A 428,320-nucleotide genomic window follows, 5' to 3' on the forward strand; every position below is an offset into this window, starting at 1 on the left:
CTTACGCATCAACAAACCACCACCATCGGTCAGGCGATTCCAGAAACACTATAAAAGGAGGTACAACCCAAACAACCCCAGTCGACCCACAGCAGCAAGCGTCGACACACAGCAGCAGACCAGTCGACATCCAGCTCCTGACCAGCCACCACTTCACTACACGGACTTGGAAGATCAACCAGCCGACCGAGCCAGCAACACACTGCCGTATCCAGAGACTTGCTGAACATAGCCGAATGCCGAGCCAGCGACACTCTACCGTATCCAGAGACTAGCCGAACATAGCCGAACAACGAGCCAGCAACACACTGCCGTATTCAGAGACTTGCTGAACATAGCCGAATGCCGAGCCAGCGACACTCTACCGTATCCAGAGACTAGCCGGACATAGCCGAATGCCGAGCCAGCGACACTCTACCACATCCAGAGACCTCTGAACGACATACTTTTACCAACAATTAACCATACTTGTGTATACGTGTTACTACCAAATAAATACCACATTCAACATATAGTTGTATTAATACCGAACACAGACGAATCTGTCTACAATACATGGCGGACTGGTGGTGAAGAAGACCTTCACAATAAGACTAGTTCCCATAAAGTGTTACGTACAATATAAGGTAAAAGTAATACAATTTTTAATACAAGGGATAAAATTCAATTTTGGATTTAACCATACATACTAACACACTTGTGAAGAGTCTCGGTGATTACAACAAAATGTCTATACCCTTCAGGTATAAACACAGATTACCTAAACACAATCTGCTTTAGGTCATCGACTTTAGAGAGTCTTTAATTAATATTATGTATTAGATGTATTATGAACATTTATAAGGATTGTAAATAGGTTTTTGAGCTCTTTTTCCTATTATGCTTTAGATTAACATTAGAATAATATAATACTGTGATTAATAACCAAATTAAATTAAATTGTAAAATAGAAAATGATCAGTAGATCAGTAGCTATTAAAATAGATATAAGATGTATTGTGAACATAATTTCGTAATAATAAAAAGCATTTAAAAATCAAAATCAATTTTGGATTTCATCAGTTGAATCTTAGATGAATGGCTTAAATTTAAAAGTAGATGAAAAGCCAGTAGTTTTAAAATAGATGAATTTTAAAGGCATTAAATGATTTCTGAGCGAGTTTGTCAGAAAAATACCCCAATATGGTAAAACAAACTATTTTTGTCTTACTTCCGTTTTCAATATCGTATTTATGCGAAGCAGAAATTTCTTATTATGTTGCAACCAGAGAAATGTTATATTAATTACATTTCTATGGTTGTAACGCTTAAAGTGCAGGAACAGAATCAATGCAACCCCACATATAAGAATTGAACTCGCCTTTATTGTGTCTGATGCCTTGATATCAAGAAGATTTGCGATTCAAGGACTCAAAATCATCAAAGTCGTTAAGAGGGCTGGACACCAGCGCCTTGTCCATACAAACGTATTACTCTTCTATCTTCCTCAATTATTGCACTAGAGAAATAATTTTTTAATATGCTATGGATATCCACCATTGGCATGCATCTGTGCTTTTATTTTCTTGATTAGTTATTTTTTATAGGAACTAGGAGCCGCTAAACATCTATAAAATCGCCTCTTTTTTTCACCCACGAAAAGAGTCCAACGTGCTTATTTAACGGTCTATTTAAAAAAAAAATTCGCGCACAGGTGCATAAAAAATATCTTTCTCATACCGATGATGAAATTTTTTTTAAAATTGGTCCGGTTTCAGAGGAGAAAATTGGAGAATACGAAACCTCGATTTTGTCCATTTAAAATACGTATCATCTGGTCGAAGCGCAACTGTCGCATTCACTCAATATATATATTGATATATATTGTCGCATTCACTCAATATAAACATTCACTCAATATAAACATTCACTCAATATAAACATTCACTCAATATAAACATTCACTCAATATAAACATTCACTCAATATAAACATTCACTCAATATATATATCGCAGAAAGAAAAGGCAACAAAATTAAGGTTTCGGGTGTACAGCCCACTTAAGAGCTTTGTTTATTATATTTAAAAATATATAATAAATATTTTCAATAATATATTTTATTTTATATTTACCCAACTTTGAAAATAAGCTAAGGTTCCGTTAAGATGTCCGGGTTTTAAAGTGTTCCATGGCAGAAAAGTTTGAGAAATACTGAATCAGAATGTAAATGGTTTCTATAAGTGATCAACTGACAATCTTATATATTTTTACTTTTTTCTAATCTATTGGAGGAATGATAGGTCATTTTTTATTTTATTTGAATTATAAACATTATTTTGCTTTTGTTGAATTTTTGGATGTCTGATATATTTATCAATGAATCGTAATTTATATCAAAGTGTGTCAGTAAAAATATTGTTTATTATTACAAGGCTTTTTGATTACATTGATTTATATTTAAATTGTAATAATTGTACAAATTATAGAGATAATATCATCTATGTAAAAAAATCACAATAAAAAGCTTGCATAAATATAAATAATCAGAAGAAGTTTTTAATTTTATCAAAAGATGTCACTTATTATAGTAATATGTATTTGAAAAGCTTTTTTTCTGTCATCGGATTCGTAAATTGTTTTATAACATAAGTTAAATACGTGTAAACAATCTGAATTTGTATATGCGAGTTCAATTGAATCTCGATAAACTTTTGATCTGTAACTGTTTGTGGGGGGTACGTGGTTTTAATTACATATTGAAATAAGCAGCCGTTTCATAAACAAACGCATGTTATTATTTCAATATTGCAATTCATAACAAACAGTGTTTATATATGTATATTCGATCATAAAAATTGCCAGCAATGTTAAAAAATCACTGCTAACCAAATCATTTAAAAATAGTCCCTCATTTCGCTCCAGCGGCTGTAATATTTTTAGGGGTAGTTCCTAATCTATAATGGCATTTGCGCACCGGATATTCTCACCCTCTCTCAACATTACGTCAGATATTCGTAACCTTCAACATTTTGCGTTTGGAGCCAACATTTCAAATATATTAATAGCTACATGTCATTTTTAGAGAATAATCAGATCAGACTATAATATGTATATTCATTTTACTGCCAATTATATGAACGCAGATGTTAGTTTTTTTCTATTTTTTTGTTCATATATTGATGTGGTTAAATTGTACCGTTTTTATTTTTTAGTATTATAACAAGTAAAAGCGTCATAATAAAAGTTGCAGCCTTTTGTATCATATACCTATAATAGCGCTATTCTGTGTGTCTCCGTGTCTGTGTAAGATAACGCTCACCGTATTATAATAGTCGTTTCGATTCGACATATGTACGCAACAGTTAAAACACTGCCAATAAAGGTCTGTTCATACCTATCCAGCACGACCCAAATCCTGCAAGTATCCTGTAAGTACGGACAGTATTCTTTAGTACATTCTATATGGACGCGCATGAATGCGTAAGTGCGCATGCGCGAATGGAGTATGAATACGTCCATATAATGTACCAAAGAATACTATCCGCACTTGCAGGACACCTGCAGGATACGGGTCGTGCTGGATAGGTATGAACAGACCTTAAAACGTACGAATATAATACGAACATAACACATCAACAAAAAACTACTATACATACTGTTTGCTACCAATGTTTTCTCTAGGGAAATAAGTCTATGAGCATTTAGCGCCGTTTATTGAAAATTTAATTGATTAATTAATTTTTCTGTTGGTTTTTTATATTGTTTATATGTAGATAGGTAGGTATTTTTACCATTTTTTTATATTAAACAATTAAATATAAATCAAAATCACAATGAACACAGGACACATTTCTTTTAATTTTTTTAAAATTAATATCTTAATATGCCATAACCCATGCGATGATATTTCATCGGGCACAACACTAGTATAAGTATAAAATTTTCATATCAACCAAAAGTGTAAGCAAATAAATGAAAACTTTAATAAGAAAATGCATCCATTTTGAGTTGAGATCATAGATTATACATCTATGGTTGAGATAAAATTTTGAAATTCTAAATCCTGAAAAGAAATCACAGTCTATATATTATACTTTAACCACAAAACTCATACGAAATGGAATGTCGAAAAATCAAATATTTTCGGCAAAATGAACCCAACTCTAACATAGACGTGCCAAATCATATCTGACATCCTTCAGGGGGTGGATACATTACTCGGAGATGGATAAGGAGGGAGGTTCTAAAAATAAGACCGCGACCTGGTGAAGGTTTTTCGATTTGACCGTGAAAAGTGGAGAATTCTCGACTCAGCGTTGTGCGCAAGTCAAATTATTGACTTTGAACGCGCTTCATTGGTATAGTCTTTTTCAAATTTTTTTCCTTTCATTACGGTCTATTTATATTCCGTAAAAATCACCTTTATTCCAATACTAATGATTTCGTTCAATGAAAAGGCAATATGTAAACATAATAGCAATTAAATTGTCCGTTAAGTTTGAAATTTTGAATAATGGAACACCTGTCAAATTTCACGGCTGTCGAGTGAAAGCGTTTTCGCCAGTCTCTAATAATACGTATGTTATATCGAAACGTGTCAACGGTAAACTATTGAATGGTCTATAAATAAAATATATTACCCGAATGAATATGTCAGGGAGTATATCTAATAATAGAAAAGTTTTATTTTTGAACACCGTTTTATTTTTGAACAACAACTAAAAACGTGCGCTAAATATTTTTGAACTTATGTAATTGCTTGAAAGTTTGAAGTGTTGAATTTATTGATTGTATTTAAACTTTCACTGAAAGGATTAGTGGAATATCGAGAACAGTTTTATAGCTGCTTCAAGGACATTGTAATTGCGATATCATAATGTTTCGGAGTCCTTCAAATATTTCCATCGCCTCACACTTCGTTGTATAATTAATCATAACGATTTATCGCTTGCCGCGATGTATTGATTATTACTTTGATGGTAGCAGGATTTTCAAGGGACTTCAGGTAAATTTTTAGAAATCAATTGGTTGAAGCAAATAATTTAAATAGCAATTCACCAAAACGCCAGTCGTTCAAACAACAAATTTTTCGATCGACAAAATCCTCGAATGTAAATTATTACATTAATGGATAGATGCACCTTTTAATTGATAATTTCAAATTTATTTAAAATATGTCCGTGTTGTTACAACATAAAAATACTAACGTTTTTGATGGTGTTGCGTTTTTCCATGTATACTTTGTCTTTATATTAGTACCAGTAGTTGAAGTTTGTAAAAATACGGACTGATTTGGAACTAGAATTGAGCTGAAACTTTTGTATAAAAAATTGTTAGTATATATACATTTTAGAAAAATTGTTAATATCGCGTATAAAAATAGCGTTACAGAGAGTGCATGTTATTAAATATACTACCACCGGTTTGAAACTTGGCTAACAATAGGCATTCTAACAATGTTTCATTCAAAAAATTGCGATTCTGAAAATATGTCTCTTGAACAACTGCGTTTCGAAGAAAGCGTCACTTGTAGAATTGCGTACGGTGTATGCTTTCGAAAATTTTACCGGATATCCTTTCAAGGACCTCTATCTTCCACCTACTATTTTGTTGCCCGATTAAGAGACAATGTAATTTAACTTTTAATACCCCTTATGATTTTTCCATATATTTCATTCTTTTCATCTTTAATATATAATTTCGGAAGAGACTTTGTATGTATGTATGTAAGTTTTGGTTCGTAGAATCCGTGAGGTTATAGAAAAATTCTAATTTTTAATGACAACGATATCGATATCGATTTCGATTTAGATTTATTTTTCAGTTCTGGATTTGGATTCCTGTGTCAGTTCCGGATCTGGATTCCATTTTCAGTTTCGGTTCCGGATTCTTTTTTCAGTTCCGGCTCCCGATTGCTGTTTCAGTTTCGGCACCCGATTTCTGTTTCAGTTCCAATTCCGATTCCTGTTTCAGTTCCGGATCCAGTTTCCTGTTTCAGTTCCAATTCCGATTTCAGTTCCGATTCCCGGTTCCAATTTCAGTTCCGATTCCCTTATATATATATATAAAAAAAACCATTCGTTTCTGATTGGCTGTCGTTAAATATTATTTTTTTCGATTCAAATAAATTTAATAAAAAAAAATGAATATTTATTATTAGATTGCCCATGTTTAAGCGGTTTATATTACAAATACCGAGCGAAGCCGGGTAAAATCAATAGTATTGTATAAAATCATTTGAACAAAAGCAATCGGCTTATGCTGCGTACGGACCAAACCAACGACGATTTTGGTCCAACGATTTAACCATCAGGATAAAACCAGTAGCGTACAAAATATCGAAATAAAAATTAAATTTAAAAATTGAAATTAAATATTTTAAAATTAAAAATATTATTATTATATTAAAATTAAATTCAAATATCAAAATAAAATTATAATCAATATATTAAAATTAAAATAAAATATTGAAATTTAAAACAGAACATGCCCAATTTAAATAAATTTTCGAGATTGACCTAAAATTAGATCATCAACAATCACATACAGATAATCCTCGACTTTTGTTTGTCGAAGATGTTTTGACTTACGTAGATACGCACTAAGATCGAAAAAAAATCAAAGAATTATTATTTTTACTTCCCCGTAATGCGCAGTTACTGAGCATATATCATGTGTAAGTATGGGTGACCGAGTGATGGCTTCAACCCGAGACGTTGTCGGTTTTATCAAAGGAAATTTTTTTGTCTACAATTGTTTCTCTCGTCGAAATAAATCAATTAATTAAATCATTTCAGAGGTAAATTTTATCGGATAATGTCTTCAATTGTTTCTCTCGTCGAAATAAATCAAATAATTAAATCCATCTCAGAGGTAAAATTTATCGGATAATGTGTGATTATTAATTTTATTTCGACGAAAGAAAAAAAAACCTCTTTTTCAAATCACCGACATTTTTTTTGTTAAATATTTCATCGACGGCGAAACACATTGGTGTATCGTGACGACTTATAAGAAACAATAACAAGGTTTTTTTCGCTCGTAATTATAATATTTCTCTGGTTGTAATGCATAATATAAGCATTTTCTATCAAAATGTACGAGGCCTTAAATCTAAACTGGATGAATTAGGTTCTAACTCGGCTATTCAATGTGCTGACATCCTGGTACTAACGGAAACCTGGCTTGACGACTCTGTGCATGATTCTTTTTAATTTACATTAATGACATCTCAAAAATAATTAAGTATTCAGACTATCTTTTATTCGCCGATGACCTTAAGCTTTTTAAGACAGTTAAGTCTCATAGTGACGCAGCCCTTCTCCAATTGGACTTAGATGCGCTGTCAAGTTGGTCTGTCGATAATAAATTATTTTTTAGCTTTCAAAAATGCTGTGTTCTCAATGTGACAAGATCTTCAAATCGCTTGATTTATCCATATCGCCTAAGTGGTGTTGGGTGTCTTGTTAAATATTGTGATTTGGGGGTCTTGTTCTCGAATAATTTTCAATTTAAACGACACATAGACAATATTTGTTTGTGTGCAACAAAAATGCTGGGATTCTTACTAAGAGTTAGCAAACCTTTCCAGAGTACGTTGGTGCTTAAAATTCTTTATGAATCTTTAGTACGTAGTATTCTAGAATTTTCTTCTATTATATGGAATCCTACCCATATAACTCATTCATTGAAGATTGAGAGAATCCAAAAACGGTTTCTCAGATATCTTTATTTGAAACAGTGTGGTTATTATCCTTGGCTATATCCTAGTGCATTCCTATTAGGGGCGTTAGGTTTCAACTCATTGGAGTCTCGTCGGAATATGTTACTGGGAAGACACTTTTTTTAAGCTGTTGAATGGGATAATACACAATCGTCAGGTTCTAAAGGAATTTAGGTTTAATGCACCTTGTAAATTCAGGGACTTGAGAAATCGTGATTTGTTTGTTCCTCCTGTGGCTCGCACAAATATGTTGTCAACGGCTCCTATATCTAGAGCGATATATCTGCTTAACAGGATTTCTGGTGAAATTGACCTCTTCAATATAAAATATACTAATCTGGTTGAGTGGTTGTTGAGGAATGCCAGTGGTTGATTTTGCCTATTATAAATATTAATGATTGTTATTACTTTATCTATGTTTTTTCTTTTTTTTATGATTTTATGATTTTAATGATGTTGTGTTAATTATTATTATAAGTTATTATTACTGTTATCATGTTATTATTACTGAATGACCGGCCACAGCGACGCGTTGGAGATCTCTGTAATGTCACTGTGGCTAATATTTTAAATAAATAAATAAAAAATAAAAAAAATATCGTCGTAATTCAAAACATTGTTGTAATTCAAAACATCAACGATGATCTAATTTTAGCTCAATCTCGCTCGTTAGCTTAATTTTGATATTTAATTTCAATTTTTTTATTTCGATATTTTGTACGCTACTGGTTTTAAAAGTTGGCCCAAAATCTTCGTTGGTTAAATATTTCCGAAGGGGGAAACACAGTAGTGTATCGTGACGACTTATAAGAAACAATAACAAGGTTTTTTTCGCTAGTAATTATAATATTTCTCTGGTTGTAATGCGTTTTGTCGTAATTCAAAACATTGTTGTAATTCAAAACATCAACGATGATCTAATTTTAGCTCAATCTCGCTCGTTAGCTTAATTTTGATATTTAATTTCAATTTTTTTATTTAATTTTTATTTCGATATTTTGTACGCTACTGGTTTTAAAAGTTGGCCCAAAATCGTCGTTGGTTTGGTGCGTACGGACCATTACAGGAAGAATTTTCAAATAAGATACCATTGATGGGAAAAGGTACTCAAATTTCGAGTGTTTTTCATTTGCAGATACGTTTTTTTTTACTTTGGCACGTGCACCACGCTTTCGTTATCTCTGCGCTGATTTATGTTGTATTTTCATAAAACATCGGCGTTTTGTTGTTTTCCTCGAAACGAACGGAATTTTTGGTGTGAAAATAAAACCGAGGAATTTTCCGCACAAAATCGTCACACGGTTTGATCAATCAATTACGAATACAATTTTGCACATATTTATGTAATGATTGAATTTTGCATCGTATGTTGTGCATCGCGAAGAAACGAGGCCGTCACGATAACAAGTGGACAGGCCTGATAGCAGATTTATCAGACTGGCAATTACAATCTGCCGCTTTGACAGCTTCGTATGATAAATTTTATCTGATTTATATGATATATGATTGTCATCTAAGAAGAATCCTCGTATAATAATTAGTTATCGTGACGACCCCGAGTGGAGAAAAGTCACAAAAATATTTGTTTGAATTGACATAAGTAAATTATCATTAATCAGCTGGTCGAATGAGTCTGATTTATCATGACGTTTCTACAAGAAGGTTTATTTCAACTTTACGTGAAATCACAATACTCAATAGCTTATGCATCAAAATAAACAAACTCATTAAAAACAATAAATCCCACAAGCCATTGTATTAATGACTAACACGTGGACATATTTTTGCAAGCATTGTTTGGCAAATTGGCAAGAGATTCCATCATCGTCGACGGTACTTTAAAAAACACACAAATTGAATGATAGTAACGCACTAATGACTGAAATTTACGTTTTGAAATAAACTCATGTATACTTTTCACAGTATCATCAACAAAATATGCACCTTTTTATATGAAATATCGTACATTTTTGGACCTACATATACATATGTACATGTATGTACATATATCTGGTAGGTAAAATCCTTTTTGCAAAACTATGTCTATTTTTATTGCATGGATGGAAGGTATGCTATTTTCGAACTGAAATTTAATATTCATTCTTGACTAATTCAAATTCTACGATGAATTTCAGACTTGTCGATTCTTATGAATTATGTATTGAGTCAAATTATTCAGGCGTGAACTTTATATCACACACAGTTGAGTTTGATATTTTTAGCTTTAATATGAACTTAAAATAACTAAATATTTAAACAAGGCTTGCTAAAATATTTAGTGACTTATATTTAGGCTTGATGTGCGTATTTTAAGACCAAGTAAGGTATAATTGAGGCCTAAAAATAGGCCTATATGTCTTCTTAACAGTTGAATAATTTATCGCTAGTAGAAACGTACATAGAATCAGGTCGTAGGCAGCATAGGTCTATATATCTAGGACTCAAAATATTATTAAAAAATACATGAGACGTATTAAATCTGGGCCACACCGTGCAAATTTGTTGGCCGGCAAATTGAGCGAACAGAAAAAAATGTGTGGAAATGTGAGCGACAAAGAAGTTGACGGGTGTGGCATGCCCCATCTAACTGAATACACTGGTCTGGTCGCCCTCAACCAAGTCGCTCACGAATTGCGCGATGTGGCTCGGCTCTTAGCCTTATAATGGTTAAGACCATTTTACGCAGAGTCAAGTTTTTGTGAATAGTTGCATTTATTTAAATGAAGTTTGCTTTATAATTGGTGAAGTGAAAATATATATGAGTGATAATGAGAGCCCATAATGCAAATTTTATAAGATATAGTGTGAAAACGATGAAGTTACATTCGTTTAAACAATTAAAATCTGACAAGACGAGTGGGTGGCGGAAAGTCAAACATATGTATAAGCCCACTAACTATTGTTGCGTAGGGGTGGGTGGAGGATCCAAGAAAAAGCCAACCGTCGTTTCACAGCATTTATTGATGATTATGGAGATACACGTATTGCCACTGTTCAATCCAGAATGAATTATATCGCCTACGTACCGCCTTATAAAGGGTAGATCTCTCAGGACGCCTAATCTGTTTACCTGTTATATAGTCACGTATTCGGATATGTATTTCCAAGACATTGGGACTTCCCGTACCGATTCTGAGAAATAACTAATAACGGTCATTGTTTAGCCTAAATGCACTTAGAGTCCAGATATAATCTTTGTAAGTAAGTGCATGCATTTAATTAACCGATAACAGATATCCGTTGGTCTAAGTACAATTCGCTCAATCCACGGCGTACGTAACATTGCCTCCCTCTTAGGTCAAATCGTCCCGATTGACCAACCAATCATAACTGATAAATCTACAGTAGTTACATTTATCTCCGATATCAGTCACAGTTACATTTACCATTACAGTCGTTATCTTTACAGTTACAATGGAAACAATGACATTTAAAATCTATTACCGTTACATTAACGTTACCTTTACAATTTAAATTCTGTTACAGTTAGATTAACGTCACCTTTACAATTTAAACAATTACATTAAACCTTCGTTAAACTTCAATTTACGACACCTTTACAATGTAAACAAAAACATTTAAAATTTCGTTACACTACGATTTACGTCACCTTTACAATTGAAACAATTACATGAAAACTTTCGTTAAACTTCAATTTACGACACCTTTACAATGTAAACAATTACATTAAACTTTCGTTACACTTCAATTTACGTCACCTTGACATTGGAAACAATTACATTAAACTTTCGTTACACTTCAATTTATGTCACCTTGACATTGGAAACAATTACATTAAACTTTCGTTACACTTCAATTTACGTCAACTTTACAATGGAAACAATTACATTACACTTCATTTTACGTCACCTTTACAATGGAAACAATTACAGTTATATTTCTAATCCCCTAAAATTAGTCATCCGATGTTCTACATTTGGAAATCAATATTTGTTAGCCCTTCGGTCCAAAATTTTCTCACGTGTTTGGTCCATGTTGCTCGTATCACCAAAGTCCAAATTTGCTATGGCAGCCCCGTATTCCTGTCATGTGGTCCAGCATCCTGCTGCAGACCAACGTTCAACCCAGAACGTGCTCCAAAGCCATGTCCCACAAGAATGGCTCCCATCCTCACAAAAGTGACTTGGTCCATGTCTCTCGTGTCACCATCGTCCAAATTTGCTACGGTGGCCCAGTGTTCCTCTGTCATGTGGCCCAGCATCTTGCTGCAGACCAACGTTCAACCCAGAACGTGCTCCAAAGCCATGTCCCACAAGAATCGCCACCATCCTCACAAAAGTGACGGTTGACCCTGGAAAATGTGCACCCCTCAGTCTGCCACTCTGTTGGTGGTGCTTCTTTTCCGTTCCCTTGACCCTGGAAAATGTGCACACCTCAGTCTGCCACTCTGCTGGTTGTGTTTCTTTTCCGTTCCATTGACCTTGGTAAATGTGCACCCAACAGTCTGCCACTCTGTTGAATGTGCTTCTTTTCCGTTCCATTGACCCAACTGAAATCCATTTCTTTCTGATGTATTTTCCCGTTACATCTGCGAGATGATCTAAACACTGCTGCAACTGTCCATGTATTTTTTTCAGGTACTCGTGTTTCCATTAGTTTCCAACTAGATTTTTTTCGATGTTGACGTATATCACTTGTTCCACTATCTCTCGTTGAAGTCGCGATCTGGCGTTTCTTCGGTTTCAAATGCCCTCACGTGGTTGATCCAAGTCGCTCGTTTCCCCAACGTCCAAATTTATTGCGGTGGCCCCGTCTTCCTGTCATGTTGCCCAGCGTCCTGCTGCAGACCAACGTTCCACCCAGAACGTGCTTCCGTTGCCATTCCCTCTGAAGCGGTGCCTCTATCCTCCCAAAAGTGACTTGATTGACTCCGCTGACTGACCAACCAACATTTATCCTATCTGATAAATGTGCCTCTCTGCCGTTGCATGGTTTCGATTGAATTCCATTTCAATCCGTTTACTTTCCGACTCTTTGCGAGACGACACCTGTGACGTAACAGGTGGTTAACTAGTTTCCAATTAGACTCGACTAGTTTCCAATTAGATTTTTTTCCAGTTTGTTGACATCTGCCGTCAACAAACAGTTGAAGGGAATAGTGGCTTGTAATCGACATCTCTCAGTTGTAGTCGATCTCCGCTCCTCTTCTGACGACGATGCTTTCCCGTGGATCGTCGTCACCTACAGCCGCTAATTCTTGCTACTTGCGGCGAATTGACGAACTGCCCTCGTCCCGGTCGCCCTTTGGATGACTCTGCAATTGCCGGATGCTGCTCCTCGATGTTGCCCTTGACAGCGCCCCAAGTTGTCCTCTCCCGGCAGCACTTGTACGAAACCTCCCGTTTCGTAACCTCCTTCCGTCATCCCGATGAATTCTCGGCGGCCACCGCCGATAATGTCAAAGTCGAGTTGCAGTGATAACTGCAATTCGACAACCGAATATGTGATGACCGATTCTGTGTGTTGCAGTAAAAACTGCATTTTTTTATTTCGTGTCTCCATGGCTCGAACTCTCTCCTACAGCTTCCGAGGATGGCTTCGCTGTAGCTTCTCTTCCTTCGCTGGTGACTTTGTTCCACGGCCCATCTTGGATCCCACTTCTGACGACCAGTGTTGCGTAGGGGTGGGTGGAGGATCCAAGAAAAAGCCAACCGTCGTTTCACAGCATTTATTGATGATTATGGAGGTACACGTATTGCCACTGTTCAATCCAGAATGAATTATATCGCCTACGTACCGCCTTATAAAGGGTAGATCTCTCAGGACGCCTAATCTGTTTACCTGTTATATAGTCACGTATTCGGATATGTATTTCCAAGACATTGGGACTTCCCGTACCGATTCTGAGAAATAACTAATAACGGTCATTGTTTAGCCTAAATGCACTTAGAGTCCAGATATAATCTTTGGAAGTAAGTGCATGCATTTAATTAACCGATAACAGATATCCGTTGGTCTAAGTACAATTCGCTCAATCCACGGCGTACGTAACACTATCAAACGTCATTGTCTCCAAAAATTACTTAGAAGTGTTAATTACGATTATATTAATTTCGAACTATCAGAATCGATTGAAATTTCAATCGTTGACCAAACCGCGCAAAATGGCAAAGTTTCAAAACGATCGGAAGACTGTAGGAATCGTTTGCGAAGTAAAACATAAAAGAGCCTTGTAAAAAAACAAGTTGCCCAACTAAATCTTTTTTGGGTATGCTTTTTTAAAAAATCCTTGCAAAAATGTAATAAAGCTGCTTATCCACTATGACATTTTGGATTATTAAAAGCTCTACCACCTACTTACTACCTATTAATTTGTTGCTACGAGTTGATCTAATTTCCAAATCGCTCCTTCTTAGTTGCTGTATTTAAAACAAATCTTTTTCCTGGTTTCTTATTTTTATCCGTACTTTCGAATGGTCTTTGTATATTCTAGTCTCCATTATTTTCCACGCTTGCTTGTAGCTATCATTTCTCATTCATGCAATCCTCATTTCAGGTATCACCTACCCGAGAGATTCTTGGAATTCTTCTGTAAAACTCGAATGATTCTGTTATTTGATATTATTTATGCTGAAGTTCACGACTTTACGTGTGAAGAAGCACTGAAATTGATCATGGCAACTTTCGCTCTCGAAGCAGAGGTGGACGGCCAGCATCATCGAGTCATCAGAATGCACACAGCTCGTGAGCGATTTATAAATGTGCGCATCCAAGACCAGAATAGAAGCCCACCGTGTGACAAACCAGCGAGGATTGTCACCCGATTGGTAGGCGAGAACGCAAATAGCGCAGGGAAAGTCTCGTGATTAGCTGTTAAGATACGTAGCTGGCGACCAGCTCGGACAAAGGCGACAGAAAGCAACCATTAGACTTTGCTGACCGACGAGATACGTCATCCAGGGCTTACGCGTCCCGACGTCTTGTCGAAATCTTCATTTATTTATAACGACTTATGCAACTCGCCTAGATTGCACGGCAGGTGGATGTCCTCTAGCTACATAGCTTGCTATTGTGCTCCACAACTTTCATAACAAGCACGCATTTGTTTGTTTTCTTTTTTACCGGTGTCATATACGGTCACGTAGTACATTTTTATGCTACGCCTCTACTTGCGGCGAACTGCACGAACACTGCCGAGCATTCCCGAACAGTTCGCCGAACGAATCAGTAGTACTGGTTTGTAAAGCTCGCCGCAAGTGAGGACGTAGCATTACAAGCCAAATGTCACAAAAACATACATCAAGACGAAATCCGTGTGGTTCAATAGTTTTGAATGATAAATCAGTGCTTAGAAACATTGTTACCAGCAGCGTGGTCTAGTGGTGAGTGTTGTATTCTCTCGTGCTAGGTGTCATGGGTTTGATTCCCACTGGAGTCTCGTTGCTGGCCAGACCTCGGTTTGTCGAAATCGGTCGTTTCTTATCAGAATTTGTCAATTTTTATGATTTGAAACGATTTCCTGTAAAATTGGCTTTTCCTATCCAATTTTCTATTGCGACACCCTTGAGTTATTCCTGTTTCTCAGGTTTCGCCAAATTTTCTCTACATAGATGTATCTATAGATGATTATTGAATGTAAAAATTTCGTATTGTTACGTAATAAATGTTATTATTAGTATTGTTTACGATGCTTTTAATGTCTGACCATAGATGTCAGATGTTGTTTCGATATGTTTGTATGTTATAATTATGTATTTAATAATTTATGTAATACATAATGTCTCGAGTCTTAATCTGTTTAGCACACTCGCCGCTTTGGAGTAATCTGTTAGGCGAGTGTGCATGATTAATTGAAAATAAAAATAATCGATGAGTAGCTGGAGAGAGAGGCCATTTCATTTGCTACGACTCACCCCCACTCTTTCGGAAAAATGAGCAAAAGCAATATTTTATTTTAATTTTAAATATATATATATATACATATATACCAGGAAGGCCTAACAGGTAGTCCCCAATGCGCCTTCCTAGACTAATAAATTACAAACATTGCGGCATTTTTATTACATAAATCCCTGTATTTCGAGAGGCTGAAGAACACGAAATAAACAATTAACCACTGAATCGCCATGCGTTTAAAGAAACCGATTATATTATTTTATTATATGTGTTTAGCGCTAACCCTTGACAATACTTCTTGAATATATCACAAACTTATAATAAATGTTGACACTTTTCAAGTTTGGATGTCAGTGTGAAGAAACCAAAATTAATTTCGAGCCATAGCCTAAAATATGAAGAAGCGCGCACTGGTGCGCTTATGGCGATGAAGTGGTTAGTTAATTAATTAATTAATCCATAGAGACATCTATGGATTTATATTTGTACATAATTTTTTACATATTGTACATATTAATCAAATTCAGATATTTGTGACATAGCGGGTAGGATGGTTTTTGCCAACTTGTTGGAACTGTTTTAACAATGAAATTAGATAAATTGGCAAACTCTGATAAGAAACGATCGACTTGGAGTCGATCGTTTCTCATCAGAGTTTCTTATCCAAGTCTGACCAGCAGTTTTAAAGATTAGCATGGGATCGAACTCGGTAACCTCTCGGTGCTAATCATAAACCCAACCACCGAGCCATACTGCTGGCTATGCTGCTGCTGGCTATGTGTCTTGGTGTCTGTATTTGTTTTGTGGATTGACGGACTATTGGCCGAATGGACACTTAGCCAAAGGACACTAGGCCGACGGACGCTTGGATGACGGACATTTGACCGAACGGACACTTAAGTTTTCAGTGAGTTTTGAGTAATTTCGATACACAATTGGCCAAATGTCAGTTCGGCCAAAAGCCCGTCAGCCTAAAATCTGTTCGGCCAAGTTTCCGTCGGCCAAACGTCTGTCGGACAAGTGTCCATTCGGCCAAAAGTCCGCATACGGTCTTGTGCGCGTTTTCTCTTAATTTGGATGACTCATAGTCATAACTTTTGCAAACTCAAAACAATAGCGTTTCCAATGCTACCTGCCTACTATTACCAAATTTTGATTTAATATGTAAGTTGATTCCACTGTGCGAAATTATTCAGTTTTTCAAAAAGCCAATATTTGTATAAAATTACGAGAATTGTAAGACAGGCGGTAAAACTTTATACGACTGATATATATATTTTTTTTTGATAAAACGATGCAATTTCTATGACCGTCATTAAGACTCATACCATTAATATGGCATTTATGACAAGCACGCCGTTTTCACATGGGTGATGCATTCCATGCAAAAATACGTAAGTAGCATATTTACATACATTGTGAAACTTAATATGTACATAAAGAGAGACGCGATTCATCATCACGGTCATCGATATTTTTAGTCAAATAATTTACACACGAATCGAAATGCAAAATATCGATAAGTTTGATTGATAGACATGGTTGATTTGTGTGGTGCGTGGACGTGAATCTACTCCCCTTTTACAATCGTCTGATGAATGATTTTCGATAAAAATGACACATAGCGTGACTTTTTATCACACCACGTGTTTAATTCAGTGATACCCAAACTAAAGGTGCGTTTTTACGTTGTCCAGAACAGGTTCGCGTTGTGTTTAAGTGTCAGCGTTGGTTGTTATCCCGATTCTGATACCAAAATTCATCATCATTCAAAACGATGCTGGTTTTAAAAACAAGCCTTCGATGAGTTCAATGATTCTTTTGCGATTATGAATGTATAAGTAGGTCGATTTGATTAGTGCATGTCTGAAAACGTTCCCAAGGTCGTACATATTGTATTGTTAGACATGTCTACACGTGTTTCTTCAGTTCCTGCATTCGATTTTATGTTTACAATCGATATAAAATAGTTTCTGCGTCGCATTTGATTCAATCAAAGTTTTATGAGGACATGAAATTCGCGTGTACCTATTCTCTGAATATGGAGAAAAGTTAAATAGTGAGATTGTTGAAGGTACGACTTGGACGGTTGCGACCGTACGACCACTTACTACATTAAGCGTGGTAATGAATAGAGGTAGGACCGGAAGCGTGTCATTTATTGTTCAATTGTTGTAAATGCTTTGTAAAAAAGGTTCGGAAAACCTTTAACAATGCATTTACAACACTTGAACAATACACGGCCCCCTCAGGGTCCGGTGACTAGTAATGACATTGATGAAAATAATGTCTACAGAAAAAAAAACAAAAGTTGACCTAAAGTTGTGGAGGCCAAAGAGGTGTACAATCGAAAATTTTTAAACAATTGATATAAGAAACGTTTGAATAGATAATATGTCACAGTAAAGGTAAACAATATTTTTTTTTATTATTTGAGTTTAAAATTAAAAAAAAATCATTTGTCAGCATTTTAGTGTTGTGATTGAAATAGTTTTGTATTTTTAAATGAAAATAGCGTAAATCGTATTTAAGGTTAACCGAAATGTATTGAAAATAGCATCTATGTATGTATGTATGTAGATTTTCGAAGACCCACCCCCACTCCAAGAAGAAGATGCGCATGCCAGGATCATGTACTGGCCTCACGATTACAATTCAGGAAAAAGTTTGCCTCTTATCCGATCATTTCATACTTTGCCATATTGCTCATTTTGGTCATCAATATAAGTAAATCCTCCGCCATTACGATGGTGCAAAAATATCGTGTAAGACGCGTTTTAAATCTGCCCGGCGAGATAGTCGTTGACGTTTATCCACCGTTTGTTTATTAGTTTTAAACATAGATGGCGGTAGTAAAATAAAATTATTGATATTTTTATTCAAAATAATAATTTTTGTTGCATCTATATATTTTATGTACTTATTTTATGTGCTTTTAATTACCTATATTTTTTAACCTTGTTTTATTTTTATAAGGCTTTCATTAGTTTTACTTCGCCTTTTGGTCTGACACTATTTCCTACATTCTTCCGATTGGTTTAAAACTTTGCCATTTTGGGTGGTCTGGTCACCGATAGAAATTTAAATTGCTTCTGCTGGTTTTTTTTTTTGAGACGATGTTTGCTAATTCTCCAACAGTGGCCTTGTTTGTTTGACTCTCCGCCCCCCACTCGTTTTATTAGATTTCAATTATATAAACTCCTATAACTTTTTTCTTTTTCACAATATCTAATATATAATTTAGAAAGATACTTTGCATATATGTAGCCTTGGTTGGTTGGTTCGTTAACAACACATTCGATTTATTATTTTTTTGATTCATAAACGCCGATTCGATTTTTTTCTATTCAAAGGATTCGAAGTCCCCGGGGCGAAGGCGCCGGGGGTGCAGGCGCCGGATTCTGGTATACATAATATTTTGAAAGAGACTTAGTATATGTGTTTGTTTGTTCGTGATAGTCAATTTAATAAAAAAAAAAACAAATGAGTATTCAAATAAATTTATATAAAATTAAACTATTCAAATATATTTAATAACATGTTTATTATTAGATTAGTCACGTTTAAGCGGTATATATTACAAATACCGAGCAAAGCCGGGTAAAACCACTAGTATCAAATAAAATTTGCATTATAGGCTCTCATTATCTCTCATATATATATTTATACTTTACTAATAGGTTATATAATTAATTTTTAAATGTTTATATTATAATGCTGATATATGTACGTGTGACGGCCAAAATTTTTCTGGTAATATTAGTTTTTGTAAGTTAAGGTGTATCAAGTGAATAGAGATTATTTTTAAATTAAAAGCATTCGAAAATATAAAATTAAGGTGTACTATGTGAATAGTATTCAATTTTAAGTTTACATAGAGCAGCCGAATTTCCAGTTCAATATACTTAGTGAATACTATCAAAAATAAAGTACATTCCCCATACGTAATTATACTGTGGAGAATAATAGCACGGACGCGGACTCGCTATTTCTATAAACAGACCTTTATATGTTGATTGATCCGAATCGGACATTGCTATAGAACATTTTGCGGATTTTTTTCCCTGATAACATTTTTTGCAATGGTCAAAGTTTGACCCTCGGGAGTGTTTTGCCCTTGTAATTATGTCTCGGCCTTGTCATTGGTGCGTGCGTCGACAAGAAAATTGCCATTCGGTCTCAATGAGAAAATTTACGAACCATTCAGGCGACGTAGCATATTTCCAATATATACGTAGGGATAGTCCTGATATAGGAATATTGGAAAATTCGCAATATATTGCGATTTCCCGCGTGGGATTATGTATGACAGGTAGGGACGCCCACGTACAATGTACCTTTGAGGCATGTGTCGTAGTCGTTAATTATATTATTATATCAATTTTATCAATGATGATATACATATGTACGTATCTACTTAAATATATATGAACATACGTACACGTATGTGTGTGCAATGCATATCTCAGTAATTAATAAACGAGTGTAGATTGTTGTACTATAGCGAATATATTACATCATATAATACCAATAAACGAATTATGTAGTCTTATTTGCAAATTCTATCTCGAAATTTGTTCTGATGAATAAATTATAATGAAATTTCTCATCCCTCCAATGTATAAATGGCCCAAAAAATCAATTGAAATAGGTTTTTATTTGGGAAAACTCCTTTAAAGACTCAAATTAAGAATTATGCCATTAATAAACTCACACAATGAAAAAAATATATAAATAAATTTAGTATCATAGCTTGGTGGTTGCGTTATCAGTTTATCACCAAGAGGTTGCCAGGTTCAATCCCGTGGATTGACTTCAATTGAAACAAATTTATACCGAGTATTGGTGTAGTGCTGATGATCAGAATCGGATATTTGTAACTCCAAGTCAATTGTTTCCTATGAGAGTTTGCCAATTTATCTGATTTCATTGTTGAAACTGTTCCTTGACAAATTGGTAAAAACCATCCTACCCACGATGTCACCACTTTTCAAATATTATTTCATTGATAAATATATAGAATCAAGTTTAATACCATCCATCCATCCAATGCCACCTTTTCCAAGTATTGATTTTTTTTTAATCTATAAAAAAATACGTGTATACCTACATGATTTATGAAAAGAAGCAGAAAGTTTAGATTGAAAATATATGAATTAGCATAAAATTTGAAAATAAATGAATTCATAAAAAAAATGAAAATAAATTAATTGAAGTAAAATTGGAAAACTAATGAAGTAAAATGAAATCTGAAAATAAATAAATGAAAATATATGAATAGAAAATAAATAAATAATATATTTAATATATATGAAGTATGACAAAAGATAAATAGAGTGTGACAGGAACATAAAAATTTCTACATAATGGGGTAGTGACAACACGACTATGTCGAAATTAAATTAAATTATAAAATTTTCATGATTTTATTAAAAAGGAAATTATGTAATTGCTTATGTAGGTTTGTTAATAAGTTTATTATGTAATTTTTTTCATACATGCCATGGTGGCACGACAGGTCGCCTTTAATCGACACTAACTGGGTACATATGTACATAAATACATACATATTCAAACACATCATAGGTATATAAATAATAACTAATTACAAACCGCAAGCAAATGTATTGCTTGCAGCAATCAAAAAATTCGAACTAGCTGAATTTACCAGCGAGAGGGGATGCTGGTTTTTAGTGTAACCGGTATAGCATTTAACGTATGTGAAGTTTTTTCGTTTGTTGTGCATTTAGAGTTTATTACCATTTAGAGTTTTGGATTAGATATGACACAATGTAGGTGTATATAATATATAATGGTGAATTTCTCGTCATTAGTACGATTGTACGAATGTTAACTGCGATGATTGGTCCAGATTCAACTGGTTCAATCGTGATGTTCAATAAATATCTCTGGAATACGTGTGTAAGTGTTATGGTATCGGATATGTATTTATTTAGTGTAATTATATTTAAATGAATAATAACAAACATATTTTACTGGCAAATGTCGCAGTTTACTATTCCTGCATTTGCGCTGTTGATTATCCTTGATTGTGTTAGTTATACTGTTATACATGCATATTTATTTATTTTATTTAGTGCTAAGAGATGGTTGAAAAATAATGGGTTTACAGCAATGATTTTTTTCTTATTTTATATAGTTATGTGAGAAAAATTCTGTTTATTTGACATAAACTGTTGAGGTGTGAAAAAAAACACATTCAACTTTGAATCGAAGTTTTTCAATTTATTTCGGTGGATTTTCTCATACTAGTTTGCAGAATATTAAATTGGAATTTGGAATGGAATTACATAGCTTCTCGTTAAATTTATGCAAATACGAAAAACCTGCATCATTTGTGGATTAATCTAAATAACAATATTGAGTCTTTTATAGGTACACGAGGGGTTGGAAACATATTTTTAAATTTAATATATATATATATATATATATATATATATATATATATATATATATATATATATATATATATGTATATATATATATATATACATATATATATATATATATATATATATATATATATATATATATATATATATATATATATATATATATGTATACATACATATGTATACCAACAGTTAAACGAATGGTGGGACAATCTGAATCACTTGTATGCCAAATCGGTGCAGAAATCAATTATAGAAAAATTAAGGTAGAGGGATTGCATTATCGGTTCACTGATTTACCGGTAAATTGCCAAAAATCTGTATTGCAATGTCGCTTGATATTTTATCTCTTTATATTGACTGCTGACTTGATCTATCCTATGGCGATGCCGACCACAAATCACCCTCCAAAGTGTTTTCGGTGATATTTTATCCTTGTATTGACATAAATAGGTTTGACACAGATCGATAACTTTAATATAAGGTCGTACACATTGCAATTCTCGGCACGGGCAACCACTGCAGTGTATATCACAGCTAGATTCCACGTACGCGTCCCGTGCCGCACTTTTGAGTGTGTTCTTACAATTAGACACGTTGCTTACAATTTGTATCGTAATCTGTAAATTTTATTAGATAAATTCGAGATCTTAGATGTATGGGGAACTGTTCCATGTCTCTTGAGAGTCTTGTAATAACCGAGTTTGACCGAAACATAACAAATTTGAGTAGCAATACAATACTTCATCAAATAAAAGATGACACTTTCAGTTTGCTTTGGAGAATTGAACAGTCAGGGAATTACCCTAAGTCATATATCACACTGAATTACCTTCGCAACTGTCTTATCTGTCAATTACTCATGTGTACACATGTACGATGTCAAAAGGTATTATATTGACTGCTGACTTGATCTATGCTATGGCGATGCCGACCACAAATCACCCTCCAAAGTGTTTTCGGTGATATTTTATCCTTGTATTGACATAAATAGGTTTGACACAGATCGATAACTTTAATATAAGGTCGTACACATTGCAATTCTCGGTACGGGCAACCACTGCAGTGTATATCACAGCTAGATTCCACGTACGCGTCCCGTGCCGCACTTTTGAGTGTGTTCTTACAATTAGACACGTTGCTTACAATTTTTATCGTAATCTGTAAATTTTCTAAGATAAATTCGAGATCTTAGATGTATGGGGAACTGTTCCATGTCTCTTGAGAGTCTTGTAATAACCGAGTTTGACCGAAACATAACAAATTTGAGTAGCATTACAATACTTCATCAAATAAAAGATGACACTTTCAGTTTGCTTTGGAGAATTGAACAGTCAGGGAATTACCCCAAGTCATATATCACACTGAATTACCTTCGCAACTGTCTTATCTGTCAATTACTCATGTGTACACATGTACGATGTCAAAAGGTATTATATTGACTGCTGACTTGATCTATGCTATGGCGATGCCGACCACAAATCACCCTCCAAAGTGTTTTCGGTGATATTTTATCCTTGTATTGACATAAATAGGTTTGACACAGATCGATAACTTTAATATAAGGTCGTACACATTGCAATTCTCGGTACGGGCAACCACTGCAGTGTATATCACAGCTAGATTTCACGTACGCGTCCCGTGCCGCACTTTTGAGTGTGTTCTTACAATTAGACACGTTGCTTACAATTTTTATCGTAATCTGTAAATTTTCGAAGATAAATTCGAGATCTTAGATGTATGGGGAACTGTTCCATGTCTCTTGAGAGTCTTGTAATAACCGAGTTTGACCGAAACATAACAAATTTGAGTAGCATTACAATACTTCATCAAATAAAAGATGACACTTTCAGTTTGCTTTGGAGAATTTAACAGTCAGGGAATTACCCCAAGTCATATATCACACTGAATTACCTTCGCAACTGTCTTATCTGTCAATTACTCATGTGTACACATGTACGATGTCAAAAAGTGTACACAACGCTGTCATTGCATTGAAGGCTTTCGTCGATAGTGATTATCTGAAATGGTTCTCTTCCTCTTGTCAATGTTAACAATTGAAGTATCGGAATTGGAGCAATGCGATCTATCACAATTCACATCGACAACATTTCACTTATCTACAAGCATATTTTCCGCTATTTATTACGCAATAATTTTTTTACAGATGACACTTGGCGATATTGCGCAACGAGCATCTTGGTAATTAGATAATGACTCGCTTGTATAAAAAATTTGACATCACACAGTATACATATATGTATGTATGTAGGTACATACATACATACATAGATTTAACAACATATCTGATGATTTGGAAGTTCTTTAAAAATCACTCGTAAAATTGAAGTGGAAATGGTAACAAAAAGTGTATCTTTGGATCAAGTATACTCTCTCCACTCGCCTCGCATTGCTACTTTTTGTACGCCCCGTACTTCAACCCTGGCATAAGAAAATATTCAATTTTAATATACATAAGTCCACCGAGCGTCTAATGATTACAATAAAATTTAGTTTTTGCGAGAAAGTTTGATAATCTTTTTTGTTTTAGTTCTCATTCTTGTTTTGAGTGGAATCAGTCTTGGCATCATTTCAGTGCATGCATTCGTCGATTTTTATTGCTCATAATGGTTTGCAAGAGTCTACTTTGGAACGCGCATTGACCCATGGGGACATTGACCCAATAAGCATTGTTTGTGACCCTTAAATTAGAATGCATATCGTAATAACGTGTGTGGTCAAATTTACTATAATTATATTGAGTAACGCTAGTGCTAATTTATCTACTATACGTACATACATATGTAATTTGTGCAGTGGTGAAGTAAAGGTTAACGCGGCGATTACATATTATTACATTTCATGACAGTGACACTAATAAATATAGTAGCCAAAAAATCATACAAACTTTGCACAATGCCCGTCTGCTTATGATAAGAATTATTTCACTTTTTTATTATTTATGTATGCACTTTGATCGTCTAATGGTGCGTACGCACCAAGCCAACGAACGGCCCACAGGCCAATTTCTAAAACCAGTAGCGTACAAAATATCGAAATAAAAATTAAATTTAAAAATTGAAATTAAATATCAAAATTAAAACTATTATTATTATATTCAAATTAAATTCAAGTATCAAAATAAAATTATAATCATTATATTAAAATTAAAATTAAATATTGAAAGTTAAAACAGAACATGTACAATTTAAATAAATTTTCGAGATTGACCTAAAATTAGATCATCAACAATCACATACAGGTAATCCTCGACTTTTGTTTGTCGAAGATGTTTTGATTTACGAAGATACGCACTAAGATCGAAAAAAAATCAAAGAATTATTATTTTTACTTCCCCGTAATGCGCAGTTACTGAGAATATATCATGTATTAGTATGGGTGATCCAACGATTTTTGCTAACCCGGGGTGTTGTCGGTCACAACAAACGGATTTTTTTATTCTTTAATTGTTTCTCTCGTCGAAATAAATCAAGTAATTAAATCATTTCAGAGGTAAAATTTATCGGATAATGTGTGATTATTTATTTTATTTCGACGAAAGAAAAAAAACCCTTTGACAAATCACCGACATCTGACAACACGTTTTTTTATGAATTGTTTTTTTTTATCGATCATCCACGTGGAAATACAGTAACATCTCGTGACGACTTTAACAATATTTTTTTTCGCTCGTACGCAGAGAAATTATAATATTTCTCTGGTTTTAAATGCGGTATCGTCGTAATTCAAAACATTGTTGTAATTCAAAACATCAACGATGATCTAATTTTAGCTCAATCTCGCTCTTTAGCTTGATTTTGATATTTAATTTTTATTTCGATATTTTGTACGCTACTGCTGGTTAAAAAGTTGGCCCAAAATCGTCGTTGGTTTAGTCCGTAAGCACCATAAGGCGGTGGTTTATAAGAATTTGATTTAATTTCAAATAAAATAATTGTCAATTTGTTCTCTTATGTTTTCATTTTTTTCCTATTCTATATAATAGTTACTGATCCAGTGATCATTATCTATTTACACATTATTTTTCTAGGTATATATTTATTTTTCTAGGTATTATTATTCATAGTATTATCGTATTTTAATGCTATTGTATACAGATAATTGTGATCTAAAGCAAATCGTGTTTAGGTAATATGTATATGTTTATACCTGAAAGATATAGACATCTTGTTATATCTCCGAGACTCTTCACAAGTGTATGGTTTTAAGTAGAGATAGGACCGGAAGCGTGCTTTTTCATGGCAACATGGCAAACTACAAAGCTAGAGTGCAAAAAAAAAGGTTCATCATAAAAATGAACAATGGACGGCAAACAATGAACAATGAACGGTGCAAACTTGGTCCGTTCCGTTCGTTAGTTATATGTAGAGATGGGTTTCTCATCAGGACAATTTAAAATAAAAATAACAATAGTTCCATCAGTGTTCAAAGTAAAAGATCAAAAAGGCTTGTAAAGACATATTTTTTCTGAAAAAATGAACAAAAGTGCTTCGAGCCTAGCTTAAGCCTAGTTATTAGCAGACCGCTCTATTATTGTTCAAAGCAAGAAAGCGAAACGTGGTAAAGTACTTGGTGGGGAAAAAGCTTATTTTTGACATGTTTCTGTACAAATTGGGCTTACCCTATCCAGTATCGTTGCAATGAAGGTTTTAGATTAATATGAACTATAAATATTAAATTTTTAATTTTTAATATTAAAATTAAAAATAAACATTTCAGTTTTTTTAAAGTTTTTTACATACGAGAATTTGAATGTTGTATGTAATGTGTAAATTGTAATTAGCTACGATTGATTTGAAGTCAGATTTTGCACGACCCCCATTTTGACTTCATAAAAAACCAATCAATCAATGTATGAATTATGTATGTATGTTGATTTGGTTTTTTCATACAAAAAATAAGTATGTAATCGTATGTACATATAATATAAAATTGATTTTATGAAAAAAATAGTCAAAGATCAATCATAATATATATGTAGGTACATACATATGTATTACAGTTGAAGTCTAACTTCCATTTGTAATATATTTTGACTAGTTGGAATATACATATTCCGTCTAACCCACTTTAGTTGATTCATATGGCGGATTAAATTTAGAATAGTCAAAATATACTACAACTGAAAATACAGTTCAACCATAAGTTGGTACCAGGTAGGATGGAGAGGTTAGGTTTTCGTGAAAACGTCACTCGACTAGAAAACTGAGTTAGAAAGTCACATTTTTGTTTAGAACACATGCTTAGAGTTATCGTAATACAGTACTCATTACCTTTATTCGTAATATCTAGCAAATATTATCGCATTATTGAATTCTAAAGCATTCGTAATAACATCAAAGCTGTCGAAACTCAAATGTTATATTACAACTGGCGCACATTGTTGAAAGTGTATTTGCGCTTGTAGAGATATAATTTACTAGTTGAATTTTATTAGAATATGAATGACCTAAAACGCCAGTTAGAATATATTACAACTGAAAATGCACTTTGACTGTAACTAATGCACTTTCAACGTTTTAGTTGATTATACATACATACATACGTATGTAGGTTGTGAATCACTGGTCTGTGGCCGACCATGTTTCAAAGTTTCCCAACCGTCTTCAGCCCGGTTCACCTTCCTGTCACATCCGACATTTTGACACCGGACACGATTTGGGTTAGGGCTCACGTGAGCTTGTCCACGTACTCAATGTTTACAAAACAAGTTTGAATCGACTAGTTATTAACTGAGTTTGAACGTTTCTTCAGAATTAACGTCAAATACGACATAAAACACTTGATATATGCATATGGACATCATTATTGAAGCTGTGCACCAATCTACTACTGCTGTGAGGTAACGAGATAAATCATACAACTTTTATTGGCCAACTTGTTTCAGAAAATCTTTTATATGATAAAAAATCAACTTTCAGAAAAGTTGTACAATTGATCAAATAAGTGTTGTTAAAAGTTTGAGCTCAATAGATTTGAGAAGTTTGCTTCATATTTAATAATAATGTTTGAACATGTTGCTTGAACGATTATTTGGTTGGAGTTGTGTGGACAAACGAGCGGTAAATCATTTGTATAAGTTGTACAGCAGTTTGAAAGAAAAATCGTATTTACTTCATTACTTAATCTGGGCTACAATCATAAACGTTTTCCTAATGCTATCATGTCTTACCTGACATATACACCTATCTAGATAATCTAGGGTATCATTAAGTATCTTCTTGATCTACTTTTTGGCATACCTATGTATGTACATTTCCCATTCTCAATATCATTCCATTATCTTAAAGTATTTATCTTCTATTTACAATCTAACTATATGTAGGTATATAGCATCCGCCTTTAAATAACCGACATATGTAGTACTTAACATAATACATCATTAGTTCAATCGGAGCATTCTAAACTGAACCAATTTCATTCTTCTGATTTCCTCTTCCTTATTGCTGGTCACGGTGATGATTTGCCCTAGGTAACTATTAACCACTACTGTGATGTTAGGGCTTCCAAACCGGCTTAAACCGAAACCGAAAAGCCGGCTTTTTCACCATTTTTCAAAAAACCGAAAACCGGCTTTTTTGCTCGATCAACCGGCTTTTTAAGGTTTTCTTTAATTCATGTTTTTTCCTCAAAACTAACAATTATGGATTTCAAATTTCTATGACATAAAAATAAATGTGTACATATATCCAAAATCTCTTATAGGCGTATATTTCTTTGAACAAAAAAAAAAGGTAAAAAGCACTTAGCGCTAGCTTTGAGATATTCACTATTGAAGGACATATTTATAACCAGAAAAGCCGACGACGAGGGCAATTATCCCTGTACTTGAAAAAAAATAGTCACAAAACTCGAATTCTTTTTCGCAAAATGCGTGAGAGTTTCCGGAATATAATTGATTTTTGTTCTAAGGAATTGGAAGCCCTTTCAATTTTGAGGCCCATACAATTTGAATTTCCTTGTTTTTGTATTATAATAATTTGAATTTATTTCCTCCAAATTTTTGTTATGTACCCATTTGTATTTTTTAAATCAATAAATTTGTTTTTGTCTATTATATTGTATTTTATTTCAAAATTTTCCATATTTACTATAGGAATATTAACAAAAAAAAAAACAAATGTTTGTGTATTCTCAAATACAATACATATTTTTTTCATGAATATTTAAAGCAATTTCTGGTTATTTTATAAAAAATGTCAGTGAAAACTAACTCAATTTAATTTATAAGCAATTATTTTTTGCATAATATAATATATTTACAACTTTTTTTTTCTATGTCAAAATTTAAAACATAAAAAAAAAATATTTTCTGAAACCGGTGAAAGCCGGTTGGCCGGTTTTTTTTGTGTAAAAAAACCGAAAACCGGCTTTTTTTTTCGGGCGGTTTTTTGGAACCCCTAGTGCGGTTGTTCTTGTGCGATATTCATGAACAACCGTCTCGTTGTCCGACGAAAGGGTCTCTTATGTAGAGTGTATTCGTTGGGGGGTGGTGGCCTCATGTTGAGGGCTTTAAGGGTCAAATTCCCTGACCTTTTAAGCGGGCTTAGAAATTAACCACTACTACCGGCTTATTTCCTAAAGTAAAACCGTCAATAATGCGCTGAAGTTGAAATGTTTGCATTATAATCATCCGAATGTACATATGTATTCAGCAATCGAAACACCCAAAACATGTCTGTAACATAAATTGCGTTTATTTAGTTAATTTTTGGACACAATCACTGCTAATACACATACATATGTAGTTATAATTATCATTGGCCAAAGTCCGAAAAAGGCACACGCGTACGTCGTTATCGCACGGCTTAGTTTATCTGGAGCTATGCATTTCGGATGCAATATCAACATCAGAGCAGTTTCCTGTTGACCCATAGACAAATGTTCATTGTCTAGTTATATTTTAGGCGCCTGCAGTGGCGTATTCTCTTTGGTGCTTGGTAGTGCGAACGTACTAGGACCCAAACCCCTTAAGGCACAAGCGCCTAATCGTACGGAACGGGCACGATCTTGGCCCTATGTGGTGAAAAAGGATATTTCACACCGAAGAAGTTAATCCTACATTTCACAATTATCGATTACTGTCAAACCTATGTCAATACAAAGATTTTTGGCCTAGGCACCTAGTGCTTTTTTTTTTACATAAGTAACACTATCTAAAATAAAGCACGTGTCTGCACCTTTTGGCTCTTTTGGAAAGGAAATCTTTTTCTTGTGCAGAAATGAAATTGAGAAAAAATATTTTTATCGATTACTCTGAATTTATGAGTGTTGACTAAATTTAATCAGTGACGTCCCTAGACTATTTATGTGTGGCCCATATATAAAAATATTATACAAAAAAAAAAAATCATAACTTAAGTAATTAGAATGCACCCACTTACATACATATGTACATATAGAAGTTGAGGATCAGACTATTCTTGAATGATAAACAAATTTATAATTAAATATTAATGGAATATAATAATTTCAATTTACAATTACAATTATACTTCGGTTTGCCGCCCTTCAAAATATGTCACCCTAAAACATATCATACGTTAGGGCGAAAACACACAGAGATGAACGGAACGGCACGCGGTCTTAGACGCGGTCAAGAAAGGACGTTCCCATTTCATTGTTAATTCGTACGATATTATTATTTCAACAAGTTTCTCCTCCATTTCTTCACATATGGGATGCACCATTATCGATCACTGTCAAACAAGGATAAAGTTGTACCGAAAACTGCAATATAAAATTGAAATATAACACATGTATATGCCATATGTGCAAGGCACGCCACATTTTTTCGCACGTTCAAAGGTATCTAAAAAAAACCATGTGGCACGTTCATCGCTGTGTGATTTCACTCTTACACTATTTCGTTAAACAAAAAGATTTTCTATGCATAATATTTTTCTAACGGGGAAATGATAGTAAATGTACAGCAAAAAAGCAATGAGATTTCAAGAAAAAAAATCTTCCGTGGCGCTAAATATAATTTTTGTAAAATACAGTTTTTATTAAATTCAACTGGTACTTCTTTTCAACAAAATTTTCTTGTTTTTGAATCGTTTTAAGTTTTTTGTGTATATCAAAAGTAGCAGTGTATTCAGCCCCCCCCCCCGTGATTTCAAGTCAGGAGCCGCTAATGATAATTAAACATATTTTGAAAAAATAATATTATGTGAATGGGTCTACCTCACGGGCCCGAAAGTGAAACGCCCGAAAACGCAAATATCGGAAGGCAAAGATGGAAAATCGAAAGATCAAAAAAAAAGGGTGCATGGTAAACGGTACTATGTACATACATATATATAATATATATGAGTGGCATGCGGTGAAATTATCTCTCTTTTTGTCATACAGCCTTGTTTAATGTGCGCGCGCAGAATACGGGAGGAAAAGCCTGTTCCTCTTTTACCTGTTGTATCCTGCTCGCGAAAATTAAGTGAGTATGTACTGTTTACCACGTATGTGAATATATCATTAATAAAATAAATAATTATAAGAAAAATAATAATTTAAGGGTGGCCCAATATTCAACATTTGCACTAGGGATCACACTTGATGATACACCACTGGGCGCCTGTCTGGCCCCAAAGTGCACATTACGCTCAATGCACGCTCCAAATGGGACACGTGGCGTGCCAAACCGTTACGACATTCAGACAGACAAGCCGATGAACGCTCAAAAAGTTCGAATTATGAAATGCTGCCGTTCCAACTGAAAATAGTTTTCAGCTATCCAGTGCTCTTCTCTTTCCTTTGAGGTTCTGAATCGTTGTCCATTTACATATGCACCTACATATATGTACATAGTAGCACTGGGTTCGAGCTTTTTCTTGGTGAAGAGCGACTTATGCAGGGACTTATTTGGAGGGGGGAGGGGCAGGAGGTGCATTTACCTCCCTTAGATTTGGCCAGATCAGGATTATGCATGTCATTTGATGAAACACTACGAATCTTCATAAAATAAATCAATTATTCGTTACTATAATAAAAGTAAAGACCGTTGAATCAAGTTCAGACCGTTGAAATCAGTCAATAAAATTGCAACAAGTTCAGAAAGTCGATCAGAAGCTTCTTTTAAAAAAAGTTTCTATAAAATACAACCGCAAGTTGGCAAACTTATGCCTCCCCACCTGGAAAAAGCTGAAATGACGTCTCTGGACTTATGTATGTGGAGTTATACTGGTTAAGGGCCGACACCAATTGATTAATATACATACATCGGATGGTCATTAAGGTAATTTTCGGCTACACTGTTGTTATTGTTATTTGACATAGCCCTAATGAACATCCACCTTATAGTGATGAATATTCACCGGACCCAGAAGGTGCCGCGTATTGTTCAAAGGCTGTAAATGCATTGTTAAAGGTTTGCCAAACCTTTTATACAAAGGATTTACAACCATGGAACAATGGATAGCACTGTGACTATCCTACCTCTAGTGATGAATGAAGATCGGCGTTTGATGGATGCTTTTCGCATAAAAAATTGTTCACTATTGTCAATTTCTTAGAAAAATCATGTTTTTTTGCTCTCTTGCTTTGAAAACTAATGGAACGGTATATTGTTATTTTAAAAGCATTCTTACAATGTCAGTCTCTGATGATGAACATATTATGTATATATGAACTCACAAATGCGTTAGCGACCCTCTGTTGGGCCCATAGTGTTACAGTGAGTATGGAGCGAAAAATGATAATTTTGGATTTTCCACTATATACCGGAAAAAGTGGAAAACTTGCCTCGTTCAATAAAAAGTTTTATCTATTTTATATAAAACTACTATTTTATATAATACGGCGCCAGGGGCGCAGGCGCCGGGGGGTGCAGGCGCCGGATTCTGGTATACATATACTTTCGAAAGAAACTGAGTATATATGTTTGTTTTTTCGTGACAGTCAATTTAATAAAAAAAACAAATGAGTATTGAAATAAATTTATATAAAATAAAACTATTCAAATAAATTTAATAAAATGTTTACTATTAGATTAGTCATGTTTAAGCGGTTTATATTACAAATGCCGAGCGAAGTCGGGTAAAAACATTAGTAATATAATAAATATAATAACGTAGGTACCACGAACCGTAAATCACTGTAAGCTAAAATTACATACGATATTAAATTGAAAAAAAAAATGGTACCAAGCACGTTTCCACTATCTATCTACCCGGCCGATAAATTTTCCAATTCCACGTGTCCATTGCGACTTGGTACAGTGCGGCCCAATAAAACCGAAACGTCTCCGTCGTCACCGAACCAGTTATATCTCGATCGGCACGGTATTCTCTGGAACGACGCTCCTCAAATGTTTGCTTACGTAGTATGCAATGATTCGTACTACGAGCTCGTTATAATTGGAACGTCAAAAGTGTCAACCTCGATTGCGCAACACGCATGACAATGCAAATAGATAAGATCTATATAAATATATACATATGTATACAGTGGCGGACTGGCCATACAAGCTAACATGCCCGATGGCACGTGGGCCCCACGATCTGTTAGAAAATAGGGGCCCTCAGTAAAGTTAAATAGCTTTTTCACTATTTCATTTTACGTGTGTAAAAATGTACAGGATATTGCACTTCGGGACCTAAAGTTTGGGTATTTCAACAAAAGAAACTTCTTACGATATACAAAAGCAACTAATACCTGCTTTAATAGCCCAAGGATCGGTTAACTTTTTTTATTAGGCTCGAAATGTAAGTTTCAACATTTGTGTGGGCCCTTTTGTCAAGCCCATTTCCAACCTCAAGATTATGTATATACCTATTAACCTACATATGTAACAAATACCTACTGAAATAAAAATGGGAATATACAAATTTCCGTGAATAAAATAAAGTAAATTTCATAAAACAATTTTGATACTCATCATCAACCAGCGATTTAAATTTACTTCATACTTTAAAAATAACATTTGATTATACTTCGACAATATAGTAAGATTTAAATACACAATTTTAAATAGTTTCCGAATATAAAATTTATTCCTAATCTTGCCCCCTCCTCAAAAGCCCGAGTTTTGATTAATATTAATCGAAAATATTATGCATTGTTTTCTACCGAAAGTAAAAGCCGCTTTTGTGCCACATTATTTTATGATGCATTCTATTTACCTAGGACAAGGGTTAAAACGAAATATACAATGTAATTTATAGATCTATTTTGCTTTTGCCATTTTTATTGCACCTAAATTGAAAACGAAACTCTTTAAAGCGACTTTTACCCACGATCTTTCGAAAGAAACCAGTTAAAACCGTTGAAAATCTATTCCAAAGATCTGTCGGTAACTTTGTACGATTCTCCGGCAAACCTTTTTATTTTATTGGCTAAATACGACTTCGAAAATTTCAATATTATCCTTTTATTTTCTTCGAAGTGGCATAATCCAAAACATATGTTTTCTTTTTTACACATTTAAAGCAACTTAATATCGTACAATTTACTTTAGTTGTGTTTCGAACTAGTACTATTCAACATCTAGTACAGCAGACAAGGCATAATTACAAAGTGTTTGTGAGAGCGGAAACATTCAGAATTTTATATTATTTTATAAAATTCACATTGATTTAAGGTAAGTGATTTTTTTAATTTTTTCATTGTTTAATTTTGTTTGTTTTGCATAGAAAACCAAATTACGGAATACAATAAAATCTCTCAAGGGTAAAAAAAACTATCGATAACAATAAAAAAAGGAGTTTGATGTTGGAAATTTAGACAGCTTTAAAAAAAGTACTAAAACTTTAGATATACCTATATTATATAACACATTAACTTGCTGTGTCGTCGACAGCCACTGAAAAAGTGTTCTTAAATTCGCTCAAGTATGAGTTTTGATCTATTTAATGCGTTGATATTATATTAGCCAGCAGCGTGGCTCGGTCGTTAAGCTTCTGCTTAACACTGAGAGGCGCCGAGTTCGATCCCTTGAGCTGACCTCGATTGAAAAGATTTTTTCTGAGTATATCTGTAATGCTGCTGGTCAGACCAGGATTTGTGACTCCTGGTTGATCGTTTCCTATCAGAGTTTGCCAATTTTCTCTGATATCATTGTTGAAACGATTCCCGATTAAAAATTGGCTAAAAATCCTTCCTACCCACTATGTCACCACTATTTGAATATGATTAATGTAAATATTACAATAAAAATGTATGTACAATTCTCGTTAATTGTCGAGTTTAAGTCAGTGTCTCGTAATTTAGCGGCTTATGTATATAATAAAAAAATGCTGTATTGTTTGTAATTTGGCCAGGAAGGCGCATTGGGGTTTACCTGTAATGCCTTCCTGGTATGAAATAAAATAAAAAAAAAAAAAAAAAAAAAAAAAAAAAAAAAAATTTAAACAACATTTTTCGTGTTAATGAATTTCAATTTCTCCCTCGCACTCATACGCGACAACGTTTTAGCGGATGTTTGTTTTAATTCGATTGAAATTCACGTACCGCTCGAATTATTACGTTTAGATAAAAAAAATATATTGAGAAAAAAAAACCAATCCCTATAAACGTGTTGAAATAAAAAAAACTGTCCAAATGAACCCATAACAGCACGGGGAAAAGTTGTGTAAAAATATGTATTTTTGACTTTAGAAATTCGCTAGAAAATTAAGTATTTTAAAGCATAAAAATATTACAATCAATAGAAAAAATATCTAGTACAGGGTTTATTATAAGAACTTTTTAATTCTTCGTATTGATAAGGATTTTCGTTCAGTTACAATTATTTTTTTAATTGATGTTAATTATAAATGCTTTTATATGTAAAATAATCAATGGTACTATACAATATTATGTTTTTGTAGTTAATATATGTATGTTCAATTCATCATCCAAGACGGTTTTATTTTGAATTATTGTATCTAGATGTAAATAGAATACAATAAAATCTATGTTCGCAAAGTTTTTCCAATATATATACATATGTAGGTTCAGGATGTGAATGATTCCAAATGATAAGCGTGGATGCGGTTAAATACGCTTTATTTTTACATACCTCCTTTACGTTTTTACGTGTATCGTCGAGCGACCCCAAAGGGGAAGTGTTGCACAACCCACGCTATGCCTCAAATTTTTTTGTGAATATGAAAAATTGTAATGCTTGAATAAATTCTCCGCAGTGGAATCGAATATCGTGGCAAGTGTTGTTAACTGACATTTATTTGGTCAACTTACTAGAGAAAAGCAAATTTAATAAAAAAAAACATTGCCTTCACGATAGTAATTTTTAGTAATATTTTATCGATCAATACTTTAACTTAATTTGAAAAAAATTTAACTGTTATGTTTTCTCTACGATATGCTATTTCAACTGCAAAGTTTAATTATTTATCGATTTTTGGACATAATCTCAATTCGATTTCAAAGGCAAATCGTATCCGGTGAAATTGAGCCGGAGATCGAATTTTAATTTTAGTTTTTTTGATAATTCTTTATATTGAAAATTTATTTGCCGCATTTTTTCGATTTAAGTTTCTATTTAGTTAATGAACTATTTCCTCACGTCACATTTGTAATACATTTTTGCAATATTTTTAGGGAAAAGAAAGGAAATATTTATTGTAATATTTATAAACTCAATAAACTGAAAATAGAAAGCGATTAAGTAAGTCTGCTTCTCTTAATATTGGGTATCCTACCCAATACGATTTAATTTTAAGATTTCACCAAAGCACTATAAAAAATCTCAAAATAATAAAATGAGAAGAAAAATTATATACATACATACATATATACATTTATTTAAAAACTGCACTCTCTAAGAATGAATCCAAGGGCGGTCCAGGCTTTAGATGTGTAGTGGGAAGTCCAGTATGTATGTAGATAAGTCGTGAAGTGATAAATCCAAGGACGGCCAGGTCGTAGTTATTATGTATACGTAGCAGTTGGTTCAATAGTTAGGAGTCGCGAATTAATAAATAAAAAAACAGATCGGATGAAATTTGATCAGATAATGGATGAATGTCTCCAACGAAAGTTGAAGTAAGACTAAATGTACTTTACCTATCATATCTCGTAAAAAACGAAATTGTGGTTTTTCCTTTATTTCGAAAAGGTAGCGAAAAGTCCACTTTTGCTAAAACGTATTTTTACTAATCATTTTTGTCTTCCGGTGCATAAATATGAAACTTGCTAAAATTGTTATTTTGACATGGGTATTATTGTCAATTGCAAGATCATCTATTCATAACATAAATTTTTCTATAGACATGACAATTAAATAATAATTATAGTTAATTGTTGATTGTTCGCTGCGTAAAAAAATGTATTACATGATGTTTTCCAGGTATCGAGACACCCTTATTGTGTAAGCAGGTAAATCGATGCAAATGTTGGCCATTTAAAAATAAACTGATAGCATCATAGTAGGATCATCCATAATACATTTTGGTATATTCCCTTTTTTTTAAAAGTTTGGTAAAACCCATGGGGAATATAAAATTACATTTAGAGGCATTTACAATTAGCATCAGTTAAAAAAATAATTGTAACCATACGAAATCCTTAATCCCGAAAACCAAACAATTAAAGGGATAGGCTCGTTATATTCATTGAATTCGTTTCAAATATTGGTAACTTTTGCATATAAAATTATGTAGTTCTTTGATTCAGATACGAGGTGTTCGATTGAACATCATTTATAATCTTCTTACTATACCATAATAATTTAAATATTTAAAAGTCAATTGACAACACCTGCCATGGTAGTCGATTTAATTGTGGATTCAATCGTTTTATAATAGTCTTGGATGATGAATTGAACATATATTAACTACAAAAACATAATATTATATAGTCCCGTTGATTACAATGTTCGACAAATGACGACTTTTTTTTGGTTCAGAGACGAGATATGAGTTTTCTTATAGATCTATGCCCAATGAACACGAATCTGGTAATAAAAAATGTTGATTGGCTAGAGATTCGGAGATATATGTGTTTTTTAAATCACGCGATTTTTCTATATCTTGGTGTTGTTCGGTCGATGTCTCAAAATCTGTCAATTTCCTGTTCAAAATGATTTAAAATTCAGCACACTTCCGATTAACCCTTTTAAACGAAAAAAAAAATAGTGTGGCCAGAACACTATCTCAATAAACATGTTTCAATAGAAAATACTCAATATAAAATAGTATTAACAATGGGAAAAAATCCCAAATGAAAATACGTACTTTTGACTTTTGATTTGAACTGGACGACTATTTAGAGAGATTTGAAAGCTGAAAAGTACTACAAATGAAAGATAAAATACCCGACTATAGATTCCAATATTCATTTTGAACAGTAAATTGACAGATTTTGAGACATCGACCGAACAACACCAAGATATAGAAAAATCGCGCGATTTAAAAAACACATATACATATGTATGTATCTCCGAATCTCGGGCCAACCAACATTTTTTATTACCAGATTCGGGTTCACTGTAAATATATCTATAAGAAAATTCATATCTGGTCTCTGAACCATTTTTCGTGTAGAGCAGTGTTATTTTACATATAAAGAATTTGTAATTAGCATCGATTAAAAATATAATTATAATTGAATGAAAATCCTTATTAATACGAAGAATTAAAAAAATCGTATAATAAACCCTGTAAAAACAAAAAGAGAAGAAACTGCTTTGCAAAAATATAAATCGGTTTTGATTTTCAGATATATTACCCCTATTAACATGGAAAAGAGAAGGTATAAATCTGGATCACTAAAACGCAAAGAACGCCAAGAAACAAAAAAACAGAAGTCAGCCAAGTATTGCAGATCTATTACAGATTTTATAGTACCACAACCACTTCCCGCATCAATGTCCAGTTGCGCAACAAATAATCAAGAAACAAGAAACAATACTCATGGCGATGATGTATTGACAAGTGAGTTGCAAGAACAAGAAAGAAATTCTTTGGATATAGAGACAAGAATAAGTGCATCCTATATTAATCAACCCAGGCCCAGTACTTCAGGCTTCATTATTCCGGTATCTGTACAGACTATATTTCCTATAGTTGCAACATCCGCGCATATACCTATAGTTTCAACTAGTGACAAGGAATTAGATATTACTTCAGACATAAATTCTGAGGCACATGATGTTATTGAACCTACACAAGAAAAAAAATGTACTACTGGAATATTTCAATATCCATCGCGAGACAATCTGAAACAATTTTTTGCTGAACATCCATTTCAGCCTGTAAGTGATCTACCATTTGATGCTCGATTATATGAGAGAAACACTATGAATGATTCAGTCCCAAGAAATTGGCTAACATATAACATAGAAAATAAGTGCTTATATTGTTCATATTGCTTAGCGTTTGAGTGTCCCAAATCGGATTCATCATCATTTGTACATGGCTTTAGTGACTACAGACGTATTAGCCAGAACTTGGCTGTGCACGAATCGACAACAACCCATGTGCGAAATGTTCATCAATATATCAGTGTGGTTAATAATGGAACATTAGATAATTTTTTTGCGTCATCATTAATTCAAAAGAAAGAAAAGGTACTAAAGCAAAGAAGTATTGTCATGAGGATTATAGACATCATAAAGATGTTAGGCAAGCAAGCAGTTTCTTTTCGAAGTCACAGAAATGAATCGGCCTATACTCTGGATGATGAAGCTTCGAATCATGGTAATTTTTTGGCTTCAGTGCAGTTGATGGCAAAATATGACACCATTATAGCAGCTCACGTTTCTGCAGTGCAAAAAAAGTCATATCAAAGAATGAAACGACTTAAGCACCAAGGAAAGGCGGGAAATAAAGGCCGTGGTGGACTAATTACCTACTTGAGCAAAACAACTGTTAATAGGTTAATCCATATTATGAAAACTATGATTCAAGAAAGAATTAGTCATGAAGTTTTTGAAGCAAAATATTATTCTATCCAGGTTGATTCAACACAGGATAATACAATCATCGATCAATTTAGCATCATTATTCGGTATGTGCATAAAAGCATTGTCTATGAGCGCCTACTTTCAATTGTGCCGTGTAATGATGGTACAGGACAGGGACTTTTTAATTTATTGACTGAAAAGTTGCAACATCTTAATATTGACCCTAAAAATTGTATATCTGATAGCACCGATGGTGCTGCAAGCTACCATGGAGAGTATAATGGTTTGCAGAGTAAACTTGCTAACATGGCAGATCAACATGTTCATATATGGTGTTATGCCCATGTCTTAAATTTGGTAGTAACTGAAACCACAAAATGTTGTGTGTCTGCAGTTTCTTTTTTTAATTTGCTTCAAAATTTAGCAACTTTTATAAATGGATCATATAAGAGAATGTCTGTGTGGATAGGAGTTGTTGAAAAACAACTGGGGCAAGAAAAGATGAAAAGATTAAAACTAATTGGTGAAACCAGGTGGTCGGGAAAATCTAATGCAGCAACAACAATATTTGGACATTTTAATGATCCCACTGCTAGTACTTTCGTAAATCTACTTACATGCTTATCAATGATACAGGATTCAGACAAGTTTGATGCAAAAACGAAGCACGAAGCCACTTATTTACTCCAGAGTCTTCAAAAGTTTGAAACCATATTGACAGCATTTACTTACTTGTACATATTTGAAACCACAGCCCCCTTGTCTAGTTATTTACAAACAAATTGTTTAGATATGTTTACTGCATGGAGTTTGGTAGATACAGCAACAACAAAGTTGATGGAACAGAAAAGAACATTCCATAATGTTCACAGTAAGGCTTTCGAATTCGTAACAATATGTAATGATATGATTTCAATGATTAATATGGATGAAAATCAAACATTGGAAATTGATTCTATAGAAACAGCGTTGCCTGTTAAAAGACAAAGGAAGAAGAAAAGAATGGCAGATGAAGTAACTAATGATGAAGGAAATTCTTCGGATCCTCTGGCTGATTTTCGAATAACTGTATTTAACCTTATAATGGATCGCATTGTCCAATCGCTACAATCACGATTTATACATCACAAGCAGTTGTATAAAGATTTATCTTGGTTGGACCCAGCTAATTTTAAAATTATTGCAGAAAAAGGCCTTGATGATATTGCATTGGATGGTGTTGTGAAGTTCTTTCCACTAATCAAAAGAGGCAATGTAAAATTAGAATTGGTTTCATTTGCCTCAAATTTTGATATATTGAAGCTATTACTTCAAATTAGTGAGAGTGAGGATGACAGCAGCAGCTGTAAAACTTGCAGAACATGTCCATCGTGCGTTTTAAAAATTTTATCGTCGAACAGACTACACGACAAAGCGTATGATAACCTATATGAATTATACAAAATCGTCTCCACACTCTCAGTTACACAAGTGCAATGTGAGAGGACGTTTTCAAAATTAAAAATAATTAAGAACAGACTGAGAAATACGTTGTCTGAAGAAAATTTAGAAAATTTTATGTTCCTTTCTATTGAGAAGCAAATGTTAGATGATTTGGATGCAGAAGAAATTATTAACAGATATGCACAAGCGTCGAAAGGACTCAAACGTTTGCTAATATACTCTTAATTTTCCAATTTTTCTTTTAGATTTTTTATTATTCTTTTATAATTATGTATTTTATGTGTATGTCCTTGTTGAATCTCGGTTCAGTCCTATCTTGTAAATAAAGTTTCCTATATACATTTTGTATTTCTGTTAATTGCCAGTAAGACGTGTAGTATGTGTATATTCTAATTAATAAAAATAAAAATAAAAATTGCAAAATATAATTGCAATTTTTATTTTTGATTCGTGCATTTTTGAAAATTTGATTTATTTTTTACCCTAGATTTTTAGCGTGATAAAAAAAAAAGATTTTTTTTTTATATATGGGGGGGGGGAGGAAAAATTTTTTTTAACCCTGGGGGCCCCCTTTGACTCCTGGCATGTACTAATTTCAGTCCCAGTCCGCCACTGTATGTATATGCTTCTTTCAATAAGCATCATCATCATTTGCTACCTATGCGCTATCCCTTATTTCTACACATTTGTAGCCACCCAATTCGTAACACTGATTTCATATACGATGCAAGCCGGTTGATTTTTTCACGGATTCCAATTGATTGAAGTGAATTTTATCATATGCAAACTTAACCCAGACAGAGCTGAGTAATTACAATAGAGTGTTTTAACAATGGCGTCACCTCTACAGGTGGAAAATACTATACGGTGGACACTTGTCACGTTGAATCTTTTTGATTGTTCGATTGTCAAAGTTTTTTGATCGATCGACTCGTCTCGACGATCTTCGTGCTATCTTTGAGACGATCTTGTTTTGAAACGGTTTATCCCCTAATATGTCTAAATTATAGTGATTATGTTCGACTACTTTATGTGCCTATGTCTGTCTCGCGAGCGGAAAATGTCATCAAAATGTCGGCGAATTTTTATGACAGTCGCCGTACCATTCAACCGAATGGAACCGATAAGAAAGTTTTTTTTTGTATTTGTATTCGAATTGTCATTTCAGAATCAACGAATCGACGAATTTGAAGATTTTAATGCTGAAAAATAAAAATATCATTATTTGACTTTCAAATGGTCATAGACTCATAACTCATACGCTTTCAATCCACGTTCGTATATATTGTACTTTGCGAATTACAATTTTGAATTCGCTATGCTTTGAAGTTGTTAAACAATGAGATAATCTGAAGTTTAGGCGTTAAATGTATGCTCATTGAAATGATAGCCCTTTGAGTGCTCAGCTAACTGAAAATATCATTGTAAATTTATATAATTATAGATATAGAGATGTTTGCAAAATGTGTACATATCATATATCTCTCATCTCTAATCTGATTTCAAACGTTCGTTTGTATACTATGGGGATTTCATTGCAATTATGTATAGGTATAATATATGTATCAGTGGCGTAAATTGTGGCTTAAATTTACGCTTAAGCTTTTTTTTTTAATAAATACGTTTTACTATTAATACTGGCACAACACAGACCGGCAACTGCACGTTAACAGCAGTACGAAAAGTATTCTTTGGTACATTCTACATATATGGCAACAAATTAAATGGCTAGCACTTTAATCAATTTCGGTAAGTATATAAATCAGTTTTCGGCCAGTATTTTACTAACAAAATGATCAGTATAAATAAAAAATGGACAGTTTAAAAATCTGACGTACATTCGCCAGAACAAATAGCAATGCTTGTCGGATGGAATTGTCTATTAAGATCGTATCAATCTTGTGATGATACCGACCAAAAGGTTATATTGGCCATTCATAAGAATAAACCTTACTTTAATTAATTCTGACCGTTTATGTTTAATACTGACTATTTCATCTAAAAATTGACCTTTCACAATTAAATACTGACAAAAATAGACTGAAATACTTACCAGTAGAATACAAGCCATCCCATATGGACACATTTATATGTTCTGTAATGTGTACGCGTTGTAGATGTAATAGCAATAGCCGACAAAATCTATTCATATTATACAGCAGTACATGTCACCGTAACATATAAAGCAAAACCGGTTTTTTGGCCACTGTGGAAATTATGACTGACGTGATGTCATAATAGCGAGTGTACGAGTACTAACGAAAGTGCGCATGCGTATATGAATATTTTCAAAAACGTCATATTGTCAATATTGACTCGACTATATGTACAATGCAAGTAATATTGTGCCGTATCACATAGCAATATTGTGATGTATATGTGAGCCGATTTTGTTTTGCACTCGGCCAAAACTTGTTTGAACGTGCGCTGCTGTATAGTATGTATAGAAGCAGTCTTTTCCGTGCACTCATATACCAGGCTGTTGTCTTGTAGAACTGGATAGCATGAATAGACCTTGATATATATATATATATATATATATATATATATATATATATATATATATATATATATATATATATATATATATATATATATATATATATATATATATATTAAGTGATTTTTCTTTTGCGTATGCGCTTTACTGATTTTATCAGCATTCAACTGACATTGACAAGCGCAAGTGTATGCGGTTGCAATATTAAATATCTAAGAGGTATTCGTATGACACTGTTGATTATTTTTTTAAAGCCCATATGCGCGCATGTACGTTTATTTTAAAGATTATAAAAAATGAATTAAAGAAAACCGTCCAAATATTGTAGCTATCGATGAATTTTATAATAAAATTATACTTCAAATAAGTTTATATGATATGAGAGTGAAAAAATAAGCTTTTACCACTGTTTAATTGAGTTGTGAAGGGGCGGTAGAAAGCCGCGTTTGATAGGTAGCTGTCATCGCTTCGACCTGACACAAAATTCCAATGTAAATTTGAATGAGTTCGTTAATCTACCTCTAGCTTCATGTCAGAGACATTAGCTTTCTTTTATAACCACTTGCACTATTTGGATCTCTTTGATATTTTACATATGTTAGTAAAATATCAAAGCGATCTAAATAGTGCAAGTGTTTCAAAATCCGATCACACATTTTTGACGGGCAGGAATGTCACTGAACTAACAGAGTGAAGCGAATAAATATATTGCATGCCCCATTTAATAATTCACTGCACACCACTGGTGTATAGCTATTATATTATAAAATTATTTATTACTAGCTATATTACCCGGCTTTGCTTGGTATTTGTAATATAAACCGCTTAAACATGACTAATCTAATGGTAAACATTTTATTAAATTTATTTGAATAGTTTTATTTTATATAAATTTATTTCAATACTCATTTGTTTTTTTATTAAATTGACTGTCACGAACAAATAAATATATATAGTAAGTCTCTTATAAAAAAATATATGAACACCCCCGGCGTCTGCGCCCCCTAGGGGGTGGAGTCGCAGGGCTCCGCCCTCGACGTCTGCGCCCCCTAAGGCTCCGCCCTCGACGTCTGGAGCCCCCTAGGGCTTCGCCCTCGGTGCCTACGCCCCCGGGAACTTCGAATCCTTTGAATCGGAAAAAAGTGAATTATTTGTTCGGTGATGTCATGGATTTCTACAAACGAAGGATACGTACATACATATACATATATATACAAAGTCTCTTAGATTATATATTAGATTGTAATTATTACTGCCATTCATTAAAAAAAAATTTCAAAATAACTTTTGTTAGTGTTTGTATAGAAGAAAATGGGTATAAATCATGAAATATTATAATACGATAAGTGGTTTTATGTACATACATAGAAAGCTGTAGATTTACACAGCGGACAAGAAAAAAGTAGATCAATATCAAATTTCGACATCAAAAGTTTATCCATCTCCAAATGCTTCAGTAAAAGAAAAGCAGTAAAAAAAATTAAACCATCTTAAACTTGCATCAACATATTAAACATTCCACATCGGATTTAGCTCGCTTTGTTGCATACCGAGTGCACCGTGACACACATTTTCCGCACTGGTCGGGATTCGACTTTTCTACGGCATTTGTTGTGTCGAGTGTCCTAGCACGTGTCTCGGTGCACGTTTATTGATCGGCCTTACCCTCACCGTATCTCCATCCCTCCACCCGTAACCTCACCACCCTTCACCCACCATGGTAAACCATCCGTTGCCCCCTCGACAAGGCCGGCCTTGCACACAGCCTCCGGAAAAGCCATCCCTCTCCATTTTCCACCCCCCCCCACAACCTACCCTTTCGTACGTCAGAGAATGGCAACCTTTCGGATGTCGAGGTGAGTGCGACCTTTGACCCTTAACTTGAACTTATAATTATGACGTATACATTTCGCTCTTGAAATGCTCGAATCCTTGATAATAAGGACTCTCGTTTTTAGAAAATACATTTTCTTCAAAATTAACACGGCCTAAAAGTAACACGGATAGTGGTATTGCTAGTTAGAGTGAGCACTATTTGAACAAGTGTCAACGTGGTGGAATTACTATCTTAGTTGGAACTCTTTCAGTGAGTTTACGATTGTACATATGTACATACATATATGATGTGTGGTATGAGTATATTGTTACTGACAAGTACTGCTCTTTGAAATGCCAGTGGAGTTTACTGCTTGGAAAACATGACAGGGTTCATAGTTTAAGGTAGACCGATTAGTCAAAGCATTAATAATGACATTATTATGATCTAGAAAATTACCATATATCCATATATTTATTCAGTAGGTTGGACTAGTGGTTAGCATATAATACTTTAAAACAAAGTAGTCGCGGGTTCAAATCCCACCGGTTTGCTGCTGGTCAGGTCTTTGATATGTGACTCCAGGTCGATCGTTTCCTATCAGAGTTTGCCAATTTATCTGCTTTTCATTGAAACGGTTCCAACAAAATTGGCCACCTTTACCAATTTCAGCATCTCGAATTTTGCTGATTTGTATAAAATGCTGCAAATTTGACCATAGATGTCTCTGTGTATGTTGATTGATATTTGAATTATGATATTTGCCTTGTATAATACTCACAATACTTCTGTACAATGTTTGACGATAGTTGCCGTTTTTAATGTAAAAATATATGAGTGCATACTTGTAAAATCAATAAATAAATGTCACTTATATGTTTGGCCACAATAGTGCATTGGATCACTCTGTAATGCTACTGCGTTATCATAAATAATAATAATAAAAATTGTATGTATGTATCAGTGGCGTGCCGTAAGTGGACTAGAAGAACTATGCTAGTCCCCTAAAATCTTTCACTTAAAATTTAAAAATATCAATTATTCAATTACAATAAATCCAAATCGTTTTACATATTGATATTGTTTACTGGGATTAGCGGAATTTGAAAGCCGGAATCCGCCCTGATTGAGCTGGCTGAGGTAGTGGTAGTGGATTGTTATGGTATGGTCCGCCGTGTCATTCGCTTGCACGGACTCGCCACATTAATTCCATTCCCTTTACGGTACTGGTGAATTGTTATGTATAAGAGTTCCATCGAAGACAAAATATTTTTTAATTAACTCGTCTCTTCAAGCATTTATGGAGTTTTCACTAAGAATATTCTGATTTGTGTCTACAAAATATCATTATTTATTAACTCTTTTTTTTATAATAGCACCTTATTATACAGAATTTATTGCGTGCAAACGGCTTACGAAACGATTCCCTCGAATCAAATCAGTGGGAAGCGTGCAAATAACGAATAATAATAAATAACGAGTAATAATAAAAACGAATAATAATAAATAAACAAATAACGAGACCTTGGAATGTTGCACTCTCGATCGATTTTTCGACAAATCATTCAGAAGATTATGTTTTGAAGACAAACAGGTTGTTATTTAGAAAGGTAGGCTACTTAGGATGTTTCTGTTCTGCACAAAATTAAACTTTATACTCATCACTTCAAGACAAATTATTATAATATAAAAATTTATTAAATATTTTTGTCCTTAGCTCGTCCTCTATTTTAAAAGTCACTTCATGCCACTAGTATGTGTGTATATACAATGTGCTAAAATTATAATAAAATATCAATAAAAACAAATAAAGGCAATCTTCAAAGTAATTTTCGGAAGCGTCATTGTCTAGATTGGTCCGTGAAATTATCCGTGCATGAATAAGGAGTCTCTTTGTGGAAATGGTATGTCATCTCTTGACCAACTCGAGCGATGAATCATCGGTAAAATTTTCAGCTCCTCCGTGTTTTCCAGCGTGAAAAATTGGACTCTTCGGGCAGTGAATAATATCGTCTCATCGTTCACGAGATACGTGAACCAAATTTGCGAGAAGTGTCACGGCTCAAGACCTCGAAATTACTTATGCACGAATTAATACTATTCCGTGAAAATTTCATCAGACCCTCTCAAACAATTATTCTGAATTGATGTTGCATTGATTTTATTATTTTTTTCCAGATAGAATATGCAATTTCAGGCCAAACACACCGATGATGCTTTATTGTGACTGAAATTGCGCAAGTATTATACATAGATAACTACATGTATGTATGTATGTATATTGATCCTACATATGAAAATGAAAGTGACATTGAACTTATCCATGATGCAATTTAACGTTCCGCTTTCATTTTCAACTTGACACCTTTAAAATAATATCCAATTTAGGTTAAATTAAATTATATTTTTATTATGTATTATACATATATATGGGCCGGATATTTTTATAGACCAATAAATAGTATCAATCCGAAATCAACGCGACCTTTATATGGAGACATGTTCTTAATTTTTTTTATTTATTTATTGAGGTTAATACCCAAAATTTGTGTCGGCCTAATGGTTTTTTTCATTAGGCCGGATTTTCGCAAGTTTCCTCCGAAAGTGTTACAGTTCAAGGACGTGATAAATGGCAGCTAATCCGCAAAAATACGACAAATCTCGTGGAAATTTTTGTATAAACATCGGAGGGTTTGGCGATCGTTTGAAAACTATAAAGGTGAAAGCACACTGAAAGGGACGGTACGGCACGACTTCGTGACTTCCAGTCAAGGAAGGACGTTTCCAGTTCATTGTTAATTCGTACGATCTTATTATGTATACAAGTTTCTCCTACATTTCTTCAAATATGGGATTCACCGTTATCGATCATTGTCAAGTCTATGATATGGATAAAATATCACCGAAAACACTTCAGGGGGTGATTTTTGGGACTGCGTGCCTCGGGTATGGCAAGACATGTTTGCGTTTTTTTTGCATGTTCAAAAGTATCTAAAAAAAAAAAACACATGCCGCGTGTCTCTCAGTGTGTTCGCCTTAAAAAGCATGGTAATATAATAGTAAAAGGCTAATTTGAATAATTTGTCATTTTAAGTAAGAAAAAACTGAAAGGTCCGCCACATTAAGGGTGCAGACACACAGTGGTACGCGGCACATGCTTTTTTAGATAGTTTTGTACATGTAAAAAAACATTTGCACGCCTGATCTATATATAATATGACGATCCAGGCCAAAAATTACCCCCTAGAGTGTTTTTAGTGATATTTTATCCTTGTATTGACATAAGTTCGATAGTGATCGATAACGGTGATTCCTATATTTGAAGAAATTAAGGAGAAAATTGTCTAAATAATAAGATTGTACGAATTAATAACGGTATTAGGATATGCCCATTACAGCTGGACCAGCCGTGCCGTACGGTTCAGTGTGTCTGAGCCCTTAGTCATTGCCTTATATAAATGTAAACTGATTTTTGACATGCCTCATAGGATAAATACTTGAGAAATAAACTTTTATATACATAAATATGTGTATGCATGTGTATTGCAAATGATATCATTATCATACTTACTTATTACATATTATCAGAAGACGTGTATCAAATTGATCAAAGATATAATTGGGCACCAATCGGAATTTCAACGCAGAGGCGTTGCGTGATTTTGATAATATCTATTAAATTCGATCAGATACAAAGCACAATCGGTACACGTTCTGAATATTGCTAAAAAAAATTAATCAATCAATTTACATAAACGCAGGTGTGTGAAAACATCCAGCGGAAGTGGCTCATTCAAAATAAGGTGAAAATATCAAGGTCGCGCTGAGGGGTGTGGTTTCACACAATCTCGGCTCCAATTGCATGAGGAGATTAACCGACCAATCAGAAATGTGTATGCATTGACTGTTTACGAATTTCGATTGTTTGTAAACATTTTCATTTTTAACACTTTCGCGGCGGTGACCTTACCGTTTTCTCTTTTCGGCGATAACCGTTGACATAACCGGAATTCAGAAGATTTGGCGTGACGTCAATAATGACGAGAAATATCAGGGTCTGCGTTATATTATTAATGCGCATTGTATTTTTTTTAAATTATGCCGTAGTGCCTTGACAGGTCACTCTAAATCAACACTATAGCTAACTGTGTACATAATCAAACACATTATACAAAGTACATAGGTATTGTGCATATATTAAATACAAACCGCAATCAAATGTATTTCTTGTGACAATCAACAAATTCCGACTATGGATGTCAATTTTACTGGAACCATTACAAATATTAAATTAGATAAATTTCCAAACTCTAACAGAAGGCAGTCAATTTAGGTCCAATAACCCAACAGATCTTACCAGCAGCTATAATTAAATCATTTTAAAATTAAATCAATCGGTCTGGATTTGACCCAGAACCTCTCTACTGATATACAATCGTCTAAACAATGAGGTAGGTTGTGATATACTTACATATAAGTAGACGGCAAAGGTATATTGTATTAATGTACTTCAGTGGCGGCTCTATATGGGCTGCGGGGCTACAGCCTCCCAGTATAGTACAAATGCATGCTGTTTTTGCCGTCCGTATGGGCTGCAGGGCTGCAGACCTCCCAGTATATACATATACATACATGCTATTTTTGTCTGCATTTGATCGTCGGTATGGTCAAAGAGCTACTACAGCCCGATTAATCTCTGCAGCCCCCCCCCCCCCTCTATGAATTCTCACGAGCTGCCACTGATGTACCTACATACATATATTTATACATACATACATATATACAAATATACCAGGAAGGCTAAACCCCAAATGCGCCTTCCTGGTCCACATAATTATTACATAGATACATGTAAATCTAAGCAATATCTGACATCTATGGTCAGATATTACAAACATCGTATTAATACGATAAATAACGATGAATAACTTTCATGTAACAATATGAATTTTTATATTCGATAAACAACCACAGAGACATCTATGGTGAGCAATATGGCGAAACCTAAGATATAACAATAACTAAAGGTTCGCAACAGAAAATTGGAAAGGAAACGCCAATTTTACAGGAATCGTTTCAATGAAAATCAGAAAAATTGGCAAATTCTGATAAGAAACGATCGACCTCGACAAACCAAGGTCTGGCCAACAGCCAGAGACTTGCCAGAATCGAACTCGTAACATTAAGTACGAAATAATTCAACATTCACCACTAGACCACGCTGCTGGTTATGTACATACATATATATTACACTGAGTAATAAAAAATCACGCTTTTCACTTACTGGAGCGGAGTTTTATCAAAATTTACTAAGTTAGACCCACTAAATTCGAATATGACAATGGTTTTTGTTGGTTTGCTCTCGTTTTGGATTGTTTTTGTTGCTCAATATAATTATTGTTTAGTCAATTTTTTTTACATCCATACTTGAATTAAGGTGGACATAGATGGAGAGATTTGTAGGCAGATAAGTAAGTCTTGAAACGTCTTTGTTTAGTTAGAGACGCTACGATAGACAACACGAGAGATGAGTCTTCTGATTTCGTTTATGAGAACCTTTCTCTGACATTTTTAAAATTTGTTTGGCGATTTGTCTGGGGACAAATTTCTACGTGTTTAGTAAATATGTATATGTATATTTCACATCTGAGATGCTTCCAAACGAAAATGGATTTACCTCCCCATTATTGTAATAATGCAGAATCCATTGATCGTTGACACTTATACACAATATGTATGTATGCAATAAGATCTAATATGAATTTTAATGCGTAATTTACATATATATGTATGTATGTATGTACTGAGATGACTTTCGAAGCGCATTGGGTAAACGTGTCAAGTTAGTATATCAGTTATTATTATAATAAAATAGATAAATAAAAAGCGAATAGTCACTTTTGAGGCCATTCGAATAAATAATTTCACTAATTCATTAGCGATGTATGTCATCGTTTTATTTCAAATGATAAATAAAGTTCATTTCAATGTAATTTTCCTCGTTTTCAAAATGTCCCAGAGCGTAGTTAACTCATCTGGACAAAAGACAAAGTGCAAAATATAATTTTTTAATAATTTAAGACTGCGAAGTTATAAAAAAAAACATTTGTTTAATATTGTATTTGTTGGTAAATGTTGTGACACAATTTTTTTCGACACCACGTTTGTTTGCTCCAAGGTGTGTTTTGAAAATGATAACAATTGCACAGTTTATCGCTTGCGCAAGTCTTTTCATAGCATTTTGCAAGTGTCCGGGGTTCTATTATGTATCTAAAACGGTTATCGTTTCAGAATTGTGTCGTTATGTTTCATTTTTGGGCAATTTCTTATATAAGTAAGCGCCATTAGAAACCATCGAATTCAACGCATACCAAACTAGGAGAAAGTAGGACAGAGACGTCGGCTTCTGTAATTTTTTTTGTTATTTTTTTATTTACATTTCTGTGAGTCAATCATTACCTTGTGCTCACCTCACTTATAATATAGCAATTATAATATAATGAGAGAATTTCTGAAAAAAAAATGTAATTACAAAGGTCATAGAAGAAATGAAAGGTGATTGCATTTGTATAACATTTTCATATAAATTATCATTTAACGTGCATATTGGAAAAATATGACGCGAAACGACTAATGTTAATAAAATAACGCTAACGCAAGTTCCTCTTTTTTCACTTTAGATATTCTGGGAGTTTGAAGTTTAGTTTAATATGCCATAAATTTACACTCTCTCAATGCTAATGAAGGAAAACATGCATTCGGTTGCAATTGTGTTCGCTGTCTAAATGTGGAACTGATCATTTACGTCAACAGAGACGCTGCAGGTGTGACGCAATAAGTGATGACTCTTACCATCGTTTAGGATTGTTTTATAACTCACATTTCAGAAAATATTGTCTGAAAACTCCATTCGAAATGATGGAATGATAATTTCAATTGAAAAGGCACGATACAATGATCAAGATCAGATACATAACGTATCGATTCGCGTGCTTAGTTATCATGTGTGGACATGTCATGTGTGCACGTGTTATGTGTGCACTTGTCACGTGTGCATTTTTCTTGTGGTCAGCTGTCTTATTATAATGTTTGCGGATTCGTGTTGTATGGGATTACCGGTAAATGTGTATATTCCCGAGTAAATGTATTATGTATGTATGTAATGACGTATTGACATCATTAAAATACGCACTTTTCATTAGAGGACGTTTGTATTACAAGTCCTACATATGTAAATATGTAAATACATATTGAAGCGCGATTATGACGCAAAACTTCGATTTGCGCACGCATGTAATAAATATATATTGTTATTATTATTATGTTGTTGTCGACAATTTGGAGATACATTAATTTGATTTTGGTATCTGTTCGCTGGTACATATTGGAACGAACCGGTACCGGAACATTTAATTTGATGATACAGTTCTTGTATCGATCGAAAAATTTTGAAGGGTCTTTCTTTGCCATTCGAAAGGTCACCGTTTCTATTCAAAGTCATGTAGTGACGTCACGGTTCTACAGAGTAATTATTGGGTTTATGTAAGTATAGCTATGGCAGTCGGTTAGGTTACTGTAATTGAACAAATTATTTGCTAATGACTGTTATTTTGCAGTTTCCTCGGATTTCATTGTTGAGAGCTGGACAATTATAAAAATTGCATCGTAATTGATAATTGGGAACGTCTTCGGTGCCGTGTGTATAATTGAGGGCAGTTCGATTGTTGGATGTTGTAAATGCGTGGAAACTGTTGAAATTGATGTGGGAGATTATCTAGTGTTCGATTACATACCATTTTGGAAAATGGTTTGATGCGCAGTACTTTTATTCTAGAAAATCAAAATACCGATTCTCAATTACCGAAATACCGACGATGCTTTTCGCCCAAAAATCGTTCACTATTGTCAACCATGCATTTATGCTCTTTGATTCTAATAAATTAACCACCTTCCAAAGTCAAAACGTCTATTTCAATCGCTTTTTTGGGTTCGAAAGGGTAGTAAGGGCAAATCATTAGCTCTTTGAGTGCTGACGTCTTTTCTGTTGAAAGTCCGCTACACTGAAATTTTTGCCAATTTTGCCACTAGAATTATTTAGAAATCCAATAGAATGCAGGTATAAAAATTGTAGCTAATCCAAAAAAACCCTAGATAACTACCGTTGAGGATTTCGAGTTTTGTAAAGGTGTGTTTAGACTCTCTAATATATCTTGCAACAGTATAAAATAAGTCTATTAATAAATGTATTTTTCCAAAACTAGTTCCATCTTCTTCATTGTTGTTAAAATTTAATGCTCACAATATAATTCCAAGTCACAATCTAAAATTCTCAGCAGTTAGGGATTTCCATTGGGTAATTCTGCTATGGTTATTAATTTGGAAATTCCGGTGTAGACCAGTCTTTATAAACGTTAACACGGATTACACAACCCATTATCAATGCATTTTTTCAATGCTACCTTTAAAGGTAATATTCTTATTTACTTTCTACATGCAAAATTTACAAAGCCTACGCGCGTTTTGTAGGCCTATGGACTTGTCAGCGATACGCCGATCGGCGTTGTTCTGCATTCAAAGGGTTAACATTCAAGGGGTCTATTGTTATTTAAAGAGCATCAAGTCAACGCTTAGGTCTAGCTATGACTACTATTAGGGTAACATGTTCGGAATAGAAAATATATTTGTATTCCAGGAATATTCTGATGAAGATATTCAGCCATCGCATAGAAAAAGTAGCATACATTAAGTATTATTTATATTTAGTAACGTGTGTAGTTAAAATCAGTGCAGGCTATTTACACTATTAAAACAAAATTTCTTAGAAACGGTTTGATCACATAAATCAACTACGTTAATAGGTTATAAATACACTTTTATTCACTTATTTTCCCAACCATCGAACATTCTCCAACTGACACCTTGCCAAATGAATGCTCACAAACTCCACGTGACTTATTGTACTGGTGTGCTAAAAATCATACAAAACAATGACCTCCGTGAATATTCGTGATATGCGATTTTGAGCGCATTAGCATTGGAAATTTTACACTGATTGGAAAAATATATATATGTATATTTAACGTATGACTGTGTGGCAAGCTTGGGATTCTAATCTCCATTGACCACGAAGCAATTAGTGATTCATGGCGATCGATTCCCATTCTCCGTGGCGCACCCGTTGTATATATGTATGTATTGTACACGTCAGTTGACATGGCCATGGTCAATGATGATGTTTGCGAACGTATGTATGTATGTAGAAGACGAGCCCCCTTTGCACGCTTGATCGCACGTTGAATGGTGATTCATTGAAGCAGGGGAGTTCAACTGTTGTTCAAAGTTGCTAATGTGGTTAAAGTTTTGCATCGAACTCCCCCCCCCCCAAGTAGAGAATTATAAATACTTTTGCGCATGTGCTATATACATAGATTTGTTAATATTTGATTTTGTTTGTAAAATTATGAAATTCACTTATTTAATTTTTTTACCCAAACAGTGTTGCATACGTTTACTAGTACTAATAATAGTGATAGGCCCAAATGAATTTCAATGGGTGCGTTTTTGGAATAAAATTTTATATGTTAATAGTATACATACGTACCTTATATATGAAAATATCATATGTTAATTAATTTAAAGTCAAATTTCTAAACTGCAATAACTTCAAAATTAGCGTTCGAGTTATCAGTAGGAGGATCATGGGTTCGAAACCCATCCATAGTGAATTTGTTTTCTCTGGTTTTTATATTGTATGTCGTTTTATGTATTTAATAGCGTTACTACAAACAAACAAACAAATAAACAGGCGGAATTGGATTATTATTTATATATTTTATATAAATGGTAGGGAATTCGGAATATGTGTAATCATTTTCGTGCTCCACATTTATTATATAAAGATCACCGTTTGTCTGTCTTCTTTGAAAACCTATGGTTTTCAACTTAGAACCATAAAGTATGGTGCTCTTATAATAGCCTAATTTAGACAATAGACTAGAAAATTTTACGAAAAAGTTATTATTAAATTGAATTTTCTCCCCCCCCAAAAATTGCCGGGACATTCGGCTGTTATTTCAATGTTTATTTTTCAATTATGCAAATCAACGATTTTAAATTTAGACCCTCACTTAAACGGTAGTCTGAATTAAGCTGTAGACGGTTTGTATAAGGGTTTCGAACCATTTTTCGTCCATCTAAGAAACCCCAGATGATTCACACATTAAAAATAATTTATAATACACCCATATATATGTACTAACTTGAAAAAACTGCATGCCATATATAATATTCCGTTTGTTACAGACATTACTAACAAACTAACCAGTAGATTCTATGATAGAATCACTATTAACCATAGTAACACACTTGTGAAGTCTCGGTGATCACAACAAAATGTCTATACTCTTCAGGTATAAACACAGATTACCTAAACACAATCTGCTTTAGGTCATCGAGTCTTTAATTAATATTATGTATTAGATGTACATATTATGAGCATTTATAAGAATTGTAAATAGGTTTTTGAGCTCTTTTTCCTATTATGCTGTACATTAACATTAGAATAATATAATACTGTCTCAATGACGACAATTCAATTGGTTGAATATTATATTTTTTTCGATTCAAATAAATTTAATAAAAAAACAAATGAATGTTTACTATTACATAGATTCGCCATGTTTACGCTGTTTATATTACAAATACTGAGCGAAGCCGGGCAAAACAACTAGTATTATATATAAAAAAATTATGTTGATTTCTTTGTGTATTGTATGTATGCCTGAAAACGCCGGCTATAATATATAAAAAAAAAACAATATTTAGTAGCTTTGGAATTACTAAAAACTTTGCATGCTACTGACCTAAAAACTAGATAAGTTTTGATTTTTGCGACGACTTTCGCTACTGCGTATGCAACATATAATAAAAGGAAGCGTTTAAAAAATTTAACAATGATTTCAATGCAGACGGAAATGTGCGATTTGTGCTAAATATGATCAATTTCAACATATCGTATGTGCGTGCTCATGCAAGTATCCGGAATAATCGCGACAACGATTGTTGAAATTGGTAAATTTGCACCGTCAACGATAACTGTGACTAAGCCAACAACATACATAGCTTTGAGGTTGCGTTAATGCTAACCACCGAGAGGTTGCCCGTTCGATTCCGTAGGTTAACCTCGATTGAAAATAATTAATTCTGAGTATAATCTGTAGTGCTACTGGTCAGACTTGGATATTTGTAACTCCAAGTCGATCGTTTCATATCAAAGTTTTCCAATTTATCTGATTTCAGTGTTGAAACGGTTCCTCTATGAATTTATAGATTATTTCAAAATAATCTATAAATTCATATATGAATGTAAAAATTTAATACCATAGAAGCATTTCAGATCCCAAAAAAAAAACCTAAATATTCATAAAACAATTACCAAATATTTACAAAATCTGAGCCGAATGTTGTTTACAAATTACACCAATGCGGAATATTTATACCTATGTATACGGAAATATTGTACCAATCTGTATATAAATGAATAAAGAGACATAAACCCTATGATTGAAATAGGTATTATAAAATAAAGTCACATAAAATCAAAAAAAATATGACAGGATTCATTTGGATATTATAATTAACCAAATCTATTAAGCTACATATATTACAGTTGTGAATTGACACAAGTGAATTGTGCGTGGACCCATCGACTTGACTTGTTATGATATTGTATAAGAATTGATGATTTGGAATGAAATCATATTATAATATAATACAGTATTCAATTTAGGAATAATAAATTTGGTATATGTATGTACATATTAACTACACATGGTACTGTTGCGTAGGGGTGGGTGGAGGATCCAAGTAAAAGACCAACAGTCGTTTCACAGCAATTATTGATGATTAAGGAGATACCCGCACTGGCAGTGCTCAGTCCAGAATGACATGATATCGACTACGTACATATACCAGGAAGGCCTAACAGGTAAACCCCAATGCACCTTTCTAGCTAATCACAAATATCAATATACAATTTTTAGAATAATTTTAACAAAGCATCATAGAGACTATCTATGGATAAATTTATGATAAAATTACAATTACGGAGCATTTATATATGTATATGTACATATGTAAATCACCAAATTTCGAGATGCTGAAAAACTCGTTATTTGCGAGACATTTTTGGACACAATTTGCAGCATTTTATACGAATCAGTGAAATTCGAGATTTTGTAAACACGAAAATTGCGAGAAATGATTAAGGTTGCCAATTTTTTGGAACCGGTTCAACGAAAATCAGATAAATTGGCAAACTCTGATAGGAAACGACCGACCTAGAGTCACAAACCAAGGTCTGGCCAGCAGCAACCAGTGGGACTCGAACCCATGACCAATCACGGGTTCGAGTGACTAACCACTAGTCCACGCTGCTGGTTGCATATGTAAATTCATTAATAAAAATGTTTGTACACAAATAAAATGCGATAAATTCCATACGAATTCGGAATTCGAAAACGGAAAATTCGCCAAGAATATTTAAATAGCGCACTATTGACATTCTCAGTCACGAATTTTACTACGCAATTCACCTTGCCTCCATTCAATTATATATAACCTATATACACGTCTGATATCGTGATGACAATGTACCTATGTATTATGTATATTATAATATAAAAATAGAATTGTCGTACTTTATGTATCAACGATTTACTTTGTGCGTTTGCAAATAGATTGATGTCAATCTGTAAATCACTACGATGCAATGTATTGTTATATATGTATGTGCATAGAAATGTGTCTATAAATGGATAAATATAAATATAACATCTAATGCAAAAATGATGCAACCCTAACGGTATACATATTTATTTTGGTTGTGTCGAGCAACGTCACCGTTTGACGTAACTGTTTTCACGTTTCGAAGTTTTTTCAGCCGTTTTTGACTGATGACAGTAAGACGAACGACTGTCAACTGTCTTGACAAGAGAACATATCGTCCTTCAAACTAATCCGAGAAAAACCTTTGAAAAAAAAGACAGAAAATAATATATTTTCAGCGGTTCAAACAAAACGGAACAGTAGAACAGATTTTTATATATGCGAAGTCTCCTTAGATAAGATCTTCTTAAAAATAGCTTTCGGATTTAATTTGTTTATGTGTGCAAATTTAATGTCGTTGACAACAGCTTCGCTGTGCAAACTTCTGCTTTATCTTTATAAAAATAGAAAGAATATTTTTATAATGATAAATAAATAAAAAGGCGATAAACTTGAACCATTGTTCGTATTGTATGTTTAAGCATACAACGTTTAAATAATGAGATACGATGTCTTATAACCGTCATGTGTATTTATTGTGTCTTAATTTCAATATAATAAACAAAGTTCAATGTCAAAGGTGAAGGGTATTAATGTTTTTCATTTTTAATTTTCTTAAAAAATGAGGTCAAACACAGATAATTATATAAATATGTAATGTATATTGAATTCAAATATTAAGCATACAATATATGTATGTACATATGTTGAGAATTTTATTTAAATATGTAAATAAATACAATATTTTAAATGATATAAAAAGATTTTATTGAAAAGAGCATTTAACTATAATATCGATTACACTGAGCAACAAAAACTGCGCAATTTTTTTTACAGATTTTTGACTTTTGGATACAGTCCTTAACTCACAATTTAGTATTGCCATGCCAAAATTGAGTATTGGAATCAATAGTCAGTTGTTTTATCTATTGATTTTGATTTTTTATTGCTTTTACATACTTATAATAAAATATCTGGAAAATTTTTGAAGTCAAAAATATACTTTTACATAAAAATAATATCTTACATATTTTTTCCATAATATAATGAGCTTATTTCGCTAATTTATCACTTAACGATTGGTTTTTTATCTAAATATTTTCATTATTATCTAGACGCACTAATTCGAGTCGTAAATGATTTTAAATTGAGTTAAAGAATGCGGTTGCAAGAGTGAGATAAAGAATGAAGAGCGCATCACTCCATCTCACTCACTCACATTTGCACACCATCACTTACGACATTTAATGTTGTAATTTTGAATCATTTACCGCTTAAATTAGTACGTTCAGATCAAATAAAAAAATAGTGAGATTCAAAACCAACCTTTGCAAGCGTAGTAAAATATAGAACAGGTCCAATAAATGCATGATAGATCGAAAATAAATAAGTAAAAATATACTTTTGACTTTTAAAATTCGCTAGATAATTAGTCATATGTATTTAAAAGGAAAAAAAATTGTAATCAATATATAAATCATCTTACTGTTGATTCCACTACCCACTTTTGGCACAGCAATACTTGATTTTAAATTTAATTTAATACTTGATTTGTTAAAGAATGCAAAAGCTGTAAAAATTGCGTTTTGTTTATATCTCAAAAATCATTGTCATATTCAAATTTAGTGGGACAAACTAAGTAAATATTAATTAGCCTCCACTCCGGCAAGAAAAAAACGCGATATTTTTGTTGATCAGTGTTATTTATAAGAGAAATATAAAAAAAATGAATGATTTTAAAATAATTAAATGTTAAAATGTATAATATTTTTCATCATTTTTTTTTTAAAACAAACAATACCCCAAGAAACTCTTGATTCTACCAGTTAATTGTTATTAGTGGTATGTCGATTATATATATATGTGTGTGTATGTAAAGTTTTAAATTTTGTATCGTGTGATGACAAGACTACGGATACAGACCGTGCTTTCTCCAGGAGTCGGGGTGGTTTGGCTCTATTGAAAAAACTAGAGTACAAAAAAAAAAGGTTCGGCGAACGTTTAACAAACATTTACAACAATTGAACAATAAACGGCGCGCAGTGGGTCTGGCCACTAGTGATGACTATGAATAAATAAAACAAACTCGATTTGGGGGCCTGGTGCAATTTGATTTTACCCCCCCCCCCCTCCAATAAACAATGCCATTTTTTCAGGCATTCAAAGATATTTACTTGATTTTAAAGAAATCGTTAAAATTTCAACATGTGAGATGATCCACCGCTGTGCACACCTACATACATAGTAGGAAGTCAATATTAACAATAGTAAAATTTTGCATAGAAAAATTGATTGGACAATTTAAATGACCTCTAAACATACATGTGTATATTGGACTTTTTTTTTTATCAATACCATAAATCCGTCAAATATTTAAACGGCTGTCAAATGTAGCAGCGGCCACTGATCAGCGCCACTTCTAAGCCACAAAAACACTTGAAAATAAATTAATTCAAAAATCCCCGACACGAGTTTGACTTTGCTCAGTTTATTTAAAAACGAGTCGCGCGCGAAAATAATAATAAATGACCGAATTCGCGAGCGCTCCGAAAAAATGCAAATAATTCGACCCGTTAGCCAAATTGCGCACAAATCACAGTTTTCACGAATCGAATTCGCACGATGTATGTATGTACATTTGTACATATATACATATGTTTATGTATTAACATACATATGAATATGCACAAGTGTTGTTTTTCTTTCCAACGCACGGCTGTCATTTTATCTTTTTAAGATTGTTGGCCTTCCGCAAACTGACAACAAAAGCAGCCTAGTAACAGAAACTTATATTATTTCAGGTGTTAGTATTATTTTAGTATTAATTTTTTCGTTTTTATTTTATTGCAGTATTCAAGTTCAATAATGTTAATATAAACATAGAAATTCGCCTACAGATATACTATTTATTTTTCGTAGTTGATTCTCAACTAGATACGATCGGTCGGGTGATCCTAGTTGTGTTCGTTGCTGTATTTCAAGTACTCAACCTATGATTAAATAATATTGTGCTTGTTGATATTTCAGCGGGTAGTTTTAGAAAGGAATTGATACATGAACCACACATAAGGCTATTGTCGCTACGGTTTCAGCGTGCCCCTCGCCCCACCCTTCACGTTTCCCTCTTATTCTATCCCCACACACTCACCCAGCCATCCGCGTACATACACGCTACCATTAGCCAGCAGTATGGCTTAAGAGGGCTGTACACCCGAAACCTTAATTTTGTTACCGTTCCTTTCTTCGATATATATATTGAGTGTATGTATATATTGAGTGAATGCGACAATATATATCAATATATATATTGAGTGAATGCGACAGTTGCGCTTCGACCAAATAAAACGGATTTTAAATTGACAAAATCGAGGTTTCGTATCCTACTATTTTCACCTCCAAAACTGGACCAATTTAAAAAAAAAAATCATCATCGGTATGAGAAAGATACTTTCTGTACATCTATCGGCGTATTTTTTTAAAATCGACCGTTAAATAAGCACGCTGGAGCCGTTTCGTGGGTGTAAAAAAGAGGCGATTTTATAGATGTTTGGCGGCTCCTATGTCCTATAAAAAATAATTAATCAAAAAAATAAAACGATAGATGCACCCCAATGGTGGATATCTATAGCATATTAAAAAAATAATTTCTCTAGTGCCATAATTGAGGAAGGGAGAAGTATAGTACGTTTGTATGGACAAGGTGCTGCTGTCCAGCCCTCTTAATGGTAGCGTGTATGTTTAGCACCAAGTGATCAGTGGGTTCGATCCGACATACTGCTGGTTAGATTTGGGGGTATTTGTGACTCCAAATCAATTGTTTCTTATCAGAGTTTACCAATTTTATCATTGTTGAAACGGTTCCTCATTATTAGTATGAATAGACCTTAATGCGTGTTGCTGTCCAATATATCTCTTTATCACTCGGTGTAAAAGGTCTAATGATCTCTCGTCTTTCGATTTATCTCTCGTATGTAAGGACACCGACTGCGACAAATGTCGAATTCAGAAACAAATCCCTAGGTCATTGGCCACCTGATGATTCGACAACGAACAAATGGACGTTGTCCTCTTAGAGGTCAGCAGTTCGGTTTAATGAGATCGTGTCTCTCTTGACGTTGACAGTTCGTCTAGTCTTTCACAGTATGGTGGCAATTGTCGGGTACGAATTCGAAAATTATAATCAATTCACATAGAATTATTATAAATATATTATAAATATAAAACGTGAAAAAAATGTTTAAGATATGAATTATCGTTGTATCATTTGCATGCTGTGACATTTTTGTACTTTTTATTGACCAAAAAAAATGTAAAATTGTGACTTGGTAACAAAAAGCGTCCGTATCACGCGATTGAATGCTTATAGAGTTTATTTTTCCCCGAACAAATGTCACGGTGACAATGTTACAGAATTAACTCGTTGCCGTACCATCTGTGAGGTGACACGGTAATTGTGAATAATGTGAATAACGTAAAATGGTCACAAAATGTGGAATTTACTGCAGTTTAATCGATTTAAAGTTTTAATATGTATCGCTTACTTTTTTTTATTGCCAATTGTCATTTTACAAAAGGTCAAAGTTTAGTATTTATCAATGGAAAACTCAATGGGTTAAATTTTATGTGATTATTTTCAAAAACAGAGAAATTTTCCTCTATATTTATAGTTTTAATATATTTCTAGCAATTTAAATAGCATCATTAAAACTGTCAACACCTTTTGTAACAATTCCAATGCAATTATTTTTTTAAAATATATGTTATATGAAGACTTTCATACATTTAAAAACCCCCATTATGTTTCTAAAAATAGATTTCATTTCAATTCTATTCTATAGTGAAATTTATATACCATCACATTGCTTCATCCAAAACTTTTATTTACTTTAGAAATTTTAGATACTAATTACATATGATAATATGATATATTTAAGTAAACATATGTTACATTTAAGTAATCCCTGTTTTAAATACATCTACAGAACATCACCAATTAATACTGAAATAAGCCTTTAGCGTATAATTACGGTGACCATATAGCGAATCGTTTTTTAATTTAAGAAAATACTTTATAAGTTAATAACATTTATTATAAAATATTAGCATACAAAATTTAAAATTTTAAGCAATCATATTCATTACAAATTATTGAAATTTAAAAAATATTTACCGCTCGAATTAGTATATTTAGATAAAAAAATATTGATATAGATAACCAATCAACCGACATGTACATATGTATACGAAGTTAAGTGAAAAATTTGCGAAATAAGCTCATTACATTACCGCAAAAAATGTATATTTTTGACTTTTAAAATTCGCTAGATAATCAATTGTATGTATTTTAAAGCATTGAAATTACAACCAAAAGGAAATACACCTGACTATTGATTCCAATATGCACTTTTGGCATAACAATACAAGATTTTGAGTTAAAGACTGTAAAAGAGAAGAAACTGTTATTGCTCATTTTTTTAAACGCTCATATCTCAAAAAAAAAAAAAAAATTGTCATATTCGAATTAAGTGGTTCAAATTTAGTATAGATTGATAAGTTTCCGCTCATTTTTTTTTGTTGATTGGTGAAATCAATACAGGTTTGATAAAATTTACGAATTGCATCTTTAAATATTTCAACGTTAATATTTTGGTAAACACGGGTCGAAAGGGCAATTTTGGAATACAAATAAGTCAATAGGACAGAGCAGTGAAATAAGGGACTGTCCTCTTAAGTAAAGGACGTATGGTCAGCGTTTCGTATAATTCAAGTTCTGTTCATACAGCTTGTGCAATGTAAATGCAAATTATTATTTGACGTTATGCAAATGTGTTCAATGGTGAAGAAAACCGTACACTTGCGTATTTCGTATGTATGAATATCGGAAAATACATTATTTAAAGTAGTATTTGTGAAACGTACATGGCGAATACGCAAATCGACCGGTTTTTCATCTCTACATGTGACCGGGTCGTTAAGGCACAATAAAGCCAACCATAATATCTGGTCTCGGGTGGATTTTACTATTTTCCATCTGAAAATTTTCTATTTATATTGATTTTCCATTTAAATATATATTTTTACTTTATCTATGTACGTAGTAACAATAGATGAAGTTTTTTTGCAATGTAGACATATTTTTTGATATTCAGATCATCTGGAAGGTTTAGCATGAATGCAAAGTCGAAGAGAGAGAAGGGGAGGCCCTAAAAAAACGAATTTAATTTTAAGGGCCTGGTCCGAAATGATAAGCGATGTAAAGGAATACTGCAAATAAATGTCTGCTCAGCGGTGACGAATTCGTCGACAAAATTCGCCATAAGCAGCCAAGTAGTTATTTGTACTTATTTAATTTATTTTAATTAATTTATTTTTATTTTTAATTTATTTTAATTTTAATTGTCATTAAATTGAATTTCCCCCCCGAGACCAAATTTTCTCTCCGCTTCTATTCAAATAATAATTTTGTTACGTACGCCGCGGATTGAGCGAATTGCACTTAGACCAACGGATATCTGTTATCGGGTTAACTAAGTGCTCGCACTTACTTCCAAAGATTATATCTGGACTCTAAGTGCATTTAGGCTAAACAATGACCGTTATTAGTTATTTCTCAGAATCGGTACGGGGAGACCCAATGTCGTGGAAATACATATCCGAATACGTGACTATACAACAGGTAAACAGATTAGGCGTCCTGAGAGATCTACCCTTTATAAGGCGGTACGTAGGCGATATCATGTCATTCTGGACGGAGCACTGGCAGTACGTATATCTCCTGAATCATCAATAAATGCTGTGAAACGACTGTTGGCCTTTTACTTGGATCCTCCACCCACCCCTACGCAACAATATATATAAAAACGGACGCGATGTATGCATGTTTGTGCCGGACGCATGGAGACACAGTCAATCAGAGTCACAGAGGCAGCTAATCAGAGTCAAGTCAAGATTCGGGGAATTGGGGTAGTGAGGAAGGGTGGGGGGGGGGGTTTGTGGAGCGTCTAACATGTGCAACGTCAGACCGAGCGACGGAAGCGTACACACATACACACATCCACGAAGACACACATATACACATACATTCATAATTTCGAAAAGGTGAACTTGGTTGGATCAGTGTGCGTGTAATGCGCGCACTCAACTTTTTACGATTAATATACATTTATTTTTAATTTTTTTTATTTAATAACTTAATATGCAAACACCCATGCGATGATATTTCAATAGTAAATGATACAACACTAGTAAATAATAATATTCAACCTTTTACAACGAATGCAAGGGACAAAGCTGGCGAACACGATAAAAGGAAGCAGCACGCACTTTTCGTTATCATTTATGAAACGATCTTTCAATGAATCGCACTCAATAATTACTATTACCTCAAATAATTTTGATAATCATAGAAAAATAGTTCAATATTAAATTACTGATCGATGAGTTTGAGTTAGTATATGTATATGTACCTATATATATATTTTTTTTCATTCGGGACTAATGTATAAAACAGTTAAAAAATGATGTCCAATGTAACTACATATAAAGTAAATATTTACTACTCATACTATGATATAAGAATTGTAACATACCCAGCTATTGTAGAATTACATATGTGTATTTATAATGAAGGGTCAAAGTGCATTTCCGTCCGTACATTGCTCTTCATAGTATACTTTTTTTTTTGATACATTTTTTCGAGATAAGGCTATCGCGTCACTTACTATATAAACAATGGACATGTATATTATATAAAATCTCTACTTGGATTAAAACAATTCTTATATTATATTATAAATCTTATCAATATTAGGCATGCATGTATGCTTGAAGGTTTATCTGGGTTTTCCATAAATAGTAAAATGACGTTAGATAACATAAAAATGCAAAATTATGCAACGCATGTCAAATAAAATATATAACGATGTCAAGTAGATGTAACTTTCTATTCAAACGCTTCACTTAAGTACACAATGATTCTTTTAAATTGACTTAATCTTGGGTTAAGTGTCCTCTTTTTGAGGCTTTAAATTACGATTTATACGATTTAGTGCCTAGTCGCGCCTTTTTAGAAGTATAGATCTTGAAAATGATATAAAACATAAAAATCGTGGTAATGGCTATGGCTTTATTGGAATAAAATGTTATGTCATTAGTGTTTAAATATGATATCGGGCGTATATAATGTTCTACATATTTTGTCATGCCTTAATTCTTTACTTTTTAATTTTCCTTATATTTATCTTTTTCATTTTTGTAAAAATCTATTATTGGACTCGGATGTTACATATATTATTTATTTACTATTTGTTTTTTTATACATATGTACATCCTGTTTGTTGATTTTTCAATTAATAAAAAAAAAATAATAAAATAAAATAAAAATAAAAATATATGTATGTATGTACATAGGTACTACTGGTTCGAATAAAGCGCAATCTGAAAGTCCAACTATCAACCATTTTTAGCTGGGGCCGTATATCGGCAATATCGCGGCAAAGGCTTCCAAGTCGTCTATCGTCTCTGGTTTATCGGCGTAGACTAGCGACTTCACATATCCCCATTGAAAATAATTCAAAGGTGTTAAATCATACAATCTTCTAGGGCCTAGATCGTGTGATCTTCTAGGCCTGAATTGGCCTAAAATCTAGGCTAATTCACAGGAGGCCAATTTACGACCGTAAAATGGACGTAAAAAGCGCACGATAAGTTTCACGAACTGAATTGAAATGAATGTGCACACTTTGAAAGCGTTGTACTAGGGTAAGTCTATTTATGGTAAAATGGAAGTCCGAACTGAGCACAAATCAGTTGTTAACTATCAAATTGAATGTCGCTGGAAAAAGTGTTGCCAATTTATTCGAAAAACAAACCTCTAAATAAACATCAATTTTATACATATAAATACATAATATATTCAAAATTTAAATAAACTTAAAATATGAAGTCCAGCCACTGCTAGGTGTCCTCTTTTCTAATGACCAGAATATACTTTACTAAAATGGCATTCTCGATGTACATATGTATAATCAGTATTATATCAAAATATACGACACGGCTGGTTTGATCTAATTTAATATGAAAGATTCTTGGCAGTGCATTTGCATTCCTAAGTGTTAATGAACCATTAAGTGAGCTTATCGTTTATGATAATTTATGTATTACGTACTTTTAATTAATTAAAAAATTTCAGTCCAACGGATGAATAATTGATAAGGTAATAAAATTTGAAATTATTTAAATTCGTGCTATTAGTATGCTCAAGTGTGTCTTGCTGGATTTAAAGTTGAATTCTTAGAAAATTTATTTAAATATAGTTCAAAAGAAATTTTGGAATATTATAGTACAAAATATTTTAATTTGTGGCACCCCGACAAAACCGTGCGCGACAATGCCGCGAATCCACAACGTCGCGCTGACATAGCCGCGCAGGACAAAAGTTAATTCATATATATATTATATTTTATATCCAATAAAAATTAAAAACCTATAATTAGACATCACAGAGTTGCAAGAGCCTAATTGTAATAATATTTGTTGTATAGATGTTTCCGATTGCAATGAAAATAATTTTTTTTCCAATGGATCTATCAAAATCGCCGAACTATTACGAAATATAAAGTAAATACCGACAAAAGGCAAAAATTAAACTTTCACGAGAATCATCATACATAATGGTTTATGACGGTTGTAGTTTTAGCCTAGTACGTCTAATGCTTCGTTCAATATTTTGAGTCCTTAAAATAGTAGTATTTTTGCATAAAGTTAAAGTTGATGAATCTTTCGTACCGGTGCTTCTCATTGTTTTTCGAATTGACCTTTTTTACATACCTCTTTTATACTTCACTTACGATTATGTACAATTCAGGAAAAAATTTGCTTCTTATCCGATCGTTTTCATACTTTGCCATATTGCTTATTTTGGTCATCAATATAAGTAAATGTATCCTCCGCCATTACGATGGAAAAAAATATCGTTTTAGATGCGTTTGAAATTTGAATTTCTGAAAAGTGCCTGACGTTTATCCAGTTTTTAGTTTAAACATAGTAGATGGCGGTTGTAAAATAAAATTATTGGTATTTTTATTCAAAATAATAATGTTATATACGAATTATAGATGAGTTATGTTTTCTAAAAAACTTTTTTTTCTATTAGTTATTCTCCTATCCTAATATCTCTCAAAAAGTGCGGTATTGACGGGGTTGTTCTGCGTCTTATGTCTTGCGCGGCTTTGTCGGGTTACCGTGTGCTATGCACATAATAAGTGGATGGATGTAATACTGGTCAAAAATACTAAAAAGTCATTTTTATTCATTTAGATATATATTTACATGTTGTCATGTTCCAAAACGCAGTTTATATATATTTTTAAATTACTTGGTTACTAAACCAAGATTTATTTATTATCATAAAACGTCACATTTATAGATATATTCGAAAAGTGCAGATTTAATTATGGAACGATGATGAATTTAAAATTAGATACGTAAAACTTTGTTTCACTAATTAACTTTTTAACTTTGTTCTGCTGCTGATGTGTTGAACGTCACTTGCGGGGTCGATATTAATGACTGACTAATGTGATCGAATCGTGATCTATATAAGTGATTTCTTATCTTTTGGGTTGGGCAAATTCCGGCATTCCTGGGTTGGGCGAAGTCCGGCACTCCTGTCTTATCTGAATATCCTATTACAGGAATTTTAATGGACTTGTTACTCACGTATATAAATGTGAGAAAATGAATTCGATTATTATGGGAACTACATTGATGAGCGAGGTACATATATATATATATATATATATATATATATATATATATATATATATATATATATATATATATATATATATATATATATATATATATATATATATGTATAATTATCGAGATTCATTTAGACCACTTGGATCTGAAAGATATTTAAATTTAAATATTTGAAAGTAACATTCAAATAGACATATCTTTAAAGCTTCTATTTGTAACGCACTACAAAATTTATATATCAAGAGAATTTTAATTGAATGTTTTTGGTTGTTTATAACTTCTAAATATTGGACAGAGTCTATTCTAAAATAATCTGTTTTTGGACTATTTTTTATTTTCATTTATTTAATAAGAGAGAATAAAACAGGTGCAATTTGGCTGTCAACAAGACGAAACTACGCTTCATAAATACATACTTTATATAAGTAGTAATGTGCGTGTGAAGTGTACGAGGTAGAGAGTAGTTACGTTTCTCCATCTTTTCACTCTCGTCTTTTTACTTGGGGAAGTGTTTCACTGTTTGTCGAATACGATAAAACGTACACTATCGTAAGATGTGTCATTTCAAAAAGTTTGAGATAGATCGAATATTTTTTACACAGATATGTTTATTAAATTATTTATTTGATTTAAGCTATTTTAGAACTAAGTCTAACGTTGGTTGAATAGCCATGTACATAATATATTACAACAAAACTAGAACAATACTACTACGAACTTGGAAACGTATTGAATACGCAGTGATATTGAAACGCGTGCGGGGAAAATTTGACGTCACGCGACTCACGTGAGTTTTCCGGATACTGCGTGACGTTTCCCACGACTTTTCTTCTGCGGATGTGTTTATTTTGGCTCGAATCCCGGTTTTTATTGTTTATCATCGTCAACTTCCTACACGCAGTTACACGAAAATAACGCAAAAGTGTCCAAATTTGAGAGCCATTGTTGTCGTCTGTTTTATTTCGAGAGCTCGACATTTTCCAAGGACGTGTATCGAATTTTCTATTTTTTTTTATGATAAAAAGTTTTCTTTTACAAATATTTCACGGCAACAGAAGAGACTTTGGCGTTTGTTTTGTTTTCGAAATAAATGATTTGTTTTGAAAAGTGAGACAATGAAATTTTTGAATAATTGTCTTCTTATCGATGATAAATTTTCAAAACGATAGAATGTTTTCAAAATAATTTAAGATTCGCTGAATATAAAGTAATTCAGATATCTGGATCAGATAAAAATGATTGCGTTGTTGATAATTAACGACTTCCTGTACTCCTTTTTTCATATGCACATATCTCATTCTTCGAAAAATGGTTTATAATTCTAGATTATTATCTATTATTAATATTAAAAAAAGTGATTGAGAAACAAAATTTGGCCGATAAAATACATACTGGTGGAAGCGCAGAGAGGATTTATTATAGAATATGGTTTAAAATGGATTTATCTCGTAATTCAAGGTGAGTGGAGAGATTTGGGTTGACGTAACCATATATCTTCACTATAGAAGTTTAAAAATACTTAAAAAATCGGACAAACGTGAAGTTTTCTAGTTGTTATTTGGCAGGGGGTTAGTGCGGGCAACGGGTAGCGGTGCGGGTCGAAATAAGAGAGGTGTAACCTAAACGGAGACCAATTCCGAATCGTATTCGTAGAAGTTTACACCTTAAGGTCCGTTTATATTATCTAGCATTGCATGCCAACAGCTCGGCACAACGCAGCACAACACTGCACGGAAAATACTAATTCTGTTCATACTACTGTGGGATTTAGTTATATAGCGCAGAAGAATGCATGTACGAATTATAAAGTTGGCATGCATGAGTTGAAGAATGGTTGACCTGTCATCTTGTCATGTGACGCTTAACGAACGCTTAGTTCGCTGTGGCTACAGCGTTATAAAAGGTAAACGGACTATTTTGCACATTGCGATTAGGCACACGACAATTTTTGCCGCAAACATCGCGAATACAGAATATCTGGTTCTCGAGTTATCGTTACTATGATTGTTTGCGTGGGTAACTCTCGGTGGAATGAATTTTCGAGTGCCAGATGTTCCACGATCGAGATTTTAGTGACGTGTGTGAGATGGCTTTGTGTAGAATAATCACCGAACTGTTATAAATAGAGGTAGGATAGTCACAGTGCTATCCATTGTTCCATTGTTGTAAATCCTTTGTAAAAAAAGGTTCGGCAAACCTTTAACAATGCATTCACAACCTTTGAACAATACGCGGCACCTTCTGGGTCCGGTGACTAGTTATAAACAGCCCAGCGAGTCTCATTTCACACCACCGTCCATGTATTTTAACAACCTATACATACTATAAAGCACCGCTCATTTTTGGCACGCTCGTACTAACGTTATATTATGACAATATTGGCTTGGCGATTTGACGCAAGCAATATTGCGCCGTATCGTCGCACTCTGTAGTGTATATGTAAGCTGATTTTGCCTTGCACTCTTACAAAACAAGCATGAACGCGGTGAAAGCGAACGGTTCTGTATAGTATGAAAAGAACTAGTCTTTTCCATGCAGTGCTGTGCTGTTCTGTGACGAGCTGTTGTCTTGCAGTGCTGGATAATATAAACGGACTTTTAAAAATATGAAGCGGCGACTCAAATAAAAAATTCAAAATATAAAATTTGCAAAGACCTAATTACGAAGGTATTGTGTTCCTGACAATACATGCTTAATTGACACAGTTAGATTTCTGTCGACCTGTCAATACTGACGCGTGGGACGCACATATGTATGTATCTTGTAACATAATGTGTGTTGTAAGTGTAGCATTTCCAAGACATTGCGGGAATATAAGTAAAAAAATGACTACATGTGTAACTAAACTAAAGTTTTCAGGGTGACCATACGTCCTGGTTTGGCCGGGATAGTCTACTTTGCGTGCATCCCGTATATTATCACATTATAAATAATATTCAAATATTTTGTTACATGTTTCTGGAAAAAAAAATGCTTTATGCTATTATTTTTAAATAACTGTAAAATAAAATATTAAATTATGTATTGTTGCGTAGGGGTGGGTGGAGGATCCAAGTAAAAGACCAAAGTCGTTTCACAGCATTTATTGGTGATTAAGGAGATCCACGCACTTCCCGTGCTCCGTCCAGAATGTCTTGATATGGTCTAAGTACCTCCTTATAAAGGAAAAGTCGCTCAGGGAATCTTCGACGTCCGGTTACTTCCCTATTGTACTTATTTTATTTGATAATTTTACGTTTCAGAAAAAAAATCAGATTTTACATTATTTTTTTTAATCTTACTTATATTTTCCTTGTTAGCAAGAATTATACATTCTGAAAAAAATATATAATTTATTTGAAGGAAAATTTATAAAATATTTGGACGCGCAACAGATTTTTTATATAGGGGACATTTTGTTACGGAATGTCCCGTTTTGAATCTTGGGAAACATGGTTACCCCATATAAAAGAAACATGATACATTATAAGTGCATAAATCTGCGACATTGCAAAATGAATCCGATATCTCGATACGACACAAAACCTTTGCACCTACATATATAAAATTACAAATTATATTGTAACTATGGCAATAACGCCAATTTGTAGAAATTATTCATAGTGGTTTTCTAATTAATAAACTCCAAAAATGTTGAAGCTTTCAACAAGTTGAGCATCTCTGGAAACATTATCGAATTGAATATCCGCACACTTAAAATGGTAACTGAAGGAATTCAGTATCTTAACATACGGCTGATGAAATACGTCTACTTCGGAGAAACATGTCCGATATAGCACAATAAAATATAAACAAATCATCGCGAAATTATTCGTCTTGCATAAATATTACCACACATTGCAATGCCGGAGAGTTTCATCCGCGTGTATTAATGATTAAATATATCAGTTTAGACCGTAGTTTTATGATTTTTGATATATAATGACGCATCCAATCTGTGCGAACATCTAATTCACGGATATCATAGCATTGTCATATGAATTGTATTTGTTTATGTAAATGCGATTGTTTCTATGAAATATATATAGTGCAATTATGCAGCCGGAAAATCAATTAACATACTGATGTCGTTTTAAACAATTGTTATTGACAATGCAGTGCCATAATCGAGGCATTTTTTCGCATTTTTGAATATTTGAAAATGTTCCACAATGTCATATTATAACATTCAATTCAAATTTAGCGCTAGATTTTTGGGCCGCACTGTTATTTTATCGCATTGAGTGTTGATTGGAATTTATAGAATATTTTTGTATGTTTTATTAATGCAGTTAAACACAAGTCACCATATGTAGGTTTGACCATCATAACAGATTTGTCCAAAAGGCAATGTCCGAGTGACCAAATTAGCGAATTCGCTCTGAGTGCAATCGTATTGTGTCAACCCGGTAAAAGTAAGAACATCCAAATTACTCGGATTAAAAAATGTTATTTGAAATATCTATTTATAGTATTATAATTATGAAATGTATATTTTTATATCATATTTTTAGGAGGGGCGACATTTTTGACTAAGGGCGGCATATACATATGTACATATTTAGTCTAGAACATGCATATTTGTCTAGCTGGGATTATACTTATTTGATTTTGAATATAACAACATGAAAAATAATCCCGAAATTACATTTACGGTAATTTCGGTACGGTATTTTGGGGAGGGAATATTTCCAGTAGCTTTTTGTAATCTGGAAAGGACAGGAAAGAATGAAAAGTTTGAGCAATGATTTAATGATGCCAAATTTGTACAGAACCATCTCGGCCAGTTTTATCGAAGTTAGTCAACTCAAACTGATTAAATACTTCAAACAAAGAACAGAACAATGACAACAGTAGCGGGACTGTTTACATTTTTGACAACTTTTTCCTAACGAAGGAACTAAATCACATAACAAAAATAATTATTTTGAATCTTGAATATAAAATGTTCGAAGATAGTAGAAGTTAGTAGTAGATAGTATTATGTATTACAGATAGGAATTCTTTAGATTTTTGTTAATCCAATAACCATTTATACGGACAGATCTTGACTAAACTTTCTGGGGCAGAGATCGGTAAAGCAGGTGAAAAAGTAAGTTCCAGAAATACATACATAATAGAAGATAAATTTTCGTTTAGACACTACATTTCGAATGCATCTAGCATGTCCCTTTCTCTGACCCTGAAAAAGAGAGAAAGGGCATTGTAGATTCTTTCGAAATGAGGTGCTGCAGATGGATGCTGAGCATCCCATAAACCGTAAGATGCACGAACATCTCCATTCTCAGAGAGCTGGCAGTTTCAGAGAGACTCTTTACAACATATAGTAAAAGGGTTCTTTCCTAATTTTACCATATTCCCAGTAAGAATGTGGAAAGTCTGGATAGTCTGGTAGATGGTCTCCCAAGAGATGGTCAGATCAGATCAAATAACTGACGGGAATATCAAATACATAGCTCTCGTCTACTGGAACTGAGAGGAGTGGAGGTGGATCGTTTATTAAATTCCGGACGACATCAATGACCACGACGCTCAGTATTGAGCAAATGAGGAAGAAGTATTTTCTTTATTAAGATTCAATGTTTGATAAGGGATAGAGAATAAGATTCAGATAAAATATTTTCTAATTAGAATTGGAGCACTGACTTGGGATATAATTTATTGGCTATACTGTTTAATAGTCAGTGGGACGTTTTCAGTTGTGTTCTGTTATTTACATAAGCTATATTCAGTGTGCAAGAGCATGTTTAATAAGCTGCAAGAATCCCCTCAAGCATGAAGAACAAATACAGAATACATTTAGCTGATAGGAAACTAGTGTTTATCTACATCCCGAATTATGTACATATGTTTAAGCTGTCAGTAAGCAAGGTACAGCTCACGAGAGGATGTTTTCGTTCAGACCGACTTGTTTTTCTCGTGCAATTTTTATTATTTTACAATGTCAAATAATAGAGTCGGCCGTTAATCTGTCCCAATATTGATAAGATTAAATCGTTTCGGGATGACGTGCCCCGTGCGTGCGCTTTCGCAAAAAATAGACGACCTCAAAGACAAACATTGGTGACGGGCAGATCATATAATTTAAATATGCGAGCAAATAAATACAATTTAGTTAGATAAGTACATACATATATGCTCGTTTCAAAGGAAAACGAAAGAAAAAAACATTAAAATATTACTATTTGAAGGGGGATTTTCGGTGGAAAAACAGTGCCAGCGTCACGTTTACGTCGTGCAAATAATCATACCTTGATTGCGTTAACGTTTTGTTAAACAAACGTTCATTAAGAGCTGATTATGATTAACAACTCGTGGAACTATCGAGATTGGTGTTCTAATAATAGACGAAACAATGGGATATTGACTAACAATGAAATTTCCTCGATTATTTCTGGGTTAGGTAAATATTGTGCGAGACATTTTAATTCAGTATTCAGCTAACAAACTGTTGCGTACTTGGTATGGGGAATTCACTATAAAAATATTGCAAATTAAACTGGATGGGGCAGAAAAATATGAGGGTAATATGAGGTGATGAAGCCATCAAATTGATACGTGCTACAGGAGAATAGAACACACTGCGGCGTCTAATGTAACCGGCTGTTGTATAATATTTTTTCCTCCACACCGTAACTATGTAGGAAAAACTTTTCGAATTAATAACATCGTAAAAATGACATAGCCATTCACAGCTAGAGTTTACCTAAGTATGCCGTGCCGTACAATTCGGTGTGTACTCCTCGTCGTCACATACATATGTATTTACAGTCGCTATCCTTGGCTCTCCCTGGGAGCACTAGTTTATAATTCACGTCACGACCTATAATATATTTGGGGAAACGTTTTTATATGTTACTGGTTGGTTCGGTGAGCAATCCTCAAATTCTTGCAGAATTGAGCTTCAATGTTCCCAGTCAACTCAGGTACATTAGATGCCGCAATTTGTTCTCTACTCTTGGGGCACGTATCAATTTGATGGTTTCGTCGCCTGTTACCAGGGGCATCAAGCTCATCAACCAGATTTCTGTCAACTTGGATTTATTCAATCTAAAATATGCTGATCAGGTTGAGGGATTGTTCAGTTTGAGATCGTAACGTGTTCTATTATATTATAGTATTTGTTTTTGATTATTTGTTTGATATTTATGCTAGTATTGTTTTCAATAGCTTTTGTATACTTTTTTATTTAATCATAGTGACGACTTGGATTGTGGTAATGTCATTGTCCCGGACATGCATACAACAAATTCTGAAAGTTTCATCGTAATCGATTGAGTGGTTTAGGACCCTATACTAGACAGACAGACAAACAGACATTCATTTGTATATGTATACTCGTAGATATATCTTTATTTTAATTCGTGTATCAATACCTTTCCGAAACCACCCGTTGAAATCAACGGACACAACACAAGTACGTTATATAATTTGAACTTTTCGTTTAACATTGTATGTACGTAGCACCATTTGTACGAAAGCCTCTCTAAATACGAAATAATCCATTTAACCCGGCGAAAACACGTTTCGGAAACGAAACACGTGTACACAATCGGATTTAAAGGTAAAATTGTGAGTTGAATGAATTTTCCATGAATATTACACACAAATAATCGGCAATTATCTTATTGTAAGTAGACGTTATCGCGGCGACACACCTCCGACTTTAACGAGAACAAACAAGTGTAACGTTTATTGATCGCATACCTGCAATTTCATTACACTCGTATCGGTTTATTGTAAACATAAACAACGATAATGGCGGATGTGTGGAGAATGTGACCGGGTTTTACCGAATTAATTTTTTACGACGATAAGACGTATCTCCTGCGTGCTCGATCAACTTCCTAATTCCGTATAAGTATTCCAGTCAATGGGGGATAAGTGCGCTAAATTTGAGACTTGGTTCTAAAAGGTAATATGTCGAATTCGGTCGAATACGATTTATGATGCGTGGGCTGAAAAGACTGACGAATTTTAAATTGAAATAAAATGACTTAAATTAAGTTATTTTATTAAATGACTTATATCACTAGTTAGCCAATAGTATGCAGTTTTATTATATGTACAATTTTGGATTGTGAAGCCATGCTTTTTTAGACTTTTTGAGTTGCTATTGCTTGCTTAGTGGCTGAAGATTTTCCTTTGATATTAATCGGTATGTTCAATATTTTGACATACGATCTTTTATTGACAAACAAGCATTGATGCTTGTTTTAATTTGGAAATCAATATTAATTAAAAATTAATTTCATCGTTATTTTTGTTAGTACAACGTTCGCTTATCGCACAAATTTAATCCTTGGTGAAATAATGTCGTTTCAAAACACAAAAGACATCAAATCCATAAGATAAGCTGAAAAATTGTTTCAAATGCAATTGAAATTTATTTTTATACAAATAGCGAGTAATGTCAAAATATATTTTGAATCGTTTGAAAAAAAATAAAATGTTTCCTCGATGCAATTTTGTACCGATAAAGAATTGAATCAGATAAAATCGTCAGATTCTGATAGTTGATTTGGATTTTCTGAACATTCATATCTCACCAGAAGATGTAGAAACAATCAAAATCATTGATAAAATCGAATGTATGTATTATTCCAATTGGGGCCAGGGTTTGAACCCAAGACCCCTCGGTTGGTAGCACCACGGATCACGGAAAATGCAAGGAACTGTCAGTTTTAAAAAATGATGCCGATGAATTATTCATGACGAATCATGTGACGTTTATATAATTACACATATACATATATGTATATGTATGATCCACTGGGATTGGACACGTGGTAGAGGTGGTGAAAGGACTCTTTTAAGTGTAGTTTTTTGTCTACGTTGTTATCTGTTTAGTTCATAGTTTATTAGAGATGCACTTTTCAGTGGAAATCAGTGAAAGGTTGGGTCGATTTACTAGCAAACTTTCAATTAGATTCAAAATATGCATTTGTTGCTATAAGTTGCATAGATTCAGCAAATTTAAATATTTACTAATTTTATTGAATGATATCAACCAATGAAATAAAATTTCAAAGTCCATTCAACACAAACGAATCTAGACTGTCAGCAAAAATGACATTATGTCGATGGAAAATCCCCAAGACATTTCAGTTGAACGCGAAACGCGATTCCGTTCATTCGTTACTCGAAATGTTAACAAAACGACCTTTTGTTTAACAACTTATTCTTTTTGTTCAAACAATTTTCAATTTTCTGCTTTAAATATAAATATTTATGAAATATTATTAGTTGAATATTTGCATGTAAATACATAAATAATCAAGATTTTCCGTCAACTCACAGTCTGAGAAGCGATCTAGTTTCGTAAATGTTTTGAATATAATAAATATATAATATATACAGTGAGCGTCTTCTACTTGCCAATCAAATTGAATTACTTCATTGTGTGCATGCTTGAAGCAATTTTCCATTCAGTCAAAGGACGCTGATTTGAATGATTGCTCAATAACTTATGATTCTATTCTCATATTGCTGCGAATGCTGTATCGCAATTATTATGCACATTCACCAAATACAAGCATATGTACATATGTATGTGTTACAGTTGAAGTGTATCTTCCAGGTGTAATATATTTTGACTAGTTGGAATACCTATATGTATATTCCATCTAACCTGGTACCAACTACTGTTATAGTTGAAGTGTATTTTCAGTTGTAATATATTTTGACTAGTTGGAATATATTATATCTAACCTGGTACCAACTACTGTTATAGTTGAAGTGTATTTTCAGTTGTAATATATTTTGACTAGTTGGAATATATTCCATCTAACCTGGTACCAACTACTGTTATAGTTGAATTGTATTTTGAGTTGTAATATATTTTGACTAGTTGGAATATATTCCATCTAACCTGGTACCAACTACTGTTATAGTTGAAGTGTATTTTGAGTTGTAATATACATATTTTGACTAGATGGAATATCTTCCGTCTAACCCACCTAAGTTAATTCATATGGCGAATTACATTCCAACTGGTCAAAATATATTTCTGAAAATACACTTCAACTATAACAGTAGTTGGTACCAGGTTAGATATAATATATTCCAACTAGTCAAAATATATTACAACTGAAAATATACCTCAACTATAAGTTAGTACCAAGTTAAATGGAGAGATTAGGTTTTTGTGAAAACGTCATTCGATTAGTAAATTGAATTGGGAAGTCACATTTTTTGTTTTGAACACATTCTTAGAGTTATCCTAATACGGTACTCATTACCTTTATTCGTAATACCCAGCAAATATTAATGCATTATTGAATTCTAAAGCATTCGTAAAAACATCAGAGCTGTCAAAACTTAACTGTTATATTACAACCGGTGTACATTATTGAAAGTGTATTTGCGCTTGTAGAGATATACATACTTTACTAGTTGAATTGTATTCGAATATGGATGACCTAAAACGCCAGTTGGAATATATTACAACTGAAAATGCACTTCGACTGTAACATATGCACTATTGCTAATAACATTATACTTTGTAGAATCTGTGGCAATAAATTTTGGTCTCATTAGCTCTGTTTGTAGTCAGAGATCCTAAGAGAGACTAATTTCTAAAATCCTTGTGAATACCCACCGTATTAAGTGTATACATTATCCTGAAAGGAAGGTAAATATGAACATGCACGTGATTTAATCTCCATTTACTTAACGATATGCCCGCATTATTAATATGAGTGATAATTAGTTCGTGATAAAATTATCGCTTTTTTAATATTATTTTATCATCACAACATGCAGTAGTTGATGCAATCAATGTTGCAATAAACTGCACGTCGTCAGTAATGATTTCTAAATACATAGCTATTTTTGTATTACTTAGCGATTTTTTTGTTCGTAATTATTTTCGCGTACGTTTTTAATAACGCAAGTGTAATTGAATGTCGAAATTAAAGGTCAACGTTTCATTCTAACGGGCGATTAAAAAGCAGGGACGGTGCGCTACTTACGGCCAAGTACGGGTAATATAATATACATATATACATATACATATGTAATAAGTCGACGAGGCGCCAAATTTGGCACCTCTTCCACATAAAATTTTTGACTTTACAGTCATAGTATACATTCTATGTAAGTACTTCGTTCATACTAGGGATTCCAACACCGGTACTACCGAAAACGTTTCTACCAGGTTTTTTGGACAAAATTCAACATTCGGTACCTATCGAAATATAATAATTTCAATTTTAAGTTAGTTGAATTGTTTTGAATTCTGAAGAAAACGTTGTTTCGGCTAATTTCGGATAAGTCGAAGAAGAAGTCCAACACTCCAACATCCTTTTTGGCCTGATATTCAAAGGAGCGGCTACACCGGAGCCATACTATTAATTAATTTATATTTTATTACACGAATTGCTTAAATAAATTAATTCTGGTAGATACTGGTACTCCCGATAGTTGAAATTGTTTTATCGGTAGTACCGGTAGTGTTGGTATTTTTGAAATCTCTAGTTCATACATACATATATATACAGATTTATATTGAAGTCTGAAAATTAATTAATAAAAAAATACCTCCAATGCGTAGTCTACTCGTTCAAGTCGCGCCCCCCACCATTGATGGCATGCTGGTTCATTTACATATATGTCTGTCATGGTGGTTTTTTTTTGCACTAGTAGATAGTTTTCTCTGAAAAACTTACTTTTCGTTTTCAGAAATGAATCTGATCGGTTTGTCTTTCGACTAAGTTGGCTAGTAACCTTGGTTTGTCTCTTGACTAAGTTGGCTAGTTATAAGGGCAGGGTGAATTAATAAGGTTTTTTTTTATTTATTTATTTTATTTTACAAGCTTTTTACTAGTTTCACTAGCTGTGTGTTCGCGAGCTGATTTTGTAGTTCGCGAGGTTAGCTGTCATTTAAGTGAACAAATGTCTCCGACATAACTGTAGTCTGTAGATGAATTTAATCATTAACATTTTAGCAAAATCGTCTGTTACATCGACGTGATGACAGCTAGCCAAACTCACAAGACTGCACACCACCCATTCGCAATTTCAAACGCTAAATACTTGAAAAGTTGTAACAATTAATTTAAATAGCATTTTTTTCATAGTATTTCAAATATATGTATTTTTTTCATATATGCCTTAGTGCCATTTCAAGGTCACCCTTAATCGACACTATAGCTAACAGTGTAAATATCCAAATATTATTAGAAACAGATATTAATTAACAAGAAACTGCAAGCAAGTGCATGCTTGAAACAAATTCGAAATAGCCGAATTTGCGAGAGAATGGCTATTGAATCCGTCACAACAAATATGTATGTAAATCGGCAAATTCTAGCAGGAGGCGGTTGATTTGGATTTAATAACATCCAGATTTATCGAGAAAATCAAATAAATCTTTCGAATCCGACTGGGATTTAAGCCATGACCTCTTTATTAGTAAACAATGGCTTAATCAGTGAGCTATGCTGTTTTGAATTGAAATGGTAATATTTCCATATCTATCTAATAATAGTGAAACTTTATGACCTAGAAATACAAAATTATAAACACTCTAAAGACTTGGTCTATATTTAATGTAGTTTTGTAATACGACGTTCTTATCTCGTTCTAAAATTGTGTATTCAAAATTTTAAAAATGCAATACTCCGTCCTGCTCTCACGATTTATGTATCGCATATCAGTTTATGACTCCATTGTGAAACCGACTGAAATGAACTAATGTTAAATCATTAACAAAAATAACATTATTGATATAAATGATTTTTAATCTTTTTGATGTTTTTTTTCATTTTGATTTCCAATGTTTGATTATTTTTGATAGAAATAAAACAAGAAAGCAATTGAAGATAAGCGCAAGTTAAAAAGTAACAGTGATAAAGTGTGTTTTGGTTGAATCATGAATAAATCTAAGTATTCGTATCTGAAAAGATTAGTTAAGGGAATTAGTGGCTCTTGGAAAGTGACAATGGAAGGGGGGAGCAGATTTACGTCACACGAAGCAGTGAATGTGAGAAAATGGTGTGCGAAACGTATCGGTAAGTCAATAAATAAATGTATATTAATTTATTTTGTGTGTGACGTAGCTGTGACGTCATCTGAAATATTTAATTATCGGTGACGTCATCTGCGATTTCATTTTAAAAGCGAAAGCATTTAAAAATTCGTCGCTACGACTACTTGCTCGTAGATTCGTAGAAGTGTAGCGGCAAACTGGTTGGTTCAAGGATGCAAAATATGATATCATTGAAAATTATTACGAGTGACTCATTTTTTTCTTTAGAATTTATGAAATAATATATAAAAATATATAATATATTGATGGGGATAGTCTTTTAGGGGATTATATAAAAATTAGAGATAAGGGGGTTATTTAATAAAAGGTTGATTTTCAAGCCTTCTGTATAAATGGTTGACAGACATATGTATGTATGTTGGTCTCAAGCGTATACTGCCGAGTGCAATGGATAAATGGTAAATATAATATGCAAACTAAAATGACCTAATCATCCTAAGTGGTAGAAACCGTGTACCTGACAAGTTGTTGGTAACTACAATATGAATGTGAGGTCTTAATTCGTAATTCGAAAAATTTAATAAAAAAACAAATTAATATTTACTATTAGATTCGCCACGTTTAAGCTGTTTATATTACAAATCCTGAGCGAAGACGGGTAAAACAAATAGTAGCCTATAAATATGTAAAATGGTCACCTTAATCTACATATATATAATATTGAAATCTTATTTAGCTACACACGATGTCACGTAAACTGACATTGTCAGCAGAGGCGTCATTTCCCCCTAGATTGGAACGGGACTATTCACGTTGTCAAATGTATTATTATGAATTTGAATTAAAATACTATGTCAACAAAATTAGAATATATAAATTCTTTAGAAGACTGTCAAGTATAAACACGCGATTTCTCCCAGAAAAAAAAGGTCAATTCCTAAATATATTTTGTTTTGTTGTTTGGCTTGCTTTGAAAGATATTTGTAAAACTCGTTTATCCTACGAAATCAATTATTGAATAGGATTGTTTTTCTATTACTGGAAAAAAAGTTAAAATTCATACACTATTTTTTTTAATATAATACGGGGTGTATTATATTAAAAAAAATAGTCATTCCTTACTGGTCAAAAATTTGGCCCCCCTTCTGGGAAAAGCTGAAATGACACCCCTGATCGCCAGCAGTGCCGGTTTTAGGGGGGGGGGGGGCTAGGTCGGGCGGCGCCCGAAGGTGCCGAGTATGTTGGGGCCCCCCTCCATGCACCGAAGGCGCTTTAAAATTTAAAATTAGGGCGCCAAAGACCCTAAAAAAATTTAGATTAGTGCATTGATGTATAATACACTAGATGGGCCCAGACGTGTTATTTTGGTCGGAGATCTTGTCTTCACTAACTGAGGGGTGCGGGGGGTTTAACTACCGGGGAAGTTGGGTTTTTTTCCCTACGACGCAGTGGTACCTACCTACCTACCTACTAAGAGAAACTGTGCATGCGCCAAAAGGGAGACAAGTATAACACGTGAGGGTGGATCTAGTATATTCTAGATCTATGTTAGAGTGCCAAAGGCGAAACTTAAATTGAAACTTATCTCCGGTCTACAATGTCACAAAATACTGTCACAATTTTCGAGCGGCGCTTAGAAAAAATTGCTCGAGGGCGCCATAGGGTGTAAGGCCGGCTGACTGCCAGTCTGACAAGCTAATGTGCATGCACTGACATACAATTATCAGTGGCGGCTCGTGCATTCTGCTGCAGGGCTGCAGTACTCCCAGTACAGTAAAAATGCATGCTAGTTTTGTCGTCCAAATGGGCTGCGGGGCTGCGAAACCTCCCAGTATAGTACATATTCAAGTTATTTTTCTTTTCATTCGATCACAACGAGCTACTACAGCCTGAATAATCTCTGCAGCCCATCTCACGAGCCACTACTGACAATTATATTATACTTTATTATCTTCGACGCCACCAACAGGGTAGTTCACGTTCGCGTTTATATCTCTTCAGAGATGAATTGAGAAGAAACATTAGCTAGCTATGGGTGATTTTATCACTTCGTGAATTTGAAAAATTCTCTTTTTGTCAACCGTGTTCACCAGGCCATTCGTGACTTGATAAATGAAATGAAATTTATGCGCGATATCTAAGAAATTTTGGCAACGGTGCTATAGTTGGTAATTTGATAGTTATGACATAACCGTCGATTCGCCATTTGAAATGACAACGACCAAAATGTCGGAATGCTTGAAACGGGCGTAGCGATACATTCGAATGATCGCAGGGCACTCACGGTTTGCGGTTTGCGATCGCTGCTCGAGCCGTGTTTGGGTTTGAGTGGAATCGGTTGGAGCGGCCTGCGTCATTCTAGCAGCGTCTGCGGCTCGTCCCGGTCGTCGCTCAGTTCGCGCTCTGCTTTACCGACTCTTTCTCGCTCCACGCTCCTCGCTCACTTCCGCTTCCTTCCACCTGAAAACAAACCCCGCACTCCGCTCTCGAAGTGAACCGCTCGCTTTCCGCGGACCCAACTCTACCGACACAACAAACCCAGGGAATCGCAAGGTATCGATCCGGTGCATCTCATCCCGCCGATCGTGAAACGTGGAACGTGGAACGTAGAACGTGGAATGCACCGCGACCAATAAAAGCCCCGACGGTTCAACGAGCTTCCCCATTTGCACGCATACATACACACGAGTATTTACAACGGTGAGTGGTGTCAGTGCTTCGGTCGTTTTTACCGTTAAGTCGTTTTCTCGACGGCTACTTTCTATTTCGTCTTGGAAAAAAATTACAGGTGGAATTGCGCGCGAGTGTTTTGAAGATTCGAAATTGCGCGAAACGCGACGAGTGCCGCTTTTGAAATTGGCGTTGGGCCGTTTGTTTGGCCATAGTCCTGTCGCGGGACGACCGTGCCCGCTTTGTTATCAAATTTGCGTTTGAAATGCTCAAATTGATTGACAACGTTTGTAAAAATTGATTATGCTCGAATCGTTCTTAGGTTAAATCAAAACAATATAAAATTCCAGTTATTGACCGTTTGGATTAAAACAATACCCTAATATTTATAAATGAGGATAAAAGTTATCAATTTTTACAAAATTAAGTGGGTAACAGGATTGGTTTTTTTTTGTCGTAGTTAGGGTAGGTAAATAAAATACATATATCGTCGATATACTGGCAGAAAATGTCAAAAAAAGACGTTTTGAATTTGAATTTTTTATGTCAAAAAATGAATAATGATTTAGGTCACAAAATAGAGAGCTTCAAACTAATTGATTTTTGAAAAAATCGATTCTCTCAAAACAAACAAACTTTTCATAAGTATGTATACTGACGATATAATGTTTGAACATACATAGTAGATTTAATTTAGTCTTTTTTCTTTAATATGTTATCAACAAAGATGGACGTTAGAAGGATGCTTTTCGCACAAAAAATTATTCACTATTGTCAATTTCTTAGAAAAACCATGTTCTTTTGCTGTCTTACTTTGAATACCAATGGAGCGGTCTATTGTTAATTGAAAAGCATTCATCGACCGCCTAAGATTAGTTATCAAAATTGATGCTGTTTTTTTAACTGATATTTCCAGATGCAAACAAATTTACATTCTCTTTTTGTGTTTACTAAATGTTAAATCACGCGACTTGTCAAAGAATGTGCGGTAAATCCCCGATGGAATCAAATCGACGAAAACAAGTTTTATACTGTGTTTTTTTGTTTGTCCGAAACTACATTTCATTTATATGCGCATTTTGTTATTGGTGACTAGTACGAATTTATTACTTGCAATAGAATGGTTTCCATATGAATATGTTCTATCGGGTCTGTATGATAACATTGACAATGATAATGATAATATTGACAACAACGATGAGTAATTGAATTACAAATTATTAAAGTTTTCTTATGTCGTTTGTTGGATTTAACTTTAGTTAAAAAGAAAACATTGACAACTTCGAGTGTATGCAAAAAATCTATAATTAGAAAAATACCTGTATGTTAAATGTTATTTTTTGAAATAATCGAATAAGAAAGTATGGTATAACAAGTACGATTTCACATCACAAAGAATGTGCGGATCAAAAATAATAAACATTTAGTATTAAAGAAATATATGTATTTTATGTAGAATAATATAAAATATCAATATCGATCAGTGGAACATCCCAACACGTGGCCCCTCAAGTAGTCCGGGCCCGGGAACTTTAAACCCAGCTTCTCCCCCCCCTCTCAGCGGCCCTGTCCATAGGAGTATTGTTTTAACTGCATTTTAATTTAATGTATATGACTAGTAATAACATAATAATATGTTATAATGAAATAATATTTCTTTATTGAAAAAAAATTGAAAGCTTTATTTAAAAAAAATTTTAACCTTCAATGTCAAAATCATTACAATAGTAAAAAATAACAGTAACAAAACATTCAACATCCCAAGTTCATGGCTTTTTTGTTCTTTTTATTACAATTTTATAAATTAAAATGTACAATCTACATATGTATGTATCCTGGTAATATGTATGCAAATATTTGATGCTCAATTTACAAATTTATTTTTTACATTCAATACAACATTACAGGTAACATGCCATTTGTATAAGCATTTTTATATTTCAATACTCTTCGGTTAAGTTTTGTAACTCGATGCATGTCATTCTTTCTGTATGCGGTGTAACATCACCACAGTTATTATTTATTTTTTTTGAATTTCATTTAGCAATCGTTTGTAGAGTCGGCCTGATTTTCAAACTGCTAATGGCATCTTAACCCAGTTTCTTCTTTTTTCCACATCCATTGTGCTAAGTTTTCGCAGACAACTCTGCCAATTACGACCAATTATTACATTTTATTACAAAAAAATGCACTGCTCGCCCGTAATGTAACAAGTGCACACTGTAAAAGTGAAATCAACACTCGCATTGTACTTCTAAGAGAAATTGTGGTAATCGAATATGCAGTGATTTGATTATTAATCATCATTTTTATATTCGTTTCAGGTTTTCACAACACCACCATGTCGATAGCGAGCGCTCGTCCTGCTGAAATCAACTCATCGTTGGACCAGTGAGTATTTTTTGATTGATGACTGATCAGTGAGGTGTTTCAATCACCTTGCTAATATTTGTAGACGAACATTTCAATTGAATGTGTGTGCCATTTGTCGTCTCATTAGAATTTCAATTACATTGAGATTGTAATTGGGTACGATCATCGACGATTCCATTGCTACCATCTTGTAGTCTTGTTTGGAAAATGATTATGGTGTGTTGCATATTGATAGGTGTCTTTTGTTCGATACTTAAATCTTCCTTGCCGATTTTGCTGACTGCTTATACGCACTTCTATTTTGTTTATATGAAAATTATTATCAATGCAAGTATATTTATATAGAAATAATCTTCCATGAAGGTGTCTTCCGAAAGGTATTGAAATTTTTTTTCTATTCATTTCTCCAATTTAGTTATTGAAATATGCCAGCCCTGTTATAAGTGTGCATATATATTTTTATATTATATATACATATGTATATATTTGCAATGGTTTGTTTACATAATACTACTTGAATCAATCAACATATACAATAATATGTTGATAAGTAGAAAATTGAAGTGAAAATGAGAGCAATGCAATCAAAATACTACTGAATAATAAAAGTTGTACTTTTATCTATTTACTAAAATTATACCATTGGTCTGTGAAATTTAAACTTTTTTTGTACCGGCCAACTAATACAGTAAAATCTGTACTCTTTCGAACCCACTGTTTTCGAATATAGTGTTGAAATTTGTGCCCAAAACACTAAAAATAGTAGTCGGCGGTTTTTATACCAAATTGCCATATTTTATTATATAAAATAATGTACAACTAAAAATAATTAGATTTTTTTGCATCGTTCTTACGAATTTGTAAATATTTTGTGGCTTACATAGGTTCGGAAATAAATTACAAATATTACATGTTCTCTCTTTTTTGTTTTTCATATTATTTGTAACTAAATAATTGATTTAATTTTTTTATACAATGGGCTCATTACTACCGTGGAATAATTTTAATCATGATAATTGATTAAACAAAATGTTATTTCCCCAAACGAATCTTGTATGTTGTAGTTGAGGCAAAAAACTGAATATATTATTAATTTTTTGTCTGTACAATTTCATATTTAACGTCTATAATTTAAAACACATACGAAATATTTTCAATGCTCAAACTTTTTTTTGTTGTTGATATTTCTGTTCGTGAGAAAATGTATTCATATGTAATTGCTATCAATTTCGCACAGCATCCGCTTTTTTGTGTGATCATTATCGTACCTCTTCCTTCTCCTCAACTGTTCGATCAAAGTCTGTTTATTATTTATTATTATATTTTTTTATTATGTCTGCATATCTTTGTCAAATTCCGTCACAGTGTTTTATCACAAGACTGTTGCGTGTTTGATAAGAAGTTTTCGCTTGTATCAAGGTTTTTCTCAGCGTTATCGTCTGGAAATTGCAAAGTTTTGCACATTTCGGGTTGCGCACTGTCACATTAGTTGCATCATTTGTTGATGTTTCTAATTTGAATCGAATCGCTGCCATTTTGTACCGTTTTGTTGAGGCTCTAATTGCGCTACTGCACTTAGGAGTGTTTAGGAATGCAATTATGCATCGTGAAACAGGAGCGTTTAGTTGAGCATATGTATGTTTAAAAAAAATTATATAATAAATACTCCGAGACTTAGCGCCGTATATTAGCTTAGAAGAAACATTGGTAGCAAACAGTATATATAGAAGTTTTTTTCTTTAGTTATTACATTCGTACAATTTGTTGGCAGTGTTTTGGCTGTGACGTACATATGTATGTCTAATCGAAACGACTATTATAGTTAGAGTACGGACCCAAAGCGCGCCGCTCATTGTTCAATTGTTGTAAATGCTTTGTGAAAAAGGTTCGGCAAACCTTTAACAATGCATTTACAATGAATGGCGCGCTCTGGGTCCAGGCTTTAATTATAGTACGCTGAGCGTTATCGCAGATACACAGACACACAGAATAGCGATATTATATATATATGTATGATACAATTATTATTTCTCTGTAGCCGTTTAAGAAATTTGTTACACCCAATTGCTAAGTGTTTTGTCATAACAATATAGCTTAGAAAAGAAAAGGTCAGCACTTGTACACTAAATACACACAAATATAATATGTACATAGGGTCACGCCTTCAATGAGACGTTCACTTTTCGATTTTATAGTAAAGGAAACGTGCAAAATCAATACTTCGTATGCAAATACCATTGAGCATATTTGAAACTAGCCATCAATCAGTCTTTGGAAGACTGGTCCGAACGGTGTCAGTGTTGTAGAAACGCACGGACAAAGGCCACGAATCTCGTGGGTTTTGCGCAACGAGCTCTCTTCACAACAAAAACCCATTTTTGATAGACCTTCCGATGCATAATGGTCATGTAAATTTTTCACAACATCACGTGGCGAAATCTACACGTGATGACGGCATGACTAGACGCGTCGTGGAAACGAGTTATGACTAAAAAACGAGTACTCACCACGATCTTCGTATCGAATGAGTCCATACGAGTATCAATTCCCGGAATTCGAAGTCACAACAGGTGTATTTGTGGCCGCGATTAGGATTGGTTCGGGCAGCGCCTTGTACTCCTTTGACGGTCGCTATTATATGTAAATATGTGTATAAAGGTCTGACCGCACTATGCGTCTGCGACACGAACGGCAGCGTGCGGCCAAATATTGTTTGTATGAAATTGTATGAGATATAACGCACTACGCGTCACGCGACAGAGTTGCCTTTTGTATCAACTTTGCCGTGTTGTGTCGTGCTGCAACAGTCGACGGCCGTATAGTGCGGTCAGACCTTAAGGTATTGTTTTATTTCAATCGAACATATGTATACACTCGCCTTTACAGATGGCTCCAAAGCGACAAGTGTACTAATGCAGATACAATACAATTAATACAAGCGTTTTTATACAATGCGAATTCATACAAATATGATCCACAGTGACATCTATGGATACATTTTTGCAGCATTTTATTATAGAAATTGGCGAGCCTCAATATGCTGAATAACTTGAGATTTGCAAGAGAGATTAGAAAGGAAATGCCATTTACAGTGACCCTTTCAATGAAAATCAGAAAAATTGGCAAACTCTGAATGGAAATGATCGAACTGGAATCATAAACTAAGTTCAGGCGAACAGCTACTAGTTAGAATCGAACCGTGACCACTGTTCGAAAGCATAATGTGCTTACCATTAGTCCAGGCTGCTGGTTATATCTAGGAACGCGTGACTATGAACGTATAAGGGCGAAAACACACAAAAACAAACAGGGAAGAACGGCACGTTGTGTACTTGGCTCCCCGGTGTGGGTGAGTGTCTCCTACTATGGGATATATCGTTGTCAATCACTTTCAAGCAAGGATAAATACAAGGATACAATTTTACCGAAAACAATTGAGGGGGTGATTTTGGGACGGTGCGTACTGAATCTGTGCAAGACACGCCACATTTTTTCGCACGTCTAAAACTATCTAAAAGTAACCATATGCCACGTTCATCGCTGTGTGCTTTCGCTCAAAGATGTTCGTGAACGTGAATATATGCTTAGGTTGTCTGTAACGTTAACTGTTACTTGTTTGGTGGCTGTAATAAAGCTGTATCCATAAATATCCACCGTCATATACTCTACAAGTTACATATACTCTCATTTCACCATCACGTGTTAACTAGCAGTGCCCAGAGAAATGTAATAATAATATAAGTGGATTTAGGCGTCAAAGTGTTGTAAGATTGCGGTATGGCTATCGCCATACTAATTAGTTTCCGCCACAGTCGTGTTTGGTGTTTGATGTATGTCTGATTGACATGCACAATGCACACCAAAGACGACTGTAGCGGAAATTAATTTAGTATGGCGATAGCCATACCGAAATCTTTCAACACTATGGCGCCCAAAGTCATTTATATTATTATTAGATTTATCTGTCAACGTCAGTGTCAGTTGAGTCAAGTCAGTGAATTCACGCGCGGTCTACTCGCCCCCCCCCCACTACTGGTGAAATGTGCTTAGCAACTTTCAACTTTATCGTAACTTATGTGTACTTGTCTATTTACCCAGATTACTTCTTGCATCGTGTATAAGCTTAAAATTTGTACTTAAGTATATGAGAATATAGCCCTGGGTCAAAGTACTCAATATGGTAGCTAACTTCTATTATGTAATTTACACGTGTAGTTACGTAAGTATAGCCGATGGCAAGGTTAAATGGATAAGGAAAAGAATGCTACTACATATGTACATACATACCAGTTTTATATTCATTATTTTTGTTTTTTGTTTATGATAAACTACTCTCACCATATTATTTATCAATCAGGAAATGAACCAAAAATTCAACAAGCCAACCTTGAAAATCAAAACTAGTGATAGCAAGCGGGCGTATAATATAGTAATAAGTATACATAATTTAAAGCTTTGTACCTCGATTGCACAATGTGCATATTGATCAGTGGTGTGACATAACATCGCTCAAGGATATGAACGGTTCACTGGATCTCTGATTTTATTATGGTCTCGCCTATTTGCATCTGGTAATATTGATTAGCCATTTGCATCTTGAAGGTTCCTTGCTGTTCGCCATTTCGTTTGACAACGATTTCTTATGAAAATTGCTTATATGGGAGAGGAATTGGAATGTATTTTGATCCAAAAAAGTGGTTCAGTCAGAATACAAGAATGAGCAAGTACAAAGTTTGCTCATTGTACTAAGACATGGACTTCAGTTCTGGAATATCATATCTACTGGCGGTGGAAATGGGATTTCTCAAGGCGCTTGTGTACTATGTGGGATTAAATACAAAGCAATGGTATCCGGATATTGATCCACTAATCTTGAGCTGTTGACTGGCTCACGTTATTGAAAGGTTGTTGAATAGGATACAGATGAAGGTTTTTTGTAGCAACCCAATAGGGGTCTGAAGAATAAGGCTTGTTCACCTGGAAATACCTGAGTAAGGCGTTGAGACTTCAACCAAATCTTAAAGACAGTTAGGATGATTCGAAAGGGGTTGGAAGAAACAAACGAGCTTGATTTGTGAAAAGTTGGGATTCCGGTAGGAGCAGGTTCCAGTAGTAAAGTAAACGACACAAGACAGGTTTATCTGGAAAGACCTGATAAGACGTTGGGACAATCTTGGAAAAGATTCGGGTGGGGCGTTCTGTTTATAATTCTGTTTTTTTTTTTTGGTTTAAGCCTTTGCCTTATTTGAAGTAGAAAATTTAGTCTATAAAATAGACAGATTCTTTTAATAGTTTGAAAGTCTCTATCATCTGCTATCATTTCATTCCTCCAATCTCTGGGCTAATCCACGTCGAAAAGCCTAACCACCAACTGATTTTGATGCACTGCTCATGTAGCGTTTTGTATGTCGCTGTACGTATTTTGTTTGGTATCAATATGCTGTCATCATTTAGAAGCATCTCTTAGATTATAATGCATTTTGGAAAGGGTTGACGTGTTGGAAGGGATCATTAGAAGCAGCCACTAATCTTTGTTACGTCGTAGCTCTTCGTTTTTGGGGTCTAGGTCTTTGTCTTGTGGTATCGTGTTGGGTCGCTGTGAAGTCAGGTATGTGGGTCGTTCGTTTGCTTTTGGTTCCTTTGTGATTGCACTGGCGGTGCAATTCGATACCAGACACGACAATCTACGCATACTTTGGTTTTTGACCTAATTTGAACCTTATACACTATATAATGGTTCTCGAATCTGTCAATATGCCCAAAACCACGCGTAATATGACACAAAAAGTGCTGCAGTAGGTCACCTGACTAACACGCGTGATTACGATAGCAAAGGTCATTTTATTGATCCCTTGGTGCCTAATCTTATTAAGTATAAATTAGATAACAGCTATCGGCAATCTGAAACTAATTTTAAAAAAGTAGTCGCCTATTGCTTTATTCGATGAGTAATTTTTTTTTAGTATTTTATTTTATTTTTTTGTACTTTTGATTCTTTCTAAATATACATATTGAGTAGTATATTTCCTGTTTGGTGTCTATTTTTGTGTTAAAATGTCAATGCTTAAACGAGTATTGGTTTTATATTTAGATGCTACCTATTCAAATGGTAAAGATTTATTATATACATAACTACTAGTGTTGTGCCCGTTGATGTTTCAACGCGTGGTTTCGGAAAAGGAATTGATACATTAATTAAAATAAAGTTATTTGTATGTATTATATATAATAGTAATAACAAACAACAACAATTCTCGCATTCGGAACCAAAGTCGCAACCGATGTTGTACACCTATAATAACTCAAGATAATTCTAAAATTTTGTTTTTTGAAATCTCCTACTTGTTGATGCACTCACTGCACACCCACACACCCCCACCCACATACACCCCTTCCGTTTTTTGTAATATATAACTGGCGTTGTGCCCGTTGATTTCAATTGGTGGTTTTGGAAAGGAATTGAATTAAAATAAAGTTATATGTTATATATAAATATAATGTAAGGTAAGTTATATTAATCGTAAAAAGTGCGCGCATTACACGCTCACCAATCCAACCCGTTCGAAATAATTAATGAATGTGTGTGTCTTCGTGTATGTGTGTGTCACCCGTCGCTCGGCCTGACGTCGCACATGCCTGTCTTTGCTCGGCCTGACGTCACATGACGCTCTACCCCCACCCCCCCACCCCCCACTTCCCCGCGTCTCCTCGACCACTGATTGGCTGTGTCTCCACGGTTCGGCACATACCCACATACATCGAGTCCGTTTTTATATATATTATTACTATATGAGCTTAAAATCTGCTTACCTCTGTACATATTCTAAATTTATTTAAATATACTCGAAGCACGGGTATATTTAAATCTATACAGTTATAGCATAAATATTGGAGATGATATACACTGTATAATGGTTAATGTACAAAAAATGCGATTAAAAAAATATATTCTTGGCCCAAAAAAAAAAAATCAATCAAATCTAGAAATCTTATTTTTTTAAAATAAAGTTTTTGTATTGAAAAAATATATTTATTATATCAATCATGACATTTCGAAAAATAACCACGGAAATGGTTGCAACCAGAACCGATCGACCGTAAAACTAGATCTCTTATGATGCTAATATGCTTCGGCATATATTTGATGCATCACACATTTATCTCCGGTAACTACATAATACTCGTACGACATTCAGGAGTGTCTGGCACATCCAATTGGTTCAGCTTATCGTTCAGGAGTGTCTTAAGTGACAATTTGAATAGACCATTGTGTAAAACGATTCTGCATATGCATGTGAATTAATCACGACTTAATTTTGTTTCAGTATCAGTCCTCGGAGTATGAGCAACGCGTCTCTGGAGTCCCAAGGCGGCTTCCAACCGCCGATGGAAGAACCCCGTTCGCAAGGATGCTCGTACGAAGCCGTTCTGACTATTGAAGACCTACACACCCAGATCAACTCTTGCTTCACCTGCGGAGTTAACTGGTCTCAGCAGCATGTGTCTTTGGATTGCGACGAGTGCGGAGGATATGCCTTGATGCGTCCATGCCCACTTTGCGAGGCCTCTGCCTGCGGGGAAATGTGGAAGAGAGACTTCACCGTGGTATGTTTATAGCTCACAGTATCTAAACATTCTCATTAGAAATTATAAGACTTTAATTAAGAGACTACAGACTGGGTGATAAATGCTAGTAGATATCGCTACCTATCTACCTACCTGTATTGTAGCTAGCGATTTGACACAAATAATTGTGTTTGTAGAAAGGCATTAAAAGGTTCATTTAATATAAACATTTTGAGTCCTTGAAAGACCTGCCACCTACTTACTATCTACTAGTTTTGTTGCCCAGACAACTATATCAGTTAGTTGAAAGACGAATCTTGCAATTTGTGATCAGAATTCAAAATATGTACATATATGTAGTATGGAAAGATTTGTTTTATTAGTAGAATTAGGATATGTCAACTAGCTTAAGACTATACAATATGAGCCGGTGCGCTCCGTTGAACCATCTTGTAATATCTCAAGACTAGTTTTCTCAACTTTTCGTTTGCTTAGTTAATGTTTATCTCGTCAAAGAAGTATTTCACTATGTAAAACATTTTCGTATATGCCTTTTTGTATATATCCAAACTCGACGACGAAATACACTGAAAGAGTTGGGAAAACGAGTCTTGAGATATTGCAAGTTGGTGGAACGAGATGGACTCAATATGAGCAGGGAGTTTTTCCATAGCCAGCCTTATAATAAATTTACATATTCAAATAAATTCTCGGCTCATCCTTCTACTTCCGTTCCGTGCTTAAAATTTACTACGATTTAAAAGTAAAATTTTACCCGTTGCTTTTTCATAAATAAGTAGCATCATATTCAGCTCCTTCTTTATTCGGCTTTCTTTGATTTGCATTCTCTTGGACACTATCTATGTAGTATGCAGATATTTAGATTTACTTCACAAGAATATATGGAAGAAAAGATTTAATTTCTCAATAACTTATTTTGAAAAGAAGTCTACGATCAAACTTAGATGACTCTTCGATCTACTCATTATGTGTTGAAATCTTTAGAATTTACCTAGACTTGAATGAATCATATCGATTATTTCCAACTAGTATTGTAGGCTGTTATGTACAGATAGTTCTAACAACTTCATATATACATATAAATTAAGGTGACCATTAGTACTGGTTTTTTGGGTATCTGTCCTGGCAGAATCCTTGGGATAGGCTTGTTTATAAATATTGAAATCGATGTTTTTGTTTTCATAACGTTCATTAACGTTTTTAATAACTCAAGTATTAACCCTTCGCCCGCGGCTATAAATATAGCGAACAAGCCCTGTACGCAGCACCTTTTTCGCGAATTTGGCAATCGAGTTTTCGACCTTAAATACAGATTTTAATATTTACTCAAGTAACCAGATATTTTAATTAACACATAAAGTATTATTTTAAACAATAAAATACATAATATATCTCGTAGTTTTGGATTAATTGTCAAATAATCATTCTTCATAATTGTATGAAGACGTGACGTCACATAAACGAGGTTTTAGTATGGTTCCACAAAAAACTAATCTTAACTGGTATATATTCATTTTAAGCAAATTGAATGGATGGCATTCAACTCTCAGTAATATATTCAACCAATTTTGAACCTTAAAACAGTTGAAATAGGCGCGTATAAGGCTCAAAATCCCGTGCAAAGTTCAGAAATTCTATGGAAGACAGCCGCGCTACAGACTTGTCGCGCAAAGCTTCCATAGAAGACGGCCGCGGGCAAACGGTTAATGCAAATAGACGTGTAAATAATCTCTGTGCGTTTTCTTTTCAGTCTCACGCCAGCTCTAAAGCTCGCTGGCAAGGAGTTTGCAAGTTGTCTGATCGTCCGACGGCCTACCAGACTTTCCCCGCGGCCATCTCCGGCTGTCAAGCGTTACCCCCTGGATGCAGTGCTGCAGCACGGCTCGCCCGAGACCTTTGTCAGCGTCTTGAAAAGCTCTCCACTCAACAGCGACCGTCGTGACGCCATTTCAGCTTTTAAAGAATTATATTTAGCTAAACTTTAAGTTTTTAAATTTGCATTTTAGACGTGTGCATGAATTGTTCTAATAGTCGTCCTATGGAATGATGAAAATTTGTAATATTTCGTATCGGCCTTTTTTGTAACAGTTTTGTTTCGTAACGAGTGATATTTGCTTTAAGTTGAACGTTCAAAACCACAGTAGTCCGGTTTACATACATACATAATATATATTATGATTGATGAAGTATTACTCGTTATCCGGTATTGGAAAATATCGATGATTTCATAAATTTTGATGTACTAAATCAACGAAAATTCATTGGAATGTAATAGATCTGATATTATTATATGGCTAATGTCAATGGTATGGTACTTTTTATTTTGTAATGATTGAAAAGTTAACTATTATAAATCGACACTTGCCTGAGACTTATATTTTAGTTGTAAATTATGTTAGACTTAGGTTATGTGTATTCGGTTATTTGTACTTAAACATATTTTATAAAATTATTGCAGTATTTCAATGTGGAATCAGAACAAAATCAATTTTGAATATATGTATGTATATTGAAGTATATGTAGTTCTTTTGAAGCATTTAAAATACATACATAGATAGATTTTATTTAAAAGTGGTTTTAACTTATTTTAAGCATTCTTTTTTATGTTACATGACAGATTTCCTTTTTGAATTGAGTGTTATTTTTTTACTGTAAGTTATTGCTGGCAAAGGGAGCAAATTTTGTCTGTACTGTCTATGATAGTTTTTTAATTGAAATTTTGATATTCTCCAAACTGGGCAAAGCTCGGTGGTGATGGAAGCATTGATATATTTCGTTAAAAAATCTTGGCATGTACGATATAAGCCTAATTCTGATATATAAATAATGGATTTTTATATATGTACATACAGAGAAATGTTATTATAACATTTCTCTGTGTACATATATGGAATTCTTAAAAAAAAAAACATTTTTTTGATGCTGTTAGATGTTTAATGATTTTAATTGTATTATTCAAATTCCAATTATGCAAATACTTAAAGTACATATTCCCGATGTTTCCCTTTTCGATTTCGTTAAGTATTTAATATCATTTTATAGCTTATTGAATAAATAAATTTATTTTAAAAAACAATTTCACGTGTTTCATTTCGGGCGAATGGTTTGTGTAGAATAAAAGATGCTGTAAAAAATATTATTGCTTTATTTTTTTTTAAATTTTCCTAAAATAATCAACAAATAAAGTCAACAATCAAAACAGTAAAGCAAATTTAAAATTTGCTCTGCACACCAAACAAATTAAAACGTTATATTTATCTTTTTATAATAATAATACTACATATTTGATGAAAGGTAACATTTACATACTTAAAGATATATTTTTTTAATGTATCAACAAACATTTTCATATATAGATATAAGTAAATAAACATCAACGCAAATAAAATATCGAAAGATTCAAAACGGTTTCTTTGGATTTTTTTTAATTATATATGAAGAATGGAAAGATTAAAAAAATAGTGGTCAAAGTCGTCACCTAAATTTATTACACAAATGAAAAGGGCACCAATGCATGATATGGGGAGTATTGATTGATACGTGTTTCCAATAAAATCGTAAATACATAGTTAAAAATATCTGAATTAATCTGCATATTAGAAGAAGAGTCTGCATATTGTATGCACATACATATTTTGTAGTACATATTTATTTAATTATTATTGTAGAATTCGATTATACCATTTATTTATAATATTCAGCGTCAGAAGACATGATGCAATATGTAATTGAAAATAAATAAGATTAATTTTTATTTAATATAATATGATGTACATATACAACCAGTCATACATGAATGTAGCGCGGATTTGTTCACAATTTTAATTGTTTTTTATTTTATTAATTTAATTATTTATTAATTTATTTTATAATTTTTTATATAGTCTTTTATTAATTTTTAATTAATTTTATTAACAATTTTTATTATTACAATTAAATTCTTCTTTTACAATTGAAGTACGTCATCAGATATACATAACAAAAATCTAAACACTTGATTTAAAAGTACATATTTTAGAAAATTCACAATGATTGCTATAACGTAGTAGATTGGAAATTAAATTTGATAGTTTTAGAAAGTAAATTGTAAAAAAAAGTGAGATCAACAAAAGAGGTTTAGATTTAAGAAATCTGATTCCTTACCATATTTGGCACAACCATGTAATAGTTTAATGAATTTTTTTTCTATCGTTTTAATTTAATCACTCATTTTATTAATATTATTTTATATAATATTATACAATAAATAATTACAAATACAATTTATACAATTAAATATTTCAGAATTGCACGCTTTCTCAGTTTCAATGATTACAGTTTTTTTTTAATATAATATAATAAATAATTAATATTATATGTATAATGGAATGACCCTTACTTTGATGAAAATAAATGATATTTTTGATATTCCTATAAGTACATACATTTCTCATGATAAAAATCGCATTGTCTAATTTTTCTAAAATTGAGGAAAAGAAAAGAATTACATTTTATAGTTTTTCTACATGCCTCAAATAATAAATTGGACTATGTGACTGTTATTTATACTTCTTGAAATATTTAAAAATCTCTTTTTTTCTGCAAAATGAGGGCCACTCTAAAAGTGGACATTGATGGAGAGATTTGCCAGCAGATATGTATATATATAAGTCTGTAGTAAGGTCTCCCAGCTACGAAATTTGATGTACCCAAAGTTTTTGTAATATTTTAAATACTCAAAAGACAGCGATGGATTCAAATAGGATCATTCGATCTATTGTGTTGTGTTGCAAAGGCTTATTTGTTGACCAACAAGTTGCCAGTCGCCATGAAATAACAACGACAGACAAATTACTGCAGATTTGCCTGCAGGCAAATCTCGTCATCAGTATCCACTTAAATGTATATGTTTAATATACCTAACTAACTACTGAACACGATCGATGCTAAAATAACATTGATTCCAATAATAATATAATAATAATAAAATTTATCAGACCGAAGTGGTGATCTGTTCAATAACTTGAACATTTCTTATGATTGGTCTCCGACACGAGCTTCTGCAAGATCCACCGCGGGCCCAGTTGGCATCGCACCGGGCTAAGCCCTCTGGAACACTCTTCGACGGACGAAGACCTCTGTTGTAAGCGTGTCGGCAGTGGTACGGGGACCTCATGCAATTATATATGCAGTTTGGTTCATCAGACATGCAACTTACATAGTTGCCTTCGTGCTGATAATCTAGAGGTGCTGCGAACGACAAAGACTTTGGCAGTCCATTCTGCAGGTGGCCGTATCCGTGCGGATGATGCAGATGGGGGTGACTGTAAAAGGGATGAGAGTAGATTGGAACCGGGTGCGAGTAGTGTCCATAGTTGACGGGGGGGCCGCAGTGGTTGTAATTGTTGTTGAACCGTTGCATCTGCGGTGACATACCCGGACATATGCAGTCTCCGTTGGTTAGAGTCGCGGCGGTCATGTTCGAGTTGATTGAGTTTCCCGTCTCAGGGCGTTTCGAAAACCCGACAAAGAATAACAGAATTGCACCGATTATAGTCGTGGCGAAGGAGAAGTAGTAGCCTGCCCGTGGACTCTGCTGATTGATATAGCCTGTCATCGGCACGCCTAATATCACCGGTATTGCTTTAGCACCTTGAACGAAACCTGAAATTGAAACAATCTTTTGTAACCAGCTATGTATGTATATGTATGTGAATAGGTGAATACAATTGTCCCAAATTGCATAATTATAATAAAAATTCTACAGGAAAATTTTCTGTGTTTTTTAATGTAAATGAAAAAGTAATTACCCCAAGCTCTAGTGAAGTGTCTAGCTCGTACTCGCTCCATAGTGAGCATCTTCACCGAGTATAAGAATCCACCGAGACACAATCCATACAGCCATACGAATAAAACGTAGCCGTGGTATCCTTGAACACTGCTTAACGCTAAAAGTGAAAGTCCTGAAAAAATATAACAATAAAATAATCATTAATTGTATATCCCATTTGAAATTAGCAACTGATTTGTTGGTTTCTCACCGATTCCAAGCATGGCGGCCTGTGCGAGATACTGTCGAGATATGAGACATTGGCTGCTTGGTCTGACGATGACCAACCCGAAGCCGACACAGCCCAATGCCGTAGCAAAGCCGAGGAACGTTTGCAACAGTACTAGGGCACTGTCTTCCAACCCTTCTTTGTATCCTTGTAGTGCCTGTAATTAATAATATTGATCATATTAGCAATTTGAAAGCAAATCTTAATAAACATTATTTCTAATGTTTTTTAAATATTAGAATTGTGTAGACGAAAAATTCATTGAGTAATATTAACATTTTAAAATGTAATTTTTAAATTTCGATTTGAATCAATCTAAGAATTATTGAAATTAAATAATTTTTTCAGGAATACACTAACCCAAAAATTAAATTCATAAATTTTTAATTTAATAATTTTATAGTATTATTATAATAAACTTTAAAAATGTGTATTACTTTATTGATTATTATAAATATAATAAAGATTATTAATTTTATTATATTTAATATATAAATACTATAGACATCTATGTGTTATTATAAAAAGCTTTAAAATACAAAAAGCTTGTACGTAATTAAGTCAATATAAAAACCATTGCTAAAATAGTTTTCTACAAATAAATAGATGTCTCTGTATTTTGCGGTAAATTCAAATTAAACGAAATAAATTAATTAGCCCAAAACTTCAAATATAACCCATTTATTTATTTCATACGAATGGGAATTGATAAAAACAGCACTTTCACTAATTTCAAACATCCGATAAATCACCCAGTTCACGTTCACGATTTATAAAGACGCCGAGTGATTTATTCCTCCAGCCAGAAATTCTATTGAATCATACCGACGATTAATATAATAGAAAGGCTGGATCGGAAAGAAGAGAAGATTTATTCTGGATTCTACGGCAGCTTCCTTCTACCCACTGTGCTCGTAATTCTACCAGAGTGGCCTATCTCGACTTTAGAATTGGAGAACCTCTTGAACGTCGTTGGTCACAGATAGAGAACCACATACCAATGTATGTACGTATATGTAGATATAGTGATATATTTTCTATTCACTGGTGAAATGCACGCGAAGAATAGATCTAAGCGGATGCTGGGCTTCCTTTGTGGCGACACACGCTAATTGGAACACGGCAACACCTCAACTAGGGCATATTATACCGTGCGTATTATACGTATGTATGTATAGGTACATACATACACATTTCGATTGAATTACCCCCCGAAAACATGGAATGTCGTCAGAGTGCGATAAATTCGCTGTCAATCTGCCAGACGACGACACGACGACGAGTCCCAGGCTTAAAACAGGACACCCTCTCGAACTGGGGACTAGGGTTCTCGCACTAATGCAGATCCTTTGTTCCTACGTGTCGTTTTGCTGTCCCTCGTCAACGCAGAACACAATCCGAACGTGTAGGATTATAATAATTTCAAAATCGACCCCACATAAATTCCGAATTTCCATTGGATACAAAAATTTCAGACGACCTTTCCAGTATTGCCTATTGATTCAACAATCTACATATAATTCATGTAGATGATGCGTTAGCTATCTTTTGCTGGATCAGGATTAAACTCTGCAGATATAATAAGGCTTGCTCGTAAGCAAGCTTTATTATATCTCAATAACATACGTCTATGTAAAGTTGAAGGTGAAAGTAGGTATTTACTGTCAATAATGAAGGTCATTATGTCAAGTTGAAAGTTGGGCTTAAAGTTTGAGCTCTAATACGAACAAAATTTTCCAAGAACCAGTTCATGACCTGTCAAAATTTGAACAGGAGGTTTGAACGCGGTCTCCGTGACGGGCCGGAATGTGAAATGCCGGAAAACGCAAATATCGGAAGGCAAAGATCGAAAATCGAAAGATCTTATGCTTAATTAATGTGCGGGCGCAGAATACGGGAGGAAAAGTCTGTTCCTCTTGTTCCTGTTGTATCCTGCTCGCGCAAATTAAGTGAGTATATACGTGAGTATGTACCGTTTACCATGCACCCTTTTTTTTTTGATCTTTCGGCTTAAGATCTTTCGATTTTCGATCTTTGCCTTCCGATATTTGCGTTTTCCGGCATTTCACATTCCGGCCCGTGAGGTAGACCCGTTTGAACGTACCTACTAAAGAATTTTAAATGAATTGATGGCGAGTTTCATATCATTTTTAATCCTTGTTGGATTGTATATAACTTTTCGGGTCCGAGTCCCATCCATGACCTGACGTTCCGGAGCCAAGAGAACTTCTTTCTTCCAAGCCACCGTTTGCCTTCTATTTTCCCCTCTACGATTGTTTGTAGAAGGCGATATTTGGGGTCGCGAAGTTTATTTACGTATGACCATTGATTTTGTCTTTTTGATATTAATAGACAGACCCCATTTTTGACATGCTTGATTGCAGGCACTCTCAGTCAATATTGCCGTGTCATCAGCGAAACGGATATTATTTATAATTTCGCCGCATATTCTAACTCCTATTCGACTATCGATTGCCTGGTTGAACACCATTTTCAAATGCAGATTGAAGAGCATGGGTGACAGTACACATCTCTGCCGTATCCCTCGAAGAATGTCTACCTTTTCGAAGTGTTCGACCTTCACGACAGCAGATTGATTCCAGTATAGGTTCTTCAAAAGGGCGATATCCTTTGCATCTATCCCAGTGTGGTTTAGTGCATGGATTAATCTGTCACGTTCCACTCTATCGAATGCCTTTTCGAAGTCGACGAAACAGACGTATGTACATATATCCTCTTTTTGAATTCCCTCCACTTTTGTAGTAGTACGTTCATGCAGAACAACGCTTCTCTTGTTCCCAATCCTCCTCTGAATACAAACTGTGAATTGCTCATCATGCTTTCGCACTTACACCTTATTCTTTCTTGGATGCTTTTGAGAAGTATTTTAAGGGTATGGCTCATTAAACTTCATTAATTTATAGTCATTGTAGCCGATTGGCTTATTTTTTTTGGCACGGGAATAAATGTCGACTGCAACCATTCTTGAGAGATTTTACCAGCTTCATATATGTATTTGATTGAGAAGTTTCGTCAGTATTCGAATGCCTTCTTCATCCAATAATTTTAATAATTCTACAGGAATAAAATCCTTTCCTGGAGCTTTTTTATATTTGGCCTTTTTGATTGAATTTTCAACCTAATATTGTAATATACTCAGACTTGATATTTGAATTCCTTCCCTTATTTCTGGTTCAGTACGTTGTGTTTGAAAATTTTTGAGCGGTTCTACATATACATATGTATATAATACTAGTGGTTTTACTCGGCTTCGCTCGGTATTTGTAATATAAACCGTTTAAATATGAGTAATCTAATAGTTAACATTTTATTAAATTTATTTGAATAGTTTTATTTTATTTAAATTTATTTGAATATTAATTTGTTTTTTTTTTTTTAAATTAAATTTAACGTCAGATTCAACACCCAAACCTTACATGGTTACATACATAGATACAAATTCTCTTTCGAAATTATATATTAGATGATACACATGTTTTAAGTTAATATTTTGAGATTCTTTGTAAAGTTGGGAACAAGAAAATGAGGCGACTTCATGTCATATTCGTTTTGCAACATTCTCTACCACTAAAGGTTCGTGCATACCAGTTCAGCTCAAAACTTCTATATAGAAAAACTTCTATATGGGCACATTTATATGTTCCGTCATGTGTACGTGGCGTATCTTCAACAGCAGTAACCGAAAAGATCTATTCATATATAGCCAGCAGTTTGGCTTAGTGGTAGCGTATATATTTAGCATCACTGAGATCAAAGGTTCGAGTCCTCGCCACTGCTGGTTAGATTTGGGGGTTTTGTGACTCCAAATCGATCGTTTCTCTATCAGAGTTTGCCAATTTTATCTGATCATTGCTGAAACGGTTCCTGAAAATTAGTATTAGATCTAATCCTGTTGTCACAAAATCTGCCTGTGTATAATTTGTAATAATTATACACAGTAATCTGAAATCTATAGATATCTCTATAGACATCTCTATAGACATCTCTATAATTTCGTATTTATTATATGTATAAAAATTGTATACAAAAAAAATCTAAAAATAATCCATAGATGTCTCTATGATTATTATTTCTGATTAATTGTTATATGCTATATATTCTGATTGTATATGTATGTATTGCTGTATTTCTGATTTTTGATTGTTTATGTATTCTGTATTTCGTTAACGTACACCCGGCGCATTGGAGCAAATCTGTAATGGCGAGTGTATATTGATTTGTAAAAATAAAAAATAAAAATAAAATATTATACAGCAGTACATGTCACCGAAACGTATCAAGCAGAACCCTGCGCTGCAAACGATTGCAAACCAAGCGCCCGCATGCTCATTTCGCTGCATGCCAGAAAGATCTAACTCAATTTTAAGAACTGCCAATCATCAATGTACATCGAAATGTCATCTGCGCAACCCCATAAATATCTCGTCTTTCGTACATGCTGAAATTCAAACAGTTAAAATGCAATCGAAAGAGCATGCAGGCTGGTGGTTTGAAATCATTTGCAGCAAACCCCAAGCAGAACCGCTGTGGAAATATTCATACATGACGTCATAGTGATGAATGCACCCGTACTAATGAAAGTATTACCAAGAGCATCTGAATATTTTTGGAATCGTCATATTGTGACAATATTGACTCGACGATACGACGCAAGCAATATTTCACTGTATTGTCGCGCTTTGCAATGTATATGCAATGTATTTTTGCATATGCAATGTATATTTGCAATGTATTTGCAATGTAAGCCGATATTGCCTAGCACTTGTCCGAAACAATAAATTAGTATGAACGTGCTGAAAATGGGCGGTGCTGTTTAGTATGAATAGAAATAGTATTTTCTGTACAGTACTCTTGACGTGCAGTGTTGGATTATATAAACGGACCTTTAGTGGTTGAAAGAGGACAAAAATGAGGGTATCTATATGATTTGTTCTCACAGTCTACTATATACGATTCCTTCGTTTCGAATGGGACTAAGTTGGACCCGGAGACTGCAAACTTTACTCGAATGATGTTAAAGTTTTAACACAATCACCCGCTTGGTCTACTTTCAACGAATGCACTTCGACAATTCCGAGAAGATGGGAATGTAAGACCATTTGAAATGTTCATACAAATGTGAGGATGGCGCAAAGACGACCAATATCACAAATAATATTATGACGTTCAATAATTTACTTATATTATATTTCAAAGTTTGTAATGAAGGACAGCGTCTTGAAGAATGTCAGCTGTTTTACTTGATCCTGTATATTATAATATATAAAATACTCTCATATGAAAACTTTCATATTCTTTTGAAGACACACACTTTCAAACTGACGTTCATTATTATATTATATTTAAGGCGAAACTTTCGAACGAAACTTTGCAGACAAGCTTTCGAGAGATAAGAGTATGATTTTTTTTACATTTTTAAGTTGAGTGAAAAGAAAATAACAACACTTACTAGATAAAAGACTGGAGTGTACAATCCGAAGGCAGCCGTCCCAGAAGCCAGCAGCAGCATCTGCACAGATCTACTCTTCAACGGGGAAAAGTCGAAGAACGGCGGTTTTGGTACTCTAATATGAGTCTTTTTCTCTTTAACCTAAAATTTCAAAGTCAAAAGTAGTTTCTACTTCAAATCAAATTCAAATTTAACAAGCTTCGTACCTTTTTCCTTTGATTTTTCAAATGCAGAATCGCTCTCCTCTGCGGATGATATAACGAAGCACTTCTGTAGACCATGCCCAGGAAGAAACCCAGCACTAGAAGCCCCGTGACAGCTTGTAAACCCAATCTCCATCCCAGTTTTCTGGAAACGAATTAATAATTCAACGAACGTATCGATAGAGGTACTATGAGATATACGCATACTATAATTATAGCAGCTAAGAGGGTTAGAATATGAAATGCTATCAATTGGAATAATATTTGTTTAATTGAGAAGATTATCGAGGATGCTTCCTAAAGTTTTCCAATCGATACTCTACGACAACATTCAAGCAATTCTACGTACTCTGAAAGCGTTTCTGATTCTTATAATCTGTTATATAATTAGTATATACAATCTTACATTTCACATTTTAATTTTAATATAATACGATTTTTGACATGATATGACATATTATGGCCATAGTGTTGTATTGGGGGTAACCTGTGAAGACACTTTGGTATGTTTTAAAACAAATTATTGAACATGAATTTGATCATCGTTCAATAAAAACAGATCAATTAGAAACTAAATTTTAAGGATGCATGAAGAAAGTCCCAAGTTTCTAATCACATATGTACATACTCAGTAGGTGGTGTACTAAAAGTTATATTATTTTGAGCACAAATACGATTAAAAATAACGCATTTCATATTTGAAAATGCTTCCACGTGGGTTGCGTTACTTTACAAACACCATGTATGTAAAAAGTAGCTCAAGCTTAAGCGAATCATCTCTTTGAGATATTTACCCGACTGCTTCCTTGTAGAACACGCTGAAGAGGGCGATTCCGACTCCAGCACCTGCTTGAGCCACCATCTCCACGAACTCCCTCCTCTTGCGAAAGTAGTGACCCAGCATTAATGAAGAAGTCTCCCTCACCATTCCGCAGCCGATGCCCAGCACGACCCCTTTAATATACGAAATTGGAAGGTATGCACACAACGTATTATAAACCCAATGGTGAGAGGGAATTTGAATGGCAAAGAGATTCGATTATACCATAGCTGAGCATGGCCTGATGGAGCTGCACGGCGAATGAGGTGAATAGGCAAGCCAGGGCTAAAAGTAGACCGCCTATGACAGCTGTGAGTCGTGTCGACTTGCGTCTGCAAACCGCAACCACTAGGGGTGCTGTGGCGAGAGACACACCCACGCTTAATCCTCCCATGCTGGCTGTAACAAGTAAAAGCATGTGCTGAAAATGTCTTCAAGGATTATTTAGATAAAATTAAATATAAGATACAGTGTAATTGACTGTATGACAGTAAGCCAGACGAAGTCTAAAAAAAATCAAATGTACGATGGAATGTGTCAGAAAGACGCCGAGTAAAGATTTGTTCAAATTTTTTTTATCAGATATGTAAATTGGTCAACTGTATTCTGACAGTGTCTGAAGATAATTAAAATGTACAATATATCACAATAAATAAAGCGTTATTCGGCCGGGTGCGTCATCGATGTACGTTCAATGTATGTAAAGAATGGTCCTAGATTTGATCCCCAAGGAACACCACACTCTACGGCTAAATTGAATGTTTAACTAATTTCAGATAAATTAAAACGGATATTGAATTTAAGTTTTTCGTAATGTATACGGTCGTTAAAAATAGCGTGAAGCTTCATATTACATTAGTAATTGAAACAGAATATGTTGTTTTTAAAATTTAGCACATCATTGTATGTATGTACATATATGTAGGTATGTTTTTATGTATATGAAGTTATTTGTGTGAATCATCATCTGTAATTAATAAAAACCTATATATTACACATTTATATTTAATATTGCTTATATTATTAAGCTTTTGGCTAAGGTAAGCTAAGCATTGAGAAAAATTTATAAAATGTATATTGAAATTTGTATTTGCATTTGTAAAATATTTGGTTGTTTTACCCGGATTCGCTCGGTATTTGTAATATTAATAAACAACTTAAAAGCATTGGCGAATCTAATAGTAAATATTCATTTGTTTTTTTAATAAATTTATTTGAATCGAAAAAAATATAATATTCAACCAATTGAATTGTCGTGATAGAAACTTTGTTTTGCTTACGAAGTTTCCAACCAAAGATACTTACATATATACATACTTACATACAAAGTCTCTTTCGAAATTATATATTAGATATTAAATTTATTGAAAGGGTTGAAAGAAGAATTTCAAAAATGCTTTTCGAACTGAAGTCAATATTATACAAATGAGAATGAATCTCTCCATATTGGAGACGTAACGAATAGAGGCGATCTAATCGAAGTTTTCAGAACTTCATATTTATAACTACTACAATTGTCCTATGATTAATATGAGCTGAGATGTCATATTCCTAGACTTCAAAAATAATATATTGTCCAAAAATATGAAAGATTCCTTCAAATAGAGTGATAAAAATTTGGAATAGTCTACCAAATGAATTAGTATCTTCTAGTAACCAAAACCTGTTTAAAAATATGATGATGAATTCCTAAAAGTTAATAGGTTTTTTTAGTATTTCTTTTCGGCTACTGGTATTTTTTTTCTCTTTACTTATTAATTGTTTCTTAAAAGCTACACGATTTAATAAAATGTTCTTACTGTTTTTCTCGAAAACGATCAAATATACCAGTATAAGCAATTTACAGAAAACAAGAACAAAAGTACTTACAAAGTCAAAACATACCTCAAAGTCGATAAAAACCTTTGAACTCGTTGATAATGACAGATGACAGTCGTGTCGGCGCGTAATGGACCCACCAAAGCAGATCTCTGATTGCGAATATCGCAACTTGATAGGTAATTTAACAAGTTCGACCGAAAAACTTAATCTCAAAGACCTCCGAGACCTCCGAAGACCTCAAACGGCACTCATTAATAATGTCCGGGTATTTCATAAACCGACTTTGTATTTGTTGTACCGACAGACTTTGTAATGCTTGCATCACGACGTCTTTCAAATTCGACGAGAGATCTCATCCCTCCGCAATATCTACGCCATTTTTTCATATTTTCAACGTCTACATACATATGTATGTATGTATATATAATATAAATTGACAAACTCTTTTCAAATCGAGAAAAAAATAATATCAATTGCTTTACAATGATCCCGAAGATTTTTTTTTATATAATGTATCATGATTGTAGTTTCAATATTAGATAAAGAACTGTATATTTTTGCAGGTACACCTGGCGTCACACGAGTCACCGAGTTTTTACCATTTATTATTTATCACATATTATGTAAATTATGTACACAAAGTCAAATGCACTCAAATAAGCATCGAACGCTGTATGCTCGGCATGACGAGGACATAAAGGAAACGGAATACGTGGGTGAGAAGTATGACAAAGGTAGTTGATAAAGTGAAGAGAGTGATGAAATTGAAATTGAAATCAGCAAGAGAAATTGAAACCAGTAGCATAGCTCAGTGGTTGGGGTGTAATGCTTTCAACTGAAGGGTTATAGGTTCAATTTCTGGCCCATTATTGCTGTCCAGACCTTAGATATACATATGTACGTAACTCCAGGTCGAATTTATTTGATTTCATTGTTGAAACAGTTCCACCAAAATTAACAACTAATCCCCGTTTCTCGCAAATTTGAGTTTCTAGCATCTCAGACTTATTGATTATTATTTTATTTTATTTTTTATTTATCCAATCAATCATGCACACTCGTCTAACAGATTGCTCCGACGCGACGAGTGTGCTATATGTACAGATTCATTATTTAAACAAGTATAAACTCATTTATTAAACACGATATCTATGGAAATTTTTTTGCAGCATGGAAAATCAGCGAAAATCGAGAATTTTCACGAAAGGGATGGGACGGGGTTGCCGATTTGTTGGAACCGTTTCAACGAAATCAGATAAATTGGCAAACTTTGATTGGAAACGATCAGCCATTGAGTCACATATGCAAGGTCTGGCCAGCAGCATGCGGGATAGAACCCGTGACCACACAATTGAAAGCATTACATGCTAATCATTGATCTACATATGCTGCTGCTCCATTATAAATATGCTACTCACTTATGTACATATATGTATAGTCTGTAAAAAAGTGAATGCATTTCTCGTAAAATTTTGTTGTATATTGAATTTGTCTATACATGTCACTGTGATATTATGTATATCAAAATATAATTATATTTGTAAAATGTTTGGAATTGCTGGTATACTTATTAATGTATAAAAAATGGGTTTACCTGTAATAAAATAAAATTATTAAGAAATAAAATAAAATTATAAATGGCAATGGATAAAAGAAAGGCTGCAAGGAAGATAGGTGGATGAAATTAGAAACATGTGTGGGGCGAGATGGATAGTCGAATAAAAAGAGGAGTGGCCTTCATCTAGTAGTGGATGGTGAATGGATGTAAACGATGATGTTACTTAATAATAGTTTAACATAATAATAAAAATCTCTCATATGCAGTTTATTATGAATGAACTAATGTTCAATATGTTATTGAACCGAACATCTAAACTTAGTTGACAATTTCAAATAGAATTAACCATTTAACAACGTATTTATGTATATAATTTACAATTTTAAAATCCGACACGTCAACGACGAGTTAAAATAACATCTGCGGGACTAACGACCCGATCCTGAAAGATTTATACGTGAAAATTTTTCATTATTTCGTACGAAAAGAAAAGCGACGAAAGAACCAGAACGCACATTCATCTCTTTGGTACAAGCTCCAAACCGCCGTGGCTGTAATATATTCATACGACAATTTTCGTTGAAATTTATAATGCAAATAAATTACTATTTCATTTGTATGCACTTATTTAAACGGCTCGTAAAATTTTTCGCACGATTGTATTCTATATAAAAGCTAAAATATGTAGTATGGTGTACGTGTGAACTGGGTTCAAATTTACGACGTTGCTCAAACGGTCGGTGTGTATTCGATTTTAAATATCGTATTAAATTTATGTACAGTTGCGTATTGTGTATTTACGATTTTGGCAAAGATGTTGTTGTGATTTATATTAAGTTATTTAATTCCACAGAAACGTGTTCAAATTATTACATAAATTGTTATATGTATGTATTATGTCGTATATCCGTACGAGAGCTCAAGCTATTTTGATAGCTGAGAAAATTATCGTTAAAATTATTAAAAATAAAATATATAATATATTGTGGTGATCATTGAATTTGTGTGGGTAGCTTTAAAATAAAATAAAATTATGTTATTTGAAATTACGAAGTTATTGGTTATTTGAACTCTAGGATATTTTTAAGCGAGTTTTGTTTTTTATTGATATTAAGAAACAGACATGTATATGTAGAGACGCTGACTTGAGATATATAGATGAATGAAAACATTGGGTGAAAGAAGTAGGGAGCTTTTTCCCCCACTCAATGATGATGGTTCAACTGGAGTGCTTCCAGCTTCAGGAAGACGATTCAATCGACCATAAGTTGGAATCCCCCAGTCACGAAGGTGATTTTGTTAGTGCCTGACAGAGTAATACGTTGGTCGAGAAGGAGTCATACATGTTTTGATTACACTTTCATTACTAATTCATATATTAATCATGTGAAAAGGAAAATTCACACATATTATATATGTAGAAGCAGATATATATGTACATACATACATATGTAGAATCTGGCATATTTGGGAGTATCGAAAAGAAGTCCTATATCTCTTATAAATGGCTAATTATAGTAGAAAAGGACACTCGAATATAGAAAGTATTAAACATAAACGAACACTATCATATACTTATTGGTAATTTTCATCTATAAATTTTAAAACACTAATGATTCATAACTACATATGTATGTAAGCAGCATTAGTTATTTTAGAAAATGTCACAATTCTGAACAAAGTAATAGAATTTTTCATATAACCAGCATTATAGATTAGAGGTTAGCATGTAGTGCTTTAAAACCAAGTGGTCACGGGTTCAATCCCTGCCCGGTACTACTGGCCAGGCCTTGGATATGTGACTCCAGGTGGATCGTTTCCTATCAGATTTTGCCAATTTTTCTGATTTTCATTGAAACGGTTCAAGAAAATTGGCATCCTTGACCTATTTTTAGCAAATTTCGAATTTTTTAACATCTCAAATTTGCTGATTTGTAAAATGCAAAATGTTTGTCAGATTTATCTATAGATGTCTCAATGATGCTCTGTAAAAATAACTCTATGAATTGTTTATAGATGTTTGTAATTGGCCAGATAGGCGCATTGGAGTTTACCTGTTAGGCCTTTCCGGTATAAATGTACGTAAAATAAAATATAAAAAGAATATTAATTTTGTTACTTCGTCTGACAATTGAGATAGGATAGTTTGATAAAGACGCTGGTTTCAATATCGCTTTTCATTCATAGTTTAATTCAGGCTATGCATTTAATTCATTTATAAACGAATTTATCGTATATGACAATTATTTTCAATGAAAATAACTGTCATATACGATTAAATATAATTTTTTTCCCAACCCTTTCGGCAATCTTTGCTTTTAAAAGACAGATCGACATACAAACTGTTCGGAATGTGGCTGTCGTCGCTTTTAATGCTTATATAATTAAACCGCACACGTCTTCGTGAATTTATCGGCGAGCTGAAAATATCTGAAAAAATGTGATAATATATATGTATATTCAACTCGAGTCGGGGCAAATTTTGTCCATAAATTTGTCACCGAACTTAAGAAACACGACGATACCTATTTAAAGTCTATCTATTTTGAATCTAAATGTAAACGAAATAACGCGTTGTCCCACTTAAGTTTATTTATTTATTTATTTGTCTCGAATCCGATCGGGAATTCAGCTCTGAAAATTTCTTCTGTCGGAATTTTGGGTACGCATTTAAAATTGTCTAATCGATTACGTTTAAAAATAAACTACGCAGAAGCTTTTTAGCTAAAGCTGTGCAAAGTTCAATTGTAACTAATAGTTCACATCGATATGTTTTATCTGATATTATTTACTGAGTAATTAATATGCGTTTAACGTCGGGGAGTAATTAATATTGCTATCAATATGACATTTCCATTTGAAATGAATTATTTACCACGGTATAATTTCGCAATATATGTACACACAACAATACATATAATATTTAACCCTGTGGAGCGTTCATAAAATTTTCAGTCTAATAATGGTCCATTGAATTATGAAATTTAATCTAAAATTTTAATTCTGAGCCTCAAAATGATCCTTCTTAGTAAAAAAAAATACACATTAATGTACATAATCTTATTGAAGATTATATTGTCTAAATAAATTTGGGTTAAATCATTTTTTTTATGAATAAATATTATATGTAAAATGTTAGTATAATATTTGATCGTTAAAAAATTAACAATGATTTATAAGTAGTATTTATAATTATTTTTTGAATTATAGACCCTTATTTATGAAAATGAATAATATAACATGTTATAGTAGAAGCCTTCTATACTCTTTTAGGAAGTTAATGAGAATAAAAAGGCAACACAAATATGATTATGATTCAATTATCTGAGAAGCTGATAGGGAAAATATATGTACATATGTATGTATGTACATATACATATATCAAATATTAAAATTATCAGTACTTTTTCAATAAATGGTCAGTAAATTTTTTCATACAATAAATGTATGTTGATGAAAATTAACGGTCAGTTAGTATCACTTATTGAAGTAATTTTGAAAGAAAATAGTCAAGCAGAGAGTGATCGATAATATGACGTACAGATCATCTATTTACTGATCAAATTGAACAAAGTTACTGTCCGAATATAAACAAGCTTATATCTGATAGATGACTTGATATGTAAATACAAATAAATGTACCATCATTTGATTAAAAAAACGCTCTTTAGATTAAATGAATATGAGGAACTTTATCCATATAATCGAATTTAATTAATCACAATTATATATAAAAAACTTAATGTTTATCGCAATTTCATTACAAAGAAATCTGAATGGTTTGATTTATTTATAAAAAAAATAGTCGCAATGTATTATTTTTGGCATGCGAACTAGACCTGTGTAATTTGGCGTGAATTCGGCCAACTAATAGGAAAAACTTTTTCCGAATCGTGAAATCCTGTTTTCCCGTCGTTTGACTCGACTTTCGTCTGATTGTTAATGTATCTTTCCAAAAACAAAAAAAAGCCGGTAAAAACTTGCTTCAAACTTTTGCAACATGATTTGTAACTATGCTAATAATACTAATAACAAAAACTCATATTAGTCAATGTTTAGAAGAAGTGTTTTCCAAACTACATATTACATATATAATGCAATCGATTGTTTCAATGACTTCTACCAAATTTTATCATTTCATTTTATATAAATAAAATTTACTTATAATAAAAATTTTAAAAACAAAAAAAAAATGGGTCTTCGTTCCTGAAACTTTGAAAATCGCTGACTCACACTATGAAAGTGTTATAAAAGTATATTCAATATTCCACCAACAAAACAAAAACAAAATCGTAACTAATTGAAAAAACGACTTTCAAAGTCTAGAAGAACCGTTCGGTTCGTTCGTATGTTAATTTTAAATGGGCTAAGTCTTCTCTAGTTAAGCCGCTGGGCTTTTTTGTTTCACTTTGGAAAAAAATCAAACATTGGCTCTAGGCCAATCGTTATGGTGTTTAACCATTAAGAACAGTTCACATGGGACAACCGTTATATATTATATTGCCCCGCAGAAACTCCTCAAAACCCATAACACTTAATACACTCAAGTTTCCCTATAATGTTATATGTATTAAATAATATATGTACATAATAAGACATTCGCTACGAATTCAACCGACCCTTCTAAAGCCTTCGAACCGATATCGAAATATTACATATACATATGTAGTAGTGGTTCTCAACACACGTCATGATTCGATCATTAGAAAATCATTTAGTCCTCATAATGTTATTTTTTACAGTTTTTGAATCCTTACATATGTATATTGAAAGATGCTATTTTATCGACGACTTCCGAGCATGAGTACGTTTTGATATAATTACTGTATCATCATCATAATCATTACTTACCATCTACTGCTGGATTAAACCTTCTAAAACACGCTTCCAGTCATGTTTGTTTTGCTCAACTATTATTCATCTTATCCCTCACATTTTCCTAATTTCCGCTAACTATCTTCCTTGCGTCCTTTCTTTTACCCTTTCTCATTCTCTCGGGTACCATTCTTGCGCTTATTTTGTCCACATTTCATTCATTCTTCTAGCTACGTAGAAGAGCCGCCCATTGTCATTTAAATCTCTTCACTTTCTCCACTATATTCACTACCTTTGTCATAATTCTCATTCAAATATTCAGTTTCATATCACATTAAAATACCACATGGTTAAGTTATTTAAAATAGAAACATTGTATTAGAATTATATATTACAGATATGATCTACAGCGGGTTTCACAAGTATGTAGATATTTACAAGATTGCATAGGTTCGTGCCCGATTTTCAATAATGGTAGTGAACATAAACGGGCACGAAATTATGCAACATAAAATGTTGATTCGATTTTAAAATAATTTTTATGCGGTAGCTAGGTAGGTAGGTGGTTTTTACCTTTTTTATTCGTATTAAGCAATTAAATATAAATTAAATATATTTAAAAGGTATTTGAAAAAAAATCGACCGCGTGGGGATCGAACTCATGACCGACGACACTTTCTTTTAATTTTTTTTTGTTTAATAACTTAATATGCCAACAGCCATGCGATAATATGTCATCGGGTACAACACTAGTTGTATTATAAAATTCAAACATATTCTCAAAGAGGGAGAGGGGCAGGCGTGGTTGCCTTCTCAGCATCACATTTTAGTTTAGAAATATTTTAATATTGATGCGTAGGGGTGGGTGGAGGATCCAAATAAAAGGCCAAAGTCGCTTCACAGCATTTATTGGGTGATTAAGGAGATCCACGCACTGCCAGTGTTCCGTCCAGAATGCGTTGGTATGGCCTAAGTACATACCTGCTTATAAAGGGAAGGTCGCCCAGTGCATCTTCCTCGACACGTTTGTTTACCTATTGTTATAGTCACGTACCAGATATGCAGTCCCACGGTCTCGCGCTGTCAGTTTTGAGAACTTTAGCGGGAGTGCCGTTACCGACCACTATGTCAATTCGGGAGTCTTCATTATTAGCCGACTGCACTTCAGCCTGGAGATAATCCTCGAAAAAACATTATAACGGCGGCTCCTTGTAGCAAATGCTACAATATTGTACGAAATATTGCAACATTGCAAAAATTCCAACATTGGCTGTATGAAACCAAGTCACTCAACTGTGCGTAAAGAAGTCTTACTTAAGTTCACGCAAACATACATACGTACAGAATCCTTACCTAATATTACGTCACATTATTGAAAACTAGTAATAGATATTAATTTAACTGTAGATACCACTGTATTGTGTATGGGGGGGGGGGGGGGGTGTTAGGGGAGAGTGGGGTGGACATTTGAGAGATTGACAAAGGTACACCTAAGGGTAAATTGATCCGATTAATAATCGTGAATGGAGAAGCACTCGAATGTCGAGCGTTGTGATTAATGCGTGCGCGGCAGCCCTTATCATAACCTTGGGTCGAACAAAAACAACAAAGACATTGATAGTTTGGTAATTACCAAGTTAACGAACTTCGCGAGCGAGATTCACGAGACCTAATTAAGATGATGACGCTTCGGCGGGATGCTGAAGCGACGTGAAAATTAAAAATGATAATAATCATTATTATAAATAAGGGTAGACGAGATTTTGTATTATTCTCACAGTAAATTTTAATTACCTTGTTTGAAGAGAAATGTCTGCATATTATATGTAGTAAATGTACAGTAGAACTTGCTCTATACGAACACAATCAATTTTGAATCAAGTTCAGATATATACTACATATTTTTATTTTATTTTATTTTACTGTTACAAATCAATATACACTCGCCATTACAGATAAGCTCCAATGCGACGGTGTACGTTAACGAAATACAGAATACATAAACAATCAGAAATCAGAAATACAGTAATACATACATATACAATCAGAATATATAGCATATAACAATTAATCAGAAATAATAATCATAGAGACATCTGTGGATTATTTTTAGATTTTTTTTTGTATAAAATTTTTTATAATAAATATGAAATTATAGAGATGTCTATAGAGATATATATAGATTTCAGATTACTGTGTATAATTATTACAAATTATACACAGCCAGATTTTTGTGACAACAGGATTAGATCTAATACCAATTTTCAGGAACCGTTTCAGCAATGATCAGATAAAATTGGCAAACTCTGATAGAGAAACGATCGATTTGGAGTCACAAAACCCCCAAATCTAACCAGCAGTGGCGAGGACTCGAACCTTTGACCTCAGTGGTGCTAAATATATACGCTACCACTAAGCCAAACTGCTGGCTATTATATGTATTTATTTATTTTTTTTGCACATTTTTGCCACAGTGACATTATAAAATGGTCTGACGCGTCACTGTGACCAGAAATATAAGCATAATACAAATCTAATATATGATTTCGAAAGAGACTTTGTAAGTATTGTTGGTTGGGAACTTTGAAAACAAGTCAAAATTTCCATGACGATATGGGGACGGAGGACGAATGGCGGCGGGGGTGACGGGGGGGGGGGAATTTCGTAAACAAAACAGTTTCTATGATGATTCGATATATTTTTTTTTCAATTCAAATAAATTTAATAAAAAAACAAATGAATATTTACTATTAGATTCTCCATGTTTAAGCTGTTTATATTACAAATACTGAGCGAAGCCGGGTAAAACAACTAGTAGCCTATAAATATGTAAAATGGTCATCTTAATCTATATATAGCCAGCAGCATAGCTCGGACGTTAAGCTTCTGCTTACCGTCAAGAAGGTGCCGGGTTCTATCCCTGAATGAAAATGAATTTTTCAGAGTATGCTGTTGGTCAGACCTGGATTTGTGACTCCAGGTTGATCGTTTCCTATCAGAGTTTGCCAATTTTCTCTGATTTCATTGTTGAAACGGTTCCCGAAAAAAAAATTGGCTAAAAATCCTTCCTACCTACTATGTCACCACTATTTGAAAAATTTGATTGATGTACAATAAAAATTTATGTACAATTCATAGATGTCTCGTTAATTTGCGAGTTTTTTCAGTGTCTCGCAATTCAACGACTTATAATAAAAATGCTGTATTTGTATTTGTAATTGGCCAGGAAGGCGCATTGGGATTTACCTGTAAGGCCTTCCTGGTATATATGTAAAAATAAAATAAAATAAAATAAAATAAAATAAAATATGTATATAATATAGAAATCTTATTTAGTCATACACGATGTCACGTAAACTGACATTGTCAGCAGGGGCGTCATTTAGGGGGGGGGGGGGGTCAGCCACCTCCCCCTAGATTGGAACGGGACTTCGCAATGTTTAAGCTGTTTACTTAATTCACATAATTAATTCACAAATTGTTATCACTTATTTTAATTCACCAGTATATTTTAATGTTGTTAAGCGCAATTATATTCAATGTTTTACGAGATATATGTACATATGTATGTACATATCTCGAAATTAAGAAAAGTGGCCTTATGCCACTTTCAATTATAACCGCTCATATGTACGTATGTACGTACAAACATACATACATTAGCCAGCAGCGTGGCTCGGTAGTTGCGTTGACATTAAGCACCGAGAGATCGAGAGCCGACCTCGATTGAAAATAATTTATTTCGAGTATAATCTTATTTAAATGTTGCTGGACTTGGACTTGGATATCTGTGATCTATTCCAATCAGAGTTTGCCATTTTTTCTGATTTCATTGTTGAAACGGTTCCTCCATTAAATTGCTAAGAAACCAATCCTAGCCACTATGCCACCACTATTTGAGTATGATTTACGTACAATTTTAAAACTCATAGATGTCTCGTTAATTTCAAGCTTTTCAGTGTCTTGTAATTCAGCGACGTACATATGTAATAAAAAATGCTGAATTTTTTGCAATTACCCAGGAAGGTGGATTGGGGTTACCTGTTAGGTCTTCCTAGTATATACATATGTATATAAAAATAAATATGTAAATATATCATAGCCCATGTGATGATATTTCATCGGGCACAACACTAGTAAAATAATAGAAATAAAAACACTATCCAAAAATGTTTAAAAGAATAGTCAAACTAGGACATGTACTATATTTTTTATATACAAAAAATAAACTGGATAAATTCATGCCAGATTTTTACGGTTAACGTCTTGTCTAAGTTTATTAATTATAATTTATTTCATATTACTATTGTTGAAAAATAAATAATTTACTTGGTGTTACTGTAGATGAACATCCTTTTACTGGTTTTCTCTTTCGTGCGTGTGATTAATACTAGTCGTTTAAAAAAATCACAAACAATTTATTCATCCGGCGAATTGTTTTCCTGTGAACTAAAACGGCCGAAGAACAACTCGTTGATTTTTATTAATGAGTTTCCATCTCACTTGTACTAATCATCGTTGAAATTAAGGTTTGATTATAATTGTTCCTAGACACGTCATGCTATCATCACTCATCTTTTCATTGAGACCGAACCGGCCGACCAGAAATTGAGCTTAAATAATAATATAAAAATAAAATAAAACACACGCAAACGTAGCGGCAACAAAAATTAACGATGATTTACGCGAAAAAATACAACACAAGCAACGCGATTAAAATGAATTATTTTTATTGGACGGCACCTATAAATTCATTTCGCACACAATAATAATTACCACGACTGTCCAGATTAAATTTCGATCTTGGCCAAATCAAAATATTACATAATGGAACGCGTTTCGATGTTTCGCAGATATACCAAGATAGATAATTGTTTTAGTCGTCGTGATAAATGCGACGATAAATCTCAAAACTAATTGCTTGAATCGTATGTAATTAAAATTAGAGTTTTTTTAGGATTGTGCACACACACACATACATATATGGCGATTTAATATTCGAATATTCCCCGAGGCTTATTTATTGCTGAAGACCGGCTTTGGACAAACAATTCATAATGATAATAATAAATATAAATATACAATTTGAGAGTGTGTCTTTATCGAAAATAAAATAAAAATATCCGGTTTTTTATTAAAGAAAATATGTCTGTTTTTGGAACTAGTGCGGTTTATGTATATATAATATAAATACATTTATGATTAAGTATAATAATTATAATTGCATACCGAAAAAATGAATTATATTTGTTTAATTGGGACGATTTGATGTGAATTTAAAAAAAAAAATGTTGTTTAAGTGTAAACTTCTATAGGCACGGATGCGTTACGGAGGTGGTCTCTGATTGGCGAATGCTCTCGCTCGCCCCGCACCGCTACCTCACACGTTCCCACTCCTGCCCAAACTCGTTTTGTAGAAATAGCTTGGATTCACTTCTACCGTGCATGACTTTACACACATCCGTTACACATACACTTTAATATTTGAATTATTATATATTAAGTCAACTTCAAAATTTAAAAAAATTAAACGAGTAAAAAAATATTTTTTGTTAAGCGTCTATTCTTACCCTATATTTTGAATCAAACTAGAAAAACTGTCAGGCGTCGCTTGAGTGAGAGAAAGTTGAATAAAAAAAATTAAACAGTATAAACAGAAAATTTTGAATAGAATAGCACCATAAAATATTAAAACAAATTGAGTGTTTCTAAATTAAAAACTGTAGATTTTTACAGTGTTATAACAAACAAACATTCATATTAATATACTAGGAATCTTTCATATTGATCAATTTCATAATAAGTTGATACTTTTACCAAACGTCAATTTACTGAAACCACCAGTTAATCATATTAAATTTACTTGTATCATATATACTACTGTAACGTGGAAACATGAGAGAGAGTATCCACTGTCTAAGTGCATTCGTGGGTGAACAATAAAAACCCCGGATTAGGCTAACGGGACTCAGTAAGTGCCCGAACAAAGGATATGCTGGAGTTCTCATAGACCCGGGCGAGTGCGTGTGACTCGCCAGGGTAGACACATGCCAAGACAATAGACACATTAGTGGATCGGGGAAGCTAAGCTATGCAACTTGTCCTTTATAAAGAGGTACACACGGCAGATCAGATTATTCTCTCGTTGAATAAATGCTGTGAAGCAACTTTGGCCTTCACTTGGGTCCTGAAAGATGAGAGTATTTTTGATTTGTAGATTTGGCCAAATTTGTATAAAATTTATTTTTATTTGCTTGGGTAACAAATACGAATAAGGCTTTCATCAAAGTTCAAAGGCTTTCCGAGTAAAATTCGGAAACCGGAAATAGGCTCGTTCGACAATTCAAATCAGAGCGACGAAGCTAAAAATGACAACTCGTCTCGCCTTCACGTAACGATCATCGCTCAATTTGATTGATGACTGAAGGCGAATATCCCAGGTATAGCACAGATCAATCGTCTTTTTTTGCAATTCGACGATTGTTCGGCGGGCAATTTCGACTCGAATTACGGTCATTCTAATGTTCTCTAACCGAAATCTTCGCAGTGGTAATATAATGTTTCGAAATAACGAGCGCGCTGTAATGTCAATGTAATTGCAGGAATGTAGGCGAGTTTGCAAACAAACAAAAAAAAAGTAAATGCAACAATGCCGAGACGAGATGTACATACATATAATTCTATTCTAGCGTGGTCGTTAGCTTTGAAAATTCGCCATGCGTGATTTGGCACTTGCAAAATGATGCGGTGAATATTGAATAGGTCTGACGTTGTACTGTGAATATATGTACGTAATCTAGGTTTACTTTCATATGTTAAAATGCCAACGATGGAAAAAATTTAATGTATATATGTGTGTTCTTTTTGATTTGAGAAATTTAATTTCTACTTATTTATTTATTATATGTATATTTCTAAATTCAACATTCTGTCTGATAGAAACAAGCTTTCAGCCAACATGTTATACATATGTACATATATGAAATATTTAGATTTACGCCTGTAATGCTTCTTCGAAAATCATTTTTTATCAATTTCTAGGTACCAATTCATAGGTATCAACTTCTAATTATTAATTCCTAGGTATCATCTCATAGTTATCAACTCCTAGGTATCAATTCCTAGCTATAAACACTCGGGTATTAACACTCAGGTATCAACTCCTAGGTATGAGCTCCTAGGTACAAATTTCTAGGTATCAACGCTTTTAATTATCAATTCCTGGCAACGACACGGCCAATCTAGTAATTTAATCCTTAAAATGAGTTAATAAACTCTCAATCAAATATTCGAATTATTCATCCGAATTTTAACTATTCATTCGAATAATTAATCAATTATTCGTGCATTTGTTTCGCAAGTCAAACAAATATTTTAAAATAAATTTCAAATTGATAAATGATCAATGAATTTCAATGCAAGTAGTAACATAAATTATGATATATTCGAATATTTATTTGTATCCGATGAAAATTAGGTGGTCCTTATCGAGATCTATGTATTAAAATCTTTAATTAAATAATGTATGTATGTACATATGTATAATTTCATCAAAAACATCAGTCTCTCAGTAAATTATAATTGTATAAGAAATGTTCATATTAAATGCTACGTAATAAGCTTATCTTTCAACCCTTTACAGTGCAAAGAAAAACCAAAAAAATCCACAGAAGAAAGAAAAGGTATAACTCACTTTGTGTTTAATAATTACGGCATAAAAGTGTGCATTTTCTTCTTTCTTTAAAAAAATAAAACGACAGAGAGAAAAAGAACGTAAATTTTAATTAGTGGTGCTCCTTGAGATAATTAAATCTGAGTGTGCGCCATTTTGTTTTTTATTATGTTTTGACCTCTTGAATGCAATGCCGTTTGTGGTTTGTTAGTGACGCACGAATGCTTGTTGAATTGTCATTAAAAACAAAAAAAGACAAATATCGTCGACTTTGGACCTTTGAGAATTGAGACGCCCGGTAAAAATATCCGTCTATCAATAACGGCAATAAACCCGATCTTTTCACACCCGTTCCGCAATTTAATATTCGAATGCTAATGCAGAACGGAACTGTAGCATCGTAAATAATAACACGAATGTACAGGGTGGCTCGGATTTTCAGAACTAAACTTCAGAACAGTATTTTAATTGTATTGAAGTGAAACTTCTATGGATGCAAAATCCATAGAAGCCTTGATTTCTGACGGTCTTCACTTCTGATGTAGTATTTTAGATTTTTTGTTACTTAAACCACTAAATGAATTAAGTTGAAAGTTTGTACGTATAAAAAGTATAGCATGTTGTATAATATGTAATTTTTTTTAACCTGAAGAGTACTTTATTCTTGATATATTGAGGTTTTTCTCCGAAATCGTATCGTATATGTATCAAGTTTGTTTTTTTTTGTATTGAAAGCGAAACTATTCATATATAATATTTGTGGTGAAACTTTTTTTAGCTATACTGTATCGTATGAAGAAGGCCGGCACGTCAAAGATGGTGCCCAGAAGATTTGATATAATTTATAAAGCAATAAAAATATCTGAATGGGAAAGGTTAAGCGTTATTATGGGCAGTTCGTGTTTGATTTTGAAAAAGGTGCGGCTGCTTTTTTTATTTCGGCTATTGTTTTCATCATTTTTTATAATAGTTATAGCTCGTCGAAATGTAAAATAAAAAAAAAACTACTTTCTTCTGAAAATATTATAGTCTACGATTCAAGTACAATGAAATTGTGTACTATATTTGGCATTTTTGATAGGAAATTCTGGATTTGCATCAAGGAAAATAAAACATTCGTTTTTGTATACTAAGTGTACAGGTTTTGTTATAATGGTATATAAAACACGTACTTACAAATATTTAAATTATCTCCATCAAATAACATCGAATAAAACACAATGCACACCCCGTTCCGTATCAGATGAATAAATTCATTACGTACATCCACATTCAGGGATAAAAGGGATGTGAAAAAGAAAAAAGGAAAGTTTCAGCTGAATAATGCGGCGTCGATTCAAAGAAAGGAGCGAATGATATACAAAAAAAAAAGTAAAAAGCATTTGCATCGTATAATGGAAAAAGAGTTCTTTTAAAACGGAATACCTATATGTATGTATGTCGAAAATAAAAAAAATAAATAAATTGCGCGACACATCGTTTGAGGGTTTTTAATTGTGAAATTCATCTACATAGATTTTATATATTTTTACAATTTTCATATTCTTTAAGAATTTCGAATACATATTTGTCACCATTTACGTTTATATTGCGAAACTAAAAAAAAAACGTAGATATAAATGTGATCTTTGTTTCTGCGATGTTGTTTTAAAATAGGAAAAGTTGTAAACAATAATATAAAAAAAAATTGAGACAAAATTCTATGTCCGACTTTGCGGTGGTGGAAAGTTTTTTAATTTCGAACGGTAAAACCGACATGTGAACGTTTGCGTAAAAGTGAACGAAGTGTTATTTCATTCAATTTTTAATAACTTTTTCGAGTTTTATTTAGTAAAATTTTTGAAACTACTAAAATATCGTTTTGGTGAAAATTACTGTAACGATATTGAATACCGGAAATAAAAAAGTGCCAAAAAATCCAATATCGGTTTTATGTCATAAATACATTCTACATACACACATAAAATATATATGATCAAAGTCCCCAAAATCGGTTTTTAAAAGTATATGTTAAAAGGAAGTTTGACTAGCAGGGTAGACTAGTGGTTAACATATGTATAATGCTTTAAACACAGGGGTTCAAATTCCTCTGGTTTCTGCCGGTCAGACCTTGAATTTGTGACTCCAGGTCGATCGTTTCCTATCAGAGTTTGCCAATTTATCTGATTTTCAATGAAACGGTTCCAAAAAATTGGCAACCTTATCCATTTTGTCGCAAATCTCGAGTTTTCAGCAATTCCGAATTTCGCCGAATTGTATAAAATGCTGCAAACTTACAAATCTGACCATTAACGTATCTGTGAATGTCTATTGATGAATGTATTTACTGAATTGCTTAAAAATGCTGCAAATTTACAAATTTGACCTTAGATGTCTCTGTGGGTGTTAATTGATATTTATTTACTTTGTATAATACTTTTATTAAAATGTACAATGTTTCTGGCCAGGAAGGCGCATTGGGGTTACGTGTTAGGCCTTCCTAGTATAGATTAAAAATAAATAAAATGTATTGCTTGTACAATAGTAGTACAATGTATTGACAACATCTGAGGTAGGTATCTCAAAATCTCTTTGAATCTTTGAATATGTCTATGACGATTAAATACCTCTAACGACGTAGCAAAAACAATTGAAATATCTATCGGGGGCCAAACCTTGCAAGTTGGCATAGTTTCAAAACAATCTGAAGAGCTTAGGAAGGGACCCCTTATTTACGAACGAAGTGAAACTAATAAAAAACCTTCAAAAATTACCACTTACACGAAAACCATGTGAAATGTAAAGGAGGTATGTAAAAATGGCACTTTCTATTTCCGGTATTCATATCACAAAATATTAATAATTTATGGGATAATATTTTTGGCATAGCTGTAAAATAAATTACACGACAAATGTCAAAACGACATTTAATGTCAAATTAACATCTTTAAAATAGCTCGCTCGACAGAATCAGCATTCGCCCGGCAAATCAAACGTCAATATCCATCCAAACACATCGTAATATCTTAGCAGCCAACACTTATTTATTTAAGGGTTAGGTTAGGTTAGGTTAAGTTAGGGTTGGCCCTATTCATTTAAGATTAGGTTGTTAGGGTCGGTATTTATTTTTGTTACTGGAAACCCATTTGACGTTTGATTTGACGGGCGAACACCGAATCTGTTGTGCGAGCTATTTTAGAGAGGGGCACTCATTTTATTTGTTGGGCGAAATATTTTAGAGATGTGCATTCGTATATAATTTATTAATTTTTATTACATTTTATACCCGGAAGGCATTACAGGTAAACCCCAATGCGTCTTCATGACCAATTACAAATAATGCATAATTTTTATTATACAAGTCGCTGAATTAAGAGACACTGAAAACTCGCAAATTAACAAGACATCTATGAATTTTACATAAATTTTATTGTACATGAATCATACTCAAATAGTAGTGACATAGTAGGTAGGAAGGATTTTTAGCCAATTTTTAATCGGGAACCGTTTCAAGAATGAAATCAGAGAAAATTGGCAAACTCTGATAGGAAACGATCGACCTGGAGTCACAAATATCCAGGTCTGACCAGCAGCACTACAGATATACGAGGTCAGCTTATATATCGAGGTCAGCTCATGGGATCGAACCCGGCGCCTCTCGGTGTTAGGCAGAAGCTTAACGACTGAGCTATGCTGCTGGCAATACTATAATTATAATTATAATGTCTGGCAACATTATAATTTCGTGATAAATATCTGATTTGCCTGGAAATAGGGCTATTTTGCCCGGTCGATAAATGGTACCCATAATTTATACGTGCAATCTTCTAGGTTTGAAAGTTAGATCTCATTTATATGTACCTTCTTCTTCTTCTTTTTTATTCCTCTCCTCGTAGGAGGTTGGATATCATGACATATATCTTCTCTCTATCCATGGTTGCCCTGAAAAGTGTTGTGGAGCATCCATGAGATGCGTCTTCTACCAACGCTTCTTTTCCCTGCAATATGAGCTGTATGATTTCATATTTCGGATTTCTCATCACATGACCCAAGTATTCGAGTTTTCTGCGCTTCACGACGCTTAATAACTCTCGTTTTCTTTTCATTCGTTTCAATACTTCTTCATTTCGGACTCGGACTTTCGGGATCATCAACATTCACCTGAAACACCACATTTCAAATGCTGCCAGCTTTTTCTCTGTAGCTTGAGTCATGGTCCAGGATTCGACCCCATAAAGAAGTACTGATAGAACGTAGCAGTGTAGAATTCTCATCCTTAGGTCAAGATTGAAATCTCTATTGCAGAGGAGATCACGCATCTTGAAGAAAGCGTTTCGCGCCATCTCTATTCTGATTTTAATCTCTTGTGATTGGTCCCATTGGTCGTTCAACCAGCATCCTAAATATTTATATTGATGCACTAGTTCAATGTTTTTGTCATTTATTTTTAGTGGCGTGGGAGGCATTTCCAGTTTTTTATATACCTTTTATTATATACCTACATATGTATATACATATGTATGGACTATAAATTATTATTATATTGATTAAGACAACATTCCACACGATAAAGTCGACACCTAACAATCAAAAACCAATAAACACAAGACAACAAATAAATAAACAGCTGAAGCGTGTAAGCGAAACACCACATTCACCAAATTTCATCGATCGTGATGCACGCGTTCAAGCAATAATAAACATTGCGCAATATACTCACGCACATGTATGTACGAATATATGTACGAGCCTGGCACAATATTTTCACGTGTATGTTGATGATTTTTGTGCGGCACGCTTTCGTCATTAGACGCCTGGGGATGTGCAATTTATGCGGCGAAATCTTACGCATTATTGTATCAAAATTGTGTACAAACGCGTCACGATACGCACGCAATTAAGACGCGTAAGTGCGTAATTTGTCCGCTTGACGAGCTCGAAATACCTTATACAAATTACGCATGACTTGATTTATTAAATTAATAAATTCGTCGGAGTCGGCGTCACCGTGTTAGCCATGCAAATAATAATTTTCCCGGTATAATTGTCGGTCTGCAGTGACTCTGAAAGCGTAAGAAGGTCCTGTATCGTGAAAATGTAACAATTACAGGCTAAATTCATATACATAGTAGTCGGAACTTATGAAAATATGTTTACTTTTTGATGATGATTTCAAAAATATAAACATTACAACTGTCATTATACAGTGAAGATATAGTGAGCGCAAGAACTGTGCTATTATTATTATATTAATTAAAGACTCTCTAAAGTCGATGACCTAAAGCAGATTGTGTTTAGGTAATCTGTGTTTATACCTGAAGGGTAAAGACATTTTGTTGTAATCACTGAGACTCTTCACAAGTGTGTTAGTATGGTTATTAGTGATTCTGTCATAGAATCTACTGGTTAGTTTGTTAGTAATGTCTGTAACAAACGGAATATTATATATGGCATGCAGTTTTTTCAAGTTAGTATATATGGGTGTATTATAAATTATTCTCAATTTTTTTCAAATATACCGTTTTTCACTTATCCTCCCATCTCCTAAAAATAACTTCCGTTTTATTGAATTAAATTAAATTTGGCAGTTTTGTTTTGCGTGGGTTTGTTGGCGCGGCATTGACGGGATTGTTCTGCGCGGCATTGCTATGTGCAGGTTTGTCGGCGCGGTTTTGTCGGCAACCAACATATTTGCAAAGCATCAATATTCTGCTTGAGGTGAACCTTAATCTCATAATTAAGCCATCGAAATAAAGATTACGAATGAATTTGTCCTTGATGATTGTTTGCATTTTCCAGTTTCCGGTTTTTGCGATGCGATAAAGGATTACACATCTTGGAGGACATCGATCGCTGAAGGATTTCGATTGTCCCCTCGACAATTTGTCCTCGGGACCGACTAATTGTGCCGTGATTAACGAGACGGGTGAGATGGTGGGATGGGGCGGTTTAAGAGGACATCAACGTGAATGATTGTATTGCGTATTAACGAGGTTACACACTTACTTGCCCACTACCGTAAACAAATTAATGATAAATCGCTGGCTGGAGACCGCCAACTCCCTTAGAACGATGGCGCAATTTAAACTGTCAGATTTACTCTATAATTAATTCCACAAGTATATGTAGTTACGTCGTTAACTACATACGGGTCGTAGTACGGACTTCTGGCATATTTGAAGAATTATACTCATACATGTACATATATCAAAATCTGATTAATTATAGTTATATCTAATAATTTCTTTTAATCACAGTGAAGAAGTAATACTCTGAATTGAGTATGTTATATGAATAGAGGTAATTTCAATTTTTTGATTAATATTTATTATTAACCATCCGATATTCCGCAGCTTATTATTCCGAGCACAAAGTCGACGACCTCAAAGTGCTATACCCTTTTACCCGCAACGTGGGCTGTTGAATTAAATTGAAAATTTTATTCAGCCCACATCGACCGATATAAAATTCAGTAATGTAATAATGTACAGGCCGGTTCAGAGAAATTTCGACAAATTTAATATAACATATGTATGTATGTATGTGTGTGTGTATGTGAAAGGGAAGAACTTTCCAGTAACTCGTCATACCCGAACTTGGGTTTCGGAAGTTTAACGTTTTAGTTTTATTGATGGTTTCAATTAAACTTCGCTTGAAACCTGTCTATCCTTCGATGAGTTTGAAATTGTCTCGGGTTTATTTAGCCGTCATCTGCTTTAAGAAAATATATACAAAAAAATTTGAACGGGAAAGACAAAAAATAAATTAATCTGTGTTGACGGAAAAATTGTGTCGCATTTTTGAGGGCGCTTCTATGGATAAAAATAACAAAACTTTTTCAGGCTATATTATACCAGTAGAAGATCACGTTTTACAAATTAAATTACATATTTTATATTTTATGTATACATGGTATATAATATTGTAATCATTTTTATTCGCATATAAAAAAAATCCAATTCAATAGAGCCTTAGTTAGAGGAAACCAAATAATATAGTACTTTATTCAATTCATACTTGTAAGTATATAATGATTTATGAAAATATAATAAAATTCATAGAAATCGGATATTGGATTGGATCGGATATTATTTAAAACTATTTTGTAATAATTTTAAACTACAAAATTGACAAACGCAAGCCGATGCCCGAGGTATGTACGTTCAATAGACAGCATTATTGTGTACGTTATTTCCGTCTTAGTTTTAATCTATTAATAATAAAAAAAGATTTTTTAAATTATGAATAAAATAAAATGTGATAGTTAAAAGTATTAAACCTATTTAAAATATATTAAATTTTCAAGCAAATTTTGAAGTTGTGGTAGATAAAAATCAGATGATTAATTTTAGCCAACCTTGGTTGCATCAGTATACACAAATACCGTTGTTTTTAAATTAAAAAGAATATCTCTCAAAATTTATTTACGGCGTTTTTAATGAATACCAGACGAGAAAGGGGTGTCATTGAAAGGGCGGAAAAATGGATGGGGGGTGGGTCAACATTGTTCGGGCTAAATTTAACCTGTTATTTGCGGCTTAGGTAACTCGGATTGTCGCCAAACAAAGAGGGTGTTCTTTCTAGGTGTATAAAACTTGAGGGGGTTCTTTCTCAGTATGTATGGGGTGGGTGTATTCGGGGGTTGGTTCTTCGGCAAGATTAAACGCGATTCATAACCTAGGGGCGTCGGGAATAACTTGTCACAGCGTCAACCCAACACGCTGAATTAAATTAGAATCGTTTATTCGAGGCCTCCGGTGACGCCTTATTATTTTTACGTAGGCAGGTTGTTGTTGTTGTTGTTGTTGACGTCGTAATGACGTAACATACGACGCAGAGATATGCACATGATGAGGCTGGAGGCTCGTCTCATCATCATTGCCTTGATGAAATTTGGAAAATTCGTCACACTTGCAAAGACGCTCATGAATAACGTAGACTGGGAAGAATGGTTACTCTTTACATGTATTATATATGTATGTTTAAAGATTAATCTATTATAAATAAAATTTTTATTTATCCGATATGTAAATCTATAGTTTGTTTTTTATTTTTGATCACCATATTTGGAAGAGGACGGAGGTATAAAAATTTCCGAGAAAAGCCTGGAAAATTTGCATGATCACTGTGGGGATCTAGTTTTCAATTTAAAAACACAACATTTGGTACATATATTATTTCATTATTTTTTAATTTAGACCGTAGATCATTTTTGCGAGGGGTCGGCGTTCAGAACTCATACATATGTATATAAATATGTATGTATGTACATATGTCTATACAAAATTTCCTGAAAAAAGTTTCATTTTTTTCTTACTTCATTATTTCGGATACAATTTTTAATTAAAAGTAATACAAAATATATAACTTATTTCATGCCAAATACATTGTACATATACCTATACATATGTATATATGTACATATTTTAAATCAAAAGATTCGTCATAATCTCGGAAAAATATTAAATATTATTACGAATATGCAAGAAATTTTGTTCTTTGGGTATAAATTATTCCCAACTGAATGATAATGGTGAAAAAAGGCACACATTGTGAATAGAATTTGATTTTAGCATGAGTATTACTTTAGTATGTTTGATAGTGTAAATATATATATTTTATTATCTTCAATAAATTTATATTAATGAAATATAAAAAAGGTCTTTAAAATATGTAAAGGTCGTCTAATTTATGCACCTTATCTACTCTCCTCGATTCAACATGCTATCAAATTGAAAGTTTCGGTCAATTTACATTCCCCAATAAATATAATCAGTTAATTTGATCTTTTCGCAAATATTTTAGCATATATCCTATAGCTTTCTGTATAAAATTAAAGAAAAGATACATTAAAAGTTGGCACAGCCTATGTCGCTAAAATGCGATTAGCGCAAATGAAAACCGTAATCGTAAATTATTCCAGAGAATTTTAATTAAAAAACACCACTATACATAGTGCAATATGAATGCTCGAAAGCCTCTTTATATTATAATTGAAAACAAAAGTAAACAGTTTGTTTAATCGTTTAATTTGGCGACGATAGAGTTATTCTAAATCGCGACTATGTAATTGGCGACACGGCTTCTGAAACGACGCGAAACTATTTACGGCATTGTTTCGACAAATTTCGTTGGAATCGTAGATAGTATGTATGTACATATTTATGTACACAGTACAGTATAAAGTAGAAGCAAAACAAACGATACAAGCAAGGAACCAACGTGGAGGAAGCTAGTCGTCGTTTGTTACACAGCTCGTTGCGAGCTTTCGTAACTAACGAGCCGATCGGGCTAACATTGTTCTACCTACATATGTACATACATATATGCAAATACAATGTTTGTACGTATTCAAGTTTGTATGCTAAAAATTTACTGTAGCTAACATTTGCTTTGAAGATTTTTCAAAATCTGGTCCTTCCCTGTTTTATTTTATTTTTTTACATTTCATACACCCAGTGCAATTCCTATGTGAAAGTTCAATATCATGATATATTGGTTTGATTGTATAAAATACTTAAGTAATTTCAGGCAATATAAACGGGTCTTGAGGTGTAGATGGAATAAAAATGTCTTAACTAAGGATGGATATTCACTCATAGATTGTTTTGTGTTGTAAACTTATCTTTTGTGAGAAAAGTTACTGCTCATTGAGAAACCGGTACGATAGACACATGTCAAATAAATATCCATGTAAATGAGAATATTGGGATTTTGAAATCATGCGGTGCAGATTATTGGCTGTAGTAATATTTATTTAGAAATTACGATTAAGTTTTAAGTACAGGTAGTGACGAATTATGAAATTTCGATGAATTAGTTTTGAAATTAATAAATTTGAAAGATGGGGAAAGGGTCAAAGGTGAAAAAAATGCAAAACAGAAATATCACATTGAAAGAAAATGAATTAAAAAGAAAATTGGGCTCTATTACATTCGTATTTAATCGACAGGAGACAATTCTAATGGGAAGTTTTCTGAGATAGTCAGAAGTAAAAATTAAGTGATTGGCGCTCGTTGACCACTGGCTTACTAGCACTGATCACCTGATTTATCGTTTGTGTCAAAAAGGCTTATATGAATAAGCTTTATACAACAACCAATAAGATCTCGAGACCCATTGACCAATGATATATGTGTGCTGAGAGCACACGCTGTGTAGATATATATGTATATATTCAGCTGATTTGTCTCGTGGTTCATTCGGAGCTGGCTCATCGACGGAACAGCAATAAACTAACTCTAGCACCACTCACTGCATCTTTCACTCTGATCTTGGAAATCTCTACACGTTCAAGCTACAATATGTACATGTGAATGTTCTATAAAGAAACTATCTGGAAGAAATTTCTCCCTCAGTCATGGATGTTAGTAGGGACAAACTGGGAAGTATATAAAGAATTAAAAAAAAATGGCAAAAGGATTGGTAAATATTAAGCGACTTTAATAAATAAAAGGATGTTGTTGAATGGTTTCCAATAGGTTTTTTCAGGTGGATGTTAAGCAGAACTAAAAATAATACATATAATGAAAGTCGAAATACAAATGGATGAAAAATTGCGACGCTCTATAGCAGAAGTAAAGCAGTGAAAGCTCAAAAATGAAATTTCGAGATTAAGAAACTTCTCAAGGAAGAAATTGTAAGGAGATGGTTCAAAATCGGCTACTACATAATAAGCTCCGAAGAACGCAATGGAGATCTTTCAAAGCCACTCATAAAGCCACGTTTTATTCACTCAGGTGTACAATATGACTGGGAAATTGTCAAGTGGGATAGCGGGTGGGATCTTTGCGATTTCCGTTGAAAATTTGCACAATCTGGCTAGAGGAGACTCGACTGGGCTCTGTATTAATTAAAGCTCGGGTATAAATTGTGGAAACCTTTAGACGTCAGATTATTATCTAGCTGTGGGTCCTCTCTCTCTCTCTCTCTCTTGCTCTGCTAGAGTGCTGCCACAAATTACGCCAGTCCTAATCTATTCAAACATTACGCTGGAAATCTATTAGCATTATCTTGGGAGCGTTTATAGTCGACGACTTTGCAATTGTCGAATTCGTCCCTGGACTCCTCTACTGGTGGTTCGGGATAAGTACCTGCATTAATTGGGTAAAACCGTTTCGAGCAACATAGCTCCTGTGAAGATATGTACCTACAAATTGAGCTGTGAGCAGGTTGTGATAAAAAAGTACGCCAAAGGAAACAATCGATTGTTGGATTTTATATTTGAAATCCTCGTTTATCAGCTTGACAAACTTCAATGTGATTGGTTTATTGGATTGGTCGTGGTTAAAGGCGGCATTGACCTAGAGATTTGTCTGCAGACAAGTTTCTCGTTGTATTTGGCTATGACCCTAATATATAAAGAGACAAATCATTGCTTCGTTTTTGAGAATTTTCAGTCTGACAAAAAGCTGTTTTGCCAAATGCAATTTTGAAATCATTAAAAAACCCAAATCTTGCCATTAAAAATTACATATATCGGTAAAAATAATTTGTCAAGTAAGTTTCAAGTTTATCTAGTACGTAAAAAGTTTGTGAAAATTTGTACGCCAGCGACTCACGGGCGAGTCGCTTCGAATTTCCATTCCGAAATGTACAATATTTCACGTTTAAAATTGGTTTTAAAAGCATCATCTACTATGAACGAACTCGATAATTTGAGTTGTTTTTTGAAAATGCAACTATGTCATTAGGGCTGCCATTTAATCCATTATATCGAGAAATCTGAAACACCCTTAATCTCTCGTGTATAGATTTTATTTACTTTTTATAACATACAAACATACATCAATATGTACCATGACAGTAATTACCCTAAGGCGACACGTATGGTTAGATTTTATTTTACACATAAGTACTAACAATTTTAAACATAATAGTACATAGAATACAATAGAGACATCTATAAATAACCAAAACATTTTTTGATACACAGCAAATTTGCGTGAAACACATTATTTTGGTAGCATAATCTTATAAGTAGAGGTAGAATAGTCACAGTGCTATCCATTGTTCGGCAAACCTTTAACAATGCATTTACAACCTTTGAACAATACACGGCCCCCTCAGAATCCGGTGACTACTTATAAGCTTCAAAAAATTCGGGATTCCGTTAACTCGAATAAGTGAGACACTGAGGGGGAGGAGACAGATTTTTTGGATCTGTCACAACAATTTAGCTGGAAAAAATGGGAAAATTCTAACAAGAGAAGGTCGATCTGTGTTTTTAATAACCCACGACCTATCTTCTGGTATGCAATAGCTCCATTAGTGCGATACCTGGTTTTTTACATGCTCTGAAAGCCTCGAATTATGCGAGTCAAATATTTATTTTGCATCTTTAACTTATTAAAAAAATGCCGGTGTAAGATCGAAAATTCCACGAGTGGTAGCGGTTAAAAAAGACTTTGCAACGAACACAAGTTGTATCACCCGACTATTGTATTACATTTTGAACAAAAGCCTGATCTGTTGGCAGACAGGTTTTTGATATTTGGGTAACCACTATGAAAATAGTTTCGTTTACCGATATGTTTGTATGGAAATCTCTATATGATTGTTCACTTTATGATTTTTTTCTCTACTATTTGAGAGTAGTTGACGAAATAGTGCTATAAAGTCTCTATAAAATGACTGAAATTAAGAAGAAATTCCAAAACGATCAAACGTTACAGTATTCTGTATATATTTATGTATGTATAAAATATTTTGCTATAGCTGAGACTGTCATTTTAAATGACAGGAAAAATACTCAATTACTTCATCGAATGTTGAAGAGATTCAAACCAACAATTCTACATTCTTTTCTAACGTTCATCGATTAATATTTCTATGAAAAGCCTTAATTATAAATATGTATATATTTTTTGTTAGTGAAAATCTCAAAATTTAAAATTACATATGAATTCTAGCCTATTATATTATACCTATATATTATACATACCTACATGTATTATATTTATAATAGATTAACATCATTAATTATAAACTTTATAAAAAAATAGCATACGACAAGCAATTATAATTCAAATATATCATATATGTATTATATATACGATATTTTTGGTGATGGTTACCTCGGCCAATATTTTAATATTATATGTATATAAAAATATATTCGGAATAGGATTGCGGTGAGAAAAGGTCATAAATCAGTCGGCCAACACCGAAAAGACATTCTTTAATAAAAACCCATTTCAGCACACGCATATATGTATGTATGTACGTGTATAATGTATCATGTTTATGAAATATATTATATTTAAAACGTATACTACATATAAAGTATTATTTCTCTAGTTAAAAAAGGTAGATCTACGCATAGAGCATAATATAAACATATGTACATAAAACATTTCTATTATACTTAGTTGTTTTTTGACGGGTTTTTCGTGGCGAAATGACCCAAGGAAGGGAAACCTCTCATTTAGAGCAAAATAGGAAACAATCCATCGAGAGGGCGAAGCCTAAGTCTCTGACTTTGAAGACTTTGATTAATTTAGCCTTTATGAATATGTGATGAGGCTCTCGACAGAAGCGACCTTTTGAATACAACGCGCCAAGGGAGCATAGTCGTTCCATTAACGCAAGGACGAGGGTCTTCCATGGTATATTTCATCCCGATTTTTCCTCTGAGCACTTCGTTTAATCATTCGCAAAAGTGTTATTTCGAAATTTGCGTCAATTATAATATTTTAATCGGGTAAAAAAGTAGAAAGAAAACGGCGGGCTTTAGCGGCGCGGCGAAGGAACGGGCTGTTTCTTAATTATTACTTATTTTCAATACGACGTATACATTTTTGAAGCAATCATTCGAAATAAAATCAAAATTTAAATCGTGAAACATTAATTAAACGGATTTTTTTAATCATTTTTACGATTTAAACGGTGGCCGAATTGCGTGAAATTTGTTTGTAAATTGCGCTACATTAAAAAAATATAATTATTTTATGCTTTATTTTTAATTTGAATATAAAAAAATTGTAGAAATTGTTTAAAAATATAGATTATAATTTGTATAAAACCAATTTTAAATTGAATTGACGAAAATTATATGCATAAAATGTGAAATTTTGAATTACCCGTTATTCTGCCGCACTTTTAATGTTACGGCAAAAAATAGGCGATTTATTGATAGTAACATTTCCTACTGTGATATAATTAAATTTTGTTCAATAATTGAGAATTTTAATAATAATAAAGTAAATTAAAATTAAACAACATTAGAAAATATTAAGAACAATCTGTACAAAGTTTACTAGAAAAAATGTAATATCAAGAACAAAGTTTAATAACGCATTTATCAATATTAAAATAACTTTTATTTTATAATAATAATTAAATGCATTTATTAAACTTTTCAATGCATATAATTTCCAATTTAAAGCAATCCATTAATTAGCTGGATCCATTATACGATTCATTCAGATTGCTTGGAATTATTGCTGAACGTTTGTCAGCATTGAATGGAACTATTGCAGGTGCATAAAAGGAATGCATTCGGGTGCAGCAAGTTGATGCAATTTGTGATGAGTTCCATTAAAGCACGTTGTAACAATCTGTAGAATGTAGATTATGCACCTGCAACAATTTGGCCATAGAGTGCAAATTTAACACGAACACTTCATCGAACATGCAACGTATAAATAAACAGTATTATGGACATATGTATTTTATTCTGTATACTATTTATATAAATAAATTTATGTGTATTAAAAATGCAATGGAATAATTGATGAAGGGTTGGTCGGTTAATGACGCGACGATAATTCATTACTTCCGGTGCGAAAAACCACCCTTTTTAAGTACCGGGCCAAATTGGAAAAGTCGCGCTCGATATGCAAATCGAGTTTGTTCAGTATTTTTTTTTTTTTTGGAAAATTCGCAGATAGATTAAAATCTGGAAGACCGAAAGTTTCCGCGAAAATTTGCATAAACCTCGAAGACGAGCCGTTTATCTACAAAACAGCTGGGAAATAAGGATTAAAATTAATCGACTTTCGAATTTTAACCCTTCGATCGAGTGAGTTTATCTCGGAAAAATGTTTATTCAAAAAGAGATGGAACAATCTTCGTCTGAATTGGGCCAATTATGTGATATGCTTGGTATTCACGGCTCTTATCAGACCGAGTTCATTTCAGTAATGATTATTGATGAATTATGCTATGAAATTAAGAGAACATTTAAAAATAAATTTAGATGCTATATATATATAAATATCACCATCTATTCGTAGATGAAGATGTTTCTATCGTCTCTGTTTTGCGTAACTCTCATCTATCTTACCCCAAATATTCATGTATTTATTTTTCTAATGTCATTCACCCATCTTCTTTGTGGCCTTATTTTCACTCTTTTACATTATCTTGGGTACCATTCCAGCACTTCTTTTGTCCATTTTTCGTTCATTCTTCTAGCTAAGTGACTCACCCATTGTAATTTCTGTCTTCAACTATGTATCTCTGTCATACTTCTCATCCGCGTATTTATTTCCTTTCCTCTTCTGGTTATGCCTAGCACACAGCGTTCCATATTTATTTGAGTGAATTAGATTTAGTAAAAACATATATGAGTGAAATGCCCGTTGATAATCAGTTAAATATTATAAAGTATGTATGTATGTATGTATTTTGGCATCCTGACAAAGCTGTCCACGACAATGCCGCGCCGCGCAAGACAATTAAAAAAAACATGTGTTTTGGTTTTTGGGCTGAAATTGGGGACTTTTTAGTTTTTTTCAAAATTATAAAATAAAATTTCGATTGCAATTGAAAAATATATTTTTTTCAAACGTTGTATTATAATATAAAATAATCCTCCGTACGTATTTCTCATTTTTTTTTCAAATACATATGTTTCTATTTCTATCTTGTAAAAAGAACTTTTGCTTTATTAAATTAGATTAAATCTTGTAGTTTTGTTTTGCGCGGCATTGTCGGTGCGGGTTTTTCGGTGCGGCATAGCTTTGCGGGGCATTGTTATTTAATTTATATATTTTTTAATTTCAATCAAAAATGTACACTCGCCTTTACAGATCCAAAGCGACGAGTGTACTAATATAAATACAATAAAATTAATAAAAGCATTTTTATACAATGTGAATTCATACAAACATTATTCATAGTGACATCTATGGAGAAATTTTTGCAATATTTTATTATAGTTATTGGCAAACCTCAAGACGTTGAATAAATTGAGATTTTCAAGAGAGACTGGAAAGGAAATGCCAATTTACAGGAACCGTTTCAATGAAAATCAGAAAAATTGGCAAACTCTGAAAGGAAACGATCGACCTGCAGTCACAAACTAAGGTCTGGCTAACAGCTACTAGTGGGAATTGAACCGTAACCACTCCACTCGAAAGCATAATGTACGCATAGTAAATGTGTTATGTGCGCGTTTTTCGTTTAACCATATATTGTTTATTAAGTCAAATACAAGTTACTAATATATAATAGTTTTGTCTAAATTATATGACATCGAATAGGTTGTCAAATCAGCCAAAGACTAAATTCACTGAAGGCTCTACTGAATGGGCAAACACTGTGTGTATAATAATAATCTATAATAATTGACCATTGAAAATATTTTGAATCAATTTTCAGGCATTGAACTCTCATGGGAGTTTCAACTGGTTTGCAGCACAAAAGGTGAAATAAAACGAACTGAAATCGATAGGACACTTATGGGGAATTGAGAGTGCACACAGAACAATATATCAAACGCGAGCGCTTTCAGGAGAGCTTTCAGCTAAAACTTTCTCCAATGGCGGCGTTAGTTTCGCCGCTTTTATTGGCCGAGTTCAACTTTTAAGCCTTTTATATGTCGCATCGTATGATTTGTGGGCGAAAACTGGACTTTTGGCTATTTATTTTGCGATAAAACTTCATGCATCGGTATCAGTTCACATCAATTATGTACATATACATTATGCGATATGAGCGAATGTTTATACCGAATTATTACGATAAAAAAACTTAAATGTGTGCGATTATAGTATATAAAATTTTCTTATCTTATCACACATTGAATGTTTTCAATACTTTGTACAGTCACATTTAACTGTTCGGTTTGGATGCTGGTTGAGGTAATTGATATTATACGTGTACATATATTTTGTATTATATTGCTTAAATTTCTCAGGCATTCTTTCTTAATAAATTTAACTGAGAAACGTTCTGTTTGAGTTATCAATTTTGAGTCTTGTAAAGTTCATTGTAAGTACATTATAAAAATAAACAAAGAGACGTATGAAATTAGGATGGAATGCATTTGGCCGAATGAATGAATCAAAAATGCCAGTATGTCTGAAGAAAAACATCTTCGATCAATGTTTTTTGCCGGTGATGACGTATGGATGTGAAACTTGGACATTGAACGCCAAGTTGTAACACAAAGTCTTATGCACTCAAAGAAGTATAGAACGTTGGGTTTGGTGCTAGCGCTCGACAATCATCAGACAGTATATATAGACAGATAAACTGGATGGCAGCTTTAAACGCAATTCTCGTCTTCTCGAATGATATATTGCACATCAGATGACGAGTAACCTTTAGATGCAATTATTAAAATTGAGTTGGATCTTTCTGGCGAGTTTAATAAGGCAAGATTCGGAACTTATCGAGAATTGCGTTTCAAGCTGCCATCCAGTTAATCTGTCGTTCAGTCTGTCTGGTGATTGTCGAGCGCTTGCACCGCACCGTAGAACGTTGTATGCTTGGCATAACGAGGATAAACAGAAAAGGGAATACGTGGGTGAGAAGTATGACAAGTGTTGTGGACATAGTGAAAATATTGAAATGACAATGGGTGGGCCACGTGGGTAGAAAAATGGACGAAATGTGGATAAAAGTAGTGCTAGAATGGTACCCGAGAGAATGCAAAGAGGTAACACGAGGATCGCAGGGAGGATGGGTTGATGAAATTAGGAAAATGTGTGGGAGATGGTAGTAAAATTATAAATGGTTTTTCTATTAATGCAAATCACATAAAAATGTCACTAATAAAGCTAATTAATTAATTCGAGCTGAAAATTGGCCTGAATTTTTTAATAACTTACTCAAATTAGTCAGAATTGATTATGAGAGGATTTTATTTAATGTGTTAAATATTATATGGATTTTTTTTAGGAATATTTAATAAAATGGCTTCCGGCGATACTGAAGAATGTGTTTTAATTGTAGGAGGAATTGATGATGTGAGTATATTATTAAACCAATATTATGGTCGATTTGTCGATTGAAATTTTTTTTTATCTTTACCAATCTTTCAGCAAGCCGGTTTGATTGAAATATACAATTTAAAAACAAAAAGATGGTCTATATTTTACAATTTAGGCAAAAAAATGAAATCTTTTACTTCTGTTGTGTTGGATCACAACTTGTTCTTGTTGGGTGGATATTATGATAACGAAGTCACAAATAAGGTTATTTTCTTACATATATTTATGTAAATGTTGATGTAGAAATTTAGTAAAGTTATCTTAATCATATTTGTAATTTGTGATGTTAATCAAACAGGTATGGTGTTTGGATCTAAACACGAAATTCCTGATTGAAAAAAATCCACCAATGAATCAAAAAAGGCAATTTGCAACAGCTTCAGTTGTTGACAATGTAATTTATGTAATTGGAGGAGTCGATTCAGATCAAAAGGCACTTGATACAGTAGAGAAGTAATGGAGAAATTGAACAACTTACATACATATATGTATGCATAATATTTGCTAAATTATTCATTGATTCGTTTGGTTTTAGATGGAATTCAGCAACCAAGACTTGGGATGTCGTTAAATCTATGCGTAATAAAAGATTCAATCACGCTGCAGTTTCTAATAATAGTGAGATTATAGTCATCGGAGGGGAAAATGATTATATGGAATTAAATCAAGTTGAAATTTATTGTACTGAGACGAATGATTGGAGGGAAGCTAATCCAATAGATCCATATCGATCTAATTTAGCTGTACGTTTGTTAGTGTTTAAGTCCCAAAAACTAATTATAATATAATACATATATCTTACGATTAATTCGAGAAACTGGTTTCTTTATTCATGAAACAATCATTGCTTTATTTATGAAATCAACAAAATAATTTCCAATCACATGAATTGGTAATTGTATGATAATCTTAAAAGAAGCTTATATTTTGTTTTGAATTTCAGGCAGTTTCTCTAACAAATAAAATTTATGCAATAGGAGGTTCATCAGATGTTTCAACTACGGATTTGCTGCAACAATTCGATATAGGGAAAAATTATTGGGATAATGGGTTGAAAAAATTACCCAAAACGCTTGCTGCCCATAGTGCGGTAGTTTATCAAAATAATATTATATGTTTCGGTAAAAATTTTTTATCACATTGAATTTATTTTATTTTGAAGTACTATTTATTCTTCATTAAATTGCGGTGTTTTAGGGGATGAAAATTCAAAATCTATTTTACAATACAATCCTATTACACCAAGAGAATGGATTAATATTGGAGATATGCCTAGCAATAGACGCTACTACAATGCATTAGTTGCAAATATTAAATGCAATGAAGAAAATTCGGTAAACATTAAATAATTAAATTTATAAATTTAACCAATCTTTATAAAAACTTATCTAATTATAATACTTTTTTTCAGTAGAAAGTAAATGATGTCAATGAACGTGATGAGAGCATGCCATGTAACATAAATCGATCGGAATCTTTGGATGTCACTTCTACCGAATATACAGAAATACACTTTCAATTAGATTCTGAAAAGGCAAGCACGTCAAAAGAACAATCTGAGAATACTTTAGAATCAAATAATGAACAGCAAAAATCAAATGAAGTCAATGATAATGTTTCAACAAACACTGGTAAGAGAAACGAGTACTTTGACGTACATATATACATATATGTACATATGTACGTAATGGCCACACTTTGATTTCTTTTGATTTCATTACTTAATTCTATTCTCAGTCCAATTTTATGATTTGAGGGATGAAAATTGGGCATATAGAAATTAAAATAATATCTCAATTTCAAACGACTAAAATGCACATCTCAAATAAACAAAATTGGACTGTTAATTTTTATTTAAATAAATTAAAATTGAATGGCCATTATATAACCACACATAACATAATCTGTTCTTATATACATACATACATAAATTACAATATAATAAATTTTAGATACACGTAGACATACTCCGGGATTCGTCCGAGATATCGAAAAAGGCAGTAAACAAATTTCATCAGTATTTAACGATGGAGTATCTAATATCAAAAGAGTATATAAAAAGGTTTGTATATTGAAATCCTATAAGTTTTAGATAAAAAATAATTAATAATATTTTTTTTATATTCATATACATATGTACATATGTATGTATTTGAAGAAAATTAAATGTGATATTTTCATTTGCTTATTTTTCAGTTTTGACATTGAAGAATTGAATCAATTGGTGAAATTTTCAAATATTCCTCACAACTTATAATCTATAAAGCTTTCGACAATTAATGTTCCGATATAAATCCTTTCAAAAGATCGCTAAATATTTGTTTTCATTATTATTACTTTTTATGTATGTATATTACACGACTTTTATGAAAAAGACATAATTCAAAATTGACAGTATGTATATATATTTACGTCACAGCTAAACCACTGCCAAAACGTATATACAATATAATACGAATACAATAACAAAAGAAAAATCTTCTATATACATATACTGATCACTAGAGGTAGGATAGTCACAGTGCTATCCAATGTTCGGCAAACCTTTAACAATGCATTTACAACCTTTGAACAATACACGGCCCCCTCAGGCTCCGGTGACTACTGATCGCTACTAATGTTTCCTTTAGGCTAGCGGTTCCAAACCTGTGGTACGCGTACCACTGGTTGGTATGTGGTTGATGGTTGGTGGTACGCGAAAAAAAAACAATAATGGCGGACATTCAGGAACGAATGATTTACAATCATAATTACATAATTTATTGAAAAAGTTTAAATTGAAATTTGAGTTAATGAGTTGCTGCCGGAAATATGTATACTCATTTATGCCGGGAACCTTACAGTTAAGATTAGTTTATTAATACTAAGATTGCTTTAATGATAAAATTGAAGTTGTAATAATATTAACAATGAAATTGTAATGTAATCCATACAGTTAAGAATAGTTTATCAATGTATGATTGAATGATTGAATGATCAATGATTAAATGAGTTTATGTATTTACAGAAATGAACTTTTCAATCATCAGATAAATTAAATCAGCTGATAACTAAAAATAATTGTATGTGATGTATGTATGTAAGCTTATTGTAAAAAACTAAATGTATGTAAGCTTATTGTAAATCATATTAACAATTAGATACAACATAACTTCTTATTGAATACTTATCTCGCAGTTAAACCTCGCGAAGACATTTTAGCCGTGAAATGTCAGATCTGACATATTTGGCCATAAATCAATATATATCGTGTATTACATTACATTAAGCTAGACGCCAAATTTGAAATTTATATATACATATGAGAGTTAAAACTATAAATATTTAAATATTAGAGATAACGATAACCTATAGAGCAAATTTTATAAAATATAGAGTGAATTATAGGCGTTTAAACAATTAAAATCTGAAATGGCCATATCAAGGCGAAAAGGTTGAAGATAGATTATGGTAGCTTGCCGTACCGTCATAGATGTCACTGTACCCGAAATTCTGGATATTTGATACGCATTGTATACGATATTTTATCTCCAACGTAATGGCAGACGATACATTAACGTATATTGATGACCAAAATGAGCAATATGGCAATGTATGAAACGATCGGATAAGAGATAAGAGATATAAAAAATGACCACTAACACGAAAACCATGTGAACTTAATAAGAGGTAAGTAATAAAAATAGAAATATTTTTTATATAATTAATAAACATTATCTGAATGTAACGATGATCGAAAATCCGGCATATAGTATTTGCATGGTAAGTAATTTGAAGACAGGGTAGACGCAATGGATTTGTTTTGGTAAGAAGTTTTGTGGAAAAAAAGTCATTTGCATAGTCACAATTATAAAATGCACAAAGTTTAATATATTTATCTACTATTTCATCATAATTCTATTACTGATAAATGGTTTTTATAAAAACACAAAATTACAAAGTAGATATAATATATAATATTTTCTTTTCTTAATTAAATCTTCTTACAAAATACATATAATGGGATCCATGTGCTTGCTTGGAGGAACATAGTTTTTTTAAATGCGATTCAAATGATGCGAGATATATACCCTTAAGTCCGTAATTAATAATTGTGACTCCGAAAATAACTATTTTTCACAAAATTTCTTAACAAAACAGATCCATTGCGTTTTTAAAACCGTATCTTCAAATACCTTACATATCAAATACTATATATGTAATTAAACTTGCAATCGCAAATTTCATGAAGTACAATCATTTTTATATGGTGGTACAATTGAAATTTGAAGTAACACTACGTATAAAGTGAATTTTGAATCCATGCATCCTGTATTTCGATTTGAATTATGCTTGGGATCAAATTAAAAACCCATGTGGATTTTTGAAGATTTAAATATTTTTTATATAAATCTACATATAGATAATTTAATATCTAACGTATTTAAGTTTATATATGTATGTCACATATGTACATGCACACATATGTATGTATTGCTTTCGAACTTACCTGCCATCAATCCGGCTGCATCTCCCAGGTGTTTCAATGCATAAATGTACAGTAGACCGAATGCAAGCTGCAGTCCGCTACTCAGCAAGTTCACCAAGAATGCTGCACCACATATTATCCACCTGAAAACAAATGGCACATTATTGTGATTGAATTTTTGATACGGTATTGTATTCTTGAGGAATTTCAACTCAAGTTGAACACACTCAACCTTTCATATGATATTAAAAATAAAATCGTCCGACACAAGTGTCTCGCGATGCTGGAGACCACTCCGTATATACATTTTGAACTTTATGGTTGAAATTTAACAGCTCGCCACTGATTATGTACATGTTTATACTTGAGCTCAAAGGTGTCGTGGCGTGAAATTAAGCCAGGCGTAATATAAAAATCACAATGGACGAGAGAGAGAGGAGCTTTTGCTATTGTGGCGGGTGACAGCATCACACTATGTAGATTCAGACTCGACTGGGATGAGGAGAAGGGATTTGGAATATGAAGGGAATATAGGGAGTGTGGGCGAACAAATTAACTCACACTCAGATGAAATTAATAAAAATTGCTAATGGAACTAGACACTGAACTTGATCTTCTTATATCTTCAAATATGTGCATGTTTTGAATTAAACGTATATTTTTCTTAAGATTGGTGTTATACCACTTTTTAATTTTATACATATATGGAGAAGTTAACCAGCAGTATAGAGCAATGGCTCGCGTGTAATACTTTCAATTGTGTGGTCACGGGTTCAATCCCTGGCTGTGCTGTTGGCCAGATCTGGGATATATGACTTCAAGGTCGATCGTTCCCTATCAGAGTTTGCCAATTTATACGATTTCATTGAAATGGTTCCACAAAATTGCCAACTGTCATATTTATCGCAAAATTCGAGTATATTATAATTTTAAATTAAATAAGTTTCCTATTACAATTTGCCAATTTTTCTGATTTTTATTGAAACGGTTCCTGTAAATCTCCTTTCTAATCTCTCTTGCAAATCTTAAGCAATTTAGCGTCTTGAGGTTCGCCAATTTCTAAAATAAAATGCTGCAAAAAATTCTACTATTGTGGATGATGTTTGTATGAATTCGCATCGTATAAAATGCTTGTATTAATTGTATTATTGTATTGTATCTGTATCAGTACACTCGTCGCTTTGGAGTGATCGGTAAAGGCTAGTGTAAGATGTTAGTTAAAATGTTCGATTGAAAAAAAATGTACATACATACATATCATCATCATTTACGTCATTCAACATTCATTATTCGCCATTCACCGCTGGAAGAAGGCCTATTCAACATGCTTCTATTCGTCTCTGTTTCGGACTACATTGTCTGTTTCATCCCTTATATTTTTCTTATTTCATAATTTTATCTCTACGGTAGCTTTCCTTACATCCTTTTACATTTTTTCGGGTACCATTCGAGCACTTCTTTAATCCACCTATCGTAAGATCTTCTAGCTACGTGACCAGCTCATTCAATTTCAATATCTTAACTCTCTCCATTACATCAATCCCCCCTTGTCATATTTCTTGCCCACGTTTTGCGTTTTCTATTTCTCCTTGTTATGCCAAACAAATAGCTTTTCTCACTTCTTTGAGTAATACATACATATACTATAGATGGGTCTACCTCACACGCCCGAATGTGAAACACCCGAAAACGCAAATATCGGAAGACAAAGATCGAAAATCGAAAGATCTTAAGTCGAAAGATAAAAAAAGGGTGCATGGTAAACGGTACATACTTAATTTGCGCGAGCAGGATACAACAGGAACAAGAGGAACAGGCTTTTCCTACCGTATTCTGCGCGCGCACATTAATACGGGAGGAAAAGCCTGTTCCTCTTGTTCCTGTTGTATCCTGCTCGCGCAAATTAAGTGAGTATGTACCGTTTACCATGCACCCTTTTTTTTGATCTTTCGACTTAAGATCTTTCGATTTTCGATCTTTGCCTTCCGATATTTGCGTTTTCGGGCGTTTCACATTCGGGCCCGTCACGAAGACCGACTATACATACATATAGTTAAATTAGTTGTGGCCCGCTTTTCAATTTATTTAATTGCTCTCTGTATTTGACCTCTTCCATCACCCTTTACAGTTAGCCTCGGTCTTTACGGATCACCCTGTGCACATTTCGCGGTTTGTTCGCATTCGTTCGGGTCTATTGAATGTGGTCGGTTATAAATCACGTGGGCCATCCCTGATTATTTTACATGGGTATTTCGACCAGCAATTCGCCATTTTATCCCCAAAAGAGATAAAATTGCCGATGGTTCGGCGATAATAAACAGTTTTATGGCGGTACATAGTATATACTTATATGTATAATGTTCGTAAATGTATTTTTTCCCCACTGAAATCAGTGCCGAGTGAAAGAAAGTCGTAATGATTACATACAAATATAAAATTGGTTGTGCAAAAAAATTGTGTAATTTTTAAATAATGGTAATTATTTCGTTTCTATTTATATAATATACTAATTACATTCGTTTATATTATTATAATATACCAAGTACATAATAATACCGATAATAAGACCGATTTTTTTATTGAAGTATTTTACAATACATATATCAGATTTACATAGCGGACAAATAAGCATGAAATACGTAAAATCTTCTTGCATATTTTACAATTTCATTAGAAAAGCAATAAAATTGCCAACCAAGCATTATTTTTGACATGAAATGAGCAATTTCATGAATTGAGTGTAGCATATATGTACATAGTCATTAAAATATCATAATTTAAAAAAATAAATATCAAAACATTAACCTATCTATGTATGCAATGTTATATAACAAATATGCGATTTACTTTCTATACTAAAAATAGTATAAAAATCATTGAAATCAAATAAAAGTTTTATATGAAAAGAAATTTATTAAAGATGTTTTTATTATAATATTCTAATTTATATCAAAAATGAAGAATGGGGTGAAAAGAAGTCATACGAAAATCAGGTGATTAATTTTGGCCCACATCGGTAAGGGCGTACGAAGGGTATTCAGACGGATCGATGCTATGTTTATTGTCAATGCTGAAATACATAATTGCTGGTCATCGAGAGTCGAGTGGAAAAGGGAACGACGAGAGTCCAATTGAGCGAGCGTGCTGTCCTGATGATGCTCCATTGGAGATCATCTCGAATATTTATAGTCATCTGTGCAGAGTGCCTTTCGATAAATCACTACAGCCGAGCACGCTTGAAATATTCCCGACCGAATAACCTCTGGCTTCGGCCGATATCTTGCGATGAAATGAAATGGACTATGCTTTTATCCACCTTTTTTCCCGCAGATAGTTAATTTATTATAATGAAACCGACCGGCAACACCGACAAACGACGGCTGATGCTCGAGCATATTTATTTATTATAAAAAATGTACATACATATGCTACTTATGTACAGTTGAATCAACGGATGGAAAGAACATTTAAAAATATTATACATATGTATGAAAAATATCTGAATTCGATCTGTATTTCAATATGACGATGAAAAATATACAAGTATTATTTTTATTTATATTCATAGATGATTTTAATCTAATAACTTTTCAGTTTGTGTTCATAATTATTTTTGGAAGTTTTTATGTAACTAATAAGGTAACTAATTCCTTATGTGTGTCCATTTTTGGATTTTAATCTACAATGTTTAAAAGCAGACCAACGCAATATATAAAGTCGATTTTTACACAAATGAAGGTGTACATATTTATATTATGATCCAATTGACCATTAAGAAATTAATTCATATTTTATTCAATTTCTTTAAGAAAAAGTTTGCCATATTTTAATACCTTACAAAGAAGAGTTTCAAATAAAAATTTAACTATATATATATATATATATATATATATATATATATATATATATATATATATATATATATATATATATATATAATAAGATGAAGGCATAACTTTTAACTTAAATATTCACAAATTTTGAGACTTGCAAAACTTTTCAATTAAAGCTCGCCTTGAAAAAAAAATTGGACGTCAAAGCGGCAGCTTATTACGCTGATTTAACCTTAAATTGAATTTAAATCGAATGATATTTTAAGTAAAAATTGGGACGAAGTACGCTAGCGGAGTGCGAGTCTAATGTCGGAAAATTTCAGGCGGACATTTCCCGCGAGAAAAGCGCAACGAAGCGTCTCGCGGAAAAACAAGACAATTTTTCCCCCGAACAAGCCGCTTTAATACTGGACGAAAAAATTCGCTGAAACTGAAAAAGGTTCCTCTTTATTGTGCATAAAAAATTCTCTTTTCCATTTCGTACAAGTACAAAGGTATGGGTTATTCAGAAGGGCACAAATTCAACGCTTTTAAGAAATCGTTATTGGCAATCAAAAATCGTAAAATCAAGAATAGGAAATATTTCAAGATGAAATTTCGATTTTATTCTTCATTGTTTTACTAGTCCGTTTGTTAGCTTATCTTCTTGGAAAAAAATAAAATTTATTATACACACATGTGTTTGTCAAAAAATTTCAACTTATGAATATAAATTACGTAAAATATATTTTGTATAAATTAAAAAAAAATATATTATTAGATCGCCTGTATAAGGTATAGGTACATAAGTATGATACATATAGAAATATTTTGTAGAGGTAAATTTTCAGAAACATTTTGTGCATACTGAAAGTGCACCGGAAGTACGTGACCTAGAGTACTTGACCGTTTCCGCACGTGCGTCACATAAGTTGCATTGAATTTTCCCACATTTTCGCGGAAAAGTGGCAGTAAAATTTCCAATCACGATTTTTAGAAGACAACTTCGACTAGCAGTCGGAAACAATTTGATTTCAAATATAGCGCGTCTAGACACTTTTATTAAAATTGCGGTAAGGGTATTGTATGTACATATTTTATTTAATTTGGAAGAATGACAAATAAATTAAATTAACGTTTATATGTGATTTAAATGTGAATTTTTTTAATACGATTTATCTATACATGTTAAGAAAGATAAGAAAGTATAATCTAAAATGTCCAATCACGATGTTTAAAATCAACATGAAAACAATTCATGAAGACGTAATTTATCATGTTTTACTAATGATACAATATCTGACAATCTATGTACATATGTATCGATCATTTTTATAACGAGAGGGTCAATGTTTAATCTGAAATGTCCAATCATGATGTTTGAATTTAGTCACCATGACTCATATTGATAAAAATTTAGTCGTATTATCATCTTTCAGTTTCATTATCAGAGTGCCAAATTTTGTGATTGCAGAACGGAAATCTTAAACTTATTTTTATGTTATAATAACGAAGTCAAAAATAGATTTAATTTAGAAACAACTTCAATGTAATACGTCAGTTAGATTTTAGCATGATATTTCTATTTGTACGTTTCAATCTTCGTAATCAATTTTTAAATCACTTTGTTTGGAAATTCGCACACTTTCAAATTTCCGATGAAAGTTCAATATCTTATAATATTTAATTTGTAAATACGTTTAATAAATAAATAAATAAGAAGAAAAATGAATCAAATAAAACCAAATAACTATTAAAATATTTTGGAAGAGTGTTTACTAACATTTTTCAATGAGTCTATAGCTACTTGTACAATCAGCTTCAACCGACTTATACTTGTAACAATCAAACACAACTGAAACTGGTATTGTGTATATATTTGTAGAATATTCTACAAATGTACATGATATATGTACATATATTCACACAAATATATACATCTTAGCATGTAAGCATACTTACATATATATATATATATTTTATATTTTCACCGTAGTTTACTAACAATATTTAAGAACTAGAATGTCTATCTCAATTCCTTTCTATTCTCAATACATGAATTTATGGATATGAATTTGCACTTTTAAACTGGTTGAAAATTTCGAGTGTGTATTTATTCAAACGTGTTCGAAGTGGATATGTCAAGTGCAGTTCAAATACGACGAGAGAATGTTTGATTTTAAAATAGCAGTTTTCATTTTTATTCAATCGCAATCAAAAGAAGAATACTTGGCACAAATAAAATCGTATTTGAATTTTTAAAATGTTAAATCAAATTCAATGGTATGTCATTTGTGACCTAAAAACTTATATATGTACATATGTATGCAGGTCTAAGCGTATTTTTTCAAGCACTCTCTTGAATATAATCCCGTTTATATTTATTTGAACAACGAAATAATGGAGGACGAGTGCTTGACCGTGTTAGTATAATATATTTATTGAAGTCTCAAGTTACGTATGTATTACGAGTACATAAATTTCACGGTGGAGCTTGTTAGCGACCATAAAATATTCTTTTATTCCGTATTCATATGATTTATGGTCCAACAATTGACTACTTCCTGCCAATAAAAACATCTAAACCGTCTATTCATTTATTTCCTCGAATGATCCTGCGACTGACGCACGCCGATTTTCACACATTTTCCGGTTCGGATTTTGAAACGGGGTTAAATGAACCGGCGATCGGATCAAAGGACGATGTTAATTCGTAGTCCAATTTTCTGTTTGGCGCAATTAAAACGGGGAAAATTCCCGTCCGGCGATGCGGGAAAGCCGCATCGAATTTTCCGATTTTCTGGGATGAAAACTTTAACGCGATATACTTAATTCATATATTTTTGAACCGATCAAACTAGAAGCGTGTAAAATGATTTCAAAAATTCATTTGGAGTTCATATTCATCTTATACTTTTAGAAATGTATATATATTTATTTATACATCATGTACTATTAAACGAGCTAATCGTGTTTACATAAATATGTATATGTCACAGTGAAATTATATTTTCACTAACGTTTCAGTGAAATAATAACCAGTTACATTTTCAGGGTTGGTTTTATTAATTTAATATTAGATTGTTAGGGTTGGTATTATCTAGGGTTAGGATAGTTTAGGTTAAGTATGAGTTGGACCTATTCATTTAAGATTGGGTTGTTATGGTTAAATTTATAGAATTAAACGTTGTAAATTCATATTTGATACATTTTCACTGCATTGGTGAAAATATATTTTCACTTGAAATATGCTTTCACTGTAATATACAATATACATATTTGTCAATTTATACAATTTTGCCGAAACTTTTCATTTCCACTATTTATCGATGTACATTTGTATATGTATATATTTATTTTAAAATATTATACATAAATCATCTCCTCTCTAAGCATCTTATCAACGAGTAAAGCTTTTTCTTGAGAATAAATTAAAAATATAATATTTTAAAATATTATAAATCATCTCCTTCCAAATCATCTTATCAATGAGTAAACCTTTGATATTCTTGATATCAAATAAAAATTTAACTAAAAAAAAATATTGATATATTATATGTATTAGAAGTGTAAAATTTTATTCATCTAATAAAGACAATTAATCATCATTAATTAATAATTTCATATACATATGTATGTATATAGTAAATGAAAATCAAAACAGACACATTTTTCTTGATTGAAAGTTTTAAATTAGTGACCGATTAACATTAATAATTGAAAAAATTTCAATATATTATAGTTATATCATTTATCTTTTTGTCATATCATATGTATATAGTAAGGGTTTGAAGCCTTTAATCGAGAAGTGTTGATTTTGCCAATTTTGCTAATGATTTTTTTTTCAATTTTAAGGAACCGTTTCAAAAAAGATCAGATAAAATTGGCAAACTCTGGTAAAAAACGATCGACTCGGACTCACAAACATTAAAGTCTAACCAGCAGTATATTAAAGATAAGCCCGGGATCGAACCCAATAATTTCTCGGTGCTAAACATAAATACAACCACTGAGATATACTGCTGGCTATATATTCACGCATGACGTGACGTCAAAGTGGCGAGTGCACGCGTACTAATGAAAGTGCGCACATTTATATGAATATTTTCGGATCCTTCATACTGTGACAACATTGTCTCGAAAATAGGACGCAAGCATTATTGCGCCATATCGTCGAACTCTGTAATGTATATGTGAGCCGATTTTGCCTTTCCCCCGTCTAAAACATGTCTGAACGTGCCAAAACGTACACTGCTGTATAATATGAATAGAAATAGTTTTTTTCCGTGCACTGCTGAGCTGGGCTGTTGTCGTGCAGTGTTTTATAATGTAAATAGACCTTTAGGAGTAAAAGAGATGTAAAATACCAACGAGTATCAAGTAATTATTTATCTTGGATAAAATATATATCATACTATTACTTGAAAGGTTTCAAAAACTGGTAATACTCTTTCATGTGCGCATAACGACGAATCAGTGCTAGCGAAAACGTTGTAAATTCGTGTGGTGAAACGCGAAAAGTTCGCCAGAGACGTTTCTGCTATATGGCAACACCTGCTCTTTATCGTGAAGATGAACGTAAATCGCTTCCGGAAAAAAGTTTTCCTTGTTTTCTTTACGACAAGCGGAAAATGTGCCGAACCCAGGTAGCTATCGTGTATTTGCGCTCTGCTTTATTAGAGAGAGCCGCACTGTGATAAATTGTGGCAAAGTGAGACCGGAAGTGAAATATACGATCCAGCATAGTATGTAAGCAAAGTCCTACCAAAGCAATATGGTGAAGTCGCTTAAGTTAGATTGAAAAAGGCAAAGAAAAACTGAATTATATGCTGGTTCTGCAGACTCAAAGGACTACGTCAAATCAGATAAGGTTTGATCAGATGAAAACTTTTATAGGCAAAAAGTAACTGGAGTCATTAAGTAGAGAATGTCTACTATTTAAGTAGTGAATGTATTACAGCTGCGTAATTCACGTTTTTTTTAATTACACATTTATTAGCAACACATATCAGTAGTTAGGATGTAATGCTTTCGATTGTGCGGATACGGGTTCTATCCCTGGCTTTGATCCTGGCCAGATCTTGGATATGTCATTTCAAGGTCAATTTTTCCCTTTCAGAGACTGACAATTTATCTAATTTTTTTGGTAAGGGTTCCAAAAAATTCACAATCCTGTGCTATTTCTCGCAAAATTTTAGTTTACAGGATCTCATAATTTATTAATATTTTAAATGCTGCTGAAAATGTGTCTATAGATGTCTCTTTGATCTATTCACGGACTACTTTCATAACGTTTCCGTATCGAATCACGAACATAAAAGTGTAACGTGGGAACATGAGAGAGATGAGTATCCACTGTCTAAGTGTATTCGTGGGTGAACAATAGAGACCCTGGATTAAGCTAACGGGACTCAGTAGGTGCCCGAACAAAGGATACGCTGGAGTTTTCACAGACCTGGACGAGTGCGTGCGTAAATAATAGACTCGACAGGGTAGACCTTTACGTGCCTAAACAATATATACATTAATGGATCTGGGAAGCTGTGGTGTGCAATTTGTCCGTTATAAGGAGGTACACACGGTAGATAAGATTATTCTGAGTGAGTGAGCGGTGGTTTGGTATAGACCTCCCAATTCATTGAATTAATGCTGTGAAGTGACTTTGGCTTTTAATTTGGATCCTGAACCCACCCCTACGCAACAAGCGTATATTCATATGTGCATACTTTAATAGGCAAAAAGTTGAGTAGAAGATATGAAATATTTTTAGAGAAATGTATTCATTTGTAGTTCATATAACAAAATGAAGCTAATACAACGCGTTCGCTTTGCAAATATTAATTTAGAATGCGGAAATTTCGCACAGAGGTCGTCAATCTTTGCACACCGCAGACTCATACTCTCGCAGGCATCCAGACACACATACACACGCGTAAATAATTAAATAATTTATTGCAGACAATGGACGAGGCGCGTGTTGCTGACAACGTGAACACGTTTCCCCCGCTAACTTAATAATATTTCTAGGCCAGTGGCGCACACCTTGCCAAAATGAGAATTTAATAAATTAATCCAACCGGGCAGATTGTCTCCAGGCATCGCAGACAATGTTTTATAGGCGAAATTCGTCGTCTGCGAAACGTTATTTATCGCCACTGTACGCATATTGCGACCCCCTCTCACTCTAATACATTACAATATGTACAAGTGTCAGCCATAAAGTGCCCAGACACTTGGGTTTTAATTTCAATTATGATTAAATTATAATTCCATCGTGCGCCACATCAAAAAATTGAAATTATCTGTTCGAATATAAAAATAAAAAATGAAAATTGTGTATTTTTTTCATTTAAGTTAATTTTCATACAGTGAAATGTTTCGGAGATTGGAAAATTTCATAATATACATATATCAAAACATGAAATAGATAGTGGAAAAAGTTGACTGTTATAAATATTTAACTACTAAACATTTGAAGTTGTTTGGGGGTGACAATAATGGCGTTGGAAGGCGCCAGCTGTCATCATGTCGATGTGACAGATGATAATTTTAAATTAAATCGTTAATGATTAAATTCCTCTAGCGTTATGTCGAAGACCTTTGCCTATTAAATATATTGTCATCAAACACACGTATGTCAGTTAAGTATCAAGGCGATCGGAAGAGTGGAAGTGGTTCAAAATTAACTCACAAATTTCGACCGGTTCAGACTTTCATCTAACTAAACAAATGAAACTAATAAATATGTAGTTTGCGAAAATTTTGATTTTCATCACATTTTTCTATTAGATTTGGGAAACTCTGTAGATAAAATGTTTGAAAATGCACTTATTATAATTAATAAAATCTATTTATTATACAAACATATATATGTATGTACATATGTATGTATGTATGTAGATCAAGCTTAAATTTTTTTGATGCATTTAAACTTAATTTTCGATGTATCCATAATTGAAAATATAACATTTTATTATTATTGATGTTATTATTACACTGTTCGACAAATGACAACTTTTTTTTGGTTCAGAGACGAGATATGACTTTTTTTATAGATCTATGCCCAGTGAACACGAATCTGGTAATAAAAAATGTTGATTGGCTTGGGATTCGGAGATATGTGTTTTTTCAGACGAATAGTCGAAAATCATATTTCGACTATTCTTGTGGATAAATAACAAAAATTCGTTTATTTTATCGAGGTAAGCCAGTTATCAATATAATTTTTTGTTATTAATCCACAACAGTCAAAGCAACAGTCGACAGATTTAATTATAACTGATATATACATATGTTTGTATGTTCATATATGAATGAGTACGTTTCATTAAATTTTACGATAAATAAATAAAATAGCCCCTAAACTTTTCGACTCAACCTGCCAATGTACTCGTACGTACATACATATGTAGGTACATGGTTAATACTCTCCCGGCGGGTTCAACTTGTTTACATACGTACTCGTACGTCGTGGTCGTCGGTCTGATCCCGGAGTCCGTTTCAGTCCATTTCAGTCCATTTCAGTCCGTCGGTAAACAGCCGGACTGTGACCCCATTGTGTCCGTTTCGTAACTGCACGTCATTAAGTCACACACGACTTTTTTCCACCCGTCTGTCGTTTGCCTTTATACGTTCATCTCTCTGCTTCAGGGATGTGGAAAGGGTGAAGAAAAGTGAAGGAAAAGCGCCTCGGTTTTCCCTCATTGTTATTCCGCGGCATATAGATTTTTATTGTCTCGTAAACAATGAGCGCATACAATAATAAAGGAAAAATGAAGAGATATATATGTATGTGTATGCACATATGTATTCTTATGAAACTCGCTATAGAAAGATATGAAAAATCTGAATTTTGTGTATTGTTTTATTTTCATACTGAAGCTACTATTTATTTTAGAGCTTATGTTGATTAAAATCGGTCTTACTTTAAATCATTTAAATATTACGTTAAGTCGTCGCCACGTACATATATTGGGATGAAAAGTTTCTTCTAATTCTTTTACAACATTCTTAAAGTAAATTCAGCTAGAAAAGGATATTTTCTTTGAAAACGTGTCCTATTATTAAAAGTCTGTTGGAAAAGTTGAAATTTGCTAGAAAATTGACAAAGTATTCGGTGCGAAAGTTATCAAACTTTCTTGATTGTTTTTATTAAAAAAAAAACTATCCGAATTGCCCAGCGTTGCTTGGTAAGTGAAAGTTGAAAACCATTAAGACAAACAGAAGGTCAGTTAGATATATTATATTATCTGTAATAAATTGCTCGTCTATTGCCTATTTGTCAAAAAATATTAAAAAGCAATTCACACTTTACCGACTGTTTTTACACACTTTACCGAAAAAACTCTTCGTGTCTTATATTTAACTGGTCAGTAACTTTGAAATCTTTTGGACAGTTACTATAATAGAATCTTTGGGACAGTTAATATAATAGAATATAATCAGTAGAAAAACAAAGTTCTCCCGGATTAGTAGAATGAAATTTGTAGTTTTATATTTCGATCGGTCAGTATTTTGATTTAATGAACCGCTGTATTTGAAAGTGGTGGAAATCCAATTTCAGTTCCAAAAACACTATTTCCGTTTGACTAAATTCACAAATTGTTATCACTTATTTTAATTCGATATGTCCAGAATCTTGAAAAAGCAGAATAAACATATTACAGTCCACCAGTATTTTTAAATATTGTTAAACGAAAAGCATTTTATTTAATGTTTTGCGAAATATTTCTCGAAATGAAGAAAAGTGGACTTATGCCACTTTCAAATATAACGGCTTAAATGGTCAGTTTATTTTGACAGTCAGTCAGTTCGCAATTGAATATACGAAGTTCTATTGGGCATATGAAATGATTTTTTGATGTTGGAACCTTTAATTTATTTTCTAATTTTAAAGAATGTACATTTCGATGAATCAGATGAAAGTATTTAACTCGAAACTTTACTTTACTGACCAAACTTAAATATTATCTGACCGCATTCTTATGTTAAAATTTTTCTTACTGTTCAGTTGTAATTAATAACTCTAATAAAAATTAGCTGTCCATTATCATCACCAAGTTTCTGGAATAATTACCGACCAATAATTTTTTCAATACAAAATTCGTGATCTGTGAACTATCAAAGAAAATTATAAATTAAATTAATTGTAAAAAATCAATCTAGCAATGACCGGGGCAACTTCTTATAGTCATAATAACACCAATACGAAAAACAAACAGACCCATTAAATATAATTACAGACCGAATCGAATCATATTCAATACCCGCACTTACGCTCTTATAATAATAAAGTACAATTTTAAACGTTATCTAAAATTATATTGGCGTTGCCGAATCGGTAGATCAGGTTATTCGAGTTCTTCGACGATTAATTACGATCGATTTTTATCTCAACTACTTCTACTACCTATTAATTATATTTTCGAAAGATAATCTCGGGCCCGTATATTACGGCATGAACGCGTGCAATATTTTATTTTAACGCGCAAAGTATCCTCTTTACCGACTTTTATTATACTTTTTTTTTCTTTTTAGGTTAGATTATCTATGTTAACGCGTGAGCGAGTTTTTTTCCCGATCCAAAAATATACGAGAGTCCTTATCATCACTCCCCGTTTGCCTGAAGGCGTTTTAGACCGTGCTCTTCGAATATTCGTTTTAACGCGCAAACACACCGATAAAAATAAAATAAAATAAAGACTAAAAAATAGTCTTTTTTACGATTAAATTCGGAGAAACACTCCTTTTGTGCGATAATTTCCCGAAGCGACGGCGGAAAATCTTCGATTATCGACGCTTTCAGGTAATTTAAGGGTGACCAGACGTCGAGAGTCTCTGAAAAGGAACAGATCCGTCATATTCTTTCTTTTTTTTCTATGTATTTAAACAGCTTCATCGTCGCCTTTTAGATTATTTGTCTTTCAGCTTCCGTTTTTTGCGTTTCTCGTACTTTTCTTTTAAAATTTGCCAATGGAAAGTTTTTCGAGTTCCTTTGTCTACCTTTTTTTCGCCAGTACTATAGAACATTTTGTTCTTTGACACATAAAACATCACCTTAAATTGCTATACATAATAATATTTTATTTTTATTAATTTAAAGACATATATGTACATACAAGCAGTCTAGCTTGATTATTTCTAAACTTAACGACAGAATACGTTGCAGCCATTATTCATAATATAAAAAAATAATTTTAATTGACCTACGATTTGAAAATGTAAACTTCTTTTACAATTAGTTGGTTGAAAATGGTTACGGAAATGCTATAACGAAAGCAAAAGAGCAAATGGGGGTGCACTCTCTTCAGTACACGACCCCTACTCTCGCCCCGTATCACAACCCTCCTACATATTACACCTTGCCCCCCCCCCTCCGTATGGTTTCTTTAAAATCGTGGTGATTTTCACAGATTTTCTCGTTTCTTTTTATCACAAAATATTTAGTTAAATGTTTATATGCGTCTATAATCAGCAACTTGTTCCACATGATGCATAACTACAAATTTTAAATGTCTAAAGACTTGGGTAGTCATATCTGTAACGAGACATTTAGTATACAACAATTTTTATTAAAAAAAATCATTCAAAATCAATCAAAACTAGCGTGTGTAATTTTTTGGACTCGTCTACAATAATGTCTTCTAAGAAGGAGCGCTTTATTTTTATGAGCACATTACGAGTAATGGTTACTACGAGGAAGTGCCGTCGGTCCTTTGAGTCTCGCAATACCCGAGTTAGGCTACATAATACATTGTAGAAATTCAATTGAATGCGATACAATCGAAACATTGTACACGATCGTATATCAAAGTTTGACTATGTGTACTAAAATTGACTTAGTTCAAATCAGATAACATTTAACTGAATGCGAGTGTGCGGAAGTTTCCTATTTGCCGAACGATTCGGTGCACGCAAATTATCATCAGTGGTTCAGAACATTTTATATAGTTCGGTTATATATGTATGTTACAGTCGAAGTGTATTTTCAGTTGTATTACAATCCTACTGGTGCTTGAGGTCATTTATATTCGAGTACAATTCAACTAGTAAATAATATCTCTACAAGCGCAAATACACTTTCAACAATTTGTGCCGGTTGCAATATAACAATTTAGTTTTTACAGCTTTGATGTTTTATGAATGCTTTAGAATTCAATAATGCGTTAATATTTGCTGGGTATTACGAATAAAGGTAATGAGTACCGTATTACGATAACTCGAAGAATGTGTTCATAACAAAAGCGTGACTTTCCAGCTCAATTTACTAGTCGAATGGCGTTTTTACGTACACCTAATCTCTCCATCTAACCTGGTACCAACTTATAGTTGAGGTATATTTTCAGTTGTTACATATTTTGACCAGTTGGAGTGAAATTCGCCATATGAATTAACTTCAAGTATGAAGTACGTATGTACATATTTTATTATTTTTACATACATATATACAAATATACCAGGAAGGCTTAACAGGTAAACCCCAAATGCGCCTTCCTGGTCCACATAATTATTACATAGATACATGTAAATCTAAACAATATCTGACATCTATGGTCAGATATTACAAACATCGTATTAATACGATAAATAACGATGAATAATTTTCATGTAACAATACGAATTTTTTATATTCGATAAACAACCACAGAGACATCTATGGTGAGCAATATGGCGAAACCTAAGATATAACAATAACTAAAGGTTCGCAACAGAAAATTGGGAAGGAAACGCCAATTTTACAGGAATCGTTTCAATGAAAATCAGAAAAATTGGCAAATTCTGATAAGAAACGATCGACCTTGACAAACCAAGGTCTGGCCTATAATAGCGAGACTTGGCGGGAATCGAACTCGTAACATCAAGTACGAGATAATTCAACATTCACCACTAGACCACGCTACTGGTTGTAGCAACATTCACCATTAGACTACGCTAACTTACGTGAGTTAGACGAAATATATGTATACAAACTAGTCAAAATATATTACAACTGAAAATACACTTTAACTATAATGGCAGTTGGTACCAGGTAAGATGGAATATATTTCAACTAGTTAAAATATATAACAACTGGAAGATACACGACAACTGTAACATGTACATAGCTAGTTGTGTTGCCCGGCTTCGCTCAGTATTTGCAATATAAACAGCTTAAACATGGCGAATCTAATAGTAAATATTCATTTGTTTTTTTATTCAATTTATTTGAATTGAAAAAAAATTCAACCATATCGAATCGTCATCATAGAGACTTTGATATGTTTTTCGATTACCAATAAATCTTACATATGTCTCTTTCGAAATTATGATTCTGAACAAAGAAAAATTCTGACCAAAGTCTCTTTCGAAATTATATATTAGATTTGCATGTATTATATACCGAATTATATATGTAAGTAATGTTGTGCCCGTTGATATTTCAACGGGTGATCTGTTTAGGAAACACATTTCAATATAAACAAAATATGCAAATCCATTGTATACATACATAAGTAAGTGTAAGTATTGAAAGTGTATTTTTGGTATTAAAAACCGTCACCAACTGTGAAGTTTAATACTCCCGTTAAATAAATTAGCCATTTAATTGCAAAATTTTATATGGAAGCGTATGCATATACATACATAGGTCGTAAGAGATGAGACTCTGTAATTATAAATTTGTATGATGTTTGAACATTGGCTATATTGAGGACATGCCATGTATTGACATGTATTTTTAATTTGTTTTAGGGTAGTAAATAAAAGTTTAAATGTTACTCACCCCCATCCGCCTTCTGGATAAAAATGTTGCCTTATTGCCAATGTGTCGAGGTCCCTTCTTCTGAGGGCTGGAACACTGCGATGTAGGGCTCGTAGCTCCCTCTCGCATATTCCGGCTCCGGCCCATCCGGACTCTTCCTCGATGTCCGGTCCGGAGGGCCCCAACCCCGGCAAACTGCCGCGACCGCCACATCCGACGTCTGAAACAACGCCAAGAAACGCCGAAATTTAATTTCAATATCGCAAAACGTGTCTAATATAGTTGGACGCGCGCCAACCATTGAGAGACGCTGTTATCGCCTGCCTGCGACCGAATTTGCGATATCGCACAGGTAAAAATGTATGCGATGTCTGTTTTCGACGGTGGATACGCGAGTGCAATTTCAATAGAGTACAACCGGAACTGGAGAGAAAGATAAATATACATTTGGAGCACGTTTCTGAAAGAACCCATGTTAAAATATCATATTTATGTACTTAGTAGTTGCCGAAAACATGGATTAAATTATAGCAATAGCATTTGTTTGTGGACATTATTTGAATTCATGAATTCAGACCACCTACCATCTATTTCACTATCATCTCTACCTGGAAGGACAGGTCTATCAACAAATTGACGAAAGTTCATCTGGCCCAAACATTATTTTTTTCAATACTTCTTTATGTTGTCGATCTTGGACTATTAAGGCCAAAGAATGAAAAAATACAGGCACAATTGATATATTTTATTTTATTTATATATATTTTAGCTATCAAGCTAATTTAAAAAAAAATACATCTTAATTATTATACTTAACTCTAAAATTTATAATTAACTTATATGTACTGTCCCTCACAGAGGTGTCTCTTCGCACCTCGCAGGAATGCATCCATGTTTTTAGCAGACCTGACGCACTCAGGGAGGGCATTATACATGAGCACACCCCTGTGAAAAACACCCCCAGCCGTCTTATTCTTTCTTACTCTACTTACAACTAGTTTGTCCTTATTTCTAGTATAAAAACTATGTTTATCTCTATTCCTTATTATATAATCATCAAAATACTTAGGTAATAACTTATGATCTAACTTATAAACAAAAGACAATGTACTAATATTTAGACTAATTCTAATACTCATCCATCCTAATTCATCTAACATACTTCCAATACTCTTAAATCTACTCACATTCAAAATAGCTCTCATAGCTTTATTCTGTATTTTTTGCATTTTTTCTAAATCTTGGCCACTAAACAAATTAAGCACAGTGGCACAATAAACCACATGTGGCAAGACAATTGAATTAAACACTAAAATTTTACTTTTTTTACTTAAAATATTTCTTAATCTACATAATACACCAACTTTTCTAGCCATTTTTTTTATTATATAGTCAGCGTGCATTTTAAAATTTAGTCCTGAATCTATGTATACACCTAAGTATTTTATATTTTCAACTTTTTCAATTAACTTATCATTAATTCTAATTTCATTCAATATATTTTTATTTTTACCATTCAACCACATCATTTTTGTTTTATTCACATTCAACTTTAATTTATTTTCACACAACCAGTCATTCACATAATTTAATTCTATATTTAAAATCTCAGACATTACATCAACATTCTTTCCAATTATATATATCAATGTATCATCTGCAAACAAATGTATTTTACACATCTTAATTACCTTAACAATATCGTTTATATATAATATAAATAATAAGGGTCCCAATTTGGACCCTTGCGGCACTCCATGAGGTGTTACATATTCAGAGGATAACACCTTATCAATTTTTACTCTTTGCCTTCTATTATTTAAGTATGATTGAAGCCACTTTAATACTATACCATTTATTCCTAACTTATATAATTTTTGTAATAAAATATTCCTATCTACTGTCTCGAACGCTCGCTTAAAATCTAGAAAAACTGCTCCAACAACCATGCTAGATTCATCCATCGTCTCCATCCAATCAGAAACCACCAATTGGATAGCGGTTTCTGTTGAATGTTTCACTCTAAATCCAGACTGTTCCACAACCAAACAATCATTTATACTAATGAACTCTTTCAATTGAATCATAACGATTTCCTCCAGCATCTTCTCAACAATCGGTAACATATTGATGGGCCTCATTTCACTGGCTTTATGTGTGCCCGTAACCTTTGGTACCGGTACAATAGTAGACACCTTCCATGCATCCGGGACGGATCCCACTTCTAACGATTCATTTATTAATTTCAGTAACTGAGGTCCAACCATATCCCAAGTGTTGATTAAAATATCTAGAGTCAATCCATCCATACTAGAAACTGATTTCATGCCCTTCAATACACCATTTAATCCCTCCATTTCCACTAATTTAAACCTTTCAAACTTATTTAAACCCAAGTTAATATCATCATTCACACTATTATGCCTTGTTTGTATTGAATTAACTATATCATTCACACTATTGATGTAAAACTCATTCAATCTTTCAACCATATCCTCTTTATCATTATATACTACTCCCTCGACTTCTAATTCATTCAAAGAAACATTTTTTCCCCCGGAAATCAAAGTTTTAATTATTCGCCACATTTTTGTGGGATCTTTTTTTGCACCATCAATATTTCTTTCATGCCAATCCCTCTTCGCATTACGTAAAACATTCACACATTTATTCCTCTTTCTTTTATACTCTAACCAAGCCTTTTCTAATTGGATTCCATCCATAGCCTTAATAATTTTATATCTTTTATAACTAACATTCTTATCAACTAAGCTTTCCTTTACTTCCTTGGTAAACCAAGGTTTCAGCTTATGCTTATGCATGATTCTTGTGGTTTTTACGCATTTACTTTTAGAATATGTTATATTACGATACATTATCTCCCACATTTCATTCACACTATCACCATCCTTTCCCCATACACACTCCTTTAACAATTCATTCATCAATTGATAATCAATGTTTTCTCTTTCAGTCACCTGCATATTTTTAAGTCCTCCGTTACTAAACCGCTGTCCCAAAAACATGTTGACAATAGAATGGTCTCCTATTTTCGGTACATCTTTCACCTCACACCGCAGATCCATTATATTCGTCATAACCAAATCAATGAGAGAGCTTGATAAATTATTCACTCTCGTTGCTTCCGTCACTTTTTGTTTAAAACCCAATTCATTTACCCAATTTCTCAACTTTTTTACATAAAATTCTTCTGTCTGTAACCAATTAAAATTCCAGTCCCCAAACATAATTATATTTTTACTCACATCTATACTTCTTTCACTCAATTCTTCTAAAAATTTAAGAAATCTTCCATTTCTACCATTCGGAGAGCGGTAAATTACTAGCAAAAACACAGTAACTCCATTCACAAGCAGATCCACACCAATTGTCCAAAACTCACCATCAACCTTATTAACTATTACATTACCGTAACTTAAATCATCCCTTAAATACAATAGTACCCCACCCGTATGTCTAGAATTAGAGTCACATCTCAAAACACAATATCCATCTATATTCAGCTCAAAATCTTCAAAATCACTAGTTACATGCGTTTCACTTAAACCTATAAATAATGGTTTTTGACTTACAGTTAAACTCCAAACCTCATCCTTGTGAGCAAAAAAACTTTGTACATTTATACCGATACCTTTTGGTGGTTGCTATATATTATTATACTTAATTCTATTTCTCATTAATTCTATATTTCTTTTATATACACTGCACTTAGTGTCCAACGGTCCGTGATTTGTGTTCAAATTTAATTTTAATTTATTATTACTTTTAAAGCAATTATTACATTTTATTATTTTATTGTTACATCCCTCGCTTTTGTGCCCTTCTTCTCCACATTTCGCACATGTCACCTTGTTTCTACAATCCACCGCTTTGTGATTAAATCCGTAACAATTTAGACATCTTAGAATATTAATTTCTTCAAAAACCCTACATCTATCCCAATTTATATTTACTTTTCCATCTTCAATAAATCTTTTAAATGTATTGCAATCTACTTCCACTATCGCATTATATTTATTATTTTTTCTACTTTTCCATATTTTTAACACCTTCAGTTCACCATCATTTATAACTTCTTGATTTTGATTCATCAAACACTCAGCCAACTGTTCACTTGTAAGTTCCTCCGACATATCTACAATTTTAATTTTGGGATTTTTTAATTCCCCTCTTTTAACATTATAATTCTCCCCTAATTTATTTTCTACTTCTTTTATTAATTTAATACTATCCTGTGCACTGTTACACGTTACAGCAATGCCCCCTTTACCGATTTTTTTAACCCCTTGTATTCCTATTTTTAGTTCCTTAGGGTTTATTAAACTTTTACATTCTTCCTTTGTCTTGTCCGTTTCTTGGATTTTTTTCGGAACAATTATTGTTATGTCTTTATTATTCTTCTTAAGTGCATTTGCATAACTAAAACTATTTTCACTCTTATTTACACTTTTTAAAATGTTTAATTCACTGTTGGTTTTTATTATATTTATGTCTTTTTGTATATTGTTTTTCAAATTTTTAAATTCACTTCTTAATTCACATATTACATCCAAAAATTGTTCCTTATCATTATTTTCATTTTTACAAATATATTCAACTAATTTTTTTACTGATGTAATTAAAAATGTCTTATTGTCATTTGATATACTGTTAGTTTTTGTGGTCAAAATGTCCATAATTTTTTTTTCAATTGTTATTACTTCACTTATGCGTTCTGATGCCATTATTATACACTTAGGACGTACACATAATTATATATTACAAATTTATTTTTAATTTTTTAATTGTTACAATTTCGTTGTCCAAATCGCCACACACGTAATCAACGTCTGTACACGATCACGACACGAACAATACTTAATAATATGGTGCTATGGGCGTATGTTGAACTATCGAGTATCGAGTATATTGAGAATACGACAGGAAAATTATCGAGTCTGTAGTCCAGGAAGTTTAGATCGCTAATGGACTTTCATCAGTCTGTCTTCGAAGAGTCTTCTTCAGACATACAATAGTTGGAAGAAAGTCGGAAAGCTTTCGGAGACTACTTGTGACTAGACATGTGCAGGGTCCACGGAGAAGGCGAAGTTTCCTAATTTGATGATTCAGACACATCCAAGTACTTATGTACTTCTTCAACTATTGCTGAAGCCATTAATTAGGCTTGCGGAATGACGAGAAAGATGGAGATGAGCAACGAGGTGGCTGAGGGACTTGGGAGATCAGGTATCTTTTAAATTTTTCGAAAGAAATTCACTGAAATCAATTAACCAATGCTACTCTTTTTCGACGTTTTCTTTGAAATGCAGTCGATTGAAATACGTATTTTCCGAATGACACATTCTTTGAAAGCGTATTGTTAGCCAAGCTTCAAACCGATGGTAATATTTTTAATAATTCGCACTAACTGTTACTTTATTTTTCGACGGGATATCAATCCAATATGTTGGAAAATTCCAACTGAAAATATCTAGCGGCAAACGAAAATTATGGTGAAAACAAAGATATGTTTAAAATAATTTAGCTTACACACAGCTTAAATCTCACACACACATTTTTTAATAACCATAAAAATGTGATGAGTAATCGACTCTGGTTGCATAACAGTCAAACTTTGGAACTATTACTTAACTCTATTGATACTGTAGCATATGCTAAAAGAAGTCGTCGTTATAATTGGTTTTCAAGGATTATATCCAGGTTTTAGTGCTGTCGTCTAACAATGGAGACCCCCGAATGGACTTAGTGGTCGATAACGGCACCCAGCCACTTTCCGATAGAGTTCTCAGAACTTACAGCGCGAGACCGTGGGACTCCATATCTGGTACGTGACTAACAATAGGTAAACAAACGTATCGAGGAAGATGCACTGAGCGACTGCCCTTTATAAGCAGGTAATAGGCCATATGAAGACATTCTGTACGGAGCACTGGCAGTGCGTGGATCTCCTTAATCACCCAATAAATGCTGTGAAGCGACTTTGGCCTTTTATTTGGATCCTCCACCCACCCATATGCAACAATACTTACATATACATACATATGTACAGAGATAAATTATACATGAAAACACGCAATCTAATCAAAAACGAAAATATGTTTATGTTTTAAATAAACGTGAAATTATTAATACAAAAGTGCCATCTATCCGTCAATGAAATAATGTATCAATTTGTCATTCGATAATTTTTTAGATAGAAAAATGTCTCATTTGAATGACACGCGCTTCGATTAATCGCCATTCGAGTAACTCGCTTTAGACTAATTGCATTTACTTAGAATCAGAATCATAGAGAATAATCGGTCCATTTTAGGTAATTAACCGGTTATATGTATGTGCATATGTATTGTAAGAAACTAAAACCGTTCAAAATTTAACATTTGTCCTTTCACAATACAACCACAGACATTATACACGTTCGAGCGAGTAAAGAAGAGAGAGGGATGAAGGTGGGGGTATGAAGGGGGGGGGGGGGGGCAATTTAGTCACCTGTCAAAATGTGTATAACTTATTGGAGTGTTGTCGAGCACTGCCTTACCGGAAGTAAACAATAGCGGTAGGAAAATACGAGAAAAAAAATCCAGCTCCGCCAAAAGCTCTGAAATAGTGTTTGCGTGTAGGTAAATAATATTATATGAAATGTAAATAAGTGAAATGATATCAAATATTTGGGGGGTGTGCGAGATTCAACTGTCACTTCCGGTTGATCGATTGCAGGGGTTTGTTTATTCGCACGCTCTGTATTATGCTCGGGTAGCGATGTATTTGCGGAGCGAAATATGCGGACAAATTTTGATACACTTGTGAGACTTCCGGTTTGTTGATTTTTTCGAGCGAAATTCAAATTAAATTAATTCGAATTCGTAGCTAGAATTACAGCTGTTTTGTATCGTCACTGAAATGCACCATTTAATAATATTCACATACATATTTCTATGTATTTGTAAAGAGTTTCGTGTACAGCTTTGACATTTTCCTTGACAGATTCATTTTTTTTTAAATTTAATTTATTACTTCACACAAGTGTAACGCAGACTTTAAGCAAACATAGTACGCAATCATATAATTACAATAAATTATAAATCTGGCCACAAAATTTAATGTTCGTTCGAAACGTTGCAGTACATACATCAGTATACAGGCTAAGGCTATTATATACGTCGTTCAAATCATAGTAAATTACACTAATTTCATCCTAGACATGTTTACGGGCCGACATTACATCGTAATCGATCTATTGAGACGTTTATATAGATAAAAAAACAGCAATAACGAAATAACATCGTGTTTAATAACTCAGATGCAAAATTGGGCATCGTTCAATAAAATGGCTGAAAAATATGTATTTACAATGTCTGAACTGCTAAATATCTCGATGTTGCGTTCCGTGAATTATACTAGCTTCCAATTAACGTGTCCTCGTTCGACCGGAAGATGTAATAAATGTTTATTTCTACCGATCGTATGAATTGGGCGTGAATAGTGCTTTGTCATTATCGTGATGTTGACTTTGATTTATCGCTCCGGTTCGTTTGTTATATTATATTATTATACATACATATGTATAAAATGTGCATGTTTTTATTTTTATTTTAAAAGAGTTTAATATACGCCTCTTTGTATTCGATGCCAAAATATTTAATGCTTGATCATTCATGTTAGATTTTCATCTGATCAAATACTCATATGCTAGTGTAGATATAATTAATTCTTACATACAATAATATGGGAATTGGGTGAAATAACATACGAAAAAATTGCACACGACAAACTCTCAAATATAAAATCATAATGTTTCAAATGAGATTTTAAAAAATCAATTGCGCACGGTAGAGTGAATTGGCTTTATGCGAGTGTTTAAGACGCTGGAAGTGCATCTGTGACTCCCCCTCCCCTCTCCCCCATATTAAAAGTGATGAACTTAGCTTTTTATAAACTTCACTCTGTTAGTTCAGTGACATTCCTGCCTGTCAAAAAATTGTGAACTGATTTTAAACCACTTCCACTCTTCAGGTCGCTTTGATATCTTGCGACATACGGGAGTTATTAACATTGAAGTGAGTTGTTATCTGCAACATGATACTGGAGGAGTTTAATCATTAACGAATTAATTAAAAACTACATCGGAATCGTGTGTCGAATTGAAGCGATGACAGCTAGCTATCCAAACACGTCTTTCTACCGCCCCTTCATAACTCGCACGCTAAGCAGTTAAGCAGCTATAAGAGTTACTTTTTTCTCTGTCATTTATTTTATTACTTGATGTTCTAAACATGTAAATAAAATAAGCATCACTCAGTTTCAGTGTAGTGAAAAAAAATAAAAAGTAGCGTTTTTTATATTTTAATCATATATCTTTTTATTTTCAATAAAATACTACAAAAACTTCACATTGGAAACTGAAGAACATTTAAAGAAATAACAGTATTTTACATGTATCGTTTTATCATACATAGACATAAATAATATAGTCCTTATTGAAATTGATGGATAATTTGTGTTTGCTTAACACATTATATGCATGCGGGAAACGGAGATTACTGCATTTAGCGTCTTGTTGCTTGACAGCGGGAGACTGTAATCTCTGTTTTTTTAATCCATGCTCTCCGACTGTGAATTACGTGGACAACGGTAGGTAACTAACCCTTTATTTATATAAAAAAAAATTTAGTGTTCATTTTATTATCCATTTACATTGGTCTTAAATTATCTTATTTATAAAATTATATTGTTTTTCACTTAAAAATTGTTGTTAAAAAGGTTCGTAAGCCCTGTCTAAATAATAATATTTTAAAATTTCAATATTTATAGCATAAAGATGATGGAAATATTTTTAGATTTTTTCTCACTTCAAAAGTGGTTGGTAACCCCTTTTTAAAATACTAATCAATTAATTAGAAGGCGTTAAACAATTATTAGAACTTCCATTTTAATTTTATTTGAGTCAGTCGACAGGATTAAAACAGTCTTTTTGAAAATGTCTCAAATTTGTGCCCACTACATGGCAAGGGGCGATTTCGATTGTCGATTAATTTTATATTTAATTTATGAAATATACAGAATAGAATTTCGAATTATCAAATGCTTATATTAAAATTTCATATATGTGAGGAATTTGAATCGCAATATTCTGGAATGAAAGGAAATGAAAAAGTCATCGGTTTTTAGCGTAATTTACGACAAGACATAAATTATATAAGTCGCCGGCAATTGGTAATGGTCTTCGACAGACGATTGGGAACCACTGCCGGTGATATATTAATCTTTTAACCCCTCAACGATCGTATGTATGTATTATATTATAAATAATTTAAAACAATTCAAAATTATATATGCTAATTTAGTCTAATATTATTTCAAAATATTGAAGTTATTCACAATATCATATGTGTATGTATGTTCAACAAGAGTATTATTATTCAACAATGCTTTTAGAACTGTTCAAGCTTTTTCCGGTTGTAAACAATACCCGAGAGATGAATATAATAGCACACGTTTTAAATGGCGAGATAAAACTGAAACCCATACCGTAAGGTGAATTATACATTTTTATTAGGCCATTTGAAGGTTAGAGTCTATAAAAATAAGCATTAGATATTTATCGAGTAATAAAATAGTACGTAAAACGAAATTCAAAATTAAAACAACTCAAATTCACGCCTATTTTATTATGGATCGTTGATATAACTTTCACTGCTGATTAGATAAGGACATTCTTAGATAGTAAATATAAGTTTTGCTTTATTTTTTGAATAATTTTCTCATCGTTTATTGATAAATTCTTCTATTATTTCATCACATACATTTTATACAGATTAAACCCTAAGATGCTCATTGTGATAATTATTGGGCATATTACATATTTTATTTTTTCATAGATATATACTAGGAATGCCTAACAGGCAAACCCCAATGCACCTTTCTAGACAATTAGACTTGTACATATTTTTTTTACATATTGTACATAAATCAAATTCAGATATTTGTGACACAGCGGGTAGGATGGTTTTTGCCAATTTGATAGAGGAACCGTTTCAACAATAAAATCAGATAAATTGGCAAAATCTGATAGGAAACGATCGACTTGAAGTCACTAATATCCAAGTCTGACCAGCAGCATTAAATATTAGCACGGAATCGAACCCGGTAACCTCTCGGTGCTAAACATAAATTAAACCACAGAGCCATACTGATGGCTATGTAAATATATAGATATAATTGAATACATTAAGTATTTAAAATTTTCGTATTTTAAATACATTAAGTATTTGAAATTCTGACTGGTAAGTAAAATGTTTATTACGTTACGTACAATTAGCAGAAATACTACATTTAATTTAAGTTAGTTAGATAAACTATGCTGAAGCTCAACCTGAAGTGAACTAATTTACAAAAAGTAAAACAAATCTCTTGTTTGGTACGAGCGTGGAATGCTATCTCTCTTTCTGGCCTTACATTAGTTGATTTTTCCAGCTGGAAAATGGAAAATGCCATTCGTACAAAACACAAACAAACTACATACATACGCGAATATGTTTTCATACGTTCTCAAAAAGCTTTTCACTGGCACAAAGGCCACTATTTCAAAGCTTTTATTTGAAAACTTTTTAATGTGATAAATCAAACGTGCAAGTCTCCCCCATCGCTTTTCCCGGATGAATTTCCGGTGCAAACGAGACACCTAAAATTAAAACGTATGAACCTGGAGCCTGAGCATGCACATACAATACATATCTGTGCTATCGTTGTGTCTGGACGTGTTAAATCGTTCGCATTCTACCATGGAGGATATTGTTACTATAAGCCAGAGAATACTCGCGGACCTTTCAAAAAAAGGATCTGGTGCCAATGTCCTTACCAAGGACAGGGTGCGATACATCAGCGACGAAATTAAAAATATAGTATCCATCGCACGCGTCGCTTTTAATAACCTGGCCTCGCTAAAAATCGCTGTGGAGTCCCTCCAGACTATCCACACTGATGTCGGTGAAATAAAGAGGATGATGTGTCGTCCCTTTCCAGCAGCTCTGGCTCCAGCTGTTTTTGTTGAACCTACAACTCTGCAATCGGGCGAGGTAACATTACGAGAACTCTCCACACTGTCAACTGAATGTAACAATACTACAGTACATAAACAAACACCTGTCAGATGCCCGTATGACGTTATAGCGGCATCCTCTACCGTTTCACCTCAGCCTTATTCAGCTTCAACTTCACTCGCGTCTGCTTTAGCTTCAGCATCTACTCCTGGGTGTGCTACTGTTTCTGCTTCTACTGTTTCTGTTTCTGCTTCTCCTCCTTCTCCTATAAAACCTGCGAAATCTTACAGTCAGGTCGCAGCGCTATCTTCTACTGCTTCACCTCTGCCATCTTCATCTTCAGCTACACTTACATCAGCTTCTGCTTCAACATCTGATTATGTTCCTGTCTCTTGTGCTCCTGCTTCTGCTTCTACTGTAGATCCTTCAAATTCGTTCAGTCAGGTCGCTGGGACTTCTTCCGGGAGACTGCCATACACTCGTGGATCTGGAGCACCTGATAAAACTTTACAGGTGGCCACTATTCCGAAATTGAAGAATGTACACGTTTTTAATTTGGCAAATAACTGCACTTGTGATACTGTGAAACAGTTCATATTAAATAAAATTAAAAATAAAAGAATCAACGTTTCTCAGGTTGCTAAAACTGACATGTGCTCGTCATTTAAAATTAGTGTAGATACTGAAACTTTTAATATAATTATCAATCCTGAATTTTGGCCTATGGGTACTGGCATAAGAGAATGGTTATTTCTCAAAAAAATCTCTTCGAAACCGATTGCCCAAACCCGTGACCCGTAACATTAAACTTTATTATCAAAATGTGCGGGGTTTAAATACAAAACTCAAGGAATTCTACAACAACGCCGCTTCTAGATCTATTGACGTCCTTGCTATTACTGAAACATGGCTAAACTCATCTGTACATGATGCCGAAGTACTTGACAGCAGTTTCAATATATATCGCCATGATAGATCTGCCAGAGGTGGTGGTGTTCTTCTAGCAGTTAAAAATACAAATATTATTTCGGTTGAAAGACTTAGTCATCTTGAGGACATTCATGAATGTGTATGGCTAAAACTAAGATTTGTTAACATTCCTTTTTTTATATACATATGTACTATTTATTTTCCACCAAGATCTCCACCAAATATTTATAAGCGATTTTTCGATTTAATTATATCTAATTATTCACATTTAAGTAATGGTCGCATTTTTATATCTGGAGATTTTAATCTGAATTCTTCTAACTGTTTTCCTGATGACCTTAATTTTTTTATATCTTTATTCAACTTAAAACAAATTAATACTATTCGAAACTATTTTAATAATTTCATGTTGGATTTTCTATTAACAAATTTAGATTGTCAGAATATTATTATTTCAAATTCAGTTGATTCCTTGGTTCCTGAAGACAGCTATCATCCTGCTCTTGATATTCATTTAAAATTAACTATAACTTATTCCTCACTTCGTTTAATAAATAACTGTCTTAATACCTCTGTCCTAAATGGATGGTTATTTACAAATGTTGATTTCAAATATTTAAATGATATTCTTTGTAATTGTCAATGGGAGCGAGTTTATGAGTGCAAAGATGTTAATTTGGCCCTCTCTAATTTCTATGACATTATATATTCTATTTTTAATGATTGTTTTCGGTTGAAAGGATTAGTGACGAGTAAAAGGATTTATCCGCCTTGGTTTACTAAAGAAATTATTAATCTCTTAAAAAGTAAATATCAAACACATAAACTCTGGAAGAAATCGAGCAATCCTCTTATCTTAAATAATTTCCGTATTTTACGTACGGAAATTAAGAAATTAATTAATAATGCATATAATGTTTATGTAGCTGATTGTGAAAGTTCCATAGTTAAAAACCCTAAGAAATTCTGGAACTTCATCAATTCTAAACGTGTAAATCGTGTAAAGTCGACCATTATGTACAATGATTCTGGATTGTTAGAGGGTGATCAAAACATTGCTAATGGATTTGCCGACTTTTTTAAATCAGTTTTCAATAATCCTACTGATTCCATGGAACCTACCAATGACTCGGAATTTACTTTCCCCACTTTAGCGATTAATCATCTTGACTCTTCCGATCTGAAATATGGCTTTCTAAAGTTAAAAAATATTTATTCTTCCGGTCCTGACTCCATCCCTAATTACATCCTAAAAGGATGTGAGGTTAGTCTCTTAGAACCTTTAAAATTCATTTTTAATTTAATTCTAAGGAACTCTTCATTCCCCAATTTATGGAAATGCTCTAAAGTAACTCCTATTCATAAGAAGGAAGATAAATCTTGTGTAAGGAACTACAGACCAATAACTATCTTGTCAGCGCCAGCCAAAATGTTTGAGGTAATATTACACAGATACATTTTTAATCACTTTCAAAGTATGCTCATTGATCAGCAGCATGGCTTTCGACCGGCCAGATCAGCTATTACAAACTTGTTATGTTTCTCTAATGACATAACCAGCACTTTGGATTGTAATAATCAAATGGATGTAATATATACTGATTTTGAGAAGGCGTTTGATAAAGTTGATCATAAAATTTTGGTTAGTAAATTAAGTTTTATTGGATTTACTTATAATCTTGTTGGTCTTTTTATTTCTTATTTACAGGATCGACGTCAATTCGTTAAGTTTGGGAGTTGCTTTTCTTATGAGTATGTTGCCACTTCTGGGATTCCCCAAGGATCAAATCTTGGCCCTTTATTATTCCTAATATTTATTAACGATATTCAATCTTCTATTCACCATTCTAAATTTTTATTATATGCGGATGACTTAAAAATCTATAAGAGAATAATTGATTTACCTGACGCTCTTTATTTGCAAGAGGATTTGAATTCTATTTATGAATGGGCTAATGTTAATAAACTTCCCTTCAATATCTTAAAGTGTCGGGTCATTTCTTACTCTCGTTCTCGTTCTCCTATTAAATATCCGTATAAATTTCATGATTCTCTTCTTCAGAGAGAATTATTTATATCTGATCTGGGAATAGTCTTCGAAAATAGTTGGAGTTTCAACATTCACATTGAGAATATCTGTGATAGGGCAACAAAAATCCTTGGATTCGTAATCCGTAATTCGTCCGAACTAGGGCTCACTGCCATTCGTCTCTTATATTGTACATTAGTTCGCAGTGTGCTCGAGTTTGGCTCCATTATATGGTCTCCCTATCAACTTCGTTACTCTCTAATGTTGGAACGAGTCCAAAGGAAATTCCTTAGATTTTTATATCTGAAGACATTTGGATTTTATCCATATCTGTTCCCTAGTGCCTTTGTCTTGGGATCTTTGGGTTTCAACTCCCTGGCAAAGAGAAGAGATTTATTTCTTGGGAAACATTTCGTAAAATTACTTAGAGGAGAGATTCACAATCCCAATATCCTGGAGAAACTAAAATTCTGGGCCCCGGAAAATCGTAGAGTTTTAAGAAAACATGATATATTTTTACCAATTAGGGCTAAATCAAACGTGCTCATGAACTCCCCCCTCTCGAGAGCTGTTCGACTCCTTAACTTACTGGCACATTACTTGGACCTATTCGATGCCAGTTATGTTGAGTTGGTGGAACACATCCTAAATAGCACGATATAAATTTTTCAATCTTATTTCTTTGTTTTTATTTTGTGTACATATTTTTTACTTGATTTTTATTATTTTTTTATGATGTTTTTTTTTTATTTATGATTTTTATTATTTTCTTATGTTTTTTTTTATTTATGATTTTTATTATTTTTTTTATGATGTTTTTTTTGTAATTTTTATGATTTTTATTATTTGTATTAAAATCACATTGACGCTTTGGGGCAACCTGTCAAGTCTCTGTGGTATTGATTTTTTAAAATAAAATAAAATAAAATAAAATTTCTGCATTAAATTTTCATTTTATTTAGTTTTTGCACACGCCCAATTCGCATAAATTTCAATTGGGGCAATGTAAGAGCAGTATGATTAGTGATTTATTTTGAATTAGTAAATTTGTAGTGCATTATCAAATTTTTGGATCGTTATTTGGAAAAGCGCTTTTATTTGATGCAATATAAATATGCTTCAAAACTGTTTTAAATAAAAATCGAATTTATCATATTATTTTGATTTGAATTCGTTCGCAAAATGAACAGTTTACAAACTGAAAAAAGTTTTGCACTTTATGAAATTTAATATGCGAAAGATGCGTTAGAATTTTTCTCCGTAAATTATTCGAAGACGTGATGAAAAAAAATGTATTTATAATTCCTATTTCTTTGAGATTTATGAAATCGTTGCAGGGAAATTCATTATAGGTTTAGTTTTTGAAAGAAAAACACAAAGCGAGACATAATTTTTGTATTGATTTGTACTTAATGAAGTTCTTCCAGTATATAGCAGCCAGCAGCATAGCTCGGACGTTAAGCTTCTGCTTACCGTCAAGAAGGTGCCGGGTTCTATCCCTGAATGAAAATGAATTTTTCAGAGTATGCTGTTGGTCAGACCTGGATTTGTGACTCCAGGTTGATCGTTTCCTATCAGAGTTTGCCAATTTTCTCTGATTTCATTGTTAAAACGGTTCCCGGAAAAAAAAATGGCTAAAAACCCTTCCTACCTACTATGTCACCACTATATGAAATTTGATGGATGTACAATAAAAATTTATGTACAATTCATAGATGTCTCGTTAATTTGCGAGTTTTTTCAGTGTCTCGCAATTCAACGACTTATAATAAAAAAAATGCTGCATTTGTATTTGTAATTGGCCAGGAAGGCGCATTGGGATTTACCTGTAAGGCCTTCCTCGTATATATGTAAAAAAAAAAAAAATATATATTTCCCATAAAGTTAAGTAAAAGTTCTTCAAATGATACAAATAAAATATTTGGGATCCAGTTTATGGTACAGAATAAAAAATTCAAAATTTTTATTTCACTTCATGATACATTTGAAGCGATTCACATTTCTGTATAGATATATGGGATAAATTGAAATGAAATAAAATTTCCATATTTCAATGGTGAGCTTTATATGTGTGCTGAAAAAATAATTTTAATACGTGTCTGAATAAACATACGGCATTCGTTTTCAGTGAGCTTAGCAATGGAAAACCTTTAATGTATATAGCTTCAGGCCGGAAATAAAAGTTTTCCCCGTCGTGAGAAGAAAATCCCCACCCGCTTAAATTTTCGCGATATTTTTGTATCATTTTTTTTCGCTTTTTTTATTAGGAGTCGGATATCACAAACTTTTGTTTACGACGGTTTCTTTACAAACTTTGTTTTGAAAAATGTCATTATTTAACAAATAATCAAGTTTATATATCCGAGAATTTTTCGCATTGATGAAAAAAATATTAAACGTAAAAATAATTTCCATTAAACGTAAAAATTATTTAAAACAACTCGAAGCGTTCGAATCAGACAAATCAAAACAATTTAACGTTAAATGTAAAAAGTGAAGCTGAAGATGAAGCCGTAAAACTTTTTTCATCATTTCAAGACATCCCTAAATTGATATTTGATAAAGCGTTTGTATTTATAATAACTTCAGAATGAAGAATTTATAATAACTTTCAGGTGAAGATGAAGACTTTTGCAATTTTGATTAAAAAACGGGCAAATATTTTTAACAGCTATTAATATCGAAAAAAATTTGATATCTACATATATATGTAGGAGTACAAATATAACCCAAGGCAAATTTATATGGAATTGAATACATTATATATTAATGCATCATATCTCGATAAATAGTTATTACCACTGTATACATATGTTCATATAAGTGTGGTCAGTATTTTGCCAAAACATTTAAAGGAAACGAAACTTCTTTTGTGATTTTTCAGCTATCCTATCCACACAAGTTGGTTAAAATTTTACTGAAAAAGTTAAAGATGACTTTCCAAAAAAAATCTTCTACATTTTTTAACGATCTTAGTGAAGATTTGGGGGTATTTGTTTCGAGGTTTTAGCGTTCGTTGAAAAGATAATGCGGTCGATTCGAATCTATTATACACGAGGAAAAGTGAAAAGTTTGCGGGGTCAAAAAGACGCTCATGATTTATTCCCGGGAAAATCCGACCGGATGGGAGAGGCCTTCGGAAACTTTCTCACCTGAGGACATTCCCCCGATTATTATTTCGCACTCATCCTTCCTCACCTGCTCTGCGGAATGTAATTAATGTGATCTGTGAAAAAGTTTCCGTAAAAGCAATCGACCTTGTGTTTATCGCCTTGGGACAATTTTGGTCGGCAAGTTCTAGATCAGTTTATTCCAATTTTGTTAAATATTGCTATGATCATTTTTAATGCAAAATTTAAACAAAAATGTGGATGATAGTTGTAGAAAATACCTTCTACATATGTACATAATATACTAAATTATGCGGTCCCAAGTTGAAAACTTAATTTCCTCAACAAACATTCGAAAATTCATTTTTATTGATAATGTATGTACATATATAATAAATATATACGTCTGCTATTTGATGTTCCCGGCTTCTCTTGGATAAAATCCAGGGATACCGATTAGATGTCTATGTATATTTTATATGTAGCTAGTATATTTCTAAAGGTGTTGAAAGATAACTTTGCGAACTTCCGTTCAGTTTGGAATGGTTTTGATTTTTGTGAGGAACAAACATAAACTCATCTTAAAACTAAGATAAACCTTGCAAAAACCGATTACGGTTTATGTTAGTATAGTATGAAATGGTATACCAAATCTGGCAATTTTTAATTAAAAACTGTGAATTTGAATAGCGGACAAATGAAAATACAAATTTACATAAACCTAGTAGATTAGCTGAATTAACCAGCGTTGCTTAGGCAGGGAAAATTTGGAAAAAGTGTAAAAGGTTAAACTTTTCTAGATTTTTAGTAGTATAGTCAAATAAAAAATACTGTGAATTAATATTCGTGCCAAATTTGGTGGTTCTATATATTAAAAAAAATTGGATCGACATAGCTTAAAAACAAACATCCATCTTTATATAGCAGAAGGCTAGCCACATTACCCGGCGTTGCTCAGAAGAAAGTTAGAATGCTGGGAGTAATATGCCAAATTTGTTGGATCTAAATTGAAAATCTTAGATTTTCATAACAAACAAACGAGCCATCCTCTTTACAAGAAGTCTCGGTGATTATAACAAGATTTGTGATTATTAATTAGATACTCTGTATCAGATTACCTACGCACTATTTGATTCTTAAGTTAAAATAATATATGTATGATATTTTAGGTTTTTGAACATTTTCTCCTGATATTTTATATACTCTAATATTGAAATTATATAATTCTATGTATAAAAACTAATAAGAAAAATAATACGTACTTATAAACAGTTAAAACCGTTTAAAAAAACATGAAAATCAAAATAAAATCCCATTTACTGTATACATATGTATGTACTTTATATGATAGGAAAATTTTAATACAAATTCTATAAGTGTACATATATTATATGACGTCATGAAAATTTCAACGTAAATTTCCCCGTCGGAAGTGACATTTTTTCCAAGCGAAGTTTTGGCACTTGAACGGTTACCCAAACTGTAAGAAAGTCGCGTGTTGGTCACACCCATATGTATATTTTTATTTAGTTTAATCCCAAACGTGAATTTTTGCATGCGATATTTATTCTTGAATTTATTACAACGGCTTCCTGCGGGGCTAACCGCTCATTATGATTTCACAATGGGTAATAATGCTCCTTATGTTTTTCTTTCTCGGCCCGCACTGCCAGCATATAAAAATATAAAAAATACTCATGTATTACATACATACATACACATATAAAAAATATGCGTATTCGGGCACAAGCTGTGTATGCCCTGTGTTACATAATTTTTTACAATTTTTAAACTGGCGATTATATGCGCGGAGAAAAATATCCTAGGTCGACCCAAAAGTCTTGTTGATTTGATTTTGATTTTTAAGGCTTTTTATTGATCATATATTGTGTTCACAATATAAATATATTTTAATCTAATAGGTACTGATCCAGTGATCATTATCTATTTTACACATTTTTTTACAGTATTATATTTACAGTATTATCTTATTTTAATGCTACTGAATGTATGTATATGTTATGTATAGCATAGTAGGAAAAATGCTTAAAATCATATTTAAAATTCTTATAAAACTGTTTATGATACATTTTATACATATGTATGTATATGAATATTAGCTAGCAGCATGGCTCGGTGGTTGCGTTGATACTAAGCACCGAGAGGTCGTCGGGTTCGATCCCGTGAGCTGACCTTGATTGAGAAAAAAATATTCTGAGTAATATCTTTAATAAGTCAGACTTGGATATTTGTTGATCCAAGTTGATTGTTTCCTATCTGAGTTTGCCAATTTATTTGATTTCATTGTTGAAGCGGTTCTGATACCAAATTGGCAAAAACCATTCTACCAACTATGTCACCACTATTTGAACATGATTTGATGTAATTCGTTAATTTTCTTATATATATGTAGTATTTGTATTATGCTCATATGTCTGATCACAGTGACGCGTTAGAGTATTATGTAATGTCACTGTCAATATGTAAAAAAAAAATATTTTTAAATAAGGACTATTTAAATAAACTATATAAAGCAAATTTATTTTAAAGTGTTTGTTCCTAAATGGTGTAGACATCTTTTTTGTATTCACAAAGACTCTTCATAAGTTTATTAATGTACATATGTAGATGTAATGGATCTTTCATAAAATTTTGTGGTTTGTTTGTAAAATAAATATACATATATACGACTAATGGAATGCTATTTTTGGACTGTAGTTTTTCACGTCAACGATTTGGTTCATTTATTCTGAATTACTTGAAGCTTTGAGTGGTAAGGATGGTAGGCAATTATACTATACAAATGTAGCATAAGATAATATATGTAAGTGAACGATATATTTTTATGCTATTTCGTAATGATTTGAATGTATGATGATTAAATATTGCATATATTGAATACATAAACGTATTGCTTTACATTTCGCGGCCCCTGATTTTTAGACGCGTATTTATATATGTAGATGTAGAAAAGTGAAGAGGAGGGAGAATTTCTTGAGATGTTGCTATTGTACATACATATGTATATAATACATAGAAAAATAATGGAGTCAAAAACGAATTCGTTTTTAGTAATATATCAATATATATATATATATATATATATATATATATATATATATATATATATATATATATATATATATATATATATGTATGTATGTAAGTATAGCAGTATCAGCTTCTCGATTCGAATCCCTTCTGGCATTCCTCTGCCGTTCTTCGACAGTTGTAGCTAATTAAAGTTAATGATCTACCCCTATTGAGACGGAACAATTTAACTTTGCGCAAGACGAATTCGAGACGCGCAATTAGAGACCGAGTCCCGGGAATCCCGGGATCCCCGAATAAATAATGTCAAATTTAAGCGATTCGCTTTGACTGCAAACGAAACGATTCGCATTACGAAACGGAACGTTAACGATTACATATTTCGACTTTGATTCATTTCATCGACTATTTACAATTTATTCTTTCTTCAACAATTAGATTTAAAAAAAATTTAAATCAAAATTAATTTTTCTACTCCGGTTATATAACTAGTAAACTAAAAATTTTAAAATAAAAACATAACTAACCTTTTTTAAAAAAAATACTTACCTTTTTTAAATTACTTGGTTAACAAACTAAGATTTATTTTATATACATATTATCATAAAAACGTTACATTTGTGTTATTGGAAGATATGTTCGAAAACTGCAGATTTAATTATGGAACGACGATGAATTTAAAATGAGACACGTAGAACTTTGTTTCACTAATTAACTTTGGTTCACTTTGTTCTGCTGCTGTGCTGACCGTCACTTGCGGGGTCGATATTAATGACTACCACTCTCGGATTCTTGATGGTGATAACTAACTTATGTGATCGAATCGTGATCTATATAAATGATTTTTATCTTTTGGGTTGGGCAAAGTCCAGCGCTCCTGTCTTATCTGACTATCCCTTTACAGGAATTTTAATGTACTTGTTACTCACGTATATGAATGTGAGAAAGTGAGTTTGAGTATAATGGGAACTATATTGATAAGCGAGGCACATAACAATATGTATGTACATCTACAAAATTTTCTGAAGAAATTTTATTTAAACTCTTTTTAACTTTTACCCTTTCAAACAACTCACATATACCTACATATACTTTTTTTCTCTTCTCCTGAGGCACGTGCCAATTTGATGGCTTCGTCACCTGTTGCAAGGGGTGACAAGCTCCTCAAAAAGATTTCTGTTAACTTGGATTTGTTTAAAATAAAATTAACTGGTCTTATTGAGCGATTGTTTATATGATATCATAAGAGTGTTCTACTATTGTATTTGTTTTATAATTATATTTATTTTGTTTTTTGTTGTTTTATTTTTTCTAATTATTTTATCCAGTCAGCAGTATATGATAGCCACTAAGATATGTTGGTGGCCTTTTTTTTAATTAAAAAAACTTATTTGGGCATAGTAAAATGCCGTAATCAATTGTATTGGGATTGCGTTCAATGAAAAATGCTAATTTTTCGGCAGAAAAAATCAACAGTTCTTAATTTTGAACAGCCAAATTCACGGCTTAACTTAACTTAACGGCAAAACTTATGCAATTGATTATAAAGTTTTCTGAAAAAATTGAATGTTTTAATTCTTTTTCCAACTTTAACCTCACCCCAACGACACCGGGAAATTCAACTATGCTTTCTTAATTTTTTTATGAAATTTGTGTTGTCATAATCTGTAAAATCCCAGAAGGGGCAAATAGAAATAACAAGCGAAGTAAATAGTGTATTACCAACCAAAATCTCATCTACTTTTATTTTATTTCAATTTGACAATAGCGATCGAATTTTCCATATCGCGATAAATTCATCACACGCCACAATGCATGACACGCCTACATATATACTTATGTATACGACGATAAAAATAATGATAAAAAATACCGATCTGGTGGAGATAAATCTCTCGTGGCTATACCGCAGCCAGAGTGGACTATCGTAAAGCTTCAGGCAACGCGATGCAGCTGCAGTCGACTGCACATTGCATGCAATTATAGTGCATTCGCCGCACACAGACAGTGACTATGTGCGCCCGGAAAAATATTGCAAATTCGTATGATTTAGTGCGCTCTAGCTCTAGACTCGTGTTTAACATGTAAACGAACGCTATAATGTGGATGAAATAAAACGTTGGCAAAATTCCACTCGCATCTGCATAACTGTCTGCTTTTACGTGTTAAAATGCCGATGTTTTAAAACAAACATTGACTGAATTATTGTTGTTGTTTGAGGGTTTTTTGCGAAAACTGGGAGTTTCGTTTTGAATTTGGAATAAGTGTATTTTTTTATTGAGTTGGAATGGGGCAAGTTAAGCCTATATAATTTCATTGTTATTTGGAATCATAAAATGTACAGCAACATACATAAATAAATGGAATAGAAATATAAAAAAAAATAATGTTTGTATTTTTGTTTGTGTGGTTGATAACATGCATGTTATTAAATTACATTAAGAATCACCAAATTTGTTATATCATTTCACAGTACACTGGCGTAGGCGGATTTTAGAAGGGTTTAGAGTATTTTGAAGGCTTTTTTTCTACTCTCGTCCGCCCGAGAAATGCTGGGCAATGTCTGCTAGTATGCAATAACATTTATTTAAATTTTGAATGAACTATACGTGAACTATCTTGATTTAATGAAAAATTTGTTATTAATGCAAATTTTTTTAGTTGATTTTGAACCACTTAAAGTTTTCCGGCATTTTAGCGACATACGAGTGTTGGCTGTCATTTAAGTTAGTGAATGTCTCTACCATTAATTAAAATTTCATCGGTATCATCTGTCAGATCAACTTGGTTAACCACCTGATGACAGCTGGTTAATTGTGAAGATATTCACACAATCCAATTTGTTAAATTTTACATTTTTAAGTTTTAAATTACATTTTCTCAAACTATCTCGTAAAATTTATTTTCAACTTTTTTATAATTGAATCGTTGTATTTTAATATTATACATAAATTCATTACAAATATATGTATAAATATATACATATGTATTTCAAGTAGGACTTTTTGTTTGATCAAAAGTCACAAATATGCAATAGTTTCATTTAGAATTTTACACGCATTTTATATTACAAATATTTTTACATGTATTAACAATGCCATTCCAAGCCATTTTTCATTTTTAGCATGATTATTTTTAATTTAAGAACTGTCCCCCTAAGTTTCATACAATAATTCATATATAGAATGTAAATATTTAGTTATCTCCGAGCAATCATTTATTATACCTACATACGTATGTACATTTATTTTGATCTGTCTTTTTTTTTTTTTTTTTTTTTTTTTTTTTTTTTTTTTTTTTTTTTTTATTTCATACCAGGAAGGCATTACAGGTAAACCCCAATGCGCCTTCCTGGCCAAATTACAAACAATACAGCATTTTTTATTATATAAGTCGCTAAATTACGAGACACTGACTTAAACTCGACAATTAACGAGACATCTATGAATTGTACATACATTTTTATTGTAATATTTACATTAATCATACTCAAATAGTGGTGACATAGTGGGTAGGAAGGATTTTTAGCCAATTTTTAATCGGGAATCGTTTCAACAATGAAATCAGAGAAAATTGGCAAACTCTGATAGGAAACGATCAACCAGGAGTCACAAATCCTGGTCTGACCAGCAGCATTACAGATATACTCAGAAAAATTCTTTTCAATCGAGGTCAGCTCAAGGGATCGAACTCGGCGCCTCTCAGTGTTAAGCAGAAGCTTAACGACCGAGCCACGCTGCTGTCTTAGATATGTATAAGATAATAGTCATAATACCAGATGGTAATTCGTCATGGTAAATTATATGTTTTTTTTTGTTAGATTTTTGTGCCGATTGAGCAATATTTTATATACGCTCATAATTCGTAATGGAATTTCAAAAGTGTATGATTATGGCAGTAATTCAAACTAACTGCTGCGCTATAGACATTGTATGTATATGTTCATATATGTATAATGTATGTAGGTATATATTATATTACAATTATTTTTTTAAATTCACTTATTTGAAAAGATCTGGTCTATTTAGATAAACAAGAAAAAAAATCGATATAGTGATAATCAAAAATAAATTTTTAGGTTTTTAAATATAAGGTTCATAACGTTTGATAATTTTCCGATGAATAAGGAAATTCCATATGGTTCAAATTTGCTAACGATTTTTTTTTGTATAGCAAAACCGATCACAAAAGGTATCAGTACTCGACGAATTCGCCGATAAAGGCGTAAGTAATGCGTTTGTTTTTGCTCCTGGCCGCCTCCTTCATCCTTCCTTTGCCTCTTTAGTCCACGGTGTCTCGGAAAACTTCCTTATTTACCCTGGGACGACATCTGCTCCACTAAGCATGATGGATGATAGCCGAAACACCACACTGGTTTTCATCTTTATCGAGCGCCTCAATAATCGTCACGGTTTCGGAAAATACACCCATTTGTCCCCAGCCCAACTCCCCTTCGATTAATTCCCGAAATTTATCAAACTCAAAGACGGGAATTCGTGTAATTCCATTCATTTATTTGTAGGTGTAATACTATTGAGCAACTGAGCAAAGGTGTTCCTTAATAACAATGATATTTATAATTGATGATACACGTTCAGTGTAGTTCAATAAAAAAATCAAAAACATTACTAAAATTAAATGCATACCGAATTTTTTTTTACCAGGTTTTTTATTAGCTTCACTTCGCCAACCTGTCTGATGAACTTCCTAAATTCTTCCAATCGATTTGAAACTTTGCCATTTTGAGAGACTTGGCCGCTGTTCGATGGTGTAAAATAATCGTCACAAACTCGTTGAAGAATCCAAAAATTTTAGAGACGATGACAGCTCATTCACCCCCAATGGCTAGTAGCTTTGTTTGTTTGACTTTCCACCCCCCACTCGTTTTGTCAGATTTTAATTGTTAAAACGTCAATAAATTCATCATTCACTCACTATATCTTATAAAATTTGCATTATAGGCTCTTATTATCTCTCATATATATTTTTACTTCACTTTCATTATATATAATGAAAGTTAAAATGTTTATATTATAATGTTGTTTTGTTTTCAACTTTCTAAGTTTGGCTTTTTGGCTTGATTTTGGACTGAGAGCGTCTATTCGGAACTGCGATATTTTACGAACTTTATATTATCCTTTTTTATAAAAGCAGATTATTTTATCTACCAACTTTTACTTCTTCAGAGTAATTCCAGGCGATTCGGCTATTATTATTTGTATTTGTTACAGTACAAGTGTAAATTTCTATACTAGCTTGTTCATACACGAACTGATCTGGCCTGTTATATATAGTGTATACATAAAAACAAACGAACTGCATAGTTGGTTCATGCAAAAAGTATTTTCAATCGTTTCTTCTATCCTCTATATATGTACATATGAATGCCTACCCTGGGTAGCAACGTTGTAATGTGTTTTCCACGGGATTTCACTTTTAAATACTTGGCGTTTTAACATTTCAAAGGTTTCGAAAACAAAAAGTTACATACGACACCTAGTGAGTCTATTTGAAGATAGCTTTTGACTGCTAGCATTTAAACTAAAACCAAAAGTTTGTGTATGAACAAACTAGTATGTTCATAAACATACCGGACTATAACATGTAGCATACAGGTAGATAGACAAGCATACATATGTTTTTTATATATCATTTTACTTTTGGACTCGCCCTATTATCTGTCCGCTTCCAATTACAAACACCTTTAACCATGCAATCAATCATAGAACATATTAACCGTCGGCGGATGTTGTACGCGCTAGGATCCGCGATTTTGCAAACACGTGTCATAAAATCGGAAGTGAGCCAACAAACTTCGAGCGGAAGCATCGATCACTTCACCAGGTGTTTTCAAATGCATAAAATAAAAATTTAATATCATATAGTAATGGGAATTTGAGGGCTTCGTCGACGTCTCGCATGGCACGTTCTACCCATTCTCGAGATGTGCAAACGATAATCCCAGTCTCTCGGATTCGGCACGTGTGTGTCGAACGTGTGCGTCTCTCCACTAAATATTACCCCGATGGTTGTATGTAGGGATTGCGTAACTTACGACCGAATCGAAGAAAACCCGGTTTTGAAACGCACTTATCGGAGCAAGATTGCGCGAGTAATGGATAGGTCGCGCATCGAAAGTGGATGTATTACAGTTTGCTGCAATGAATTCTAAACGTAAAAACCCGATTCCAAATATCAACGTATTTATTGAACTCCAAGAGGTCAAAATATCATTTCAATAGAGTTTCTCAAACTTTATGACGGTTAGAAATTTCAAATATATCAAAAATCTAGACACTAGACAAATCAAAAAGGTGGAAATTCCATTTTCATAGTATATTAAAAGGTGCAAATTACGTTTTAATAGTGTCTTCAATGATGGAAATTCTACAACGATACAAATAAGGTTAGAATTTCAGTTAATAACTATCTACATATTATAAAAGCCAAAATAATTTAGTTAGAATAATATTTTGATATTGTTGTCAGATCCAAGTGAATGGCCAAAATCGGTTCACAGAATATATTCTACGACTCAAGATGTCCACACGGTACCGCCACTCGCTAGAGAGTATTTATGCACCTCTTTTTAAAGGCAGGTAGCCAAGTACTCCAAGTAGCCAAGTGTGGTCCGAACAGCCCCAGCACTTCTCATAAACGTTATTTCTCACAAACTAGGAACTCCACAAATTCTGCACAAATTGTAGAATTCAAAACTTGGAATTATCCGCTTTACAATGATCTGGAATACTTATGTTTCAATATAAATTACAATACTCAATATGTATGTACATATGTAATATACATAGTTGAGTGTTTTGAAAATTTCAATTAGATGCCAAAATCTATACAATTGATATCTTTATATATTAAAATATTCTATCTAAAAGTTGCAAGTGAAAATAACAACTTGTCAAACACGTTTAGATTTATACTTACATAACTGAATACAATCCAATATCTGTACTATAATTCAAAATTTCAGATATTACGAATAATACTTTTTTGTCAGGTGGAAATTCAACATAATCTTGAATGGAGGAAGTAAATAATAGCATTAAAAAATAATTAATTCCAAACACAATAAAATCATTTCTTTTAAAATTCCTAATAAAACGAATGGATTTCAATTCAGGATTCATAATTTCAGATCGTTGAAAATTAAATTTCCCAGAGAAGTTGTGGAAATATGAAATTGCAAGGTATTAGGAACTGTGTATAGTTATTATTTAAAAAAATACTGAATGAAATATTTAATATATTGAGAGATTTAGATAAGCTGGCAGGGCCACATTAAAATGATGTCCAAGGGAGGTAAAATACCTATAGGGGCAGTGAAAAGGAAATGAGTAGGTTCTAATACATAGGTCTTTCTTTTTAAGACGTTTTTAAACAATATTCAACGTTGAAAAAGGTAATTGGAGAAAAAATAGTGTCTGGATTTATGTATTGATTTTCAGATGAAAATCTTTAAAAATAAAAATAATTTTGATAAATTTCGTAAAGCAAACGCTACGATACGATTTTGAAATATGAGTATAATAATATTCATGTACAATGATTATACGAATATCTTACTGACAGGATAATACTCATGAATATCTTTCAAAGACATTGTTATTCGCACTAAAAAGGATACACTGTAATGTATCAAATATAAGCACACAAACACACACATATACAAAGCGAATAGGATAATTTGAATAATTATCTTGTTTGTTAGACATGCGTGACATCCTAGAACTAAGATTCGATCCCACACATAATGTAGTTTACAGCGTGAATAATTAATTTCAATTATACGTGTGCTGTCTATTTTCGAGATAATGCTATATACAAATTGAATGCAAATTTACCTACAATATATTTATAATGAAGATTATTTAGAAAGTATTGCAGCCATTCATACAATTCATTTCTGCAGATTTTCGATCAGCAGTTTTGGTGGGAGCAAAAGTTCGATTCATCGTTAGACCACAAAAAAGGACCAAACCAACCGAAACAGTTTCCTGTTGCGGCTTAAAGAATGCAATTTAAAAACAATGGTTTCGAGTAAGCTCTTTTTACCTGCAGCTCTCAAACTCATTCGATTCTAGATTCAATGCTTTCTTTTTTAGCTTACATAGCATTTTTTTTTGTATTGGAGCGATATTTGAAGTGCTATATAGCGATAAGAACACATTCAAAAGTGCACAGCTCGCCTAAGTAGACTCCAGCATGATGGGTGTGTCTTCATGTCCTGTTAATTCATACGATCTTATTATTTCGACAAGTTTCTTCTACATATCTCAAATGTGGGAATCACCGTTATTGATTAACGTCAAGCCAATGTCAATACAAGGATAAGATATCACAAAAAACATTCCAGGGGATCAGTTTTGGGAAGAATCGTGACGGTATAGACTACACATGCCAGCATTTTTATTGCATGTGCAAAACTATATTAAAAACACATGTGCTGCGTTCCACTATGTGTGTGTGTGCACCTTAATACTTGATTACAGTTGATTTTAGTCATTTTATTCGATGCTATTCGGGCTGATGAAAGTTGGAAAAAAAAATCAAAGGGCTCAAACTTTTTCTAATTTGATTATATGCTTAATATTGTTATTATTTATGATTAAATGTAAAACCTTCAGATTTTACAGAGGGCAGACACAATTGCCCGGCATCGCCCGGGTATTTTTCTTACAGCAGTTTTTCAATTCCAGACTTTGAACCATTTCAAAACAAAGTTTGGCTCTAAGTTATGAGATAGGATGACAAACTTGATGCCAGGACTAGGAAGAAGTTTAAAACTGTGGATTTGTACATACATATGTACATATGTATAGTGGAAAAGCATTCAAACTTATGAATTAGTAGTGTTTTTACCCGGCTTCGCTCGGTATTAGTAATATAAACCGCTTAAACATGACTAATCTAATAGTAAACATTTAATTAAATTTATATAAATAGATTTATTTTATATAAATTTATTTGAATACTTATTTGTTTTTGTTTTTATTTAATTGACTCTAACGAACAAACAAACATATATACTCTTTCGAAATTATATGTATACCAGAATCCGAAGAGAAATTGGGTAGGGCTTCGCCCCCTAGGAGGCTTCGTCCCCTAGGACTTCGCCCTCTGCGGCTGTGCCCCTGGGGACTTCAAAATCCTTTGAATCGAAAAATAAATAAATCGAATGTGCTGTTCCCCACCAACCAACAACCAACCAACCAACCAATGTTACATACATACATATGTACATATATGCAAATTCTCTTTCCAAATTATATATTAGATATAAATTCAATTAGTTTAACATTTGAAATACAACGCTAAAAATAAATCTCATTTTTTCCTCTCCTCCAGTCTCATTGAAGTGCTCTCGAGCAAAGTGAGCAAGTAATGGCTCAGTTATTAAATACACATAAGAGACGTGGGGAGACTGTGTGTGGATGGGTTAAGGGAATCTCTTTTGCCATTGTTTCACCGCAAAATACAATTTGGCCGAGGATAAATCCTCATTTCAGTCTCGTTTCGAATTAAACCGAATCCGAAGCGAAAATCTCTCGCGACGAACCGGTTGAAGAAGCTTTGGGGGGGGGGAGGGGTGATTTGAGGTGGTTGAGCTTTTCGAATTGTGCTTGTGTGTGCGAGAGGATCGGATGGCTCACTCCCTAATGCAAAATAAATTATATGTAATAATATGGCAGGCTAGAGTGAGAGAGATTTGAGAATCGCCGGAAAGTGGCGTAATACGATAATGCCCGCCATTTTGCGAAGACAATTTGGAGTTTTTGAAGATATGAGGGATTTCGTTGGAATCGCTTAATTGTGCGCAACTTTCCCCCGTCCCATATCAAATTTGAATATTCGAAAGCTCTATTTGTTACTGTGTAATGTGTATATAATAATATCCGGTTATGTTTGGGTAATTAGTGTTGTAATGTTCTCAAAAACATTCTTAAGGAGAATGCTCGATACCTATGTACATACATATGTACTATAATTAGAATTATAGGGTTTGATTCAAAAATTGAGAAATTTGGAAGTGAATCATAAGATATACGATGAAATATATGAAAAGCTTATAATGTAAAGCGTTGAATAAAAGAAATGGAAAAAAAGATGTATTGAGAAAACTCCCTTCAAGCTATTTTAGCTTTCTTGAATTTTCACGAAAGCCAATTACATATTATAATATAATATTAAAATTTGAACACATTTGTGTTCAAATATTATATTGTTGAATTTTTATAATTATTCTTCTCAAAAATATTGTAATTAAAATTCAAATACATATGTACATACATACGATTCGGAAAATAAATGATCATATTATAAATATTTAAGAGAGAACTTAAGATAAAACCTTGTGATATTATAATAATATTATTTTTTGATACAAACACATATAAATAAAATGTTAAATTAACTTTTGGCTCGTAATAAAAAATACGAGATAAATTTCAAAATTATTTTTATTAAATTTTTTTCTTGTTATGAGAAATATTATTTATTGTAATAAGTTTCATTATATATCTTAGAATTCTTAAGCGTGAGTTTATTTGAGTATGATTTTCAAAATAAATATTTGATTAAGGAAGTTTGTAATTGAGACTATATGTGGGTATGTTTATGTATAAATGCTTAAGCACGTTTTGAAAATGGTATAATAAATATTCAGAAATATCCTCTACGATTAATAAAAATAAAATTGGAAGAAAAATGCGCCGTATTTCATTCGCCCCCACAAAGTTATTATTATTATTTTTAATATTAAAGCAATTAAATTACAAAATGTCGCTTTCCGTCGAGCGCTTGTAGTTATTGTATAATCTATTGAGAACACTTTTTTTGCGTTGAAATTAAATTGCAAATGTATGTACATATTTATGTATGTCACTAGGGATTTTATTATACATACATACATAAAACATAAAACCTTCATATTTTTGACTTCATATTAAAATCACAATTGGAAAGTTGCTGTGTGTGTACAGTAAGGAAGTTCTGAAGTTTCGGTCTTTATTTAAAAGTATGGAAAGTTTCACAAAGTGAAGAATTCCAAAATTTTTCCAATTAAAAGGAATGGAAAATATAGCCAGACTGACCGACTTTGCGTTTGAATTAAAAATATGTGTGTACATACATATACTCGGAACGAATCGAGCGGTTTGCTAATCCAATCGCCAAAAGTAGACGTCCGTTCCTCCTCTTTGTTATTTACGAAAATATTTTCCTCAGATATCGAACATTTCCGACGAAAAAAGGAAAAAATACAAAAAAAAATCACCCGGAAGAAATGTTTTCCATCTAAAAGAAAATTTAGTGCGCCAAATTACTTTGTGTAACCTTTGAAACAATCGTGATACGATTCAAAGATAGATTTTAATCAAGTACAATATAAAAGTAAATTCATAGGAAAACAAGAAAAATGTATCTACATATATATTATTATAGCTGAATTGTATGGAGAATAAAATTTGTGAATAGATGTAACTTTTGTAGTTCAAAGTTAAAGTTACAGTACCTTATTTTAAAACAGTACATATATTTAAATAGCAAGGCTCGATGGTTGCGTTATTTTATTTTATTTTTATTTATATTATACCAGGAAGGCCTGACGGTTAAACCGCAAAGCGCCTTCCTGGTCAATTACATGCACATGTAAATCGAAACAATACCAGACATCTATGGTCAGATATTACAAACATCGTATAAATACGTTCAATAACATTTTTCATGTAACAATACGAATTTTTACATTCAATAAACAACCACAGATACATCTATGGTGAGAAATCAGGCGAAACCTGATATATAACAATAACTCAAGGTTTGCAACGCAAAATTGGGAAGGAAAAGCCTATTTGACAAGAACCGTTACAATGAAAATTAGAAAAATTGGCAAATTCTGATAAGAAACGATCGTCCTCAACAAACCGAGGTCTGGCCAACAACGACTCTAGTGGGAATCGAACCCGTGACATAATGCACGAAATAATTCAACCTCACCACTAGACCACGTTGCTGGTTAATTATTGCTAAGCACTGAGAGATTGCCGGGTTCGATCCCGTGAGATAATGAACCTTTTATCATACTAGATTTTATAAGCCATTTTCATCCCATAGTCAAAGGTTACAGCTGTCAAAACTTCGTTGTTGAAATAGTGAAATAGAAAAAATAGAAAGTTCATCCACACATTTTGTAAGAAAACTTGCAAGGTATGTACAAAAAAATAATATACAAACCAGGCCCAGATATTAGTTTTAGTATTGTGGTATCGATTTCGTTTGATAGTTATCGGCGAATACATACTACATACATAACCTCAAATCTGTTTATAGTTTATGATTTTTTTGAATAGTTTCAATTATCATATTTAAATTAGCATATTTAAATGCTGTGTTGACCTAGAAATTAGTTTTACCTCTATGACACCCGCTGACTCATATTTGTATCATGTTGGGTGCACAACGCTTTCTGGCTGCTGACACATACATATATGATTCATGACTGCGCGAACTGTTTCAGTTCGGTGATATATTTTTGTATCACGTTTTTGTCAATCGTTTGTGGACGATGATACAATTTTGTATCACGTTTCGTTTATGACAAACATATATCAGCGGACTGAAACAGTTCGCGCAGTCGTAAATTATGTATGTATTAGCGGTCAGTAAGCGTTGTGCACCCAACATGATACAAATATGAGTCAGCGGCCGCATAGTGTTAATATTAAATTATTTTTAGAATTTAGTTAAAAAACTGTAGTAAAAAAAAGAGTTTTTTAAAAACAAGGTTGATAGCAGCATAGTTCGGTCGTTAAGCTTCTGCCTAACACCAAGAGGCGCCGGGTTCGATTCCATGAACTGACCTCGATTGAAAATAATTTTTCTGAGTATATCTGTAGTGCTGCTGGTCAGACCTGGATATTTGTGACTCCAGGTTGATCGTTTCCTATCAGAGTTTGCCAATTTTCTCTGATTTCATTGTTGAAACGGTTCCCGGTAAAATTGGCCAAATATCCTTTCTACTTACAATGTCACCATTATTTGAGATTGATTAATGCACAATAAAATTTATGTACAATTCACAGACCTCTTGGTAATTTGCGAGTTTTCAGTGTCTCGTAATTCAGCGACTTGTATAACAAAAATGCTGTATTGTTTGTAATTGGCCAGGAAGGTGCATTGGGGTTTACCTGTAAGACCTTCCTGGTAAAAAAATATTATTTTTTGAATATACGAATAAGAGCGTCTCCCGAATCACTTCAAAATTAAATTGTAGAAATTTTTCTTTATATTTCACAGTCAGAACTTGTATAAAACGATGAACACAACCAGCATTTGTAAGAAACTGAAGGATAGGGATAGTGGGTTGTGGATTGGGGGGAGGGGGGGGAGCTGGTGTGTAATTCAGTTAATTAAACCTTCAGGTTGTCATGTTGATGTGTTAACTGGGACACAAGACGTTTAGATTTGACAGTTACCTATCTACCTATTTACTGTACATGTTTGCTGTGACGTTTCAAGCGTTCAAACACTTTATATCGTCGACGAGAGGCTTCGATATACACGCCCCATTAAATACACATTTGCCGCCATGAGCATCGCTTTGTCCCCATCTACTATACAGGTTGTTTATACACAGTTATTGATGTATTGATGTCTGATTTAGAAGATCGATGGTGTGATACCAATTATGAAAATGATTTATGTTTATAATTTGGAAACCGAGCATCACTCGGTAGAGTGTGAACTTTGAATGAACCAAAAAATGGTTACAGAATGGGTCAGTACACCCCCCAATCTCTTCTCGTATTGTCTCTACCCGCACCGCTACTCGCATGTAATAGTATCGGATTTTCGTATTTCTTGCGAAGAATTATTTTTGTTCATCAAAGAACGATTCATACATGGACTGTTCATCAAAGACCATTCATCGAAGGATTATTCATTAAAGAAAAATTCATCCCATACAATATTTGCAATATATGTATTTTACTAATTCTACTCGGCATTTTTTTAATTCATATTTTTCCATGATGCCACTACCGGTTGCCCCTGAGCCACACATATGGTATTAAACTTGTTCATATATACATTTATAGATTATAAATTTGAAATCATATTCAAATAGTGGTGACATAGAGGGTGACACTACAACTCGTTCACAGATTATCCGTAAACCGAGGATGCGCTCCAGGCATTACGTATACGGCCATCTCTTTCTCACCCCGTCTGTTCACCAAGATCTCGTTTACTATGCCATTACGTATGCTGCCATCTCTTTCACAGACCATCTGTTCACCGATAACAGACATAGAGGGTAGGAATGATTTTGGAAATTTGATGAGGAACCATTTCAATAATGAAATCAGATAAATTGAAAATTCTGATAGGAAATGATCAACTTGAAGTCACAAATATCAAAGTCTGACCAGCAGTACTACAGAAATACTTCCAAATGAATTATTTTTAATTGAAGTCATCCCAGGGCTTGAACCCGGGAACATCTCGGTGGTTATAATTAAAACAACCAGCTATACTGCTGGATAATTTGTGCAAAGTTTCATTTCTTAATTAGTAAGTCGTCTAAAATATTTCTATTCTTTTGAATTTTATCTGAAATAATTTAAGTACTAACCATTTGTTTGTTTAGTACTTAAATTATTAAGTACTGACCATTAGTAAGTACTAACCATTTGGTTTGCAAAGAGCAAAAGCATTTATTATAAAAATAATTAAGCAGAATACTGTTGTGTAGGGGTGGGTTCAGGATCCAAATAAAAGGCCAAAGTCGCTTCACAGCATTTATTCAACAATCCCAGAGGTCTACACGTAACCACCGTTCACTCCAGAATAACCTGGTCTACCGTGTATACCTCCTTATAAAGGACAAGTTTCCCATTACAGCTTCCCCGATTCATTAATGTGTCTATTGTCTAGGCACTTAAAGGTCTACCATGGCGAGTCTTTTGTTTAAGCATGCCCAGGTCAGTGAGAACTCCAGCGTATCCTTTACCCGGGCACTTATGGACGGAGTCCCTTTAGCTTAATCCGAGGTTTATTGTTCACTAATCTATATTGTTCACCCACGAATGCACTTACATAGTGGACACTCTCTCTCTCATGTTCCCACGTTATAATAATTTTACACATTAAAGTGCAAAAACTGCTGAAGACAGTGCTTTATGTAGATTTTAAGGAAAATTTGAGGAGATCGACTGATTAGGTATCAACGTAATTTTAGCCCCGTTTTGTGTACGTAATATGTATCCCAGATCAATTATCTATTATTATAAATTGGCCTACCGTAGCTTTGTTGGATAAAAACGATGTAGCTCGTTAGAAAGCGTGCTCTATCTGTTCCCGGGACACTTAATCGTACAGAAAATAATGGAACCCGTGTCTACAAAGGCGTATAGTTTAACAAGAACTACTTTTGCTAACCCCTCTCGAATCGAATGAGAATTTACCGAGAGCAAATTGAGAAAATTGGAGTTTGTTTGTTTCGAAAACGTATTGTTTTCAGTTTCATAGAACTGACGAAGAACAAACAGCGTGACTTGAATGTTGTACTTGATACACGTTTCGAATGAAATTTATAATACAATATCTAGTGTCTTTTCGTTGCGGATATTTGGAGTTAATGGCGTTTGTGTCCTTTCGTAAGTAGAGCGCACTCTTGAATGTATACAAATACGTATGGGCGAATAATAAACGCGTACGCGCGTATAATCTGGTAATTTTCCAGCTTTCTCAACTGTGAGAAAACGTATCTGCGAAAAGAGTGTTCGTGGCAGAGGCGTTTTATAATATTCACATTTATATGCAAATTTTGTTGCCTCATAGAAGAGCGTCTCGAAATTACAATGCACAGCTCTATTTTACGCCATTAATCCTGTTGAAAAAAAAGGTAATAATATCCGTTTAACTATGATATGGAAAAATGCTAAAAACGTGGACATTCCGATACACATTTCACTAAAACAGTGGAAATAGCTCATTATATATGTATATCAAACGAGCTCATCTCACAAAGACTTAAAATTTTAGCGTGAGAGCAAGATGCATTATGTGGCCTTCAGTCATAGAATTTTAGCCCAAAGATTGCAATGTACACGTAATTATTTTTGTGTTTGCATTATTATAACCACCGAAAGGTTCCCAAGTTCATTCCCTGGGTCGGCTTCCATTAAAAAGTATTTATTCCGAGTATTTTTGTAGTACTAATGGTCAGACTTGGATATTTGTTATTTCGAGTCAATCGTTTCCTGTTGTTGAAGATGTTCCTCATTAAATGTTGGCAAAAAACCATCCTTCCTATTATTTTTCACCACCATTTGAATATGATTTCAAAATTTATAATCTATAAATTTTTATATATACAAGTTTTATACCATAGGTATCACTCAGAGACAACCAGTAATGACATCATGGAAAAATATAAATTAAGTAAAAAAAAAACTAGAATTAGTAAAATATTATACATACATACATATTGTAAATATAAAGGTATGAGATGAATTGTCCTTTGATGAATAATCCTTCGATGAATGGTCTTTGATGAACAGTCCATGTATGAATCGATCTTTGATGAACAGTTCGCATATCCAATTGGATGGTTAAATAGGCTATAATTTAGTAAATAATATTTAATCCCTTAAATTAAACTGATGAATCGATCAAGTGATTGGAATTGAGTTTGTTTTTCTATTTCAAATGTTCCGATTTTTATTAAACTTTTTACTCGCATTCATAAAATATTACGCCAAACGTCTTACGAACAAACGAACACTGTCATAATGTACAAGTTGCGTCATAAGTCATAAAGCATCGAAATGTGTAAAATTTCGGAGATTTTCCAGGTGGGTGTGTCGGTAGCTGGAGAAGCGTCTGAAACGTCTCTGGGTAAAGTTTTCCGTGAAATATTGTCGCAAAGTAATAAGAATTTGTCACCGAATGATAGATGAGAAAACGGCGGTCGTAATAAGCGAAAAACTTGGGGGGGAGGGGGTGAATGGAAAATTTCGAAACAAAATAGACCGAACCGGAACAGTGAGTGGAGAAAATCTCATGCGAAAGCTCGTTGAAATCCGAAATGCAAAGTTGCGAATAACCATCTGCCTAATTTACGATCAGAAATTGTCACTATGTTAGTACACAGATAAAGTAAGAATCACAAGATTGATGGTGTATTATATTATAAATAGTCAATAATCAATAAGCCTACCCGTACATTTCACATTCGGTGAGACAATATATAGATAGTATTAACGAATATATCCGCTGTAAAATAAGTTTATGAAGTGTGTCGATTTGACGATCCGAACTTATTCCACCTCCATTGATCTCTTCTAAATACATACATTGGGACTATGTAGTACACATCTGAAGGTTTTAGTGTCGGGAAGACGTAAACCGAAGATACGATCTCACATAAAATCATTGAACGTTACCTATACGATTGGCCCATGTCAATTTTCGTGCTTAGACTTTTTATTGCGTTTTTTTCCTTCAATATGATACTGTGTAATTTATGTATTATGTAAAACCATTTGGGCGAATGAATGCCGGTTTCAAATCTAAAATGCCACTGTGCTTGAAGAAAAAGATTTTTGATCAGGGATGATGTATGGGTGCGAAACTTGGGTTTTGAACGCCATAATTCTGCATAAGATCCAGTGCAATCAAATAAATATGAAATACTGTATGCTTGACATGATGAGGAAAGATAGAAAATGGAATTCGTTGATGTAAAGGTTAGGGTAAGAGATTGAAATGGCAATGGGTGGGTCGCGTATTTAGAAGAACGGTCGATAAATGGACGAAAAAAGTGCTCGAATGATACCCGAGAGAATGCGAAAAGGTGTGAGGAAGGCTGCAGGGGAAGTGGGTGGATGAAATCAGAAAAATTTGTGGGATGAGATGGATTTGAGTTGTACAAAACAGAGACGAATGGAAGCATGTTGGAGAGGCCCTGATTCAGAAGTGGATGGCGAATGGTTGGTGAATGATGAAAATATCTCGCGAAATATACATATAATGTTTTTTTTAAATGCTGGTGGCTTGTAATACGTTTATTCTGCTTTTCCAAGATTCTGGACTTATGGAATCAAAAGAAGTGATAACAATTTGTGAATTAAGTCAAACACAAATAGTATTTTTGGAACTGAAAATTGGACTTTTGTCACATTCAAATATAACGGTTCATATGTTGAATTTGAAACGTAATATTAAATATGTTGATACATACAAAATTTGGTTTCAAAAATTGAAAGAAAATTGACTTTTTCAGAATAAAAAATTATAGCCCCCTTTTGATGACATGTTCTCAATTTGTCATCAATTTATGTACATTCGTAATACCCATAAAAAAGAAATTGCTCCATTGAACTCTCCTTAGAAAACCATCTTTACATTCCAAGAGCTTTGAAAAATAAATTTTTGCACGTCACACAAATGCGTATGTATCGATACAGAATAAACATAAAGGACATCAAAAGCGTATAACGAGAAAGAAATCCACTCCTTAGAATACGAGAGAAAAAAAGGATTACCCGAATCAAATGAGGTAGGGCAATACGTAAAAATGTCAAAGAAGTAAATTACCTTAAGCTTATTTATCTATAATACTTACAGTCTTGTGAATGAGAATGTTGACGTCCAATCATAAAACGTATCATATTTGCATGGGAAAAATACATATGTATGTATATATGTATATATATAAAATATATATATTGAATGCGGAAAATAAAAGTGATTTTGTTCAGCAAACATCATACGTGAGGGTTGTATAAATGTAACAGTAATAATCTCAGTAAATATTTACATACATATGTATGTTTGATTTTGAACGAGAAATACGGAGCGTTGAATGTACATATGTATGTATGTAAATACCAAAGCTGTGGAGTCGTTAAAAACGCGACACCGATTCCGACCCTGACTCACATTAAAAAAATCGGATATGACTTACCCACGACTTTATCTATGTATTTGAAAAAAATGAAGAAGTATAGAAAAAAAAATTGATAATAAAACATACATACACGTTCACACATACCGGCTGTGAGAGCGTTTTCTATACAAATTGAGCGCAAATGTAGAGAAACTTACACAAGATAAAAGTTCAACTTCTGAATGTCGGATTTTGTTCAAAAATTTTTTCATTAACTGAATTCACTATAAATTGTATATACATAAAATATCAAGAAGATAGAAAAATTTGAAAGCTCAAAATAAAATAATGAAATATTGCTTAAAAAAAAATATTAATTCCGGTTTACGAATTCTAACCAAATCCTTATCAAAGTTTGTACATGAAGAATACAAATATAAATTTTCAGCTTGATATGTTCAATGGTGTGGAAAAAATCGCGTGACCAAAACATTTTTGTCTTTTCTAAGAGGGAAAAATCTCACTTTCGGTTTATTAAATTTGATGGTTTTTTTTTATTTTCATCACATTGATACAAAGATTATACTAAATATATTTTTTTCTCTATAAATTTCATTATTATTTTAATTTTGATGCATTTTATTGTATTTAAGTGGTATTTTTTTATTATTGTTTGTCCAAAAAAGGTTACTCGTTGACAATAAATAAATAAATAGTACAAACATCATACCTCAACCAAATGAATAAATAAACTACTTGAAAATACTATGAAGGATTGAATTGAAACCTGGTAAGGTTTCAATTCAATCCTTTATAGTATTCAATCCTTTTGAAAACTGTTCCTAAGTATTTCTTTAACGATAAATATTATACTGTATAATGAATTTATCTTCATTTTGTTTAAAGATTTATTATATGAAAATAAAAATTTAGCATAAAGTAAAATGTCATTAAAAACAAACTGTGGTAACCAGTTAACATAGTAGGTACATTTATAAGTTTAAAAATACTATTGCAAAATATTTCTTATACCATTGGGTTAACAGTAATCTCCAAATGATGAAAAACAACATTAGAACTACCGCATTTGACATTGATTTATTTTTACTGAGAAAAATTTGGTCTTTCATGTAAATTTAGCCCTCATAAGAACTCAATAGATTGTGTTTCGTATAAAGTTTTGATTAATCTTACTATTACACACAAAAAAAGATTTTCGATGTTTACTCGTAAAATATATATGTAATTGTATCCAAGAAAAACTAACAGCATATCTGTTGGATTGGATTTTCATAACATTCTTTTAAAATTAACATTAATGAAACAATTTTGGAAATGTCGTGGGATTTCCACGACAGAAGGCGTTTCGAGGAATATTCGTTATGGATGGAAAATGGAGTCGTCAAATGTGAAATTCGGAAGAAAAATAGTGACTTTTCGACAATTTAGAAATAAATAGGATGTTCTCCTCAAACAATATGTATGAACGTGCGTGAATAGAATGCGGTGGAAACGATGAAATACAAAAACAAGAAAAAAAGCCCGAAATGCGAGCATAATGAAGAGCGATACGATTGTGTGGCGAAATTCAATTGAAAATTTAGCAAAACTTGATTTACATCTTTATTGCATACGCAGGCTTTGAGCGAGAGTGAGTTTTCCGGTTTTAAACTTTTTGTGGAATTGTTCAAAAGTGTATTTGTATTATAATTTATAACAGGTAGAAATAAACAGTGATAAAAAATGTAACCAACTGTTTATTTCTCAATAAATTAATTTATTTATTGCCTATTTCCCATGATAATGCTCGCAATCGTGTATATCTCCCGTATAATTGCCGCGCTGCATACGGCACAGTACTGAATGCGGCAGAAATACGAGCGATTTTAAATTCACCATATTTCAAACACGCGTTCAACCATTTCAATTATTTTATTGAAAAACTTTCGAAAAATGGTTGATTGAAAAATTCGAAGTGCTTTCGCACCACAAACTTGTCTCGTCACGGTGTCAAGTGGACGAAGACCCAATTTCGCAAATGGCGTGTGCCAAACCTTTCCGTGTGGACCGAAGGCTAATTTCAAATGCGTCTATCGATCCACTTCACTTTTAAATATGGTTTTTATTATACTCGTATACACCGGTATATGTACACCAAAGCCATTTTTATATTTCCCAGATTCCTCGTATATGCGGTTTACATGTTCGATGCTATTGTGCGCTGGACTAGTGGCACTCTACCGTTTCAATGTTCCGTGTAATAAATTCGGAGAGTAGTTGGTGTAAACAGACCAAGAAAACTACGAGTCTTACCCTGCTAGAATTTATGTGTTTCGTTCGTGGTACACTCTGGCAATAAATAAATATATAAAAAGCAAGACTGAGCTCGTTATAAAACTAGATTTCATACCTATAAGTTTCATTCACTAGGAACTGTACATATACCACTTTAACAATTATACGTAATATAAAAAAAATACTAAAGATTTATCAATTTCATATGTATAATCATTGCTTGTATATTTTCTTTGGAATTACTTTGGAATATTCACTTTGGAATGTTTAATATCAACTGATATACTCGCCATGTTTATGATCTTCTATAAAATTTCATACGATTTTTGTATAATTGTGACGCAATTCTGCGGACTTTCTGTAAGTTTAAGAATCAACTTATTATTAATATAATAAAACGACATTCTTATTTTATTTAAAGATATAAAATTGTTTTTATGCCTGAGATAATTTTGGATTCATAGCCATTATAAATAAGAGTGCTACGACTACCGTTAATATACCTATACAATACAAATGTACATAATGTGAATATATGTACTTAACTCAACGTCATAATATAATATTGGAGATTCTATATATATATATATATATATATATATATATATATATATATATATATATATATATATATATATATATATATATATATATAAAAACTAACATGAAATAGATACGTAATTTATTATTTTTTCCATATTAAAAAAATAAAAAAAAAAATTTGGATGTGTACGAGTTTTCCGACATTTAAATTAACCCTACTATTTATGGATGCCAATGTTTTTACATACTGCAAAATAGGGATAGTGTTTGCGTCTTTTACGTACAGAATGTGTGTTTTTTTTGTGTGAGTATGCGCATTATGGTGGGCTTTTGAAAGTCAGAATCAATTTGGAAGTTGGGTTTTTTCACGGGGAAAAAATCAGTTCGCGATTTTATCGCGTACTTTCCCCTCATTTTTTTCATCGTGGAGGAAAAATCGTTTCAAAATAAATAGGAAATAGGATGGTCTTTTCTTTTGGTATTATGCTGCTCAAATCGATATTTTATTTTAATAATACATATGTACATATAGCAAAAATGCGTTTTTTAAAAAGCTGATTGTATTCGGAATAATACTTTGTTTAATGGTGAACAACTTTAAAAGAAATGAATATTTTTTCGTCAATTTTACTTCATCACAATTTTTTACTTTATCTATGTGTGTAGTAACAATAGATGAAGTTTTGTGATCATGCGAAAATTCGAACTCGAGATTTTGACTGATTCGAACTCAGAATCGATCACTGATCACGTTTTCATGATCTAGAAAAAATGTGTGTGTGTGTGTCTGTGTGTGTGTCTGTGTGGGTGTGTATTTTGGGGATATTTTTAACACCGTTAGTCCTATCGAACTAAAACTTAGTATCGGTTACTGAAATTCTTATCGACACGACGTAAATTTTTTTCAAATTTTTAAGTTGACCGGAAATGGTACCTCGCCTTATAGGTGTCCTCTTTTTTTAAGTTTTTGAATTCAATTATCTCCCAAACCACTAATTGAATCGGACTGAATTTTTTTTAAATATAATACAAATAATAATTTTTATAACCTCATATTTTTTAAATATTTCTATCTGAACCGGAAGCAGTACTTTTACTCTAGAGAATCGAAGTTTTTTATGTTTTTTTCAGAAACCTTTTGGTTTATTGAACTGAAATTTTATATCTAGAAGTTTAAGTTTAATACCAAGTTAATTATAAAATTTAGTTAGCATCCGTCAACCGGAAGTAGCAGTTTACTCTTGTTCGATTTTTCTTCCACTATTTTTTTCGACCCCTTAAACATGTGTGTTCGTCACAAAAAAATTCAAGTATAATTCTTGTTGCAATTTGATGATACTGAAAAAAAATTATTAAATTTTATAAACCGGAAGTGGAATTTTTTTCACTTAGAAATGTTGAAAATGTTGTGCCCACTACTCTGTCCACACCCCTGAACGTATTAAGCTGAAAATTTATATTTCTATCCTTTATGTACTAACTTAGATCTGGTAGGGTTTTGGTCAGAATTCGTAAACCGGAAGTAGTATTTTTTTTAAAAACAATATTTCATTATTTTATTTTGACCTTTAAAATTGTTTTAAGGTTCTTGATATTTAATGTGTATAATAAAAATAGTCATTTTAAGTAAAAATAAAAAAAAATTACTTAATTTAATGAACCGGAAGTGGGATTTTTTTCCTCGTAGAAAGGTCAAAAATGTTGTGCCCACTACTCTGTCCGCACCCCTGATCGTATTAATCTGAAAATTTATATTTCTATCCTTTATGTACTAACTTAGAGCTGGTAGGGTTTTGGTCAGAATTTGTAAACCGGAAGTAGATTTTTTTTTTAAAACAATATTTCATTATTTTATTTTGACGTTTAAAATTATTTTTATTTTCTTGATATTTAATGAGTATAATACTGATAGTGATTTTTAGTAATAAAAAAAATTTGAACAAAATCTAATAACCGGAAGTAGATCTTTTGTTTTGTGCAAGTTTCCATACATTTGCGCTCAATTTGTATCGCTATCATAGTCATCAGTTCAATATCGAATTTTGTTTTGTAACCTTCTTATATTCATCAAATACATAGATAAAGTCATGGGTTGGTCACACCCGAATTTTTTTTTTTTTGGAGGAAGGCCTATAAACAAAGACGCTAAAAAAACAAATTCAATAAAAAATAATTTCAATATGGGGAAAAATTTAACACGCTGGTCATTAAGAAAATAAAATATTTTTCAATGAGTATGGTAGTTAAATTTGACCATCAAGAAACTTATTGATTTTCCTCCAACGCAATGCATGCATCATCTGCAGTAGTTAATGAAACTATTTATAATAACATGGTAGAATATAACATATAATTTAACTTGTGAAGTATTGAATACTGTATTCAATAATATTATTAATCTTTTATTATATATACGATCTCAACGACATATTCGTCATATAATAAATTATAAATTCATAAAAAATTATATACATATTTTTTTATTTAAGTTTAAGTTTGGATCATGGTGGTATTACAGGAGTCCCTAATATAAGAAATCCCTGATATAATACGAGATACAAGAAAAATTAAAATATATACATACGTATATACGCAAACAAAATATTCATTTATACATAATCATAAAAAAACAATAGCATTATAATAATTGCAGATAAAGTAAAAATATAAAATAATAAAATAAAAAGTAGGGAATGTCTTGTATCTATAGCCAGCACCAATATTTAAGAAACAGCCACAAATACGAAACATACCTGCGAGGCCCAAATGGAAGAGAGACGATCAAAATTCCACTCATACATCACAATCAATTATGAAAATAATGATGAGCGCAGGCTACCAGACAAATAAGTTAAAATAATCTCCGATAAACTACGCTAACCGAGGTGGAGAATATCACATTCAGGCTCAGTAGCAACGATTTCATTGAGAAGTTGGATAGTTCTTGGAATAGGAACCATTTGATAAAGAACTGTACGAGCAGGAGGTACAACCATCAAATGATGATATCTTCCACAACACGCACATATTTATTATTAAAAAAATATTTCCAATAAGTCACAGTTATTTTTTTAAAATTCTGCTACAGTATATTTACTTTTCCAACCTATTCCTGCGAAAACCTCTGCTTTCAATAACTCGTCTCTTGTAAAGGCTATTCGGTTCCTTAATGTGATTGATGAGCATTTTGACCTGTTCAATTGTCATGTTGATGAGCTGGTTAGTTTCTTGAGATTCAATACGAGACTATTTGAATGAGATGAATGATTGGAATTTTTATTGCTTTTACTTTGTTATTTTCTTTCTATTTTTTTTTATAAAACTGGTGTGACGCTTTGGTGCAACCTGTCAGGTCACACTGGTCTTTTTATTGTTGTTATTATTATTTTAAAATAATAAATTAAATTAAATATTTTTAATTTTTTAATAACGCGCACTTGTATAACATTCGACATGGGTTTTGAAAATTCATATCAATTTATTATTTACGAATACTGGCCGTATATGTTATAAAGGGACAAAATGTAAATTTTAGTGCTAATTCGAGTAGAAATCGTCGTATAAAACAACCGGTCAAGCGCTCGTAAAGTTCAAGCGAACCTACGTATATAATACATACGTACATTTGTATACTCGGCGTTCGACTTTAATATGCAAAAATTTAATTTCATATTCATTTGAAAGCGAAAGGTGGAAATGGAATTAAATATATAGGGTTTTTAACGAATTTATATTGCCTATAGCTGAAATAACTTAAGTTGGATTGAATTACAGGGAATAAATTCTCCGTCAAAGTGAATTGGAAATTGAATGCCATATAAAGGAATAATTAAATATGATTTTTTATTAAATATGATTTTGTATTAAATATCATGGGAAGGAAGCATTTTCATATAAAGTAAAGCGCATGTCAAATGTCATGGGACTGTAGGGCGGTTGCGTCCTAGAATTTTACTAAGTTGGGAAAATTCCTCTCCCGTAGCGAGCAATTACCGACCGACAGACATCCACTTGACGAAGGATCTCGCCCAAGTGATTAATTTAACATTAGTGAACTTTTTGACAGTTATACGATGACGGCCTCCAAAAGGCACAATATTTTCCGTGTCAGATCGCGATTTTTTTATAACGTCTTTCCACAAACTTCTCCGACGTAATTTTCACGGAAACGGTATCGTCCGTGAGATTGATAAGGTCATTAAAAAAATATAAAGTTTCACGTCGAATTGTCATCGTTGCTCATTAAGATAAAGTCGGGACAAATTGGTTCGATTCAAACTTTTATATCAATCAGGATATACACGTCTATAAAATAGACAACAATGGACAACAACTAATCAAGTTTTTAAAAATACAAAAGACCTTTAGAACGTGACAGTACATATGTACATCTTTGATTTTAAGAACCATTTCACATATAATCCTGTATGCTCTTCAATATGAGCCTTCGAGTTTTTCCAAAATCACCTTAGGTTTTCAATTGGGTATTTCAAGATAGTATAACGTATGCGAAAAAAGAGCCGGGCGTTCTTAATTGGGCGTTTTGAGGATTATCTCCAGGCTTAAGTGCAAGTCGGCTAACAATGGAGACCCCCGAATGCACTTAGCGGCGATAACGGCACTTAGCCACTTCCCGCTAGAATTATCAGAACTGACAGCGCAGCGCGAGACTGTGGGACTGCATATCTGGTACGTGACTATAACAATAGGTAAACAAACGTGTCGAGGAAGATGCACTGAGCGACATGCATTTATAAGCAAGTACTCAAGGCATTCTGGACGGTGCACGGGCAGTGCGTGTATTTCCTTATCACCAAATAAATGCTGCGAAGCGACTTTGGCCTTTTAATTGGATCCTCCACCCACCCCTACGCAACAATAGTATACCAAATTTGGCAGTCCTAAGTCAAAAATTGTGCCCTTGAGTTTCGGATATACATATATTTTTTATCATGTAAATGATTGATGAATATTAGAACGTGAAATTATAACATTTTTGTGTTGTATTCATATAAGAACAAGGTAATATAATACTTAAATCAAGGTACATCCTTTATTTTAATATCCATTTCACATAGAATTATGTATGCTCTTCAATATGAGCTTTCGAGCTTTTCCGAAATCACCTTAGGTTTTCATTTGGATGTTTCAAGATAGTGTACCAAATTTGGCAGTCAAAAATTGTCAAAAATTGTGCCATTGAGTTTCGGATATACATATATGTATACATATTTTATCATGTAAATGATTGATGAATATTAGAACGTGGAATTATAATATTTTCGTGTTGTATTCATAGAAGAACAAGGTAACATAATACTTAAATAGAATCTTTCAAGAAATTTGCCTAACTAATGAACGCTTTGTTCGGAAAAACGTCAAGTCCGACAACTTTCAAGTGAAATCGTCGGAAATTCGATACCGATCGAAATATTCAAACAACAAACAATAAGTTAAAGCGAACCGTGAACCAGATTAGAGTACACATTGTTAACGGACCTGGTGGAAATCGGCGGAAAGTTTTTCCGAATAACGACGTGACAGCAAAACCGAAAAAGTTAATCTCGGAAAGAAACGGTTAAGTTCATATTGGCGAAAGTTTTTGATTAAGCCCGTTCCGCGTACGGGCAGGATGACTCCAACAGGATTAATTAACCTTTACGAGCACGTACATATGTACATATGAATAAATAAATAAAAAATACAAATGTATACAATATGTACATATGAATGTATATATGTGTGTGTGTGTGTAATATATTTTAGGTGTGATAAAAAAGGTGACTGTGCACGCGCGATTTATGGTCTCGGGATATTCCTTTATTTTTGTAAAGGTTTAGGGAAATTTATTATTCGCTGCAGGAAGGGCGAAAATGGATGGTTTAGTAGGGGTAAGAAAGTGGCGTTGCTTTCGTTGAAAAATCTCATATTTTATGCGCGATACACTAAGAGCAAATAGAGTGATAAAACACCCTGTATTTTCCCATCATCCTTCGGAAACATCACGTGTCATTGAGGATACGAATGTATGTATGTCGCAACAAAACGAGGTCAAGTAAACAATTTCCCACGCTTAAAACAACAATAATGAAAAAATAACGAACGTATGATCGAAAAGCACTATGCACTAAAGAAGTCAAACTTTAGTATGTAAATACACATTAGACATGGAAAAGGTAAGGGTTTGTGAGGTAATTCTCAAAAACTATCTATTGAATGTTTTTTTTTGTTACTATAAAGTTTGCATACATTCATAGATTATTCCATAAAAAGAAGATGAATTGATTTATGATAGTTTCTTCATTTGGTTTTAATTCCTTGGGATTTGTCCCAAATAGCCGGTTGACCCAAATTAACGTTTGTATTCATATACAGATACAGCTCAAGCCGACAACTGCATGTAAACAGCACTACGAAAAATACTCTTTAATACATTCTCTATGGACACATTCATATACATATTCTGTAATATGTAAGTGGCGTGTCGAAACAGCAGTAACTGATACGGTTCATATTGTAGCATATGCTAAAAGGAGCCGCCGTTATAATTGGTTTTCGAGGATTATCTCCAGGCTTAAGTGCTGTCGGATAACAATTTAGACCCCCGAATGAACTTAGTGGTCGGTAACGGCACCCAGCCACTTCCCGCTAAAGTTCTCAGAATTGACAGTGCGAAAGCGTGGGACTGCGTGCCGAGACTGTGGGACTACATATCTAGTACGTGACTATAACAATAGGTAAACAAACGCGTCGAGGATGATGCCGTGAGCGCCCTGCCTTTTATAAGAAGGTACTTAGGCCATTTTTTTTTTGTTTTTTAAATCAATATACACTCGCCATTACAGATTTGCTCCAATGCGAAGAATACATAAACAATCAGAAATACAGTAATACATACATATACAATCAGAATAAATAGCATATAACAATTAATCAGAAATAATAATCATAGAGACATCTATGGATTATTTTTAGATTTTTTTTTTCGTATACAATTTTTATACATATAATAAATACGAAATTATAGAGATGTCTATAGAGATATCTATAGATTTCAGATTACTGTGTATAATTATTACAAATTATACACAGGCAGATTTTGTGACAACAGGATTAGATCTAATACCAATTTTCAGGAACCGTTTCAGCAATGATCAGATAAAATTGGCAAACTCTGATAGAGAAACGATCGATTTGGAGTCACAAAACCCCCAAATCTAACCAGCAGTGGCGAGAACTCGAACCTTTGACCTCAGTGGTGCTAAATATATACGCTACCACTAAACCAAACTGCTGGCTATGGTACTTATGGGCTATGGTATATGGTACTTAGTCCAGAATAGGAAATCTGGATGGATCACTGGCAGTGCGTAGATCTCTTTAATCACCCAATAAATGCTGTAAAGCGACTTTGGCCTTTTATTTGGATCCTCCACCCAACCCTACGCAACAATATTATACACACATAATCTATCTAATAATGTAGTTCATAATCTATTCTAATAATACACTAGTACATGTGACCGAAACGTATCAAGCAGGACCGGTTTTCTCTGGCCACTGTGGACATGTTCAAACATGACGTAACGTTATAGGGGCGAGTGTACCCGTACTAACGAAAGTGCATATGCAAATATGAATATTTTCTGAAACGTCGATTTTGCCTTACAATCATCAAATACAAGCATACGGTGCCGAAAACGGGCGGTGCTGTATAACATGAATAGAAGTAGTCTTTTCGGTGCAATATTGTGTCGAGCTGTTGACGTACATTGCTGGATAATATAAACGTACCTTTAATCGGCATCAAAACTGAACTTAATCCACTTTACATATATATATTTATAATATAAATTACGCCCAATTTTTATATCAAGATAAAATTTTATATCAATTTTCTTTTACATTTTTCTATTTAAATGAATTCAAATTACACACAGACACGTACAATTTGACGCATCGCTAAGAATCTGCATTTAAATGAAAAATACGATAGCATTAGAGAAGGAGAGATAGCCGTGAAATATTTTCATATAAAACGTCGTCTGGGAAATGTTTGATTTTCACTTCGTATGAAGCGCTGAAGAGGAAAAGCGAGTCGGGACGACACGCGATATTTTCAATTTTATCGGAATTATATGTTTTCAATAGGTACGAGGAATTTTCCCCTTTTTTTCGTTATTATTTTTTATTGCCTCACATCAACGCCTCACCGAGTAAGAAAATACTCACTTCTCTTCACGGGATATTACGCTTACATATGTACATATATATGTACATATATTATCAAGTATATATCTAGAGGTGAACATTCACGTATGTGGATATTTATCTGCAATCGAGCCCAAAAATTAATTTTTCATAGCTGTTCCTTAATGACTTGTTATTGCTGTTGTCTTTTGAGGTCTCGAATTTTTCGCAAACTGAACCGAATATTATAATTACATTACATTAGCTCATTTTCAGTGGTATAAAATCATGTCCTTATAGCGTAAAGGTTATACTTAAAGAACCCAAATTTAAATCACATATCAACTAATTTGCCAAACCACTCATTGAAATGTCAACGGGAAAAATACTTGTAGAAAATAAAAGCAAAAGAAACTTACAATTGAGACAGAACATTGATTATACATTCATACATACATACATATATACAAACGTATGTATTATCATTTTTATAAGGCTATTCTTAGTTTCACTTGGCCTATTGGTCTGATTCGTATATTCTTTATTATTATTATTCGTATATTCTTCCAATATACGAATAATAATAAAATAGGTTTGAAACTTCGCCATTTTGCACGGTTTGGTCACGGCTAGAAATTTAAATCGCTGATTAGCAAACACGTATATATTTATTTTAATCAGCAGCATAGCTCAGTGGTTAGCGTGCAATACTTTCAACTTAGTGGTCACGGGTTAATTCCCGGGTCCAGTGCTGCTGGTCAGACCTTGGATATGTGACTCCAAGGTCGATCGCTTCCTATCAGAGTTTGCCAATTTATCCGATTTCATTGAAACGGTTCCATCAAATTGGCAACATTTTCCTATTCCTCGCAAAATTCAAGTTTATAGCATCTCGGATTCGCTGATTTATGCCAAATTTGTCCATAGTTGTCTCCACGACTATAAATCGATGTTTGTAATTGCCTTGAATAATACTTAAAATACTTAATACTTAAAATGTATGTTGAAAAATCTTCCCATGAACCTTAATGTAAAGCTTCTCGTTTGTTACGAATCGAAGAGGCAAATCTATTTTGTGTTCACGTTAAAAAACACACTCATATTTGATTGATCGCCGCATAGAATAGTGTCGAATGCGGGATCATTCATATTTTGCAATGGACATTGTGTGCAAGTTTTTTCGTGAATGGCAAAAAAGGGGGTATCATGTAAACAAGATGACCTATCACTTTCTACTATACTGTGCAAAATATAATGTAGGATTTTTCTAAATACATATGAATATTATTTGTACGTATACATGTGTGATGAAAGGTTGACTATGATCGATGTTAACATGTTTATCAATAGGCAGAGTTGTCTAAATTATATTATAATACATATGTATATTAACTCGCAAAAATCCAAACTCTTATTTTAAATATTAATTTTAATATACATATAAATCAAAATAACATGGTATTTATATTATAAAGTCTGTTGCTATTGAATTTAATTAGATTGATTATTGGTAAATATGAATAGAAAAATGTATCAATGAATTATATCAGTATTTTGTTCAATCATTTCAGTGTTTGAGGTTTAAAAATTAGTTTCAAATATAAAACTTGTGATGTTATCAAAATTGTATGTATTATAATAATATTTGCATTGAAAAGTTACTTGCGTATTGAATAGATGTTGATCAAATAATGAATATAAATATTATATGAGCAATAAATAGATTAAAGCCGACTGAAAGATTCCCTTTCGGACAAAACCGTTCAAACAAACAAACAAGATAAAACCTTTACCTTTCAAATAACCAAACCAGACGAAACCTTTATATTTCAAAATAACAAAATGGTTTTTAAAAATTTACACCAAATAGAACTTATCAAACTTAATCAATTTCATAATACAAAGAAACGCCGTAAGAGCCAATGATTCAACTTGTTTCTGTTTGATATTATGTAATTGTATATTTTATGCTTATAATGGAGTATTTAAAACAGCAGCGTGGACTAGTTTTTAATATATTATGCTTTCGAATGGCGTTGTCATGGTTCAATTTCTTTTGCCAGACCTTGATTTGTGCTCCAGGTCGAACATTTTTCTGATTTTTAGTGAAACGGTTCCCGTAAATAAGCATTTCCTTTCCAATTTCTCTTGCATATCTCAAGTTATTCAGCGTCTTGAGGTTTGCCAATTGGTCTATAATAAAATGCTGCAAAAATTTCTCCATAGATGTTACTGTGGATGATGTTTGTATAATTCGCATTGTATAAAAATGCTTTTGATTTTGACAATCGTTAGAGATCATCCATTGGTACATATAAATTGTACATTAAATGTTGTATTAATAATCTCGCTTGGCCGATTTTACTTAAAAAAATAAATTTAAATCAATTCATATTATGCTTCCGATAAAAAAATATTTTAATATCTACATACATATATTATATTTTGCTTTGCGTTTCATTATACAAGGTTTCAGAAACGAGATATTGTATTTTTGCCAATGGCGTATTCAAAGCCAAATATCAAATATACATATCTATATTATAATAACATAATATAATAATTGAAATCGTAAATCATCGTTTAATTATTTAATATGAAGATTAACCCTTGATTATACGGACGTCAAAATTCGTTGAATAATCTCGTTACTTGCGTAACTTTATTACGCGCGTTTGGTCGACGTTTGTGTACCGTTCGAATTTATTTATTTTAAACATTACATAAAATAAATTCATCTCAATTTCAGAAATTTACTCGTAATTAGATTGCTTCGGATTCGACAAATATTTATCGTGAGATTACTGTGTTAAAGATTAATCAAAACGAAAATTAGACTAATTGACTTTTTTGAAACAATACAATAATATTATACAAATTTTGACATAATTTATATTTATTGTATGTATGCATATTACGAGAGGTAAACAAGTACCTTCATCTATATACATATATATATATAAAATGAATGTCTGTCTGTGTGTCTCGTATAGGCTCCTAAACCACTGATCCGATTACGATAGAACTTTCAAGATTTGTTGTATGCATATCCGGGAAGATTACTTTGAAATAAAATACGGGAAAAAACCTCGTATTAACAATATTCGTAATAACGATTTTACTGATGCGAAAGTAAAGCTATCCTCCCGCCTTCAACGCATCACGCCGCGAGTGTAACAATAATCGCGCCGCGCCTACCTCGCACTCGAATGTGCTGACCATTCAGGGCTGAACCACAAACACACAGCGGATGGCCCACGTCAACAACTTCGGAACTTATCGAATCTTGCCTTATTAAACTCGCCTGAAAGATCCAACTCAATTTTAATAATTGCATCTGTGCACATCGAAAGGTTACCCGTCATCTGATGTGCAATCTATCATTCGAGAAGATGAGAAATGCATTTAAAGCAGCCGTCCGTTAGAATTGCATTTAAAGCAGCCGTCCGTTAATCTGTCGTTCAATTTGTCTGGCGATTTTAGAGCGGATGCACCGCATCCGTTACATCTATATGTACATATTTCAATTATTGATTTTGACGAAGCTTCCAGAGGGTAAATTCCCGGTACTTGTACCGTGGATGAACTTACAACATCTCAATCTACTGAGGCTAAATATTAATGAGTATAAGTTTGAGGCTTGGATTTAATATGCACAGTTCGGAATGTTTTTCGAAAGGAAGTGGGTATTTGCGAGTATCAATCCATGAGAAAGTCGTGAACAAAAAGCGAATGGAGGGATTTCAGTTTGTCCCGTAACTGCGTGGGTGGATATCATAAAATCGGCTCGCGTACGGTTCGGGAAAGGATGGAGATGGGGGAGGCTGAGTGGGTGGGGTGGGGGGTTGGAAGGTGGAATGTGGGTGGGAAAGGACGCCTCCTTTATGTCAATTTAGCATCGGTGCAAACGAAACCGACGCCCGGTAATACCCAAGGATCAAGCTTTCTTATGAAAGCTCTATTTCCAATACGAGCCAAGGCAAGCTTACGACGAGACAGTGTCAGGTCGCGAAGCTTTGCGAAGATCTCTCGATATTTTATTTTTAATTTCGAACGAGTCTACATATATGTGCGAGAAATGAAAAATATGTTTCAATATACTATCAGAATGATGTTGAAATAAAAAGGGGGGGGGGGTTGGATTATAAATTCAGGATTATATTCTCGCTTTGCAATTTTACTTGTTAAATAGAGCATGATGTTTTGAAACAATTTTCAGTCAAATCGTAGTGTTGGGTCGAAGTTATGCGATAAATGTGTGAAGTCTCGTAAATGGCCGTAATTAAGCCAAGCCGTTGTTAATTGCAATTCCATGTGTACTTATAGAAAAAGTACAAGAAAATTGTGCAATGATAAAACATATTTCATCAAATTTTAAATGCAATACACATTGAAAGAGTTTTCAAATGATAATATTTGTCTGATAGCCTGCGCCTATCATTATTTTCATAATTAAATGTGATGTATGAGTGGAATTTTGATCTTATCACTTTAATTTGGGACTCTCAGGGATGCTTTGTATTTGCGTCTGGTTCTTATACATATGTATATTAGTGCTGGCTATAATTTTTGTAATTAATTGTCCAGGAAAGCGCATTGGGGTCTTTCTGTCAAGCCTTCCTGGTATGTACATATCTATGTAAAAATAAAATAAATAAAAATAAGTGCAAGACATTCCTTACTTTGTATTTTATTATTTTATATATTTTTTACTTTATCTGCTATTATTCTAATGCAATTGTTTCTTATGATTATGTATAAATGTATTTCTTGTTTGTGTATATATTTTTATTTTTCTCACTCTCTCTATTTTTTCAACCATTGTGGCGCATTAGCGACTCTTTTAATGCCACAATGGTTTAAACTTAAACTTAAATAAATAATACGTTTATAATTTAGTATGAATTTATAATTTATTATATGACGAATATGTCTTTGAGATCGTCTATACATATAATAAAAGAATAATAATATTACTGAATACACTATTCAATATTTCACAAGTTAAATTATGTTATATTCTTCCATCATATTACATATATATAAATAGACTGCAGATGATGTATGCAATATTTTGGTGAAAAATCAACAATTTTCTTGATAATAAAATTTAAATACCATAATCATTGAAAAATATTTAATTTTCTTAATAATAAATAAATGTATTATATAAACATATTTAAATTTTTATTGTTTTTTTATTTTCTTCTTAATTTTTTTTCTTAAAATATTTTGGGTAGCATGTGAATGTTTGTTTAAAAAAATGAAATGCGTTTTTATATATTTTTTATGTAGGATTGTATGTTTATATAAAATGTATATTATTTATGTGTTATCTGGGCACAGTATCATATTGGGGTCATCTGTGAAGACACTGGTATATGTTTATTAAAATAATAAAATAAAAAATATGAAAAGCTTTAAATGTTTTTAATATGTATTTCATATATATGTATTTATTCATTATTTTGCATTAACATAAGCCCGGACGAATCTCCCAGTTACAATGCACAAAGCAATATGAATAAAAAATTTATAATAATATTTTAAGAGAGTTTTCAAATGATATATAGTATTCTTTTATTATTTCTGATTTATTCCATACATAATTTGAAGCAGAATTTGAATTTGTAAATGGCGTTTAAAAGAAGTGAGATTTATTGAGTATAACTTTATAAAGAATAAATACTTTTTAGACAACAAAAAAAATACTATTCGAAACAGAATCCATTATCCATAATAGCCAACAATCGAACGGACCAAGTTCGGAAAGCTTTGTTTTAGAACGTATCACGTGACTTGAATAAATTCAATACACATCGCCATTTAAGAAGAGTCCTTTTCCCTTCACATATAATAAATACGTACACGTACATAATATTTTATTTCGCTCGAGAAACGCCCTCGAAACATTCGCAATGACGTTTTTATTCAGACGCGTCGTTGAAAATTTCAGAAACAATGTCTATTCCAATTTACCTCCGGAACTAATATAAAAAAACAGTGACGTGTTAACTGAGCGAATTTGACGATTGAAAATGAGGTAGATGTGTTCTGAATATTGAATGCGAAATGGGAAAATGCTCGATGGTAAAAGTACACGTAAAAATGTCAACGTAGCTTAGAAACCATTTTGATGTATACATATTTTTATAATATGAATGAGTTTTGATTTTCAGTGTTTTATGTTCTGAATGCAAATCATTTATTCATTAGGAAATAAAAACAACACGCCGTTTAATTTGAAATTATATACAAAGGAAATTTTGATATTACATATATGAATGAAATTCTAAGCTGATTGGAGTTTGATCAGAATGGGTGATATCAAACTCTGATTATAAAACTAGCTTTTGAGCTTTCGAGCTTTCAGTACGGTGTTAGACGAAAGCTGGTCGCTTTCTAGTAATCCAGTTCAATTAAACTCAAATTTTAGTTGAAATATAATATATATGTATATGTATATCATATTTCAATCGTTGTATTAGTTGGTATCCTATTTAACGTAATGGATATGTTTGTATTGTATAATTATATTACTTTCATTAGTCTCAAGTGGTATTTTAATTTCTGATTTATTTCTCATCCTTTGATTATATAATATATTACATACATATATTATAACGATGTTCACCATATCCGACAGGGAGTGCTAAAATTTTGTACATTCAATGAATAATTGAATACATTAAAATAATATTTCAGTTGAAACTTTCACAAAGTTTTTGAATAAAGGCTATATAAGGTATATTAGTCAGGCTGAGGTTATTACTGTTGAAAAATCAATATATTATGTATATTATACGCGCATGTTATAATAGTCACAGGTATTTCATATGTGTGCATATGTACATACAAATATTTATATATTTTTATAGTATTTTGCTCACGTACTAGTTTTCACAAATAGGTTTTTTATATTAAAATTAATTTGATTACAAAAAAAATATAGTATAAATACGTCCAATTGATTACAGTCATCTTATTAGTAAGTAAACTTTAAATTTCGATTCTTATTGGTCGAAATGATTTATTACGAACTTTATTTAAACACTTCAAAGCTGACCAATAGGTATCGCATATTTTTCTCTCCACTGTCAAAAATCGTGAAATAAACGCATTTACCTTAAATTTACGCATTATATTAAATGCATTTACTTATTTTATTAATATTACAAATCCATTGCATTTTTACGATATCGTCAAAAATATCTGCCAATTTTGTGAAATATACAAAAACTGTTTAGCTAATATGTATGTATATTTAACTCTTTATATAATTTTTTAATGAATTAAACATGCATGTGGGGTACTGTGAAAAAGTTACTTTTATAACTTGCTAGCTATGTAACCTGTGAACTTAAGTAGAGACGGCGAGAAAACGCATCTGTTAGCTAGCTGTCATCACGTCGATCTGACAGCTGATTTTGTAAATTATTAAATATTTATAGCTTTATATGAGATGAGAGTAAATGAAAGTAATAAAAGTAACTTTTACCACTGTTTAAGTAGGTTGTGAAGGGGCGGTAGAAAGCCGCGTTTGGATAAATAGCTGTCATCGATCTGACACAAGATTCCAATGTAATTTTTAACGAGTTCGTTAATGATTAAACTCCTCTAACTTCATGTAGGAGAAATTAGTTCACTTCAATGTTAGCTAACCCCCATAAGTAGTTCAAAATCAAATCAAAAATTTTTGACCGGCAGGAATGTCATAGAACTAACAGAATGAAGATAGTAAAAAGCTTTAAGTAACTCGAAAATTTAATTCACCTTCTGAATTCTAATTAAACTCGTCAACACGCCTCGTCTATTCCGAAAAAAATTACTAGATTAATTCGCACGGTACGTGATTCGTTAAATATTTCCATTCGAATACAAGAAGTATACGAATCTGTAAGTCAAATCCCGTGGGATCTCTTCACGAGTGCCGAAATACGAAAAGTTTTTGCGAGCTTTTGACGCGAGGTCTAATTAGTCCAACTTGGCCACAGAGATGTCCTTAAGGCCGAACTTTTATTACGTAAAATTAAGTTAAATATTAACACCCGTGGGGAGGTGAAACCAATTTCGAGACATTTTTCGTTAATAAATAGCGTGTCCGGGAATGCGTTCGTAATGTGGAGAAATGCCCGGGGATAAATAAAGGGATCATGGAATGAAAGCTCGACCGTATATCATTAATGAAGCGTTCGGAAATATTGACGACCTTATATATGTATGATATATATAGGGGTCAATATGTAATAAAGGGGAATGAAAGAAAAGGAAAAGCCAATACCAACAATGGGATCCGATTATATTGTGTTTGAGAAGTCGATTTATTTATTCAAATCAAATAGGACTTTGTTTTCGACGTTGGAAAAATACGCGAAGTCGGTTTATTAAAGCAATAGCGGTCCATTTAATACAATTCAGTGTTTTTTAAAGTGAAGTAAAACTTCTTTATAAAGTTGAATTATTCGTTGCAATACCAAAAATATGGAATACATCTCCACAGCATACATACATATATGTAGATCACTGGTTAAGCAATTGTTTAGGAGTACAAAGATTTCTGGGTTGGAATCCCGGCATTTATTAGCTTTTCTTGGTGATACGTCTATTACTGTTGGTAATATCTGAATGGTTATTAAAATCAGATCGACCAAATCCCGTTAAACTTTTCCAAATTATCTTACTGTGAAAAATGCCATCCCCTTTCTTTCTCGGACATTCGACTAATTCGAATTTGTTGATAATTTGCAAGCATAATTTTTTTAATTTTCCCGTAATTATTTTGAAAAAAAAGTCATTGAGAGCTACTGTGTGTATAAAGCTTTAATTTGAACGAAAAAAAATACCCAAATATTGACAAACTTCATGAAATATAAAGAATCCAAAATGACCTATTTTAACGCAAAATGTCATGTCTTACGTCAAAACAGTTCATTTTGGCCTCCTTATATATCTTTAAATTCAGATTTTTTTGTGTTAAGATTAAAGGTAATATACTCAAGGAAGCTTTAAATGACTTTTATTTTCGAAATAATCCCAGAAACATTAAAAAAATTACGATTTTCTGAAAATAACGCTTCATCCATTCAAACACCCTTTGCAAGCGCGGCACGCTTTGTATTTATTACTTTGCCATTGTGACATTACAGAGTAGTTCACAGTCTTCACTATGACTAAACAAAAAAAGAAGTATACAATAAGATGAAAATAAAATAAAACATAATTAAAAACAAAATACGTATAAATATTAAAAAAATTTAACAATAGAACATGTTACGATCCCAAATTAAACTATCCCTCAACCACATCAGTATATTTTAAATTTAACAGATCCAAATTTACAGAAATTCGGTTGAGGAGCTTGTGTGGGGACTTGAGAGCAAAACGACGACTTATCATATCATAATCGACCCAAATAGATTAAAGTACGTGGACTAAGTGTACCTTTTTTTAAAGACACTAAAAAAATCAAATATATGAAAAAAAATCAACATTTTTGATGAGATAAATCGATTGGTTGGACATCAAATAATAAACACCTCAAATAAAGGTACAGGACATTGTTTAGAATTAATATTTTTTTTATTTAACGTTCCTTTGATACGGCACTTTTTTTCACTTGGTCCATCGATGAAAATCCAAAATTCTAATTTTAGTAATTTTATTATATTACTATATTTTGTGACTATATTTGTGAATATATTTGTGACTATATTATATGACTATATTTTGTAGGAACACAAAAACCCTTCGCCCCACAGATTGGAAACTGCTGATGGATCGAAACACTACACATCTAACGAGGAATAAGTAGCGTTGCAACTTGCATCCGAGAACTCTTCGAAGTATAATATGCTCGTATATAGTATGTATGTAAGTGACATGTGCAAGCTGTCATCGGCGAGCAAACGGAGCAGACTTGCTCGGCTCTTATCGCCAGCATAAAGGAGGGTTTTTACGAGTCGACGGGAGGATTTAATTAAAATCTTCGTGTGGCGCAATTTCCTCGAAAGCCTCGTCGTCGTAAACGGAAAATGAAAAATTGTACGCCACCTATTATATTATGGATAGGTTGCACTTTGGGGTATGCATAATGAGTCGCTGCTTGGTTTTCGTGTTTTGTTTATGTATGTACAATATATTATATCGTTTGCAAAAAATGAAAATTCAGATGTAGATTTTTTTTGAAATATGTCTTCGTGAGCACACATATTAGCCGGTATATGAAAAAGAGTAGCCTGAGATTTTCTCTCGCATGGAAACCGTATAAAACTGAACAGCTATAGTAAATAAGATTGAATATGATATTTTACAGCTCAGTGAGCGTAGGTTATCGGATATTATTTTAACCTATTTGTCTGGTAGCCTTCGCTCATCATTATTTGAATGTGATGTATGAGTAGAATTTTGATTTTCTCTCTTCCATTTGGGCCTCGCAGGGATGTTTTGTAGTTGCGGCTGGTTTTTATATATTTGTGCTGGCTATATGTAGGTGGGAGACATTCCCTACTTTGTATTTAATCATTCGATAGTTTTACTATATCTGCTATTATTATAATACTATTGTTTTTTTATGTTTATGTATAAATTAATTTTTGTTTGTTTATACATGTACATATATCTTTTTATTTTTCTCATCTCTCTGTATTTTTTCGACCATTGTGGCGCATTAGGGACTCCTGCAATGCCACAATGGTCCAAACTTAAACTTAAAATAATAATTTATAATATATTAAATAAATAAATTGATTTATTTTAAATATACATATAAAAAAAATATCGAATAGAAATTCGATTTACAGCTCGTTGTTTCTCATTGAATAAAAAAACGATGACTTTTGAAATTTTTTGAAGTAATTGTTTAATAAAATACGCCAGTTTAATTTATTATATTATATTATTACGAGTAGAGTTATCTCGAAACTCGTAATGCTAAGAGGGTCAATGGGGTAAAGCAGAGCAGCTTCCCATTCCTTTAACCCCCCCCCCCTCTCCCTTCTTATTATCATATTTTACGGATCAAACGAGACTTTCGAGAAGTCGGTTAAGGTCGTTCTGTACTCGCAATTTGATTTTAACAATCCGTTTTGAGAAATAATGTGGGTCGAGTGAGAGATATACCTAATACAATACGCACACATACCGTTTCATTCAACTTTTTCATATTAAATAGGTAGTACATTTTATTCATATTCAAATAATAAGATATGGGAAGTAAAAGATCTTCATTGACTTAATTAATAATTACTTTTTTAATATATAAAATCGAAATACCGCGTTAAGCAGCTTAACACTTTATGAGCCAGAGAGATAGAGTCATACTATGCTGTATTATATTTCTATTAATTTTATACTGCAAATTATGATCAATGAACAAATTATGATCAATGAACAAATTATGATCAATTGCAATGATTCATTTAAAACCGCGTTCATTTAGTGCGGATAAATATTTACCATAAATTCAATTGGATATATGTATGTGTGTATTTGCATAATATTTGTACTGATTCTAAACAAACGTATGCAGCCTCGGCTGAATTCAAATATTGGTCGTAAACATTTATATTGGATGCGATCGATCGTTTCAGTCAAATGAAATATTGATATATAAGAATGGAAAAGCAAATTCAATACACACATAAGATATAGGGTGAAAAATATAAAGTTATAGGCGTTTAAGTAATTAAAATCTGACAAAACGCGTAGGGGTGGAAATTTAAACAAACAAGCTCTTGGCAAAGAATTGTAAAGAGCTTGTCACCCTCTCCAAAATTTTCGAATTTTTAAACATGTCTATGAATACTATATTTCACTATCGACCAAGGGGAAACAATTGAAATCTCTATTGGGGGCCAACCTCGCAAAATGGCAAAGTTTCAAAGCGATCGGAAGAGTTTTAGGAGGTTTGTCTAAAACAATCGAAAAGTGAAACTAAGATAAACCTTGTAATTATGTATATTGATGACCAAACTGAGCAAAATGGCAAAGTATGAAAACGATTGGATAAGAGCCCAATTTTTTTTTTGACTAGTGATCGTAAGTGAAAGTAAGAAGAGGTTTTTTAAAATACAAAAGTTTCAATTTACAAATCAATGATTCGAGAGAGATGGTTTCGTCGATAATTAAAGTTGTTGAAAGTTTTATCTACCCAAACCATTGAAAATGAAGATAAACTAGAAGTTAATCAGTAGTTAGTGTGTAATGTTTCATTGGTGGTCATGAGATCAATCCCTGGCCCGTTGTTGCTGGCCAGACCTTAGATATGTGACTCCAGGTCACGATATGTGATGGTTTCCTACCAGAGTTTGCTAATTTATCTGATTTTAATTCACCCATTATTTCTCCTAATTTTCGAGTTTTTAGCATCTCGAATTTCACTAATTCGTATAAAAATGTATCAAATTTGTATATAAAAAAATGCATATAAAAAAAAGCTCCTAAAATGGAAGTTTATCAAAAATTTATCCATAGATGTTTCTGTGATGCTTTGTTAAAATTATTCTAAAAAATTGTACATCGATGTTTGTATTTGGCGCATTGGGGCTTACTCGTTAGGCCTTCCTGGTATATACATACATCACATATGTAAAAGTAATAAAACTGCTACCGAACTCTCTTCCGACTACCAAAGAGTTGCAGATGCTTGTAGAAGGGCACGTGCCTCACTTTGAGGCCATTCTCAGGATGAGAGTGGCCTCCCTACGTCGTCCTGTATTTATATAAGCACTTATATAAGAAAGCTGGGGGTGCTCATGTATAATGCCCTACCTGAGTGCTTCAGGTCTGCTAAGACCATGGATGCATTCTTGCGAGGTGCGAAGAGACACCTTTGTGAGGGACAGTACATATAATTTAATTATAAATTTTAGAGTTAAGTAATTAATATGTATTTTTATATAAGTTTGATAGCTAAGATAATATATAAATAAATAAATAAATATCGTCAATGTTTGCTTGCCGCTGCGTCTTCTCATTTCCGCTCATCTATGTATGTTCGATGGGTTCTTCATCGACCTCTTTAATAATAATCGGAAAGTAATTTAAAAAATTAGAATCTGATTGACGACACCTGATTCGATATCCGATATAATCACGAAGCATTTAATCTAACATTATTATTATATTCGGAAAATAATTAAAACAATTTAAAACCTGTTTCCAAATTCGATTCACTCACCGAATATTCAATCGAGTATCGAGTATTCACCAAGTATTCAATCGAATATCGAGTCAAATTGACTCGATATTCGATTTAAATGTGGAGTGTTTTATCAACCATTATTGCTTTTTACTTACCTCTTATTAAGTTCACATGGTTTTCGTGTTAGTGGTCATTTTTTATATCTCTTATCCGATCGTTTTCATACTTTGCCATATTGCTCATTTTGGACATCAATATACGTTAATGTATCGTCTGCCATTACGTTGGAGATAAAATATCGTATACAATGCGTATCAAATATTCAGAATCTCGGGTACGGTGACGTCTATGACGGTACGGCAAGCTACCATAATCTATCTTCAACCTTTTCGCCTTGATATGGCGATATCAGATTTTAATTGTTTAAACGCCTATAATTCACTCTATATTTTATAAAATTTGCTCTATAGGTTCTGGCTATCTCTAATATTTATAGTTTTAACTCTCATATGTATATATAAATTTCAAATTTGGCGTCTAGCTTCATGTAATGTAATACACGATATATATTGATTTATGGCCAAATATGTCAGATCTGACATTTTACGGCTAAAAGTATATCTCTTCGCGGAGTTTTTTTCTGCGAGATAAGTATTCAATAAGAAGTTATGTTGTATATAATTGTTAATATGATTTACAATAAGCTTACATACATTTAGTTTTTTACAATAAGCTTATTTTATTTTTTTTCGGACTTTTTGTGGCTGGACCTTTAACCGGTTGGACGATTTTCGGTCGGACTTTTTATCATCTGGGTTTTTTATCGTCTGGATCACTTATCAGGTGGACATTATATCGGGTGGATCTTCTTTCGTGGTAACTTTGTCGTTGGATCTTATAATCATTGGACCTTATGTCGTGATACGGTTATCTATATATTATTTTTATGGACGGTGGGGATTGCACTGTTCTCCCTATCGTCTGGAATAAAAAAGTAATTATTGTTATTTTAATATTATTATAGAAGGTTTATACATCTAGTATGTATTTATTCAATCTAGTTTTGAATTGCAAATCTTTGAAAGACATGATGATTTTTTTACATAAAAATAATTCATAGCAAAGAACAACACAGCAGCGGCCATTTTAACGTATCTATTTAATACAATACAATACATTCTAGTAAACATTACTATTGTCTTTTCATTTGCACGAGGCGAGCTTTTATGCTTATTGAACAAGCTATGTATATATAGCTTTTGTCGAAATGCAACGATACGAATTACGTTCTGTGCGATACGTCAAGATTTAATCGCGCCGTATGTCGACGAGCTCGTTATATCCGATGTACGTCAAAGCGTAACATCGCGTTTATATTACTTATGTATGTATGTGTGTGTCTATGTGGATGTACATACGTACATACGTAATATTATATTCGCAAAATGACGCAATTCATCTGAAAAATCTCATTTTTACGAGAAACGGATCCGGCGAATCGTAAAATGCGACAGAATAAAAGAAACGGAAGAAAATGTGCTACTACTACCCGAAAAAAAAACACGCTCCGCACACCACCCGTACGAAGAGGAAGATATTTATTTTATTTTTACGATGGTACGTGTTAAAAATACGCGAAACACATTTTGAGAATGTCGTTACGGTGGAAATTTAGAACGGTGCGTGATGACTGCGAGCTCGGAAGCTGGGGGTCAAGATTAAATTTACGCGCGAATTTTTTTGCATTTTGAATTTTTGCGGTCGTTGAAAAATCGGAATGAAACATGAATCCCCTTAAATCAAATTTATTTCATTTTACTTTTACAAAATTCACGCCGTAGTGAATGTATGTATGACGTAGTGCAAAGTCAGTCACACTTGTAACCAAGTGTACGCATTCGTGCACTCGATATACCTATGTATATATCTCAGGAAGGCCTAACAAGTAAACTTCAATGCGCTTTCCTCGTCAATTATAAAAAAATCATGGAGCAATTTTACAGAGCATCATAGAGACATATATGGATAAATTTGCCAAATTTTATAATGATCAGCAAATTCAAGTTGCTGAAAACTCGAATTTCGCGAGAAATAGGACAAGGTTGCAACTTGTCGGAACCGTTTCTATGAAATCAGATAAATTGGCAAGCTGTGATAGGAAACGAACGACCTGGAGTCACATATCCAAGGTCTGGCCAGCAACAACAGACCAGGAATTAAACCCATGATCACTCTATTGAAAGCATTACACGCTGACCACTGATCTATGCTGCTGGTTATGATATTTTATTTTTTACATAGATATATACCAGGAAGGCTTGACAAGAAGAAACCAAAATACCTTCCTGGACAATTAATGACAAACAATGCCCTATTTTATAACTACATAAATCACTGTATTTCCAGAAGCTGAAGAACACGAAATAACAATTAATTAATTAATTAATTACAGAATAAATCCATTGAGACATCTATGGATTTAGATTTTGTACATAATTTTTACAAATTATACACACAATAAATACAGAAGATTTGTGATAACAGGAAAGATGATTTTTTGCCAAATTTAAGGAACCGTTTCAACAATGATCAGATAAAATTGGCAGACTCTGATAAGAAACGATCGATTTGGAGTCACAAATACCCCCAAATCTAACAATCAGTATGGCGGATCGAACCCACTGATCACTTGGTGATAAAGATACACGCTACCATTAAGCCATACTGCTGGCTAGATATGATATGAGCACCGCTTAAATAATATCGAATAATCAGTGTCATGTTAGTTGACAGCCTGTGCATGCGCATTTACGGTGTAGCGTCTGTATGAACAATCAGATGTGTGACGAAACAAATGTTTTATTTAAAAGATTATTTCATAGCGATAGTTATTCAATAAAAAACTTGGCGTACTGTCTAATGGCATTACTATTGAGCTTTTTTACTGCATTTTTTATTTACAATTTTTGATTTTTTCTCAGCCAACAGCTTAGCTCGGTCGTTAAGCTTCTGCCTAGCACCGAGAAGCGCCGGGTTCGACCCCATAACCTGACCTCATTTTCAATGACTCCCAATATATATATATACATATATGTACATATGTAAATATATGAAATATAATATTTTTGGTATAAAATATGTCAAGTATGATATAACCTCGGTTTTGTGTACAAATACACTTCCTGTTTTATATATGTATGTATTTATTTAAGCAGACTAAAAAACACCACATTATCTTACGTATTAGGCCTATACAAACAGAAATATATAAACACACATGAAAAAGCATATATAATAAATACAAAAATATATATACTCGATAAAAAATATGAAGGGGGTATATAGTGATTCAATGTGAGAGCGGGGGGAGGGGTGCGCTCTATTCAGATGCTTTTTTATTTCCGTTACCATTTTTAATTTCAATCATTACTTATTGTGATGCATCCACTTGCACGATGCAAGTGGAGAGGTACGTTAGTATGTTTATACGATGCAAGTAGAGTACAAATATAAATCGTATTTTCAAACTGTGGGGGAGTTCTTAGTATTTTTCTATAAAACGCGTCATATATCATACGAAAAGCGATTCCATTTAAATTTCAAGAAATATCCTCGTACTCTATATATATAAGTTTTCCTGCCTTGTTGAATTGCGTGCGAAAAAGTTTCCTTGAAAGTTTTCCGAACGTTCACTCAAACTCACGAGCCGATTCGACGGGTACGCCGTTTTATTTCCCATATCGACAATTGCAGAACGCCAGCTTTAGAGATCGCTTTCGATAGAAAGCTATTACAAAAAAATAAAATGAAAATAAAGTGGCGCGAAATTTAAATTTTTCAGTCGGGTTGTGTGAAGTTTGCAATCGGCACGAAAGTTCGGCCCGATTGAAAAGCTGAGCCAAGTTATTAAAACTTCCAGTCATAAATAAGCCTGTGAAAGTGTTAGTCGAGAATGTGATAAGTTTTTCAGCCGTCTTTGTATGTATGTACGTATGTAGGTGTCTATTATACGCCCTTGCGAATTTTCCTTTTGGCTGAAAGCGAGCTTTTCCAAGTCGAAGTGCAAGTTAACGAGTTAGTTAACTTACGACCAAATAAGTGAACGGGCTTCCAGTTCTGTTATTTGTCTGGATGGTAGAATTACCCCTTCGTATTTTCAGCTTTGTTCTTTTTATATATTTTTTACTTTAAAGTCGCTTTAAAATTGGAGTGGTTCAAAGAACTGAGTTTTAAACTATATTATGATGAAATCGAATTGAGTTGACTTTTTAAACTATGTTATTTCTTTCGTCAATTACTTCTATGCATATAATCGTGTAAAATTTTCCAATAAATTTCCATAACTACAGCTTAATTAAAAGGTATATTTTTGATGTCTTTACCCTTCAGGTATAAATACAGATTATCTATGTAGTTAAAATAATATTTACATATAAAATGTATACCGGATGTTATAATAATTTAACCATTTATATAATATATTTTGACCAATTGGAACTTACGTGGCTTAGACTTAATATATTCCAACTTGTCGAAATGTATTTCAACTGAAAATACACTTCAACTATAATGGTAGTTGGTACCAAAATATGTTACAACTGAAAGATATACTTCAATTTATATATAGCACTAACGTTGAAATAAGATAAGTATATACATATATATTATACTTACGAGTAAAATAACGTGTAAAACATGTAGATAATGATCACAGGATCAGTAACAATAAGAATAGACGTAAGATGTATTTTAATCATAATTAATGAACGATAAAAAGCATTTTATAATCAAAGAGTAAATTTTTCATTTTCTAAAAAGGTTTTTAAGCTTTTTTCTCAATATGCCTGATTAACTAAACATAAATACATTATTATTAGAAAATATTATAAAAACAAACAAGAAGAGTATTGCGTTAAATGGTATTAATATAAACTCAAGATAAAAGCTTTTAAAAACCAAATTTGTATTTTAATTTAAAAAGCAGATTATAAATTGTGTGTAAGTATAATATGTTTCACTGAATAGTGTCTTGAATTTATTGACTATACTAATTTGATTCTTAACGATTTGGATTTAATAATATATGTACGTATGTATGTATATAAATAAGTGGGTATGTATGTAATAATAAATGTATATATACATAAGTGGGACCACTTCAATACTGCATTTTTCCATATATTGCAAAACTTTGTTTTTGTATGGAAAAAAAATCAATTGTGTGTGATTTAATGAACTGTAGAAAAGAATATTTTCTCTTTTGATAAGCATTTTAAACATGAGATGAACCGTTATATTTAAAAGTGGTGAAAATCCAATTTTCATTTCCAAAAACATTATTTCTCTTTGACTTAATTGATAAATTATTATCACTTATTTTAATTCGATATGTTCAGAATCTCGGAAAAGCAGAATAAACGTATTACAGACGACAAGTATTTTTAAATATTGTTAAACGCAACATATTATATTTAATGTTTTTCGTAATATTTCTCGAAATGAAGAAAAGTGGACTTATGCCACTTTCGAATATAAAGGCTCAGATTATTATGTTTGAACTGTAGACATTTCATTCAGTGAAAAGTTCAAGTATATAAGCATATCTCATATAGTAAGTTTTACATACATATATACGTACATATGTATATACTTGTTATTTGTAAAATAAAAATAATTTTAAATATACTTATACATATGTATATATTGAAGTTGGTGGAAAGCTAAATTTTCCCATTTAAGTAATGGGAAACTTCTAAAGACTTCCTCACGCTAATATTTGAACCGTCCTATTATGTGACTGAAATTTCGTATGCATCTTGAAATTTTCCGTGGAAACTTTTTTCCCCATTCTATTTAATAGTGTGTGGAAAAATATTTTAAAATTATTCAGAAGAATTGAATGAACATGTTTTACAAGTAGGAAAGCTTTTCATCCAAACCCCAAAAAACGTACATACATATGTGCAGCAGAATAGATTAGTGGTTGGCATATAATGCTTCGAAAATGTGGTGACGGGTTCAAATGCACTGGTTTCTGCTGGCCAGACCTTGGATTTGTGACTCCAGGTCAAACGTTTCCTAACAGTGTTTACCAATTTATCTAATTTTCATTGAAACGGTTCCAACAAATTGGCAACCCATTTTCTCGCAAATCTCCAGTTTTCAGCAATCTCAGATTTCACTGAATTGTATAAAATGCTGCAAATTTACAAATTAACCCATAAATGTCTCTGTGGCTGTATTTTGATATGCATTTACTGAATTTCGCTGAATTGTAGAAAAATGGTGCAAATTTGACCATAAATGTCTCTATGGATGTTAATTGATATGTTTTTACTTTATAATACTCGTATAAAATGTACAATGTTTCTGGCCAGGGAGGTGCATTGGGGTTACCTGTAAAGCTTCCTGGTATAAATAAAAAATAAAATATACATACATACATGAAAATTTTTAAAGTTAAATAAAAAACATTAAATTGCTAACATGGCTATAAATGCAAACGTCTATAACTTTGTTATTTATTTATTGAATTCGACCTTTCTTTTTACGAGTGCCATTAGTTTAATACTAGTAACAGTAGTATAACATGATTCTAGCATAATGCGTGGTATGTCATAGAATTTTTAAAGCAAAACGTGAACGTAAATCGTAAAAGTACATCGCGTAACGAAATTAACACGACACGGTTAATTATGATAAGCCCAGCTAATGAATACGCGGTGCATTAAACCGCGCAACAACGAAATCCACTTATTCGCTAATGTGCACATTTACCTATGGAGCTCGAAATATACCTATACATATCGCGACCTCAGTGCCCAAACATGATAACTTCACACTTTGACTAAATTGAGTTATTAGTGCAATTTTGTTCCGTTTTCAAAATAACGTCCCATTTTTTGGACATAAAATGTATAGAAGCTTTAACATTAAAATGTCAATACTAGTATTCATTCATGAAACCAACACATACATACATTTATTTATTTTATCGAACATGTACACTCGCCTTTACAGATCGCTCCAAAGCGACGAGTGTGCGTATACAGATACAATACAATCGTTAAGCTTAACGCCGAGAGGCGCTGGGTTCGATCCCATGAGCTGACCTCAATTGAAAATAATTTTTCTGAGTACATCTGTAGTGCTGCTTGTCAGATTTGGATATTTGTGACTCCAGGTCAATAGTTTCCTAACAGAGTTTGCCAATTTTCTCTGATTTCACTGTCGAAACGGTTCCCGTTTAACCCTTTGGCTGCTACGAGGTTTTTCAATGTCCAAGCGAAAAATGCTAACATTTGTAATTATTTTGAAAAAAAAAAAATATAATATTTTTTTTTACATACTTACTTCGCCGAACAGTCGTAATTTTTATAATACTTTATATACATTTTAAAGAAGCAGTCGTGGACTCGTGCTCTCTCTTTCTGTCTTGCTTTTACATGCGTGCGTGCGAAAGAGATACCTACATATATACACTAAATAAGTTTTGACGATTGTTTTCCGACGCTTTATTCTTTTCAATAATCTATTTTTAGATATCGATGTATCCTTACAACATGCGATATATTCGAAACAGGTAGCGGTCTTTCTCTCTTTCTTTCTTGGTTTTAATTGTGTACGTGTGAGCGAGACACACAAGGATGCGAAGTTTCTAATAATCAAATAATTTTTCAACATGTATCATAAACATTTTGTATGCATTTCAGTTGCATTTGATTGATTGCATGAATTCGTGACGTCTCGTGACCTATATAATTGAAAGCGGATTTCTATTGTTTTTTGCCATTTATTTTAACTCTGCAAAATGATATCGGACAGTGAAAGTGATGAAAGCGAAATAATAGCTCCTCGCCGAAGAACTCGACAAATCAGCAGCTCTACTGATTCTGAAAATGAATTTATCGACAATAATCAATTCCCAAGTAATAACTCCTTATATGACATTGACAACGAACCCGAAATTCAATGACTTGTAATAAAAATGCTGCATTGGCTAGGAAGGCGCATTGGGGTTTACCTGTAAGGCCTTCCTGGTATATGTATATGTAAAAAAAATATATATGTATATGTATATATATATATATATATATATATATATATATATATATATATATATATATATATATATATATATATATATATATATATATATATATATTTATACAAATGTGAATACAAACATCCACAGCGACATACATACATATATGGAGAAATTTTTGCAGCATTTTTATAATCAAATTGGAGTCTTAAGACGCTGAATGACTTAAGATTAGCAAGAGATATAGGAAAGGGGTGGCCAATTTTACTGTTTCAATGAAAATCTGACAAATCGGCAAACTCTGATGAGAAACGATCGACCTAGAGTCACAAACCAAAATCTGGCCAGCAGCGGGACTCTAGTGGGGCTCGATCCCGTGACCACTCTGCTCGAAAGCATAATATGCTTACCACTAATCCATGCCGATGGTTACATATACGAGTTCATAAAGTACTCTTACTGCAAGTAGACGTTTTTCAAAAAATATAAAGTGAATATGATCGGTATATAGATGTATATATGTATGTTTGAGAAATTAAAAGCTGATAAGGCAGACAAAATACGTAATGATCGAATTAATTTGTTGTACTATAAATTACTTTTCTTTCACTCGGCTTTCAATATGTTCGAGAAATCCAATTAAAAATAAATAAACAATTTGAAAGACTTTTTATGTTCAGTATAATGTTTCGTTGCGGATGGGGAAATTTCGCTATTTTATTAATTTTGCGACATATTTTATGACATGCGAATTTGTATTTACGGTGAAAATAAAAAGTTGAGTCGGTTCGTTTGCGACTTTTTAATATTGCGGATTCAAATTAATTTGACGTATTTCTCTCGTTATTATTCACTTGATGGAGTACAATTTGGAGAATAATGTTTCATCGTCTGAAGAATCAAGAATGTTTCCGTCGTGTAATTTATTAAATTTGGAAATATACATACAAATATGTATATGCACGATATAGGATATACAATTTACTTCTATTTCGACGGTTTGTTTTAATTTGTTGCACGAATGAGAGTAAATTATACGTAAATTGTTTGCTGGTGGAAAAGCTTTTCTCTGTCGTAAAAAAAATAAATAAATATCTGTAAGTGCAATATGATACAGTCGTAAATAAAATTGAAGTCGAGAGGCGTTTTCCCAAATGTGATGAAAGCACTATTGTATAATAAAGAAAATATTCATGGAGAGCTGTATAAAATTGGAAATTTATTACATAAGCTGAAGAAAAATCGTTTGCAAGCTAAGAAGAGGTATGTTAAAAAATGGAAAAATTAATAAATATACAAAAGCATATATAATATTTTCATTGTTTCATCTATGGATTAAACAAAATAACAAATTATATATCAACATAGGCGACGTGTTATTTGTTTATTTTTTTTAGGCGGATTTCATTTTCATTGAAATAGAACCAAAATTACTCGGCTTTATTCGGCAAGTTTAAGTATGAAAGAAATTTTAAAAATAAATAATTATCTTATACGGAAGTCTAAGTTTGAGTACCTTTAGATAGTGTGCCAAATTTTGTAGTTCTAAATAAAAATACTGCAGATTTGTAAATTTGTAAATGTACTGAAAAAACAAACCAACAAACAGTCATATTTATATCTTCAACCAACGGCAAAGATAAGTGGTTTGCGTATAATGCTTTCAACTGATTGATCACGGGTTCAATCCCTGGCCCAGTGCTGCTGGCCAAACCTGGGATATATGACTGTAGTTCGATCGATTCCTATCAGAAATTACCAATTTGTCTGAAACGGTTCCTACCGAATTGGCCACCTACCCTCATTTGTCGCAAAATTCGAGTTTTAAGCATCTAAAATTTGCTGATTTATAAAGCGCTGCAAAAAATTCAATAAATATAAAATATATACTTAAAAAAGTTTTTTTAAAACATACCTCTTTAATAATTTGTATATAAAATTATTATTTTGAATAAAAATACCAATAATTTTATTTTACTACCGCCATTTATATGTAAAACTAAAAACTGGATAAACGTCAGGCACTTTTCAGAAATTCAAATTTCAAACGCGTCTAAAACGATTTTTTTTCTCCATCGTAATGGTGGAGGATACATTTACTTATATTGATGACCAAAGTGAGCAATATGGCAAAATGTGAAAACGGTCGGATAAGAGGCAAACTTTTTTCTGAATTGTAATCGTAAGTGAAGCTAAAAGGAGGTATGTAAAAATGTCTGACAAATTTATCCATACATGACTCTATGATGCTCTGAAGAATTTCTTTATAAATTGTTTATCGATGATTATAATTGGTCAGGAAGGCGCATTAGGGTTCATTTTTTGGTTTAAATAAATAAATATGTTCATTTAATATGTTTTTTTTTATGATAAAGAAATTTATCAGTAGCTTATTTCTGTCAGCGTTATTCAAAGGTTTTGCTATTCGAATACCAAAAACACAAAAAAATATTCAAAATAAACTTTAAATAGTAATTCATTCAAGTAATGATAATATCTATATATTTACCTATGTACATTCATAAATGTGTATAATATGCATGAATGTAATTTTTGTATTACATACATATATATGTATAAAGCAAATTTCCCATTTTTTTTGTTTAAATTAGACCTCTACCAAAAAAATACATTTAAATTGGAAATAAACGGACAATGATCCAAATAAAAAACAACAGTTTGAGAATTGCAAATTGAACAAAAGGGCAATTGTACGGGTAATGCAGCGTAAAGTCTATTCCAGCTACGATTCAATTTCGCATTCGCATGAATTCACACGCGTACTGTTCGATCACGCAAAACTGACCCGTCGCAAACAAACACATTTTCTCAATCCACCTACATATTTTCAACGCAGACACGTCTCGTGATTTGAAATGGAAGATCGCGGTACCTACGTAAATAATACGTATTTCAATTATGCAAATGTGGATTTTTTTTATTTAATCAAATCAGGTAGCGATCCTAAGCAGACATCCACCTTATTCTGGATCGGATCTTCGAATAAAATCTTATTGCATATCGAAATGTTTACGAGGACCCGTTCCGGAACCGCGCTTCGTATTAGCTTTTTGGAGAAATTTGGATATTGAACGAATTTTCTTAATATAATTTATGCAAATGATCAACAATTTCATCGGGAAACCTTCTATGAATATTCACATACAGTTGAAATATAGAAAATTAAATATGCAGTAAAAATATCAAACATTGAATTGACAAAGACAATAGGTGGGTTACGCAGATAGAAGAGCGGACATTAAAAAACTGTCATGTTGTACATACGTATGTATGTACAACATGACAGTTTACGTCAAAATATGTCATTTTAGCCTTTTTATATTTCATAACATTCATAAATATTTTAAGCTCTCAACGAATTTTATTTTTAAAATAATCTCACGCAAAATGTCATGTTTTAAGTCAAAACAGTTTAGCCTCCTTATATTTCTCAATTAAAAATAATTTATAATACACCCATATATGTTTATTAACTTGAAAAAACTTGATGCCATAAATAATATTCTGTTTGTTACAGACATTACTAACAAATTAACCAGTAGATTCTATGACACAATCACTAGTAACCATACTAACACACTTGTGAAGAGTCTCGGTGATTACAACAAAATGACTATATCCTTCAGGTATAAACACAGATTACCTAAACACGATCTGCTTTAGGTCATTGACTTTAGAGAGTCTTTAATTAATATTTTGTATTAAATGTATTATGAGCATTTATAAGAATTTTAAATATGTTTTTGAGCTATTTTTCCTATTATGCTGTACATCAATATTGGAATAATATAATAATATTATTGCTAACAAAATTAAATTAAAATTGTAAAATAGAAAATGATCAGTAGATCAGTAGCTATTAAAATAGATATAAGATTTATTGTGAACATAATTTAGTACCCATTGCGTCGCGCTTTGTATGGGGACTTTCGAACAAAACGACCACTTTGAATTCTCGTTAATCGATAAAAAAATTTCATAATCAACCCAAATAAACTTGAATAGGTGAATAATGAGTGTTTACTTTTCTCAAGAATAATAAAATAATCGAAACTATTCTCGGAATGGAGAGATATTTAAAGACCCTTCCTTTTCAAAAATGTTGTCAAGATAAATCCATTGGTTAGAGGCAAAGGATATTGTTTAAAATCAATGATTTTTTTTTATTTAACGATCCCTTGATACGATGAAAGTTTTCCATTAGGTCCATTGAGGAAAATCCAAAATTCGCGTTTTCTGCTCCGGTCTAATGTACAATGAGATTTATTACAAGACATACTAAATTTGGGGATCCAAATCAAAGGTCTAACACAATTAGAATCTAAAAGCTATCATATTAGAGAATATGTAAGATGTTAACTGTAGATTTAAATTGCGGAGAAGCAAACAAAACGAAACGCCACAATCTGCTTTGAATAAACAAAATAAACCTTGCATATTTTTGACTTATATACGGGCACAAAATCATAAATTTTGTCAAAGAATAAACTTATTAGAACAACTTTTGAATATAAGAAAATGCATAAAATTCATGGATATGTTCGCTTTGAAAATTGCACTCTATTTGCATTCATAACTCAAATTCACAAAATACATGTATCGGGTAATTTATTTTCGCTGAAAGACTACTTCAATATATGTATGTATATGTGAGCACAAACTTTAATACATAAATCCAACGTACATACAATTCACAGAGTCAAATATTTGCACACAGCATTCCTCAAAGTTCACAAATCAAGACGGCAAATTTCACCCGGAGTATTTAGGTTTATATTGATATACATATATATATATATATATATATATATATATATATATATATATATATATATATATATATATATATATATATATAAATATATATATATATATATATATATATATATATATATATATATATATATATATATATATATATATATATATATATTTATATATATATATATATATATATATATATATATATATATATATATATTTATATATATATATATATATATATATATATATATATATATATATATATATATATATATATATATATATATATATATATATATATATAATATATATATATATATATATATATATATATATATATATATATATATATATATATATATATATATATATATATACATATATATATATATATGTATATATATATATATATATATATATATATATATATATATATATATATATATATATATATATATATATATATATATATATATATATATATATATATATATATATATATATATATATATATATATATATGTATGTATGTATGTATATGAATAAGAATACATACATACATGTGTATATAATATGAATTTAATATCGTCGTCCTTTCGGCAAACACCGGTCGTATTACTTAATTTGACGATAATGAAGCTTTCCATAATTACGGTCGCGGTCTCATTTTCTCGTTATACACTACCCCTTTCCATAGGGGTGGATATATTGGTGTGTGCGTGTATGTACTTGCCATGAAATTAATCGGACCGGAACTAAAAAGAACGGCGAAAAACTCGTTGGGAAATGTGTGTAATATTGTCCGGAAAACTTCGGAATGCTCGAGCTTTCGATGAGTTAACACAACGAAAATCGTATTTGTAATAAATTTTGTGTAATTTTGGACATTTATAATCATTCCTTTATGCTTTCGTGCACACTTACGACCGACAGACATATAACTTTCCGTTTTTGTATATCGTACTAGTGTTGGACCACAATACGTCTCGGGAGACCGGGACATATGTATACCGGGACCAGTTTATAAATTTGTCAGTTGTCGCAATATTATATGCATGTCTAGCTAGTAAGTCAGATAAAAACAAGTAAATGTAAAAATTAAAGGTGACAGGGTCGCAAGGGTTCAAGGGCATGTGCGAATTTCGAGTCATTTGAAAGTGTGATCTTTTCACCGTGCGACCTGAAATTACTTAATAGTATAAACAAAGCCGTGCGTAGAGAGCATCAGTCCCAGGCTTAAAAATCTAGGGGCGCCAAAATCATCATCACAAATTTTATTTTTTAAATAAAAATTATAAACGAATGCGAAAAATTCCCAAATTTTAAGTAAAATATTAAATGCAAAGATATTTTTCCCACTTTTGAATGAAAACTTAAAAAAAATAACGGTTTTGAAGTTCTTTTATTAATGATAGATTTAATTTGACAGAAAATTATAAATAAAAAGAAGATATTATTTAGAACTACTGTTGTGCCCGTTGATTTCAACGGGTGGCTTCGAAAACGAATTAATACACGAATTAAAATAAAGTTATATGTTATTCAAAAATATATAGGCGCGTGCGCGTATCAATAGTAAAAAAAGCCGTTCACCCACGTCGAAATGATTGAATATGTGTATGTGTGTACGCACCCGCGCAGCGCATCTGACGCTGACGTCAAATGCGCTGGCGTGTCGAGTGCCAACTCAGGCACTCAATATTAGGAACACACGTCAGGCGCTCAGGTCCCCACTTCCCCTTTACCCCACTACCCTGCTTCCCCACGTCTCCTCGACACGATGGTCGTCACGCCACATCCCTTTGCATAACGTATATTCCTGGTATTCTAAACTTTGATTTTTGAAATTTCCATACATGTCCACGCACTCGCACATACAAACATACGTACATCCATTAAGAATTTTTCAATAGCCAATTTTTCAGTTGAAATATCTTTCAGTGAACTTCAAATAATAAAAAGTTTTTTATGATCTTCAATGGCTCAGGATTTCAATTTTACCATTATCATTCAATTCCAAAATGTCCTCGTCAGCATCTTGACAATTATGGCAGCCCTATTCTAATGTCGTGTTCGTTGATATGTCAACGGGTGGCTTTACAAAGAAATTGATACTTTGATACTGAATTACATCAACTTTCAAAGTTTTATTCTAGAATATACATCCATATAAATATACATATGTATATGGATGTAGACCGTAAGTAGAAGATATCAAATTTTGGTCATTGTTTTAAATATTATAAATTAAATACATTTAAATGTCTGTACATCACTTCAACAAAATTAAATAATTAGTCATTCAAAAACATGTTAAAATATAGTCTGACATACCTATTATTGAATACGAAAATTCAGGCAATCTATAACCGAATCATATAAAAGTACGAAATGGTATATTATCATTGTATGTATATAATTATGCATAAATATAATAATTGAAAACAAGCGGGGGAAATGTACGAGCGAATTACAAAATTTTCAGAACGTTGCGATTGTGTCGAAAACAATGAACCATCGGGTGCTAATTTTGCACAAAAGGGGGATTTAATAATAAATACCCCGGCGATAATATGATTATTCTGGAATGGTTCTCTGCGACGGATTCGCGAATTATCGTTACTTTTAAGGGGCTGTTTAATAACCCTCGAACATCAACGGCTCGCGGTTATTTGAAAAACGATGATTAAAACTACATATAGAGTGGCCTCAAGTCACGTATATAAGTAACTTTTTTTTTAAAACTTTATGTAAAATGGTATGGTATAACTTTTGATAAAGGAGACAGAATTCTTAGTATATAAGAAAAATATCTTCAAAAGCAAACAATATGTAAATAATATATGTACATACATATGTACCAGTGGCGGGCGGTGACTTTTCAAACAAGGGATGCTGTCCCTTGTTTGAAAAAAAAAACCGACCAATTTATTTTTATTCTTCGTTCCTTTTTACAAAATTCATCGATAACCGCATCATAGAATTTTTTATTGTTTTTTAAATTTGACATTATTTTCTTTTCGATTGCAATTAAAGCAAGACCAGAGAGTCTTTCTTCACTTTGACTACTTCTGGTGAACGTTTTAATTCTTTTCATAGTCGAAAATGATCGTTCAGCCGATGCGCTCGTGGAAGGTATCGTACAAATTAATTGTATTAAACTAAATACTTGTTCCAAAACGTCTATTAGATCATCTTTCACAATTAATTCCTTTACGTCATTTATAGATTTCAAATGAAAATCTTGCGTTGAGTACATGTAAATTAATTCGCTTTTTAATTTCATAAAATCAAAGTATTTTCCATAAGTTAGGTGGAGTGATTTAAATAGGATATCTGGAAAATTATTTTCATATTCTTTAAATTTTTTGACGTTAAAAAAAATTAAAAGAAATTTTAAATTTTCGATATCTCGAAATCGATTGGTTGTATTTACTGAAAGAGTTTCTAAAATTTCAGAATAGTGAAGTTTATACGTTGTTTTCACATCTTCTTCACATTCAGCATATTTTCTTTTTCTATTAAAATTTTTAGTTATTACTTTGTTCCACAATGAATCAAAATCGTCTTTTTTGTTACCTAAATATTTTACAATTTTTTTAATTTCACTTACGCAATACGATATGTCAAAGGTTTTTTTTTGTAAAATTTCAAATAAAAAATCTGCCGAATTAAATATTGCAGAAAATAAATGCAAATTGAAATTGAATTCAAACTCTTTTAACGATGAAGGACTTCAGCATTTATGACAGCATCAGTATCCCATTCGTCTTCGTCATTAATTATTTGATTAAATATTTCCATTAATTCTGTTTGATATTCTAATATCATATTTAAAATTTTGCTATTGTAGTTCCATCGTGTAGGGGCAGCAGTGGGAAATCGTTTTTTTATTTGACAATCGAGAAGGGAAATTCTTCTTGAAGACTTACAAAAAAAAGTTGAAAATGACAACATACGGCTGAAAAAACGTTTGCATCCGGATATATGTTTAACAGATTGCGACAAAACTAAATTCAATCTGTGAGCGTAACAATGGACAAATAAAGAATTAGGACAAATATCTCGAATTTTTCGTTGCACTCCATTATGCTCCCCGGACATTACAGCCGCTCCATCGTACGTTTGTGCAATTAATTTGTCCAAACAACCAAATTCTTCCAAGGTCTCACGTATGTGCTGAAAAAGAGCATTAGCTGTTCTATTGGGACTAACATCGACAAATCCAACAAATCTCTCCTGAATTTCATTATTTTCATCTACATATCTAAAAATAGTAGATAGCTGAGCTTTGCGACTGATATCTGTAGATTCGTCCACAATTATGGAAACAAATTTTGATGCACGTATTTCAGTTTTAATCTCATCTAGCAAGACTTTTGATATTGCGGATACCAAGTCATTTTGTATATGGTTCGATAGTCCAGTAAACACCGTAGAGTTATCTAAATGAGTTTTCAATTTTATGTCTGATTCACTCAACAGATACAGCAATTCAATATAATTCCCTCTATTTTCCGATTCCTGGTGCTCAAAATGTCCTCGTAAAGGTTGTTCTTGTTTTGCTAAAAAATAGATCGCGCTTATTAATTTCGACAAAATGTATCTATTTGCAGTAACTTCTTTGTTGTGCATTTCAATATTTGCTTTAAATTGAGCACTTAAAAAATTTTCTATACGAGGTCCCTTTCCAAATTTTTTAAATTGAGCAGCAGAACATATGTGAGCTTGAGAACATTCATGTCTCTTGCGCGATTTACTTAAATTGTTTAGGTCAGAAAATCCAAATTTACTCCAGACATTCACTTCTTGAGAAAATAAAATACATGGCCAACAGAATAATTTCGTTAAGTGAGCACATCCACAAATCCATGAAATTTTTTCGTATGTTTCTGTGTTAAAATACCTTTTAAATGTTTTTGTTTTAGACTGAATATTTAATATTGGTGTGGGTTTGGGGCTCTTAACAATAATCTCCTTTTCATTAAATGGGAGAGAAGCAAATCTTCTTTTCAGCACATTTTCAATTAAACAATTGCAATTATTATTGATCTCGACGACAAGTCCACTCTCATTGTTATTTTCGATATCCATATTAAAGGCAATAATGAAAACTCGTAAGTAGTGGAACGTAAACTAAAAATAAAGTTAGACGAAACTAATTTAAATGAAAACTTAATTCAAAAGTAAAAAATAACCAACTTACAGTATAAATGATTAACTTCGTCTAAAGAAATGAATCGGCTAGCTTTTTGATAAATAACTTGGGGCGTAGCGTGCGGAAATATCGATCAACAGCGGCTTCCAAGTGAAACTCAATAGATAAGCAAACAGAGAAACCGAATCCACCGTAGAGGTTAAACAAGTGTCAACGCGTCCGCGCGAATAAGACAGCCTCATAGTGCGCATGCGCAAATGGGATCGGTCGCGACTCCGAATCCATGACGCGCGCGCACTTCACTCAGCGTCTACTCGCCAGCGTCACTCGCCTGTGGCCGGCCTATGCGAATGCGGCCTATGCGAATCCTTAATAAAAATTATCAAAAGATCCTATATAATGCATCATGTAACAAAAAACACGTGATATGTGAAATATATATCATATACTACATCATAATCACGTACATCACTAAGAATACATCGAAGCGAAATTCAAATATTTATTAAAAATACTCTTGGCTTTTTAAAGTTATAGGGGATGCGCCGCATCCACCGCATCCATGGACCGCACGCCACTGATATGTACATACATATATGGAGTTGCAAGCATAATGTATCAATTTTAAGTTGAGTAGCGCTGAATTAAGAATTCCAATATTTATTATCAATTTCGAAATGAAATTCCTTTGGTCATGGAAGATTTATTTGAAAATTTAAACAATCTTTTCACCAGAGTGAGAAAGAATTATTTTGCCTATTCGCTTGTAAGGCAAATTAGGCTTTTTTAAAATATGTCATAAATTATATTCACAAAAATTATATGCTAACCAGCATAGCATGGACTAGTGGTTAGCATATAATGCTTTCGAGCAGAGTGGTCACGGGCTTAAGTCCCACTGGTTGCTGCTGGCCAGACCTTAGTTTGTAACTCCAAGATCAATTCGTTCCTATCAGAGTTTTCCTCTTTATCTGATTTCATTAAAACGGTTGCAACAAATTTAGAACCTGCCCTGTCTCTCGCAAAAATCGAGTATATAGCATCCCGAATTCGTTGGTATATAAAATGCTGTAAAAATATTTGTAAAATTTGTCCATAGAAGTATCTATCATGCACTGTAAATTGTCTATTGATGTTTATAATTGGCCAGGAAGGCGCATTGGGGTTTACCTGTTTTCTAGACTTTCCTGGTATATATGTATGTACATATGTATGTATAAAAATTAAAATAAATAGGATATATCATGTAAAACAGGTCATTAAAACTATCTGCTATAATTTTTGATGTATGTAACGAGTGGGTGTCGTGAATGCCGAACAAATAGCCACCTGTCATCACGCCGATCTGACAGACGATTTTGACGAGATTTTGATGTATTTTTAAATGATTATATTCCTCTAGAATTATGCCAGAGCCTGATTACTTTAATGACAGCTAATTTCCGTATATCGGTAAAACATCAAAACGATCTAAAGAGTGGAAGTGGTTAAAAATCGGCTCACAAATTTCACGGTACCAGCCATGCGAACAGCATCTAGCTAAAATCCTACGAAAAAACCAACAATGTATTATATTCATCAATTCTGTGTATATTGTTTTTCTGAAATAGTTAATAAGGATCACGACTTTACTGGATACAATATAAGCATTTAATTCACTTATTTTTTGGAAGTATTTGTTTTAATAGAACATATTGTATTATACAATGATATACATATGTACTTTAGACATTTTGCAAAAAAATATATAAAAAATCGATGTTTATATTCCCGATTAAGGCCTAACTTTCCTCCCAACTAGTATTAAAGTCAATAATTAAATACTCACATCATTTACAGTCAGCCCTGTATATTGGAAACGTTTCTGCAGCGCATTTTTTAATACTTTAGAACCGCCAGAATCTCGGCATAAAATCGAAATACGGTTGACTCGGTAAGAAAGGTTCTATGAAGTGGATCATGATAATGCGATAGAATTGCTATTAGTTCGAGCAGACGAGACATCGAGAAGAAGAACACTTGATGGAATTCGATCAGGAAGCTGTGTGCCGTGGAAAAGGATTTCATTATCGATATTAAAAAGCTTGGAAAGCTCTCGAGCTCAACGAAACTTAATTTTTAACTACGCGCATATATAATGTATCGATTTACTGTCGATCAATTTGAACTATGGTTATTATACCTATAAATCTATGATCGGATTTGACTAATTGGATTATAAATGCCCACTGGAGAATGCATTTGTTACATGCATTGATTGCCGACAGCCAAATGTAATGATGTTTTAAAACGTTCACCAAAATATATTAGGTGGGCTGAAAAGTTCATAGGCTGACACATAGATGGCGCTACTAGTATTAAATCCGTATGATTTTTACTTAGCCCTAACCTTCAAAAGACACGTGTATAAATTTGACAGCTGTCGTACGATTAGTTTGTGAGTTATAGCATTTTGAGTGAAGCAACTTTTATTAGTTTGAAAAAATGAATAAAAAGGAATTTCGTGTGTTAATAAAGCATTGCTTTTTGGCGAAAAAAAATACTATTGAAGCCAAGGCTTGGCTTGATAAACATTATTCGGACCTTGCACCAGGAAAATCAACCGTTGATAAGTGGTTTGCTAAGTTTAAACGAGGCGAAATGAGAACCGAGGACGATGCACGTAGTGGACGCCCCAAAGTGGCTGTTACCGACGAAAACATCAAAAAAGTCCACAAAATAATTTTGGAAAACCGTAAAGTGAAATTGATTGAGATAGCTGAGACCCTAAAGATATCAAAGGAACGTGTTGGACATATCGTGAATGAATATTTGGGTATGCGAAAGCTCTGTTCAAAGTGGGTGCCGCGCGAGCTCACAATCGACCAAAAACAACAACGAATTGATGATTCTGAGCAGTGTTTGGAGCTGTTCAATTGTAATAAACCCGAATTTTTCCGTCGATATGTGACAATGGATGAAACATGTCTTCATAATTTCACACAGGAGTCCAATCGACAGTCAGCCGAGTGGACTGCACGTGATGAAGTGACTCCAAAGCGTGGAAAGACGCAAAAGTCGGCTGGCAAGGTTATGGCATCAGTATTTTGAGATGCGCATGGTATAATATTCATCGACTATCTTAAAAGGGGAAAAATCATAAACAGCGACTATTACGTAGCGTTATTGGAGCGTTTGAAGGACGAAATTGCCGAAAAACGGCCCCATTTGAAGAAGAAGAAGAAAGTTCTGTTTCATCAAGACAATGCACCGTGTCACAAATCAATGAAAACGATGGCAAAATTGCATGAATTGGGCTTCGAATTGCTTCTGCATCCACAGTATTCTCCAGATCTGGTCCCCAGAAACTTTTTCCTGTTCTCAGACCTCAAGAGGATGCTCGCTGGACAGAAATTTTGCACCGATGAAGAGGTAATCACCGAAACTGAAGCCTATTTTGAGGCTAAAGACAAATCGTACTATAAAAATGGTATCGAAAAATTGTATGACCGCTATAATCGTGGTATCTTCCTCGAAGGCAACTATATTGAATAATAAAATCAAATTCTAACAAAAAAAAGATTTTTTCTATGCTAGCCTACGAACCTTTCAGCCCAACTGTTACATACATAAGATATTCTGATATCTCATTTTGGAAATACTTCATATTTCAACATTATTATATGATTTTTTTTATGAATTTAATGATGTGATCTTTTTGAAGTATTTTTGCGAAGAAACATCTTGTCTATGTATTATACTGTAATTTCATCCCCATAAGTACATACATATATTCACGAAAGACACGAAGTAATAGATATGCAGTTCGTTTCTCAGATACGACGATAATTTGATTTTTCAGTCAAAAGGAACGAAAAAAAAATGTCACAAGAGTTAACCGAAAGAGAACCGATCCACTTTCAATATGAAAGATGGAATACAGCAAAGGGATAACGAAGTTTCGTCGTCAGGTATACTTACGGGAAAGGGCTGTGGGGGAGGGTGAAGGAGGCGAACGATCCGGCAATCTTTCGTTTCGAAGGAAATCGATTCACAAGTCAATTTCCGGTCGGTTCGACCGATAATAAAGATCTTCTGCCATCGAATTACCATAGGTCTACACACCAGAACTCGGAACTTTATATTGATAATTACGAATTCGATTCGTGTAGCCGGATTTCGAAGTGGCTCTACGCGGCCCGAATCGATTCTGCAATAATCTCTGATTAAACGGCCTTATACTTACATACATGTATATCTTATACGAATCATTAGTGCAGGGGTAGCCAACGTTTCGGGACACTTTTGTCGTACAAAATCTACCCCTTCTGTAACCGTTTTAATGGCCGGCCTCCATCTTGGGTAATTCACTCGCTCGAACATCCGGCCGGATTAAACTAAAGGTAGTCTAGTTAGGCCTTTTAACTTTTTACTTAGTTATAAATAGCACATTTCTGACACTATCGGGATCCAGATTATAATATGTATTGTTAAAATTTATGATGATTACCTACAATTCCATGAAGCAACAAGTATCAATATAATATGAAAAGTACATATAATATAAGTAGTTAATACTTATCATCATGTTTAAAAATATCTGAGGTAGAAGAAATAAAATGACCGATTTTATATTAGTTATTAATTTAAACCAGCAACATACATAGCTCAGTGCTTAGCGTATAATGCTAAGAACTGGAGGGTCCCGGGCTCGATGCCTGATCCGGTGTAGTTGGAAAGACCTTGGATATTTTTGACTATAGGTCGATCGTTTCCTATCAGAGCTTGCCAATTTACCTGATTTCATTGCTGAAACGATTCCTACAAATTTGACATTTATCCTAATTTGTCGCCTTTATTGGAATTTAATTTCAAATTTATAATAATATTATGAGTTTATAAGTACATTACATACATATGGATATACAAAGTTGGCCATACTTGTCACTTTGAGGGCAATTCCATAATGACACCATGGTAAAAATAAATTTTTAAAATAAAATAAAGAAAAAATAAAAATAAATAAATAACTTAGGGAAATCAGTTAATATGTACATATATAGTCATATATCTTTCAAATCTGTTTACATAACCCTTGAGGGTATGTTAAACTTGAAATGGGATAATTTTAGGATAAAATAGAAAGATTGGAAGACAATATATATACATACATACATATATAAATATGTCTTATTTAATATTTTTATTTGTATATTACTTACTACATATTATCAAACCCCTTGGGTCAATCGGTTTTGCCGCCTTTCTCAAGTATTCTTAAATAAAATAAGTAAATAAATATGCAGTTTTTATAGCTCATAATAGTCATAAAACAACTGATCTGCTTAATAGATAACGCATTGAAAAAAAAAAAAAGAAAATTATGATTTAATATTAGAATAGATATAACTGAAACTTTGCCAGTGAAATTAAAAGTATTTAAGTGTTAATATATTTAAGGCAAGTTGTTAACGTAGCAGGAAAGAGACAAGAAGAGTTAAAAAATATTGGAATAAATTCCAGGGCAATAGGTTAATCTGAACGTCGCTTTGCCTGAAGAAAAAGAAAGCTTTTGAAGTGTGGAAATTTACTTGCTATCTAAAATCAGAAGAGACAGATAGATAATAGGTATAAATAAAGTAGTTCATAAAATATAGTAAGTGGAGAGATCAAAAAGGCAATGAGTTAGAAGACGAGACGAAATTTGCAAAAAATAAGCGCTAAAATGGTACCCAAGAGAATGCAAAAAGAACATAAGCTCACACAGTCACTCAACCACCAAGTGACTTAAGCTCACATGAACAAAGTTGACCAAAGAATTGGTAGAATGGTACTCGAGGGAATATAAAAGGGTGAAAAGAAAGCACACAAAATCATGCAGCACGGCATGTCCAGATAGACTCCAGCTGTGAATGGGCGGGTCTGATGCCATTGTTGATTCGTACGATCTTATTATTTCAACATTTTTTCAATAAAAATAGGAATTACCACTATCGATCACTCTCAAATCTATGTCATAACAAGGAAAATATATCACCAAAAACACTCTAGTAGTGAGTTATGGCCTGGCTTAGATCAGGCGTGCTAGCGTTTTATGTGCAAAAGTATCCAAAAAAAAAGAAGATTTTTTTTAAATTGAGTATGAATATGACTGCTAGTTTATTGATTGATATATTTATGTATCATTATTGCGTTGAAGTAGGCACTACTTAGTATTACAGTTGAAAATATCAATTGAAGTCATGGAAAATGTCTAAAATTTAATTTGAATGGCGTGTCAACTGAATTTCCCAGAAACTGACGGAAATTTTGACATTCGCACTCCTTTGTCCCGCAATATCACAAAACAATAGCCGAGACGAACAAAAGTTTCGATACAAAACGACTCTTGAAAATTCGTTTCTCGTCTTGTCGCCGGACGAAAACGTGACATCATTTTAAACAAGTACACCTGACGTTTTCCGGTCTGAAATTTCATGAAATAAAACATCTACTCATCGTATAGTTATATAGCAAGCAGTATGGCTCGGTGGTTGCGTTTATGTTTAGCACCGAGAGGGTACCGGGTTCAATCCCGTGCTAATCTTTAATACCGCTGGTCAGACTTGGATATTTGTGACTTCAAATGGATCGTTTCTTATCAGAGCTTGCCAATTTATCTGATTTAATTGTTGAAAAGGTTCCTCCATCAAATTGGCAAAAATCGTCCCACCCGCTATATCCAAATATCTGAATTTGATTTATATACAATATGTAATAATTTATGTACAAGTCTAAATCCATAGATGTCTCTATGGATTAATTAATTGTTTATTTCTTGTTCTTCAGCCTCTTGAAATACAGTGATTTGTGTAGTAAAAATGCTGCAATGTTTGCAATTACATAATTTTCAAGGAATTGGCGCATTGGGGTCTATCTGTTAGGCTTTCCTGTTATATATCTATGTAAAATAAAATAAAATAAAACAAAACACAAAGTTAATCTAAAATAACAATACTGTAGCATATGCTTAAAGGAGCCGTCTTTCTAATTGGTTTTCAATTATCCAGTTTTAAGTGCTGTCGGCTAACAATGGAGACTCCCGAATGGACTTAGTGCTCGGTAACGGCACCCAGCCACTTACCGCTAGAGTTCTCAGAACTGACAGCGCGAAAGCTATAACAATAGGTAAACAAATGCGTCGAGGAAGATACAGTGAGCGCCCTGCCCTTTATAAGCAGGTACTTGGGCCATATCAAGGAATTCTGGACGGAGCACTAGCAGTGCGAGGATCTCCTCAATCACCCAATAATTGCTGTGAAGCGACTTTGGCCTTTTATTTGGATCCTCCACCTACCCCTACGCAACAATACAATGTGACTTTATATTGAGTATACTTGTCGCGTCGCGTCGCATCCTGTCGCGCCAATGAGCAGACATCCGCGCGTTAAATGTAATAGTCGAGTTATTAAATAAAATTTACCCTTTGTATATAATATCATACAAATTCCAGTTGCATTATCCCAACAGGGCAATAATATAATGTGTGCCGGGAGTTTTTCCTCCAGATTTTCTTTTTATTTTTACAAATGGTTCGCACAAATTACATCTAACCGCTTTGTGTTTCTCTTTTTTCTTCTTTGCCTTCCTTCAGACCACCTTTTTTCATCTCTAATAAACGTTACGTTCGCTTATTTCTCGCATTACGAGGACGAAATTTCTATACCCGACACAAGTATGAATATATTTACTCAATAAATAAAAACGAGCTCAAAAGTCGACGTCGAGCGAATATGAATTAATTGATTGAATCAATCATGACAATTTGAAATATCGCCCGTTCGCTTTAGAAGAGTATAATTTAACGCCTTGGGCTGTTATCGATGAAGGGTTGAACTGAAGTTCAACTCGACAGTGAAATTAACGTTCTAGCAAATCGTAAAATGGATCGTCAAACAATTGCTTGAATATATAAAGCGGAATAAAAAACGACACCTGATTTTTCAAACGCAAATCCATCAAAACGAGAATATTGAAATTAGAGCCGAAGTGAAATACATTTTATTTTATTTTCAATTATTTATTATTTATAATCTTACATTATTTAAACTTGTATTAATATATAAATATTGATGACCTACATAGTTCACAGATATTGTATGTCCATTTTTGAATTTGTATCGAAATTTAAATTTTAAGTTTGTAGATGCTGGAATAATTCAGGTTTTTTCTTTCAAGATAATTTATGTGGTATACATGAATGACATTGAAAGGAAAAACCTGATTTATTCCAGCATCTACAAACTTAAAATTTGATACAAATTTAAAAATGGACGTACAATATCTGGGCACTAAGCCATAGATATATAAAGTTGTAAATGTTTGTATTACATCTTTCGAATAGACTAAAATTGACGTTGAATCAACATCTATCATCCATAAATAGACATTAAATTTATTATTTTTTATTAGTATCGTTATTATTATTATTATTATTGTTACATTCTTATTATATTTGTATTATTTATATGGACGATGAGGTTTGCACTATTCTCCCTATCGTCTGGAATAAAAAGTTATTATTATTTACTCCAGCTTGTAAGTAAACTTTTGGTCAAAATCTTTATTTTCGTTTTCTTTTAGAACTATTTCAAATTTATCGCTGAATAAAACGTCAAAAACTAGAACTGTGAAAAAAGGGTGGATAAGTGCTAATAAGTGATAAAAGTGGTACAAAGTAAAGGTCGATAGAACAGTTTTCATTATTATCTTAATAAGTGTACTTTTGAATATACATATGTATGTTTATTTTCACACACACACACATGCATATATTATACATGCAATATAACTCAGTAAAAAGGAACGTTTTCATCATTTCGAACGATGAAATTGAATAAAGTACCTATGAACAATAACATCCTGAATTCACCTTTCGTGCCCACAAATCATCTCCTGTATTGTAAACGTAAATGCGCGGCTCAACGTCTCTGACCCATTGAGTTATCCCATTTGAATAAAATATTTACGCACCCCGACTTCGAAGAAAATCAATGGTGTAAGGAGGGTGATGGTAAGCGAGTCGATTGAAGATTCGAAATTCCAGAAAAAGGATTTTTTTTACATTTTTAATAAGGGCGAGCTTCAACGCGTTGCAAATTGACCGAGCCGAAAAAATCTTGTTGCTTGATTGGACGCAGTTCTGGAACGGCAGACGGCGTGGAAAATCGAAAAAGGGATGAAAATTCCACCAGTTTACCCCTTCCATAAGTCGAATAATATATGCGTCAATTGACCAAAATAAAGGAAAGAAGAAAAAATCGAAGGACGCCCGAGCTAATCGAACGTGAATTTTCCATGTTCGAACCCAATTTCCTCCATTTAGATGGCTTATTTCGTTACGAGATCTTCAAAAAATTGATACGGCACATTCTGCAGTTTATCTCGTGTGTGGAAAGTGTTTGAAAATTAATGTAATTTTCCGTTCAATTTGACGATTTTTCAATTGAGTGATCTCGCAACAGCGCCATACACCGTATATCTAATTTTTATATTTGAACGATCTCAATTAATTCAACGAGTATCGGAAAAATCATTATATAAAAAAGCCTGATATAAAAAGACAGATATAAAAAAGACACTCGATCCTATAATGACTATATGTATTAAAAAAATTTAAACCATTACAAATAAATGCATGATTTCATTTTTAATAAATATATAGAGTTTCATTATAGAGATCAAGTTTTATACACACATACATAGAACTCATTTTATATTTAATTTTTATTCATGAAAATGACAAGATTAACGAAGTGTTTCCCCGTTGCGGAAACTCGTTATCGTTCACTTCAACTAAACCTACATAATTATTTTCATACAAACATATATAATAGAATAGTAACGAACATACACTATTATATAATACAATAATTGTATAGAAATATGTATAATACAATAATTAATGATCATAATCGGAATTGTTCTAGTTCATTTTAGAATGGATACGATCAAAGGTTTCGTACACATTGTTTTTGTACATGAACGTAGGCATATAAAGATTATGCATAGTGTAATTAATATTATCATAAACTTTAGAATTAATATGTATTAAATAATAGCATGTAAATATATGTAATTACCTAAGCCAATTAAAACGATTTTCAATTCATAAAAAACTTTCAATTACTAACTTGAAAATATCGATCGTAATGTAAGCATACATCGTACATACATATGTATGTATATATAAAAATATTATTAATAATTTTCAGTATTGAAAATATAAACCACAATTTCTCGGAATAGTATAATGATTAATACGCAAAATATTATCTCAATTATGAAATCTTAATTTTGTCCGTGCGAAGCGGAAAATCGTTTTGTATTTTTTCAAGCACTAATTAAATTCAATTTCAGAAGAAAATTGCTGACGCTTGAAAGCAGTTTAATTAAATGTTGAAAACATTAGAATTTAGGTTATCTTTAGGCAAACGTACATATGCATAGACGTACGCATGTACATATTCATTTATGGCGATTTTTCTCAAAAAGGCTTAAACTCACGGAGCGGGCATATATTTAATCTGGGTTTTTCCTTTTTGATCCTTTTGACGGGCCTATTATATAATTTTCAAACTCTACAAAGATCTAAAAATAAGATAACGCACGACTTAAGCCTACATTGAACTCGATATATTTGTATTAAATTATATTTGAGCCATTATATTTGTTATTTTTGAGAGTGGTGGAAGTCCAATTTTCAGCTCCAAAAACACTATTTCAGTTTGACTTAATTCACAAATTGTTATCAATACATTTAATTCGATGTGTTCAGAATTTCGGAAAAGCAGAAAAACGTATTTTTAAATAAGAAATTTATCGAAATGAATTCACTTACATCAATATATGTATGTATGCATATTACCTGAAAAAAGCACAAGTAATTTTAACGGAGTCTATATCATACCTTATATAATATTTTTATATAAATATTAAAAACTTAGTGATAAAATATGTGAAATTGAAAAAAAACTTTATCGGAAATAATTTGGACCTCAAAGCATACATGTGGTACTCCATGCTAATTTTTCTATCGCAATATGAGTGATTCTGTTGAATATATATATATATATATATATATATATATATATATATATATTTTTTTTTATTATATATTATTTTTATTTTTTTTTATTACATTTTATACCAGGAAGGCCTTACAGATGAATCCCAATGCGCCTTCCTGGCCAATTACAAAACAATTACACAACACTGAAAACTCGCAAATTAACGAGACATCTATGAATTTTACATAAACTTTATTGTACATTTATCATACTTAAATAGTGGTGACATAGTAGGTAGGAAGGATTTTAGCCAATTTTTAATCGGGAACCGTTTCAACAATGAAATCAGAGAAAATTGGAAAACTCTGATCGGAAACGATTGACCAGGAGTCACAAATATCGAGGTCTGACCAGCAGTACTACAGATATACTCAGAAAAATTATTTTCAATTGAGGTCAACTCATGGGATCGAACCCAGTGCCTCTCAGTGTTAAGCAGAAGCTTTACGATCGAGCTATGCTGCTGGCGTAACGATCGAGCTATGCTGAGGTCAGCGTATGGGATCGAGCCCGGCGCCTCTCGACGCTAAGCAGAAGCTTAAAGACTGAGCTATGCCGCTGGCTAATAATATATGTAGGTATGTACATATATTGGGAGTCATTGAAAATGGTAATTCTTGATTATTCGAATATAGCCCTAATAAGAAAATATATAAAATTTGTAAAAATAATATGAAAAAAAACTATTCATCAGAAATAAAATGGACCTCAAAGCTTACATGTGGTACTCCATGCTAGTTTGTTATCGCAATAAGATAGATATTTCGAAATTCAAATAATGTTTAAAGGCATATACGTAGTTGGTTAAAATATGTTTTTACGGAGTAATGTAATGTGGCTTCTTACCTTTGTATGGATGAGAGTAGCTGTTGCTAAGGTTGGTCGTCTGGCTGTTGACCGATGCGAACCGGTTACTACAACGAGGGCAAGCCCCCGTCCCTGGGGGCCACCGGCGGGGTGCGGGGGGCGCAGGGGGCGCCGGGGGCGGAGACGGTGACACCGAAGGGGGTGACCACCCTCCCGCCATCACACACACAGACGCACACACTCATCCACTACACACACACACACACGAGCACTGCACTCACTGCACTAGTGGCTGCACATCTCACCGGTGTCGCTTTTGCACCACTCTCTGCTACTGTTGTGCATGTCGGACACAATCTATTGACCTTCTTCCGTGTACTTCACTTGATGTTATATGTCTATTTGCACGCCTTCCAAGTCGTCTTCGATCATGTTGAAATTCTGCTAAAAATAAAAAGAAAGAATTTGAGTACAAAGGGTTGGATAACTAAACAATGGTTCGGGTTCCTTTTTATAAGAATGCCCTCCCTGAATGCGTCGGGTCTTCTAAGACCGCGGATGCATTCTTGCAAGGTGCTAAGAGACACCTCTGTGAGGGACAGTACATATGAAAAGTACTTGAGAAACTGAGAGAATCTCGCTCCAGAACTCTATTCCTGCCTATTCGGGCCAGAACTAATGTGCTTGATGACTCACCCCTTTCAAGAGCCATTCGATTGTTTAGCCTGCTTTCTGGGAGCCTTGATGTTTTTACTGCATCATACAGTTCTGTCAGGCAGCATATTTTAAATGACTTCTAGCTACATACATATTTACACATGTTGTTTTAATTTTGTAATTTTATTATTTAGCATAATGTGTATGTATGTTGGTTTTATCTTTTATATATTTATGCTATATTTTTTATTTTTATATATATGAGTAATTTATCTTTATTTATGTGTGTATGTGTATATGCATGTATAATGTTTGTATGTATATGGATGTATGTATTGTATGTGTATGTGTATATGTATATGTGAATATATATATATATATATATATATATATATATATATATATATATATATATATATATATATATATATATGTGTTGGTGTGTATGTATGTATATGTATATATGTGTATTTTTATATTTATGTATGTATGTATATATTTGTATTTGTGTATACGTGTAAGTATTTGTGTATATATGGATGGTGTTCATATATGTTTAAATAATTGTCTTTGGCCAGGAAGGCGCATTGGGTTTACCTGCTAGGCCTTATTGGTGTAAATTAAATAAAAAATAAAAATAAAAATAAAATATAAGTTAAACATAAAATTTTAGAGTTAAGTAATTAAGAATGTATTTTTAAATTAGCTAAATAGCTAAAATTATATAAATAAATAAATAAATAAGCATGAACAATATCTTTATAATAATTTGAAATCAATACCAAGTGAAGTACGATATTAGGAATATTTGGACGTAGTGTAATTAAGACACATAATACATATTATATAATAATGTTTATTATTTAACCTTGATACTGATCATGTAGAAGTAAACACGTGGAACTATCGTGCTGTTACTTTTCGATAAACGTACATATGTACATGTAATTTAATAGCCGTAGGTGGTCTCATTACGTATAATAAAATAATATGAGAAGGATATCTGAACAAATATGTAGATGTGTACATAAAGAGTATAAGAATTATTTTGCGACACAAATACACGTGTATGACATTTTCACAAACAGTATAATACGGTTCAATCAAAATAATCTGGCATGAAAAGGAATCGGAGGATGATAAACATTCTTAATATATATTCAGACCGAAATGTAATATGATAAAAATACGAGAACGATATTGAATTCTTCAACATCATTTTACTTGGAACGATGCAAAAGCTCTCAAATATATAAATTCAATATCAAACGTAGTATGTATGTAAATAAAATAAAAATTTGAATTTTCAACCGTTCGTTTCCTACATTCTCTACGTTCGATTCCAAATAAAACATAATATACAGGTACAAGAAAAGCACTGAAATTTTAACGCAATTTTAGAGAAAAAGTTGTCTTATACAAAACCAAAGATTTGTTTAAGTAAAAATCGAAAATTAAAATATTATTTTATCATATGTAGATAAAACAGTTCCATACGAAATAAACACCAAACTATCAAATGATTATCCTTTCACTATAATATCTAATTTATTGAATACCTCTTCACTTGCTTCCAAATAATGTCTTTCATTCTTTCTAATGTACTATGTTTCATTTTAATTGGTAAACTAAAAGCTTGCACAGAGACACAAGACGTACACAGGCAACCTTGCTTTCATTTAAGGGTTTCTCACCCGGGTCGTCTCGGGACAGAGATTCCCGAGAATTCACTGAAATTTTGATGTCCCGTGTCTCGGAAATTCTTACTTCGGATCTCAAGAAAAGTATTTCAATCAAAACATTCTCTAAATTTATAGTAAGGACGAATATGCATAAATGTATATCTTAAGATGAACTATCCTTTTAACTATAAAGCCAAAACTGAAAAAGTTTTCACCATTGCTGGAAATATTTGCATCAAGTCTATAAATAGGCTATTTCAACGAATTTCAAACAAATTTATTTTATAATTGTATTTTTTCAGTTAATAGATACATACATACGTACATTTGTAGGTATATTGTTTACTGTTTTTTGAATATTTTTTAAATAAATAATTATTTAAATTTAAAAACAAATTACATCATATATCCCGGGATCCTAGTAATTCTGGGAACGATCTCGAGCTCTGTCCCGTGTCCCGGGAAATGAAAAAGTCCGAGAAATCATAAGCCCCAGTTTCTTTACTTGAGAAAAAAGATGTGCACGGAGACACATGGAGCACAAGGAGATACAATATGCGCACAAAGACATATGCGCAAGGAGTACCTTGTTTATAAATGTCAGTAATAGTTTTGGGTCTCTATCCATGTATGTATGTAAGGATGAGAGTAGTAATTCATTAGTATTTCGATGATTTCTAAGTAAATTTATGTAAGGTATAAAAAAATATTTTAAAAAATCGTACACGATATGAATCATATTAAAATTTAAAATTACTCAGTTTTAAAATAAAATATCAACTAAGGATTATTTCTATAAAATTTTCAGGAATCCAATTACGGTGGCAGTTTTGCAGCAGCTACGTAGATGTAAGATAAAATGTTATTACTTTAAAAAATCTGCACAGTTGAGGCTTTACAAAAAATAATAATTTCAGTAGTATTATCAAATGTATGGATATTACATACATATATACAATTCTAAAATTGCTTTCGTGCGCCCGGTATTTCAATTTAAAACAAACACATGTGAAAGTTCACATGCAGACTTTCTAACACTCAATTACGGAAAAGCGTTGCGTTGATCCGCTTTAGAGATTTTTTTTCGCAAGCAGTATGTTAATTCAGATTGAATTAAATTAATTTTAAGCACGGGGCGATTCTCGGTGTGTATAAATAAAAATATTATCTTATCGCGCGAAAATCCCATTGTTATTCAGGGGGAATGCGTACGAATGTGTCGCAGGCAACCTTTTTACGAACCAGGAAAAATACAAAAAAAAAGTAATTCATTCATTACCTCTTTTTCTTCTGCGTTATCATTTAATTAAACGGTTTTATTTTTTTTATTATCTCCATTCGTTGCAAGACCTAGTTTCCGGTCGGTGTTTCTTCCTCCCTGAAACAATAATGAGTTTTGTTTTAATGAAAAACTTAAAAATAAATAAAGATAGATAGGTGCATGTTAAAGTTAATCCAACGGTCTGAATGGAAGTTTTCTTAAAGAAGACACACATTTCAAAGATGGACATCAGAAATACTTATTTACTATACATACATACACATATGTATATTGCAGTCGAAGTGTATTTTCAGTTGTAATAAATAATATTTCAACTAGCATTTTGGGTTATTCATATTTGAATACAAACCAAGTGTAAATTTTAACTCTACAAGCGCAAATATACTAAGAACAATGTGCGCCAGTTGTTATTTGACTTTTGACATCTTTGATGTTTTTACGAATGCTTTAAAATTCAATAATTCGTTAATACAGGTATTACAAATAAAGCTTATGAGTACCGTATAAAAATAACTTTAAGAATGCAATCAAAACAAAAATATGATTTTCCAACCCAATTTACTAGTAAAGTTTTAACGAAAACCTAACCTTTCCATCTAACCTGGTACCAATCATTAAGTGCATTTTCAGTTGTAATATATTTTGACCAATTGGAATGTATTTCGACATATGAATCAACTTATGTGGGTTAGAAGGAATATACTCTAAGTAGTCAAAATATATTAAAACTGAAAATGCACTTCAACTATAAGATATACGTATTTTCAGATTGATTTATGATAACTACACGCTTACTACAATATCATCCATATAACAAAAGTAATCGTGATCCAAAAGTAAAAAAAATAATGTTATTTTTAGTATACATTTGTTGATTATTGGCTTGCAAAAACGCAACGAAGTGATTGTTTGTATGGAAGTGGCGACGTCTTGTTAAAACCAAAGCTGATTTACATAAATTTAATTCAATTCGGATCTTTATTATTATCAAAAAAAATCCGCAGTGAAATCTGGTCAAATTATTACCTATAAAGTTATTATTCCTTATACACGATATCTAAAAACCAATATAAAAAGTTTTATTTAAGAACAATTTTCAACACAATCACTCGTTGATTGAATTATTAAAGGACACTATTGAAGGTCATCTCATCAATCTCAGCAAAATTTAGCATTGTGAAAATTTTAACGTACAATTCAGTTATTCAATTCGAAACGAATTTTGATATTTTCATAAATATGTAAATGTATTTTATTTAGATTTAGATGCTTTTATATCTATTTTAATAGCTACTGATTTACTGATTATTTTATATTTTAAATTTTTTTAAACTTCTTAAACACGCGTGCTCTTCACGAAAACTTTCAAGTGTAATTCTTGTATCAATGTGATGAAAATAAAAAAGACCGGAAGTGGGATATTTTTCCTCTTAGAAAAGTCAGAAATGTTGTGACCATACCCCTGAACGTATAAAGCTGAAAATTTATATTTGTATTCTTTATGTAATAACGTAGAGTTGATAAGGTTTTGGTCAGAATTTGTAAACCGGTAGTAGTCATTTTTTTTAAACAATATTTCATCATGACCTTTAAAATTATTTTTATCTTCTTGATAATATTTATAGCGATTTTTTGATACATTTGAGCTCAATTTATATCGAAAATGCTCTCATAACCGGTATGTTTGAACGTGTATGTATTTTTAATTATCGAATTTGGTTTTTAATCCTTCTTATGTTCCTCAAATAGAAAGAGTTGTGGGTTGTTCACAACCGATGTTTTTTGGATGTGAACAACCATATGTGGAAATAGGAAAAAGAGCTCAATACCTATTTAGAATTCTTGCTATATTTTATAAGAAACTAACCTTATGTAAGTACATAGAGGCTTATGTAGGTAGCTTAAAAGTTATAGGAAATCGTTTAAGGAAGACGTTCACTCAAACGTGTATCGAAATGCGAGAAGCTTTTCCACATAATCCGACAGACTGTAGAAAGGATTTACTTCAACATCTTTTATAAATCATTTAGAATTTTTCATAATAACTTATTTCGAAATTGAAAACAGCACAACAACAATCTTCCTGACACATTTTATTAAAAGTTTAATTAATAAAGCAATGAATAAATTTAAATTTTTTTCGGAGCACATACGAACAGTCGGAAGATTTATCACCGCACGACCCGTTTTATTATATTTTGTAAATTATATGCGAAAGTTTGGAATTAGCGAGCTTTCCCCATCTCCTGAACCCGAGAAGAGCGTTCGGAGGGCGCATAACGAGATTATATTTAATTACGATGGTCATTTGTGTAATGTATTGCTATCCCTTTGTGAGCGACGACAACGGAATTGTAAGGGCCACTTTTCACGGCATTGCGAAATAAATATCAACCACTTGGTTCCAAAAGAGCCGATGATTACAATTTCAATTTGCAAAATTCGATGGAAGTGAAAATTTTTTAATTAAATTTTTAATATTTCCAGCCGAATTGCCCAGAATTGTTGAAGCAAGTGAAATTTAAAAAAGAAAATAAAAAAACAGAACCATGAAACGGTGTATAAAATTTGGTGGTTCTAAATTGAAAACAAAATTTGCAAAACTAACCAAGAAACATTTATCTTTATGTAATAAATATAACTGAGCAACAAAAAAAAAACACATTTTTAACTTACCGGAGCGGAGACTAATCAATCTTTACTAAGTTTGACTTATTAAATTCGAATATGACAATAATTTTTATTGGCTTTATTTCATTTAAGAGATATGAGCATGTGAAAAATGTGCATTTTTACAGACTTTTGCAGTCTTTAATCCAAAATCTAGTGTTGGTGTGTCAAAAGTGAGTATTGGAATCAAGAGTCAGATACTTTTCCTATTGATTTAAAATTTTTGTTACTTTACAATACGTATATTTAATTATCTAGAAATTCAAATTTAATTATCTAGAAAGTCAAAAATATTTTTTTTTCGTCAGCTAATTTCGCTAATGTTTTATTTTACCTTACAAATGTTCATATTTATGCTGTCAATATAAACATATTTGTCGAAAATTATCTTTACTAATTATTTACAGGACGACGGAACTCACAGGTGAATTTGACCTAGCGTTTTGCTGGTTTTTACGAGAATAACTTTGAAAGCAATCGCTAAAACACCTTTAATTTGACACAATATATATGTATATTGAAGAAGAAATGAAGAGACATAAGAAATTAGGATTAAGTGCATTTGGACGAATGAATGCGGTTTTTAAATCAAAAATACCACTTTGCCTGAAAAAAAAGATCTTCGATCAATGTATTTTAGCAGTGATAAAGTATGGATGTGAAACTTGAACATTTAACGCCAATATGCTACACAAATTTCAATGCACTCAAAGAAGTAAGGAACGCTGTATGCTTGATATAACGAGGAAAAACAGGAAGCGGATAACGTGGGTGAGAAGTATGACAATGGTAGTGGATATAGTGGATAGAGTAAAGAGATTGAATGGCAACAGGTGGGTCACATGGCTAGAATAATGGACGAAAGGTGGATAAAAAAAGTGCTAGAATAGTACCCGAAATATTGCAAAGGGGTAAACGAAAGACCGCAGGGAAGATGGGTAGACGAAATTAGGAAAATGTGTGGGGTGAGATGGATGAGAGTTGCGCAAAACAGAGACGAGTGGAAGCATATTGGAGAGGCCTTCATCCAGCAGTGGATGGTGAATGGCTGTAAATGATGATGATGATATATGCATATATAGCAATTCTTTTAAAAAATATATTATCATATTATTATAAACCATTATCATAACAAAAACCGTTGCTCTAAGCTAAGATATCAAACTAAAAGTGGCATATTTTCCGCGATGTAAAAGGAAATCGCGATTTCAAACATTGTCATTAAATCTTAGCAACCTCAAATTTTTGAAATGCTATATTCCGTATGTGATATAAGTTCTTTTGGAGGCAAGTCATAGCACTTATTCAAAAACAAAAGGTTCGTCGGCGTGTATTGTATCAGCCGGAAGGAATCCATTAGGCACGTGATAATAATCGCAGTCGAAAGCTCAGATTACATTTTTGTTTTTCAGCAAACTCAATATGAAATATGATGATATTTCGTACCGAATCCCGATCCCATGTTTATTATTACCGAAAATATAATATATTTTATGTGCCTTTTGTGTGTGAGTGTGTGTTTGTTATTCGGTCCAAACTGACACACGAAAGTGAAACCGTGCGTATTCCTTAACGATATCTACATATCTGAAATGTGTTTGGTCGAATAAAGCTTTGAGAATCTACTACTATCCTGTCAGAAATCGTTGTTATACTTGATATATGTATACATATATAACTATGTATGTAAAAACATGTTCTGAAATCGATTTATGCTTTTATGCTGTAAGTAAACGAAACAATTTAATTTTCGTATGTACATATTTATGTAATGCTTAGGGCGTAAATATTACCTTTAAATTATGCCGTTCAATAATGACACATTCCTCATTCTTTACTATTTAAGTGTACGTAAGCCTCATATAATATAAAGAAATTCAAGACAATCGTACCTTTCTGTAAATATAAATTGTATAACTTTTACGATTCATATTACATGTTAACATATGTAGATATGTATTTAGTTAATATATTTGATTTTTAAATGCTTTTTATTATTACGAAATTATGTTCACAATACATCTTTTATCTATTTTAATAGTTACTGATCTACTGATCATTTTCTATTTTACAATTTAATTTAATTTGGTTAGTAATCATAGTATTATATTATTCTAATGTTAATCTACAGCATAATAGGAAAAAGAGCTCAAAAACCTATTTACAATCCTTAAGTTAATATATAGATATGTATCAATCTAAGAATTTTGCCCGATATCGTAATTGTTTTTTATATTTTAGTAATTTTCACATTTTATTATATATTTATTTTTGTAATATGATATAAATTACGTCCTCGTGAAACATAATTTACATATTTATTCCCAAATAATTGTGTACGTGGTAGATATCATTATTTGATGATTGTACCTCTTGCTGGCACAGTTCTTTATCGAATGGCTCATATTATAAGAGCTATCTAGCTTCTTAATGAAATCGTTGCTTCTGAGCCTGATTGTGATATTTCCCACCTTGGTGAGCATATGTTATTTTAACCTATTTGTCTGGTAACGCTCATTATTATTTTCATAATTGAATGAGTGAAATTTTGATCATTTTTCTCCCATTTGGGCCTCGCAGGGAAGTTTTATATTTGCAGCTGGTTCGTACATATTGGTGCTGGCTATAGGTGCAAGACATTCCCTACTTTATATTTAATTATGTGATATTTTTACTTTATCTGCTATTATTATAATGCTATTGTTTTTTATGATTATATTTAAGAGTATTTTTGTCTGTGTATATATACATATATTTTTATTTTTCTCATCTCTCTGTATTTTTTCAACCATTGTGGCGCATTGGCGACTCTTGTAATACCACAATGGTCCAAACTTAAGCTTAAAATAAAATAAAATAAAACAAACATTCTATGTAGGTAAATTTAATAAATGTTACGCTTTCATTGTAACACACACGCACACACACATTTATTAATACATAAATATAGGTATGTATTCTGATGACAAAAACACGTAATTCTTTAAAGCTTTAAACAAATGTGTATTTATTATGACATTTTACTAAAATAAAACACAATTATTCTACACGCATTACGTGAATCATTATTAAAATTGTCACGCGTGACCGAAAGTTCAAATAAACAAAATTTAATCGCATCCCGGCAATATCATCGCTAAAAACGAAATGATAAAAGCCACAGGATACATTAAAAAAAAATTCGCAACGGCAAACTGAAATCGAAACACACACGCGCGAAACAGAGGGTGAAAAAAATGAAAGAAGAGGGTAGCAAAAATAAATTAAAAATAAACCGGACAAAGTTGGCATAAATAAGCCGTTTTTCCAATTTGTGCGTCGGTCACGAATAAATTGACGCGCGTATGGGAAATAAGGGTATGTAAACTGGTTCGGAGGGTGTAGGTCACTTGGTGTAACACTTTTAAGCTCGGGTAAGGGTTGATCTCGAGGGATGACCGCAAAAGGGCGCTAATGTGATACCGAAACCGCCACTTTGTATCGGTTATATCGCGAACACGCATACGCATACTGTCCCCCACTGGACATTATCATAATTTATTATATTATTGCAATTTTGCCTCTGATCCCTCGGCCCATTTTTTGCCCTACTCTCCCAACCCCCACCCCCTTGAATCCCTTCGAAATATCATAACGGGTCTGTAATTGTTATGTTGGATTAAATGGATGAAATGTTCAATGCTGAATATTATTTCGAAATCTGGTCCAAATATGTTTCGACCGTTGATTTTAGTATTGAAAATAATTAAATTTTAATATTGCGCCCGGTTATATTTTAATAGTTGTTTTTGAATGTAAGTGAAAATTCTTTATGCATAATAAGAAAGTGTCACGAAACGTTGGAACATTGAAATATTTCACAAAACTTGGTGGAATTTGTGAATTAACTCACAAACCTAACCTGATGTGTATGTAGATTTTGTATAATGAAGTGTTCCTTTTATAGTATGTAATCTTTTTTACTGCCCAAGCTACGCCAGCCATTCAAAGAATGTTTATTATAAAATAGTCTGAAATATTGTTTGTAACCGTTTAGAAAGTCATAAAATATCTATTTTACCATCACAAAATATCTAAAATATGAGTATTTGATGTATTTAATAACATATACATATATGTATGTAAATATGTATTATATTGCCAGCAGGTTGGTTTAATGGTAGCGTATATGTTAAGCACCATGCAATCACTGGTTCGATCCGCCAAAACTGCTGGTTAGATTTGGGGGTTTTGTGACTCCAAATCGATCGTTTCTCTATCAGAGCTTGCCAATTTTATCTGATCATTGTTGAAACGGTTCCTCAAATTGGCAAATAAATCATTTCATATTGTCACAATTTTTTTTTGTATTATTGTGTATAATTTGTAAAAATTATGCCCAAAATCTAAATCTATGGATGTCTCAATAATCATATGTATTTATTCTGCGTATAAATTGTAATAATTGTGCACAAAATCTAAAAAATCCATTGATATCTCAATGAATTAATTCTGTACTTAATTCATTGTTAAAATTAATCCAATTTGCCTTGCGGCCATATATATGTATGTAAATTAAAAAAAGTCTGACCGTATATTTCATGTATGGTTTCGAATTATATAATGATTGTGTATTGAAAATATATATATATATATTTTTTTTTTTCTTGATTTGTATATTACACTCGTCGCGTTGGAGCGATCTGTAATGACGAGTGTACTTTCATTGATCGAATAAAAATAAAATATATTTAGTCGTATTGTAACATATTTTATAGTATATGTAGTTATAAAACATGGATACAAAAATCTAACCTAACCTTACCTAACCGAACCTGTTTTTGCTGGTGGATATGTAAATTATGTATGTATATACATATGTACATATAAAGGGAAGTTTTCCTTATCTTGTGTATCCTGTGTGTGTAAACTTTTTTAACTTTTTTCTGCCCAAGCAACGCCAGTCAATTCGACCAATGTCTATGTAAAAAAATCAAAACTCTTTTTATGTATTTATATGTGTACATATTATAGGTGCATGTAAATACTATAAGAGTCTGGAATATTGCTTGAAATGTTTTAAATGGTTACAAAATATCTAAATTTAATGCGTTGATTAAAAATATATGTATGTATGTATATAAATAAACATTTATAGTGATAAAATTCGGCTTTGACAAATACAATATAAATTTGATTGAAATTATACAAACAATTGTACTTCAAAGTAAATATACCCAAACGGGGTTATATCATACGTATATGAAGAAAAGTTGAATATAAGTATATGTATGTATGCATATGTACATATACTCGTACATGAAGAAAAGTTGAAAACATAATAGTGAAAAGTGTGTAAGGAGAGAACGACAAAGGATACAATTTATCCAAAATAAAATTTCTCTCAACTAAATCTCATTAAACGTAAACAACAAGGACACAAAGCATATCATTACGTAAGTATCCTATGTCAAAGTTGACAACGACATTAAACACGGCGAGAATATATGGATATTTTCATTATAAAGGCATTTAGAGAGTACCTAATCTACTAAGTATATATGTATGTACATATATATACGTACCTTCTTACTCTCGTAGGTATTTATCCGAGAGCGAAACAAAAGGTAACCGCGTTGATTACCAAGTTGAAAGCCCACGTAATTAAACTTTAGAAAAAGCTACAGATTTTAAACGGAAACTCGTCAATATGAATGAACCACAGAACATTCCACTGGTTAAGAATTTCCTACTGGTTTAACAATAGAGGAGACCGTGGGTTCGAAAAATCCCACGCAATATTTGATTTTCCCGATGATTATCATCTCTAGCATGATCTAGATCAGGCGTCAGCAACCTATTAAGTTAACGGGCTAAGACTACACTTGTCTGATATCAATGTAGCGTGGACGTTTAGAGAGGTTTCCAAGATCGGAGTGAAAGACGCAGCAATGTGGTAGAGGTAGCTTATTATTCTTGATACGTCAGCCTGCCAGCTCCGAATGAAGCACGGGCTAAAACCGCCAAATATTTATACCTATCGGATATTCTGCGCACATAGAGATCATTGGTAGATGGGTCGCGAAGCCTTGTTGGTTGTTGTGATCATGTGAATAGTGCAAGTACGTTACATTATTGTTCAATAAAAGACCACTGACCCGAAACATCTTCTTAATAATCACATATTGGTTGATTTTAACCAGCATCCATTAAAGGTTGCCGACGCCTGAACTAGATTGTTGTTAAATTCAGATCGACCGTCTCCTGTTTGAGTTAGTCTATTTATGTAATTTAATTGTACCGCATATTCATAACTATATACATATAGGTAGTAATCTCATTATTAAGTTCAGCAATTGTATACGAAAACTGAGTAACGGTATCAATATTGGCTGTTTTCACATAACTGTAAAATTATTGTTATAAACAATACATATTAGCCAGCAGTATGGCTTAATGGTAGCGTGTATGTTTAGCACCGAGTGAACAATGGGTTCGATCCGCCATACTGCTGGTTAGATTTGGGGGTATTTGTGACTCCAAATCAATCGTTTCTTATCAGAGTTTGCCAATTTTATCTGATCATTGTTGAAACGGTTCCTCAAAATTGGCAAAAAATCATCTGTCTTGTTGTTACAAATCTTCTGTATTTATTGTGTGTATATTTTGTAAAAATTGTCTACAAAATCTAAATCCATAGATGTCTCTATGGATTAATTCTGTAATTAATTAATTATTTCGTGTTCTTCAGCTTCTGGAAATACAGTGATTTGTGTAATAATAAAATTCTGCATTGTTTGTAATTAATTGTCCAGGAAGGCGCATTGGAGTCTTCCTGTCAAACCTTCCTGGTAAAAATCTTCCTGGTATAAATCTATATAAAAAATAAAAATAAAATAAAACATCATAAATCTCCATCATCTGAATTATCCGCAGTAATTTTGCAATAGGGCCGCATGCGGCTCGCGTTCGCCAAGCCTAATTTAAACTAACCCGTGTTCAAACTAATTTCTATACTTATTGAGCTTCTGTAAAGTTTCGTTGTTGTTGTTTGTTTTTAAACTTTAGCGAAGAGAGCGACTCACTCTTTCCGTGTAACATTTGACCGAGGACTTGCGAAAATACGTGATGAGAATTCGACGCTTTGGACCGAAAAGCTCTTGACGGTTTTTTCCCCCTTTTTCTACCGATAAAAGTCACAAACTGAATGAAAATTAAGCGGTTTCCTTCGCACGCCAAACTTTAACGGTTACACGTGTGTACGTATGTACATATGTAGGTATGTAATGTATACCTGAGATTGGACACGTGTCTAAAATATCGATATTATGACATGATACAATGTTTTTGTCCCTTTTCATGACCCAAAATCAACCTTCTCTATGTTTCATATAGTACTTATATCTGTCATGGTGAATTCAATTCTACTTATGTACATACATAAAATATAATTATTTGATTCAAATATATGTATACTCGTATTACTAATTCAATCAGTTACAAATGCACAATTCTTATAAAAATATCCCATTATGTGATTTGTTTATTTATTCGGTTCTTGTTAACAAAATTATGAAAATATCCACTATATAAGTTTCTGCATTTAAAGAAAATTCTATCGATATACCATCATAGCAGAATTAATGGCTTTTGAAATAAATAGGCAACCGTATGAAAACAAATATGTTATAGAAGTTTAACGTTTTATTTTAGATATTATAATATTTCATTATCAGATTTCCGTAGTAAATAAAGGATTCCTACAATGTTTTAATTTAAAGTTAATATTTTTAAAGCCACATAATATATGTAGTATATATGTATGTATATACTAAACGGTCTCCGTGACGAGACAGAATGTTAAATTACAGAAAACGCAAATATCGAAAGGCAAAGATCTAAAATCGAAAGATCTTAAGACGAAAGATCAAAAAAATGGTGCATTGTAAACGGTACATACTCACGTACATACTCACTTAATTTGCGCGAGCAGGATACAACAGGAACAAGAGGAACAGGCTTTTCCTCCCGTATTAATATGCGCGCGCAGAATACGGGAGGAAAAGCCTGTTCCTCTTGTTCCTGTTGTACCCTGCTCGCGAAAATTAAGTGAGTATGTACCGTTTACCATGCACCCTTTTTTTTTGATCTTTCGACATAAGATCTTTCGATTTTCGATCTTTGCCTTCCGATATTTGTGTTTTCTGTAATTTAACATTCTGTCTCGTCACGTAGACCCATACTAAAATGGATGTCAAACTTTTATATTATTATTATATATGTATATTTACATATATACATACATATATTTATTTTAACCAGCAGCACAGCTCAGATATAATGCTTTCAACTGAGGGGTCATGGCATCAATCCCTAGCCCGGTGTTGCTGACTAGAGTTTCTTATCAGAGTTTTCCAATTTATATGATTTCATTGTTGAAGTTTCATTTCATCAAATAGGCAAAAACCATCCTACATCCATTTTTCAATGATTTCAAAAATGTATTATCTATAATATATATATACATAGATGTCTCGCTAATTTTTATGCATAGTATTTGTATTATGCATATACACATGTCTGTATTATAATATACAGTATTTGTATTATACATATGTTACTTTAATGTCTGATCACAGTGACGCGTTAGAGTAGTCTTTAATGTTACTGTGGCAAAAATATGTAAAAAAAAATAGTCCTTCGATATATGTACATACATACATACATATCTACATATGTGACTCCACGTCAAAAGTTTCTTATGTGAGTTACCAATTTATATGATTTATATAAATTGGCATAACCTATTTTAATTACATGCTTATCTATATTGTATATGTATGTATATAGTGCATTTCAGGCAAGTTCATAGTATACCGAATTGTATATTTTTTTAATTCGTAGTCCCTGAGCAATACCTACATATATTAATAAACTTTCAAATGTATATTTTATTTTTACGTATATATATAAACCAGGAAGGCTTGACAGGAAGACCCCAATGCGCTTTCCTGGAAAATTAATTACAAACGATGCAGCATTTTATTATTACATAAATCACTGTATTTCTAGAAGCCGAAGAACACGAAATAACAGTTAATTAAAGAGTTAATCCATTGAGATATCCATTGAGATTTTAGATTTCTACATGATTTTTACAAATTGTACATACAATAAAGAAGATTTGTGACAACAGGAAAGATGATTTTTTTCCAATTTTGAGGAAATATGATTTTTTGCCAATTTTGAGGAAAGATGATTTGATGAGGAGTCACAAATATCCAAGTTTGACCAGAAAGATACTCGGAATAAAATCTTTTCAATCAAGGTCAACCCAGGGTTCCCACTCGGTAACCTCTTGGTGGTTAGCGTTAACGCAACAACTGAGCTATAATGCTGACTAGTACTAATGTAAAAAAAAAAATTTACTATATGTAGGTGTCTCTTTGGGTAGGACCTACCATAGGTAGAATCTACCATAGGTGCCAATCTATCATCTAATCTATAATATAAATTTATGTATGTACATATGTATGTATATTATAATAATAAAAATAAAATGACGTGATATTAAATTTATCAAAATTTTGAAGAATGTAGAATTATGTGAACTGATTTTGGCAGACAAATCTCTCGTAGATTTTTTGACACTTAAAAGAGAGCGGTCATTACAAATAAAAAGAATCACCCAACCAAATACATATCGTAATTTGATCCAAAATTTGAGCAGTTGCTCGTCACCGCAAAAAAGCTGCGACAAAAAAATCACTAGAGATATTTTTATCTATTCAGGCAAACCTCTTATAAATATAAACTACTAGCTGTATTACCCGGCTTCGCTCAGTGTTTATAATATAAACCGCTTAAACATGACTAAGCTAATTTAATTAAAAAAAAAAAAAATTAAAAAAAAATTTAAAAATTAAAAAAAAAAATAAAAAAAAAAAATAAAAAAAAAATCAAAAAAAAAAAATTAAAAAAAAAATAAAAAAAAAATAAAAAAAAAATTAAAAAAAAATTTTTTAAAAAATCAAAAAAAAAAATCAAATTTTTTTTTTGCCTTCTAGGGCTTCGCCCTCGGCGCCCCCCTGAGCCTTTGCCTTCTAGGGCTTCGCCCCTCCACGCCCCATGAGCAATTGCCGTTTAGGGCTTCGCCCCCCTTAGTTAATGCCTTTTAGGGCTTCGCCCCTCCGCGCCCCCATGATTTAATGCCGTCCAAGGCTTCGCCCCCATGATCAGTTGCCTTTTAGGGCTTCGCCCCCCGCGCCCCCAAGATTTATTGCCGTTTAGGGCTTCGCCCCCCTTAGTTAATGCCTTTTAGGGCTTCGCCCCTCCGCGCCCCCATGATTAAATGCCGTCTAAGGCTTCGCCCCCATGATCAGTTGCCTTTTAGGGCTTCGCCCCCCGCGCCCCCAAGATTAATTGCCGTTTAGGGCTTCGCCCCCCTTAGTTAATGCCTTTTAGGGCTTCGCCCCTCCGCGCCCCCATGATTAAATGCCGTCTAAGGCTTCGCCCCCATGATCAGTTGCCTTTTAGGGCTTCGCCCCCCGCGCCCCCAAGATTAATTGCCGTTTAGGGCTTCGCCCCCCTTAGTTAATGCCTTTTAGGGCTTCGCCCCTCCGCGCCCCCATGATTAAATGCCGTCTAAGGCTTCGCCCCCATGATCAGTTGCCTTTTAGGGCTTCGCCCCCCGCGCCCCCAAGATTAATTGCCGTTTAGGGCTTCGCCCCCCTTAGTTAATGCCTTTTAGGGCTTCGCCCCTCCGCGCCCCCATGATTAAATGCCGTCTAAGGCTTCGCCCCCATGATCAGTTGCCTTTTAGGGCTTCGCCCCTCCGCGCCCCCATGATTAATTGCCGTCTAGGGCTTCGCCCCCCTTAGTTAATGCCTATTAGGGCTTGCGCCCCATGAGGCTGGGCCCCCCGGGCCCCCTTCGGGGCCCCACGGGGCTGCGCCCCTTGTGGCGCCCCCTTTTGAGCCCCATGGGGCTGCGCCCCATGAGGCTGGGCCCCCCGGGCCCCCTTCGGGGCCCCACGGGGCTGCGCCCCTTGTGGCGCCCCCTTTTGAGCCTCATGGGGCTGCGCCCCATGAGGCTGGGCCCCCCGGGCCCCCTTCGGGGCCCCACGGGGCTGCGCCCCTTGTGGCGCCCCCTTTTGAGCCCCATGGGGCTGCGCCCCATGAGGCTGGGCCCCCCGGGCCCCCTTCGGGGCCCCACGGGGCTGCGCCCCTTGTGGCGCCCCCTTTTGAGCCCCATGGGGCTGCGCCCCATGAGGCTGGGCCCCACGGGGCTGCGCCCCTTGTGGCGCCCCCTTTTGAGCCCCATGGGGCTGCGCCCCATGAGGCTGGGCCCCACGGGGCTGCGCCCCTTGTGGCGCCCCCTTTTGAGCCCCATGGGGCTGCGCCCCATGAGGCTGGGCCCCCCGGGCCCCCTTCGGGGCCCCACGGGGCTGCGCCCCTTGTGGCGCCCCCTTTTGAGCCCCATGGGGCTGCGCCCCATGAGGCTGGGCCCCCCGGGCCCCCTTCGGGGCCCCACGGGGCTGCGCCCCTTGTGGCGCCCCCTTTTGAGCCCCACGGGGCTGCGCCCCTTGTGGCGCCCCTGGCGGGGCCCCATGAAACTACTCGCCTTGCGCCCCCGCGGGGGTGAATCCATTGAATCGAAAAAAACAAATCGGCGCCCATGGATCGAAAAAAAAAAAATCGAATCACGTGTTCGATGACGTCACCGATCTACGGACGACGACGACGAAGACGACGAAAACGACGACCAAGGATACATACAAAGTCTCTTTCCAAATTATAGATTAGACTAGCTGTATTACCCGGCTTCGCTCAGTGTTTATAATATAAACCGCTTAAACATGACTAAGCTAATTTAATTAAAAAAAAAAAAAAATTAAAAAATTTAAAAAAAAAATTAAAAAAAAAATTAAAAAAAAATCAAAAAAAAAATCAAAAAAAAAATAAAAAAAAAAATCAAAAAAAAAATTTAAAAAAATCAAAAAAAAAATCATTTTTTTTTTTTTGCCTTCTAGGGCTTCGCCCTCGGCACCCCCCTGAGCCTTTGCCTTCTAGGGCTTCGCCCCTCCACGCCCCATGAGCAATTGCCGTTTAGGGCTTCGCCCCCATGATCAGTTGCCTTTTAGGGCTTCGCCCCCCACGCCCCCAAGATTAATTGCCGTTTAGGGCTTCGCCCCCCTTAGTTAATGCCTTTTAGGGCTTCGCCCCTCCGCGCCCCCATGATTAAATGCCGTCTAAGGCTTCGCCCCCATGATCAGTTGCCTTTTAGGGCTTCGCCCCCCGCGCCCCCAAGATTAATTGCCGTTTAGGGCTTCGCCCCCCTTAGTTAATGCCTTTTAGGGCTTCGCCCCTCCGCGCCCCCATGATTAAATGCCGTCTAAGGCTTCGCCCCCATGATCAGTTGCCTTTTAGGGCTTCGCCCCCCGCGCCCCCAAGATTAATTGCCGTTTAGGGCTTCGCCCCCCTTAGTTAATGCCTTTTAGGGCTTCGCCCCTCCGCGCCCCCATGATTAAATGCCGTCTAAGGCTTCGCCCCCATGATCAGTTGCCTTTTAGGGCTTCGCCCCCCGCGCCCCCAAGATTAATTGCCGTTTAGGGCTTCGCCCCCCTTAGCTAATGCCTTTAAGGGCTTCGCCCCTCCGCGCCCCCATGATTAAATGCCGTCTAAGGCTTCGCCCCCATGATCAGTTGCCTTTTAGGGCTTCGCCCCCCGCGCCCCCAAGATTAATTGCCGTTTAGGGCTTCGCCCCCCTTAGTTAATGCCTTTAAGGGCTTCGCCCCTCCGCGCCCCCATGATTAAATGCCGTCTAAGGCTTCGCCCCCATGATCAGTTGCCTTTTAGGGCTTCGCCCCTCCACGCCCCCATGATTAAATGCCGTCTAGGGCTTCGCCCCCCTTAGTTAATGCCTTTTGGGGCTTCGCCCCTCCACGTCCCCATGGTTAATTGCCGTCTAGGGCTTCGCCCCCATGATCAGTTGCCTTTTAGGGCTTCGCCCCTCCAAGTCCCCATGGTTAATTGCCGTCTAGGGCTTCGCCCCCATGATCAGTTGCCTTTTAGGGCTTCGCCCCTCCACGCCCCCATGTTTAAATGCCGTCTAGGGCTTCGCCCCCCTTAGTTAATGCCTTTTAGGGCTTCGCCCCCCGCGCCCCCAAGATTAATTGCCGTTTAGGGCTTCGCCCCCCTTAGTTAATGCCTTTTAGGGCTTCGCCCCTCCGCGCCCCCATGATTAAATGCCGTCTAAGGCTTCGCTCCCATGATCAGTTGCCTTTTAGGGCTTCGCCCCCCACGCCCCCAAGATTAATTGCCGTTTAGGGCTTCGCCCCCCTTAGTTAATGCCTTTTAGGGCTTCGCCCCTCCGCGCCCCCATGATTAAATGCCGTCTAAGGCTTCGCCCCCATGATCAGTTGCCTTTTAGGGCTTCGCCCCTCCGCGCCCCCATGATTAATTGCCGTCTAGGGCTTCGCCCCCCTTAGTTAATGCCTATTAGGGCTTGCGCCCCATGAGGCTGGGCCCCCCGGGCCCCCTTCGGGGCCCCACGGGGCTGCGCCCCTTGTGGCGCCCCCTTTTGAGCCCCATGGGGCTGCGCCCCATGAGGCTGCGCCCCATGAGGCTGCGCCCCCCGCGCCCCCTTCGGGGCTTCACGGGGCTGCGCCCCTTGTGGCACCCCCTTTTGAGCCCCATGGGGCTGCGCCCCATGAGGCTAGGCCCCCCGGGCCCCCACGGGGCTGCGCCCCTTGTGGCGCCCCCTTTTGAGCCCCATGGGGCTGCGCCCCATGAGGCTGGGCCCCCCGGGCCCCCTTCGGGGCCCCACGGGGCTGCGTCCCTTGTGGCGCCCCCTTTTGAGCCCCATGGGGCTGCGCCCCATGAGGCTGGGCCCCCCGGGCCCCCTTCGGGGCCCCACGGGGCTGCGCCCCTTGTGGCGCCCCCTTTTGAGCCCCATGGGGCTGCGCCCCATGAGGCTGGGCCCCCCCAGGGCCCCACGGGGCTGCGCCCCTCGTGGCGCCCCCTTTTGAGCCCCCCGGGCCCCCTTCGGGGCCCCACGGGGCTGCGCCCCTTGTGGCGCCCCTGGCGGGGCCCCATGAAGCTACTCGCCTTGCGCCCCCGCGGGGGTGAATCCATTGAAACGAAAAAAAAAATCGGCGCCCATGGATCGAAAAAAAAAAAATCGAATCACGTGTTCGATGACGTCACCGATCTACGGACGACGACGACGAAAACGACGAAAACGACGACCAAGGATACATACAAAGTCTCTTTCCAAATTATAGATTAGATTACAATCAAATTATTTTGATACACAACGCAAAAAAGTGCATATATTTTAATCAATTCAATATTCAATTATTTTAATTAAAAACTTTTGCAATGGATTTGCGGCCGATAAGCACCTAACAGATTCAATAAATTACAATATTTCCCGGAAAATGCAATGCTACCAATGAAAAGCACCATTCACTCTGTACACAAATGAATTAATACGCACACATATAGGAATATGAATATATATGAATACAGAATCAACCTTAATTTTATACACCTGAATCATACAAATGCTCGTTTAAAATAACCGTAATTAAATTTAATAAGCGAACGCCACTCGAATTAATTAATGTACATACGTATCCTTAACGAAAGCACTCCGTTAACACATATTGCAAAATACATATGTATAAACGCTGTAATCAAACCTAGAGCGATGTATAAAATTTGAATATATTTCAGATGAGTTCTTCGACATTACATCGGCGATTATAAAACGCAAGACGGAAAATTTTCCCCCAAAGCGAAGATTTTTATTCAGATTTAAAAAAAAAAGTTAATGACGCGAAAGATGGATGGTTCGTTAGTTAAGTCCACTGTTACCTTTTTTAACGCCGTTTTTCGCGTTTTCAACGTAGATATTCGATGACGTAAACGGTAATAGATCGGTGGGAACAAAAAAAGTAACGCTAATTTAATTAGGATGTGAAAAATGCGGTTGTGTAAAAAAGCTCTAGGGTCTGCAAGCAGATCATTAGTATAATTCGAAGCTTAGCACCCCCATCTTTCTATCTTTCCCATCCTTTCCCCTTCAGTTCTAACGGTGGTAATTTATCTTGAGGGGGTGGCGGTTACAATTGACGTTGGCGACATGATTTATGTTCATTTTTTTAGGTGATAAAATAAACATAAACATAGGACGTTTTTAGTACGCCTCGATAGCTTGGGGTGAAGGGGTATGAAAACGTGTAATAAATTGTCACTTCCGGTTTATCAATACCTTCTAAAATTTAAAACTGAACTTTCAACATAGTACATAATTAATAATTAAGAGTAATATGAAGTGTTTTTATATACTAGGTATAAAGAAAACATTTTAAAATGAATATGATGAGTCTTGATCACATTTAAATTATTTTTATTGCTACAAACATGTTTTATAAATAACAATATCAATAAAATAATATCTTTATTCGTTTATATAATACGCATTTCATCTTTAGTTAGGACTTAATAAAATAAAATGGATTCTACCTGAATATGTGCAAACTGAAAAATACATAGAATAGTATTTATAAGTCAATCTTATAAACAAGTGTCAGTCATTATGTAGATTCTTGATATAATTAAAATAAATATAAAACCAGCAGCATGGACAAGTGGTTAGAATATGTGCTTTCGAACATACTTGTCACGGGTTCGAGTCCTACTGGTTGCTGCTGGCCAGACCTTGATTTATGATTCCAGGTCGATCGTTTTCTATCAAAGTTTGCCAATTCATCTGATTTTCGTTGAAACACTTCTAATAAATTGGCAACCTTTACCCATTTCTCATAATTTTCAAGTTTTCAGCATCTCGAATTTCGTTGAATCGTATAAAAAGGCTGCAAATTTCCAAAAAATCCATAAATGTCTCGCAAGTTTTCATGTTTTTTAGCATCTCGAAATTTGACGATTTATATATAAAAAAATGCTCTAAAAATCTAAGTTTATCAAAAATGTATTCATGTATTATATATCTCTATGTTGCTGTGTTAATTGTACATATATCAATGTTTTTAGTTGGCCAGGAAGACGCATTGGGTTTTACCTGCAAGGCCTTCCTGGTATATATTATATGTGTATGTGAAAATAAAACACGAATGCATATCAACAACAGCTACCAATAATTTTCCATACCATGAATCCAGTTAAATCGAATTTATCCAAGCCGACTATAATTAACCAGAACACAAACAAATAGACCGATCATTAATCATGCTTCGGAACCGACCAGCCCGAAAACCGAACCCAAGGAACTTTCTGTGCCCGAAAAGGAAAATAAAAACTTTGAAGATCACACAATTTCGCATGGCACGCCGCAGAGATAATCCATCTTATTTCAGTGTATTTCGTCCGTCGCTCGATAATAATATAATGGACCGGAGATCACAGAGGCCGATGGAAAACTAGCGTGTTCCACGAATTCGCCCATTTGTTATCCGGCTATCTCTAATGTCTCGTAAAATTGAACAACACTCATCGTGGGAAATTCGTGGGTGGAGATAAAATGCAAATTCGCGGAAAAACCGCGGAAAATTCACTGATAGTTTTCTCGCCCACGCTTCTAGACACCCATTTTCGAACGCGACAAATCCTTTGTTTTTCGCTATGTAGATATGATTCACACTGTAATTAAAGTGTATTCAAAGCAAAATTTTAAATTGGAAATTCCAGAAAGATATGATAATAAAATGTTAGATAAAGGCTTACGTTTAATGTAGTGTGAAATTTGTCGAATATTTGCGCATTTCCGATTTAGTTGCCTTCCCCATTATATGGCTAGAAGCGTTTTACGAGTTCTGGTTCAAAAAATAAGGCACACAGTACGTTTCAGCGAATTAAATACATTCATATATTTATTTATTTAACATACCTGGGGGAAGCGGCAAAGCCGATAGACACAGAGGTATGACTTATATATTACATATTAGTATGTATATATATTGATTGAATTCAATAGTATTTTATTCAGTGAGGAAATTTATAATTTTATAAATAGACATTTTGATGAATTTAATAAAAGTATTTACTCAAAAAACTAATAAATTAGCCTTCCGAATTCATAAATGGCTAACTAGCTATGTATGTATGTACTATTGTATTTATATATAAATGGTAAAAATTAGACTATGCCTTTAAGCTTATAATTGCATTTATTTATATTGGTTCCACGACAAATCACTCACGGACATATAAACACTCAACGGTTTATAGTTTTTGATTGATGCAATGACACATGTATCAAATCATATAGAGTTCAAATTAACGTGTAAATTATGATCACTGCAATCGTTTGTAAAAGTCAGATCAATTATTTTGATAAATCTTCGGATTTTCAAAAGCTTTTATTTAGTTTATAGTACCGATAGTAATAAAAACTTGTTTTCAGTAAAATACCGATAACACCGGTATTGGTACTTTCGGTATTGTAATCCCTAGTGACGACAACAGAGTGTATTACCTATATTTGTTTTTTTGACAATGATTTATATTGAGTGTAAAGTCCATGACTGATTTGTCGTGACACCATTTATATTTTATTTATTTTATAACCAAACTTGAAATACAATAAAAAGAAAGCTAACAAATTGGAACGCCATAAAATAATGCGCGGAAAAAAAGCGCTGTTTCACACAAATTTTCGCCGCTTTTCACGACGCCGAGAAACCGTACGGTGATTTGCGAACAAAAGAAAGAAAATTCCTCGACGACAAAACAAAATGGTATGGAAATACGACGTAAATACGCACAATGAAAATCAAAAATTCACCACTAGCTCTCGCTGTGAGATGCGGATTTTCCGGCCGAGCGAAAATTTGTCAATCGCCACGATTTTCTGCGCGCGAAAAAAATCCCTTACACACATAAAAAGATCAACATTTTTGTTGAATCTTTGTACATAATATACTTCAGAGACTGCTCTTGAGATTACATTTAATTTTCCCGACCTAAAAGTCGTCTTTGAATGACGACTGTCTGTTTTATATTGCCTATTATACTCACGTCTAGCTATATTGGTTCAAATTGCACCGTTAAAAGGGTATATTGCCTGTATATGCAAATTTGGGCTATATATTCGATGAGATTTCTCATTTTATTTCCGGTGATAACGTCTTATCGGTGCAGTTTTGTCGGATTTTTAGACGATCGGCTCTTTTTCCTTAACGGTATGCCATTATTGTTGTTCGAGCGTTCTTTTCCCGCTCGCTTTCTTGACTCCTCAAAAGCCTGATTATTAGTATTATTATTATTATGGCTGAAAGTAAAGATCGTGGGAAATCATCACTCTTTGAAATTATTATACTTAAAGGAACTGGCAATATCTTTCAAGCAAAATAAAAATATACAACGATAAGCATCTTTTGTTGGATGAGAAAAAAAATATCGGTCGTTTTTTTACTAATAAAAATGTTTGAAATTTTATTTAACTTCATAATTTTATCAATAAGATATATGTGTACCTATGTTGTTTTAAATTTTAAAATCATATGAAATCAAATAAACCAAGTCACAAACAGATTTCTTAACATTGATGATTGAACTTTTAGGTTAACTTTCAACCAATGAAAGACAATTGTAATTAGTATAAGCAAGCTTGCTTCAAGGAAGCTAACTAGAAAGCCTACTAACCCAAAAAGCTTGCTTTAAGTTATCTTATTCAAATTTATATAAATGCTATTATAAAAGCTTGAAAATTTGTAAGCTAATGTTAAAATCCTTAAATTTTCTTTAAGATAACATATATTTAAAAAGTACTAATACTTTAAGCTGTTATCAAAAGTTACTGAACATTCATCAGATCCATATTCGAAATTTCATATAGGATTTTAAATCTATCATTGAAAATATTTATCAACATTTCAGAAAAGGCCTATTCACCTGCATATCTATAAATTAAGAAAGATTCAAAAATAAATTTCTTTACATTAAAGATGAGAATGTTATTATATATAAAAATTTGAAATTATCCACTTTTTTGTTCTATTTAATAAGAAATAATACAGAATTTTTACATATTGTTTATATATTGACAAAATCAAACGTCGACTTAAATTCTTTGGCTGCATTAAAATATAAATATTAATATAAATATTCACTAAATATGTAGATCATACAAGTACTTCGATCCATCGAATGATCCCATTTCTGCCAAGCACACATATAAGACATATAATAAGCGAATTTGGAGTATATTTTCTAGTGGATGGAGGTTTCGGTTAGGCATAAAATATCCACAACATCGGTGTATTCAGTCGATAAATCCGAAGTGATATATTCGGCGCGTAATGTAACATATGACCTTAACGTGTCCGAACATTAAAGCTCTAATATTGTTTAGTTTTTCGAATAAAGGTGCTTTATTATACCACCGATCGGGTAAATATTGTATTATACGCTCGACCCGTTTCCCAGAAGGAGGCACTTTTGGTAATAAAATCCATAGACCTTTATCCGAAGTAAATAAATAAATGCGTATAACGCGAGTAAGTATAAATAAAAGTTGAAGGGATCGACTCTGTGATAGGTGGGTGGACGCTTCCATCTAAATTTATCTCTACATTGTATTACATTATTATAACATGACATGATAATAACAAAAAAAAACAGTAGTAATGTAGTGATATAATAAAGATTGAATACGACTAACAAACAATTATTTAAAATTTTCATATCATTTTATCACACGAAAAAATGTTGAATTGTTCTTATTAACCTTTGTCTGGATGAGAAAATGTATACTACATATGTATACGAGTTTGGTGTATCCGCTCTAAAATCGCCAGATTAACAGAACGGCAGCTTTAAACGTAATTCTCGTTTTCTCGAATGATAGATTGCACATCAGATGACGAGTAACCTTTCGATGTGCACAGATGCAATTATTAAAATTGAGTTGGATCTTTCTGGCGAGTTTAATAAGGCAAGATTCGGAACTTATCTAATCTTGCCTTATTGAACTCGCCTGAAAGATCCAACTCAATTTTAATATTTACCATTTTTATAATTGCATCTGTGCACATTGAAAGGTTACCCGTCATCTGATGTGCAATCTATCATTCGAGAAGATGAGAATTGCATTTAAAGTAGCCGTCCGTTAATCTGTCGTTCAATTTGTCTGGCGATTTTAGAGCGGATGCACCGCATCCTACATATACATACATACATAATATGTATGATAATAAATTTCAATTTCAATTTCTTTAGATTTGAACTTTAGATTATCTAAGAATATATTAACTCATGTTAAGTAAAGTTTTTGAAATAAATTGATTTAAAAATTAGTTGAAAAATTCAAGACTTTACGCATCTGTAAAATGGTCAATAGTTCTATTGTTTTTATAAACATTGTACCATTTAGAAAGGTTTTCTAATTGATTATTCTATTATTCTATTATTATACAAAATTAAAATATTTTATATAGAGGATTTTCACTGTTTTTTTAATTATTTTATTTTATTTTTACATACATACATATATGTATACCAGGAAAGCCTAACAGGTAGACCTCAATAAACCCTCCTGTATAATTACAAACATTGCAGTATTTTTTATGACATAAGTCGCTGAATTTCCAGATACTGACATCTATGGATTTAAATTGGTACATAAATTTTATTGTACATAAATCATATTCAAATAGTGGTTAGGATGATCCAACTTGGTGGAGGAACTATTTCAAAAATGAAATTAGATAAATTGGCAAACTCTGATAGGAAACGATCAACTTGGAGTCACAAGCATCCAAGTCTGACCAACAGCATTACAGGTTATACTCAGAATAAATTCTTTTCAATAGAGGTCAGCTCACGGGATCGAACCCAGTGACCTCTCAGTGCATGGCATAATCGAAACCAACGAGCCATGCTGCTGGCTATAGTTTATATACATATATGCCTATATACATATATAAATTGCTTAATACTACCCAAAAGTTTGGAATAACTTTTTTATATAACATTTAAATGTAAATTTGCAATATAAAACTGTCTTTTATTAACGTCTTACGATAAAATCACCCCCCCCCTAATAATAAAATAATAAAATGCGAAATTTTAAATAAGTTTCTTAAATAAAATGCGAAAATACAAACGTCATCACAAACGCTAGTTTTGTGCCTTTTGTGAGATTTTACGTATTTAAGATTACACATCTTACTTTTTTTTTATAAATCGTGCAAATGATACATACCTTTTGTAGAAAGACTATAGATATATAAATAACATTATTTATTGATGCAGGTTTTTCATTCCAAATTGACACTTTTTTATTGACCCTTTTTCATTTAAAATTAAACCTTTTTCATTTCAAATTGACAACTTCAATGTCGTTTTGAAATGAAAGAGGGTAAATTTGAAATGAAAAATGTTTAATTTGAAATGAAAAAAGGTCAATTTGATATGGAAGAGGGTCATTTTAGAATGAAAAACCTATATGACGGTTTAAATATTTTAAATCGTAATTTGAAAACGTGCATTATTAGTTCTGAAAACAATGCGATTGACTTTTATTATTAGTTCTGAAATACTACAAACATATACATAAAATACCCAATTTTTCAATATTCTTAAAGTTTTCCTGTATACAAAGTACGCATCGACAAAAGCATTACCGAAAATAATACGCATCAATTTTAATTAGCAACTATTAGTAAAAGCTTTCGCAGCGCGACGTGATAATCAACGACCAAATATACATTTATTTTTTTTGCCAAAATTGTCATTTTAAATGATCGATCTCCGTCCGTCACGACTCGCCTCTCAATCAAAATAAATTGACCCCTTTTTACATTATACATAGACGTTTTCGTCCTACGAACGGACACATTTTTCGCGTCAACCCCTCTCTCTATCCGTTTCAAAGTTATTATATTTCACCCGATGACGATGATGGGTTTATTTTTTGATAAACGATCCGTTTAGCGTCGACCAATGCAGTTTGAGAAACACTGGTGAAAGGGATAGTGGGGTGGCTGTGGTTCGCAGGTGCTGAAAATTGCACGAAACGTCCGATCGTTTATCAAGCAGTGAGCTTTTTCAGACCGAAAGCTCCACGAGATGGCCACCATATGTCAGAAACACATGTGCACTTTATGTATACACAATACATAAAACATATGTACATTTGTACATACGTATGTTCATAAAATGAACGAGGCGAAAGTGCAAGTGATAAAGTGATGTTTGACACTCCCTTGACGATCGTCAAACGTGATTTCAGAAACAACGAATATGAATTTTGTACGCATGTTATATATGACATTATCGTTATGAAACGGCATTACTGACTTATTATTACTATGACTATAATTATTTTATACTAATTTGAAAATTGTGAGAGTTTAAGTGTAACAAAATGCAAGCCAAACTCTTAAGATTTTCAAAGTTTTGAAAGAAAACTCTTACCATCAGGGCGATAGCATTTACTTTCGAGGACAAAAATCATGATTTCGGAATTAAAAAGCCTTTTCGTAATAAAAATAATACTTCATCTGTCCGGAATACTAAAATAAACGTCAGGAAGGTTTACGGACCCCGTTTTTAAAACGCGTTGTATTCGATATTTTATCTCCAACGTAATGGCAGACGATACATTAACGTGTATTGATGACCAAAATGACCAATATGGCAAAGTATGAAAACGATCGGATAAGAGATAAAAATTACCACTAACACGAAAGCCATGTGAAACGTAAAGGAGGTATGTAATTACTCGGAAGTGTCACATTTACCATTAGTCTCTTGCCATACATTTTTTTTAAATAATATATTCGTATTGTTTCCTTTAACATATTTTATTATAAATCTACAATTCGTTTGTAAATGGCATAATATCAAAATAGTTAATAACGATTGTTTAAAAATGATTTAAAATTATCTCCATACATATGAATGTATCATAAATAAAAGGTAAAAGTATTAATAGCAGTGAACAACAAAAAAAATTCGGGTGTGACTAGCCCATGACTTTATCTGTGTATTTGTGGAATATAAGAAAGTCACAAAACAAAATTCTATATTGAACCGTACAGACACGGCAGCATTATGAAATACTTATAGCTATGACAGCATTTTCGATACAAATTGAGCGCAAATTTTTTACTTCGAATCACTATTACTATTATACACAATAAATATAAAAAATATTAAAATATTTTAAAAGGTCAAAATAAAATAATGAAATATTGTTTTAAAAAAAATACTACTTCCGGTTTACGAATTCTGAACAATGCCTTATTAGCTCTAAGTTAGTAAAAAAATACAAATATAATTTTTTAGCTTGATACGTTCAGGGGTGTGGACAGAGTAGTGGGTACAACATTTTTGACCATTCTAAGAGGAAAAAATCCCACTTCGGTTCATTAAATTTAGTGATTTCTTTTTATTTTTACTTAAAACCACTATCTTTATTATACACAATAAATATCAAGAAGATTAAAATAATTTAAAAGGTCAAAATAAAATAATGAAACATTGTTTTTAAAAAAAATGCTACTACCGGTTTATAAATTCTGACCAAAACCTTAGCAGCTCTAAGTTAGTAAATAAAGAATACAAATATAAATTTTCAGCTTAATACGTTCAGGGTAAAATATCAAAGCGATCGGAAGACTAAGGGTGGTTAAAAATCAGTTTATATAATGCGATGTGAACAAATTCTCGTGAAATTAACAAAAAGCTTTAAAATATACATAGAAAATGATAAATATAAAGGAAATGGTAGTTTTAAAATGATAAAATAAAATTGTACAACCAATGAAATTAAACCAAATTTCATAAGAAAATACAATTATAAAAGTATATGTACATTTATGTATGTATATTTGAAAACTCATGTCTAGACTAGTTCCTGTCTATTTTGCTTATGCCAACAATGTCTCGTTAAAACGAGTGGTTCTCTTAATATATTCGATTCAGTCATTCATTGCGGGCTAGTCAACTACTGGTGCAATTAGCCTTTGAAAGACGGGGCGTTAAGATCGAACGAGTGTCCCTAACCGGGGTCGAGTAAGACCCCAGTATTGTTTAATCAAAATACAGCTTTTCTCAATACAAATGGGTTCAATATATATCTTATTAATAATTTTATACATCAGCATATAAAAGTTTTAGTCCTATAGCATGTTTTTGACTATTTTTGTATTAAAAAATAATGACAAGCATCAACACGCAAACGCACATAGGTAAGGCCAACAGGCGACTGCATGACTCAATAGCCACGCGCCAAAAGCGACGAAAAAGTAGCTAACGAAAATAGAGCTGCCTCTTTCTCTTACATTGATTTATCGATCAATAAGAATATGTAAGCGAACAGTCAAAAATATGACATCGCTTTCACCTTTAAATCATACTTTGGAAAGTAGAAATGTATAAATGCATTTTTTGCGATACCTTTTCTAAATCATAAAAAAACTATTAAAATAAATTTCTTGTAGTTCATTCTAGGAATACAAAAAATATAGGGTGTATTGCTTTGAAAACGACATATGTAGTTATTAGGAAAAACGTAAAAATTGGGGCACTTGCATACACCACTTCGATAAGGGAGGGTTAATAAAACCCCAGAAAAACACACTTTCAAGCTTTCGACATGATTAACCCTTTGACTGCTACAACAACGATAAATCGTTGTTTTGAAATCGGCGAAGATTGCTACGACGATCGTTGTTGACGTCATTAATTGTCGTATTTCAATACTTTCTTTGAGCCACCAGCGCATCAGTGGCACGAAACATTTTTTTTATATACGTATTTATATTTATTTTTCAATCAAGCTTTATAAATATTTATCATTTTTTTAAATAAAAGCTCTTCAATTTCGGGTTCATCATCAAAGTAAATTTCGGGTTCGTTGTCAATGTCATATAAGGAGTTATTACTTGGGAATTGATTATTATCGATAAATTCATTTTCAGAATCAGTAGAGCTGCTGATTTGTCGAGTTCCTCGGCGAGGAGCTATTATTTCGCTTTCATCACTTTCACTGTCCGATATCAGAGTTAAAATAAATGGCAAAAAACAATAGAAATCCGCTTTCAATTATATAGGTCACGAGACGTCACGAATTCATGCAATCAATCAAATGCAACTGAAATGCATACAAAATGTTTATGATACATGTTGAAAAATTATTTGATTATTAGAAACTTCGCATCCTTGTGTGTCTTGCTCACACGTACACAATTAAAACCAAGAAAGAAAGAGAGAGAGACCGCTACCTGTTTCGAATATATCGCATGTTGTAAGGATACATCGATATCTAAAAATAGATTATTGAAAAGAATAAAGCCTCGGAAAACAATCGTCAAAACTTATTTAGTGTATATATGTAGGTATCTCTTTCGCACGCACGCATGTAAAAGCAAGACAGAAAGAGAGAGCACGAGTCCACGACTGCTTCTTAAAAATGTATATAAAGTATTATAAAAATTACGAGTGTTCGGCGAAGTAAGTATGTAAAAAAAAATATTATATATTTTTTTTTTCAAAATAATTACAAATGTTAGCATTTTTCGCTTGGACATTGAAAAACCTCGTAGCAGCCAAAGGGTTAAAAGAAAATAACGAGACTTATTGGAATAACAAACAAACGAAAGTTTTACGACATACACTCAAACAGTTGACTATCCCTGCCCTCGATTAATATATAGATTTGGCTCACTTTAGTTTCATTCTATTCTATCCGCAATGTAACAATGATTATGGACCATCTTTCAGATGTTATATACGTGACTATGGCCTCGTTCCTAATACACTCATAGTACTTACATATATACATACATATGTATGTATGTATGTATGTATATCCACTTATAAAAGAGTGTTTCGCTTTTCTTTCATCCGAATCGATAGATATCTTACTTATAATTTTTTCCGGAGATTCGATACGAGGATTACGCGCTGAATTCACTCGGAATTTCATCCTTTATTTTTATTTCATTTTTTTTTCATTCTACTCTACACGGCTTTTAACGAAACCGAAGCGAGTGAGTGAAATTGGGTCGAAAGAGTACACACGCGAGGAGAGAAATAAAAATAATAATAAAATTTCACTCAATATTATGGGACGTCGCGACGGTGTTGTTGCGAAATAAAGGAGATTTTTATTTATTGTCATGTCAAAAATGAAGCTTTCGCTAGTTGGACACGTTCTGAGATGACGTGGGTCCAGACAACTGTCAACGTACGATGACCAAACACAACCACTGTAGAAAATACAGTGTGAAGGTTTTCACACAATACGTACTTCCATATATAATAATATCATATATGTTTATAATATCACTATTCCATCTGTCTGACTGTCCGTCTGTTTGACATAACGCTCGTCGTACTATTATAATAGTCGTTTCGATTCGACATACATACATATGTACGTCACTGCTAAAACGTATACGAAGATATAATAACAAAAGAAAAAAACTTCTATATATACTAATCGAATCCAATCTTTCCGCTTGGTTGAGAATTTACCGCCATCTATTGAAAATTTATTTAATTAATTAATTTTTCTATCGGTGTTTTATATTGTTTATATGTACATTGGTAGGTAGGTAATTCTTACTATATTTTTTTCATATTAAACAATTAAATATAAATATTAAATTAAATATATTTAAAGGGTATTTGAAAAAAATACCACCGCGTGGGGGAACATGTCCAACGACATTTATTTAATTTTTTTATTATTTAATAACTTTATATGCCAACACCCATGCGATGATATGTCATCGGATACAATCTAATATATAATTTGGAAAGAGACTTTGCATATACATATGTAAATATGTATGTAACCTTAGTATGTTGGTTCTTAGTTTTTTTTTCGATTAATAGGTGCCGATTTGATTTTTTTCAATTCAAAGGATTTCAAGTCCCCCGGGGCAAAGGTGCCGAGGGCGCAGGTGAGGCCGGGGGTGAAGCCCTAGGGGGGCACAGCCGCGGGGGGCGCAGGCGCCGGATTCTGGTATACATATAATTTCGAAAGAGACATACTATATATGTTTGTTTGTTCGTGACAGTCAAATTAATAAAAAAAATAAATGAGTATTCAAATAAATTTAATAAAATGTTTACTATTAGATTTGTCATGTTTAAGCGGTTTATTACGTATAAAGGATACATGGTTAGCTCATCGTACGGTCTTTGGTGCTAAAAACTTCACTTGTCTTCAAGAAAGTAAAAAAATCCTTGAAAAGTTTATCTGATTTTGATTGAAACGGTTCCCAGAAATCGGCAACCTTGCCCATTTTCTTGCAAATCTCGAGTTTTTAGTAATGTCAAATTTCGCTGAATTGTACATATAAAATGCTGCAAATTTACAAACTTTACCGTATATGTATGTCTCTGTGGATATTAATTTATATGTATTTGCATAACAATTAAATATATAACTTGTATATTACTAATAATGTGCAATGTTTCTGGCCAAGAAGGCGCATTATGGTTACTTGTTAGGCATTCCTAGTATAAATTAAAAAAAAAAATAACAGATATATATGTATCTCATTTGAAAATATTTTAATTAAACCTTGTTCTTAAACTACATACATACTATGTATACATATATGTACATATGTATGACCTGATATTTTGAATCACTTTGAAAAAATACGTATATTTTTTGGATTTCATAATATATCATTTACTATCGTTTTTAAAACTTTATTGGTTTTTTGTCAGGCTTTATATTCAAACCTTCTGTATATAAAGCCTGCAACTGTGGACTTCCTGTGAATGTTTTTATTCATATAATTAATTGTATATATTTAAAAAAAATATATTTTACTGACAAATTTGCCATAGTGACATAAAGTCACTACGGTTAGGCCAAAAAAGGATACAGAAATAAATCAAGGTTATATATATAAAGATAAGATCAAATATGAAATCAATATATTATATAAAACATATTTTCGATCTCAAAATAAGCAATCCCTCAACCAGATCACCAGATTTGAGATTGAACAAATCAAAGCTAAGAAATCTGGTTGAAGAGCTTGATGGCCTTTATGACAGTTGACGAAGCCACCAAATTGGTACGTAGCACGGGAGGTGAAAACAAGCTGCGGCATATAATGTACCTGAGTTGGCTGGGATCATTGAAGCTCGACTAGAAAAATTTATCCCAAATATTCTACGTCTACATATGCATAGGTACATACTGCAGTTATAAAACACGCAGTATGTCATATGTGTAAGTTAGAGTTACTGTGAATAAAATTTGGTGATTCTAAGAAATTGAAAACGATAGATTTGTATAGCCGACATGTAAAAATACAAACATTTGTATTTATACAGTCGAGATAATGCGCTCCAATACTAAAAGGTTTTAATTATTCATTCATAAAGATTTGACACAGCAAAATTTCTCATAATTTGATAGATAAACCTTTTACAAACCAAGCCACCAGAAGTGTGCGTTCTTGAATACGTTTCGAGTAATTATTTTAATGGTATTTTAACAGGATTCCCTGAGGATATAGCGCGTGCCCGAACACACACACATACCCTGGAAAAGCCAGTTTGCGGACAGGAAAAGGGGTCGGGAAAATCGGCCGCAATAAAAAAGAAAAAAAAAACACCGCCTACACCATCATAAATTCCATTTGGATTTCTGATCGCGAAATACGATGTCCATATAAAATTGCTACGTAATATTTAATATTAATCATTTCGGCCATACGGGCGATAAATTCGCATTCGGCCGTAACGTTGGTTACATTTTCACGACGCGTGTCTTGGTCGTTTTTTATTTTTTTTGCACGGCAGGTGAAAGTTTTGAAATTGAAGATTAAAATTTGATGCGTGCCAATTGAGGCTTTTTGCGGAGTATTATTATCACCACGTTAAATATATTATGCGGGAACAACAGCCGTAAATCCTAATAAACGCAGCTAAACGAATTTCCACGTGGGAAATTAATCGGTTTTTGGGTCTTTTTTGACGTTGAAGGTTTGCGATACGATAAAAGCTCACGTCAAAAATATAATTACGTAACTTTTTCTATATAAATATTATATTACGTGAGAGCTCGTGCGAGTCCGTTAAGCCTCCTGTGAGCCTACATTCGTATATATAATATTAATCCTAGGCTTTGGTTTGGACAGTGGAATGTGCAACAGAGAATTATAATGGAAAGCTCAATTCATCATTTAAATTTATATTCAAGCAATTTCTATTATATAAATATTTTTGTCATTTTATAAACCCAAAATCATAAAAATCCACGAAAATCTCTGTATACAGATATTTAAATCACTCAAATCTTGTGTTATAAAAAGCTCTGGAGTACTCCAGGGCTCTTACATAGGTCCTCTAATAGTATACTTATACTCATCTCTTCTTACTTTTTTTTACTTAAATCTCCCTCATTATGAACTATCTAACCTTGCAAGAGTTACAAACTGTAATTTTTCTCAACATTATACGCATTTTTTCGTTGGTAACTATAATTTATTTTAGGTTTTTACTAGCTTCATTTCTCCAATCGGCGTGATAAAATTCCTACATTCTTTCGATCACTTTGAAACTTTGCCATTTTGTGAGGTTTGGCCGCCGATAGATATTTCAGTTGCTTCCTTTAACTAAGACCTTGGGTCGTCTTTATATCATACCTTTCACAAACCAAGGTTTTAAGTAATATATTTAATTACACTAATCCTCCAGTGTACATATTATATCTTTATATGAAATAATATATTTAATTACATTAATCATCTAGTATACATATTATTTTTGATTCATATAAAAATATTTCTCTAAGGTTATCAATTAAGCTAGGACTATATTTTTTTTATTACTGTATAGTACTTTTTATATTTATTTTTAATATTTTCGTACATATGTATATTGTTTTAATATTTTTTTATGTTACTCAACTGCTTGTGATATATTGATATGATCGTAAGTTAGACATATAGAATAATGGGTTTAATATTTTTATTATCTAATCACTTTAAGTGTTGTTCTACTATGTATTTCATTCATTTGTCAGAAGTCATCAGTAGCAAGTGCTATTATATGTATATATTTATGTATAAAATATGTATTTATAAAAATCCTTATTTCTTCGATAAGATCGTATTGCTCTCTCTGATCTTTCCACAACCGTTTTCTTTATACAAAAATTAAATAAATACTACAACAAAAACAATTCCACCTGAATACCAACAAGTTTTTTTCGGCTCGTATTCGAGCACATTTTCCTCTGAGAATGCAATGGAAAATCCGGTGGGGCAATCTGGGCCTTTTCGCCGTAGAGTTTTCCGATATTGCGAAAAGCTTTGAAATTGCCATTTCACGGTTAGTGTTACACAACGTGCTCACGTTACGTTTCTTCGTAGCAAACAAACAAAATCTCAGGTATTGGATACTGTCTGAGGACCCTCGTCTGATGGCCATGAAGGGCCACTTCGCCATATCGACGAGCCACTTTCGACGTCATTGAATCTTATTGCTGTCGCGACAGTGACAGTTCACCTGTCAAACGCACACAGCTAGCAGAAGAAACGTAAAGGAAAATGATTCTACGCGGAAAGCTTTCAATATGTTGATCTTTCTATAAAGCTCGTCGAAGATAGGATGTGTATTAAAAAATCAATATTTTGAAGAGCATAAATTTCACCATTGAATATATTTTATTTTATGAATTATTAAATCTGACGAATTGTTTCAAACCGTTGTCTCAATAAAAACATTTCAGAGATGCTCTTTTAAAAATATTCATTTCATCTTTGCCTTGTACACAGCCAGCAGTAAGGCTCGGAGATTGCGTTTATGTTTGGCATCGAGAGGTTACCGGGTTCGATTCCATGCTTATCTTTAATACTGATGGTCAGACTTGGATATTGGTGACTCCAAGTCCATCGTTTCTTATCAGAGTTTGCCAATTTATCTGATGACATTGTTGAAACGGTTCCTCCATCAAATTGACAAAAATCACCCTACCCGCTGTCATAAATATCTGAATTTGATTTATGTACAATATCTAAAAATGTATGTACAAGTCTAAGTCCATAGATGTCTCTATGGATTAATTCATTAATTAATTGTTAAGCTCGTATTCTTCGGCCTCTCGAAATACAGTGATTTAAGTAATAAAAATGCTGTAATGTTTGTAATTAATTGTCTAGGATGGCGCATTCGGGTCTACCTGTTAGGACTTCCTGGTATATATCTATGTAAAATAAATATATATATATATATATATATATATATATATATATATATATATATACACACATGTATATATACATATATATGTACATATATACATGTGTGAACTCATATTTATATTTTGCAAAGTTTTTGACCCAATTCAAATTATTCCATTGTCAGTATTACTATTTGGAAATTATTAAGGATGGTATAAATATTCAAGCATACCAAGAATCAAACCTCAAATTCAATTCCGCACAGATATTTGATAGCTATCCTTACATTAGCACTAAATCAATTAAGGATACAGAGAGAGAGAGCTTAAACTATTAGTTCCGGTCGACGGAAATTACCATCAACAGTCAAATAATTTAATATCGAATTAATCATAAGGTTTCATGTAGAATTATTTAAATTAAACATATTTTGACATTGAATTACACACTATGTAAAATCACTTTGAAATTTTGTATATGAAAGTTTGTTAAATTAAACTTTTATTCTAATGTTGTTCACAAAACGTAAAAGACAATGAAATATCATCTTGAATTCGCCTCAATTATCTGGTACCTTTTTATTTATTCCATATTAATTGTATTGAAAAAGTCCAACTTAAATTTATTAAATCCTAACGCTACCTTTTTCCTACCTATACCCATTCTACTGTTCCCGATATTTAAAAATTCCTATCTTTTAACAATCTTTCTGTCAGGCGAAGACTTACTGATGCTACAATTCTTCTTTAAGTTCATAAATGGTTTCCTTGATTGTTCTGATTTACCAAATATGATTAATTTCAGGATCCCAGTTAGGTATTCAAGAAACGTCGCACTCTTTTCACTTAATCCTTTTAATACTAATTCCCAAAAATATTCTTATCTGGAGCGTGTTATCGTATGTTTAACGGGGAGCTGAATGAGGTTGATCTGTTCGGTATTTCCCTGCATCAATTCACGACTAACATCAAGAGAATCTTGACCGATTGATCCATTTATTCTTCTATTCTATTTGATCTGTGTTCACTGTTTGATCTGTGTACATGTGTAGGTTGTATTGGTTAGAAAGTTTGTTATGAAGGAATAAACAATGAAATTTGAGGTTATGAGTTGCTGCCGGCAATACGTATACTCACTTATGCCGGGAACGTTACAGTTTAGAATAGCTTATTAATACTAAGATTGCTTTAATGATAAAATTGAAGTTGTAATCATATTAAAAATGAAATTGCAATGTAATCCACACGGTTAAGAATAGTTTATCAATGTATGATTGTCCATAAATGAGTTTATGTATTTACAGAAATGAACTTTTCAATCATCAGATAAATTAAATCAACTGATAACTAAAAATAAAACTATCACTGTTTGATCTGTGTACATGTGTAGCTTGTATTGGTTAGAAAGTTTGTTTTGGAGAAATAAACAATGCAATTTGAGGTTATGGGTAGCTGTTGAACTAATTGTATGTATGTATGTAAGCTTATTGTAAAAAACTAAATGTTTGTAAGCTTATTGTAAATCATATTAACAATTAGATACAACAAAACTTCTTATTGAATACTTATCTCGCAGATAAAACTCCGTGAAGAGATATACTTTTAGCCGTGAAATGTCAGATTTGACATCTTTGGCCATAAATCAATATATATCGTGTATTACCCTACAAGAAGCTACACGCCAAATTTGAAATTTATATATACATACATATGAGAGTTTAAACTATAAATATTTCTATATTAGAGATAACGAGAACCAATAGAGCAAATTTCATAAAATATAGAGTGAATTATAGGCGTTTAAACAATTAAAATCTTATATCGCCATATCAAAGCGAACAGGTTGGAAGATACGGGACGAACGCTTATTAAACGTCAGGGAGATTTACTTTCCGCGTGTTTAAAACGCGTTGTATAAGATATTTTATCTCCAACGTAATGGCAGACGATACATTAACGTGTATTGATGACCAAAATGAGCAATATGGCAAAGTATGAAAACGATCGGATAAGAGATAAAAATGACCACTGACACGAAAGCCATGTGAAACGTAAAGGAGGTATGTAAAAACAGATGATTATGGCTTTCATAGTTCTGTGCACAAACACACCGAATAAATACACTTTTCATCCAAAGCATTCTCCGCAAACTTTTAAAACGCTTCGAAAGATTTGAATAAAGTCACAAAAAGTTTGAAAAACTCCACGGGCAAAACTTCACACAAACGCGCGTAAAATCGAAACGTAACATTCCGTCGTCGAATTTCTCGAATTTCCAATTTCGACGCGGAGTTTTCGCGCGCGTAATCCGATCGTCGAACCGCGACTGCATTTTCGACATAAACAAACACTTTCCGCCGAATTCTGCGCTAACCCCCCCCCCACTCTCCAGTCATAGGGTTTACAACGGCATATAGTATACAGGGGGTGGGTGTTTTCAACCCCGACGCCTTTATCCGAGCCAATGAAGCGCGCCGCACCCTTATTTATTGTTTGTGGATCGGGCCGGACGACGCGAGCACGTTCGCGCGCGCTTTTCCAACCCTTTCCACTCTACCGGTACCTCAACGGTAAAACTGGAAACGGGTCAATTTAAATATTCCGAATGTTGTTTTTTTGTTCTCCCACCCGTGAATCGACGGTTATGTCTGCGTAAAATCTGATATAAGAGGTAATTCAAAGGAAAATTCAATGCCGTTTTCTTTTTGTCTTTGTGTTTGGTTTCAAGAATCGACCCTTTTTATCACCCTTATAATCCTATCGTTGCCATACGCAACATTGAATATTTTATTTCATATACTTAGGGGGGTTGAATAAATTCGAAGAAAAATCAGATGAAGGAAGGTCCAAGTGGCTTACATTACGAATACACAATTAATAATTCAACGGAATGGAAAAATAACAAGAATCGAATCCATAATGTCATTACCAGTTGCCGCAGGGTGACATCTATGGTATTAAACTTGTACTTGATTATGTATTTTTTTAATCATATTCAAACTGTGACATACATATATTAGGTAGCATAATTTTGTCAATTTGATGAGGAACCATTTCAACAATGAAATCGTTGACATCACGAATGTTACAAAAATCTAAGTCTACCCAGCAGCACTAGAGATTATACTCAGAATAAATTCTTTTCAATCAAGGTCAGCTCACGGGATCAAACCCAGTGACCCCTCGATGCTGAGCATTAACGAAACCACTGAACTGTGCTGCTGAATAATTAGAAAATAAATAAAAAAATATATCATAAAAATAATATCAAAACATGAAGATGAAGTTTGATTTTGAAATGTTTTTAATTAAATATGTATTGTACATAAATAGATTATTGGAACTTAGTAAATTCAAAAACTATATGAAACTTTTACCAATTGTATTACAATATACCTACATATATACAAGATTGGAATTTAGTGTGTTAGCTGTTTTGCCAAGCAATCTAATTGTGACTAAAACTAAATGTTCATATTTGGATAATGTATAAAAAAATCAACAATTTTTTTGATAATTGAGTCTTCTTTACTGTTATATATGAGTACAAAATCTTTATAGAGTACAAAAAATAAAAAGAATAATTCATTCAGAAGAAAACCGTAAAATAAGGCTCACAATATAAGAAAAAATAAAGGCTCACAATACTTTGTAAATAGTTCAAGAATATCATTCTACAATTTTGATCTTAAACATTTACATAGTTGATTTACAAAAAAGATTTTTATTTATAGTTCATACTTTTTAATCAAATATGAACTTTCTTTATAAAATAAATACATATGTATATAAAATGATTTACGCACCGCAAGTCATGAATCAGTCTGTAGATGCTGATAATTTAAGCGAGTATCTATTAAGTTTGATTTGACGTAAGTAATGGTTTCGTATAAAGTTCGGAAAAGCCCACTTCAACCATTACGAGAAGCTTTTTTACATTTAACTTTTCCAGTGAACAAACAAAGATAAATCGCCTCGAACGTTTTTCCTTCAACGTAGGTACACTTTAACGACATCCCTCTTGAATCAAAGTATTATTAATATATTATATACACGTTTCTATATACATCTATATAATTCTATTTATTTACTTATTCAGAAATATTCAAATTAAAATTACAATATTTAACAGGTATTTTCCGACGCGCAGCGAAGTAACGTTTCGTTTTGTATTGAATGGGGCCGGTTCATGTTTGAATATTCATTTCTCATTGCTTTTCGCACAGAAAACGACTGAAACAAAACAAATAACGCTGAAAGGAAAATTATTTACGCTTGTAAAATTTACCGTCTGTTTTGGAACGCATTTTTTTTTACTGTGCCGAAAAATTCGCAAACGTCAGTGCGAAATGTTGAAAAATTATTTCTAAGCGAATTGAATGAATCGACAATATATATATGTACATATGTATGTATGTATGTATGTAATGAGACCTATTTTTAGCGCTATTCTTTGTGTCTGTGTTTGATAACGCACGCCATACCATAATAGTCGTTTCGATTTGACATACATATGTATGTATAGGTACGTACATACGTCATAGTTAAAATACGGCCAAAAAAACGTACGAATTTAATACGAACATAATTACAGATCAACAAAAAAAATCTTTACCTGATATACTGTTTGCTATCAATGTTTTTCTAGGGCAATAAGTATCTGAGCATTTAGCGCCATCTATTGAAAATTTATTTATTTTTTCTAGTATGTAGGTAGGCAGTTGGTAGTTTTTACCTTTTTTCATATTAAACAATTAAATAGAAATATTAAATTAAATATATTTAAAAGGTATTTGAAAAAAGTACTACCGCATACGGATCGATCACAGGACCGACACATTTCTTTTAGTTTTTTTTTAAATTAATAGCTAAATATGCCATAAACGATGCAGTGCGATGATATTTCATCGGGCACAACACTAGTAGTATATAATTGTATTTGATCAATATACATATGTACATATAGTTACTAACAATTGAGCTCTAATGATAAAATAATGCATAAAAGTTCAATAAATAAAAATTTACTCATTTCCAACCATTCTCGTACTAATTATAAGTATTAAATTATGAAATATTGATAAAAAAAGATAAAAATACAAAAATATATTATTGAATTTGGACTTGACTCACTTTTTTACGCAAGATCCGAATCGAAATAGTAAAATTTTCACATCGGAATTTATGATTCCGTTTCGAGAGCCAACACGCTTCGGCGTTAAAACATATGTACACATATTCATTTCTGGAAAATTCCCTTGGAAAATTTGCTGAATTTTCCACCGACAGGCGAAACGCGCCGAACAAATAAATCGGGATTGTCCGGTGCGGCGTACTAAGAGGCGCACCGCAGTTTTCCACCGGAAAAATCGTTGGCTTTTCCGACCTAGATGACGTCGATATTTCACCGGCTGATTGATACGACCGCGTCGTGTTCGCGAAGTGTGAAAAATTGCGTTCCCTCGCCGAAACTGCGTACTGATCACCTGGATATTGAGCGGCGCGAAAACGGAAAATTCATCTAAATTAACCGCTCGGAAAATTCCAATATTTAAATATAGAAATCGTTGCGAAACGACTTTGGGGTGAATTATTCAACTCTCCCGAACCGTGGCCGAGTGTATGCGAAATAAATAAAGCGGTTGGTTGTGACTAATTTTATTCAAAACCCGCCATGCAGACTTCCTTACCACTGAAAGTGCAAATATTCAATGGAAATTCAGTGATCCTACAATTCGTTCGCGATGAAATTATACAATTTCAAATTTGAGGAAAATATCCATTCATATATATTTCCTTTCGTGTTTTTAAGTCAATTCTTATATTGGCTATCTTATTGTTGGTGAAATTTTATTAACGAACTCTAAGCGATATATGTATGTTTATTCATCCGAATAATTTTCAAAATTTTAATCACATGAAGTTTACTTTCATGAAAATTGAAATACACAATCAGTGGCATATAAAACCCCCAGGGCTTTTATTTATTTATCGCCTGACTTCATTTAAAATCGTAATATTTTGTGAGAAAATTCCTTTATAATTAAATATTATGATTAAAGATAAAATAATTCCATGTCAAACTTTCATAAGTTTTAAATTAAAAAAAACAAACTACCTTTACTATAGATTTGATTTTTGGTTTTAAATGCTTTTTATTATTACAAAATTATGTTCACATTACACCTTATATCTATTTCAATAGCTACTGATCTACTGATCATTTTCTATTTTACAATTTTAATTTAATTTTGTTAGTAATCATAGTATTATATTATTCTAATGTTAATGTACAGCATAATTGGAAAAAGAGATCAAATACATTTACTCTAGATTAAAATTTCTTAAGGAAATGTAAATGTTACAATTTCTATTTTACAAAAATTCATTCATATAAATTGTACTACCAATCTTATGTACTTTTTTTTCTTTACATTAATAGAAGTAAAAATATATGGTTTCTTTTAATACGTAGTACTGTAGTACTACGAAGTACTGTAGGTGCAAGGCATTCCTTATGCTATATATTTTTTTATTTGATATTTTTACTTTATCTGTTAAATGCTGTTTTTTATGTTTATGTATGGATGAATTTATGTTTATGTTCAAATATATTTTTTTATGTATAATTGATGGGTGTATTATTTTCGTTGTGTATTGATTTGTGTTAATTGTTATTTTGTTTTTTTTTTTTGTGTTATGTTTTTTGACCATTGTGGCGCTTTAGGAATTCCTGTTCTGCCACAGTGGTCTGTTTAGAATAAAATAAAATAAAAATAAAAATAAATAAAATAAAATACGATCTTTTATCGGACTTAATTCACGTAAGCAATTCTGCGGATGATTGTAAGTCACCAGATCAGTCAATAAAAATTGAAGACATAATTTCAAAATGTATAGTGACTTTATAAGATGATAATACATATTTCATGTCGCAGTTGCTTCACGATTAGACGCTAAAAATCTGACGTTTTTAAATCATTTAAAAAAATTCAAATCTTATATAGCTAAAAACTCCACCAAGCAAATACCAGATTGATCTCGTATGCATTAAAAAAAATCCCAAACTTGCTGATGAATAGTCTACACACTTGCATCATCGACCCCCTTTTCGACTTATAGGGCTGTACTAACATTCAAAAATAAAATATAGAACTCATGAGAGGTTCCTGACATACCTTGTGTAGGATGTACACCAGAAAATTTAAATCTTAAACACAAAAATATATGAAAAATATCCTTCGGATTAAGTGTTGAAATTCCACATCACACTTATCGCGTCAGAATGCATTGGGAGAGAGGGAGGGAGGTTTCATTTTCAACACTTTGACGCGACAGCACTTCAAGATTCCCGTCTTCTCGTCTTAAACACAGTAGGTGGGTGGGGTGTGGTGGGGTGGGGTGGCTTCTAAACTAATTTAGGGGTCTCTTGGACCCGTTTGACGCGAAAACTTCAGGTCGACAGTGGGTGGGTGGGTGGTTGTTTGCCGCTGACGCGACGGGCGAGATAACGCGCTTTGCTTGTTTGTCCGCACGTCTTGTCCCCGCAGAATAATCCCCGGTTGGGTCCTTCGTATCCAAAAGTACCTACGAGGTACTCTTCGACCGTATATTTTCTCCCCGGAAAATACGTAGATTATGGCGATACTTCACGACCCGGCTCCCTACCCGTCCGAGAGGCTTTAAAAATTGATTTTAAATTAAGTCGTAAAGTTTAGACCTTGTCGGCGATCGACGATGCCATCTGCGGCTTGGATCGTAATAGGCCAATTCAGTAAATTTACAAAATAAAATTTTCAAATTACAATACGTATTATTAGTCGTAAAATACAGTTAAATATACAATCGCGTCCTTACCTTAATACACGATGATGATTAGTCACCGGAGCCTGAGGGAGCCGTGTATTGTTCAAAGGTTGTAAATGCATTGTTAAAGGTTTGCCAAACAATGAATAGCACTGTGACTATCCTACCTCTAATGATGATACACTCATGTTTTAGTTTACATTAGTAATTTTATCTTTTTAATTTATACCAGGAAGGTCTAACAGGTAACCCCAATGCTTCCTAGCTTTCGGTCGATGTCTCAAAATTTGTCAATTTTCTGTTCAAAATGAAGAATGAAATCTATAATCGCGTATTTTATCTTTCATTTGTTGTACTTTTCAGCTTTCAAATCTCTCTATGTAGTCGTCCAGTTCAAACTAAAGTCAAAAGTACGTATTTTTACTTGGGATTTTTTCCCACTGTTAATACTATTTTATATTGAAACATGTTTATTGGGATAGTGTTCTGGCCATACTAAATCGGTAAAATTGCGAGCTAAAAACTCGTACTAGTGGAGCACGGTTTTGTGTTGTGTGCGCTGAGAAAATGGGTCAGGTTGCCAATTTTCTGGAACCGTCTCAACGAAAATCAGATAAATTGGCAAACTCTGACAGGAAACGATCGACCTGGAGTCAAAAATTCGAGGTCTGGCTAGCAGAAGCCAGTGGGATTTGAACCCGTGACCACTCTGTTCAAAGCATTATATGTTAAACACTGATCTATTCTGCTGGTTATGATTGAGGTTTCATATTATATTAGAATATCAATTCTTTTCTAAAATAATTCCTTTCCAAAACCCATTAAAATATCAACGGACAAAAGACTATTAGAAAATAAAAACCAAAAAAAAAATACAATCGAAAAAATACATACAAAGAAAGTCATCGCCGAGATTATTTATCATCTAGCATATGTATGTATATGAAAAAAATCGGTCTCCGTTGAGATAACTTGATTTAAATTGAGATAACTTGATGTTTTTCTCGTGAAATTGATTTAATTTGATGTGAAAAATTTAAAAGAATTTTTCTCTCCATTCGTTTACCTTTCTTTAGTAATTCATTTGTTTATTTTTTGTCTACGTGTTAATTTAGTGGTCAATATTTATTTAATGCTATTGTAAGTGGCCATCGCTAAATGTGCCAATTATTATATAAAATCGTTATTTATTCGTTAATTATTATATAAGATCATTATTTAAAATCGACAAAGAGCTTATTTGTTTTACAAAGCTCTTAAGTTGATAACAAAACGAACAATATATTTAATACTCATTTCAAAACATTTTATTTATCCTTTTCAAACTGTTCAAAACATTCATGCTACGAAGAGTTTACATTCAATAACTTCTATTCAAACATTCTTCCAAAATAAACTCATTGAACTTCTTTGAAATTAATACTTTTACGAATATCTCAACAAAAAATACTTTCTTTAGCATCACTATAAACTCATAATAAAATAACCCGCACATAAATTAAATAGAAAGTGCTTGTTTGCGTTTATTAACCGATACACGAACACCTCACGGGTGAGTTTATTTATAAGGACCGTAAATAAATTTCCGTATAGAATATTACGGTGTAGACATATTTTATACGTACGTACATACATATATGAATGTATAGGGAATACAGTTATCTACTTTATTGAGTAAATGTCTCGGGTCGGGTTGGTCTATTCTTTACGGGTCATTCATTAAGTTCAAACGAATTTTCTAGGGCTTCCGACCACCCGAGTCTTTGACCTTAGAGAATCTTCCAACTGATACTCCGACCCTCACCGAAGTAATAATGTATGTCCTCAATTTGATTCATTAGTATACAAGAAAAATTAATGAGCCAAGAAAAATTAACACGGCGTTCGCTGCAGTGTTGAAACTTGAAACTACGTTCGCCTGAGCTTCAGATTTATTTTGATTTATTATTAATCGTTAGATATTATTTTCAACATATACGTTTATTCATACAAAGTATACTTTATTTAAGCTAAATTATTTTTAGCTTAAATATAGTGCACTAGTGTTTTTATCCGGCTTCGTTCGGTATTTTTAACCCTCCTTCACCGAAGTGGCGTAGGCAAGTGTCCCAATTTTTACGTTTTTCGTAATAACTATGTATGTGGATTTCAAAGCTATACCCCCTATATTTCTTTTATTCCTAGAATAAACTACAGGAAATTTATTTTAATAGATTTTGTATGATTTAAAAAAGGGGTACATCGTAAAAAAAATACATTTATACATGTCTACGTTCCAAAGTATGATTTAAAGGCGGTAGCGATAATTCATATTTTTGACTTTTCGCTTGCATATTCTTGTTGATCGATGAATCAATGTAAAAGAAAGAGTCAGCTATATTTTCGTAAGCTATTGTTTTCGTCGCTTTTGGCGCGAGGCTATTGAGTCATGTAGTCGCCTGTTGGCCTTACCTATGTGCGTTTGCGTGTTGGTGCTTTTCGTTATTTTTTAATACAAAATTAGTCAAAAACATGCTATAGGACTAAAACTTTTTATGTTGATGTATAAAATGATTAATAAGATATATATTGAACCCATTTATTTGTATTGAGAAAAGCTGTATTTTGATTAAAAAATACTGGGGTCTTACTCGACCCCGGTTTGGGACACTCGTTTGATCTCGACGCTCCGTCTTTCAAAAGTTAATATAAACATCTTAAACATGGCGAAACTAATAGTAAATAATCATTTGTTTATTTATTAAATTTATTTTAAACCAAAAAAAAATAATATTCAACCGTATATCAAGATCGTCGTCATAGAAACTTTGGTTTTTTTTCGATGCTCCCAACCAAATATATTTACATACTTATAAAGTCTCTTTCGAAATTATATATTAGGTAAAGCTTGTACGGAAGAACATCCTGTCATAAAGTAAACTAGCATTTATTACACAAGTTGTCTGAAGCTGAGTAGTACAAGTTTCAAACTGTAAACCTTCCGTATAGAGACTGAAAGCTGCATTATGTGCATCGTGGTGCATTATTAATATACAGTGTTCGTCGGTATAACGGCAGCATACCACAAAGGGTTAATTAAATTAATTTTAGTTTTGCCACATATATTAGGGCATTCTAATTTTTCAATGCACAGTCTATCTATAATCTTAATTTGATAGGGGTGACGAGGTTTGCCCGACTGTAAAGAGATTTGATCCTTAATATTATTAAAAAAAAAAATTCTACATAAAATATGTTTTGTACATAAAAATATTTTTCTCGTTATATTTTACCATTATTATATGTTTTGTGACTCTTTTATTACTGTTTGAACTTTTGCTCGTATTTTTTTTCTCTATTATATTTTGGATCATTGTGAAGCATTAGGGATTCCTGTAATGCAACAATGGTCCAAGTTCAAATAAATAAAGTTTATATAACATTTGAAGTCACAAATGGGGGGAATGAATGTTTTCACTATTAGCCAGCTTGTCATCAAATCGATGTAACAGTCAATTCTGATGATTTCTTTAATAATTTAATTCCTCTGGCGTCCTCTCAAAGACATTTGTTTACTATAATGAGATTTACTATGTATAATACACGACCCGTATTTCGGTAAAATATCAAAGTGATCGGAAAAGAGGAAGTGGTTCAAAATCACATAACAAATTTTGTGGAGCGAACGCACAGTCATTGAAACTAATAAAAAACTTAAACTATTATAGGAAAATGTGACGATTTCTTATACATATGTACATATGTAGTACCTAGGCTGTCAACATATTTTTCTTCTGCTTGGATTATTTTTAAATAATAATTATATAAACACATACATATATGCTAAACTACTAATGATATTTCACTAATATTCAAGCTATCCAATTGAAAAAGCTATATTTTATAATTGAATTCTATTCGCACTGTCTGTCTATGTTAAATTCAAACAAAAAACATCAAAGTGTTTCTTTGAAAATTTAAATTTTAAAATTCAAGCCCACGTCTGTATTCCAGCATGAATTTTATTTTTGTTTGAATATCCAAACAAGTAAAAATATATATTAAAATAAAATAACGAAATTTTCGCCCAATTTCACCAATACAAAACGATCAAAATACAACCACGTTACGAGTGTATACGAGCATAAACGTTTCAAACGCGAACAAAAATAATAAAACAAAACAAAATTAAAAACACCACGACCTCAAAGGGTATTCCAGCACATTTCAAAAGTTTCATCCTCAAAGGAATTATACTTTCATTTTAATACGACAACGTCCAAGCGCATCCACATCAATCCATCAAAGCTTGAGCAGAGCTTTATCCGAATCGCAGTGTTTTATTCACTTACTTACGTTACGTTTGAAGGGAAAAAAAAACAATAACAACAACAAACAAAAACATAATAATGTATTTGGGTTCATTTTATCTACACGTCATTCAAGTGTCGCGGTCATTCGGAACCCTCGTCAGCTGAAACTTTGTATTTTTATACATATTTTTTCTTTATCCGTACGTTTTTCCTGTTACGCTCCAACGGCCAATTACGCGGACAATTCAAAACCAATTTGCTGTAACTGCTAGTACACACTGGCGAAGTGAAATTTTATTCGTACGTGGTTTGGCCAAAAAATTCAGCGAACACTTTTCGCCACTGAACTTTGACATATGTATGTATAACTTCACACATTAGCGAGATACAAGAGTGTAGCTTTTGATAGCAATAATACATATCATTAACTAGGTAGAGCAAGAACGATGCTTTATATCAATTATTACATAGTGCAATTTACCACTTACATAGTTGACATGCATATTAGTTGACCTGATGACATTTACAGTTCTTGGTATTGATTCACAGTTTTATATATGTATAAGCAGTGGCGTAAACTAGTGGTTAGCATATTATTCTTTTGAGCAGAGTGGTCACAGGCTCGAGTCCCGCTGCTCGTTTCTTATCAGAGTTTGCCAATTTTTCTAATTTTCATTGAAATGGTTCATATAAAATAAGCATCTCCTTTCCTAATCTCTCTTGCTAATCTCAAGTTTTTCAGCGTCTTGGGGTTCACCAATTTGATTATAAAATGTTGCAAAAATTTGTCCATGGATGTCACTGTGAATGTTTGTATGCATTCGCATTGTACAAAAATTATATGGATTGTATTGTGTATGTTTAAGTACACTCGTCGCTTTGGAGCGATATGTAAAGGCGAGTATTCTATGAAATAAAATAAAATATGTTTAAATATGAATTGACAAACGGACTATTTCGCACATTGCGATCACGTTGCCACGAAAATACGGAATATCTGGAACTTGAGTTCTTGTTAGTATGATATTTTGCGTGTGTAGCTCAAAATGGATGGAATTTTCGGGTGCCAGATGTTCCGTAATCAAGATTTTAGTGGGGTGTGCGAGATCACGGATCTGTATAATATTGGCAGTAGTAAAATACATCACTTTTGAAATCATTTTAATCTAACATATTCTCTGGAATATATATAATACTTTTATTGTAGAATAGTGCAAGTTTGTAGTAATATAACAAATAATTGACTTGGTCAGTTTGAAGTATTGGGCAAATGTAATGGAATGAAACTATTTACAAGTTTTTTACTAGCTTCACTTGGTTAGTTCAGTGACATTCTTGCCCGTCAAACAATTGCGATCTGATTTTGTACCACTTCCACTCTTCAAGTCCCTTTCATATATTATCGACTAGAGACCCCAGATTAGGCTAATGGGACTCAGTGCCCGAACAATGGTTACGCCGGAGTTCTCACAGACCTGGGCGAGTTCGTGCGTAAGCAATAGATTCGCGACGGTAGACCTTTACGTGCCTATACAATAGACACACTAACGGATCGGGGATGGTGTGCTGTGCAACTTCTCCTTTATAAAGTAGCACACACGGTAGATCAAATATTCTAGAGTGAGTGGTGGTTCCGCGTGGGCTTCCCGAATCGTTGAATAAACGCTGTGAAACGACTTTGGCCTTTCCCGACCCTACGCAACAATATAGGGCAATGGTAATCTATGTAAAACAGCAGCTACATGTACGTAGATGTGTTTTCATTTATGCAAATATTTCTAAGCTGAGGAATACAAAGTTTTACATTTCAACTTCGTTTGATAGCCGTGCTTCATACAATTGAAAAACGCTAAAATTTGTTCCAAACTTGGAAATTTTCTCATTAAACTATTCATTACAGCTTTGTTAAAACTTACGGAGATAGTTTCAAATGTGTTTTACGAATGGTTTTAATAATTCAATAGCCATTCCTGATTCGACTAAGAAAGTCTAACTACGAACAAATGATTAATTTTACTTGAAACTCATTTGTACAGACGAAAGAAAGCTTATAAAATTTGAAATAGATTTGAATATTTAATAGACCAACTTTTAGGAGGAACTTTTTTTGAAAATCTTGAAAGAAGTGCTTCTTAAGAATTATAGAAATGTTCATGAAGCTCAAAAAAAAAAAAGATTTTAAATCCTTTATACGCCAGTAAACGTCGTCTGCCCATTGCAAAGTTTTCTGCAACTTTTTACTTCATATAAAAAACTCTACATCAAAACACCCATTCTATATACGAAGTAAATTAAGGTTAAATATTGAGTGGCTTCCGAATAGACAGCACCGATTTTTTTTTAACTCTTGTACATTCACCGTGTTTTTTGATCACGACTCGTATCGTATACAGAATTTTACGGCTTCTCGTACGATCTTTAAGATGGCAATCGCTTCCCGTATTTTCTTCTCAAGTGCCTACCTATCTATCGGCTGAATCAATCAAGAGATACAGAGCCGTATTGAATCACGTTTCTCAAACACATTTCTCTTTAGCAACACGACTACGTGCCGATCCTCGCACCTATATATTTTTTTTTCTTTCACAGCGTCCATTGTCAATTTTTCCGCGGGGACAGCACTTTTGAGAAATATTTACGAAAAAATATCCAAGCCTCGGAGAGAAAAAGAGAGAGATGGGAAGAGAGAGTGTTCGTAGTCAGCGAAATTTAAAGAGAGCAAAGCAAGATGTCGGTAAAAATTAGCGAGACGAGGGGTGCTAGAGTGGAGACTGGTAAAGTGGCACTCGCCCCACACTGCTCGAGTGGGGGTGGGGGTTTTCATGGGGTTTCACGAAACCTCCTCGCCTGTCAGCAATTAGCGCAGAGTTGCATCCACTTTATTACCGTAGCTGCGACAACATTTTAATATAAGTCGCATTACTGGATCAACTTTGTGAGTGTTGGCTTTGCGAATTCTGAGACAAATTGCCGAATTGTGAACCTTCTGGCGACGATTTATAGACCTACTGAAAGAACAATAACTCAGTCAAAACTCTAATATATAAAGATCACTTATCTTTATATGGTGATTGAAGAAATGTCAGACAATATTGATATCCTTTAGAATATGAATATTATATACAGCATATATATTTTATTTTATTTTTACATAGATATATACCAGGAAGGCTTTACAGAAAGAACCCAATGCGCCTTCCTGGACAATTAATTACAAACAATGCAGCATTCTATTATAACATAAATCACTGTATTTCCAGAAGTTGAAGAACACGAAATAACAATTAATTAATGAATTAATCCATTGAGACATCTATGGATTTCAGATTTATATACAATTTTTACAAATTGTACATACAATAAATACAGAAGATTTTTTACAACAGGAAAGATGATTTTTTGCCAATTTTGAGGACCCGTTTCAATAATGATCAGATAAAATTGGCAAACTCTGATAAGAAACGATCGATTTTGAGTCACAAATACCCCCAAATCTAACCAGCAGTATAGCAGATCAAACCCACTGATCACTTGGTGCTAAACATACACGCTACCATTAAGCCACACTGCTGGTTATATGTACATATGGCTTTACATACATTACAACCAAGAGCGTGGACTAGTGGTTAACATATGATGCTTTTGAGCGAAGTGGTCACGGTTCGATTCCCATTAATAGCTGTTGGCTTGCGACTCCAGGTCGATGGTTTCCTTTCAAAGTTTATCAATTTTTCTGATTTTTATTAAAACAGTTCTTGTAAAATTGGCATCTCCTTCCCCATCTCTCTTGCTAATTTCAAATTTTTCAGCATCTTGAGGTTTGCCAATTTCTATAATAAAAGTGCTCCAAAAATTTCTCCATAGATGTGTCTGTGGATTATGCCTGTATGAATTCGCATCGTATGAAATGCTTGTATTAATTGCATTATTGTATTGTATTTGTATTAGTACAGTAGTTCCTTTGGAGCGATCTGTAAAGTTGAGTGTACATGTTTGATTGAAATAAAATAAATAAATATATGCTTACAATCCAATGAGTATTATTTAACGAATGAACCTTAGTTTTTTATTACATATTAAAATTCATACATTTATGTATTTTATTCATATTTAAGGAACGTGTTATATAACAGTCAGTTTGATCATAAGCTTAAGAAATTTTATGTAAAGAACACTAAAAACAGTCGAACTGCGTATTTTATGCGCTGTTGCTCGAGAGCATTTTATGTATAAGCTTATCCGTCGACTTCAGAGATCCAAATTAAAACAATATTATCAAGTTATGGTTTCAAAAAATAAATAAAACGTTCCGTAAATTCTTCGTACAAAAGACGAATTAATTTCCGTTTTAAAACTTCAAAAATCTTTTTCATATATACGGAAAATAAAAACACACAAGTATAACTTCAATACATAAAGCTAGCAAATACTATTGATCCACTTTCATATGTACACGAACAAATGAAAAGCAATGACTGGAAGCGAAATCCTCTTTGCGAAATGACTATAAATTTTACCGTCTACTTCAGATATACAAAATGTACTCGTAGTCTACATACATATACCTATATACTTTTCTTGAGATTAAAGAATCTTACATACAAACATACCATACAAAGAAAATTTCATCACAAACCGTTTCCGAAGACAATGAACTGATAACCATATAATCATACTTTGTTGAAAACAATTCATGAATATAATTATTAATAACACCGTTCGACACGAAAAATGATTCAGAGACGAGATATAACTTTTCTTATAGATCTATGTATGCCCAGTAAACACGAATCTGGTAATTAAAAATGATGATTGGATCACACAACACAAAACTGTCCTCCGATTTAAAATTCAGCACACTTCCAATTAACCCTTTTAAACGAAAACAAAAATAGTGTGGCCAGAAAACTATCCCAATAAATATGTTTCAATAGAAAATACTCAATATAAAATAGTAATAACAGTGGGAAAAAATCCCAAGTGAAAATACGTACTTTTGACTTTTGATTTGACGATTACTTAGAGAGATTTGAAAGCTGAAAAGTACTAAAAATGAAAGATAAAATACTCGACTATAGATTCCAATATTCATTTTGAACAGGAAATTGACAGATTTTGAGACATCGACCGAACAACACCAAGACATTTAAAAAAACATATATATGTATCTCCGAATCTCGAGGCAATATACATAATTATTATTAAATAGCATTGAATATAAGTCATGAAATCAACTAATTAATTCTAATACTACAATCACTATTGCACTTTTCAACGAGAAAAATTATTTAAAAAGAAATAGTCTCGAATTTATAGCAATTTAAAGGCATTTTGTGCACCTTCACGAATTGCGCAGTTCTACGTGAAACTCAGTCACATTTTACACAAATTTCAAACGTGCAGAATCTTAAACAGCCCTTAACAAGCGTCGCGGTCAAATTTTTAGACCATTAACAATGTTTAATCGCAATGCAAAAACACATCGCCCCGAGCGCGCATTAAACGCTAAAACGCTGCGTAAATGAAACGGTCATAAAATTTTCGTTATTTATCCGTTTTCGAGGGAAACGAACTCACCACAGTGAAAGTTAATGTAGTGTTAAAATGTTGCTATTATATCCTCTTCACTGCCACACCACGCCAGCCTCCTCCTACACGCCGTCGACTCAGCAATAAAACCGAGTTTTCCGAGTTTCCCCAATTACACACTAATTTCCACTATCAACCCTCGTTACGCTCGCGTCGGCGTTTCGGCCAATCTCCAAACCGATGAAGTTAACACCGAATGATTAACAATTCAACGCTACAATATTTCCCAATGGAAGCGTGGATTTTGGAAAAGTGACAGTTTTCGTTGAATTCTTAATATTCGCAATTTTTTTAATTGGAAAAAATCCACTGTTCAATTGCTAAAGTTATATCACGACACTATCAAAAAATTCTAACATATGAATAGCTAGTATAAAACTGCAAATATGCACATACGTATTGACGATTATATGTAACATACTGAATATATCTAATGAATGTTCAGTGAATTTTTCATACCATACAAATAATCGCTTTTTTGGGTAATTTTTCATACAATACAAATAATGAAGTAGCATGTTTTATAAATAGTTTTCGATGTGTTGATCATACCTAATAGCTTAACGTGCAAAATAGTGCATAATATTTTGTGTATATATTTATAACAACCGAACCAAGTCGAAATTAAAGTCAAATTGGATATTTTTCAGATTTTTTATATCCCAAGTTCTTGACCATGAGCTAATACGTAAAATGTGATAATTACAAAGTTAAATTTTGAATTTTGCAAAGCGAATATATTAATTAAGAATGAATATATTAATTATAGTGGTATGAATTTGACACAAAATTCAAAATATCAAATATAAGTTATGGTTTTTTAAGATATTTAATAAAATTGAATATTGATATTGAATTCAAATTCAATGAATTTTCAAAAAGCTATTTTTAATACAATTTTTCATTATTTGACATTAATACCTGTTCTACCAACAATTCCATTAATTCCATTTTATAGAGATCTTGCTCTCCTTTTAACAATATTCCCCCTCATATTGATATTTTTTGGTCTTCCTTTTCTTGCTTTAAATTTCTATTATTTGATCATTTTTCTAAAGTAAAACATATCCCATATCTACTATTATTTAATGCTTTTCTTCCTGTTTTTATTTTTAACCATTACCTTTTTTGGAGTTATATTTCATTGTAATGCCGTTTGTTTCCGTTTTTTAAAATTAAATACATAAATAAGTACCTAAATACACAAGAATGAACATATGTAGGTTTTATTGCTGTTGAAATTTTTCATTACAAGACAACTCATATTTTCCAATATTGAAACAGCTTAAAAGCAAACATGCCTATGATATATCCCGAAAAATTGAGTTGCTTAATTCGTGTTCATTTACAGGTTTGGATTTTGTATAGCTTATGTATCAATAATAGTAAAAAACATACGTATGTATAGTTACAAATGATTTTGGACTGATTTTGCAATGCAATAATTATGTATAGTCATTTTCAAATCCATTATTTATAAACATGTGTTGACAAAAAATACATTATTTAGATGTTTAACATAAAAACGTTAAGTAAAATTTAGTGTTAAGTGGTGGATTTGGATAACTATATTGAATTAAAAATGGAAAATTGTATAAAGAAGTGAACTGTACATATGTAAAAGTATGTAGATTTGTCAAAGAAGGCTAGGAAAATATGCGATAATGCAATATAAGAAATAAAATCGAACAAATGTTGCTCAATATTGATATGAATGAATGAGTATGTAAAAAGCCGTACATATTAAATAAAATAAAGTCTGCAAAAATTGGCAGATGTCTCCATTTGAAAATCCTCCCTCGAATTCGATAAGATTTGTATAATAAAAAGTAAATAAAGTTGATTTCCTCTCACCCAATTCTGCTTATTATCCGCGTCCGACGCTCAGTGCTTCAGACAGACCCACTTTTCAAAATTGTTTTTCCCTCTGAAAAGATATAAAAGAGCACACACATTATGTATACGTAACAGTCGCTCAAAAATATGCAGTATTATTATTATTATATAGCCGACAATGGCGATGAAAGTGACTATTGTGCTTCTTGTATTCTTTTTTTTTTGAATGTGAAAGTATCAAATAAGCGACTGAAAGAAATACGATTCCGGCATAACTGGAAAGAGACGAACCGCGGGCGCGGAAAACCTTTTTTCGAGTGATTCACTCTACTCCTGTATGCTTATAATGGACCCTAACAAAACACGTAGAAATAATAATGAGCACTATACAAATGTGGATGTAAGGATCGCCGTTTTACCTCGACAAAACGAGACGAGAGCTATCTCAACTTTCGATGATGCTTTCTTGATAACGATGCCAAAAGGTACCCGTAATGGGAAAATGGCCTCATAACCGGGACGTGCGACTCATTTCTTGATGAGAAAATGTAATTTTATTCTATCATACAAAATTTATACCATCCAGTAATACAAAATTTCAAATTTCAATTTCTTCTTATATTCTATTTTATAACCTTTTCCCAATATTTTAATACTATAATTTAATTATACAATGTTCTATATATTTTGTCATGCCTTAATTCTTTACTTTTTAATTTGTTTTCCTTATATTTATCTTTTTCATTTTTGTAAAAATGTTACATTTATTATTTATTTACTATTTGTTTTTTTATACATATCTATGTACATCCTGTCTGTTGATTTTTCAATAAATAAAAAAAAAAATTATTGCTAAATGGTAAGATTTAAAAAAATATCATTTCAGATACAATAGTTGTGTAAAATATCATTATAAAATTTAAATAAATGTGTCAACCCTAAAAGGTAGCAATTTTTATTGAAGTAGGTATACACGTTTTTTTTTTATTTTATTCTACAATTTTTTTTCTCAAAAATATTTTGGGTAGAATTTTAATGTTTGTTAAATAAATGAAATGTGTTTTTATTTATTTTACATGTATATAAGCATATTACATGTGTATTATTTATATACTGGCTGTATTACCCGACTTCGCTCGGTATTTGTAATATAAACCGCTTAAACATGACTAATCTAATAGTAAACATTTTATTAAATTTATTTGAATGATTTTATTTTATATAAATTTATTTTGAATACTCATTTGTTTTTTTTATGAAATTGACGTTTGTCACGAACAAACGAATATATATAGTAAGTGTCTTTCGAAATTATATGTATGTATACCAGAATCCGACGCCTGCGCCCCCGGCGCGAAGGCGGCTTCGCCCTCGGCGCCTTTGCCCCCGGGGACGAAATCAAATCGGTGCCTATGAATCGAAAAAATAAATAAATCTATCGTGTCGTCTACGAACGAACCAACCAAACAATGTTTCATATATGTACATATATGTAAATACATACATACAAAGTCTCTTTCCAATTTATATATTAGATTATGTATCTGGCAATAGTGTCATATTGGTTTAACCTATAAAGACACTGTGGTTCATGTTTTATTAAAATAAAATAAATAAATATTTTAAAGAAAATAAATAATTTCACCCATTTACGGTTGGGATTTGATTTTTTTTAATATCTTTTAACTATTTTATATCATAAAAACAATAATAAAAGATTATGAGACTTTTTTTATAAGGCTTTTATATTTTGAAATATTTTACATCATCAAAAAACAGTTGCTACACAAAGTCTAATGCACTCAAAGAAGTATGGAACTCTGGATGCTTGGCATAACGAGGAAAGACAGGAAACGGAATACGTGGCTGAAAAGTATGCCAAGGGGAGTGGATATAGTGGATAGAGTGAAGATATTGAAATGGCAATGGGCGAGCCACGATACTAGAAGAATGGACGAAAGGTGGACAAAAAAATGCTAGAATAGTACCCAAGAGAATGCAAAAGGGTAAAGGGCCGACCGCAAGGAAGATAGGCAGACGAAATTGGGAAATTATAATAGGCAGGCAGACAAAATTAGGTGATATGGATGTGAGTTGTGCAAAACAGAGACTATTGTATCGTGTTGGAGAGGCCTTCATCCAGTGGTAAATGGTGAATGGCTGTAGATGATGATGATGAAATATACACGAGATTTTCAACTTTTAACTTTTTTATGGGAATTATTAAGAGAAATACTCGATTTTGCACATCTATCCCTTATCATATACATAGTTAAAATGAACGCCTCCTTCTCTCCGATAGATAAAAATTGATGTAATTTTTACTCCCAAAAGGATTACAAAAAATGCCTTATACCTGAAATAATATTTTTTTGTCCTATATTGAATCATCCCTAAGCTTCTGAATGCTAGGGGAGATAAATAATATACACACATATGTATGTTATTTACATACAATATTATTTTTTGGATTATGGAGACTAACTGTAAAAATTCTGACGTAAACTGGACAAAGCTTCAAAAGAGTTATTTAGGAACATTGAACATTTGTGTACAATTTAAATTGATGTATATAATATGCAATGAAGTGAATATATTCATTCGTTTACGATTTAGACAACCTTATTGGGATTATATCTTCTACAAAATATTATACGAAATGTATCAAAATATTTCCGAAATAAATCGTTCAAAATGTCCGCAAGAGCTTTTCCATTTCTCGAACATAAATACATAAACTTTTCGATCACACTTTGCATGCGGCTCGATATTAAACTACAGATCTCCCGCTGAAGCCTCACAATTGTCAAAGCTCGAGTTTATTTTGGGAAACGTCGAATTTCGGATTCGGCAAAGGGTTTCCTGTTCGCCATTCGATATCCCCTCTAAGCAATATCGAAGGTTTTTGAAACGATATCCCACCGGAGGAGGAAGATAAAAACGGGGGAAAATATTAATAAAAGGAAAACAATGGATCGGCGGTTAGATGAAGAATGGACCGTAGTCAGACATCAAAAATCCATTAGGTCAGATATTAAGTTAGCCGCAAAGCAACGTTGAATAATAATATACATTATATGGTAACAAAGCCTGCGGCCAACTTCGTGAACAATTGCTAATAATTTGTTACTCGTAAGCGCAAATCGATCGTCCGATCTAACAGTTTGCATAATAAGCTATACATTGATTTAATTTTACCGTTTGACTAAACGGAATGTTGTGTTCGTAAACATACATACATACACCAAAAAAAGAGGTATTATATATTTTAAAAAAGTTTACCTATTATATGAACATAATTTATGTATAATACACACATATGTATATGAAATAAATTTGTAGACGGACTTATTTTAGCCTATTATCGTAAAAGACGTCAAATTAAATTTAGATTTTAATGCATAATGAGCTTATGGGATATGATTTTATGAACGGCTCCAAAAATAGAAGTATTGGATTCAATTTTCGGATACTAATTTAAGATGTGTTTGCATTAATCTTCAGCGTGTTTTATGATTATACAGATTTAAAGGGCAAGGTTCAATTAAAATAATACATAAACGGGAAACAAATTAAATGTTTAGGTTTTTTCAATAAATGTTCAGTAATTTTTCCAAAAAAAATATTGATCAAAGTGTACCATAAAGATAAAAAAAATTAACTGCCAGTAAACCGCTTATTGTTTTAATTATTTTTTTGACAAACAGAAAACAATCATTTACCGATAACACTGTTCGACAAATGATGACTTTTTTTTAGTTAAGAGACGAGATATGACTTTTCTTATAGATCTATGTATGCCCAGTGAACACGAATATGGTAATAAAAAAATGTTGATTGGCTCGAGATTCGGAGATATACATACATATATGTTTTTTTAAATCGCGCGATTTTTCTATATCTTGGTGTTGTTCGGTCGATGTCTCGAAATCTGTCAATTTTCTGTTCAAAATAAGTATTGGAATCTATAGTCGAGTATTTTACTTTTCGGCTTTCAAATCTCTCTAAGTAGTCGTCCAGTTCAAATCAAAAGTCAAAAGTACGTATTTTCACTTGGGACTTTTTCCCACTGTTAATCCTATTTTATATTGAGTTTTTTCTATTGAAACATGTTTTTTGGGATATTTTTCTGGCCATACTATTTTTTGTTTTCGTTTAAAAGGGTGAATTGGAAGTGTGCTGAATTTGAAAACGGTAAAATTTCTAGCTAAAAGCTCGTACTAGTATTTACTCGTATTCACACGAATCTGAATTGAATTAAAAGGAATAATATATAAAATTGTCTTTATATAATATGAGAATTAAATAAAATTCCACTTAGAAAAATCATATTTCGACTATTCGTTTATTTTATCGAGGTAAGCCAGTTATCAATAGAATTTTTGTTATTAATCCACAAGAATAGTCTTTTATACGTGCATTCTTCTAGGCTATAAAACTAAATCTAAGTAATTTGAATCATAGCTACTAATATGTACTTGAAAGTTTAATAAAATCAAAACTACTATGATATTTAATCCAAGAAAAAAATAGAGCGAAATTTTACTAAAGAATTTGTTACAGAGCAAATGTTTTCAAGAAAATATAGATCACCGAGAACAAGAAGTTGAACGTAGGGAAAGCGCTTAAGTAGATATAATCTTAATTACATAAGCCTCATAATGAAATCTATCTCGGCATAAAATAATTTAAAGCGAAAGTATATACGTAAACACCGCTCAGCTGCAAAAACGAATTATAAAACTAAATATAATATTATACAATTAGAATTATTGTCGTGCAGTTTTCAACAATTCTGAAGAGTGTGCATACTCTAGTAATATTTTTAATTTAAAAAGGTTGAACACCGGGGTCTAAAACGTGCCACTTAAATGCACAAACGAACATAGATCAAAGCGAAAATTGCTTCGGACTGACATACACGAAATATGTATTAACGAAACAAGCGAGGTCCAGAATCTGATAAAGTCTCGAGAAAAACGCATATTGAAATTCCCCGGAGCAAACGCGTCGGAAAGAATAAATGGATTGTTCAATTACCGAAGCAATCATCGAACTTGAGAGGAGACGCCTTTATCTGATCTTGCCCGAAAACCTATTTTACTTTTTTTTAAACCGTTTTTTTCCAACTTCAAACAACACAAAAACAAAAAAATAAAAATAAAAACCCACATACATACTATGTATGTACTTAGGACGTTCAAAAAGTTGCCGGAAAGAGGTTGTTATTCGCAACAGAATGTTTTGCATCTTCGAGTGTAAACTTTTGAAACTTATTTTATCAGGTATTCGCGACATGCACAATGCATACGTACGTGTGGTTTTATATAAGTACCAAACTATAATAATTTTGCAGTTGTGAATATGGAAGTGTGTGCTAACATTAAATTATTTATTCTGTTGGAAAAACTTATATTATTAAAGCCATCATGGATGTTTACATAAAAAATGCATCGAAAAAAACCACCTTTAATGCATTAACTAACGGTTTTAATGAGAGCCTAGAGAATATCAAAGACGACAGCCCCTGTTGAGACTGTCAATTTCAATTTATAAAGAAAATATCCATGCTATGGAGACTACATATAATGAAAAGTGATATTCATGTATGAAGGTTCGTGTACATATATAATCGAAAAATATTCTTTAGTACATTCTACATATATATTTATATATGGACATATTAATATTGTTACGTACGCCGCGGATTGAGGGAATTGCACTTAGACCAACGGATATCTGATATCGGATTAACTAGGTGCATGCACTTACTTCCAAAGATTATATCTGGACTCTAAGTGCATTTAGGCTAAACAATGACCGTTATTAGTTATTTCTCAGAATTGGTACGGGGAGAACCAATGTCGTGGAAATACATATCCGAATACGTGACTATACAACAGGTAAACAGATTAGGCGTCCTGAGAGATCTACCCTTTATAAGGCGGTACGTAGGCGATATCAGGTCATTCTGGACGGAGCAGTGACAATGCGTGTATCTCCTTAATCATCAATAAATGCTGTGATACGACTGTTGGCCTTTTACTTGGATCCTCCACCCACCCCTACGCAACAATATTGTAACGTGAGAACATGAGAAAGAGTATTCACTGTCTAAGTGCATTCTTGGGTGAACAATACGGACCCCGGATTATGCTAACGGTTCTCAGTAAGTGGCCAAACAAAGGATACACTGGAGTTCTCACAGAACAATAGACTCACCGCGATAGATTTTTACGTGCCTAGACAATAGATATATAAATAGATCAAGGAAGCTTTGGTGCGCAACTTCTGCTTTATAAGGAGGTACACACGATAGAACACATTATTTTGGAGTGAGCGGTGGATCCGTTTGGACCTCTTGAATCGTCGAACAAATGACTTCGGCCTTTCATTTGGATCCTGAACCCATCCTTCCGCAAAAATATGTTCCGTAATGAGTATGTGACGTATTCGAAACAGCAGCAAACGACACGATCTATTCATACATATTATACAGCAGTAAATTTCACCGAAACGTATCAAGCAGTCGGTTTTCTTTGGCCATTGTGGACATATTCAAGTATGTCGTGACGTCATAGAAGCAAGTACACCCGTACTAAAAAAGTGTTGCCATGTGCATATGAATATTTTCAAAAACATCAAATTGACTGAACGATATAACGCAAGCAACATTGCGCCGTATCCACGCGCTCTTAAATATAAATGTAAGTTGACTTTGCCTTGCACCCGTCCAAAGTAAGCATGAACAACCCGAAAACGGGCGATGCTGTTTAGTAAGAACATAAATAGTATTTTCCGTGTTGTGACAAACTGTTGACGTGCAGTGCTGTATAATGTAAATGGACCTTGATAGCTTAAGACTTAATAAATAGTATTCATAGACTGAATAAGTAATATCCATAGAACAAGACAAAGTATTATATTAAAAGGGGTTTCTGAGATCAGGGTGAAAGACTCAACGAGAAGTGGTAGAGATAGTTTATTATTGTTCCCTCGACGACCCAGCTCTGAATGAACAAATCCGCCAAATATTTATACACAGCGTGTACTCTCAGTACAGATATATCATTGGTCGATGGTCGATATCTTATTGGTTTATACATACATACAATACTGGGGACTTTTTAGCACAAACGCGCGATCAGGTGATCAGTGCTAGCAAACCAGAAGTCAAATAGCACCAATCACCACGTTACAATACTATGTACATAAAATCAAATCTAAGCAAGCTTCCATTGCAATAAATACTAAAATCGAACACTAACTCATCATGTAGGTAGACAACGTAAAATTGGTCAATGATTAATTGGGCAGTATTCTAAATGGGCGCCGGAAATCTAAGCACCAATTTGCTGAAAAAATATGATATACAAATAGTTTCGTGCAAAATGTCCATCTGTCATCCAATTAATCATCGCCCACTTGACCGTCGCCCAGTTGTCCATCGCCCAGTTGACCGTCGCCCTAGTTGACCGTCGCCCAGTTTGAATCACGTATGCAAATATACAAATGTTGAAAAATTTAGCGCTAGTTTCAATCTTCATACATACACTATGTACATATGTCCGTTCCGGGTAAACTTTTAGACTGTAGATAATTTCGACAGAGAGCGTAGGCAGTTTGGATAACAATAATGACCCCGACCGTGGCGTGGGGGCGAAAGATCGTAAATAATAAACGTTGTACACATCAATTATCCCGGGAATTTATCTGTGTGTAGAGTGTGCGCAAATCACTCTCGAAACATTAAGTAAACATAGACCCGAAACATCGAGCATATACAACCTTAATTTTACCACTAAGTGACAGGAGAAAGCATCGCTCTCGTCCTTTTCGCTTTGCGCGAGTCCTAGAGCAATTGGAACTTCGTGCTAATGTAGTGTTAATAAATCTAACGAAACGCGCACACATTTAAAGTGTGGTTTATGATGTAAATATACCCTTTGATACATATGGCAATATAACATGATTCATATTACATTAAACAATGTCGTGTGAAACGTATAAATTCCCGAAACTTACATACGTATGTAAATATACATACAATGTTGAAAATTGGAATTGCTTATCAAATACAATTTATTTCAAAAGTAACTAGAATTTTTTTTCAGTATTTATGACTCAAATTAAAAGAGAACATGTTTAATTGCACCCAATTTTGTGACACTAACAAAATTGATAACAGTTAATCTGCATATAGCAAAAACAAACAAATGTTCGAATTTACATATGAGCCGTTATATTATATATAAGTGGAATTTTGTGTCCACTTTTCTTCATTTCGACAAATATTTCGCAAAACATTAAATATGATGATTTGCGTTTAACATTCTGGCGGCCTGTAATACGTTTATCCGAGATTCTGGACAAATCGAATTAAGATTAGTAATAACAATTTGTGAATCAAGCCAAACAAAAATATTGTTTTAAGAACTGAAAGTTGGACATCCGCCACTTTCAAATATAGCGGCTCACATTATAGTTAACAGGTGAAAGTTTTCAAAACAATTTAATAAAAATTGAGCTTTTTAGAAAACTGTATTATTCCGAGTTGTTTCATTCAAAAACTGTCAAGAAAGAATATATTAATATAAAATATACTATTTAAAAATGAATGTGTGTTTGTTTTACCTCTATGTAAATCTATAGATTACAATTTATTAAGATTTATTATCATGAAACTTTGACTAATGTAAATTGTACTTTTTCCAGCTTTTATTCGCACGCGCAATGTTGGACATTTCTGCTAGTTGTAAATAAAATGAATCAAGCTTTAAATTTTTTTTTCTCTTGCTTTGTAATACACAATTTAATATGACTATTTACTTGGATGATGAATTGTTTGATGATATATTTTATAAGTACATACATATACGTATATATTAAAACTGATTAATGGATTTTAAGATTGGTTTTAAGTCGTGGAGGAATATTTCATTGATTGAATCGACCAAATTGAAGATACATATTATTGAAAAATGAAATTATTCTTTGACGTTTTCGACGCAAACTCGAGTTTTATATTTATATTATAGATTATAATCATTAAAAAATTTAAAAAATCCTGAATACTATAAATATATTATATAAACCTTTAAATAAGTACACATTTTATAACAAAATATACAAAGCAGAAACCGTTATTATACTCGACCAAATGGTAATCAATGGTTTTTTTCAATTTTTTACATAAAATACGCAAAATATGTACAAAATTTAATTTCTCAATATATACACCGTAGATATATGTATGTATACCAAAAAACGTTTTTTTTATATTACATTAATTAAATAAAATTTATATGTTACAATATAATACATTAATAAACAAAAAAACACACACAACAGATGGTCGTCGGTATTAAACCGTTCATTTCGTTGTTTCCCTTGCCTTTCGCTTTTCACCTACCACCCCCCCCCCCTTTCCCCACCCACCAACCCACCATTCACCCCTCAACGTCGTATTAATAAAAAGAGATAAAATTTATTCAAATTACCGCAAGATTAAGGTTTTAGGAAATTCATTAAGTCGCGTGTTTGAATATTCATTATGCGGCGCGAAAAAAAATAACTCGGAATTTTTATTTTTTAATTACATATAACCAAACGAATTCATTCACAAAAATAAAATGTACATCAACTTAAAACAGCACTTTAAATTTTCATAATCCAAAAAAAAAGATAAAATTAATTTATTTAAATATACAACCCGACATTGCATGAACACAATGTTACCCATAAGAATAAGATATATATCAGCAATAATAAAATTGTCTATTTTATGGTTATTAAAAGACTTTTCATCGCAGTTCATTTTCAAACCACCCTGTATTATTCTAGTGGTCTTAAGTCAAGCGTGGTCAGCTTTGACGACACGATTTCGTCGTTTTCCGAGCAAATGGGATCGATTTCGTCCAATCGATTCGGTGAGAAAAACCGGCCCATTGTCTATTTCCTTTTGATGTCGCGAATAAAATCGTGACTTTCCACCGATGGGCGGGCGAAAAACTGAAATTTTCCCTCGACTTTCCCTGTACCGGGCACAAAAAACCCACGGTGCCACGAAAGCAGATAATAGGTCATTTCGAATCTGATTACGTGCGATTTGGGTCCCTCGGCGAGGGTTTGAATTGCACGAGCCCTCCTCTAATGAGGTAGAACTTTTTCCCCTTGTGGAATTACAACCGGAAAATCGGAAAAGCCTCTCCAACGTCCAAATCGTTACATTCATAAACACACATTTCATTTTTTGACGTAGAACCACGGCTACATACAATTCAGTAAAAATATAACACTCATATCATTGAATAGATCAAGAATAACTTTCAGTGAAAATCATAAACAGTTGACTCGGTGACCTATGTATATATATTTATGTACAGTATTGCCTTCAAAAACATGCATTTTTTTATATTTTATATGAAGTCTTGTAATAAATGAAACAAACATTCTTTGCAATGATCCAAATTTCGATGACTGATATGTTGACATTTGAAACTTGTTGAATGCTTTTGACGTCTTATTTATGAAAGTATGTATAGGTATTATAAAATCATTATAAATCTAAGATAATCTCTTACAGTGTAGGAGATTATCTTAGATTATTTATTAGCATATTTAATGTATAGGACCTACACATTAAAATGCTCACAAACAAATAAAAATACAAATATTGTTGAATTGAGTACGAATGCCGCTAAGAATTCAATAAGTAACCTGTGTGGCTTTCAGTAAGTCTGCAGTATTGCGTCAAAGTTACACTAAATATATTACAATTTACATGAAATGCCGTAAATGAATCATAAATGAAATTGTTGATATATTATACAAGACTGAGATGAAATAAATGAAACTTTGCAAAGTAGCATACATATTATATGCTGTTTTAATTCTAACAAAATATCCTAAGTTAAGGCGTAAGAAGTTCTACGTTAAATCTTATCGGCCGCATCCGCTTATATTATGGCAAATTTTATAATATATCCAGCTAAAAACCCATCTACGGTCTAAATTGGAATGAATCATGGAATGTATGAAACCAGCAGTGTGGAATAGTGGTTAGCATATATGCTTTCGATCATAGTGGTCACGGATTCGAGCCGCACTAGTGGCTGCTGGCCAGACCTAGGTTTGTGACTCCAGGTCAATCGTTTCCTATCAGATTTTACCAATTTATCTGATTTTTATTGAAATTTTCATTCCAATAAATTGGCAACCTTTACCAATTTCTCACAATTTTCGAGTTTTCAACATATCGAGTTTCGCTGATTCGTATAAAAATGCTGAAAAATTGTCCATAAAAGTTTTGCAAATTTCAAGTTTTTCAGAATCTCAAAATTTTATATAAAAAATGCTCATAAAATTTGTCAAAAAAATTATCCATAGATGTCTCTATAATGATTTGTTAAAAATTATTCTAAAAATTGTATATCGATACTTTTAATTGGTCAGGAAGGTACGTTGGGGTTTATCTGTTAGGCTTTTTTGGTATATATCTATATGTACATATGTATGCGATTCAAAAGCCGCAAGATAGAATACCAAATTTGTTAATTCTCAATTGAAAGCTGTAAATTTTCGTATAAAACGAGCATAAAAAATACCATTCATCTTTATAGTAGAATAAGATGTGAATAAACTATCCACCGCTACATATAAATTGTAGATCTACTAATTCTACAACTATGTATGTACATACATATAAAATTTATAGTTGGAATCTAGCCACAGATACGTATATTTATTTAAAACTTAGTGTACCAAGATCGTCTATAAATCAATAGAGCTTTATCGCTCGAAGCGTATTCGAATAACCATTAAATATCATATATTACGTATACGTTGTTTGTTACTAAAACTGAAGTCAAATAAAATCCAACAATTGCCAAGTCAACAGACGGCCAAGTTTATCTGTTTGTGTCGTGCAAACATTAGCGATGTTAATGTGCAAAACAAACCATTAAATCAATTATGCATACCAAATATGTACATACATATACACATATGTATACATATATCTCAAGCGCCTAATATTGAGCAATTAATAGGAAGCTACGCTTAAGTCCACGTCGATTATTGAGAAAATGAATAATTTACCGTCAACACTGAAGAAAATTCCTCCTCTTTTCCTTTCCGTCTAAATTATGTTCGTCTTCAATAATATAAAACGTGACGGGTTTGATTGATTCGAATTATGATTGACTTGTATTGTATCGATTATTGAGTGCTTATCCATCAAAAATGACTGGTAGGTCTTCAATTCGTAGTAATTTACAAATCCAACTTTCAGATTTTATTTATCAAGGGTTACTTTATAACTTAAATAAATAGTACACTCAATTTACTTCAAATTCTCTAAAATAGAAAGAATTTTCAGCAGATTATACGTACTTATTGATCGCATTGTCCCCTCAGATAACGCGTAACCCTCTATTGCTCCATTTAAATCCCTTCATAACCAATTATTCCCGTAATGATTTCCCATACAGATCCTACTCTTTATTTTATCGTAAACGCTTAGATCCTTTATCTATTCACGAATCTCATCCCATTTCCCGTTATTATTTTACTTTATTATCTTATTATTTTAGAAACTTAATTGAATTTAATTTTATTTATTGATTTAATTTTTTAAATTGTATATGCCGTTTATTGTAAATTAAAAAAATTTCAAGGTATAGTTTAAAAAAGATAAAGTTATAGGCGTATAAAAAATTAAAATCTGAAAATAAAAGTAGGTGGCGGAAAGTCAAACATGTTATATAAGGCTACTGACCACTAAACGTCAAGATCACCAAAATTTTTGCATTATTAAACGTGTCTATTACATGTTAGCACCATCGTGTAGGTGGAATTGATTTAAATATCTATCGTTGATCAAACCGCGCAAAATGGAAAAATTTCAAAACGATCGGAAGAATGTAGGATATATGATCAGACCAATGAGCGACGTGAAATATAGAAGAGAAAGTAAGATCTTTCTATTAGTTTCACTAGATGTTTGTTCAAATTGCAAAATTTGTGAGCTGATTTTGAACTACTTCCACTATTACGATCGCTATGATATTTTACCAACACGTGGAGGTTTGCTGTCAATAAAATAAGCAAAAGTCTCAGAAATAACGTTAGAGGAATTTGTTCATTATCGAAATCACTAAAAATTGCATCAGAACCAACTGTCAGATCGACATGATGACAGCTGGCTATAGATACGCCTTCTCGCTACTACTATACTTCATATTTGTTTATTTATATATTTTCGCCACAGTAACATAACATTGTATTGCGTATCTGCGTCACTGTGACCAGAAATGTAAGCATAATAAAAATACTATATGTATATAAGAATTAGAGAGACATCTATGTTATAGATAGTAAATTTTTGAAATCATAGTCAAATAGTAGGTAGGGTGGTTTTAGTCAATTTTATAGAAGAACCGCTTTAATAATGAAATCAGATAAATCGGCAAGCTCTGATAGGACACGATCGACTTATAGTCACAAATATCCAAGTCTGACCAACAGCATTTAAGATTATTACTCAGAATAAATTATTTTTAATCGAGGCAGCTCACGGGATCGAACCCAGTGACTTCTCGGTGTTTAATATCAACGCAACTGCTGTTATATGCTGCTGGCTAATACATATGTAGGTAAATTGTTGAAAAGATATAGCAGGTACTTTTTTTAAACTATCTCATATAAACTTTATATTATTTAAACTTTGTTCCTACGTTCACTCACTTACTGATGCCAAGTGGTTCGGCTAGTTTAGTATACGAATATTTTTCGTTGGCATATTTTTTTACCACTATGAAACTTTTTTTATAACGTTTACCTGTCTGAGTATCGCTGGAAAGTTAATCCAGCATTGTATACAAATTTTGCATAAAATCATAGCACATCATCCTCAGCTTAAGTTCATGCAACAGCATCCATCAAAATTTCAGCAAATAATTTTAAAAACCCAAACACGATTTGACACGTCTTAGTCGGTTCTCGCGAAAAGAATTTCCAACCGCCGAACATTTTGGATGGTAATTAATTTAAATGTATACCAAGTTTCGTGCTCTGCTTAAATATTATTTCGCTGAAAGAAGAAGCGCACAAAAACGACCCACCCACCCCTCAATAATTTCAGCACCCTCGGCCGAGTGCCACAGGAGAATTAATGTCAAAAAAGCAAACATTTCATCCTCGTATATATGCTAATGAAAGAAAATCTCCATTGCAAATATGCCTACTTAGTGTATGGTGTCGCGTTAAGAAGTACACATCTTATCGCCAACACACATCCACACGTACGTGTGATCTTTGAGCTGAAACCTCAACTTTCCCAGAGGGCTTTGTGTCCTCAGCACACAATAGAAAGGACCCCGTAATCCCGAGGGCTTACAAAAAAAATAAATTTATCGATTCGCAAAGAGGCGACGACGGGTTCAAAAAAAAAAGTGAAAAAAGAAAAATACCCCGACGTTTGGTAATCTCACCTGCCTTTATGGCGCCTAGCTATTTCAATCATTCAATTTGGGTGCGATTGAATTCGGGACCAAAGAAGACCGGACCCGAAATTCTGGCAGGAGTAGTCAACCCTCCCCCTCCCCCAAAGCCAATCGCTAATCTTGCGAAAACGTATTGAAAGCACCTGTATAGTGTATATACGTATGTACATATGTACATAGGTTCGGGTAAGAAATGTAATGGCGATAATTGTCGTTCGTTGGCCGTTCGATTTAATCGACGTGAATACGTGAGAAAAGTTCATTATTGCCGATACGAGACTTTCTGCTCGATTCGATGAAATATAATGGCGGTTGGGAACAGATACGTGTTGATGATGTAATACTGTAATAATGTGCTAAACCAAAAAAGTAAAATGCCACCTTAGTAAGGAAAAGTCTCATTTTCAAACAAAAAATACTCAAACTTCCATAAGTATACTACTGTCACTAGGAACAAAAATTGTAACACAAAAGGCTTATAATTAGTTTCACATCGCTAATCGGTCAGGCAATATTTCTACCTTCTTCCGATCGGTTTGAAAATTTTCCGTTTTGCGCGGTTTGGTCACCGATAGAATTTTAAATCCCTTCCGCCAATTAGATGGTGAAAAACAATCGTAATTAAACACGTTTATGAAGTCAAAAATTTTGGAGCCGATGACTGCTCAGCTCTGCCAGTGTCCAGTAGCCTTATATAATATTATTTATATATTTGATTTTCCGCCACGTACTCGTTTTGCCAGATTTTAAATACTGTCACGTTCCAATGAAAGATGAAATAATTTTTTTCTTTTTTAAAACCGCTTGGTTAACTAATCAAGATTTATCTATTATTATTATAACGATACATTTATCTTATTGGTAGAATTTAATTATGGAACGGAAAATTTAAATGAGATACATAGAAATGTTTCACTTTAACTTTGCTTCACTATTTAACTTTGATCTGCATCTGATGTGTTGACTGCTACTCTCGGAGTCTCGATTGTAACGACTGTCACTCTCTGAGTCGATGGTGATGACTAACATAAATTCTAACAGTAATGAGTTTATATACTCTTCTTTAAAACAATGAAGTGTTGAAGACACGTGTCGTACAATTTCGGTTAGTCAGTGTTTAAGATGTGCTACAAATCAATGGTGCTACTTATTAAATTAGGTGAACCACAAATCAATGGTGTATCTCATCCCTACTGGTTAGTCGACTACATTGATAAGCGAGGTACATAACAATACCTACATATCATCAGTGATATATTTTTATTTAAGTGTGTGTCTATTTTTACATACCTCCTTTACGTTTCACATGGCTTTCGTGTCAGTGGTCATTTTTATCTCTTATCCGATCGTTTTCATACTTTGCCATATTGCTCATTTTGGTCATCAATACACGTTAATGTATCGTCTGCCATTACGTTGGAGATAAAATATCGTATACAACGCGTTTTAAACACGCGGAAAGTAAATCTCCCTGACGTTTAATAAGCGTTCGTCCCGTATCTTCCAACCTGTTCGCCTTGATATGGCAATATAAGATTTTAATTGTTTAAACGCCTATAATTCACTCTATATTTTATGAAATTTGCTCTATTGGTTCTCGTTATCTCTAATATATAAATATTTATAGTTTTAACTCTCATATGTATATATAAATTTCAAATTTGGCGTGTAGCTTCTTGTAGGGTAATACACGATATATGTATATTGATTTTTAATAAAATTTTATTCGTTCATTTTTGTATCCCAACTAGTCCATGCAAATTGCCACACCAGTGCGCAACACTGTCCAATTAGTGATGTAAAAATAACGAATTTATAGCCTTTTTCGGTCACGGCAGCCTGATCTTTTGATCTCTCGAGAGACGAGACCGATAGCGTTTCACAGGTGAGTATTTAGTGTGGTTGAAGTTGTTGTTGAACGAGGCCAGGTGAAGACTTATGTACGTACAGGTGCTGTCAACTTGTCGAGCGCACGCTTCCTTTCCTCCAGGCTTTTTCAAAAGTCGGGTCCTCGTTAAAGCTCGCCGGGTATTTTCACGTGAAAAAGGGGTATTTTTTCGGCTCTTTAGCGCTATAAAATTCGCGTAATTGAATTCGTACGTTTCTGCTTTCGAGTGACGCCTCACTTAACAAATAAAAAATAATAAATAAAACGAAATTGGAGGTGAAGCCCGGAAACGGAACAGGGGATCAGTGTAAAGGATAGAAATGGCGGATCGATGGCCCGAATCATATTTTCCGAGAATACACCCACATCTGCCTTACGTTAAATTGGTCATAAAATCAACCTCGAATGTGTGTATTATTAGAACGGTCTTTATTTGTCAAACATTCTTGATTTCATCTTTAAAATCTGATATTACCTCTGGCGAATATATACATAGGTATGATATTTATATAAATTATTGAATAGAACCAGAATGATGGTTCGTATTCATTTTACTTACATGACCCAATGACCTATAGCCAGTTCGCAAAATAGCGTCAAAAGCTATGCAAAAAACGTACGGTTGCAATAAGTGAAACTTTAATTTTTAATTCAAATTATGTTCACAAAGCAAATGTATAAAACAATGAATCTTTGCAATTCTATTTTCATTTCCGCAAGAAGTTTTGATTTGACACCATATTAAAAATAGATTTTAATAACAAACAAACTGACCATTCCCAGTTTGAACAATCGTCATCTTCTTCTTCTACTATAAATACGAAAGTACATATGTATGTTCAATTTTACACTATGCAAATCTACACCTTTCAACATTCTCATTTAGACTATGAAAACTTCTTTAAAAATTGTTTTTTTTTTACATATTTCACCCACTCAAGTAACGCCGAACAATTTGTCTAATCACTCATACAACGTGAGATACAAATATAAATTGATTCGTCCCTTAATTTTTGATGTACGGTTTCGATCTTAGCGGATTTGCAAAAAAGTACAATTTCTTTAAATTCATATCCAATACCTCCTCGTTAAGTCTGTATGAATCAATTAGAATTGAAATAATGGAAAACGATGCTTATTAACGCCAAAATAAATAAAAAAAAACACCTTTTTTCATGGAACGTATCAGCCAATGGTATATTTTTTTCCACTGCAGTTTACAGTAAAAGAGAATTACGGCCAGGTAAGACATTCTGATGAATATAAATCGCGTATATTGTATTTATGTATTTAAGAGGTTAGTTAAAAAAAAATAACACTATGTAATAAGAGTCAAGATTCCCAAATTTGTACCGATTAATATAATTTTTCAATGAGTAAAAGCCACCCAATGAAAGTTTCAGAGTCAAATTCATTTCCTGTTAAGGGTGTGGAACGAGTATAGAAAATACGAAAATCCAAGGTGCAAACAAGAGCGTTTTGCGAATCCGTCAATCAGGGCTTTCTGTGCGTTGTTGTCGAAATTCACCCTGGCAAACAACTCATCGATACACTTTATAAAACCACCAAACTGGGGCTTATCGAGTGCCCAAAGGACCCAAAGAGAGTACCAAAACTTCCACCTAACGAATACATACATACGTATGTATATGTGTATAATATATCGGCACACAAAGGAAATAACATCCTCAACGTATCGATTTTGCGAGTTACTTTTCAAGCACCGCACCATCATCAAAGGGGTCCGACAATGGCCGCTTGAAAACCTACCGATTTTTGCCGTTCGCTCGCAAAAAATACTATATGTATATAGCGGCGAGGTTCTTGAGTACCGAAAGTATTATATTCACCGCCAACTGTTGAGTTTTTCAATAAAAACGACCTTTAACTAATAAAAAATCGCTTTTGAAGTATGAAAAAATACCGCTTGAAAGGAATTGTATCTTTGGTGACTTTTAAACTGTTACAATTTAAATTTTAATGTTTTTTTTTGCAATCCGAAACATAACATGCCTGACAACAAATTAAAAAGCCTCCAAAAACAATGAAAAAGTCACAAACAAAACACCTTTATCATGCTCATTTAATATTGTTGCGTAGGGGGGGGGGGGGGGGGTCACGGTTCAAATGAAAGGTAAAAGTCATTTCACAGCATTTATCGAATGATCCCAGAGGTCGACACTAAGCCATCGCTCACTCCATAATAAACCGATCTACTGTGTGTACCTCCTTATAAAGGACACAAGTTGCACAGCAAAGCTTTCCCGATCCATTAATATGTTTATTGTCTATACACGTACCGGGGCGAGTCTACTGTTTTCGCACGCACTCGCCCAGGTATGTGAGAACTCCAGCGTATCCTTTGTCCGAGCCCTTACTGAATCTCGTTATCCTAATCCAGGGTCTCTATTGTTCACCCACGAATGCACTTAGACAGTGGATACTCTCTGTCACGGTCCCTTGTTACAATATCTTATAATTGTTTATTTTTTGCCTTTATTTTTTATAGGTCTACTTTTAAAAAAAAATTGTTACATTTAATTTTGATTGCTTGATTTTGTCATAATTATAAATTAAGATCAAAATTCTATTTTATGTAGAAACAAATCATAGCTCTTTTTATTTTTAGCTGAGTTTTAGTTAAACCAATTGTAATTGAAATCTTCAATCTCCAAACATTTGATTTTTTCTTACACGAAATTTACATTTAATTAAAAAAAATCATTTTACTTTTCATACAAATAAACCATTACCTACAACACATTCTGTGGATGACTTTCAAACAAATTTCATGCCCCACATTATAATCGAAATCAATAACTACATACATATATGTATGTATATTCTTCAAGTCTAAGCTTTTACTAAATAATATGTAAAAGCATCGACTACTACTACTATGTGTATATAAAATACATATGCTGAATTTAACTTAACACTCAAAAATTCTAATCGATTACAAAATTTAATCTACCACTTGGATTAAACAATTCAAATCTAACCTATACGAAAAATATACCTACCTAAGCCAACCAACGACATATGGACATATGTATGTATGCATAATTAATAAAAGAATATTCAAAAGATCCAACCGTTTTATATCATAGGTACCTTAATTCCCCCTTTCGTTAAAATACTGCGATAAAAATAAATACAAATCGATTTGCCTCATTTTTTTTCAGTTTTACCAGCAGCCGTCAATCTGTCTGTCTACTCGTCGGAATTCTATGAGAAAATGACGCGAGCATAAATCAGTCGAAATGGACGTATCGTATGCGGAATTCTAACGTGTGCATTTAAAGTCGACCGTTTCGCAGAGCTTTCATGAAAAATCATTGCGAATAATATTAAAGATATATGAATATACACACATACATTCGTATGAATATAAGCAGTAAACCGTCATAAAATATACATATCCGCGTATATCGCTCGTCGGGAATTGCTCAATCATACATATTCATCGCGCGAGTCTCGCGAGACTCGTAAAATTACCGAACTAGGCATATTTTGAGGGAAAAGTCGGCTCGGTTTGCTCTAATTCCGGGATGTTACGCGGAAAATTCGGGAAAATTTACATGTCTATTGAGAGAAAGAGAGAGAGTAAGAGTGCGCGTGAAAAGTTCCCACGAATTTTTCCAACCGTGTCTCTAACTGAGACCGATACAATCAGCGCCGACAAGTGACTGCGAAAATTAAAATTTTACGAAAAAAATCAATCGAGCCTCATTGGAAATGTAATTGGCTGGCCGTGAAGAGAATATTCTCCTATTTGTTTTAAAAATAAATGTTTCAAATCCACAAATGTAAGTACATACACATTTTGAGCTTCCATGCGTAGATTTGAATTTTTTGTCTAAATTTGTATAAAAACATTCTATGAAATGAATCAATTATTATACATTTTTTGATTGGCTTGAGATAATTACATATACTAATTGATTATTTGATTAAATGTATTAATTGATTAAATGTTCAAACAAAATATGTAAATATATTTAAGTTGGTCATTGCATCTACCACACTACCACTATTCAATGCTTTTATTATTTGTAATTATTTTATTTCATTGTTCTAATTTCATTTTAAAAACTATTTTGCTATCAACGTTATCATTGTTATACTTATTGTTTCTATTATTAATAATTAAAATAATATCAATGATAAATTTATGGACACTTTTAGCTATAAATTAATCTATTTATGTAGATACATTAATATACCACTTTTCGAACTAAAAATGATATACTGCCTATGTATACATATATATATATTTTAAACTTATCATTACCAATAAAATAATACAACATCTTAAAGACTTTAAACAATTGGAAGTTAATAAATATGAATGTGAAATAAAAAGAAGGCCACATTTGATTACATAATAGTACATATATTCAAAATCTAAAGGAAGATTACGTCTAAAAATGGAATTAATATAGACAGAAATATTATTAAACAAAGAGCAGAAATTATTTAGAAGACGTTAGTTGAATAATTGGTTTGAAAGAGATTTGAATTGAATAATAAATGAGACGATGAAATGTATGTATATCTATAGCTTCATACTACTTTTGAATTCATTTAAACTAAACTTTAATAAAATGACGACCAACTGGTGATATTTTCCTTAAATATGTGATGAAAAATTATTAGAAAAAAAACCTACATACGCATTTATACTGTGAACTCCAATAAAAATTATTGTCTTTTGCAAATATACTTTTATGTCATGTATAAAATTAGTATGCTAAAACATACATATGTACATACATATGTATGTATATACCTAGATGCTGACTGCAATATTCTGTCCCAATTAAATATTTAGTTAATAATTTCACAAAAACAGACCCTAACAAAGTTTAAACACAATCCAAACAATTTTGACACACACAACTCAAAAAAGCTCGCAAAAGCAAACATGAAAAATTCAAACGCACACACATCGACCAGTCGCCGATCAAAGAGTTCAAAGACTCGACTACACATCGAATGTTTGGATAGATACATTTTGAAACACTTTCTTTCAGCACGGTAAATATTGACGACAGACCTCCACAAATACACCCAAAGGCAAAAACAACAACAACGCGTCATATATATAGAGAGAGAGAGAGAGAGAGAGAAAAATTACCGTATCGGAAAAGCTTTTCCGATGTGAATCCTTACGCACACAATAGAGATAGTGGCTTGATACGATATGTCCGACGCTGAGCTGCCGCTTATCTTTCCACATTAAAAATAATTCGGTCGATCCGCAACACAATGGCTTGTTGTCGTCCCTTATCGTCGGGGGCCATTTGTCGGGATTTCCCGGGAAATGGCGTGCGGGTCCGCAGAGCGTTTCCCGCATCCCTTTGCGGCCTAGTTTTGACGCGCGATGCCATTAGTGGGCCGGATCGCCGATTTCCACGTCTGAAACGCGACTTCCGGTCGTTTTGTGTGTCGCTTCCGGTCGCGTGCGTGTGTTCAGCCGGAAGTAGAGGGAAAAGCGACGATTTCGACCGACAGGTACGGCTCTATGACTCCCCGAAGACGACTCTATATGGAGCGATTCTGTTCAACGCAATACATACGCAAAGATTTTAATATTATCAACAACGCAGATTGTTTAGTGATAAACTGAAATATTCAAAAGTTTTAATTTATTATAAAAATACACTCGAAAGCATAATATGCTAAACACTAGTCCACGCTGCTGGTTGTATTCTAGTATTCTAGTTGTATATATGTATGTATTCTAGTCTGAAAATACGCTCTTCCTATTGAATATGAAAGTGTAAGCTAATCAATAGGAATCGTTCGTATTTTTCCCTACTGCAGTAATGTAATAATCAATAGTATTGCATACATATATTACATACATATTTTTTTTTTATTATTTTTATTATTTTTATTATTTTTTTATGATGTTTTTTTTTTATTTATGATTTTTATTATTTTCTTATGTTTTTTTTTATTTATGATTTTTATTATTTTTTTTATGATGTTTTTTTTGTAATTTTTATGATTTTTATTATTTGTATTAAAATCACATTGACGCTTTGGGGCAACCTGTCAAGTCTCTGTGGTATTGATTTTTTAAAATAAATAAATAAATAAATATAAATAAAAAATACTATTATATGTACATCATCTTATGCAAATTCATATATTTTTCTTATCCAACTTTTAAGGGCTCGGGAAGGAAGTGGGGCTGTTTTTGTGTAATTTTAGATACATAATCAGTCAAGTTTCTACAGCGGGAAGGGTTTTGTCCATCCCTTAATCTTTGTCGGCGTCCCGCAGGGTGCCAGCGACCTGACTAATTGAATTGCATTATTTATTCAAATGGCAGGGCTAAGTTTTAATCCCACAGTCACCCTCCAAACACAATACAATACAAACACACACCCTTAATATATACATACATACATATATATATATATATATATATATATATATATATATATATATATATATATATATACAGTGTGTGATAAGCATGCGAATGTGTCCAAGGCGACTTGTTGAGCCCTCGCAATGCCCAAACGGCCGGAGAAAACTCTTGCAGGATTAACGAAATTGACTTCACGGCCGACCTAAATTCCTTTAACTGCAACAGTTAAATTCTAACTTATATTGTAAAATTTAATACGACCCGTTTAACGGGCGATAACACCCGTTACGATTTTCAGGTAAAACGCGCCCCGATAAAACTCATTTACGATCACACAATCGTTAACGGATGCTTTATCGAGAAGATGTGTTTTCATTTCGCCAGCGATAGTTTTTGATATCGTAACTTTGCCGTACCGAATTTTGCAAACGTCGAAGTTTACTACAAAATTAGTATTATTATTGCTATTAATTAAAACTTTCGTATCAAAACCATATTAACTACATACTAAACTAATTCATGCAACCTTGCATCATTTTAACGCTTGTATTTTCAACTTCAATATATGAGCCGCTATATTTGAAAGTGGCGCCAATCCAAATTTGAAATAAAACGAGTTATAGCTAGAACTTGGTAAAAATGCACGGTTTTTATGTATTTCATTAGAAATAAAATCAAACTAGTTTATTATCCCCGTGATATGAACAAGATAAATTCCACTCTAAAATATTATTGTTATTGTTGAAAGTGTCGTAGGTCCACCTATCATTTTTATATGTATTTAAGCTCTCGATTTATTAATCAGTTAATAAGAAAAATGTATCATTGTATATGTACATAAATATGCAAGTCAAAATACACTATTTATCAGCGATCAAACAAACATATAGAATTTTTTTTAGGAGAGATTTTAATTTATACTTTTATCATCCATTCAAAGACACTTGCAAAAGTGTAATTTTCTAAATATGTAGATTAAAGTTACCTCTGAAATCGAACTTAATGAATTAACATATGTAAAGTTCATTTAAAAAGTGCTGAACTGACAAGATAATGTTTTATGATTGCATTTGTTCGTGCTTGATTTTTGAAAGTAAACTTCGATAGATATTTTAACGAAAACAGTTAGTTATATTTATCAATAAAAATATAGTCACCATCCTCCCCTACAATTATTTGCTTGCATTTTTGTAGCAAAAACTTGGTTTATCTTTAAAAAAAAGTTTGCGAGATGATCTTCGTTAGTTTCCACCGACGGAATTAAGATTTTTGCCATTCTATCTTTTTTGTAGAGACTTATTTAGACAGTTTTATAAAAAATGAACCTCCACCACGTTAAAATATAATGGCTAAAATGTAAAATAAAATACATAGATAGTAAAACTGACAAAATGTTTTCTTTAAAACCGATGAAAAAGTGCCTAATATTTCACACCGTTATATTCCAAATTTAAATGTAGAGTTACGCACGTATGTATGTATGTATATGTATTTTATGTACATATATAAAGATTTGCTTATTTATACATTTACTTTATGAACATTCGTAAGGGGTCAATTATTGGGGTATATTATTTCAATTGACATTCAAAGTTTCAATAATTGCAGGACTTCATTCAAAATTTCATAAATTTTTCGCATTACTTTGAAGCAATTCTTCCGACTGACAGAAAATCAACAGGTTTAACAAAATCACGTTTTGCGTTTACCAGAGCTGATATTGATCAATATTTATCAATTTTAACCCACTAAATTCGAATATGACAATAATTTTTATTGGCTTGCTTTCGTTAGAGAGATATGAGCATTAAAAAATTTGCAATTCTTTTAGTTTTTAATTTTTTTGCAGCTAAATTCAAAATCAAGTATTTCTGGGTCAAAAGTGAGTATTGGAATCAATAGTCAGATGTTTTTTCTATTAATTGTGATTTTTTTTGTTTTAAAATACGTATAATTAATTATTTAACGAATTTTAAAAGTCAAAAATATATTTTTTTCCGTAATATTATTAGCCAATTTCACTTATTTACACTTTACCACGTATGCATAAACGTGTAGACATTTTGAATCATTGGAATGAACAATACTTTCGTTTATTGCGGTCATTTACAGTTAATACATTCTTCGCACAACTTTGATGCAATACTGTGAACCTACTACATATGTAAATATGTACATACATACATGATTACCATTGTAACTAAGCTCTATCCAACGATGTAAAGATAATTCAAGAGATAATCAGTGATTTATTTACGGGACAAATTTTCAAATACCCTCACGAATAAACGTAGGCTACGTCAAAAAAAAAGGTAAAACAGACAATTCACAATCCGGATGATGCGTTGCTTTTATCTATTAGGCTCCCGCATACGGGTCGCAATTGCACAAAACGTACATACACACATGCCCCAAAGGTATGTCCCCGGGGAGTTTCGATCGTGAACATTCCGGACCGTATCGTTCCGGAATAAAAAGGTGTCCGGGAATATGATAACGGGGTTCCGGCTTTTTGACACTCGATGCCCGGGGATTCCCCGCAGTGCCGTCATCTACCCATAAAGATAAACTTCTCGGCTTCCGGTTCTGTACACAGCCGTTGCCAAACTCCTATACACGTCCATTGTACCTGAGAATTCCACCACGGCTCTACATAGATCAGAGGCCTCCAAAGTGTAGCTCACGCGGCGACCCATAAAGGCAAAATAAATATGAACGTTTCAGACACACATACATACATATGTACATGACATATAAAAACTCTATATTGGTAAGTTTTAACGGTGCATTTTGAAAAATAACTTTGCTCCTTAGAACGAATCATTCGCGCATTAGAATAAAATAAACTACCCATTAAATAAGTTTTATTTGTATCTAGTGTTGGGCCCGTTGATTTCAACGGGTGATTTCCGAAAGGAATTGAAACACGAATTAAAATAAAGTTATATGTTATATATAATAATAATGTATTAAGCGCATTACGGTCTTTTCATACCTAATCGGCACGTATCCTGCAAGTACGGAAATCATTCTTTGGTACATTCTATATTTAATGACCTTAAATTGTAAAAAGTTGAGTGCGTGCATTACACGCTCGCCGATCCAAACCGTTCACCCATTCAAAATGATGAATTAATGTGTGCGTGTGTGTGTGTGTGTGTGTGTACGCTCCCGTCGCGTTTCCTCGACTCTGATTGGCTGCGCGCCTCTGTGACTCTGTGATTGGCTGTGTCTCCACGCTTCCACCACAAACATATCCACCCAAATCGCGTCCATTTTTATATACATACTATATTATTATATTATATAAAAAAATTGTTTAGATCATTTAACAATTAAAAAGTGCGCACTTAAAAAACATGAAATGGTAAATGAAAAATATAGTGCTTGGCCATTATCAGAGATCGGCGGATAAGTTGCTTTTGTCTACAAAAATGGTTCACCATTGTCAATTACTATTGTCCTACAAAGCAAGAGAGCAAAAAAGGTTGACAATAATAAAACATTTATTGTCGGCAATAGCAACCATTCTGCCAATTTCTGGTCATTCTAACGCTCGAGAGACTTAGTAGTGTCGCGAAAGTGAATATATGTATAGGAGATGCGCATATATGTAGAATACGTTAATGCGCATTTCATTCATTTTAGGTTGCTTTATATTTTTCTGTTGTAAAATTAACTTGTATTTGCCCGCATTTGATATTAAAATGCTGACCTAACAATGGGTTTGTGGTTTTTCAAATGATCAAGTCTTTTTAACAAGGCTCTTTTTAGTTTTATTTCGCCTTTTGGTCTGTCACTATTTCATACATTCTTCCGATCGGTTTGAAACTTTGCCATTTTGTGCGCTTTGGTCACCGAGAGAAATTTAAATGGTGAAAAATAATCGTAATAAACACGTTACAATACTACACATCTACGCTACGCATTTAATGAAGCTGTTAAGTATTAAGATAAACAAAATAAAATAAACAATGTTTATTTTTTAACTAAATATTCCAAATATTATAATATTGATTTGCAAAATATATGTATATATATATATATATATATATATATATATATGTATGAATGGTATGCATATCACAGGCTTTTGGAATACGTTTGGTAACTAAAGTAAAAGTATGTTAAAGCCTCAAAGCTCTAAACCTGTTCGAGCTTTTCGCGTTTGCAGCTTAAAACAATGGATTAATTTATATTTGCCAGTGAGATGCTCTGTACACAATTCCACTTCGTGATAGTACCTACATATGTATATACATATGCATATGAACAGACATACATACATAGTAGTATTACACTATGATATTTATTAAATCATACGACGTTTCTGTTGCAAATACCTTCTAAGCTTTTCCAACGGATTGTTTTACATTTTAATTAATCGCTTTAAATTCGAGCTATTTATAATATAATAGAATATATATGTATGTATAATTCTATAAAGGTGGCTTCCCTCATCGCGTTAGATTTAAATTGATCGCTTTAAAAACGAAAATACGATTGATGCCAGCAATAATTTTATTAATTGCGTAAAGCGAGTTTCGAATTTCCAGAATTGATTTATTGTATTAATAATTCACTGTCAATTTTGATTAAATATAATATTGTCTACTTCTACGAAATCAGATTAATTTTCAATTTATATTTTTAGTTGACATAAATAAAATAAAATACAATTATTCAAATCAGATAATGCTTTATAGTGATACGCGTCACCTGGGCAACGGACAAATGGGCGAGACAAAATGATAGTCAAGTGGGTGATAGTCATCTATGTTTATAGATCAGATGAACGATTGAAACTCAAAAAATATTTGAATATTAATAAATATAAATTTATACATACAATTTTAAGTTAGAGTTAAGAAATCAAGAATGTGTTTTTAAATTAGCTAGATAGCTAAAATTATATAAATAAATTACTTTGAATTTATATTAATATTACTTTCTATAATTTAGTTTTTTTGATGTTTAATGTTTTCAAAAGCTTAATTATCTATTTTTTTTCTCTAAAATGTTTAAAAAAACCAAAACCCAAAAAAAATTATTTCTTTTTGGGTTTGGATGACACTTTTAAAAATTTTATGCGTATTTTTTAAGTACCTACGACATCACTTTTACCACGAGACTTGTATTTAATGGAATAATAAGGAAATCATTTTTTTTTCAAAATGGAAGACGCTTTACATAATGTGAATAAGAACGCCATTTAAGTTTCACCTTAAAAATATACGAAAATTTCTTGTATAATAAAAGAAAACCACAATAATCTAATTTTATTTTAAAATTCATTAGAAGCAAAATTGACATTTTAAAATTTTTGATATAACTTTGACATTTATGTATAAAGAAACGAAAACGTGTTAGACTCATTATACTATTTTTAAATAAATCATTCAATACGTTTCTTTACTTGTAAATCTACAGTTTAAATATTTAAACCACCAAATTCGGTACACACTACAAAAATTCAAAATCATCACATATGTAAATTTAAATTTAATAGTAACCACGAAATCAATCCAATATCTTTAAGAACCGCACTCAAGCAATCATACAAAATAATTTTATTCGCAAAACTTTCATTGTAAATTTGCCGAATGCGAACAGAATCTCGCGTAATTGTATTTTCATCTAATTTAAACACGCATAATTGTCACTTTTGACGTTTAATATTACTCGCGAGCATAACACGAAATACGGACGGGCGCAAAAAAGGGGTTCGGGGAGAATTAGGTAGAATTAAACCTGAATCTTCTCTTTCCGTTTGAGGTTTTCAGAGTCGACCCACTTGCAAACAGACCGCAACATACCCGTTTTATCCATTTGGCCTAAAACCTCAACATACAAACTTGATGAACCAAGATTAACAAATATATACATACATATTCCACAAAAAAATGTGAATAACAACGGATGATCCAACGGCTATTTTGAAAGATATTTTCTTATTTTAAAATTTGATTTATGACAATAATACATAAGTAAAAGTCTGGCGATCATCAGAAGTTAAAAATTTTTGCAATAAAAGTGCATCAATAACAGATGTTACCTTTCAACTTTTATAGTGTTTATAGATTATTTTTATATATTTTATACGTTACTTTTAAAATAACCCTATAGAAAATGATGCAAATAAATTAGGTTGCATGATATTATGGGACATTTTAACTCACCTCTGAATAATGATGCGATCATTGAACTTCGAGCGCATTAAAGCAATTTTTTAAAGAGTTATGTACATGGGATGTACATAGTGCCGATTTGTAGAAACCAAAGCTAATTATTTAAGGCTATATAAATGATGAATACATTTTAAAAATCAAATTGTAGTTTATTCGAAAGATAATAAATGTCAAAATCGCGCCGACATAACCACTCCTCCATAACGGTGCCGACATAAGAGCGCGGCGTCAAAACCGCGCGAGATAAAACAGCGTGAGACAAAACCGCGAAGCGAGAAAATAGAGCGCGCCGACAAAGCCGTGCGAGGAAAAAGAACGCCGCGACAAAAGCGCACCACGAATATATAATATTAAAAATAAACACTAAATATCAATAGTTATGACATTTTAGTAATGAGATTCCCACATAACGAATGCATTTTGAACGAACATTTAGAATCTACCCACATCAAAGTTTTTCCATGGTTTTTATTTTTCAATTAACTGTTGTTTGTCATTTGTATACAGTTAATTTGATCTTGAAATAGTCTTGATCATTGATGAAAAAATGATCCTTGGTAGAGCGATGGTTGGTAATATCACAATACGATTTACTGTTTATTGAAAACCACCGTCAAAAAAATGAAAATATTTATTTAAACTGAAATATATTTTTATTTTTCATAATCATAAACAAATCAAATTCTAAGACTAAGATTTCAAAAGGGTATCATAAATATTGCTAAGTTTTTTCGTATATCTGTTGCGCAATTTTATCGCCGCGCTCTTTTGTCACTTTGGGGTTTTGTTTGGCGCGGTTTTGACGCTGTGTTCTAATGTTGGCGCGATTTTTACCGCGCGCTTAAACCGGGGTAGAGTTTTGGTCACATGATTTCAATAATTAAAAAAAGTTTTTTATTTAAAAATATGTATTTTATTAAAATTAAAACTTCCAACATTGTCGTTAAACATAAATAAATGTATGCATGAATGTTTATATATTGAGAAAATCATATACACGCGAAAGGACACGGTATGCTTTTCTATTATATCATATTCAACTGTACCATTTTCCCTTTTAATGATATCAGGTGATGACGTTGATTGATGCGAACGTTCGTCCCTGTGATGTAGAGAGACAGAGAGAGAGACCGCAAAAATTATCATGCATTTTCTCGGAACGCACACGCGAAAAAACACCGTAACTACTTTTTCCGAAGCTTTCAAGAGTTGAAACTCGCTTTTCTGCACGCTGTGCAAAGTTGCGCACTTGAGCGGTACGGTACACTCGGGCGGTTTTTCTTTTACTTTTCTTTTTTTTGTTGTAAGGGTTATTTACTGAAGTCTGCGAGGTAGAACACGTTTCCTATTCAATGCTAATGCACTACCTAACGTTCAAGTGCATCTAGAAAGGAAAATATATACATAAACATACATACATACATAATAAAAATACTATAGAGAACGATGCACCTGAGAGCATGCCTGCACAATAAAAGCGTACTTGCACATAACGAGGTTGAATCAATAACCACTGGAAATATACTTATGTACATTTTCATAATGAATGAGATTAGCATTTGAAAGTGCAACATTTTCCAAAGCGAACTTTTAGATACGAAGCGAAACTTTCAGACGCGAAAATTTTAAGGTTATTGCATTTTTGTTTTTATTTTTTAGACTCATTCTAAATTGCGAAAAGAGAAGCCTTAGACTGCGAAACATTCTCCAACAGACGTGTACTTATTGGAAAACTAAAAAGTCAAAACTTTTCGAGAAAGTTAAGACCACTTTAATGAAAATGAAAAAAATCTAGAGACTGTGGTTTACAAAATGTTCGAGAAACCTTTTGTTTATGGCTTAACATTTCTAAAAACTTTTAAATAATATACAATATTTTATATCAAAATCTCATAATGATTTTTAGGCGGTATAGAGGAGGGAGTAAGTCTCAATATTTTTCTCCCATCTGCACATACATACATACATATGTACTTGTACATATACATATACTATGTAGAACTTAAACACAAACTAATCTGTATTTAATTTTAATGAATCATAAACTCTTAAAAAGACCTACACATGTTCGCTTATATTATCCAGGGTTGCACATCACAACACTGCAGGGAAAAGAACACTTCTATTCATACTATAGAGCACTGCCCAACACATTCATACTTGTTTTAGAGGATTGCAATACAAAATTGGCTTACATGTATCGAGTCAATATTATCTCAATATGACGTTTTCGAAAATATTCATCCGCGCAAGGCAGTACTTTTGTTAGTACGGGTGCACTCGCCACTCTGACTTTACATCATGCGTTATCATTTCCACAATGGCCGAAGAAAACCGGTCCTGCTTCATACGTTTCGGCGACGTGAACTGCTGTATAGTATGAATAGGTCGTATCGCTTACTGTACTTTCATTCACTATTAATATTTCCATCCATTCATTTTTTTATTTGATTTACATACATATAATGAAATCCATCACATGTGACATTTATGCAAAAAAGACCAAAACGAACAAAAACAATATGGTTTACGGACTATTGGCCGAATGGACACTAGACCGAAGGACGCTTGGCCGAACGGACACTAGGCCGACGGACATTTGGCCGCGCCGACACTTGGCAGTGTGGAGATTTGGCCGAATGAAATTTTGAATTGCTTAAATTTAATTCAATACTTGTATTTAGTGAATAGTAGACAATAAAAACGATGTTTAACGCACTTGATGGGCTAGCGGCAGTGCAAAAAATTTATATTTTTCTTTTGATATGCAACGTATATTCCAACTTAAGTTGTTTCTAAATTGAAAAATTCGCTATATTTGATGCGCCCTAGCCCAGTGCTACTTTAATTTTTCCGTGGTACTTAAACATCATCATTCACCATTCACTTGATATAAATTAAAACAATTAATATCTGCAGTCAGCCAAATTTCCGTCGGCCTAATAGCCGTTCGACCTAATGTCCGTCGGCAAAGTGTCCGTTCGGCCAAAATTCCGCACACAAACTATACACGCAATATTTTGATAGTAACATATCGGTTATTGCATAAGTTCATGCCCGATTTGCCCAATAGGTTTTCAATATAAAACGGGCACGAACTTTTGTAAAAATCTAATCGTGTTAATTTCGCAAGAAAACCGAAAAAAATTATAAAAAAATACGGAACATATTTACGGCCTCTTAATTTTTTTTTGTTATTCATTTCATACGACTTTTTTCTACACCGATCGTCAAAAAAATGTTTTCCCATAATATTTATCGCACACCTAGAACGACCCATAATTGGGAACCACCATCACGAATCAATCCATTCCAGATGAAAACACTACCAACCCCCAACATTGAATAAAGCCCCACACTTCCAATACCAAAAACACTTCAAGCGAGCCACAGTTTGCACACCACTCTTCCACACACCGCGAGTTGCAATTCGTATTACACATTCGTTCATACAATATTTACAGAACGAACGAAAAAAAATCACACATACACACACACACACACACACACACACACAGATCCTTTGCTACATGCTTTTGTGCGTTTCGTTCATAATTTCACGCTCTTTCAAACTGTAGCATATATCAAAGGTTTTCGTATATTTGGAGAGGATAGCGAGATCCCGTGCGTGTATCACCCACGGGACCGGGGCAAATCTTGAAATATACAACAACCCCATGCAGAATACACACATGCATATGTACATCCATCTCTCACCCCCGTCGCTGTCTATCCTCACCCCACCCCCCCCCCCCCCCTCTATCCAACATTATATCATACTTTATTAAGCGGGCACACCGGCTGAAGATGGTGCGATCGTAAATTCAACGCGCATAATATAATATAATTCATATTTTATACGCGGCCATATAATACGATACCCATTCGTGAGACGTACATACATATTATACATAATACAAACATGTTATATTACCTATATATTATACGTATGCGATACGAGATTCAATTGATGCTGAGATTGCTTGGACATTAACGTAATATACGTTGCCTAATGGGACGGTCCCGGGAAAATGGACACTTACACACAGTTCATTACATCTAATGTATTATGTTTAATTTATTACTTGATATTTTTCGAAGAAATTAAAACAAGTGTGATATATGTAATTATGCCACAATATTATATAGAAACTTATTTTTTTTTATTGATGAATCCTGTATTAAACAAACTTGTGAATCTATTCATGGTTTGGATAAATCTGTACTTTCAAACGGGATATTTAATAAGGAATTTTATATAAAAATTACTTATTTACAAAACATTTATCTCCTTTCGCGAGATAATCTTCAAATTTGTATTGATAAAAGATAAATAACTGGATAAACATATGTACATATGTATATTGTTTAATTAAGAAACGAATACATACCATTGCATGCGGTTTTTCGTTATTTATATTCAGGAAGAACTCATTTTCATCCATTCAAATTAAGCAATCGTTTTGTTGAAAGTTAATTTACAAAATGACATCTCATTAAAAAGTTAAGCAATTTCATGATAATCTGTAAAACGTATTATATTTTATTTTCTGTCGAAATCGTTATACATAATTACTCTAAACAAAAATACAAACTGCTAATGAATTTTTGTTGTATGTTGACAATACATACATACATACATATATGTACATATTATAATTAAACCACATCCAAAAATATTTCAATCAGAAATTTCTTCTATTCATTCAAATTCTATGAAAGAATGTGTTGAAACGTGCATTTTACTAATTGAAAAAACTTATCTCATAATAAGAATATAAATAACTATTCATAAAATAGTTAATTATAATAAGGAAATTATTTATAAATAATTTATTTCGCAAAACAACAACCTGTTTTTTCATTGTTAAAATTTGTATGCATAATTTACTCTAAACAATAGTTACAACAGTTATTGCTAGATTTATTGCTTGCCCTACTTCGTATGAATTACTAATCGATTTAAAATATTGTCTATTATTATTATGACCAAACTGTACATATGTACAATTGTATTGTACATATGTACACATTTACATATATTAACAATTCAAAACAATCAAATATCCGATCATAAATTCATTAATATGATCATTTAAGAAACGACTCTTCAAATGAATGAAATCAATGATTTTTGAATGAATTCTGTATCATTTAATTAGGCCTTCAAATATTATTGAAGCGTGAATTTAACAAAGAAATAAATCCTATAAAACGACCTTTAACATACATACATACACACATAGATTTTCTTTTCAAGTAACGAATTTGTTACAATACAGAATACATTCGTATCGCGAACGTACATACGTACTTGCATACACACGTGTATGGGCTCGTTAGCAACTTCAGGTAACATAAAAGATCAATTAATCTAAAAAGCTTTAATCCCTTAAGGGACCTAATTGGGGTACGAGACCCCACCAGAAGCCATTGAAAACAGTTTTAGCCTTTAACGGCAATTGCTGTATTCCTATTTACGGCTAAATGTCTTATCGGAAACTAAATAAGAGCTACAGCCAACGTACACGAGTCGAGAAAAACTCTCAAGAGATAATTTTTAACGTTCATATCTCCTTGAATAACGACCGTATAATTTTTTACTTCAAACCTACGCTAAGGCGAATAAACGAGCTTTACTTAAAGGCTCTTATCAAAGGGGCGAGAGCTATAAAATAGCCTTAACGAGACAAACGTATTCATACTGATTTGCGATGAACATGCATATATTATATTAAATTCATACATTTTACATTAAAGTGCCCACGAAAGAAAGATACATACATTCATATTACATAATTTAATTCCAACTAGGTTTTACTTTCATTACAACAAACGATTCAACCTCGTAATCCACCCGTTTCCGTTCCACCCGTATACTTCTAAGGACCGACGCGAAAATTCTTCGGGAAACTCTCGGCGCGTTAAAGGAAAATTAAATTTTACCGAAAACCACTGTGGCGAAATGAACACAAAAAAATAACAAAACAGAACCGGTCCAAGTGAGAGCTTCCAATTCTATCGTAGAGAGTGGTATAAGTTTACAATTCCATTTGTCGGACAAAACCTAAGCGAACAACGAGTGGTGAACTCTTTCATTAGCCAAGGTGTTCGCGAACAATGTAAACGAATTACGCAAAGATAATGCCCTAGCAGGCAACGAAGTTAGCGAAATTTATATCGTAATATATATGTATACGTACATTCTATAAATTATAGGTACTATACGAAAAGTACTTTGATCTTCAGTCATATTTCAAAACATTTTCCACATTTAAGTATGGAAAAATAAAAATAATTATATACACCAAAGCAAAATAATACCAGTACAGTTTAAATACTCAAATATAAAATCGTATTTACAAATTCCATAAGTCCCTTTTTTATAATACTTTTAAGATCTCAAAATATAGCAGCTTTAAATGTGAACATCGTTCTTGAAAAATTTTAATTGGTAATTAGCATGAAAATGCAAAGAAAAATTTTATTATTAACTTTTGGAGGAGGATGAATACAACACAAAACAGCATAATCAAATAAACGCTTCAACTTTGATTGACCGCTTTTTACAGATAGAAATTAGTTCAGTATTGAAAAAAGTGTAAGGTAAATTAATAGATACATGTGTATCTTTCCGAAAATAAAATTGAATAAACATATTTGTATATAAAATTAAATAAACATATATTCATTTACATATGTTTGTATGAATAAACATATTTGAACATGGAATAAGATAATCTAAGAATAAAAATACCTCATCCTCTAAGCTAATTCTTAACAGACAGCTAGAATGATCTGATTTAAAGTTGATATATCGATATAGTAGAACTTAAACTATGTGTATATATGTATGTATATACATATATATACAGCAGTAAAACTGTGTGGTTGCGTTAATGTTAACCACCGAGAGGCTACCTAGGTTGAGCCCTGAGTTGACTTCAATTGAGAAGAAACTATTTCCGAGTATTTATGCAATGCTGCTGGTCAGACTTGGATATTTGTGACTCCAAGTCGATCGTTCCCTATCAGAGCTTGCCAATTTATCTGATTTCATTGTTGGAACGGTTCCTCTTCAAATTGACAAAATCATACCAAATATTTGTCACCACTATTTGAATATGATTTCAAGTTTATAATCTGTATTTTTTTATATATGTATGTAGGCGTCGATCAGGGGCAATCCGTTATCGCATCATTGGAAAATATAAATTTTATATTAAATAAAATCATGCCTGATAAGAGATACAATAGATATATGCTATAATAAGCCATTAGAAAGTATTCAATAGACATGTATACATTTTTTACAATCGATTTCTGAATTTAAAGAAAAATCCAGCTTAGTCGAAATAGAAGAAAAAGAAAAACCTTGATCCGAAAGTATGGAACGTTGCATGTTAGCTATAATCATAGGAAAGACAAAAAGTAAAGCACATGGATGAGAGGTACAACTAAAAAAGTTGACATCGTAAAGCGAGTGGAGATTGAAGCGGCAATGAGCCATTAAAGATTATACAAAAAACGGTCAAGACAGATACATATATACACGTCAGAATGGCACCCAAGAGATTTAAAAAGGACGTACGTAAAAAAAGACCACAATTGAGATGGGTGAACGAAGAGAGAAAAACGCACAGGATTAGACGAACGAGTATCGCTCAGAGCAGAGAGAAGAACAAAAGCGTGACAAATAGACGGCGAACCCAAGAACCTCTGAAAACTCCACCTGAATAAATATCATCAAATATTTACCTACTTATACGTACATATTATAATTAAAAGATATCTATGCGGTGCGCGAAGGTGTGTACGTTCGTGCTTAGGATTTACATGTTAAACATAATATAATATATTAAAACTTTGAAGCGAACCGTATATACATATGTATATTATACACACCCATACATGTGTATAATATTTACACATGCGACAAATTCAAACTTGGCGTGTTTGTCTCGTTCCTTCGAGCTCGTTTGCATGTCCTTTTCCCTGTCACGGGTCCTGGATTCCCTGCATTTAATTAAATTTTTACGCAAACTTAAGATCGTCCTCGACATACTTTCGGCTCGCGCTTAATCACCGAGAGTAATCGTCTCTCGCTACATTCACCTGACGGACTTTTACGGCCTTTTATCTCTACAACGTGCCTATATATCTATCTGTCTACCTGTGGGTGCTTTCATTTTGGAAGAAAAAAATTTCACTCTTCCCGAAAGCTTGGAAAAAGTAGCAAAAAAAAAAATCGCCTGGGCTGAAGTAGATTCGATCGTATGTAGTACTACGTATATAACGAAGAATTGCCTAAAGAAATTAATATCATTAGAATTAACAATTATATTTCCGACTATAAATCACTCGACCAACTAGTTTGTAGCAAATCAGTGATATAAGTATAAGTTTGATATGTTCTAAACTATTGTATTTACACACAATCGTGGTCTCGATCTTTATAAATGTACTCAGTTCAGCCTGTGACAGTTCAGTTTCCGTGTTTCTATCTGTTCGAAGAGGAAATGAAAAAAGTTACAAACGAAAAGTTGAACTCAAAAGCAATCGATAATCAAGGCCGTAAAGTAAAAATTGAAAAATATAATGTAGCATTCCTTAGATGAGCAGTTATATTTGAAATTGGCGTGAGTCCACTTTTCCTCATGTTGGGAAATATCTCGCAAAACATTAAATAATAACATTAAATATAATGTTTAAATAATAAACATTAAATAAATAAATAATAAACATTAAATAGATAAGAAAACATTAAATATAATGTTTTCCGTTTTACAACATTTAAAATACCGATGGCCTGTAATACATTTATTCAGCTTTTCCGAGATTCTGGACATATCGAATTAAAATAAGTCGTAACAATTTGTGAATTAAGTAAAAAAGAAATAGTGTTTTTGGAACTGAAAATTGGATTTTCATATATGACTCATATATGTATATCTGTATATATGTATATATCTAATATATAATTTCGAAAGAGACTTTGTATGTAAGAAACATTGGTTGGAAACTTCTTAAACAAGTCAAAATTTTTTTTTCGATTCAAATAAAATTAATAAAAAAACAAATAAATATTTAGTATTAGATTCGCCATGTTTAAGCTGTTTATATTACAAATACAAAGCCGGGTAAAACAACTAGTGTACTATAAGTTGAATCCATCCATTTTAAAGAGTTCGGTGAAAACGAATCTTAGTAAGAGCTCCGTTTTGCTTGAACACATTTTCATTGAAATTGTTTCAAAGCAATGCATAAATATTGGTTAAATATGGAATAAAAAGTTATTATTATTATTAATTAATCAGCAGTTTTTTTTTTTTGATCAAGTAATTATATAATTTTAATAAAAAAAATCAAGCTCAAATTTTTTTAAAAATTAAAAACGTTTAAAGCAAATATTATGCTTAGTAAAATAAAATCGTTAAAACGACGCCTAAGGCATATAGACGATGGTTGAATTGTATAAACAGTTATAAAACGGCCAAATTTGCAAATTTTGATGAGCTGGCAGTAAATAATATTTCTTATTAATTACATATTTTTAATAATTATATGTAACTACCAGTTTTCAATAATAATAAGTACAATAAAAATCTTAAAATAGATACTTATACATACTTAAATACCATATATACCATGTTTTTATTTTCAATTATCGCAATGTTAATCCTTTGCGTTAAAAAATGACCATTTTGAATCTTCAAAAATAGAATTATTGCACAGCTAACTCTTATCCGAAGCCGAGAGCTTCCTTTGGACGTAAAATTTAATTTCCTTCGAGTATTTGCCCCATCTTTAAATCGAGAATCGATATCGTTATACGATTCAAAATTATTACTATTATAACATTAATATCGACCGTTACTCATAAGTATCAAAACGACTCCACAGATTCTCGCATAACATACATACATACATATGTACATACACACATACATATTTGGCAGAATTTTAAGTTCAATTCAATTCTGTTTTTAAACTCTATAAAAACCAAAATTATAGCTATTCCAATCAGTGTCTTTGTTACAATTTAAAACGCAATAATTAGATCTTGTAAACAAATCAACATATACCAAAGTACATACTTGCCCTCGTAGTACTCGATATACGATAAAATTATATAAATCCATAAGAATTCATCACATAACAAACAATACAAAAAAAATATATACATAATTTAGTGTTTCTTAGTGGGGACGTAAAACGCGGTTATTGCCAATTAATATTCAGGTGCAAACAATGAAGAAGAGGTATTTTAAACGGGCCCCCAGTTACACCTACGTACTATACAGGACCGAGGGGCAACTTTAAGAAGGGTCGACAAGAGGGCGAAGGGCCAAAGATGGAGTCTGTCTGAAAGTGGAAGTACGAGAAGAAGAAGAAGAAGGTGGAAGACCTCCCGTTCTGCATATAAGAGAGAGCTCGCCCTTAAACTCGCGCAATTAATTTGCGCTCCCTTTTCACGCACGCGAAACGTCAATAGGTCGCAAGCGCCAATTTTAAATTAATAAAGGCCCTTCTTTGCCGTAAAGTTAACACACATAATGCCGTATTACATTCCCGAAGCCGTGATTTTGACAAAATCTCGACCAAATTACCGCTCGTTTATTATCTATCTTGCATATGTGGTACAAATGTACAGGTAATTGTTTCGTCTCACGCTCGAATACTGCATATTACAGTTTGAGTGGTGTTTTCAAATTATTTAACTTTTTTAATCAATACAATATTTTATTTCATAACTATTTAATATTAATTGTTCATGTAATTAAGAGGAATTTGAAAAATCTGTCATTTAAATTTGTATTATTTATCATTTATTTAAAAAAAAAAACTGCAGCATAACTCGGTGGTTTCGATTATGATAACCACCGAGAGGTTGCCAGTTTGATCCTGTGGATTGACCTCGATTGAAAAGAATTTTTATTCCTAGTATAAACTGTAGTGGTGCTGATCAGAATTGGATATTTGTGACTCCACGTCGACCTTTATCTATCAGAGTTTTCTAATTCATCTGATTTCATTGTTGAAATGGTACCTCAATCAAATTGGCAAAAACCATCATACCCACTATGTTCCCACTATATTTCCACGTCTTGAATTTACAGCCAGCACCAATATATAAGAACCAGTCGTAAATACAAAACATCCCCACGAGGCCCAAATGGAAGAGAGAAGATCAAAATTCCACTCATCCATCACATACAATTATAAAAAAAGGATGAGCGCAGGCTACCAGACAGACTTATATGCTAAAATATTTTCCGGTAATCTATAAAATATCACATTTAGGCTCAACAGCAACGATTTAATTGATAAGTCGGATAGCTCTTGGAAGCCAGTAGCATAGCTCGGTCGTTAAGCTTCTGATTAGCGTCGAGAGGCGCCGGGTTTGATCCCATGAGCTGACCTCGATTGAAAAGAATATATGTAGTATATCTGTAGTGCTGCTGGTCAGACATGGATATTTGTGACTCCAGGTCGATCGTTTCGGATGCGGTGCATCCGCTCTAAAATCGCCAGACAAATTGAACGACAGATTAACGGATGGCTGCTTTAAATGCAATTCTCATCTTCTCGAATGATAGATTGCACATCAGATGACGGGTAACCTTTCGATGTGCACAGATGCAATTATTAAAATGGTAATTATTAAAATTGAGTTGGATCTTATTAAACTCGCCAGAAAGATCCAACTCAATTTTAATAATTGCATCTGTGCACATCGAAAGGTTACTCGTCATCTGATGTGCAATCTATCATTCGAGAAAACGAGAATTACGTTTAAAGCTGCCGTTCTGTTAATCTGGCGATTTTAGAGCGGATGCACCAAAACCGATCGTTTCCTATCAGAGTTTGCCAATTTTCTCTGATTTCATTGTTGAAACGGTTCCCGATTAAAAATTAGCTAAAATCCTTCCTACCTACTACTTCACTACTATTTGAGTATGCTTAATGTACAATAAAATTTATGTACAATTCATAGATGTCTCGTTAATTTGCAAGTTTTCAGTGTCTCATAATTCAACGACCTGTATAAAAAAAATGCTGCAATGTTTGTAATAGGCCAGGAAGGCGCATTTGGATTACTTGTAAGGCCTTCCTGGTATATATGTAAAAAAATAAATAAATAAGAGCTATTCGATTAAGCACTGTGCGAGCAGGAGGTACAACCATCAAATGATGATGTATACCACGCACATAATTATTAGGGACATAAAGTCCCAACTGTTCCATCAACAGCGGGCATGACGTATTGCCACGTACATATAAGCTGGAGAACAAAACGAATTAATGAGAAGCTTCTCCGAAGATCAAGGGAATTATACCCAAGCATGCCCAAAAGGAAAGGAGTAGGGTAGGGATATGGGTAATAACCCTACTCTATCCTACATATGTATATAGGAATCGAATTAATGCTTTTTGCACTTTCTTAATCGTGAGAGAGTAATTTAATTATGTATTGGTCTTACTAGTTAAATGAATCACATTGACTGTTTTTTACATTTTTAGCAAATGCAAAATTTTAAATGTTGAAACCCTATGTATTTCTAGAAGCACCGACATACATACACAATAGATCAAAAGACCCATTGAACATTTCAACGAAATAACAAAAAAAAAACATAACAACGAATTAGCGAGCTGATTTTATGTAATCCGCCGGAGAAAAAACATCCGCGCACGTTCCATCACTATTAATAAGATCAAAAATAAAATAAAAAAAAACGAACCTCACATTTTCCAATTTTCTCCGTTCGACGACTCTCGAAGGCGAACGAAATACAATTCACTCGAGACACTTCAGTACACGTTCCTAATATAGTGGAACAATCAATTCCACAATTAAAATGTTAATTAAAAATGTCGGCCGGCACTTTTGCCCCGATCCGAAGCTCTGATTGGACTTTAATGAAAAGAGATTCGACGGAATCTCGTTATTGACTTCCATTTTTGGACAGAAGTGTCCCTAATCAACGCGAGTACAATATTATTCATACTTGATATTTAGGTACATACAGTAAAAGGCGAAAAGATTTCTCGATAGAAGCGCACGAACGATCGTTAACTTTGCATTAGCGCTTAATTATGATTCACGATCAACTGGGCGTAAATCGTTTTCATTTAACAAAAAAAAAAAAACATTAAACTGTTCGAAATTATTTAATACCACGGACAATATAATCATTGAATTTTTGCCATTTACGCAAACTTTTGAGAGCCGCTGCCGATGAATGAACGCTCTGACTAACTGTAATAATACATGTAATTTTCAATGGATCGTAACGACTTATGAAATAAATAAAAATAATAATATCATTGAGTAATGACATTTCAAACGTTCTCGAATTTAAATTGCGACAGTAATTTGAAATAATGTTATATTAAAAAAAATCTATAAAACAGTGACACATTCAGTACCTACTTCAAATGTGTCATCATTATGGTGGGTATTCACGTATAGATTTGTCGGCATACAAACTTTATATTTGCTTTACATATCCTGTGAACTATATCTATGAGATGAAAGGCTAAAGTCGTTATTTTTTATTAATATTAAAAATATCACCTTACCGTTTCATCTTAATTTAATTGAATTTAAATTAAGCTAGCTATGACTTTAAATTAAGTTTTAAATTAGCCTTCCTTCTTAATTTACTTTGATTTAATATTTTTAAATAAATTATAAAAAATACAATAAGGTCAATTTTTAGTATAAAATAATTATATAATATTATTTTGGGGCTTAAATCATTCTATAACATATTCTGTAGCCCTTAAATAAATAAAATAAAATATAACAGCCTCTGATTTATAAAACCGTGTCTAATAAATTAAAATATTATAATAATTATGTTGAATTTGACATTAATTAGTCGTACAGTTAACATTTCGCAAATTTTAAGATTAAAATTGACAAAAGAATCTGTCGGCAAATACTTACTAGGTCTTAAATACATACTTAATAGGTTTATCGTAAGGTATCTATCTAAAATATTTGACGCAGATAGAGACCTTACAAGAGAAACAAACCTATTGAGTCTTTCATCGAACAAAAACTATTCCATCAAATGTGATTTTGAAATCATATTAGCAAAAAAAAAAACTACATCTACACCTACATATATCTACATATGTATAATCATATGACTTATAAATATCAGTCCATCGTTTAATAATTTAACACTATGTCTAGCCATTGAAAGACATCAACGACTACAACTATGATCACCCGACCGTTTGTATTGTGTTAAGAATTATAATCTAAAAGCAGACAAGTTTCTAAGCAACAAACTACAGATAGCCAAAAAACTCAATACGTGAATGACCACCTATACATACTTTCAATACTTCATAGCTAATAAATTAATCTAAATACACCACAACATTAAATTAAACGAGCAAATACATATGTACATACAAAACTCTGAAATCGATAATTGCATAACGCGAGCCCCGCTTCGGGAGCCGCTGATTAATTACACACTGAAATTTAAAACTTTTCCGCGCAACTCTCATAATATTTATGCGTGCGTTAGATGCTATATTATTTGTCTTGACTATTATTTAACGTCGATAAATAATAATTTAATTTGACATACGAACGATTCGAATTCGTCGAAACCTGTCCAAGTTGACCGCTTAATCTCGATGAATTATCATTAATCCGAATACAAACGTCACATTTACACGTTCCGTCATAATCGCATCGAATCGACTACACACAAGCGGTCAACTCGATCAAATACGTACATATGTACGATAGAGATTAATAATAATCACAGCAATCATCATCAATTTGAAATTTAAACGAATCAAATGCGGCACGAGATAATTTTGTATAAAAAAAACCCTATATATTTATATAAAAAAAGTCAAAATATATGCAATATTAGATTATTGCATAAGTTCATACGCGTTTACGATTCAAAAACGCTTACCGTCATTGATGAAAATCGAGCACGAACTTATGCCATCTGATTTTTGTTCTAAACGTTTATTTGCAATGGTTCGGTTAATTTTGAAAACACATACATATGTATATTTAAACCTGCTACATATACATATACATATATGTATGTTCATAATATGTCTCAAATTTAGACTGATCAATATTTATAATTTATAATTATAAAAAATAGCATTCTCTTCTTTCAGATTTATAAAGTAAATATATTAATATGTATTTAAAAAATTCAATTATATCTTTATTTACTGTTTTTTAAATCCTAAACGTTGAGATAATGTGTAAATAAATGATAAATGGTACAAATTCAACTTGTAAATTTGATCTCCATATGATGAAAAAAAATCTATATTTTAATCACGAATTGAATTTATCTTATTTAAGAAAAAATACAATTGCAAATGTTTTGCTTTGTCTTTTGAATGGCAACCAAATTTTTAATCTGACAACATATGTATGTCCATACCTTCATTAGGTTCATTATATGTCGTAATAAAAATCATCGATAACAAATTGTAAAAATTCAACTCGTCAATTTGATCTGCATATGGTGAAACAAAATCAATATTTCAATCAAGAATTGAATTTATATTATTTAAGAAAAAATATAAATACAAATTTTTGCCGTCTTTTGAATGTCAACCAAATTTATGATCTATTATATTACATTCGCCAGTACATACATACATACTTTTATTATATTCGTCATATGTATAAATCGATGATAAATTATACAAATTCAACTCGTCAAATTTGATCACCCATGTGTTAAAAAAAATCAATATTTTAAAAATCAAATGCTTATTTCTCTCCTCTTTCATTTGAAAGGTAGCCAAATTTTTAACCTGTCAATGTATTACTTTGGTCAGTGTATACTTTTATTAAATTCATCAGATGTCAAATTAAAAACTAACTGTCAAAACATATATTAAAATACAAACCAATTCAGTGAACTAAACATTGAATACATCTCATAAACTCAAAACATATACCAAACTAAAAGTATATTATATCTAATACATAATATTTCGAAAGAGACTTTGTATGTATGTTTAAAGGTTTGGGTGGGGAGCATCAAAAACAAATCAAAGGAATTTTTTTTTTTCAATTCAAATAAATTTAATAAAAAAACAAATGCATGTTTTACTATAAGATTGTTTTGCCATGTTTAAGCTGTTTATATTACAAACACTGAGCGAAGCCGGGTAAAACAACTAGTTATATATAAATAAGTTTACATATGATAAAATTCTTATAATAATCGCACGCATACAATCAAATAAAAACAAACTTAACTAAACAACAACGATTCAAACTTGCATTAAACAAAAACTTATTTTACTTCATATCGATAGTGAAAAACCCAAACATATTGTACATACGAGTCGCATTATAAAAGTCACTCACTGAAATCGGCGAAGGCCGTCCTCGACGACAATGCGAAACACGCTCGGGGGGTGATGGACAGGGCGCGAAAGCCGCGAAACCGGAAGTGGCCGAAAAATTCGACAATCGAGAGGAGGAAAACTCGCGGGAAAACTGCACGCTCGACAGGCAGCGACACAGAGAGATAGATAAAGAGAGAGAGAGAGAGAGAGGGTGCGAGAGATCGCGACCGGACCGGACCGTGCGAGACGCGTCCTCCTCTTCCTGTTCCGTTTCCGGTGTTACCGGTCGTGTCGAATCATATCGTCGGTGGCACTTCCGGTCGGGGCGATAGTGGCGCCCCTGGTCGACCGACGAAGAGCACCGGTCGCCACCGACGCCGCAGACGCACTGACGGACACCTACACACACCTAGCGAGATGCGAGAGCGCTCAAACTGTGGCGCGGGCACAATTCCCCCCCCCCCACCCTCCCCCTCTCGCTCTCTTCTCTTCTCGTCTCATCTGCGGTGTGGGTTAATTCGTTTGTTTGTTTGTTTTTGTATTTTTTTTTTCAGGGTGTTTCGATTGTCGTAATCGAAATTGTGGTCAATTTTGTACTATCGGATGAATATTGTACGCTAAATGAATTTTTTTCATGAATATTTTACACTAGTGTTGCCTGTGCCCGTTGATTTGAACGGGTGACTTCGGAAATTAATTGATACACGTATTATTAAAATAAAGTTATATATTACTAGTGTTTTTAGCCGGCTACGCTCGGTATTTGTAATATAAACCGCTTAAATATGGCCAATCTAACAGTACACATTTTATTAAATTTATTTGAATAGTTTTATTTAATTTGATTTGATTTTTAAATTATTTTTATTATTACGAAATTATGTATGTTCACAATACATCTTATATCTATTTTAATAGCTACTGATCTACGGATCATTTTCTATTTTACAATTTAATTTAATTTGGTTAGTAATCATAGTATTATATTATTCTAATGTTAATCTACAGCATAATAGGAAAAAGAGCTCAAAAACCTATTTACAATCCTTATAAATGTTCATAATACATCTAATACATAATATTAATTAAAGACTCTCTAAAGCCGATGACCTAAAGCAGATTGTGTTTAGGTAATCTGTGTTTATACCTAACACACTTGTGACTCTTCACAAGTGTGTTAGTATGGTTATTAGTGATTCTGTCATAGAATCTACTGGTTAGTTTGTTAGTAATGTCTGTAACAAACGGAATATTATAAATGGCATGCAGTTTTTTCAAGTTAGTATATATGGGTGTATTATAAATTATTTTTTGGGATTTATTTTGTATTACTTGGAGCTTGGGAAGATTAGTATTCGAGGCGTTATTCCATACAGGTGAAGCATAGGTTAATAATGGTAATATGAGCGCGAGATATAATTTTATTTTATTTTGAGTTGATAAAGAACTATAGCGATTAAATATTGGATATATTGAGGATATACCCCGCATCGCCTTGCATTTCGCTGCCTCAATGTGAGGTGCCCATCTTATTCTTTTATCGAACGTTACTCCTAAATATTTTATTACTGACTGCCATTTCAGACTTTCTCCAGAGGGGATTTTCAGATCTGAACTTTGCTTATGCTTTCTAACACTAAAGATAATTTATTTGAATAGTTTTATTTTATTTAAATTTAATTGAATATGCATTTGTTTGATGACGTCACGTATTTACAAACCATTAATACTTACTTACAAAGTCTCTTTATAAATTATATATTAGACTAGGTAGTTGTTTTACCCGGCTTCGCTCAGTATTTATATTATATATAAACCGCTTAAACATGGCGAATCCAATAGTAAATATTCATTCGTTTTTTACTTTATTTATTTGAATCGAAAAAAATATATATCGAATCGAAACCATATCGAATCGTCGACATAGAAACTTTATTTTTTTTTCGATGTTACCAACCAACATTACATAGAAAGTCTCTTTCGAAATTATATATTAGATACAAAAATGGACGCGATGTATGTATGTATGTAAGTGGTGAATGCGTGTACAAGTATGGAGATTTCAAAAAAACAAATATTAGAATACCAGGAATATAAGTTATGCATAGGGATGAGTAAAATGTATATGTATGTAGGTATATATGTACCGATGTTAGAAATTATAATTGTTGTAAATTAGTTAAAAAAATAACACGACCACAACTCGGCGATGGATCCAGAATTATTTCACGGGGGGGTGATATATTGGAAAAATAAATGAAAGAATACAGTGCAAACATGAATACAAAAATATATTTTGACTACTTAAAACATAGTCCAACTAACCTGATAACTAACTACCGTTATAGTTCAAGTGTATTTTCAGCTATAATATTACTTTGACTAGTTGGAATATATTCCGTCTGACCCACGTAAGTTAATTCATACGGTGAATTATATACATTCCAACAGTCAAGAAAAAAATTCACAAAGCAAACTTGTTGCTTGATCGTGAAAATTGCACCAATTCACATTCAAAACTAAATTTCACTAACAATAACAACAATACTGAAATTAATACACACCGATGAAATTTATCCTCAAATAATAAACAAATAAAATAACATATGTTTGTACCCAATTTAAAATAAGCGAGCGAGCAAATATAGTACAATTATGAAATTGATAATCCTCGGTTTTGATATATAATTTGATGTATTAAAAACTATAAACCAAATCCCTCGGTAGACTGAAATTATAACATTAATTCTATCATGAAGATATTTTATTACGATTGAAAACATAAACTATTTCCACATGCGAGATTTTCATAATCGTTAATTAATTTTCAAAATTACAATCATCATTCCCAAACGCAAAAGGAAAAGCCTATCAAAAGCCACTCGCTCGCTTTGATAAACCAACTACTAAACTACATATACGCAAACATATTATATATTTAACATTTCCGATTTGTTACATACGCAAATATTATATATACATACACAATATAATTAATCAGCACACACACACAAATCATTAGCACAATTGGTTTTCGCTTGCGAACAAATCAATCGTCAAAATTTGACAAACGGCAAATATCCCACGTTGGACCACAAATTGCTATCACATGCATTTGAACACAGACACATTGTCAATATATGTATGTAGATAATTACGATTCAGCCCTTTGCTGTCCTAAGCAACGGTCACGATCAGATCTGCAGGATGCCAAATCGAATCGACGCATATTCCCACACTAACTTGTACACCTTGTAAGTCCATATTCGGTCAAAAACAATCTTTTCAAGTAATATTTTAAAACTATTCGAAATCCAACCAAGTCATAGGCTTTCAAATGTAGATTTATAATCATCATTTACAGCTGTACAGCATCTACTGCTGGATGAAGGTCTCTCCAACACGCTTCCATTCATCTCTGATTTGAGCAACTCTCGTTCATCTCACCCCACACATTTTTATAATTTCGTCCACCCATCTCCTTTGTAGCCTTCCTTTGACCCTTTTACATTCTCTCGGGTACCATTTGAGCATTTCTTTCGTCCATTCTTCTCAAAAGATACATATCGGTGGCTTGGTGCACAGATATTGTATGTCCGTTTTTGAATTCGTATCAAATTTAAAGTTTGTAGACGCTGGAATAATTCAGGTTTTTCCTTTCAAGGTAATTTATGTTATATACATAAATTAACTTGAAAGGAAAAACCTTAATTATTCCAAAATCTACACACTTAAAAACCGATACAAATTCACAAATGAATATACAATATCTGTGCACCAAGCCAATATGTTTGTATAAACAAATAACTGCTACAATTTTCCTCGCCAATATACATATGTTACATTTATTCGTTTTTATAGTCCAAAATGTAATGTAATACATACGATTAGAAATTAGCATCAAAATAAAAAATAAAAAACATTGAAAATTTAAATTGACTCATTCCAATTTTACACTGAAACGAATTATGATTTCAATAAAAGATCAATATTCATCATTCTTCATTAAATTAAAATAATTTGTCAATTCACTCAAATTCTTCATGATTTAATAATAAAACACAAACGAATTGAAACAAATCTTGACAAGCAACAACATCTAACCACATCCTTTTGACGAAAATTCGACCGCAACCTTATCAACTTCTCAATTAAATAAATTAAAATATTACAATCAACTTTCTTCAACGGTCACCTTAAATTTGATGTAGGTATGCCGTTATAAAATGAAAACCAAATAAATATGTAAATATATACAAACGTACGTTCATACAAATACACAATATTAAATCCAAGAAATTTTTCCATACACGCAAGTCATATTATTCGTAAGATGCGACATAAAATAATTTTATGCACCTTAAACAATTTTATCGCATCCGAGCTACAAAAATTTCAAAATTAAACGAAACTACACAACATACATATAATTTGGAATTATAATACAATATTACATTATACGACCTACAGCGATAATTTTGCAAAACTTCAACGGCTATATTATAATATGGTATATACATAATGACGACACAAACACCGAAAACTTTAATCAAAAACTAAACCTACAAGTCACGTAATAAACATGGGAAACAATTTCCTTCGTAATATGCAATATATACATATAATATAATATAATAATATTTTCCGCATACGCGCGTCAACCCTTTCGCTTCTTCTGCGCCACAAGTGAACCGATGAGGGTTAAAAGGCTACCACAACTATGTTTGTAAGTGACACGGCGTAAACTAGCCGAAATCATAAATACAATTTGTATATACATATGTATTTACGCATATAAATTGAATGCGGTTTGAGTTATATGTATGTACATAAATACATAATATTTAAACCGTGCTGTATTTTACGTAAACAAGCAATACGTAACTTCACACTGCTTTATATGATAAGAAATACTTAAAAATCTATTATTACATAAAAATCGATCTTAAAATAAAAACAATTAATCGAATGTATGGAAACAAGCATCAAAATTTGCTAAAGCTTTCTGGCAAGAGTGAAATTTACTGACTTGTGGTTTATTTTATTTTATTCAAATTAATAACGTCTTATTAAGATACTTGAACTAATAGTTTTAAATAATTTAAAACTTCCAAACATAAGAGCAAACCACTTTCTTCGCCAATAAATACATTGAAATATAATATTACTAGAGCTGTGCCCGTTGATATTTTAACGGGTGGTTTTTTTTTAAAGCAATTGCCACGTACATAAATAACACCCAAGGCTATTGTCGCTAGCAGTTTCAACAATGACGTCAATTCGCATATAAAATATGTATCTGCACCATATAATACTCTGATCGTTATTTGGTTTATTATTTTTTGCTGCACATCGCCTCCACCCACCACCCCCCACGTTCCTCCCTCAATCCATCCCCGCACGTTCACCCAGCCGTTCACGTACAATAAGCATTTTTTTATATTTTTTATTAAATGTTTTTCAATTTCTATTCCATCCCCACAAACTCGCCTCGCCATCCACGTACAAATGAACAAGTGTATATATATATATATATATATATATATATATATATATATATATATATATATATATATATATATATATATATATATATATATATATGTTCCTTCGTATATGTGTGTTTTTTTTTTCAGTGGTTACAAGACGATCTTTTACATTCTCATGAACTTCTGATAATTGTAATATTTATTTTTTTGATATCTTCATACTTCTACATGCATACATATGTACATATATACAATTATCCTTTTCGTTTTTATTATACATATATACATTTCATATGTGTTTTATCCATACTTGTTTTTTATTAATATGTAATAATAATCAAAGTCACTATGGCGAATTTGTAAATAAATAAATATATGTCATTATCATTATCATTCCACGGATGAAGGCTTCTCCAACACGCTTCCATTAATCTCCGTTTTGCACAACTCTCATCCATCTCACACCACACATTTTTCTGATTTCATCCACCCGTCTCCACTGCGGCCGTGTTTTCACCATTTTACATTCTCTCATTTTACATTTTACATTCCAGCACTCATTTTGTCCACATTTCATTCATTCTTCTAATGTTCATTCAGAGAATTCTTATTATTTAACTGCTTAATTTAAAAATTGAACTTATTTTGCAAATACGACATTTTCCAACCCTCTTCCACGTCAATTATTAATTATTTGACAACATGTAAGCCATATAAAAAACTACGAATTACATTAAAAGTGATTTTTTTTGCAAAATTTAAGCTTTTTACAAAAACTTTTTGAATCTACATATCTTTGGTTATAATAACTTCTTAATGATTTTCAACGACATTTATTCATTTAAGGACAAATCCATCAAAACTTGTTCAAAAATATGTACCTATGCAGAACAATTCGTTTAGTAGATTCTTCACTTACGTAATATCTTCAAATAAACAAGCCGAGAAACTTTCTTCTTTATTTAATCAAAAAAACTTTCATCCACACATAAAATACTCGATCCGAAAAAATAGCAACCTAATTCATGATTGAGGCATGAAGTCAATAACCTACATACATAAATATGTATATGCATGTGTGTACATACATATATACTACATATATTATGTATGACTTTGACTTAGAAAACCAATTGATCATACCTATTTTTTGATTATAAATACATACATAGATTTTTTTCACATCTATAATAATAAAAATACGCATTAAAACCAAATATTTTTCATTTAATACCAAACTATACTTTCAAATAACACTTTCTAAAGTTCGGGCTAACTTCAACGATAATAGCACAAAGTGTCGGCGTTAAGATTCGAATTTTCATTTTTATTACACACGATATACGCGTTATAATCGACCATCTGATTCTTCTTACGAACGATTTCGTCTCTCCAAATACGTATAATATAATATAAAATTTACATCGAATTGGAACGAACCTGATAATGGTGCTATTGCGGTCACATTGAGCTTCTCGTCGAGTCGGCCAATTTTACACTTGTCTGAAATTACAGTAGATAAACGTATTACAATTAGATAGTGAGTGCGACGAGTTAGGCGTGTAAACAGTTTATCAGTTTTACCAGTTAAATTCTCGGCTCACTTTAACGTTGTCAATTAAACTTAGCCTTTCGCCCCCATTCAAAACTTGCCTGTTTGTTGTTCATGTGTGTGTGTGTGTGTAGTTTCCTCGACAAATTATGTACGTAAACGGTCTCTGTAAATTTAAATTGAATTTAAATATAAACTGAAATGTGTTGCGCTTATAAATAATGCATTCGATGAATTTATATGTTACAGTAAGAATGTAAAGCTTAAATCAGTATGCACTGACTAGTAAGTGTATGCATCTTCAAAATTAACAGTATACACGGGATAATGAATGAACACGTTTACTAGTAAATATATACACTAGCGATCCGTATGCAGTAAGTGTTTACGAAATAAATAACAAGTTGATATTCTTAACAAGTATATAAAAACAGAAAAAATGCGATATTATATCGAAGAACATATTAGATCTATACCCAGTAAATACGAATCTGGTAATAAAAAAATGATGATTGGCTCGAGATTCGGAGATATATGTGTTTTTTAAATCGGGCGATTTTTCTATATCTTGGTGTTGTTCGGTCGATGTCACAAAGTTTGTCAATTTTCTGTTCAAAATGAATATTGTAATCTATAGTCGGGTATTTTATCATTCATTTATAGTACTTTTTAGCTTTCAAATCTCTCTTAAGTAGTCGTCCAGTTCTAATCAAAATCCAAAAGTATGTATTTTTACTTGGTATTTTTTCCCTCTGTTAACACTATTTTATATTGAGTTTTTTCTATTGATACATATTTATTGGGATAATGTTCTGGGCACACTATTTTTTGTTTTCGTTTAAAAGGGTTAATTGGAAATGTGCTGATTTTTAAATCGGTAAAATTGCGAGCTTGTCGAACAGTGTTATCAATGAACAAAATAAAATGTAACCTAACCTTACCTAAAATCGTAGGTGATAAGAATGTACGTAATTGTAAAACTTATGCAGTGGATTTTACCTTGTTAATTATTGTCTATTTTGTATTAATTTAACAATAAATTAGTTATTTGAACACAACCAGTTATATTATTGAGCATAAAATTCATTGGAAGAGCAACTTTGGTTGCCGAGTCAAACTTTGGTCAGCTGTCAAACCATTCAAATTTCATTCGTTAGCAGATAGCACATTAGCAAGTGAATGAATTAGCGCGTCAGTGTATATTTTGTCTAGTAAGAGTATCTGCGGAATCTAGCGTCGTATGCTTAGCTGAAAACTAGTGTACACACTTACTAGCACACACACTTACTGATTGGAGGTTTGACACTCTAATTGTAACATATATAGTATACTTATGCACATACATATGGTGACACGACAACTCGTTCACAGATTTTCTGTAAACCGAGTATGCGCTCCAGGCATTACGTATACGGCCATCTCTTTCTCACCCCGTCTGTTCACCAAGATCTCGTTTACTATTCCATTACGTATGCAGCCATCTCTTTCACAGATCGTCTGTTATCGGTGAACAGACGGTCTGTGAAAGAGATGGCTGCATACGTAATGGCATAGTAAACGAGATCTTGGTGAACAGACGGGGTGAGAAAGAGATGGCCGTATACGTAATGCCTGGAGCGCATCCTCGGTTTACGAAAAATCTGTGAACGAGTTGTCAGGTAACCCATACATATACATATTTGCATTCGTCGAAAAAGCTGTTTTGAATTGAAAAAGCTGTATTTGAATTGAAATTCATAAAAAAAAATTCAAAATTATATTCATGTATCAATAATAAAAAATTGTATTTCATATAAATTCATCCGATGTAATTACTAATTAAGAGCATCACACATATGAACTAATCTTGTTGAAATAAATGGCAGTTTCATCATTTCATTTCGTATTTGAACATATGTATGTTTGTATGTATCGGTAGTTTTATAAACTTATTACAATTCAATAGAAATCTAAATAATTTGATATGCATACAATATGAATATTTTTAAAATTTTAAAATGTCTATACCCGTCAGGTATAACGCACAGATTACCTAAACACAATCTGATTTAGATCGTCGACTTTAGAGAATCTTTAATGAATGTTATGTATTAGATGTATTATGAGCATTTATAAGAATTGTAAATAGGTTATTGAGCTCTTTTTCCTACTAAGCTGTACATTAACATTAAAATAATATAATTCTATGATTACTAACAGAATTAAATTAAAATTGTAAAATATAAAATGATCAGTAGATCGGTAGCTTTTAAAATAGATATAAGATGTATTGTGAACATAATTTAGTAATAATAAAAAGCATTTAAAAATATTATATTTTAATATAAAACCATAGTGAAGCAAAACCAGACAGTAAACCGCATACGACAAGAATTCCCACGCAAATTCTCCTACATACCGTAAAAAAATTTTCAAGTAAATAAACACGGCAATGTTGAGAGCTCTCGTATGGCGAATAATTATCGCCAAGTGCCATTTTTCAACGGTTATTTCGCATTACCATTTTACGCCGATAATTGACCATTTCCGGGTCGCGCGTCGAAAACAACGTGAAAAAACCGCCTGAAAACAAACGAATCGAATTTAAAACACTATTGCGTTGTTTTTTTTTTTTGTTTCAAAATTCAAATTAAAATTTCCATATACGCTGTCGTGAGCTTCGGAATTGAATTAGCGAAACATCAATGACGAGACCGCCACACCGCCTGTTGGGATGAATGGATTATGGAACTTTCGCAAAACAAAGTTTATTTTGGTGCGTAGTCGGCAACCCGGGGATGAAGGTTTAACCCCAAAGTCACAAATTTTATCGCCGATCCGGTGGCTAGGAGATGTAGGTCATAGAGTTCTCTTGTAAATTTGCCGTGACACTTACACTACCGTCGAACACGTGTCGCCAATTGGAGCCAGATCTGCAAAAAGGATCCAGACCGAGTAAGTGATATTTAGGCAAATGCGACTTTCTTTTTTCAAGGTATTTATCAGTTTCAGTTCATCAATGACAAACTTTCTACCAGTTCATCAATTGACAAACTTTCTACTTGTGATTGATTTGAAACTTTGCCATTTTGCGAGGTTCGTCCGCAGATAAAGATTTCAATTGGGTCCACTAAGTCGATAGTGAAATATCATCGTAATAAACACGTTTAAAAATCCAAAAATTTTGGAGACGGTGACAGCTAACTCTTGGCCACTAGCCTGTAGCCTTCTATGTTTGACTTTCCGCCCCCCACTAGTTTTATTTATTTATTTATATTATTTTAGCTATTTAGCTAATTTAATACACTTTCTATTTTTACTCAAATACATTCTTGATTACTTAACTCAAATACATTCTCAACAACTTAGTCTCCTTGCATCTCGCAAGAATGTATCCACTGTCTTAGAAGACCTGACACACTCAGGGAGGGCATTGTACATGAGCACACCCCTGTGAAAGACACCTCCACCTGTCTTCTTTTTCCTTACTCTACCTAAAACTAATTTGTTCTTATTTCTAGTATAATAATTATGTATATCACAATTTCTTATTGTATAATCCTTAAAATAAATTTTCGAGGATCTCCGTTTGTGGGCTCCAGAATGTTCCCACATGTATCAATCGTGTTCGGTACAAAACTCACCGGTATGGCGATATAATTTCTCAATTAAATAAATTGCGATCAATGTATTTATTCTCCATCTCATACGAAAACTTCGACGTAATAAATCAATTTTCAATTTGTTTTATTACTTTTTTATTTTATTTTTTCTGAACCATTGTATTATTTTTTAATTTAATTATTTGTTGTGATATTTTTTAATGCATCTTATTTAAATGTTTCTTGTCAAAGTGGTACTTTGGGGTGACATTTGTAACTGTGTAATTTTTTAAATAAAAAAATTGCAAGGCTTCACACTTTCTCATATATATATTTTCATTTCAGTCATTTAATCCTTCGATCGATTTTCACTAACGAAAAATTAATTCTTTTAATTTGCCCTACTACAGACCTAAAATAAAAAGTAATTATAATTTAAAAAAAAATAATTTCAACGTTCGAATAATGTTTTTAAAAAAAATTTGAATGCGTTGAAATAAAAATTGAGAGTAACATCGTAGTGAAAAACCTGTTATAAATCGGCGAGTTCAATTTGTATTGTTTATTTAACAGTATTGTACAAAAAAATTGCCAAGAAACATCTAACGGTAGATTTACATATGTAGTATAGAAGACGATAATATTTTTTACCCAAATAAACTAGTTGGAAAAAAATTGCGTATTTTAGGTTGTACTAAATGCGGTAATTTTTTTTCTTTTTCAGTTTGTATTTTCATTCACTCTTCATGAAAAGGTTTTCCCATTGCGATGTAAATATAATGTGTGTGTGTGTGTGTGTATTTTTAACCGGAACAAAGAATAAAAGGATGGGGGACTTCAAAGGGAGCACGTCTCTTGGAAGAGAGGCGACAAAATGCGAGACATATTGTTCAAAAGGCGAAACCGCAAAAGCCGGAATCGAATTAGGCACGTGGAACTTCCGGTGAAATAACCGGATGACTTTTAATTACTTAAATCGGACACTTTGCACCGTCGAATTTTAACCGTGTCGGCTTTTTTCCAAGCCGCAGGTTCATTTGAAAAGTTTACAATACGAATAAATTAGGTGAATAATTAATTTTTATCGAGGTCTTAATACACAGAATTAAAAAAAACTTTAATTATTATTCGAACAAAGGTAAACAAACACATATTTTTATTAATAAGATAAACATTAAAATATTTTTATTTTTGTCATAATTTAAAAGCGTTTAACCCTCCCTCACCGAATTGGGGTATGCAAGTGCCCCAATTTTTACGTTTTTCGTAATAACTATGTGGTTATCAAAGCTATACACCCTATATTTCTTGTATTCTTAGAATGGATATTTTAATAGATTTTGTATGATTTAAAAAAAGGGTTACATCGTAAAAAAATACATTTATACATTTCTACGTTCCAAAGTATGATTTAAAGGCGGTAGCGATAAGTCATGTTTTTGACTGTTCGCTTACATACATTTTTTTATTTATTTTTATTTTACAAAAATCAATTAATCAAGCATACTCGTCTAACAGATTGCTCCAAAGCGACGAGTGTGCTAAAAAGATTAAGAAGTACAATAGTAAAAAATATAAGTTAAAAAACAAATTACATATACAAATATACAAATTAAATAAGGAAAGGATAACTAAATAAAACATGAAAGCATAATTAAAAACACTAGCTCAATCTTTCTAAATGGTCGCGACCTCCATAACTTAGGAATTGGTGCAGAGAATGAAGAGAGACATGACAAATGTCAATGGCACCATCCAGTGAATTTAAGAAACGGAGGCCGCGAGGATAACGAGGATGGGAGAATAACTAAATGCCACAGTTCTAGCCAAAGGAGTGTGAAAAAGGGGACGATGGCGGGTCCATATAACACTCTCTGGACCATGAAGGCCCAACTCAGCCAGGATAGACGGACAGGAGATAGAGCCTCTAAATATGGAAAACAAGAACTTGATGTGGGCAACACTCCTCCTGTGGTCAAGAGAAGTGTAGCCGACCATACCCATGACGAATTTTGAAGGAAATAAGTATAGGTAAATCCCATATTGCTCCTTATAAAGCAGTCTGAGAAATCGTCTTTGGGCAAGTTCAAGCTTCACAGATAGAGACTTAGTGTAAGGATTCCAGATTATAGAGGCGTATTCCAAGATACTCCTAACTAGAGCATTGTACAGCAATCTCAAAACAGCGGGATTATGGTAGTTTCGAGAATTACGAAAGACAAACCCAAGCATTCGTGAGGCAGAGGAACAAACAGAGTCGATATGAACAGAGAAATTTAGGTCACTCTGGAATGCAACCCCAAGATCAACAGTTGAATCGATCCAGTTCAATAAAAAGTTACCAACAAGATATGGAAAGGTACGATCGGGGGTGGATCTGGATCTGGAGTAACACATAATCTTGCACTTGGAGACATGAAGAGGCAAACAGTTGGTTAACGACCAATCATGAAGAGCATTAAGATCATCTTGTAAAAGCTCACAAGAACGTTCAGAATCGAGACTCAAATAGAGCTTCAAATCATCAGCGTATAGTGAGAAATGACAATTGAGTAGTTTAATACTAATATCATTTACAAATAAATTGAATAACAATGGCCCTAGATTAGAGCCTTGTGAAACTCCTGAGCCAGCGATATAGACACGGGAGCAAGCGGAACCGAAGGCTACAAATTGTTGACGATCCAGAAGATAAGATCTAAAAAACTGGACCAATCTGTTATGAAATCCGTATGCGGACATTTTCTTTAATAAAATACAATGATTTAATTTATCAAAAGCTTTCTGGAAATCGGTATAAATTACGTGTACAGATAAATGACGGTCTAGAGAACGGTGAACATAATTGGTAAGCTCAAACACATTCGTAACAGTAGAGCGTCCAGGCCGAAATGCATGTTGCTCCTCGATCATAAAACTTTGAAAATATTTGGAAATGTATCTGCAGAGTATGATCTCGAAGACCTTGGCAGGACTAGACAATAGGGAGATAGGCCTATAATTCCCTATGTAGGATTTATCACATATTCTTGTTGATCGATGAATCAATGCGAGAGAAAGATACAGCTATATTTTCGTATGCTATTGTTTTCGTCGCTTTTGGCGCGTGGCTATTGAGTCATGCAGTCGCTTGTTGGCCTTACCTATGTACGTTTGCATATCGATGTTTGTCGTTATTTTTTAATACAAAAATAGTCAAAAACATGCTATAGGACTAAAACTTTTTTATGTTGATGTATAAAATGATTAATAAGATATATATGTATATTGAACCCATTTGTATTGAGAAAAGCTGTATTTTGATTAAAAAATACTGGGGTCTTACTCGATCCCGGTTAGGAACACTCGATCGATCTCGACGCTTCGTCCTTCAAGGTTAATATAATTAGACGTATAGTTTATTAAAAATTTTGAAATTTAATAAATACAAAGACTTTAAGAAGAAGAAATGTTTTAATTATCATACATTACACATTGAATAATTATTAAAACAAAACTGTTGATTTATTAATTAATAAAACAAAATTGGTGGATCGATGCAAACCTTTTGGGTTATAATAGAATATAATAGGTCATTTAAAAGCTATCTTCATATTTTAATATTTTAATATTTTATTTTTATTTTACATATATACCAGGAAGGCCTTATAGGTAAATCCCAATGCGCCTTCCTGGCCAATTACAAATACAAATACAGCATTTTTATTATAAGTCGTTGAATTGCGAGACACTGAAAAAACTCGCAAATTAACGAGACATCTATGAATTGTACATAAATTTTTATTGTACATCAATCAAATTTTTCGAATAGTGGTGACATAGTAGGTAGGAAGGATTTTTAGCCAATTTTTTTTTTCCGGGAACCGTTTCAACAATGAAATCAGAGAAAATTGGCAAACTCTGATAGGAAACGATCAACCTGGAGTCACAAATCCAGGTCTGACCAACAGCATACTCTGAAAAATTCATTTTCTGCTGGCTATGAATATGAATCTATTGTAGTATAAAGTTTTAAGACCCAGACACACATTATTTTACGGATTGACTCCAAGCTGTAAATGGGCGTGTCTTCATGTCACTGTTAATTCGTACGATCTTATTATCACAACATTTCTATCCTACATTTCTTCAAATATGGGAATCACCGTTATTGATCACTGTCAAAACTTTGTCAATACGAGGAAAATATATCACCGAAAACACTCCAGAGGTTGAGTTTTGACCTGGCATAAATCAGGCGTCCTAGCGTTTTTTTATATATTGTTGCATGGGGGTGGTGTTGCAAGTCGCTTCACAGCATTTATTCAATGATTCAGGAAATCAACCCGATATCACCGCTCGCTCCAGAATAATCTGATCTATCGTGGGTACTTCCTTATAAAAGACAATTTGCACACCATAGCTTCCCTGATCCATTTATGTATCTATTGTCTAGGCACGCTGGTCTACCATGGTCGCACGCACTCACCCGGGTCTGAGAACTTACCTAATAAGGGGTGTCTATTGTTCTATTAGTGTATATTGCACCTAGACAGTGAATACTCTCTTCCATGTTCCAACGTTACAATATTATACATATGTATGTATGTACATATATCCAAAACTATCTAAAATATCCTAAAACGTTGTAACTGGTAACACAATAATTAACGGTGCAACTTTATTTTTATTGAATGATAGAAATGTTTAAATCTCGTCTAAATTGTCGTCTTTTTACCAAGAACAAAAAATAAAAGAATTGTATTCCAATTTCAGACTTTTTAATTTAAATAATATGTACTTTTCTGCGAAGACCCCGTAAGCAAATTCGTACTCCCTTAATCGCGAACATTCCGCGCATTACTCACATCGCCCAGGAAGTTTGTCATTTTAAAAATAAAACGAACCGCAGAAAATCCGTAAAAATTTTCACACACAAACTTGAGATTCAACTTGGAGGAAATTCAACGAAAAATTCAACGGAGTTTTTGCCGGATTATATTAAAAGAGACTTTTCCGCGTCGCGAATAATATTGTAAAGTGTTTTTAACGCGCGATTACGGGTCAATGTTGGTTCGGCGATACGAAGCTCGGCTTCAGCTTTAGAAGCGACCCGATATAATCCCTTATCAAAATAGCCAATTATATTCAGCTTTCACCTTCCCTTCCATTTGTTTCCTGTAAGCTCCTTAGAAAAAGGTTCCCGGGGGAGGCTGGGATTCGGCGAAAGATAAATTCGACAACGCGCTCTCTCTCCGCCTATCTCGTCATATCGAAACTCTGTCAATTGGGTCACCCAGCTGTATATTGCAAATTAGAAGGCAAACTACAGACAAAATTCTAGCCGCAGAAAGATAAAAGTCTCCTTTCTTTTTGGTACTTGACGAAGAAATTACGTCTGTGGAATTCGGAATCTCGCGAGTTTCGACGCTGCGCAATATCGAAAAAGAAGTTTGTCTTTCTTTTTTTTACTCTCCCTTTTTCAGAGACATGTTTCAGTTTTTTTTTCCTCGTTTTAAAAGCGTCAAAATATTAAAGAATACGATTTTCTTTTTTTGCACCCTATTCAGTGTGAACTCTAGAATGATTTATAATACACCTATGTAACGTGTAAAGAAAATTGCATGTAAAAGCGTGCGTATTTTTCGTTTCTATTATTTTCTTTCTGATTTTTTTTTTCTTCCTTTTTTACCTTTTTCATCTTGCGAAACAATAAAGGAATTGCCTTCGGTTTATTCGCACCTTAAAAGAATGTGTGTATGATGAAATTTTAATATTTAATTTCGCTAGCGTAATATTCAACGTGACGTCACACACAATAAGGTGAAAACATGCTAAAAATGTAATAAATATTCAATGTCTATTGAATATTATATCAAAGTTTAAAAAACATATCAAGTGTATAGCAAAAAAAAAACATAACCAGCATCGTGGACTAGTGGTTAGCATATATGCTTTCGAATATGGTGGTTACGAGTTCGAGTTCCACTGGTTGCTACTGACCAGACCTTGGTTTGTGACTCCAGAAGGATCGTTTTCTATCAGAGTTTGCCAATTTATTTGATTTTCATTGAAACGGTTCCAACAAATTGGCAACCTTTATTTATTCGTATAAAAATGCTGCAAATTTGATCATAAATATCTCCGAAAATTTCTAGTTTTTCAGCATCTCGAAATTTGACGATGATGCTTGTATTATAATTGGCCAGGAAGGCACATTGGGGTGTACCCGTTAGGCATTCCTGGTATATAAATATGTATGTAAAATATATAATATATTGTAACGTATGTAAAAAAGGAGTCGTCGTTTTAATTGGTTTTGAGGATTAACAATGTAGACCCCCGAATTGACTAAGTGGTCGGTAACGGCACTCGGTCGCTTCCCACTAGAGTTCTCAGAACTGACAGCGCGAAAGCGTGGAACTAAATGCCTTGGACCGTGGGACTGCATATCCGTGTACGTGCCTAAACAATGGGGAAGTAAATAGACATCGAAGATACAGTGAGTGACCTGGCCTTTATAAGCAGCTACATAGGCCATATCAAGACATTCTAGACGGAGCACTGGCAGTGCGTGGATCTCCTTAATCACCCAATAAATGCTGTGAAGTGACGTTGGCCTTTTATTTGGATCCTCCACCCAACCCTACGCAACAATATTATTATTTTTAATTAAAAAAATTTAAGTACATAGATGCACCCGTGCTTAAACATGGAAATATGTATGTACGCCTCAACTTCTTGGGGAAATTAAATAATTAAAGAAACTGTTTTATAAAGATCCATTTAATTCAGTTATAATCCATTTAATAGCAAATAAGTTTTATTTGATACTGCAGACTTACTGTAAATCATCAAACGGATTACAAAGCATCTATTTTTGATTCAACTATATAAATTTTATTATAAAGCAATCATTTAGGTCACCAGACTGGCTTAAAAAGTGTCACAAATATATGTAGTTTGTCGTGAAAAGATCTCCAGAACTTTAAATGTCATAATATCGGTTATTGATTATCGAAATTAATAATTGTGTAACGTAAAAATTCCGGACCAATGTAAAGTAGAAAATTTCGAATTTGTAGGGATTCCTAAATTGTGGTAAATAACGTGTATGGGGATTGCCGAGGCTGTTCGTACTACTGCATGTCCGAGCACTCGGCTACCTGCCTTTAAAAGAAGGTGCACATGGTGAACTGGACATTCTGGAGTGAGCGACCGTTCCATGTGGACCTTCTGAGTCGTAGAATAAATGCTATGAACCAACTTTGGCCTTTCACTTGGATCCTGAAGCCACCCCTACGCAACATTAGTTTTGTTTAATATGATTATTAAAGGGACTTTCTAAATTTAATTTATTTTTCTCTAATTAATAGACTCTAAGTAACCAGGTCCTATTCAAGTTATATTCAGCGAAATAGTACTGTATATATATTATACATATGTACATACATATATTTAGATTTATAATCGCGTGTACCCAAAAGAATATATGTATGTATGTAAGTCAAAACGTCAAAAATAAAATGTTCAATGAATCGTTTTTCTCATTTAGAAAATGAATTGAAATTATGTCATAAAATAATTTGACAGAATTGAAGGAAAAATTTCTAATTAAAAATACAATAAAGGCCGTACATATTATTATGCTTTTCGCTACACTACAATGCTCGTACATAAATAAGAAAATTTTAATGTGAAACGACGCGTATTGTTGCCGGGTAGCATCAATGCCAAGTCACCCCTCTCCCAGTCTCCCCCATCATCCACAGAGGTGTCAGGTCGTATTATTAATTATCAACGAGCCAAGGAGAGTCGCAGTCCTTCGAAGGAGGATCTGCCTCACGAAAGAGACGAGTGGGTCCTTTCAAGTCACGATAAGAGCAACAGCGGCATCAGATGAAGAAGAAAAGAAGACAAGATGACAAAACGATGAACGTTCAAAGTGACCAGCGAAAATTTTACAGTGAGGGAGGGAGAAAGGGAGGAAAAAGGTGTTAATGAGACGAGATAGAATAGAAAGATGCTACAAAGACGACAGGTTCATGGAACACTGTTTTGTTAGAAAATATCCAATACCACTAGACATTGTTCAGACCAAAAATATGTACAATATACATACTTTCAGGACATAGTTTCTACGAGAGAAAATGTCCTTTTCCAGTAGCTCAAACACATTTTGGTACATTATAAAGTAGATGGATTTTACAATTCCATACTCTTCCAATTTATTTTTGGGTTGCTATAACCAGCTTCTTAACAACAACAATTTCTTCTTGTGTTGATATATATTTAACCAGCAACGTGGACTAGTGATTAGCATATTATGCTTTCAACCGGACTGGTCACGGTTCAATTCCCACTAGTAGCTGTTGGCCAGAACTTGGTTTGTGACTCCAGGTCGATCGTTTCCTTTCAGTTCTTGTAAATTGGCATTTTCCTTCCAATCTCTCTTGTTAATCTCAAGTTATTCAGTGCCAATTTCTATAATAAAATGCTGCAAAAAATGTATCTATAAATGTGACTGTGGATGATTTTTCTATAAATTTTCATTGTACAAAAAATGCTTGTATTAATTGTATTATATATTGTATGTATCTGTATTAGTACACTTGTCGCTATGGAGTGATTTGTTAAGGCGAGTGTACATGTTCGATTTAAATAAATAAAAAATATCAATTTGTATAGACAATGAAATCATATGTATGTGTAATTCTATAAATTTTTTAACGCGTAGAAGTATTATATAATTAGTTATAAACTAGAAGTAACTGATTTCTTTATAATGTGTATAAGTTTAATTTATTTAATATTTAATCATACGGCATTGATTCCTTTACCGTTTTAAAAAAAACCAGCAACATAACTCAGTGGTTAGCGTATAATGCCATCAACTGAAGGGTCGTGGGTTCAACTCCTAGCCCGGTGCCGCTGGCTATACCTTGAATATATGCTCAACAAACTTTAATTTCGATACACATTCATAAATGGACATACAATATCTGTGCAGCAAGCCATCAATATACTCATAGACACACGTTCATAGTGAAGCGGGAACAAAAGCTCTCTAAAGCACCTATTGTGAGCTCTCTAAAGCACCAATTGTGAGCTCTCTAAAGCACCTAAACAGTATTTCGCCTCTGAAGCACCTATGTATTGTTTATTCAATAAAATTTCTAAAAGTATATTAAATACAATATGAATGCTTTAACAGTTTTTGCGAGGTGAAATTTTAACGGATATTTTTCATAAGGGACTAAACTAAGCCCAGCATCATAACGCGGGCCAGTCCCGAACGCCCTCTACGAGCGGGATTGAATTAAAAATGTAGCCACCTTAAGCAGGAGGGGTGTTAGTGCTATTTACATGTCGGTAGTGTTGTCCGTGAAAAATCTGAGCCCGGTATGACCTAATCTCATTAACATTATATGACCGTGAGGATTTCGTGGGGATGCGTACCTCGGATCCTGGGCACTTAGCTTAAGTGATGCTGCACAGTGAAAAGCTTGAGCTGGGATAAACTACGTATGCATTCACAGTGAGACGTGGTCCTTGGCAAATTCATGACTTGTATCCTTGACTTTTTTAACCTAAATTAACAGGCTTGAGCATAAAGACTTCAATATAACCGAAACCCAAGCCCATTCTTATCTATGTAATGTTGATAAGATTAAACATAAATATCAAAACTCGTTATAATCGTATGTAAGTCTATATGAAAAGATTAATTACACAGTCCGACACGAAAAATGGTTCAGAGACGATATATGACTTTTCTTATAGATCTATGCCCAGTAAACACGAATCTGGTAATACAAAATGTTGATTGGCTCGATACGATGCACCCGATATATGTGCTTTTTTAATCGCGCTATTTTTCTTGGTGTTGTTCGATCAATGTATCAAAATCTGTCAATTTTCTGTTCAAAATGAATATTTGAATCTAAAATCCTTGTGAATTCGTTTATTTTATCGAGGTAAGCCAGTTATCAATAGAATTTTTGTTATTAATCTACAAGAATAGTCGAAATATGATTTTTCTAAGTGGAATTTTATTTAATTCTCATATAAAGACAATTTAATATATTATCCCTATTAGTTAAATTCAGATTAGTATAAATATGAGTAAATACTAGTACGAGCTTTTAGCTCTCTATTTTACCGATTTAAAATTCAGCACACTTCCAATTAACCGTTTTAAACGAAAACAAAAAATAGTGTGCCCAGAACAGTATCCCAATAAATATGTATCAATAGAAAAAACTCAATATAAAATAGTATTAACAGAGGGAAAAAATACCAAGTAAAAATACATACTTTTGGATTTTGATTTGAACTGGACGATTACTTAGAGCAGCGGTTTCCAAACTTTATGCTACTGCGCCTCCCTAAAAAAAATTTTTTTTTCCGCGCCTCCCTACCTATTATTTTTTAATAGATATAATAATATAGACACGTTTTAAATAATAAACCTTTATTTAAAAAAAATACTGAACACTACAATAGACAGAATAATAAAAAGGTTTTGCTAGGTTTTAACTATGGTTGCCATACGTCCCGTATATACGGGACATGTCCCGTATTTCACTACTCGGTCCCGTATTACAATTTGTCCCGTTTTCTCCATAAACTTTTCTCCAAAAACAGACTGTCGATTTCTTTAACACTGCATTGATAAGTGGTCCCAATCATTCAAAAAATGTAATGCTTTCGATTGGATGACTCTCGAGCAAGTTCCTGAATGGGGGGAAATAGAACGATAGTAAGGAACATCGATGTTGGAAACAATGAGCTTCTATTCAACCAGTTCGTTAATTTAAAAGATTATTTAAATAAAAATAATACCAACGAAAAGTGGGAGACAACGCTGAAATTGAGTATGGAAGAGAAATGGCTGAAGTTTGAACAGAAGTCATGTGTAATAAAACTATGTGAGTATATATTTGCCATTCCAGCCCACAATGCAAATGTGGAGAGAATATTTTCCCTGATGTCAACACAATGGTTGGACGAAAGAAATAAGCTGGCAGTTGAGACAGTTGAGGCAATTTTGGTTTGCCAGTATAATTTTAAAATGACTTGCGCCCAATTTTATCATCATGTAAAAGAGGAAAACGATTTAATTAAAAAAGTTAAATCATCGTTAAAATACGATTGGTCTAAAAAAGACTAATTTTTTAAAATAAACTTTTACCTACCTACTTTTCCATATTTTATTTATGTAGCACTTAAATGTCCCGTATCAATGCTTGACAATTATGGCAACTATAACATAAATTTATACGAACGCGTATATTTATTTTTATATTAAATTACTAATTAAACTACATCTAACACATCAAAATTTAATGCGAAGGATGTTGTTGTTTATCAAATCTTGGAGGCAATATGGAGAGTGCCACTCGTAACTCCTTTTCGACTATTAAACTGGCTTGATATTTGGTTTTCATTGCAGCTAGTGCCGAAAAGCCCGTTTCGCATAAATAAGACGTTACAAACGGTAGAAGTACTTACATTGCTTTGCAATACAAAGATTCATACTCTCCACTAAGACCTTCCAAAATTTAATTATGGTTTCATTTTGAAACTTTTGTTTTAGTGAGCTATCGCATGATAATTCTATCAATTTTTCTTTTTCGGTGGTTGTCAGCTCGAATTCTACTTCTTCATTGTAGTTAAATGGATTCTGTATCCACAAAAACTTTGAGAAATCAAGGTCTTTGAAAGAATTGGAAAAATGCAGCACTAAACCATCCAAGTGGTCGATAAAAAGATTTTTACTTGCTTCAATATTGGCTGTGGCCCAGAAATCTTTGGAAAGTGAAAACATATCCAACTCATTCTTTTGTAAATTTGATTTCCATAACTTCAACTTTTTAATGAAAGCTTTTACTTTATCTTTTTGAACAAGTGGATGTATTTGTGATCCCTGCATTGATTTATTTAAACCGCGCAATTTTCCAAAAATTTCAACCAAATAGGCAAGTTTTACAATAAAATTATCGTTCGTCCACAAATGTGCCTCTTCGTGTTGGTTTTCTTCGAGAAAGGTTGCTATTTCTTCTTTGAGTTCAAACACCCTTTGAATCAATTTTGCACGGGATAGCCAGCGAACTTCACAATAATACAAAAGTGAGGTATAATTAGCTTCCATAAGACATTGCTCTCAAAGGACTGTTCTTAATGTAGTTTATAATTTTTATAACTTTTGTAAAAATGCTGTTCAGTTCCTCGCTCATATTTTTTGACACTAGAGCTGCTCTGTGAAGCATACAGTGCATCCAGATAGCATGTGGTGCATTATTTTTGACCAATGCTTGAAGACCTGCTTTGTGGACATTGAGTGAGCTCCGTCGGTACACAGTCCAACGCAATTATTCCACTTTATGTCGTTTTCTTCAAAAAAAAACTGTCTATTATATTAAAAATTTCAATGGATGTGCTCTTCCCAAGAATGGGTTTGCAAAATAATATATCTTTTAATATATTATTATCCGCGACATATCGAACATATGCAATTAAATGGGCATCTTTAGCTAAAACAGAGCGTTTGCAAATGCGCAATTTTTAAAATCTTCCTCTCCGGATAATTTTTTATAGGAATATATATATATATATATATATATATATATATATATATATATATATATATATATATATATATATATATATTCCTATATATATATATATATATATATATATATATATATATATATATATATATATATATATATATATATATATATATATATATATATATATATATATATATATATATACAAATATATTTTTATTTATACATATGAAAGAAAAATAAAAATCAACATTCATACATTGAATTTTTACTGTTAAGCTACGATATGAAGTTTTATTTATTTGTTGATATTATGATATGAAAATTATTTTTTATTAAAAAGTTTTGGCGCCTCCCCTGGCAATAGTCCGCGCCTCCCAGTTTGGAAACCGCTGACTTAGAGGGATTTGGAAGCTAAAAAGTACTACAAATGAATGATAAAATACCCGACTATAGATTACAATATTCATTTTGAACAGAAAATTGACATACTTTGTGACATCGACCGAACAACACCAAGATATAGAAAAGTCGCGATATTTAAAAAACACAAATAGTGTGGCTAGAACACTATCTCAATAAACATGTTTCAATAGAAAATACTGCAAATAAAATAGTATTAACAATGGGAAAAAATCCCAAGTGAAAATACGTACTTTTGACTTTTGATTTGAACTGGACGACTACTTAGAGAGATTTTAAAGCTAAAAAGTACTACAAATGAAAGATAAAATACCCAGCTATAGATTTAAATATTCATTTTGAACAGAAAATTGACAGATTTTGAGATGTCGACTGAACAACACCAAGATATAGAAAAATCGCGCGATTTAAAAAACATATGTATATCTCCGAATCTCGAGCCAATCAACATTTCTTATTACCAGATTCATATTCACATTCTCATAGATCTATGTATAAGAAAAGTCATATCTCGTCTCTGAACCAAAAAAAGTCGTCATTTGTCGAACAGTGTTATTCAAGATTTTTTAAATATGTATGTACATACGTATATGTGTGTATTTTTATATATTATATGTATAAAAATAATAATAATGGTCCCTCACCTGAAAATTGTCCTGTCACGGTGTGAAACTTCATCTCACGTACGAAGAACATGAGAGCCCTTCGTTCCGCGAAATCCCCATAGGGCGACCATCCGTTCGATGGGAAGGGACAAGCCGGAAGTGGCATCGAAGCTCCAATTAAGCACCACCTGGCCCACCTCACGGGCTTTGCCTAATTGAATCGTAAAAATATTTATGACTTTCTCGGCGAGCACCGAGAGGAAAAGCCTGGACTTTGTCGTAAACAGTCTGAACTCGTTCCGCTCTAATTTGCTATGTAATTTCATACTAGAGACCGCAGGAAAACACAGCCTCGTTCATTCTATGTGTATTACGGAGAATTTTATATACACTCAGGGAGGAGGAATAAAATGTGTGATTTTTTTAAAAATATTATTATGTTTGACAACAATATTGTATAAGATTTTTCAGATTTCTATTCCATATATTTTGTGTTCAGTTTGATTAATGAATTAATGAGGATTATAGCAATTCATATTTAATTAATTTATATTAAACCAATTTTTATTAGAATTTTTCTACTCTATTCTACCTAGTTTATTTTATTTTTAATTTTAATTTATACCAGGAAGGTAACACCAATGCGCCTTCCTGGTCAGAAACATTGTATATTTGATACAAGTATTATTAGTATTAAAGTAAATACATATCAATCAACATTTACAGAGACATTTATGGTCAAATATATAAATTTGGGATTTCGGTCTTTCGTGTCATGCGGGGAAGACGTGCTTCCGCGTTCTCCCCGCTATTACTCGCTTAAACCCGGCTATTGCACGAAATATAATCTAAAAACTTAACCATCTACTCACTTATTTTACTAATTGCATCCTAGTATAATTTAAGTGTAAAAATAAACAGCAAATCGGTCGTAAAAAGCGGTTTTATATCAGTTATTTCGAAAAATTTTGTGCTAATTTTTGTGTCGAATCTGAGCAAAAGCATATACGAACGAGATACATCTCCTTACCTGAATACAAAAAAAAGGGTCCTTCGTCAGTCAAGGTTCGGTCCCACAGAAGCAATAAATCTTCCACATAATTGCTTCCAGCCAAAAAATCTTTAACGAACTTTACTTAATAGAATAATAGCAAACAGAAACGGTGTTTCCCAACTGTCTATCAGTTCTTTTCATATTTAAATTATATTAAAGTAATTCGTGTAATTTTATATTCTTTACTAAAGCTATTATTAAAATATTAAATTGCAAACCGCACTCACATATATAAATCCGTTGTCTCCAAAGAGGCGTCTCACGATAAAGATCTGTAAAAAAGTAGTATAACAATTGCTAATCTATTATTATCATAACTAACTACTTTCACTTACAAAGTAACCCTGTTAAATGGCATGTAATAACTCATAAGTGATCCAAGTGATACCTAGGATGACTATCTGTCAAAGCTGACCACAGAGAAGAGTCTATGGCGGTAAGAACTCACTCCTTGAATGGAAATCTCTCTCAAGTACCGCCTTTTTCTCAACACATCTTGGATAAATGCGAGAAAAATAATATCCAAACCTCCAACAAGGTAAGAGTGACGATGGATGAAAGCTTAGCTAATAGAAACCTGTATTTAGCCACGTACAATGTAAGAACGTTATCGAGTGAAGGAAGTGTGCTTGCATTAGAGAATGAATTAGAAAATATCAAATGGGATATAGTAGGACTTAGTGAAGTAAGACGAAAACAGCAAAACCAAATAATCCTAAAAAGTGGTAACTGTCTCTACTGGAGAGGGCTACCAAATGGTAGAATAGGAGGAGTAGGGTTTCTTATCAATAAGAGAATAGAAAGAAATATTATAGAAATAAGCGACATATCGGAACGTATATGCTATATAGTATTAAGAATCTCGAGCAGGTACATTTGTCAAATCTTCCAAGTGTACGCCCCCACATCTAGCCACCCAGACGAGGAAATAGAAGACTTCTACGAAAAAATACAGGGCGCATACGATAATAGCCGTCACCACTTTAAAATAATCATGGGCGACTTTAACGCAAAAATAGGACAAAAGACAAATACAGAAAGAGCAGTAGGCAATTTTGGTACCGGCCAAAGAAACGACAGAGGCGATCGCCTCATAGAATTCGCAGAACACAACAGGCTCTTTATCACTAATTCATTTTTCAGGAAAAACACCAACAATAAGTGGACTTGGGAGAGTCCTAAAGGAGACAGAAACGAGATCGATTTCATCCTAACAAATGCCCTGCACTCCGTTAAAGACGTTAGTGTTTTAAGTAAAGTAGATATAGGTAGCGATCACAGATTAGTCCGTGCCAAGATGGCCATTAATATAAATTGCGAACGTAGGAAATTAATAAAAGGATGCAGTAACTCTCCAGATTTCGCTCAACTAAGGTCTAGGAAAAAGGAATTCGAACTCGAACTTGGAAATCGATACGGGAAATTAAACCCAGAAGCAGACATCGAGGAATTGAACACTGTAATTAGTTCGGTTCTAACCTCAACAGGTAAGAAATTAGGTGGATTCAGGAAACAGATTAAATTAAGCAAAATTTCAGCGGAAACAAAAAACCTAATTAAGCATAAAAGGAATTTAGATATGGATAATAATAAGCAAGAATAAAATCTAGTAAATAAGGAAATTAAAAAGAGAATAGTCAGGGATGTCAGGGATTTTAACAGCAAGCTAATAGAAAATACCATTAAGAATAACCGTAGCCTGAAAAAGTGCAAACAGGATCTTTTCTTAGGCAAAAACCAAATGATCGCAATCAGATCAGAGAGCGGAGTAATAATTAGGAATAGAGAAGAAATCATAGACAGAGTTTACACGTTCTATGCAAAACTATACGAGAACGACAACGGCCAATTCCCCGCTCTGGAATCGACACACGGCCAAAGGGTTCCTGCAGTATTGCCTAGCGAAGTAGAGGCCGCGCTAAAAACTGCAAAGAACGGTAAAACCCCAGGGGAAGATAATATTCCCATTGACTTACTAAAATGTGGCGGCCCCCCCCTAATTAATATCTTAGCTAGGCTTTTCAGCAAATGCATCCAGAACCAAGCTATACCAGAAGGATGGAATAACGCAACTATCATTTTAATACACAAAAAAGGCGACAAAAGCGATATCAAGAACTACCGACCCATTAGTCTACTTTCAGCGGTCTACAAGCTCTTCACGAAGGTTATTACAGAAAGGCTGAAGAATATCCTCGACGAGAACCAACCTATAGAGCAGGCAGGGTTTAGGGCAAATTTCAGCACAATGGACCACCTCCAAGTAGTTGGCGAACTAATCGAGCGCGCCAACGAATATCAACGGCCATTGTGCCTAGGTTTCGTCGATTATGAGAAAGCCTTCGATACAGTTAGTCATAATGCAGTACTTAACGCTCTAAAAACACAGGGAGTGCCGGAACCCTATTTGGGACTATTAGCTGCAATATATAAGAATGCCACAGCTTCGGTTAAAATTTTTTCAGGTACAGATAGATTTAGCATAGGAAAAGGAGTAAGACAAGGAGATACAATCTCGCCCAAGTTATTCAATGCGGTGCTTGAGGGAGTTTTCAGGAAATTGGATTGGGATACAGCCGGAGTAAGCATCAATGGTCGCTTTTTGAGTCACCTTCGGTTCGCAGACGATATAGTTCTAGTTGCTCGTGATTCAGTTGACCTACTCATCAGACTAACACAGCTGGACAGGGACAGTAGAAAAGTAGGATTAAAAATTAACGTAGATAAGACTAAACTAATGTTCAATAGTTATTGCATGCCTGATAGCATCCCCTTAGATGATAAACCAGTAGAAGTAGTAAATAATTATTTATATTTAGGTCAAATAATTGACATGTCTGGTAGTAAAAATGAAGAGATAAAGAGACGTATGAAATTAGGGTGGAGTGCATTTGGACGGATGAATGCTGTTTTTAAACCAAAAATGCCACTCTGCCTGAAGAAAAGGATCTTTGATCAATGCGTTTTGCCAGTGATGACGTATGGATGTGAAACTTGGACACTGAACGCCAAGATGCAAAATAAAATCCAATGCACTCAAAGAAGTATGGAACGCTGTATGCTTGGCATAACGAGGAAAGACAGGAAGCGGAACACGTGGGTGAGAAATATGACAAGGGTAGTGGACATAGTGGATAGAGTGAAGAGATTGAAATGGCAATGGGCGGGTCACGTAGCTAGGAGGATGGACGAAAGGTGGACAAAAGAAGTGCTTGAATGGTACCCGAGAGAAGGCAAAAGAGTAAAAGGAAGACCGCAAGGAAGATGGGTGAACGAAATTAGGAAAATGTGCGGAATGAGATGGATGAGTGTTGCGCAAAACAGAGACGAGTGGAAGCGTGTTGGAGAGGCCTTCATCCAGCAGTGGATGGCGAATGGCTGTAAATGATGATATAAATTTGCAAAATTTTATACAATTCAGTGAAATTTGAGATTGCTGCAAACTCAAACGATTTGCAAGAATATGAGTAAAAGTAAGAGTAACCGTTTCAATGAAAATCAGATGAATTAGAAAATTCTGATAGGAAACGATCGACCTGGAGTCACAAATTCAAGGACGGGCCAGCAAAAACCAATGGTATTTGAACCCGAACTTTGTTCAAAGCATTATATGATTTATTTTTTTAAAGTTTGGACCATTAAAAGAATTCGTAGTGCGCCACAAATGTCAAAAACTTCTTGTCTAGTCTATTTATAACTACTAGTCTATTCTGCTAGATATATATGTATGTATGTATAGGTAAACATGTTCATCCAATTTTGATTTCTGTGATTCTTGAAGGCTACTTAGGGGCTATAATGTACTTTATATGTTGTCTTTTGTATGAAGATTTGTCTATGTGGACTTTCTCAAAGGATTTATCTGTTGAAGTTGGAACTTCGACAGACATTAATTTTCAGATTTTTAGGCAGATATTTCAGTATCTTATGTTTCATACTAAATAAATTCAGATATGACCAACCCACGACTTTATCTATGTATTTTAAGAATATAACAAATATAAAAAGTAAAATCAGACAATGATTCACATATATCGATAAGATAACATTTTCGATACAAGTTTGAACGCTAATGTAGAGAAACTCACACGAGACAAAAATTCTACTTCCAGTTGTCGGGTTTTGTTCAATTTTTTTTTGTTGCGTAACATTACTATGAATATTATTTATATTAATTTAAAGAAGACAGCAAAAATTTAAAAACTCAAAATAAAATAATGTTTTGAAAAATATTACTAATTCCGGTTAAGGAATTCTAACCAAAACCATATCAACTCATTTAGTACATAAAAAATACAAATATGATTTTTCAGTTTGATCCTTTCAGTAGTGTGAAAAAATATCGTGTGGTAAGAGCATTTTTGACTTTATTAAAAGGAAAAATCCCACTTTCGGTTTATCAAACTTGTTGATTTTTATTTACATGAAATTGATACAAGAATAATACTGGAATTTTCTCCTGAAAAGCATACAAATGGTCGTCAAAATAATAGATGAAATATCAAACAAGAATAAACTGCCACTTTTTGCCATTTTAATTCAATATATTGGACGATTCAAAAAAACCTCGATTCCCTAGAGTAAAAAGTACTACCTTCGGTGAAGGTAAAAATATTTTTAAAATTCTAGCTTATGTAAGTTATTATATCGATTACATGTAAAAAGTTTCAATGTGATTTGTTGAGTATAAAAATTTAAAAAAATAGAACACCTACATATAAGGGGAGATACCACTTCCGGTCAACTTAAAAATTTGAAAAATATTTACGTCACAGCGTATCGATAAGCAATTTAGTAATTGACACACAAGTTTCTGTTCGATTGGACTAACGGTGTTCAAAAAATCTCCAAAATACTCAGACACATATATGTACTAACATACTAACAAACTAGCACGCACATATTTTACCTAAACCATGAAAACATTATCAGTGATCGATTCTGAGTTCAAATCAGTCAAAATTTCCGAGTCGAATTTTCGCATGATCACAAAACTTTATATATTGTTACTACGTACATATGTATGTACAAATGTATATCTACATAGATAAAGTAAAAATATATTGTAATTAAAATATATAATTCATTATTTCATAAAATTTTGAGTCTTTGAAATATAGGCAAAGACACAAATAAGATCACTCGATCGATTGAACATACATATGTACGTACATACATATGTTATGAACACATTATCTGTTGGAGGATTAGTTTCTTGGTACATATGTTAGAAACGTTACGAATATGTATAAAATCGCTTAAGATTTACCTATCTGTAGATAAATCTCAATGTGGATGGTCACCTTTAGATCTATGTATGTATGTATATGATTTTTTTAATAATTTTTCAAATAAAACTACATCAAGTTAAGAAACATTTATGTATTTGTAAAAAAGTATTTTTATTTTAACATTATTTAATTAGAAATGTATACAAATTAACGCGAACATTGGATATTCAAAAAATATTTTACCCACCAATCAATTATAAGTTGGACTTAGCACATTTTGACTAAGGCGGTGTAAGAGTGACGACTACTTTTCATTGGTCCAATGGACGTCCATTCTTTCATATTTGGATTGTATTCTCTCACTGTAAAGGAATTTTTATTTCCTAGAAACAATAACATTTTTAGCATTATTTTTTTATAATACTATACATTGTACATATATAACAATATTATGGAAAATCTTACCGAAGCAAATAATTTTATTGTCGTGAACAACTGCACTATGTCCCTTTAGAGCTTCTGGTAAATTTGGGACTTTAGTCCAATGGTTTTTTACGGGATCAAATTGCTCTACTGATGAAACAGTCTCGTTACCATCATCCCCTCCCATTACATATATGTTATCTTTAAGATTAACTGCCTGAAAGTTACAAGAAGATTAATTTAAAAATGTAATTCACATAAAAATGAGTATTAATGACATATTCAAGACTATTTCGGGGGAAGAAAATACGTCTCTGTGATACAACACACGACTCCGCGAGATAAATAGCTATCAAAAGCAGTACATATCGTAAATTTCGTTCAGCGAGTGGAAAAAATTGAGACAGTGTGCGTGCTCGTGTGTAAACAGAGCATTAGTCTGGCTCCGGCTGTCGAGGTGAATTCACGCCTTTTTTTCTCCTTGGTAGAAGCGTGGCTTGACATTTTATAAACAAGCGTCTGACATTTTCTCCTGATTTTGAGCACCTGACTTGGAACGAGTAAAATAAGCGTCAGATGTTACAAAGATAAAAACATCCACGAAGACACGCACACACATTCATTCATCATTTTAAACGTGTGAACGGGTTGGATCGACGAGCGTGTAATGTTCGCTCTCAAATTACCTTACATTGTATTTATGTATATACATATATAACATGTAAGTTTATTGTAATTAGTGTATCAATTTCTTTCTGAAACCACCGTTGAAATCAACGGGCATAACCTGGTTAGTACATGTATTATATACATATATGCGCAACGCATACTTTGTAGTCAACCGGTAGTTACCAACACTGTCTCAATTTTCTACACTCGCTGAACGAACTCTATCCAAAGATATGCAATAGCTTCAATTAGATAAGACCCGATTGGTCAAGGTATAATTTTAAATATTGCAATAAATCAGAAGGATTGAATATAAAAATGTCAATTCTTCATAATTGTCCTCCAAATCAACTGTCTTTCAATTGAAAGTTCCTTTTGACATTTTTTTATCACACTAATATGTTTCTTGTTGACATCTAAATGGGAGCCTTCTGATAGGACTTTATGCGTAGTTTGAAATCGAATTAATTTATAATTATTTTATTTTTATGACTTTATCGCCATCGAATATACAATGTATGTAGGTATGTGTAAACCCCATACATTTACGAAAATAATACACTTACAGCAAATTGCATCCTTTCTATATTCATTGGACAGACGAACTTCCATGTATCCGTACTTGTGTAATATACTTCTACATCTTGTAAAGTATTGTCATTGTCATATCCCCCAATGACATAAATAGTATTTTTGATCACTACTGCTGCATGATTAAAACGTCTAATATGCATGGATGAAACAGTTCTACAAACCTCACTCTCAATATTAAATCTGGAAACGAGATGATAAAACATTCAATATATGTATGTATGTAGTACATATTAGGTGGGCTGAAAAGTTCGTAAGCTGACACATAGATAGCGCTTCTAGTATTAAATCCATATGATTTTTAGTTAGCCCTAACCTTAAAAAGACACGTGTATAAATTTGCTGTTACACGGCTGTTACCGACGAAAACATCAAAAAAGTCCACAAAATAATTTTGGATAACAGTAAAGTGAAATTGATTGAGATAGCTGAGACCCTAAAGATATCAAAGGAACGTGTTGGACACATCGTGAATGAATATTTGGGTATGCGAAAGCTCTGTTCAAAGTGGGTGCCGCGCGAGCTCACAATCGACCAAAAACAACAACGAATTGATGATTCTGAGCAGTGTTTGGAGCTGTTCAATTGTAATAAACCCGAATTTTTCCGTCGATATGTGACAATGGATGAAACATGGCTCCATCATTTCACACCGGAGTCCAATCGACAGTCAGCCGAGTGGACTGCACGTGATGAAGTGACTCCAAAGCGTGGAAAGACGCAAAAGTCGGCTGGCAAGGTTATGGCATCAGTATTTTGGGATGCGCATGGAATAATATTCATCGACTATCTTAAAAAGGGAAAAACCATAAACAGCGACTATTACGTAGCGTTATTGGAGCGTTTGAAGGACGAAATCGCGGAAAAACGGCCCCATTCGAAGAAGAAGAAAGTGCTGTTTCATCAAGACAATGCACCGGGCTTCGAATTGCTTCTGCATCCACCGTATTCTCCAGATCTGGCCCCCAGCGACTTTTTCCTGTTCTCAGACCTCAAGAGGATGCTCGCTGGACAGAAATTTTGCGCCGATGAAGAGGTAATCGCCGAAACTGAAGCCTATTTTGAGGCTAAATACAAATCGTACTATAAAAATGGTATCGAAAAATTGTATGACCGCTATAATCGTTGTATCGCCCTCGAAGGCAACTATATTGAATAATAAAATCAAATTCTAACAAAAAAAAGATTTTTTCTATGCTAGCCTACGAACTTTTCAGCCCAACTGTTATGTACATATATCACAAATGATGGACTTACGCCTCGACAGAGTTCAAAGAATTATCTCCAGAATCAACTCCTCCTATTACATATATAATTCCATCAACCTCTGCAACTGCTGCATTTGTCCTCCTATACTGCATCGGGGACAACTCTTTCGAACTCTTCAAAACCAAATCCAAACACCATACCTGAAAAAGAAGTAAATTTTTAGTATAAGCTTATTGGAAAAAATAGCATATTTATTATTTTATTTAAACTAAAATTATACCTTATCGGAAACTCGGTTATCCAATCTCCCACCAAACATATACATTTTTTTGTCCACGATGACAGATGAAAATTCTTTCATCCTTTTTCCAAAATTATAAAAATTGTTCCACCTTTTCGAAATCGGGTGGAATTCTTCAACCAAGCCGGAATTCTGTAAGCATTATAAAGTTATAATAAACTAAAAACGTCATGTAAATACAGCAAAAATGACATGCAATCGGACTCACATCATCGTCTATTCCTCCTACGATCAAAAATGAAGTTTTAGTTTCCATCGTTTAAGATATTCTAAAAATGTGCTTAAAATTATAAATTGAACATTTTAAGGGTTATATAATTATATATTTATTTTAATAACCGATTTCCATATTATTGTATACGTGGCGTGGCTTATTTTATACGTACCAGTGGCGTGCAGTGGAAATCTCTCGGATATCCATCTGTATTTATCTGTCGACGGAAACAGAGAAATTTTCACCGCACGCCACTGGTACATACATATGTATGTATGTACACTTTGCATGTTTTATAAAAGTTAAATTAATCATTTTTAAGCATACCTTGCGAGCGTTCAATTCGATCAGTTGAATGTTACTGTTGAGACTGTTGAGATAGTGTTCTAATCTATCTACTCCAGATTAGATTAGAACACATTTACCGTCCAATATCTACATATAATAACTACAAATATATCTATATGTACACAGCTGATAAGTTGTGTTGCGAAATTCGATTTTGTCAAAAAAATTCATATCAATGACTGCATTATATTTTACCATTTACGCGTTTTGTGTTTCGAAAAATGCTCACTTTTATATATGTATATGTAGCTAGCTGAACCCGGCATGCATTGCAATGCCACAATAACCCATGCAATTCCCGTTCCCATTCCCGTTCTCGTTCCCGTTCCTGTTCCCGTTCCCATTCCCATTTATAGATATAGATCCCAAGTAGTTTTATAGATTGTTTTTCGGTCCTTATATGTTTATCGTTTGATAAAAATTATCAGTTGATATAAGAAAAATGATACTTGACTTAAATGGTACTTTAAATAATAACTTAAATTTGTCTTATGACTAATCGAAATGAGTGTAAAAGCAGCTATACATATCAGTTATAATCGATTAGTTGCCATCGATACAAGTGAAGGTAACAGAAATATTTGATGTGATATATTTTACATATTGTGGAAAATTTTTCAATAGATCTTGCGTAAAAGAATGAATTCTAGTAAAAATAATTCCATTTTGTTAGTTGGAGGTGTCGATGACGTAAGTAAAGTTTTGTTATCATATTTTGTGTTCAGTTTGATTAATGAATTAATGAGGATTATAGCCATTCATATTTAATTAATTTATATTAAAGCAATTTTGATTAGAATTTTTCTACTACTCCATTGTACCTAATTTATTTTATTTTTAATTTATACCAGGAAGGTAACACCAATGCGCCTTCCTGGCCAGAAACATAGTACATTTGATACAGGTATTATTAGTATTAAAGTAAATACATATCAATCAACATTTATGGTCAAATATATAAATTTGCAAAATTTTATAAAATTCAGTCAAATTTGAAATTGCTGAAAACTCAAACGATTTGCAAGAAAATGAGTAAGAGTAACCGTTTCAATGAAAATCAGATGAATTAGAAAATTCTGATAGGAAACGATCGACCTGGAGTCACAAATTCAAGGTCAGGCCAGCAAAAACCAATGGTATTTGAACCCGAACTTTGTTCAAAGCATTATATGATTTATTTGTTTAAATTTTGGACCATTACAAGAATTACTAATGCGCCACAATGGTCAAAAACTACTAGTCTAGTCTATTTATAACTACTAGTCAATTTTGTCAAAAAAAATTCATATCAATGACTGCATTATATTTTACCATTAACGCTTTTTGTGTATCGAAAAATGCTCACTTTTATATATGTATGTACATACATATGTATAGCTAGCTGAACCCGGCATGCATTGGAATGCCACAATAACGCATGCAATTCCCGTTCCATTCCCGTTCTCGTTCCCGTTCCTGTTCCCGTTCCCATTCCCATTTGTCGCAAAAAAGCAAACAGCGAACACATTTGAAATTATTCAATTATTTGTTTATTTTACCTTAACAACGCATGTCGCGACGCGAAAACATTTGAAATTATTGCGTTGCAATGCCACTCATTCCCGTTATTCCCGTTTCTGTTCCTGTTTTTGGCCGATTTTTCTTCACAGTAAGCTTCCCGAACATGCATACAATAAATTCCATCGTTCCATCGTACAATTCCCATGCAATGCAATTACGCATGCAATTCCCGTTCCCGTTCCCGTTTCTCGATGCGTTTCGATAAGTGAATAATAATAATATTAATTGTATTTAATCCAAATACTGATTACATATTACTTTAAATATTTATGTAGCGTAAGATTTCAGATTACTTAAAAATATAATTTAAACAAGTTTAAAACATGGAATATTGGTTGTCACATTTTAAATATAATAAAAATTCGGCTCATCAAAAGTAGTCCATCGTCTTCTTAGTAATAATTAGTAACATAATTTGTCGAGGAAACTACACACACACACACACATGAACAACAAACAGGCAAGTTTTGAATGGGGGCGAAAGGCTAAGTTTAATTGACAACGTTAAGGTGAGCCGAGAATTTAACTAGTAAAACCATTGAAGTAGAATGGGTAGAAGCGCTCTCAGCTTCCAAAAATGTTGACACAAAAACTCCGTGCATACGGAGATTTCGGCTGCTTTTCTCAGTTGTTTGTTGAGCTCTGTAGCAGTAGGATCTCTTTGAAATAGGCTCTACTAGTGAAATTGTGTGGTAGTATTAGTTCGACAAAGTCCGAAAATCTGTATGTGCACGTGCTAGATGTTCGGACCAGCCTCACTCATTGAAAAACAGGGCCGTACACCGTTGCTAAAAATGTTGCCACAAAAAATCCGTGTGACGATAAGCGACGATCACTTCCACGAATTTTTTTTCCTCACTATTTTGTCTCTCTTCTGACTTTCCGTCTCTCTCTCTTCGATGGCTCGCTTTTAAGCGATACTTTTGTTAGGAATGACTATTCTATACATTATACTTCAATGCTCGTAATCAGAGAAATTATAATATTTCTCTGGTTGTAATACGTATCGTCGTAATTCAAAACATTTTTGTAATTCAAAACATCAACGATGATCTAATTTTAGCTCAATCTCGCTCGCTAATTTTGATATTTAATTTCAATTTTTTAATTTAATTTTTTTTTCAATATTTTGTACGCTACTGGTTTTAAAAGTTGGCCCAAAATCGTCGTTGGTTAAATGTTTCCGAGGGGGGAAACACAGTAGTATATCGTGACGACTTATAAGAAACAATAACAAGGTATTTTTCGCTCGTAATCAGAGAAATTATAATATTTCTCTGGTTGTAATGCGTATCGTCGTAATTCAAAACATTGTTGTAATTCAAAACATCAACGATGATCTAATTTTAGCTCAATCTCGCTCGTTAGCTTAATTTTGTTATTTAATTTCAATTTTTTAATTTAATTTTTATTTCGATATTTTGTACGCTACTGGTTTTAAAAGTTGGTTGAATTTGTGTAATCTAATCTTATGCCAATATCTTTCATGACATTATGAACTTTTACTGGGCAGTTACCTTAAATTGGTAAGATGGAATAGAAGTGAATGTTAGTGAAAGAGAAGCCGATATTATACTTTTATATGCATTTGTTTTTGAAATAAACTGGTTAAGAATGAATTCTAGTAAAAATAATTCCATTTTGTTAGTTGGAGGTGTCGATGACGTACGTAAAGTTTTGTTATCAGTTTTGCGTTAGACTATAAAATAACATAATATTTATGTAATAATATCATATTATCAGAATGCTAGTGAGATTGATGAATTCAACCCGAAGAATCGAAAATGGTCTCTTTTTTATAATATAGCAAAAAAAATTCGAGAATTTTCCTGTGTTTTGATTGAACATAAATTGTATCTCTTTGGCGGGATGTTTGAAAAGGAAGTCACAGATAGCGTAAGTAGTGCAATGTGCTTAGAATTTTTAATTTGTATTTTACAATTAATAAAAGAATGAGTAAATTTTTATTCAGAAATATACTATTTAATTTCAGGTGTGGCTTCTGGACCTGAACTCGAAAGAACTGAAACCGTTGGGATCAATGCAAAAGGCAAGGGCGAATTCAAAAGCTGTAGTTTGTAACAAGCGGATATTTGTGATCGGAGGCGTTGACAGCCAGGCACAACCATTATACACAATGGAAGAGTAGGAATAGTTCAATGAATTGATAGGCACATTAAAAACTGTTATTTGAACCGAACGATTATTTGATTTTCTCTCGATTTAGGTATGATATAGAAGAAGATACTTGGAAGACACCTGTAAACATAAATTTCAAGCGATATAATTACGCTGTAGCAGTCATTGAAAGTAAAATTTATATCATCGGAGGAGATGATGAAGGAGGTGCATCGAAAGATGTTAATGTCTATTGCACAGTTTCAAATAAATTTGGTGAACTTAATGCGATGACAGTCGATAGGCGTGATTTGACTGTGAGTTAACGCATTTCAAAGAATCAATCGTTTCAAATGGTTGTGTAAACTTTAGTATGCGAACTTTAATTCATACTTTTTGAAAATTTCAGGCAGTTCCTTTGAATAATTGTATTTACGCAATTGGAGGCCGGGATGATACTCTGGTATTAGATGCAGTTGAAAAATATAATCCTTGTAATAACAACTGGGAGAATGTTGAGATCTTAGCCGCACCAAGGGAATCACCATGTGCGGTTATATATAATAGCCGAATAATTTGTTTTGGTGGGTGTTTATATATGTACATATGTACATACACATATTCTTTGAAGTGGTCCACATGAAATTAGTGAAATTTAAATCAATGTACCTACTATAGCATATACAATACGTGTTTAATTGCAGGAAATAAAGAATCAGATGCAATTTTTGAATTATGCTCAATTAATAAAGTATGGACGACCGTCGGAAAAATGAAAAATGCAAGACGTCGTTATATGGCTTTTGTATGGGAAAACAGTTTAAATAGTGATGGAAAACAAGATCAAAGTAAATTTTATAATAAAGATTCATATTTACACGTGATTTTAAATATACATAATATCATTTATAAATAAAATTCAATTTTAAAATAAAATAAATAGCAGCAAATTGTGACATGGAAAGCTCTTCGAAAGCAAGCTCAGACCACAATCAAGTAATCAAAGAAAAATTAAAAAATAGTAATTTAGATAGAGATCAAACATTGAGTCAAAATGAAAATGTAAAAAGTAAAAGAGTGAAAACGACGCATAATGGTATGATTTCATAATATACATTAGAATACATGCACACATACATATGTATAATTATAATTTTTAATATGTCTTCAAATTCAGTTGTAGATGCTGATAGTGGAGCGAGTTGTTCTTTCGATAAAGAGGTTTTTAATATTCTTAATAATGCAGTAAATATTGAATTTTTTTTATTAAAAATTAAAATATTTTTAGAATCTAAATACTAATTTGAGCAACCAAAACCCTCAAAGTAATCCAATTGGTAGTAATTTGGAAGAAAAAACAGTATTTATTTTAGGCGGATTCGAAACAGTGAGTTTATTTAATTTCATATATGGATTTTTATCAATGATTTTGTAATATTTTAGATAATGTTTTAGGGTGACAATTCAATGGACGCATATAACCCTATATCGAAAAAAATATACCTGAAATTTCTCGATTTACCTAAAATATTTAACGGTTTTGCCTCAGTCGTTTACAACAAAAAACTATTGATATTTGGAGGATTTAATTCCGCCACAGATCAGGTATTGCTATTTTTACATACCTCTTTTTAGTTCAGAAACGATATGGTCGTGTGACAAAGTTTGGGTTTTTATCCGAGCGTTTTTTAACATGTGCAATGTCGTAAAATTCGTTCACACACAGACACGTTTGTAAAGTCGCAATACCATGTTGAAATAGGTACAGTGCTTAGATTTGGTGACAAAACAATTGACGTATTACAAACCATCACTGCTAGAAGCGAGGAAATTTACCAGAGTCGCAGTAGTTGATAACCATGTATATGTATTGGGAGGACTTGATTCCGAGGAAAGAGAATTACTTACTGTAGAGCGGTATGTGAAAATTTATAACATGTTTCATTCTCTGATTATAATCAAAGTAACGACCACAGTCATGGTAAATTTCTCTGGAAAATATTAACTATTTTCTGGCAATCTGCTTATGGAAATATTTGGATAAAATACCTGGCTATCATATTATATGCTTTATTTTTTAAAATTTAATTTTAAATATTTATTTATGCTGGTGACAAAACCACCTTAACGAAAAGCGCTCGGCGACAATGCCGCACCAGAATATATGAAAAAATTAAAATATCTATTTTGACTCCGAATTCGATTTCGATTTGATTAATATAACTGGAGCATCATCTATTAGCGAATTCCCGCTTTCAACTTTAAGTTTAGCAACGCATCGGGGAGCATGCGGTGACGTCATTACGCTTGCTTTAGCATCCTACGAGTAATCTGACAGAAAAAGAAAAATTGCCAACGCACGCCACCGATACAGACATGTTATAAGATTAAGTTGTATAATTAATGTTATAATTAAGTTATTTTATTTCTACAATACAATTTTAATTTAAAAGTTTGAGAAATAAAAACAAATATGATTTTGGTAAATGTATGTATGTAGCAGTGGCGTGCCATAGAAATTTTTCTTTGTTTCGAAATTAGGCTTTAGTTATATTGATTAAATCGAAGTCTAAATTGATAATTTATTTTTTTCATATATTCTGGTGCGGTCTTGTCGTCCAGCACTTTTTGCTGAGGCGAATTTGTAGGGCGCGGCTTTGTATCATTGTTTGGCGCGATTTTGTCGCCACGTGGTAATTTCTGGGCGGTTATGTCGGGCGCTAATTTACCAAGCGGTTTTAATTGGACACCTTCTGGCACAGAAGTGGTCAACTGGTCATCACGTTGTTGTTATTACTGCTATCGAACTTAAATGATCACAAAATACTGAGCTATATAGATGAAAACGTGGATTATATGGATGAATTGATTAACGATATCAATTCTTATTTAGTTAGTTTAGAAATGAAGTACAAGAGTTCAAGCTTTAATATTTCTGATCATAATAAGTAAAATTTGAAAACAAATAGCTTGTATTTGTATTTGTAAGAACAAATGATGAGGATTGGTCACCACCTTATTTTTCATTTTTTTTAGCTGGAGTCCAAACGAACGTAATTTTGTTAGTTCGATGCTTTCTAAGCGAATACATTCCGCTGTAGTAGTTTGTGGAGATAAAATTTACGTCATTGGAGGAACTATTCCATGTGAAGACTATGAATTTACAAATGTTGTAGAAATGTATTGTACAAAAACAGATAAATGGACACGTCTTAATGAAATGAATTCGTGTAGATCTGGCCTATCTGTAGGTTCAGTTAATTTATACCTACATATATACATATAGTATACTCTCGATTATCCGTGCTTGAAAAATATTAATTAATTTAATTTTTTTCTTATATGATTATGAGATGCACCGATTGATTGCGACCTTCAACACGCGTGTTATTTGAAACAAATGATGTCACACAGAAATGTTTTTCGTTTCCTTTTTAAATGTCTTTTACTATTGCGTTAATTCTTTCAGTCGCTTTTGATTAGCGAAAAAGTAACGAGTGCGTGAATTCAGAGCAGATTTTTTCGTAACATGCGTATTTTTAATTATTTTCAATTGCTGATGAATTCTGCATCGAATTTCGAGAATATTTGCAAAGAGAAAATTTGCAACCCGATCAAATCTATAATGCAGATGAAACAGGCCTATACTGGAAGTGCTTGCCGACAAAAACGCTGGCTTTAATGAGAGAAAAGTCCGCTCTTAGACATAAATCGTCCAAAGAAAGGATAACTGTCATGTGTTGAGGAAACGCAGCAGAACTCATGAAATGAAACTTTTGATGATTGGGAAAGCAAAGAAACCTCGATCTTTTAAGGTAACTGAAATGAAAAATCTACCCGTCGATTATTATAGTCAGAAAAGGGCATGGATGGACAGGGAGATTTATGAAGATTGGTTAAAAAATAAATGGTTTCCAGAGGTGCAAGATTTAAAAAAAAATAAGGTATTGCCAAAGAAAGCAGTATTGTTATTAGATAATGCTCCTTTCCACCCGAACGAAAGCATATTGAAAACAAACGATGGACTTATGGTTACAAAATTTTTGCTACCAATATATATTAATGAAGTATGGACCTTATATATATTAAGTATATATTAATGAAGTATGAAGAGAATGAAGTAAATGATATATCTGAATTATGTGGATTATTAGAAAATTTAAAATGTTTTGAAAATGTGGATAACGAAAACATCGATGAGTGGCTCAATCATGATTTAAGTGATCTAGGTTTTAAACGCATGGGTGATCTTTTTTTTTTCAAAAGACGAAGAAAATGAAAGTGACACTACAAGTGAAGAAAATACCAGTGGTTACATTAGTCATAAAATGGTACAACACTAGTACTAACTACTAATGGCCACTTATCTGCTTAACTATAAGCGTTTTTCTTAATAAATAATGAGTATTAAAATTATGAAACAAAATTTTGTGTTGTTAATATGATATTATATTCGAAACCAAGTCAAAATTTGATGATTCGGATTATCCGTGTTTTTCAATTATCCGTGCCCTTCCGCCCCAGCATTATCCCGGATAATCGAGAGTGTACTGTATATACATATATGCATACATAAAATAAACTTTTTTTAATTTATAATAACTTCACCTAATGATTTTCAAGGGCGTGGCTTTGAACAACAAAATCTATGCAATAGGTGGTCGTACAGATGTTGGAAATTCGGAATTAGTGGAGATATTCGATCCTGTATCCGATACCTGGACTACGGGGAAAGAACTAAGCAAAGAAGCGAAAGTGCGCTGTGCGATTGCTTATAAGAAAAAAATAATTTGCTTTGGTAAGTTTTAAGTATGCATATATCTATGCACGTGTATATACATATGTATGTAAAATTAAGTCGACAAACTTACATACTTATTTTCAGGAAACCACTCCAGTTTGGAATACGACCCAAATAGAAATTATTATGATGAATTAAATGATCTTAAAATATCAAGAGTGAATTGTAATGCGATACTTGTTGATTTCGATTTATCTAATTATATCTAATTTTATCAGCAATCAATATATTTTATTTATTTTTACCATCTATCTAATGTATACTAAATCTGATAATATTACTCATTGATCTATTATTGATACAATCAGGGCCGCACCTACCATATTTTCAAATGTATGCAATGCATACAGGCGGCCGAAATATAAAGGAGGTCGAAAGAACTGTGAGTCGAATAAATGATATTCCCTAAAAAATACGAAGCAAGACATCGTACTTTTTAAAATGCATTTACATAGGTTGTCTTGTTATAATATCATATTATCAGAATGCTAATTTGATTGAAGAATACGAATAATTGGAGTATTTTTTACGAGATACCAAATAAAATACAAGAATTTTCCTGTGTTTTGATTGAACATAAATTGTACCTATTTGGTGGAACGCTTGAAAATAAAGTCACAGACAGAGTAAGTAGTGCAATGTGCTTAGTATTTTTAATTTGAATCGAACAATTCTTAGTATTTTACAATTAATAAAAGAATAATTGAATTTTGATTCAGGAATATACTATTTAATTTCAGGTGTGGCTTCTGGACTTGAACACGAGAATACTACAAGAATTGCAATCAATGCAAAAGGCAAGAGCGAATTCAAAAGCTGTAGTTTGTAACAATCGGATATTTGTGATCGGAGGCTTTGACAGCCAGGCACAACCATTATACACAATAGAAGAGTATTGGAATAGTTCAATTAATTTATGGGCATATTAGAAACTGTTATCACTGAACGTTTCATTTCGATTTAGGTATGATATAGAAAACGATACTTGGAGGACATCTATAAACATAAATTTCAAACGATATAATTATGCTGTAACAGTCATTGACAGTAAAATTTATATCATCGGAGGATATGACGTACGGTACGGTGCATCGATTGAAGTTGATGCCTATTGCACAGGTCCAAATAAATGGATGGAAAGTTCTCCGATGAAATTCAAGAGGCATGATTTGACTGTGAGTTAACGCATTTAAAAGAATCAATCGATTCAAATGGTTGTATAAACTTTATTGTATTTACGCAATTGGAGGCCAGGATGATTCTCTATTAGTTACAGTTGAAAAATATAGTCCTAATATTAACGTCTGGGCGAATGTTGAGAACTTACTCGAATCGAGGGAATCACCATGTTCGGTTATATACAGTGGCGGCTCGTCCATACGCACTGCGGTACTGCAGCACCCCCAAGGAAATTGAGAAAAATTTAATATTATTATATACATAAATGTATGTATATTATATGAAAATATCAATATTATTTAAGCGTGTATTAAGCTCGCCCGCACACCGATACATCCAATATTGATCATACATCGCGGTACTAATATCAGAAATTGAGGCATCGTTTATGATTTTGTGCAGTACGGTTTTCGATGGAATATGCCGAGTGGGCGATGGAGGGGCGCGGGGTCAGCTAGAAGCTTGGTCGGTACTGCACTCCCAACAGTATTATACACATTTCTTGTTGCGTTCGTGTGCGCGCCGCGCCGCGCGCTCGACACGCTCCTCACTTTTCCTCATTTCTTCTGCACCTTTTGTCTTTCCTTCTACACCTCTTACACTTTCTGCCTTTCTACACTTCCTTCTACACGTCAGTTTAAGTATTTAAAATGGTATCAAAATCAAGAGAAGCTGAGCCAATGTTTTCAAGAACTTAAATATTCTTCCGAAAATACTGATAAAACAATAACAGATTCTACCAATTTACTGAATACAATTTTTTATTTTAGTCAAAACTTTTTCATAGAAATTATTTATAACCAAATGCAATCTAATAATATCGATGCATTTTCAATTAAAGAAAACTTAAAAAGTTTTACTAATGTCATTATACAAATATTTCCAATATTTTTATACTTTAGTTTAGTTATGTAATGTGCTATTTAATCATATTATAGCTTTCATTCTTTTCCTTTTCATTTGTTTATTTTGTATTTACCTTTTTCATTTGTTTTATATTTGTAAATTTCAATTTCTTCTTATATTCTATTTTATAACCTTTTCCAAATATTTTAATAATATAGTTTAATTATGCAATGTTCTACATATTTTGTCATGCCTTTATTCTTTACTTTTTAATTTGTTTTCCTTATATTTATCTTTTTCATTTTTGTAAAAATCTATTATTGGACTCGGATGTTACATATATTATTTATTTACTATTTGTTTCTTTATACATATCTATGTACATCCTGTCTGTTGATTTTTCAATTAATAAAATAAAATAAAATGTGAGATTCTTAAAGCGAATAGAAGCCAAAAATATGTGATGCATATATTATCGCACATATTATAGAAGCCAAAAATATGTGCGATGTTATTATTAAGGATATAAAAGAAAGATATACTTTTTCTAATTATTTAATAAAGAAATTTTGAAAAGTACTGAAAGTAAATGCCAATGGAAAATCTACTACTAACCGTTGAATCATATCGAATGCTAGATAAAGAAAAACTTCAAACTGAATTAGAAGTGTTTTACTCAAGGAAAGAAATGCATAGTATTAATGATATATTAATATTTTTAAAACTTATTTTTGCAAACAAAACTTATTCAAATTCTGCTTACAACTTCAACTACCTCTGAGCCAGAACGGTGTTTTTCATCAATAATAGAATAAAGACATACATATATAAGAAACAGAATGGTTCAGGACAGATTGACGGCTTTGTCTATGCTGTCAATTGAAAAAAAATGATTATGAACAGTGAAAAATTTTACGAAAAGGTGATAGACCTTTTTCAAAGAAAAAAGACAGAAGAATCAATTTTATAATGAAATAAAATACATATAATGTTTAATTTTTATCATTTTGATGTTAATAGTAAAATATAATCCAAATAAACATTTTTTTTTTATTTTTAATCAACCGCAGCACCCCCAGATATCGTATCCACGAGCCGCCACTGGTTATATATAATAACCAAATAATTTGTTTTGGTGGGTGCTTCCATACGTATATACATACACATTCTTTGAAGTGGTCCACATTAAAGTAGTGAAAATAAAATTAATCTACCTACATATAAATGAAGTGTTTAATTAAAGGAAATAAAAAATCAGATGCGATTTTTGGATTCCGCTCATATAATAATGCATGGACGAAAATCGGAGAAATGAATAATGCAAGACGTCGTTATATGGCTTTTATATGGGAAAACAGTTCAATTGGTGATGGAATACAAGATAAAAGTAAATTTCATTATAAAGATTCATATTTATACATGATTTTAAATATACATAATATCATATATAAATAAAATTTAATTTTAAAATCAAATAAATAGCAGCAAATTATGAAATGGAAAGCTCTTCGAAAGCAAACTCATAGCACAATCAAGTAATCAAAGAAAAATTGAACAATTGAGATAGAGAACAAACATTGAATCAAAATGAAAATGAAAAAAGGAAACGATTAAAAACGACGCATAGTGGGAAGCTGTAATAATGTACATAAGTATAGATACATACATGATATAAGTTCATAATTTGAACAATGTACATACATATGTATAATTTATAGTATGTCTTCAAATTCATTTTTAGATGCTTATAGTGAACCAAGTTGTAAATAAAATCACTTGTAATTATGCATTTTGTTATCTACCCGACACCGCTGTTATTCTTTTTTCAATATGCTTACTGTAAATCTTGTGAATTTGTGAAGAATATGTAATTGCATACCATTCCAAATGTTATTTCCCAATCGTATCATTGAATATTTGTTAAAATAATAATTTAATTATGTTGTGAATTTGATTAAAATGTGTTTAAACTGTAACTATGTATTATAAAATAAAACAATAAAAATGCACTAATTCTTTCTGAACGCAAAAATATATTATTTACTTTTAAAATAAAATGAATAGCAATGGATTATGAAAAATTAATTTAAAGTAAGCTTAACGCATAATAACAGGCGAAGAAAAATTGGAGCCAAGTGAGAAGGATAAATGTAAGAACTTAAAAAGTTTTACATAATGAGTAACAATTAATTAAAATTAATTGCAATATTAATATTGTTAATAATTCCAATTCTAAGACCATTATTATTTACTATTATTTATTTTTTGTTTTTGCCATCTATCTAATTAACATATGTATAACAAATCTGATTATATTACTCATTGATATGTTATTAACGTATGAAAATTAAATATTATGCTATAAATATTATGAAAATTAAATATTATACATATAGTACATATTATGCTAAAATATAATTTATCATTTTTTAAATTATTTAATAAATATGATTTTTTTTTAATATACAGAACTTTTGAAACATCTCAATCTTAACCAGCACTGTGTAGAATTATGAAATAATATTTTTTTATTAAAAACACCTAAACGTTTCAATACAATATGATTTATTATATAGATATTTAAATAAACCAAAACGATGAATTAAAAAAAAAGATAAATGAATGTATACATTAACTTGATAAAATATATTTATATAGAAAAAATGAATCAAATGAGATTTTTTCATATAAAACAAACAAGTTTACTTTGACTTTATTTTCCAATTATAATCGTTGCGTTAAATAAAATTTCAATTTTAATCCGAAAATAGATGGCATAAATGGTTTACTGAAATTTTGTAATCTTATCTTATCACAATATCTTAACTCAATAGGGAACTATCTATGCCTGGGCAGTCGACTTGAATTGGTTGAATTAAATACAAGCACAGGTAATCGATATTATTATACTTAATACATATATGTATAAATAAATATATATATTTAACGTGTTTTGATAGGCACTTTTTCAAATTAAACTTATTGAATACTCATTTTAAAAGCTTTTAAATATTTTTCATACGCTAAATTTCAGAGTTTCGAGATGTATTCATTAAACTTCATATTATATTTGGATTATTGCAGATTGATCATCAGTTACCAGTTTTAAAATGTGTGACCACGAAAAGCATGTGCAATATTCGGTGTCATTTATGGAGCATATGTACGATTTTTACAGGTCAAATATGCATTGCGATTTTGTCATCATATTTGGGACGAAAAGGTATCAATACTTGATTGTTACGTACATACATATATTCATATTGTATTTTTATTATTGAAGATAAGTTTTATTTCTAAAAAATCGATTACGTTTCAGATACGAAGTTCACAAATTGGTATTATTGATAAGCAGTGAGGTTTTTCGAAATCACTTGGACAAAAATTTAAATGAATATGAAGTGAAAAGTACCGATGGGATTCGAGAGCAGACTGTAGAAAAGACAATACATTATCTCTATAATGGAACATTGGGTGAGAAAGAATTACTTACATGAATTACTACAAAAGAGTTACAAGAATACAAGTTTAATAAATAAAAACTGGTTTTAATATTTTATTTCAGATTTGGCCATACATGAGGTATATAATTTTTTAAAACTCGCTGAAATATGGGGAATTAAGGAGCTCAAAAATATGTGTTACTCCTTTTTGAAGACAGTCACAACTAACAATGATCGCGTTTCATCCATTACCAAGCAAATTGATAAAATCTTCCTGTTAAATTTTTCAGAAGTAAGTTTCTTTGAATATTCGGTTTGAATTTACAAAAATTACAAAGTTGCTAGAATTAAAATTAATCACAAAATACTCAAAAACTTGTACCACTAGTTTTTAATTTTTTTCAATTCTTAAGGCTATCAAGGACAAAAAGTTTTTGGATTTGTCAGTCGATGAATTAAAGGCATTACTTCAATCTGATGAGTTGCAAGTTTCTTCTGAGGAGGACGCGTTCAAAGGTTTGGCCCTTTGGGTGAAAAAGGATTTTGATGTTAGAAAACAACATTTGAAAGCTTTGATGGCCTGCATTAGACTGCCTTTGTGCTCTCTTACGGTTGATATTATTATTATTAAAAATTATGTTTGAGTTCATGTGATTTGAAACGGTTGGAAGCTTCAATGCTTATAATTCGACTTTTTTAGTTTTTATTGAACGAAGTGCAATCATTATGGTACGACTCGTTAGACGTCTGCAAATTGTTGAAGCATGCAATTAAATGGCACCAAAATCCAGAACAGAGATCAAATTTGACTTCCTTGAACTGCAATCCTCGTAAAAAATTCGAAGAAACCGTGTTGATCTTAGGAGCAGACGATTTTGATGTGAGTGCTATTTTATTATTAAAAAGATCCGTCTTTTAAATTAGTTCACAAGTTTCGATTACATTATAGTATTTTCAATCTTTTTGTAGACCAATTTCAAATCTTTTATTTATGCCATTATGTCATAAAAGTTTGATAGAGTAATTTTTATTTTGTATTGGGAAATACATATTGTATGTGCAATTTTTTATTTACCAGGTATACAAGTTAGTGTGACGGTATACTATAATTATTTGACATTTTAATTTTATTTAGGAAGCTGGCATTATAGAATCGTATATTCCATCTACAAATAAGTGGTCAATTTATTTAAATATCGACAAGAGGTTACGTGATTTTGCTTCCGTTATTTTTGACAATAAATTGTTCATATTTGGCGGAGAAACAGATGATGGAATCACAAACATGGTACTAATATATATGTTTATATTTAAATGCTATAATTTTACGATTTGTTATTCATAGATATAAAAATATACATACATGCACACAAGCGAGAGTACATATGTATATTATATGTATGTAAAATAAACACATAATGTTGAGGAGGATGTTGAAGATGAAGATGAATTCGAGCCCATTGGATACGATTATAGAAATGAAAAAATGATAATTTTTTCAATATTTACAGGTATGGTGTATTGATTTGGGCAATAAGGAACTACCTCCTATACAAGTATCACCAATGAAAGAAAAAAGGAAACGAGCAACAGCTATAGTAGCCGACAGTCAGATATACATAATAGGTGGATATAATGGGAGAAACGTATTGCGCAATGTGGAACAGTTAGTTATATATATTACGATAATGTATGTCATTTCTTTGAAAATTTTATAAAAATTATTGACAATATTGTTTTGTGTTGTATTTTAGGTATGATCCTTTTTCTAAAACTTCAAAATATGTTGCAAATATGAATCGTAAACGACAGTTTCACGCCACAGTAATTGTCAAATATGTCGATAGCCAAATTTATGTTATTGGGGGACACGACGGTGAAAATGAATTGAAAGATGTTGAATTTTACTGTTCAAAGGCGAAAAAATGGACCAACATCAATCCAATGAAGTCGAATAGATCCCAAATGGCTGTAAGTTTAAAATAATGAAAATCCTAATGTGCGTATAAAAAGAATTTGTGTTTGGGAAGAAAACGATAGCTTCAAAAGTAATAGTAAAAAATGCATTTTTTTAGAAATAAAATAATAATAGGAAATTAGAATTTAATTCCCTTTTTAAAAAAATGTTTTTATTATGATGTCATGATGGGATCGCAAAACGACACCTATGATGAACCTTAAAAGATTGATGGCTCTATATTTTCTAAATTAAATTAAATTCAAATAATGGTGACAAATGAGGGTAGGTGGTAAATTAGGTAGGAATTATTTCAACAATTAAATTAGACAAATTGCCAAACTTTTATAGAAAACGATCGACCTAGGCAGTGGTTCTTAACATCTTCAGTGAGTCGCACCCCTTTGAATCTGAAAATATGTTCCCACAACCACTTGAAAAATGAGTTTTGGAAGCTTTTATTTAGAAAAATACATTTATTGCATTCGCTAATTACTGAGCCATGTTGTTGGGATCAGTGGTTCATTACTTTAATTTAAAAAATATATATTAGGTTGAAAAGTGGGTATAGGAAAAAAACTATAGATATTTGACTTTTATTAATATTTTTACGATTTTCAGGCGGTCGTCTTAAAAGATTATATTTACACGTTTGGTGGTTACGATGGTTCCACAGCTTTGAATTTAATTGATCGTTTTGACATCAAAAATCCAAGTTGGGAAAGTTTTGGAACATTGAACGTACCGTTAAAGGGGCACAGTGCAATAGTTTACAATAGCAAAGTAATTTGCTTTGGTATGTATTATACATATGTATGTATATGCTTAATATATTTTCTAATGAAATTAAAAAATATTTTTTCAACATGTATAAAATACTTGAATTCAGGGGATCAAAAATCAAAGGCGGTTATAGAGTACGATACTAATACGAAGGAATGTAATATTTTGGGTAAAATGCCCAATGAACGATACTTTTACAAAGGATTAGTAATACAGGTCGAAACGAAGCATGAAAGTCAGATGAAAACAGAGGACACTATTCAATGTCAAGGTGATTAAGGGTATTGGAAATACACATATTTACTTCTTAAAATTCAATACAACATTGTATTTTAGCAGTCATTCCCGTCGAAAACCAAGTATCGGTTGTTGAATCAAGGTGCGATGCGGTGGAAAAATTAAAGGTTTTATATTTATTTACATATACAGTATAATTTGAAAGAGGCTGTTGTCTAGTTTTTAACTCTATTAAACATTATTTAACATTGATTTATTTTTAGCAACCTCCAACTGTAGGTTACAACTATGGCGATGCATCAAGTAAAATAAACGCTATGATCGAAGAACTTGATGATGATGTTAGTATAAGAAATCAAACTGTTTTGATAGTCGGCGGAATTGATAATGATGTAAGTTTGATTTTGCATATTTTTATTTTTTATGTCTTCATATGACTTTTTAATTAATTTAATTCTTATAATGCTTATAGACAGCCGATTTGATTGAAGAATATGACCCAATTTCGAATATATGCAACGATTTTTATAATTTAAATATAAAAATTAAAGAATTCTCATCTGTCGTATTTGGAAACAATTTGTTTTTGGTTGGAGGGAAATACGATGATCAAGTCACCGATAAAGTACATGGAATCAATTTTAATTTAAATGAAATAAAAATAGTTTGCACAGTTTTTTTAATACAAATTAAAAACATATTTTTAGGCATGGTCTTTGAATTTGGATACCAAGATTCTGAAAGAGTTACATCCCATGCAACATGAAATGACTAATGCGACAGCTACTGTATTCAAAGGATGTCTGTATGTAATTGGAGGAATTGATTCTAATGATAATCCTATGAACTGTGTCCAAAAGTAAGTCTATACATTTTTTTGTCAGGTTGTATAAAATAAAACTGTATTTTTCTATCAATGTTTCGAACTTTCTTTTCAAGATATAATTTCGACAGTGAAACTTGGAGTTCTGTTAAGTCCATGAATGAAAAACGCTTTGGTCATGCAACAACAGTGATCGCGGACTACCTTTATGTAATTGGAGGGAATGATAATGAAAATGTATTACAAAGTGTAGAATTTTATGACTCGAATAAAGATACATGGATATACGCCAAATCAATGAAATCATTTAGAGAAAATTTTGCCGTGAGTATTTTTTTTTATTGTTAACATTATACAGAACTGATGTTAATAAATGCACAGTTTTACTTTTAATATTATTTGAATCTTTCTTCTGAATTATCATTTCGGCTATTGCCTATAATTAGAGACACGTATTTTGGGCATCTATTTTTGTCAATTTTAGCATTTTAATTTTGCATTTTAGCGTTTTAGGGCATTAAAAATGTTCAATTTTAGCATCTATTTTTATGAAGAGTTTAATTTTAAATAATAAAAAATTTCGATGAATTTTAATAAAATTTATATACATATATATAGGTACAATTTAAAGACAAAACAATTAAAAAATAATAGAAAAATTCAAAAATGTTTTGGAATTAAAATTACAATGAAAAAAACATGAATATAAAAATACAAAGACAAAAAATATGAATATAAAAATATAATACCAATTAAAATTTATTAAGACTCAACATGGAGCATATTTCTACAGATTCTTTATGATTCATACGATGATCGATAACAATTATATTGTATTTACTAAAATACCTTTCAGCATCCACACTATTGACACCAAATAGATTTTAGAGCTGCACAACCAAACTCTTCATATTTAATTTTTGTTGCCATCAATAATAGCAATATATCTGGCGTGGATTCACTTTTTATATTCTCTATTAATTGTCTAAAAAAGTAATGATATCCTTCCATACATTGAGCCTCTGTTAATACATAAAACAATGGCAGGTTTCTAAAAAACAAAACTGTTTCTTTAAAATTAATATTAGATTTTGTACCTGCCACAGATGGATTGAATAGTTGACTCAATGTTTGGAGGAATAGATTTGTCTCATTTAGTCTTGAGTTCAAGTCTAGTTTTAAGACGCTTTTTGAGCAGCCTTTTGGATATACAGCTCCAACTGTTAACAGTAGTAGACAAAAGCAGTTGCTTGGTTTCAACAGGAAAAACACCGTCTATGGTAAACTGCAAGCTCTGTTTTATCCCCTAAATTTCTTCACATAATAAATGGACAAAGGGATAGGAAGACCTTTATAATTTTCGATTAATTTTATAAATTTTATGCAAATTTCACTTTTGTTTGTTATTTTAGCATCTATTCGCATATTTTACGAATTTAGCATCTATTAGCATCTATTCAGAATTTTAGCATCAATTAAGCATTAATAGAAAAATGCCCAAAATATGTGTCTCTACCTATCATTATATCTTTCGCATTATTTTTTTGTATGATCTTTTATTGAATATATGTACATATATTATATCCACGTCATTCTACGTAACATTTTCATTACAATTTCAGGCAGTTACCTTTGAAAATAGTATATATGTCATAGGAGGGTTCGATGGTGAGTCGTCTGTTTCGTCAATAGAGCGATATGATCCTGATAAAAACACCTGGAAATCATTGAATAATTTTCCATACGCTCTAAAGGGACATTGCGCAGTTTTGCATGACAATGAAATTATTTGCTTGGGTGAGGAAATCTCCAGTATAATGCAGTGTTACATATTACATCTTTATTACAGCGTATCTTAAATCTTTTCAAGTCGTAACCCAGTTTCTAGTAATTTAGAGAAATAAAGTATGACGAAAAAATGCTACGTACTAAGATTTCAGTATTTTCAGAAGGTGGATCTGTCTTGAAAGTTCAAAAATACGATCACATCTACGACAATTGGAAGATAGTGCATAGTGGTAGGCCAAATGATCGACGATATTTCACCGCTGTAATTAAAAATTAATACTTGTAATTGTATTAGTATAAAACTTTTTGTATCTTATGCTCGTTATCTCGAGCTATGAATTTTTAAGGCAATAAAATTTGAGTGATTTTCTTATTGTATTTATATTTTTATGTATAGGTACATACATATGTATGTAACTGATATTTGTGTAAATCCAATGAATGTATTTGACGATACAGAAGAATTAACTGACGACTTAATTACTGAATAATTGTAATTAATCTAGAGCCGTGAAGTGTGTCATACATTTTTTAATTCGCATTTTTTTATTAAATGATTTGTTTGTATATCAAATTCATACATATACGCTATGAATATACTTACTTTCTATTTTTACAAGGATCTTCTATATTTCACTTCGCTCATTGGTCTGACAACATATGGATATTATTACCTATTTATTACCAATAATTCAATAAATTTGGTTACAAGTTAATATTTAGTGATTTTTTAATTCCCTTTTTTTATATTTTTATTAAATATAACTAAATAAACATTTGTTTTATTCTACCTATAATGAAAAAAAATAGGAAAAGGCGGAGATGCAATGAAAGAAAAATAATTGGTATCATAAAGGACTAAATAAATGTGAAAATATTTTAAGACTATTGAATAAAAACAGTTTTCGGTTTTGAATTTTTCAAAAAACCGAGTTGACCTACCTTTTGGTTTTACCCTGATATTTGTAAAAGAAATCCAAACACTGACAGTCTTAGTAAAATCCAATATACTCTATATAAAATCATAAATTTGTGGGGTGGGATGATACGAGTAATAATTTTTTTTTAATTATAATTTAAATTTTCGATCGATTAAACAGGTATGTTTTTTGGGTCACTGTTCTACGAGTTAAAATATATTTAAGATAAAAATATCAAAAAAAGAAAAATATTATCCTTATCAACAAAAAAAAAGTGCGGCACTGACGACAAATTTCCTTAAAAATATGTGTTTACATTTGCAGCTGAAAAGTAATTTTTTTTGAACGATATTTAATATTTATTAATAGGTCAAAGAAATCATTACATTATATTAGAAATATTAAATTATAATCATTACATTATATTAGAAATATTGTATAAATAAAACGGAAACCATTTTAGTAATAATTAAAAAAAAGTATTACTTATTAAATGCTAAATGAATATCATAAAAAATAATGCATATTAATTTAAAAATAAAATTTTCAAATATTAATAAACATACGTATACGATAAAAACTATGAGTTTTTAGAGCTAAAAAAAGCAGATGGTTTGAAACCGGGCTTTAAAAATCAATGATCCCTAGTAACATTCTTACTAAGAAGACGATGGACTACTTTTGTTGAGCCGAATTTTTATTATATTTAAAATGTTACAACCAATATTCCATGTTTTAAACTTGTTTAAATTATATTTTTAAGTAATTTGTAATCTTACGCTACATAAATATTTAAAGTAATATGTAATCAGTATTTGGATAAAATACAATTAATATTATTATTATTCTCTTATCGAAACGCATCGAGAAACGGGAACGGGAACGGGAATTGCATGCGTAATTGCATTGCATGGGAATTGTACGATGGAACGATGGAATTTTCAGGATTTATTGTATGCATGTTCGGGAAGCTTACTGTGAAGAAAAATCGGCCAAAAACAGGAACAGAAACGGGAATAACGGGAACGAGTGGCATTGCAACGCAATAATTTCAAATGTTTTCGCGTCGCGACATGCGTTGTTAAGGTAAAATAAACAAATAATTGAATAATTTCAAATGTGTTCGCTGTTTGCTTTTTTGCGACAAATGGGAATGGGAACGGGAACAGGAACGGGAACGAGAACGGGAATGGGAACGGGAATTGCATGCGTTATTGTGGCATTGCAATGCATGCCGGGTTCAGCTAGCTATACATATGTATGTACATACATATATAAAAGTGAGCATTTTTCGATACACAAAAAGCGTAAATGGTAAAATATAATGCAGTCATTGATATGAATTTTTTTTGACAAAATTGACTAGTAGTTATAAATAGACTAGACTAGTAGTTTTTGACCATTATGGCGCATTAGGAATTCTTGTAATGGTCCAAACTTTAAACAAATAAATCATATAATGCTTTGAACAAAGTTCGGGTTCAAATACCATTGGTTTTTGCTGGCCTGACCTTGAATTTGTGACTCCAGGTCGATCGTTTCCTATCAGAATTTTCTATTTCATCTGATTTTCATTGAAACGGTTACTCTTACTCATTTTCTTGCAAATCGTTTGAGTTTTCAGCAATTTCAAATTTCACTGAATTTTATAAAATTTTAAATTTATATATTTGACCATAAATGTCTCTGTAAATGTTGATTGATATGTATTTACTTTAATACTAATAATACCTGTATCAAATGTACAATGTTTCTGGCCAGGAAGGCGCATTGGTGTTACCTTCCTGGTATAAATTAAAAATAAAATAAATTAGGTACAATGGAGTAGTAGAAAAATTCTAATAAAAATTGCTTTAATATAAATTAATTAAATATGAATTGCTATAATCCTCATTAATTCATTAATCAAACTGAACACAAAATATGATAACAAAACTTTACTTACGTCATCGACACCTCCAACTAACAAAATGGAATTATTTTTACTAGAATTCATTCTTTTACGCAAGATCTATTGAAAAATTTTCCACAATATGTAAAATATATCACATCAAATATTTCTGTTACCTTCACATGTATCGATGGCAACTAATCGATTATAACTGATATGTATAGCTGCTTTTGCACTCATTTCGATTAGTCATAAGACAAATTTAAGTTATTATTTAAAGTACCATTTAAGTCAAGTAATGCGGCTGAGCTCCATAAGGCGGCGCCCCATAAAGCTGCGCCCCATAAGGCGGCGCCCCATAAGGCAGCGCCCCATAAGACTGCGCCCCATAAGGCTGCGCCCCATAAGGCTGCGCCTCATAAAGCTGCGCCCCCTTCAGGGCCCCATGGGCTTCACCCCCTTTGGGGCCCCATGAGGCTGCGCCCCCCTGCGCCCCCCTGCGCCCCCCTGCGCCCCCTTCGGGGCGCAATGCGGCTGAGCTCCATAAGGTGGCGCCCCATAAAGCTGCGCCCCATAATGTGGCGCCCCATAAAGCTGCGCCCCATAAGGCGGCGCCCCATAAGGCAGCGCCCCATAAGGCAGCGCCCCATAAGACTGCGCCCCATAAGGCTGCGCCCCATAAGGCTGCGCCCCATAAGGCTGCGCCCGATAAGGCTGCGCCCCATAAAGCTGCGCCCCCTTCGGGGCCCCATGCGGCTGAGCTCCATAAGGCGGCGCCCCATAAAGCTGCGCCCCATAAGGCTGTGCCCCTAAGGCTGCGCCCCATAAGGCAGCGCCCCATAAGACTGCGCCCCATAAGACTACGCCCCATAAGGCAGCGCCCCATAAGGCTGCGCTCCATAAGGCTGCGCCCCATGAAAGCTGCGCCCCCTTTGGGGCCCCATGGGGCCCCATACTAAAATACTGAATTATTTATTTGAAAGGAACTTAAGTATACTTTAGGTTTAAGAACATGGATCATGATTCAAATACATGATCAACGATCGGTACTATGTAAATACAAATCCGTCAAAATCTTAAAAGTACATATGTATGTATGTACATACATATGTATTTACATACATATAAGCCGTTATATTTGAAAATGGCGGTAGTCCAATTTTTAGTTCCAAAACAACTATTTCTGTTTGATTTAATTCAGAAATTGTAATCACTTATTTTCATTCGATATGTCCAAAATATCGGAAAAGCTAATTCTCATCATCAAATCGTACTTAACTCGTAGAAAGCTAGTGGTTAGCGTAAATAATGAATTATCGTCTCCAAAAATAATCGCAGCTGGCGTTCCGCAGGGGAGCTTGCTTGGCCCACTCTTGTTCTCCATATATATAAATGACATACCTATTCCAAAAAACTGTCACATAGCCCTATATGCAGATGATACAGCTTGCTTCACAAGTAGCAAAAAACCAGACACTATTCTTAAAAATCTTGAATTTGCAATTAAAACAGTGACTGAACACTTCACTAAGTGGAAAATTCAAATTAATCAAACCAAAACAGACGCCATATTCTTTAGTGTTAGAAAACATAAGCCAAGTTCAGATCTGAAAATCCCCTCTGGAGAAAGTCTGAAATGGCAGTCAGTAATAAAATATTTAGGAGTAACGTTTGATAAAAGAATGAGATGGGCACCTCACATTGAGGCAGCGAAATGCAAGGCGATGCGGGGTATATCCTCAATATATCCAATATTTAATCGCCATAGTTCTTTATCAACGCTAAATAAAATAAAATTATATCGCGCGCTCATATTACCATTATTAACCTATGCTTCACCTGTATGGAATAACGCCTCGAATACTAACCTTTCCAAGCTCCAAGTAATACAAAATAAATCCCTTAAAATAATTTATAATACACTCATATATACTAACCTGAAAAAACTGCATGCTATATATAATATTCCGTTTGTTACAGACATTACTAACAAACTAACCAGTAGATTCTATGAAAGAATCACTAATAACCATACTAACACACTTGTGAAGAGTCTCGGTGATTACAATAAAATGTCTATACCCTTCAGGTATAAACACAGATTACCTAAACACAATCTGCTTTAGGTCATCGACTTTAGATAGTCTTTAATTAATATTATGTATTAGATGTATTATGAACATTTATAAGGATTGTAAATAGGTTTTTGAGCTCTTTTTCCTATTATGCTTTAGATTAACATTAGAATAATATAATACTGTGATTACTAACCAAATTAAATTAAAATTGTAAAATAGAAAATGATCAGTAGATCAGTAGCTATTAAAATAGATATAAGATGTATTGTGAACATAATTTCGTAATAATAAAAAGCATTTAAAAATCAAAATCGGAAAAGCAATATAAACGCATTACAAGCCACGAGTATTTTTAAATATTTACGCAAAAAAGTATAAATTAAAAAAATTATCTGAATTTAGAACTTTTGAAACGAATTCGATTTTGAATTATTTTCTGAAATAATACAATTGAACTGTTTACAATTTAATTTCAGGTGTTGTTTATCCCATGGTGATATTTTTATATGATGAATTCATCTGCGTTCAGTTCAGATTTTAAACCAGAAACGAATCTCAAATGAAATCAAAGTATTTTCAGTAAATAAATTCGTTTTTCTTAATCTACATATGAGCCGTTATAATCGATTGAAGTGGCATAAGTCCACTTTTATACAATTCGAGAAGTATTTCGCGAAACATTAAATATAATGTTTTGCGTTTAATGTATTTAATTGATTGAAGTGGCATAAGTCCACTTTTCTACAATTCGAGAAGTATTTCACGAAATATTAAATATAATGTTTTGCGTTTAAACATAACCTCAAATTTGTAAATCGATCTGTTTCTACAGTTTTTGATTGCTTTGATCAGTTTCAATTTTCTCCAGCATATTTACATGCTGCGTTGACCCAGAAATTAGTTTTAATATGAGGTAAGGTAAAAAAAAGAGTTTTTAAAAACAAAGCTTATATTAGTTTTGTATAAAAAATATTGAATCAATATATATAAAAAGTTATAAAATATTACATATAAATATAAAAAGTACTACAATTTAAAAAGATTGTCGTATTTCAAACTAAAACGTTTTCCTGAAAAAAAATATATAAGTTAGTGGTCTCGAGCGACTAAATATATAAATGTACATATGTATGTGCATATTTTAAACTCACCAAAGAAAATAATTTTGTCATTATATGTATGCAATCACACAACAACCTTGATTAGTTCCCTTCTTTGATTAGTTCTTTCATCATTGTCCTGGTATCTAAGCTAGGATCGAATATCTCTCCTAAATTTGAATTTCCGACACCAGTACGAAAACCTATAGTATAGATTTTGTTGTTCAAAGCCACACCCTTGGAAATCAATATATGAAATTATTACAAATTTAAAAAAAAAAATAAATAAAAAAAATTGTATATATGTACAATATAATGTATATAAAACTCAATTCACTAGCACGAACCCTTTTATTTATGTGTTTACAACATAAATCTAGATCATTTGTAGATTCATAGTGTTGACATGAAATAGTTTTAGAAGTATTATTCTGCACAAAGGCCATATAATAGCGTCTTGGGTTTTTCATTTCTCCGTTTTGCGTCCATGCATTCATATGCGAGCGGAATTCAAAAATCGCATCTGATTTTTTATTTCCTGCAAATTAACACATGTAGGTAGATTGATTTAATTTTCACTAATTTCATGTGAACCACTTCAAAGAAAATGTGTATGGACATATTTAAGTAAGCACTCACCAAAACAAATTATTTGGTTATTATATATAACCGCACATGACGATTCCCTTGGTTCGGCTAATTTCTCAAGATTCTCCCAGTTGTTAATAGAAGGATTGTATTTTTCAACCGTATCTAATACCAGGGAATCATCCCGGCCTCCAATTGCATAAATACAATCATCCCGAGAAACCGCCTGAAATTTTTAAAGGGTATAAATTAAAATTTGCGTACTACAATTTACACAATCACTTGAAACGATTGATTAATTTAAATGCGTTAATTCACAGTTAAAGCACGCCTCTTGAATGCCATCGGAGAACGTTCCATCAATTCATTTGAATCTGTGCAATAGACATCAACATCTGTTGATGCACCGTCATCATATCCTCCGATGATATAAATTTTACTGTCAATGACTGCTACAGCATAATCATATCTTTTGAAATTTATCTTTATAGATGTCCTCCAAATATCGTTTTCTATATCATACCTAAATCGAAACGAACCGTTCAGTGATAACACTTTTTAATATACCCATAAATTAATTAAACTATTCCAATACTCTTCTATTGTGTATAATGGTTGTGCCTGGCTGTCAACGCCTCCAATTACAAATATCCGCTTGTTACAAATTACAGCTTTTGAATCCGCTCTTTCATTTTCCATTGATCGCAACTCTTTCAGTTTTTTCGTGTTCAGGTCCAGACGCCATACCTGAAATAAATAGTATACTGGAGACTGAAAATTTACTCATTGTGTTATCAACTACAAAACACCATAATGTTCTTTTTGAATTAAAATATTATACACGTTGCAGTGCTTACTTTATTTGTGACTTCATTTTTAAGCGCCCCGCCAAATAAATACAATTTTTGTTTAATCAAAACGCAGGAAAATCTTTTTAGATTTATTGATATATTGAAAAATATAGTCCACGTCTCCTGCTTTGGGTCGTATGCTTCAATCAAGTCAGCATTCTGATAAAATAATATTATTCCAACAATATGTTATTTCATATTCTATCGCGAAACTGGTCTTACTTACTTTATCTATGCCTCCGACCAACAAAATGGAACTATTTTTAGTAGAACCCTTTTTTGTACACAAAATCTATTGAAAATTTTTCGTTTAAGCATAAATATTCAAATTGGTACAGTATTTATTTATCTAATTTAAATTACTTTCTGCGGTACAGCTTCCACCTCTGTGTCATTGCGCGTAAGATCCACTCCCGGAATATCACCAACTGATCCAGTGCGTTCAAACTGCGCGATTAGGTTTTGAATCAAGCTGGGAAGTACTCTGACATTATAATGTTGTTGGTATTTTTTCTGAGTTTCAATAATTGATCTTTCACTGGAATAGAAAAACTCAACGAGTTTTACTCGTTGGGCGATATCATATGTGGCCATTTCAATCCGCAAACTATTCTCTATAACCTGTAAAAATATTCGGATGTGACCAACCCACTACTTTATATATGTATTTGAGAACTTTAAAAAGAAGAATAAAAAACAAAATTCGATAATGAAACAGGAACATTGATTTCGAGATCCTAAAAATACAAATATAATTTTTTGGTTTTCATTTTTAAAGCATTTCATCAACTGATATAAAACTTCAACGTTACAGTATTAACTGCGTATGCATTATCAGATTTTATTCATTTATTTTTTTGCGATGAAACTATTACCAATTACACAATATAAAAAAACTTCCATATATCGCTAATTAGGTTAGTGTAATTCAATTTTTTAAGTTTATTTATTAAAATTTATTGTATCTTAAATAGTTTTTAAAACATTTTAGAAATATATTTCCATAAAAATATTGCCTATCAAAACACGTAAAATATACATATTTATAAAAGTATAATAATATCGGTTACCTTCACTTGTATTCCACCTAACCAATTTAAGGTAACTGCCCAGTAAAAGTTCGTAATGTCGTGAAATACATATATTGGGATAAGATAAGATTACACAATTTCACAAAAAAACCGATACCCTCTAGAATAACTTATTTTTAGTTTAAAATTTAAATGTGAGCACAACCATTTTATCTCAAAAATAAAGTCAGATACATACATATTGTTATGTACCCCGCTTATCACTCGAGTTCCCACAATATCAAATGTACTTTTCACACGCTCATATACTTGAATAACAAAACCATAAAAATTCCTGTAATAGGATATTCAGATAACACAGGAATGTACCCAGCCCATAAGATAACAAATCATTTATATAGATCGCCATTCGATCGCATTAGTCAGTCTTCACCATCGACTCGAGAAAGCAGTCATCACCATCAAGACTCCGAGAGAGCAGTCATCGTCATCGACTCTGACGGACAATCGTCATCATAAATACTCCGAGAACGCGTCCTCAATTAACGATCAGCACAGCAGCAGAATAAAGTGAACGAAAGTTATAGTGAAATAGTTCTACGTGTCTCCTATTATAAAAATCATAGTTCCATAATCTATCGGTTTTCGAATATATCTATGTTTATCGAATATAGCGCGTTTATCGTATGTTTAACGGAGAGCTGAATGAGGTTGATCTGTTTGGTATTTCCCTACATCAATTCAGGTCTAACATCAAGAGAATCTTGACCGATTGATTCATTTTTTCTCCTATTCTATTTTTTCAATATTTCCATTATTTTTATACTTTAGTTTAGTTATGTAATGTGCTATTTAATCATATTATAGCTTTCATTCTTTTCCTTTTCATTTGTTTATTTTGTATTTACCTTTTTCATTTGTTTTTTATATTTGTAAATTTCAATTTCTTCTTATATTCTATCTTATAACCTTTTCCAAATATTTTAATACTATAGTTTAATTATGCAATGTACTACATATTTTGTCATGCCTTTATTCTTTACTTTTTAATTTGTTTTCCTTATATTTATCTTTTTCATTTTTGTAAAAATCTATTATTGGACTCGGATGTTACATATATTATTTATTTACTTTTTGTTTTTTTTTATACCTATCTCTGAACATCCTGTCTGTTGATTTTTCAATTAATAAAATAAAATAAAATAAAAATAAAATATCTATAATATAAGATAATTGTAACATTTTAATAACAATAAAGAAACTTGGTTGGTTAACCAAGTAGTAATTAAAAATTAAATAAATATTTCCCTGGAACGTGACAATATACATGTCATTATTTTTTTTTATTTTCTCTGAAAAACTCAATTTGTTTAATTTATTCTATTTTTTTGCGATTTTTAGTATATTTATAGATATAATAAAGAGAAATTTGTTGTTGTTTAAAATTAAATATATTATTATTTTATCGCTGTTGTATTGGTTAAGGTTGAGATTTTTCCGAAGCTCTGTAAATTAAAAAATATATATTCCATTTCATTATAAATACAAAAAAATCAGTTTCCTACTTGACAAATTTTTGAAAACTTTTCATGCCTCTAATTTTTTTTTTAAATATTCGGTAGTATTTTTTTTTTATTTCATTTAATAAACATTAATTAATCAAAACAATAATAATTTGCTAATATACCACTTTTAACTTGGACAGTATTAAGCATAGAACGGTGAGATTTTGGTGTTGACTTTATACTGAGGTACATATGTACATATGTGTGGTTCAAATTTTTCTTTGCCACACTTTATGCACTAAAGCCTTGCACTTAGCTTCATAGCGCTATGTATAATTTAAAAATTATTCATTACATACATTTTTTATTATTTATCATATCCAGAGGCGCACCTGGAGTACGGCTGCCTGTTTGCAAACTTAAATCGGCCGGTGTTTAAATTCCTCAGCATTATAGTAATATACTCGTATATCATACTAATAAATAAAATTTTAAAAAATGAAGTCCATGTGAGTAGTGTATCTTACCTTGTGTATCTTACATTATGTATCTTACCTTGTGATAAATACATATAGTGTTGAAAATTTTAATTACAATAAACCAGAAAAACAGACAAAACCAAAACGTTTAATTCTGAAGAGTACCAGACAACAAGTTTTCAAGTACCAGACAAAAAGTTTTCAAGATCTTTCACGAAAATATAGTGTTTGTACCCCCAACCCCACATCTAGGACATTGTTCTTTCAATGACTAACCAATACTCGACATCCTTGAAGAAATAGATCTAGCAGTCGCAAAGATAATAGAACATAATAGACTTAGCTCTATGCGGACCAAAGCTATACATACGCAGTATCTCGTTATATCCCCGAATTATAGTTTTGATGTGTTAAAGTTATAACTTACAACAGCAATCCACAAGTATACAACAAGACAACCTTAATGCATTTTAAAAATTACGATGTCTTATTTCGTATTTTTTAAGGAATGTATTTTTTTCGACTCAGTTCTTTCGACCACCTTTATACATATGGTAGGTGCGGCCCTAATTATATCAATAATAGATCAATGAGTAATATTATCAGATTTGGTATACATTAGATAGATGGTAAAAATAAATAAAATATATTGATTGCTGATAAAATTAGATATAATTAGATAAATCGAAATCAACAAGTATCGCATTACAATTCACTCTTGATATTTTAAGATCGTTTAATTCTTCATAATTGTTTCTATTTGGGTCGTATTCCAAACTGGATTGGTTTCCTGAAAATAAGTATGTAAGTTTGTGTACTTAATTTTAAATAAATACACGGACATATATGTGTGCATATTTTAACTTACCAAAACAAATTATTTTGTCATTATACGCAACCGCACAGCGCACTTTCGCTTCTTTGCTTAATTCTTTCCCTTGAGTCCATGTCCCGGATACAGGATCGAATATCTCTACTAATTCCGAAATTCCAACTTCGGTATGACCACCTATTGCATAGATTTTGTTGTTCAAAGCCACGCCCTTAAAAATCATTATGTGAAGTTATTACAAATTAAAAAAAGAGATTATTTTATGTATGCATGTATATAAAAAAGTTGAACCTACAGATATGCTAGATCTACAGAAACTCATTTCATTAAGACGTGTCCATCTATCTGTTGTTGTACAATACATTTCTACAACATTTGTAAATTCATATTCTTCACTTGGAATAGTTCCTCCGATGACGTAAATTTTATCTCCACAAACTACTACAGCGGAATGTATTCGCTTAGAAATCATTGGACGAACATACTTCCAATTTGTTTCTTTTGAACTCCAGCTAAAATAATGAAAAATAAAGCAGTGAACCAATCCTCATCACTTGTTCTTTCAAATACAAACATAAGCTATTTGTTTTCAACTTTTACTTCTTATGATTACAAATATTAAAGGCTCTTGGACTTAATTTCTAAACTAACTACATAAGAATAGATATCGGTAATCAATCCATCCATTTAATCCATAATTTCATCTAAATAGTTCAGGATTTTGTGATAATTTAAGTTCGATAGCAGCAATAACAATAACGTGATAACCAGGTGACCACTTCAGTCTTCTGTGCCAGAGGGTGTCCAATCAAAACCAATCGGTAAATATGTAAGCGCCCGACATAACCGCCCCGACATTACCACGTGGCGACAAAATGGTGCCAAACAAAGAGACAAAGCCGCGCCCTACAAATCCGCCCCAGCAAAGAGTGCTGGGCGACAAGACCGCGCCAGAATATATGAAAAAAATTAAATATCAATTTAGACTTCGATTTGATCAATATAACTAATCCATTAGTGGTTTCTTGCTTTCAACATAAATTTAACCAACACATCGAAACAAAGAAACATGTTATGAATTTTCACATACCGCTCTACAGTAAGTAATTCTCTTTCCTCGGAATCAAGTCCTCCCAATACATATACATGGTTATCAACTACTGCGACTCTGGTAAATTTCCTCGCTTCTAGCAGTGATGGTGTGTTTGTTTTCAATTGTTTTGTCACCAAATCTAAGCACTGTACCTATTTCAACATGGTATTGCGACTTTACAAACGTGTCTGTGTGTGAACGAATTTTACGACATTGCACATGTTAAAACGCTCGGATAAAAACCCAAACTTTGTCACACGACCATATCGTTTCTGAACTAAAAAGAGGTATGTAAAAATAGCAATACCTGATCTGTGGCGGAATTAAATCCTCCAAATATCAATAGTTTTTTGTTGTAAACGACTGAGGCAAAACCGTTAAATATTTTAGGTAAATCGAGAAATTTCAGGTATATTTTTTTCGATATAGGGTTATATGTGTCCATTGAATTGTCACCCTAAAACATTATCTAAAATATTACAAAATCATTGATAAAAATCCATATATGAAATTAAATAAACTCACTGTTTCGAATCCGCCTAAAATAATTACTGTTTTTTCTTCCAAATTACGGTTACTACCAATTGGATTACTTTGAGGGTTTTGGTTGCTCAAATCAGTATTTAGATTCTAAAAATATTTTAATTTTTAATAAAAAAAATTCAATATTTACTGCATTATTAAGAATATTAAAAACCTCTTTATCGAAAGAACAACTCGCTCCACTATCAGCATCTACAACTGAATTTGAAGACATATTAAAAATTATAATTATACATATGTATGTGTGCATGTATTCTAATGTATATTATGAAATCATACCATTATGCGTCGTTTTCACTCTTTTACTTTTTAAATTTTCATTTTGACTCAATGTTTGATCTCTATCTAAATTACTATTTTTTAATTTTTCTTTGATTACTTGATTGTGGTCTGAGCTTGCTTTCGAAGAGCTTTCCATGTCACAATTTGCTGCTATTTATTTTATTTTAAAATTAAATTTTATTTATAAATGATATTATGTATATTTAAAATCACGTGTAAATATGAATCTTTATTATAAAATTTACTTTGATCTTGTTTTCCATCACTATTTAAACTGTTTTCCCATACAAAAGCCATATAACGACGTCTTTCATTATTCATTTTTCCGATTTTCGACCATTCATTATTACTTGAGGAGAATTCAAAAATCCCATGTGATTTTTTATTTCCTGCAATAAAACACGTATCATATATGTTGTAGTAGGTATATTGATTTAAATTTCACTAATTTCATGTAGACTTCTTCAAAGAATATGTGTATGTACATATGTACATATATAAACACCCACCAAAACAAATTATTCGGTTATTATATATAACCGCACATGGTGATTTCCTTGGTTTGGCTAATTTCTCAACATTCTCCCAGATCTTTTTATAAGGATTATATTTTTCAACTGCATCTAATACCAGAGAATCATTCCAGCCTCCAATTGCATAAATACAATCTTCCAGAGGAACTGCCTGAAATTTTCAAAAAGTATGAATTAAAAAGTTCAAAAAGTTCGCATACTAAAGTTTACACAACCATTTGAAACGATTGATTCTTTGAAATGCTTTAACTCACAGTCAAATCACACCTATTGACTGTCATCGCATTAAGTTCATCAAATTTATTTGAAACTGTGCAATAGACATTAACATCTTTCGATGCACCTCCTTCATCATCTCCTCCGATGATATAAATTTTACTTTCAATGACTGCTACAGCGTAATTATATCGCTTGAAATTTATGTTTACAGGTGTCTTCCAAGTATCTTCTTCTATATCATACCTAAATCGAGAGAAAATCAAATAATCGTTCGGTTCAAATAACAGTTTTTAATGTGCCTATCAATTCATTGAACTATTCCTACTCTTCCATTGTGTATAATGGTTGTGCCTGGCTGTCAACGCCTCCGATCACAAATATCCGCTTGTTACAAACTACAGCTTTTGAATTCGCCCTTGCCTTTTGCATTGATCCCAACGGTTTCAGTTCTTTCGAGTTCAGGTCCAGAAGCCACACCTGAAATTAAATAGTATATTTCTGAATAAAAATTTACTCATTCTTTTATTAATTGTAAAATACAAATTAAAAATTCTAAGCACATTGCACTACTTACGCTATCTGTGACTTGCTTTTCAAACATCCCACCAAAGAGGTACAATTTATGTTCAATCAAAACACAGGAAAATTCTCGAATTTTTTTTGCTATATTATAAAAAAGAGACCATTTTCGATTCTTCGGGTTGAATGCATCAATCTCACTAGCATTCTGATAATATGATATTATTACATAAGTATTTTATAGTCTAACGCAAAACTGATAACAAAACATTACTTACGTCATCGATACCTCCAACTATCAAAATGCAATTATTTTTAGTAGAATTCATTCTTGTACGCAAGATCTATTGAAAAAGTTTCCTATTAGCCTAAAAATACAAATTGGGAAGAGTGTATATGTAATTTATAAACACAATTCCTGCAATAAACACAAAACTGATAAACAATTTTACTTACACTATCGATGCCTCCTAATAACAAAATATTGTTAGAATATGTACTTGAATCCATTTTTGTAATTTTTACTATTTTTAGCTGGATCTATTGAAAGTTTTTCCTTTTAGCATATCTGTTAGTCACTTAATTTAATTTAAAATATCCATATTAAGTATTTTTTTTATTATTACTGCACAATACATATGTACATATAAGCAATATGCAAAATACATATACACAATTTTCAAAATATATATATTTATCACATTAAAAATTTCAGTTACCCTCACATGTATCGAAACCAACGAATCGATTATAACTGATATGTATAGCTGCTTTTGCACTCAAATTTAAGTTATTATTTAATGTACCATTTAAGTCAAGTATCATTTTTCTTATATCAACTGATAATTTTTATCAAACGATAAACATATAAGGAACGAAAAACAATCTATAAAACGTTTCCACGACATAAGGTCCACAGCTAAAAGATCCAACGACAAGGGCACCACGAAAGAAGATCCACCCGTTAGAATGCCCACCTGCTAAGTGATCCAGACAGTAAAAAGCCCATTGTGGCATAACAGGAATTCCTAAAGCGCCACAATGGTCAAAAAATATAACACAAAATAATAAAACGTCCAACCGAAAAACATCCACCCTTTTAAAGGTCCAGCCACAAAAAGTCCGAAAACATAATATAAAACATAGATAAAGTAATAATGTTTAATAAAATGCTCCATATTTAGATAAATCGGATATCGAGTCAATTTGACTCGATACTCGATTGAATACTCGACGGGTTTAAATTTTTTTAAATTAATTTCCGAATATAATAATAATGTTTCAAATAGTTTTTTTCAGCAATCCAAACTATTACGTATGCAGAGCTTCTGAACTAAGGTTCGCAAATCGTCATTATGAAACTTTGCATTTGATAATAAAACATTAAGGTTCAAATTATTTTCCCAATACAACAAACAATAATATTCGATAGCATACTCGGTGAATGAATCGAATTAGGAGTCAGGTGTAGTCAACGGGGTTTAAATTTTTTTAATTATTTTCCGAATATACATAATAATAATGTTGGATTAAATCATTGCAGCACCTGACATCGAGTCAGGTGCTGCCAATCTATTCAGCGCAACGACAATTCAGCGCAAAATTAATTTTTTCAATAAATTTTAAATGCGTTTTCGAAAATAATTACTGTATTGAAATTGTCGGCCATATCTACATGATAATTTTATAAATGCGAATAAATTTATTTGATACTCTTTGTGCCTTGAAATATTACGCAAGCAGGGTTTCTCAACTAAGACCGCAAACATTTATTGTTAAGCAGGGTTTCTAAACCGGGCAGCAATTTTTTTTTTCAAATAGTTTTTTTTAGCAATCCAAACTTTTACGTATGCAGGGCTTCTGAACTAAGGTTCGCAAATCGTCATTATGAATTTATTTAGTAAAAAAATCTTGATTTCCTTTGAGATTCGTTTCTCATTTTAAAGCTGACCTGAACGTGAAAATACACAAGAGAAAATCCATCGTATAAAATGTCACCATGGGAAAAACAACGCTCTGAAATTAAATTGTGTATCTAAAGATATGTCTTGAAAATATGCACATATAATATAAAAATTACACGTACAAATTTAATTTGCATCATCATAAAATTGTTTATTTTATGAACAGAAAATTTCAATTAATTAATTTTCAAATTGAATCTGACTCGGTTGTTCCAATAACGCTCTGTTGTAATTAGATACGGATTTTCGTTCGATATTTTGG

The 428,320-nt window shown here is 32.8% G+C and overlaps 8 protein-coding genes across 16 annotated transcripts; 5 read left to right on the forward strand and 3 right to left on the reverse strand.

The window, feature by feature from the left end:
- Window positions 1-38,669: 38,669 nt before the first annotated feature.
- Window positions 38,670-41,504, forward strand: LOC143915890 (zinc finger MYM-type protein 1-like). Its single transcript, XM_077436712.1, has one exon. It carries the CDS (start codon window positions 38,670-38,672, stop codon window positions 41,502-41,504), a length of 2,835 nt encoding a protein of 944 aa, XP_077292838.1.
- Window positions 41,505-81,981: 40,477 nt separating this feature from the next.
- Pino (protein pinocchio) lies at window positions 81,982-97,907 on the forward strand. The gene is made up of 4 exons (XM_077436143.1): window positions 81,982-82,176; window positions 87,149-87,215; window positions 94,523-94,802; window positions 96,535-97,907. The coding sequence occupies exons 1-4, from the start codon at window positions 82,038-82,040 to the stop codon at window positions 96,724-96,726; spliced, it is 678 nt and encodes a 225-aa protein (XP_077292269.1). The 5' UTR covers window positions 81,982-82,037; the 3' UTR covers window positions 96,727-97,907.
- A 1,850-nt stretch (window positions 97,908-99,757) lies between these two features.
- Window positions 99,758-358,242, reverse strand: LOC143915891 (monocarboxylate transporter 2-like). The gene is made up of 13 exons (XM_077436713.1): window positions 357,872-358,242; window positions 259,154-259,252; window positions 255,575-255,976; window positions 162,423-162,621; window positions 145,872-145,993; window positions 120,897-120,915; window positions 107,542-107,696; window positions 107,291-107,450; window positions 106,500-106,641; window positions 106,294-106,434; window positions 100,806-100,980; window positions 100,575-100,727; window positions 99,758-100,428 (listed from the first exon to the last, which is right to left on the reverse strand). Exons 3-13 carry the CDS (start codon window positions 255,753-255,755, stop codon window positions 99,758-99,760), a joined length of 2,118 nt encoding a protein of 705 aa, XP_077292839.1. The 5' UTR covers window positions 255,756-255,976; window positions 259,154-259,252; window positions 357,872-358,242.
- On the forward strand, window positions 140,182-144,387 carry LOC143915352 (uncharacterized). Its single transcript, XM_077435965.1, has 10 exons — window positions 140,182-140,248; window positions 141,291-141,358; window positions 141,434-141,586; window positions 141,681-141,835; window positions 141,918-142,125; window positions 142,326-142,503; window positions 142,580-142,716; window positions 142,797-143,013; window positions 143,335-143,444; window positions 143,579-144,387. Exons 2-10 carry the CDS (start codon window positions 141,305-141,307, stop codon window positions 143,582-143,584), a joined length of 1,218 nt encoding a protein of 405 aa, XP_077292091.1. The 5' UTR covers window positions 140,182-140,248; window positions 141,291-141,304; the 3' UTR covers window positions 143,585-144,387.
- Window positions 358,243-388,473: 30,231 nt separating the features above from the next.
- On the reverse strand, window positions 388,474-392,449 carry LOC143915296 (uncharacterized). Of its 2 annotated transcripts, none has more exons than XM_077435860.1 (7): window positions 392,075-392,449; window positions 391,742-391,802; window positions 391,513-391,665; window positions 391,281-391,432; window positions 389,999-390,206; window positions 388,806-388,980; window positions 388,474-388,723 (listed from the first exon to the last, which is right to left on the reverse strand). In XM_077435860.1, the coding sequence occupies exons 2-7, from the start codon at window positions 391,787-391,789 to the stop codon at window positions 388,608-388,610; spliced, it is 852 nt and encodes a 283-aa protein (XP_077291986.1). In that variant the 5' UTR covers window positions 391,790-391,802; window positions 392,075-392,449; the 3' UTR covers window positions 388,474-388,607. The 2 variants fall into 2 exon arrangements, with proteins under 2 accessions (XP_077291986.1, XP_077291987.1); XM_077435861.1 differs by having other exon boundaries at window positions 388,478-388,723; window positions 391,742-391,813; window positions 392,075-392,121.
- A 177-nt stretch (window positions 392,450-392,626) lies between these two features.
- On the forward strand, window positions 392,627-400,797 carry LOC143915297 (uncharacterized). Of its 5 annotated transcripts, none has more exons than XM_077435865.1 (14): window positions 392,627-392,785; window positions 392,947-392,999; window positions 395,649-395,800; window positions 395,883-396,090; window positions 396,183-396,357; window positions 396,478-396,621; window positions 396,717-396,869; window positions 396,951-396,994; window positions 397,062-397,160; window positions 397,229-397,378; window positions 397,536-397,690; window positions 398,810-399,020; window positions 400,397-400,571; window positions 400,659-400,797. In XM_077435865.1, the coding sequence occupies exons 3-14, from the start codon at window positions 395,697-395,699 to the stop codon at window positions 400,781-400,783; spliced, it is 1,743 nt and encodes a 580-aa protein (XP_077291991.1). In that variant the 5' UTR covers window positions 392,627-392,785; window positions 392,947-392,999; window positions 395,649-395,696; the 3' UTR covers window positions 400,784-400,797. The 5 variants fall into 5 exon arrangements, 4 of the variants coding, with proteins under 4 accessions (XP_077291991.1, XP_077291990.1, XP_077291989.1 ...); XM_077435864.1 differs by lacking the exon at window positions 392,947-392,999 and adding an exon at window positions 395,463-395,551; XM_077435862.1 differs by lacking the exons at window positions 392,627-392,785; window positions 392,947-392,999 and adding exons at window positions 395,164-395,320; window positions 395,399-395,551.
- Window positions 400,798-405,410: 4,613 nt separating this feature from the next.
- On the forward strand, window positions 405,411-412,397 carry LOC143916177 (uncharacterized). Of its 2 annotated transcripts, none has more exons than XM_077437142.1 (18): window positions 405,411-405,490; window positions 405,684-405,822; window positions 405,919-406,073; window positions 406,165-406,334; window positions 406,456-406,653; window positions 406,743-406,922; window positions 407,178-407,330; window positions 407,554-407,708; window positions 407,797-408,013; window positions 408,621-408,795; window positions 408,889-409,053; window positions 409,119-409,186; window positions 409,283-409,411; window positions 409,492-409,644; window positions 409,727-409,878; window positions 409,959-410,166; window positions 411,465-411,639; window positions 411,792-412,397. In XM_077437142.1, the coding sequence occupies exons 2-18, from the start codon at window positions 405,710-405,712 to the stop codon at window positions 411,905-411,907; spliced, it is 2,682 nt and encodes an 893-aa protein (XP_077293268.1). In that variant the 5' UTR covers window positions 405,411-405,490; window positions 405,684-405,709; the 3' UTR covers window positions 411,908-412,397. The 2 variants fall into 2 exon arrangements, with proteins under 2 accessions (XP_077293268.1, XP_077293267.1); XM_077437141.1 differs by having other exon boundaries at window positions 405,429-405,490; window positions 409,122-409,186.
- A 10,327-nt stretch (window positions 412,398-422,724) lies between these two features.
- Window positions 422,725-426,855, reverse strand: LOC143915247 (uncharacterized). 3 transcript variants are annotated; one of them, XM_077435798.1, is made up of 15 exons: window positions 426,551-426,855; window positions 426,373-426,462; window positions 426,150-426,302; window positions 425,901-426,052; window positions 425,611-425,818; window positions 425,333-425,507; window positions 425,069-425,212; window positions 424,821-424,973; window positions 424,696-424,739; window positions 424,524-424,628; window positions 424,306-424,455; window positions 423,996-424,144; window positions 423,201-423,417; window positions 422,942-423,116; window positions 422,725-422,863 (listed from the first exon to the last, which is right to left on the reverse strand). In XM_077435798.1, the coding sequence occupies exons 2-15, from the start codon at window positions 426,421-426,423 to the stop codon at window positions 422,739-422,741; spliced, it is 2,001 nt and encodes a 666-aa protein (XP_077291924.1). In that variant the 5' UTR covers window positions 426,424-426,462; window positions 426,551-426,855; the 3' UTR covers window positions 422,725-422,738. The 3 variants fall into 3 exon arrangements, with proteins under 3 accessions (XP_077291924.1, XP_077291925.1, XP_077291927.1); XM_077435799.1 differs by lacking the exon at window positions 424,821-424,973 and having other exon boundaries at window positions 423,996-424,150; XM_077435801.1 differs by lacking the exon at window positions 424,821-424,973 and having other exon boundaries at window positions 423,996-424,150; window positions 426,150-426,238; window positions 426,551-426,850.
- Window positions 426,856-428,320: the final 1,465 nt, after the last annotated feature.

The sequence above is a fragment of the Arctopsyche grandis genome, chromosome 8, assembly GCF_051622035.1.
Source record: "Arctopsyche grandis isolate Sample6627 chromosome 8, ASM5162203v2, whole genome shotgun sequence".
Lineage (NCBI taxonomy): Eukaryota > Metazoa > Arthropoda > Insecta > Trichoptera > Hydropsychidae > Arctopsyche > Arctopsyche grandis.

Excerpts from the sequence above, each read along its gene's own strand:
- LOC143915296 (XM_077435860.1), bottom strand. The coding sequence starts at position 391,789 with ATGGAAACTAAAACTTCATTTTTGATCGTAGGAGGAATAGACGATGAT. Across the intron at positions 391,666-391,741 it reads TAGGAGGAATAGACGATGAT|AATTCCGGCTTGGTTGAAGA; the intron begins GTGAGTCCGATT and ends TAATGCTTACAG. Across the intron at positions 391,433-391,512 it reads ATAACCGAGTTTCCGATAAG|GTATGGTGTTTGGATTTGGT; the intron begins GTATAATTTTAG and ends CTTCTTTTTCAG.
- LOC143915247 (XM_077435798.1), bottom strand. The coding sequence starts at position 426,423 with ATGAATTCTACTAAAAATAATTGCATTTTGATAGTTGGAGGTATCGAT. Across the intron at positions 424,974-425,068 it reads TGATGGAAAACAAGATCAAA|CAGCAAATTGTGACATGGAA; the intron begins GTAAATTTTATA and ends TAAAATAAATAG. Across the intron at positions 424,145-424,305 it reads TTAATTCCGCCACAGATCAG|TGCTTAGATTTGGTGACAAA; the intron begins GTATTGCTATTT and ends AAATAGGTACAG.
- LOC143915297 (XM_077435862.1), top strand. The coding sequence starts at position 395,270 with ATGAATTCTAGTAAAAATAATTCCATTTTGTTAGTTGGAGGTGTCGAT. Across the intron at positions 396,358-396,477 it reads TAGCCGAATAATTTGTTTTG|GAAATAAAGAATCAGATGCA; the intron begins GTGGGTGTTTAT and ends GTTTAATTGCAG. Across the intron at positions 397,691-398,809 it reads GAATTACTTACTGTAGAGCG|CTGGAGTCCAAACGAACGTA; the intron begins GTATGTGAAAAT and ends CATTTTTTTTAG.
- LOC143916177 (XM_077437142.1), top strand. The coding sequence starts at position 405,710 with ATGTGTGACCACGAAAAGCATGTGCAATATTCGGTGTCATTTATGGAG. Across the intron at positions 407,709-407,796 it reads GTATTGCGCAATGTGGAACA|GTATGATCCTTTTTCTAAAA; the intron begins GTTAGTTATATA and ends GTTGTATTTTAG. Across the intron at positions 408,796-408,888 it reads TAGCAAAGTAATTTGCTTTG|GGGATCAAAAATCAAAGGCG; the intron begins GTATGTATTATA and ends ACTTGAATTCAG.
- LOC143915890 (XM_077436712.1), top strand. The coding sequence starts at position 38,670 with ATGGAAAAGAGAAGGTATAAATCTGGATCACTAAAACGCAAAGAACGC.
- Pino (XM_077436143.1), top strand. The coding sequence starts at position 82,038 with ATGAATAAATCTAAGTATTCGTATCTGAAAAGATTAGTTAAGGGAATT. Across the intron at positions 82,177-87,148 it reads ATGGTGTGCGAAACGTATCG|GTTTTCACAACACCACCATG; the intron begins GTAAGTCAATAA and ends TATTCGTTTCAG. Across the intron at positions 94,803-96,534 it reads GGAAGAGAGACTTCACCGTG|TCTCACGCCAGCTCTAAAGC; the intron begins GTATGTTTATAG and ends TTTTCTTTTCAG.
- LOC143915352 (XM_077435965.1), top strand. The coding sequence starts at position 141,305 with ATGGCTTCCGGCGATACTGAAGAATGTGTTTTAATTGTAGGAGGAATT. Across the intron at positions 141,587-141,680 it reads ATAACGAAGTCACAAATAAG|GTATGGTGTTTGGATCTAAA; the intron begins GTTATTTTCTTA and ends TTAATCAAACAG. Across the intron at positions 141,836-141,917 it reads GCACTTGATACAGTAGAGAA|ATGGAATTCAGCAACCAAGA; the intron begins GTAATGGAGAAA and ends GTTTGGTTTTAG.
- LOC143915891 (XM_077436713.1), bottom strand. The coding sequence starts at position 255,755 with ATGGCGGGAGGGTGGTCACCCCCTTCGGTGTCACCGTCTCCGCCCCCG. Across the intron at positions 162,622-255,574 it reads CTACTCTCATCCATACAAAG|ACGTCGGATGTGGCGGTCGC; the intron begins GTAAGAAGCCAC and ends GCGTTGTTTCAG. Across the intron at positions 107,451-107,541 it reads TCAGGCCATGCTCAGCTATG|GGGTCGTGCTGGGCATCGGC; the intron begins GTATAATCGAAT and ends CGTATATTAAAG.